The sequence below is a fragment of the Clavelina lepadiformis genome, chromosome 5 (genome assembly GCF_947623445.1).
Source record: "Clavelina lepadiformis chromosome 5, kaClaLepa1.1, whole genome shotgun sequence".
Lineage (NCBI taxonomy): Eukaryota > Metazoa > Chordata > Ascidiacea > Aplousobranchia > Clavelinidae > Clavelina > Clavelina lepadiformis.
In genome coordinates, this window is record NC_135244.1 from 16,199,396 (window position 1) to 16,707,283 (window position 507,888).

The 507,888-nt window shown below is 36.7% G+C and overlaps 53 protein-coding genes, 3 long non-coding RNA genes, 1 other non-coding gene and 2 pseudogenes across 82 annotated transcripts; 35 read left to right on the top strand and 24 right to left on the bottom strand.

The window, feature by feature from the left end:
* Nucleotides 1–485: 485 nt before the first annotated feature.
* On the bottom strand, nucleotides 486–2,631 carry LOC143461154 (caveolin-1-like). The gene is made up of 3 exons (XM_076958964.1): nucleotides 2,087–2,631; nucleotides 1,077–1,301; nucleotides 486–820 (listed from the first exon to the last, which is right to left on the bottom strand). Exons 1-3 carry the CDS (start codon nucleotides 2,462–2,464, stop codon nucleotides 701–703), a joined length of 723 nt encoding a protein of 240 aa, XP_076815079.1. The 5' UTR covers nucleotides 2,465–2,631; the 3' UTR covers nucleotides 486–700.
* A 3,045-nt stretch (nucleotides 2,632–5,676) lies between these two features.
* Nucleotides 5,677–7,262, bottom strand: LOC143459663 (uncharacterized). The gene is made up of 2 exons (XM_076956888.1): nucleotides 6,433–7,262; nucleotides 5,677–6,304 (listed from the first exon to the last, which is right to left on the bottom strand). The coding sequence occupies exons 1-2, from the start codon at nucleotides 7,174–7,176 to the stop codon at nucleotides 5,960–5,962; spliced, it is 1,089 nt and encodes a 362-aa protein (XP_076813003.1). The 5' UTR covers nucleotides 7,177–7,262; the 3' UTR covers nucleotides 5,677–5,959.
* A 523-nt stretch (nucleotides 7,263–7,785) lies between these two features.
* LOC143460493 (centrosomal protein of 83 kDa-like) lies at nucleotides 7,786–14,651 on the bottom strand. Of its 2 annotated transcripts, XM_076958008.1 has the most exons (16): nucleotides 14,576–14,651; nucleotides 13,688–13,849; nucleotides 13,371–13,500; nucleotides 12,725–12,838; nucleotides 12,367–12,485; nucleotides 11,936–12,065; nucleotides 11,637–11,768; nucleotides 11,325–11,449; nucleotides 11,104–11,225; nucleotides 10,736–10,880; nucleotides 10,412–10,561; nucleotides 9,884–10,117; nucleotides 9,679–9,807; nucleotides 9,499–9,600; nucleotides 9,241–9,398; nucleotides 7,786–9,060 (listed from the first exon to the last, which is right to left on the bottom strand). In XM_076958008.1, the coding sequence occupies exons 2-16, from the start codon at nucleotides 13,834–13,836 to the stop codon at nucleotides 8,735–8,737; spliced, it is 2,265 nt and encodes a 754-aa protein (XP_076814123.1). In that variant the 5' UTR covers nucleotides 13,837–13,849; nucleotides 14,576–14,651; the 3' UTR covers nucleotides 7,786–8,734. The 2 variants fall into 2 exon arrangements, with proteins under 2 accessions (XP_076814123.1, XP_076814124.1); XM_076958009.1 differs by lacking the exon at nucleotides 14,576–14,651 and having other exon boundaries at nucleotides 13,371–13,478; nucleotides 13,688–13,825.
* Nucleotides 14,652–14,956: 305 nt separating this feature from the next.
* Nucleotides 14,957–19,089, top strand: LOC143460909 (cyclin-dependent kinase 20-like). The gene is made up of 7 exons (XM_076958590.1): nucleotides 14,957–15,182; nucleotides 15,609–15,734; nucleotides 16,547–16,735; nucleotides 17,417–17,538; nucleotides 17,643–17,757; nucleotides 17,910–18,119; nucleotides 18,415–19,089. Exons 1-7 carry the CDS (start codon nucleotides 15,108–15,110, stop codon nucleotides 18,613–18,615), a joined length of 1,038 nt encoding a protein of 345 aa, XP_076814705.1. The 5' UTR covers nucleotides 14,957–15,107; the 3' UTR covers nucleotides 18,616–19,089.
* LOC143460910 (uncharacterized) lies at nucleotides 16,913–18,129 on the bottom strand. The gene is made up of 3 exons (XR_013117972.1): nucleotides 17,998–18,129; nucleotides 17,657–17,755; nucleotides 16,913–17,544 (listed from the first exon to the last, which is right to left on the bottom strand). It is a non-coding gene; the product is annotated as an uncharacterized LOC143460910 (long non-coding RNA).
* Nucleotides 19,090–19,136: 47 nt separating the features above from the next.
* Nucleotides 19,137–19,209, bottom strand: Trnaa-agc (transfer RNA alanine (anticodon AGC)). Its single transcript has one exon. It is a non-coding gene; the product is annotated as a tRNA-Ala (tRNA).
* A 3,158-nt stretch (nucleotides 19,210–22,367) lies between these two features.
* Nucleotides 22,368–29,751, bottom strand: LOC143459691 (uncharacterized). 3 transcript variants are annotated; one of them, XM_076956927.1, is made up of 9 exons: nucleotides 29,593–29,751; nucleotides 28,277–28,372; nucleotides 27,708–27,991; nucleotides 26,198–26,467; nucleotides 25,742–25,969; nucleotides 25,496–25,621; nucleotides 24,860–25,004; nucleotides 24,346–24,512; nucleotides 22,368–24,106 (listed from the first exon to the last, which is right to left on the bottom strand). In XM_076956927.1, exons 1-9 carry the CDS (start codon nucleotides 29,666–29,668, stop codon nucleotides 24,092–24,094), a joined length of 1,407 nt encoding a protein of 468 aa, XP_076813042.1. In that variant the 5' UTR covers nucleotides 29,669–29,751; the 3' UTR covers nucleotides 22,368–24,091. The 3 variants fall into 3 exon arrangements, with proteins under 3 accessions (XP_076813042.1, XP_076813041.1, XP_076813043.1); XM_076956926.1 differs by having other exon boundaries at nucleotides 24,860–25,025; XM_076956928.1 differs by lacking the exon at nucleotides 29,593–29,751 and adding an exon at nucleotides 29,170–29,561 and having other exon boundaries at nucleotides 24,860–25,025.
* A 5,296-nt stretch (nucleotides 29,752–35,047) lies between these two features.
* On the top strand, nucleotides 35,048–40,892 carry LOC143458577 (uncharacterized). Of its 4 annotated transcripts, XR_013117679.1 has the most exons (14): nucleotides 35,048–36,003; nucleotides 36,134–36,238; nucleotides 36,385–36,528; nucleotides 36,707–36,892; nucleotides 36,989–37,150; nucleotides 37,233–37,285; nucleotides 37,395–37,478; nucleotides 37,583–37,906; nucleotides 38,011–38,078; nucleotides 38,162–38,305; nucleotides 38,440–38,710; nucleotides 39,814–40,296; nucleotides 40,437–40,491; nucleotides 40,623–40,892. XR_013117679.1 is itself a non-coding variant. In XM_076955359.1 (12 exons), exons 1-11 carry the CDS (start codon nucleotides 35,905–35,907, stop codon nucleotides 38,688–38,690), a joined length of 1,620 nt encoding a protein of 539 aa, XP_076811474.1. In that variant the 5' UTR covers nucleotides 35,048–35,904; the 3' UTR covers nucleotides 38,691–38,710; nucleotides 39,814–40,892. The 4 variants fall into 4 exon arrangements, 1 of the variants encoding a protein (XP_076811474.1); XR_013117677.1 differs by having other exon boundaries at nucleotides 39,814–40,491; XR_013117678.1 differs by having other exon boundaries at nucleotides 40,437–40,892.
* A 6,227-nt stretch (nucleotides 40,893–47,119) lies between these two features.
* LOC143460431 (uncharacterized) lies at nucleotides 47,120–52,648 on the top strand. 2 transcript variants are annotated; one of them, XM_076957932.1, is made up of 5 exons: nucleotides 47,120–47,792; nucleotides 50,462–50,672; nucleotides 51,272–51,442; nucleotides 51,910–52,119; nucleotides 52,318–52,648. In XM_076957932.1, the coding sequence occupies exons 1-5, from the start codon at nucleotides 47,741–47,743 to the stop codon at nucleotides 52,646–52,648; spliced, it is 975 nt and encodes a 324-aa protein (XP_076814047.1). In that variant the 5' UTR covers nucleotides 47,120–47,740. The 2 variants fall into 2 exon arrangements, with proteins under 2 accessions (XP_076814047.1, XP_076814048.1); XM_076957933.1 differs by lacking the exon at nucleotides 47,120–47,792 and adding an exon at nucleotides 47,803–49,006.
* Nucleotides 52,649–52,709: 61 nt separating this feature from the next.
* LOC143460430 (nitric oxide synthase-interacting protein-like) lies at nucleotides 52,710–56,956 on the bottom strand. Its single transcript, XM_076957931.1, has 8 exons — nucleotides 56,411–56,956; nucleotides 55,653–55,774; nucleotides 55,154–55,282; nucleotides 54,772–54,884; nucleotides 54,374–54,561; nucleotides 53,783–53,901; nucleotides 53,492–53,599; nucleotides 52,710–53,355 (listed from the first exon to the last, which is right to left on the bottom strand). The coding sequence occupies exons 1-8, from the start codon at nucleotides 56,415–56,417 to the stop codon at nucleotides 53,098–53,100; spliced, it is 1,044 nt and encodes a 347-aa protein (XP_076814046.1). The 5' UTR covers nucleotides 56,418–56,956; the 3' UTR covers nucleotides 52,710–53,097.
* Nucleotides 56,957–59,231: 2,275 nt separating this feature from the next.
* Nucleotides 59,232–63,133, top strand: LOC143460722 (protein FAM50A-like). Its single transcript, XM_076958330.1, has 11 exons — nucleotides 59,232–59,464; nucleotides 59,626–59,710; nucleotides 60,890–60,980; nucleotides 61,118–61,218; nucleotides 61,496–61,569; nucleotides 61,663–61,729; nucleotides 61,810–61,871; nucleotides 61,954–62,038; nucleotides 62,165–62,331; nucleotides 62,477–62,587; nucleotides 62,704–63,133. The coding sequence occupies exons 1-11, from the start codon at nucleotides 59,354–59,356 to the stop codon at nucleotides 62,710–62,712; spliced, it is 963 nt and encodes a 320-aa protein (XP_076814445.1). The 5' UTR covers nucleotides 59,232–59,353; the 3' UTR covers nucleotides 62,713–63,133.
* A 2,133-nt stretch (nucleotides 63,134–65,266) lies between these two features.
* Nucleotides 65,267–115,585, top strand: LOC143459212 (uncharacterized). Of its 3 annotated transcripts, none has more exons than XM_076956254.1 (16): nucleotides 65,267–65,394; nucleotides 68,865–68,953; nucleotides 101,116–101,482; nucleotides 103,312–103,425; nucleotides 109,978–110,115; nucleotides 110,190–110,324; nucleotides 110,432–110,500; nucleotides 110,579–110,765; nucleotides 111,048–111,232; nucleotides 111,791–112,916; nucleotides 113,035–113,169; nucleotides 113,267–113,420; nucleotides 113,631–113,762; nucleotides 114,103–114,297; nucleotides 114,420–114,623; nucleotides 114,716–115,585. In XM_076956254.1, the coding sequence occupies exons 1-16, from the start codon at nucleotides 65,362–65,364 to the stop codon at nucleotides 114,750–114,752; spliced, it is 3,300 nt and encodes a 1,099-aa protein (XP_076812369.1). In that variant the 5' UTR covers nucleotides 65,267–65,361; the 3' UTR covers nucleotides 114,753–115,585. The 3 variants fall into 3 exon arrangements, with proteins under 3 accessions (XP_076812369.1, XP_076812370.1, XP_076812371.1); XM_076956255.1 differs by having other exon boundaries at nucleotides 111,794–112,916; XM_076956256.1 differs by lacking the exon at nucleotides 113,631–113,762.
* Nucleotides 115,586–120,736: 5,151 nt separating this feature from the next.
* LOC143459847 (protein SERAC1-like) lies at nucleotides 120,737–127,494 on the top strand. Of its 2 annotated transcripts, XM_076957145.1 has the most exons (18): nucleotides 120,737–120,872; nucleotides 120,985–121,944; nucleotides 122,061–122,208; nucleotides 122,402–122,502; nucleotides 122,625–122,774; nucleotides 123,630–123,716; nucleotides 123,902–124,036; nucleotides 124,181–124,293; nucleotides 124,385–124,492; nucleotides 124,627–124,733; nucleotides 124,850–124,964; nucleotides 125,057–125,148; nucleotides 125,265–125,385; nucleotides 125,504–125,670; nucleotides 125,742–125,849; nucleotides 126,153–126,262; nucleotides 126,352–126,501; nucleotides 126,787–127,494. In XM_076957145.1, the coding sequence occupies exons 2-18, from the start codon at nucleotides 121,926–121,928 to the stop codon at nucleotides 126,963–126,965; spliced, it is 2,010 nt and encodes a 669-aa protein (XP_076813260.1). In that variant the 5' UTR covers nucleotides 120,737–120,872; nucleotides 120,985–121,925; the 3' UTR covers nucleotides 126,966–127,494. The 2 variants fall into 2 exon arrangements, with proteins under 2 accessions (XP_076813260.1, XP_076813261.1); XM_076957146.1 differs by lacking the exon at nucleotides 123,630–123,716.
* Nucleotides 127,495–128,653: 1,159 nt separating this feature from the next.
* On the top strand, nucleotides 128,654–131,655 carry LOC143459496 (L-threonine dehydratase catabolic TdcB-like). Its single transcript, XM_076956684.1, has 6 exons — nucleotides 128,654–128,832; nucleotides 129,032–129,201; nucleotides 129,526–129,722; nucleotides 130,121–130,251; nucleotides 130,802–130,947; nucleotides 131,238–131,655. The coding sequence occupies exons 1-6, from the start codon at nucleotides 128,774–128,776 to the stop codon at nucleotides 131,579–131,581; spliced, it is 1,047 nt and encodes a 348-aa protein (XP_076812799.1). The 5' UTR covers nucleotides 128,654–128,773; the 3' UTR covers nucleotides 131,582–131,655.
* Nucleotides 130,373–137,782, bottom strand: LOC143459497 (histone-lysine N-methyltransferase SETMAR-like). Its single transcript, XM_076956685.1, has 2 exons — nucleotides 137,560–137,782; nucleotides 130,373–132,499 (listed from the first exon to the last, which is right to left on the bottom strand). Exons 1-2 carry the CDS (start codon nucleotides 137,653–137,655, stop codon nucleotides 131,687–131,689), a joined length of 909 nt encoding a protein of 302 aa, XP_076812800.1. The 5' UTR covers nucleotides 137,656–137,782; the 3' UTR covers nucleotides 130,373–131,686.
* LOC143459495 (putative RNA polymerase II nuclear localization protein SLC7A6OS) lies at nucleotides 132,506–137,553 on the bottom strand. The gene is made up of 3 exons (XM_076956683.1): nucleotides 135,388–137,553; nucleotides 135,173–135,289; nucleotides 132,506–134,969 (listed from the first exon to the last, which is right to left on the bottom strand). Exons 1-3 carry the CDS (start codon nucleotides 136,086–136,088, stop codon nucleotides 134,702–134,704), a joined length of 1,086 nt encoding a protein of 361 aa, XP_076812798.1. The 5' UTR covers nucleotides 136,089–137,553; the 3' UTR covers nucleotides 132,506–134,701.
* A 1,108-nt stretch (nucleotides 137,783–138,890) lies between the features above and the next one.
* On the top strand, nucleotides 138,891–143,335 carry LOC143459109 (tRNA-dihydrouridine(16/17) synthase [NAD(P)(+)]-like). The gene is made up of 5 exons (XM_076956085.1): nucleotides 138,891–139,127; nucleotides 141,221–141,362; nucleotides 141,524–141,690; nucleotides 141,808–141,966; nucleotides 142,092–143,335. The coding sequence occupies exons 1-5, from the start codon at nucleotides 138,922–138,924 to the stop codon at nucleotides 142,855–142,857; spliced, it is 1,440 nt and encodes a 479-aa protein (XP_076812200.1). The 5' UTR covers nucleotides 138,891–138,921; the 3' UTR covers nucleotides 142,858–143,335.
* Nucleotides 143,336–145,228: 1,893 nt separating this feature from the next.
* LOC143459107 (ribosome biogenesis protein bop1-A-like) lies at nucleotides 145,229–147,933 on the top strand. The gene has a single exon (XM_076956084.1). The coding sequence runs from the start codon at nucleotides 145,330–145,332 to the stop codon at nucleotides 147,586–147,588; it is 2,259 nt and encodes a 752-aa protein (XP_076812199.1). The 5' UTR covers nucleotides 145,229–145,329; the 3' UTR covers nucleotides 147,589–147,933.
* Nucleotides 147,595–151,119, top strand: LOC143459110 (aminomethyltransferase, mitochondrial-like). The gene is made up of 8 exons (XM_076956086.1): nucleotides 147,595–148,150; nucleotides 148,245–148,421; nucleotides 148,570–148,776; nucleotides 148,920–148,998; nucleotides 149,098–149,243; nucleotides 149,398–149,578; nucleotides 149,754–149,870; nucleotides 150,654–151,119. The coding sequence occupies exons 1-8, from the start codon at nucleotides 148,052–148,054 to the stop codon at nucleotides 150,869–150,871; spliced, it is 1,224 nt and encodes a 407-aa protein (XP_076812201.1). The 5' UTR covers nucleotides 147,595–148,051; the 3' UTR covers nucleotides 150,872–151,119.
* A 2,990-nt stretch (nucleotides 151,120–154,109) lies between these two features.
* LOC143458973 (RNA-splicing ligase RtcB homolog) lies at nucleotides 154,110–161,531 on the top strand. The gene is made up of 10 exons (XM_076955890.1): nucleotides 154,110–154,266; nucleotides 154,428–154,571; nucleotides 154,747–154,855; nucleotides 155,065–155,212; nucleotides 155,324–155,480; nucleotides 155,635–155,970; nucleotides 156,091–156,279; nucleotides 156,353–156,463; nucleotides 156,523–156,642; nucleotides 156,869–161,531. The coding sequence occupies exons 1-10, from the start codon at nucleotides 154,174–154,176 to the stop codon at nucleotides 156,974–156,976; spliced, it is 1,515 nt and encodes a 504-aa protein (XP_076812005.1). The 5' UTR covers nucleotides 154,110–154,173; the 3' UTR covers nucleotides 156,977–161,531.
* Nucleotides 160,573–171,915, top strand: LOC143458972 (NACHT, LRR and PYD domains-containing protein 12-like). Of its 2 annotated transcripts, XM_076955887.1 has the most exons (21): nucleotides 160,573–160,682; nucleotides 160,763–160,814; nucleotides 160,912–161,015; nucleotides 161,458–161,531; nucleotides 162,004–162,189; nucleotides 162,322–162,444; nucleotides 162,545–162,671; nucleotides 162,759–162,843; nucleotides 164,210–164,275; nucleotides 164,383–164,439; nucleotides 164,549–166,356; nucleotides 166,432–166,593; nucleotides 166,721–166,882; nucleotides 167,471–167,632; nucleotides 167,722–167,883; nucleotides 168,053–168,214; nucleotides 168,286–168,450; nucleotides 169,072–169,233; nucleotides 169,593–169,754; nucleotides 170,076–170,237; nucleotides 170,762–171,915. In XM_076955887.1, exons 3-21 carry the CDS (start codon nucleotides 161,001–161,003, stop codon nucleotides 170,792–170,794), a joined length of 4,035 nt encoding a protein of 1,344 aa, XP_076812002.1. In that variant the 5' UTR covers nucleotides 160,573–160,682; nucleotides 160,763–160,814; nucleotides 160,912–161,000; the 3' UTR covers nucleotides 170,795–171,915. The 2 variants fall into 2 exon arrangements, with proteins under 2 accessions (XP_076812002.1, XP_076812003.1); XM_076955888.1 differs by lacking the exons at nucleotides 160,573–160,682; nucleotides 160,763–160,814 and having other exon boundaries at nucleotides 160,897–161,015; nucleotides 169,075–169,233.
* A 2,615-nt stretch (nucleotides 171,916–174,530) lies between these two features.
* On the bottom strand, nucleotides 174,531–184,504 carry LOC143458592 (NACHT, LRR and PYD domains-containing protein 3-like). 5 transcript variants are annotated; one of them, XM_076955381.1, is made up of 17 exons: nucleotides 184,310–184,504; nucleotides 183,436–183,621; nucleotides 183,091–183,205; nucleotides 182,854–183,013; nucleotides 180,984–181,049; nucleotides 180,829–180,882; nucleotides 178,709–180,525; nucleotides 178,478–178,639; nucleotides 177,005–177,169; nucleotides 176,573–176,734; nucleotides 176,324–176,485; nucleotides 176,091–176,255; nucleotides 175,834–175,998; nucleotides 175,581–175,739; nucleotides 175,292–175,453; nucleotides 175,005–175,163; nucleotides 174,531–174,848 (listed from the first exon to the last, which is right to left on the bottom strand). In XM_076955381.1, the coding sequence occupies exons 1-17, from the start codon at nucleotides 184,468–184,470 to the stop codon at nucleotides 174,816–174,818; spliced, it is 4,053 nt and encodes a 1,350-aa protein (XP_076811496.1). In that variant the 5' UTR covers nucleotides 184,471–184,504; the 3' UTR covers nucleotides 174,531–174,815. The 5 variants fall into 5 exon arrangements, with proteins under 5 accessions (XP_076811496.1, XP_076811493.1, XP_076811492.1 ...); XM_076955378.1 differs by having other exon boundaries at nucleotides 176,091–176,252; nucleotides 178,709–180,531; XM_076955377.1 differs by having other exon boundaries at nucleotides 178,709–180,531.
* A 4,714-nt stretch (nucleotides 184,505–189,218) lies between these two features.
* LOC143458593 (uncharacterized) lies at nucleotides 189,219–195,697 on the bottom strand. Its single transcript, XM_076955384.1, has 5 exons — nucleotides 194,760–195,697; nucleotides 194,325–194,425; nucleotides 192,996–193,215; nucleotides 192,187–192,360; nucleotides 189,219–192,024 (listed from the first exon to the last, which is right to left on the bottom strand). The coding sequence occupies exons 1-5, from the start codon at nucleotides 194,878–194,880 to the stop codon at nucleotides 191,624–191,626; spliced, it is 1,017 nt and encodes a 338-aa protein (XP_076811499.1). The 5' UTR covers nucleotides 194,881–195,697; the 3' UTR covers nucleotides 189,219–191,623.
* An 877-nt stretch (nucleotides 195,698–196,574) lies between these two features.
* LOC143458595 (uncharacterized) lies at nucleotides 196,575–199,156 on the top strand. The gene is made up of 2 exons (XM_076955387.1): nucleotides 196,575–198,116; nucleotides 198,201–199,156. Exons 1-2 carry the CDS (start codon nucleotides 197,397–197,399, stop codon nucleotides 198,471–198,473), a joined length of 993 nt encoding a protein of 330 aa, XP_076811502.1. The 5' UTR covers nucleotides 196,575–197,396; the 3' UTR covers nucleotides 198,474–199,156.
* A 90-nt stretch (nucleotides 199,157–199,246) lies between these two features.
* Nucleotides 199,247–202,345, top strand: LOC143458594 (pachytene checkpoint protein 2 homolog). 2 transcript variants are annotated; one of them, XM_076955385.1, is made up of 3 exons: nucleotides 199,247–199,263; nucleotides 200,736–201,468; nucleotides 201,616–202,345. In XM_076955385.1, the coding sequence occupies exons 2-3, from the start codon at nucleotides 200,773–200,775 to the stop codon at nucleotides 202,225–202,227; spliced, it is 1,308 nt and encodes a 435-aa protein (XP_076811500.1). In that variant the 5' UTR covers nucleotides 199,247–199,263; nucleotides 200,736–200,772; the 3' UTR covers nucleotides 202,228–202,345. The 2 variants fall into 2 exon arrangements, with proteins under 2 accessions (XP_076811500.1, XP_076811501.1); XM_076955386.1 differs by lacking the exon at nucleotides 199,247–199,263 and adding an exon at nucleotides 199,636–199,655.
* Nucleotides 202,346–205,957: 3,612 nt separating this feature from the next.
* Nucleotides 205,958–240,504, bottom strand: LOC143458960 (uncharacterized). Of its 2 annotated transcripts, XM_076955873.1 has the most exons (7): nucleotides 240,266–240,504; nucleotides 237,065–237,154; nucleotides 218,046–218,489; nucleotides 212,748–213,578; nucleotides 210,951–211,096; nucleotides 207,587–207,712; nucleotides 205,958–207,427 (listed from the first exon to the last, which is right to left on the bottom strand). In XM_076955873.1, the coding sequence occupies exons 3-7, from the start codon at nucleotides 218,329–218,331 to the stop codon at nucleotides 207,011–207,013; spliced, it is 1,806 nt and encodes a 601-aa protein (XP_076811988.1). In that variant the 5' UTR covers nucleotides 218,332–218,489; nucleotides 237,065–237,154; nucleotides 240,266–240,504; the 3' UTR covers nucleotides 205,958–207,010. The 2 variants fall into 2 exon arrangements, with proteins under 2 accessions (XP_076811988.1, XP_076811989.1); XM_076955874.1 differs by lacking the exons at nucleotides 237,065–237,154; nucleotides 240,266–240,504 and adding an exon at nucleotides 219,501–220,764.
* On the top strand, nucleotides 234,593–237,882 carry LOC143458962 (uncharacterized). The gene is made up of 3 exons (XR_013117731.1): nucleotides 234,593–234,747; nucleotides 237,342–237,436; nucleotides 237,703–237,882. It is a non-coding gene; the product is annotated as an uncharacterized LOC143458962 (long non-coding RNA).
* Nucleotides 240,505–240,757: 253 nt separating the features above from the next.
* Nucleotides 240,758–249,593, bottom strand: LOC143458961 (synaptotagmin-7-like). Its single transcript, XM_076955875.1, has 10 exons — nucleotides 249,333–249,593; nucleotides 248,994–249,125; nucleotides 248,791–248,856; nucleotides 248,422–248,579; nucleotides 248,042–248,165; nucleotides 246,760–246,878; nucleotides 246,376–246,501; nucleotides 245,895–246,018; nucleotides 245,578–245,712; nucleotides 240,758–241,674 (listed from the first exon to the last, which is right to left on the bottom strand). Exons 1-10 carry the CDS (start codon nucleotides 249,450–249,452, stop codon nucleotides 241,600–241,602), a joined length of 1,179 nt encoding a protein of 392 aa, XP_076811990.1. The 5' UTR covers nucleotides 249,453–249,593; the 3' UTR covers nucleotides 240,758–241,599.
* Nucleotides 249,594–254,965: 5,372 nt separating this feature from the next.
* Nucleotides 254,966–261,695, top strand: LOC143460041 (general transcription factor 3C polypeptide 2-like). The gene is made up of 11 exons (XM_076957398.1): nucleotides 254,966–255,438; nucleotides 256,549–256,805; nucleotides 256,948–257,120; nucleotides 257,212–257,832; nucleotides 257,900–258,153; nucleotides 258,765–258,940; nucleotides 259,127–259,284; nucleotides 259,741–259,911; nucleotides 259,994–260,176; nucleotides 260,474–260,592; nucleotides 261,175–261,695. The coding sequence occupies exons 1-11, from the start codon at nucleotides 255,296–255,298 to the stop codon at nucleotides 261,377–261,379; spliced, it is 2,460 nt and encodes an 819-aa protein (XP_076813513.1). The 5' UTR covers nucleotides 254,966–255,295; the 3' UTR covers nucleotides 261,380–261,695.
* Nucleotides 261,602–264,459, bottom strand: LOC143460042 (uncharacterized). Its single transcript, XR_013117821.1, has 2 exons — nucleotides 262,490–264,459; nucleotides 261,602–262,391 (listed from the first exon to the last, which is right to left on the bottom strand). It is a non-coding gene; the product is annotated as an uncharacterized LOC143460042 (long non-coding RNA).
* Nucleotides 264,460–267,269: 2,810 nt separating this feature from the next.
* LOC143459575 (uncharacterized) lies at nucleotides 267,270–268,323 on the bottom strand. The gene is made up of 2 exons (XM_076956790.1): nucleotides 267,818–268,323; nucleotides 267,270–267,726 (listed from the first exon to the last, which is right to left on the bottom strand). Exons 1-2 carry the CDS (start codon nucleotides 268,321–268,323, stop codon nucleotides 267,270–267,272), a joined length of 963 nt encoding a protein of 320 aa, XP_076812905.1.
* A 4,987-nt stretch (nucleotides 268,324–273,310) lies between these two features.
* On the bottom strand, nucleotides 273,311–280,599 carry LOC143460170 (histone-lysine N-methyltransferase SUV39H2-like). Its single transcript, XM_076957586.1, has 8 exons — nucleotides 280,079–280,599; nucleotides 279,247–279,411; nucleotides 276,479–276,676; nucleotides 276,125–276,348; nucleotides 275,859–276,012; nucleotides 275,500–275,652; nucleotides 275,103–275,244; nucleotides 273,311–274,882 (listed from the first exon to the last, which is right to left on the bottom strand). Exons 1-8 carry the CDS (start codon nucleotides 280,448–280,450, stop codon nucleotides 274,716–274,718), a joined length of 1,575 nt encoding a protein of 524 aa, XP_076813701.1. The 5' UTR covers nucleotides 280,451–280,599; the 3' UTR covers nucleotides 273,311–274,715.
* A 6,218-nt stretch (nucleotides 280,600–286,817) lies between these two features.
* On the bottom strand, nucleotides 286,818–298,814 carry LOC143460122 (protein smoothened-like). The gene is made up of 17 exons (XM_076957521.1): nucleotides 298,427–298,814; nucleotides 298,139–298,238; nucleotides 297,892–298,000; nucleotides 297,421–297,627; nucleotides 295,810–295,982; nucleotides 294,636–294,786; nucleotides 294,410–294,534; nucleotides 293,959–294,122; nucleotides 293,724–293,832; nucleotides 293,313–293,501; nucleotides 290,989–291,093; nucleotides 290,390–290,507; nucleotides 290,059–290,250; nucleotides 289,450–289,518; nucleotides 289,244–289,349; nucleotides 288,917–289,036; nucleotides 286,818–288,749 (listed from the first exon to the last, which is right to left on the bottom strand). Exons 1-17 carry the CDS (start codon nucleotides 298,641–298,643, stop codon nucleotides 288,430–288,432), a joined length of 2,574 nt encoding a protein of 857 aa, XP_076813636.1. The 5' UTR covers nucleotides 298,644–298,814; the 3' UTR covers nucleotides 286,818–288,429.
* Nucleotides 298,815–304,666: 5,852 nt separating this feature from the next.
* On the top strand, nucleotides 304,667–308,000 carry LOC143459543 (uncharacterized). The gene is made up of 2 exons (XM_076956755.1): nucleotides 304,667–306,824; nucleotides 307,431–308,000. Exons 1-2 carry the CDS (start codon nucleotides 305,029–305,031, stop codon nucleotides 307,768–307,770), a joined length of 2,136 nt encoding a protein of 711 aa, XP_076812870.1. The 5' UTR covers nucleotides 304,667–305,028; the 3' UTR covers nucleotides 307,771–308,000.
* On the bottom strand, nucleotides 307,968–316,807 carry LOC143459542 (uncharacterized). 3 transcript variants are annotated; one of them, XM_076956752.1, is made up of 18 exons: nucleotides 316,561–316,807; nucleotides 316,239–316,363; nucleotides 315,836–315,959; nucleotides 315,662–315,703; nucleotides 312,952–313,152; nucleotides 312,793–312,881; nucleotides 312,555–312,628; nucleotides 312,348–312,446; nucleotides 311,961–312,109; nucleotides 311,730–311,806; nucleotides 311,502–311,652; nucleotides 311,299–311,383; nucleotides 310,557–310,618; nucleotides 310,235–310,410; nucleotides 309,711–309,821; nucleotides 309,350–309,422; nucleotides 309,088–309,152; nucleotides 307,968–308,813 (listed from the first exon to the last, which is right to left on the bottom strand). In XM_076956752.1, exons 1-18 carry the CDS (start codon nucleotides 316,675–316,677, stop codon nucleotides 308,285–308,287), a joined length of 2,349 nt encoding a protein of 782 aa, XP_076812867.1. In that variant the 5' UTR covers nucleotides 316,678–316,807; the 3' UTR covers nucleotides 307,968–308,284. The 3 variants fall into 3 exon arrangements, with proteins under 3 accessions (XP_076812867.1, XP_076812866.1, XP_076812868.1); XM_076956751.1 differs by having other exon boundaries at nucleotides 312,940–313,152; XM_076956753.1 differs by lacking the exon at nucleotides 307,968–308,813 and having other exon boundaries at nucleotides 309,133–309,270; nucleotides 312,940–313,152.
* On the top strand, nucleotides 313,856–315,522 carry LOC143459544 (uncharacterized). The gene is made up of 4 exons (XM_076956756.1): nucleotides 313,856–314,125; nucleotides 314,476–314,614; nucleotides 314,701–314,798; nucleotides 314,957–315,522. The coding sequence occupies exons 1-4, from the start codon at nucleotides 313,957–313,959 to the stop codon at nucleotides 315,184–315,186; spliced, it is 636 nt and encodes a 211-aa protein (XP_076812871.1). The 5' UTR covers nucleotides 313,856–313,956; the 3' UTR covers nucleotides 315,187–315,522.
* Nucleotides 316,808–321,601: 4,794 nt separating the features above from the next.
* Nucleotides 321,602–329,112, top strand: LOC143460548 (uncharacterized). Of its 3 annotated transcripts, none has more exons than XM_076958107.1 (17): nucleotides 321,603–321,972; nucleotides 322,192–322,336; nucleotides 322,410–322,549; nucleotides 322,698–322,807; nucleotides 322,972–323,125; nucleotides 323,247–323,381; nucleotides 323,502–323,606; nucleotides 323,671–323,772; nucleotides 325,796–325,853; nucleotides 325,985–326,120; nucleotides 326,201–326,363; nucleotides 326,565–326,687; nucleotides 327,058–327,212; nucleotides 327,409–327,494; nucleotides 327,628–327,731; nucleotides 327,826–327,959; nucleotides 328,063–329,112. In XM_076958107.1, exons 2-17 carry the CDS (start codon nucleotides 322,237–322,239, stop codon nucleotides 328,220–328,222), a joined length of 1,965 nt encoding a protein of 654 aa, XP_076814222.1. In that variant the 5' UTR covers nucleotides 321,603–321,972; nucleotides 322,192–322,236; the 3' UTR covers nucleotides 328,223–329,112. The 3 variants fall into 3 exon arrangements, with proteins under 3 accessions (XP_076814223.1, XP_076814222.1, XP_076814221.1); XM_076958106.1 differs by having other exon boundaries at nucleotides 322,256–322,336; XM_076958108.1 differs by lacking the exon at nucleotides 327,409–327,494 and having other exon boundaries at nucleotides 321,602–321,972; nucleotides 322,256–322,336; nucleotides 327,058–327,133.
* A 6,013-nt stretch (nucleotides 329,113–335,125) lies between these two features.
* Nucleotides 335,126–346,615, top strand: LOC143461153 (uncharacterized). Of its 2 annotated transcripts, XM_076958962.1 has the most exons (16): nucleotides 335,126–335,278; nucleotides 337,720–338,721; nucleotides 339,163–339,225; nucleotides 339,344–339,470; nucleotides 339,540–339,655; nucleotides 339,727–339,838; nucleotides 339,955–340,043; nucleotides 340,137–340,292; nucleotides 340,497–340,631; nucleotides 342,540–342,601; nucleotides 342,726–343,002; nucleotides 343,408–343,741; nucleotides 344,470–345,185; nucleotides 345,321–345,965; nucleotides 346,060–346,152; nucleotides 346,223–346,615. In XM_076958962.1, exons 2-16 carry the CDS (start codon nucleotides 337,738–337,740, stop codon nucleotides 346,304–346,306), a joined length of 3,993 nt encoding a protein of 1,330 aa, XP_076815077.1. In that variant the 5' UTR covers nucleotides 335,126–335,278; nucleotides 337,720–337,737; the 3' UTR covers nucleotides 346,307–346,615. The 2 variants fall into 2 exon arrangements, with proteins under 2 accessions (XP_076815077.1, XP_076815078.1); XM_076958963.1 differs by lacking the exon at nucleotides 335,126–335,278 and having other exon boundaries at nucleotides 335,289–338,721.
* A 4,719-nt stretch (nucleotides 346,616–351,334) lies between these two features.
* On the top strand, nucleotides 351,335–359,871 carry LOC143460531 (uncharacterized). Of its 2 annotated transcripts, XM_076958084.1 has the most exons (14): nucleotides 351,335–352,127; nucleotides 352,334–352,552; nucleotides 355,216–355,481; nucleotides 355,558–355,696; nucleotides 355,799–355,946; nucleotides 356,255–356,313; nucleotides 356,423–356,573; nucleotides 356,655–356,757; nucleotides 357,011–357,165; nucleotides 357,270–357,450; nucleotides 357,559–357,755; nucleotides 357,866–358,103; nucleotides 358,289–358,449; nucleotides 358,607–359,871. In XM_076958084.1, the coding sequence occupies exons 1-14, from the start codon at nucleotides 351,473–351,475 to the stop codon at nucleotides 358,686–358,688; spliced, it is 2,754 nt and encodes a 917-aa protein (XP_076814199.1). In that variant the 5' UTR covers nucleotides 351,335–351,472; the 3' UTR covers nucleotides 358,689–359,871. The 2 variants fall into 2 exon arrangements, with proteins under 2 accessions (XP_076814199.1, XP_076814198.1); XM_076958083.1 differs by having other exon boundaries at nucleotides 358,289–359,871.
* A 3,863-nt stretch (nucleotides 359,872–363,734) lies between these two features.
* Nucleotides 363,735–366,381, top strand: LOC143460751 (uncharacterized). The gene is made up of 4 exons (XM_076958366.1): nucleotides 363,735–363,924; nucleotides 364,203–364,596; nucleotides 364,824–365,032; nucleotides 365,378–366,381. The coding sequence occupies exons 1-4, from the start codon at nucleotides 363,846–363,848 to the stop codon at nucleotides 366,100–366,102; spliced, it is 1,407 nt and encodes a 468-aa protein (XP_076814481.1). The 5' UTR covers nucleotides 363,735–363,845; the 3' UTR covers nucleotides 366,103–366,381.
* Nucleotides 366,382–367,881: 1,500 nt separating this feature from the next.
* LOC143460380 (small nuclear ribonucleoprotein G-like) lies at nucleotides 367,882–371,934 on the bottom strand. Its single transcript, XM_076957869.1, has 4 exons — nucleotides 371,798–371,934; nucleotides 369,593–369,615; nucleotides 369,298–369,422; nucleotides 367,882–368,125 (listed from the first exon to the last, which is right to left on the bottom strand). Exons 1-4 carry the CDS (start codon nucleotides 371,827–371,829, stop codon nucleotides 368,075–368,077), a joined length of 231 nt encoding a protein of 76 aa, XP_076813984.1. The 5' UTR covers nucleotides 371,830–371,934; the 3' UTR covers nucleotides 367,882–368,074.
* Nucleotides 371,935–377,268: 5,334 nt separating this feature from the next.
* On the top strand, nucleotides 377,269–385,446 carry LOC143459371 (dystrophin-like). Its single transcript, XM_076956495.1, has 2 exons — nucleotides 377,269–383,632; nucleotides 383,806–385,446. The coding sequence occupies exons 1-2, from the start codon at nucleotides 381,218–381,220 to the stop codon at nucleotides 384,028–384,030; spliced, it is 2,640 nt and encodes an 879-aa protein (XP_076812610.1). The 5' UTR covers nucleotides 377,269–381,217; the 3' UTR covers nucleotides 384,031–385,446.
* Nucleotides 385,447–395,405: 9,959 nt separating this feature from the next.
* LOC143460891 (peroxisomal membrane protein 4-like) lies at nucleotides 395,406–397,841 on the top strand. The gene is made up of 4 exons (XM_076958562.1): nucleotides 395,406–395,575; nucleotides 395,832–395,894; nucleotides 396,008–396,230; nucleotides 396,607–397,841. Exons 1-4 carry the CDS (start codon nucleotides 395,475–395,477, stop codon nucleotides 396,880–396,882), a joined length of 663 nt encoding a protein of 220 aa, XP_076814677.1. The 5' UTR covers nucleotides 395,406–395,474; the 3' UTR covers nucleotides 396,883–397,841.
* Nucleotides 397,842–408,813: 10,972 nt separating this feature from the next.
* On the top strand, nucleotides 408,814–414,561 carry LOC143458794 (uncharacterized). The gene is made up of 3 exons (XM_076955664.1): nucleotides 408,814–409,038; nucleotides 411,887–411,965; nucleotides 412,058–414,561. The coding sequence occupies exons 1-3, from the start codon at nucleotides 408,896–408,898 to the stop codon at nucleotides 414,374–414,376; spliced, it is 2,541 nt and encodes an 846-aa protein (XP_076811779.1). The 5' UTR covers nucleotides 408,814–408,895; the 3' UTR covers nucleotides 414,377–414,561.
* LOC143458795 (ATP-binding cassette sub-family F member 3-like) lies at nucleotides 409,165–411,556 on the bottom strand. Its single transcript, XM_076955665.1, has one exon. The coding sequence runs from the start codon at nucleotides 411,441–411,443 to the stop codon at nucleotides 409,314–409,316; it is 2,130 nt and encodes a 709-aa protein (XP_076811780.1). The 5' UTR covers nucleotides 411,444–411,556; the 3' UTR covers nucleotides 409,165–409,313.
* A 3,812-nt stretch (nucleotides 414,562–418,373) lies between the features above and the next one.
* On the bottom strand, nucleotides 418,374–419,717 carry LOC143458796 (translation initiation factor eIF2B subunit alpha-like). Its single transcript, XM_076955666.1, has one exon. It carries the CDS (start codon nucleotides 419,663–419,665, stop codon nucleotides 418,754–418,756), a length of 912 nt encoding a protein of 303 aa, XP_076811781.1. The 5' UTR covers nucleotides 419,666–419,717; the 3' UTR covers nucleotides 418,374–418,753.
* Nucleotides 419,718–423,807: 4,090 nt separating this feature from the next.
* On the top strand, nucleotides 423,808–429,335 carry LOC143460164 (A-kinase anchor protein 14-like). 2 transcript variants are annotated; one of them, XM_076957580.1, is made up of 5 exons: nucleotides 423,808–424,122; nucleotides 425,112–425,236; nucleotides 425,838–426,017; nucleotides 427,290–427,342; nucleotides 429,071–429,335. In XM_076957580.1, exons 1-5 carry the CDS (start codon nucleotides 424,080–424,082, stop codon nucleotides 429,153–429,155), a joined length of 486 nt encoding a protein of 161 aa, XP_076813695.1. In that variant the 5' UTR covers nucleotides 423,808–424,079; the 3' UTR covers nucleotides 429,156–429,335. The 2 variants fall into 2 exon arrangements, with proteins under 2 accessions (XP_076813695.1, XP_076813694.1); XM_076957579.1 differs by having other exon boundaries at nucleotides 423,810–424,122; nucleotides 425,117–425,236; nucleotides 429,071–429,324.
* Nucleotides 429,336–430,223: 888 nt separating this feature from the next.
* LOC143460166 (failed axon connections homolog) lies at nucleotides 430,224–433,381 on the bottom strand. Its single transcript, XM_076957581.1, has one exon. It carries the CDS (start codon nucleotides 431,557–431,559, stop codon nucleotides 430,642–430,644), a length of 918 nt encoding a protein of 305 aa, XP_076813696.1. The 5' UTR covers nucleotides 431,560–433,381; the 3' UTR covers nucleotides 430,224–430,641.
* A 2,232-nt stretch (nucleotides 433,382–435,613) lies between these two features.
* LOC143460775 (uncharacterized) lies at nucleotides 435,614–439,453 on the top strand. Of its 2 annotated transcripts, none has more exons than XM_076958400.1 (7): nucleotides 435,614–436,415; nucleotides 436,658–436,894; nucleotides 437,119–437,477; nucleotides 437,667–437,855; nucleotides 437,937–438,160; nucleotides 438,650–438,837; nucleotides 439,072–439,453. In XM_076958400.1, exons 1-7 carry the CDS (start codon nucleotides 436,265–436,267, stop codon nucleotides 439,128–439,130), a joined length of 1,407 nt encoding a protein of 468 aa, XP_076814515.1. In that variant the 5' UTR covers nucleotides 435,614–436,264; the 3' UTR covers nucleotides 439,131–439,453. The 2 variants fall into 2 exon arrangements, with proteins under 2 accessions (XP_076814515.1, XP_076814514.1); XM_076958399.1 differs by having other exon boundaries at nucleotides 435,619–436,415; nucleotides 438,650–438,844.
* A 3,291-nt stretch (nucleotides 439,454–442,744) lies between these two features.
* LOC143461073 (fringe glycosyltransferase-like) lies at nucleotides 442,745–448,771 on the top strand. Its single transcript, XM_076958833.1, has 8 exons — nucleotides 442,745–443,094; nucleotides 444,221–444,269; nucleotides 444,746–444,788; nucleotides 444,874–444,936; nucleotides 445,020–445,146; nucleotides 445,286–445,383; nucleotides 446,032–446,203; nucleotides 446,369–448,771. Exons 1-8 carry the CDS (start codon nucleotides 442,798–442,800, stop codon nucleotides 446,519–446,521), a joined length of 1,002 nt encoding a protein of 333 aa, XP_076814948.1. The 5' UTR covers nucleotides 442,745–442,797; the 3' UTR covers nucleotides 446,522–448,771.
* A 9,919-nt stretch (nucleotides 448,772–458,690) lies between these two features.
* LOC143460051 (very long chain fatty acid elongase 7-like) lies at nucleotides 458,691–463,565 on the top strand. The gene is made up of 7 exons (XM_076957406.1): nucleotides 458,691–458,834; nucleotides 459,886–460,076; nucleotides 460,618–460,755; nucleotides 460,922–461,027; nucleotides 461,890–462,026; nucleotides 462,140–462,236; nucleotides 462,360–463,565. Exons 1-7 carry the CDS (start codon nucleotides 458,777–458,779, stop codon nucleotides 462,521–462,523), a joined length of 891 nt encoding a protein of 296 aa, XP_076813521.1. The 5' UTR covers nucleotides 458,691–458,776; the 3' UTR covers nucleotides 462,524–463,565.
* Nucleotides 463,566–466,631: 3,066 nt separating this feature from the next.
* On the top strand, nucleotides 466,632–471,614 carry LOC143459453 (alpha-amylase B-like). Its single transcript, XM_076956623.1, has 14 exons — nucleotides 466,632–466,821; nucleotides 466,947–467,056; nucleotides 467,157–467,242; nucleotides 467,350–467,486; nucleotides 467,923–467,983; nucleotides 468,174–468,362; nucleotides 468,424–468,518; nucleotides 468,626–468,755; nucleotides 468,998–469,073; nucleotides 469,154–469,284; nucleotides 469,374–469,553; nucleotides 469,663–469,806; nucleotides 470,962–471,164; nucleotides 471,271–471,614. The coding sequence occupies exons 1-14, from the start codon at nucleotides 466,654–466,656 to the stop codon at nucleotides 471,388–471,390; spliced, it is 1,830 nt and encodes a 609-aa protein (XP_076812738.1). The 5' UTR covers nucleotides 466,632–466,653; the 3' UTR covers nucleotides 471,391–471,614.
* Nucleotides 471,615–473,695: 2,081 nt separating this feature from the next.
* Nucleotides 473,696–478,064, top strand: LOC143459454 (alpha-amylase B-like). The gene is made up of 14 exons (XM_076956624.1): nucleotides 473,696–473,884; nucleotides 473,958–474,067; nucleotides 474,168–474,253; nucleotides 474,371–474,507; nucleotides 474,954–475,014; nucleotides 475,203–475,391; nucleotides 475,452–475,546; nucleotides 475,654–475,783; nucleotides 476,024–476,099; nucleotides 476,180–476,310; nucleotides 476,401–476,580; nucleotides 476,691–476,834; nucleotides 477,516–477,694; nucleotides 477,802–478,064. Exons 1-14 carry the CDS (start codon nucleotides 473,717–473,719, stop codon nucleotides 477,925–477,927), a joined length of 1,812 nt encoding a protein of 603 aa, XP_076812739.1. The 5' UTR covers nucleotides 473,696–473,716; the 3' UTR covers nucleotides 477,928–478,064.
* A 3,569-nt stretch (nucleotides 478,065–481,633) lies between these two features.
* On the top strand, nucleotides 481,634–485,803 carry LOC143458568 (alpha-amylase B-like). The gene is made up of 13 exons (XM_076955347.1): nucleotides 481,634–481,843; nucleotides 482,121–482,230; nucleotides 482,374–482,456; nucleotides 482,532–482,668; nucleotides 483,500–483,560; nucleotides 483,672–483,860; nucleotides 483,939–484,033; nucleotides 484,163–484,292; nucleotides 484,540–484,615; nucleotides 484,705–484,835; nucleotides 484,901–485,083; nucleotides 485,324–485,449; nucleotides 485,502–485,803. The coding sequence occupies exons 1-13, from the start codon at nucleotides 481,676–481,678 to the stop codon at nucleotides 485,786–485,788; spliced, it is 1,776 nt and encodes a 591-aa protein (XP_076811462.1). The 5' UTR covers nucleotides 481,634–481,675; the 3' UTR covers nucleotides 485,789–485,803.
* Nucleotides 485,804–486,519: 716 nt separating this feature from the next.
* On the bottom strand, nucleotides 486,520–487,760 carry LOC143458693 (uncharacterized; annotated as a pseudogene).
* Nucleotides 487,761–495,195: 7,435 nt separating this feature from the next.
* Nucleotides 495,196–496,144, top strand: LOC143458569 (forkhead box protein D3-A-like). Its single transcript, XM_076955348.1, has one exon. The coding sequence runs from the start codon at nucleotides 495,229–495,231 to the stop codon at nucleotides 496,006–496,008; it is 780 nt and encodes a 259-aa protein (XP_076811463.1). The 5' UTR covers nucleotides 495,196–495,228; the 3' UTR covers nucleotides 496,009–496,144.
* A 1,556-nt stretch (nucleotides 496,145–497,700) lies between these two features.
* On the top strand, nucleotides 497,701–498,445 carry LOC143458698 (pancreatic alpha-amylase-like). The gene is made up of 4 exons (XM_076955549.1): nucleotides 497,701–497,720; nucleotides 497,846–497,962; nucleotides 498,029–498,117; nucleotides 498,330–498,445. The coding sequence occupies exons 1-4, from the start codon at nucleotides 497,701–497,703 to the stop codon at nucleotides 498,395–498,397; spliced, it is 294 nt and encodes a 97-aa protein (XP_076811664.1). The 3' UTR covers nucleotides 498,398–498,445.
* A 92-nt stretch (nucleotides 498,446–498,537) lies between these two features.
* LOC143458703 (alpha-amylase 2B-like) lies at nucleotides 498,538–500,294 on the top strand (annotated as a pseudogene).
* A 1,289-nt stretch (nucleotides 500,295–501,583) lies between these two features.
* LOC143458570 (alpha-amylase A-like) lies at nucleotides 501,584–505,867 on the bottom strand. The gene is made up of 14 exons (XM_076955349.1): nucleotides 505,664–505,867; nucleotides 505,320–505,429; nucleotides 505,090–505,172; nucleotides 504,869–505,005; nucleotides 504,151–504,211; nucleotides 503,835–504,023; nucleotides 503,662–503,756; nucleotides 503,404–503,533; nucleotides 503,100–503,175; nucleotides 502,880–503,010; nucleotides 502,632–502,814; nucleotides 502,336–502,461; nucleotides 502,033–502,214; nucleotides 501,584–501,956 (listed from the first exon to the last, which is right to left on the bottom strand). The coding sequence occupies exons 1-14, from the start codon at nucleotides 505,829–505,831 to the stop codon at nucleotides 501,837–501,839; spliced, it is 1,791 nt and encodes a 596-aa protein (XP_076811464.1). The 5' UTR covers nucleotides 505,832–505,867; the 3' UTR covers nucleotides 501,584–501,836.
* Between the last annotated feature and the right edge of the window lie 2,021 nt (nucleotides 505,868–507,888).

The window sequence follows — 507,888 nt, forward strand, 5'->3', positions numbered from 1 at the left end:
TTTTCGTTTACCAACAGCTCTTGCTACCACAACTGCCTCGATGTGCAGAAATTTGCCCGAGAAACTAAAACTAAATTAACGTATTTCCACAAAGTCGTCTTTTAGACCGGAAGGCTTACAGACGCACTCAGGAACCTTAAACCTTATCAACACTTGCACTTTAATAAAAAGCTAAACAGCATCCATCTACTTTGTCGCAGTTTTGGACCGAGAAAACTTAATGACACGGCAACTTAATGCTTAAATATATTACTACTTTTATTATAAGCACCAATTCTCTAGGTCTAGGCTGTGGTTGAACCGCTTAACATCATTAAACCTTGAGCTATTGTTATCCCCATTGTTATTGTTATATGCCATTTATCAAACCATTGGCCCAGCTCGCTGAACTCATTGTCCCTTGCTAAGTCTTAATGCACTTCAAACTATTGTTATATAAGTGAGGGGCAATGGAGCAAAAGTAACGAATATTAACAGCCTACGTCTCTGGTATGGCTCGTTTATTCATGTACCGTATAAGCAATAAAAATACATATCCGTAAACGGAAGTACGAAAAAGACGGTTTGCTGAGAAATTCAGTTTATTCTTGACTGATGTAATAACTTGACACAACCGACAATGAAAGTTGGAAATTTCTAAAGTGTTGATGGACGGAAATATATTTGCCCGTTAGCGGACGCAAGACACATGCTTCTAACTTCAGTCTCTTCGTAATGTGAGCATGACACGAATGCGACTGAGAATTAAACCAAAAGATTCAAAGACTGGATCCAAGAAAGTTCGGATTGCAATCGACCAGAGCTTACTCACAAAGTTCATCTAAAAACACAACAAAATCCTGTGATTAAACTTGTGTGCATACATTTGGGAACTGAACATACCACAAGTTTAGCGATGTTTTTAACATAAAGAAGCTTGATGTTATTTTTAGTGCATGATGCGAGATAAACTATTTTGAGTTTTGTCGTAATCTAAAATCGAGATTAAGTTAAATAGTGCATTACAGACTGTTAACCTTCCAACTTAACAACCCCGAAATAGTAGCCTCAATAAATGCAAGTCAAAAACCAGTCACCTTAATAGCAATAGCACGAATACACGGCATGATCCACCAGATGCTTAGAAAGGCGAGACAGGAAAAGTAAATGCCCCAGAAAAGGGCGCATGGTACCCCGAAAAGCACGGTCATGATCCTGTATATCCAAAACTTAGTAACCGAGTAAACTTTGTAACTCGTTCCCCATATCGTATTGAAGCTGTGGGCTCCCGACGGTTCGGCAATGATATCAGCAAAATTGACCTGCGCAAAAGGATGAATAATTTGATGCATTGATCAAGTGAGAGGCTAAATAAAATCCAAATGGTGTCAGCAATGTTAGAAATATTTATATCGAAAGATAATGCATTTTGATGAATAATTTAAACTCTATGGAGAAACAGTACAGCATTCAGCAAAACCGTTATTTATTTGTTGCCAACACATTCTAAAATCAAATTAAAGCTGGACATTCACCCATCGGATATCGACACATTGTTTGCGGAATTTACGGTATGTCATTTAGTCTAATTAGTTGACATCTCCTTCCCTCTTCTGACAACTGGCGATCAACGCGTACCAGAGTTGAACGGGAAACTGACAGTTGCATTCCAACGCGATAATGTCATTTGCCCATGTATTACATAGTTGTGCTATAGCTATAGTAATATTGTGTTGCGTTTCCTGACATGTTTTGTCGGGCGCTGGGGTAAAGTAAGATATGGATTTGCTATATGCGCTATAGCCTGCAGCATAGACGGAATAGTTTATTTGAATATAACACTCTAGTTTATTTCATAATTCTGGATGCATTTGTACGTTCTATTTATTATCATTTTCCAAAGTGGCATTACCGCCGATAAACCAACCACAGCGGAATACAGCATTAGCGTCATTATACTGTACACATTCTGTAAACCTACGTAGATATGTAACGTTACAGGTGCAAGAAAAACTACATAAAGTCAAGTCTGAACACCAACAGTTTTACAAAAGCTTCCTTCTGAACCTTCCCACCAAACAAATAACCATACAAACTTGAAACATACCTTAACTGCCTGCTGTAGATTTTCAGGGTCTCGGTTGCCGTAGTCAAGACCGAAACGTTTTGTGTTTTTCTTTTTAAAATTAAACCTCTTTTTTTTCGGTTGCTCGGTTGTAGGTGGTTGTTCGACTGTTTCTGACGCAAGGTCAACGGATTCCATTCCGATCTCATCAATCGGAACTTTCACCGATTCTTCATCTTCTTGTGGCGGAGCAGCGCGCTCTATTTCATTTTCGGAGGAAAAGCGGTCCTCGGGTTCCTGATGGCGTTCCTGCGGGGTAACAGAACCTTGCCTAAAGGCATCTTTACTTTCGCCTTGCCCTTCCTGTTCTTGTTGTGTAGCAAAGTCTTCTGGTTTCTTGTCACTCGTGTTGTCTGCCATCTTTAAGTGCTAACTTTCGATACCTATATTCAGTTTAAAGAGGCAGTCAATGATTTGTAGTAAAACAGAATTCTTAGTGTTGTTAACCAACAAATCTCAATTTTGCAAGAAGCTACACCCGCAAGCAAAGTCAAGTTGTCAAACCCCGAGCATTGGCCACAAGACGTCTTGCAACAGATGCCGGTCTCTTAACGCTGCCTTTTTCTCGTAGCACTATTCCACACTTTTCCCCTTGTTGACGTCGTAAATGCAAAAAAAGAAACATCATTTGTACATTTGGCAACTGCATGGATTAAAAACGCGTTATTTGTTCATTTAAAAGAATGAGGTAAGCCGGCCGGGAAATGACATAAAACAGCTGTTACATAGACGAAATGATGAAAATGATAAATGGTAGTTACAAATACAAAGATTAAAGATAAAAAATGGAAATCGACAGTTTATTCAAACACTTACAATAACTAAATATCTGCAACATCCTTGAACGCTACTAATGAAAACCAAAAATATCTTCGACTAAACAACTACGTCCACACATTAAACGAGTTTGGATGATATATCTTTTGTAGTTTTATCTGAGATGACGTTTTGTGAGTGAGTGAACATTATAAACATTATAATATATAATGTGAGTGAACATTATAATAAATCGGGTCATGAGTTACAGCTTTGCTGCCGTTAAAAACTGTAATCGCTTATAATTAGGCTTATTAACATGTGTTAACTTAATATGGATTTAATTCTATGCAATTATTAATTTTTGTTACTTAGCTAATGAAACCATCATTATATACCCTACTTGACTACATATTGAAGTGAATTTGCCTTTGGTTATTTCAAGTGTGATTGTATATTATATGTAGTAATAGTATTAAAGTAAATTGCCAATACTTTCAAACTCAGCCTTAGTTTGCTGCAACTGATAATAGTTTTACAACGACTACATCAAGCGCTAACGTGTTGACAGTTCAGGCTTTTGTTTTCGTCATACTGTCGGCTCCGGAGCGGAGTGGTAAGATCTATGGGCTTGCAAAAATGCTCGATACCCCTGTTTGATACCCACTGACGCTTCCGTTGTAATCCTACGAGCATTATACGACGCATCCTTCTGTTCTGTGATCATGGTGAACTGTATCAAAATCGGGCCTCACGATATAAAAAAAATAAAAAATAAATAAAAACTGAGTGTGTCTAGAACAAAGGCTAGCTTGGTAACCGGGGTTAAAGCGATAAGGAATCATTGCCGGGTTTAAGTCATGTCCAAGACTTTCCTCACTTCGAGGATAAGCATAATGAAGCATAAGCATAAGCATACTATACAGTGTATCAAAATAAATGTTGTAAAAACCTTCTGTGAAAATGAGACAGTATTCACTGTCTCAACAAGGCTATTTTTGTATTACTGGTCGGCAACGCTTCGAGTCAACTTGCTTCTGTCATGGCTGTGTGACATGCAAAATTAGAAGTGTGTCATAAATAAGGTTTGACATCAAAAAACACAACCCAGCAGGGTCGTCATTGGGTTGGTGCGAGAACCTGCGAAAACAAAACACGCGAACCTTTGCTTTGCCGTAGTTGTTGAACAGAATCGCTTGAAAAAGGTTTTTAAGTCTCAGATTCATACCATCAACCTACAGCAATGTCTTTCAAAAATCTCGCTTGTGCGGCAGACAGTTTAAAGTTGCTGTATGCTGTTAGTTGTGAAGGAATGGCATAATGTTTTGTCAAGTGCCAAAAGTCTGTATGATTCAATGTATTGTAATGATAGGATAACAATTAGTAATAACAGGATAAGATAGGAGACGTCCAAGGACTATTTTAATAAATAAATCCACAAACGACTTTAATAAAAGTAGCTCCTTATTTTTAACCTTTCTATACCAAAATCGCCTTGCTTATAAACAAATGTTATGCGAAGTTTAATTAACGAATTCGCCAGTAGTTTGGTTAATGTCTGTTTCCCAACGTCGTAAGGTAGTTTAAAGTCTTATTAAAAACCTAATGTAAACTGTAATAATTTTCATTTTACATACATTTCTGGATTCTCACTATTAAACCAAACATACAGTATATACGGTACTTATGTGCATATGAAATCTATAGGTGGATAATCAGTTATCACATAACGATACTAATCTTTATCTGCTAATTTGATTAACATAAATGTGTCGATTAGGTAGATAAAGATAACTTCAGTTGAATAGCGATTGGTGACGCATTTGTAAAGTATTAATGTATAATTTAATACACAATAAACTTTACTTATCGGACATGGCCACTGACTAGTTTACTTGCAGGGGTAAATCTTTTTGGTAACCTATTAGGCGATGGTAAATGGGAATGCCATTAGAGCTCAATACCCTGGACAATTACTTACGCACATAAGATAGATGCAACTAGAACAAGATACAGACATCTGTTTTGGGATGCTGACGTATACTTAATTTAAATCTTCACTCGTCTTCTTTCAACTAAAGGTTCATTTCTATATCAAGCTCGGAGACAAGGCCACGTGACGCTTTTCTCCCTGAGGGATTTATATATGCCGACGGTCTAATGCATATTCAGTATCATGAAGGGGTTTCAGCGGTTCAAGCATGTGTTTGCACGTCTCAGTTCGCGGTTAAATTGGTAAACTTGAAACGGTACAGTTGTCATCACCATACTAACTGCTGTTTGTAAGTTTAATAATTTACGTTGAGATTAAGACATGGACGCAATAGCATTACTTCTCCTAGAACAAGTAATTCCAAAATATTTTCATTTTCGGTTGGCACCTTAACGTTTATGGTACTCAACGGATTGTGGAATAATTCATTGCATTAGAACGGTTATTATTATCAACAACGCTCTTCAGCTAAAGTCATGAGTCATGACTGATTCTCGAAATAAGCGTTATTTACCAGTACCGTGTTCCGTGCTATAGAGTATGTTAACCATTTCATGAGTGGTATTTCTGACTGTAAATTGGACATTCATTTATTCCCAAACTTGAGAATTAAAACGTAAACGGCTAGTACATTCAGTTGGCACCTGGGTGCGAGACTTTTCTCGTTTAACTGTATGTGGTATAAACATTACTCTAAGATCTACATTCTTGAATGAAAATTTTTAGTAAATGGTTAGCGTAAAACCCTGTAGTCGAGCTACTTCTCTTTTCTGTAGTGCTTAGGAAAAAAGTTATATTTCACATGAACATTTAACAACATTCACCCGTTTACAGATGTTGCTTATTTATTGTATTCATAAAATAAGTTAGAAAGTTATTTACGAGTTTAATATAATCAATATTTTTTAACAATTTAACTAAATGAACGAATTTTTATTATTACAAGAGTACAAGATGTATAACCATTTGTTGAAATTTCTTATATTAAGCATTTTACATTTCCGCTCAAACAAATTACCCTTGACTATGGAGTTTGCAAAATATATCTAACAGTGAACTGTCCAATTTGCAGCAATAACCCAAAATGTTAAGCATTGCTTTAGTTATCAAACGACGTGTTTTTCCGTTCGTACGTTCATGTTGTTGAAAACCATGCCCAAGCTTTGGTAGAAGGGATCACAGATTGAAGAGATGAGGATGCCCCAAACTGATTTGAACCAGGACATACTGATGCTGTGGCTGCGACGGATGGGCACCAAGAACCAAACGTTGAAACAGGCAAGAAAAGAAAACCAAATTCCCCAAAGAAATGCCGCAGGAATCCCCAACAAGCATGTAGCGATGGAGTAAAAGCAGCCCTTAACGAAGGCGTAAATCTCCTGGCTGAGATTCCAGGAAAATTTAGGCGTGTAATAACCTTCCGGTTCAGCAATGACATCGCCAAAGTTAACCTAATCAAAAATAGTTGTCATTTCATGAAAAAATAGTTCAACTAGTTAAGTGAAAATATTATGCATAAACTTGATGATGATAACTATTTAGTATACTTTTTACAGAAGCAATTTTCAGACAATCTCACCCTCAAATCCTGATTGATAAGCTCTGGATCTCTTTCAGTGCGGGACTTAAAAGCTTGAACTGAAAACGTAAGACCGCGCGTTTTCCTCTCGCTTTTTGAATTTTCTTGGTCTTCATGTTGTCCAGAATGGTTTGATATTGACCTCTCTAACGCCGCTAACTCATCATCAGATATTACAGGCTCGGTAACTTGTGTCTTCTCTGCCCGCAGAGAGTGCACGGAATCCCGATCTTCTGCAGTGCTCATATTGGCGAAGCGTTTCGACTTGGCAAGGTTGTTACGAAGTGTATACGACGGTGAACTGCTGCAATTTGAGGAAATCGACCACAGCGATGTCGACTTGGAATTGGTCACAAACGGACTGCACTCCTCCAAACCGTCTCCTAGAAAGGGGTTCGGATATTCTGCCGAATCTAAGCTGCCTAACTTTAGCGCAGTGGAATCAGGATGTGCTTTTGGGCTTAGTACTCTCTTTTCCCTTTCAGAAAGATCTCCATGTTTTCTGCAAGTTTTACTATTCACCAAGTTCTGCTTTTCAACGTCGAAAGTGTCGTGGTTATCTCCTGTCCAAAACGACTTTGCTTCTTTTTTCCTTTCTGTTTCTCTTCGTAGCAAATGAATCATTTCACCTTCTTCTCCCGTTTCTGACATCTCGTCGTCTTCGTCATCATAACTTTGATATGCGCATCTCAATTCTGTTACCAAGCATTTGTCTGAAAAGGATTGATTTTCAGGTGACGTCATGTCGCACCGACTATGTTACAATCTTTGCTAATTAATGTTTGATTTTTGGTTTAAGCAAAACAAACAATTTAGAGAAATTTTGCAAAATTGCTAGAACAAAATTAGATTGTCAATGCGTAACTGACTTAATGTGAACCTCCTGTAACTATGCTTAGATTTATCTTATGTTATTTGAATAGGATACTGTAGCGAAAAGTTTACTAAAGTATTTATAAATTGAATACAAACTGTAATTCGCATTTTTCGCAGCAACACATCGTTTCTTGAAATTATAACTTCTTTTTATTTTTTTGTAAACATTAAGATCTGAATTAATCTGCATAAATTTATTTTAACATCTTAATCTTGGGACAACGATTACTCAAAATACTCCAATCAAACCAGGCTTGAAAACATCTGTAATCTGTATACAAACTTTTCAACTACTAAAATACTAAGCTTTTAAACTATCCAAGACTAACTTAGAAAAAAAACTCACAATATACCAGCACAGCTGTTACCAACCACGCTTTGTTAGTTGACAAAAGAAGGTGAGAATTAATTGCTGCATTTGTACTCAGCGTTGGAAATGTTCTTCAGCTGCACGCTATATCAGTGACCAGACAAAGCTTATGGTGTTGCATTGACAAATTAGTTTGACTACAAAGGTGGGCAAATGAAATAAACAAATTGAATACAAACATACACCAATAACAATCGTATAACAAACAATTCATAGAATTGCCATGCAGCGGGAACTCATTGTTAAATTAAAATTAACACCAAACTTTGAGAAAAGGTTAGGAATGAATAATGAAGTTGCATACATAACTGTAATACTAGACACGTAAATTTGGCACCCACACACATTTGATCTCAGGATACCACTTTTATTGTGTAGAAAAAAGGTTTGTAAAGTTAAGTTTACTTGCAAACTGCATCTATGGTGTAAGTACATTGCCTTCGTCCACACTCGGTCATCCAGTTTTCAGCAAAACATGCAATCGAGTACCAATAGTGTAATATCACGTCAGTCTATTGCAGGCATGCACAACATACGGCCCGCGGGCCGCATGCGGCCCGCGAAACCTTTTCATGCGGCCCACGAGATATTCCGTGATTTCGCTCATTCGGGCATTTTTTCCACGGTTACAGTTACATAATCAACGAATCCGATGCTTTACCGCCGCTAAGCGTTAAAAACAACTAGATACTGTAGTGCGAGAGGCAACCGTCTTTTGACAGTAACCATCTTCTCAACGATATCTCTTATTCAACGGTTAATCGGTCACATTTTATAAAGTAGGCTACACGTTAGTTACAACAACGTTAGCACGCGGCCCGCGAAAAAAATTTTTTCGCTAAAACGGCCCGTGTACTGTTTTGAGTTGTGCATGCCTGGTCTATTGCATAAGTAGATTTAACACCACAGTGTTAACTTTGGGGAAGGACTAAAAGAATCAGTATAAAACGTATATAATAATTTTAGTAAAAGTCGATAAAATTGTAAAAGCAACATGTGTCATTCAACTGTGCCATAATACTTCTAAAAATTACAAAAACAGTAATTCCCGGGTTTTCAAGATTTACTGCTTGCGGTTGACCGCGATTCAAAATCGTCGTCGTACTCATGGCTCCCACTACCGGTCGACTTATTTTCATCGTCATGGCGGCGATTTTCGCGATCCTCATCCGATGCTTGGTTAGTGTCCATCTTTACATTACTTCGAAGGTTCTCATCCATTTTCTGTTCAGGTCTCGTCGATCCAATGGCGTCAAATACATCATTTTGCTCCTGTTGCTGCATCTCGACTTCATCGAGGCGCTTCCTAATAAGGGAGAGCTCCTTTTGATGTTGCTTCTCAAGCTCGCCACCAGCGGCGAGGTTGGTTAAGTCGCCCAAACCTGAAAATGTGTAAAGTAGGGATAATTTCCCGCTTGTACGTATTGGATATCAGATAAAATAATGTTTCTCATCAATGGCTTAAACGTATAACAACAGTGCTGATAAGTTTTAAGTCAAACGTCATTTATTCTGTGTTCCAATAACAAGGTTGCAATACATAATTTATTAAATAAATTTACCCATCATGTTAAATGACGTCATGTCGGCGTGGAGGGTGTTCATAGTTGACGACAGGTTTTCGCCCAAACCGACCACTCGTCTAAACTCGTTATGACGTCGCGTTACCTCGCGCATGCGACGTTTGAGGCGATGATGTTCTTCTAAAGACACACCGTGTCTGGGTACATACAATAATATTAATCAGAAAAGCCTGAAATGCAGATCTTTAGGTAACTTGCACTAGTGCAGAGAAAGTTTTCACACCACTTGGATTCTACCTGCCAGCTTTCATCTCTATTTCCAGTTTTTCTTTTTCAGCTTCAAGCAATTGCACTTTGCCTTTGAGGTGCTTGATTTTATCCAGCATTGCTTGTTTCATTCTAAAGGAGTAAAGAGACAACACTTAGCGAAGCGTGACTCATACGAAAAGGGTGAAGGGTTTCGGAAGCGAGACATACTTTCGCTGTTGTCTGTTTGCTCTTTCGTGATTTTCATTGAATCGCTTCAGCTTGTGTTCGACCTGATCCAATCGGGTCTGAATTCGATGTTTTTCCTCCATGGAAGCAATTTTATGAGCTTCGATGGACCTAAGTTTTCAAACAATGTTACGGTACGTGGGAAGGACTTAGCCCGCATTACTCAATTACTTTTTATCTCAATTACTTTTCGGCCTCGCTTTGTGCTCGCTGAGCTTGCATTCTTGCAGCTTCAGCGTCTGAACGTACGTCACGGATCGCTTCTCTCGCCCGTTCCGCTTCGGCGAGGGCCTGTTGTCGATGTGACGTCATAGCTTGCAGTTCGCTTTCCCGGTCGTGTATTTTTTGCCGCAAGGTGACACATTCGTCACGATCTCGTTCGTATTGTTGCCGGGTTTGTGTCTCATGTGCAAGTCTTACCCTTTCCACGGTTAAAAAATATAAAGTTGACGCGTTGTCGAAATACAAAAAACGTTAAGGATATTATAAAAAATGTTAAAAGTATTATACTGCATACGTAGCTGTGTACAGTAGGCTATTAAATGGTGATGAATTGCATGGGATTAATCTCAAGTAATGTGTGGTTAAAACTATACATAATCCTGTATCACTCCAATAAACGACAAACGCATTAAATGCAAACTGCAATTACGTTTCTATAACGCATGCCAAGTGTCATTTTCATGTTACAAAATATTTAAAAATCTAAACTTACTTGAGTTGTGAGATTTCATTTTTCAGCGACATGATGTCCATCTCTAACGCCCTCATTTTGTCTTCATTCTGTTCACGTTCATTCGTTCTCGACGATTTTTCACTCGCAAGGCGCTGTTCTAATTCACGGCATCTTTCTTCAAGTTGCAACCTGTAAACATTTACGTGTAACCTGACAAATTTTCAAATTTTTGCAACAAAGTGTTTTGCTATAGTATATAGGATAAATCATAACTTTAAAGTTTAATCATAAGTTTAACTTTAATCATAACTTCTTCATGACTTTAATATACATGACTAAAATCTAGGCTACTTTAAGATTTACTTTTCATTTTGCAAACTGTTGTTTTTTGTCCATTCCTCCTCTCTCGACTCTAGAATCCTACGAGACGACTCGCGCTCTGCTTCCTCAAGCTCCCTCTGGTGGTTGGTAGTTGAGGCACGAAGAATATCTAGTTCTGCTTCTAGTTCTAAAAAGACATATTAAACAGAAAATAAAATAAGCTAGAAATGACAATTTCATTACAATAGAAAACATCAGTACAAAAACATATTAACCTGACTAAACAAAGTGGGCTAAACCCTGGGCTTCAGCGTAAAAAATGTTTGCTAATTTCCAATAGATGTATGTGGCTTTTTTATGTATTGCAGTGTCTAATTGTATGCTGAGAGCACAAAATAATTCTTAATTACCATGGTTTTTGCTTGCAAGTGAATCTCGATCTCTTTCCAGCTCCCCTTTCATCTTAAGCGTTTCTAATTTGCCGTTAGTTAGCTCCACTTTGTGGCGATGAGTTTCCTCATCCAAAGAGTTTCTGTTGTTGGTCACGAGACATTATGGTTAAAAGAGAGGCTATTCCAAAGAAGAGCACAGCAATTGTCACAGCTTCAAATAAGCATTCTGTCACAATTACCTCAGGGAAGTACATTCTTTGTTCAGATCCTTAATTTGTTGTGTGAGTCTTGATTTCTGTTCATTCGAGTCCCACAACTCTTTCTGTAACCTCTCACACTGCATTTCGTTCGATCTTTTTTCACTCTGTTAAAGGGAATAACTTTTTAAAGGAATCAAATTTTCAAAATCACATAGTTTTGAAACAATAAATAAGGTATAAACTGTCATGTTGCTTATTTATCAATGAAACTCATCCAAAACCAAACACGTTGTACTTGACAACAGCTCATCTCATTCTTGTCCAATTCATTGATAAAAATTTTTGTTTTACCTCAATGGCTTTTATATTGGCTTGTAAGCGGGCAAGATCTTTTGCCTGGGACCTCTGCACAGAATCAGCTTCGACAGCTACGTGCTCTTTCTGTTTACGTAATTCAGCCATTTCATCCAACAGATTTTTTACCTGTGCAGAAAAAATTTGTTTGTATTATGTATATACTTCTTAAATGCCAATAGAATGACAAATTATTTATGGAGATAAAAGTAATACTAAATACTTTAAATACCTACTAAATTATTAAATATAAATAATAGTATAATGATTATTTGTAAGTGAAAGTCTAATGTTACCCTTTGTTCAAGCTGATTTTTGTTTCTTTGCAAATGGGTAATTTTTTGTGCGTCAACATCAGTTGTTGAATGTTGATTCTTTAATAAATCATCTCTTTCTTGCTTCAGTGCAGCAACAAGTGCTTGGTGTCTATGTAAACAGTGAACAATCATCATGTTACCTATGCTTTCAACTACAACCAAGCAAATAAAACATTGAATGGAAACCTTTAGATCATCGGAATTTAAACGCAGTAATTTCTTAGACACAAACTGTCTAAAATCAAACCATTTATTTAAAATAAAGCAATTTACAAAAGTGAACCATTGAAGAAAGTAACAAATAAAGTGTACGTTAGTTTATTGAAATGTTTGCACAATTTTAATGATTACTGCAGAACAAATGATAAATAATTTTTCTTTATATAGGTTTTCGAGAACAAAACCTGAACCTGAGATTTTGTTCTTCTAAGTTTCGCTGGTGTTCAGCTTTTGCATGTTCATATTCTGCTTTCAAAAAGGTGTTTTCGTAACGAAGTTTGTTATATTCTCCTCGATACTTTTCAACTTCCTTTAACATAATAGGAAACAAATTCATTACGCATAATTCCATATATAAAAAATAATAAAAATAATCAATGGGCTCGTCACGTTGCAGCTGCATCTTAAACAAAGCTTAAAAGTAATGAAGGTTAGAAGGTACCACTTCGACTAATTAAACTTATTACATAAACTAATAAAAATGGCTGATTAATTACATAGCATTAGTTCATAATTAATTGCTAATTTTAAATTAACTCAAGTGCTCACCCTATCCATGGCTAACATGTGAGCCTTCAGTGGTTCCTCCAGTTCTTTTGTAACTTCTGCTTTTATGATTTCAAGTTTTCCAGGATGCAGGGTCTGGGATCGAACTTCCTCCAGCTACATATCGACATAGATAGATAGTGAGTTATGATCAGTTATCAAGTTACGTCATGGCACCAACCAAACTATGAAAGCACATAATGTCTTTATTAACTTGTAAAATAGATGGCCATTTTTACAACAAATTGCTCCGCCAGTAGATCTAGTAGGGACACAATGTCAGCAATAATATTAACCCAAACTTGAAAACCTATACAAATAGAACATAGCTAATAAAATTATTAAAATCACAGATTTTCCGCATGATTTAGTCACAAAAGCAGTGCTATATTTTTTACCAAACAACATTGAAGATCAATTTAACTATAACTCGATTATGTTACGCATTCCAAATGGAGCACTGTACATTAACAATTATTGTTTTGGCAATGGGCATATATAGATTTCGATTTGTTTGTGTCAACATGGCAGATTTTTGTGTTCACATGGGCCCAAATTATTATTTTTGTTTGGGTACATCATTAACGTCATAGGAAACAACATTCTCCATAATATAATGCACTTTAAAGCAGTATAAAAGACAATGCACCTCACGGCATTTTGAAGCAAGTTGTGCTTGTAAGTTTTGTATGAGCTCCTGTGTTTGTTCTGAAGATTCGACATCATTCATTTGAAATTTTGCCAGCTCCTCTTTTACCTGAATATATTCATCCTGAACTCTAATAAATTAAACATGAATAAAACAGTGCAATTATTAACAATGCTTCAGTTAGCAACTGGCACATTTTACGCTTTACAACAGACAAAGACATTACAAGTCTAGTGAACAATATCAAAAGTAAATCATCAAACTAAACTATTACAAGCATTATTTATTGATCACTATACTAGTGAACTGATACTTACTTTTTATGCTCTTCTTTCAATGTTTGATAATTTGTTCTATGGGTTTCACATCGCAATCTCTCATCAATCAACAACTTTTGCAGTTCAACGCTTTCTCGAGGTTGTGTTCCACCAGGAGATAGAAATCCTCCTGATGTCGAGGGCTCCATGTTTGATTATCTCCTGGCAGAAGTAAGAAAATGAATCCGCCACTTCAATAATAACTATCAATCAGTAGGCTATCTACCAACATGGTGGAAAGTAACACAATGTTATACAGACCACAGTGGAAATTGTGGCAGACGTACACACAAGATTCATCAATGTGCACCCCAAATGTTTTTAGCTTCACACCGATTTATAATAAATAGACAAAAACTGGTTGTTCGAATGCCAATTTTTAATAAGTAAACAAAGAATTGAGGCTTCAGTGCACACCATCACGCCAAAATTTGCATGTATTATTTCTCGTTGAAAACTGTCGGACTTTCCAGTCAGGTATACAGAGTCCCATAACCTAACTTATATAAGCGCTGAATTTTCTATTAAGTTGCAGATTGCAAGACGTTTACTTTAAGCCGCTTGCATAGCTGGCCTAGGCCTAACATACTTTACAAACTGCCAAACACAATGAAATAAAAGTCATCCATTGTATACAATTGTACACTCATATCAGGATCGAGTATTGCGGAATTATTACGTCATTACTTCTATTCATGCTTTCATACTCTTATTTCTTCATATCATAAAGTGACATAAGGTATTCTAGGCTAGTGTAACGCTAAACATTTCAAAACATTATCCATACGGCCATAGGCTACACCGTACATACTTGACTCGAAATATGTTTACGGAAACATCTATAAAGATCAGTAGTTTAAAGTATGTACCATTTTCCACCACACTCACCTTACGGAGAATATTTGTACATAAGAAAATCAATGAGTTTTCAAACAACAGGGGCAACAGTTCCAGAACCAAAAATGTTTGCATTTAACGTTTACGCAAATGGTCACACGGGGCGCAGTTTTGTTAAAAATCAACTCATGCTAATACAGTAATTCATTTTTAATTCCATTCTTAAATTTTTAAATAAACGTTTTTAAGGATTTTTAATGAATTTAAAAGATCTTACTAACTTCGAAAGAAATGTTTAGCACTTATGTCATCAAAAAACATTCTGTTAATTCAAATATTCCTTCCACCCGATATGTCTACGTAAATCGTCACGGATGAGTTGACGGCTACTATGAGACACAAACGCTTTTCCAAATGTTTTGATATGGAATAGACAGGGTAGAGGTATTGTCTAGTTTTGCTAACTTTACTTCGCTTGTAAATCGGGTTGGTACGCGTATGGCTGTTGATCGTAAAATTTTCAGTTCATGTATCTACTTTAACAATAAATTTCTAATAAACTGTTTTAAAAACTGGTAGCCTAATGGAACAATACCATATCTTGGGAAGAATCGGAGAAGGCGCTCATGGCATTGTTTTTAAAGCAAAGCATATTGAGGTAGGCCTAACTAGGCTACAGCTTTTTTAATTTTTTTTGAAATATTTTGTTTCCATGCTACAGGAGCCAATTCGAGTAATTACTCATTATCTTAATCTAGCTTTAACAATGGGGTACGTGAAATACTTATGGTGAAATAGTCACTCTAAAAATATGCTCACGAACAATTAGGCTAATTAACAGAAGAAATGGCCAGGACTCAAGGGTTTAAAACATGCAAGATGGCAATAATAGGAATGTGTTATGCTGTAAGATAGCACGGCCAATAAACGTACAAGTTAACGTATTGCATGAAGTACTCTTCATCATTCATTACCAGTTTTGATAATTTTAACAACCTAGATATCACGGAGTTACAGTAAATTGTGTTATTACAGACATTTTTAATTCAATTTAAGCCAAGATTATGTTTTTAATTTGTTACAGAGTGGGGAGATTGTGGCTTTGAAAAAAGTCCCATTGCGCAAAATAGAAGATGGAATTCCAAACCAAGCATTGAGAGAAATTAAAGCACTCCAGGAAATTGGTGGTGATTGCGAAGAAGCACAAAATGTTAGCTTAAACGTTTCTTTCTCTAGACTATATATTTTTGCCCAAAAACTTACACTGAAACAATTACTGACAACTTTCAATTGGAAACAGAGTGTATGGTATTTTTTTATCATAAACTACCCTCATTTTTTAGCTGCACAACAATATTCTCCGTCTTCATGGCCTGTCTCATTTTAAATTTAGATGTAATTACTTTTTGTGTGTTAACTTTGTCAACAACTTCTTAAGAAAGTTTAGTCATAACATTTTATGTGCCTGGATGATAAGCAATGATAAACTTTTCTATGAGATCCCTGGGAGTACATCGTTAACATTGTGTTGCAATATAAAGCATAATCTATGCAAAATATCTTCAGGATGCAATTCCCATGCTGTGCACTAAGGTTGATATGATAGTTTACATCAGGTTATTATCCGGGGTGCATTCCACATGAGTTAAGCCAAACTGAACTTACGCCAAACTGGCGTACGCATTACGCTGAACAGACACTGGGCTATTATGGGGAAGATAATGGGTTATCATAAATAGAATATAATAAAGGAAAATAGGAAGTGATGTATGTTTAAAATGATTCACAAACTATGACCTACTATCAAATCAAATGGCATAGACATGATTCACTGCAATGTAGAAAATGTACTGTTCAAGTTTGTTACTTGCTAATAATGACAGTATGTCAAGTAATATTTGTTAAGAGACATTATTATTGTGAGTACCAAAATGAATGCAATCATTTCTAGAGTCAGTAGACCTGATACAGGATGACTTGTCTAACACACTTTCATAATAAAGATATATTTTGCTTTTACAGGTTGTAAAACTTCATGATGTTTTTCCACATGGTACAGGATTTGTCCTTGTGTTTGAATACATGCTGTCAGACTTATCTGAAGTAATAAGAAATTCAGAGCGACCACTGACAGAGGGTCAGATAAAAAGCTACATGATGATGCTATTGAAAGGCGTTGCATTTTGTCATCAAAACAACATCATTCACAGGGTAAGTTTCTTATACTGTATTACAAAACAATACGTTCTTATCTAAAACGTAGGTGCCAATTTCCAAGGGTGTCTGGGAGACCTTGTCACCTTTAGAAAATTTTTAAGAGTGTTGGCCATCTCTATGACTATGCTCGTTCATATTGATTTCATAGCAACCATTATAAGAAGCACCATAAAATTTTTGTATAAATGTAATAGCATTTGCATGGAAATAAAACATACAAAATTACATATATGCGAAATATATTGCTTGTGCAAATAGCATTGAACTTTTCTGTAATTAATTGTGATAAATATGTTGCCACAAATTTTCATCTCTCATTTCTTGTCTCCAAAAAGTGTCACTGTGGATGTGACTTAAATCGTGTCATTGAACAGCTAAGACAAGGACTTGTGAATCATTGTGATATAAAAGCGATTTTTTTTGGCCAAAATGGAATTGTATGAAATGCAAGACTATTGTTTCTCTTTTTACGGAAAGCAAATATGCATCAAAGAGCATGTTATGTTTTGCAATATTTATCTTATAAAATGTATTTTACAGATGCAAAGTTCGTTGTCAGTTCGTAAGCATACCAAGGTTGAAAACCACTTTATTAAAAACAATCTATTTGAATAACAGGTTTCTGACTCAGAAACATGAGAAGATACGTTATTTGATATAGCAGTAAATTTTTAGGATTTAAAACCAGCGAATTTGCTAATCAGCTCAACAGGACATTTAAAAATTGCTGACTTTGGTCTTGCTCGTGTGTTCGATAACGACACTGGAAGGCAGTACAGTCATCAGGTGGCCACAAGGTGAAACTAAATGTAAATTATAGGATTATCAACATTGTTTGTATTATAAGTATACAATTGATGTTAATTTTACAAACTTGACAAAATTAACTCAAATTTGACAGGTGGTATAGATCACCTGAGCTGCTGTATGGTGCAAGACAATATGATGAAGGTGTTGACTTGTGGGCTGTAGGCTGTATCTATGGTGAACTGTTGAACAACTCACCTTTGTTTCCTGTAATGTTTTCATTAGTCTTGTTTTGGTGTAAATTGGATCAATTATACCCACTACTTTTAATAATCCTTTACACCATGCGCAGTATTATTCCAGTTCTAAGTTGCGTGTAACTCGTGAGCACGTGTTAGTTCTGTAACTGTTTTTTTTAAAGGGTGAAAATGATATTGAACAACTATGCTGTGTGCTGCGTGTCCTTGGCACCCCCAGTGAACAACTTTGGCCTGGGATGTCATCTTTACCTGATTATAATAAAATCACTTTTCCTGAAAATCCTCCCATCCCATTGGAGGAAATAGTTCCTGATGCATCTGATGATGCGGTAGATTTGTTGAAGAGGTTTTTAGTTTATCCTTCCAAGAAGGTAAAGTATGGGCTTTAGCTAAATATAATTTTCTATTAATTAGAAAATAAATTTTAAAATGCCATGACTTAAGGTCTTGTCTGGGCAATACTCATCTATTAAAATGTAGGAATGCAAGAGTAAGTTACTGATCTCTCTATACTTAAATAGCCATAGGACCAGGCCATGCTAGTATTTCATTCCCGTGCATCTGTACTTCCAGAGATTGGTGTTTATCTCTTGTTTCAGTGTTATTGCTAGCTTAATGACAATAACGTATTTTTTAGTAATTCCTTATATTTTTTTCAAATCGTAGAGAATAGCTGCAGAAGAGGCCTTGCTTCATGCTTACTTTTTCACCGAACCTTTACCAGCTCATCATTCAGAGTTGCCTATACCACAAAGGGCGAGAAAGCAATCACGTCACCGATCAAATTTCAAAGAATACGACATTGATGTACCAATTGAGCAAAGCTGTATTGATCCAAAACTAATAGCTGAATTTGCAAACTTTTGAAGACGTCTTCCAACAATGCTAGCTGTATTTTTTGTGTGCAATCAAGCAGAAAATACCAACTTTACCTGTTCCCAAGCATCCAATCAGTATTTGTACTGCTATATGTTTATGAAATGCAGTATGGAAACACAAAATCCGATTCGTCACTCTTATTTTCTGTACTTAATATGTTTTATAATTCTTTGATAATTACAACCTTTTGCGAGTTTTACAGCATCATGCTGCTGCGACAGTCTATTTATTCTGAGCGCAATTTGTGCTGCATTTTTGTTTTTCTTTAGTTTTATTAAACTTTATTAATTGTTAACCGGAAATCACAGTTCATAAGCCACCAAAACCAGCATGGTATATTAGCATAACATAACGATAATAATGCGCAGCACTGCGTACTTCCAACTCTAATTTGCTTGTTTTTTTATGTTGAAATTGCATTACAAATTATACCTTAAAAATAGATTCAAAAAATTCCTAACATGGGGGTATGATACTGTTTGTATTAGAATCTTTGAGCAAAATTTTAGTGGAGGTGCCGGGTATCGATCCCGGTACCTCGCGCATGCTAAGCGCGCGCTCTACCATGTGAGCTACACCCCCGACTGTGAATTCCTGTGCTTAACAAGTATATTAACTTTACCACCGTGATTGGTTTCACAAATGTAAGCAATTACCATGATTTGATTTTGTGCAGCAGCTCTTTATAATTTCAAAATAACAACACTACACGATATATTCATTTAAGGGTTTTGTATTTTCAAAAGACAAAGCAGTCGCGCGCAACATAGTTTGAAATACATGTTAGATTTTGCTCGTTTCGCTTCAGGCTGTCAGATCAACCTAGCTTCAACGAATTTCCTTACTGCAAAAATATGGTCATTTTACATAATTTAATTCTATTTGCATAATTAAATTTTAATGTACAATTATACGGAGCTGGCCTCTTGGGGAAAAACTACAAAAGCCTTTCAAAGTTTGCTTATATCAAAAACCATGTAGCCTAGTCCTTACAGAAATCACGCAGTAAGCCGTTTGCAGAAAATCTTCGCTTGGCAAAAATTATTCTTTTTTTATGCGCTGTACTGTACTGTACTGTACTGTATTTATCAAGCAATAAACAAATATTCTAACAATAAGCTCTCCCCTACGATTTTCTATAACCTTGTTCTCAATTTTAGTTTGAAAACAAGCTGCTTAGCAATGTCATTATTTTTGTTTGTACAACGGTTTCGGTGGTTGGATTTATTTAAGCTACACTCGTTACCAAAAATGAACTTTATTTTGGAAAGTTTTGTCTTCAATCTTCTAAATTTTTTTCCGTTTAGCTATATACACGCAAGAAAACAGCCAAGTATAATTTTTTTTTAACTGTAACGTATATATCTATAGACTACAAAGTTACATGTTGATGATATTAATAGCAATACGGCATTGGGTTGCAGTCCACAACACGCTATAACCAGGCTAATTAGCCCAATACAATTAGAAATTACGTAAAATATGCGCTTTAGTTTCCATCTTTTTATTGCATTTTTTACTAAATGTTCTGCAAACTTAACTGATTGCTGATTTTTGACAGCTAAAACCTTGCAAAAATTTGCTTTTTGCTGCTTACAGATTCTGAATACATCCATCTTCAATGTGAAAGAAATTGATTAACAATGAACACACTAACTTATAAACTATAGTACAGCGTATTATTTATTTACTTGTAGGTTTAAAAAAATTCCCAAATCATAGAAAATATAATTAACCCTGAGATTGTTTTGAAAACTTTCCAAAATGCAATAGGCATACCTAGCCTAATGTTGATTAAAATATGGTAAATAGGGTAGCTTACCTATCGAAGGTAACACTTTAGAGTAGATCTACAAACCAGCACGCATAAAATATTTTCAACGTGGGAGTGTTATTTCTTAAAATATTTTGCTTGTTGACAATTTTAGGCGTTTTCAGGGATTTTTGTGCAAGACCACTTTGGGTTAATGCAAACTGGACAACAGAAACGCCAAATGTTTTTGTTGGATTAATCACGGATCGAGGAAAAGGTTGGTAAAAATTATTTCAACTTTGGTGGCTGTTTTGAAACCAAAAACAAGCCTGGTTGTCCTGCCTGAAAGTCTCTCGCAGCTGGCATCTATGTCCAATTTGTAGCCAGCTCATGAACAACACTCGGGAACGGAGACCTACCCTAAAAATTGTTAACTCCACTTTGCTGAATGCAAAATGCCCGAAGCAACTATATCGGTTCTGGCAAATCGCCCATCACAATGCATGTTAAAAACTACTAATAACCTGAAGCCCTACAACACGACATTTCGATTTTATTGGAAGTATTTTTGTAGTATCTAAGCCAGGGATGTCCAACCTTTTATTATAGTGGGCCGCATTGTCACTTGAAATAATTCATTGGGCCGCAGAACCTATTAAATTTCAAGAAAAATGGGTACATAAAGAGCTGACTGGTACATTTTAATTAGGCTAAGATTCAAAGCTCAAAATACTACTTGGAGTGAAAATGACTAGCGGGCCGCACAAAAATCTCAGGTGGGCCGCACTGTGGCCCGCGGGTTGGACATCCCTGATCTAAGCCATAAATAGCCACCGTTATCTCGAAATAAATCCAAAAACTATTCTTTGTATGATGCAAAACGCCGTAATGATTCGTTTTAATAATGTCTTATTAACTTGTTAGGAGCTACAAATGTCGAACATTTATTTTGCGTTCTATAAAATTTAAGGCTTCATTGATCGCCCGGCGTAAAACACATAAGAAACCCGGTCGAGGCTGTCACCAACCAGTATTTGAGTAGTAGGGTATAGAAAAGGGTACTATATAGGCTTATAATTAAACGGCAACGCCTATATCAGTTAGACTGTTAGACATTACCAATGCTACGTTTAACACCAGTATTATACTGTATTCTATTGTTTTAATATCAAATAAATTTTAATCTTTTTACCAAAAGAGACCTTCAACAAAAACGAGCGTTTATTGATAGCCTAAAGTGCATTTTTATCACTCAGATACCATTTCAAAGGTTATTTCGAAATCAACACTTCGGTTAACTGGAATTCGGACAGCTCGATGTAGTCCAATCGGTCACTTCAACTCGTGGTTAACGAGCTTCCAGTGCAATTGCTTTTTGTAGCTTTCCGTAACTACAACGTGCGTAACAATTTGTAACGAAGACAAAATTATTTAGGGACCAGACGTGTCCCGTTTTTTGGCAGTTGCTCTCAACACTCCTAAGTGGCATAGCACTCTTTACAACAGGGGTGGTAAACGAAGTTTATGACGTGATAATGATAATCCAAAATTTACCGCCGTTCTCGATATTTTACAAACAAGAGTGACCCGCAATGTGCAATCGTTAAATGACGTCGGTAAATAATAAAATACTGTTAGTTTTCAGTCTTTTTGAATGTGGATTAGCCTGCTGGTACATAAAGCTCACATTTAGTTTAGCAAGAACATTGCTTGGAAATACTTTTAAAAAATTAAGCCTCAAAGAAGTTTTTACAAACTTTCAGTGATCATATACACCTGAAAAATCTACCGTCAAACTAAAAATCAGTCTGCAGTTGAGCAGTATAGTCAGGTGAAGTACTATACTGCAGTTTTGCCTGCAGCAACAAATACCGCGGAGGAGAGGCTATAGCGTTAAAAGATTTAATTTCTATCTGGTTCTAACAATCTCGCTGATAATTAATTAATTAAGCCAACTTCCAGAAAAACGTTTCCTGACGAAAAGTGGTAAGACGGTAGTGCTTCTATTCATCTACAATTGAAGACACGTAAAAGGATTACATACAATACGCAAGAAAACGGCAGTAACGGTACAAAACAATATGAACTGTTACTATGCAATTCGCCTGACTTAGCTATATAAAAAGTGGCGAAAAAATTATAGTTCCAACCGACCGCGCACTTCAACAATACTACGAAAATACGCTGTTCGTTCGGTTATAACGATCAACACAAGGGTTAGAATAAAGCGATGTGATTTTAGTATCGAGAGAATGTGTGACGGCTAGTAAAACCTAAACACGAACATGTTCTATGTACAATGCTTTGCTTAAAAGGCTAAGTCGTGATTGAATGGAATGGAGAGAATATAACATAATGAAATATGACAATTACTGGTGAAAAACGCGAAATTCCGTTTTTTTAAGCAATTTGCTACACGATCATCAGAACACTGGGCTTTATGTGTGAGGAATTATGCGTTTGCGCACGGATAGAAAAACGAAAAGTGTTGAAACGCTCTACAAAAATAAAGAACTTTACGAAAGAATTGATTATAGTCAATGAGGTAGAGCATAACATACTGTTTGATAGTAATGTCCCCTCGCTTTCTGGTTCGAATGTTACAGTACCATACGAAAAATGGTCAAGGAATTACCGTGGAGACGAATTTAGCCTTTTCTCGTAAAGTAATCCAATGAGAATACGTTAAGTCGACCCTAACAATTTGCATTTGACTAAAGATATCAAAAATTTAAGTCAAGCACAAATCGTGATAAGGGTTAAGTTGTGAATATAAAAGATTACGGATAAAAGGAACATTTGTGGAGATAAAACGGAACCGACTAACGGTTTTCGTAAACAATATGTAACAGGGCGCTGTTTTGAATCGAAGGCACTGTCCACAAGAAAAGGTACTATCAGCACTGAAACGCAAGTAGCACATCCCATTCCCACTATTTCTTATCCGTTAATAAATATTGCAACAGGCTGGGTTTGTCCAAAAAACATATGTTCCTAAAACGTCCGTTCGCTGGTCGTATTAAAAAAAGAACTAAACAAAAAAGATCCATCAGACCACTTTTTAAGGAGAATAAAAAGAAAATCTACAGAAAATAACCATATTAAACAAAAATATTGGCAAAAAGTGCAAGGGCCAAGAGGTATTTCTTCTTGAACAAAATTCGCACCAATTAACACCTTACCGTAACTGAAGCGAAAGTGGTAATGCAACAAAGATATCAAGGAAATTCGTCATCTTCGGTTGAATGTGAAGCGTGGTAACATGTACCTCGCTCCCTCGTGGTCGGGAGAGAGAAACCGTGACGTTAACGAGGGTAGTGCTAAGATTTAGCACCAAATTTCTTAAGTGAGGTTTTCGCGGTGCGTGAAAAGAACAACGTGACGAGGTCAGAGGCTGCTCTGCCGTCGACGACGGAACTGGCTTTCGTTGACAATTAACGTAACATTTATATACGGGTGAGAACAGGACTAAGAGTAAAAAATACCCTACACGGGCAAGACTGTACAATCGTAGAGTAAAACGCTATTTTTGGGTAGTCGTAGCATTGCGTCGATAATTAGTGCATTGTCAATGGGATTAAAATACTTTCATGGTTCAGTTCATCCCTGAAATTGAATGGGCAAGGGAACGCTGTCAAAAAGTACTCCGCAGATCTTGTTTGTTATTCCACTGTCACGCAAATATACGTTTGATCTTGCACATTCGCTAATTCATCTGCCTTGAAACTGAAACAAGAAATAAATGTAAAAATAAGGACATAAAAATTAACACAAAAATCGAAAAATTGGGAAATTAAACACATTAAGCAAAATATTAATTTTCAGCTTTATTTTCATCATTGGCAAACAAACAACGTTTAACACTGGTTAACTGCCGAGACTGTTATTGGTTATACTACATTCGGCACATTAAAACCTATTAAAGTTTCAAAAAAAACTTGCGGTATTTTACAAACGTAACTTACTTGCAAGCCAGCAGACTGGGCAACTACCATATGTTGGGGGTAAGCATATGATATAGAGGAGGTTGGTATGGAGGAGGTACCCGCGTTTACAGAAGACGGTGACTGAGGGTTGGTTTCAACACTAAGACTTTGTCCACCAGTGACTCCCATCAATGACGAGCTGCCACCTGAAACAACATCATAAAATCTGAACTTTCAAGTTGATAAAATTGCGCATTTTCTGAGAAATTAATAACATGCCAGTATATGTGAATGCATAAAGGAAAGGAAACGTTGATGTTTGGAAATAACTCACCACCAAGTACAAGAAATTAATATGTATGGATGTTGGTTATATGGTGAAAGTTACGGCAGTTAGTTTTATAGACTGTAAATGAATAATGGACAACTACAACTAACTGTGGAAAGCATTATCGAATTATCTAGCAAATAAAATCTGCTTGGCATCCATATCTAGATACAAAGCAATGCAGTGTAAAGCTGGTACAATTTAATTATAACTTTTTGCTTTAACCTTGCAGCATTGTTTGGTTCAGCTGGGGAATGGCGTTTCCTGAGGCCGGTGATGCAACAATAGGCGAGGTATCGTCAGAACCCAAATCCAATGGACCTGGGTCAGATTGCAGTGACGAGGTTCTGCTCAATGGGCCATTCTTTACCTGATCGAGTGAAGCGTTTGTCTAGACATTTTATATTCAATAAAATCATTTCTAACATTTCAATCATGGTGCAGGAGTTAATATTACACATTGCATAATACAATACTGGCAGAGTTGCTACCATAAATAACCAAGAGTATGCCAACAATAATAAACAAAGTACTATGATAACAAATGAGGAAATGCGTTATGTTGCAGTAAATCACTACTAACAGGATGCCTGTCATTGCGTCACATAAAGCTAGATATGGTTACTATTGCACAAGAATTCTGTGTTGGTACATAAATGTAAACAGATGGAACTCAGTGCTTTAAGGAAAGTGTAATTTGAGTATCCAGTTTATCATAACTGCTATTCATGCAGTCGTAATATCACAGTATCACACTGTTCAGTTGAAGGTGCTATCAAATGCCGGTGCATGTTACTATAAACGTAATTGCTTTAAGGCAACAACAACCTAAACGATGTTAGAAGTAATCAACTAACTTACTGATTGCTTATACTGTTCGAGGTCTTTTTCCCACTTGGCTCTTACAACCTGCGCATCTCTGTAATATGGAGTTTTTTCCTGATCAGATAAATTGTTCCACGCTTCTCCAGCCTTTTTGGTTATTTCCTACATAGAGAAAATTAAAGACAGGCATTGAATTTAGGTAAAAGCTTTACGCAACCGTTTCTGATTTGCAGGGCTTTTCCAGTCTATCACTGGTACACTTAACAGTTTAATATGTATAACCTTAGCTGGATCTGCTTTTCCTGGATAGTTTTTGCGAAAGTGTGACAGAAACAAAAAATAAGCGGATGGAGGCCTCTTTGGTCGATTAGGATCCCTCGGCTTCTTTTCAAGTGCTTTATCTTTTTGCCATCTTTCTCTATCTCGTCTTGAAAGTTCCAGAAACGGCTCTTTTTCTTCATCATTCATATTTCGCCATTTTTCCGCACATGCTTGAGTTATTATTTTTGCCTGTAGGGAGAATATTTGGACTAATATAATAGATCTGAACTAAAGGAGTACAACATAATATAGTACAGTTATAATTAAGTAAAAGTCTAGTTGATATGGTTAAGCCCGTCATTAATGTCCTGTTGTGGCATGTACAGTAGTTATTACGATAGAAGTTACATTCTTATGGTGTGGACCACGTGGTAAGTATATTATATACTACAACTGTGAATAACAATGTATCCTTACTTTAGGAACAACCTCCCCAGCTTCCTTTAAAGTTTCCCTGTATTTTGACACAAAGTAGAGGTAGGCAGTTGTAGGTCTCTTGACCCATGTGTGACGTTTTCTCTTCTTCTTATCAGTGGGTTTTCTCCCTCTCCTTGAAGGACTGAAGGTCTGCTGTGACATAACAGCATTTATGTTGGCACTGCTGCTAGGTGTGTACTGCTGCTGGAATTGCTGCTGCATTTGAGCAAGCTGCTGCATCTGTTGAAATTGTTGTTGAGCCTGCTGCACCTGCAAATTTAATGGCCTTAGTTATATCAAGTTTTAAAAGATCTCATTCATGTGCAAATTGCAAAGTGTTTAGAAAGTAGCCTATAATCATTGAAAAGTTTTGGTCAGGAATGATCACAAAAATGGCATTTTCTGTTGTTTATATAAAAACATTATTAACATCATACAAAATAGAACTTGCCCACATTTACCTTCATCATACTCATTATACAATTTACCTGGTAACATGACATCGTTTACTTCCATTAATATACGTTATAATATCTAAAGATCTTTAATAATTAACCAGATTACTTATTAAACCAATGGTTAAACATACACTGTGTATAGCTGCAAGAGTGGCAAATCTAATCTTTCAGATGTATGCCACTACCAGGTACAAAAAATTAATATGGTTCATTTATTAGTTATAAGTGATTTTGCTAATTTTATCTAACACTAAAACAATTGTTCAATAACATTGCACAAAAGTAAATTTGCTCTTAATATTGTCCCATGCACAGAAACTTGTAACAAGTTAGTTAAAATCAAATTTTGTATATATGATACATACTTACTTGGCTATGTTGGATTTTAACAAATCGCCAATAAAACAGTCTTCACAATTATACATAGTGATTAATGAATATGTATATAGATACTGCTTTGGTACTTGTCAAAATTCGTAATTATAGTGACAAAACCAAAGTCATAAACAAGTCATCAAACTCCAGTCGCAAGTCAAGTCATTTGTTGCTAAGACTCAAGTCAAGTCGAGTCATTTGACAAATAAGACTCAAGTCAAGTCAAGTGAAATAGAAATGGAAAGCCATACAGAAACCAACAACACCGTTTCTGTCAATAACAAGCATTAAATAATTTGCAAATATGCTGCAAAATGCAGTCTCATATACGTGTTTGAAGACTAACAACCTTTACTTCAAGTTACAACTTATAAACTTAATGTGTTTGGACAAATGAAAGAAAAAATCGTTTTTCCTGAAAACTAAAATCTTATCAACAAGGGCTAACTCGACTGAAGTCGAGTCTTTTTAAATACTGGCTCAAGTTTTCTGAATAATTTTCTAGAAAGGGACTCAAGTCAAGTGAAGTCTTTGGAAAATTTGAATCGAGTCATTACGATTCTGGACAAAAGCACAAGTCCATATTTCACTAGCATACTGCAAAACAACCCATAAAAGCAACATTTTCAAATATTATAATAGCCTACTTAAGATGTAAATCTGTGGTGCAAACAAACCTGCTGAAGCTGGTGTTGCAACTGTTGATGTTGAACTTGGATATGGTGGGATGATCCACTTGACTGACCTTGCTGATGGCTCTGCTGTTGTTGCTGTACTTGTTGTTGCTGTTGCTGAACTTGTTGTTGTTGTTGTTGTTGTTGTTGCTGCTGCTGCTGCTGCTGTTGTTGTTGGTTAGCTTGTTGATTCATATAAACAGATGCAGCAACTTGCTGACCGCCAGATTGCGAATTTGTCATCGACACTTGTGTAGGAAAGCTATCATTATCCGCGACAAAATATGCTGCGAATTTACATATAACAAAAATTTTCAACATGCAGAATGTAAACACAACGGTCATATTACCATTGTTAAAATGACATCATCAGTCGATAGGTATCATATGTTAAGCAATTTCAGCATGAAAGTTATGCAAAATCAAATGCATATAATATCATAAGAAAACCAAAAAATATTATAGAAAGCGGTAACCTAAGCCACACCGTTCCTTTAATAGTATGATTTTATAATAATATAAAAACAATTAACAAATTTCAAAGAAATAACTTGCAGCACATTTTGACTCACATCCTTTCTGTATAGCGCTCAACATCCGAGCAGCTTGCTGCTTAAGATAATAGTCATTTGTGTTGTACTGCTGACCACCTTGGCCTTGCTGCCCATCTACACATGAAACAAGTGAATAATAAATAAAACACATGCACAATTACTACTACTTGTACACTTGTGTCATATTTCACAATTAACCATTAGCAATTAAGCACATAAGCTACGGACTTAGGTTACTAGATGTATATATTGACAGTCAATACCAGATAAGCATACAAGGTACTAAATAAAAGTGCATAAGCAAAATATATTGCCTACAAAATTAACAAGTAGTTACTGGATCTATTTTGTCAAACAGATCCCGATAACGAAATTACATTAACATGAGCTACACAACTGACACAAACAACATGTGTGCAAAATTACATTGGGCTGTTTAGAAAATAGAGTTAAAAAAATAAACAAACACCAATCTTGCAAGTTGTAATTTATCAATGCTTACAAGGGAGAATGGTGTCATTTAAAAAAAAAATACAACAGCAGCATCAAAAGGATGTTTAACTAACAAATAAAATGCAATTGTATTGCACATCAAAGCTACAAGTTTGCTAAGTCGCGCCACTATGATCTGTACTGGACATTGTTAAGTGCACATTATACAAACAGTCATCATACCGGTATGCAAACTAATATATGTAACTGAGATCAACTGGCTCAAGGTCAGGTAAACAATTGTTAACTCTATAGTGGAGTGACATGTGATATTTCATTCCTATGCAGACAACTTAAACCATGTCAAAGTTTTTTATTGTTTTTAAACTTAAACACAATGTGCAACGTTATTCCTTGCCCTCACTGAAATTCGATATTGCGTTTGAAGTGGAAAACTTCTAAGATAAACATCGACTGACCAAATGCTTGTCCACCGACAATTGGCCATTGTGTTGCCGCGGTGCACCGCGCGAGTTCCTGGTAGCCTAATTACAGTTTCCGTACGGTGTAATGAATGTCGTTTGTTCATTTCCTGGCATTGCTTTATATTTGGAATCTAACTAAATTCTTCTAAATTATCGATAGGCCTACACTACGTCAAAATATCAAGTTAAAGAAATACAAAAAGATTGCATTTCGATTAATGACACAAAGTGAATAAATGGTTGCCGCACGCGCTGCACCAAAAAGAAACCTAGCCTAACACCACCCTTTTCGCTGGCGGTAACAAATATTTTAAGTTTTAACATACAGCTGCATTTTCAGCCTACCAAACTGTTTCATTTACCCAACGCACACCTTGCAAAATGCTAAGATCTTTAATTGAAAACAAACTAACTTACCGGCCATTTTGGTTCTTTCTGAAATCACAAAACAATGATACAAAATATATGAAATAAACAAGGAAACCAGGCTCATCAACTAACAAAGAATAAAGAGAAAAGTCCTTGCCTCTTTACACTGCTGGCGTCATTGTGCTACGGGTGCCCGCGTTCCTGTCCCATAACGTAATACAAAAAAACGCGCGCGTTAAAGCGACACGATCTAAAATAAATAAACGAGAGAGAACGCGTTTGACGAGCAGCAATGCCTCGCAAAATACATTGCGAATGACTTGCCAAAATTCTAGTTTTATATAAGAAAATATAGGTTTTTACCTAGTTTACATAAGTGGAGATTAAAAGTTCAAAGCACAAGAATGCATTTTGTGGTTTCTTATTAATAATTTTTACATGTAATATTGAAAACTTAGTTTAATTTGTGAGTTAAAATCATCGTCGTTGAATTTGAAAGGCAAAAATTGCCGGTATGTAGAAAATTTGTCCTTCAAGCTACAGCCAGCTTTAGCAAATGATAACTTTGAAGCAATTGAGCAAAGTACAAAGACTCATGTGCTAAATAACTCAGTATGTCCAGAAATATTACACAAATTTTTGCTTTAAATGTTGAGATTAAACAAAAAGCAAAACCAGATAATAATGTTATAAAAAAAATACCGTCATGTTTTGTTGATCAAAATTTGAAATTTTTGCTTGAATGGGAATAACGTGTTAGATACACAAAGAAACTCACCACATAATAAAGAAATAAGGAAGAGAGAGAAGTGGAAAAGGCATGAGAGAAATAAAAAAGAGAAGTGAATTACCTCCGGCTGTGTAACCCTCGAATCTTTTGTTTGGGTTTTTTTTCCTCGCGGTGAAATCAAACGAAGCGAAACATCATATCGCGATCTTAGCGGGACGTGCTTTATAATGTCGAATGCTTGTTGGTTCCCATAATTATACTGTGGATTTAATATAATGTTTTAAACTACAACGACCCTGTCAAAATAACCTCATCGTGTCACCCATTTGTATACACAAAGGAAATTTGTTTTTTCAAATAAAATTGCAAAATGGTATCTGACTTAGATTGACTATGAAAGGAACGAATACTTATGTCCTATGCTGTATTGCAAAAATCCTTTTTCTAAATCAAATGAATATTAGCAGCGTTGTCTCTGGTAAATTATTATTTCTGAAAGTTGCTATAATAGTCAGTTTCTAGAGTTGTGCAAGCTACTAATCACATCAACCATTCAAAAAGCATGGTAATAGGCCTACGTTGAAATATTTAGTTCATACCAGATGACAGCATCATCTAACCACATGAAAGGGTTGATGGATATTGAATACAGGCTGATTTTAATCGTGCCGAGATTGTTTGGTTGAAAACAAAAAATTAAACCACTCAGGTTAGGCGTGATTTCAGCAATGAATGTTTTATAGTTGTTCTTCTGCTAAGTTGCCTCTGTAGCCTTCGGCTGGACGCCCACCTTACGTTCAACAAAACAATAAGTTCAACATGGGAAGAAAAGCATACATGTCGGAATAAAACCATCACCAGATGGAATAAGAGCTATGCTTAGTTAAATATGGAAGCGATATCTCATGAAATTGGTGAGGGAGGTATTGGGCCGTGTCCCCCTCAAGAACCCCACTCCTTTGGGTCATGAGCCTTTTTCTGTCTTCATTCCTTTTTGATTATCGCATTTCATTTTTTGCGGCTCCTTATCAGCTATTATTTTATCTAAGGTTCTGAAGGAAAACATGAAATAGACTGGTATACGGCGTTTCAAAATCGTCGTTTAGGGTCTTGGTCATTTAAAAATTGTTGTACACCGCGTTACAAGAATGTACACCATAAATTGGCAACTATTGTACGTATAAATATAAAAATATATTCTCTTTCAAAACATTTTAAAATGTTTTGAGGAGTAAAAACTCAAAATTATTGCGCTACGGAGATATTAGAACTGGTCAGCTTCCAAAAAATGTTTGCCCCCCCCCCTCAACGCAATCCTAAATACGACAATTATACGGGAACTTATTTGTTTCGATGAGAATATTCAAGCCATTTTGAACTTATTACGGTACAAGCATAAAGAATTAACGATATTGTTCCGTTCTTGGAATGAAAGCTAGGGTTGTAGGCCTATACCGAATTTTTTGGATTCGGTCCGAAACTGAATTTTCGGAAAAATAACCAAAATGTTTCGGCCGAATCAAGTATTGTAACTTATTCGTATTGTAAAATTGAACGAAATAGTGGCTTTGCACCTTGGCTTTTATAGTTGAAAAAATACAAGAGTTGAATGAAAGTATACTCTGTTGTAACTATAATTGCAACGGAAAGGTACGTAGGCCTAAACTTAGATTTCCTGTTACGTGCAACAAGAATCGTATCCGTTGTTGTTATACAGTAGTTTTCTTGTAATGAAAGAATTTTCAGGAAGGTTTTTAGAAGTATCTTAATGTTCGGTTTTTGAAAACCGAATTTTTGCGTTTTTATCCGATTTGGTAGAATTATTTCGGCCTGCCGAATATTCGGTTCACCTTCAATAAAAGCGCGTTTCCCGTCAGTTTGGTATTCTCATGTAGAGTGTGTTGACTTAACAACAAAACAACCAACAACTGTCAAGTTTAAGCACATTTTATAACCATAGAAAATGACATATTTCAAGTGATAAAACAAAGAGCGAAAAAAATCATTGGACAATTTTGTATTTTGCTTTCTTACCATTTGTATGCTATAAAAGCCAAATTTGCCTTTTCAAACTTGTAAAAAAATAGCGTATAATAGGCGATACTAAATTGTTCAAACTAAAAGCATTGTTAAAATCTACATTAGCTATGTCGAACCGAAATGCCTTGCTGGTCCAAAAATGACGTCACTTTTTTGATAAAGACCAAGCGTTAAACAATTTAATACGTATGACCATCAGGTTTAATAAAACATTTGTGGCAAAAAATCAATGAATCAAAGTAAATTTTAGACTGTGCAGCGATTTGTGGTCGCTGGTAAAAAGGGTTTTGACAAAGCATGCAGGTCATTCAACACGTCGTTCAGCGATGTAGGCCTAATTGTTCTGTTATGACTAATTTCCATCCGCCTGACTTTTCTTCACTATACTGTTTGCGTTGTATCAAAGTTCAGACTTCTAGTCATTTTACTACCCAATGCAATGCATATACAAACAAAAATAATTAGTTGGGTCGCAGGAAACTTTTAATTGATCCACATAAAATTGTTTAGGTACAAATAGGCCTATGCTGTTTTATTTAGATGCAGCTAGCTTTTTGGTCTAACTGAAACCGTCAGGACTACGACAATGTTTGTGGGGTTAAACCGCTTGTGCGCGTTGGCCAAGTAAAATAAAAACGGATACTGCACTAGTCAAAATCGTCATCTACGCGTAGAATGAAGTTTAAGGTTGGCCTTCGTTATTAAAAAATAAATTCATCACGAAAAAATGTCAAAAACGATACCTATAAGGTTAAAGACAACGGATATAGGCGATATGTGATTGACCAAGTGAAACGAAACGTATGTATTAGAACTACCAGAAGGCTACCTAGATAAATAGAATATTATCTGTGGTCTGTGAAGGTGGTCAAAGAAGGACACGATATTGAGGTCCTCGAGTGCTCTAAAATGAGTTGTCCTTATAACAATTCAAGAGCAAAAACTCCAAAAACTAAAAATACTATTCTACATTTTTAAGAAAAAGATTGCTAAGTACAGATGCTCTGCACCGACGGTGACGCAGCTATACACGTTAGTAATAAAAAAATTAAACTATATCAGCCTATAATAACATATTAGGATGCAAAAGTAAAGAGCAGTGAACGTTATTTGATTTTGCACAAAGAGCATATTGCAAGAGTTTTGATTTGGAATATTCAAAATCAGCGATGAATGAAACTTAATATGAAAGTTTTGTCGTATTTCATTAACGACGATAAAGTAGCTGTGCTAGCTCATAAAAAGAAGCAAATGGTTTCTTTCCAAATGGTGACTTTTGGAAAGTCGCAGTGGCTGAAACCGGACATAATAAAACAAAAACTCTGCAGTGTACGATCTAAGAAAATGTTCTAACAAGAATTAATTTCTTATAAAAGATATTAACGCAATAAACCAGGTACGTGCAAGCAGCAATAGAATCGGGTTTGCAATCCAATGCAATAGCTGTTAGTATCTTTTCAAAACACAACCAAATTAATGATGATATTTCATTTTTTAGTCGTTTTAGCTGAACATTTCAAAGTTTGGCTTCAAAATTTTTGTTGACTGCCACCTAGTGCTTCAGTAAGGTGAAACAATTTATTTCTGCCCTTTGTGCCAATTAAGTGATTTTTTTGCCAACAATTGCAATAAAAATTAATGTCAGGAATCAGGATTCAGGAATTAAAATTAATGTAAATTGTGAAAATTACTTGGTAGGCTTACGTTTTGATAGGGCCAGGTTTATTTGGGAATATTCCAGCTGGAGTTCATGAGTTTTAGATGATAACGTACATTTTATGTAGACTAAAACTAGCAATTATAATTTTAGTAGAATTTTTTTCACTTCATCGTTTCATTAGTAAGCGCATCTCTTTTGTCTCATTTGGTAAACTCATACGTAGCCATCGGCCCTTCATTTGGCAGAACAGTTTTCACTTTTGTCTGCTATGATTTTCGCCACGTAGGCGATTTTGATTGAGTTGACAAATTTGCTGCTTATTTGAAATCACAAACTTTACTTGTTTCGGTTAACCACAAATATTTTTGGTATGCTAGTGGCGTGCACATGAACATGAAAATGACCTTACTTTTTTTCGTTGTAAACTTTACTGAGTTGAAATACACTGGAAACATTTTTTACAACATTGGTGTTACTTAAATCAATATGAAGTAACAACTAAACTCCACGATTAAATATTCGCTACAGCGAATTTGGATCCATGTTTGCTAATCGGTCAACTTTGCTGACGTTCACGTTGTTAGCCTTTGAGTTTATGCTGACTCGAAAAGTTTGGCAACCTTGAAGACGTATTTGAACTTTTACAAAGTATCAAAGTAAGTAACTTTGATTATAGTCATGTCCCTTAGCACTCAAACGTCAGGATTCGTCGCTCTGATTCTGTCTTTGATGGTATTTTCTGGCATGCAATATTTCAAAGTTCAACTGGCTTCGACTGAATTATTCACAATTTTGGGCGGATTTTTGGGCTCCACTTTATTTGTTCTTTTCTTAACTGGTGTAAACAATTTGGAAAATGTCTTTTTTGATGACTACTTTCAAGCGAAATTGTTCCCAGAAGTGATTGGCTGCCTTGCCTTGTCTATGGCTGCATCAGCAATGGTTCATCGTGTGTGTGTTACTACTTGCTTAATGTTTTCTTTGATTAGCTTGTACTACATCAACAAGCTCTCTTCTGCAAAGTACCAAGCACCTACTGGTCCAGTGGTCGTCAAGTCAAAGAGGAAGAAGCATTAAAAATTAAATTTCAACCCGGAAAAATAAACTGCGGTTTGCACTATTGCAGTTAATCTTTTGGTAGTTAAAAAGGTCAAGAAATATATTTATTATGTTTCTAAAATAAATGCTTAAAATGTTTTGGGTGTTAGTTTGTATTTAGGATGAAGCAAATAAGCTTACATATTTGTTGCAAAAATGTCAGGTTTGCAAGTCGTAAACTAACTTTGAAGCATTGTACTCTATAACATTAATACAGATGTTAAACTGCATAATCCTATTTTAACTACAGTATTGTAATAAGTATGTATAATCTTGATCTGCTCACACTTGTATGCTTGCTATAGATCGCAGTGCGCATGGAATAACTTTGGTGGAATAACTGCGCACTTATTTTTTGCAAATATTTAAAAACACTTGAGTTTTTTTAGTTTACCACAGATTGGGGCAGCTACCCAGATTCAAACAATTAATACGTTGATTCCATGCACACTTCAAAAATAGCAGTCTGGCTTATATGTAAAAATTTTGGTGCCTCTTCATGTACTCTACTTTATATGATATTGGTGTGTTCATGTTGCTCGTTTTATTGTGTGGGTACTTATATTGATGCATTCAGTTTTACAAAAATGAAAGTTTATGTAGGATAGTTTAACTTCAAATTTAACCCAGATGTATAAAGTTATATAAAATAATTTTTACCAAAAAGTATTTTTAAAGTTACATATGTGACCATTTCAATATCGTTTTGTTATGTGTGCAATATTGTCATGCACAGCCAAAATGCTTTGTCATATCAGTTTTCAAAATTTTGTGAACTGTTCATGTAGGAAAGTTTGAAACTGTTAAAGGTAGCACTGCTGATATCAGCAAAATGACTGCCTTGTCAGCGATGTTAGATGAGCTGATGGGAAAGAACCGCAATGCAGCACCTAATGAAAAAACAAACGAAATGCATTGGAGCGATGAAGAGGTGTGCTGTCCTGTAGTTTTAACCTTTTGTCCATATGAATCTTGTTCTTAATAATGTTGGTTAGTTTTGCTATTCAGCTTGCCCTTTAAAACCAGATTTTGTAATTAGCAGTTTATGTCGGTTTTTGTAGGTCTGTAAACATTTCTTGTGCGGTTTTTGCCCTGCTGAACTTTTCACCAATACGCGTTCCGATTTGGGGGTGTGTGAGAAGACACATGATGAAAGAACACGAAAGGCTGGTTATTGTATTCTGCTTGTTATATGTTATACTATATTGCATTATTTCATTTAACCTGTGATGGAGTATTAAAACCTGACAGCCTCTTTCATAAATATCCAGTTAGTTCCAAATATTTACTTTTATCTTTTGTAAAATTGCAGGCATATCAGGAAAGCAATCGACACTTGAAAATGGGCTATGAAGAAGACTTTCTTCAGTTTTTGCAACAGTGCTGGAACGACGTGGAAAGAAGGATCAGAAGAAATCATCAGAGGCTTCAACTTTCAGAAGAAAAAAATCAAAACGTAAATTCTTTTTACTAGCATTTTTAAATGGTAGTGAACGTGGATGTTAGACAGAAACCTGGTACATCTTTGCAATATGTTTTGTCACATGCTAAGAAATTTTCTTTCTAAGCTGCTATGTTAGTTACGTAAATTAATAACATCACCTGATTTTGTATATCTCTTGTTTCATTAACAGAAACTACAAGTACCAAGCGCCGAAAATGAAGAAAAAATCACAGTTTTAAATAAGAGAATTGCAGAGATGCTGGAGAACATTGAGAAGCTGGGTAGCGAAGGAGAAGTGGAGCAAGCTCAATCAATGATGAAACTCTGTGATCAACTGAAGGAAGAGCGAGAACAACTCCAGACACAAAAAGGAGGAGTAAGCCATCTTTTTTGCCGCTGAAGACATTGATTTGGAATTTTGACGAATTATGACTTGTTATATCCTAATTTATTTTACAAATTTTTGTTTCAGATAATGGATACCTTTGCAGTTCAAGAAAAGCAAATGGAAGTATGTGAAGTATGCGGCGCATTTCTCATCGTCGGAGATGCGCAGTCACGTGTTGATGACCATTTGATGGGAAAGCAACATATGGGTTACGCCAAGATTAAAACTGCGATTGTAGAACTAAAGGTAACTCAAGCGAAATAATCAGTGTTCAACTGTGTTAGTCAGTTGGTGTCTGGCTAGTAGTTACTGGCTTATTAAAATTTAGGAGAAACTTACCAAGGCTTCTGAAAATGAGAGAAAAGAAAGGCAAGCTGAGAGGTTTGTGTAAGATAGTAGCTGTTATAATGCTGGCATGTTGCTGAACAAAGCACTTTCGTTTAAGGGTCAACTTCGAACGAATAAATTACATATATAATTTTTCTCTTAGGACTGCTGATAAAAATGGGAGAAGTTCCAAGGACCGGGATAGGGATCAAGAACGAAAATCATCTCGTGATAGAAAGCGTTCTCGGTGGGAATTTTACATTTAAGTTGTGAATTAATTACTCTACCAGGTGCCCATTGCCCACATTAGTATTGTCCTTGTTTTAGTAAAAGTATTTCTATGAAATGTAGGGACAGGGATCGTGACAGAGACCGTGATCGAAGATCAAAAGATTATCGTGATGATCATCACCGAAGTCGGGATTCTCGAAGGAGTTCACGAGATAGGGATCGTCGAAGATCAAGGGATCATCGTCGTTCTAGAGATCGCGAGAGAAGAAGCTCACGAGATAGGGACCGTAGGAGTTCCAGAGACCGTGATCGCAGAAGATCTCGTGACAGGGGTTCACGTGACAGAGACAGAAGGAGATCTCGTGATCGAAGGAGTTCAAGAGATAGAGTTAGAGACCGACGAAGTTCTCGGGATGGACGTGATGAAAAACGCAGACGTGACAGGTTGGTGTTGTTGCTTTTTTATATTTTTGTACTGGTGTCATGCCCATTGACAATGGTAGACCGTAATCCGGGCTTTTGTATATAACATTGCTATTGATTTTTAGATCAAGAAGTCGTGACCGGAAGAGATCTCGCAAGAGTAGTTCTTCTCACAAAAAGGAAGAAGAGAAAGGTAAATTCCCAGAGCGTTACACAAGTTTTTACTGTAAAAGTTTTTGTGGCTGTTTTGTTGTCAGACTTCCTATTATTTCACAGATAGAAGCAAAGAGAGGGTGAAGTCATCAGAGAGCCCCATTAAGGAGAAGGAAAACAAAGAAGTGGAAGAGGAATCAAACAAAAAGATTGAAGATGATAAAAATCAGAATGAATCTGCAGATGGATCTAATGTTGAACCAGAAGGTATTAATGCTCTTTAGTAGTAACAATAACCTTGATAATGGAGATTCGAAAAAGCTCCACCACCCAGGGTGATATAGCATAGGTAGGCGTAATGCTGAGTCTTTTATAACCATCACCTTCCATATTTTACGAAGAACCCACAAGTCAAATGCAACAACCTGAAGTTACAGACTCCAATGAGGAAGGTAAGGAAGCGGTAGCAGAACCTGCAAAACCCGAAGAGCAAGAGGAGGACAGTCAGGAAGTAGAGCAAGTTGTGGCTGGTGGAGAAGATGTAGAAATGACGGAGGTTACACAAGAGCAAGCTTGTGCTGAACCTCTCGTAGAAAGAGATGAATTTGAAACACAAGATGAAGACAATGAAGGTGAACCAGTCGCCACTTGACTTGCTTGAGTCAAACAAAAGTAAGTTGCACGAGGTTACTATATTGCCCTTGAGTAAACCAGCCTGTCACGTACCTGCTTGTGCTTATAATGCCATTGGAAATATTAATTCACTGGCTTCCAATTGTGCTTGTAATAGTGAAACTCGGGGTTATAAAATTCAAATATATATCATGCTAGATCCTGTTAACTGTTTCTTTCACACATTTGGCCTGTCTATTATGAAACTCGCAAATTTTCTCTTTCTCTTTGCTGGTTTAAAATAACCTAAGTTCTGCTAGTAAAGCAATCACTTTGCTCCACTTGAAGACAAGCAAATTTTGATATATCTATGGTAACTGGAAAGATGAACAGGTATGTGCAATTTGTGCTAAGTGGTCTTCTAGGGACATTACTTGATTTTTCACATAATTGCCCAAGTTGTCCGGATGGCGTCTTTCACTACGGAGCCCGCTTGAAACACTGATTTGGTCATGGTTGCAGTTTTACAGCTATGATTATGCCTAGTCTGAAATGAGGTATTTGCCAATATGGCGATTATACGAAGCACTTCACTGTAAATACTATGATCTGTAAATAATTACATAGAGAAGTACGGTAGTGCATTTCGCAGTTCTAACATGATTGTATGTGGTAATGCAAATTTAAAGAGATTTTAACTAGTATGGTCTACTCTATAGATGTTTTTTAATGTGATCGATACTGAATGATAAATTTCGTGTTGTCATAATGCAGCATTAAGCATCCTTTAGTTTATCCTTGAGATTTACTGATTGGAAATCTGAGTGACTTAACATGTCATTGTTTTCGAAGTAAGATTTTTCACACTTTTTAGAGTATGTTAAAGCATGAGTTACTTTATGCAGAAAAGGGTAGTATTGAATACAACTTCAGACTCTGGGAAGCTGTGTTACACTTTTACTCTTTCCACAAAGCACACTTTAGATCACAACATACCAGTAACAAATACTTCAAAGGCAATGCTTATTGTATTAACAAATGACAATTTTCAGTTCTAAACAGTGTTAAATGTACATTGCCTATCCAGTTCATATGGTTGTTGTCAGTACTGTCATTTTCTGAATTTGTGGTCATTCGATCCTTGACATTTACACTTTTTCCAGATGCTGCACTACAAACATGTACAAAGTTTTTCTATGTGAAATGAAGACTGTCAATATAAACTCTTGCTGAACTATTATTTGCTTAACTCAGCGCCGCAGCCACACAGATTTCAACAATTGCTTCAAGTATCTTCTGTGCGTGTGAAAGACCATTGTGATCTCGATACTTCAACACAAGGTATTCATGGAGGTATAACCACAAGAAAACTTACCAATGAGGAATCTTAGTTTTTGTTGTGTAGCCTTTTCTGCTCTCCGTGTTTGTGTTCCCATTTTTCAGTTTTTTGAAAATAAGCCTCCAACTTTGTTTTGGTTGCTAAATATTTTTTGTGTTAGCGAGCCGTTGTGCGTAATTTTTTCAGTTAGTTTTAAGATGTTTACGCCCACGTTAGAAGTTTGCCGGAGTAATTACGGATAAAGAATTCGTTTTAGGAGCAGCATCTGCCAGAGTTGCCTGCAATCAATCACTACAACCAAGTAAAGGTGAATTTTACAAAATTTGCACGTAACACATTGGCTATGACACAAAATTTTTATTTCACACCTAATTTCATTGGGCTTGTCAAAAGTAGGAAATGTCATGATCTTGACATTGCCCTGACTAGCACATTTTTAACTCAAAGGCTTTACCTTGTGGAAGGGCAGGACGGCTTTAACATTGCCTAGATTGCTATTGAGGTATGAATAATTACCATTTACAAATGCCATTTGAATTGATTTTTTGGTCACAGATTAAAATAAAGAGGGTGTGTTTTTAAACGTTATGAACGATTTTGAATGAAACTTTCGGTAATTAAATTTTTGACCAGTTTACTGAAGGCACAGAATGACAGAGTTGTGGAAAGCTTTGGAAGTCTTCATTGCAGGCCAAGCGTAAGGTATATTTGAAAAAATAAATTTTTGTTGCGCGTAGAAACTCGTTTTATTGGCGTCTTTCACATTATTCGTGTCGAATCTGTATACTTTGAGCTATTTTGACTGTTGTAGCACGAATGTAAAAAGCTAGCTGTTTTTTGTTCATTAACATTTTGACTTCTGTGTGGTAAATTTTAAACTGTAATAAAAGTTTGCCAAAACAATTTCGGTATTTTCTTTTAAAATACAGTAGAACTCGCATATAACTGATGCGTATATATCGGATGAAAATTCTAGTCCGGATGGTTTCCTATTCTTTTCAGTGCATTTCAACTCGCTTATAACGGATCCGTTATCGTATATAACGGATACATTCTCCAGTCGTTCTCAGAAAAAAATAATGTAAAAAACGTCGTATATAACACTGGTCTACAAATTTCAACTTTTTTTTTCAGGTTTGGGTTTTGACAACTGATTGTAGCTAATTTTGGGGCGCTGAATCCGAAAATGAACTCAGATTTTCTCTATCACATCAAGTTTTCTTTCTATCGGTGTCATTATTTTATGAAATTGACCAATTTTACCCTTTTTACAGTAAAATGTCAAATATAATTATTTTCTGACAGCTATAAACTTTCAAACATAGAGATATTTTTGCACTAAATTCATAAATTGGTTCAGATTTCCTCTAAAATAAAAAAAATCCTGTTATGATATCATAATAGGACATAGTTGAAATTGCTCGCGTAGAGTTTTTCCATGCTGGCTTGAACTCCCTGTCTTGGCTTCTCAGGCGTTATCTGTGGGTCAGCTGCTATCTCTGTGCAGCTGGAATATCGTAGGAAGACAGCTGGTGGGAGTAGATTTGACTTAGTAATAAATTCTTGCTTAGTAAGGAAGATTTATTTAGAAGTTTCATAAAGCACATGTACATTGTACAGACCAACATCAGAGTTCAAGCTGAAAAGTGGTTTGTAGAAGGAAAAGGTATTTTCATACTATATAAGTTTGAGTTCAAGTCGGTTAGAGTTTTTGGTATAGTGGTGTTTCTGTGGAAAAACTTGCTCTTAGAAAACTACTAACAAAGAAAGGTTATATTTGATCTCAAGCTATGTCTGCTTCCAGCAAAAGAAGAAAATGTTGTAATGATCCGGATATATTTTGTTACATTTGTGGATGCTTCATGTTGAAGTCTCAACAATGCAATATTACCACGTTTGTAAAAAGGGCATATCTTGCTTACTTTAAAGTCAAGTTAGGGGACCAGGACAAAAGCTGGGCTCCTCATAAAGCGTGCAAGACCTGCGTTGAATGTCTGAGAAGTTGGTCGCAAGGAAAAGGTTCACAAATGAAATTTGGAATACCCATGATTTGGCGAGAGCAACGAAATCATGTTGACGATTGTTATTTTTGTCTTGTTAGTGTGAAAGGGTATAACAAAAAGAGTAAACATCGTTTGAAATATCCAAATCTGGATTCGGCATTGCGGCCAGTTCCTCACAGTGATGAAAAGCCACTGCCAGTATTTATATCACTTCCAGAACTATAACTATACTTATATCCTTCCATTTTTTGGGAAACAGAAAAGCAGAAAATTATAAAGATCTCTTAAGGGAGCTACTGCTTAGTTTTGAAGATTTGGGATGCAGGATGAGCATCAAAGTTCACTACTTGAAGAGCCATGCGGATGAGTTTCCAGAAAACCTTGGGAAAGTTAGTGAAGAACAGGGTGAACGTTTCCACCAGGATATTAAAATTATGGAGGAACGTTATCAAGGTCGGTGGGATTGTCATATGATGGCCGACTATTGCTGGAGTTTGAAAAGAGAAATTCCAGATGCTGCTCATAAAAGAAAGTCCCTCAAAAGAGCATTTTTAAGCTTATAAGTGAAGAGTTCATATTTTATGAAAGCTCTTTTGTTGACTGTTTCTGAACTCGCCCTGCCCAAGTCCCTTTGAGTCAATCTTTATTTTGGCACTTTGCTATTTCTGTGTGTGTCTTCAGAATTTCTGCACTCCGTTGTCTATGTGCATATTGTGTGAACTGTAGGCTATAATTCAGATAATACCTTGTCACTGTCCTATCGACAGGTTCGTCAGCATAATGTAGCGTTTGATGTTATTATGGTTGCTCTTTTGTATGCTTATTTTTTATTCCAAAACATGAAATTTTAATAAAGACAACGCAAATTTGTGTGAATATAATATAGAATGCTTGTTTGCTAATTAAAGCTAGATTATTGCAGGTAAAACAGTGTTTATTGCATCAGAATTCCTTGTTTTGACAACAGAGGGGGGGCAAAAATTGATTTTTTTCAAAAATTAGGGATATTTCATATCTCAAAAACGTGATGTGATAGAAAAAATCTGAGTTCATTTTCGGATTCAGCGCCCCAAAATTAGCTAAAATGAGTTGTCAAAACCCAAACCTGAAATTTTGTGTAGACCAGTGTAATAGATCATCATTGCAAAGAAATCGATTGTTGACAGTACAATTACTGTTGTCACAGAAGAAAGCATGCGTTATTCTTCACGCTTGATTCGATCTTTCACTTGTATTGCGTGTACTGTTCTGTATTAACCAGTATGCAAAAAAAGAAAAAGCAGAACATACGAAGAAAATTTGAAAATTTTGAAGTTTGTTGAAGACAACCCTTCAATGAAAAGGTGTGACATTGGAGAGAAATTTAGTATTAAACCGCAAACTCTCAGCGATCTTATAAAAATCTTAAGTACAGTATGTTCTTTCTGACTTGAAAATTTCTTGTAATTAACTATGGAGTGTGAGACGTAATACGTAGGGACCTAGCGAGACTGCGAGGTGTGGCGAGGGTCTATTCGTGTATAACGGATGGATATCGCTGGTCTCGACTTGTCCGTTATATGCGAGTTCTAACGTTTAGTAGTATCGTTTTTTGTTATATATTCTATTAGCCTTTATAAGCCCTTATAATATAGGCTTGGAATAAAATGTAATTAAGTTAGTTATAGCTTATACTTGGGTATAATCAGGGTTGCCATCGGTCTGGACTCAAAAATGAGGACGAACAGGAAACAAAAGAAGAATAGTCTACGACCTTAAACAGTGCACAGCAGAAGGCAATCAATGTTCAAAAAAATGAAAAAAACAAGATACTATTTGCATGTTCTCAATTTTTCTATCTCTTTGGTACAAAATGGTAGGCCTATACTAAAGGTGTCAAAATGCCCAAAATACGACCCTCTGCCCTATAAGAATAAGACGAAAATATGGACATTTCTTAGAAAAAAAAACAAAAATATTTTCTAAGACACGGACCTTTAAAATAAGGACGGTATGGCAACCCTGGGTATAATAATTAATCGTTATACCGTTTAAAGTTAAACGTACTGCGTTTTTCTTTTATGTTTGGCCAAACGAATTGGTGAATGAAACTGATGCCCTAAGGCAGTGATTCTCAAACTGTGTGCCGCCACAGATTCTCAGATGTGCCGCAAATCTTTTTGGAAAGAACCGTATAAATATTTAAAATAAAGCATGCAGACAAGCATATGCGACTTAAAAGCGCCCTAACTGCTTCAATAGCTGATAAATAAGCACATTCATCGCATTGACACGTGAAAATAATTTTTTTAAAGCAACTTTTCTTCTAAGTGTGCCGCGAGGGTTTTATAATTTTTCTAGTGTGACACAAGCTAAAAAAGTTTGGGAACCACTGCCCTAAGGGCTTCTTCTGTTACACCGTATCGTAGTAAATTACCAACTGTTGTAAATAACTCGAGTCAGTCGAGTTGAACAACTTTTTGCAAAGATTCAACTTGACTGGTGTTCCTTTCTACGAAATAAATACATAAATTACATCACCTTACTCTGGTCGGTTTTTGATGATCAGGTTTCGTCAAAGGGAAGACAAAGTTTTCGTTCTTTTTTTCGTCCCAACATGATGAAGTGTCACTTAAGCTGAAGTTTTTAAATCAACGCCACTCGTGCGGTGCAGTTAAACGAAGCAAATTGTCAGAAAATCCAAACGTTTTCTGTTGAAAGAAACGTATAGCCTATTGTTACTTTTTGTATATCGCTTGGCTTCAGAGTCAGAGAGCGCTTGACTTGACTTGACTCGAGTCTCTTCTTCCAAAAGACTTGATTTGATTTGCGAGTGCGACTCGAGTTTAGACTGGGTTACGACTCTGCGCCATGTATGCAATCCTACGCCTATAGTGCTGTGAATTTACGGCCGATTTTCTTTAGATGTTAGCTGCCATCTAGGCTATTAACCTTAGTAGCTATAATTGTCGAGTCATAGCGTTAAGTGCTGGGAAACTATCATTTATTGTTAAAAGTCGTAATAAAAAGTGTTGTGTTGTAGTAGCAAAATATGTCATGCTATAGACCCCAAAGCTTATCGTGAAATACAATACCGTATATACTCCGTACACAAAATCCTAATAAATATCGGGACAACGCATTTTCGTCAATCGTTGGACTACCGCCCAAACATTTTGTCCTATAAATTCTTTTTTATATAAAATGTGCATGTTTGTTTACTGCTATAGTGATAAACTTCTTAGCCATTATGAGACATCGGTTCTCAACGAGTGGGCCATTCAGCATTTTGGGGTCGGCGGCAGAAATTTCATTAAATCTTTGTCTGTTTCTTTATTTCGGATGTTATATTTCAGAATTTTAGTCTTGATTTAGCAGTTACGTTGTAAAAAGAATTACGCTAGAAAGTAAGGGTTAGTAAAATTACGAGTGGGGCATTCCATTATAATGAACAATACCATAACCTATTTATGCAGACCTTTGAGAAGTGAGCCACGACTATACAAAGGCTGAACACCCCTGATATAAGAAGTTTAGATACGAAGTGGCTAATATCCGGATAAACTTTCACAAACCCCAAAATTAAAATTAGCATGAGTTTTGTGACGTCACCTTTCACCTGTTCAATTTTTTATTGGAACATTTGATTCAGTAGCTAAAACGATTTTTTGAAAAACACCGCATTTTAAGGGATGATTATTCCTCATAGTTTAATGGTATCAACTTGAAAAGTATAAACTACCTTAAAAACTTTTTTGCGTCTATTCGTACCGCAGTAAAAGAACATTGTTGAACAAAAAAGGCAATAAAATACATTGTTTATTTAATCATACAAGCTTGAGGTTTTGACAGGAAATCTGTTATTGTTTGATAACCTGAACAGTCTGTGGAGCTTCGGTTTAATCGGCCAATCAATAAAACATACTGCCGATATATTGCTTTCTATCAAACGTGTCAGTTGGGAAGCTCTTCACCGTGTTCTTCGATTTTCGCGGTAAATCGGTTAAATTGTGATTGAGAAGTGAAACATTGATTAGGACGAGCAAAAGCTTGACAAGAAAACGTGTTACGCTATCTCAAGAGACGGGATAAACCGCGATAATCTCGTTAGTTATCAGACTTTTTTCTTGACGTAGATGCGGAGCATTATAATGCGATTGCATACCATTATAATAATCACTAAAAATGAGCTGGCAAATCAGAATCATATACATGGTAAGTTTTACAGAAAGGTTTACGTAAAGTCAGAGTAGTATATAAAGAACTTACACACTGAAAGCTGAAACTTTTAAAGGCCATAAATGATTTAATGGCAAATTTTACAGGTACCGATATTTAACTTTAAAACTCAGCATTGTCAGAACCTATTTTTCTCGCTTACTCATTATGAGATGCAGTCTACAGGGCAACTGTACATCCCTTTTATCCTATAAACCAGTGTTTCTTAACCTTTTTGGGTCACGAACCCCTATAACATTCTTCAAAATGCTTTGGACCGCTTTGCAAGTAATGCATTGCAAAAGTCGAAATTAGGTTTTTACAGAGGTGGGCTGTCGGTACTTTGAAAGTACCGTCGGGAACGGTACCGGTACCTAGCAAAAAACATACCGACGGTTCCGGTATTTGGTATTGTTTTAAAAAGTAGTTTGGTACTTTGTCAGTACTCGGTGCCGGTACTTTTCGTGTAAAAGATTCTGCTGCAAATGCAATATTTGCCGCTATTATGCCCTCGGTAAAGGTTACTCCAGGTCAAAACATATGAGACGTTACTCGTTCGCAATTTTACTTGATATTTCTAGATTAAAAAAGATCAACCGGGATAAATTAACATGTGTTTTTGAACACATACTGGTTAAAATTTTGAAATAATCACACGAAAAGTACCGAGTTCCGGGACTGACTGAAATTTCTTGAAAAAAGTAATTCGGTACTTTTTTTCACGTACCGCGGTCCAGTAATTCGGTACTCCCCACCTATGGGTTTTAATCAACGTGGTGGCAATTGAAAAGACGGCCAACGAAACAAAGCGTATTTACAAACCTATGAACAGGGCCCCAAGATGCACCTAATGCACAACTAACTAAAGCTTTACACCTACAGAAAAACCGCAAGTCAGCCAGAAAAGAAATAGAAGCAATTAATTGAGCGGGCAGCTAGCCATACTGTACACTCCCTACCCGTTTACTAGTGTAGCCATCGTGCATTATGACATCACTAAGTCGGTTTTGCAATTGTCATAACTAGTCAAGGTTGTATATCTGACTGAAGTTGTGGTCTGATCAAGTGGAATAACGACCTTATTGACAGATAGAAATATATGGATTTTCGAAATAATTGGATTTCGTTTTATTGACCTAAAGCATCTGCTTGGACCACTTGGAGTTCATTTATAATACCTGAATCATCCTTATTGTTTCTGTTATGGTGACGTAATTATAACTACGATGAACGTCATAATTAAGCGATTATTTTGCGCTTTTTGCCGCTTATTTATGGCAATAACTCCTTACTCACTGTATAGTATTATAAATCCTTTCTCCAGTAAATTTACTGACAACTACTCTTTGAATTAAGGCCAATTTGTTTTTGGACATACCCCTCAGTTTAAAGTTTGAGCATGTAACTAAGCCATATTTACGTTTTGCTGCAAATGCAAATTGAAAACCATACCGAACTGAAGCCGTTGGTGATATAAGAAACAAACTGTTTATTCTGAAAGATATTTTTGCTTTTTAATTGGACATCAGATTCCGAAGACTTTAGAACAGTATGTCAACAATTCTACATCGAATTTTTCTGGCCATCGCCTGTACGGGAATAGGTAAGGAAACATTTTTCATTACCTGTCCGAGAACTACATTAGTTTGTAACAGTCCAACAGCGAACTACGTAAATACTGGAGTATTCCTGTACCCCTATTAAAGTGCAGTGGTTCTCAATTTTTATTTGAAACATCAACATTCGTTTTCTTCCAAAACTAGCAAGATGCGCTTCTAGGTGCAATTACTTAAACAAACTAACTTATATTTACTTTGTATCTTCGAATTTGCATTGCAATTTACAATTGCACATTTGAATAAACGAATTAATACTGTGTAGACTTTAATTAAAGCTTTCGGCTTGATATGCAGTCTGTCTATGACTAAATACTAACCAATTGTTTTATTCCTAGGTCAAGATGGTTAAAAAGATATCTAATTCTCTTTTAATTGTTTTAATTTAATTTCCTATTGTTTTTGTATTTCTTGTTTTAAAGCAATTGGCAAAAACAAAAAAAATTGTCATTTGCAATATCTTTGTATTTGATGTCATAAAAAGTCATCAAATACTTGAAGAAAAAGATAAATCGAAGTTAAATCGAATGCATTTGGAATTTACATAGATTTCAGGTATCGTCATCTTATTAAGCACTTATTCCAGATGTTACGTTGCAGACGGCCATTTTATGCGTTCTTGTTGATGCTGGTCGTTACGTAATACGTAGTTATGTTGGCCTTGTTAGATGTTCGTTGACCTTCTGCTTTCGGAATTGCGGTGGATGTATCTAATTGCAAACTAATGAAATGACCCTGGAACTTCTTGCTTTCTTAATTAAAGAGTTTGAAAGAACTTAGAAATCCAATATTGACACAACCTCGGTAATACTCATGGGAGAAAGTCAGGTTACAGTCAGTGGGCTTGGTGGAAAGAAATTGAAGACAGTTTCAATCGCAGACAATCTGTTGATTTTGTTAAATTCTATGCTATGTTACTTGTTGGGTTAATGGAAAAACCGTGTCTTAACTGGATAGTAACGTTGTGATGCTTCGTTTATCTCGGAAAGTAAATTTTTCAGTAGATGAATGATTTTGAGGGTTGTACGGTACGGTATTTTAAACACCTTTGATTTTGCTTGTGCGCTAAAATATACTGATACCACGATGTTGGTCTAACTTATATTCACTCACAGTTTACACAAAACACAGATATGCTGGAGACGCAATGTAGCGTACTTAATTAAACAGAAATTTGCTGTCATGACTGGGGCAATTCAAGGTCAATTTTTCTATTTTTAGGTCAATTTTTCTGTTTTTAGGTCAATTTTTGTTCTTGGGTCAATTTTGTCGTTTTGGACGTTTTCGCACAGGTTATGCACATTTTGTTGCCTAATATTTTCTTAACACTTTTACTTTTCAATATTCCTGAAAAGATGATAAAGCAGGCCGTATACTGAAGATTATTACACAGGGCATAGCATTTTGAGTATACAGTCGACTCCGCTTAATTCGGACACTTTGGTTCCGCTCACTTTTGGCCGAATTAAGCGGAGAAACGGCTTTGTCCGAATTAAGCGGTAAATGAATTGTTCGATTCATGGTCATGCGTAAAGGCAGACAACGCATTTAAAATACTGTACTGTTGCGTAATAAATGAATTGCAGCTGCGCTATACCGCAGTAATTGGCACTGATCGCATAAAACGCACAAGAGTTATACCTTCAGGTTAGTTGTATTGTGCAGTATTTGGAATTTAATTGTACCGAAGTTAATTGTATTAACTGTATTTAATTGTACCGAAGTAAAAGCGACTATGAAGCTGGCACGGCCTTATATGAGTTCATTGTCGATTGTTACTGCATCGATCGTCATTGTTTCACCATAATCACTCATAATGCAATTGATTGACGATAGGAATTGCGAACCTGTGTCCGAACTAAGCGGAGAATTGTCCGAATTAACGGGAGTTTTTTACGTTCAATTTTTACTTTTGTTCCGTTCCCGAGCATTTTGGCCGAATAAAGCGGTTGTCCGGGTTATCCGGTGTCCGAATTAAGCGGATTCGACTGTATATCTATATCATATATTTATGACGCATTAATGCATTTGTTACGTTGCGCATTTCATCAGTTTACGGCTTGCTACCATAGATATCCTATAAAACACGTGTGTTATAAAATACAACCGCTTGATTGGAACGGAGTTTTTCCATGCTCAATAAGCTATTAGCCAAAGATAGAAACTTCCTACGAGAAAATGTGAAATACTATATCCGTCAACGTCACAATTTAAGTACTAATTGAATCGTTCGTTTTTATATTTCGTTGAATAATGTCAATAAAGTCAACGTTTTAAGTTTTTGAGGTCAATAAAGAATCGCCCTGCTCATGACTTTTTTCTTTTTGTTTCTTCGCAGTCGGCTGCCTACTTTCGATTTCCAAATGTTTCAAAAAGAGCGTCTTATTGATATACAGTATACATATACTGTAACGCAAAATGCTTTGATGATATACTTAAAATCTGAGGTTTCTTTTTCTCGGTTTTAATTTTTTTGATCAGGCTTTTCACATGGCCTAAAGTTTTGTATACTGAGAAGGGCGTTAATGAAAAAGTTGGGTCTGTGTGGCTATACACTCGCAGAAGCTATAATTACTTAAATTACATTGTTGTTAATGAAAACATACCGCAATGTAATAAATGCAAAGTGTACAGCAAAAATGACAAAGTTTTTCAGGCTTTGGAATTTGGGAACCTGTGTCCGGACAACCAAATGCAAGAAATCTCTTTCAACCTCCTTCACAAGAGCTCCAACTCCCCTTCACCATTCGTGAAATTAACGACCTTAAAGTTGGAAGTTGCACATATTATTATATAACGGAGATAGCTCGTGAATGTGAGACGATCTTCTTCAGAACACTAATTCTGGAACCAAGCAAAAGCTGCTCGTGAGTAGCATCAGGCTATCATCAACTTTCATAAATTTTTATAAAGAGGTCAAATGAGTGAAGGAAAAACTGTATTACCTAATACGACCAATATAGAACTGCTACACAAAATACTTGCAGCATCATCGTCACGGCATTAAAATTAAATTTCAGCAGTCTGTTATGTAGGCTACCGGTATGGACCAAAAAGTATATAGGCCTACTCGCATTTGTAGGAGCGCGGTATATTTGACAGTTGGGTTTTTCCATAGGACCCAATCTTTCTGTCCTATTTTCCTCCAATTTCATTTCATGGCATTTTTACAAAACTGTAAAATTGTTTTAGTGATACGAAAAACAATGTATCGGCATCATGATTGATGTTAAGCTTTTCGGTCTAATGCGTGATGTGCTGTGATGCCGATGCAGTTAGGACTAGGAATATTCCTTCAAAATAATACTATAGAACTAGGCTACTGAAATCCTGCTATAGATGCGACAATAATAATTGACCAACCTGTTGATGTTGAGAAGCAAAAAACAATCGCTTTACATTTTAAAGTTAAGCTGCATTATTTATGAAAATTTTAAACTTTTTGTTAATTTTAAACGCTTTTCAGGCAAATCCATGCAACTCTGCAAAACTGCATTAGTTCACTGTGGAAATCCTGTGAGAGAAACGAAACCGGCATAGAATTATCTTTTGCTCAATCCACGGATACAAACATCATGGAAGTCTATTCGGAGGCTACATATTGCAACGATGGTACACTTTCGATGCCAACATCAAAGTAAGTTGTGGTTAACAGCTAACGAAGTCTACTAAATCACTGGTAATATTTTCCATAAACTTTCAGACTAGTGAAGACTAAGCTGACCATTGATCAATACTGTCAAACTATAATGTCTTTAGAGTTAAGTCTGAAAGCTTATTTAAGAGACTAAACCAGGGGTTCTTAAAGTATGGGTCGCGACCCAAACATGGGTCGCGGAGGGTCAGAAAATGGGTCGCGACATAGTGACATAGGTGGGTCGCGACATAGGTTAATATAATATAATATAGGTCTATAGGACATTAAAATGGGTCGCGACATAGGTTTGGGTCGTGAGGTGATCATGAAACTCAGATTTGGGTCGCGCTCAAAAAAGTTTAAGAACCGCTGGACTAAACTATAAGTTATGTTGGGGTTGCAATAACATGGATGATTTTCAACGGTCAATCGGTATGTTTATATTTAGAAAATTTTTTATTTTTCAGAATTCCTGACTATTGTTCTCGCGGTTATTACAAAGAGGTAAAGAAATGTGTTCAAAAATTTCACAAGTTTTTTCGACAAAATGCTAAAGATCCAAAAGTCTGCAATGAATTTGAAGAAGCAAGGAGATGCTATTATAAAGTCCAAGATGAGAAGTGTGAATACAATGGCATGCTTTCGACATTACATATGGCGAAGAGAAAGCTTTACAGGTAAATACACGTGGGCTAAATGTTCTCGTAAATTCTGGACTTTCTGTATGTTTTTTGTAGTTATGTCTTATACGTCGTTAAAATATTGCAAGGTTTTAAGATATATAGAAAATAACAGAGCGATAACATCTTAGCTGCCTATTAGACTATATCAATTTCTGGTTGAAATGATTTTAATATTTTTTTTCTGTATGAAAGATGTTGGAATCCGTTTTGTGTATACAACGAGCGGCCCTCCAGCCGATCATTTTCCGCTGTAAGATCCAGGAAACGTCAAGGAATCCCCAGCGACTGCAGAGTTAATACAGCTTGTTCAATCAACCAAGTTCCATGGAACAAATCCGAACCACACAATGCTCAGCTGTCGAAGGATCCTTCAAAGGCGAAAAGTTTTTCGAACGGGGAGAAAATCTTAGCTATTAGGTCCACTACGCCACCTGGCGGTAAATCAAGTTTCCTGAAGCCGATGAACTCGCTTGTTATGCTTGCTTTGTTCTTTTTCCTTTTCGCTTTTCTTCAGAGCTCGTAGCATTACTTTGTTACGTGCTTTGAACTCATTCTAAAACAAAATTTATTGTAACACAATCATCTTGTTTGCTGCACATAGAAATTATATTATTTTGTTGAGTTATTTATGACATGAGCATGAGCACTGCACTTTTTCGCAATCTTTTGTGATCAAAACGTACTGTCCTGAATAAAATACAGCAGCTGGAAAACGACGCAGACATTACACGGAATAGTGAAACAAAAGAGTAATTATTACAAATAATTGTCAATCAGTAGAAACAGATATATCTGGCCAGGAATTTTACAATTTCATTTTATGTGTAAAATGAAGCATGTGAGCTGTTACACTGTCTGTACATTGTGGCTTCATCGACACTAAGTGTTTATGCAACTTTTGCCATAAACCCATCTCTTTGACCGAAGCTTCCTGGATGTTAAAAAGCATCTCAACATCTTCCCTACCATTCATCACGCCACCATCATCACAGGAGTATACTTCTTGGCGTCCAAGTCTTTGTTTGTGCTCGCAAATCCAGTTCCGCCACGATCAAGTGGGATGATGTCCTTTTCTTTAAGAAGTTGTCCATTAATGGGATGTTGCATGTTGTTCTTGCGGATGATCTTTTCCACGCACTCCATGGTGACAACATCCCCGGTTGGTCTCAGCACTGCGCATGGGATAAAGTTCCCTAATGTGTCGTGTGTGACAGCACACATCCATCGGTCCTATAAGAAAAGCAGATCTTTGATACAAGTGTTAGCAGTACTGTATTGAAATAAGATATGAAAGTTATTTCTATGAACACAATGCTTATTTTCGTGCTTTGCAAGCCAGCAATGTCTTGGTTAAAACAAGTTTTACCTTTTTAGCAATGACAGAAGTCTTTTTATCCCTATCTGCAATTGGCGTGAATTTAACAGGAATGAGATCTTTCAGTTTTAAAGGTTTCTTACTCATCGGACAATATACCTGTCAGAAAGTATTTCATTATGTAATAAGTGAATCTCTGTTTAAATCCAATTAAACCTCAGTAAGTAGAACTTTGTTTTGAAGATTATTAATAATAGTCCATTAACAGTGGCAATATTCAATGCTACAGTAAGTGTAAGTCAATGTGTGACAAATGTACATTTAAATAAATTTGCCTCTTACTTTACTGTCTGGTTTTGCTACTTTGTCTTTGTTAGCCTGTGGTGTCAATGAAGGAATCCAGAAACTTGGCAAATTTTTCTCCTTGCTATCATCACTAGTGCTGCTGGAAGTTGCAGCATCTTTTTGAATAAACACAGACTGTTATACCCAAAACTGAACAACATGGGGTATGCATGAGGTTCAATACAATAAATGGCTTTTAGCCTGTTTCTCTAAGAAAAAACAATGCTAACCCTAAAATGATCTGTATTCAAATAAAAAAACCAACGAAGTGACTATTTCACCATATTACATGCAGCCCATTGTAAAAGATTGGCGGCTAGGTTAGGAAAATGGGTATGCAAAAAGTTGATTTTAGCTATTTAAGGAGTTAGATTTATATTAGAAGGTAGATTTAGGTTACTATGTTATAACATTAAAGTTAGGTTAACTGTAAAAAACAAACGGCAAACGCACGATTCTCTCCAGTGAAATAGTGGCAGCCAAAAATTAAACAGATTCCGCAATTTAATAAGCTGTTCAGTCACTAAAACCCTGGCATGGAGGAGAGCTAATTTTTACACTATATTAAGATACATATACTGTGCATGCCTTTAGCTCTATTTTTGGTATCAACAGTTTTCTTTTCAAATGAATCCAGTGATTTGCTGACAATTGATTTCTCGCTCTTCATGAAGGACTCAACTTTGCTTCTGTTCTCTGCTTCAGCCAGTTCTTTTAGTTCCTTCTCTTCCTTGTGCTTTTGCTTCTCATATTCCTTCATTTGTTTGGCAATCAGCCTTCAACAAAATAAAATTCAGAAAGAAATGGCAACCATATTTTCCAGGATCAACAATATTACCTTTACAAGAGAGTTATTCATCTGCAATGCACTTGGCATTACAAATAATACAACAACTATCAAACAGTAGCTTTAAAAGAAGGTTTCCTTTATTAGCTATTGTATGTATATATAAATATACGTTTCTTTTGTATAGTATTTACGATACCTTTTCTGATGTACAATGTATTCCAAAATAGCTTCCTTTTCATACAAATATCCTTGTGGTGTTACAACAGGATTTCGACATAACTGAAGGGTGAGACAGCAGGCATCAAAATCCTAAAATAACAAATTTCGTTTTTGTTGATAAATTTATGAAAACGTAAAATATTAAATTTAGAAATCATTGGTATAAACATACCAGCACCATAATGTTATATTAGAGTATTCACTGTTCAGCGAAGCTTAATAGAAAAGTAATTTTATATATCAAGATAGAAAATTTATTTGTCAACAACCACAGATGTTATTTATTGATAATGTCAAATTATATTAAAATGGATCCAACGGCTAAATACAATGCAGGCTTCACAAAAATTGCTTCCTACTTTTACTGAATCTTTTCCCATTCGAGAACTTCTTGTTCCATAGTTAGATTGTTGTGTATCTTTCTTCCTTTCATGATATGAATAAACAGAACTAGCAGTTGCATTCTTTCCATGTCGAGTCATTATGTGCTATCAAAACAACTATTTTCTATGTTTGCTTGAATATTTGAATGATTTTTTCTGTAATGTTATATATAAATTGACTATTTTTATCACAACAACAAATTGTGCTATTCAGAATTCAGGACCATTATTATTATGTTAAGAAACCAGCTGATTTAGGCTTCAAACAGAACAATTTCCGTGTAAGTACCATTCTAACTGTCATAAAGATAACATAAAACAGGACTTTGTTCACATACATTCCAGACTGCAAACCGAAAGTAATGCCAGGTGCACACTCGAGATTTTTGGTCGAAACAGCACTGCACACCGGGAGAAGAGTGATCTCTCTAACAAACATTCCATTTTCTATTATAAAAAGCTACACTTGGCCTACCTTTAACGCTGCGCATATTTGGGTCTTGCGTTGCGGTGCACACCGGAATTTTGCTTCTACATCCTCAAGAGCTCGGTGAAATCTGCTATACTCTGCAGTTCGGCATACATATATGATCCCAACTGGAAAGTATGGCAGTTTTATGTGATGGCGAGCACTGAAGCCTTAATTCTTTGTTTATTTATCATATATTGGCGCTTAAATAACCAATTTTCTTTATTTATTATAAACCGGCGTGAAGATAAAACATTCGGCGCGTGCGTTGATGAATCTCCTACGTACAGGTGCCACACTTTCAACTGTAGTGTATGATCAGTTTTACCTGTAAAGTGCACTTTCCTAACCTCTAAAATAAATATGGTAGTTCTTAGCCTTCTAAATACCATGTTTAAAGAAGGGCTTGAACGCTAAGGACCAACGTATTTTGACAGTAAACGACGACGTGAATGGGGTTACCACCTATTTCGACCTGCCTAGCCTATAGGCTACCATTCTTGTTTCCCAACGTTTATCTATTCCCAAATCCGAACCAACATAGGCTACGTAATTGATCTTAAAATACAGCACACGCTTAGGCTATTTATGTAATGATAATATTTATTTTTTGATGACTTGGAATTCCCGACGCAACTAAAAGAGTATAAAAAATTACGATAACCCATCATAATGTAACAAAAAGATTTCGATCAGGCTTTTGTGGGTTTGGTGGTCATGTTAACCTACCATCTTATAGCATAGCCTAATTCTATTATTGCTACCTTGCATGTTTTAAGGCAGGGGCGGGCAACTTCTTCGGTCGGCTCGCCTGATATGAGAAAATGAAATAATTGGAGGGCCGGATTCCTGAATCGATACATTAATCGTGTATTTATCCACCTATGCAAATCGTATTTAATGTAAACTTTAACCCTGTTTTCACTAGGTGTGGCTTCTCCTGCACACAGTCACAGCAAAACGTGGCGTACAGTTGCATTGTTTACTGTTGAAACTTGAAATTTGGTGACTTTTCCTAAAAAATGTTCAGCTATCTCTCCATGTTTGTTTTATCATGTAAGACCGGAAACTGTCTGCGGGCCGCTCAAAATCCCGTTGCGGGCCGGGTCCGGCCCGCGGGCCGTATGTTGCCCGCCCCTGTTTTAAGGTCTTGGGCTTTGCAACTTTTTCCTGGTCTTTAATTGTTCCTGAGCATGTGTTTTGTAGTCTTGTAACTACAACGGTTAGTATCCTAACTTTCGCTCCGCACGGTTAATAGCGAAAAATAAACTATTCAATACAACGGTTATAATGTTATAACATTTAAGTTAGGTTAACTAGAAACTGTGAAAAAGAGCTTTGAACGCACAATTTTTTCCTGTGAGATAGTGGCAGCCTTTACGAAAAGGGTACGTTAGGAAATAAGGTATTATAAAGTTGGGTGGTCGATGATGTTTTCAACGTTTGACGGGGATTTGTCGTCCTTCACCGGAAGTTAAAATTTAACTTTTTCACCTCAAACTTCAAATAACTATCAAATAACTTACTAAAAGTCTGCTGCCGTCAATAGTTAAATGCCAGTACTTTGCAGGCACGATTGTACTGTAATTTTATCGTATTATCACCATCAATGTTCCCTCTAATTTTTCACGAGTCTGAGCAAACACACTAACTCCTTGAGCGGTCCCTTGGACCACTGTGAGCAACATCAGACGTGCGCACTGTGGCAATTATCATGCATTTAATTTATTTTCAATTCAGGTTGGACTTTTTTCTTGTGAGCAGCACAGATTTTTTGTGCGCGGAGACCGTGCCAGCAGTGCGCATTTGCGCACGCGCGCAGCTTAGAGGGAACATTGATCACCATCTGCCTGAAGATGCTGCAATGCGATGCTAACCGTTCAGTTTTAGTACAATAAAGAACATGCTCACGATTCACGAACAATTCCATTGTTAATGAATTACGAATTTTTTGGTTTTGTTCATTTTTGCGATAATTTTTGCTGTTTTCAGATGATACATGATAGGTGTTTAAATTATCACTCCTTTAAAAAAATTGTCTGCTCGCTTGATTTTGTCTAGCCAACATACAGTGTCAGCCCACTTGATGGATGCCCAAGATGTGTTGTGCAACTTGTGCGATTGTTTTGCCATGATTGGAAAGTGCTGAAAATGTCCGAAAAAGACAAAGTAAATTTTTTAGCAGAGAATAATGATGAACACATTGAAACATCGTTTCTCGAAATTGCAGTGGCAGAGTGGGCGATAATTATAAACAAACGGTTTGCTTGGAAGCTAGAACTTTCACGTTTCTGTAAGTGTAGGCCTACCTAACGCCTAGGTGAGCTTTAATACCGTGCCGTATCTGCCTATTGACTGTTGTGAAGAGTGGTCACATTGTAATTAGGCCTAATAATGATATCTGATGATGGTGAACGGCGGATGGTAAACGTCATCAATGAGAAGCCTAGGTTATAAGGTCAATAAAACGGTTTACACTAGAGTTGAGGTTTATTTACCGGTATTTGTCACAATGAGTAATAACGTTGAAGTAACTGATTTATAGAATGGGGGCGTATGTCTAGATTCTATACCACACTGTAGGCCTATAGTTATTTTCTGCTGTTAGTAAGGATTTCGGACCCAATTTGTGCATCGATGAATTATGCCCTTGTTTTGTACGCTCTCATTCTGTACGTAACGCTACCAATATAAATGGAACTGTGCCGAAATGTTCTGTTGTGTAAACAAGCCTTCACGTACAAAATGTACTGCTAATAACCCATAGTGGAAAGTGTGGCACCTGAAAACAAGAGGTTTATCAACATGAACAACAAACTATTTTATCTTAATGTCAATTTATCACAAATAAACAAAGAAAAACTTGTTATATTTGAACGCCAGTTTATAATAAACAAACAAAGAATTTACGCTTCTGTACATGCCATCACGCTAAAATTTGCGTCTTTGCATGCACGATTTCTTGTTGAAAATTGCCGTACTTTCCAGTAGGGCTAATAACCAATGTACAAAATGGAGAGAATTAAGGATACTTCTAAATACTCTGGATTTTTAACTAGGTTTCCTGGATTTTACATGGGCTAGTCCAAATCTAACTTTAATTTAAACAATAAGCTAACACCTGAAATCAACTTAATTTCCAATTCCTTTCTTATTACATAACAGCCTACTACTTTCCAAGGATCCAACCGCCCTTTCCCAAGGGTCGCTTGATCTACTTAAAGTGAAGTAATTACTTTCTAACTGTATAAACACACAGACCAGTTAAATGGAATAAATTGATTTTTGTTAGCAAGGCTAATTTGGTGTTTTGCCAGACTGGAAAGTTTAGCATTTTTGATGAAATCTCAGTGTGCAGGATGGCCCAAATCTGGGGTCCAGGTGCATGATGGCTGGGTGCATTTTGCAGTATTTTTGGCAAAAAAACAGAACCTTTGGGCTCCAGTACCTATAGGTTTTAAGAGGTAAATGTGAAACATTTGGGTGAAGCAAACAAAGTCTTTAAAAATCTCGAGGATGCAGTTGCCATGCTTTCCACTTTTTTGTATGATGTTTACTGAATTGTTTTACAAAATATCTAGGAGATTAAGTGTAACTACTTAAAACACTGACATAAGCTACATATTTTTGCATTGCTGTATGCAAAATAAGTTGTAAATCTTGTTATTCATTCTTGCACATAAACTGGCACAAAAAGAACTGTTAAAATGGCCCAGTACAAAGGCGCTGCCAGTGAGGGCAATCGTGCAATGCACATGCAAAAAAGAAGAGAGAAAGCCAAGGAACACCTTGAAGAATTGAAAGCTAAGATTGTCAATGTAAAAATACCTGTATATTTTCTCTGTCATAATATGTAATTTAATATGTTTTGATTATGTTTAATGTGCATACATTCCAATTGGATCAGATTAAAATTACATTGCTTTTTTCACAATATGACATATGAACATGTTAAATATGTTGTTCATATGTTTTGTAGGAAAATGCAATTAAGTCAAATATTCACAACAAATTTTCCACACATTACGATGCTGTTGAAGCTGAACTAAAGTCAAGCACAATTGGTAATGGGCGCATCATATTATGTATAATTCTTAGTTAAGTACTGGTAGTTTATTAGCAGTGACCAAGCGTTTTCTGTTTGCAATGCATTGCACAAATACAGTGGGACCTCGTTAATCCGGACCACTTCGTTTCGTCAAAAAATGTCGGTTTAGCGGGGTATCCGGATTATCGGAAAGTAAAAAATCAATCAATCTTGCAAATGCAGCACCGTGTACAAAACGCAGTAGCCTATGCACCTTACTCCAATTCTAAGTACAGACTTTCTGGCTGGACAGCAACTAAAATAAAATTATATTTTTTGTATGATTCGACCCAGTGTCGAACCCCAGAACCACCGTATTAAAGACGAATGCTCTCCAAGTGACGAACATTCGGCCGCAAATCGGTTTGACAACCGCTCTTGCATGGCGAAGCATTCCGGCGGGACCAGCAGTCTTGCACTTTCTTTGACCTGTTTCCAATCTTTGCGCAATGCGACATCAAAAGCTGATAGCACGATTGAGTTGCAGTAGTATGTCTTCAATAGATTGCCGCACTCAACCGATGTAATGTATGTATTTTTTTGCGACCGCGGAAGAGTTCTTTGTTACGGTTGATGAACAATTTAATTTTTCGTTTCTAAAATACTCTACAGTATTTCATAGTATGCTATGACTAAAAAGATGTGCGGCTAAAATTTTTTACAAAGCGCAATGCTGTACAGTACTGTACTTTTGAATCAATAAAGACCGCAACGTTATTATGCGTAGGTAATCGGCTATTGTTTCGTCAACTAACTACCCAGTGTACATAGTGTATTAGGACAATCGTGAATCATTTTCGCTTAACTGTTAATAATCCGGTTTATCGAATTTTATTGCTATTGATTTAGCACATTTGTTCCAAAACTTTTGTGTCGGAGTCGGACAGCGGGGTTTCCGGATTAAAGGGGTAAAATGCATAGGAAGAAATCCGTTCCCGGCAGTTTTGTGTCGGATAGCGGGGATTCCGGTTGTTCGGGGTCCGGATTAACGAGGTCCCACTGTATTTGCATTGCATTGTACAACATCAAAAATTGGACACAAATGCATGAGTGATATCTAGGCCAACACATTGTTCTCTGTGTTAGAGAGGCTGTTTTTCATTTTTAATATACAATTATATGCTGTACCTCAACAAAGTACTATGGTAACCTTTAGGTCTTGTGACCTTGAACGAAATGAGGGAAAGACAAGAAAATTTAATCCGAGAAAGAGAAAAGCAAATTGCAACGACTGGGGAAGCTAAATTGTGAGTTTGTATCTTGATAAAGTTCAAAATATAGAGTTGCTTTATAGTGTTATTCCATTCTTTGAAATCAATTCTAGAAAATGTCTCTACTGTTATAAATTATGCCATTTATCGGAGATTGAATTCATTTTCTTTAGGCAAGCAAGAAAAGATAAAATCAGGAAAAAAGAGAAAGCACGCTCAGCTGCAGCTCTTTCCTTTAATCTTGAGGAGGATGGAGAAGACGATGAGGATGAAGGTATCAGCACAATATGCTCTTTGTCACTCAGTATTTTTTGTTTAACCAATAAAACGACAACTATATAATGAGGATATCAAGGATAAATTCAACTAGTATTCTAGTTATATATTACTAGATGCATATGAAGACAAATGTAACAAATTAGCAAGTATAGTACTTCAAGCCTAGAATGTAAAATTGGTAGTCGTGTAAAAGGATATAATTGTTTGTTGTTATGTTCTTGGTATGCAATTTGCCAACTGGTATGAACTCACCATTCTTTGATCATCTTTAGAATTTGTTGTTGCAAAGAAGGTCAAGAAAAATCCAGATGTTGACACAAGTTTTTTGCCAGATCGTGATAGAGAAGTAAGTGTGGTGTTTGTGTTTTAAATTTACAATAAGTGTTGGCACCTGAAAAAAGCTCAGACCAAAACCTGTTTATTTAATACTCATTTTTAGGCCCAAGAAAATGAGCTAAGGGAAAAAATTAGAAAAGAATGGGTAGAAAAGCAAGACAAACTTAAAAGTATGTATGAATTTGTTAATTTGGTGATACCTTAATTAAAATATGTACATATTTTACTAATTTTAAACATTCTGTTGCAGGTGAAGAAATTGAAATTACATACAGCTATTGGGATGGATCTGGTCACAGAAGAAAAGTCAAAGTATGAGAATCCATTTAATAAGTGAATGCGTGCTTTTATAAATTTTGCAGTAGATTCTTTCTTATATCTATTTCATGAGCAGATGAAGAAGGGAAACAGCATCCAACAATTTCTTATCAAATGTCTTGATCAACTTCGTCCTGATTTCAGTGAACTACGTTCAGCAGGTTATATTTATAAGTCAAGCCATTACACTGTGCCTCAAGTATTGAAAGAAAAACCAACAGTCAATATTGTGCTGAAATTTTGATTTACCTATTACCTGTGTATGATATACTTGCTTACTTTCACAGGTGTGGAGCACTCAATGTACATTAAAGAAGATTTAATCATTCCACAACACTATACTTTCTATGACTTCATAATGACTAAAGCCAGAGGAAAGAGTGGAGCCCTTTTCAGTTTTGATGTACATGACGATATCCGATTAGTTAGTGACGCAAGAATTGAAAAAGATGAGGTAATGGTAATTGTTTTGGACAGATTTGCATAGCTGCATTCAGCAAGTACATTATATCCACTGTACTGTGTACACAATAATTTGGAATAATAAGCTAACGTGTAGACAACCTGTTGGTGATTATACTGTATGATGACGTTTTTAGTCTCACGCTGGAAAGGTAGTTCTTCGCAGTTGGTATGAAAAGAACAAGCACATATTCCCAGCCAGTCGGTGGGAGCCTTTTGATCCTGAAAAGAAGTGGGATAAATACACGGTGCAAATTTTATTTCAAATCTTTATTTTTTATTGTTTACTGAATGGAAGGACAATAAACTTTGAAGTTATGATTATTTGCTTAACGTTTAGCAACAACTTGTTTTTCTTTTAAAGATCAAATGATATATCAGTTGCATCGTCTATTGCAAAGGTTGTATGATACAGCCACAGGATAGCCATGGGTCATATTTATGAATAGCCACACGTCGTCTGCTTCTTCTGGATGACGATACGCGCGTTGTGGAAACGCTCCTTTCTGTGTTATTTCATTCTTATAAAATTCTTGGTGTTGATTTTGATGAGAGAATATGTTGTTTATTGAGATGTAGATTGCTTCGTTGCTTCATCTCTGCATTTATGGATGTCAGACATCATGTCTGTATATCCGTGCCATCATGAGAACCCTATTAGGGTTCATAGAATGAATCTAAGGTTAATTAGTTGCTTTATTAAGTCATTGATTTCCAACGCTTTTGTTTTTTCCTCCACTAATCCCAAACGCTTTCAATTCTCTCTAACATAAATTTCTTTATGAAGGTCTTAATTTTAAGGTTCTGGTAAATGTTAACTAAGTTAGGCAGTTTTACCATATGACAGCAAAAGTTATTTGTACCCTTCATAAGGGCTTAACAAGGTCCTGTTTAAAAATTGTATCCCTACTTGTTTAGGACCATGAGCAAACGTCGTTAGGGAGGCGCCGAACATTTTAAACTAAGATCTCTATAAAACTAGGATTGGATTATCCGGATAACGGTTAACCGATTAACCGCAGTTTTTTTTTCGATCTGATATCCGGATATAATTCTGTCGGTTAACCGGCTAAAAGAGTATCGTTGCTAATGCGTTTTACACTTTTTAGTAAGTTTGAACATTCTTTGTTACGTAGAGGCTGACTCCCGCTGAGCGCAATTAAACCTTTGTTCACACTTCTATTGTCTTATAATTTCAACTACGGTACTCGTAAAATGCACGAGTGAAATTTACTATCACGTCACAAAGAAAGCATAATGAATGATTCTTTTAATAGAAGACTGCATTCTCATGGCAAGGTAAAGTCTGTGAAGTGTCAGTTGAAAAGCTTTGGCTACAACCTAGTTTGAAGTGACTAAATTTAAGAGATGGAATTTAAACGTTTCAAAAGTGATAATCCAGTTTGGGGCTACTTTCTACGATCAAGAAATGGTGAGAGGGCAAAATGTGAAACCTGTGTAAACACGATTTCTTGTTAAGGTGGATCTACAGGAGCAATGAGAAACCACCTTGGTTTAAAACATAAGGTCCCGTCTAGAGGATTCCACAATTGATGCATTGTGCTTTATAAGGAGGGCGTTGCAGAAGCAGTGAACATTAAATTTGCGTGATTTTTCTCGTACTGCGCGTGTACGTAGATCTACAATAAAACTGTATAATGATTTTACAATCCATTTTTCATGCAAACCTCGTGAAATCGATTGTCTCACTTAGCAGTTGTTAACCGGTTAGATAAATTCCAAATATACGGATATATCCGTTATCCGGATAGTAAAAATTATTGATATCCGAACTAACCCTATCTATAACCTTGTAGGGCTTTAAAAAACCTGTTTAGACCAATCAGACGGTAGCATGGTTGGTGTTGTTTTCTAGCCAGAGAATTACCCTCGGAGTTGGCGTGCTTCGATGTCCCAGGTCGATTATAGAATTAGGCTAAAAATTGGCATGAAAGTAGCTAAAATTAGGTTTTTAGGCCAAAAATTCTAGCGTCGATTTCGCGCCTCTGTTAAAAAAGTTTGAATCATGTTTTTTTTATGGAATGGTAGTCCAAAGCATACTAATTTGACATGCAAAATTTCAGAGAGCCCCATGGAGGATTTTTCGAGTAATCAGTCTTTTAGTAAATTTACTGTATAATAAAACAAACAAAGATTTTATGGTGTTTGATGCCTTACCCGAGGGCATTGCGACGTTAACGTCCCTGGGTATCGGACACGCGACGCATTATTGCGAGACCAGCGCTTTAACCACTCGGCTAGCGAGCCAAATATTACCATTATCAACATTATTTTGATATTGATGTTGTTGATGTTGATTCGATTTAGGACCAAATTTTCTGAAACTTTGTTGCCAAAGCCCGCTGCAATTTGATAACTTCACGTACGCGTGGCAAAGGAAAAACTGCATTTGTTACAAAACATCATAACTTGCTCAGTTTAACAACGATTTGGCTTAAACTGGTATTCACTCTGTTTTTGCTCGATTAATCGGCATTTGAGCAGGAAAAACTTTTCCCGATTGCCCTTTTTGCTCTTAAAGATAGTCGGCTTACGCTGGCAAATTTCTAGAACAAGTTCTTTGGTATGAAGTTTTGATTAGTCTGCTTGTGGTTACTACAACATTTTGGCACATACTTTCAAGCTATATCGTAAAATTTACGACCAAGCTATTTTTGGCCTGTGTTTCTCCTATGACTTCTTTGTTCTGTTCTCATCATTTTGTCACAGATCTCCTTTTCTAACGAAGCGTGAATAAAAAGTCAAACAATTAATTTTGTGCCGCATGAATACGCTAAAGATTTGTTATAGTGACATAATAATGGGTTTCAACAAAGCGCGAGTCTAGTATTGTAGTATTTATTTGCATAAGCTAGCGACCAGCACTTCGTAAGACTAGGCGTTAATACTGTAGTAATATGAGTTAAAGTAGTTTTAAGGTAAACTTCGAAGATAACAGCTTCGTTTTTTATTTAAGCCAGCAGCATATAGTTAAACTGCATACATGTCACAGTGATTTGGAATGTGTGACAACCGGAAAAGCTCAAACCATGCCGTAAGTTTGAATTTGCTACTATAGGCTTGTTTAACTTAATAAGTAAAAATAGGAAACCTGATGCTACCTAAGTAGGCCTAAGTTATCAAGATTATATGTAATTTTAAAACTGTGTTGATGGAAAAAGTATAGGCCTTCTAATTTACTCTTGCTAAAGAATGGCCAACTTAGCCAAAATAACACAACATAATTGTATTCCTAGGCTACCGTAAATCAACTTGACTAGCGAGCGATTTATAACAAGAAAACCAAGCACATTAAAATCAGTTTTTGAACGCAGTATATACTGGCATATGTGGCATCCTACAAAAGTGATTCGTACTTATAGACGTACTTAAGTTACGTTTATACTTGTACCATAACGTAGTATCATGAAATACCGGGATGGCGGGAAAGGATATTACGAAACTGTACTGTATTTTTGAAACGTACAAAACACCCCATTTGTGCTGTTTGCTCACTCCAAGGTTGTTAGGCGAGCTACTCACGAAAACTCAAGTTTGTAAACATGGTAACAGCCGATATCAATTCCTAAAATAGTAGATTGACTTTCACCAAAAACTCGTATATGGGCCCATAATATACTCTGATAAATTCTAGATGAACTCAGTACCCTTGGGCTAGGCTTAAAAGTTCGTAAAAAAGAATGAAAGATTTTAATTATTTTTTGTCCTTTGCCAAGTTTGGAGAGCGCAATGGATTCAACTCTGGGGATTGTCACTAAGAGATGCGTTCGTTTATTTTTCTGGCTAAAAGCCTTAACAATAGCTCTCAAGTGTGTGCCCTTAAAATATAGGGTACAAGACTTCTGGTAAATAATTAACTCATGCAACAATAAAACCTGTGGTTAATTTTGAACCGTAGCCGATGTATATTGTGTGCACAACAGAGCTGCGTCTCCACCTTTGCAGCTGCCGTAAAGAATGCATATCCTGACCTTATTTATTACGGCGGTTTGCGGGGTAATTTTGCGTTTAAGAAACACAGCGGTTTTGACGCGACTCCTGCGATTTTTTCGAAGAAATTCCAATGAAGTTTTATTTATTTATAGTGGGCACGCTACATTCGGTGCAGCCATCGAGCTCGGTTAACGCAGTTTCTCCAACCTTTTGTGGTACCGTTAGTTTAATTACGTTCTAATGCTGTTCTTACAGGCTTAACTAACGGCACATTTTAGCGGCATTTCTATATTAGTCTCTGCATTTTTTTCAATCCCATTGAGCTGCTGCAGTAAACCACACTTTTTGTGTCGCGTTACAACACGCGCTTGTACAATTACCTATTTGGGCGTGTTGAGAAATGCTCGGTGGCGCTATTTTGACTAAATGCAAACCGCTATGGAATTTTCAGTCCACGTTGCAAAGTATGCCGGACGACTATGCATGGCTGTTAAAAGCTTGTACACGTATACCAAAAGAAAGTGCTCTCAATTTTAAGATAGCTCAGTTCAGTTGTGACGAAGTTCTGTCACATCTAATTCTAATTCGCAAACTAAGTTTTTCGTTTCAGTAAACCAAACCAAAACAATCTTAGTATTTGATATTTCCTATCTCATAATAGGGGTCAATTCAAAATTTTGGGGCAGCTGTCTTTTGCAAGATGCCTGATGGCACCTCCCTCAAAACCGACTGATTCTCATGAGATTAACTCTCAAGCGCCAGCATGCTCTTTGTTGTTATTTTATGACGCAATAGTTAAGTTTATTGTGTTAGCACAATAGCCCCCAAAGACAGTTTTTATACGTCGTTTTAACAAGCGCGTGGTGTCATACCGTAACCTTTATCTAAAATGAAAATCCTCCGCCTGACAAGCACGAGATCTCAAGGTCTCGGAAACGGTCACACCACAGTCTATTCCCAAACCTCTATTATGATTCATATTTAACGTGGAAATCATTAAGAGTTAAATCCACTTGCGATTTCTATTTTATTAAATTAACAGAACATTAAGAACATTATGATTTGATCTGCAACGTTTTGTTTATTTTGTATTTAGATGCAAATTTGCTATTGTTTATAAAAAGAGATTTTTACATAAAATGGTGAATTGAAACTTTTTTCAAAAAACTCTACGCAAAAGCTGGTCTGTGTTTGATGGACGTTTGTTTTTAAAAATTTGAATACTGTGTGTCATCATTTTTGTAGCAGTGACGTTTTCATGTAATCCTTTTTTATTTAACATGTTTCTTTTGGTTATTAAATCGTTTATTTAGTTCAATCTGTTTAACTTTTGTCATGAGCATCAGAGAAACGCTCTTTGAGTTTTAGCAAACTATGTTGAACCGATAATTGTCGGCTTCGACTGGTTAATTTTTGGATAGGCTGCACTAGTACGATCATTACGTGGCAAAGCAGCACATGATAAAGTTATTCAACGCGGTAAACTTTGAAGTGGTTGTTTTGTAGCTGCTAACTAACACCATAAAAGGCGCTAAATCTGTCCTTAGCGCAAACTGTATGTGGTGCATCAAGATGTCCGTCACGTTTTCTCTATATCCGTTGGTTGAGCATTAAAATTCTCGTAACTTATAGCAAAAAGCTTAGCGTTTCGCCCGGTATCCGATTGTTTTAGTTTGGACGAAACGTGTTTACAAGCCAACAAACAATAGACGTATTAGTATTGATTTTACATAAGGGAACGGGAGAAAAGCGTCCGTTAATCTGTCAAGACACGCATCAGGAAAAATTTTAAGTGATCCTACATTCTTGGCCCATACCCACCTCATGTATAGAGCTTCCAGATGTTTGACTGGATAATATGTTGTAATGAGATTTAGTTGTGGTAACATTACGAAAGACCGTCATTATCTTTTAACAATGCCCCTTGACCTCTGTTTCACTGCCAAGTATATAGCGCCTCTGCCCTTTCCTCGAAGGTTTTATTGTGCAATTTAGGAAATCTGCTGAGGTTAAATATAGCAACAAATATTTCTTCAACAGGAAAGAGATTCGATAAGAGATAATCTTGTTTTTTGTCTGTTGTTGGCGGTTAAAAATTCACATCGAAATTTAAGATGGTTTATTTGCCGATCTTGTTGTAACACTTGAATAAAATGTCAGATAATTCTGTTTCACCTGTTTCAGTAACTTTAGGTAGATCACGTTTTTTCTTGTGAGGTGATTCCACTTAAAGACCTGCTGTTGACAAAGGTTCGGTTGCAAAGCGCGACTCTAGATAAACGGTCTAAAATAAAACACCACCAAAGTGATATTTCGTCTTATGGCACTAACATATGCTTTTTGACGTTTGTAGAGTACTACGTCATACGAGCTGTTATGATTATATGTTGATTTAAAGATCTTTACCTAATATTTAAAACTACTATTTCACGCTATCTTTAATGGTGTCGTTATATAATTCTGAAACACATGCATGAAATATATATATTAACAGTGGTGTCGATCTTTGTCAAAGCAAGGAAAATCGTTCCCCACTGACCTGCGTCTAAACTCGTCATCTTTTTGTTTCAGTTTCAAGCATTGAGTGAAGTTGTTGCGATCGGGAAACAGTGTCTCTGGTGCGGAGACCGATGTCCTGGATTTTCCCTTCATCCTTGGAGGTACGTCATTGTACTGCATATACTGTATCCAAATGGTAAAACTAATTAGAATTTTCCTGCCCTGTTAGTCTTTTATGTGTCCTGTTATAGCGCTTAAAATAACTAATTTTAGAATTTTTATGTTGTCCGATACTTATTTTGGTTAGGCCTTCTGTTGTTGATTATTTTTTTCAGTTTAAAAATCGTGACGCAATTTTATTGCTGACAGACAGACAAGTTTTGTTTTGTCAGGGAGAAACGCCTTGCAATTTAGTTTAGCACTTAAAAATTTATGTTCGAAGCAGAATATAGTTATTTGTTAGGTGACAAGAGATAAAGCCGACATCTGACAACCGTACACGACTTCATTGCAGTGTTCTACAGGTCGCATCCAGTTTGAACTCTCGTTAGTTGTAAATAAATGTTTAAGTAGAAATTAAGTTTGACGTATCAACAGTTTCGGACCATTCGAACAAAGCATTAATCAACGCGGACATTTTTACAACGCCCCACGACCCGATCTTATCCGGCCAAGTTTAATCAATCTTTCAACGCGGTCAACCCATAAAGGCGGCGATCTATATTTCGTTATTGCTTCCGCCACTTCATGCGAGTCAGTAAACACGTATAAAGTCATCACAGTGACAGTTTTTCGTAACTTCCCCACGACTGGCCAGACAAAGAGACTCGCTCCCCGACCAACACTAGGTTGCGTCACCCAGGCACCATATTTTATTTGTTGTCATCATAGGAAAGCGTGTCGTTTATGACGTCAGATATAGCGATTATGACCTCAGGACTCGACGCATGTCGGGGTGGAATATGTCGCCGTTTTCTCAGCACCAAGTAAGAGTTTTTGTTTGCGTACCTATGGTCATTGTTTGAACAATAAATCCGTTATGGCTCGGTTCATGTGATATTGTTCTCGTTACCAATTTCGATGCCAATTATGGAAATCGCGCCTTTTATAATTCCAAGCTAGGAAGTCATGAATGACACATTTACCGTAAAACGACGTCATCTGCAGGTTAACCGCTGCAGGAATGTTATCACTTCTGCATTACGTAATACATTCTTCGTAATGTTGGCATTCCTGCAAACTTTTATTGTAAAACTTCAATTTAAATAACTTTTTTACTATTTCATTTGTGAAGTTAATTTTCACAGTGTAATTTGCTTGGCACGCCACACTGTATAGTCATTGAAGGCATTGTTCGAATATTCATTGATTGAACAAGAACTTTGACAAATGTCACGCCGTTTGACACAGTTATGAACTACTTTGATCAAAGAAAGTTACTGTAATCTTCTTTTAAAACTAGAAATATTTTAATCCTTCAAGATTTTTAATCTGCCGCCTATTCACATAATAAGGCGTCGGTGAGCGTTTGTGAAAATGAATGTTAAGCAGGTGCAATATTCGAATAACTGTTTGTTTGCACGACCGCCTGCATAATTTTCTCTTTGTGATTTGTTTATGTTTAACACGTCTCCCTATCTTGGCCATTGCTACAAAAACTACGTTATAAATCATTTACACTTGTTATGAATCTGTGAAGAAGTTGACAGTTTTATTTTGTAATCTTAGTTACAAACAGTGCTTGACCTTTGCGCCTCCATAAAGTTAGTATATTAAGCCTGACATGACGTGTGTTCAGTACTGAATTATTAATGTCAGCTTGAGTCGTCCACGCACAACTTTACAGGCTCAAGTTAATGATTTTTATAAAAATTCAGCTCAATTTCGCCATGCAATATTGATTAGTACATCCATTATATACCGTTACTTCAATTAGATGGGTTAGAGTTTTAATCCGGTGCGGCTTATACTGTAAATAGATTTTTCCCATACTTTTCTGGCCACAAGCATGCATAACCACCTTCTTGAATATGGTCAGGTATCTAGGCTATTTAGCCACCATTACATAACAAATCACGATGTTTGTTTGTTCTGCTGTTCACAGACTGTCCGTTGCTCAATTTCGCCATGCAATATTAATTAGTACATCCATTATATAACGTTACTTCAATTGATCTACCCTAGAAAAAGTCGTTACTCGTTAGGATGCACAAAGAGATAACATTTGAACTGAATGTATAGACTGGAGTAATATCACCATTTTATGAGTTAGATCTTTGATATTTCAATGTATTAAAGCTACAGCTGAACCTAACGATCATTTGCTTTTTGTGTTGCTTTGCTACAAACTTCTTCATTTCCCCGTGGTACTCTTGTTGATCTGTCCAACATGTTTCGTATCACCGGACCCAGTAAATATATTTTGTGGTAAATATTACTTTTCTTTGTATCTAGATTTCTTTTTTCGTGCATTGGAAAGCATTGGAAAATGTGTTTTGAGGAAAACGGCCAAATTTCCCTTCGTTTTTCACATTTGCGCGCAAGGTTGGGTCAACAAAACTCAACTTTTAAACTTTACTCATTTGGCTAAATGTGCAGGTAGATAAGGCAGCATGTTATTCGACGACTCTATTCGGCTATTAGCCTATTATATTCCGCCTTACTACCCTTTACATGACCTCTGCAGATACTATCGTCCACATTTGTGTTAGCTGTGATGCAAGAAACAAAATATTATTGATTGTATTAATATATCTGTTTAAATAGAAGTGTACGGTTTACGACGTAATATCGTTTGTCACTTTTTTCTCTTCCATTTGACAGCTTTTTATGAAAACAGAATAAATCACTTATTATTATCAAACCGGCCACGAATCGATTGGGAGATCAGCGGCTTAAAAGGACGAGCCGTGTTTTAGCTGAGCAAAGCATATTTCTTTTGTCATTATTCCATGTTTTAAACGCACCGATTCGGGCGGGCCGTATTATTTGACCTCTTGTTGCAAAAAGGAATCCTTTTACAATTCGAACTTCTATTAAAAAGATCCGTCACGATATGTTTGACAGGAGAGGCTTGTTGCGATTGTGTTTTCGACAAGTTTGCCCACTCAACGTGGCTGTTGTTAAGACGCAGCCTAAAAGATACAAAACCGAATTAGAAATCTAAAAGAAATGTTGTGTTGGTGACCTAGCGTAGCCTATATTATGTTGTTGTCAATGTAAGCCCCAACAAAGTCAGCAGTTTATAGCGAACTTATGCTCTACGTTTCCACTAGAAGTGAGAACTTTACTCCTTCATTTTTAACAATTTGCGATGTTTGTGCATTTGCATTCGGTTACATAAAGTTGGGTTTTTTGCAGTTGCTTTTTTGCTTGTCTTAGTTCAGTTATTTTTTCGTAGCAAAACACATAGTTCTTTTCATAGCTTAAAAGTAGACGCCTCGTCACTTATTAGTGGGAATAAATACATTTTGGGTTAAATTTTTATTGAAGTTCATCTCGGAATTACACGTACTAGGTGGAAATTGCGTCTTCAAACTAAAAATTTGGTCTGAAATTGCGAGACTCGTCGCAGCACCGTAGCAAATGCGACGCGGTTTTAGTGGTGAGTTGATCAGTTTATGTCGGTTTTCACCCAGCCTTGTAAAAAAAGTCTTTAACTTTTAACCAAACGAGCTACAGCGTTATTCACCTCACACTGTTTAGTGTTTATGTTGGATAGATTGACCGGGTAAGTACATTTTTCGTCGTGTCATCTATCATAAGAACATGGGATTGTTTCCAAAGTTATCAGGATGCTGAAAATAAGAAGTCAGACTTTTAACCACGACCCAGGAAACCCAATTGCAAAAATAAAGTTCTATTGTCTCCAAACAAAGGGCACCAGCAAAGCTATAAAAAAGAAACCTCGTCAGGTGGCCTCTACGAACTTGGCTTGTGTTACACCAGGATAGATTTCAGTAAATCTTGCGCTGAAATTGCGCTTTCGCCGGTATCCGGCGCTGCCGTTTAAACCAGCAATTGGGTAATAAGTCAAGTGACACAGAGTGAAAAATTACATATTGAGAGTTCCATCGTCGTAAAGTTTACCCGATTATCGCCTGTTGATTGAACAATGAGAAAAAGTTCCGTATAAGGCGGATTTGCGTTCACCGCAGCAAACGACGCGGTTGGGTTATCGAAAATGTTAAGGGTTTATTGTTATCCGCAGAAATATCGCTTATACAGCAGGGTGGTGCTTAACACTGGTGGTTCACTGTAATCAAGCGCAGTAAACTTCCCCAATGTCTACCCGTAAATCGTTTGTAAACTTTTTCGACAATGCTATTTCCTGACTGAGCTTAAAACTGATCATAGTCTTGGGAGGTAGTCCCTGTTTCTATCGGGAAAGTCCAGAACCACGCTGCATGAATTGCCTGGATTCGTAATCTGCGATTAAGCCACGATCATTTTTCAACAGAATTTTGTTCACTAGCTCATATATAAACAGCTTAGAGGGGGTTAAGAAGATGCAATTAAGAAGAAATGGATGTTATGTGAAGGCGCAATGCTAACTTCATTAACCTTTTAGTAACATACGGTTTTAACTTCTACTACACAAGAATGCCACGATCGTATAGTTGTCGTTTTAGCTGTCCAAGCTGAACAGGTTTAAAAGTTTTTAGTTTAAATTAACGAATCTCGGCGAATGTGTTTGTTTTTATTTTCGTTTAAGGATTGGGTGTCAGCCCGAAGTAATCCGTGTTTAAAGTGGCAGGTAAAGGATTTACTCTACACGGCTTAACGCTATTTACTTTAGTAGCAAAGAGCTGCAAATTATTGAGAATGGCCAACAAACTGATCCAAATGTAGATTTCAACTGGTCGGTTTACTTCATGGAGTTTTAATCCGGTGCGGCTTATACTGTAAATAGATTTTTCCCATACTTTTCTGGCCACAAGCATGCATAACCACCTTCTTGAATTTGGTATCTAGGCTATTTAGCCACCATTGCATAACAAATCATGATGTTTGTTTGTCCTGCTGTTCACAGGCTGCCCGTTTAAGGTTGTCCAGCAGGCATTCAAAAATGTAAAAGTATAAGGCAATTATTAGTTTTGCGAGGTATACATTGAATTCGTACCAAATTGGTGAAGAATCCGACAACTTGGCAATCTTGTTGCAGTATCAGACAATTTGCAATTAGATAATCTCAGAATATGACAATTTACGATGATTCGAGTCACGCATAGAAAATTGCGGCACTGATCTTACAGCTTTTAAAGAACTTCGCAGAAATATTTGTGAAATAAATCGTTTTTCGCCTAAGTGCTCTTGTACAGATCGTTCGTTGGTTTAACTATAAAAAGAATGAAAAGCAAACGAACACTTGAAACTTTTGTTCGTAGCCAAGTGAAAGTAACGAACAAAATTTGAAAACCGCGGTCGATTCTAACTCTTGTAACGTTGTCGAAAACTGGATAAACTTTGTTTCAACTGAGCCAGATCTCCAGCTTAAATTACTCAAACTTGGTTTGGGACGAAAACGAATTCAATTCGTCGCTTCCGTAATTTACATCGGGTTTTTGCGCTGTTTACTGACAGATTTTCGTAATCGACACTTGACAATCTTCTAAATCGTCTTCACACGGTTCAAAACAATGAGACGGTGACGTTGTATGAGCGTTCTCATTCGATATCATTGTAACTGAAATGGACCACTAATGTTCATAAATGCTCAACGATTGACTGAGTGAACCAAGCTCTTATAAAACTACTCTTGTTGAACCACTACAACCGGATTACGATTCGGCGTAACTGACAGTTTCTCACGGAAAGGCTGAGCGGGATCAGCGCTGGGACAGCCCTGCCGAATTAATCTGAAGTTATAAGACCTTTTCTGTTATCTTTTTATCGAATGTGTTTCTTTAACTTTAGTATTATGAAATGCTTATTCGTCGACTCTGACAATCGCGAAACTTCGTTTTGCTTTGATTATTTGCATCTAATTGTGTTAATTATTGTCGCGAGCTGGCGCTAATGTACTGTCACAAAATTTCGTTAATTAGTTCTATTTGTTTGAAACGTGTTTTACATACAAAATTGTCACAAAAACTCACAAAAATTAGTTGCCGTTGGCCGTACTTCTTAGGTGGCCGTTCAATTAGATACAATGTCGCGATGTCCATCTGATAAAGTGTTAAGGTCAGACAGCGGACAAGGCTATCTACTATCAAGTCATACATTAAATTCTCTCTAGATCGTCATGCACAGAATCGTTTGTAATTGCAACTGACAGGAGGCCTGGCCACTGATAAGATATTCCAGTTATGTTTAATAATCCGCCCATCACACCATCTGAAAATGAACAGAAACAGCAGACGACGATGCCACATTGAACAGCGCCATCGATGTAATGGCAAACGTAAATAGGTAAACAGACTCAACATAGCTAAAATAGATTCCAACTCTTGTAGAATTGGGCGCATACCTAAATAGGAGGCAACGGGTTTGTTAATATATTGTGGTATTTTGAGGGATTCAATAATTTCGCTTCAATACTCTCGTCAACGATACGGTATTTTTTCTTACATGGCATTGTAACTGCGCGGTTTATGAATTGTCAGTTCGTGACATTTCCAACGTGATTCGGCTTGTATTAATTACAACACATTTATTTGTGTCATTAGAAGATCGTTACCTACTGACTGTTAACCGTCTCTTGGGTTGTTTTTAGATTTTAGGTCGAAAACATAACTTGCAGCCTGTCAATCTATCTGTTGGTGCACGTATATTACTACGGGAAATGTAGTGGGAACAAAAACTTTCTTATAGCGCATTTTTGGATTTTTTTCCAAACACGATCAACCGAATTGAAGTCAAGCCGTAAGCTATTAAATGACTGAAATATTAATGCGTCATAGTACTCCGCAAATTAACTGCGCCGTTTTAGTTGATTCCAAGTTACACAATTTTTCCATGACACCTAACAAAGGATCGTACACTGACTTTACTTGAAGTAACAAAATGCTGGCCTCTATTTTTTCCTTGAAACACGCCCGGAATTCTGGGTACGTTGTTTGTTACAGGCCTCATTTACCGTAACATAACATCGCCATGGCAAAACCTGTAAAACAGAATTTCACACACCCACAAAAATTTAATGGTCTTTGGAGTTTCAAGTTAGGGGATTTTTGATCGTTCTCTACCCGACTTGGTTTGGGGTTGGATGGTTGGCGATTTGACCTAAGATATTTTTAACAGCGCTTCATGAATGGTGCATTGGGGATTCTAAGAATACTTGACTTTAACTTTGAAAATATCAGTTTGGATTAATGCAAGTTACTCGGACATCTGAACCACTGAACATCCTTTCAATAAGCTTCCCTACTTGGGTAGTAAACAAGTTTGTTGACGTTTTCCGCTCAAAGTATCAATGAAACGTGGTCACAGTTATGTCCTACATTGACCGAAAGTCCTATTGGATACGCGTCATTCGATTCTGAAGATTTTACACGACTTTTTACTACGAAAAACAAGTATGTTAAAAAAACAAAATGCTTTCCTTACAGGTTTGGCGTCTTGTCCAAGCTTTCGTGAGAACGATATACAAAGAAGGCACGTAGCGTTTCTAAACAGTCTATTTGTGGAAAGATACATCTTTATTCGGGTACCTTAATGCCGCTGTTTTTTTAATGCTGTTTAAGTTGCGACAGTATTTTAGCCGCGCCTAGGCAACACTCCGTTTGTTTATCGTACACAAATATGTGTCATACCTTGCTGAGTGCAGGCTTGTGGCCCCGGCAGCCGCAAAGCCCATTGACGGTTGACGGCCCGCTACATAAACGCCTTCTCTTGAGGATGTGAGGCGAAATGACGCCAGATAAACGAGAAAATACCCTTCCGAAAACTTCGCCTTTTTTCTTACCTTTGAGTTAACCCAGTTTAGATTTTGAAGGGCGTTACTTAAACGGGTCGTACCGATCTTTCAGCAGCCAAGGCGTCTCCCGGTGTAATGTTACCAGCGAGCTTGGCGTTCTTGAAAGCTGTTTATTTTGTGCAAAGCCCACATATAGTTGTATTTATTTCAACAGGTGGCCAGTTGTACACTCGAACCCCACAGCTTAGCTTAAACCTGCTCTGATATAACTTCCTGGGGAAAAAAGTAGAGTTTGGGCTTAAACTATACCTTCACGTTTTGTAAAACTCTCTACGACATGACAAGCGGGCACAGAACAAAAGGATGTAACGCCATAATCTTTTATTCGTCATACATGACCATTGTTTTCCCTACTGATAATTAAATGACAGAAGTTTGTGTTTGACATTTCCTCATCTACTTAATACGACCTTGTATAGAACCGTACAGACATTCCTATAACCAGCTATCAATCGCCAAAATAGAATCCGTGATACTGGATTAGTCAGGATATTTTCTCAATTCCAAATGAAGATCAACTTTATTTTCCGCTGGTAACGGACGTGACTTAAAGGTTATAGTCGTTTCTTTTCTCATATTTTTCAAGTGGAAAGGTGAAATGAAAACACGAAAATTACTTGCTGAACTTCACAATCCTAGGCTTTTGGTTACATTAATCTACAGTGTCACGTCCGGTAAAAAAAAACAGGTAAAATTTTGTTTTTCTCTCATATTTAAAGGGAAAATCGCTTTATCGCGACATGTATCGTATAAAAATATTATCTTCTAACTTTCTTAGCGACGTAAGCAGCCCTATTTTGACGTCATAAAGCATACGGTGCGGGTCTTTGTCGTGATCCACTGATCTCAAAAATGCCTACGAAAATTGCGGTCGTTGTCCTTGCAGATAAAATCTTGATGCAACCACTGCTACTTTGTAACGATACATGAGGCAGGTAGTTTAAAGATTAAGACGCGCCGTGCTGTTTTCCACAAACTTTTTTGACGTGATGTGTTGACGCTCTGCTGACTGTCAGTTTTTATGACGAAACGCAGTGCATTATTATGCAGGCGGATTTGGTCTCATGAACGTAACATTGCGTTACTTGTTTTTTGTTATAAAACTCCGATCAAAACACTGTACGTGGTTAAAGTCATATTTTTCACCCAAATTACGTCATCGTCTATCTGTATCTGAGGGGATTCAAGGTAAACAAATTACGGAATACTTATTTTGCGCTGTATCATAAATATTTTTGCGGTCATATGTCCAAATCGGCTTAGTGTAGTATTGTGTAACAAAAAGACAGCGATAAAGTGATTGAATGGATTTAAATTGTATCCAATGATTCACGCCTACTTATATATTTCGCTTTCGCTAAGGCGACTTCAATTTTTCGACCCTTTTTACAACACAATATATGCCACCGGTCATTACGACTGACCGAAGGTATAGCATCATATAATGGGGCAGGTGTGCAATTACATACGCCTGTTAGAAATCATGTATCGTATATCTTTGTGGTTATTTCTAAGCCGTAACGGCATTTAGATATAAAGTCACTGTATTATAACTTTTAGTTTTTTTCAAGTGACCTGCTTTAAAGAGCTTCGTGCGCTTTATTGTGGCTTTATTATGGCTTTATTATAATCCTTATATAGATGTATAATGACCAAAAGAGCTATATAGTCATTTTTCATTTACTTTATATGGAAAGTAATATAAATTTAATTTCTTCGTTTTAAAAGTCTCGGTCAATAGTAGACCATGACTAAAGTTCACGAGAGAGAGAAAAATTTGAATTGAAAGAAAGTTATGGGCAAGCCACCTGCATAAAACAGCTAAGCCCATTGCTTTTGTAGATTTATCTGCGCACTCTTACGCTTTTAGGCCATATATTTGCGCAAACGGTCACAATCCCAAGATGCCCTCGTCTATTCAAAGTTTTTGTTTTTGATTTATTCGATATTCTTCTACCAAGTGTTTAAGCTTCGTTTAGCAATGATAAAAGACATTCCATTTTCAGAGACCGCTACCGCAAGCTTCTTAACTTAACTGTTGGACTTCAAACGACATCAACTTGGTTTCGAGTTCAACTTGTTGTTTTTTGAGCGGAGTCGAATTTTGTTTTCATCGTTTTAAGTTAGTTTAGCTGGCTTTCAAATTTAGACTTGATTTTCTTTCAGTCATACAAATTGTACGAAATGAATTGCGGTTATAAGCAGTAATGGGCCTGTCATTTACACGGTCTCGTTGTACATTTGGGCGTGCGTATTATTGTCATTAATCCTAACGTACTTCGAAATTGTTGCTGCGACAAGGTACACACTACAAGGTATTGTCGGAAAACGTGTAGTGTGTATCGTGTAGTGTGGTTGCGGTGTCTACAGTTCAAGTTATTGAAAATTGGCAGCCAGATTTCAATTCCCACCGCATGTTAACCATTATTAGCCAGGCCTACACAAGTTCGGTGACATGTACAGTTTGCGTTATCCTGACTACGCCGGATTAAAATGAACAGTACCATGCGCATGAACACCTAAATTGCAGCGTGGCTTGACAGCTTTATCATTAGCTGCCTTCCGCTTAGTACGTACCGAGTTTTTCGAAATTGCTATTTGCGCAAATCACAGGCAAACCAACGAAAATACTTAATTGCTTATTATTAATTGGTTATTCCTTGAAATACGGTTTTTCTTAAGTGTGAACTGCGTGAAAGTTTCGGTAAACTGCCTTTGTAGATTTGTGATATTTTAAACATAAAGGTGTGACTGTGTACTAAATATGGTCTTGCTGCTATTAACGCCGGAAGTAAAAATTGATATTACTACTAACGAAATACTATGGCGATAACATCAGTTAACTTTTAGCTTGATGCGCGAATTTTTTTAATAACGAGGCGTTTTTGCTCGCCCTAAACGTCTTATTTCGGGAGTAAAGACGCCCCATCTGCACCCGCAAAAACTACTTTAGCCGATTGTAAAAATTGTCGTAAAATTAAAAGAAGCCGGAAATTTCAGTCGATTTTGCAAAAATTTAATCCATTTAATGAAATAACCGTATCGCCGGTATTATAACCGCATTTTACTGCGACCACATCCCTATCCTAAAATATGATAGCAACTCGTTGTAAATGACGCAGGATCTCGGCATTATATGCTCCATAAAGCCTTCCTTATCACAATGCACTTTAACAGAACTTCTTCATCCCAATATATGCTATGCCGTGACGTCTTCACTTGTCACGTCATGGTTGCGGTTATGACGGCTGAAATATGCGAGTTCTATGGCACAAACTGGTGTAAAATGGCAGCAAATATACAGGGTTTGTTGAATCAGGTGCGAGGGCAAGTGCTGGATTTTTAATGCCTTCGTCTGAAATTACATACCCGCATAAACGACCGAGTTAAATTGCTTCGCTTTTTTGTTTGATCAGCGTTGCACTCTCTACACCAGCCACTTAACCGTGCACTTTCGATGGATTTAAATGATAACCGCCCGCAGTATCTCGCAAGTGTAACTACTTGTATTTGACTTTTTGCACGTTATAGGGCTAAACGGACTCACACCAGTTGTGATTTGCGTCATATGTTGATTTTGTAATGTGTTGTTCGTATTACGCGCTGCAGTGACGTTATCCTACTTGTATAAATCGTTGGGTAAACATATGGTATAGTTCGCTCAAAATATAGGTAAATATTTTGGTTCTCTGTTAATTTGCGCTATTTGCATTTCTATTTCCAAGCATTCTGCTTCCGTTATTTGTTTTTCGACCACAACGTGGCGGAAAACACGTTTATCATTCGCATAAATTGGTTTATTGAAGTTTTAGCGAACACGTTTTTTGCATAGCCTTACACCGTTGTAGGTATCAGAACAAAGATGGAAAGAACGTAACTCTTTGAAACAAAAAATACTCTGTCTTTGTCAGATATTTACGACAACAACGTATTAACATAGCTAAGCTCTAAAACGTTCTCGCACGTCAACATTGGCTAAGATAGCCATCATACTCCCATTAGTCCTGTACATGGAATCTGCACTCATCATCTGTTTCCAGTTTTTTTTTTGAGAAAAAACACGAAGTAAACTTTTAATTTCGCAAACCACAAATTTGCGTTGTGTTTAACACTGAATATCTTTCTGCACAGAATGCAAAATATTGTGCGCATACTTCCCCTTTAGAAATGCGTCCGCCTGATTTTGGTACGAAAAAGGAAAATACCTGTATAGACAAAATTATAGAGACGAAAACGGAACAACAGCAAATACAGATCGACCATTATACGAGTTTGGTTGAAATGTTACTGTGTTGTAAATAAGCGTGAGATGATAATCCTTATCATGAATTGGCTGGCTCATTAAGGTCTCGTTAAGACGCAGGATGAACAAATCGTTGACAAATGTCTTGCTAAGATTCTCTCTTCGCACATGACAGCGTCTTTATTATCAGATACGATGCTAATCCCATTATAGCATTACATGCCAAATGACTAACATCTTTATCTCAGTTCAAAAACTCAGGCCCAAGAGCTTAATTTTGCTTGTACAGTATACGAACAACACCTTGGTGACCCCCAATGAAATTTTTGAATAATAATTCAGGAAGAATTTTACCTCACGGGATTTTTTGCGTTTCAAGCGGATCTGCAGCCGGTACGTCTTGGCATTGTGATCGATGCTGCAGTGTGGAAAGGTCACCCGGCCTCCTGACACACTGTTTGACTTCGCTTAATTGCCGATCAGTCTTACTCGGGCAACGCATTGACAATCGCGTGGAAACGGCGCTTAATTTCATTTCAAAAAATCCCTTCTCGCCAAATAGCGTCCAATGCTTGACATTGACAGATACGATGCCTGCTGTCTTGTTTGGCGAATTGGTCATGGTGGCCACCCCACGCGAAAGTGCGGCTTAGTAACAAAATATTCTTCACTTTATGAACCCTGAAGACCTCCCTGGCGAACCAATATGGTGGTGGGTTAATTTAATTGGGAACTAGTAAATTGAATGGGGAATGGCTTGTGCCAGTTCTAAGGCCATTGTTGTGGCCTTAGTTTAATTCTTTGGCATTTAAACAAAGCGTTTTCCACATTGCACGTTGCTTTCTTGAATTTGTTTAATTCGTCTTCCCAGTCATTGTAATCTTACAAACTTCATACCAGGCCCCTAGCGATATGTTGCGTTTGACAAACCAGGCATTTGTAAGCAACGCCACCGCTCACATGGCAGACGGTGCTTGTGGCATGGCAGATTGCTAGTCGCCCCGCGTTGCCACCCGAGAGTCTGGTGCCCGATTTTCGAAACAACCAAGTGTCTGTTTACGTTTTGCCGCCCAATATACACCCACTCCTATGCTCGAAGTGGATTTAGCGAAGAGCCACTTGACGGCCAAGCAAGCTTGAGTGTGGCGAACGTTACGAAAGCGAGGCCACACTGTTCGCTTGTTTCTGTTTCTTTTATTTTGCTTCACAATCCACTCTGACACGTTGCCTTTGTTGTCATGTTTATATTCTGTATACGCTGTTATTCGCTATACATAAACACAACCTATACGAGACAATAGCTCTACAGGCGATGAATGAGATAAGTACTGTTTATTTACGTTGCACCGCATTAAAATCGAAGCACTTACACGAAAAGCTGCCATAAGATAGTACTTCAACATTTCGCGTACTGGACCCTTTACGGCAAGATCTATAATCCATGATAATAGATCCATGTAAGCCAGTTTTCCTAGTGAACAAAAGCTGTATTTTATGAAGAAAGTATTTCGGATAACTGCATGCCCAAATTTCGAGTGGGTGGCCAACTATTTTTAACTAATGTTGTCTCAATCAAATCTGCCAGAGCAATGCTTTGAAAGCAGAACTTAATGATTTGCGTGGTTTCTGGCAGACGGTATGCGCGGAAATGAATGAAGTAAAAAAGAAAATAACCATGAAAACTTTTCACACCTTGTGTCTTAAGGAGATTGCATCACCATAACAATTAACATTGTAGGTTCTTATGATTTTGTTTGCCCTCCCTGTTAAACTCCAATGCGATTGCTTTTGACAATTACGTTTAATAATGAAAAACCCACCGCCAGCCGATAAGTGCATTGTTACGTCACGTATACGAAACAAAGCTTTTTGATCGGTCGGATTTCGCGAGTCAATCAGAACTTTCACGATTAACCGAAAAATGCCACTGAGTATTTGTCCAAGGTCTTAGCCCGCAAGTGACTTCGTGCTCTAAAAACTTTCTGTGTTCCATTTATCAGTCACGTGATCGCGTGGGTCACACTTTGGGCGAACGGTCAGTGCGGTTGTCAATGGGCTCCTACTAAACTGCTCTCTATCCCGCAGAGAGCCACAAATTAACGAGTTTTAGCGTTCAGTTATGACTAACATAATTGGAAGTGCGATTCGTATTCCCAGGTTAGGATATGCCTGATTAACAGTGTTAACGGGTAGCTGATAAAGTGAAAGTGTTTGATTACGACTGAGATTCTATTCCCGTAAACAGTGTAACGAGGTTACCGAAGCTGACGAAAGTCACGCAAAGAAGCTTACGGCGTTCAAATTTTGCCAATTAGGAGCCGTTTTCAAAACATTTAGGCACAATAGAACACGATTACGCGGCGCCAATCTTCCCCGGAAACTGTATTCAAAAAAGCGGGAAAAACTCGCTTTGTTTAAAACTAGTAATCGGATATACTACAGCTGCTAATATGAGGGACAACTTTCTACCGATTTTGCTTACTACGATCGATTCTTTCGACCGGCACCTGGTGTTAGTTACTCGACGTTTAACAACAGACCGGGAAAATGCTATTAAAATCGGTTAATAACAAGCACCAGACTCTCCGATTACAACTAAACCTTATTCGCTTTACATGTGTATTTACTGAAAAGTCTGTTATGCGATACCCTGTTGTTATACCGCTTAGTACAATAAACTGTTCATAACGATCGACGCGTTTTTCCTGTAAACCTAAACATGGTGTACTTCGGTCCGAGTGAATTTGACGCAGATGCCACTCAATTAAGTTTATTGTAAGGCAGCCTGGCCTGTCCTGCCCCGATATCTGATGCTATAGTTGTTGGCGTCACGTAAATGTATGCTACAAGCACTATTTAAAATGAACTTAACGATTCACCCATATTCGTGCCGCTTTCAATTTACACGTTTACGATGGTATTGAATCGCTGTGAGACCACACAGAAGAAATAATTTATTTAACTGGATAATGGCGACTCGTGAATGCGATCCAGTTATCCTACACTTCCTCTTCTATTGTGCGGATCCGGAGCCGTATGTGTCCGGGCTATCTTTAGTTTGTTGATTGTATGTTTGGTACGCGCTCGTCTATTGTCATTGTGGGGCGCGTGAATTAACCGCCAAAATCGTTTAATTGTTGGCAGGTGTCTTTACTATAAACGTCGTGTCTTGGTGCAAAGTCCGACCTGAATGCTCCGGTGTCCCGTTATTCCTTTTCGATTCGTCCAGACGCTCTGGCGAATTTATGGAGGTGGTCGTCATAGAACATGCGGCGCCTTTAGGGCTGTTTTCACCCGTTGCTACGTCATATGGAAGATAGAGATCATACAAATAACTTTCATGTTGCAATCTATGTACGTGCGCCTATATACACCACGAAATGAACCAAATCATATTTTTGGACGCAGTTAGGGATCTAAGTAAACTAATTGATGATTAGTAGTTGTGATCTTCTATCCTCCTGATAACATCGGATCCTCATCATGAGCGCCGTCTCACTTTATCTTTGGATCTTTGTCCTTCACGAATACTACGAGGTGTTATAAACGGGCACCTCACCCGTTAAAATTACTTTGTAACTTTTCTGTAAACTCTTCGTGGAAAGATAGTTGATTAGGCTGAATTAGTGAGAAATTTTGCGTCGATTAATATCGGCGATCGGGTTTTTTCGATCATTAGAACGACGAAAATATTTTTCAAGTGGTAAAATAGCTACTAAATTTACATTTTTACACAGCCAACCTTGGTATCCATTACGACGAATTAAATGATTTTTTGTCTTCTTTGTTTTTTTGCCCTTTTACGATCAATGTTTGTCAAAACTACCAATATTTTCGGCCATTGTTTTGTGTTTTGCCCACGAATATAACAAAACTGGGCTACTGAACTGGTTGTTGCTGTTACTCATTCTTTTCATTGTTTGGGCTATTACTTACCAACTTGTTATAAAAATGCCTTATTGAAGGCACTAATTGACGGGATGCGCAATGCAGTGGCCTTGTTGCTAGAATTAACTTACTAGAAAGCTTTTCAAAATATTTCATCTCCCATCTAAAAGAAAATGCGTCTCTTGTCCCGGTTTGTTTTTCGTTGTCCGACCCAATTTGGCGGGATTAGAGACAGCTCCGACTATTAACTATAAGATTAAAACTGATCAACTGAACCGGATGAATGGATCAAGCCGCGCTGTGTAATGAAGGCGCACGTGTTGCTTGGTGCAGGTTTACAAACTGGCGCACACAATCAGAATCAAGCGATATAATTGCAGCATGCATGCAGTATGTTAAGACTGGGCTTTGTTTATGCAACGTGAACTATATGTTGCTGGAAAATCTTTAAAGCCTGCATGCATGAACAGAATGTAATTTTGTACCAAAGGACACAATAGGCTGCCAAGGTATAGCTATGTTAGCATTTCGGTCGTATTCTGGGCCCAATATGCATTCAGGGTGGATTCAGGAAGCTGCATTCAGTTCTAATCTTGGAAATCCTTTTTCGCCAAAGCGTGATGTTATGAATGGAAATTAAGATCAATGTAGAGTTGTTTGTTTTGGATAGATCGAAAATCCTCTGTGACGTACAGCTGTCAGGATAGGCTGATGCGTGTACACGCGACTGATAAAAACGTGAGTTGTATGCTCGTGATTAGAAAGATAACTTATCTTGGTGACAAAGCTACAACTTGGTTGTTGTGGTGGGCTGTAGCCAAACCCTATGATTTGCAATCGCGCCACTTGCAGGTAGTCATCGACATCCGCTACTGTTTGAAAAGGCCAAGGTTGTCAAAAAAGCGAGTTTTTCGGCTTATAACTTGGGACTGTTAACCAGCAGAGTTGGCGCCCCAATGACTAGAACTGGTCGACTTTCTAGGACAATTGTTTACAATCGAGTAAGCACATGATTCATTGGTTGCGGCGCCGCCCTCAGCCTATGACAATTACCAATTTTTTGCTCTTTTTAATGACTTTAAACCGAGATTTTGTTTTAGGCCTTGTTAACACCCTGTTGTTTGTTTACCGACATAATTTAGCGGTTTTAGCTAAGCCATTGCGACTTAATCACCGGTTCAAATTTTCCATTAGTGGACTTTTGCGGCTGTAGATTTAATTGTCTTTTCTGCATTCTTGGTTACTGAATCAGAGTCAAATTTGGTGCAACACAACACAGCGATATTAAATGGTACAAAACTATGTTAATCTTATTTCGATAGCATGATCACAGCTGTTTTGAGTTAATTATAAATAACAAGCACTTAAATCTAAGCGATATTGTTAAAAACTAAAGTGTTTCACCTCGAGGAAATCACCGTTAAGTCTCTGCGTTTTCGTATCTACTCATGTAACGTCGATTGCCACGAGGTTTTCTGCGTATCGTAACAGTTGGTTATATCTCGCGTTGTCTATTATGTGTGTGAAGTTATCGCCACTTTGCATCAGCCTTACTATAACATCTGCCTGTTTTGATATAGGTGATCAGGTGCGCTACAGCCTTTTGCACGTTTTAGTCATTGGATAATTGCTCGAAAAGCGTTTTATAAGCACCCGCTTGACAGTTTTGAAAGCCGACTATTCAGACCTGTCCGTCTTATCTGAAACCTTTTTGTTTGTTTTCCTTCTGTCAGGTACTATTTTAAAGCTAAACATACTTCTTCAGCGCACGGTAATTTGCCAATGGTGTCTTGTAAATTTCTGTTTTGGGCACAATGCGCGGTAAATTACGTTCCTAATACATTATTCAAAATAAACCCAGTTTGCAATTCCGGTATCATTTTTACGAAACATTTATCACATATGTACATGTAAACAAACTGTAGGTTAAACTGGCTACGAGACTAAATTGCAGGAGTGTTTGCGTGAATACCATTGTAAGGTACCGTCTTTTACAACACCGAATGTTTTGACGATTTGGCTTATGAGGAAAGTGTCAGCGCACAAAACGTGATGTTTGCAACTGTATGTGTCCTTTCTCTGGCTTAAGAACCTTCAGGTAATAGAAAATCTTCATCACGAAATGTGTTTTCGATACTTAACTCACGGTCGTACTTTCTAAGTCACTTCTCTATAGGAAGATGCCAATATATCTGGAAAGAAATGACAGGTGCAATAAAGTGATCATTACTTTTGTAACCCAACCAGCAACTGTTACCTGCTTGTGATAAATGTTATGCACGTTGCAATTAACTATCACGTTGAAGTGGCTCTTAATTATGGTTGATGTGTGGACGCTGTAAGTTGTGCGAGATCAAGTTATGGTTGACAACCGCGCGTGTGTATTTGTTGAAGATTGCGGCTTTACCCTTCATTACAATCCTCATCTATTAAGTATCAAGAGACATATTTTGCTGTTTATTACGTAAACACAGCTCGAGTAATTGGTAACGCATTGCTTACCAGTTGCTCATGTTTTGACATAACTCACTAGCCGGAAGACTCGGATCAGCACAGTGTACAGTGACAGTCTTTTGTTAATACCGTTTTTGAAGTTCCTAATTTCACTAACTGACGCATAGCATGCGGCAAGTTTAGACTTTAGCCCAGTGATTCCAAACTGTGTGCCGCCACAGATTCTCAGGTGTGCCGTGAATCTTTTTGGAATTTTGGAAAAGAACTGTATAAATATTTAAAGTAAGGCATGCAGACAAGCATATGCGACTTAAAAGCGCTCTAACTGCTTCAATAGCTGATAAATAAACACATGTCCATCCAATAAGCATATCCATCGCATTGACACGTGAAAATAAATTTTTTTAAAGCAACTTTTCTTCTCTTGTAAGTGTGCCGCGAGCGTTTTATAATTTTTCTAGTGTGCCACAAGCTGAAAAAGTTTGGGAACCACTGCTTTAGCCCATTAATTGCCGCTTGGAGTTAAATTTAAAGCGGTTGATAATAATTAAACCGATGCGATGTGCACCTGGAGAGGACGATTGTGACGTCTAGTATGGACAAGATCGGTCATGCGTCAAGCATTGATATCGTTTTCAAACAGTGTAGTTTGGAGGCAAATTGCAAATAATAAAGCATCCCAGAAGTTACCAAGCTGATGAAATCCGGATCGGCATTGTTCTTTTTACGACTGCGATTCTCAGCTGCTAATTAAACAAAGAAATTTGTTTTGGGTCTGCATTTTTCGTAAACAAAGCCCAAAGTCGGCGGCATGAACGCACTCAATGTGTTCACAACATACAAAAAGTTCAAGCCTTCAGGTCCCGCAATCCCTTGCTGGCCGTTAGTCGTATGCCTTCTTACGTGTCTTTTGCAATTTTGTAGCGGTACATGTCGATTCTGCGTTAAACGCTGCCATTAAAATCGCTGAAAAAGTATCAGGTTCATAGTTTTGAGGGCACGCCTCGACTTGACTTTGATTTCCCGCATGTGGATCTAGTTTCTCTCAAGTGTCCGTAACAAGATCTAAAAAACCGGCGTTTCAGTTCTCTATATTTACCCATAATACAGCCATTTGGAGCCAATCTTTTCCAACCTATTTGGAAAAGAGACGCCGGTGTCACAACCGTAGACTTGATGTTGGCTTAAAATTAAATAGCCGTGAAACGTGATTAGTGTGGTCACGCGTTTTAAGGGCGATAAACGCAGGTCAAAAATTGTTGCCTTTGACAAATTGTGTCATAATGTCACTACTTGTGCTACAGTAGGATTTTGAATCTCATTCTTATTGATGTTTAAAAACAGTTTATTGCGGTACGTGTAAGGGTCGTGACACGGTACGACCTGATCGCAGTTTGTGTTGCGTATAGAAAGAGATTAACCGGCGGCCCTTACGCGTTCGTGCAAACTTTCATGATGTCACTTTTAACATGGCGGATCTTCGTAGTGACACTTGATCGAAGTATTGTTACAAAGGCGAGAAGGGGTCCTTCTTTACTGAGCCCACTTAAAAACTCTTCTACCCTGGAGTAATACGTAATCTGTGGTGATTTTGAATTTATGTTTAAAAATATAAGCAAGCCCTCTATACTATACTTATGTTTTCGATTAGCTTCTACTCGGCAAGTCGTATAATGTATTTACTGATTACCCTTACTACCAAATTTAAACTGGCCGTAACAGGCCGACTTTTTAACAATTGTTGATTTTTGAATTTAAAGTTTACTTCAAGAATATTTTACTGCCCAAGTGGAAATTGTTATAGGAGTTTGTGGTTATGTAAGCTTGTATTTGCTTAATTTCGCTGCAAGCTTGCCGCATTTTTCGCAATCTTGTAAGGCTGACAGGATGATGCGTTTGGGCAGGTGGTTAAAAGATGGCGACAGTAGGCCAGCTAATCTTGTAGCCAGTGGAGGTTGCCAAAATCCTAATTAGAATTTACGCAGTTAAATTGAAATTTGGATTAAAAGCGCTGTTAACACGTTCCATTTTGCAGTTCAAACAAAACATAATAGTATGATACTGGATTTCAATTATTTTCGATTTTACTATGTGAGCGAATTGAATTGTTGACTGGTAGATGTTATTTGCAGGATTTTAACGACTGTGTCAAAGTCCTTTGGTTCGTTGCCCGAATTTTTCCATGTTTTGTTTTACGAGCGGCACATGGGTTCGATTCCGGGTCAAAAGTCAGACGTTTTGCATCTGCTGCGTTCTGCTAAATCTTCAGTTGGCTAGTTTCCGTTTATTCAAACAATATGCTGTGCCTGAAGTTCAAATTGCGTTTTTCAATGAGTCAGCTACGACTTAATGCCTTGGTTTGCTATTACAGGCTTGTAATAAAAACTTTCGGAGCACCTGTATGGAGTTTCGTGTCAACATCACGACAGTGATTTATCGCTAATACTCGTGTAGATGTCGCGAATTTCGATGGTTTAGCTTAAAAAGAAGCAAAACGACCTTTATGTTTGTGTCTATTTGATATTTAAAGCATCCGGTAAACAGGTGATTAAGCACTGCTTAAGTTTGTTTGGCAAAAGTTGACTTACAATCGATTCATTAGCATCACTGTGGAAACATGCGTAATTTGTTACTTCGTGTAGCTTAATACCTTTTTAAATCCAAGTCTAGTTTATTTTCTTAGTTTAAACAAGTTCAGTATACCATGCTTTACCACTTTGCGTTTATGACTATTACGCATTTATCGTTAATCAATATAAGTAGCAGCAATACTAATCCGAAAGTGAGTCAAAACAAACACAAAGAAGGAAAAAATGTTTTTCATTAAGTTAAAAGTCGCTTAGCTTTTATTAGATATTTGACTTCGAAAGTCTTCTTTTATTAATCAGTGAACTTTTTGTAACTTAATATTTTGCTCCACGCCAAGCGAGTTCGAACTGATAACTTAGCAACGTGGTAGCTTGGAAGCTGATCAAAAAATATCAGGTTTATCTCCGTTTTCCATGAAAGCAATTATTTTCCCTGGCGTTTTTCTCTGTGGAACGGCGACGGTTTTACCGAAATTGATAACTCTAACGCGCGAACGGAACTGAAAAATTTCTCATGTTTGGTTTTTGGAAAATGATATTCCACCCATTTTTCTGCCTGCTCGTTAATGGATTAAGCCGCCAGTTCGTGATCGATGTTACGTCTTAACTTCTAACGTAATCAGTCTTCTGTTGTTCTAAGCGCTTTTTAATTGATTTAGGCCTGCGAGTCCTGTAATTATTGCGCGCACCCTTTCCACAGAGTTTTCACAAATAACTAAGGTTTTTTTCGGCATACCACTCGCGCTCTTAATTCTCCCAACTACAATCTCGCCAATGAAACGTTTTTAGCGTCAATATTTAGGTTTAATTCGGTTTTGAACTATGGGACGCAATGGCAACCTTGTTATGAACATCATATCGGGAAAAATAGGTTTACGTGATATGATGTCTGTATTGGCTTTTGTATGGATGTCTCTTCTATGCTTTGTATCCGTACGAATCACAGAACTCTTGCGTTGCGACAATCCTTGTGTACTTTGCCACGCAACAAACAATCCATTGATGTAGGATATATTAGTAAGTCAATAGTCGTGTTCAAAATCTATTTTAAAGGGACAATTTTGTGTTTGAGGTGGCCAGCAGTTTCCCTTTTTCGCTCACGACGACTGACTAATGTCTGAATACGTCGATCAAAGGTGGTAAAAAAGTATATTTGGTGAAAATAAATGTTCACGAAGCGACTTTGCTGACTTCAAGTCAAGCAACGACCGTAGATCATCGGCGTAATTTGATCAAACTCGCTGCATTGTGACATAACAATCGGCGTTTATCTGTCAGCTTGGTTCGTTTGATGATCCACGTTATTTATTGCCCTTATTGGCCAGGCGGCTTTTCGTCTATTGCTGGTGTTTGCCGATAGCCGGGTCACCAATCGAACGACCGAAATCGTAGGCTGTGTTGTTGAACGTTTTACCAGCTCGTGTGCGGTGCAATTACATTGTTTTCGTTGGGCATCGAAGTAACGGTCATATTTACTCTGATATAGCATACCAATGCCTTTAAGACATTATTTTACCCTTGTTGCCAACAACCTGCGCATTTTTCCCAGGATTTTTGCAGCTGTTGGTAGCCTGGTAATATCTTGATGATTAAGACGAGAATTTTCGTTCGACGGAACGTGACTAACTTTTATGATAGCGTTGTGTATCGGGTGATCACGTGTTAGATTTGCATCCTAACAAGCAGTTTTACGATGTTGAAACTGTCCCTATAATTGTGTAGATTCCTACGCCTTGATGCCTTATTTGGGGCGGCATTTGATTTTGGCTCGTAAGCGATGGTGCAATACCCTCCGACTTGGCTCGTAAAACATATCAATTTTATGTGTTAACAAAAACGCGTAAATCAGTTGTATTCAATGCTAGACCTGTAACAGTTTGCTGCAAAGCAGCCGGCAGGACTTTGGACGATCACGTTCTAAGGGTATAAGGTCTTCACTAGTAACGCTTTTCTTTGTAAGCGGTACAAGCTGTGCGTGGGCCGGCCGGTTTATTTTTATGGCCTTGCACACAGCAAATAACTCTCAACGTTTGTAGATCTTAAATCTGCCTTAGTTTTTCCAAGTCGGCTCGCTTTGATGAGCGGTGCTCTGTTATTATTTTGCCGCCTTTGAGCCCGGGGCTGGCACAAAACGAGTCCCACCACGCGAGTTCGGTGGAATTTTTAATTAATTTCTAATAGGAGGTGCAACAAAACGACGCAAGGGACTTGCGAAATGTTTTGCATGTTACGTTGCATTCTTGCTTTCACTTTTGCCCTGGCCTTTTCATCTTAACCTTTCAAATTTTCCAAGCTGGCATGTGCAGGCGCCACAACAGTTCGCGAACAGCAACTACACTGTGCGTGTTGTCAGCAATGACATAACCCCTAAAAATGTCGAATAGAGTTTTACGAGCTTTCATGTTTTTCTGGTTGAACATCAATCGCTGCGACTGGAATGACCGACGCCTGTCATTCTAACGCTTGACAGATGACTCCCACGTCACTCTTCCTATGCGTGTAATTCGGCCGGAGACCTATTTCTTGTAGAGTTCCACCCTTTGTTTCCAGTACGCGCCGTTGCTTTTCATCCTACTTTGACCGTCAAAGGCTAAACCGGGTGATTTACTGTTGGTTTCCCATTGCGTTTATATCCCTTAGTTGCATTTGCTGAACGTCATAACCGTTTTAACCTTATTGACGTCAAAACTCACGCTGCAACTGCTACGCCGATGCTATGGTAGCAACAGCATTACAGTCTAAAGCGGTAATTTTTGTCGACCTCGGTTGAAAGGTTAAATATAATGTGGCTACGAGTCCGTTTGTTTACGGTAAGAGGTAAATACATTCATGAGTTTTTAAATGGTCTTGTCTAGATAACCCAGGTCAATATAGGTTTCTTTACGAAGATTGAAAAAAATGCCAGAGTTGATGCCAGTGTTATGCGGATTAAAAGATTACGTTTTGCGTAATCCCGGCAGTGAAAACAGGGATTTTGGACCAGAAACGGACGCTAGATCGGAAACCGTGAACGCATCCACAATCTAAGTCTCAGGTCCAGACGATTGGCGATTGACGGTTCAGCCGCTCTGCTGTCCTGTTTCAGGAAATATCAACAATCAAATCTTCAACAGTTCCTTGGGAAAGAGCGAATTTTCTTGTCCGAGGGTGTTTTTCAGCAGCAGATTTCTCATTTACGTTGCGTTACGACTTTTTCCATGAGTGTTAGGGAACAATGTGCGCTGTTTTGGGATTTTCGCTGTCCGATGAGCGATGACTGGTCATGTTTCACATAATAAGCGTTTATTTGAATCACACGCAAGTAAATGATATTAAAGTTTGTTGCTGGTGATCAGCTGAAGATTTTAAGTGGAAACAACATTCTCCAAGTGGGCAAGCTCCAAGCTTTGTGAAATCGAGCAGCGTCAATTTCCCAGAAACCGGCTATTTATAGTTGGTAAAATTCGGAGATCGTGCGGGAAAATCTTGCTTAATGTCCGGCCAAACTTGGCTAAATAGCGTGGTCCGTGTGGTTATAAGCACGCGTGCTTTAATTCCTTCTTAACGCATAACTTTGACCGCGACTTAAGCTGGCTAATGAGAAAGTGTCTAAAATGGCATGTTGGTATGTGTTGATGGGCCCGTTTTTGGCGATAACAGGACCATGTTACAATTGGCGAACGTAGGTGAAAAGCCAAACGTCATTATCATATCGATTCACTGTAAATAACCTAAAGCGAGCCACAGCGATTTATTTTTAAGCGGTTTGAGTGCATTACTTGAAATAAGTCGTGTTTTTTCGGAATAGCTGGTTGTTTTCGCGTATTGTTTTTAATGTAAAGTGGACGTGGTCATAATTAGCGTACGCGGCTCCGACATTAACCGCTGTTTATTATTTTCATCGCGTTGAATCACCTAATGCAAGTTCGGCTCATGCTGTTGTTTATTTACTTCAAAACAGTGTTGGCCTATTCCACGTAAAACCGTTTAATACTTCAAACATATCTGAAATGGATATACGAAGATAACCATCCGCCTCACATTGGTCGTTTCGGTTGAAGTTTTTCTTCTTGAAGAGATTTTGTCGATCTGCGCTGGGAACTGCAGCCAGCAGTTATAGTTTTCCCATGTTGCTCACAAAATTCACATGTCAACTCAATACGTACGTGCGGTTGAATTACGCCAAATCTACTCCGACTCTCACACTATTAGCAGCCTTTGATGGCTTCTGATTCGCACCTGAGCGAAAAGCTGTCGACAATGCGAAGCGATTTTAGTCAGAGTGCAACTTAAGGCAGATTGCGGTCGACAATGCATTGTACTTTGTTTCAATCAAGCAAGCGTTTCATCAACAGAATCGACGCACCGCCCGAAGCATCTTGGTCAGCACATAGAACTTGTTACGCTTCAACAGATTTGTGAAGCGCGCTGACGGGTAGGATGCGTTTGTGTCGTTAGAGATCTGCCCGATAGGGTTTACAACAGAGCGTTTATTACGGTCTAGTCAGGATGTGGTCAAACTATTGAGCAAGAAGATCAATTTGCTTATCAACATTCTTATAAACAAATGGCGGCTGAGTAATGGTCAATCCTCAGTCAATTGCTCGATTTTAAAGGATGGTGCTGTGGTCCTTAGGGTCGTTTTTGAGCAATTCCCTTCGATGTGAGCGTACTCCGACAGATTAAAAAGTTAGTTTGATGATTTAGTCAAAAACTTCCACTGTGGGAATTCCATGAGCATTTGTCAAGGACAGTTTGTGCTACTTCTGAAGTGGGTGATTGTTAAGAATTAGTAATATTTATTTTCATTTGCAGAATATGCAGGTCTTGCATTTGAAGTGTTTTCTAGCAAGGCTAGTCGCAATGTTACTAGATATGACCACTTTTTTGAACATATACATATACAAGTATAGTGAAGTGTTGGTGTTTGTGATGTCGTTTAAGATTGTCTAAACAGCAGTAGGTCAAGACCGTTTTGTATCCCAAGAGCGACAGTATTGAAGCTCAAATACGTATTTGGCTCATACGGATCGCAAGTGAAATTTGCCTTTTAATGCCGTTAACAAATTAAGATTGCAAGTACGCGTGAAGATCATCGTAATGGTTTTGAAGCCCTATCATCTGACACATGCTTGGCGCTTGTAAGACGTCCTTCGGTATGCGTGGCGGCCTTGTGACTATAACCCCTTGAAGTCGTTTAGCATAGTCCACTTCAGACGATCGTTTAATCTCATTTTTGTTTCACATTTAACTTAGTGGAGCGCCGGCAATGACTGCTCGTGTTTACGCTTGGGGCCACCACTCGCGTATACATGGTTATTACGTACACCTTCAAGGCCCCGGACGGGTAATTTCAACGCTAACCCATTAAGCAGTAATGAGGTTGGGCATATCGAGTTGCACTTAATTACGAGCCGCATAGCTATCGTTTTTTGCTTCAATTTCAAAAAGGCACCGTCGCTCTAGCTATTGGAAAACTTATCCTAACGCGATTTTTTGTCAAGTACCCCTGACAAGTTGAGACCTTAGCAGTATTTTACAATCCTTCATAGTCACCGAACACCGGCTTTATCTTTTTGAAGCCCGATAAATTATGCCTTGAAGTCGCATCGTCAAAATATTTGCTCCGGGCACAAAGACGGTTTACTCGACTGTTTATTCACACGTCTTTGTTTGCACATTTATTGCGAGACTAATTAACGCGCTTTCGCGTTTAAACACTCGAACTGGGTGAAATGTACAGCCATTGGTTTAATTCTGGATTCTTATTGCACCATGCAAGCAAGTTTTGGCGTATTATATAAATTAATTAGAAACTTGGATCCACTCACACAAACTGAATCATACAGTTCGGGTGCTCCCAACACTGTTTTTGTTTACCAGGAAAAGCTGAAAATAACATAGAGAATACTGCATGGTAATGCACGCGTTTGACTGCATTAGCATTTTGACAACATGCTGATTTTTACCCCAAAACTCGAAGGTTTTACCTCCGTTTTCATTCGCTGGTATCAAGGTTCGCGGGAGTTACGAAAGAAGTCTCGTATAAGCACACTTCAGTTGACCCATTGTCGAAAAATTTGCTTTCGCCCTATAACGCTACTAGGTCCAGCCTTGGTGTACTTGAAACCACGTTGACAAGGTTTAAGCAGACTTTTGTTTGAAATTGAGCAGAACTCTATCATCGATACTTTGTGTATTAAGAAGCCGTTAACCAGTTTAGTGAGCTCTTATAAAACTTAAACCCCTCCAGGGCCAGTTTTATGTTTAATCCAGATTAATATATTTCGTCGAATTATCTCGACACGCTCGTTAACTTAACTTCAAAATTGCGCCTTGTAGCGTTTGTGGAGTTGACCTGCCACAATCACGTTGTCTATGTTTGGTCTGGATTGCAAAAATCCATCTCGTATTTATCTTCGGCCGAGCAATTTCGATAAATCATTTTTCGTGACAGATCTGATAAAAACATGTTTTTCGACTTGAAAATTGTGAGACCGTCCAATTGTTTCAGGATGCTTCGCGATCTCTCACGTTGGCAATATGTCAATCAACGCCAAGACGCTTGATGCATATGAACGAACCCCAAACGCTCTATACACCCCTTTATTTCTTTGACTAAAGTTCACTTTTGCTGAATCAACATTGTTTTTTTGGCAATTTTCTCTGCCGCGTTGATCTCATTCACATATCAAGTCGTTGTTTTTGCGAAAACGGGAATAAAAGCCTACCCTAAATCGATGGTGACGTCACATCTGTGTGACGTATTCGTTTATCACCACGTCAAACGCGAACAAGCAGGTGGTTGTAAAGGCGAGCCGTGATGAGATTTGGATAATATTTACACGCTAGGATAAGTAGTTGCGTTTGGAATTAAAAGCATGCGTAGAATTCATGTTTATGTACATAACGTGTTGCTACACATGACAAAATATTTTATAAAGAGAAAGGGCACCCGCTTCCAGGTAATGGGAACGTTTAGCTACCATCAATCAAGGTTCGGCGATGCGATGCTATACGATGCGTGTCAATTGACATAATTGTGATTTCACCCCTACTCTCAGCTGGAATCCAGGATATCAGTGTTTTCAAAATCAGGTTTTCATCTTCCGCTAAGGACCACCGTGAGAAACCATGTTTCTGTCGCAGTGTGTTTCCTGCCTGGATGGGATAGTATTTCACGCTGGCAATTTTCGATATTGCGTTTCTGTAAGAGCAAGACCATTTTTCGATCGGGCCATTCTTCTAAACCGCTGAAATTCTTTTTCAAAACCCAGTGGAACTTTTGCCGTCACCAAAACATTTTTACTCCCCAAAACCGAGCTAATGGTGCTTGACTTGTTTCAATAGTGGTGTCGACAGTTACTACCGCTTAACATAGTTTTATCACCGCTGGGAAAACGGTAAACGTGATTTACTGTTTCCAAGGCGGTAACAACGTAACATCAACAAAAAATACCGCTGAGTTCCCCAAACTTTCTTTGAGGAAAATCAGGACAAAAAATGTGACCGAAATAGGTCTAAGCCGTATTTCACTACCGAGGACCTGTCTTACACTTGGGTGAATGTGAAACAACAGTTGATTCTTATGATCGTGAAGGTTGTAAATGGGAACAAAACAAACATGGGAGCGGGATAAACCGCTTGAAGTCAAAGAAACCGGAGCAGTTTGCTTGTTTAGCTGTTGCCTGAGTTACCTTTTCTATTATGTTGCTCGTACGTTATCTATCACAGTTGATTTTGACCGACTTTTAAAACTGGACGCTAAGAAAAATAAGTTGCCGAACGTCGAATTTTCCCGTCATTGTGTTAGTTCAGACCGCCACGACTGAAGTTAACGACAGCTCGGTGTGTTTAAAACATCTGTGTCGATAAATAATTGTTTGCACTGGCCAATCCATCAAGTCAATCTGTTATAGTTCGTTTTAATAACGGATATTACTAGGTTAGCAACGCGTACGTAACAGGTAGATTTTGGAAACCACTCCAAGCGCTGAAAGCAATCAAATACAGCAAGATCTTGAGCCAATTATAACAAAAATTTGATGATTAATCCACCAGTGTCTACATTGCTATCTGAGAAATATACACAAAGTCGATTCGCAAAGAATCAAGTTCGCACAATAAATCCATTGACCAACACCTGGTTTTATTGTGACGTTGCAGCCACTCGAGTTTTTGACGTAACGAGTGCTCAGTACACCGGCGACCACATGAAAAAACTTGCGAACTTTTGCTTGGCAACTTAATGGACGAAATATTTTCACTTTCTGTTTAAGTAAATGTTGTCTTCCGGATAGGTTTGATAGTCCAGCATAATGCGCCTTTAATGCTCTCCTAATTATAGCTCGGCATGCCTTTGGTTGAGGATGATAAGTGTTTGCTAATTCGACGTTATCACAATGGCTATTATGTAGAAATATGTCGAGCACCGTGTAAACCAACGACGAATAACGGAGTAGAAATTGACGTGTTTTGTAGTTGGGCAATGTTAACTTCTTTCAAATGAATTGGAAATTACGCCTCAATCTGCCCCTATAAACTGTTCGTCTGATAATTTTCTTACCTAATTGAAACTAGACGAAAAATATGTCACTTTTGTCCATGCAAATACAAATCGAATAGACAAAGCAGCTGGCTATGATAATGCTTTGTTTGATAACTCCCCTGGTCATAAATTCTTCTTTCACTTTTCGTTGAGCAGATCGGAAATAAACTGTGACTGTCTGCATAGCTTTGTTTTACTTTCCCCCGCGTATATTAGAAACTGTCGCAGCCTTCAGCCCTATTGTCTGCTTTTACTTCTTTAATGGAAAGTGTGCCAGGCTTAGTGTGTGTCCTTTCAAGACAGACTATTCACCCCGCGAGCGTCGTTATGTTGCGAATTAACGCCACTTTTCTGTCCATTGCTACCCAATTGCCGCATGCATTCAATGCGACGCCGTAACAATTATATTGTATCTGTGTCGTGAGAATGGGGTTTTTGGCGAAAATTTACGTCGGCAATTAATTGTGTAAACTTTCAGGGACAGGAAACGCGCAGAATACAGGCAACATATTGCAGTCGTTTTCGTTCAGGGCTGCGTCCAAGGCGTTACCGCTGGCAACGAAATTAGTTGAAAACGTTTGAGTTACGACTTACCAGGCAGTAAAGTTTAACCCTTGTATTAAGCACCTGTCCTTGAACTGTTAGAAAGCATGACGGATGAATTTTTACATTCCTGCGTACAAAGGCGATAGATTACTTTGTATATTACATGCTTAAAGTGGCCTCGTTGAAATTCCACAGGGAACCCAATGTCTGCCGCATATTCGCGGATATTGTTGACAGAGGCGTCAAAAAAGTCTTTCAGAAAACCGTTATAATAGGTTTAACTATGGTAAAGAAATGATCTATCGAAGGTAAAACTTTCACAAGACCCGAGTGACAAACGTTTTCCAACCAACGCGGAGCTCGATAGTTTGTAGGTACTACCTCCGACGGGTATATCTTGACTTTGTACAAAATTAAATACAAAGGAATGTATTTAATCATTGGCAACAATCATTGGCATCGGGCCGTAAATTTGACAGTTGATTATACAAGCGCTTCGCCTTCCAAATTTGCTTATCCGCAATCCATCATAACGCGCCCGGACGTGTGGAAAGCATCTAGAAAGCGTATCCTTGATGGGTTAAATGAAATACAACGTTGTCACAGGCAACCTGTAGCGGACTTTGGATCCCAATTAGGAACTGGAAACATTTAACTGCGCGTAAGACCGTTTGTGTAGGCCTAATTTTTTGACGAACTATCACAATAAACACGTCATGTCGTAATGTCAAACGTGAACGTAACCTTAGTAATGGTTGATCTTTGCCGTTTAGATGAAACAGATCATTCAGATTTTAGCTACCTTGGCCTTGGAACACGGCGAGCTTAATCAGAGAATTTTATGTTTCGTTTGCTTTGACTGTACCTGAGAGTATATGTGCAACTACGAGAGTTGGAACACTAGATATAATTGTTTTACTGTGAGTCGTAATCCCATGCTTGTAAACCCACTTAAAGGACTTTTTTTACAAAGCGACATTCTACCCCACACGTAGACTTGCCCTCACCGAATCCCGTGGATTAATGTCATTTGTCGATATAGCATCGGCATATTTGCGCGGATAGACGAACGTTTCGAGTGGGATCGAACGCGAATATTTAGGTTTTTTCTGTTTGTCAACTAATTTATCACTTAAGGCTACCCTATTCACATGTCCTTTATCGACGACTGTCCAATATAACGTGCGAAAATGATAAAACGATTTTACACGACGCATTAAAAACAGGAATCAAACATAATACTGGTTCTAGTGCTTTCAAACGCATAATCTAAACAAAAATCAGCCCGAGTTAGATTATGCGGCTGTTGACGATTGGTTATTTTTCCCAACTGTGCGTTGGTCTAAGTACTGAAGGTTTTTTGTCAAGTCGTGTGATTTATTATAAGCCAAGGTGTTTAGTTCATGCCCTACTTGATGCTACGAACGAAAGTGTCGCAAACAAGCGGCCTGAGAATCGTGTTTTCCACTATCCACGACTTGAGTTCGAGAAAAAGGCAATTGTCTGATTTAAATGCTTGCGAGAGCCGTTCGTTTTCGCTTAGTTGAAGACAGTCGCTCTTGCGGATAGCGCGTTGTAAGGTTTGAGATGCACGGTTTTCAAAGAAAAGTCTCCGTGGGAATTCGATGCTTTTAATCTCAGACAGTTTTACGGAAAACTATGGTGTTGTCAGATTATTGTCCCGCAAATGCGTTGTAATGTGCAACTTTTTTTTCTGTGCTAGTTAACATTTTAGATCAGATGATTTTCGACAAATTTTAGCATGATGGTAAAGAAAGAATACACAAACAGCATTGTGCCGTGTGTGGTTCGAATAAAAGTACAATGGAATAGTTTTGTACGTCTCAACGCAAAATGAGGATAATGCGATATTTTGGTAACTCAAATGCTGTTTGACCTCGGGGAGATTTTTTATCCCTGCCGGCCTTGGCGCGTGCAGCAATGGCAGATAAAAACGTGTTAACTTGATGTAAAAAATGAAAAGCTGAATCGGATTGACAGTGAATCCTTTCGTTCACAGGATTTAATATATCATTGCAATTTTATGTGATACATACTTTCCAAAGCAAGACTAACATCTTGTTTTATTGCGAAGTGGATTTTTAAATGGACTTAAAGTTTGGATAGACAGAAGAACAAACATACGTTTACTTACGCAGAAAATCTTGCGCTCATTGTAAGTGTGCCGTGTATTATCACGTCGCGCACCCACTGGAATATACTCTGCAACAGCAGCAGCAAGAAGCTCTTGACAGCAGCGAGGAGAACGATATTGATATGCCGGCAGCGACCGAACAGCAACGCATCTTGGCCCCGGCGTCAGAACCAGGTATTCAAGACATCGAGTTACCGACGCCACACCACTCAGGAATCGGCGGCGAGGGTCGTGTACGAAGACGCCAATCTCGGCGTCAGCAACCGCGTCACCGTAGGAATTCACGTTCGGACGAAGAACCTAATGACGATGACAGCGGGTGTTCTTTAGAGGAATATGCTTGGGTACCACCCAACCTAACACCCGATCAGGTAAGCCCTGTCCGTTGAATTTGTTAATTAGTCTGATGTCGTGTGCAAATCCATTTCGTGATGTTATGGTTTTGTATATTGCCATCCTTAAGTTGTGTTATCGTTGATCCCACATAGGTTTTTGTACATACACTGTGTTATCTTTAAAATCTTCTTTGACTTCCCTGCACAGGTTAGATTACCAAAATCCCATCATGACAAATATTGTGTAACACTGCCCTAACGCGAACGCTATTAGTGGTAAACTATTTTATGTATTGTATTCACGCCGTATTAACGTTACTTCAGCTTTACCTTGTCTTTCCACACGTAAAATATACAAGTTTCAAAGCTGACAGCTTGGGCCAATGGCGTCACAGCAGCGAATTTTCGAGCAGCCGTTTCTCTAAAGTTCTCCGATCACGCAGGTTAGAAACAGCCCGACTCGATCTCACCTTGCGGCTTTGCTGAGAGAATAGCTGTGCATGGTGATACGCTCTTCACCTTCGCTTGCTTACGTCGTGCTATCGTGTTTCCTTTTGATCGATTCGACCCGCGTAAATGGTGACATATAGGCCGGATCTGGTTTAACTTTTTATAACAAAAAAACGGGTAATTTTGCTTTGAAATTCGCAAAATACGTTTTTTCGTTAGCGCTATTTAACTGCCGACGTTACCACACACATGGGCGAAGGCTGGAATTGCTGAAAAGCACATAATTGACTGTAGTAGTGGCACTTCTTAAAAACTTACCAAGTCAGCGATCTATCTTAATTTCAGACGACCCGAGTTTCGGTGTGAACATCCACTTTGGGCGGTGTCACAACCCGTCATAAGACGGTAGCCAGGCCTGCGTTCGGGTCAGACCAGATGGCCAATCCGCGTTGTAATTGTTTTCATTGCCTATCTCGTCCCATCTGCCTTGTGAAACGTCTCTGTGGGCGTGATTGTTTACTCATGTTCAGAAGCGTCGAAAATACACAGACTATTTATACTTGATGGAAATTTGATTCGTAAAAACTTATCACGTCTGTAACAGCGTTCGATTAGAACGAAGTAAATTGCCTTAAATCGAACCTAGTTATTCATCAAATTTTACAGTCTAGCTGGTATCGGACCGAATTTTAGCCGAGGCCACCATGATCGTTCCGTCCTTATCTTGTCGTTAAAGAGGTCGCAATACGGATCTTAAGTGCATTTTCAGACACGGTGAATTTATCCGGCTGACGTTTCGATTGTTATTTTACGATGAAAGATATTGTTGCGCTGCAAGCTCAACGCTGTAATTTGACCCTCGACTAAACTACGCCATCAGGAGCGAAGCTGATCCGTCTTTCTTGATCTTTATCTTGGAGCCAGGAATCTAATCTTGTCGCTATTCGTTTTCACTACATCTCGGAAACGCCTCGTGTCCTCTTTTGTGACTTCCACCTTATCCACCACCTTATACTTCCCTCTTCTCTCACTTATTTTCTTTTCCGTTCTCACGGTCCCAATCCGCTTCTGAGACAGGAAAGTAAGCGTCCTTATGTGTCAGGATACTCATCCGAAGACTTTTCAGTGGATTTGGTTTGCGCTTCATCAGCTTCGCACTACCTATTGTCATATTTTTATTCGCTCATCCATACCGCAAATCATGTAATCGCTTGTTTACGTTAATTTGTTGTCTGTATAAATGATGTGGTGTGACATCAAAGCACCTGAGATGAAACGCCAGACCTGACCGCTTTTTCCCACGTTACGGACAGCACATCACTACAATATGATCTAATTTACCGAGTTAATAAATGGGTTGATTGGATTAATTTTCTTTCTAATTTATAACTCGTTTATTGCATTTGTTTGTGCAGGTTCGCTTCTATTTTAACTACCTTCCAGAGGACAAGGTACCGATCGTGGACAGCATTGGAGAAAAATACAGAACCCGTCAGCTTTTGCACCAACTACCGCCACACGACGATAAGGTATTGTTGCATTTAAATGTTTTAACCGTTGTTTACAGGTTACACTTTGTGACAGCATAATGGTCGAGCGTTAGAAGTTTTTCCGGAAAAATCTCGTCCGTTTTCGACGAGCATAAGTTTCTTTCTGATGACGCATTTTTACGCGGTCGCAAATTCCGAAAAGGTTTAACGTTAAAACTAAAGATCGACTGATTCCATGCGCTTGTTATTGTGCGGTCGGTGGATTAAAATTCTTGCAAAAAGGCTGCTGACCCGAGTATTTGTCCCTTTATTAATCACCGTTTAAGAATAAACATATTATCCGGTAACAAACGATTTCAATACAAGATTATTTTTGCTACACGGACACCATGCGGGTTCAATGGCCGCTGACTTAACCATAAATCATTGGTCGGGCCAAACATGTCATTGATCGCAAATTTGCACAAATCAAAACGATTTTATCAGACCGTGGGCTCGACACGCGATTTGGTGCTTGCTGGCGCCGTGAAAATCTTCGCTCTGCGAAAAAATGCGTTACACACTGGCTCCCTTTCTCCAGCCGTGGAACCGTACATTGCACATTAATAGCTTTACCTGACCACAAAGAAACGGTCACGCCCAGAGGCTGACCTAAGGCACGCAAAAAGGCGGTGGAATTATATTTGTTTGTCAGAATCGACAATTATGCTTTTGTGCAGTCGTGACAAGGAATACAGATCTGGACCGATCCATCATCCGGCTGATGTCAGAACCCGACCTCCTCTCTGGATCGACATCGCAAAATATTACGATCCCGAAGGCAACGTCGTGCTGTTAGCATCGCCTGTAAAAGCTTTTTACAACCTTAGCGATTTGAAACGTTGGAAATAATAAAACAAAATAAATACAGGTTAAATTGCATAGACTGGAGCCGAAAACTTAACTCATGTCGTTCTTAAACAAACACCGGGCTTTATCTCAGCGACAGCAACACTTGCCTTAGCCCGGAATAAAGTCTTTAAGGTTCCTTCAACGACTTGGTTAATAGTTTGATTTATGGCTTTGCCTTACGTGCCTTGGTTTTTATTTCTCGACCTTTGATTTTTCGGGCAACTGGTATAGTCTATGGTTTGTACCTTAGCATATGTCTTTCGTTTGCACTCATTAAACTTTATTAGGTGATGACGTGACGGCTTCCACATTGTTTTTTGTGATTGATTCGCTTTAAAATTAAAACGAAAACCGTAACGTATATAACAAATGGTATCAACAGCACAAGTATGGGCGGCCATAAAGCTTTCTTCGAAACCAGATCGGGTTTTTATGAGTCACGGTATCCACATCCCCCAGTAACTCAAATTAATTTGACTTCTCGCTTGATAGAAAATACCTACCGCACTCCATGACTAGCCGACATGTGAAAATCATCGCCTAAAGTCCGAGCAAATGAATGGGGGCCTTGATTGGCAATTTCCAAAATGCAAATTTCCAAGATTGAAAAATGGTCATTTGCGCAATCATATAGCGCATTTTTATAGCATGGGCCGGAGGCAATGATTAACTTTGTAAACCGAACTCACAGTGCAAGGCAAATACTTTATGGTGCAATATACATGTCGTAATAACAATAATGTTTCGCTCTATCGTTTAATTGCCTCATTTGTGCGATTGGTGTCAGTGCTTGATGATCTTCGGCATACCGTAGGCAGGTCGTAAACTACTGGTTTTAGTCGATATTGAAGACCTGTCAATGGCCTCGACCTTCCACAGGTGTAGGACACGTAACAGCTTAGCAACCGTACTGTACTGTTGCGACGACACCGTTTATGGTTACCATAGCACCAGGATTCCGTATCATTACGTTTCCATGTCCATCTTCAGCGATGACGTTAAAATTCGTAACGATGACGTCAGGACAATAAAACTTTAAAATAGCTCACCGTGTGTAACTTATCTTTACTATCGCTCTGTAAACGGTTTAACAGCCGAGTTTTTGTGACTGATCGCGTATATCTGAGGCATTATTTAACCTGCACGTTTTCCGCGCTCATAACTTTGAAAAATATTACGCATTCACTTTCAGAAATGCGTATTATCTTTAGACGCTTCCGACATAATCCGTTTTGTGGTGATGGTAAGACATGGAAGTACAATCACTGGAAGCTATCGTACGTTTTCAGATATACTTCACAGTTTGGGTCAACTGTAAGGTTAACGCAAAAAATTTTTTAATGTACTTTTATGTACATCTAGAAAATCTTGGTATTAATTAGACGGAAATCTTTTCGATGTACTTTTACTTCATCACATATATTTTTTGATGGTTGATACGAGCATGAACCAGTCCAATAAAAGGTGCACTAACACTAACTTATACCGAACATTAGTGTTTACATTTTGTTTTTTAGTAAAACAAACCGTCACGTGTTGAGTTTACAGTTGCGAGGAGGATAAAACGTGAAAAGTCTTCCCTTAACTATATTTTGCCTAATATTTAAGCATTCAGTGGTTATAACGATTGAATTTGACCGTTGTCTGACACCTGGCAATTACAAACCTCAAAAAGATTATGTGTAATTAACCCGCTTATTGATTTAGAAAATTTATCTTTTAGCGTGATTTCGTTACGAGTAATGACAAAAACCAAAGAGTTTATTTAACCAAATTTAAATTTAACCCAAATTTAACCCTATATGAGGGCTGTTACCTTTTCGTGTGACGTCATTCGATTGTGGGTAATTTTGGTATTAACATTGCTGAAGTATCGGTTGAGTTTTGTCTTTCCTGGTAATGCACTAATGCGTACACTTGTTAACCGCATCATAACCTCTTCGTGAAAGGCGGCTGATTCATATAATAGGCTTAGATAAGGGGTATTAACGTTCAATGCCAATACCTTGCTCCTCTCTGTAAACTTAAGCTATCCAAAGTATGCTGTTTTGTTAGCGGCACAGACTGTAAACACCGATGTCAAGGCGCATAGCTAAGGCTATTTACCGATTTTGCCAACATGTACCACTATGTTTGTTGTGTGAAAAGTGCGCCACAATTTACCGTTTAACGCCAAAAGACCAACCTGATATGTTTACTGATGAATTGCCTTGTTTTTGTCACGGTTCTGTTCTTGGCCATCGCTTCTCCCAAACATCTTTGTATCTTGTGTTGGCAGTACCGTAAATTTTTCCTCGATCTTTCTGGTAAGTGCAAGGCTATTTCCTAAGGCTACATAATAGCCAGCGGTTGTATGCGCTTATGCCAGCCAATTCGGCTTAAATAGTCGCAGCTGTGCGATTGATTGGAGCTTAATCGTCTGACCTAACGTCATCTTCTTTTGACTGCCATGTTTACGGATAACTAGACCAGCGTACGGTTGACACTGCTTTGCATAACATTGTCTTAGTTGGTTATCAGAAATTGAACATCAGCAACCAATGCTGTTCATATTCAATTTTTCAGTGGAATAGACGAAACCGTTATTTTAGTCATTGTTTATGGAGTTTAATCCGGTGCTAGACCCGCATTCAATCGTTTCTTGCAATGAAGGATTTTTATGAATTTATGTTATACTTATAAACCCCTTCGTCTTACGAGGCAAGACTTTTCAGCATCAACGTTTAAGGTAATGACCTGTAAAGGCAATTATCCTTGCATTTTACAAGATTTCCTACTTGGCTAACCGAAAGCCAGGTAGGTTAACGCTAACTAGTGGCTTATTGCACTGATTTTGTTCAGTGCAAAGTTTCAGGCCGTAAAACTAAAATGTACCCTTGAGGCGTATTTTACCTTTTTTCATTACGCCTTTTGTCTGCGCACCCTTGTGATTTTGTTTTAGCCTGGCTTAGCATGCTAAAAATGCGACTTTAATTTTTCTATGTTAAGATAAGTATCAGAATGCTGCGTCATTGATTGTAACACGTTTCAAATTTAAACAGAAGATAGGTGACAATAACTAGTGTATCACTGTTTTTATTTAAAGCTTGGCCTATATTTAATGATTACACGCTTGAGTGAACCCGACATCTGACATAATGATACGCGTCATTCCGAACAGCAGATTTCGATTTACGTTTGCGTTGTGTATTCTGGTAATTAGCAATTATTATTCATAGGATCTTCGTCCGACGCATCATAATAACACAATCGTGACATCACCCCTACTGTATGTCACGCGAACATAAGGAATGACCTGCCTGTGAAGATTACGTCTCTTTTTGGGAATTTTTATCTCATGGTGTACGGCAGGCGATTTTACCATTACTATAAGGATGTCGTCGGTTTGGCCCTATCTTCCATTGTTGTATTTCACCAAGTGGTGGTGTTACTTCTGGATGGCGTCACACAGACGTAATCTCCCACAGTCTATTAATGCCAACGCGACGTAGTAGACCAACGTGGTTTGGAAAATACTGTTACCGGTGCGGCCAAGTTCGTTTTAGGTTGTCAACATGCATGTCCAAATTAAAAAAAACCACAATAATGTTTTCACAGTTGTTATGACCGTTACAGCCTCTTAAGATGTCCATTGTCCAACGGTCGTTTTGGAAGGGGCAGGACGGTTCAGATTTTTTGCTATTCTTAAACACGCTTCCCCGCTGTTCGTTAAGCTTTATCTAATTTTGGCTCATTCTATAACAAGCCACGAAATAATGAAAATAGTTACAGGGATTTACATCTTTCTCCTCGACGCCGTTCTCCTTAATTTTTACTGCTAAGCCGCCTTGTCACGAAAATTCGAACCCATAACACAGTGGCCGGTTTTACCTTAGCGTACATTTTTCGCTTTGTAAGTGCCCATACGGGACATGGATTGGCGATATGTCAAAATATCCTGACCCATGACATTGTTTAGGTTAACCAGCGCCTAGTTTGTTATGGAATTCCTATTGACCTCGTAAGAATTCCGGATTACAGTTAGCAATTGTTATGAAATCTTTTAATGCCGTGCTCAACTTGCGGATGTGGCAAGATCGAATTAAAAGTTTTCTCTCGATCTATTGTTATCGATTTCAAGATTCTAGTCCAAGTGATTTATCCGCTCAAGCCCTTCGTAAGTTGCAAAATATGTGCACTTTGCCAACCTTGTGCGCCAACATCGGATAAAAACAACGGGATTATCCCATCCTTATCTCCAGTGCGGTTGAATTTCACTCGACTTAAGCGAGTACTCGATTAGAATAGTAACTGATATGATAGCCACACATGCGTGACCACCCTTCATTACGCTGATGCAAAGTGTGCCTTATCTTACCAGCCACGTTTTTTCAAAAGTTAATTGAACCAACCGATTTTGGATTTCGTGGTTTAGAGAAATGGATTATGCTTTCTTATCGCTCATTAGTGGAATTAGTTTCAAGGCGTTGGATTATGAAGTATACCGCATTATGTTAACCCTTGTTGATCTCTATCAGTTATCAAATAGTTTGCATCATTCCTTTTATAACTTGTACACAAAATGTCCTGGGTGTAGTCGGCTCTATGTGAATTACATGTAAAGTCTAACTACGATAAATATCCTTTTTCCGAGTCGTATCGTCATACCAACCAGTAATAGGCATTGACTTGCCTCCATTGTACAATGTACATAGACTTTCTGTTCAAAAGTTAATGTTTACAGCAAAAATAAAACCTTTGCCGGTAGTACTAGTTAATTTGTTTTCGACACGTCAATTAGCTGAGCCCGTGTTCGTGTTCCAGGCTTCTTCCGACGTTAAGCTCGTTTGTTTTCGCGGATGATGAATTTGAGTTACCTTGCCGTTGTTCACGTTACGCAATATACCAATTGGTCTCAATTTAATGGCGTCATCGGTTTTTATTTTGATAAACTTCTACACGTTGTCAGGCAGGCTCAGATTAAGTTAAGTTGATTCAATCAAACTGTTTTCACTATGGTCGTAATTCGCTTTCAGAAATTTTCGCGAATGCCACCAACATCGAATTTTTATTCCGTAAAAGAATTAAAAACCCACTGTTAAATCAAGGGGACAGCCCCGAACGGTCAGTTTGTGCCTGCTAAGTGCTTTTCTCTGTTTTGTTGATGTTTTTCCAGAAGATAGCAATACCAAGAAAATGCCTTAAATAGACGACTTTTCAGCTGCTTTTAACTTTTCTGATATCTTAATCTGTGGACACGTCTGTGTGTGTCTGCGGCACAGCGTGGTTCAAGCGTCATCCATCATTACAAATCCACACACTGTACAGCCTAGTCGGGTTCATAGTTAAAGTGCCGGTTTTTGATAAGATCTCATTATATCTGACGCAAGAGTGGCAACTAAAACGTTACAAGCCGGAACTATTTTCAGGAGACATCCGTTTCATTATGAGTTGCGGTTGATACCACGCAATGCAATCAGCTATCTGGGTTTTTAAGGACTAGCGCGGAACGATGAAAGCGTAAACGGCCGTTTGTGTTTATTTTCCCAAACTGCCCTACACTGATATGGCCATATGGGTATCACGTATTTTACATTAACTCTTATCGTAACTGGCGCCGTAACTTTATTCAAATTTTGAGTACGTTCTATTCTAAGTTCTATTTTTAACTCACACCATCTCCAACTCGCTTTTAATTCCATGTTGTTGATTACGTCATAGGTCTGCTATTGCAACGAGCTTTCCGAAGAAGAAAAACGGGAACTCCGGATGTTCAGTGAACAGCGCAAACGGGACTACCTTGGCTGCGGCAAAGTTAGAATTCTGCCGTTAAACAACCCAGGGACATCATGCACAGATGTAAGTCGAATACCGTCGCAACCCAAATGCAACCCCGACGTCAGACTTATTTTCACACTTAACTGTGCTTTCAGTGTTGTGCCCCAATCAAAGGCGGTGACATAGGCATCGTGGCTTCCAGGTCGGAGCCAGGAATGTGTTGGCATCCAGCTTGCTTTTGTTGTTCCGTTTGCCACGAGCTGCTGGTCGACCTCTTCTATTTTTATCAGGTGAGCAACGCTTTGGTAAAGTTTTTGCTTTAGCACATCCGCATAGATTTTCGCTGAGGTGACGAAATCTACTCGATATATCCGGTTTTAATAAGCTTATTTCTTAGGACGGTCGGCTATATTGCGGGAGACATCATGCGGAAACACTGAAGCCCCGATGTTCTGCTTGCGACGAGGTATTTATATAACCTTTCAGCAGCCTTCTACGCTTCCTCTGGCAGGAAAAAAGGTTGTAATTCGTCTTTGCTTTGCAGATTATCTTTTCGGACGAGTGCACAGAAGCAGAAGGCAGGCATTGGCACATGGACCACTTTTGCTGCTTCGAGTGTGACCAGGTTTTAGGCGGGCAGCGGTATATCATGCGGGATGGCAAACCGAACTGCACCCAGTGCTTCGAAGCTCTATACGCCGAATATTGCGACATGTGTGGCGATCTTATTGGTTAGTTGATTATACGGTTACCTGTTTCCTGAACTTCCATTGTTAAGCGGACGTTAAAAAGCTCTGTTAAACATCCAATAATCATCCCAACATACAGTTTATATTATACAAGCTGGGAACGGTTGCGACATTGGCCACAAAAAGCCTCCGGTTTTATTGCAGCCGTTAGTTTAATGACCAGTAGTGTTTTGGTACACAAGGGTCGTCGTTAGGCGCCCACGCATTTTATGACGTAATAATTGTGCTATGATGTAATAATCACCGTTTTACCACCGCTTGTAGGTCTAGACGCCGGGCAGATGCAATACGAAGGCCAGCACTGGCACGCAACGGACAGTTGTTTCTGCTGCAATCGATGCAGGAAATCGCTTCTTGGAAGACCCTTTCTCCCAAAACACGGCCGAATCTTTTGCTCAAAAGCCTGCAGCCTTGGAGAAGACCCTGGACACTCAGAATCTGATTCACAGGTGAGCAATAGGGTGCCTTTATCACCAATCACCTAATTCCATGCTTGGCGCCGATGGTGAAGAGTATTTCAAGAATGCCATTAAAAACTTTTTACGACTAAGCCGATCGACAATGTTAAGCTAAATAACTTGGTTATGACAAGAACATAGTTGAAATAGCGAGAAACGGCGTTCGTATAACACAGCGATAAATATACGCAAGCCTAGGCGAAATGTGTCTTAAAGATTGGGAATAACTATCTAAAGTGGTAACGAATCACACATCGTATCAATAAAAGACTGTTATTACCGAAACTATAATTTACCAACCTGGCATCTCACGACTCCCTTTATGCCGGCTCCTTTTTTTCGTTATTAAGTCATAAATAATACAAGTTATACGGGAAATGGACGGGTCCTGATATCACTATGGGTGACTACATGTCTGGGACCACACGCACTTTGAGGGTCGTGAATAAGCACTTAGACGAGGACAATGTATTACTTGCGAAACCCGCTGTTTGTTTATTTTTCTTTGTTTATTTTATAAATTACTTAAAAAAAGTTTTGTTTTTACAGCAGAGCTCATCACATTACGAGACTCCCCAAGCCCCCACTTCACATAACGTGAGACGCAGCTTAAACCTCGAAAACCTCACCCTTAACGACAAACCCTGGGATGAATCGAACATGGACACGAATGGGGAGAACGGGGACGTTTTTCTTGATTCCGAGGACATTTACCCGACCACTGCCATAATAGCGGCCAACAGCCATTACAATCGGGGACATCCCCGGACGAACCACCCTTACTTGACTGCGTCTGATGTGAACCAAAGTAAACCCGGTTCTTCCCCTGTCAGCCAGAGATTACCAGCGGTCGAGATCACGAAAGCGTCCAATGCGGAAGACACGGTCACCTCACCGGCCAGTACAGTGTCGTCGAGGTCAAAAGGCCCTTTTCCTCAGGGCCAGAACACTTACAATAGCACAGACAGTAGCGGCTATAACAGCAGTAGCACGTTAGATGCTATAGAACACCAACAGAATATTCTTAAAAACGCGGTCGTCACTTGTAACACAGCTGTGTATGGACTGAAACCGAAGCCCAGTCTCGGGTGCCCGAAACCGTCTCCTTTAGAAAAAGATCTTGAAGAAGAAGACGACGACGATGATGACGAAGGCGGGCACGTTTTGGCGACAGAATTCGCGTTCCAGCGCTCTTCCCTTGGCCGGTCCTCTCCTCCCACTATTGTCGATAGCCGAGCTAAACTGTCTCCTCAGATTCAGAAGACTATTGAGTCTTTGGCAAAAGATTGCCGGCAGCCTTCGATTAATGTTGCTTCCTTGTTGGAATCCCGATCTGGAGTTCCTATTCCGGCGCCCAGGGCAAGATACCCCGTTAATCATACGCCTTCCCCTCCATCCAGCGTCCCATTGGACCTTGGTAATCCTTGGCTCCCGAAGAGTCATGTACATCTTCACGCGGACCTCCAGCACCCACCGTTTATCCCGGAAAAAAGGGAAACCGCTTTTCTTCCTCCATCCTCACCTCCTCAACTGAGTTCTAAAGAAAGAAACGCAGTGCAACGGAGCAAGAGTGAGAGGATTATAAATAACAGAAGAAGATGCAGGGAGCCTATCACAGGATTTGACATCTTGCCTATAGAGAAAGGGCAGGAAAATTGGAATTTAATCCAAGAAGGTAATAGGTTGTGTAGTTTATGGCAAATAAGCTACTAATTTAATCAACTGCCCAACTAACAACTAGCCAGTTGAGGTTCAGGAATGACAATTGACTGACCTTGTTTGAATTCTTTCAGACAAAGAGTCAATTCCATCAGATGCTGAAAAGAAGGAATTGAAAAGCATTTTGAAGAAAACTCGTCCAAGGAGATATCGCGATTTTGGTTCAAATTCTGGCTCCCTCGATCACATTGATGATGATTTCTGTCTTGGTAAGTTTATTATCAATACTTTTTTGTATGATCAGTTTATTGTTTTACCAGAAATAGTACGATAATATCAATTATGTAATGAATCGTCTATTCGTAGGAAATGACCACGAGTCAAAATTGGTGTCAGACGACGAAGCTGGCGTATGTGACGCTCAAGGTGATTTCTCGAGTTTCAAACGCGGTCAGCGCCTCTACAACAGCGCTCGATTTCCCGCCAGCTTTGTTGAACCTTCCAATTTATCTAAGCCAAGGTGAGTCTCTTCAGATATTTGTTCGTGCGCATGACAATGTAGTGAGTTTAATTGCTCATTTTAACTTCCTTAGTTTGCTTTCATTATGTTTTATGGTAATTCTGATCAAATTCCTTAGTTTTTAACCAGCACTGCATGTCTTAGAAGTGATTTTGCATTGAATTTAATGGCACCTTTTGCATGTTTTTTACAATTTCCTTGCACCGCTAGATCGCAGCACAGACCACATTTCAAAGAGCCCTTGCATTTTGGTCGCACGCACAGTGCCTTGAACCTAGACGAGGTTACCAGTATGTTTAAAAGTCACGTGAAGGTTAAGAAGCAGTGCAGTAAACTGAGCGGGTTAGTAATCTCTCTGATTTGCATGCCCGCCTTTAAATCAAGATCTCGAATGTAGTCTGTAATTTCCTGGCATAGAAATTGCTCGATTTAGTTTTAAACTATGGAATTTTTCCTGGGTTGTGGTGATTCTTAACTGAACTATTTTTCTTAGAGTTTTTCAAATTAACAAAATATTCGATTCTAACGTGTTCGTTTTTACACTTTATATGCTGTCTACACGGTAGAATGCTATGTTTGTAAATCACTTTTTTCTGGCTATGCAGTGTACAGTTATACACGTTATTGTAAAGGCGTGATACTATATTTAACAGAAGCGTTACATTTTTGTTTTTTTTTTTAGCAACAAGCTGTGCAGTAAGAAGCTGAGAAGGACTCGTTCAACGGACTTCGCTTTCGAGCGTTCCGCCGCAACTTCCTCATGTAAGAAAGGAAGGCAACAAAAGAGATTTGTGGAAGACGAAGAGGAAGATGGTTGGTGCTCCACCTGTACATCATCTAGTGATGACAGTGATTATGAGAGATGGGACCGATTCGGGTACGTTGAGTGCTTTAAAGATTGGTTCTTGGAAGATGTTCTTGCTCCTTCTCCGTTTACTTTTTGCTCCGATTTTCTTTGTCAGCCTTTCAGATTTTAATAAAATATCTCGTTTATTACAGAGAACCTGCTCCCAAAAGTCCAGTTTCTCCTGGTAGAAGAGGTTCTGTTCCTGTCGGCATCCACGTCAAGATGACCAGACATCGTCCTTCGCATCCTTTCCTCGGAGAAGGAGCGGATCTCCGCCTGCTTGCCGCTAATGCAGCGGGAACGCAACGTCCCGGAATGCCAAGATATTACTCCTCCACGTCACATACCCGTTACAGGTGAGATGAGAGAAAAACCTGGTCTAAGAAAATAGACATGCCGCGCACCATTGCAATTGTCAGTTATTTATTTAAACTTTCCTTTTTCGCAGACGACGCAATCAGAAGAAGCATTGTATCATCCAATGAGAAAGGTTGAGAGCGGTTTGAGGCCTCATCCTTTTAAAAAAGTTCCTTAAAATATTTCGTCTCGCGAAATGTCAACAAATATCTGTGCACTTAAGGTTAGAAGGTGCCTCGCATTACGGGTTTCACCACAATGGACGTCAGATATTTTATGTGAAATCATTCAAGACACTCCGGTCTGTAACAACACTGTGCTACGCTTTCCGCATGTACATCGCTTTCTTCGTGTACTTGATGATGTCATTGATGACGTAGCGCCCTTCTACTTCCCTTCCCTTCTATTTCCTTATCGGTAACTTATTAATTTATGCTGCTCGAATTTTTTATCGTAATTGTTTTGTAACTGCATTAACTGCATGCCCGTGTCGTCCCAGAGAAATTTCAGTTGTTCTAGAAGCAAACTGGCGAGCTGATTGCTTCTCAAACAGCCATACAGTCGACCTTCACCTGACACGAAGTCACAAATCATGTTTCTTTTTCTTTAATTTGATGCCTTTTATTTTTTTTTTACAATTTCATTTAGAGTATCATTTGCTATACGTCTGTTTCTCGTCATTTCTTTTTTGTGATTTAAGATGCGCGCGCATTCCGTACAGATTTCTAGCGATCGTTTGAAATGAGTCTACTATTTAACGTTCACCCTTGTCGTTTTTATCGTTTTGCTGTTTTACTTATTGTAAAAATCGCTTTTTCGTCTTAAATCCTTTCTGTAAAACGCTACGCGTTAATGTGTCGGTACACATGCACGCACCTGTGACAAGCCAATCAAATATTCGACACTTGTGCTACGTGTTTTGCGTAAAGTTGATGAAGTCAATACAAGAGCACTAAACTGACTTTGTTCAAAATTTCATGTAAAGTTCCTAGTAATTATGACTCAAGTCAAGATTTGAGAAAACACAGTATTTAGTTCAAAGGCGGAAAAGAAATATTTATTTAACTGCCGTTGAAGGATTTTAGTTTATATGGTTAGTTCTTTAGTAGTTAGCTTTCTTTCTGGTTAGCATGGTTAGTTTTCTTTCTAGTAGGGTCAAGTTTCAATACTCAGCCGATCATTGTCATATCTTGAACACTCGGCAAAGATTGTTTGATACTCGGTATGGTGCACAGTGGTACTGAATTTAGAACGTTTGCCAGAGCCAGTTTAATGTTATCTTAAATATGTGAAGAAAAGTAAGTCACCAACCCGTAAAGACGTGTTATGTAGTCCATAATTTAATCGATGTTTTGGCCAACATTTGCTTATTCACAAGCTTTTAATAGCGTTTGTTAGTTATACCTTAATTGTTTCCACTAACAATCTAGTGTACAACAGAAACGGTTTTTGTATTAGTTTTTTTTTATATATCATTTCAGGCCGAAGCTGGAAAAGCATAGCCTATTATACGTTGTTCCGACTACATGAACACGATTGTCTATCTGCTATATTAACAGTGCAATAACAATACTTTCCAGCCGAAATTTGCCAAAACATATTCACTTCTTTTTATTAAAGGTCTTTGGCATGAAAGCTGTATAGCATATAATAATATAGCCAAGCTGTAGTTTCCTGAAACTGGAATAACTATTGCAGCAGGATTTACTTCCCTTTATTTTAGGTCCACTTTTATTTAATCCTGCCAACTATTTCGGCAATTTTTGCTATAATTAACTTCTTTATTAAAAAAACTTTTTTTTTCTTTCTAGTAGCCTATAGCATAGGCAGGCAAACTGCGGCTCGCCGACATGTTTTTAGTGGCTCTTCTAGCTGAATAGTAAAATCCATTATAGTTCATTATCTATGCATTGTTTACCGTATTTGTACTGACACCACTGATTTTGCGGCTTGCTGGTGTTTGTAGTTTTCTGCAATGGCTTAACTATAGGCCTACACTATGGCTACCTTAGGCAGTTGCCTAAGAGCCCACGGCACCAATGGGGCTATGACAAATGAAACATTAGCTTCAAAGGTTCTTCTGTTGCAAAAAGTAACACTGAATTTGATGGGTTGTCACATTGAATTTGATAAAATTACGTTATAAAAAGTATCGAAACGAATACACTTTTTAAGTTAAATAACGAGATAAAGATCTTATTAAGACATAAAGACATAAAGATCTCAAGAGGCGGTTATATGAATTTGTAATTGATTGATTGTCCAAAGAATGTCACAATTACAACATAACATATCATAATGACACTATTTGGTGAATAAAATATAAGTTGGAGCATAGATATTACATTAACACGGTTAATGCAGTGTCTATGCTTGGAGAGTGCGGTGATTCAAACAGAGTGAAAGCTGACGGGAAGAACGAACACAAAGTTTTGGTTTCTTGAAAATTAATTGGTTTCTTAAAAGTTATTATACCAAAATAAGACGCTTAAAATTTACTTTAGCCTACATTAATATAGCTTACAGTAAGCGTACTTTTTTGTATACCCACATTTTTACACTTTTTAGAATTTTATGTTTTCAAAGAATAATAATAACTTGGCGCTCTTTGATTGGTCATTGCAAAGTCCGGGAAATTTCAAGTCTTAAGCTTCTTATGTAGAAACGTTATCCTGTAGGTATGACTATAACGGTCTTTTCTTTCTGAATGAACCATTTAACACCGCCCAAAGATATTTTCGGTTCCGAAATCGCATTTTGCAGGTTTTACTTTGGACTTAACTATAGGCCTATGCGTTTGGTGTATGATATGTTATTGCAACCTTTACCCTCAGACTGCATGAGAAAAGGTCTTTGCAAGACTTAAACTCGGCAATGATGACTCATCGCTCGAGCACCGGTTACCGAGCTTGCCTATATACAAGTTCCGATTAATTCTGATTCCCAGCATAGCCTACCATGCCATATAAACACTGGTGAACGTGAACCGAAACCGTTTTGGTTTGGTTTTAGATTTTTGTGCCATTTTTTCAATAGAAAGTACTGTAGAAGAGTAATTTATAACATAATTTTTGTTCAACAACCGAATCTTGTGTATTTAGATTTCTATGAAGAAAGGTGGTGGCACAGGGTAAAAGTAAAACACACTTTATACATCCACACAATGGAAAAAGGATTGGTTTGGAACAAGTCCAAATGACTTGCCTAAGCAAACCAAGATAGCCATTACCGAGCCCATGGCTAAGTTGGCTGGTGGCTGGTAAATCTGTAAGGCTGAGCGAAACGTTATTTTTAGGCGATGATAACCGACTGGTTAATATTAGGTATTAAGAAACGGAGGATGATTAATCAGTTATTTGAAATCGTTATTGAACTTATTTCATTCTTGAGTGGATGCATTTCTGTCAATAATTTCGTTTTCTTTTCATTAGCACAACATTATTCGAAAACATATGCTGATAATAATTTAGTATGCTAGTGATTAAATGCCCCTGACGATCATTGACTATAATGAAGGGGATTTGACTATCTTGCACCTCAATAGATTCATTAAGCTTTGATCGTTTATATGCTATTGTATGTCGTAGACATTGTATTTGTGGTACCTTTTATAGCAGTAGCGATTAAATCAAAGTATTTATTTGGCAAATTGAAATTCAAAAAGTCCATAAAGCATTTATAAATCAAATAGGCCTATGGAGCAAACGACTGCATTTATACGTGCGCATGTGCATGTAATCTGTTGTGCGCATGTGCAAAAAACGTGTTATCTAAAACTTTCATGACAAATGAGCTTCAGGTCCTAGGAAATGTAGGCTATATGTTTTTTACAGACACTGTTTCCGTTATATTTTAGGTCTCAGCATCACTATTTTTGGAAAAAAATTATAGATTTCGAACTGATAGATGCATTGCAATTTATACACATATATGCAAGGTCGGACAAGTTCTGAATGATAATTTGATAAACTGTTCAGAAATTAGGCTGTACACGAGGAACATAGTCTAGTGTCTAGTCTTATCTGCAACAAAAACTTCCCAAATATAGCTTACAGCATTTTGCGTTGTGAAAAATGGGCAAAATAATCAAGTGCCATCAAAGAATGCGTGACTTTAATTTTACTTTAAGCGCTTTTAGCGTGCAAAAAGGATAAATTTTAAAAAAGTTTTATACAAATTTTAAAAATTTAAGTTTTCGTAGATAAGCCTGCATTAGCATGTACGATGTCTATTATTACAGTATGATCTGGGTATTCCCCTTATTTAAAAGAAAATATCAAGCACTCAGTCTCAGAAGTCAGATTGTCAGAAGCTGAAGCGATGCTCTATTAATTAATTATCATAATGGTATGGTACGTACAACGTACTGCCACTGGTTTAGGTACAGTATCGGGGTTTGCTGTACTTTTGCACTCCCCACATCAAGGCCTGAATAGAAAAGAGTGATGAGATAACAGAGCAGGAGTTATGACGTAATAATTCCTCGCTATTCGACCTTGATATGTGAGAGAAAAAGTAAAGGAGACCCGCGCCAGATTGGATAGTTTCCTAAGTCTGTAAGTGCACAGACGATAAAAATTAGTTACGGTTATAATGGCGATTGTTTCATCTTGATTGCGCGAGGATTTTTCACCAAAAAATAGCAAACTTTCTAATCTGGGACCCCCATTCGTATTGACTTTGTCCGTATGGACATCGACTGCGGAGTGCAGGTATGGCTGCCTGGTGAGAGCACACCCGAGAAACTACTTTTTTCTCCTTTTTTAATAATAAAATAATACGCCGCACCTTGCCTACCACAAACGCTAAACGTGCTTGGGCCACAAGTCGGTGCACATCGGCTGCTTTCTTGCTCAACGCAATTTTTCTTTTGCACGAAAACCGTCATACTCTGTAGTTTAGCATATGGTATGGTTATGGTAGAACAATCTTTATCCTGATCATTACTGGGTAACCGGGTTTAAGTCGTGTTAAAACTTTGCTCAATCTGAGGGTAAGGATTACCATACCATTAGCTATCTGTATGAAATTGTTTTGTTTTGATTGTTTGCAAACAATCGTGAATTCGAAACTATTTTTAACAGTTTTTTGTGAACTTAACTGAACGGTCTTCATCTAACTCCAGTTAAACCTGTAATGGCTAAACTTAACTTTTTGCATACACGTTCACCTAACCTAATCGCCTATCTTTAACAACAAGCTGCCTGACCTCCATACAGTGAAATAGCCACTTCAAATTATTTTTTGGGTACTTATTCTTTATAGGATAGAAACCTCACTCTTTTTTCTCATATGGATTTAGTTGTGAAGCTTATTTTGTAAGTTTTGTTACTATGTGCAGAATACCTTTTTTCTCTGTTGCTCGTGTCCGTCAAAGTTTACAATTTAAGCTGATAGATTGCTGATAAAATTCTAAGGTTTTTAGGAAAGTGACCATAAGTAAACAATGTCTGAGAGAGGCTGTAGGCCTACTCTAGGCTAGGCCTAGTTTTGCGAAAGCCAATTGAGCAATTAAGAGGAGGTGAATATGTATCTCGTTTTCTAGTGTCTGTCAGACATTTTTTGTCTTCACTCCAATTCATGATAAACAAATAAGGATTAGTAGTTTGCTTGAGCGCCAATTTATAATAAATAAACAAAGAATTAAAGCTTCGTTACTTAATGTCATGCCAAAAAATGTGTCTTTGCACACGTGATTTCTTGTCGAAAACTGCCACACTTTGTAGTTGAGCATATCAAAATCAAATATGGAGGGATTATTACAATATAATTTTTTTCCATTATGAGGATGAGGCTTACTCATGTATGACTACGAGTGCAAAAGCAAACGAGGCCCCTACTTTGTGCTGTGTAAGTAATATGTATCTGTTGTACCATTATTTTCAATAAGAATATGTCTCATCTACAAATGCCTATTTTTTAATTTTACTTTTGTGGTGAAATTCTTTAGTAATTGCAACACTACTCATATTCTTTGCAAGATTTTTGACTTTCAAAACTTAGTACAGTACTTTCTTAAAAGTTAAATAGATTTGCTTAAGAACTGTAGTGCAAAAATAATGGCTATGGATCATGGAAACCATGGCGGCAAGAAACGAAAACGTAAGGATAGTGGTGATCGTGATAACCACAACGACTATCCTGATGTTGCTTTAGAACAACTGCAGATGAACACATTGCGCCGATACAAAAGATACTACAAACTCCAGACACGTCAAGGCCTAACAAAAGCCCAACTTTCCGAGAATGTAAGTAGGCACTTTCGAACAATGCCTGTAAATGAAAAGGAAGCTCTTGCATATTTCATTTACATGGTAAAAATGAACAGAAATCGTCTAGATAATAAGGAATCTGCTTCAGGAAATTCAAATGGAAATAACAATCACAGCAATAGCACTCGCGGTGATGAAAAGTCTTCAAAAGAAAACCAATTGAGAAAGTGACCAGAGACCAAACACAGAAACGTGTAACGTTGTACTTGAGTTACTATTAAAACAACCCTTGCTTATTGCTTTGCTCTGAAGCCAAGAATAAAAGAAACCAATCCACTTCTTAGTTGTAACTTTGTGTAGTGCTTTAGCTCCGACTAAGCAGTATAGTGCAGTGTTTTCATTTTGAAGCGGTTCTTAAATAAAGTTTAAACTATATATATAACTATATTTTGAAGTTTGATAATTTAGTGGTACTTAATTTCAAGAAAAATTTGAAAGCTGGTTATTCATTGTTGCGTCATCAATTTTTTGAAATTTGTTCATATCTGCCAAAAAAATTGCAGTTGTCGTTAGCTGATTTTAATTTTGTGAGAATTTTTGGTTATGTCATGTTTTAAATATTTCATCACTTGGTCTATGAAAGTTTTTAAATTTTAAACAGATATTATATACGGTATATAGCTGCTAGATTTGACACATCTTGAAGGCAGTTTATCAACATGAATGCATGTTTAACGAATCACCACAGCAAAAAATGGCACCAGTAATGCTATATTCTGTTGTATGTTTTTACTGAGTGGAAGTTATTGAATAGTATTATTGCAGCAACGATTTCTATAGTTTTGTAAGACATGTCTATACAGTTAAATCATGAGGTGTGAAAATTGTGTTGTGATGCTGATGTTCACAGTATGGATTTCTTTGTTTTGTTTGCATAAAACATTACAATTAAATACAAAATTTCTTTAGATTCTTTTTACACTCAAAATGTGAAATGTAGGTGATTGTAAAAGTGACCCCTTGCATGAATATGATGACATAGCCATTTCAATAACTGACCTTATTATTAACTGTTCTGGCTTTGGAATTATGCTCAAAAGAAAACGCGGTATGACAAGTTGTAGATTGTATTTTTTTGTGTTTTTATGATATAATTTTCTATAAAAAATCCATTATACCTAACTGCTACAGTATATAAGTGTAATGAGAGCATTTGTTGTGCAGCTTTTATACGAGCACTGACTGTTGGAGCTTTTGGTTCTGTTGTTTTGTATTCAACACTGAAATGTGGTCTCGATAAATTTAAGAAGCAGTTGGGGATTCCTACAAATGTGTTAGAAAAAGAAAAACGTAAAACGTACATCTACCTTGAGTGAGTGATTTTTAAGGTTGAATCATTACAAAAAATTTGGGAAATGACTTTCAGCCTGATTGGCTTTTCTTGTCTCGCTTTCTTATATTATTTTTATATCACTTAAATATATTTTTGTTGCCATGTTAAATTGACTATCTTTTCTGTGTATGTATAATACATACTGGGCTAGTGGAATAACTTTATTTTACAGAAAACAACACTACAAGAATCAATCTTTTGACGATCCAAACAAAGGTTTCTTAAGCCAGAAGGCACGCCGAGCTATCAAGGAAATTCTTCCAGCACCAATATGTATAGGCCTATTAGTTGAAAGTTGTTCAGTTGTTAGTAGTCCCAAAAATTTAAAACCAAACTGTTTTGACTTTGTCATTGTCTTTTAAATCTCGTTTGTAAAACTAATATGTTCTTGACAGCAAAGTTCATTTTACTGGTTGACAAGAATAGTGTTGATTTGGCTGAGGATTATATATCTCCTTGGTCAGTGCTTCGTGAAGCTTATTCTAGAAATAAGAACATTCGCCTGAAAGCTGTAGAATCTATTGCAGCTTATAAAGATTGGAATGGTAAGTGTTAACAAACTAACATTAAAGCGATCGTGTTTAGCATATACAGTCGAATCCGCTTAATTCGGACACCGGACAACCGCTTTATTCGGCCAAAATGCTCGGGAACCGAACAAAAGTAAAAATTGAACGTAAAAAACTCCTGTTAATTCGGACGATTCTCCGCTTAATTCGGACACAGGTTCGCAATTCCATCGTTAGGTTATGACACAATAAACAATACTTCGTTCGTTTTAAGACAAGATTCAATTGCATTATGAGTGATTATGGTGAAACAATGACGATCCATGCAGTAACAATCGACAATGAACTCATATAACGCCGTGCCAGCTTCATAGTCGCTTTTACTTCGGTACAATTGCGTCCATCTTGTAGGACAAAATTGTACAGAAAAGTTTATCAGAAAAAGTGAAATTGCTCACTAAAGTAAACGAAGACGTTTTATGCGATCAGTGCCAGTTACTGCAGTATAGCGCAGCTGCAATTCATTTATTACGCAACACTACAGTATTTTAAATGCGTTTTTTGCCTTTATGCATGACCATGAAACGAACAATTGATTTTCCGCTTAATTCGGATAAAGCCGTTTCTCCGCTTAATTCGGCCAAAAGTGAGCGGAACCAAAGTGTCCGAATTAAGCGGAGTCGACTGTATCTTTAAAATATCCTGCTGCATTTGCATTGTAAATATATTGCATAATAATAATTATATAATAGGTAACAGTTTGAAATAAGTCAGAAAACGTATGCTTCTGTAAGAATTTTTGGTAACATATATGATGGATAATTATTATTAATTAGTAGGCTACTTTGTACAGTAAGGAGATATTTAAAACGGGTTTATCTTTTGAGTTAGAAGAGAGACACTGGAAAGAAAAGCAAGCTAAAGAAAGAAAACTGAAAGACTGCATGAGCACGTCTGAAATAGATAATTTTAATCTTGGTATGACAAATGATTAGCACTTCTAGAAGTGTAGGATATTGTGCAGGAAAGTCAATTTAATTTGTTCTTCCTTCAGCCATCTTAGCAGATTTGGAGGCAGTTACCAGTGCTTTGTTTGATGTGTCAAGTCACATGTCTGATTTCAGTCACCGACGTTTATCATACAGAGATTTTCTATTTGACAGATGCTGAATTCCATACACTGGCACAGGCACTAGATTCAACAACATGCATTGGTTTAGCAAGAACTAATGGAGTTGACCAACGCCTTTTTCTCTCACCACCAGCACTGCCTGAAATAGCTGGAGAGGAAGAGATAGGTAATTTTTTGAACCTTTCTGCAATGATTCGAAGGAAGTGAAGGAACTGTCGGTAATTAATTGCAGGTTCTGGCTATATTTCTTATTAATTTAGTTGGTTTGAAAATGACCAAAAAGTTACCTTTGTTGTTATTTATTCCTTAGAGGACATGCTACGTGAGTTGTTGGTGAAGCTTCCCCAAAGAGATGTTGAGAAATGCATCCAACACTTCACGTCTGGGGCTTTGAATCTGAGTGATGAGCAGAAGCAAAATCGAGTCAGTATTTGACTCAAACAACCTTTGTTTTTTTTCTGACTGTAGCTTGACTCAGAGCTGTATTGCAAACTTAATCTGTCTTATTTTAAAGGGTGGTTTGTGGTGTTTTGGTGGAAGCGGCATCAATTACACTCGTCATATTAGGCCTCAGGAAGAAGTGGAGCTGCTCTGTCTACAAGCACTCGTCAAACATTCACATGTGATTCTTCATGCTTAAGTGTCTCACATTTTAATAACTTGTGATGGGAAACTTTTTGGTGCTATGTTTGCAACGGTTTGTATATTTTTTTCTATTAATTCATCGCCTTGGGGTAAAATATATTTTTTAAATAGTTTGAAGAACATTGCCAAGTGATGGTTAGTAGCGGTGTTCTTCAGCTATTAGAAAGGATTCGAAAGATGAGACATTACCACCCCAAAATCCAGCAGAATATTGTGAGGTTCGACTAAATAAACATGAATATAGTTACTGAAATGATGCAAATAGATTTACTGGCAAGTTATGATAATTGCTGATTTTGTGCAATGGCTCTTACAGAATATGTCATATTTACAGAATCGTCAGCAACATTTGTTTATATGAGAAATTTCATACCCAAATATATCAATCTGGTTGGGTATCATTGCTTGCTGAGATTTCAAAATCTCCTTATGCTCCCATGAGAATACAGGTGGGTGGAAGCATACGTAAAACCACTGCAGAACGTAAAAGATCGATTTAAATGCTTTGTTTACACCCATCATGTTGCAATGATCAATTTAGGCTTCAAGAGGACTGGCCAACTTGGACAGAGAAGCAATGAAAGAGAATTTTGAAGATGGTGTTTATGTTTTATATCCAAGGCATCGTTCAAAGCAAGTTTCTTTAGTTTCTTAGGACGCATGGAGAAAGTTGATAAATAATGACATTTTTGAAATTAAGCTTTCTACCAATTAACATGATGCATAATACTCCACAATGTTCTGGTCAGGTTAAAGCCAGAAGCTGATATAATTTTTGTTCATGGTTTAATGGGTGGGGCATTTTATTCTTGGAGGCAGCAAGATGGCGTGAGTGGAACAGATAAAAATAGAACAGATTGCTGGCCAGAGGTATCACTTAGTAATTTTCAACACTGTATTATCAGCTTTTTATCAAAGCTTTTCAGTTGTATTGTTATGTCATACATTGCACAGTTTAATCCTACGCTACATGGCTCTGTATACATAGGACTGGCTACCTATAGATTTACCTGGTTGTCGGGTTATGTGTGTTGAGTATGATACCAACCTAAGTGAGTGGATGTCCTTGTGTCCGCATGAGCTGGAACGAAGGACTATTTCATATCGCAGCCGAATACTTCTTGAAAAGATGATGAAAGCGGGCATTGGAGAAAGGCAAGTGCCTGTTTTGTTTCTCCTTTGACAAGTGATTTGGCTTATAATGGAAACTTTGTAATGTTGTCTAGACCAATTGTTTGGGTTGCACACTCAATGGGTGGATTAATTATTAAAAGAATGCTTGCGGATGCAAAGATTAACCCCAAAGACTTTGGAAAAGTCTTGAAACAAACCAAGTAAGTTAAGCTATATAATTGTGAACGTATTAACAGAAAAGAAATGCATAGACAGCATATAAATTGCACATACCATTGATATTAACATCAACACCTGACAGGGAATTGTAGTGGTTTGACGTGAGCCATGACATAAAATAAGATAAAACGTTGTTCATTATATTTTAACCATGTATGTATTCCTAACCTGTTTACAAAACTAGATGTAAGTTGAAATTGACGATCAATTGACTCAAGCCAATTGTACTGTTGCCTTCCTCTACACGATTCATTTACTTACTGGTATTTTTTGGTAATTTACAGAGGCATAGTTTTCTACAGTACACCTCACTTTGGCTCACAACTTGCCAATTACTCTCGAAAAATTAGAAAACTGTTCTTTCCTTCGGTAGAAGTCATGGAACTCAGTCATGGTACTAACACTTTTGCATCTACAGTCCCTTTAACTTCTTGCATTTTTTTATTACTCTTATGTTGCAATTACGTGCAATATAAATTTCAGATTCACCTCAACTGAGTCTACTTAATGATTATTTAAAAGAACTGGTAAGTAATAACAGTTTAAACGTTCTCACATTTGGAGAGATGCAAACAACCAACATAGGACTGGGTGCATACATCAAACTCCACATTGTACCTCCAGAATCAGCGGGTTTGTAATACTACACTTATAATTGTTGACATTAGTCAAATAATTGTTTAAATCTTTTATGATACAATCAGGCAACTGCCCAAAACTTTTACAATAATGGAGGTTTTAGGTAAATGCCGTGCCCATTATGTACTGTATCTTTTTAACCTTATTCACACGTTAAATTTTAAATTTCGATAGCATGTATCAGAATTTTTGCACATTTAAACATCTCTACTCTGATTCATGTCAAGGTACAGTATTCTTATGAACCCCAAACACCTTGTTAAAAATGTGTATTTGTAGATCCAGGTGTTGGCGAATTTATCCTGGCAGATACCAATCACTTGAATATTTGCAAACCTTCTAGTCGCCACAGCCATATCTACCAACAAACAGTTAGTTTTATACGATCTTGCGTGAGACCACCACCACAGCAACCTGATGAATCAAAAGTTCCTGATAACACAATGTTATGGAGCTGATTTGGCATACAGCATCACTAGATTTTAAAAGCTCCATAATATTTCATTCTGCCTGTTGTGGCGTGCTTTTTTGAAATTTGTTGGTCCAAGTTTTGTTTAAGGTGTTTTTATTTATTATATTTTTTGCATTAACGTATTTTGATGAGTGTGTTTGCTCAGCTGATTTTCCACATTATTATTATTGCAGTGACTACTTTGTTTTTCATGCTATGATTTTCCAAGCTAAATTTTTGCATTTAAGTAGTTTGCTGTAAAATATGCAGCTTTTTAATAGCGCTTTCACTGTGCTGGTGCTTGCATTTGTTTTTTTTGTAATTTGTCTTAGGATATTTTGATATGGTAAAATTCTGTTCACGGTTTGGTCTTACTTTAATTGAACTGCAGGATTTTAACACAAATTAAATGCAATTACTGTATATTTACACTTGTTTGAATGTATTTTTTTGGTTTTCGCATTTTCATTGCGATTTTTGCGATTAGTTTGTTGGTTTTCATAAAGTACTACAAGGAAAACTTTTCATACAACGTGCTTCTGTCAATATTTTTTTTTATTTAATGCAATGCAGGTTCTGTAGGGTGTAACTGCACTTTAAATATTAATCTGATTGGTTCAAAATGATGTGAAGAAAAGGAAGATTTAGGACGTTATCGTGAAGTAATGTTGAAGACACCGATTAAGTCACCCAAATAAGTAAAAATCAGAGATGGGGACGAGCGCGTTCCTTTTTTAGGAGTGTAAGCGGTTGTGTGCTCCTATTTTAGGGCTATCCGTTCGTCGCTCTTTTTTTTTGCACAAACAACACCATGAAAGCACAAAATAGAAGTTTCGTAAAAAAATTAAGTTATATTGAAAATCTAAATTTTTTTGACTGCTTTGCGACTAATGTTATGCTGTGAATAAAGGAAGACTGTTTTGAGCAGTAGTTCCCAACCTTTTTTGGTGTCGGAGCCGAATTTCAAACTTCATAGTACGTATGGAGCCGCATGAAAAGACTCAAGTAATTATAACGAAAATTTTAAAGCATGAAATCATGTACCAACGAATAGCAACACTAACAAGAAAAATAACACAAATCAATTTAATGTCCAACTTGGCATTGGCTTTGAGCTTTAAAAACTTTGTCAAGTCGAGGCGCAATTGTGGTTTAGGATTCAGGAGGCGGTTTATGATTCACAATAAGTAGACAATGGACCATTCACAGCAGTATAAAGTAGGCTACAAGGTGTAACTGTAAGATGTAAAATGAAAAATTTGTAAACAATTTTGACCTAACGCTATAAATTTTGACCAATTTTTGACTTTTTTTGACAACTCAAAAAATAATCGCCCTAATTGTTGCCAATAGATTTTTTATTTTTTTGTGGGATTTTCAGGGGTCATTGAGAGCCGCAAGAAAGCTACCTTGGAGCCGCGGTTGGGAACCACTGGTTTTGAGACTAGCTTTAGGCAATTAACAAGTAACCGCCTGCCCTGTGACCACCGTGCTATAGGGCATATACCTGTACACCTTTGAATTGCTAAAAGAGCGGAAGGGAGAAAAAACGCTATCTTTTTCTCAGCGAGTAGCATGAGTGACGCTCTTTTAAGAAGAGCGGGTGCCCAGCTATGGTAAAAATTAAAGCAAATGTTGAATAGTATCTTTGTAATTTAGCGTCTTACCACAGATTTTGTTTTATTTTGCAGAATAGAACATGTGAAGGTTAAAAATAGATTTGAAAACAGACTTTAAAGGTTTCTGTTTCAGAATTTCGTAATCGGACAATTTTGATAAATTAAATCATTAAGGTCAACTGTGATCAGTGTAAAAATGGAGAATCCAATAAAAAGTTCCACCAAATCTACATTGTACGTAGCGAACGACGAATGGTGAGTTACATTATTTCAACAAGGTATCTCACCTTCCAAGAACAATATTGTACGTAGGAAATTTATGTGCATGATTGCCTAAACAGACAATGAACTAGTTCGCTATAGTTTACGTTTACAACAACCTAAAATAAAGTTAATTGACATAGAACTTAAGGCCACTCTGGTATGAACTTGGAAGGATATTTGTTTTCAACAGCGACAATAGTATTGTCACCAAACCGGCGATTTTTGAGGCTTATGACATCATAAAGCAGTCACCAGATTGCGTTAAGACACCGCTTTTAAGAAATGTGGAGCAACTAGGGATGATAAAATGCAAAGATGATGTTCAAGTTCACTTGAAACTTGAGAACATGCAAACGACAGGTGAGCTATAGCAACAGCGTAGTTAACTTATTTTAATGTGCCGGTGATAACAGAATTAGTTTTAGGCTTTAGCTATTTACCACATTTTGTTTCAACTGCCAACAGAATAAATGCTCTATGTGGACGATAGCTAGGTCAAATATAATGAGTAGAATTGACGACATTAATTGCAGGCCTATAAAATTGCAAATGAAAGCTATTTATAAGCTAAGAAGATTTTTAACTTCGTGTCATTGTTACAATCTGATAGCTTCTTTGTATCACTAAAACCATGTTGCTAGTATAAAAACAAAAGGCACTTTGGGACTTTTGGGTTTATTCCAGGGTCATTTAAGGCAAGAGGAGTGACTTGCCAAATGACGAAAGCGTCGTCGGACGTAAAATCTTGTGCGAAAAGATTAGTGACCATGTCAGCTGGAAATTATGGAAAGGCATTCGCTTACTTCTGTCGCCAGATGGGGCTAAAGGGAACCGTCATCATGCCAAACACGGCCCCACGGAGTAGAGAGATATTAATAAAAGTAAGAAAAGTTGTATAAAATCGATTGTTTTGTTGGAATATGGTCCATCGGCCTCAGAGACAGATTAAAAAAGAGATATTGCCTTCTGTGGATGATACATACATACAAGGCATTGATTTTTTACCGCTTAAGGTATTTTTAAAGAAAAAAGTAAGTTAATACCTTTGTGATGACCTCTTGATAACGACTGGATTAATTCTTGATAAATTTATACCAGACTGCTATCGAAGCCAAGTCTATTCTAAGATTGATTGTAGTAATTAATTGTTTATGTACAAAGGCCAATGACATTGTTGTTATAATTTTTGCGGGCGAAATATTTGCCTTGTGACGGCGTTTGGCTTCCAAATAATTGTTATGATAATTTTCGGGTTAATTAATATTTTATAATGTTTCAGAGTGAAGGGTGTGACGTTATTCGCGTTCCATCTCCAGACCTCATGGCTAAAGTTGGCGAATTGGTGAAGAAAGAAGGTATGACCTTTCTCCATCCGTTCAATGATTATGATCTCATTGCCGGATACGGCAGGTATGGTAACTCGCTGTTCCTCCAAATATTTTAAGATTGTAAAATTTTCAAATGCTTGGGCTGTCATTCGGTTCTATCGCCTAGCAGCTAACTGTACATTGAATCTTTCTTTCATCAAAACTCTCCTTGGTTAACACTTTATTGATGAATAATAATGGTAAAGTTATGGCACTGCAATCAGTTTAGTTCGAGTATTCAAAATCCAATAACAACGCTAAAATCAATTTTCAAAACGATAAAGCAACAGCGAAAAATGCTAACAATGAAATGAAGCAACAATAAAAGGTGCACATGAAAAAAGAGGTTAACAGAAATCCGCAAAAAATCAACGCTTGTACAATACAGTGCAAAATTGCCAACAACGGTAGTTCTTTGGCATGTAGAGCTCACCTGAATGTACGAACACATAAAAACATAAACAATTATACATATATAGAAAGCCTTCGCCTATATAGGCCTATAATAACTACATAAAACCTTTACATACGTACAAACATGCACCGGATAAGATGGGTTCATTTTCATAGAAAACAAAAACATTTATTTACAGTTTGGGATTGGAAATCATCGAAGATGTCACGCCTGATGTAGTGGTCGTTTGCTGTGGAGGCGGCGGGCTGCTGTCTGGGATATCAGCTGCTATTAAACTAAGCGGGTTTGAAAATACACGAATATATGGTGTGGAACCAGAAACAGGTGAAGTGTTGGCGTAAATGGTTTATGTAAAACGGTTCGTTAAAGGTTATAGCGCCCATTTTGCAATATACAGTGAATAAGAGAAAAACGTCTGAAGTGCTTCAAAATTTCAGAGAGTATTACATAATCTAACTTCACCATATATACATACACGGGAATATTACATATATTATACAACATTTCACACCTAAAGTACTATATTTCTGCAATACTTAGTGCATAAGTAGATAGTTCAAATGGCAAAATATTTGGCGACTAATCATACAGTGTAATATGCTTTTAATACGCAGCTAACTCCATGCAACTGAGCTTCCGAGAAGGCAAAGCATGCCAGCTGCCAACCTCTCGAAGTGTGGCGGCTGGACTGGCGCCTCCGTTTACCGGTAAAAGATGCTATGCCCACGCCAATGCCTTTGTTGATGGCATCGTCACCGTCACGGATCGCGAGCTGGTAATTGCAACCAAAGCGTTGTATGGCAAAGGTCTCGTTGTCGAGCCGTCTGGCGCGGCGGCATTTGCGGCACTTTTGTGCGGAAAATTGCCGGAAATTCGCGGGAATGTTGTGGTAGTTATAACTGGCGGAAACTCTACGCCAGATGAGTTATCGGACTTATTTCGCACGTTTGACGCCTGAGATTAATCTCGCCTTCCATAATGCTACGCAATTTGCTAACTGTAGTGTAATAATTAAAGCTTATATAAAATTTATCGACAATGGAATAATGGCGTCACCACTTGACTAATTACCATTTGCGTAGTGCGGGAAGAGGGAGGGATCAAACGGGAGAAATTCTTCACAATTTTGTGATCCGCACAGGCACTTCTTCCGCTGAATTTTGGAACATGAATTATCTTTAAACTCATCTGGACGACCTCCATAATGAAATGTAAGCTCCTCTTGAGCCTCAATATTTCTCCTGGCAAAAAGGGCCAACCTCACGATCTCCGAGTCGCATCTCACCGGGATCATGATCAGGTTGGGATCACAGGAGTGGTTGAGAAAACGCCCCACGTTTCCGCGTTTTTGGGGGTCGATAAAAGTTACTTCACTGCCCTCCTCGGTGTGTTCACGCACACCAATGACGTAATTCATGTCCCCGAATTTTTGTCTGGACGAACGATTGGCCGCCTCTGAAGTGTCAAGGATATCACCGGCGTATTCGCAAATGAATTGTCCCTTGTGGAGGGGCTCCAGGGTCCGTACGCCGAATCCGCGACCGTCGTCGTCGCATTGAAAGACGAACAGGGGTACCTTCACCCCCCGCTGGACCTCTCTGTTGATGCACTGGTCAGAACATTTACACATTGAGTTGCATTCAAAAATGGGCGGCGTGGGCTGACCGTTGACATGGTCGTCAATATCAAGCAGTATCTTCTTTGTTCCATCATCGGATGTTACAATGACGTAATTGCCGCCAAACTTATCCAAGCAGTGGCAAGTTTCCTCACAGCTTTCGTCATCACAAGAGAGCACGATGCAAGCGCACCCGTCGTAGCAAATCTCGCTAGGGTCCAAACCGCTTGCTGATGTCATAAGGTTAACTTGCGAATACTGCAACAGAAAATAATGAATTAATGGCCAATCAGTTTCAAAGATACTGTTTACAGTTTAAATTTTGTTCTAATCTGAAAACGTCTTTAACATAAAAAATGTGCGCCACGAAAGTTGATAAGCTTCTGATAAAAAGAAAACGAACGTCCTGTTAATAAATTTTGCAGGATAACTAACTGACGAAGCCAAATTTGGGACGTGGCATCGGTTGAATAAGCTTGACATGACAATACCGCGCAATGTCAAGTGAAACGACTTATCTGTAAAATATCAATCTGCAATCGTCAGTATAGGGACAGTTTTGATTTTCATTTTAATAGGATAATACAAAATTTCAAAATACCTTATTAAAATAAAAGGTAATATGTCACCTAACGAAAAATTTAATATTCACAAAGTGATTGATGACATACACTTCACCAACAAAAGCAATCAAATTTAGGAAATCGTAAATCGAATGTTACAGAGCAAAAATTAATATCCTCCCAAAGTACGTCAGAAACTATTCTTTTCATCTGTACCGCCGTTGTTCTTGAACGAGGGCCATAGATAACCTACTAAGCTTCTGTAAAACTCAGTGGTGTCGGTAAAATTACACAAAAAACTAAAATCAGAGAAGATATGCATTTGCCCTTGGACAAGTTGTCCTCACTGTTTTTGGCCTATAGCCTATAAACTTAAAAATCTCTGTGTACAATCGCAAAAAGGCTGTGATTTGCACGGGAACTTACAAAAATAGTCGTGGTAAACAATATAAATTATGCATGGCTGACGTTGTGATTAAACCAGGCAAAGATTTATTGAACAACTGTCGAGGTTTATTAAAGTTTCGAACCTCTTCAAATCCCCGTTGAAATTGCGAGCGCAACTTAGTTGTTTATGCGAAATTTGATAGTTAAAAACAAGCCGAGTCAAACAAATTCTAATGCAGTAAATAACTGAGGCAGCAGCCTCAAGGATTCTGATCAATGTACTTCTGTTAAAATTTACAAGTAAACGACACTAAATGGTAACCATGCTAGATGTCAACGAAGGTTTTCTTTCGTGAGATAACGAATCTCTTTGGTGATGGGTTGCTCCCAAAGGTATAGAGGTTTGCATAAACTGACCACCAATTAATAGCCAGCAGCACAAGGCTGGTCTGTGTTAATTCGCTCGGTGGACACGTGGTCACTGCGCTTTCCATCGATCGAAATGTTGGAAAGAAAATTATAACTGGGTAATATGATGCAAGCATGAAACAAAATTTCTGCATTCTCTTCACAATTAGTTTAGACTTTTTAATCAAAATAATCGATTTTGATCATGACAGCTTTGGCTGAAAACTGCGCTTAACAAAGTATGATCGTATGCAGCTTATTTCACATGAAACGATGGTAGATCGCTCATGTAACTACCAAAAATACTTTGGTTAATCAAAATAGTGAACCGTTCGTTTTGTGTTGCCATATAAGAACCAGTGGTCATCTCAAACCAATGTTACTTTTGAATGAAACAAATTTGGTACTTACTCGTTCTAATCAAGACGTTTGGATCCATACCAGTAATTATATCATGTCTGACTCGACGGAGGTGTTATGTCAATGTGCAAAAACATCATGTACTGTGCATCTTTCGCCACTCGGCACAAATTATTATGCAGGTTGTTTTTTAAAATATGTTTCACTTTATTGGCAAAAGTTCGTAACACTAACAACACTACGCAGACAAAGATAAATACATGAAAATACCACATTTCTCGGAACACGTTCATCATGATCGTCATTGGTCTAGTTCTAGTACGAATACTGACGCAAGGAAGTAACTATGGATTATTTCTGAATGCGAATTACGCTCTTTGGCTGCAAATTAACGGACGAAGTAAAACACCAAGCGCGTTTCTCACCAACTTCCAAGTGGAAATGTCGGGGTGGGAAACTTCGATTTCCTATCAATTATTGAACGACTGTGCAACAAATTAGCAGTATATCTATTCTCGCCGGCTTAAGGTGTTAATGCAACGGGATTGGAGAAATTTTCTAAACGGCAAGAATGTTTTGAAAAATTTACCTTACCGGTAAAATAATATTAGTGAATTTGAAACGAAAAGCTTTTGAAAGCATTGAAAGAGCGCGGGATCAAAACAAAAAGGGTGGGATAACCTTGACCGATATGCCTGTCGGGTAAAGGACCACAAATCAGTGAAATTTTCTATAAATACAATCAGAAATCGTCGTAATTTTCGTCATAATCGTTAAAGTCATTGTCACGAGTCGCATAATCGTCCAAATGACTGAACATCGCATCGTTGTGATAATCGTCACCGTAGTCGGCGTCATCGTAAGTATCGTCATCATAGCGGGAATGACTTCCGAATAAAGAGCTGTATATATCACCATCATCGTTTCTTGATGGCGGATCACAATCATCACTGTCGTATTTCAAATCTTCCTCTTCATCAAATAAAAATCGTTTTTCATCTTCATCGATGCTAAATAGAACAAAGACGGTCTTTGAAAATTGAAAGCAAGTTAACTGGTAAAAAATCAATTCGTTAACGCCTAAAGACAATTCTACAATACAATGCATTGTAAAATAATGCACTTAGCTTACCGTTACTTTTTTATGCTTGGTACGCTTGATCACAGCAAACATATGCAAAAAAAGCTAGTGTAAGGTGTTTTAGACACTCACCTATCATTTTCTTCATCTGGGTAATCATTTCTCCAGTTACTCTCATCATTGCTATCATCTTCTTCTTCTTGGTGAGTCTCCTCTGCAGGTTCACTTTCATAAACAAATTCCAAGTCTCTAAAATAATTTTGAATATTTTAGAATATAAATCGAGTAGTAAAATTGACACAGCTTTGTAAAAGTGCAAAAGCAGAGTCATATCAACCAAAACTTACTTGCAGGGTTGCACATATAGTATGTCTTGTATATTCCATTTCTCTGGAGTTTTTTTACAAACATAAAGGTCATACACAAAGTCATCCTGCTTTGGTTCTGAAACATGAAGCTTTTCTCGAAACATTTTCACAGAGTTACAAAGTATGTCTTCAGATTTTAGAGGAGATGAATTCACTGCCTCTTCCTCCACGTCCAACAAGGGAGCAAGATTATTCAGTTCATCCTTGCCATCAAGTACCACATCACTTTTCTCATGTGAATTTGATGGTGGATCTTGATCAGTAGGTACAGGTAACTGCATGTTATTATCATTACCAGAATTATGATTCTGTGAGCTACGACCTGCCCCATTACCAACTGAGTCAGGTAATCCGATGACATTGTACTTTCTGCCATACATGACATGTTTTTTTTTCAAGGTTTTTTGCACGTGTTCGGAAGATTGTGGTTTGTATATTGTCTTCAATTTGTTTCTAAGCAAGATGGCATTTTTTACTTTTTCTTTGATGGTTTCGTCCATCGATGCATTTGCACCCATTGTTGTTGCGTAGTGAAATACCTTCTCTTTGATCTGAATGATGTCTGCCATTCCACTATTTCCTTTAAAGTTTTCATCGTGCTTGGTCTTTTTGCAAGCAAGCAGAAGGGCTTCTGCTGGTTCAGCATGTCGCTTCCTTTTTACTCTTATAACAGTGGCCATTGTGGCTTAATTATGACACACATTGACACTAAGCTAAATAAAAGCAGCTTCCATTAAGCTTTGGTATTATGTGATAACCTAGAGAAAGCCCAACTCTCTGCCAAAAATCTAAAACACTACACGAAATAACGAGTCATACTGCCTGAGTTTGTCTTTTCATCTTGACATCAGCTTATACTCTATTAAGCTATAAAAATGCTTCCTGTTTTATTCATAAGTTGACTTCTCGAGGACTAGGTTAAGAAAGCAAACTTCCACAGTTGGTTTGCTGTTATCTGAGCAAAAGATGTTATTTATATACTGGCATATACCAGTATTGTAAATTGATGTTCCTTTGCAATAAGAAGCTGTGATTTCCCATGAGAAAAGAAAAATAATTTAGATGTTCTAAAACCGCCGAGCATAACCTGTATATATGATTTACAACTGACCTATGGTGTCCCGTTTTTCAACAAATTCTACCCAAAACAACAATATATTTTCAAAAAGGTGATTAATTTTACGCATGTAGAGTTATGAAATAGTTAAATCTCTGACCGCCTTTATGATGTCAAACATTTTGCAGTCAAAAATTAAAACGAAAATCTGAATAATGTTCATGGCAAAATCAATAATCATTTTAATGCTGCAAAACACACATATTAAAACTATCGAGACCATGCAGTTTATTTAAAAACATTCAACATATATCATAATAACTATATAGTAAAACATCTAACCAAACTCTCAAGATAAACAAATAATAGCCTGCTTAAAATCTTAAAATTTTCATGATAATATATGATCTATGATTGCCATAAACATAATCAGAACACCAGTATGGTACATGAAAAACTTTAAAATTTATTGTTTTGTAGACAATTCAGCCGTTGTATCACTGCCATTGAAAAAGTTAGTAAAATATATCTTTTAAATTCAAAAAAGTGACTTATCATCAGTAGTTTTAGTACCATATTAAATACTTGAATATACACTTTTAGAATATATATATTTCATAAAATAAACATATTTATTTTATAAAATGTTCGACCTCAGATATTGCGTAGTTATGCGTTAGCCTACAACATCAAAGCATATATCAGTTTATCATATCTTTACTGAACCTAACCTAGCACAACCATACTGTTCTAGAAAGACAAATGTATTTATAAGCCTACTGATGTGCTTCCTATGTAATTAAATTTTCTCTAGTTATGTACAACAGTCATATGTATGAAATTAATACACAGAACGCACACATAGGACTTTTTACAACCTGTAGGCCCATGTACGCCATAGAGACAATTCAATACATTTCATTTACTGTAAAAACAACTTAAGGTTTGCCTAGCTGGTGCCTACGTTAAATTATCTCAACAAATTAACGGCACCTATTACTGTAGCGATAGTTGGGGCGAAATCTAATCAATTACACTATAACCCACGTTATAACGTCAGATTAGGCCTAGTTACACATAATAACACTGTTCACCTTAAACCCTTCCTCTTTCAACGCCTCAACAACGCAGGCTTCAGCTCCAATCGGTACTGTTTCTTCTCCATACGATATGTCGACGTAATTTTCCATCCATACAACTAAGCACGTCGTTAATCAAGTTGAAAAAGGCAGCGAATTAAGCCAATTTTTGTACTTGCCTAGTTTAAACAACGCAGCAAGCACTTTCCCCAATCTTCCAAACCAGGAACTTCTGTTGCCATCTTTTTTTGCCCTGCAGCGCCTCTTTGCGATTAAAGTTACCATATATCATTAACACTGAGTTAAGTACACCAACTCGAAATCTTTGGACACAAAAGGAATGCTAGTTTCTCAGTTCTGATATATATTCTTCTAATAACCTGCAGTTCACAACAATTTCCTCCAAGTAAATTAAATTTGACTGTACGATATCTTACGGGTGGTGTTGAAAACCAGAAACATAATCTGCATTGCTGCTAGAACGTAATGCTTGTTTAGACTCCAGACCTTTTTCGAAATATTGCTCAATATAAACTTGCGAATATAAATCTGTGATTGTAAAAGTATGATTTGATTATTACATAGTTGTTGTCATGCAAAACGGCTGATGTGATCACAAGTGCAGTTAAGCACTGAAACTATTTTTGGTTTGTACCATTCAGCATGCCTAGCGGCACCATGCGTGGAGACTGGAGTAGAATTCCCACAACTTACAGTACATGCGCCACATTCATATCGAGTTTAACGTCTAATTTGCCTATGTTTTAAGACATTTAACAACGTTATAGTACAGTAAGGTACTGTGAAATTTAGGAGCAAAGTGTTAGGAGTTACTGTAACCACTCATACCTAGTGATTTTTGATGATCATTGTGAAAACACACCACTGACGCGTGAGTGACAGGTGATAAACCCGTGCAATATAAGCAAATGCATAATCCGCTAACGAATCCACGCATATAAAAAACAGCAGTTCATTATCTCCAATTAACGTTGAGACAGAGGTTTTACATAGAAAGTAGATTGGTACCCGCTTTAAAAATCCATTCTCAAGCATATTTTTATTATTAAATCGTGTTAGAGTGAGGAGCAAGTGAACCTTAATTCATCATCATCATCTCTTTCGTCAATAGGCTAGCGCGATGGAGACGAAAAAATAAAGATGTGTTGTCAGTAATTAACCAAAATATACAGAACAGAAAAATTTTCTGATATTTTCTAGTAACGCAATTACCCCATTGCCAAAAATGTGTAATAGAAAAATGTGAATGTGGCCCAACAGCTAATTATGACATTGACCATATGGGATAAGTAAGAGAAATACTTGAATTGCCATTGTGTTTATAGGTTACCGGTATCAAACACATATACTTTTGTTATGGAGGAAAACGATGAAAAGATGGACAAAAAGTTACAAGGGTATGAATTTTGGGAAAAAACTTTGGGGAAACCTAGCCTTGTTGTTGCACCAATGGTAGATCAAAGTGAACTTGCATGGAGAATGTTTAGTCGAAAATATGGAGCTCATCTGTGCTACACACCCATGTTTCATGCTTCTGTGTTTACAAGAAATGTACAATACAGGTAGATCTTCCTACTTAATTTGACAATCGATGTTGTTTTAGTTTATTATACAGCTATTCTGTATTGAACTTTTGATTTTTGAGATATGTAGATAACGGTGTAACTTTCATAATATGGATTAAATGTGTATTTTGCCGTAACACAATTTTTGTTATGTATATATATAGTTTGCTTGCATGCTGAGTTTAACACGTAGGATAGACTAGCCAACTGGTATATATACGAAAAAATCTTGGTGTTATTAAGTCAACCCTATAAATAGAACAAGGTTTATTGAACATGCAGCAAAAAAAATTGGATATATCATTAAAAGCAGAATTTCATCGTCTATAATGTATTCAAAAGCTGCAATTTTTCACTATATTGCTTATTGAAATTTCTTCAAAAATATTACCATATTAGACTTTCTGAAGGGTACTCATTTGCAGCCAGTCAGCAAAATCATTTGTCGGTGTGTGGAAGTAATAATACTAATTAAAGTATATATATATAACTTTAATTTCACATGCATCTGTGTTGGTTTTGCTTTGTTCTGAATGCTTGACTTTTTTATCATAGACATCATGTTTTTTATTCAAGATTTGCCCAATCTTTTATTGCTCAAATTAGCGACATTATGCAAAATTGCTGATCAAACATCAGAAAATTTCTGGACAGGCTTCTTAAATTATTTCAGTCGTCCAGTGGTCGAAGGCTCAACTTGTAATTTGCTGCCTATGATGCTGAAACAAGCAACCTGTATTTGAAATTGTGTTATTGTTAGTATGTAGCCAAGCGCTCAGAGGAAATGCATTATGATCGACAATGAAATCAACAGTTTTAGCTTAAATTTGTGCAATATGAAGGACAAGTCATGGCAAGCTACTGAACTAAATAACAACAAAAACTAGCTAACTAACTTAATAAAACTATAAACTTGTTAAAAACAAGCACAAAGAAAGATCTCTGGTTGGGTTACAGAGAAATCTACAACAATTTTGTTTGTGCAATGATATTGTTCAGTCTGAGTCTGAGCAAAGCTATAGATACCATATGGTTTCTTTTTTAAGGATGTTTTGTGTCCTTGTGATAATGGTTGCATCATGATTTAAGACGGTCTGATTTCTCAGTTTACAAAACAAAGGTAGACATATTGATAGGTTTTACAAATAACAACTTTTTATACTAACTAATATTCACCATTCACAAGATATCTTTAATTTGAAACATGCTGTCCCTTGAGCATTGTTTGAGATTAGTGAGGTCTCCAGAATAATGAAATAGGATACAATGCATTAAAATAGATATAGGTGGAAGTTCATTCCATAATAGCTGTTGGGTTGAATACTGTAGTGAGAGTTTAAATTAATGAACTCTAGAATAACAAGACTTCGTTGTACTTTTCTTTTGTTATATTGCCATCTTGGATTATAATTTGTGGAAATTAGTTTAATGTCACAAAATGAATAGTTTGTGTATGATTCATATGTAAATGTTATTATTAATTTTTTGCTTTATCTAAACTGTTTAGTTTTATTTTGCAACATATATACTAAAGATTTATCATAAAGTCTTTATTTAATGGACATCATTTCCTACAGAAAATTAAAGACGTTGTGATGGCTCTAACTAACTAATGGAAAACTTGTTTACAAGTTTTATTGTAAAAGTAATGAGTCTCTTGCAAAACTCAGACCACATAGAGAAAAATGATTAAAAAAACTTTGGAAGATATGTAGAGAAGGATTTAAAGCTTAGGTGTGCAAAAAACCGTCTACCATGTTTCATTGTGAGGTATTAAAGTTTTGCGTTGGACATAAAAATTTCATTTTTTGGCATCAAACTTACTGTAGCTTTCTCTGAGGTAGATGTGTTTGCTGCAATAGAACTAGGAAAATTCTGTATGTAGAAATTTGAAATTTAGTGTGGTTATGGAGGAGAAATTCTACTTATGGTCTGGAAAACCTCCATAGACAAATATACAAAACGTTAATGTTTATAATTTTTGAACACTTTCGTATAAACCCATATATATATATATATTGGCTAGTTTACCCTAGATATTTATTTGACTTATGACAGTAGGATGCTGAAAAGTTTTTCATTTTATGTAGGAAAGATGCTCTTACATCTTGTGACGGCGATAGACCATTAATTGTTCAATTTTGTGCAAACAACCCTGATGTTCTAATTCAGGCAGCATTAATGGCACAAGATCATTGTGATGCAATCGACATAAATCTAGGATGCCCACAGGTTGCTCTTAACATAAGAATACTTTATAATAGCTTTTGCCAATAGTTTACTGATAATTTGATTTGGTTGTAGTTTTGCTATACTGCATAAAATACTATTGGTTTTGGTATGTACCAGCTATTTTTATATATGGAAAACTGTCATATTGTAAAACTTGTTAGACAATTGCAAGACGTGGCTACTATGGGGCATTTCTGGCAGACAACTGGCCATTGGTAGAAAAGCTGGTTAAAGTTTGCCATGAACGTTTAAAAATTCCTGTAACTTGCAAAATAAGAATATTTTCTGATATTCAGAAAACTGTTGATTATGCAAAGATGCTGGAAAGGTTGGTTACTAGGCCATAGATATTTATTAAATCTTTTTTGTTAGCTGTCATTCCATTCTTCTGTATTGCCTATAATTAAGATGTTACAGTAGTGTAAAAGTTGTTTCTAAAATACAGGGCTGGCTGTCAACTACTAACTGTTCATGGTCGAACTAAGGAAATGAAAGGTCCAATGACTGGCCTAGCTAACTGGGAGCACATTAAAGCTATCAAAGAAGCACTTTCTATTCCAGTATTTGCCAATGGAAATATCCAGTATAAAAAAGATATTGAACGGTAAATTTTAAATATAACCTCTGATGAAAATAGTCAGATACAAAGGCATAATAAACATTTTCTCAAGGCTGCCAAGATTGTCATTTACCTAAAGACTTTTGATTTTTTTGTTTCATTGTTGATAGGTGTATGAAGGTTACAGGGGTCGATGGAGTAATGACAGCAGAGGGAAACCTGCATAACCCGATGCTTTTCATCGGTGGCAAGCCTGTAATATGGGAAATGGCATTTGAGTATTTAGATTATGTGGAAAAGTATCCACCCTGTCCAACTTCGTATGCGAGGGGCCATGTCTTTAAATTGTGTCATCATGGCTTGCGGTTTCATACTGAAGCAAGGGATTTGTTGTCTGCATCTAGGAACATCTTTGAAATGCGAAAAGCTGTGGAAAAATTACAAGAATTGTGTAAAGGTACTTGTTGGAAAGAAAGTGATGGTTCCGACTCTGCAGCTAAGGACAAGTTACCCTTTCAACATTGGTTTTGTCAACCTTATGTCCGTCCTCCTCCAAAGAAAAAAACTGATCAAAAAAATACAAAAACTGATGATTCGTCAGGAGCTACAGTCAATGATTTAAACATTTCCAAAAAGAAAATGAAGAAACTAAAAAAGCGAGGTCACAACGTCAATGACTTTACTTCCTTAAACCCTGATCAGAAAGCGGCTAAAATTGCGAAGTTTTTATCCTCAAATCAACCAACAAAGATTGTCTACGATGACTGTGTCAGATGTGGGAATCCCCGTGGAAATAAATGTGTTCTGTTGTGCTGTAAGCCATGCTGCAAAGTAAGAATGCGAGATACTGAAGTTATATGTCCAGCTCATAAAAACTTTAAAAAGCTGGAAAGGCGTAAGCTGAACAGTGGTATTAATCAAAACCAACAAACTTGAAGTTAATTATCTTAATCATGCAAACCAATCAAGTTTTTTGTCTTGGTTCTACTGCAAAATACATCAAATATCTATATAAAACACTGTATAATATAGAATATAGATACACCATTGTTTGGTGTATTTTGGCGTTTGAAAGTTTTGGTGTCTTCATTTTCTTGCGTAGTTTCATTCTGGTGGGGTAGTTGAGCATAGTGACCATATGTACAAGGGATATTTCTTGTCTGTATAAATAGAATTATTTCTGCATGGTTGGTCCAACCAACCAACCAAAATAATTGACAAAATACATAAGCCTATGGAGATAGCAAGTATTCGAAAGAAAAATTCAATATTGTACTTTTGCTGCTAATATTATGGCGTGCGCATCTCGTCACACTCTTATATCCAGAAGCTAAACCAATCAATTGGATTTAAATGAATTCGTTCTTACAGTAAATATTTATTAAATATAATGCCAATAATATTTCGTGCGATATTCCGCTGTAAACGTTGCAATGCTTGGGACCTCGTTAAGCATTTGGATCTATTGATAAGTTTGCAAATATTGCCAAGCAGGTGGAAATAGTTTGTTTTCATACATATATAGATATTTCATGACTTCAAGGGAACTACAAAGTGTTTGTTTTAAGACACCGCCACCTGATGTAGAAGCCTATAGATACAAAAATTGGGGGGGGGGGCATGGTCCCTTTCGCCCCCCACCTCCTGCATGGCTACGCCTATGATTGAGATAGTTACAATATTCATTAAACAGTTTGCTACCTGCTCGGCGGAATGATAAACTTGGAAATACCGGACAAATTTTTCATGTATAAGATACAATCAAAATATTTCAACACGATCGTCTTCAATAGCGAAGGATGTTCTTTTGGTGTTTGATTATTGTTCGAAGATCGATCACGTCCAAGTCAAACATCCTCATTTATTGAAATTGTGGCGGATGGCATCATGTCACCGTCACTTTTAGGATATTATTTTAATTTTTCTGTTTTACCGAATTCTTTACATTCCTTAGTTAACCATCATAGATTTCTTTGCTTTATATTCCGTTCACCGTTTGTCAGTTCATTCAGTCGTTCATTTATTTCTTAAGTAACCGGTTCAATACAGTTTTGTATTATTTTCTGTTTGCTGATCGATCCCTGCGAAAGTGCTTCCGAGAAAGACGGGCAACCTCGTAAGGAGTCAAGATGAGTTGCGCTTTAAGTTCTGATGTTATAGAATGCTCTGTCAGCCGTCGTCCAAGTCGGCTTTCAAGATATAACACCGTTCGTCCGGAGAATTACAAAGAGCGTGAATGGCAAGAAAACACAAAATTATGCCTGGTAGAAAACAGCATTTTTAACGATCGGTTTGGTTCATTATTTGTCCAGATGAGTGTTAGTACGGCTATAAAAAACTACTAATTAAAATTTGGTGAATTTGCCTCCTAGACTTGTTATATGGATCATGGATTGTAGTTTAAAATAATCTTTTGTGCGCTAATGTAAACCTTGTCTGCCCAGCGACCATATACGACTGTACGCCACAAACCATAAAATCGTACTTCACAAACACGTGTTGGGTATCTCCGTTTCAATCGATGTTTGAGCACTATTGTGTTGGGCAAAAATTAGTGTTGCAGTAAGATCAACTTTGGAAAGAAATATGTTTGGTGACCGTACTAACCATTATTCATGTTTATTGTGATACATTTACTATTACCTGTTTACTGGTCCGGTAAATCATCAATTCATTTCAGGTATATAGGTATAGTGCTAAATCGTATAACAGTTAAGGCTGTTAAGTTTCATTTATTTGAGATATTCCCCAGATTAAAAAGTTGCTATGTGTGCGTGGGATAAAAATTGGGTCTGGTATAGACCAACTATGTGCATAACCATACAGGATGCCTTTGCATACTAGACCCAAGGGTCTAGTTATCTAGTATGCTAAGGCATCAGACAACGTCACAACTTGAGTAGCTGGGCAGTTACTGTTATGTTATAAGTTACTACTATGATTCCCATAATTCCGAATTCTCCAGTGGAGAGTAAGTGTTAACATTATACAGTTGTATTCTTGCTCAATCTCAAATTGAAGTTAAGAAAAAGTGATTACATGTTTTTTAATTTGAGTTCACATGCTTGGCCAAAATTTAGCCAGGACCTCGATGTTGGAAAACACTAGTCTAAACTGTGATCGTTTGGAGGTACAGGCCAGGAACACGTTTGTTCTTGAGCCTGCCTTTCTGCGATAAGTATTATGTCATAACTGGTATTGATTGCTTTCATCTACATTATGCAAGGATTGGCCTGTCAAAGTATGTATCTACGTTTCAAGGAGTTCTTTGAATTCAAAGGCATTCAAATTCTACGGCGTTACTGTACCATTTATGAATTTAAGTTTAAATGTTTTATACCAGGCGAATGTAGGAGGTGTATACTTATTAATTGCTTAAAGTATATAATATTTTGTAACATTTCCACCATGAAAGTGCTGAAAAAACGTTCTATTTCTGACTTGAAGTCCGATAATGCAAGTTCAAAAGATGAAGTTGATTTGTTTCATACAAAACCAATTGACAGTGAAGATGATGATGAAGATGGTAATACGAGTGAAAGCGATATTTTGTTGAGTGATGATGAAGTAGGGGAGGTTGAAAGTGAGTACGAAACATCCGAAGATGAGGAGGGGTCTGTGAGGGAAGAAATTGACAAACTAATTACATTGGAAGGTGGGGACATAAGCAAAAAACAACAACTTACTATAAAGCAACCCGAATTATCCAAAATATATACAGATGATGCTGACACATCAGATGAAGAAGATTTAAGGAATACCGTTGGAAACATACCAATGGAATGGTATGATGATTTCCCACATATAGGTTATGATCTGGATGGGAAAACCATCATGAAACCTATTAGAAATCAAGATGAATTGGATAAATTTTTGAATAAAATGGAAAATCCAGATTTTTGGAAAACAATTTATGACAAAAGTACAGCCCAAGACCATGTTTTAACTCCAGAAGAATTGGAGCTAGTTAACAGACTCAAGAGTGGCAAGTTTTATGATGGAAAGATGGACCCCTATGAGCCTTACATTGACTTTTTTACAAATGAAAAGATGATCCACCCAGTAAACAATATCCCGGAGCACAAGAGAAGCTTTATTCCATCTGTTTTGGAAAAACGAAAAGTTGGCAAACTTGTTCATGCGATAAAGATGGGTATTCTGAAACCACGCAAGCCTAAGGTTCCGGATGAAGAAGTAAAGTTTTACGATTTGTGGTCAGATAATAAAGATGATCCCAAAACACACAGTGAATTAGCGAGACAGAAAATGCACATTCCTGCTCCAAAATTGACTCTTCCTGGACATGAGCATTCGTATAATCCCCCGCCTGAATATCTTCCTACAAAGGATGAGATAGAGGAATGGAAGCAAGAGGAGCCTGAAGATCGCAAGCTCAATTTTGTTCCAAAGAAGTTTAACTGCTTGAGGAAAGTTCCACAATATTCTAATTACGTTCAGGAAAGATTCTCACGTTGCTTAGATCTTTACCTTTGTCCAAGGCAGAGGAAGATGAAAGTAAATATTGACCCAGAAGACTTGATACCTAAACTACCAAAGCCAAGTGATCTGCGACCTTTTCCTACTTTCCAGGCGATTTGTTATCGGGGGCATCAGGCTATTGTCCGCAGTATCTCAGTTGACCACACTGGGCAGTGGTTGGCATCTGGCGATGATAATGGTATTGTGAGGATATGGGAGGTGGCAACCGCTCGATGTGTGAAAGAGATAACTGGTTTTATTGCAGAGAGCCCCATTAAATGTTTATCGTGGTGCCCAAATCCAAGTGTCTCTCTACTTGCAGTTGCTGTTTCAAAGACAGTGGTTATGGTAAATCCATCAGTTGGCGATAGGTTGATTTATCAAGCTACAGATAATTTTATTCAGTCACTTGAGCTTCCTGAAATGAACACAGATAAAGAGGGTGAGGAAGATATGAAACAAACAAAAAGGAGTCCAGTATCACCTTGGACGAAAGTACAATCTGGAGTACAGTATCAAGATGGACACCGTTTGTTGATCGAGCATACCAAGGAGGTTTCCAAAGTTGCTTGGCACGGAAAAGGAGACTATTTTGCATCAACATTACCTGGAAATGGAAATGCACAAGTGCTACTGCATCAGCTTACCAAATTACGATCTCAAAACCCTTTCAGCAAATGTAAGGGAGCCGTTCAGTGTGTCCTTTTCCATCCGTCAAGACCGTTTCTGTTTGTTGCAACTCAGCGCTATGTCCGTGTATATAATTTGGTCAAACAAGAGCTGATCAAAAAACTGATGACCAATGCGAAGTGGATATCCTCGCTAGCCATCCATCCTGAAGGAGACAATTTAATTGTTGGAAGTTATGACTGTCGTTTGTCTTGGTTTGACATGGATCTTTCAACCAAGCCATTCCACACTTTAACATATCACAAAAAGGCTGTACGAGCATGCTGTTTTCATCGTAAATATCCTTTATTTGCTTCTGGTGGTGATGATGGCAATGTAATTGTTAGCCACGGAATGGTATATAGTGATTTGATGCAGAACCCATTGATTGTTCCGGTGAAGGTTTTGAAAGGACATCGTGTGGAAAGGAACTTGGGTGTGTTGGACTGTTGTTTTCATCCCAATCAACCGTGGATATTTTCATCTGCAGCAGATAACACCATTAGATTGTTCACATAATTTTAGACTTCTGAGTGCCAGGCATAATTCTCAGTCTTGTGTAAGGAAAATAATGTGGAAAAACTTGATGTGCTGTTGCATCTATATTGAAAATTTTTAGCAAATATGTTTTTACAATTGTCCTGGCCATCTTTTACGTATCATTTTGTGACTTTAAATTAGCCAAAAAACATTGAATGTTTTTCTTTTTGTCATACAAGTATTTTGATGATTTACTGCTTTTTCTGCTAAATCTATGAATTTATGTTATTTGTAAAAGCTAACTGTTCAACAATCATTGACTATATTAATTGACATTTTTTAGGAACATGGGCAACAGTGATTAATTATATGCATGTTTTCCAGGTTGGGAAGTTTTATAATGATGCTGTTATTTCATATTAGTTTGCAAGTGTGAATTTTGACTACTTAGGGCTAGGCGATAGCCAGCAATTTTAGTTTTGATAAGTAATAAACTGCAGTCATGGCAAAAGCATCAAAGTTGTGGTTTGTTGTTAATTTCCATCATGATATGAGGGCTATTACACGCAGAAAGTTTTCAACAGGACGTTCTCTGTACAAGGTGACAAAAAAGCCAAAAAGTAATTCTTTTCATATGCTACTCCAATGTAAGTGATTGCAAATAGCACTAACAAAAATCGATAATATTGTTGTAGGATTCAGCAAATCGGACTGTTTTATATGACTTTCACAAGGAACATGGAGGAAAAATGGTTGATTTTGCTGGCTGGGAGATGCCAGTTCAATATAAAACCTTAGGCATTAAAGCTTCCCATTTACATACTCGGGAAAAATGTTCTTTATTTGATGTATCCCATATGCTGCAGACCAAGGTAGCTACCAGTGGTTATAATTATTACAGCAATGACAATAGCATGTGTGAAAATGTTTTAGTGTTAACTTCATTTTCAATTGGTTACAAACATATCGTTGGCATGTATGTACACTAAAAGTATAATTTTAAGAACTTCATTATATTAGGTATATGGAAAGGATAAAGAGGCATTTATTGAAACTATGCTAGTTGGGGACATAAAAGAACTGAAAAGCAATTCAGGAACATTAAGTACGTTTACCAATGATAATGGTGGGATTTTGGATGATGTAATAGTCAATAAAACTGAAGGAGATTTCCTCTATGTTGTTTCCAATGCTGGATGTTCTGACAAAATCAAAGCACATTTCAAGGTGATGCAGGGAAATGTATTCTTGTAGTGAAATTAATTCAAAAGAGCTTGTAAATCTAGAAACCTTCTAGAGTATGGTAAATAGATAACTTGTTTGTGAACAAGTATTAGTTAAAGTTGATAAATATCCCACTTTGACAATAGAGTTGTTTGGATGGCTTCAAAAGCAAGGGGGGTGATGTAAATGTTGAGCACATAGACAATGGATTGGTTGCTTTGCAAGGTTGTATAGAAAGCATTTTTTCTTCAGCTACGAAAGAATCAATAATAATTTTACAACTTTGTGCATAAAATATTTATTTGAGTGATTTCTGTATGCCAGGTCCATTGATGAATAAAGTTCTTCAGGATGGTATTAAGAATAATTTGGCTGAAATATCATTTATGGAAAACTTTGAATCTACTCTGTTTGGAATTCCTAAGTGTAGGATAACTAGATGTGGTTATACCGGTGAAGATGGTGTAGAGGTACTCATATACAGGGCCTACTATCAAAATTGAACTAATTTATATAAAATATATTCCACGGTAGTAAAATGTATTGGATAGTTAATAATGGATTAAAATACTCCTATTTTCAACATATTGTTTTAGTTCTTGTTTTATATTGCAAATATTTTAGATATCAGTGCCTGCATCAAAGACGGTGGAACTGTGTGAAAAGTTGCTTTCATATAACAGTGTTGAGCTTGCTGGTTTGGGTGCTCGTGATTCGTTGAGGCTCGAAGCTGGCCTTTGTTTGTATGGAAATGATATTGATGAGACAACTTCTCCTGTGGAGGCTGCTCTTACTTGGTGCATAGGTTAGTATCATGAAAAATGATTAAAATGGTTAGTCAAATAATATCTAAAATATTATTTGACAATTTTTTGTGTTTCACTATGATAGAGAACATTTTACATGATGCAAAAAAATTGTTTTAAAAATATTTTATAGGTTTCGTTGATTTAGTTTATAGTTGTGTACAACATTTACAGGAAAGAGAAGGCGAAAGGAAGCTAATTTTCCTGGTGCTTCAGTGATTTTAAACCAAATAAAAGCAAAACCCAGTAGAAGAAGAGTTGGCCTAACTGTAACTGGAGCCATTGCCAGGCGTACGTTTTAAAATAAGTTAACATAATTCTAGTTTGTTTTATTTCTGTAATATTTCATCAGTTTAAAGATTTATAAGTGTGCAGCGCTCTGAAAGTTTGACTCCGTAATAACGAGTAAGGAAGGGTGCGTTTCTTCCCAGTGAGCACGAGCTGTCCGGAGCATAGCCTACTTCAAACTATTTCGAGGGGGCAAATGTCAGTACTCGGATTCAGTCTTTTTTTGCAGTCAGTGGCATGTTTACAAAACTTCTTGTGGTAATAGCATGGTCGCTTTGCTGGTTTGGAGTTACCAGCGGTGGATACCGGCATATTAGGTGCAGTGGTCGTGTGCTTGCAGCCATGATGGTCTGGGTTGTTGATGCGTGACGACTTACGCGTGTTGTTGGTCGTCGCCTCCAGCATTTGACACCGTTGTTTTAGTTGCCTAACTTCATCGTGAAGCACCTTGATTTTTTCATCTTGTCGTCTTAATTCCTGCAGTTCTGCTGCTTGCTTGTTGATTACGCTATGCAAACGTTCAGCTATACGTTGAAATACTCCATTTTTGTAGTAAGAGATCTGCGCTGTGACAAGTGGGCGGCATTTTCGACAGAAATCGTTATTATATGTAGTGAGCAAATACCAGGCATACCAGTAATTAACGCAGACACGATTTAAAGTACTATGTCCAAAAGACAATCATCGCTTGGTGACACCGTGGCCGCCACAGGAGTTTTGTTTAAATTGTGAAAGTAGCTTGCAGTTTTCTTTTTGGTTTATGCCAATTTTGCTTCTGTTTTTAAGATGGAGCATCAGTAGAAGATAACAAAGGAAGTAACGTTGGTGAGGTGACAAGTGGATGCCCTTCTCCAACCCTATCGAACAATATAGCAATGGCATACTTACCTATACAACTAGCTAAAGCAGGAACAGAAGTGTTTATTAACATTAGAAACAGAAAGGCCAATGCAATTGTCACTAAAATGCCATTTGTGCCTGCTAAATATTATTTTAAAAAGTAATGTGCCAAAGTACATGCAATGTCCTTTTGAATTTGTTCCTTTCTAAATAGTAGATTTCTTAGTCCTACTGACTAAGTGACAGATCCTACTGCTGTGTTATTGCATCATCAGATATACTGTACGCGTTATGCTTACAGCATTTGAATTTTATTTTCAAAATGATTAGTTTTTGAAGTTTTGCGATGTTTTAAACGCAGTTTTGGTATATTTATTGTTCTACTTAGTGCTAATATATTGCAGGAATCGTTTCCATATTGTGCTGCTTTCCAAAAAGTAAGTTACAGAATTCAGAGTAATTTTACAATCTGCAACACTGCACAGTGTAAGGCAGTGGTTCTCAACCTTTTTTGGCTTACGGCACCCTGCAAACAACCAAAAGATTTGGCGGCACTCACAGTCAAACCAAAAAGTTACTGCATTAAATAAAAATAATTTTCGCAACCGTTTTCCTGAACTAGTGATTAGCGCGCAATAACTTGCGGCACCCTTGCGAAACGTAAATGGCACCCCGGTTGAGAACCACTGGTGTAAGGTGTAAAACTCGTCTTAACCAAAAAGAGTTAAACTCGGCATTGATTACTCATAGCTCGACCCCCACTACCACGATTTTCACACAAATTTTTGTTTGTTTCTTTTTACATCGTAATTTTAACTGTTTACCACAAACACAACCCGGGTTTCATTATTGTATGACGTAGAAGTTATAGAAATATGCATATAAATAATAAATGATCATTTTAGTTGAAATTATGTAACCTGAGAAATTGTGTTTATGTTATAATCACAAGACCCAAGCTTGGGCTCATTTATTATCGATATTTAGTTATCTTAATTTTCGCCATTGACTGTGGGGAGCGAAAAAATGTGCTCACAGACAATCAACGAACGAGAAAAAATGGCAAAGCCTGGAAGCTTAAAACGTGCAAGGTGTTAATTTTACAGTAGTGCTATAACAATGGGAAGTTAGCACGGCTACCAAACCCAAAAGCAACTTATGCATGTTTCTGTAGCTTCTATGCATAGGTTGGCTGTACTGCGGTACTATTTCAGTACCGATACCGTTAGTACTTTCAAAAAAAGTACCAAATCTCCTTAGTGAATTGATTTTTTCGAGAAATTTCAGTCGGTCCCGGTACTCGGTACTTTTAATTAACGTGATAATTTTAACAAGTATGTTTTCAACAATACATGTTAATTAATCCTTAATACGAATTTCAGCATCTGTTGATTTTTTTAAATCTAGAAATGTGAAGTAAAATTGCAAGCGTTTAACGTCACGTAGCCTATGTTTTGACCTGACGTTTACCGGAGAACTTAATAGCGGCAAACATTGCATTTGCAGCAGCATCTTTTACACAAAAATTCCCAGTGACCGAGTACGGACAAAGTACCGAACTATATTTTTAAAATAGTGCCGGAGCCGTCGGTACGTTTTTTTACCAAGTACCGTTACCGACGGTACTTACAAAGTACCGACTGCCCACCTCTGCTTCTACATCATAATTGTGAGTCCAACTTTTGGGCTGGAAACGGAATCACAGATTATTCGAAGAATAACCATTTAAGCCAAAAAACTAGTAATCGTTTTATGGCAGACATTTCAGATTATGTCAATGCGATATGATACAGATATTGCTATGCAGAAATTGGTAAAGAAACATTGCGGGGAATTCCCTACTCGAGATCTTGTTCACTGTTGAACACTTCAACATAAGCTTTAGAATTACCTAAACGCAAGCATGAAAATACCATCAAGCATCTTTCGGTAGCATATTAAATGAAACGTTATATCGCATAGCCATTTATGAATTTCCATCATAGCTTGAGTTTGGGAATACAATATCGTGATTGATATACCATTGCATCATTATTGCACCGCACCTATTGCACAACAAATAGCAAAGCAAAAACAAATACATACAAATTTAACTGCAAGGGCACAGACGCACGTTATTAATCTTTGGCAGATTTAGACAATTTTATTTCATTCGTTCTTTTATTAAAGTCATTGAAGGTCGAGACGTTATTTTGTCATTAAAAAGTTTTCAATTTTGTGATGGTAAAGTAGTGTAATAGATATTCAAAAAATGCATATTTTTGACTTTTGTAGGGAGGTTTCCTCAAAAGTTGTTGACGTAGAAAAGTAATTCTTTGCGAAGTCGCTTGTTTTTGACGTCAGAACATGATGACATTACAGTGGCGTTGTAATTCGGACTTTTTGAGAAAGTTGTGCACTTCTGCACTAGACCCTTGCTTAATGTTTTTCGCTACGCTTCTATTTATTACCAATGTTTTTCTCAAACCTCACGAAACGTTTACCCTTTAGGTTTCACCAAAAACCAAAGAAATCCCATAGGCTAGAATGCAAGATTCATAGAGGTTAATAAAAAGACTTTGGGTTTTACGGTTTCTAAAATTTGATAAACTGATTTGATCAAGTAGGTTAGTTGACTGATAGCCTACTGAATTTGAAATAAAAGAATAGAATAGCCTAAAATTATGTATGGGCAAATTTAGCCTAAATTTTACGTCTCAGGCCTAACACCAGTAAATTTGCTTGCACTTAGGCTAGTGCACACCACAATTTGGCCTTTGAACCTGGGCTAGATGCGAAAAATTACAAAAGTGGCAACATTTTCCAGTTCAGGTAAAATTTAGCACCTTTTCAACAAAAATTCGGCAATCTGCAACCATACATGGTTGCGGATTGCCATGGGTGATTTGCATATACCCTGAGCTATGTAAGCTAGTAATGAGTTTGTAAATGCACAAGCTATAGTGTGTACATGTAGCAGCGCATGCCTTGATGCTTGTCAAGCATTGCTGTGGCAATGCAAATTGTTTTAAGTAGGCCTATATCGGTACAGTATTTGCATTTATTTTTGGCTGTCAATATTTCACCAAAAAAATCCTACATTCAAAGGTACTTTTGTTAGTTCAGTTTTTTTTTCAAACCTGACTTCGACTTCACTTAAACAGTTTAAAAGGCTACAATTTAATTTTTGCTTGCCCATTTTCCTAACCTAATTCCCTATCTTTAACAGCAGGCTGCCTGGCCTATACTTATTGTGAAATATGCCTAGGCCTAGTCAATTTCTTATTTTGTCATACATAGGCTAAGCCTACAAAAAAAGCGCTTTTAACAATTTAGGCCTAATTTCAATATAATAATGAAATTAATTGCAAATAGTGAGATCTGAGGTTACCAAACAAATGTGACCTAAGTTCGTTTTTAAAGCACTATATTTAATAAGTCTATGAAAAAACAGATTTGAATAAGGTTGTGACAAATAGACACCATAATGCCTCGCACTTTTGATGAAGAATTGCAGTTTCTTGAGAAAAAGTCCCCATGTTGTTGGACCATCAAAAAGGATTTTGTTCCAAATATGAAGGTTGTTATTTATGGATGCTGTAGGTTTTTGTAAAATTATGTTTTTGGCGAATATAAAATAACATACTTATATAATTTAAATTTATTAAAGTGAAATTAGTTTGAGAGTAGGCCTACTGGTGATGTAAAAAATATTTCCATGTTTATTTGGACCATTTGCAGGTTGAAGGGCTTTTTTATGTGAATGACCACTTGGAGAAGCTAATGCTGGAAGAACTGAGAAATTCATGCAGAGGAAACATTGGTGGATTCCTTCCTGGAGTCAAACAAATTGCAAATGTTGCTGCACTGCCTGGTATTGTCAAGGTGTGATAGTTAAAGTAAAGTAACAAAACTAGAAAACATATCTATTGTTAGGCTTTTTTAAATTGTCAATTGTTTCATGCTTAACAAAGTTTTTTGGTAAATTATAATCTATGTGACTATTATTTAATTCATCTTATGCCAGGTATAGTTGTAATTTTAAATTTTTTTTGCACAGAATTCAATTGGATTACCAGATGTTCATTCGGGCTATGGTTTTGCAATAGGCAACATGGCTGCCTTTGATATGGATGACCCTGAGGCCATTGTTTCACCTGGCGGAGTTGGTAAGTTGTTTTTGTCATTGTTCTAAAAACACACTGATTAATTATTAGTTAATTTGAAACAGATATTTTATTATAGAAGTTTTTACAGTTTTTATTATTGGAATGTATTGCATTGAAACATACCTGAAATTGTCTCACCAAATATCTGATGTTATAAATGTAGCAAATATAAAATAAATACAACCGATTATACATACTTTTTTATGCAGGTTTCGATATCAACTGTGGTGTTCGTCTTTTAAGAACTAACTTGGATGAAACTGACGTGCAACCAGTTAAAGAACAGTTATGTCAGTCCCTCTTTGACCATATTCCAGTTGGAGTTGGCTCCAAAGGTGTCATTCCCATGGCTGCCAAGTATATATACTAGCATCAAGTGGTGCCTACGTACTTGATAATAATACCAGGGTGCTCTTTATATGATTGCTAAAATTTCACTGATCAAATTAAATAATTGTCATGTCAAAGAGATCTTGAAGAAGCTTTAGAGATGGGAGTTGACTGGTCATTGAGAGAAGGATATGCATGGGCAGAAGACAAGGAACATTGTGAGGAATACGGAAGATTGTTGCAAGCAGATCAGTCAAAAGTTTCATCCAAAGCCAAAAAGCGTGGCTTGCCACAGGTTTCTTTAAACAAAACTGTCGGTGGTTTTTCTAAATTTAAGTGATTGCTAACCAGATTTAGACATTTTGCCATAGCTTGTTATAATTATAACTTTTGCTGACTGTAAATACTGTATTTCACTCTTAAATTAACAACTTCAACTTCTCTCATAGCTGGGAACACTGGGTGCTGGAAATCATTATGCTGAAATTCAAGTTGTTGATGAAATTTTTGATAAGCACGCAGCAAATAAAATGGGAATCGACCATAAGGGGCAAGTTTGCGTGATGATCCATTGTGGCAGTAGAGGACTAGGACATCAGGTGGCTACGGACGCACTTGTTGCTATGGAGAAGGCGATGAAAAGAGACAAGATCGTTGTAAATGATCGGCAGCTTGCTTGTGCTCACATTACATCCCAGGAAGGCCAAGATTACCTGAAAGGAATGTTTGCCGCTGGAAACTATGCTTGGGTTAATAGAAGCTCCATGACTTTCTTAACAAGACAGGTGTGATTTGATTAACTGTTGATGCCGTCATTTGCAAAATTATGTTCTTCCTTCAAAATAAACCTACCAGGATTATGAGGTTCATGAGGAATTATTTGTGTTTTCATTGTTATTTTGTAGGCTTTTGGAAAAGTTTTTAACTCGTCACCTGATGATCTTGACATGCATCTTATATATGATGTATCACATAACATTGCCAAGGTGGAAGAGCACATGGTAGATGGAAAACAAAAGACTCTTCTGGTCCACAGGAAAGGAGCAACGAGAGCTTTTCCTCCTCATCACCCACTGATACCCGTGGATTATCAGGTACTTGACTGGAAGAAGGTGAACCTGGAGTTTACCTTAGTCTTGAATCATGAATTATTGTATTTGTATAAAGTTAACTGGGCAGCCTGTCCTTATCGGTGGCACAATGGGCACCTGCAGCTACGTACTAACTGGAACACAGACTGGGATGGAAAATACATTTGGAACTACATGTCATGGAGCGGTGAGTAATAAAATGAAAATCTAGTTGTTTGATTTATTTGCATTCGGTTTTTTCTATAGGGTCGAGCTTTGTCTCGGGCCAAGTCGAGAAGAAACCTCGACTACCAGGAAGTGTTGGATAGATTGGCCGATCTTGGAATTTCTATCCGTGTGGCATCCCCCAAACTTGTTATGGAAGAGGTAATTGGTTGGCATAGGAATCCTGTCCTTTAGCAGAACTTAACTTTCATCAAAATAGTCCACAAATAAATTCTTAAACGTTGTTAATTATTTGCCTTTACCAACTTCACAATATGGTATACGCCATAATTTAGTTATTTATCCTTGAACTGTGGCACAATTTGCTACTCTTTCAGCTTAAAAATAAGTTCCACAATCTATACTTTCTCATTTCATAAATTTTCAGGCTCCGGAATCGTACAAAGATGTTACTGAAGTTGTAAACACTTGTCACGCTGCCGGTATCAGCAAAAAAGCGATTAAATTAAGGCCAGTTGCTGTAATTAAAGGCTAATTTCTGACTTTTCGCCTCCTCCAACGGTTGGTCAAGCTTTCTGCGAAAACTGTTCACAGACTGGCGCTGTAGAGGCAGTTATCCTGGGAGTTGGTGTTGAGTTTCTCTTACTTCCCGCTATAGGTTTCAATTCCTAAAACTACGTTATAAGTTTCAAACCTTATCGTTATGGTTTTATCTTGGTTATTATGACTTTGTAAATGGCTGTGATGTAAAATTTTGTGCACGCGTACTTTTGTTGATTGTTCGCCTTACTTTCGTTGCAACCTTTCCTTTTTTATCCGAAACTGCCCATGTGTTTTTTGGTCAGTTTTCTGGAGTATGTTGATTCTACTAGGAGTTAATGTCACGCCCACAGAAATATTTCTAGCATGGTATATGCATCGCAAATTCTTTCCATCTCTATACCGTATTAGTTCTAGCACTTAAAATACATTGTAAAAAATCGGAACATCTTTAATTTCACTTATATTTTACATGGTTATTTTCAGATGTTAGAATGATTCACCGTAAAAATAGGTATTAATTGAAACGTTTGTCTTTTTGTAATGTGGTAAATTATAAGTCAACTGAAACACCCGTGGGAATTTGCGTATAACTAGTCACAAAGCTAAAGTATGGGAGCTACTTTCGTGCTTTCTCCAGCTCTGAAAATGTCTTGTTATGTGGTACATTCAATGGTATGGAACGAAGTGGCTTTCTCTGTTAACCACAAAAGTGAATAGTTTTATGTAGAGACTAGCTTACTTCGCTTTCAGGACAAGGTTTTGTTAGGTCTACGTTGTTGGATAGTTGGCGACTAAGGTTTTTTTTGTTGGCGACTAAGGCAATTGAGGAAATAATGTCTAGTTTTGAGGACTAAACTGGTGCTTAGAATATTTTTCTGCCGATTAGTGGGCTATCTGTTGTTTCTCCGTTTTAGTAATAACTCAACTGAAATGTCTTCTTGTTTCAGCCGGCAACAGCTAATCAGCTATATACGTGCACCGCACGCAAACCCGTGTTGTTTATTTGAAAAGTAGTCATGTGCTCTAGTTAATTACATTGCGTTAGCGTAGAATGCTGTATGTATGAATTTTTCAATGAAGAAACCATTAGTTTCGACAAAAATATGTTTTGGCTACCTGAGCAAGGCAGCAGTTGTAGCTTTTCTTTACAATACACTTCGAACCCCAACAGTTTTAGTTTAATCACCAGTTCCTTTGTTCGAAATTATGCTTGCTCAGTGTCTGCTGAATGGAAGGTAAAACAGCAACTGCGCCTACGAAGTTTGTAGATGTTTGTGCACTGTTGGCGAAGTACAGCGACTAAGCCTGTGTTGCTTGATGCTGTCTGCGCTTAAAAAATCTGATAACTCCAATTGGCAGTCTAAATTGCTGAAAACCAAGGTTTGACGTTTATGTTCAACGCACAATACGTTTGTTTTCTGGTATCGCTTGCGCTATGTTCATTCAGCAAAGATTTACTCTACTCCACTACCATTTCTCCTATGTACCCACATTAATTGAAAGACTTTTTATGTCATAGTCAGATATAACGCATGATTTGTCTTGCAACAATCTGCTTGATATAAACATTCCAAACTTTGCAATTAAATGCGTACGCGTTTCCATAGCGTCCTTAGCTGTGACATTCTTTTAGTACTATTGCAATTTGCTAAATATGTTTTATTTTTGAATATCATCTGTTTTTCACCGAGAAGTTGAGCATATGCAATACTGTACTTAAAGTGTTTTGATGATTGCAACTTCCCTCGATTGAGATGCAAAATACGTCCTTGGAAGCAGGTCTGTCGTAATATAATGAAGATCAGTTACCGTAACATGAGATTTCATTATTGTTTTAGCACATAGCTTTGCGCCAATTAATTATTGATTCGATATAAGATACACAATCGAACCGAGCAAGGACAGGTAGGTGAGGTAGCTGACTTGGTTATAGCGAGGGAGTATATTCATCATCGACAATGGACACTTGCTTGTAGTTAGGGTTGGATTATCCGGATAGCGGTTAACCGCAGGGTTTTTTTCTATCTGATATCCGGATATAAATCTGCCGGTTAACCGGTTAAAAGAGTATCGTTGCTAATGCGTTTTACACTTTTTAATAAGTTTGAACATTCTTTGTTACGTAGAGGCTGACTCCCGCTGAGCGCAATTAAACCTTTTTTCACACTTCTATTGTCTTATACCAGGGGTGGGCAACCTTTTTGAACCCGAGAGCCGCTTTGGTTGTTAAATTTTTACTGACGAGCCAAGTCATAAGAACTTATGACGTCATAAATAGTTATATCGTAATAAATAAGGAAAAGAAAAAGAGAGAAACGTTCATAAACGGTAGTCTTGGTAGCCTATACAATTTCTTTGAAATTTTACGATTCGACTAGAAGAGCCACAAAAAACATGCCGGAGAGCCGCAGTTTGTCCACCCCTGTCTTATACTTTCAACTACGGTACTCGTAAAATGCACGAGTGAAATTTAGTATCACGTCACAAAGAAAGCATAATGAATGATGCATTGTGCTTTATAAGGAGGGCGTTGCAGAAGCAGTGAACATTAAATTTGCGTGATTTTTCTCGTACTGCGCGTGTGCGTAGATCTGCAATAAAACTGTGTAATGATTTTACAATCCATTTTTCATGCAAACCTCGTGAAATCGATTGTTTCACTTAGCAGTTATCTAACCGGTTAACCGGTTAGATAAATTCCAAATATACGGATATATCCGTTATCCGGATAGTAAAAATTATTGATATCCGAACTAACCCTACTTGTAGTGCTATGCGTGTTCTCAAACGTTCGAGTTCACTCCCAGTTAGCAGGAGTGCCGTTAGGTAAAAAACGATAAATGATGTGTTTGCATTGCAGAAGTGCTAACTGCTAAGTAGTTGATAGAATGAGACGAAACATGACAATTCAATCTAGTTTTGAGTTTGTTTACAAAGAAAATATGCTTCATAAGGGATTAATTGGGCTTAGTATTTTGGCCACAGACGTTAAACTCAGAAAAAACAAGTTTATTAGAAATAGCATCGATTTAAATTGTAAGTGGAGAGTTTTTTTATGAGGTTCAGCTCCTTACTCCTACTTATGAGTTTTTTATGAGGTTCAGATCCTTACTCCTACTTAGGTATGAGTTTTTTTATGAGGTTTCAGTTCCTTACTCCTACTTATGAGTTTTTTATGAGGTTTCAGTTCCTTACTCCTACTTATGAGTTTTTTTATGAGGTTTCAGTTCCCTCGTTACTTCAATTACTCATTCTACCCGTAAGTTTAGTTACCCATTATGAGGTTTCATTCTCAGCAATTTATTTTTAGCTACAACCTTGTTAACAGTTCCTTGCTCTGGCTACTAATCTGCAGACAAAGTTGGTTAGTTGACAGATACAGTATACTGCACATACTATTAATACATTTACGTACCATAGCTGTTTATTCGTACAGTAGGGCCTACCTGCAAAGAATTAACTAAATAACTAAATATTGAATCGGTAACCAACTTTATGCTAGTTCACATTGGAGGAAGTAAGTGATAGCGAGTCAACGTTCTTCGATAGTCATGATTTATTTTATTACCTATTGTTCGCTTGAAAACCAGGATAATAGCTTATGAAACAGTTTTTCCAAACCACATTGATTCCATCCTGTTGCGGTACAATTGAAAGCAGGCGCTGTAGCCGAGGAGTTGCGATATGTTATACGTCAGGTGCTTGATATGCTTATTTGTGCATGACTGCAAAGGCAGTGTCATTGTGATGTGGAACAAAATAAAATGTTTTGAAATAGGTTACCAACTATAAACAACTTACGTGCAGTTGGAAGAATACGGACAGAAAAGGTAGCCCGGCACGTTCCACTATCATAGTATTTTGGTTTTCAAGTGATAGTGTTTTTTTTGCTTCCCCGTGTTTGTAAACAAGACATCTGTACTGCAGCCTAAAATATCCCCTAACGACTGCACAGCGAGTTTATCGAAACGCGTGATTGATACAAAAAGAAAGGAAGCCACTGTGTGTAAAGGAAAATGGATTTACGTAAGGTAAGCTAAGTTAAGGGTCCAGGTTTCTTAAATTCAAATTTATGCATTAATCCCCGCATTCGCTCAAAAATAGACTCTTACATGATATGTCAGTTCAATGGTTTCATTGTAGGCTGTCAATATTTCACTGCAAAAAATCGCAAGTTTGAAGCTATACTTTAGTTATAGTAGCTATATTCAAGCTGTATTTCTTGTTAACCTAACTTAAATGTTATACCATAGTGTCTTAGCCAAATCTAACTTCAGCTAAACACTAAATAGCTACATTAGATAAACAAATTTTCCCTTTTTCATGCAACTACCAGCTTTAACAACACTCTAACAGTCTAACTACTTACGGTGAAATAGTCACTTTCTTTGTTGTAAATCAGTCACGAATTTATAAATAAGAAAGTTATCTTCGAAACTTCACAATTGTTGCCTTGTTTCTTTCGTTACTAAGCTTGCCGACAATGCAAAGGAAGCTCAGAGAGATTTACTTCTGAGCTTGGATTTAACAATGGAGTCCGAACGACTGTGAGTTTATTACACAATAAACAAGATCGCAACGCTATGTAATGCCACTCTGTGGCGTGTAGTTAGCGCATGTATTTTTGCAATTTCAAGTAATGATTTTCTCTATAGCAGGGCTACTCAACTATTCTTAGCAAAGGTCCAGTTAGAAAAGTTCAAAATTTGCTGAGGTCCGTAATAACTCTCATGAAATAATTTACAGTCATACAAATGTATTAAAATACGGTATATAATATAATAATTTTCTGGATGGGTAGTAATTTACCACATACATACTCGCTGATTAATTGAAGAATCAGTAATAACAAAGCTAATGATAAACGATTTCATTTGCGTAACTGAGACAGATAAAGTCCAGATTCAACACTGAAAAGGTTCGCATTCGGACCGCGGTCCGCCAGTTGAGTAGCCCTGCTCTATAGGCTACATTTGTGTTGATGTCAGAATACTTTTGAAGATTATGCGATTTTTATAGAAAAAGCTTTCAGAATTGGCCGATTGAAACAAACTTAATTCAGCCTGAAGACTTGGCACGTTCTGGATTTTTTTTCCTCGGCCAGTTAGACCGCGTTCAGTGCTTTTCTTGCGATTTGGTTATGGGCACTTGGCAGTATGGTGCTGTTGTTGATAACGCTCACAGACACAATTCCCCAATGTGCAAGTAAGATCCTTATCGCACATCTAAACAGATTTATGCTACTAAAAAAATTGAATAAAATTTTATCACCAATCAAGCTATAGTAGATCGCTTCTTGTCAGCGACTTTTACGACTGTAAACTAAAATTTATTCAGAATGGTACGAGGAATAGAAGCCAAAAACCTACCGATACGTGTGGAGACGTTGGCCCACTTTGCTCCATTACCAGCCACCATTGTAAACGCCGAAGAGCCGGAAAACCAGGTCAAAAACGCCCGGTTAGTGAGTTCTCAAGTGCTAAGAAAATAATGTATTACTTTATATATACTCTACATTATAGCCTCCAGTATTTACACCTTATTTCATATCTTTTGACAGAACTGCTGCTGCAGTCTTAGATGCTCAGGTTACAACTAAATTGGTTAGTTCGAACAATATCAGTTATTTTTCTCCACCATCAAAGTTGTCAAAACTAAATCAAGCTGAGACCACATTTAACAAACAGGTGTGTCATCAATGACGTGCCATTAATACTATTCGGGTTATTTTACAGAATCACATTACTTGGTACCTTAACTTGCTTAATTATTAGATCGAGTCAGATCCAGTGGATCCATTTTCCGAAGATGAACTTGAATCCTCCGCAAATACAAGTAACCAGCCATCAACATCAGCAGGTAGGGTTTTAGCGGTCTATCACCAATTACTTTATAAACCGTTTTTAAACATCATCATTTTGTTGAACTTGGTATGGTTAATAGCATTCAGGGGCGGAGCCAAAAAAATGCGTTGGAGGGAAGCGAAAACAGTCAAGCAATAGGTATTATTTTTGTTTATGCCATGGAATCATATACGTGCAATACGTATAGACACTCGGATAATTAGAGAACCTGTGTTGATGAATCAACTTTGCTTCTCTTGTCCCATGTGTGTTCCCCAATCTTGTTTTCGATGCACAGAATAGAGCAATATGACATTATGTGTGTACATGAGGTATCCACAACGCGTTTAAATTGCAAACGGGGAACTAGCTAATAGTTATGTAACAACTTTATAAAACCATTTTCAAATTTATGTTGTATGCAGCATAATTATTGTATGCTTTCACTAAACTCAGAGGACGTTTCATTAATAGTGAAAGTTAGATTTTTTTTCTTTCACACATGTTATTTTGATTGCAATAAAATTATTCGTCCCAGTAGGGTTAAGAAAAAATAGATTTCTATTTGAACCAGTGTCATTTTAGGGAGGGAGCCATCGGGCCATTCACCTCCCGCTGGATTCGCTCCTGCACCAAACGAAGTTGGTTACATTAATGGCGAAAGCTAGTTAATGCTCATAATCAAACCCGACATTTTATAAATGATAGACTAGTAGTTAGATATTCCTGCTGGAACAAGTTCTAACATTTCGGCGCGGGCAGGTTGTAACCAATATTAAGCATTAGGGTGGTTGCTTTAACGCTATAACGTTGCTTATTTGACCAGGTGAAATCTGAATCCAGCGCAACCAGACTTGCAACAATTGAGTTCATAAACTGCTCAGTGAAAGAACTGAATTTACACCTGCCAAAATTATTATCTAAATTTTAATTGAAACGGTGTAGCTTGCATGGGCCAAAAAATTTTCTATATCATGAAAATGTTTCGACCTTATACGTCATATTTGTATTAAATTTAATGTACAACCTGCCTAACATCGAGAAACATGTAATAGTCGTATGTTTGCCTGTTTTATAAACGATGTTACGATGTCAACGATTTTATGTAGTGATCCCAATAGATCATAAACGTATAACACATTTAGAGGTTCTGTTTTAATAAATTACCAATAAACTACTCTTTTTAAAACACTGGTTTGTCTAAATTAACTAAGCAAGTTATTAGAAAATGCAACGTTTAGAAAAATTGTTATCACGTGGTCATCTGGCCTCCCCTAAATAATTATTAACTTCTATCGATTAAAAGTGATTTTCGTCAAAGCTTTTTGCACAAGCGCTACATCACTACAATGGATAAACTCTGTGTAATATTTCTCTTATAGGCACTGAACGACTTGTGGTGAAAGAAAGTAACATAAAGAAAATCTTTGTTGACAGCATCTATAATGGTGGGTACTGGGTACTGGGTACTGGGTAAAAGGTTTTTAGTTCTTGTCTTCTTTAAACATATTGTATACTTCACTTCTACTGTTATTTTACGTGTTTTTATCACCAGATAATCGTACTATTTACCAATCCGGCAGTGCAACAAGCCCTGACATGAATGAACTGAGTAAGTTGTAATTAAAGCAACAAAACTTGAAATGCCTAAAATTTTGAAATTTCTGAAGATTTCAAAACTAAATGTTCACAGAAAAAATTACTCTATATCTCGTAATCAGTTCCAGAACTCCAAAACAAACTTACGGAACAAGCGAGATCAGCTGCAAGTGACGTTGGACTTCTAAAAAATGTTTGTCCTTCAATTACACCTGTATCCTTGGAAATTACAACCAACTTAAAGCAGGCCTATGAGGACCCTGATGACATTGGACACGGACATCGACGAGCAGATTTTCTTACTATCTTGGACCAACCAGAAGGCGACGTTCTCATGCAAGATTTGTTCCAACGAGCAAAGAGCCAAGCTGAAACTGAAGCACCACAGGAGCCAGAAAGCAGAGAAATCTACTTACGTAACCATGGAAATTGTGTTGGTGTCATTGGACAAGCTGGAATCGGCAAAACTACCCTGACCAAAATGTTTACAAAAGTGGTTTTAGATGAGTCAATTCTTCAGCATGATTATATATTTTACATTCCCATTCGTAATGTTAATTTTGAAACTACGCAACCAAACTTACAGCCTAAGAACGTTCTTGAGTTTCTTGTGACCAGCAGTGGTTGTGAATTGGCACACACAGAGGAGTCAGACAAAGAAATTTTGAAACGACTTGAAAGTAATCCAAACGTTTTTCTTGTGCTTGACGGGTTGGACGAAGCCCCCATAGACTGGTCAAAACATTCACCTAAAGTTTCAATGTACAAAAGTGCCACTGCAGAAGCTTTTCTTAAAAATTTGTTAAATGGTAAGATTTTTCCCCAGGCAAGAAAAATAGTGACATCACGCCCACGTCAGTTTCATGACATGCATGAAGATTACAAGCCAGAGTTTATTGTAAATATCATGGGACTGAAAAAAGAATCACAAAAATCACTTTGCAGAAAATTATGTGGAAGTGACAGTGAAAAAGTTTTGGGATATCTTGGAAATCATCCAAGTTTATTCGCCTACTGCTACGTCCCGGTGAATTGTATAATCACTATGTATTGTATTCAGAGGAGTCTTCAAGAATATGTTTCTGCAAGCCTCGACTCGATCACCAGCATTCTTGCATTTGCCTTGGAAAGGTTCCGTCGCACTCCTCACATCAGGGAGGTTGCTCCCTCATGGTCAAGATTTGGTGCTTTCAGATCCCTTTGTCGACTTGCTTGGAATGGGTTCAGGAATCGACAGATTATATTCGATGAAGATGATTTGAGAGAAGTCCACATTGACAAGGAAATGTTAAACGCATTTTTACGAACCGATATTAATATTGAAAATGAAGGAGACTTCAGGCTTCGCATTTTTGATGGCGACAAACGGAGCTATTTCTCACACTTGATCTGGCACGAAATGTTTGTAGCTGTTGAAATCATGCTTTTCATGCCTCTTGACGAATTTCGTGCTCAAATGCCAAATTTCGCTTTGAATCGTTGGGAAAACGTTACTAAGTTCATGTATGGAATAAGCAATGCAAAGACAATGGTTTATCTGCGAACAATTTTCTTAAAGAAACGAGAAACACCTGTAGACCCTGCCGAAAAGAAGAATCTGTTGAACTACTTTGCTCTGCAGTGTTTGCCTGCTCTGATGGAAAATGACTCAACCCCTGCTTTGCTTCGAGTATTTGACTGGGCAAACGAATGCCAAAATATGGAGCTTAGAAATGCTATAACCGAAAAGCTACCGAGAGAAATAAGAATTCGTGGAACCCTTCATTCCAATGACGTATCCAACCTGACTTACATTTTCCAGGCAACAAACAAACCTCATATTATCAAAGCTGGTTTTGGCTTCAGCATGGTTCGCTTTCGTGTCGAAGAGAGTTCTCGGTGTTTTTTTCAAAAAATTGAAGAAACTTTGACTATGAAGCCCAATTTAAAGGTAAGCGTCTCTGTAATATAAACGCGTTAAAGTGAAAACGTGCAAATGGGAGTTTAACTTTGAAAATTGTCACAGTTGACGGTGCTTAAAGTTATTGGGTCGGAGATCTCTGAAGCAGGAATGGAATCCTTATGCAGATGTTTAAATAATGTAGAAGACTTAGTCATTTTTCCGTCCAACCTCACTTTTTATCACGTACAGATGTTGGCTGTTGCTTTGCGGAGATTAGCAATACCGGTAAGAGATTTTTAAGTCAAAAAAGCTCACTTGTATCCACCGAAATGACAATACTTTGGCGTGATTTTGAATTAATTTTCAAAAACATTGTTAGTTCAACAAATATTTAATTCTTGTCATTATCAAGAAAACCAGTGTGTCTCTCACCTTCAACGATGACGCAGAACAAGGAGCACGGGCTCTTGCATCTTGCATGGATTGCATGGAAAGGCTCAACATACGATTTTCCGAGATTTCGTCTGAAGGATATGCTGCCATGTCGCAGGCAATCCAGACAAGGGAACGACCTGTATGTTATTTATTGCATTTATACTGTTGTACCAATCTCACAAGACATCTTGCTTTACTTTGTTTAATAGTGTACATTCACATTGTTTGCAATAGTACAGAAGGCCATAAGTGATATATAAACCTCTCTTATATAGTAGTGGAATTATTAGTCAACTTATTTTAGAAGTTTATTGGATACATGTACATATTTCGCCAAGAAACGCATCATCAGTTTCTGCGTAAAACAAAACGTCACTGCTTAGCACAACAAGCATAATAACTATACATTAGCATGGTTAATAATTGGCAAAACATTTCATGACTATTACAGCATTAGTATTGCTGAGTACAACTAAAATGCTTCCATAAATCTAAACTGAACGTGTAAAATTGTCACTGCATACGTAACTTGTCAATAACCAACATGTCATGATAACTTCTTATAATTCGACAGCGCCGATATGTGTCGTGCGATGAGAAGTTATCATCTAATTTAAATCATGCGAAGACTTTCCTCAGTCTCAAGATGAAGACTTACGATACGATACCAATATGACAAAATCTTGCCAATGTCCAATGTCCGAATTTTTACAATTTGTATTTCCAGATGAAGCAACTTAACTTTCGCGGCAATGTCATTAGTGAAAGAGGAGCGCTCGCTCTCTCCTCTTGTTTGAGCAATGTCGATTCTATCAATTTTGAAGGAAACGAGATTTGTGGTCCAGGAGCAGAACACATTGCGGCAGCAATCCAATCACGTGATCATCCTGTACGCTGTATTGACTTAAGCTTCAATTAAGATTGCAAAATTGTATGATTCGTCGTATTTGTGTGTTTTACATCGGTATAATGATTCAGGTAGAGTTGCTCAAACTCAGCCGGAATAGAATAAGCGATCGTGGCGGCATCGCGATTTCAAATTGTGTTAGAAACGTTCATCGATTGCAACTCCTAGGATGTAGCTTGACATTTGTTGGTGTATCAAGCATTGCCAGATCAGTGCAACAACTAGAAAATCCGGTAATAGTTTAGTTTAAAATATACTGATTGGATAAGAATATGGGAGTTAAGTGTTATGTTACCATTAAAACAGATTCTAAAGCATTAAAAGCAAATCATTCTACAAATACAAGTGCTTGCTGATTGCTTCAACACGGAAGCCATAAAACTGAAAAAAATGTTTTTGCAGATAGAACTCCTTGAGCTGAGTGCAAACGTACTGGGAGACCAAGGCGTTCTTTCACTCACGTCTTGTTTGGCAAAAGTGAAGACATTGCTGCTTGTCAACTGTAGCATAACGCCCGCACACGCCAAGACTTTAGCTGATGCGCTTCGGTTATTGGATCAACCGGTACCATATTATGTCAACTATTAAAGGTATTGCTTCAGCTGCTTTGGCTTGTTATCGCATTTTATATCTAGATGAAGAATCTCGACCTTGGCTTTAATCAAATTGGAGACGAGGGTATGGAAGCTATGTCAACTTGCTTAAACAACATTGAGCTACTTAACGTAGCTCACTGTGGAATGACAACAATTGGTGTTCAATCTCTCTGCACTGCTGTTGATCAGCTGTCAAACCATTCTGTAAGAAAATAGAGATTGTTTTGTAAGAATTTACAGATTATTACAAGTTACTATTTACAAAAGTTTGTTGTGATACATCCAACTTTAACAGGAATACTTGATCTAAAATGTGGAAAAGGTAGCAATTCAAACTACATAAACAGTTAACTCAATAATGCCGTTTTGAGTATACATAACAAATCGGTTTCTTAATTTCTACCTGCTTTCAATTTATCTTTTTATGATATCAAAACTTGTGGTTTTCTGTCATTTGTTTAGTATATAAACTGTTTCAATACGTTTTTTAAATTACACATACCTTTGGATGAATGACCATATCATTACAGCACAAAGAAATTAAAATTGTAAGTAAAACAAAAACACAGAAAATAAAATATTTTTCATTGGAAAATTAGTTGATAAAAATATTGTTACAAAACTGTGATAGCATGTAATGGTAACAAGTGTGACTAATCATTAATTTTTCGATCACATGTACTGGCCCATAAAACGTTTGACATGCCCCTTTGCTGATTTGCCAGTTGTCGCAATATTGGTTCACAATAAGCCTAGCAAATTTAAATCTTAACCGTTCATACAGCACATTCTCAAAACTTTAGTTTACACTTTACGTTTTTACAGCAGATCAAACTTGTTCTTGACATGAACGACATATGCAACAACGGTGCGGAAATTCTTTCTTCCTCTTTGAACAACATTAAGCGCCTCAGTCTCTGGCGATGTGGCATTACTGAATCTGGAGCAGTTTGGCTGTCTGATGGCTTGGATAGTTTAGAATTTCCCGTAATTTTTTTAAATTCTCTCCATTTTGAAAACACCCATAGGCCTATATTGATATGATTTTTTTATGCAGTCGTATTGACGTTGCACCCATGAGCGTCCGCTGCAACTTTCACAGAGAAACAGAAATGAAACTTAAGTGATATATTAAGCAAAAGCACTTAATTGTTAGGCTTCAAAGAGTGTTACATAAAAGATTCCAGAGGAGAAAAGAGGCGCAATTTGTACCGCGCTAGTGGACGCTTATGGTTGCTCACCGTAGAGATAATATTGTGAAGTTTCTTTGTTAATCTTCTCAATTAAATTTATAAAGTTCCTTTGCCCGATTTAGAATAACTTATATTGTGCGACCCTTCTTTTAGATGGAAGAATTGAATTTGTCAGAAAATCAATTCAACAACAGCGGAGCCATTGCAATATCTAGAAGCCTGAAAAAGGTCAAGTCTCTCTACATCAGTTCATGTGGAGTGACTTCAACTGGAGCTCTGGAATTGGGAAAAGAACTTCTTCTTTTAAACGAACCGGTAAATATCATGTATTTGGTTTTCCAACGTTGTGCACAAACAAATATAATTACTCTTGGTAAGTAAGTCAATTCATCTTCTGTCAGCCCCGCACTTGCACTCATTTCAACCCTTTAAGTTTTTAACTCGGGTGAATAGAATGATAAATAGCCAAATCGATAAGGGCCTGAATTTAACGAGATGTAAAAAACATGGCTGCTAATTTGGTTCAGGACGATGATAAATAAATTTGACACGACTTCAGTTTAAAATGAGATTAGAACGACAGCAGAGGTTAAATTTTTGAAACTTATGCGGACATCCTTTAATATTTCTGTGCAGATGGAACGGCTAAAACTGAACGGAAACAAAATAGGCGATGAAGGAGGCCGCGCACTTTCAACTTGCCTTTCAAAAGTGAAATCTCTAGATATAACTCAATGCGGCATCAACGAGGAAGGATCTAAAGCTATGGCTGCCTCAATAAAGAGCTTTCCTTTTGACGTAAATATAACCTCTATGAATGTTACCTTGTCAATTACCAAATAGTTTCTTGCTGACATATTGCTCGAACAAATACTTTTCATGTCAAAAGTTAATCGTTCTAACGCAAATGAAGACATTTCCTAAAACAGTGATTCCCAAACCTATGAAAAGCAAATCTACTATCCTAATACTGCAAATCCTCGGCCAAATCAAAATGGACTTCTTAACCTTAAAAGTCTTACACAGTCATGCGCTACTTTCGCAAACGTACGTCGCGTCTCATACACATAGCACACAAAATTGCATGTGGCAACACATTAATACAAATTGTTGATACTGAATGAAGATATGAGAGACATGAAGACTGTATAATGACAAATGTATATAATAAATTGTCTTAAAATTTATCATGAGATTCAAAGACCCTTGAGTAGCTATTATATGTATCGCTTCTCGTACTATTTTCTTAAAACTTTGTCTTACATTGTTGCGCCATACTGCAGAAAATATTTAGCCTATATCTCTAGTTATCTTTTACGCAGGCATCTGGTGTGATTGGACTTTATGCGCAATGATTTGCAACTTGTTCGATGCTTTGTCATTTACAAATTTTTAGCAACACAAGAAACGCTGGAAACCACAAAGCAAACAATGGATTCACCGAGAGACTTATTATATCAAACCTTGTTTGGACGTTAAAATTTATTATTTTTATTAAACATATCAAATGCTTTCATGAAAATTTGTGTTGATATACGGAGAAAAATCATATCTTAAACGAACAGAGCTGTAGAAATTAAAATACTGTTTTCTTTTTGTCACTCATCTTACGTATCTGTGTGTGTTTTGAATCTTTTGATGTCAACGTAACTATTAACTACTGATTGTGGAAAACGTTAAACGATTAATTTAAAATCAATTTTAATTGTTTGAAATAAGCACCAAATCGTCAAAAAATTGTTTTAATCTTAAATCTATTTTGGAAAAAACGATATTTTTGTTGTTTTGTAAAAGTTACAAATCGATTGATCAACCAATTATAAAAGGAGAAAACTGCCTTACCTGTAAGGTTATCAGAGAAAAATTCGATTACCGAGAAACTGCAAACAATTGACAATCGATTGTAACAATTAACCCAGTCTGCATCTAAAAATGATTTACGCGATTGACAATTTCATAAACTAACACAAATTATCATCGTGTGCTTTGACAAATAGGTTCGGTTGATTGAAAGATAACTATTTTGTTTGCGATTCAGCGTTTGCACCGTCAGAATTTGCTCAGCGCACAATTTTAATGTGTTCTTCATATATGTATATTATTTTTATGTGAATCATGCAAGGGATTATAAGCGCGTCATGACTTCATGCAAGGTTGGAAACCACACTGCTGTAATATGTCTGAAGAAAGCTCTTGGTCACAATTTTATACTTTGTAACATGTGGTTAACTAAGTGAATTTTAACATCTATTAACAAAGAGCTTGAATGATTTCATGCAATTACAAAGACATGTGTGGATTGTTTAGCATTTGAAAGTGAATTAATGGTTTGTTTTTTGCAGTTATTACAAGTTGTATTGATTTATTGGTTAGTTATTTCACTGTATTGTTTGCTGTGACATGTTGTAATTGAAATTTTACATCTGTAGTTCGCAACGAGTGATTCCTTACAATTACAATGACATATGTAGGCCTGTAGATTGGGTGGTTTTTTGAAGTGCGGAAATGTAATATGAAAGTAAATCAATATTCAGATTTATTTAGTAAACCAAAAAATCTAACTTTTGTGGACTACACATATAGGGTGTTTTCCACCTTTTGCTGCCGTGAAAATAAACATGGAAAAATGACACGTTATGTTAAACACATTTTAACGTGGGGATAAACGCGGGGTTTCATCACGTTAGTAAATTGCACGTTTTGAAACGTGGAGTTTTTGGACCACGCTTAGACGTGGTGTTTTCCACGTTTTGAGTTTAATGTGTGCATCGTGTCTCTATTGCTATACTTTTCATAAAACATATACAGCAAATGTATAATTTTGTTTTTGTAATTTTTTTTTGATAGTATTGCTGTTCTCTGTAAACATTATACAGTAAATCTGGTGTTTTGTTAAATAACATCAGTTTTTTTGAAGTTCGGATATTCTTAAAGTTCTTCTTTAATTTGAAAATTTTGTTTAATTTAAAAATTTTGAACGGAATCGCACGACGCCCGTAAGCAGGCCATCCTCGACAGCTAAAGTCCGGTACGGGGGATAATTGGCGTTCGGAATAAATTTACAGAGTTTAGCAAGACTTTTCTTCCGCTCTATATTCTAGTATTAACTGCCCAAGGGGCTACACTGAATTGACGAAGCCTACATTGTCGTATAAATTTAGTAAGTGACTGGGAGTCTTATCTTCCTGACTATTACGAATAATATTTTATATTCAAACTTTTACAATTAGCTTTAAATTAGTAAGATTTTAACATAGGCTACTGTGAATGTAGTATTTTAGAGATACATTTCAGGTTATGAATATATATTTATATGTATTGCTTCTTACAAATAATATAGGAGAGAATTAAGTGCCTCTTTTCCATCCATCTTCTGTTCGAAGAATGTATGACCTATTACATTTGTGTTACAAACGGAGTATACACTATACACTAAGCAAGTGTATGGGCATCTATAGCACTTATTTAGTGTATATTAATGCATTAGGCACTATGATGCTAACCACAATTATTAGAATATTTTTGATGATATTTTCTTCTTGCTTAAATCCTTTTAAAAACACCCCTTTAAAGTTTATTTTTCTGTGATAGCTAAATTGAAGAAAAAATATTTGTTTTAGTAATTTCAGAACAGCCTACCCCTGTAATGTTGCAGTTGAAGAACAACTCTCTATTTTTGTCAATAAAGAATTCCTTTGCAAAACCACTTCCTCAAAGGAGCTGCTACCGTTATCGTTTGCTACTGGATCTTCGATATACGTTTTCCCAAACAGGTAACTAACACTTTGCAGCTACTCAACTATTTATTTGGTATAGAAAATTTGGAGTTATTGTTAATTTTTGTGTGCATTTTTGTGTACTTATGTAAATAAATTTCGTTTCTGTTTATATCTGCATTTGTGAAATGTACTGATGCTTGCTAATTAACATCAGCACTACCACCTTCTGAGCGTAGCTAAAAAGTGTGGTGTAGGCTAGTACCACGGTAGAAATTCTCCACGTTTTTAGCGTAGCTTTTTGGGACCACACCTAGATGTGGTATGTTCCACGTTTTTAATTTACAGTGTAGGTTGATGATGTGATCTATTAGTTGCTGTGCAGCCGAAACGTAGGGCTTGCTTACTTTCGTGGATTAAAGCATAACGTACAGTAGATGAAATGCTTCCATTGCCAGGCGAGCGAGAGAAAGAGAAACTTCTTTGCGGTGAAGCCCAGTAGATTGGATGCATGCAAGAATGGAAAGATTGTCCAATGATGTGGGTCGCAGTAGTGACAGTAGTACTAGTACGCACGGCACTACTTATGATAGTGCCAATATGGTAGGTGCGTGTACAATGCGTCACCAAACAAATGCGCAGTTATCAGCATTGGCGTGGAGATTTGGGCCAGGGCTGCTGTACGTAAAGTAGCAGTCAGCGCTCCAGTCTGAACCCATCACCTCGGCGCGAGATGAAAGATTTTTCTGTATATATATCTCTATATTGACTCCAACTGTCGTCCAGTTCATGTTAACTATAAAAAAGAAAGGTGACGGCACACAAATTTGTTTCGGCGTCCACAGTGATTGGTTTTAATTTACAGTAACACTGTTTAAACCGGAAAAAAAATCCAGGACAATTCTTCAGTGATTTAATGGTTCCTATATGTACAGTAGTATAAGCTGCCGTCAATACCGTAAATCCTATACAATATACTCACCATAACATACCTCGAGGGAATACGTTTTTACGAGGTTAAGGGAGCAGGTGTAGACATCTTTTGCGTATTCCCAAGGCTTTTGTAGAAAATTTTATTTGAGAGTGAAAATAATATGGTCTATCGTTATCCGACAGGAAGAAAGCCGTATGTTGTGTGTTTTCAAGCTGTGACTGGCACATCAACACATCGCTTTTTAAGAGGCATTTGGCGTACACCTAACCATGTAGACTAAGCAGAAAGATTTTTTCATAATTAGAACACTTCTTCTGGTCACCCTTCTTGTGTATTGGGATGATATTTGCCTGTTTCGCGGAGTTGTATTTTTTACTTGACGTCTGCTCCAGACAGAGGATACCTTTCTGGTTTTTATTACCCTAATATAAGCTATTGAAGTAATGTAGTTTATTTTCAGTTTAAAAGTTTTCTCATTTGTCAATGAATATTATTTCAAGTCTACCCTTAACACTATTAATGGGTTTTAATCAAATTCTTACTAAAACATTCTATGCTGGTTTTCCACATGTTATCGTTTTAATATGTAGCCTAACTGTTCAAACCATTCATATAATACAACAATATACGCATAATTACAGCCACATTAAAATATAACAACAAAAACAGTGCTATGCGATCTTGTGTATAACAACAGGAACACTGATGCTTGTTGAAAATGTTTTTCTATTGTGCATAAAGTCCAGTTACACCAGAGGCCTGCATGCGTAAAACACGTGTATTTTAAACAAAAACAATGGCAATCAAAAAGAACTGAAATGAGATTGTTAATAAGAATCATAAACGTGCCTAGTATGATAAATAAACAACGTTATCAAAACACTTTATCTCTGTGGACAAGGTCAATGAACTTACATCAAACGGAAAGTTCTTTATGGCGGCGGCCATTGCTCTGAATCCTTCGCTGATGCCGCACTGAGTTATATCAAGACAATTAACTTTTGTAAGGCAAGTTGAAAGAGCAAGAGCTCCTTCATCGCCTATCTTGTTTCCGTTAAGTTTTAACACTTCCATCTAAATAAAAGGTTAGAAATGTGTGAATCAGTTCTTTGGGCTGTTTTACCCTAGTTAAAAACTTGCCATTGCAATCTGCTTCCTATTTTTAATATGTTTAGGTATTTAATAACTAAAGGCAATTTTACTGGTCCTTCCAAAGCATTAAGCGCAGTTTTCAATGCTTTGGCTCCTGCTGCAGTTATTCCACATGATTTAATGATAAGAGAATTGACATTTTTCAAAGACCTCGTTAGTTCAATCACACCATTGTTAAGTATACGATTTTCCCACAAGTTTAGCTCTTCCAACTACAAAATAACAAAAAACAAATTTGATGACAACAACAACAGATAAAAAATAACCTTTCATTATCATGTAAATTTAACTTATAAACTGCAGTTTAGTTTTAATTTATATGCTTCTAAGTGGTTTTACCGGACATTGCAAGTTATTCAAGCCATCTGATAACTTTTTTGCTCCAGCTTCTGTAATGCCACATCTTCTCAGGCTTAGACTTTTTATCTTCTTTAAGGAGGAGGAAAACTTTTCCGCTCCATTGTTGCCAATTTCATTCATGTCAAGAACAAGGCTGACCTGCAAATTTGAAAAGAGTAAAAAAGAATTTAGGTACTTATTATGGTTTGTGAGCATAGAAAAACACCAATTATAAATTATAAATACAACTCACACGGTGATATAGAAGACGCTCGATTGCATCGCAAATAGCTTTAACTCCAATACTTGACACTCCACATTTGGAGAGGTCTAGTAACTCAACATTGTTTAGATAATTTGACAAAACTTTTACTCCTTCGTCTCCAATTTGATTGAATCCAAGCTTAAGAGTCTCGATCTGCGGTTAAAGTAGGTGCAACAACATCACAGGGGTTAGAAGGTTTGTGTGTTTGCTTTTAAAACACCCATTTACTGTTGAAAACGTCTTACAGGAAAACTCAACCATTGAAGGGAATCAGCTATTATTCGAGCTCCGGCAGATGAAATAGAACAGTTGATAAGAATCAGCCTTTTCACATTTTTCAAACAAGAAGATATTATACGGACGTCTTGCTCATTTAGTCTATTAGCACTGAGGTCCAGTAATTCCATCTTCTGACGTATTAAAATGACATGAAAATGAATAAAATGACAAAACATAAGCTTTAACAAACACTTTCTACCTGACTGTGCAATTGCTGAATGGATCTTGCAATTGTTGCAACTCCTACAGAAGACAAATCACATGCGCGAAGATGCAAGCGTTGGATATTACGAAGACAGTTTGACAACGCTATACCACCGACATCGCCGATTTTGTTTCGATCAAGTTTAAGCATTTCCACCTAAACACATGTATGACTTCGTTTTAACGCTCGAATAAAAAGGAATCAAATAGGTTATTGTAAGCTGATTTTGAACGGCATTCTTACCGGAAGCTCACGTGATTGGATTGCTCTTGCGATGTGTTCTGCTCCCGGCCCAGTAATCTCATTTCCTTCAAAATTAAGGGAATCTACATTGGTTAAACAAGTGGATAGAGCATATGCGCCTCGATCATCGATGACGTTGCCTCGTAAGTTAAGTTGCTTCATCTGAAAGTAATACCTTGCAAGTTTAATATGTAATAACCATAATCGACTTGCACTTTATCCCTACCAGCTACAGAAAAAAGCCTTTTATCCACAATAACATATAGAAAAGCTGCTATCATTAGCGTTCAAACGCGGCAGAACAAAAGTTTCTCAAAGAAAACATTTTGACCAGCCTTCTTTCAAAGCTTTAGCTAATTTGGCCTATACGCTCATGCAAATTTGAAAGTTCACTTCAAAAACCATAAACCAAGAGTAATAAGCATTCCTTACAGGGACATCTTTCTGCCGAATTCCTTCTGATATGTAACCATAACCTTCGGCAGATATTTCAGAGAAACGAATATGAAGACTCTCTATACAAGGAGCGCAAGATGCCAGTGCTCTTGCGCCATTATTTTCTTCATCATCAGTAAATTTAACAAAGAAGTGTTTCAGCTGCATAACATATCATAAGTGAGAAGTTATTCCAGGTGACGATCAGGCCATAAATGATAACAAATGCCCTTTCTTGTTATCTAAGCATAACGTTATAGTCAGTGGTGAAAATAAATCGGAACGTTACGGAACGTCGTTCCTGTAAATGAATTATTGCCGGTATACAGCGTACAAGTAAGAGTCTTAACGCCAAAATGTCGCAAGTATTGAAAAAATTGCTTAGTAAATTTAGTCTGCAATTATCAGTTGCATGACATGGCATCACTCACCAAAACATGTTAAAATAACTTTTGATATAAGTTACAGTAACACAAAAATTTAGACTGGTACAAGCCCATGACTTGTTTGACATGTTTTGGAGCATAATTTTCCAACTTGGGGGTCGCGAGACTTTTGTGAAGTTGTTGATTTTTCTTTGATAGGTTGTTTAATTTTCTTTGATTTTAACTAAGATGATTTTAATTCAAAACTGCCTTCAATTAACTATAGAAAAACGTCGTTTAGGTGATAGTTATTTGACAGCAAAGATAATTAATTAATTAATTGTAGTTGTTTTGTCCTAAACTGCTTTAACGGGAATTGACGAAACGGTTTTGAATTTTGCTGCACCTGGTATATTTAGCTAACTGGTGAGCATCAGCGTAGTAAAGTCTTTAACAGTGAAAACGTTTTAACTTCAGGAGTATTTTTACGTGTCTTTGGAGATTAGAATAAGTTAGATAGTTATATTAGCAAAAACGTAACCAATGCTTCACAATGTTATGGCAAAAAAGCGAACTTGTTATACCAAACCAAACATCAATAAATAATTCTTTGTCCAAGACTTTGTTTGTTACATTTGACGTAACATTAAATCGAAATTTATGGAAGGGATCATCGGTCGAATTTGGTAGTTCAAAAAGGGTTGCTGTACGAAAAAGGTTGAAAATCACTGTTTAAGGGGGCCTCCGAGCGAAAAACTGGGATCCGGAGCCATGCCATAAAAACATTGCTTGACAAAGGAAGAAAAGCAGCTCAATCAACAAGTTGAAAGAGGATAATTACTATGAACGTTTGTGCTGGAAATCTTTCGAATAATATTTTTTCATGTTTTCAAGATGTACAATACAGAGTGGGAAAAAGTATTCATTATATATTCTGAATTGCTTTGTCACAGTTACGGTTGGGATTTCCGGACGGGTTTAACAAATTCCGGGATCATTCCGGTAAGAAAATTATTCTATTTTCACCACTGTTTATAGCGTTATATATGCTACATGTTACTGATAACATGTCAAAGCATGTAAACAAATACAAAAAAATATATACCGGTCTCCTACGATCATGCAGAGTTTCAGCCAAAATGCTCAGATGACAGGGAAAGACATGCGTGGAAAAAAGGACCAGCTCTTCAACATCATCTAGACATCTGCATAATGATCCCATTCCTCCACCAACTTGGTCGGACTCAAAGATTTTTAAGACGGTCAGCTAAAACAAGTGTTCGAGTATAAACAACCTGAAATGAAATTAATTTTACGATTTTAAAAATGCAATTACCTTTAAGTTTGGTTTTCTCAAAATTTCTTTCATTTCTTCAAAGAAACGTTGAAAGCTATCTCCAGTTAGTCGAATCATGTTGATGCCAAAACCAACTTTGATGATGTGGTGCTTGTTTGTGGAGCGGAGAATATAGCTCAGTTTTGACACGTCACTGGAATGGAGTGATCCACGAATTCTTATTTCTTCGGGCAGATTCTCAGTAATAGTGTCTTTAAGCTCCACAATCTGGGATTCGTTTGCCCAATCAAAAACTCGAAGCAAAGCAGGCGTTGAATCGTTTTCCATCAGAGCAGGCAAACATTGAACAGCAAAATGATTCAACAGAGTCTGCTTTTGTGCAAGATCCACCGGAGATTCATTCCTACCAATAAAGATCTTCTGTAGTCTTCTCATGGTAATAGCATTGCTTATTCCATACATGAATTTAGTGACATTTTCCCAGCGAATCGAATCAAATTTGGGCATTTGAAGGCGAAATTCGTCAAGAGGCATAAAAAACATTAAGTTCACAGCAACAAACATTTCGTGCCAGATCAAGTGTGAGAAATAGCTCCGTTTGTCGTCATCAAAAATGCGAAGCCTGAAATCGTTTTCATCTTCAATGTTAATATCGGTTTGTAGAAACGCGTTCAACATTTTCTTGCCAATGTTGACTTCACTCAAATCATCTTCCTTGAAAATGATCTTTCGATTCTTGAACCCATTCCAAGCAAGCAGACAAAGTGCTTTGAAAGCAAAAAGTTGGGATGCAATGGAAGCGGAGGATTGTCGTGAAGTATTTTCATTAGTAGTTTCCCTGATGTGAGGAGTGCGACAGAACCTTTCCAAAGCAAATGCAAGAATGCTGGTAATCGAGTCGAGGCTTGCAGAAACATATTCTTGAAAACTCCTCTGAATACAATACATAGTGATTATACAATTCACCGGGACGTAGCAGTAGGCGAATAAACTTGGATGATTTTCAAGATATCCCAAAACTTTATCACTCTCATTCTGACCTGAACATAGTTTTCTGCAAAGTGATTTTTGTGATTCTTTTTTCAGTCCCATGATATTTACAATAAACTCTGGCCTGTAATCTTCATGCATATCATAAAATTGACGTGGGCGTGATGTGACAAGTTTCTTTGCTTGTTGAAGGATCTCGCCACTCAACAGGTTTTTGATAAAGTCTTCTGCACTGGCACTTCTGTATATTGAAACTTTGTGAGAAGGTTGGGCCCAAACTATGGGGGCTTCGTCCAATCCATCTATTGCGATGACAACATTTGGATTATTTTCAAGAAGTTTTATAAGTATTTTGTCTGATTCCAAGGAGTGTGCCCATTCACAACCACTGCTGGTCACTAGAAACTCAAGAACGTTTGTATGCGAAGTATTAAAATTCACATTACGAATTGGAATGTAAAATATGTAATCACATGAAGGAATCGAGTTATCTAAAATCAGTTTCGTAAACATTTTGGTCAGAGTAGTTTTGCCGATTCCAGCTTGTCCAATGACACCAACGCAGTTTCCATGGTTACGTAGGTAGATTTCTCTGCTTTCTGGCTCCTGTGGTGCTTCAATTTCAGCTTGGCTCTTTGCTCGTTGGAACAAATCTTGCATGAGAACGTCGCCTTCTGGTTGGTCCAAGATAGTGAGAAAATCTGCTCGACGATGTCCGTGTCCAATGTCATCAGGGTCCTCATAGGCCTGCTTTAAGTTGGTTGTAATTTCCAAGGATACAGGTGTAATTGAACGACGAAGATTTGTTAGAGGTCCAACGCCACTTACAGCTGCTCTCGCCCGTTCCTTTAGTTTGTTTTGTAAATCTGTATCTAATCGAAGGTAAATTGAAACTAGTGGGAAAATTATTACTCATATTATTGAACAAAAATTTAACGCGCTTACTGGAGAAATATTAACTTGATGTTAAAATACAATATGAGAATGACCAAAAATGGCCATTAAATTTTATTGTCAACAGCTAAAACCAAAAGTTTGATCTAAATTCGAAAACAGTGAATTTGTTTAGTAGATGAAATAACTTTAAAAGTCACGCAGAGTAATATTCTCTGTGTTATGCATATTCCCAAATGTAATACCCAACGATAATGCAACATAAATATACTTACCCTGCTGTGCCATGTCAGGAACTGCAGTGCGTGGGTCTATACCGGTACGGTCTACTGTAATTATAAGAATAAAAGCGTTATAAAAGGAATAAAAAACGACATACATTAATTTTCATTTTTACACAGAGTTAACTTTAACTTTGCTTACAAATTACCATGTACAGTGCTTCCAACAAACAAATGTCCAACGTGGCAGTCACGTAGTACAAATCTTCCACCAGCTGTAAAAAAGTATATGTAGTAATGGTGATCTTATGTTGATCACACTCAGCGGACGTATGTGCATTTACGTATACATAACAATACGACTGTTGTATTACATTAATAGAAGTTTTACATTTACCAATAGAAAAATAAAAAACAGGATATAGTTTGGCACTATGAAGGTTAACTTTATTTATATTTTTCTACACGAGGTTTTGAAAACATAAGCTTGCTTCTTCAGGTGTACTGCGAAAATTCAATAAAATAAAATCCAAATGAGATTTACCAATAGTTCATTGATCTATAATAGGGCCCAACATTGGCTACACGTCCAACGAAACAAATTTGTCATGCAATGTTTATATTAATAATACCCATAAAATAATTTTTGAAGATCGCGATCGTCTTGTTTTAATCCGATTTTCCTGGTGCAACTGTACGCAGTTTTTCGTACCGCGAAACAAAAAGCAATGGCACAAACATAAAAATGGAAAAGCTTTTCACGAAAATTGCAGTTTACACATTACAAAAACGGTTGGTGCTAATTAAGGGCTCACGCACCAAATTTTTGAAGTTGAAACCTGCGTTCTTTGTAACATTTGTTGCCCAAAGAGTCGGCTTGTACAGATTAAACCATTTTATTTGCTATACTTGGCCTTACTTTCAGACGTACATAGTGTAGAATTGGCTTTATTCCACAGTAAACCTCACTTAATAGAGCATCAGTTTATAGAGTAGACCGCTTATTATAGAGTAGGTTTAGCAGAAACGGAACAAACAATGGTTTTCTTCTTATAGATTCATCGCTTATAATTAGAGCAGGCCCTCCACTTAAAATAGAGCAGCAGGACGATACGCAGTTAACGGGTGACTCATTTAATTAGAATATTGAAACAATTAAGCATCGTGGAGTACTTTGCCGTAAAAACTGTTAAGCAGTGTGAGATATACCGTAACGCTGAAACTTTGAGGAAGGGACTGTTTTTCTGTAAAGTCGAAGAGCGGTCCCTGTAGTCAAAGCTTGATCGTGCTGTGGACCACGCAAGTACGCAACTAAAAGCGAAATCAAGCAGTGAAATTTGACCAAATTTGAGCCGCAGTTTGCCCACCTTTGCTCTACAATTCTACATACACACTATTACAGTAAAAACAGCTCTCATCGTTTATGTAGAATTGTAGAGCAAAGGTGGGCAAACTGCGGCTCGCCGACATGTTTTTTGTGGCTCTTCTAGCTGAATAGTAATATTCATTATAGTTCATTATCCATGCATTGTTTACCGTATTTGTATTGACTTTATTGATTTTGTGGCTCGCTGGTGTTTGTAGTTTTCCCGCAAGTGACTCTTTCATTGAACAAGTTTGCCCACCCCCGATATAGAGAAACAGCTTATTAGAGCAGGTTGTGCTATTCCAGTAATCGAAGTTACCATGTTTTTCGCAAAGACATAACGAATTTCTGTATAATTGGTATTGTTTTCTACCTAAGACCTTGCACAAGGAATTCAGGTAAATAAAACATCACTCTATTGATGCAATAAAGTTTTCTTTCAGTTTTAAGGAAGTTAGGCTATTTTGACTGCAGCTTTTCGTGCTAAAAACATCGTGGACAATATCGAGCCATATGTGAGTTTATAATAGAAAATAACACAATAAACTTTACAAAAAACACGATTCTCTTGCAGCTATTGTATGCTGCAATATACTTACATTAACGCAACAAACGTTTAGATTTACAATTTCTATCTTAAATTTAAATTACTAAAGTTGGATGAAGCTTAACTTTCAGGGCTGAACAATTTATTTTTAAATTGAAACAAATACCTTGCTCATTCCTATCCGCAGGAGTTTCGTCTTGAGGTATCAGAATATCTTGGCGTTCATCGTTGACACTCGTTGATGGAAGTTCAAAGTTTGCTGAATGCGGGTTTGAAGTTGAAGCAGATTGCAGCTGTAAGTTTTCCTCGACTGGGTCTGATTCAACCTGCCGCAATTGAAATACCGTAAGTAATAAACAGAATTAATTACAAGACCTATATCATGTAAAGTTAGATCATATACTTGGTTAGAAGATGATTCTTTTGCAACAAATTTGCACTTCTTTGCAGGACGTTCATTTTCGTCATCAGCAACCGAAGAAATCGGCTTGTTTTTAGCTTCAATGCCTCTAACCATCCTGGATGGTCGAACAGAAAGATCTCATGAGACAAGGTATTTAGCATATAATTATGTGATATTAAAACCAATGAAAAATATAGCATATATGTATTGCAGATATCAGCATCTTATAAATTAATTAATTGTCAACGAATAAATTATATTATCAACCATAAATAAATTATATCAAACAAACCAATGGAGAATACATCACCATTTCAAAATTAATTATCAATCATCAAAATGTACTTGCACATTGGTGAATTTTCTCTGTGTACGTTCTCAGCGATGTCTCCATAGGCCCACGTGCTTATAATTGTACCACAGGAAAAACACTGGACACGATCCAAGATACCGAGATGATAAAAGCCTGTGCGTGCCAAGTCTTTCGGAAGAACTAAACTTGTTTCGATTGGCCAGTTTGAAAAGGTTTGTCTATAAAGTATATAAATTTATTCAAAACGCAAATTACAAATAAGAAGTATAAACATAGATAATATTCTCTTTCTTATCGTATAGATAGGTTAGAACAGGGATGTCCAACCTGCGGCCCGCGGGACACACTGCGGCCCACCTGAGATTTTTGTGCGGCCCGCTAGTCATTTTCACTCCAAAAGTAGTATTCTGAACTTTGAATCTTAGCCTAATTAAAATGTATCAGTCAGCTTCTAGGGGCGCAGTAATAGTATAGTATGGGAGCAACAGGATTATATATAACTTAAAGACTGGAAGAATTAAAGCACGCGCTTTAATTGTTTCTTTATGTACTCTTTTTCCTGGAAATTTAATAGGTTCTGCGGCCCATTGAATTATTTCAAGTGACAATGCGGCCCACTATAACAAAAGGTTGGACATCCCTGGGTTAGAACCATGATGACGAAAATGTTAGAACGTTAGAAAACAAAATGTTGTTGAAGTTTCTTATCACATGAATTTTTAACAAAATCAGTTAGCTAATCTACTCCGTTCCTTATTATTTATAGATTGTCATTAAAATAATTAATAATTATTTATTACAAGCATTATAGGAGATCTGATAATAATGTAGATTATCTGCTAGATACGGTAATTACTAATGAGAAGCTGAAACAATACTATAAAATACAATTATGAAAACTCTTACAGACGAGCTGATTCCATAGTTAAATCCAAGGTTTTCAGAAACCTTTTATGTGAAGCCTTTGCACTTTCACGCGTTGCTTGCTGAGGATCATTTTCACAAACGACCTTGTCGAAGTCGTATGGTGTTAGCTTGTAATTTGCTGCATCTGGATTTCTTTCCATGTTTGTCAAATCACAATCACAGATTGGTCTATATCTATATGTTCAGATTTGAGAACATTAGTTTCATCAAACGTGATTGCTAGGAACAACGATGCTTTCAAAGCATTCTTTTACTAGTAGGCGTCTGGCTAATTATTATTATTCGACAGCTGTACAACCACGGAAAATACCACTTTGCATAAATACAGACAGAAAAACAATTGAAACGTAGCAAACTTTCAACGATACTTATACAAAGATAGCTTTTGCCGCTCAAAATTTTGCGATTTCGTTGTAAAACCACGGTTAGCAACATTGTTAATATTATTTGAGTGTTGAAACAAGCGTCGCTATTCAAACATTGCTTCTTTGTTATAGAAATTAGCAATTAAACATATTCCTATGCCATGAAGAATGTCTTACGCCAGGGGTGTGCAACCCGCGGCCCGCGGGCCAAATGCGGCCCGCAAAGGAAAAATATGCGGCCCGCGGAGAAGTGACAATTTTGAACGGTGTGCGGCCCGCGAAACGAGTTTTAATTTAGTTTAGTCTGCTATGTGCAATCAATTCCAATCCCCTTGCAGTGCTGAATCAAACCTTGGCTGAACGTGTGTGACGCAACAATACCCTAACCGTTAGGGCATTGTTGCGTCACAGACAGACGATTAGGGCCTAACGGCTAGCTTGTGCAAAGCAAGAACGCAATTCACAAAGATGTCAATTGCTGAGCAGTTAGTTAATAAAGTCACAAGACCAATAACGAAAGAAACTGTTATTGATTTTGTGCTTTTAACTACGTGTATGTTAATTAAAGGTGTGGCCCGCGGTTTCAACCAGTTGTTGGGATCTGGCCCTCTTGTACAAAAGGTTGCACACCCCTGTCTTACGCTATCATTGGCACACTTCCCTTTACTTTGTGTTTCATAATATATTTTCTGGAAACCTTCAGAATCCGGCAATTTACAAACGCAAAGTTTGCAGTTAACAAGACAATATTTCGTTTTAGTTTGAGTTGTATCCTATATTACTTACTCTTGAGCTGTAAGTAACGACTAATGACCCATGGAGAGCAAATTCAATAAGCGTAATAAAATACGTGAGTATCGCTCTCAGCTTCAACCTAATTGACGTGTTAACATTTGGTTCCTCTTTCGATGGTATTGTTGCCATCCTATTTTGCTGAGTTGCCACGAATCTAACACATACACTCGCTTCACCTTTGCTTATAAAATGTAACTACTTGCCTGTTAGTAGTTAAAAAACTTGGAGTTAAAATTAGTTTTTAATAAATTCTCGCAACTGCCCAAACAAGACCTAATCTTTAGGAAAGAAGTTTATTTAAAAAAATCAGTCTTACATCAGGAAGCCTGCCGTACAGATACCTAACACTTGCATGTCAATCAAGACCGTCATTCTCAAAGCTGAAAATGTGCATTCTGTTCATAAACGCGTGTTCAGTTTGTTCTAGACTAGAGCAGCAATTTATGCTTGCGGACGAAAGTCAACGTCTTCCTACATTGAGATAAGCTACCACCAACGGTAGTTGCCACGAACAGAAATGCAGGAAATGGGACAATGAAGCTAGGACAATAGGCTAGGGCGGCGAATGAACAAAATTCGTTTCTATACAAACGCGAAGTAAACAGTATTTGTCCTTTAATCAATTTCGCTACCACCAGGCATTTTCTGGGTTTGCAGTAGTAGCCGAATTTGGCCTTTTATACAGTCCGTAACACTTTTAGCGTGGTTTTATGATACAAACCTAAATCTAACCAATAACTAAAACCAATTACCAACGAAAACTTACAAGGGCTGCCCTTTCTTAAACATAAACAAGCCACACAAAACTACTACTCCCAGTTACGTCAATCGTTTTTTAACTAGATAACAAACAATACTTCTCATGCTGCTATAGACCTACTTCAGTTCGCCTGGCTTATAGCATTGCGTATGTGCGGTCGTCAACCTTTGCCTCAAGCAAATTCGTTTCAAACTTAGCAGCAAATAAATAAGACGGAGATACTTCTATTTCCAGGAAATTACAGAAGTAAGTTGTTCAACTTTTTAATATTACGAATTTCGCTATTTCAAAATCAAATCGCTTCTTTCCTAGTACCATGCTGTAAGCTTGACTACATTTGAAAATGGTCAACGCTCAAAATTCCACGTGCCGATATCGATTTAACATTCTAAAATTCCATTTTCCAATAAAACTGTCACTTTGTCACTTGGGAATTACTCGGATCTGGTAGCCGCTGCAGATTTGGCAATGGAAATACTTGATTAAGCAACAGCGTATAAAGTCTTGCAAAGCGCAATTTAAATTTATATAAGCCTATACTCTGCCTGCAAACAGAAAATACCCAACCACAACAACAAAAAGCATTTGAAAGCTATTGTTCATTTATGAATGGTAATTAATTAAATTATTTGTGAAGAAAATCAGTAGCCTAGTAGCCTAAACAATTATAACTCTAGAACATTCCACTTTTTCTTAGCTAAACGTTTTAAATTGTGCAGTTCTTTCAACCGCAAACGGATTAACGGATTGGAAAGTCACATAAGACATAATGTCAAAAGCCACGGAAGGAACATAACCAAATTTGAATTAAAGCATGTATTGCTTGAAGAGGTTCTAATCCAGGGGTGGGCAACATACGGCCCGCGACGGGATTTTGAGCGGCCCGCAGACAGTTTCCGGTCTTACATGATAATGTGGCCTGCGGCCACATTCTGCCGCAATCCCTGTATTGCGTCACTGAATAAGTCCAAGTTTGCCAACCTGAGAAAGATGGCCATAAATCTACTTGTTCTGTTCGGGTCTACATACATTTATGAGCAAACATTTTCGACCATGAACATTAATAAGACAAAGCTGCGTTCCAATCTATTCAGGAATCCGGCCCGCCAAGTACTTCATTTTCTCATATCAGGCCCGCCGACCGAAGAAGTTGCCCGCCCCTGTTCTAATCTGTACCAGTCTGATTCAAATATGAACGAATTTTGTGCTAGTACATTACGGCCAGTGCCGGATTTACCAATAGGCTACGCAGGCTGAAGCCTAGGGCCTCAAAGTCCAAGGGCCTCGAAATTCAATTTCGAAGTTTGGGATTGATGCCGCTTTAATTGCTTTAGACAACCTTACGTCTTATTTTTAGGGTAGGGATGCGTCTTTTGGGCATTTTGTCACCTTTGGTATACCATTTTGTACCAAAGACATCCCAAAATTAAGAACATGCAGATAGTGTCTTGCTTTTTTTCTTTTTTTTTTAGGAACATTGGTTGCTTTGCACGCACAGTCGAATCTGACTTCAAAAATAAAATAAGGGGCCTCGCAAATGGAATAGCCTAGGGCAGGGGTCGGCAACCTTTTGCACTTAAAGAGCCATTTTAACCGATATTCCACAAAATAAAAATCACTGGGAGCCGCAAAACTATTTTCACAATAAAACGAAAATATATTAACTAGTCTAACTGCTGCTAGTAGACTGCTAAAAACAACCTTTATGTTAATCGACTAATTATGACGTCACAACCAGAATGATTATGCTTTCATTTGCTATAATGTGCTCAGTGAGATAAAGACGCGGGTGTTCTTCTGTTTGTTTCTACTGTAGCAATAAAATTAATAAGAGCCGCATCAGAAGGATGAAAGAGCCGCATGCGGCTCCGGAGCCGCAGGTTGCCGACCCCTGGCCTAGGGCCTCTCATGGTCTAAATCCGGCCTTGATTACGGCATTCGGTCTAATTTGTACGTTGACTTGGTTACAATATTGGTTTCCGGCTTATGCCAGCCATTATACCTAAATTGTCTACTTGATTTTGGCAAATCTATATCTGAGAAAAAATAATGATCACTCTTCACTAGTCGTAGGTTGCAATAACGTGATTTTTGCATAGCAGTAAGCGCTGCTGCCATAATGGAGGACAGCCTCCGTAGAAATGCACTGTTAAAGCTTAGGTCCAGGTAACATAAATTTGTATTTTCCAGGAAGCCGTGAGTGCGTCGCATGCCATTCGCGCCAAAGCGATACTACTAATAGTAATTAAATCAATGTTTGTTAGTTTACTGCAACTTTAAATTTTTTGTTTGTTGGAAAAGTTTGGATTTTGGACTAGTTTATTTACACATATTGTTTACGAAGAAAGGGAAAGTTTGGCTCTTTGTTTATAAGGAGTAAAACCACTTTTGACAGCCTTTCTTGTCTGTCCTTCGTAACTGAAACAAAGTGCCGTCTGATCCCATATCATGCATTTATGCGAAGAACATTCACAAAGATCTGATTTGTTGTCTTTTTAATGTAGGCCTACACATTGAAAACCTTGTTGTTCGATTACGCTGGCGCTCAGCATCAACTTGAAATAAAAACATCTAGGTTGCTCTGCTGCTGATAAACACATGTTGAAGTTTCAGTTGTTTTGGGCTATGACAGTAAGCTGACAAAGGATACGAAAGCCCAAAATAAGCATGTCAGTACAGCGTTACGAGTTGAGAACTGAACAGACTTGAGTATAAAGCAATTACAAAACTTAAACTTGCATATTTTCGTAGTCTATACGCGCCGGCGGACGTCATGGTCGTAAAGGACAAGACAAACAAAGGTAGTATCGTGTAACTTTAAAATTAGGTTGCATACGAAGTTTGAGGTTAAAAAAGCAAGTGTTGCAAACCTGTGGCTGATCAGGTTTTCTATACACGATAAGAAGCCTTCATATGATTGACAGGAAGGTCACGTGTTCTTTTCGGGCAGCACTGATATAGATGCATATCGGCCAACAGGTAAAAATTTATTTGAAATAAACTAGAACGGATAATCGTAAAGTAGTATGAAATAGTGCGGACAAAAGTTGACAACGCAAGGGTATAAGTTATAGAATTAAGTAATCAACGAAGGAATGTAAATTAAGGACGAAAACAATAACTTAAAGAAAAATGTACAGAGCGTTGAGCTTGCTGCTATAATCACAAAATAATCGTGGTGAAATAATAAAAATAAAATCGCCAATGATGTAATTGTTTGAAAAAGGCGTCTGAGGCCACAGGATAAATCCAAGCAAAAAAATAAATAGGCTACTGTAAATCGGAATGTACCTAACGAAAATTTATTTCATACAAATATGCCAATTCTGAATAGAAAACCGCTAAATTAGACAATTTTAATTGTATTTGTTTAAATCTGTACTGAACTTTACGCGTTCGCCAAGTTTCCGTAATAAAATATAGATAGATAGTTTGACCGAAAATAGGCATATTTTGCAGTGACTAGTAGTTTTGTTAATGAACATACTGTAAAAACACATTGCCGACGTGTTTAATTACCGCACAAAACGTTGCGCACATTGACTGCATGTACGCTATCCTTTATTTACCATGCATTAATTACCTTGCTTTATTTACCTATAGTATTTTTACAAATTACCAGTTTCACACCATAAGTTTGGTGCATAAAAATACAATTGCGGCGACAACCTAGAATTTGAGGGAGAGCGTTTACGACAAAAAAATCTGTAGAAACTTTGTGATAATGCGATAAAAGTCGTAGGCTACCATAAACTCGTAGTAACAACTGTTGTTACATTACTATAGCTGTTCCAAGTTTGCTAAAGCTACCATCCTATAATCCCAGCTTTAATTTTTGTGGCTTGGCACAATTCTAGACTCGGCACATTGCACAATAGCGTTGTGATAAAGTGTATTTATCTGAGGTCGTGGATTCGTAGCTTACGCTTCATAAGAAACCGGTAGGAATTGCAAATTTTGACAGAAAGAACCGCGGATTAATTTATCTCTCGCGGATTTACGGAGAAAAGCTTTGCTTTTCAAAATATTTATATGGCAAGAGCGTAATTAAGTCTCACTTCTCATTAGTCACTACGGTTTTGAAACGTACCACAAACGCAAACTTTATCCAGCTCACTAATATGTAACACTTAAATGCTCTTGAAGTGAATTGAGGTGTAAGTTGGCCATACCTTTTGTGGTGTATTTAGCGAATGAGCAATTACAACACAACAAAATGCGTGTAAGTCGTAATGCAAGTTTATTAGCAACAAAATATTGTGGGGTGTGTTATTTCCATTTACAAAAGATTTACTACGGTTAATTATTTACCACCTGGACTTGCAAAACTTTCAACCGGTTAAGAACCGCTGTACTAGTCCAAGGTTATGTTACTACACAGGTGGAAGATATAACCTTATCACCTGTATTTATTTATTTATTATGAGTATGTGATAAAATAATGTCATCTGTCATATTGTTACGTTTAGTGATAGACACCAAAACTTCGTTCGAATAAATGCCAGAACACATTTTAAACAAAAACTATGTGTTAATTATTTATCCAAATATCAATCGACATCTCAAAACCAAACATAGAATTAACATTCATTTGTTGTAGCCAAGTAACACGGCTGATACTTTCCAGGGAAATTTATTGATTACGGAACAACCATATATCATTTTGCAAAAATATATTTATTGCAAATAAAATAAGTACCTTGGTAAATGTGAAGCTTGGTCAAATTGCATATGGTGGTTAGTATATACAGTATATTGACTACATTACATCAAAACACACACACTTCAATATGAAGTTAGTAGAATAAACTCAAGAACATTGCATTGATAAAATGTTATATATTTTTGTGAAACAGAGAGTATGCTGTAGTTTAGCAATAGTGGTGTTCACATATAGCCAATACTAGTAGAACATAATCAAAATATAAGACAAATTTAGACACAATATGTACCAACAACAATAATAAGACATAAATCAAAACTGACCCTAGCCCATGGTTAACTTTGCTTTTTTATTTTGAGATACCTTTGCCACGTTTTTTCTGCAGTATGGCAACACTGCTAACACAATGCTTTACACCAATTAGGTCACTAATTTTTAGAATTGGACGATATAATGCAAATGACATTTTGTAACCAAGTGCACTTGTACTTGGCATTATAAAATTTGAAACTTCTTAATTCCAAGATGGTCTAGGTTCAGATAAATAAAAACGGCAGTTTGTTTTTGAAGCTCCACGACTAAAGAGCACCTAATCATTTGACTACTCGTGAAAAACATTAGTTTAAAAATCTTCTTGTGACCCTATTTATTGCGGTAAGATTTCAATTGAAGAAGTTTTCAAGTATGTCTTACAATAATGAAACAGAACATTACCTGTATTCTGCACCACAATCTCCAATAACTTGCATAAGTTCTTTGCCTCTAGAACATACAGCTTTAATTGCAGACAAATTACCTGATGTCAACTGCCAAGAAGCGCTAACGCTTCGAAAATTGTCTTTGGAATGGTCACTTTCATCTGCACCAAATCTGCATCCAACAATTACGCCACCAACTACTTTCTCGTCAAGGATGTATCTGGTGGCAATATTTGCTATGCTAACACTGTGTTCTTGTGCTATGGAGTTCAAAACATCCAGCATCTCTTGAAATAAATCCCAGCCACCCCAGAGATCAATCATGTGCTTATACTTGCCCAGAGAAGCTGTGTTCAATTCATGAGGTTTAGGTTCAGGCTTCTTCAGATATTTTTCAGAAATTAGCCCACCACCTACAGGAATTTAGGATTAGTTAACTTTATACGTAAAATTACGCACACGTGAACTGGTTTTTGATAATTTTATGAATTGATTTAAATTAGTTAATTAGCACAAATGCAAAAGATGTTTATTTTAGGAAAACCTATTAAAGTATCAGATGAATAATTACGTACAGAGAGTTCCATATGCAAGAAGTTTGATGTCAAGAGCTTCACAATATTTCTTCATCAAAACTGAAGGCCTTTGGTCAATCACTGAGTACTGAATCTGGTTAGAAGAAATGGAAACACCACTTTCAACCACCTCACGCAGATGTTCCGTATCAAAGTTTGTGAGCGATAATTCACCTGCCAAAAATGTATATTTAATATAAGGCATATGTATAATCAGTGCAATACTACGTTACACATTCATTGTTGTTATCGAAATGCAGCGATTTTCAAACCATTTTTATCATGTCATAACCTACATGTACGCTAGGATGGTATGGATGAGACTGTTCAGGATTGGCTACTTGTTAGAGTAATTCAAAGTACAAAAAAGATGGCTGAGAAACGCTACAGTGGTACAGTAGAATATGCTTGATATGACCAGCCTTCGGATATTATGACCACTTTGTCCATCTTTTTCAAATTTTTCGTGTAATTTAAGCAGCATGTTAGTGACAATTGTGCCATGTTTATTAGCAATTCATCTACTGAAGTCGACTTTAATGTTAATGAAATAAGTAATGAATTTGATGTTTTTTGTCATTTTTGCCTAACTGCATCAATCTTAGTGTGGTTAAACGATAGTTTAACAGCTTCGGTTAATGCAACCATTTGGATATTATGACCAAAATGTCCTGGTCCGAAGGTGGTCATAATAAGCGGCTTCTACTGTATATAATACATAAAATAAATTAATATAAATGCTACATTGACGGATTTCTTGAAGCAAATGACACGTTTAAGCCAAAAATATCAAAAACTATGATATCAACCTATTTTTCCTTCTTTCTGAAGATCAGATAAATGACGAAGTGCATCTAGATAGCGTTTATCATTATAATCCCACCAATGAAACTGCAGGCAGTCTATTTTACTGACTTGCATTCGTCTCATTGACTTATCCAGAAAAGCTTCTATTCTGGTGCGTGACATATCACCAGGCCGTGGCACTAATTTAGTCAAACCTTGGATTTCATTTAATGTTTCATCTCTCTGCAAAAATACAAGTTTATACATCAGTTACACTCATACAGATACAACGGTAAATTTTCCCTTTATCAGGGCTTCTTAAATTGTGGGTTTCGACCCAACTTAGTATCATTTAATGTAATTTTAAGGTTGACAAAAGGTTAAAAGTGTGGAGCTAAAGCTAAGGGAAACAGAGTTGAAAAGAGACACGCTGTGAGAAAAATTAGTTCAGTTTGTAAATTGTAATAACATAAACATGAAATAGATTGACAGAAACGAATCGCAAATCTATTCATATCAGCACAAAACAATTGAATTTCGTGTGTTTTACATTAAAACATTGGGATTACTAGAATTCATGTTAGCACTTTAAGAAATTTAGTTACTAAATTTAATTGGCTAACTAATTATTATATTGTCTATTATTAATTGTCTACTATTAATACTAACTACAGTCGACTCCGCTTAATTCGGACACTTTGGTTCCGCTCACTTTTGGCCGAATTAAGCGGAGAAACGGCTTTGTCCGAATTAAGCGGAAAATCAATTGTTCGTTTCATGGTCATGCATAAAGGCAGAAAACGCATTTAAAATACTGTACTGTTGCGTAATAAATGAATTGCAGCTGCGCTATACTGCAGTAATTGGCATTGATCGCATAAAATGTCTTCGTTTACTTTAGTAAGCAATTTCACTTTTTGTGCTAAACTTTTCTGTACCATTCTGTCCTACAAGATGGACGCAATTGTACCGAAGTAAAAGCGACTATGAAGCTGGCATGGCCTTATATGAGTTCATTGTCGATTGTTACTGCATGAATCATCATTGTTTCACCACAATCACTCATAATGCAATTGCATCTTGTGTTAAAACGAAGGAAGTACTGTTTATTGTGTAATAACTAATAACCTAACGATGGAATTGCGAACCTGTGTCCGAATTAAGCGGAGAATTGTCCGAAATAACGGGAGTTTTTTACGTTCAATTTTTACTTTTGTTCCGTTCCCGAGCATTTTGGCCGAATAAAGCGGTTGTCCGGGTTATCCGGTGTCCGAATTAAGCGGATTCGACTGTATTATATTATTATTATATTGGCTAACTAACTATAATACAACTATTTATGTTATTCTAACCAATTTCATAAAGCTTCCAAATATGTCTTCAGCTGGACCATAAATATCTGCCATGTCAAATGTTGTAAAACCCATCTCTGCATAAGAGTTCATAGATGCAACTAAAGGCCATAAAACAATGTATGTTATATAAACAATGAAGTTAATATTTTACTGGCAGATTGCATTGTTTGAGATAATCAGTTCCATTTATACTTTCGAGAAAAGACAAGCAGCAGACAAATTTTGGTAATTACACTTGAAGTTTTAGTAACAATTTTTCACGGATGAAATAGATGCTACCTACATTAAGGTTAATAGTGGCTAATTCAATAAAGATTTTACACATAGTCAGGTTAACAGATTAACATCTCAGTGAGAACATAATCCTTTAGGAAAAATTATTTCAAACTGTTAAGTCGGGAAGTGCATTAATTAACATCAAAGCTAGCTTACCTGCCCTTTCCGCATTAATGCTGCCATGTGCTCCTGAAACTTGCCACATGCCATTAATCACTTTACAAATTTGTAAACCATTTTTTAATTGAGTAGTTGGCATTAACGGAATCAATGCCATTTTTCTTGATATGAATAAAATAGGAAATCACAACCTAAGGAGTGCAGATTACAGAAAGCTACATATTTATATGTTCCAAAATCAGAAAACAAAAAGTTTCTGGCAAAAAAATAGAGAACACTTTCTGATGCTATGACGATTTTGCTACGCCTCTCTTTCAATTCATCAGACCGGAAATTTGGCGATAATCAACCAAATCTTATGTCTGCAGGCGCCAAAAATTAGGTGTATAGAAAACTATAAATATTAAGTTTGGAAGAGAAAAATTTGTGTGCGTATCCAGCAAAATTGCAATACACAGCAGAGAGATCTGCAAGATTATTCTATCACAATCATTCTACTGTGCTTGAAGTTTAAAAGGCTTACTACAGAAAAATGACTATTTAAAAGAATGCCTGATTTCTGCAACAAACTGGAACGCCAGTCAATAGACACAAAGCAAACTTAGCATTCTAACCAGCAGAATACTAAGCATGGCAAAGGCTGAAAATTTATAAACAATGATGATAAAGGCCCGAACAGTGATTGATTGATTGATTAAATTCTGAAATAAATGGTTCCATCTATCCTGCTGTAACCATGTATAGGAAGTAAATATAAACTTTTTAACAACTTGGACAAGATGGAGCATTACACTGGCTTATGATGTCTGCCATTCTATATGTTGGAAACTGTAAAATAATCCAAAAGCTAAGAGAAAAACAAGACAATTTTGTTGCCTGAAAATTGATATTGGTCGGTATGGCATCACAATCTTTATCCTTGCACTAAGGAAAGTCTTTGCAGATTTTAACTTGGCGATAAATCTTCATCGCACGAGCAATGGTTACTGAGCTTGTCGTAGTGTAGTGCAATCATAGATACTATATAAATATATAATTATTAATTATATAATATCTTCCTATATTCGTGTTTATATAGTATCTATGGCTAGTTAGCATTGTAGACTTTTATAATATCTCTATGATTTTGACACATAAGGTTAACCTTACTAGGCTACCTGTACACTTCAATATATAATGGTGCGGAATTGCTTCATGCTTTAATTTCTTCATTAATTTAAAATTATAAAAAAGTTATTATTTGCAACTATGAAGGCCCCTGTGATGCGGTTGTGGCGACCAGTTCACACCATTGGACATTTTTACTTTAATTTCCGCTTAACTTTTTCGTTAATTAGCTTACCATCGTTTATAAAATCCTGTGTTTTAAATCTTTATTCATTATGATCATCACTACTATTACGTTTGTTACTGTGTAATAAAGTTTTATATAGATTGTTGGACTTTTGAAGTGCTATTCGAAAAGAGCCAGAAACCTTTTCTTTTTCTTAGTGGTTAGCTCAACGTTTGGTGAGTTTTGTCAAACTCACTGAATTGGAGCAGATGCTTACACCACGTGCTTCTATATAACAACCACCCTAGTGGCCTCCAAAATTCCAAAAAGCATGCCGTGGAAACTACAAATTGTTTTCTTTCTGCTCAAACCGCACTTGAGAAAATTATGATTGTGAAACAAGTAAAAAAGCACCTTTGGTATGATGTGATCAATGCATAGATTTCAACCTAACGTTGGATAAAGGTTATCATTCTACAGTAAATAAATCTTTTTTGTCTTCCTTTAATTTATTCGCAATTACTGTATCAGGTTTGACCAAGTTTGACAAATTCTCGTATGAATTTGTAGTGGCTTGGGAGCCACATCCAATAACGTTATATCAATTGTGGAAACATGCGCCATTTAGTTACTGAAACATTGTTCATGATAAAACTGCAACTAGCATTTCTGCAAGCTGCAATTTGGCTGCAGTTGCAACTTTATAACACTGCAATCGTGATGCAACATTTGGAAACTTGCTCTAAATAACTTTATGTGAAAACGCCGTTTAGTACGTTACCAGGCGATTTCATAGCAACCCTGGTTGTAACTGAATGTAATTCCCATAGCAAACGCTTTGTGTTCATCGTTCGCGCGTTTTGAAATGTTCGTGTATATTGTGTTGAATATTTCCGTTCACATCGCTCCGCTTTATAAACTCGTGCTGATACGCGAGTACCCGCGCAGACAGAGAGATATCGAATCGTACGAACGTATTACGTCAGTCGTGTTAAAATGTAATTCGTTAGACTTGTTTTAATTGGTGAATGCTAAGTTTGTGCTTGTGTCATATTAATCGGAACCTGTACAGTTCCTACAATAAAGGATTGTTTTCTGATAAACTGTATCTGTTAATCGTAATAGCTTTCGGCTAGTAACAGTAGTAACACGTTAAGGTTAGAGATTTCTAACCGCACGCAACCACGGAGTCAGATCATTAATTCGGCAGGTAAATTAAGACCGAATAGTGTAAGTTAAGACTGACAGCAGTAACCTCCGCATTTTGGTGACAACCGACGTGGACACGACGTGTTTCAACAATCCCTACAGCCCCGTTCTTCACTGGCAAAGCTAAGTCAGAGTATCACATTAGCACACGATTAACCACACGGCCCGTCGAGCCAATTCAGGATACGACCATGTCAAGCGAAAACGAAGAACGATCGGCAGAGCCCTCCAGCAATGAGGCGGCCGGATCCTCTGGTCTGGGGGCTGACAGGAAAGAACTGATAAGTGTGCGGACACAGGACACTACCTCGAGGAACGATTTGTTTTCACACGTCAAGCTTCCTACCTTTTGGAAATTCAATCCCGAAGCATGGATCTCCCACCTGGAACACAAATTTTCTCTGTATCGCATCGCTTCGCAAACAAACCGTTACTTGCTAGCAGTAGAAGCAATACCGGCTACAGACCTCGCATTACTTCGTTTGCCTTCCGCGTCGGCTCAGGACTGCTACGATATCTTGATCAACGAAATTTTGAGGAACTTTGATAAACGTGAGGATCATTTGGATTTTTTGTTGGCTGACCTCACGCTGCATGGTCAGTCACCCAAACATCTAATGCGGGAATTGATGAGTGCAGTAGGTCAAGAGAATCTTACTCCGCCAGTGGTTAAACTAATTCGTGCAAAATTTCTCAAAGCGTTACCGCCAGACGTCGCAATTGCGCTAGCCAGCGTGAAATACGAAAATCTACAGAGCCTCGCGATGCACGACCCACCGATTCCTGATTCACCAGACTCACCGGATGAACAGCCGGCCCCCGCTCCACAACCGTCGATCATCAGACCGGGAGAACAAGGCTCGGATTACCCTCTGCCCGGGCGGCGGGAGATGGCGTTTTTGAAACAAACAGTACTTCATCCGGTTTACAAATATTATGAGATATTGTCACCAGAAATTTCACATTTAACCAAACATTCAGACATTTCACCAAAGGTCCTAGCATTTTCATCACCACCAACCACTTCGGCAGAGGACCTGGAGCTATGGTTCCAGCGACTGGAAGCAATGTTCGACCTCGTTCCACAGATTAGTTTCGAGACAAAAATCTTCACAATGATAGGAGCCACAGCTGCTGTCCAGTCAACCGACTTGCTGCGGTTTTTCCTCCGCCTGAGAAACACAGTACCAATTGGAACCCAGGCTTACGAACAATTCAAAAGTTATCTGAAACATCGATTGATGTGTGAGACACCCACCAAGTGGTAACAGAAGGTGGTTGCAAAACGGCAAGCTGCAAAACTGTAATTACTCTGTTATCTGTAAATAATCATTGTGTTGTTTTTGTGATACCCGCGTAATCAGGATGTCATTTTTAATTGTCAATTTTTTTCCTTCCGTAGCGGGGGAGGAATGTAGTGGCTTGGGAGCCACATCCAATAACGTTATATCAATTGTGGAAACATGCGCCATTTAGTTACTGAAACATTGTTCATGATAAAACTGCAACTAGCATTTCTGCAAGCTGCAATTTGGCTGCAGTTGCAACTTTATAACACTGCAATCGTGATGCAACATTTGGAAACTTGCTCTAAATAACTTTATGTGAAAACGCCGTTTAGTACGTTACCAGGCGATTTCATAGCAACCCTGGTTGTAACTGAATGTAATTCCCATAGCAAACGCTTTGTGTTCATCGTTCGCGCGTTTTGAAATGTTCGTGTATATTGTGTTGAATATTTCCGTTCACATCGCTCCGCTTTATAAACTCGTGCTGATACGCGAGTACCCGCGCAGACAGAGAGATATCGAATCGTACGAACGTATTACGTCAGTCGTGTTAAAATGTAATTCGTTAGACTTGTTTTAATTGGTGAATGCTAAGTTTGTGCTTGTGTCATATTAATCGGAACCTGTACAGTTCCTACAATAAAGGATTGTTTTCTGATAAACTGTATCTGTTAATCGTAATAGCTTTCGGCTAGTAACAGTAGTAACACGTTAAGGTTAGAGATTTCTAACCGCACGCAACCACGGAGTCAGATCATTAATTCGGCAGGTAAATTAAGACCGAATAGTATAACCATAGTGCCTCCGCAAATTAATGCAATTTGTTTATTTCTTGTTGGAATATTTGTAGTTTATTAATTTTCTGTATACTTATTTCCAATTTTTTATTTTCCTTTTTTATAAATTGGAATTTTTAAAATCTTTTCTGGAATTTTAAGCGTCCTCATGTGAAAGTTGTCTTTTCGACTTTAAGTTTGTATTTCCTACCAAATCGTTAAAAACATAAACAACAAATCACGCGAAATATCAGCGCGCGAAAAATAGATCAAAAACAAATTTGAACAAGACAAGAACTCTGAAACGCACCTTAGAGGTCGGGGACCCAGGACTTTCTTTGAACTTTGGCTAGACCAAGCTGGGAAGGACCATTGTGTGTTAGTGGTAGGCTCTTTCACTGCAGAGTAGGCTATGGCAGTTTTCACCCAACAGATCTTGGCCCTACACTGGTACTGGAAAGTTTTCTTTCAGTGCGCCAATAAATGCAGTACCAAAATTTAGGGTCAAACAAAGACACTGAATTAAATATGTTAGAGGCTGATGAAAAAAATGGTATATAGGCTAGAAGGATTTCATAAAATGCAGTGACTGTGGGTCGTTGATATTTATTTAATAAAAAATAAAAGTGGCAATGACTTTATGAAATTTTATTAACTGATGAAGAGAGGACTTAATAACCCCTTAAAATAGCCAGATTGCATAGCAAGGGCAACTACATGAGCTAATTTTCCAAAAACATTTAACCATGAGTTTTTGAAAAACCTGTCATCTTTGTGCCTAGTATAGTGTTATACGTTTGGTTTTGCATACAACAAAGCTTAGCCAAATATAATAAAGTTACTACAGTAGTCACCACTTATAAGATCCACCTCCGTTCGAGGAGAAATGGATCCTATAAGCAGCGGATCTAATTTAGGTCTCCATATGACTTAAACAAGCTCAGTGTCCATGGTTGTTAATCACGTAATTTAAATGAACGTCGAAAATAACTTAAAGAACACATAAATCACTCAAAAAACATAAAGATGGACACTGGATAGTCAACGCATGTTTGAAAGCATACTCACGCAAACTACAGTGTCTATTACATCACAACTAGGGATGTGCTACTAGGATACAATTTATTAACTATTATATCACCACAGAAATTTAGTTATTTTTCACAGCGGCCCATTCTTCACGCCACCCTGGTCCATGCTGCAGCACATTTTTTAATGCGTATAATTTTTTCAAAGTTGAAAAGTTTGAATAATTGTATTGTTTTTGAATGAAATGGAAAATAAAGCATGGATATGATAAGTTATGAGGCTATAATAACCTTTAGAATTTTAAACCAGTTATCACTGAATTTATGCATTGTATAGCAGAGTTGGAGCTTGTTTATTTGCGTTTTTTGTTAGTGGTTCCGAAGTGTAACATAGTGTGTCTAATATAGTGAACTTACTATGTATATTTTTGTTTCAGAAATTTTTATTTGTCCACAAAAATTTTCATTTGCAAAATGGCAACTTCATTTGCAAAACAATGCAATGAAGACTTTGGTGGACTCAAAGTCACAGTTGAAGTTCATCAAAAGTCTTCCAGCGTTCTAAGCCAAGATGAAATATTGAAGGCCTTGGTGAAGTTTTGCAAGTCGCATGCATTTTCTCCCTCATTTACACAAGCCATTAGAGAGGATATACATCTATCAAAACATATTGAAAATATAACTTTGTGGGATGCATCGGAGAACATCATGTCTTCAAATACTAACACAATCTGCCAGGGTGAGAATATGTCATTTCACGCATTTCGCTTGCATACCGCCCAACATGAAGATGAGATGTTGGATGCAGAAAATAATGACCTTCCTGCTGCTAGCCACTGGCTTCTTCCATCTGAGGCATTTCATGGTGTTTGGGAGAGCTTAGTTTATGATACAGACATAAAAGAAAATTTGCTTAGCTATGCTTCTACAAGTTTACTCTTTGCTGATAAAGGTGTTGATCAAAACATAATAGCATGGAATAGGGTAGTTCTGCTTCATGGCCCGCCTGGGACTGGAAAGACATCTTTATGCCATGCATTAGCTCAAAAATTAGCCATCCGTTTATCGCATCATTTTTCATATGCTTCGTTGCTTGAAGTGAATAGCCACAGCTTGTTTTCTAAGTGGTTTTCAGAGAGTGGAAAGCTTGTTATGAAAATGTTTAAAAAGGTTTCTCAATTACTAAATTCTTTTTTATATTCTTAATTTTCTATTTAGTCTTACAATATTTGTGAAAAAATAACAAGTTTAGCGTAAAGTAGAGTAGACTTTATCTATAGTTATAACATGAGTTTAAATGCAAATTTGCTTCATTAGGTTGAGGAACTTGTTGAAGATGAAAATCATTTGATTTTTCTTTTGATTGATGAAGTGGAAAGTTTGACAGCTGCTCGTTCTGCTGTACAAAGTGGCACAGAACCATCCGATGCAATTAGGGTTGTTAATGCTCTCCTTACCCAGATTGATCGGTTGAAAAGACATAAAAATGTATTTATTCTTGCGACATCTAATGTTACTGGAAAAATTGATCTGGCATTCATCGATAGAGCTGATATAAAGTTTTTTGTTGGTTTTCCGTCAGCTGCTGCGATTTACAGTATTTTTCGCTCATGCATAGAAGAATTATCTCGCGTTAAAATCATCCAACCAAAAGGTTTGCTTCTTCAAAATGCTTCTCTTGCTTCAAACCCTGATTTACCTGTTGACAAAATGCATGCATTTGGGGACTGTGAACACAGTTTGAATTTATTTAAAATTTCCAAGGCTAGTGAAGGTCTCAGTGGAAGAACACTGCGAAAACTGCCATTTCTTGCGCATGCCCGTTTTGTGAGAAAGGTGGGCTCTGTAACTTTAGGTGAATTTCTTGAAGTTCTTTCCCAAATTGTGGAAATGCAGTTTAAAGAAAGAAATGAACTCCATGATACTTAATATGTTAAAAACTACACATCAGAAAGTTTTTGTTGTTTTTTATTTATTTGAAATTTTATATCAATTGATTCATGGTTGTTATCTTTTTGTAAAATATATTTGCTTTCGTACTACGGCATCAGACTGTTTGCAACTGCTGCAAGTTATTTTTAATATTGTAACTATCTAAATATCTACCATAATTTTTTGGCATAGGATCTTGAGTTTTCAGTGGCATGCCATTTACCTTTTTGGTTTTTCTGGAATTCCCTCTTTATTAATCCCAAACATGTTCAAGTTCTCTTTGACATAAATTTGTAGAAAGACGTGATATTAAATAAATTGTGATGTCATCATAAATGATGGAATAGTCGCTCTCGAAACTTCTCCAACTAAAAACTTTTATGTTAACGCCCAACAATTACATTTAATATGTTATTTGAGGATGAAATCGCAGTTTGAATACGTGATGTAAATTAATTTATGAAATCCTCTAAGATTTCTTATTGGCAGTCTCCAAAATTTAAGTTTCTTTCTTACAAAGCGAAATGGCTCCAGTTGAGAATCACTGCACTTGGGGTTTCAGAAAACAAAGACGAGTGGTTAAATCTGTTTTTTTATAAACATTAGTCGTAGAGTTTCTGGCCTGACTCAAGTCACCATTCGTATTTACTCAAGTAGTCATAGAATTGGTTTCTTGCCTATGTGAAGCGGAGAAAATCCTCGCCTGCCGCTGGCTTCAGGTTACTCAGTACTTATACACAGTGGTGGGGTTCGAGGCGAGGTATCGCGTGACGTTTAGGGCATCAACATAACGGGACTACGGAAGGCGTAGGCGTAGCAATCTGTCCTATGAGGGCCCAGGCTTCCCCGTAAAATTTTGAATTCACATGGTCTAAAATTCACAAGATTTTGCTTTTCTGTCAAAAAACAAACTGCCTGAGATATGCTTGTGCATTTCTTTACAGTTTTCGCTTCCCTAAATTTTGCTATAAGACCTTCAAGATCTCACACCCTTCATTTCTTTGTTGCTATCGAGAGCCTACTACCTCAGAGGTTTGCCAGCAGAGAACAAAACTTTTTCATGATCTTAGATGACGTGAGCGTTTAAGTATCAAGCGATACGAAAGTAATGTCAAAGCAGGAGGAGACCAATTCACACAGAGGTGCGATTCACACAACATTACCCTGTTCTAAATACATTTCATATAGTTAATTAGCATGAGCCAGTGAATGACTCTTGTCCTAAAAAAGTACGATTAGTTAACAATAATATTCATATGCAATACTTGTTCTTTTAAAGCGCTTACACAGAAAAAGGGAGTTCCCGTTGGAGGGGGGAGGCGAGCGCCTTGCTCGCCCCATGCACCTAAAAGAATCTATATTTCTTATACATCCACAGAGATATGTAAGAGTCGCTTGTTGACAAATTGACTTGTTTGTGATAAGGAAGACTGTCTTCTTCTGTCACTGCAGGCTAGGCCTATAGTTACGACCAAAGCAAGGAGGAAACAGGAAAATAATAAACTGGATATATCCCGACAACATAAGGATAAACAGTATAATTTAAAACCGGATTATTTCAAATCGGACAATTACAAACAACTTTTTTAATTTTGGAATTTTCTAAACAAGTTAGCCTATAGGCCTACACTATATCAACGAACCAGCTATTTCAAACAGAAAATAAAACGAACCGGCGGTTTTTGTCACAAATTATTCATAACAAAATATGAACTAGATGAAAATAATAAAAAGAAAATTTCTAAACTGGAAAAGAACAAAACGGAATTCAATAAGCGCTAATAAATATCAGCTAAATTTGCTACAAGGTTTTGGTTGATTTGCATTCCTAAAGCCATCTATTTCGGTTATGGTTGTTTCTGTGTTGGCTACTTTTCCAGTTTGCTCGATTTTGTTTCGGTATTTCCTGTATTGAAATTTTCTTGCACCTTGTGTCTTCCTTTTCCAAATAATCCAACTTTAGTTAGTTTTTTAAATCTGGAAAATTTTGGTATAATGTTTTCTTTTTCAAAACATTTCTGTCATGCTACAAATTTTTCGTTTTTGTGTTTTCATTTTTAGTAGTTTTTGGTTAATCCTGCACCGGAATTGTCTTGTCACCAAAAATATTAGCGTGCATTTTAAAGATGTAATACGATTACTTACCGCTAGGGCGTATCCTTGTTCCGTACCGTTACGACAAAGTCTCTTACATTACATCAAATGCTTTTAAGCGAGCATCTGTTTCATTTTGACAAAGTAGGGTTCTGTTGGTGACCTCTATGATATGATAAAATTAAGTAAAGTTAACACGCTGATATTAATAGGCCTATTAGTATTAGCCATAGCGTACTAAGGAACTAGGCGTTAAAATTTAGAGGCTCCTTATATCACATAGTTTCTATTTGTTCTCTGTCTTTTGGCACGTCACAGCAAGAATCGGTAATAGCTTATTTTTCAGTGGGAAAACAAGTTTGGCTGCTTCTACATCTCACGTTTCTCTCTCCTGTCTTCCTGCAGCATGAAGTGATGAAAGATTCTTATGGTATGCTCATGGCTTACAAAGCTTTGTCTCTCCTAAACTCACTCTAGGCCACTTAACAAAATTGCATATCGAATTGCTTGGTGGCATGGTGTTTTTGAACCGTTTACAAATGCCCAGTGAACACTTACTGTATGTCCTTTAAAATACCTTTCTATATTTTTCTGTTCTATTTCTGATATTAGGCTACAAATTAGGTATTTGTATGTTTCTATTTGCTCTTTTACAGCAACCTTGTTATCCTATTTTATTTTGTTACGTTTTCCTATTTAAATACTACTTAAATGTTTGAATGCTGATGATTTTCTACCTTTGAAATAATAAACAGATCAATACCATCACCAACAATACTAAACTATTAGTCGTGTCATATTAAATTTTGTTTTGGGGTAAATGACCTTACTACGTGTTGCAACACAGTGTAGTATCTTTTTGAATAATTCTTTGTTGAGTGCAATTATGCAATGCATGAGGTTTCAGCCAAAGCTGATGTAATAGGCTAGATAAAGTTCCTGCTGTAAAACAGAATGCAAACTGCACCTGTGATGAGTGAGTGGATGACAAATCCAGGTTTTGATGCTAAACCCGTGAAAGAAGGTTGTAATTACTTGGTGTAATTCCTTGAGCAAACATGTTTTACCGTTTACTGGTCGCATCTGTTCTGACAAGCGTAAACTCAGCTCATAGTAAGTACAAAGAACGGGCTAAATTTGACGGATAACCGATAGGTCTGTGACTGGTTTTAAAGCATTCAGCGTCAATGGTTCGGTGGCGCCAGGTTTTCAAACACTCTCGTCGACCTGAGAGACTGAACACTTTTTCCCCAAACAAAACACCGGGCAATTCTCCGATTACTCAATGTTTTATGTAAAGGCTCTATTAACATTTTTGGCCAATGCCTTGTGTGTGATGAGATTCTGGGGTTCACGATTTGTTTGTTTAGTAGCTGTGAACTTGCAGACTTCGCAAAACCAGGGTCTTTTAAGTTTTAAACTTTCCTGCTGTCATCATACCGGTTGAGGATAATTTCATGTAACTGATATGTAAATAAAGCACTTATATTTCAACCTCGCTGTTTAGAAAGAAGTTGACGGCCTATCTTGAATCTTAATTTTAATTTCTGATGCTGGCTACTAGTAACCTGATTTACCGATCAAATCTAATGCGACGGGTGACCTAATTAAAAAATGTGACAAAAACTCTTCATAAGCTCGATTAAACTTTTTATTTTAAAATTAAAGACCTGGTGAAAAGATGTAATAAAAGCACCAAATATTCAAAAGAAGGTAACAACCATCATCACGTTTATTTGAAATATAGATGGTCATACACATGCCTTTTGTGATCTCTCACAAATAAATATGTTCTAAACAATATTTTTAGTACGACGATAAAAGATGCATTTACGAGGTAAAACTAAACAAAGTCCATGAATGCAACGTAAACTAAAGCGCATGCAATCACATGGATTGTAGTTGAAAGACTATTTTGAAAGTAAAATAAAAAAGTTTTGTGTTCTCCTCAAATGCTGTACAGTACAAGGTCTTTCTTCTGGAAAGATATATCAACGTGGGTAAGCGGACATCTCAAGTTTAATTCTTAGTTGTATACTAGAACAAAGATAGAAAATAGTACTCCTTTGCTTACAATGCTGGTAAAATGCTTCACATATTCCAAATATATTGGTCGTTGTACAGCGTCACCTTGCATGTACAGTACATAGGCTTACTGTCACAAATACGCACAGTACGTAGCTGCAACATAACGAAATATGTAAGAAACTTAGGAACTGCGAGAAAAAACGGTAATAGATTGCTTTCGATCCATACAATGGATAAGAAAACGTAATAAGCCTGGTGCAAAATGATGCATTTCATGGAAAAACGCAGAAGGTTTTGTTTGGAATAACAATTAGTAATAAACACACATAACAAGCAAGATACAGCTTATTTATTGCTTTTTAACAACCTTTACTGCGAATTTACAGCATTACTTTCAGCAGCAAGTTGATGGACTCTTCATTCAACTAATAACCTTGCGAAAGCACGTGACAATATGCAACATTCAGTAACCTACTGTATAAGCGAACGTGAACAATACAAAACGTTAATTAGACACATTTTTGGTTAGTGCAGTTGCAAAACGTGAACGGCATATAAAGGATTTGGTCATGGTTTTTGCTTATAACGTCTTCCTAGTACTCTGCAATTATTCCTAGAAAAATACGGCAAACAGACTCCAACGAGGAAGTTTTTCTTCTCATCCCATTGCGTGAACCATATTTGGGTGATTGAGACCCAGAGTTAGGCTGCCGGAACCCGTGGCTGCTGCGGCCGCGGCCGCCGGGTGCGTTGGATGCATGGAATGATGATGGGCAGTTGGTAGGATGGGATGGCCTCCGCCGAATCCGGCTGATCCGGTGAGGTGATGCGGCATGTGAGCGTGCGGGTGATGATGAGGATGGACTCCACCGAAAGTGTGCATCTGCCCGAAGGAGCCGGAATATGCCGCCGCGGCCGCCGCTGCTGCCCCAAAGCCGCCGGTGTTGTCGAAAAACTTAAAATTTGTCGCATCAAAACGTGGATCGCGACACACGGAAGATTTCTTTAACTTGGTTGAGATCTTGCGGTTACGGGTTTGAATTCCTTCTTTTTTCATGGTCAAAGGCCGGTTTACCTGTGAAAATATATCAAAACTCATTGTAAGATGCTGTTATTTTCGAACGAGTTGTTTAATAAATAATTAAGGTATGTAACGGGGGCTATACAGAAATCTAATTTGTTTTGGCGAATATTCCCAAAACACATAGGAAAAGATATAAAATACTTTAATTACCCCATGCAGTTTGTAATAAAGCCCGCACGCATTACACACTGGATCGCCATTGGCGTTTCTTCTCCACAGAGTTGTGGTCGTCGTTGCGCAGTTACTACAGCTCGTTCCTGCTCTTCTAGCAGCCGACTAAAAAAATGGACGAAGAACGTAAATGCCTTTCACTCGAATTATGGTTAAGGTAGAGCAAATATATGCCTATTGCCGAAGGGGCTTCTACACGTTTTGGCTGCCGGCGCAGTTTAAGTGGTACAGGTACAGGCTCTGACACTAATGCATTGCCAGCAGCGACGCCAAAGTGGAAATTTTAAACCAACAGAAAGGTTATCGACCCTTAACTCGCTTAGGAAGTAGACGGTGTTGGAAGCCTATCGCACGTCACAGAAGAATGGAAAAATTTGATCGAACGATGTGTGTGAAAGCACGTAACGTATACACTCGCTTTACACGTGGTGTCTGTAAAGCGCCGAAGAAAATTTTTGTTTAGATTATGACATCACCATGTTTCAATATCTTGGGCAAATAATTCCAAACTAACTTCTTTCGAATACTCCACAGGGCTCTATCGGTTTTCTAATTTTATCGTACAGCAAGAATGAAAGAGGTTAATGCGATTGTTGTAATAACGGATGTAGCCAAGTGGCTCAATTTTTTCAATTTGAATACATTTAGTTTCTAATGTTCACTTGTAGGAGATTACTTGAGATACCTTTCCGCATATTGTTTGACAGGTGTTCGGTTTAAATTGCAAACCTTCAAAAACGTTTGTTTTCGAAACAAAAATCACAAATCACATTTTACCGATGCTATCAATACGCTTTATTATACACAGCAGGCTTGGATATTTTTACTGTTGATTTTCACAAACGTTTCACGTCACTTTCATTAAATCATATCAGGAAATAAGAGTATACGTTAACAGCATTACACTATTAGCATAACATTACGATTACACGATGTCAACAGCACAAGCCTAGCAAAAAAGAATACAAAACAACAGCACTGGGTGTGATCTCAATGCGCCTCTTTTTTTGCTGCATGCTGGCCTGTTCTCATTAGGACGTTCTCCACAAGCCGAGCGTTACTTTCGTGTTGCAATTGGTGCCAAAATTAAGTAGTATTTTTTTTAGCCATACAAGCTGTATTGTTGCAGATATAACTACACAAACACTCCGACTCCACTAATAGCATATATATATATTTTCTTGAATGGTTGGCCTACCCTAAGGCTCACTGAGTTTGTAAAGGTTTACGGCGACTAACGATGGTAGACTCGAATGAGATGTTAGGAATGAAACTTAATTTCGTTAATTGTGATGCATATATTGCGATCAATGCGTGAAGAATGCCTGAGGAATTTCGCCTTAACAACACGAAAGATGGTCTTCAAGAATTACTGTATTTAAGACAACAAACTTTCTCAACCTTGTCACGCAAGGCGACATTAAAATGTATAAATTTTTGATCACGCTTTAGGTAAACAACAGACAAATAGCGAGCAGTAAAGCAATGAAGTAAATTCTGTCTCCGTGAGCTGAAGTCAGTTCAACCTAACACGGATTTTGTCTCCACACGCCTTTTAATTAAGTTCCTCAATTTTCCCCTTTCTACAAGCGTGACGCCTGCAATGACGTTTCAATTTTTGGGTTTTATTTTTTCTTAAGGCTATAAATTATTTAAGGTGTTGATTAGCAATTACTACGCTCTAGTTGAGGTCAAAAGTTTAGGGCTGGGTAAAGTCAGGTGGAAAACTCCCGAAAACTTGAATATTGTTTCATACGTTCATTTTCTTAGAGTTAGTATTATATAGGTGGTCAAATTAAACTAAAATGACATTGCATGACATATGTGGTGATGGCAAAATCATAGCTGTAAAGGACAAAAAGGTTACAAAAATGAAGCGGTAAATTTCAAAACTGCGACTTATTCTTAATCCATTCGCAAAAGGAAATTTGTTTTCGTATTTGGAGTGATAGTAATTGATGTTTCGTAAAATAAATTTTTGTTAGCTTTGTTTGAGAAGATGACGTCACCTGCATTTAAATGATGCTTGCGATAAACTCGGTTTAGCTTATGTCAACTCATTGCATTTACGTCACTATAAAGAAACAAATCAGAAAACAGACTATATACTTGATTTTTTGAGGTGTATAAAAAGAAGGGTATTTTTGTTTATGGGCGTATAATATTTTGAAATGTATTATCTGTAATGAACATGTAATGTTTAAACAAGCGATCCCAGTAAACAGCATTTTTACTTTTCTTACCACTTTGACCACTTTGCTGTTTATCGTATGCGTCATGATCAAAGCTCACTGCAGCAAATAATTAATTGCGGTCAGTTTTACTGGCATTGTGTGACGTTTTTCACCGCAATCAGACGCACTTTGTTTGTTTTTGTCGCATTTTCTAAATTTTATACCATATGTCGACCTAGCATTGGCCCTTGGGGCGCGCTTGCAGGTCAAAAGTTAGTTATGTTCGTAATCGGAAATTGCTGTAGCCGTTGTGCCGTCGTTAACAAGTGTTTGTTTGATAAATAGTTATAATTGCCGATCTCGAATTTGTCACTAGATTTAGGTATTCGACCGCAAAGCCTATGCCTTTGCCCGAAAAGGTTTGCCTGCCATTAGGCGGGTATCATTTTCACACACTATTTTGGGTGCAAGCACAGGCAATAACAAATTGTAATTGCCTTTACCGGCTGCTAGTTACCATGTAAGTTGTAGAAGAGAAGCCAATAAGAGTCGCATTAATACCTATTGACAGCTCGCTTGATCTTTTAGCCATCCCTGTTTCCTACAAAGGTCATATTGCCCAATAGTCACTGCGCTCGGATTATTTTGGGGCACGCTGCTTGCCCCACGTCTAGCGTAGTCTCTCCGCTTTCGCGTAAACAACTCAAAATAAGGCAAGATTGACGCCGACTTTAAGAAAATTACGTCATGCCGTTTCGTGCTATCGCCACCTTGTGTTTGAACAACACCACAATTGAACGCAGTTGTGACGTCACGTCCATGGGAAAGTCCTAACGCAGCCAAGAATATTTTTCGACGTAATCCGTATTTGGCAAAAGATAAAGTTGATTGGGATTGTGTCTACCTAAGTGACCGTGGTTATAACGGGATGATTGTTTGAACTCTGACTCGCCTGATCAGTCAGAGTACTATTTCCGACGAGCCGTGATTACCTTTCCTAACCGGTGCTAACAACGCGTCAATAAAAGCCATCGGGCGTTTGATAAAAATGGAAGAAATATGGCCAAATCGAGTACGTTATTCTGTAAAACTAGGAAGCCTAAAACTCATAAATCTTTTAAATGGTACCTGCGCTTAAAAGCTGCGCCACGTCGAACCAATTTACTTACCAGTCTCTTTTTAGGCTTGATGAGTGGCCTATTTTGTCCGTTCATCTTGTGGTAAAGGCCACACGCATTACACAAATAATGGCCCGTGCCGTCCCTTCTCCATAGTGGCGTGGCGGTGGCTCCACAGTTGACACATTCGCGTCCCTCTGAGTAAAAATGATCGATTTTTAGTGACCGATTAAAGAAAGAAAACAAACCAGATCTAAATGGGGCGCGAGTGTCACTATATGTTATTAATGGTGAAATATTTGTCTGGATGTGAGGTAGAAACGACGTGTGACCTTAAGGCAAAAAGTATAATACTGCGGAAATGTAACTTACTTATGTACAGTAATTTGTCACATCCATACGTCTTTGAGTGGGTGTGCGTGTAGCATAAAGATTTAAATCTTGCTAATAAATTCATTTAGGTTAAGGTTGCAATCCAAAAAAAATTATTTCAAAGTATAAAGATTCTGAAGTTGTTTACAAATCCTGGTTGCTCACAATTCATTCCCACGCAATTGAACGTCACTTTAATAGAGCAATTACCTGGCGAAGTTTGCGAGGTCAGTGCGTCGTCTACAAAGAGTTTTTTTGCCGATGCTATATATAATAGAAAAAATCGCTATCATGTTTTGAAAGGTGGCCAACTAAACCTTATCACTAGATATCAAAAAATTGTATGTATGTACCCACTGAAAACTGGGTTCCACATTCTCAGTTCAACGTTCCACGAAATCAGAGAATTTTTGTTATGACAAATACTGACAAATATTAAAATCCATTAATTACCTATTTATAAACTTGCAAAAATTATGATTGGTGGCAATAAACTCATACCACTCTCTCAAATTTATTTATTTAATGGGCTTTAAACAAAAAACTATTTCATCGATTTCATCATAACACGTGTCAACGTAAGAATAAGAAACACTTTGCAATGACTGTTTGGATCAGTTCAATCCATGCATCCGCACTATCAAGGCAGGGTTTTCTATTTTCATGATTATTTTTCTGTGATAACTGCTGCTATAATCAGCATACATGTAAGTAAAAAACAAATATGCTCAAGGAAACGCCAATCAGACCCATTTTAAAGCTTCAGTGGGTAACCGTTTGTGCGACGTAAAGATAATCATGACCCGGTCAGAACAGAGTCATTTCGTTTTGATTTCATGAGTTGAAAGACAAGATGTTGTCATGCCGTTTTTTGTAGAAAAAAACGTTGTTAAACAACTAACAATATTTGCAGAGCACATCCTCTTTGAATCTATATTATACCACCGACAGTGTCGTTATTTCTGCTGCGCAACTGATTTAAGTCAAAGCCCAAACGCTGCTTTACCTTTTTAATTTGACAAAACTGACAGCAATCGCCATTTAAAATTCGCCGCGCTTTGGACAATCAAAGTAAGGAAGTGAGGTTTCACGTACTTTGATCATAACAACAATCAGCTCATGAAGCCACTTCGGCGAACGCAATAATGGTAAATAAAAAAAACCAATTCAAAATTTTTCTTTTCAAGAAAACGTCCTGAAAGTTTTTTGTTTGTTTGTTTGTTTAGTTCACAAAAGCAGTAACTCCTTGCTTCTAAGTAGATCTTATCGAATATTATTCGTTCTATCTGGGTAGTTAATAACTACATATGAACTTTTTACGTATATTTTGAAAGTCAGACCAACGTTTAGCCAACCACGTTATGTTATCACGTGTTGGCGAAAATCAAAAATGTTTTTATTAAATGTTAAAATGTAGAAAACATTTCAACTACAATATGTTGCAAATCTTAACTAGGAAACAGCAAGTGCGCTAACCTGTGCTTGAACGATTTTTTGACTTGGATTTGGTCGGATATGATGACGATAACGATGATGCCTTCCCGCTTTCCTGGCTGATTGAATAGGACGAGATCCCGCTGTTATACTCGGTCACACTCGAGCTCATGTAGGGATTGGAGTAAGGCATCAAGCTAGAAGAGGAGGCACTCCGATGCTGGCTTTCGCTTTTGCCATTGCTGTTTGATTGGTGATAGAGTTGGTGCGGTATTGGTTGCTGTGGATGTTGGCAAGAATCGAGCGTTGCACCAGCTTGTTGTTCCGATGAGGATTGCCTGGTTAGATGTTGGCGTTGTTGATTTGAACTTGAGTTTGACACGCCGCTTGATGGCGTTAGTGGCATCCCTCCGGCATTTTCCGCGTCGTCTTTGGGCGGAGTCGGGAATGCGTGAAAAGAATTTTGACTCGTGCTGGCAACCGACGTTGAAACTGTCTCACATCCCGTTACCATGACACCACTGCAAGGTCTCCCTATTACGCTATCAACACTGTCGTTTCGCTCTCCGGATGGTGGGGCGTTAGTGTTGGAAGCACATCGAGCGACCCCGCTTTCCATTTTGATAGGCGATCCGCTACCCTGGAATCTGCTTCCATCATTCGGACTCTTTCCATTTTGAGAACTCCATCCGTGCGAGGTAATGGTAGATGCGCTTGGAAGAGGAGCGAACACTGACGATTTTGAGGCAGACGTTCCGAGCCAGGACAAACCGGTGGAGCATCCTGGAGACGGATGATGGTGTCCTTGATGATGGAAATGGGAAGTCCTTACGGCGCACGATCTCTCGGCCTCTGCCCTCGCCGCGGCAGCAGCTGTTTTAAAATAAGAACAATATCGGTTTGAATAAAAAGTCGAAGATCGTGGCAACAGAGAGGAGTGCATGTGGCATCTCCGTGGAAGCCGCGCCACTCCTGCACTTCTATTGTCAAATTCATCGTCGTTCATGATCGAATCACGAAAAATATAATCGCGGTAACCAGATTCCCGCATTGCCACAATATTTCTTAACGACATTTTTATAAATCTTAAAACAAAATAAAAAATAATCATCATAAACATAATGAGATGGATATCCTAGCAACCCATACATGCCAGGAAATTATCTGCACAAAGCATTTGGTAATAAAAGTTAAACTTAAACAGAAGTTACACGGTAATCCGACTTTACAGTATCTTTCGAAGTCGCTCTTTTTATCTAAATGAGTTCTCAAAGTTATTCGCGTAACACACTTCGCCTAATTCGTTTCCTGAGACAATAGGTTCAATATCGACTTATTCAGTAGACTACAGCGCTATTAAGTGAGCTCTCACTTATGAAGCAAACCCGATTTCCTGTTTTCCTTTCTCTAATTGCCTTGATGCCTTTACAAGGTTGCAAGCGTAGTGACCTCATTAGGTTTGGTGGTTAAGTGAAACTGAAATGCAAAATCTTTTGAATCTATCGTTTTACTGATTACTGTGATTAGTCATTGCCGAAAAGTCGAAAAATCTTGAAGACACTTTTAATTTTTGTTAGTAGACCGTTTCCTTCAGGATTTGTTATTTTTGCTTTGCTAAATCTACAATTTATAAATGTTAGATGATAACTTTCCTTGTCGAGTATCGAGCAAAATATGGCTTCGGGATCTTAAACAGATTAAATACTGTATATACTTGTAGTAATGTTGATTAAAAACCTTTATGGGTATAGTAGTATTTACTTTTTTGCTATGTTATTTGGAATTAGCTCAAACGTGGTTACATATGATGAATCTATATGTAATTTCTGTCCAGGTATCCTTTCCAGGAATCATTAATGTTATTTAAATTAATTTTATGTTTAATGATTTTTGTTTTAAACACTAACAAGTGCATGATGCGTTCATAGAGTGGTATAGGCTCTAATTGTTGTGAGCGATGTCAATCAGGATTTGATGGGCGAAATATTTATCAAATGCGGCGCAGTTTGGCAAGATTAATTCGGAAATAAAAACAAAGGCTTACTTCATAGGAATTTATTAAACTTTCTTACGTTGACTAGTTGTGTCAATAGTGTTTTATACAACATCAAATTAAGACCTTCGTCAGCTAGGTTTGTATGTTTTAAGTGTTTATTTTTGCTTTGCTTAGCCCGGTGATAAGCGAGCAGTTTTTGAGGTTTTAGGGCTGTCGCGTCTGCTCTTCAATGTTCTCTGGTTTTGAATGTTTTCCAAAACAGATCTTTATGTGGACGCAGCAGGATTATCACCAAGTTCCCAATACTTTCTCAATACAAAAACGAAAGGTGTGCTTCGCCATTTTGATAAACTGCAAATCTTTGTATATTTGAGCGACGTTTTTCTATTCAGTCTTCTTCTCTTTTTTTGTCGTTTGTCGAAGAATATATGGCCACAAAATGATTTAGAAACAAGTGTAAATTTTGTTGCCCTGGAGCCATTAAATGTTTCTCTGCATAACCTTCCCTGACTTATCTTAAATTAACTTACAAGGAAGCTTGCAATAATGACAATTTAAATCATTTTTAACGTTAAAACTACAAGCTTGTATATGTAATACAGTATATTGTAATTGATCGTTTAGACATTAAAAGGAGGTATAATTACCATGCAACTTGGCTTGGTCCTTGCGTGCGAAATGAAATGCTACAGGTTATGAATTACTCATAAGGCTATTACCAATAATCGCGAAATTGTGAAATGTCATTTCGTTGGCTATCCCTTCTGCAGGGTAATACATGTGACTAATAATTATGTGTGTATTTCTATTGTGGGCGTAAAACAAGCTTTTACCAATTTTTTTTTTTAAGTAAAATTGGACTCTAAGTGCAAAATTGCTCATGCCCTACCAATTTACTTATATGGCTTTGTAGGCCAATTTAGCCGACGCCATCCAAAGTCACATTAAGCCTTACCCCCTCAAGGCTTAACAAACAGAACAACATATGCATTAACACAACAACAGAAATGTAGAAGTTTCAAAATGAGCTGAATATATGAAATTACTCGCGCGCTCTCAATTAAGTCTTGTATAGTCTGAACTATATTTGCTTTTTCTGAATAAACCCTCTTAAAAGTGCTTATTTTCTTTTAGTTCGCATCTTTTGATGGCAAGTTTACGGGAGTTACTAAATACTAGAATACAGTATGCTTTCAAAGTGAGCTTTGAAAATGTTTACAAAGTTCACTGTGCAAAATTCGAGTTCCATTAAGTTACTTGTCCATATACCACGATTTTTTATAAGTAATTTAAATGAAATATTGTTAAAAGTGATCTTAAGGATGCTCGGAAATAAAAAAATTAATTCATATTTAAGTTATGAAATTTTACAACGTGTATCAGGTTTACTATTTTTATAAAAACATGACTTGTTTTTAATATTACGACAAGAATACTTAAACAAAAAATAAAAGCAAACAAGCCTGAAGGTAAAATAATGCATTTTCCTCGCAAAGGTCATCGTTATAAGTATAATCATGCTTACATTAAAGGCATCATTTCCTTTACAACAATGATTTTCGTACAACATGATTTTTGGATTTAGAAAGTATTTTTCTGTTTTTTCTATTTGTTACCAGCATAAGAAGCTTTATAGATATGAAGTATAAATAAAAGATTGAAACGCTAATGGAACCAGTAGCTCAGCGGGTACCTTTCATAGGATCTTATTTTGTAAACGAAAAAAATCATTTACCTTTTTAGCCGCCTATACAAGTTGGATGACCGAAAATAAAAACTAATTTTGAAGTAAATTGAAATAGGGAACAGAAATCAGAATAATAATAAACAAAAAGAAAGTTGGATAAATAATTTGTGTTAATATTGCACTCTCGTTTTATTCCCCCTTTTGCAGGTTTCAATGTTCGATAACTAAACTTCATTTTTATAAATTTTATCAGAGTCCACCACAGAACTTCAATTTTTATTTTTCTTATTTGTAAATTCACTTAAAACATATATACTTATTTTCTATTACATCTAACTTAGCGACGTAGGTAGCATAGAAATAGTTCAACAATTTTTCCTTAACGTTTTTGTGTGCATAACAGTAAGTTTGCCTATTTTAAGTTAAGCGAATGATTACAGTCAAGAATGAATCAATATTTCTATCAATTTTGATATTATATTTTCCGGAGTCATTTCAATTACACTATAAGGTTATCTCAGGGCAAGAATAGGTAATTCTTGTTTGTTTTATTATGACATACTTTAGTGAAAATTACTTTTGGAAATGTTCCGCTGTATGACATAATTGCTTACTTCCAATATAAAGCATAAAACGGAAAACTCTTCCAAGTGTGTCGCTTTTGGTAAACATCAAAAATTGACATAACAGAGAGCCAAATAAATTAGAAGGGCATTAATAAAAAGCCTCTTGCGCGTGTGTTACCGGTAATGTGTATGTTTGCCAGGGCTTCAGGGGGTAAAATGTGTCAAAGCCGTCAAACATATTCATCACGGACTGGCTTCTTACTCATTTTCACCAAAGTATTTAGATTTGATTTCACACTTTAAACTTATCCTCAGCATAAAATTTTCCCTCTTTTCATATTTAACAACAAACTTGCGCTTTAGTGACCTCTGAAACTCAGTTTAGCGAAATTTGACGTCTTATGCGATGCCAGTTTTTTATATTTATATTTCAATTATATAGGTTTTACACCTGGCATTTACCACTTCTGCCCACTTAGCAGAATGCTGTCAATGTAAATAATTTAAGAGTAATAGTCTTATACTTTGTACCTATTACTAAAACTTTTGGAAATTTAGGTACCCGATGTTTGATTCAATCAATTGTCGTTTACCTTTGCCTGTCAGTTCCAAAAACAGATATGCGATTAACAAAGTGAAGATTTCAGCAGACGTCATGGGCAAAAGTGTACTGTCACGGGTCATTAAATCTCAGAAACCTTGTAAAGTTATCTTATAGGTGACGATTGACTTGTAAACGATATATTTTACATCCTATCTCCTGCTTCAATAACAAGGCATATTGAATGCCACTTTTATTTACCTAAACGTGCGCAATAGACTGAACAGTTTACACGTTCAAGGTCTTAGGTTTCTCGAAATTACAATTATTCTTTTGCGACTCGGAGTTTTGATTACTATCGTAATTTGAACAACAAAGTTTTTATTTGTTTTAAAGCGTGAAATTCTATCTTGACCGAGCCATGCTATCTTCGCTTTATAGTCTTTACTTCTCAATCAGTAAATATTTGTGCAGCAGATTATTTTACAAAGCTACTGTTACACAGAAGGTTTGCTTTATAAATTGGCAAAAATCTCTTGACAAAACTTACCGTTAAGGCTTCTTTGATGGGCGCGATACTGCATATTGATTCCATAGTAACTAGCTGCACTCTGTCCATCTATGTGATGAAGGTAGGCGTCCATTTCGTCAGCAATATACGGCGCTTCCATGTATGGGTTGATGGCCGGGTGATGGGCCCCGGGTCCGGCGCTCGACGCAAAAGTGGTTGCCCCTGTCGCTACCCCTCCCGCGTCAGGGTGGTGCGGAGCGGTCGCAAGACCCGGATGATGGGGATGGTGTGTAAACCATCTATGTTGGTCGGTAGATGGCATCATAGTGCAAAGGTATTGTTGTACTATTATTTCAAACACTGTTTGCTTAAACGATTTTGTTTAAGACACACTATATATGTGTGATTGTTTAGGTTTGGCCTTATGGAGCCGTAGAGGTGTAACCTAATGTTGCAATATGTAATCAGATCTCCATGTCATACCTGCAATGTAAGAAGGCGTGATATAAATTTTTAGCAAATGTTACTTCATCATTAAAGAAAAATAAAACAAATAAAATAAACTTAAAAATTATGATTATAAAAACGTTTTTATTAGTTTGTATTTTAGCCATCTTAATCATGCCAAGTTTTGCACTTGATAAATTTATGCAAAAACTTGCATTTTTTATTTTAGATCAAAATTTTTGTTAAAAATGGCGGTTGTTTAAAACATAAAAAGAAAACAGCAAGTTTGATTTGTAATATTTGAAAGTTTACCTTATGCTTATTGATAATTCAATATTTACTATTTTCATCCTTTTATATATTTAAGAAAACTATCTTGTATTACAAACAATGTTTCTTCTTCAACTTTGACAAACCGAAAGTTTTGTTTTAGTGCATATAAGAAAATTTGAAAATCTTCCATTTATCTGAAAACAATTTAAATCCTGCCCTGTAAACGTTAATCCTATTTTCTGGCTTTTGGTTTCTTATACCAGAACAACGTAATCACACCCTCAGTTCAAACTCATGATCAATGTGTATTCCGCATTACAGGTTCACTGTCTTAAACAATATGGCCGCAAACGAAGAGCCGCCTGCCCATACAAACACAAGATCCGGGCCGTTAGCTAAGGGTAATCGGCCGTGACCCATCACGACGATCACTGCACACCGGGCGTGACAATAACAACAATTGTACTAGGGTTAGCAGCCACCGAAGATAACCAGCTCGTTGATGTAGAAGCGAATGGTTTACAATTTATTTTAGGGATGAAAAACTTTGCTTGTAAGAAGCTTTTTGTCACTTGAAATTGTGGCGCCAAAATTTGACGGATATTTTGGGCAAAATCGATAGAAAGTCTAATCTGGTCTATATTTACAACTAATTAACATTTCAGCAAATTACGCATTTCATTTGAAGTACCGCGGCCATTGCGAAAACTTTGTTGAAACAATAAACAAATTATTGGATGTACTGCTCCCAATTTCTGTAACATCTAACATTACCGTGAAAAACTACTTCGTTAGATGAGCTATAAATCCTGATTACGTTTGGAAATTGACACAAATTTGATGCAAATGGATCCCAAAATTTCTTAAAGGAAACCTAAGAAATATCGAAAAAAGCTAAATTAATATTGTGTCCTTTCACATCTTTCAAGTAAGCAGCATCTACAAGAACCAGTCTCTCAGATTTCTATAAGCCTATACCTCGTTACTCTTTGGCGAGTTGCATTGGAATGAAACTTTAACTGGCTATCATTACAATCGAACAAAGAAATGCATCCCAGGTTTTTTTCATTGAGAAGCGCTTCCGTGGACTTTTCGCCACTCGATCGGTGAAAGAAAATCGTTATCAGGCCTACTTAGCATCGTTTATCTCGGCCAAGATCGGATGTTTGCGATCAGTTTTGGAGACGCCCGTAATTTGATCCTTTTCTGCTCGTGTTTTACAAGCCTCTGGGCGTGCACAGATACTTTTTATAAGACATTTTATATCGAGGAGAATAAGTTATTTAGGATCTGGTTACAAACATTAAGGTAAACCTTAACCTCAACTTAGAAACTTTTAAACAGATTATTGTAGTCGTAACAATTTTAGAGTAAGCGAGCAAAAATCCAAAATGCCGATTATTTATTTGATCATAGTCGAGGTCATATAAAGGGTACATACAAACATTTCATAAATAATGAAATGACAAACGACGGATTTGTAAAACCAAATATCGTCTGCTCGGTTTATATTGTGTAGGCTACCAGTACCACGGACTGCGATTTCTATAGAAGCTTTTTAGTTTCTTAACACAATAAGCATTTATCTCAGCTATGGTGTGGCCAGTAATGCGTTTTTTTGTTTTTCATGAACAGCATTCTACTTTCACCACGTATAGAAAATCATCTCCTTAAGTTTGCAGCAATAATCTATAACTTCTGGATTCCACCTGATATTAACTCCTATCTCAGTCAACGCTTAAATCGCCTTCAACTTAATAGACACTGCTTATGCACAAAACTTTACTTTATCTTGGTATACATGTACTCGTCTATAGAAAGCTGTACGTCTGTTGATCAAGGAATTACACAACCGGTGGCTATGCTCTCTGTTCGCGCACAGAAATTTGTTTTCTTGTGTCGGCAAATCCTTACCCTCAGGTCTTCGTCCTTTTTTTCACTCGTTACTCGGCGTACTTCTTTCGCCATATTACAGGAAAAAAGCGAAAAAGTAGATCCTGTACTGATAGACACCAACGATATATGCGATAAAGGATGCGCCCAGTTACCGCACCGTAATAAGACGCGACAGTACGAATCCCTAAAACGGGAAAAGTAGCTAAAAATTTTAATAGATTTTACTGCTTTTTCTCTCTACAAATCAGTTGTCAGATTCTTAACATTTTGCAAATAAATTTTAAAGTAAATATTCGTCTGACACTACAGTATTAACTGATGAATTCCTATAGTTTACTTAAAAGTTGTGTCATAACCTGTAAATACGCGCTGTTCTGCGATGATTCGTATTATCGTCAAGAATGTTTTTCCTTGAGCACCTGGATATGGCGCGTGGTGCGCCCGGACTAATTAGTCGGTTGATAAAACATCGGATCATGCCCGAAACATGTTTCCTATGATATCAGCTTAAGCAAAACTTCCGACTTTTCGACGCTTAGTCGACGTCAGATTAGAGCTCGGCTCAATACAACTTCCAATGAATACGTTTGCGAATATACCCGCAACAGTTTACGCTCCAAGACATCGGGTTATGGTAAAATTGTTTGTTTGGGTGTTCTAGGGATTTGCAACGGATTTCTCGTTCCTTTGCGGACAGTTAATTTGCTCTGAAACGGCCTGTTCGTCAAGCATTACCTCATTGCTATTTTCTATCTATACGTTTTTCGAAACTCTCGGCGAAAAGATTAAGTTGGCAAATATTTTGCAGCCAATTGGACAGTTACAGCCTGCTTTTACCGTGTTCAACTCAACTGATTACTTTTGTTTTATTTCTTAAATGCAATTAGTGTTTATAAGAGCGGTAATTAGACAACAATAACAATTTGAGATTGCCACATTATATGAAACGTTTTGTGTTTTTGTTACCGTAAATACTTTTCTAATGTAATTAATTCAAAAGGAATGCGATAATAAAAGATGTGTATGTAGCACAGCTGGTTATATCATCTCCCGAAGCAGTATTTGTTTATATTATTCATATAATTTTTAACAATCATTGTAACAAATTAATGTACAGTAAATGCTAAATTTCAACAAGTTTTGAACTAAATTCTGCTGTGAAAGCTTTTGAAACAAATGCAAACACGATTACACAATATTTTTGTTGGCTTATGTACTGTACCCGCAAAGACAAATGTAATCTAAAAGTACTGTTATCTGTATACACTTCAGACGTTTACATCTTATCAGTCACCATCGTTATACAAGTGATCTGATCAGCTGCATTTGAAACCGTTTCTCATATTTGTATTTTCTATGCGCGATATCAGTTTTGCCAATCATCAGACTAAAAGTTTAAAATCCCTTTTTACGTTCCTGCTGCTTGCGCGCTATGAACTAGGTTACCATGTTGCAATTGTTTCTTCAAGCAACGACGTAATATAATTAACGTTCGTCATTGTTCATGGGGAGATCTGCTGTTTTTTCTTCAGTTTACTTTGATTTTGCTGGAAATACAAAGTTGTCACGTAAAGGTTACCGATTTTTGTTAAATTCAAAGGTTCTGTAATTGTGTTTGTTGTCAAAATTGTTGTAAGTTATGCTTGGGATGCCGAAAACCTTCACTATATACGTATTCTTTAATCGAAAAGAGGCTTTACAAGACGCTAACAAAGGTGCTTTTGAATTTATGTTGCAGCAAGGCATGGTTATATAATGCTCAAGAAATCCTTTCTACAAAACCACAACCACTATCTTATTTTATTGAATTGTTGTAAATACCGAAAGCGCCTGGTTGCACATTTATAAACCGGCTTACAAATTAATCATACCTACAGTTACACTTAAGCAAACTACCTGCTGAGTGTAAACTATTAATGTAGCAAATATAACATCTCAAAGGAGAACCTTGTTCTTTTATCTGCACGTCAGCAGTAGTTCCGACTGATGACATTTCAAGGACATTTTTGTATAAAGAATCGGACGCTTTGGACTAGAATCATGTTTTACTAATGTTGGATTGTATTACAATAAAAAGTCAATGATGCTTATTGTGCTATGCAAGTTGAGCAGAGTCGGCACTAGATAGCGTGAAAAAAATGGCTGTCATCGACGTTGTGGACACGACTGGTTACAGTGTAATCCAACGCAAAAGCAACTACACAAATTGCCATGCCAGATACGATCTACAGAACGTAAGCTTGACGAATTTCACACTCTTATGTTTAATAACGTCAACAAAGTCGCAAGGCAGCCACCAGCTATCTATCTTGTTGTGTAAGCTTAGATAGGGTTGCATTTATGTGTTTGTTGGAAAACGAAGAGGAGATTAGACACGTCTACGTCAAAGTTTCTCATAAGCAAAGATAATCTTGGCTTAGGGCCTTAGGTACTTTCACGATCAGCAAGTATAGTGCGAAGTTCGCTTGGGGTGAAAGACAGATGTCACGGCGACGAACCCGCGGTAGTGACTAACTATAACCTCGTACCACGCATCCAACGAATATTGATAAAACAATCCTTGTAAACAATACAAGCACATCAACCAGCGATTAAGAAATAAAAACTAAAAATTTTTAACCAGTTTTTTGTGTCTATTACAGCTGATGTTTGTTGACTTGTTTCTAAAAGTTACTTCACACCTGCATTTCACAGAGAAATCGGGTTATACGGTTATACGGTTCACTGAATTTTAAGTTGCAAAGGTATTGTAGGGGAACAAATACACAATGGAAGACCACAGGTCGTGTCGCGTTGTCACTATTTCCAGAAAAAAGGAATAGAGAGGATAGAGAGCGAATGGTCAACAAGCATAACAACGATAATGGTTTTCCGGTGACCCTCGTGTCAACTAAAAAGTAACTTAATATGAAAACAACTGGCACAAAATAGACGGTTGTTAAAAAATGTCTGCGCCTGTCCGGTTCGCTACATTATCATAGAATATTAAATAAAATCATGTTTTTTGAAAAAAAATCTGTTTGTTCACATGACTCAAGTAAAATAATATTTACTGCAATCTTAGATTAATTTTTAATTTTTTAATAAAATCCACATTACCGCCTGCTATCATGCATATTATTACATACGCATTTAAAGGAGCGTTTAAAGTTATATGGAATCTTTTCGTGTATATCTTGGACACCGTTAGAATGCAGCATCTGCCGATTAGGTACATAGCCAGAACCGCTCAATTTTGTTGACTGCAGTCGTACTTAGACGAATAGTTGGGGTTAAATAGCATAGGTTTTAAGACGTTTGTGAGCAATTAGCTGAAACTGGAGAAGATCTTATTGAAAACCCGCCATCATGACGACAAGCTCTTTTACGGAACGAAACCATTTTATCTTACCTTTTCTTTTCATTTGATAGTTTTTACAGGGATCCGTAGTAAAATGTTGATGCTTTTGCAAAAATATTAGTTGATATAGTCATTGGATTTTTTTTACATATACCGGACAAGCTTTTGTCGTTTTAGTTTTGATTTATAGTTCTGCATGCGGACACTTGAAAACACAAGTAACAACGCTTTGTGGTTTCTTGAATTGAGAAAACACAGCAATATGGACATTGTAATAATGATGAAAGTTGACATAACAATTAAATCGGCAAAATGAACATTGAATATAACAGTCTTTATTCTTGATTTATTAGTTATTAAACTTATTAAATATACAAAAGATGCATAAAATGCATGATTTTTTCTACAAAAAAAATAATTTACTTTAAATTGTATTGTTTTAAATTTTTTCGTTTTTTCATTCCTGACATAGACCTAAAATGAAAGATTGATTCGTGTTAAAGTCAAAAGCATTACGTGTTTCTTGGTGCAAATAAATCTCCACTTACATGTAATGTGAGTCAGACCGTGGTCTTGTGCAGTAACTTTACGCGATAATGGTCATAAAAATTTTAGTTGAGGCAACAACTTAATACATAATCACAATAAAATCGCTTGGAAAATTGGGGTATTAGACCAAAATTGCCAAACTTATTTTTGGAACGAGAAATGATTTCAGCAATCATTATGGTCTTGTCAGAGAAAATACAAAAGTATCGAATTTTGGTATTTCTGTATTTCAGATATTGTCAACCCTATTATTGTAAACAGGATTTAAAAAAGCATAACTAACTGTAACTTACTAAAATATCCTGAGTATATATAGGTTTTGTTTGGATTTTGCTTACTTTATAAAAAAATAAGTTACAGATTTGGTATATTAAACTTCATAATAAGCTTGTTGGCACATGAGATATCGTATGCCGCAGTATTCACTATACAGTACATATGAGTGTAAAAAGCATACAACAACATTTTGGTGATTGTAACAGAATATGTTTACATAAATATGAATTAATTCATTTCGTTGAATGAGTCACTTTTCATCGCAACAAATTTTGACTTTATTACAAAGTGCAACGTTTTGCTGGGAACCAACTGCGTTCATCAACCACAGCTTTGATTCTTAAATACTCTGCACCAGTTCGCTTGGATTCGCATGGATACAAATATGGTTTTTTAATGACGTATTTTGTTTTGTTGGTGGCGCCGTACAGCATACCGGAACGAAGTGGTCTCATTTTTATAAACACAACGTCAGGAATTACAAATGCGAGTAATCGTCAACTACGTAGAGCTATATAGCCTCATACGTGAAACTGACACTATTTCTGAAAGCAGATGACTCTCAAATAAGGTATAACCGAGAAGACCAGCTACAATTCTGATGTTGGCTGTCCAGTCATAACACAACGGCATTCTGTGCTGGTAACATGTTGCAATTCTAAAACTGTTAAACATACTTTCTTTACCTCTCAAAGCTCAAAACTCCCAGTCTACCCACAAAATGACCACTGGATCTTCAAGATAAACCGTCTCAGGTTACAACATTCAGGACTTAGCCCCCCACCAGCGATGTCTCTAGCTTTAACATGTGAATGATTTTGTTCTGCTTTTGTTGACTTTGTCCAGTAGGAGGTCGTGAACCGTGAGATCGTCTTTCACTTGCCGTTGCTTTCAAGATTTTCCAAACAAGCCATTTTTTCTGGAAATATCAAACTTAGACAAGAAATGCTAAGGTCCATATTCCAAGTAAGAAGCAAATGGACCTTAGACAAAAAAGTATGATAAGTTGGTTTGTTTCATGGAATATCAAGGCAAAGTGCTGGAAGTACAACTATAACGGGAATTTCGCAAGCCCGTAAGCTTTTTATTTTTACTAGACCATAAAACAGACACAAAGATATAATCGAAACGTGGATTTTTCTTTAAATATTTTTCAACCTTTTTGCTAGAATTCTGTCGTTGGTGTCTGGAATTTGAAGCGTGCCGTCAGCAGACAACTAATGCCGATCAAAGAAAGATATCGGAACAGATTGTCTGAGCAAACTTGGTTGTGGTTGATGGTCGAAATGCAAACCTTTTCGATTCTTTTATCATCGGCGCTAAAACTGGCTTTGCAAGAACTTTTTCTCTGTTTATTCAGTCAATAAAAAGACGAAAAACGGTTTAATTACTTTGGAAATGTCTTTTGCTAGTCAATGGTTCGCTGAAGAGATATTGACATTACCCACTCCGGTATACACTTTGCTTTTGTCTTGAGCAGTTATATTTGCTTGGTCAAATATTGTCAATATGTATGTAATAACGTGGAGTAATCGGCGACTGGTCGCTAGAGTAAAATAATAGCGTTTTAACCTGTGTCAGAAATTAATCTTCTTTAAGTGATTCATTGTCGCTTGCTTGAATGGTCGGTAAGATTTTGGAGAGTTGCAGAGTTAGATCTTGTGTATTGACACTTCTCTTCCGTTCCTGGCGATCGTTCATCGACAAAATGGCGAACGCGTCGCCACAAAAAGGAAACTCGGCGCTTACGAGTTTAGGGAAACGTAACAATGGCTTGCGCGGGTCGGGACAGGACGAATAAAAGACCCATAGGATGACGGATAATATTTTTAGCGTTCCTGGTACTAAAATGCCTGCCCGAATTTATTAAAATCGTCTTCCGCAAACAAGGGTACTTACTCAGCGGAGAGGTCGTTATGAAGGTCATGCGACAGTGCGACGCCTGGCAATGACAGGTACGTATGTGCGTTATGGGGTAGGCGTTTGACGAAAGGACGTCCTGGTTTGAAGAAAAATAAACTTCTTTGAAAGCAATATGGTAAGGTCTCATTTACAATGAAGAATGTTTTTGTTCAATTGATTACGTTTTTTTTTTACCGACGTTTGTGTTATTTATTTGCATCCCCACGAAAAAGCACTAAATGTTTTAAAACGGCTACTACTTATAGATGACAAATCATCATCGTTATAGCTGTGATATCATGTAAACAGATGAATCATATCAGCGCCAAAGAGCTAATAAGCTAATCACATATTTCACATAATCTTTTCAATTTAATCCCCTGCTGTTCAAGGTTAAACGCTGTCAAGGGTAATAACGATTGTGATTAGCCGGATCAAATTACTTGTTCTCATTTTTAACCAACGCAATTTGTTTTTTATTTAAAATTTTTCTGAAAATGCAAACGTTATATTTTCCAATGTATATTTACTATAATTGGACTGCGGGGAAGTCTATATGTATCGCGTGTTTCAATTACATCTCAGGTTTCTGGAAAGAAACGCTTTGAGAAGGAATTGTATCGTGATGTTATCAACTGAAGTTTCTCACACGCACTAATCCCATCATACATCTCATGTCTCACGCTATACATAACCCCTCATCCATTAGTGCTTTTTACAACGACAGTTCCAGCGAAGCTACAGTATAATAAAGACATTTTGTAGTCTTAATTGAATGTTTCACTCCACTTTGAATATAGCTATGTGGGTGTGGTTATTGGATACGCAATATATATATACAGTAGGGTGTCGATAAACGGAAGAGGCCTTATTGTTACAGTACTATAAGGCATAAGCCATATACTACCATAAAATTGGGAATGAACTTTTGAATATATGCCACGTTCTGAAGTGTGCTAGGAAATTGAAATTGGTTGTTAATTGTCTCGGGCTTGCTATTGGATTAATGCACACGTTCGAAGCGGTTTTATAAAGCCACCTTATCTGGAAGCCACATTCAAATATCCGAAACCCAAATAAGTGTTTCGTAAAACAAAAAGATTTCTTTGAGAAAGAAATAGGCCAAATCTGAAAGCCTAAAAGAACAGATACATGTTGAGCAGTGAGCGCCTTTTGTCTGATGCTTTATACTGCCATGGAAACTTTGCATTTCATTAATCATCTTTCATCGGTCATTTGCAAAAGAAACGTTAACTGTCATCGCAACTTGCTTTTATCTATATCAAAAAACAAACCGTTAAGAGCGTGATCCAGTCCTTACGTTTTCATTAATCTTTATTTTGTCACTTTCGATTCATTCTCTTTACAAATGCAGTTATCAATATTTGCATACGGTACCACGTGTTGACGTAAACATATATTAGTTTTAACAAGCGAGCGGCAGCACACGATACGTAAAAGGAGTAATAAGTCATTCGTGTACAATAGTAAATACTGAGGAATGGAAGTGTTCATCGTGTCGCAGGAAGGTAATAATGTGACGTAATCAGTTCGCAAAGAAAATCAGATAACAAGTTTTAGTTATCATTGGTGCTATACTTCCACAAAATAATAAAAGGTAAAATGTAATGCTTTATGTAAGAATATAGAAAACGAAAGTGTTTAAGTTTTAAAAGTGAAACTTTCCATGACAACTTTTCTTGCTCTTACACGCAACCATTTTGTTAAACAAAATTAGTGGTTTTTAACAAGATACTTTGTACCTGTCAATATAACTTTGTTCGATCGAAAACAAGACTTAAGATTGACAGTTCTTAAGTTTAAAATTATAGCAAAATTCTACGAATTTCAAGGTTACTAGCATAAACAGCTTATAATTATAACCTACCAACAAAATTAAATGGTTGTATAAAACTTAATTGGTTCCAGGAATACAGAAATTGTCAAAAATGTCTTTTCAAAATCTGATTGAATCACTGTCTCTTATCGCTGCGTGTCCATTTCCACTTATCAATTGAAAATAGCTTTTACTCATTTTAAATGTTTACCATATACTTTGCTTGCTCATTCTAATCCGGTATCGCTATGTTCAGGTAAAACAGAACAATAAGAAAGTTTATTAAAAAAAAAACTTAGTGACTAATAAATCAGGGCAAATATAGAAAATGTGATAGAAGCAAGAGAGTGAATTTATTTCAGACTGGCGGTTAAGTTTATTTACCACACGTCTTGCACGATATCTCTGTATTAATTAAATGAATATTGATAAATATTTTCCAACGATCCTACACATAGTTATATTAGCGTCTTTGATTAACTATACGTTGCCGAAATCACGTAGAACAATGTAGGGCGAAAGTATTGTGCAAAACAAAAAGGTTCATGACGAGTTTCTAGCCCGGTAGTAACAAGCGGGTTCAAACCCCACCTAGGTCGCTGGCTTTTTTCATCTACTGTTCATGACACCAATTAAAACCGGACATGTCGCATAAAAAAGCTATTGCTCAGATCAACGAACTCAACTGACATAGAAATACCCGATATTCTACGAATTAAAACGGGTCCAACGAAAGTGTTAATCACTTCACGTTAGACATTTTCATGGCCATAAATCACTCCAAATATTATAAATACATCAACAAATGGAGAAAGAAAATAAAGGACGAGTTCTTTTGAAGTCTACCAAATTTCATAACAAGACAAACACCAGTCACTTGAACGTGAGGATTATCACGAGCAGAGTGGAGAGATTTGTACAAATTCTGGCCAAATATCCTGACATTACTTTAATAAATAAAAAGATTATTTTTCTCTTCAACTTTTAAGAATAGTGTCATATTGTAGTTGACACTTTGATACCACACATACAGCAAACACATTTAGCCGCTTCAAGCAAGTTTTGCATAAATTCCAGCTTTGGTCATGTTGAAATGGCACTTCGGCATTCTGGCTACGTTGGTGCTTATTACTTCGTACAGCATACGATTTTGGAAGCGTTTGTTCATGGCTGTCTATGAGGTGCATATCATGATTCGCAGACGTTGGGAAAAGTTGATAAAGCATGCACCTTGACTGAGAAGGCTTAGAACATGAGAGCAAATATGACATGACAAAAATGTCAATAACGTGCAATCAACATGCCAGAATTCATTTTGAAGGTGTTGAATCATTGATTTGTGCAATATTTTTGGTCTCTTGATGCAATTAAATCTATTTGTTACGGGCAGATACCACAAAGTCACGTTTAATTAAGTTGTTTTCCGTGTGGCGGTGTGCGAAATCTTTACATATCACACGGCTTATAGCAGTGTCACTGTTATTTTGAAGATGGTATTATTTGTCACAGACCTCTTACACAGAACAGGTTTAAGCAGATTCGTGACCAAACTTTAATCTTGTACATTTTAAATCTCTTTAAACAAGAGGGTTCAAGCCTAAATCAAAACGTACAGTGCCGCCTAATAGTCAAACTGGAATCATTTCAAGTATTGTAGTATAAAACGAAAAGTGACTCACGACTGATGTAAGAGGACACCGTGAATAACAGGGCGACAAAACGATATAATTCGTATTACGCTTCCCTTCCTCATAAGCCAACGTAATTTAGGGCCAATGTCAAAGTTACGTCAACAAGTTTCATGTGTAGGGCTTTCCCAGAAAACCCTAAATAATACGCGAACAGTTTTAGTCACATTTTTCAGTGAAATTTTGCGAGTAAGCCACTCAAGGAATTTGTCACTAAATAGGCCATAAAACTATCATTAAAAAATAATAATTTTAAGCTTAGACGTTCCCTGGGAGTTCAAATCACAAATCATCATGAAGATGGTGTAATTACTTTTTGTGTTGCTTAATTCAACTCCTTAACATTTTCGATACAAACCACGAGAGGTTCATGGTGAAACAACATTTTTGTTTAGATTCTAGTGTCGTCATAATGCAAAATTATGCCATCAAATTCTAAACTGACGTTCCCTTTTTTCCTAAGTTCTATATTCAGCATAAGTTCTTTACTTTTCTTGCGTGTCACTTATACAATTAACTGTATGGTAGCAGCGCTCAGCACAATGGGTTGACTGAGGCTTAATTGCTTCAACGTGACTACAAAAAGTAAACGTACAATAAATGGTCGCTTCATTGATTTATCTTTTGTACCATAATTGATAGATGCTATGTAAACTTTACGGTGTCCGCTTCCTTCTCCGGCAACGGTTTTCGGCATTCCAGAAATGAATGGCTTAATGCGTGGGATCGATGTTTTCCAAATAATACGGCGCGGAATAAGGATTTTAATTGAATCGTCGCAATTCTGAATGCCCGATATCAGATCAGTTAATACAACGTTTGCTTGTCGATTAGTGCCTACCTTTGAAGACTTTTTGAGATAGGTAGTGGAACAACGGCGCTAATGTTTGTCCACGCGGCAAAGGCGGCGCTTGAAGCCTTTATCTTTTTGTACAAATATGGTTCGCAGAACTAAATGTATATTTTAAAATGATTTTGTCAATATTGAACATGAATCTGCTTATGTAACCTATAGTAGTGTAGTGCATAATAGTACAGTACCTATAGTATTTTTTCGAATGAGAACAAACGATACGACGAAGGCTACGATGTATCGTGTTAGAGATATGCGTTTTTCAACAAAAAAACTACAAAATTTCTGTAACTAAAAATTGATTCGAACGCGTATGCTTAACAAACTAACCTTTCAATATGTTTCATATGCTCATTATGCATGTTTTCTCACCTATTTGTTTATCAAGTAGTACATTTAGGATAATCAGCAACATAAGTTAAAATTCTTGCAAGTAATTTTAATTATTTTTGATGTATTCAAAACAAACCCTTTAAAAATGTCTATAAACCCCTATATCTGCATTTTCATTCTCACGTAAGCAGACAAGTATTACGAGAATGAAGAAAAATTTTCCTCGTAGAAGCTTCTGCCCGCTCTTTGTTTAGCGAAAAATAAATAGACCCGGGGTGCAGAGCATTTGGCGCCGCCGTTCCTGGCGCTTGTTGATTCTGAATTTCGCGGTGCTAACCGCTGGACCCTATATGTTCGCGAAAATCAAAAATATATGAAATTAGCCAACATGCATTATACGCTCTACCCTCACTGTCTCCGAGAGTTGTTGTCGGTTGAACCAAAGTAGAATATCAGTCGTGCTTCTTATGGGAGGTCTTATTTAGGCCTAGCATTGCGGGAACACTGTATTTGTTTACCAATTCCTACACGATCATGCACTTAAAAGGGCAATTTTTAATTTACACCTTAATTGGATTACCTCACTCGAATTCTTTGATAATTGATTTTGACAGAGTATGACGTGGTATAATTTCTCATAAATTTAGAAACTTTAAGCTTATCAAAATGACGTCATCGTGACGGGCAGATATAAACGTTTCAAATAAACGAAAGTTATCTACTAGCCCTCAAATTAAAAACAAATAGTGTTGGTAAGTAACCCGTAATAAAAATGCAGCTTCAATATATACTGCAACTTAAATTTAAAACTAAATTTGTAACAAAACAATTTTTCAAATAACTTCTAATATAAAATGAATGACTTGTATAGTTTGAAAATTCCTGCCCTTTTCTTTGCTTTTCTTTGGTGTATAAGTTTTTGCACTATAAGCTACAAATTAGGTATAAAGTTATTTGTATTGAGTTACTGGTTAAAGTGTAATAATGTGATACAAAGACAAACAAATCAAAAATGTATCTATAAAGACAAAAATAGACTTCTTCCGATAGTCATAATTCTGGATGAGATAAATTACGGAATTGATGTTGACCGTTAGACGATGTCCGAACGATATAAAAAGGAAGTGCGCCAAAAATGTTTATAATGAAACGTGCCAAAATAGAGTTATTTCTATAATTAGCACTCAAGCAAGAGTTTGTGTCATTTGATATTATCAACATTTATCTATCGAGATTTTGTATCACGCTTTTTCATCGTTATCGAAATCTTGATTGTTTTGAACTAAATTTGAAATAACTTCTATATTCAATTATTTTTTCGTATCCTCATAATTCTTATAGAAACATGTTAAGACTAATCTTCATGATTTAAAATTCCTCAAAATGTTTGATGTTCTCCTAGAATATGTTACCTGACATTTACGATAACTTGTTTTTCTCACCTATAATGTGGGTAATTTCCTCAACATGAATAGCACCATTCTGTAATTCTAGTCATCATTTGTATAAAGGCTTCTATAATTACCGTAGAAGTGAAAGTCAAGGTTATACAAATAAATTTTCCGTGACAAATACGAGATAAACTTTCAACCCTTTGTCATAAACGAGTGTGTCATGGACGTCTGGGTGCAATTTAAATTCCAAATGTTGGGGCTCATTATGTAATGATTTATTTTACTAAACTCATATCGCGTTAGATAATCTAAAAAGCATGTAGATTTAATGCATAATAAAGTAGCGTGAAGTGATTGTATTCTTTCTAATTTATCTTCATCAGCGGGCCTTTTATGCTCAAATGCCACCTGTCGTGTACCCTATACCCCGAATAATTGTTAGAATGCCACGCAGTTTTACCTTAAAAATCGGATTTATACAAAAAATACTAATGCAATTTTACTTACTTTTGTATGTAGAGTACCTATGGACACCTGATGGAAACATATAATAGTTTGATGATATAAATCTGGTCTTATAATAACAAGCCGTTGCAATAAAAAATGCAAAATTCCAGCATATAGTGTTCTATCTGTTTTCTTTATTTTCTGTTTTCTTTATTCTTAATTCATTTACTTAGCTAAAAACGCATCTTTTCCATGTGAAAGATCTGACAGCTAAATAACCAAAATTTGCACAAAAAATAGTGCTTTTCTTATGATTTTTAACACGTTTTGCGTGGGTTATGATCGTATCTGAATGTCCCGTATGCCATGCACCCTCGATTCTACACGTAAATGCTTTTGCGGTTCACATTTTTCGCCCTTGGATTGTACCGGTGTTAAGAAAATAAAAAAGGTGAGATAAGGTTGAAAAGATGCCGATAAGTCGGATTTGGATACAATAAAAATAAACTCAAATACGGCTGTGTTGGTGTTGCTTAGCGCACAAACAGCAAATATAACATCAAGGCACGCTAACGGTTATGAGAAACGGGTTTATCCATTTTTGTTTAAACCAGATTAAAGTCGTTATAGAGCCCACGTAGGCTACTTATTTTTTAACTTAGACATTATTTTTTTAAATAATTTATAGTCTAAAATCTAAATGCTTACAAAAAACGTTTCTTGAATGTACTTATATCGTCCTTAATTGACATTTTACTTTTTCAAGTAAAAATGAAATAAGTATTACCATCTAAATTTTGCAAGTTATCTTAATTCTTATGTCAATATTATAAAACTAAATTTTGTAAAAAGTTCTTACAAACACTTTTGTGAGCTCACGCACACCCCCTACCGCTTGATATCGTTTAGCATCTTAGGGTAGTTTTCACAGGAAACGTTTCTGTCAAACATTTACATTAAACATCTGCTAAAAATCATGGTATTGAAACAAGTACGAGTATTCACATAGGCTGATATCGCTTATGTAAATTTATCGATTCAACTTGATTGGGTAGACTGGATTGTAACTAGTAACAGAGTAAAAACACAAATTAATCAACCTTTGAGCCTTGTAATCTTTGTTGTGATTTATTAAACCTGCAACTATTATACCGACTTTTGAGCAGAAGTTTGAAGTTTTTGACGACCCTTGCTCACATTGTTCAACCCTACAAAAGTATTTTGATTCTTTTGTTTCGTTGCGATCCTACATGCAAATAGAAACTTCGGCAATAGTTTTATAATTGTGTCGTAACAATTGCAACTATGGTTACGCTTATGCTAATGATTCAAAGTTCTGATTTAAGCTACACAATAATGTAGAAAAGTAGGTCAGATTTGCAAAATTTAGGTAAAATAGCAGGTGTGTTCATCTGCTTACCCAAAAGGCAACTGACATGGATGAAGATTTACAGCTTCCGGTCAAGCACCAGCAGATACTGGATGAGAAAAAACTCATACCTGGTGGTAAGTTACCATAGCCTAAAAAAGGCCAATAGAAAGCGACACTTGGGTGCGTTCTTTAAGGTAGGCAATCGGTACCGCACTTTAAGGTTGTCAGGAGCTGGTGAAGCAAACACTTTTTTCTCCGAATCACCATATTACAATGAAAGCAACGAATAATTTTAATGATAGGATTGTTTTAAATAGTATTATAGATAAGCGATTAATTACAGAAAGCACATTAGTGCGGCTGGTCAGGGTAACTTCGTTACCTGTCCTTACCCTAGTTTGCGGCTTTGTAAGTCACTGTTTCCACTTTCCTAACTAGGTAAAGAGGATCAGGGTTTGCAAACAAAACAAAAATCGTCTTTGTAGTAGGCCTACAGCGGTTACTGATAATAACGTACCGTGATGCATACATAGCAGAGTTATGAATTTAAGGGTTACCGGTTAATTTTTTCAATGTAGCCTATCAAGAGACGCATGCAGTCATACTTCTCGTTTTTATAATCATGACAAAGAATTGTTACGTCACTAAAACTGACACTCTGAAAGTTTAAAGTTTTTGAAAATTTGGAGTGGTATATAATTTAGTTTTTGAACATTTTGTATGGAACCAGTATTCAGCAATAGTGAACCGATCTCAATGCTTCGGACAATCAACTTATGGTACTTTTAAAATTAGCTCAACGAATCGTCATGAAATTTCTAAAAACGATACAAATTAAGGATTTCCTACAATTTCAAACTTTTCAGCGCAGTGAATGTGGGCTTCAAGAATAAGAAGAGCTCATTATATTTTGTTTTTTAACTTAAAAAAGCTTTTTGCGGCTAATTGTATAAATGAAAGAAATATATGTGCTCGTATGCTACCGCCTCCCAATATTTGCTACTAACTTATTGATTTGCGAATGGCTGTTTTGTTCAGCAGATAATTAAGATTAAAACCAAAAATGTTTAGTACACAAAATGGTTTTGAAGATGCTAGAACATAGATTATTATGATGTCAAACTTTCCTTTATCCCCATAACCGCAAGTTTCGAGCTTTAACTTGACCACATTCGGTCACGGTTTAATACGTTTTAGAGTGCTACTAAAACTTTCTGCTGCCTTTCGTCCACCAGCGGGTTCTACTTTCTCTCCGAAACACTGTACAGTGCACAAGGTTTTGCACAAAGCTCTGTTTGTTTTCGCCTGTCAATCTCCACTGGGCGAGGTCTTATTATTATGCATCAATACTATCAATGCAATTCCAATATCTCAGAAAATATATTTTAAAGATTTTAGACAGCCTTCAATTTCTGTGAAAGTTGGAAATATCGTTTAGCTATGTTATACCATACATTCTAATTTTCAACCCATAAATATTTGAAAAATGGACATGCCACATATAAGAAATATCGCTAGTGGTGCCAGCTCAAAGCAAACCCAAACGTCTATTTATAAACACAGTTCAACCCCAAACAAGGGAGCTACATTCCGTGTATAAGTTGTTTGCACCAAAAACCGTTTTTTTCGTTTTCATCTTTTAATCTTATAGTTAGCGCCTGCCGACGCGTAAGACACAAAGATGTTATCTTAATGAGTCATTAGTGAAGAGCCAAGGATAATTCTGAAAATCCACCCTTGCCTTTTCTGCCATTTAAAACTCATCAACTATTTTTTTCTTTTCTAAAGTAATTGTTAAGAAACTTGTTGGTAATATGGCTTTTCATTTCAATATTTGCAAAACTCACTACTTTAGAGACCAGCAAACTTTATCAGTTATCAACATAATTTTGAAAATATGTATGAAGCGACCTGCACATAATTATATTTTATATATTATTCACTTAATTATATATATACGTTTCCAAAGGTCAATGCTTAATTTTGAGATCACACCGACCCAAGCTTGGAAGGCTGACTCACTCAGTCAGCAAAAGTGATGACATTGATGCGATAATTTTTGGTGTTGACAGATTTCGACTATTTACGTCTGAATTCTTCCATTGGTCGCCGTGCAAACACTTCTTTTGCGTCTACTTTTGGACCACCTACTTTCAACGTTGATGTCACTAAAATCACTAAATCAACGTCTAAATCTATTGAACATTTTGCTAATCGAACCGATTAAAATAATCTTAGGACGGTGTTTTTATTAACAAGTTTTTCAGCCTTTGCCGGAACATTTTGATAAAACTATTTTAAAAACGACATTTTGTTTAAATATATAAAATATATATTTCATGCATTTACAAAATATATTTTACATCATTCGTTATCCTTAAAATTATAATAGAAATAATATTTTTAAAATAAAATTAACAATATTATTACAATATTGAGGCAAAAACTCACCAAACTTTTGACTCAGATAAACTTTAGGCAACTTATTATACAGTACAGTTGCACACCAAACAGCTATTCCCGATCAAAAATCATGAGATTCTGAAAAATGTAATTATGTTGATAAGCGTTGTAAAACCTAAACTGTGACTTTTGATATTATCTGGCTATAATAAAACAACTTTTAACTTTACTGATACATAAGTGAGGTGAGATCATATATGTACGGCTTTTCATATAGTCCTTATCAGCATGACATAATCAAATGATAAAATTATTGAACTTTCAGGCCTTTCTGACCTTCTGGCGATCGTAGGCAAAGAGGTTATAAAGCAACAACCACAAGATATCGTTCCGTTTGTTGCCGATTTTCTAAAGCGAATGGTAATTGTATTTTGCGGACATGCTTTTTTCAGTTTTTTGTATTTTTCTTATTAGGACCAAATAGCATTGGCATTCTGTATGCATTTCTTTGTCATGAGACCAAATTCTTAAGTTTTCAGACTTTCTGCTTTAAAAATTGTTCTAAGTGTATTCTTGTAGAGAATATATATTACATCTCGATTTAGTCACAGACAATCCTATACATAGACTTAACGTGATTGCAATTGAAATTATTTAAAGGCAGATTTTATGATCTACAATACTAGGTGGCAATAAGAGAGGAAAAGTCTCAAAGCGAAAATAATTTCTACGCTTTGCGTTTGCTTCTTCCTGAATCCTTGGTGGTAAAACAACAATGAGCCTGAACATCATCACATGTTTTCTATTTAAATTGCACTTTTGTGTTTTCACCCTTTAAGTCAAGAACATTAAAAGTCTTGCCAATTTATTGTATTTTCGTGAACTTAATGCGGATGCGTTACCTTGTTGAGATTGACATTTGCGAGGTGTGTTATTTATCTTTTACAATATCTGAATTTAGAGAAACCCGATATTTTAAAGTTGTTCATGCTAAACAAAATGGCGACCACTATAATGTTTCTGCATATGACACCTGCTCATATCGTACACATTCTGCACAAAACTTTAAATTTTATTTTTTAAATTGTTTGAGAAATCTTTGGAAGCTTTATTAGTTTTTTTCTTTTATGATCTTAAAAGTGTTTTGAAGTTTGCCGATAACTGAAAACAAGAAAACCTATTTCATACAAATGTCTTGTATATTGATACCTGCAGGTTTTGTGATGTCTGGCTTTGACGACCGCTAAGAAGTTTTAAGGATCCATAACTTTTAAGGACTAACTGCTAATTTTTTGCTGCGTAAAGGCCTAGTTACAGAAGTCTAAATTTTGAAAACCCTTTCGAGAAGTTAGACAGTTTCGGTCCCCCAAAACACCTTAAAAACACTTGAACCATGCGTTTCAACTGTATGCGTATATATTATTTCTAATTCACTTTAATATGTTTTGTTAATTTTCAAATTTTTTGTGTTTTCTCCAAAATAATACTGAAAAAAAACTAGCAACTAAATTCCATTTTACTGCCCTGATCTCGTATTTTAAATAAAACTCTCAAGTTTAGTTAATCTTTCAATCTTAACTCATTTGATTTCCACTCCTGTGGATGACATTCTTTAAGTCGATGATGAAGAAGAAGAAGTTAAGTGGTCGTACGCAAATAACTGTACCAGTTCAAAAATGCTAACAACCGGCGAGATAACCATTTATCTATATCAGTAAGTTAGATAAATTCGCTACATTTGTTCACAATGAAGATGGCAAGCGAGTTAAGGTAGCGCCGTGTGAAAGATAAACAAATGGAAGGGGGCAACACCCTTTGATCTCCAGATGAATAGAGAAATAAGATGCTGGGTAAAGGGGGTCTCTAACGGGGTGCGACAGGCTTGTTTGTTTTGTGGATTACCCTTACGACTACTCCTGAGTACGTGCGAAATTACGAGGTAGTTAAGGAGATGGATAGGATAAACGAATTAACATTCCTGCCTAGGAGTGTGTACACAGGCAGATGGCCTTTAAATTGTTCAAGTAAATATTCCCTTTTATCGCGTTAATTTTAAGATAACTACTCGGTGTTGAAAGGCAGTAATGAGACTGCATTGCCATGAGATGTAATCGAGCCAATACCGTTTAATAAAAATTTAAGAAACTCGCAGTTTGCTATAGTATAGGCTATACAGTACATCAAATTTAAATTTTGTAGGAGTGTCTTTTATTCTGCAAGGGTTATGATCTTTTCACACACGGTTTATTGTGCTCTTCACGTTCAAAGGCAAGTGCAATTCATTCCTCTGGATCACTTACCGGCAAAACATATCACTTTACACTATTGGCATCGTTCTGTATTTCGAAGCACTTTTCGCCGATTGCATTTAACTCCTGTATAAATAAAGCAGTTCGCTGACGGTAGAAATTAGTGATGTTCTTTATTTACGCGGTAAACTTGAGCACCAGATCAATGGGTGCACATCTACACGCTTGAATGCCTAATTTGCTGAGGATTGTACGGGTTTACTTGCCCCGGCCATTCTGTTGGGGTAAGGGGATTTAGCGTTACTGAGTGACGAAAGATAAACGATTTGAACCTTGTAAAGTTCTGCATTTTGCCGTTAACGTGTCGGCCGCTGATAAAGTGTTAACAGTTAGAAATGATGCTTAAAGCTTTTTCGCGGCCCTGTCTTCGTAATTTAAGACAATTTTCTATTTCTCTTTAAAGTCGACGTAACTTCGGAGCAAAGCTTTCGAATTTTTTTTACAATCACGTTCCTGCGCGTGAAAGTAATTGTTCGTTGTTCTTGATCACAACACTTTACTGTATTACATAAAACTGCGTCAATGATATATTTATTTGCTGTCGAACCCATGTACTCGTATTGTTATAATAGGTACCAACTGGGTCAACATGCTAAACTTTATTGTAACAAAAATTATTATTTTGCAGAATTTGTTTTTATTTTGTTTTAATATTTTGTTTTTGTAAATAAGGCACCATAATGCTATAGCTTTATGCGTAAACACACACATCCTACAGTTTTATCTCACACATACGTCACCTTCAACCATGACAGGAAAGTTGCTAAGTTAAAAAGTAATATAGGCTGCAGTTATACAGATATTTAATCTCTTTTGTCATTCCCAAATTTCTTTAATTTTTGTAAACGTAATTCAACAAAAAGTTATTAATACTATAATAAGCATAGTAACTATAGTATTAATGTCATCAGTAATAAATTTCGATCTTTGCTTAACATACCTGATCTTATAACACATCCACCAATTCCAAAAACTTCGATCGTCAGATTTCTTTTGTATTTTCGTTTAAAAAGAAATAAATTTGAAGACTTTGATCACTTCTTGGTATCTTCGCTTTGAAACGACGGTCTGTTTCCTCTTTCGGTTTGTTTTAAGTCTTGAGATAATTTGTACGCACCTTTAAGTTGATTTCTACCCTAACGCCGTTTTGCAACCCTTGGGCTATGTTTACCTAAACGAGACTGCCTTTCTGAAGGTATCGTGACTAAATTTCAGAATTATTTTCGCCACGCTAAAGCCTATTTTCGCCATTTTAGAATTTTAAGAACAAAATCTTCGCCAATCTTACCATTAAAAATGCATTACATCTATTCTAGACTACAGCTTCCATAGCTAGCTCTTGTGAAACGAAACAATTTCAACCAAAACTTGTTATACGGCTATATTCCCCCGCTTTAACCAGTTTTATTTTCCATTTATCAGTCCTAGAGGTCAACAAATAATATAAACACAACCAATTTGTGTAAGTGCAAAATCGTTTAATCACACAACTAAGGCTACACTACAAATACTGCAAACAAAACAATGACGTAAGCGTGACGTGCAAACATGTGACGTGTCATGACAGTAGTGAAGAGGAAGATTGAAGTGAGACGACATAAATGGATAAAAAATAAAGTTATTAACTCAGGACCTAAAAACGTGCAAGAAACAGTGATGTGGAAGAAGTTATACAGAAGCAAGCGAACAGTTTCGCGTAGAGATATAAAATCAGACGCCACTTGTGAACGTTTTAAAATGCTAAAGAAGATTTTATTTTTGAAGAAACTCTATCATTACATTAAAAACCACGAAGTTGGCTACATCAGCTAATTTCAGCCATGCATTGCTTATGATACATGATGTATAAAATGGCGGAAGAGAAAAGCAAACGATCTATCCGATGGATTACTTAAACAAACAGACCAGGGTAGAACAACATGTACTTCAAAACGATAACAAGGCATATTAGGCCGACCGGAAAAACAAAAGCTGATTCCTATTTTCTATCATAAAAAGATACAAAAACGTAACAATGGTGATGGAAATAGGATATAAAACGACAGGCGTTGTCAAAACAAAAATTTCAAAGTGTTATCTTAGCACAATGACAAAGCATACAAGAAGCGAGGGAATGTTATACAAACTGGTCAAAAAAGTGCAAACCGGATATAAACACAGTGATAACTATAAAATTAGCCAATTGTAAATAACCGGTTGTGAAGCGAAAGCACAAAAACGAAAAGTACGAAATCGTGTTTGAAGATTTTTTTCACATCGTGATATCTTGCGACTCTAGTGCACTAAGATTCCATTCACTACACGGAGCCGGGATTGGGCCCCAGCCTTGGGCACACGGACTGTGACTCCCTGCAAGAAAGATGTAGGGTGATCAGTATTACGTTGCATGGCGTTTTTGCGTCACGAGTTTTACTGAAGGAGAATAATAAAATATTTTTCAATAAATATTCTATGGCTATCTGTGATTTACGCAATAATATAATGTATATTGCAAAACCTTTCAGAAAAAGTCCAAAAAATTTTACACCACGTAAACACCCGGTGAGATTTTGATATAAGCCTCAAACCAAAGAGTCAAAGGACGTAATTACAACGTCATCGAAAAGTACCACATAACCCGATAACGAGATCAAGAAATTCATTGAGAACGAAAAACTGTTCCCGAAAAGTACAAACATGTTCATCAAACGACAGCTTAAACTGGGGAGAAAGTAAGTTAGATGAATGCAGCGAGGGTAGGACAAACAGACGCTGATGAGTAATGTCCAAGAAATTACACAACCGTAGTCGAAATAACGCTCTGGGCGATAGCACGAGAAATTTTCGGACTTTCTTTTGACCTTTTGGTTAATAGACTACAACAATTAAAGTCGGAAATTTATTTCGTTAGGCCTTGTAAGTTATTTGTACGTTTAACCACCAATCTGTCGTTACACATTGTTGTATATTGATCCTAAGGTGCTCTGGTATCTGGTTAAGCAAACCGCGACTGAACAGTCACTCTGTAACAAACAAGTGCTAAAGAGCCTTTTCGGCTTCTCACATATTCAAGTATCTTTGTTTGTATCCATGCAAGATTAGCGTCATTGCTGTTTATTTTTCTGGCGCGTCCGACCCTGAGTAGACGCTCTAATTCGGACCCGGTTTTAGTGAACAGCGTTCCCGGAATTGTAATATGGATATAGTCTTAAAAATTGGTAAAACATTGGCCGGATTTGGCAACGAATAACTATACATAGAAACAAACCAAGAAATAAACCGAGAAATGAGTCGACTGTTTCAGCGCTATTTTAAATGAAATCCTGGCTGCAGGTTATACTGTAACTCAGTAGGGTGCGGATCGACTCAAAGGAAAATTGTTAAATAATTCACGAGAAGAGTGCACGAAGAATACTGCTGGGCAGAGCAAGCAAGCCAAGGATACGCGACGCGGGTTGTAGAAAGTGCCGGATTATGCGGCCACTCTTCAATGAACGTACAATCACAGAGGCATTGACAAACTGAACACTGCCAGTTCATCTCCACGTCCTCAGACGCTATAAACTAAATCTTGAACTTCGGTATATGAACCGAACAACGTAAATAAACTTATAGTCATAACAATTTCTTTCAAACGACTCAAGAGTAAACAGGGCGACATTGTCGTTGCGTTAGGGTCTTTGCAGGCTCAAAAGCGTAACAAAACACCACACGCGTAGTGAACACACCTGCGCTTAAACAGACATAACTATGTGGGCGAGTTTGGATTCGAAGGTGTCGGCCTTGGCATGCGATATACCGTTTTGTGCCGGTTCAGCAACTTTGGCATTGACATCAATTGATAAAGTTGTTACGCTGAGAACAATTATTTTTTCGGTTTCAGTACAAACGTGTTAATGAACTTGAGATAGTTAGTTGAAACATGCGACCTATGCGTAGGACTTTTTTGAGGGCAATTTTCATCAATAGGCAATCCACATGACCAGTTTAGCAGTTACGATAAAGAATCTGGAATAAGTTAGGGTTAGACTCTAACCCATAAAATAGAGATTAGAGTTAGAGCATAAAATCGTAGATTAGGGCAACGGAGAAAAAAGATTTTGAGATGAGATTTCGAAAACAGGAAAACGTATAACGAAGACCAGCCAACTTTGCTCTTTTCCTCAACAGTCAAGAGAAATTAAGTTTAAAATCACAGTAATGAAAAAAATGATTTTTGCGGATGTTGAATCATATTAGATAAATATCAGCAAAAATCCCACAAAAACACGTAAAAAATTAACACATTTCTGCCTTCAACGTGAAATCATGTAAATCGAATTTCACTTTTGTGCACGTTAATCCGCAGCTAATCCCTTCAACAAAACGTAAACCACCCTTGACCTCACCTTTACCACAAAAGGCTACTTGGCATGCGACAAGATTGCCCTTGCGACAGGTTTTCGTACACAAGCTTATAATCGCGTTATGTGTGACAAGTGACGTCAGTCGTTACCGTGGCAACGATCTTGAAAACAGCGCAAATGGAAGTATTGACGTGAAAGTGATGATAGAGCGGCTAGATAGTGTCAGTTGCTTGGGTAAGGGGTTACTTAAATTTTAATAAATCATCGAAACAACTGGAGTATTATTTTCAATGCGAAATTAGAATTTTGCTTTCCGCTCTAAGTTTGATAATAAAGTTCGATCGACAGCAAAACAGATGTGATTTTCAGCGAAATGATAAAACAATGACCAGATACTTCGATCGGCAGTGTTAAAAGTACGCAGCGCTACTGCCATCTCGCGGTGATAAGTGTCAGCCTGTCTGATAAGATGCTGCATAAAAGTGTCTATCTCTTACGAGCTCTTAAAAGATAGTGATCAATGATAACGAAGCTATACAAATGTTCGACATTTTCATTAAAAATGTGAAGCTCAAAAGACGCTTCTTCAGTAAAGTTTTGTATACACGGCGTTGGTTAGTCGTACTGTTAGGACCGAAAACACAGCTAAGCCGCAACATGGTTATTTGGTCATTACAACGTCGTCTGTGCAAGGGGATAAGCGACCGTCTAATAAATAACATCACGAACGAGGTTCAATAAACCGAGAAAAAAAACAGAATTAACCTTAAATATGGAGGTGAGCAAGCTATAGCTTGGGTAAGTAAAAACGCCAATTATCCTATGACAAGCACTGCTTATTGCGTCACTGAAGCTTTCATTAACACGTCGATCAACAAACAGATAAAGCATGGTTTACGAACGACAATTACGACATTGAAAACGATTTTAACGATATCCAATTATCCAAACTCGATGTACACCGTTGGCATATGCTTACAAGACGAACTGAAGGCCGTGACTTGAAAAAATAAACTAAACATGACTCTTAAAAAATCCGAAAACCCTAAAAGCTTTGATTTCCTAAACACGAAATTCGCATTTTTGGCCTTTTGCTGTTAATGATGAGACGTATTAAGCGAACGAACAACAAACTTGTGGCCAGGGTCATGCCTATAATCGTCTCTCGTTAGACGAGCATCTCTGTCAAATATGTCAATATTAATACCCCATTAACTTCTGGTCATGATAAATGAAAAGACTTTGAAGTTTGACTTTGACAGATCCGCCGAAAATGTTTGGCTAAATAATCAAAATATTACACTGCCAGGGGGCAGAAAACAGTCACCCTAATCGCGAGGCTGATTTTAATGCGGCGAAGGGCTGGAGCTTAAGTCAAGAAAAAGTGAACAAAAGTCAAGAAAGAATCTTCTGTTTTTCCCTTCCATTGTTTTACAGCCAGCCGGGTGTTTATTGAACCAGCGCCTGCGTGCCAAGGGCTTACTGCACTTGTTTATTGTCGACGTCTATGACGTAAACGAAAGCCATTTGATAAAAGTACGCCAATTTTTAAGAAACCTGTTGCATGTGTTTTGAAACATGAACTTGAAGAGCTTAGGCAGAAACTGTTCGAATTTGTAATATGTTTACCGGTATGCCAAACTACGACCAAACAAAAGAGATGACTAATTAGGAAAATGTTTTGTCTGTTTATCCATAACGCAAGACAGTTTGACGCCAACAACGTAATATGCCGTTTTACCAAAAATACTGGTAGGGGCGCCACACAGACTTGGCATTTTCATTAAACAACCACAGAACGCACGCAAAATATTTCTCAAACGGGTAATGTCTATAAAAATCTATGTCCATGTAGGTTTATAACGCTTACAGAATAGAATTAGTTTAAGTTTTACACTTATGAGTTTTCAGAACAAAAAGTACCCACCGCATTATTTGTGCCTCTCACTCTGGAAAACATGAACTCGGGCTTCCTGTACATTGCATGCGCTTCTAAAGCTTCCTTGAATTCTTGTGTTATTGCATTGCGTGTCCATCTGCTTCGTACCGTGACGTTTCCACGCTGAATTAGGAAAATTTATTCAGTATCACAATGACATTCTGTCAATCACACTTTCAATCTCACACGAAATTTTGCATTACGTAATCTGAGCTATATGAATAATCAAGCAGTAATAGGCTAATAGTAAAAGGTTAATAATAAAGATACACATAGCTCAATAAGTTATGGGATCAAGTTGATACCATGTCCGATAATGCAAATGAGCCCTCGAATCCGTGTTCGAATTGGAAGTTGTCAAGATCGATGTGACATTCACCGAAGTAGGATTCAGTGCTGTTTCCATCTGCCAGTACCAACACTATGTAACTGTAAAAATATCAAAAATATTTACATCGCTGAGCGTAAAGAAGAAAGCTTTTCCAAATGTACATTTTTTAAACAATATAAATAAAATATAATTAACAGCCTATACACACAAATACGATAGGCCGCTAAGTACGGTAGCATTTCCATGGTACATAATGAATATCATGTATAAGAATGTTTTCAGTAAAACGAAATCTCTAGGCAGCTGTTATGGAACAGAACTTTCACTTTGGAGAGAAAGAACAATGTAAACATGCTTCACGATATCAGTGCAACATATATACTACTCAACCATATTGTTAACAAAAAACAATTTTCGGTAAAACAATGAATACACAGTCACAAGTCACAACCCACCGACTCGTCAATTCTTCTTTTGGGAGTGGAAAGTCGAAATCTTCATTCCACACCAGACTGTCTTCATTTTTGCACGGCTTTGTCTTGTACACGTAAGGCACACCAGGTATGTAAACACGGACGTAGCTGGGAAGGAAAATTGAAAACTTATTAATTAGTTTAATAAGCTGTTTTATGATGTCTTTATTCCATAACCTATTTGCTGATAGATGAAAACACTTGTTTTTTGCTTTTTAAAACATGTGGATTTGCAAAAGCAAAACAAAAATTACGGGAAAACAGACTACATCGCACGCGAACTATATAACAAGACAAAAAGGATAGACGCAAATCGGGACATGAAGAGCATTAAAACACTTAAACTAGCTCTCAAAAAACGCTCACGGTTCAACGTTTCCAACAGCAGCGTTGATGTTGTTTGCTCCTTGAATCATAACGTTGAGGGTTTGCGGAAGTTTGTAAGTCAACTTGATCGATACATATCCGCCTATCGACAGGTCAATCTACACAATGAGAAACTGGGTATTGGTTATAAGTGATCAAGACACAAAAGACGTATTAACAAAATTAAATAAAATAATGATAAATGTCCCAATATAGGGCTATTGTAGATGAGAAAGGTTGAAGGAATTTAAGTTAACGGCGGACAAATTTCGGTCACTCGCTAATTCATCAAAACTTGTTTATTTCAGTAAAGATAGAAGTACACCGACCACCTTACAAAGGTATTCACGTTGGATCATAAAAGCGGTAGAAGAACCTTTTAAAGAAATCTTTAACACAAAAAAATGTACAATAAAAATGGTGGCGAGTGTTGATGAAAAGCACTTTGTTCGCACTCTTCTGAGTGATTTTTAGCAATATCGTATCAGTATTGTGCTGGAAGTTTGAAAGAGATTCAAAATAATGACGATATTATCAACACTTTGTAAATATTCTACAAACACCCTTAAAATAACTTGCGATTTCAGAACATTTGTATTAATAACACGGGTTTCGTAATTTCCGTTGCTGCTTTCAGAAGTTTTAAGAGCTGTTTGCGCTTTCACCAGCATGAGAGCGTCATAACAGCATGTCAATATTTGAACATGCCAGGTCACCAAAACGGTATGATGACAGTTGGGCGAATGAGAACACTACAACATGATGGATATCAGCACTTTACCAAGGAAATTATTGCGCAAAACGGATACACAAAACATAAGAAACGCGTTAAACCTTTGATGATCCACAACAAACCGACTAATGTCACCACCACACTTCACTGGTTATTTTTTGTATGGCATTGCGTATAACCAAAAGATAAACACACGAGTACCTTAATTGAGCAAACGAAAATTCAGCTAAATGTGTTTTAATGACCATAAAAAATTGAAATTTTCTGCCTGGTAAAAAACATCTAAACTAGATTATAAAACAGCAGGTGATGAAATTTTGATGTGATAATGTCAGCAAGATAAACAAGTGACAATAGTCAATGATGAAAAAAAGGCAAAAGTGCAAGAATCTTGACCATACACAGCAAGCAATATGTTGTCCAACCATTAAAAAACACAAAAAATTTTTGGTCGTTCACTTGTGAGGTTAAATAACTGACTACCACCATCTAGCGGTTAATAACAAATAATGTAAAGTCATGATTTTAAAAAAAAAAACGTCATCATACCTCAGGCAGAAGTTCATACCAGGCAGTCTGCACGTTGTCATGGCAGTCAAGGTCACTTACAGATATGATGCGTTCACCCATGAAATCATCACGGCCCAGCGCATCATAGCACCAAACAGAGCACCTATATAAAACCATGCATATAAAGAAAATAGATAACATTCACAAGTATGTTACAAGTAATGTATCATGAACAATAGTGCACAGGTCAAAGTAGTTGATCTATACCTATATGAACAATCCTTTGTTTAGGTTCCGATTGCATTGAGTAGAGTCACAGATAACAACAACAGTAATTTATCTTGCATGCAACGTGATACTTTTCACAGGGAAATTGCTTCCCAAAGTTAAATAAATTCTTGCCTGATCAATGATCTTACCGTAACTGAGCAATGTTAATCTGTTCCGTGGTAAGAGAGAACGTAAAGATTTCATTGAAAACAGGATTCAGATTGTTTTTGACCACAGCAGTTGATCTAACATTGGAGTATTCTTCACTGGAAGTTGGAGCAGTCTGGTGGTTCAAAAGCAGCTCAACCTATTGCATTTTAATATGATATATACTTGTTAAAAATATAAAGTTGTTCATAATATTTTTAAACACTATATTTCATTAAAAACTGATAGAAGTGGTTTTCGTTTATCCACATCACATAGTCACAACAATCAAAAGTTATGCAGTTTTTGTCTACCAAGCATAAGCAGTAACAACCTTCTCTCATTACTACTGCCTTTTGAAACAAAGCTACCTTAACATATGGATCTGATGTATGTCCTCTCACATCTTTTGCCAGAAGATCCTGTGCGGCAATAACCTAAATGTATTGTATTTTTAAAAATGAAATCATCATGAACAAACAATGGTGAATTCTTTAAAATAATGAACAGAAGTAAGAATAAGTGAATGATTACTGTATGTGATGGAAAATTCCACCTAATGAAAGTTCATTACCTTGACAAGGAGTAAAGACTTGTCAGAGACGTGTTTTACCGAAACTTTCACTTCACCCTGAACATCACTGGTAGTTTTCATGACTGCTGGGTCAAGTTGTTTAAACATTCTTTTCAACATATACATGTTTTCCTGAAAAAATCAATTTCTGCAGAGCAAACTCTATTTCAGCAATATATTAATAAACAGCTCAAGAAACATTTTTTATGATATATATGATGGCAAGTTCACCGGTAAACTCACAGCAGTACTGTACAATTAAAGTTAATCTTAAACTTGGACACTTTAAACTGTGAGATTCAGGTTAAATTCCACCGACCGGTTGCTTGTATTACTCACCAGATACATTTTATGATCCTCCAAAGCCTTTTCATCTTCATCTACATATTCTTCACTTTTACTTTTACTGTACAACTGCTTACTGCTTGGTTGAACTTGCTTCGAAGCTCCAGATCCCATGTTGAAGTGTTTGGGTGTTACAAGAATATATAACTGTATGTAGATTTTATTAATTTTTTACCCAGTCAAAAGCTGAAAGTTTTCTGTACTTCCAGAATAAAATACAACAATCATAAAAGGTAAGCCAGAATGACCTAGCTAACAAATCAAAGATAAGACATTATTAGCTTATCAATTAAAATACTTCAAATTATAAAAGATTCAGAAATTTAAATAAAAAGACATAAAAGAAGCAACGGCCTGAAAGGCAAAATATACTTTGAAGTAGATAGGGTAGACCAGCCAATACGCAATGGTACCCAGTGCGTAAAATTTTGCCAAAAATTGCTAATTAAGTTTTTATTTTTAACTTTGTTTTAATGATTTTTATAGGTAAAATTAGCAACTTATCTTCTTCAAACACGCCAAATTTTAAGTGGCTATCTGCAAAAATTTCATCATTTCTATCAAAACAAATACACTGACCTTAAAGAAATCTAACCTCCCCATTTGAAAAAATTTGATCTCTGCATAAATCTTTAAATATTTCACAAACGGTAGGAGGTACAGAGCTCTTTTTTCGCACATTTATGCCTCAATTCCCCCTTTAACTATCTACCTAACTTACCTTTCGTGGAGCTGCCTTATCTTTAAATTTCTTTTTTAATCACTTCCTTTGCATCAGTCTAACTTTCATGAGGTACCCAATAAGTGAAAATATTTTTATAGTAAAACCTGTTGTTTTTCACATCAAGAGACTACAATGCTCTGTAAAAACTCCTATAACGTCCCTACCTTTATGATCTGCAGGCAATATTTCGGAAAATCAAGATGTTACTAACGATGTGACGTGAAGAAAATGTGAGGTTTGTATGATGCTTACGTCTTGACATTACGTGAAAATGAAGACATTGCTAGCTGGGTTATTTGTAGCGACTTGTGAGGTATTAGGCTAGCTCAACTGAGAGTATCAAATAATATCACTTATTTTTTATCATTGACTGTTCGACTGGAAAGCATGGCATTGTTTGACAAGATCTCGTGGGTGCAGGACGGCCAAAGTCAGGGTGATCGGGAGCAGGGCGTTGAAAATTGTGGTGCAGCGGGTCTAAAATGGATTTGTTAGACTGCTAGGTGCATTTTGCAATGAAGAATGCAATGCAATGAACACAAAGCCTGGGACCCACTCTTTGATGGTAAAAAAAAACATTTGAGTGCACATTAAGTTTTTATCAACCTCAAATAAAATTTTCACATATTGGTTAGTCCAACCTAAACGAACGTAAATTTTTGAAATTGAAACGTAAACGAACGTAAATTTTTGAAATTGAAACGTAAAAAAAACGTAAAAATTGAAACTTTTCACAAATTTTGACATTAAAAACTTTTTTTTGACAAATGAAGAACTCATGTAGTTAATTACGCATTATTGTACAAAAATTTAAAATTTATTGTAGTCTAACAGAAGGGCAAAAATCTGAACACAGACCTAGCCTATTCTGAAAATGGAAATGAGCTAATTACAAATCACTGCTAAAAAACTGCAGCTAAGACACAACAAAAACTGTTTAATACATTTACCGTATTTTACGGACCATAAGGCGCAATTTAAATCCTTTTTTTCCTCATAAATTGGTCGTGCGACTTATAAGCCGGTGCGCCTAATGTATGTGCGTGCGCCTAACGCCTATAATAATGTATTATTATATAAATAAACCACCGTCTTACACAATAAACTACGGTAAAAGCAACTGTGATATTCAATAGGCTCATTGTTTCTTTTGCTCATTGTACTATTGTGACTTGCTTACATTTATCACGTAACAAGTAAACTTGCCGGTGCGCCTTATAATCGGGTGCGCCTTATAATCGGGTGCGCCTTATAGCCCGGTGCGCCTTATGTATGAACAAAAAACTAATCAAAGCAATTTATTGACAGTGCGCCTTATAATCGGGTGCGCTTTATGGTACGTAAAATACGGTAATACACTAAACTAATGATACATGAAGTATCTAAAGCAAAACCGAAGCAAAAGCTGCACCTAACCTACAGCTGCCGCAAAATGACTTACAACCTACCAAAAATTTTACACGTTTTGAGGTGTGTTGAGCATCACACCATATCAACCTATTTATTTAACTTAATGGTTTATGATTCACAATAAGTAGACAATGGGCCATTTACAACAGTATAAAGTAGGCTACAATGTGTAAAATGAAAAGTTCACTCACAGTGAAACCTCTACGACACCACGACAATGCAGTTTGTAAACAATTTTGACTTTTTAAAAATTTCGACAATTTTTGACCTAACGCTATAAATTTGACAAATTTTTGACAAGTCGAAAAAAATAATCGCCCTAATTATCATGCATTGATTTCTCATCATTTTCTTTTGATTCAACTAAGACCTAGCTCTCTGTCCTTCGTGAGACAGTGAGACTCACTGCGGGAGTTGATAAACTCTTTTCCACATATCATAAGCTTTTGTTCTTAATTTCTCATTAACTGTTCATGAGCGCGTATTTAGGGGAGGGGAGGCATTGGGGTAACAATAGTTTTAGAAAATTGGAAACTGACACTAAAAGTAGGAAATCAGGAAAAGCAGGAAACGTAGGAAATATTTCCAGCTCTAATTTCAGGAAATCAAGGGAATCCAATAATGGTGCACACAAAACTTAGGAAATCAGGAAACGTGTTGGCTAGGAACCTTTAATGTGTAGAACCTTTAATGCCCGCTTCTTAACCTTAACACTGATTATTTATCTATGTCTCAATGTGTTAGCTTTAACTATATATATCTTACATTGGCAAAACATTGTTTTGATCGCTGCACCTGCTACGACTTGCTGCGTTTTTCATTCGAACATTTTAATTCCCATCGCTTTCACATTTTACAAGCTCGCACTTCTACCAGCAAGCAGAGAGAGAGTTAGCTGAGTAAATCACCAAAACCAAAACATGAGTTGTCTAAGCTAGTCATGGTGATTGCAACTAAATAGACATCTTATTAGCAGTAATATTACTAATGTTCTTGGTTATTCGTAATATTGGGAAAGTGTACAGCACTAATAATAAAAACTTTTTCTTGTGAGATATTTCTGCTGTAACATTAAAACTTTTCGGCCAACAAAAGGTTAAAGTATTCTAACTACACGCAACAATGTAGGCCTAGTCAGATAATTTAACAGGTAAATTAATTTAAGATATCAGTCAAAAATAGTTCTTCAAATGTAGGAAATCACTGATCACTTGCAAGGAAGCGTGTCAGCTAAAAACCTAAATGCAGGAAATCGTTTTTAACTTGCAAGCAAACATAGGAAATCGAGAAAACGTGTCAGGTAGGAAGCTATAATGTAGGAAAGCATTTTTAACTTGGAAGGAAAGGTAAGAATTTGAGGAAAGGTAAAAATTTGAGAAATTATAGCTAGAAAACTATAAGGTAGGAAATAGTTTGTAACTTGGAAAGAAACGTGTCTGCTAATACCCTATAATGTAGGAAACTTGCAAGGAAAGGTAGAAAATCGAGGAAACATGTCAGCTATAGGAACCTATAATGTAGGAAATCGTTTTTAACTGGCAAGCGTAATGTTTTGTTTGCGCTATAACCGAACGCAATTGAATTTGAACTGTAACGTTTTGGCGGATAGCATCATTTCTCCACAAACAACTTTTAAATTTTTGAATCAAAGCTAATACTTGATGTATTGCGTAAAATCATTGTCAATACTGTATAATGAAATTTATGCGTTTCATTAATCAAGGTTTCATTCAATCACTTTTCAAAGTTAACTATGCTTCGTACGTTGCCTTAACTAAAAAAATTCATGTAGCCTAACAATGAAAAAGCTCATCATGACTCACCTTTTTTGTTAAGAAATCTGACCTAAAACTGTACAATATTGCAAACGTTGTCTCATTCGTGACGTAAAATTCATATCGATAACATCACCTCGCTGTTGTTATTTACTTCAATCCGTTTACTATTACCCTATAAGTTAATACTGTATTTCCTATTATTGTCGAGATATCACCTAACAGTTTACGTATCTGCGTTGCTGCTGTCAGCGGATTTAATTTTTACAGCAGCGTAAACGGAAAACATGCTGGCGGACGAAATTTGCGGATTCTATACCGGGTCTAGTATACAAAAGCATCCTGCGGTTGTGCACTTGTATACTAGACCCGACCAGACTAGCTTACCTACCGGCTATGCGGCTATCATACCAGGGTTGCCAGATTTTGCAGAGCAATATATACCAAATATCAAAAAATTATATACCAAATGTATACCAAACCAAACTGCAAAAATATATACCAAATTTATACCAAACAGATCTGAAAAAGCAAATGAAACGTTAATGTAAAAACACTTTTTACACACACACCAACTTTAGGAGTAAATTTTGAAAGCTATCTAACTTACAGAAAAACGTTACTTTGACTGTTTAATTCATAATATGACTAGTTTTATTGATTAGTGACTATTGTCAACGCAAAACACTGCAGATCAGTTTTAGCCCACATAAATTGGTTCTGGATTAGCATTAGTTTCATCATCTGCAAAGTTTGCAATAAGGTGCATCTCCTCCATCACTAGATTTAGAGATCCAAGGAAATTCATGAGACCATTCTGAACGAAATTTTCGTTGACCATCATAACGTGGTTTCCATTTCCTTGATGCCATTATTATTCAATTTTGAATTTATCGTATAACGCCTTATAAACCAACTAAATTTAGCGCCCAGCTACCGTTTTCTCAAGACGGCTGAGAACAGTGAGTGACAGTCAGCACTCAGCAGTTCAGTTTCAGTAAATTCAGTCCTATACTCTACTGTTAGTCTGTTACTGCAGGGTTGCCAGATTGTAAAGTAAATCTGTGGTAGAAATTTAGAAACAGTTTTTTTAATTTCAAAAATATACCAAGGATATACCAGTTTTCCAAAATATACCAAACGAAAAAATCGCATACCAAACAGGTTTGAAATATACCAGATGTCTTGAATTTGGTATATAAATATACCAGTTGGCAACCCTGTATCATACCATAATTTAACAAAATAGTTGGGCAAGGTAGCAATACGGATGTGCGGACTGGATTTACGGATCATTTTTTTCCTTTGTTTTCCGAGTTTTTAAAAAGACATTTACATTTAGGAGAATGCAAAAGTATTAGATTAGGAATAATTTGCTAAGTTTTTGTCAGTATTTCAACAAGAATTGAAGAAAAGTAGCTATCACAAGTCTTCTGCAATTAATTATCTAACCAAGAAAACTACAAAATTTAAGTCAAAACATTCTCTTTGCTTAGTTTTAGCTCCTGAACTTGTTATTTTTAAATCTTTTTAACGTTTTGAATTAGTTTTTTATGTAAACGCATCATTACATCATGTGTAACCACCCCTTTCAACATTTGTTGACAACAAAGTCATCATGCAAAATTGTTGATAAGATGTTAAGATGTTCATGAAGTTCAGCTCACTTTTACTGGGGAACTACCCTAAACAAATTCACATCGTTTGCATTGCATGTTGTCAACCCGTAGACCTGAAATACTCTGAACGATAGGTATTATTTATGCGTGCAGAAAACGTTTTAAAGTTGTTTCGCCGAATGATATGATGCAGTTCAAGTGTATACTACACATTAGAACATTTGTTTTCTATAATTAGAAACTTCCATTAGTGTTTTCAATTAAGCAACTTGCACGATTCTTTAGACAAAGAAAGATATCGTGTAGCTTTCAGGCTTTTGAAGAAGAAGCGCTTTTAGAATCCGAGCAACATAACCTTCAGGCTATAGCCTACGACACCACGCATTTGGCAGCTTTTGTCAATTTGGGGCTCTACATTTGATTTCTACAATGGCCCCAACTAAATCAAATCATCGTCGAAAGAGCAAAACTCCAAAACGAGTGATTAATGATGGGAAATTAGATAATCAGGATGAAAGTGCAACATTCCTTCCGCAAGACCCAAAAGCTTTAGCAAACCTACTTCAAACAAGGTAATATAGCTTACGTAATATTAGGTCGGTTTTAGGCACCAAATTATTGCTAATCTGACAACTAATTTACAGAAAGGCTCATGACACGTTTATTTGTATAATACTAAATAGATAAATAAAATAGGCTCATGGCACATAAAACAAGGTAAATATTTTTTCTTCTTGTCTTGTGTTCAATCATTGGTGCAGATACAAATTTTTAAGTCAGAAATAAACCACTTTTCAAGCACTTTTAAAATAGTAGGCCTACTATAGGTTGAATTTGTCATAATTGTAAATTGTAATCCAAGTTGCGGATCATGTTTTTTTAGATCCAGCTATAGTTTCCAACTTAAAATAACAAACTCTCCACGGCAATATCATAATTTTCATTCAACTCACTCTTACATTTCACTCATGTACCATCGGATTCAATTATCTTGGGTGCATTTTCATGGAAAAGCTCCAAAATTGCATGGGTAGCATGCAAAAGACAAAATTCTCCTTCCTTCATTCAAAGTTAACTTTCTATTCAGGGTTTAATAAGCCAGACTGCATTTCTTTTCAGTGGACGAAAGAAGTTATAATAAAATTCCACAAATTAAAATAAAACCAACAGCTTGATACGTTACTGGAAAGTTGTTATGATTCGCCAAATTTTTCTGAAACAGAAGGTTTACTTATGCACCGATTTACTGGTGCAAAGGGGTGCTATACCACACGTTCCATGTTATAGATTACATTGGAGTTTTGGAGTTTTTAGTGTTAGGCTTATTGGAAAATTTATTCAGTGCACTGAAACCAAATTTTTCAACGGTGATTTGTCTTGAATAAAATACTCTACAAATACAATATAAAGTGCAATATTGCCTATAAAGCCCTGCTAACCTTGCAAACAAGACCTAAGTTAATCTATATCAATTTTTTATGACACTCTTTCAAGACAACAGCATGAAATATGTTAAAAGTGTTTTTAAACCTATCCAAGAACTCAATAAATCAAATTTCAAAGGCAAGCACCCTAAGCCCCCATTCAGGCATCCATTAACATGCAGCAATTTTATTGATCAATAATAAACAATAAACTAATCAATCAATAATGATCAATAAACTAGTAAATTGATTTTTCAGACCAAAAAGGGAATTTTATGAATCCCCGACGATGCCAGATATGTTTTATGAATCCATAAAACAGCAGCGAAAAGATTCACAGTCGGAAGAAACTGCGTATACTTGTTGGGCTTGCAAGAAGAAAACTTATTCTTCAGTATCAGGCTTACATTATCACGTTATGAACAGTTGTCCTCAAATATCGATTTTAAAGTTTAAATGCTTAATTTGCCAAGAAGAGTTCAAGGCACAAGATGCAATGTTGGAACACTTACAAGGTCATTATTTGTCATGCTCATAAAAAGTTTCAAAATGTAATCCTATTTCTCATGTTTTTTCATACTTATAAATGTATTTTAGTTTTTATATTATGGAAGTTATTGCCCCTTTTTAAATTTAATTTTTTATTCATTTTTTCAGATGTCCATGTCAAACCATATATTAGTGAATCAAGCCTTCCGAAGTCTGGGCGAACAGCTGCCCACGCTGGCAGATTGAAAATTCAAATGTTTGCTGAGAGCAGTGAAGCTGCGGAGAGTTTGTCAGCATCCCCTGATAAGGATACTGAAGACTTCAGTGAAGATTTTGTTTATGTAAATACATTCAGTCATTCACATAAATCAATTTTCAATATAAAATTAAAATTTGTAGCACACTTAAAATACTTTTTTGTGATTGTTTCAGTATCAACAAGAAGATGATAAGTGTGATGAAGATGTGCTCCCAACAAAGAATTTCAGAGGTAAACAAAAACGTGTCAGACCTTCTGGTGGAGGTCCCAGTGACACATACGCGGCCATGGATAAACCATTGGCCGATGCATTTGAGTGGACATATCAGTTCAAGAAGAAGCTTGAAGAAAGCTACTTGAAGAACCATCTTCATTTTCATTCTGATTTCGCCCATTGGGAGGAAATAGATACTGCAGATTTGGCAGAGACGTTTAATCTCACTAAAACATCACCATTGTTTGCAATAAACTCAGACATTTTAAACACAATAAGAAAGGGAAAGAAACCAGTCACTTTGAAAGATAAAAACAACATGAATTATAAGAGGCTGGAATTATTTGAGGCCTTGACAACAGAACAAGGTGGACCAATGACATTTTTTGTTGGTGGCCCAGTGTGGGCCATGTCCTGGTGTCCTTATCCTAATAAGTCAGAACAGGCCCAGTATCTGGCAATTGCAACTCATGTTGGCGAGCACCCTTTGCAACCCGATGTCACATACAAGGAGCAAAGTGTAATTCAACTGTGGAATTGTGGAAAACTACCTGTAAAATCTATCACAACAAAATTACAGGTTGAATGATGTTGAATGGTGTTACTTTTAATAAAATTCGACCTGAATAACATAAGTATATTTACAGAGTCCTTCACTTGCATATGGCATAGCATTATCAAGTGGGCCCGTATGGTGTTTGGAATGGTGTCCACTTGTGCACAAAGAACCTGATCCAACTGTGGAGTGCGAAAAACTTGGACTGCTTGCAGCGGCATGTGGGAGTGGAGATGTTCGCATCTTTGTTATGCCAAAGCCGTCTAAGAAAGGAATTATCAAAGCTGGGTGTAAAGTTAAGAGAGCCCAACTGACCTCTATTCCGGGATTGGGAAATATTTACAGGTGTTTTGTTTACCCAGGCCCAACTTTTCACTTCATTCTGAGAGAAATCAACTAGTTTCAAAATGTTACGTTTTACTCTACTAATAACAGGAAAAAATGTTATACTGTATTCAGAATGATCTAATCATTTGTTTACGTCTTTTTTCTCAAAAACTGTATTGAGTAACATCAGACGTGCAAATACTAGACAGTAATTAGCCTATTGTAATGACTAAAAACTGCTCAAAGAAAACAAAAAATAAGTAAACCCTGCCAAATCGTCATTGAACATGCGGGAATGACGTATTTTATCCAAAGTAGATCGCCTAAGTGATTAAAATGAGTATTGATGTGCGGTTAAGTTGGTAAAACGAATTACGGTTAAATTTTGATACAAAACGAATTTTATTTTGTCAGTTATTGTTTTTGTAGTTTCTAATAATTTTGTTAATTTTAGAAAGTAAGCCAGATGTTAAAAATAATTATAAGCCGCTGTCAAATACAAACCGCAAAATAAAAGACGAAGAAATTAAACGGGAACCACGGATTATAATTAATCGGGACAATACGATTTTCTTACAGCAATGGTGAAATCTTTGGTAATAATGACACATTGTTTATTTTATTTTTAGAGTCAATCCAACGATTTTGTTAAAACCTGCTCGAAAACGTTCTTTTGGTCAATGTCTGTGTTTTGCGTGGTCACCTCATGGCGATTGTAGCGTGATAGTAGCAGGGTTTGCGTCTGGTTTCATTGCCTTTTGGGATATCAACGCCAGTTCCAAGCTTCTCACAGACAAAATTGGTGGTTAGTTAACTTTTACTCTATATATACAATATTGATAACTATTTTCAAAATCGTTTGTTTACTGATTCTCATACATTTTTTTACTATAGTTGATGTTATTATCATATTATGCAAGTGAACATTGTAAGCAATGAATGTAAACAATTTATTTTTATACCATCGGTCGCTTCATATTTACTGTTATAGACGTCCTTATCCTTTATCCATTTTCAACTTACCGTGCGCACTCAAAGGCAGTGAGGGATGTTGTTTGGTGTCCGTTCAACTCGAATATTCTTGTATCCACCGGTGCTGACAGGTTTCTTAAAATATGGGACAGAAGAAAATTGGATGCAGATATACCGGTAAGTATTTAATCTATTTGTTTTGTGTAGGAATTTGTCGCATAATAACAACGTCACAATATCGTATACGCACGAATGACGCATGAAAGATGGATCTGCTGGACAAATCAAAGGCGGATTTTTATTTCAAAACTTGATGCTGCACAGGTGAGGCTCAACCGAGTCGCCGATGACAGAACTATAGGCTGCCAAGAGATTTGAAATTTGGTGCCCGGTTTCTTGTGAAATGACACCGCATGCATTGTTATATGATGCTAATTGCACGGTATGAAAGTGCAAGAAAGCATGTAGACGTCAGGCTAAAAACAGCACAAGTTGCTTGTTGTTGGCACTAGCCTATCATCCCGCATTTCGGCCTGTTGACCCAATAATTGTCACATTTTATGTTAATATTAGCCGTTCAGCAGATTGTTGATTTTTTGTTGTTGCTCATTTGAAACTTATGCCTCGTTTTAGCATAGCCTTCCGCCGAAAATGAGCATAATGAACGAGTTATACTGGTCGCCGCTTTGGTGTGGTGTTTACGCAGCTTCGGATAGCGTCTTTTCGATCCCCTATCATCACGGCTGCTGCTTTCTTAATCTTACTTCTTCTGTATCACAGCTGCAAAACGTAATGCCATTTAAGGTACGTTTCGGTATCTTTTATTTCTGTAGACTTTTTGAGAATTTTTGAAGATTTTCGATGACAGTTGTTAAAATTTTTTTAGGCGGCCAGCTGGACGGTGTCATGTAACGATTGGTTGAACGCTGCCGCAAGTGGTGACGTGTCCGGGAACGCGATTGTTTCAATTAGCAACAACTGGAATAGAAGTTACATCGCAAACAAAAGATATAGCAGAATGCTAATTTTTGCAACTGAAATTGATTGGAAAGGAAAGGCAAACCCAGCTGTAAGATACAATTAAATATCGCCAATATAAAGCGAATTTGCTTATTTTACAGTGTTACTTAATCAACCTTGTCGTAAATGGTGTTTGAAACAAGTTCATGTTTTTAAAGAATACTAACCGTCGTAGCGAAACCTTTGAAACTCTGTCTTAATATATTGGTTGTTTTTCCATCATAAAGACTGAAATTTTTATTGGGAATATTTTTACAGTATATCAGTTTGGGATAGTTTTGTTGTGCGCTATACGCCATGCCTCACCTGTTGGCTCATATCGCCGCATATTTTATCTACTGTATAGTTTCTATCCACTGAGGACCGTCCCGATGAGAAAGATTCTTACAAATTGATCTTTTATGACACCAACTTTGATGTTCACTTGTCGAAATGGAAACAGATGGAAGCTCATGCGAGAATAAGGTTGGTATTCGGATATTGAGGCTGGGTTATCCTTAGTAGTCTACAATTTTGGGGCATATGCTTTTATTATCACGAAAATGCAAGCTGGGTATAGCTACAAACGTTATGTTTACAGAAAGAAAAACATGTAGTATATCCTACCGTAAGTAGTATACCAGGTCCTATCGTAAAAGTGATAAACCTGTTTGCTACATCTACGATTCGTTGGGACCTCGCGCATAGCCATGCAATGCATGCATATGTAACGTACTTACACTGAAATACGCACACAGTTCCACTATATAACAGGTAGCGTAGGAAAAATTTAAATCTGTCGATAATTCAGTACAAACGGGTAAATTTAAACGTTCTGCGTATAGTACTGGCAAAAATTGAATAAATTGCTGTAACTGTGTATAGTTGAAGTTCTTTATGGTTGTGGTAATACCCTTATTACCTCAAATTTAGACTGAGACCCGCTTTCATCTTGCCTTCGCCGTTTCATGCACGCTGAGTCTCCGCAAGGATCAACGTTACAGATGACTTATCAAATTGCCGAACATATCTATGTCTATATTTCCTATGCTATGTTTTACATTGCAGAACTTTTGAAGACTTGGCTGATGAACCTTACACCGATCTTGTATGCGCGGTTCACAAAATGCGCTGGAATCCGAACATGAGCTCGTTTCCATGGGTCGCTACAGGAACATATTCCGGCCTGGTTCGTTTGCATTGTATCTCGGCCATGGTATCTACTGATGTCGAAGCAGCATGGAGAAAATGTAAACGTGACGAAGGAACATGAAGCCCGCAGTTTTGGACAACTTGTCAAGTTTCAGTGAACGTCGTGATAATTTATCACGCAAGAATATCTGGCACTTGTGCATCAGCTTAGCAGGGCGTGTCGTCGACACCAGTTAATTATAAAGAACCAATTCCTACAAGAAATGGGCACTCTCTGTTGATTACATAGTCTTGCATTCGGAGATTATAATTACCGTGATCTACTTGATAAAAGAAACAGATGTTTTCTCGGATTTGTGGCTTTAATTTTCCTTGCGAGTTGCGAAAGCGTAAAATTAATTTTCGTGTACCATATAACTTATAACAAAAAGGAAATGGAAAAGCAATGAAGTTGCAACAAACAACGATGTCAGTTACGCAGTAGAATGGATTCGAAAAAGCTACAACTTTATAGGACCATAAGCAGAAATGACAATGTTAGAGTCACAATAATCAAAAACAGGCAAGAGATAAAAAATACAAGAAAAAATGAAAAAATCAAACAATTTTTTTTAGCAAATAACTTAAGCATTTAATTGGAGCGTAAGTGCACTATTAAGCAGCAATCATTGGAATAATAAAAAATGCAATAGTTTTGTAAATATAGTAGCCATACATTCCAACCTCTACTGCAACTACAATGAACCTACAACGTGCAATGTATGTCTTCAAAATGTTTTCTACGAATGACTGTGAAACTTAATTTTGACAAAAAAAATTTCAAATATTAGGCCCTACCAAAATATGTTTTTAACAGTTTGCATAGATTAATGTGACAGTAACTAATGATTTTTGTGCATTCACCTAACGCATAAAACAAATGACAATCATTTGCATCAAATAGGTTACGACCTATAAATAAGCACAATACAGTGGCCTATACAGACAATTATATGCAAATCTTGGATCTGCGCAGACCATTGCGGTCCCTGTAGCTTCAGGTGACATATCGTATCTAAAATTGCTCTGCTTGTATCAAGCCCACGTCTAGTTGCGGTTGAGATCTAACTCGATGGCAACACTTCAGCTTTAACCTAAAATTTGGTAAAATTCGTCGACCCGGGTCTCGCCTGTTTATAAAAAGCGATAGACCCACACAGAAAAGAATAACACACGCTACAGCAATTATTACCGACAAAGGTCCAATGTTCCAGCCAGGAACTTCAGGGCTGGATTCAGTTGGATTTAAGACCTCTTCTTTTAGGTTGACGTTGATGAACTCTTCTTCTTCAAACAATTCGTCTGCTGGCGTGGTACCAATATACATCGCTTCTTCACCAGTTTCCAGAACAGTTACAGAGCTAGTAGCGTTGCTAATGAGCTTCATAGCATGCAGGTTATATGAAAGGCCTGTATCTCTTGCCAGCGATGTGTTTCCGCTATGATGGCAGGTGGTTCATTAGTTTAAATCATTTGCAATATGACTGATGAATTGCGAGATCTGCGTACAAAAAGTTAGTCAGCTGCAGGTTGACAAGTACAGAGACAGTTGAATGTTGATTTTTAAGGTGTATTTGTTGAGTTTCGTTCTATATTCGTACGTTTCGTTCTCATACTGCAGATGCATAGGCTGCAGCATTGCCTACTGTGGGTATACTGACAATAAGAGTCAAAATTCACTATAACTTTCACACGATAATATAACAAACGTCTCATTAAAAACGAAAATTCCTTCAAAATTTATCCAGGGCTAGGCTGTGGACAAGTTGAAGAAAACTAAAATTGTTAGTTTCAAGCGCGTTTTAGTCGCACTTTAATCGTCCCTTCGTGAATGATTACTTTTGCGCGTTCATGCGCGCTTTATTGCGTGAGCAATAAAACTTCATATATACCCTTTGGTAGGAAAATAATTATACATCAATGTTTCGTTTAATGACGTAGTCGTATGCTTTGCAATCGGCTTAATCAAGCTTCGAAAAATTACGTAAGCAGACAAGGAATGGCTACGGCGCATCAACATTCAACAGATCTATATTTAGATATCACGATTTTTCCATCGTACCAAAGAACTTTCCTACCTACGTAATAGCGTATCTCTTGCATACGTCACTTTTGTATCTAGTAGTTCGTCAGCAGCTATATGCTGTGACTAGCTTATAGTGATAAACTGAGCTATAGTGCTTCAGTTACGTATTGTGTGAAATGATGTCTTTTACTTCATAATTCTAAACAAATTATGCGTTCGAATAGGCAGAACATATCCCAACCAGCTCTCCCACTGTGCTTCTCATGTTGCCTAACTACGCGTTCTTGTTGCCCAAGGCTACTTTTCTTGATAAATGAAATGTGGATGCCAGGCAAAATTGTTAGCTTTAAGCTATAAATACCTTGTGCAAAGACGTTAAACTGCGTTATAGCTAACTTTGAACTCCAATAAAGATGTATGGTGTAACGTTTTGTAACTGCTATAGGCTACTGACTTTTTCTCGATTGTGAAGTAAAAATACCCGAGGCTGAAAAAAATGCAAAAATAGAGAAAAATTCCGTCGTTAACCATCGAACTGACCACACAAAGCATTCAACAAATTTCAGTAATTAAAGTTTAGGTTCGAAGATCTGTAGCTAACATCTCTAAACACTACGTTCAGAAAAAATGAAGTAGCTGAACAGCAACCCACGTTACATATGATATTAATCGTATACCCATGTTATCGTTGATGGTATGTACAACAACATATGTTGCACATGCCATCAAGGACAGTAAAACACCACCACATAAAACAATATAACAAAACTAAATTTACTCACACTCTAGTCTACACTCTATCCTGTAACATGATTACCTCCATTCCACTTTCTGTATACAGCTACGGTATAGCAAGATATAATTATTTTGCTAAGTAACAGCTATTTTCTCATGCCAGTATAAAGTATGCCTGTCTGAACAATAAACCGCTTGACGTAACAAACGCAACGACTGACTGACTACACGCGGTTAAAAACAACTGGTCTGTCTGCGAGCTGGTGTTCGAATGAATCGGATAAATTTAAGTCGACGTCAGTTGAAAACTATTCGTTCACGGTAGCTGAAAGCAGACAAGGTAAATACGTCATCCCAAACACAACAGCAAGAAATTGAACGTTTGTGGGCTCCGAGGTGAGGTCAACCGAATTTGTTTATAATGTTCTCCACAGTGAGTTCAAACCTTTAGCAAACAACCAGGGGCTCGCAATGCATTTTACGTTTGTAATTTAAATTATATAAAGAGTAAAACCGGGTGAATACCTGTAACAAGACTTTGGGCCTACTGTAGTAGGGTAGCGGATGATGCTCCATAGAAAACTATCACATGAAGACTTGCTTGGTATATAATCAAAATGACGTATGTTCTGGCTAAAGACAATAGCCTACTAATGAGACAGCGTGAACAGTTCGTATCACAATGTGCTCCCGTATAATCTAATACCGAAATTCAATTTCTTTGTAAGGATATCGATATTTGGAAATAAAATCATTTTGCCTATGGAGCATTGAATACAATAAGATGGCATAAAAGAGGTCCTCTATCGAAAAAATTGAAAAACGCTGTCGTAATACTATCTCTTATCGCGTTTTTGCTAGTAACTACTGAACTGATCACTTTGTTAGTAGCTCTCTTATCTTTCTAGATATGGGCGGTTATACGAAATGGCCTCCAGTTGTCTTTCCGACGACAATTATGGGGTTTGACGTCATGTAAATTATAGGAAGCGATAGATCACGTTTTTGGAATTTAAGCGCGATTAAAGGTTTTAGTTCCAAAGCAAGTAAAACTACTTTTAAAAAATAATTTTCAACGTTTCTATCTTCATTGATGTGGCATAGATCGCATTTTATGTTTTCATATTTCGCCTTGCTACTTTACTTACTCTCTACCTGGAACTATAGCTAACCGATCAAGTGTCCCGCAGCGTATAGGCGTGTATATTGTTGCGTGCGGTTAGAATACTCTAACCCAGTGCTTCTCAAACCGGGCCACTTGGCTCACTAAAGGGGGAATTTTTAATTCCAGGGAGGAAATTTTCTCTAGGGAGGAATTGGGGAGGAAAAACTGTATATGAAAAAAACTTTGATTTTATTTGTAACAGAAAAATCCTCTCGAAGAGGTTGTTTAGATGTCTACAATAGTGCGCGAGGACAAGCTCCTTAACTGCAGTGACTGACGTTATAAACGTGTCTGTTTGGTTCATAATGGCTATTGTTTTCTCTTTATTGTTAGTAAGGTACTTATAGAACTAGCTAGTAAGCTAGTGATGAAAAAAAGAGGAACACACGATATTTGCGGAGACCTTCGAGCAAAACTCACACGCTTTTCTCCTCGATTTTCTTTATTAACTTCTCAACATGAGGCTCACGGTTCTCACTAAAGATGAGCAACGATTTGTTCGTAAATTTGTTTGGTTATTTTGTAAGAGCGTTCTTTTGCAATTTTGAATTTTATTCCTGAGATAAATCTTCAAAAGACATCATCCAGGGACAATATTCAGGTAGTGTAAAATTTTGGAAATTATTTTTTGTGATTTTTTGGGGGGGAGGAATTGACGGTGTTTTGGTTGGTAAGGGAAGAATCGGAAAAAAACTTTGAGAACCACTGCTCTAACCTCTTCTGTGAAGTGTTATCAAAAAATAAGTTCTTAAACTTCAATCAATAACCCGAAAACACTTTTCCAAGAAATGATGTAATGGTATTTAGAATGCCACCCAGGCCGCTACATACCTCCCCCGCTACGGAAGGAAAAAGTTAACAAGGTAAATGTAACATACTGATGATAACAAACGTGAGCATGCACAAACAACAGTCATTTAATGGAGTTATGGACAAATAAAGGAAAAATTTAAAGATGATAATACAACTACATGTTGGAGGGTAACTCCGAGAGCAATATGTTTTGCAAATACTGCTGGAACTGTTCGTATTGCAGATTTTCGTCGGCAATACGGCACGTCAGTAAGTCATACAACTGTTGCTAGTGAGCCAACTGGAAAGCAGATGTGGCTACTATCATGGTATACATCCAAGAGAAGACGTCATTGTGTCCATGACGTAATTATAATAAATGGTAGTGTGAAACAGAAAGTTGTTGGTTACTGTCCCAGAAGCTGAAGTCGGCCAGACGAACTTATAATGGACAGCATTGCGAGTAGAGTACGCAGCAGGGTTAGACATAATGAGTGGGACATGTGATGAAACTTTGGTTTCATTCCAAGATGAACATTCTTGTTTGTAAGGTGGATGTGAGTCGAATGTATTGGCCGATTTTTGATAAGTCCCAAAAAAGAAGTAAATAGTTGTCCAGGATGTAATCTGTGAAGTGCAAACTGTTGCAGGAATCTTCTGGAGATGAAGATCTGGAGCAAACACGGTAGCAGAGCAGTTGTGTATGTAGAAGGGTGTTTGCTTTTGGCAATGGATGTCGTCATCAAAGATATATAACCCAAGAGAATGCGAACGTTGACATAATAGAAATTGTTGTGATCGCAGGTGAAGATTCACCTGAGCGGCTGATGTAAATACAAAGAAACAAGTAAGCAACAAACAAAAGAACATGTTGTGTTTCTAATCAGAGAAACGTTTCGGTGGAATGATTTTGCGACCAGTCCGAGAAGTTTTATAGCCGCAGGAGAGTTTATAGAATCTGAAGCAGTTAGAGCAGGTGGTATTGTTAGTGGTGTCGTTGAAGTAGAGGGCAATGACTGTGGAGAAGGATGTTGAGCCTGCAAAGAAATATTTCGTTGATGTGAAAAGGATGACGGTAAAGGAGCATCAATATCGATATTATAGCTAGGTTTGAGACGGTCAAGGGAGACGCGGTCCGGTTTGCCATGACGGGAAATAACGAAATAATTTTCGTATCTTTCCAATACCAGAAAAGGACCAACATAAGGGCGTTCCAGCGCTTGTTTGACATGATCACATCGAACATAAACACGGTCACAATGTTTCAAATCCGGATGAACGTAGGACTGTATGAATTTCGTATATGAGTGATTGAGTTTTCGTTGGAGTAAACTGAAGATCGTTGATGAAGTCTCGGTAAGCACCGAGGTAGTTGGATGTAGGAACAGCAGAAGCAAGCTTGGAGTCAGAAAAGAAACCACCTGGGAGACGTAAGGTGTTGCCAAAAGCGAACTCAGCAGGTGTACATTTCAAATCCTGAAGATAGCGATTACGCAGAGCCAAGACAATAAAATCCAATTTGTGAAACCAACGCTCAGGTTCATCTGAACACTTGATGGCGCGCTCTGCATTTGCACGTTCCGTAAATCCATTGGAAATTGGATGATAAGCTGTAGTCAGGTTGTGTTGAATACCAAGAAAGCGCATAATTTCTGCCCAAGCAAAATTTGTGAAACACGGTCCACCATCACTTTTGAGAATGATCGGAACACTGACCAAAGAACACCAGTGATTGACAAAGTAAGTCTACGGTTTCCGTGGTGGCATCAGGGAGTGGTATGGCTTGAAAGAAACTAGTATACCGGTCAATACATGTAAGGATGTACTTGTAACCGTTTGAGGTTGGAAGTGGTCCAATCAAATAAATTGCAACATCAGAAAACCGACCATAAGGAATTTTAAACACCCCAGGTGCGGTTTTGGTGTGGCGAAAATGTTTCCTTCTTGATAGTTTGTTGGCATTGTTGGACCCAGGTAGCGATTTGTTTACACATCCCTGTCCAAAGAAATCGTTCCTTGATGAGCTTAATTGCGGCTTTTTTACCAGGATGTGATAAATTATGTAAGTGAAGAAAGACTTGACGCTGGAAAGAGGAGGAATAAGAACACGCTCAGTGTCAGTGGACACGTCACAAAGAATGGTTAAGTCATTATTGGGCAGCTTGCAGTCTTGAAGTTTGAGTGATGTTGGTACGGTGCGTAGTTTTTGAATAGCAGGATCATTATCCTGAGCTTGTGCCATTTTCTCATACTCTAAAGGAGGCGAAAGATTGGAGAGAGTATGTTGGGTGCTGAAGGTTGAAACCATGACAAGAGGTCCGCCACAACATTGGCAGAGCCTTCGATGTGCTCAACGGTTGTAGTGTATTCTGAAATGAACAACAACTGTCGAAACTGTCTTGGTGAGTAATGTTTGGAGAGCTTATTGAGACTAGAAACCAAAGGGAAATGGTCAGTACGCAAAGTAAATTGGCGGCCTGACAAGAAGTAGCGGAAATTTCGGATTGACTTGCATGCGGCCAAGAGCTCTCGGTCAAAGCAACTGTACTTCTGTTGACTAGCATTCAGTTGTCTTGAAAAGAAGGCCAAAGGAACACGTTGATTCCCTTGTTGTTGTTGTTCTAATGTTGCCCCAATACCGGTCAAAGAAGCGTCGACTGTTAAATAAGTTGGAGTATGGAGTTTAGGAAACGCCAAGGTGCTAGCATTAGCAATAGCTTGTTTGCTGTTGGCAAAGGCTCGTTCAGATTTTACATTCCATTTTAAGGGGTCACTTTTCCTTCGATTGCTGGGAACGAGCTTGTAAAGTAGTTGCAAGATGGTAGAGCAATTTTTTCAGAAAACAAAAATAATAGCAATAAATGCCCAAGTAACGTTTCAACTGTTTGCAGGTTTGGGGCTGAGAGTAATCAAGAATGGCATGCACTTTTTCCTGAGTAGGTCGTATACCTTGGGAATTTTTGTGATGGCCAACGTAGTCAAGAGACTTGCGGTTGAATTGACATTTGTCAAAATTCAGCGTTAAGCCACATTCATCAAGACGTTGAAAAAGCAGCTTAAGGTGTTCAAGGTGTTCTGACAAGCACCTATTTCCAATGATGATATCATCGAGGTAGGCAAATATTCCAAGATGTTGAAGAAGACGTACCACTTTTCCTATGAGTCTGGAAAACGTCCGTGTAGCGCCGGACAAACCAAACGGAAGTCTTGTATATTCAAATTGTCCAAGAGGACAAACAAATGCCGTTTGGTAAACATCTTCTGAAGCCACACTTATTTCATGATAAGCGGCTGACAAATCGCATTTAGAAAAGACAGTCTTACCATACAAAACATCGGAAAAACTATGTAAGAACGGAAGAGGATAACAGCTGTTGATTGTTTGTTTATTGACCAGTTTATAATCAATGACAAGACGATATTTGTTGCCAGTATAACCTTTAGGAACAAGTAAAGCTGGATTTCCGTAGGGAGAATCACTGTAGCGGATGATTTTCCGTTAAAGCAAGTTTTCAATCTCTGTCATCAAGATCTTCATAGTTTCTGGGTTATATCGACGTGCACGCACAGGAGGACCGGTAGTATGAATGTGGTGAACGATGGAATGTTTCACCGGTTTAACAACTGAAATGGGTTGTAGCAAGTCCGGAAATTGATGTAAAAGATCTCCAACAGGATCTATTGGGCTGAGAATGAATATGCGAACAAGATCACATGCAACAGGATCTAAAGTATATTGATGTTGGTTCGGTACATCTATTAGATGTTTGGCTTTGGGATCCAAGACAAAGTTGTAGGTGGTGAGAAAATCTAAACCCAAGATGCAATAAGGTGTGTCCGCAAGAACAAATTCAAACGGATAAGAAAAGCGAGGATGAAGAGAAACATTAAATTGTTTAGTGCCATACGTAGTAATAGGAGTGCTGTTAGCAGCAAACAGAGGAGTTTGTGGCTTGCGGTTCGATTTATACGCCAAAGTAGCTGATAAACGAGAAGTTGCGGCAGCGCTATCTACATAAAAGTGAATACAATTGGAGTGGTCTTAAACAGTCAACCAAGGGCAGCCTCTTTTGCCAGTAGACGCGATCGACGGGACTGACCGGGTTAATGTAGTGCCGACCGTCAAGAATTTTTTGTAGGCTGCGAATGATTTCCCACAGGGAACATGATGGGTGACAACGGCGCGCATCCCCACCAAAGCGGGCGTGATAATAGCATAAGCCATTAGAAGCATTGGAAGCACAAGGGTAATTGAAATGTTGATAGACAGGTTTCTGAAAAGTGGGAGAAGAAAATAAGTTCATAAACTTCAATCAATAACCGGAAAACACTTTTCCAAGAAATGATGTAATGGTATTAAAAATGCCACCCAGGCCGCTACAGGCACATTGTACGCACGTGCGTGAAGCTAAATTTTTACTTTTGTTTTGCCCTAACGGCATACATTTAATTTTACCCGAACACAGTGAAACTGATATAAAATTTACTGTTGAATGATTCTACCGAGCTCATAATTCGATTTCTTTTGTGTTGTAACGTATACAAATACAATCACTTTCTTAGAGCAATACCTTCGACAAAACAATACGCGCGCCCCGTGAAAAAGCTAGAAACTGTATTTTGCTAGTCATAGGTTAGACTTGGTAAACGCTCATAATAGTCATATACTGTACATCCACTGTAACAACCATTTCATTTTCAACAGTATATAGGCAATACTGTAGGTAAATGTTGTTTTTTGAAAGTTTTTTCCATCATTTACATTTCCCACCAACCTCAATGTAACCCTAAATCATCACTCAATATTTATTCAACCGTGATCGGGAAAGAATTTGCAAGTTCTTTCTCTCAACTTAACTGCACGTGCATAAATGAATGACAGCAGTTTCTCAACCCTTTTCATCTTGTTTTCAATATTCGAGAAACTTTATCATCGTCTTCGGCTAAAATTTCATCAATCTTGGTCACTTGTCCGTCTACCTATACCATATATGCATATGTATAAGCACACTACAAACTTTCTCTCCTAAAAAGGAATCTTTGTTTAAAGTATATCTGGCGTCTTGTACTGTACGTATAACGTATCGGGAAACCTTATCGCGTATACCTTTGACTAAGTCTATTTACGTTTGTCTCATCGCGTTGATGTATATAGCAACGCAAAAGCAAACGTCGTCTTTGTTTATTGAATCGTTTTCAAAGCAATTGATTTTATGACACATTTTTAACGGTAATCAGTAGTTTGCCATAAAAAAGTGGACTTGAAAGTCATGAAAATTGTTTATGGCTAAAGTGAGCACAAAATATTGCATAATAAAATTCTCTACAATTGATTTCACATTCACCGCTTATGAACATGATTTTTTTACTTTATGCTGACAAAAGCAACCCATAGGTCTATAAATAAAGAATAAAGTTATTAATTTAAAATGCTGGGACTTAACAAAGACGTTTTTGATCACAACGGGTAAAGACAACACACCGTATGTGGAGTAGTTGTAAACGGCTGAAACAATTGAAGTAAACGAAATTGGGCGGATTTAATAGGGCAATTTGAAATGAACTTTTTTAATCAGCGAAGATTTGCCATCCAACACTTTAGTTGGCATAAATGGTTTGGCATTCTGGGTTTGGCGGTCATGCCTCGTGCTAACCTTCCGTCGTCGTAACACCACAGCGCAGTTTATACCTTGCCCGTTTTAAGACCTCAGGGTTTTTCCACTTTTCCCCTATCATTGATTGTTTGTGAGCGAATATTTCTTACTTCCATTCAATATAACGAGGTTAGCACCATATTTTTCGCTTCCTACAGTCAATGGCTAAAAATAAACGATACGACCAGTGGTGGCTTTAGGTTTGGGGGGGAGGGCAAGGTGAGCTATGTTGCGACGTATGTTTGGGGCTTCCAAAAATACGCAAAAAGTAGCGATCTAGTAGGGTAGTCAGTGGGCATGCTCCTCCGAAAAAGATTGAATTTACATAGTCTAAAACGCATATAATTTTGCTTTTCTTTCAAAAAACAAACTGACTGATATTTGTTTGTGCATTTCTTTTCAGTTTATGGATACATAAATTTTTCTCCATGGCTCCCAAGATCTCACATTCCTTATTCCTTTGTTGCTATCGAGCGCCTAATACCTCAGAGGTTTGCCAGCAGAGAATACAGCTTTTTCTTCGTCTCGGCAAGATATATTAATTCAGGTGGACGTTTGAGTATCAAGCTATAAGAAAGTAATCTCAAAGCAGGAAGGAACCAAAACACACGAAGGTTCGATTTACACGATTTTCTCCTATTCTAAATACGGTTCATACGTCTAAGTGACACGGAGCAGTGAGTGATTCCTGTCCTGAAAAAGTGAAACTATAGTTGAAAATAATATTTCTATGCGATGTTTGTTTTTTGGGAGCGAGTTTATAGAAATAGTGGTACCTCGACTCACCTTAATACCTCTATTGGAAACGTCGTTGCTACTGCCGGTTTCATGCGTAAATTTGTTGTGCTTAAGGATGTAAATACTTAACATCTGCCCTTTTAAGCTTATAGGTTAAATAGGTTTAACTATTAAACCCTTAAGAATAATGGTCGCCTTTCCATAAAGAATAAAAAACGCTAACAAGGTATTAGAAGTATAACCTTCCGTAGAACAATACTTGATAGCTGGAAAAAGCATCAAGTTTGACTTGTGCAGAACAAAGTACTGTAGCTTCCTGAACGACAACGGAAGAATGAGTAACCAAGGCTACTACTTAAATGGATACAGTGTAATTGTAAGAAGTTATATAAACTGTGGCGATGATGCATGTCTAACTTTAACCGACTTCTATACTAACGCAATCTACCCGCAGTAACGTGTCGCACGTTAGGTCACAGGTCCTTTACCGTCTTATTACCTTTGAGCAGAATAATTATCCATAGCGAATGCAACGCTACAAGAAAGGACGGCTCCATATTGTTTTAAGAATCAAGAATAGATACTTTCAACGGATAGATAAATTAGATAATACGATGCAACTAAATAACAATCAATTTTATTGTTATAACGTTTAATGGTTTGAATAAGAACAAAATATAACACTTTCAATTTATTTTTAATCGACTGAGATGCTATTTATAAATTTATACCAAAACAGCAAATTTCCGCCCAGGGTTAAATCTATCCCAGGTTAAGTACCAAGTTTTGATGCTTATCCTTACCGTTCACGTGCTTACGGCCAAGTTATTTAGATACGGGTTATTTTCGTAAATTATTATATTCTCTGAACTTGGATCCTCTCTAAAAGTAAATGACAAAAAGTCTGGTAAATTTCTATTGCAACAGGACCACGCCATTTTAGCATGGTGAGAAATCAAAACGGTGTTGCAAAATTAAGTACACGAATGATAACAAAACACAAGAAGAACAATAAATCTTTCTTTGCAAACGGCTTTGACCACGGAATATATGCACTTTAATGCCTAGCTCTTTAGAAAATTATGTTTAAGTCCTTCAAAAACTTGTAAAGAGTAATGACAGCATATTTTACCATTTACCCACAAATTCTCTTTAAAAAACGACAGTATGCTTCAAGTGCGTTTTAATAGATACGATCGCACATGGCAATGTACAAAAAAGCAAAAGTCTTTCACAATGCATAACTTCATAAGCATGCTTAAGGTCAGTGAAAAGTTTTAAATAGCAGAAGCTAATTCTAAATCTCTTTAAAAATAAAATGCTACAACATCTACCAGATACCAAGCTGACAGACGACAAAGTGTGCTCATTCGATAAAACACTCGTCTACCGGTACAACAACTTTCAAACAACGGAAAAAACTTTAAACGATAAATACAAACGTTTGATTTTTCATTAGTCATTATTTTGATGTAGCATACACAACATGAAAATGCTGGTACAAAATTACACACTAAAGTGAAGTTTGGGATGGAGATGTATGTAAATAAATAGATTATTATTTTGAAGTTTTTAAGAAAAAATAAATGTGATTGAATTTTCATCTAAAGAAAATATTGACTAAAAACAGTATAGCAATCAAATCTAGTTCAACACTTTCAGTGAATAAAAACTAGTCATAACCAACTGCACATGTTTGGGCAGGTAAATTCGTCTTCATCGTGTTGGTAGTACTCCCACAAGGTGGAAACAGAGCAGGATTTGTTTCATAAAACAAATGTCGGTTACTGGCAGCAGCAAAAAATCAATCATTTCTGATGAAACCTTCCCCACGCAACGAACATAACTTTAATAAACGGCCACGTTCACACGAAATGAGAAACTCACGTTCACACTAATGTTCATCGTTTTGAAGTACTTTAGTTCGTTTTTCACAACAAACTAGAGGTGAGAACTTAGCGCATAATTTCAAAATCTATCTCGTCGTGTTATATTTGGTTGGAAGGGGAATTGTTGGGCAAAACGTATCACTGTCAGCGGTTACTGTGGACAACAGTGCTAGTGACTGCCTTTTTCATTTAATCAAACTTCATGCCTTTCAAAAAGAATAAAATAAAAACACCACTCGTCCATAAAAAGGCACAGAAATGTTCGCAATATCCTACGAGAGAAAACGCACCGCTAAAGCTGTCATTACAATGCAGTCAGACATTTCAGTCCAATTACCATACTGTACTTTGAGTTAAGTGGTCCTTTTCATATCGGTACATGAGAATCGACAACCTTTTGGGGAAAATTTTGTCTTCTTTCATATAAGCCACATTCTGCAGTTACTTGATCCACATAGGCATCGAGTTCGCTTCTTGATCGACGAGCATGCAGAAAAAGAGTTTTCTGAAGAATTGTCGTCTGTGCTACCACCAACTGCTGTTGATGACAGGTCGTTGATGTTGGTCACAATGTCTTCGCGGCCATCTGCAATAAATAAGACTTTTTATATTTTTTTTTTGGTGGGTGGGGTGGACACGTTGCTTTAACAAACACAATATAATTGCAGACCTCTGTGCAAAAACCTGGCATTTAAAAATAGAAGATTAGATTCCGCCAAATACATTTATCATTCTCTTGATACATGCTTCTTTCAACATACATTAAGTTTAAAACTACTCGCTGATGCATACAACAGCAAACTTACCTGTCATATCTCCTGTCATTTGATAGTCAAAAGTAAGCTCCTCGTTAATCCCAATATTCTTTCGAGCAAACAAAGCAATGCGAGGAAGTGATGGATCAAGATTGTCGATGAAAACATTGTAGACTTGTAAATTGGGTGAACACTGAAAAACAAATGGAAGATGACAAAAGATATCAGATATTGCAATGTTATTTAATATTTTTCATCACTTATTAAGGTATTTACTGGGGCAAAAAGAATAAAATTTATATAACAACGAAACATGCAATGTTATGTTCATTAACTATCACTATTACTTGACATAGCATATTTACATATAAAACACAGCGTTTGCAGCTGTGCATATTCTTGAGTTACGATGGCCATACTAATTGAGTTTCCTTATTTCAGCACTTACAGAATGATTAACAAAGTGAGACATATTTCCAAAATTAGTTGCGTCGACAGTAAGTGGATTTTGCGAGTCATAGAAGTCAAGATCAAACAAATAAGTTATTCCGCAGCTGTCATATTCTTTACCTCTTCTCTCAGCCTCCTCGTTGGTTATAATCTTAACAAAAGATTTTAATCTCGGCAAAGGGATTTGGCAAAAAGTTCTAACACAAGTTACAGTACACACTATATGCGTGAAACCGAAAAGAGTGTTTACAAACTATGCCAATTTTCTTCATTTTAGCCTTTTGGTGAAATCTCAATTTACACAAGTAATGTTAATTAATGAGCACCATCGACATTGATTTTTTCCCATCAACTTACTTCTCCTACATATTCCATGACAAAAGCACCTTTAGGAATAGGTTGAAGTGCTTTTACGCCCCACCCCTTTCCATTTGGTGTCTTAAACAGTGATATTGCATACTGTGGTCCTCTTTGGACAACTCGATTTGAACAGTTAGGACCACATTTGCATCTGAAAACAAGAAAATCAGCATCAACGTGCATTTACCACAAGGTTAGAAGTTTATATCATAAAGTACTCTAAAATTAGCATTTTACATAGACAATTCTTTTTTTTAAATTACCTAGAATTGCATTCAAATATTGGTTTCCCAGGCTTTATTCTTATGAATCTGTCTTCAAGTCCATATGCAAACCTCCCCTTGTGAACGCCAGGACAACATCCCCCTTTATCAAGGTTGTTTCCGCAGCCATCCACACAGTTGCAACCCAACAATGGATCGACTGGTAATGTTACCCCCTTTCCAGGAATATTATTCACAATCCAAGTAAAGTTAGATGGAAATGGCTAGAATGTCACGTACAAAAACTTTAGGAATTCTCAAATGCTTAATTAGGAATGTAATTTGTAGAAGACATATTGTTTTTCCAACAACATGTATTGGATACAAACAAAAACCACAATGTAAAAACAATACCTCTAAATCAACTTCATTTTCTATAGCTAATAATGGTTTTTGCCCATTAATGGAATTAATCTTCTTCTGCCAGGCCATAAGTTCAACATGAAGTTTTTGTTTTTTTGTCGCATATTCCGCATGAAAATGAAAATTGTTTGGTATCATGTCAAACATTCTTTGAGTGATGTTTCTGCATAGTTTGCCAGGACGAATAAGCTTAAAAAATAAACATTATTATAGAAAACAATCAGATAAAGATAACCATTGCTTCAGTTTATATAGAAGCTACTTTAACCATATTTTGCTATCATAGGGCAGTAATGGAATGTCTGTGATTCATAAAACCAGATTTTGCTTATAGAGCTGGTGCTATTAATAAACTTACACAATTATATAACTGCAAATTATAAATATGCCCAAAGAATTCATTTTTGAAGTTAAAATAATGCCAAAAAAGATTTAGATGAGAAATAAGGGTTTGAAAATTTTTCTCACATGTTTTTAATGCCCCGAATTTGGGGCAATATTTCGGGGCGTTGGCAAAAACTTCCAAAAAAATTTTTTTTTTTAATAATGCAATTATCATTCTAAAATTTTACTAAGTTTGGTTGATGTAAGTTTGTCTTAAACTAAATAACCTATCTTTTAGACACATCATAATATGGTTAAGTATCCCAGTTAGCAAAAAATACTTGCTTCAATAAACATGAGAGAGCCAAAGTTGTACCATACTATATGTGGATATCAAAATTACAATCTAATTTAATGACACTATACAATTATAAATATACAAGCTTGTTTTTTCTGATATCGAAAGAAGTGAGCTTTAATGGATTCGACAAGATTTAACTGGAAGGTATACTCAAGGCTCTACAGTTCACGGCACAAGATCATTTCACCATTTTCAACCACAGTCTTCAAGTGGCATTGTTTTCAAAAGAATCAGTGATGATACAGAATTCAGTGGTGGAGTACATACAGTAAATTCTTTCATGTTACATCTCCTTGTTCTTTCAAAGTTGGTGATTATGTTGCATGCATGTATGATTCAAATTGGTGGGTTGGTATAGTCAGTGAAATTTTCAGGGAAGAAGGGAATGTTAGCATTAAGTTTATGGTACCTCTTGGCCCTTCCCAATACTTTTATTGGCCAAGACATGACTTTTGCTGTGTTCCTTCTGATCATATTTTGTGTTTACTTTCACCTCCTACTCCTGCAACAGTATCTGGACGAAACTACCGAATTGAAAGTCGTGACTTGCAGAAAATTCTGAATTCCTTCAGTGAACTGGTGCAGGAAGGACCCTGTATTTGAAAGACATGATGCTGTGGTACAGCACATGTTACTTTCTTTCAAAGGTATCTTTGTTTCTTGTGCATATTACGCTGAATTTATATTTAAAGCATGGTACCAATATGTTTTGAGTAGCATACTCTCGTACTGGTTTCGCTTGGTCAAGTTCACCAGTAAAAAAATTGTAGCAATTCAAAATATGATAAATTGAGGTTTTTATTTCGATTTCCAGATATACATTTAAGATAAGTTCCTCCTCAATCCCCATTGTATGCCAGTAGCTACAACAATTTTCATCTGTTTTGTGGCTAATGAGTAATAAACGGACTAAAAGATGACCCAAACAAGAAAGTTAGAGAACCGAGGAGGCAAATTTTCCATATATATATGCAGAAAATATATATACCAGTACATACTGCTAAAAGTAAATGCTGATTTAACAAAGTGCTCAGCTAATTAATTTTACCAATTATATGTCATTTCTTCATTCTAGTTTAAGAATATTTATAGTGATCTTTGAAGCTTCATATCTTATTTTTAACAAAACTTACATCAACCAAACTTAGCAAAATTTTAGAATGATAATTGTTTTATTCAAAGAAAAAAAATAATTTAGGAACATTTTACCAACGCTCCGAAATATTGCTCCAAAGTCGGAGCATTAAAAAAATGTGAGAACAATTTTCAAACCCTTGTTTCTCATCTAAATCTTTGTTTTGGCATTATTTTAACTTTAAAAATGAATTCTTTGGGTCCAAAAATGGTAAAATACATATTTTCATCGTAAAAATCCTTCAAGGCAAAGAGTTACAAACAAAAAAGGAACATGTAAAGTGAAAAAATGGTTGCGTTCACCACCTAAAATCCTTCTAGTGGCCAAAATTTCAAAATACTGTATCTTGGTTACTGGTGGAGGTATTTCAAAAATTTTTCAGAAAAATCATTAAAAATGAATAATAATTATTTTCAAAGAAATGCTTGGAAAAAAATAAAGCAATGGTATATTTAGTTGATATCTGAGCGCATGGTGCAGCAGCAAGAAGGATCAAGTTTGACATGCCAACGTTAATGTAACTGCACTACTTACTGGCATCATTCTATGAAACATGAAACTATGACTATGAACTTTTATGAAACCGAAACATGAAAATGAGCAGTTCACACAAAATATCTTCCATACTTCCTGATAGCACACGACAAAATTACATAAAGACGTTTTTGTATCAATTGTATGATACTTACTTAACTGAAATTCTCAATTATGTCCATTTTTATACGGTACTGAAAAAAGAAAACCTAAAAATGAAGTCAAAGCTTAGTATAATCGGGTAAAATAAGAAGGTAATCTGTTGGACAAAACAACAGTGTTTTTCACAAAACCATTGAAATTATGAGCTGCCTTAGTTAAGGTATTCACTTCATTAGTACTTTCCTGGTTACCGTACTACTTAACTTAATAAACAATAACCTAGCAAAAGATGACAAGATTTACTTTTTCCCAATGAAGGTTTTTCTTTGTCATAAACTTATCAAGCTGCATCATGTACTCCTCATGAAATTCTTGAATTAAGCTGGAGCAACTGAGATTGCAAATTGGTTCCCATGTGTTTGCTTCCATTGGCCAGCCAACCCATTTCACCAAGTAGTATCTTTTTGACTGTAAAGCAAATTTTCAATGAAATTATCATATATAAAATTTAAGAAGTGTCTAGGCCTATTTTACTATAACCTGTGTCACTTATGAAAGATAAGGAGGTAAGGTTACGAGAAATAATAGGGATATATTAAGAGAAGGCGATATATAAAACAATTTTAATTTTTGGGGTGAAAATAAAGTTAGAATTAGATTAAAAGATATTATATTTATAACTTCCATAATTTTCAAGTTAGAAACTCACAAGCAGCAAAGACAAATAGCTTCAAACATATAGTGTACTATATTTTATGAAACACTTGGTGAAAAAACGGCAGCCAAAAATTTATTGGAGTGATGGTTGGTTTCTATAGTAAACACTGTTCCTATTTAAATTAGAAACAGAAAAAAGACCTATTGGTTTTAACTTTTAATACCGGTAACATAATTTAAGTAAATGACTAATTGTTTACTTACAGCCAACATAAACATATTTAAGCACATTTGAATGACAACATCATGAAGGCATCTCACAATGCCAACACATGATTGTTTATGCAGCTGCAATGATTACTTTGCAACAGTAGAAAAGTACCAACTGCGATATAAACAAATTGAAACTGAAAAGCTTAGTTTTAAACATTGTTGTTAAAATGCTTGAATACCAACAAACTGGACTTTAGTAATATACCTCAATAACTTTAAAGTTTGCAATGTACTCTACTTCAAAAAGACTATTGGATGACTTTTTAGAGGTCTGCATCTTTCGTGCTTTGAGCTGATGGGCTTTAATCAACATTGTTTTGCACCCATTGGAAGCAGTAGTCTTCTTGTGGTTTATAATACCATTTGAATTAACTAGGTTTCCACTGTCGTAAAACCAGTAGGTCTCAGCATATGGCATCGAATGCTTTCGCTTACGTGGATGAACAACATCAAAATGGACTCCTTGCTTTGATGCAATTTGTTGAAGAGTTTCAATAACCGTGTAACAAGAAACAACAGGTCCTTTTCCTCGAACTGCTGCCTTTTCTATTTTTATCTTCTTCGTAGGTGGTTCCATTTGGACTGAAGGATGAAGTTTTTAACAAAAGTGAAAACTTTCTAAGCAGTTATATGCAAACTTTAATTAGCCTTAATTTTTGACATGTTTACACTGCAAAGACTGACACCAATGAAAGCCACACTTTACATAGCCTAAATAATTCAATGAAATCTACAACACAATACAGAAATATATTAATAAGCTATATAGCTTATAAAACAATTAGGCTAGTACATAGCAGGAAATACTGGAATCTTCAAATAGCAATTAGTTGCAACAAACACAATAATTGTTATATACTGATCTGACTACTGGCATCACAGGCGCTTCGAAATTTGGCCCGCTTTATGTAGGCTATAAGAACCAGGAATCATGCAAATTTAGAAAAGACAACAAATGTTCGCCTCTGTTCTATTCTGTGTATCAGTATCTATAATGCAATGTAAGTTTTTGTACACCAAACAGGGGAATTTTCAATGACTGGTGTGCACCAGTAGGCAACAAAAAGTGTGCACCAGTATGCACCAAACAGTTGTCAGTGTTTGGGAATTACTTAGCTTACAAAGTAGCTTTTTTCTGCATTAGACATCTACGTTGCACATTTCTGGTGCATAGCGCTTTATTTCCATACGGGGTCAGTATAGGCTAGGCTCCAGACTGCAGAGTATGGCCGTTTTAGTAAAACCTTGTAGCCTTGGATGTGACAAACAACCAAAAATAGTAAATGAATGCTTGGACGCACTGAAATTGTACACTTCGGCGCACAAACACACAGTAATGTACATAGTTTAGCTTATCCAATCTTTACATGAATTGAAAATAGAGTGCACAGTTCCGTCCAAATCATTAAGTGCAAAAGAACGCACCTTAACTGCGCCACAAATGCTCATGAAAAGCAGTATTGATCTATCTCAAACTCTGCAGTCTCGGCTAGGCCTATGTATTCATACTGGTGGTTTGCATATGGTAACATGTTTAGGTCACGCCAATTAAAAGTAAAGTATCGTAGTAAAATTAGGCTCCCGTCCAGATTGCGGAGGAGCACTCAATACTGTTAAGGTAGCGTCTATTTCACCAGCTGGCGGTTACTGAATTTTATTGGCCAACGCCAAGTGATCATAGGAACAACTTTACCAACTTTTGTTCTTTACTAATCTTTCGCAATTCCTGGTGAAGGAACAAACCCACTCCAAAAACACTAGGGTCTAAGCTAAACAATCAGTCACGCGCGGCGCGCCTTTCACTTGTGGAAGTCACTACCAGTTTCCAAACTTCACACATACTCGTGTTTTCCCGCGTTGCTGATGTTCAAGATACAATTACTTTTGCATAATTTATTTTCTACCCACCGGTACCTATTTATTTTCACACAATCATTTCTTGATGACGTGTGTGCTTGATCGAAATTTTTCATTTTTGAGGTAATAAGCGCCGTAATAAGCTTAAAAAAATAACGATAATTTGAACATGTCGCTCAGAAAAAATACGGGTTTGCGTAATTTCCTTTAATAGTGAAATGTTGGGAAAAGTTTGTACAACAATGCTACGACTACGCACACGAAGTATGCCTTTCTTACCCTAGAGTAAGATATATGCATTTGGAATGGGGAGATGTTTACTTCGGCAGAAATATGGTTTATGGGAAACCCCATTGCTGAAAGCAGGTCTATTTTAATGGGCGGAAAAATAGACGAATAGGGTTTACAAAACATACTTGAGCCGAAGTAAAACTCTCCCCATTCCAAAGGCATATATCTTACTCTAGAGTAAGAAAGGCATACTTTCAACCATTGGAATGGGAAAAAATTCCCGTACTCTGGACCATTTTAATGGGCGGAAAGCATACGAATGGGGTGTTTATTTTAAGAATTCTAGTCAATTTATGCAAAATGGTATCCTGTCGTATATATTTTGCAATTGCTTGTGGAGGAACGAAAAATAAAATGCTTACCGTTTAATCGTTGATGGTGGAATGGTGGATGAGCCATGTTAACCCAGTAAATAGTAAAATAAAAATAAGATATAGGTTGGCACTCTGAAGGTTAACTTTAGTTTTGATTCTTCTACACTAATCGTTAAATCAGAATGCAATAAAAATTCCGTAAAGTAACGATGAATGGTTGCTGCAGTAACATCAATGAAATAATCAAAGCTGCAGCTTGCAAACACAGTATCATAATGCTTTACTACGGTACCTAATATAATTGTTAAGTGCCATTCTGACCTAAAAATTGATAGTGCAACTAAGTAATGGCCACTAAAAGTTGGTTTCTCCTGTTTCGTGTCACATACAGCAGCGTTTTGTAAGTTAGCGAAACAGTAATCATGAGTATGATACTACATATGGCGCTTTTCTAACAACTATTTATTGAAGTACGTTTTTATCCATGCGGTGCTTGAGAGCTAAGAAAGCACAAAAATTGTATTGAAAATATACTACGAAGTTGCTTCATACCTAAATCTTCGTGCTTTAAGTCTTTACAAGTGAAGGGTGCCGTAAAAAACGAAGGTCTTATCAATGTGCCATATGCAAATAAAGGATCAGAATTACAGAAATACAGGCTTTTTGTCTTGACCCAAATATGAAACACCAGCTATAAAGCATATTGATTTGTCATTGTGACGTCACATTGGCACAATGATACTACAACATATCGTTATAAAACAACAAAAGCTGCTCAGCTTGTGAATTAATTCTTTTATGAACCAACGTTTCGCAAACCCATGCGGGTGAGCTTCATCAGGGCAGATTGTAATTAGTATTGATACAGAAAATGAGAATTTCTTTATTATTGTAATCCACCCTGACGAAGCTCATTGTTTCATTGTGACGTCACGTTGACACAATTATATTACACTACAAGATATTGTTAAAAACAACAAGACGTGCTCAGCTGGTGAATTAATTCTTTAATGAACCAAGGTTTCGCAAATCCATGCGGGTGAGCTTCGTCAGGGCACATTGCAATAATAGAGAAAAAGAGAATAATAGGGAATGTCTTTATTATTGTAAACTGCCCTGACAAAGCTCACCCGCATAGGTTTGCGAAACGTTGGTTCTTCAAAGAATTCATTCACCAGCTGAGCACCTTTTGTTGTTGAAATTATGCCTAGTGGCAAAAGTAATATATAGTGAAAAAGTTTGTGATGATATTTTTAATATACAGATTGTATAAGATCATCCGATTCGTCTGCTTTCCCACCCGATTCGTCTGCTTTCCGCCTACTCAAATGGGTGAAAATGCGGTAATATTTTCCCATTCGAATGGCAGGAAGTATGCCTTTTTTAACCTAGAGTAAGATATATGCATTTGGAATGGGGAGATGTTTACTTCGGCAGAAATATGGTGTGTGGGAAACCCCATTGCTGAAAGCAGGTCCATTTTAATGGGCGGAAAAAATAGACGAATGGGGTTCACAAACCATACTTGTGCCGAAGTAAACATCTCCTCATTCCAAAGGCATATATCTTACTCTAGGGTAAGAAAGGCATACTTCCTGCCATTCGAATGGGAAAAAAATCCCGTACTCTGGACCATTTGAATGTGCGGAAAGTAGACGAATGGGGTGATAAGATATAGAATTCTCGTCTTCGAGTATCGAATCAGCGAAGCATAACATGACGTTTCAATGACATCCTGTTTCCTGCTTATCGTTTAAAGTCGTGGCATTAAATATCATGCCTATATATTACGTGAGTTATACACAGCTGCTCATTCACTCGTTTACTAAGAAATTAGCAGTAACATGGACGTTTTGATGGTGTTGCTGTACTAATGATTTGTGAAAATGGTATCGTTCCAACAAGCTTCAATATAATCAGTTTATACAGTTGTTATCCCTGTGTAATCATTGTTGAATTCAATTTGAAGAAGTTCAGTATCAAGTTCGACAACTTTGTTATCATCTTCACAAGACAATAATTCGTTAAGGTGAACAATTAATCCGAGCTTGAGAAAAGCAGATAACGACCTTAGGAGACTCATATATCATCATCCGCAATAAACAATTCAACAAGCAAACATTGTAGTGAAGTGGGTCAAGCTATCAAGCTCAACAACCATATACACCCCATTCCATTAGAAGTTCTTTCTCCGGCGTGCTTACTAGGCCTAACAATTTTTCTTCCATTTAACCCCTGTAAGGACAGTTAAAATTGCTTACGTATATAGCCAGAGGTATAATATGTATAAGTACAGGGTGGGGCAGGAAAACCTACCACATTTCAAACTAGGAAAAAGAGACAAAATTTATAAGCAATCACAACATTTATTGTCTCATCTGAAAGTGAAAAGGTTACCATTTGATGTATTTATGTTTTAAAGATTATATCCTGTAGGTGGCGCCCCACGAGGCCTTCCAGGTGGCTTTCGCTTTAGTGCTGAACCCGTAGCTCTGAAATTTTTGACTCAGAGTATTACAGATTTTCGATTGGGACCAGGATCGTTACGGTTTAGTTTGAAATGAGTCTTAAAATTTCTTAGCGTTCGAGTCACAGATTCCCCATTTCTAATGAGATCTTCCACAATAAATGCACGGTGTTCGCCAGTCCAGGCCATTTTACATACAGATACAAAATTTTAAAAATTTGCACAAAAATTATTTACTTATAAAAACTAAAAACTAAAACCTGAAACACAAATGGTAAGTCCTTTGCTGCAAAATTTCAATTCAACCTCCTGTCAGACTGCTATAGCCTACTACAGCTTTGGTACAGTAACAATTTGAAATGTGGTAGGTTTTTCTGCCCCACCCTGTATAATGCCTAAGGCATAATGTAAGTATAGTGGAGCACAGTTTTTAGTTACTATGCTAAACCTTGTTTTGGATAGAATGGATAATTTGGCTTAATCACGACTATGAAATAGATGCATAGTTGTAACAGAAAATGTTACCAAAAAGGAAGCAAGATTATTACAACTAACCTCTATACGTCATAGCTAAAAGAAATTTCCGGCATTAGCCTACTCACGTGCAGGCTTGGGCTTTTTAGTTTTTAGTATCAACAACCATACGAACCTTACCGGTACTTATAATTTGTAAAGTGTTAACATCTTAACAGTGAATGCGTTGACATCATTCTTGCACGTTTTAAGCCCTTGGGCTTCGCTGCTTTTTTCACGTCATTGTCTACTGGCTGAATTATGATTTTTCTACGTTATAATGGTTAACATTTTATTTTTCGTTCCCCCACTGACGATGACGAAAAATAAACGATATCGTACGAAAGCATTTTGCCCAGCATTCTAACTGCAACCTGCTACATTCTGACACTAATCTGAAGTTTTGAATAACCTTCCTGCTGCTAGAGCAGCTTGAGCTGGCTGTGTCAAATGAGACTTTCTTTCCATTTTAGGGGTACTTACATGGCTCCAAGCAAAAATTGAATTACAATGCTGTGCTGCGCGTGCAAAGTGCATTTCTAAATTCCACTGCAATGATGGATTGTTACAGAAATAAGCATTTAAGATTTCAAATGGTGTATTACAAAATCATGAGGCGATTTTAAGTATTTTTTAATGACAATAAACAATGTTTATCACATTTATTTTACGTGCTTCACAATTTTTTTAGCATAGTTTGAAGACAGCTGTATCAGTAACACGCGGTGGAAACTGCATGAATGCCATGAAATCAAAGTACTCGCGACTGCAAAATGCAGCCCATTGTTCCTTTGAGCATGGGCAGAATTCCTGGGGGCTACGGTAAGGATATGAACTCCTCCCCTCAATTTTTGTTGTGGGGACGCATCGTAATTCTCCTCGCCCTCCAATATTTCTCCCAATGGATAAAATTATTGGGAATTAGGATTTATGTCAGTACAGTACAATGTGTTACCTAAATGTCCTAACGGAATTCAATTTTTACTTAAGGACGAAAATGAGGCGTAGTAGGCCAATTGCAATTATTTCGTCGTACGCATGTCATATAGGCCTACCCTAAGAAATGAGATTTTTGTAGGCAATCAATTGAAATTATGACGAATAGAGTAATGAAGAATTGCAAATCAACAGTGAAACAAAATATTGAATAAAATTATGTGACTTCAGTAACCATATGTTTGCAGTTTCTCGCATGATACCAATGTCATGGCATATCACTTCACCGGGCTGCCTGCAAACAATTTCCTGTCGAACGCTTTCTAACGGCTGCACTATACGTTTATTTCTTTGTTACGTGTTTCGCGTACTACTAGTAACCAGAAAAACTGTGTGTATTATTATGACTTGACACCCAAAACAATTCATTATTATTATGACTTTTCTATTGTAACCCAGTCTCATTTCAAAAGTCTAGTACTCAAGCCAGAGTTTCGTGATGTTGTTCTAGTCTTTAGTGAAATTGGAATATATTGCAATATCAATAAAATGACCATTCATACGGATCAATTTTGTCAAGTTGAACGCATGTTTTATAATATCAGAATTGTGGCTGCGGGAGATTTCACGACCGATAGATACGACACTCGTTGAATATAGCCAGAACAACTCGAACAATAACCACGTAATCAAGAACTAAAGTTTAGCTCAATATCACCAATCGAAGAACTCCAAAAGATTACAATATTTGGTCACAATAACCAAAACCATTTGATAATAAAATTAATAGTTAAACTTTGCACCCAATAACATTACCAGTCAGTAGGCCTATTGATAAGTTTCTTCGTGCTGCTATGATACCGGTTTCAAATTAAACCGAAAATAGAAATCTTCAGATGCATTTTTTCCTTTGAACGAGATAGTGATGTAATTGCACAACGCTATTAAGGCAAAACATTTTAACATGACTTGGTAAGCTGTTGGCAATTGGTTGTAAGTTGACCAGAAACAAACACCTTCGCAAACCTGGCGCAGCATGGCCAGCCAAGTTTACTGTGCGATTGCAATTTCTGGCACTTAATGGGAACACATAAACAGACTATACAGTATCTAATGAAGAATAATCCCACCATAGAGATAACAGCGCGAAAAATTAAAATTTGCCAATAATTTTCATGTTTAATTTAATTTGATAGCAGAGGCAAACTTTTGCAATTCTTATTACGCGGTTTAAATTCTTTCGGTGCTGGGATTAAATAAGGGGATTCAGTTAACAGTAGAGCAAAGTTGTTTATTTCAGCACTTTCGTATCTGTCCCCTCATTAATTTACACAGATTTCCGCCAGTGACATACGATTCTTTACGTAACTAAAAAATGTACGAAATACGCTGTTGTTCCATGAAAACAACTCCAAAATATCGCAAGCAAGCGACCAGGCAAAGTTAGCCAAAACTACCTAACAAAATTAAAATATTTCCTAAGTTAATATTAACAGAAAAATACGAAAAACTTGAATGAATAAATGCTAACAGAACATACAACTATATAAGCAAAAATAAAACCAGGTAATTGCTTCTTCTATGGGCATATGAAGGTAAAGCAGCTTGGGCATAAAAAGGTAAGAATTTCATCAAAAGTAAGGCAACACTAAGCACTTGATTGATTCTGAAAGAGGTAAAGTAAAAAGTGCCTCGGCATGGTTTGTAAAATTTAAAAACACAGATGGACTGCAAAACTACCGGCATAGTTATGATTACAGAAGGCTCGAATTGAAACGTCAGAGAAAGATACAAAAGAATAAACAAAAAGGCACGAAAAAACAATTTATACTGTATAGCTCATAAATGGGTTCTGGACGGAATGAGGAATAAACCAAGTATTTATATGAAGCATTTACTACGTACCTACCACGTCAGCAGCGATAAATACCAGAGTTTTCTATGATATATTGCAGATGGCACTCACACGTTACGACACAAAATATTATTAAAGCATTTGAAAAGATTTACACAATTAATATTCCGAACATTTGTCAGCAGGGATAGAGCTTCGTAACAAAAAGAATAAAATCGAACAATGATACTGCAGCAGACCGTAAAAACTGCCATGTCGTTGAAAAGTAACAAGGCAATGAGCAGTTATAGGGCGTGATAAAGTTTTTCATCCTATTACAAAACTTACTCCTTTGTAAAACTAGTAGTGTATTTACTGTCTAAGGATGCTCTAGTGTTTGCATCGAAATTTGAAGTATCAAGATCTGTTGGTCTTGATCCGTAATAGCTACAACGTCCCAATAAATCCTGTAACTCGTAACAAGCATTCTTGGCTTCGTAGTTCCTGTGGCGATCGCCTTTGATGGCTTGCATGGACCAAACTTCTAAAGAATCGACCAAGTTTGGATATGTGCTAAAAAATTCGTCGATGCTTTCAGTTGAGGTTTTAAATGAAATTGAATTTCTTTTATCAATAAAGCCTGGTGGGAGGTAACGTACTGAATCTGCAAAAAAACGTGCGTCCCGTTTACGATATTCTTTCAAAAAACTGATTTTCTTGAAAAAAGCAATCAAACCAGTGATAAAGAGGTTCAGCAGTTAAAAAGTCAACCTATGCTAATAATAAGCAGGGTCGAATATTTACAAAATGTCTTCTTCTGGATATTCAAACCTTGCAATTCTGTATCCAGCTTTTCTACACCAGGGAGGCTACTTTGTCGGCTAGCTGGCGGTGAATATTTCGCGTAGGGTAGATCATATTGACAGCTTTCACATACAACAGCGCCACGGTCTAAACAATACACAGTTATTGTGGAAACTGAAATAACTGTAAGTTGAACGAATGAGCCATAAACCCACGTGCATAAAAATGAAATTTTACAATAATTAGTGCAGTAGGTGCTTATGCTGCAAAGTGTAGTACCATTCAGTGTGAAACCGCACTGCTGTGGTTAAGCTGAACGACTGGAAAAGAATTAAGATATGTAAAATTGCTTACTTGACCCAGAATTGTCATGTTGTTGCCCTGGGGCTAATCGAGGGGGGACTGCTCGCAACGGATAATTATACGGAGATGTTCCGATGAACATATCACCATACTTGTCCTAGAAAAAATCTCTATCAATGACACACGGCAGATGTGAAAGTATTACTGGAGAATGGGGGTAAATTTCCAAAGTGCAAAAAATTTCCGACTTTACTTACATTAATGGGAGTGGTTTTCTTTGAAGGCTTCATTTTAGTAGGCTTTGCTTTCATGTTCGAACCATCGATCTGTGGAAAAGATAGATATCATACAAACCAGTATTTTTTACCTGGAGTAAATGTCACCTGTCCCAAAGGCAAATTTGCAAAACCAACAGTTACCGGTAAGCATCATTCTATCGAATTTATTCTCTCATGGGTACGTAATCTTGAAACAATAGGAAGACATGCTATTCTGTAGAGTTAAATATGCTGTCGAATATTTGTATGTGTGGGTGGGGGAGGTAAATAGAAGAAAAAAAGTACAAACAAACCCCAAAACCAATGCATGGAATACTGCTTTGCTGAATATGGTGGTTATTTCAATACTATACTAACATATCCTGGGTTCCGCTTTGGTGTCAATTCAAAGTATACTTGTAAGTAAGTATAATTAGTTGTATACTTGCAGACGACATAGGCAATGGATCTCCCAAAAAAACATTGCAGTCGCAGGTTTTCTAAGCTCTTATAATGGGATAGTTTGTTGGGGCCTTTGAATATTCTGGGTCATTTGAGAGCCCCAGCGCTCAAGAAAATGCCAAACATTCTCCAACACTTTCAACTTACATATTGGGAGACGGCCCAAAGACCAGGTTCTGTGTCCTTCTCTCTGTCTCTGTTCTTGTAGTAACGATGAAGTTCATAAGGACATACTGGATGTTGATTTGCATTTCCTCCATTTGACTTATCTTCAGGGAGAATTCCACCTCTTCTCTGCACCATCTTTGGTACATTTCTCACCCATGTTGATGACATTTCCTGCAAATCAGAGATAAAGTAGCGGAAGTTCATAATTAAGTTACGATACAGTACCAGTAAAGTGGAAGACTCACACGTTAGCAGTATTATTTGAAGTAGAGGAAAATCAGAACAACATTAATCAGTTATTACAAAAAACCTGTGTAACACTGTGCAAGTCAAAATCCATTCCTACAGGATCCTGATGACTGATGGTGTGTTCACTATATTCCAGTCCATTAACATCCTCATCACTTTCCTGCTCACTATCGCTCTCCCTTAACATAATAAAAGCAAATGTGTTATTCTGTACTTTAAATGGACATGAAAACAGAAGTGTTTTAAAACACTGAACAATATGGTGTATGTCAGCTTTGTCAAACTTGCAGGCAAAAAGTCTCGATGAGGTAAAGTGTGGTCTGCGAAATTTTTCCAATTTTTGCGGTGTTATCAAAGAATGCATTGAACTCCCACTTTAAAATCACAGGCCACGCCTCACATTAATATGGCAAAAAAACTTATGCGTTTTTCCACAAAATGCTTGCAACACACAGCTTTAAAAAAAGCGTAGGTGATGGAGTTGCTAATAAAAACTGATTTTCTGCACCATGACATAATTGTCTTCTTAAACAACCGTAGTATGTAGTTTATATATATATTCTAATATCTCATGTTTTAAGGATGCAACAAATCATTATCCAAGTGTATTAAAACGATCAAACCAAAAAAAACAAATACAGGTCTTTAAAAAAGAATTACTTCTTTTGTTTTTGCTTCAACATATTCCTGATAGCAAAAGCTTTGGCAATGATCTTGCTTCTGCGCCTTATTCTCTTCATTTCATTGTCACTTCTGCCAATCAATCTATGAGATAGAAACATTCATAGTTATAAGTGCATAACTACAAGGAAAACTAAAACTAGTTAACTGCAGTATTGTCAAGAAGCAACACAGGGGTACATACAAAGCATTCAATGCAGTGTTGCCAAACTGTGGGTGGTGAGCCAAAATGTGAATATTGTTCGAGCTTTTTGCTTCCAGTATAAAAAGGTTGCTAGCTATATCCCAGCAGTGGTTATGTGCTGTATGTGGCTACTTGGATGTGCAGCCTACTTGCTGATCTATGCTTGGACTGTTTATATTATGCTTGCTTAATGTTTATATTATTTATCAACTTTATATTATAATCAATTCCGCTTTAGTCACCTCTCTTTACAGTGTGACTGCAACGCTAAAATAAATTTGTCTTAAAATGAAGAAATAAATAATTATGTAGTGAAAATAATCAAAGATCATTAATTTTTGAATTTCTGTTTTTTGCATCCTGAAAATTTTCTAAATTATTTTGCACGATGATCCACCAGGTACTTCCCTGTACAACGAGCGCAAATGTAGACGACAGTAAAATGATTCTTAGCGTATTAGGGTAAATGCAGGCCTGTCACTATCACGCTAGTCGTAGTTAATTTCAAGCCTACAGTAAAGTGTAAAACTAATACCAGTTGCGTGGATACAGAATGAACTAGGTTTTAATAGGACACAAGGCTTGATGGTTAAACTCCTGACAGTCTTTATAGACTAGGCTAGGCTATCGGTTAGACCTAGGCTGTAAGCTTATACCAACTAACCACATATATCTAGTCTACTAGATTGCATTTTATTGTTTATTTTAAACCATTGTTGGTAAGGGACAAGCAGGTTATCCAAAAAAATTTCTGGTCTCTTTTAGCTTTACTGCTTTTAAAAGTCTAAAAGGCCCCATAGTATACCCTACCCACCAGCCTTAATCTGAGCATTTTACACACAAGGCAGGAGTAACGTAGCATAATCCACAAATTTTAGATCAAATATCTTGATTGGCGATTTTAACTAATTGGTGTGCCGTTACTAAACTTTGGAAACACTTGCCATAATCTGGACAGTCTTGGTTGTAACTTGTAAATAGACCTACCGCCACTGGTAGGAAGTCTAAAGGATATTATAGTTCGTTCACATAAGTGGCTATAAACAGAAAGAAGAATACAGTTAGCATAACGTCTTCGGCATATCCATAATATACGCTAAACTGACCTTCGGCATACACGTCGCATGGAATGCACCCTGAGTCTACACAGGCTATAAAACTGGGAGTGTATAACCCCAAGAAAAAAAGCCTAGATCTTAAATTAGATATTAACAGTACCTTTTTAGATGCTTGATTTTTTATCTGCATATAGCCTAGCCTAGTTCAGTGAGTTTTTTTCTAAAGCGAAGCCTTGGTAGCCTACGGTATAAGTCTAAACGACAGCCTAGCCTAGTCTGTAAAGACTAACAGCAGTTCAATCATCAAGCTTAGCATCCTATTAAAACTTAGTCCATACTGTATCGGCACAATTGGTATTAGGTTTACACTTTGCTTCAGGCTTAAAATTAACTATAACCAGCCTGATAGTGATAGGCCTGCATTTCCATCTGCATTTATACTGCAAGAATCAATCGTTGTACGAGGAAGTTCCATGTGGATCATTGTGCAGAATAATTTTGAAAATGGTTAGAATGCAAAAAAAGAATTTCAAAAATTAATTTGACCTTACTGGTGCAGTTCTAGGTTGAAATGATCCATGATTATGTCTAAATATACATTTCTTCATTTTAAGAAAATTGTTATGACGTGGCAGCAATTACACTTTAAGATTATTATTGTTGTAACAACAGAATCGATTTCTTGAACGCTTGAATTTTTTGCCCATAAAAGTCCTTTAAATTATTGCCGAATTATGCGTTTCTTTTAGTTCAGTTTGTCAATCAAATTTTGAAAATCTCTGTACTGACATGTCACATTCTGCTTGCGCCGAACTTAATATACAGGTATCGCGATTTTGCCTGAATCCACTCTGGTTAAGGTCTTGCGATTTTTTACGTGCATAATTTGGGTTTGCAGGTACCTAACTTTATGAGGAAATTTGGGCGGGTTTCACAAAAATTTCGAAACGTTGCGTTATAGTTAATGAACATTTTTGATGCAAAATGTATTCATAAATCACGAAATAAAAATAGTATATAAAAACAATAACTGGATGAAATATTTATTTAGGAAGACTTACTTATACCATGCCCTGCGCCAATTAAGGAAGGACGCTTTTGTCCAAACCCAGCTACTCATCACAATGCCCGTTCCAAATAAAGCCACCAGGTTGAGTTTAAGGACGGACAGATTTGGGTGATTCTTGAGAATGCATGTCACAGGCGGATAACCACTAAGTGTCTCCAGAATTGTAACATTAGCTTCACACCTGCATGAATAATTTATAAATATTAAACAAGACTTCAGTTGTTTCTCTTTAAGGAATCCAACAGATAAGATAAAAGCACATAACACATTTCTGAAGGATTTTTCAAGTTTTAATGTTAAAAACTGAGAATAATGTTAGTGTAATGTGCAATTTCAATTGTTTCATCAAAGAAAATGAGGTCTGGCCAAAATTAGCACAGCTTTTACATACATTTTGGCTTACTTTATGTATTCTTTGAAGCTCTTTTCCCATAGAGCTTGATGGGAATAGTCATATACATGGGCAGCAAATGTAATGAAAACAAAAACAAAGGCAAGTACAGTAAAGACACCTACAAAAAGTAAAAACAATCGTTAACAATGCCAAACAGTTGTGCGAAGTATCAAGGTAGGCACTTTTATAAGAACTTGACATGTCAGACATTAACTTAATCAAACTCCGTGCGATTGTTACTTACCAATTCTTATCATAGTCCAATTAATTTTTGAAATAGCACTGTCACTAAGCAAGCCTGGATGGCCTTTTCTGATACTAAACAAGGCAAATAAGCCACGAGCCAAAAAGAAACCCCCCACCAGCAGAACTATACCCACAGGAATAAGAAGGAAACCAAGCCGGTACCTGTCATTAGAAAGTTTTGTTGTTCAGATGATGGTTGTTAACAGAAAAACTGAATGGAATAATGTTTATGAACGATGTCATGGAAACATATATATTCTTAATGGAGGTTGGCAGAAAACTTGAAAAAATTTGTTAGCATTTACTATCACCAAAAAACCTACTGCTATTATGTAAAATGCATTAAGCCAAAACATAATTTCTTCATGTATATTTTAGCTTTCATATAAATTACCAAATCCAGTAATTTCAGGAGCATTGGTGATAGCACAAACAGCAAACAAACTTACACATAGTTTTTGTAACCAATGAAACATATCCCACTCATAGAATCACCATCTATTTGAGAAACGGCCAAGCAGGACACCATTAAAATAAAAGGAATGGACCAAGCTGTGAGATGAAACCTGTGAGCCTAGATGAGAGTTACAGCATTATCATTACCTATTTAATGATAAAGTCCACCACCAGTCTGTGGTATTGTGTCAGACCCAAAAGTTCAATCGAGTGACTTACCTTGCTTGTTAAAGGATCTTTATGAGTGCCCAGCGCTTTAAACATAAGGAACCAGGAATAAGATAATATATCAAACCATGTTATCCCAGCCATCAAGAAGTAATAGACCAGGACAAATATTATAACACATGATGGTGATTCTCCAGTGCCACTGTAAGAACAAAAATGTATAATTAGTAATTAAGACAAAAGGTAATTTGCAAAGATTCCCGAAGAAATACCTTTTGGTAAGGAATATAAGATGCAGAGTTAACTTAGTGCAAAGAGACAAGCTTATACAGTGTGGGTTATTGATAATTTTTTTCTAAACAAAGTCTTACTCTAATTTCTTAATTCTATACAAAAGTAAGGAATTAGAGAAATAGAAAATGCAGAATACTAGAAATTTATGTAGGTGGCAAATATGTTTGGCCTTCAAGTCAATATACAACGCCATTGAACGTATCATACCGCCTATGAAATGCAGTTGTTTCAAAATATGTTCAAAAATTAGCACTTTACAAACAGCAAAAGGCACAAAATCAGTTGTCAAAACAAAACATATTTTTAAGGCAAAAACAAATATATATACCAAAATAAAAGAGACCAAAAGAGACAACAAGCAGCGTCACTTGTTCAGCTCACTTATATCTCAACAAACATGGGATGACCTATGTGCAGTGAACCTAACAGAAGTCATTTGCAAATGGCAAAATTATGACAGGCCCACACAAGAAGCTATGCCTACCAGGAAACAGTACAATCTTTACCATTACAACTATCTGAACACCTGTGCTCAAATCTGATTTCGTGTGATCAGTATTGATGACACTGACATGTATGTGTGGGCACTATCTATCAACAAATGTTCAAGGCTATTTACTACTACTTGGTAAATGTACAATGTTTGTTGTTTTAAGCACACCAAAAATGATTTTCAGCTGAAGTCAAGATTCAATCATTTGTTCAAAAAATTGTTCAAGTCTAAATTATGTAGAGCATTTTACATATGTAACTAAGCAGGTGAATGGTAGGTAAAATGTTATGATTCATAACATAAATAAACTGTAGGAAATTACAGACTTTAGCATATCTGACATGTTTCTTAGCTGTACTTTTTCATCCTCTTCAAAATAATTCCATGGCTGTCACAAAAAAGTATGACGACAACCACAATAATGTAATAAAAACTTACACTGGTTCAGCAAGCCTCATTGTGCCATCTCTTCTGCACACAATCTCCTCTCTTGCTCCTGAAAAGAATTGTGCTAACCAGCCAATTCCACCCAGAAAGAAACATAAGTTTATGTAGAATATTATTCTTGCTGGATATTTGCTTGAATTTTTCCAGTCGATGAAAAACGACAGCTGAAAATTTAGAAGAATAAAATATATGAACCTAAATAATAACAGAACTATTGAAAAGAAATAATTATGTCGAATTAAAATGTGATTTCTAAAAATCTGATTTCAGTTATCAGAAATGGCACCAACGATCAGGAACAGCCCATAATCGGTTAATGCAATTTCTCCTACGTCAAAAAACCAGGTGTAACATGTTGACAATAGAGAATAAATAGGATAGGAGGCCTCCAAACTGAAATACAATCCAGTGTATCCAGTGTTGAGAAATAAATGAAGAAAAATAATTCTCCACCAGTTTTAGCTTTCCAAGCACAATTTTAACTTGAGCGCACTTATCCAATTACATAAACATCTTAAAACAGAGCAGAGGCAACCACGCAGAAACCAAAACGAGGTGAAAGCAATGTTTTTAAGAAAAACGTGTGTTATAACTAAGTTACTAAGTAGACGTAATAAAATCTGTTTTTGTTGGAAAAACAATGCAAGATCATACAATATATTATTGGCGAAAATATTTTCCTTAGGTATATGTGTAATATATTTTTTGCAGAAGCTTTTAATTCCTTTTTAATTATGGCACCTTACTTACGATACAGTCTTTGTACAATTGGTCCCACTTAATTCGACATATATTTTAAAGAGGAGATATATATATATATACATTACGTTGAAAGATTGATTATATTGCTAACTAGTTTTACATTTTTTTCCATAAACTTGGAAGAAAATTTCGTAAAACCTCAAAACATTTGGCATATCAAGTTAAGTAGAGCATGGGAAGACTGGCCAATCTTTTTTGTTACTCCATCTCAAAATATCACTGTTTCAGGCACAGCCACAGGCGATGACACACTCAGATTATCACAAACTTGTTTCTTTTTGCTCTCACTATCTCACTTTTGTTTAAATGGTGAGGTCTCTTCTCTCTCCCTGGGACGTGGTGATTAATCTTAATGTAACGCTTGGCTGAATTGAGGTGACAAAAAATGGGGACAACAATACCCCTACTATTGGCAGCGTGGATGAAGGAAATATTTCATGTTTACAAACCAGTGACGCTATCCCTAAAGGGCATGCCATACACTATACTAGTGAGGACAAATTCATTTGGAGTTACTCATTAACAGAAACACAATTGATATTAAAAAATATTCATCAGTACAACATCATAATGCATTCAGGGTTAGGCCTTTAAACTTTTGGTCAAGTATGCTAATGTAGTTTGATACAAAAATATCTTATAAATACTCTGTTCCACGGTTAATTTACTAATTGTAAGTCAACTACAGAGAGTGATTAAAAACTTAAGCATTTCAGTGCTCCATGTACTGTGTGGTTTTAATCACCTTCACAAAAAAAAACCTAAAATGAATTTTCTATTCATTGGTAAAGATATAAACACATAAAACCGGTACCAAAATTAAGTTTATCAAAGACTTACCATTGCGAAAAAGGTACATATGCAAGCTGCACCAGCCCATCCTGCCACAAAGGCATGAATTTCATCGTGTTCAGCTTGATCAAATAAAGGATTCATGCACTGCAGTCCACATCCTTCTACCTTATCATAGTACGAAGCTGGGTTGTTTGTGGCTATCAACGGCAACTCACAATCAGATTTGTTGAATTCTATTTGTGATGATGGTGACTGAAATATCAAAGTATGATAACAACAAGAACAGTAAATAATGCAAACTGTAAATATATATATGTCTTTTCATAACTTTGATCTGTAAATGCTGAATAATTACAAAATTTTCAGCAAATGTGCAGCAGTGCAGAGAACTGCCCATATTTTCACTATTAAACTGGATAAGATCCGTTTAAAAGATCGAGACATGATAAATATACATATAGCTTGAAATGTCCCAAAACGTTTCATAATAACCAAATTCAAAAATGATTAACTTACTTTACAATTATCTCCGAAGACATCATTGTTGTCACACTGTAAAAAATCAGGCCACCCATATTCCTCCTGAACTATTTGGCATGGACCACGAGTACTTTCACACAAAGACCTGGACGATCAGAAAAAGATCAATTAGAGATGGAAGAAAGTCGGCCAGGTGTATTTTTGAAAATACTGTCACACATGGAATTGCGTTTTTGTATATACTTTATAATAATTTCTCATTTAATGATGTTGTTTGGCTGACCTATCTGGCAAAGAGATTTTTCCATCTTCACATCTTGGAAAATACACTGAACAGAGCAGTGGCTGAATAACATCCCAGCAACGTGGAACTGCTCTTAAACCTAAGGATCAAGTTTGTTATTATATTTGTGGTAAAAGATATATTTTATCATGATTTAAAATCACTACAAAAATGAACAAGTATACACTAATTTAAAATCAAGTATATGCATACTTTGTATACTACTTAACTGATAACATCATACCAAATAACAACAAAGTGTTTGAAAAAAACTTTGGCATCACACACCTGACCAGAGTAGCAGTTTTTCATTTGCCTCTTTTAGGTTGCTGGCATCAGTGACAAGTTCAAATGAGGTGTCACTGTAGGGCAATGAAAAACCAAAACAAAGTGCACTGGACTGGTTTAAACTTTGGCAAGTTTCGAGTGAATTCTTGCTACAATCAACACCTAAATAGGTAGACTCAAGTCCAACGGAGTTGTTACTAAACACACTCATTTTCATTTAGGCAAATGGCTTTGCTTCCATAGTCCTTAGTCATCCACTTATTAGACTCCAATTGCTGAGTCCGTGTGATTACATCATGCTAGTAGCAGTCAGTTCAATTTTAAATCAATATAAATGTTACATGCTAAACCAAATTTAAAATAGCAGCAATAGGACAATCATAAAATGATATCTGCAAATGTAATACATGTGAGTCAATTAAGTGTTACCTCCTATCAGTAATACATACTCACAGTAATGTTATATGTTGACAGAAAATAGAAAACAAACAATTAATTACAAAAAAGATTAATCTGTTAACAAAAAAGTGAAAAACTGATAAAATGCTAATGAATTTTGTGTTATACACTATTGGAATCCAGAAGTGTTATCCAGCTTCAATACTGTATTGTTAATAACTTATTAAGTCCTTGGGCTTTAGCTGCTTTTTTATGCTTATTGTTTGCTGGCGGAGTTGTTATTTGCCCATACTATAATGGTCAGCATTTTGTTTTTTGTTCCCACAGCAGACAATGACAAAAACTAAATGACACGAACTCAAATTTTAGTCTCCTCTATTAAAATGGGGTTTTGTTAATGTAATTTGTAACTTTGATGCATGATGTCACAAGTTCACCGTAATAAAGTTCTTTAATGTTTCGTCTCCATATTTCAAGGTCAGTATATAATATTTTTCTTAAAAGGTCCCTATACCAATACAGTTGCGGCAATTTTTAAACAGTTGAACTGCCAGTGTTCATCTGGCATGAATTGATATATTATAACTCAAGATGTTTGGTTGGAGCCTTTATGGCAAGCCCCAACAACATGGTTGGCCAAAAAACCAATTGTTTTTTCATTCTTTTTATTTTTTGCGTTTAACGTGGGGGACAAAAATTGTGCCGATGCAGGTGGTCGCAAACATATTAACAGTTATGATAAAAATCTCCACAAATTAGACAGGCAAATGTAGCAAGGCCTCGAGGGCAAAAACGTGCATTACGGAATAATATGAGAATGTAAAAGAAGTTACTAGCGTCAGCATGGTCACTAAACCGAAATTACAAAAACATAATTTAAACACAATATTATAAAGTAAAAGTTAAGCCGTTAGTTTGGCGTTTGGCAGTATATAAGCGTTGTGTTGTCGTCAAGATGAAACCGACCAATGTGTCAGGATGGAAAAAAAACTCACTAAAATTAAATCCATCCAAGATACCAGAGTCCTGTTTAGGTGGCCTGTGAAGAATACATGGAAATAATCTTTTACAAAGGTTGGTTGTGAGAGCAAGTAGAAGATGGTCAACTATGTCACTTGTTGATCAGACTGTTAAGTTTGTAGTGACCGCAGACCTGCTTGGAAAATACGGCAGTTTTCGATGAAAAATCATGGTGCAAAGACACAAGTTTTAGTGTGATGGTGTGCACTGAAGCCTCAATTCTTTGTTTATTTATTATAATTTGCGGCATGAAGATAAAACAGTTCGGTGTGCAGGTGCTACAATCTCCACTACGGTCCATGGAAAATCTCCCATACATACCCGACTGAAAAGTAAGGCAGATTTTGACAAGAAACTGAGCGAGCAATTGGCGCAAAAACACAAAAAATTTGGCGTGAATTAAAGACTCAAATCCTTCTTTATACCCAGATAATAAAAAGCAGATAAAAATGAACAAACCGTATTTTATAAATTGCCGAACAATTTTCAACTGATCTATCAGCTTGTTTGCAGCTCTTATTAACACAGTCAGACTTTCTATGTTCCAATGCAATACAAGGGTGCCACTTTTTCATCGGAAAAAATCGAGCGTTCGAAGCTATTTTTCACAGTTTCTAGCCTAACTAACCTAACTTAAATGTTATAACATAGTAACGTTAAAGCGCAACGAAAAACATTAGCTAAATAGGCTATATGTTGTTGAGCTGTTCCTCATCCACGACTGCGGCTATCTTGATACTATTTTATAGACAAATAACATGTACAGTACCAAAGCACAGGCATAACTAGACGTGGAGATGCGTGCCAATAGAACGTCTGCATGCCTCCTTTTCTAAAATACGACTCATTCGAAATGTGAACGGGGATTGAAATGAAAATACACTATAAATCTTTGGGCAAGTAAACGTGGTGTCCTGCCGCTATCTAGCGGACAGGGTCGTGAACGGTGCAACTTAATTCTACTTTCTAATTTAAATCTAACTCCAAAAAAACTTAAATAGCTAAGATCAACTTTCAGCATGTACACATTCTCCGGATCTAGTATACAAGTAACCTACACAATCAGATAACTTCACAATTTGAGTAGCAGTGGGGTCTAGTATACAAAGACATTCTGTGCATGGTTCTGCACTTGCATACTAGACCCCATTCCCCTAACTTAACCGCCTATCTTCAACAACAGGTTGCGTGACCTACATACGTTGAAAACTTGAAATGTCACTTTAACAACAAAAAATGCATGTTGAGCAGGTTAAAAAAAAATAATTTCGGCGATTCAATAGACTTACTGCAAACTCATTCTAGATTAAACATACTCTTCTATGTGTGAATTCAACTTAAAATTAAATAAATTATTCTCATAGGTTGTAATTATGTTGAACCTTCTTTTCTCGCGTTTCACTGCCTCAACTTGCTATAGGCAATAGCAAGAGCACCAAGCAAATTTTAATTTTTGTTAACTTGTGTAATTTATTTATTATTTGTAAGGCGAACAGAAAATAAATCCTTACTCTCTACCATGCAACAGTCCTAGTGCGTCTCCAGTACTTATGCACTCCCATTGGCCGTCAACCAGTCCGCATCGGGTATTTAGGAATTATTACGTCGCCATGAACTGCTCTTTTTATATGACCTCGTAACTCCCACATTCAAGTCTTTATATGGGAGTACAAAAGTTAAAAAGATCTCCGTTGTACATAACTATTCCAAAAAAAGCCGAAAAAACGCAATAAACATTGAATTATTTATGCATCATGCTACTATATACTGTAATATGGGAATATCCAGTAGTAGGATTCAAATATTTTAACATCCGCTTCTCTTCACTAGCAGCATGCCATATTTACCTGAGGCCGATATACAGTCGACTCCGCTTAATTCGGACACTTTGGTTCCGCTCACTTTTGGCCGAATTAAGCGGAGAAACGGCTTTGTCCGAATTAAGCGGAAAATCAATTGTTCGTTTCATGGTCATGCATAAAGGCAAAAAACGCATTTAAAATACTGTAGTGTTGCGTAATAAATGAATTGCAGCTGCGCTATACTGCAGTAACTGGCACTGATCGCATAAAACGTCTTCGTTTACTTTAGTGAGCAATTTCACTTTTTGTGCTAAACTTTTCTGTACAATTTTGTCCTACAAGATGGACGCAATTGTACCGAAGTAAAAGCGACTATGAAGCTGGCACGGCGTTATATGAGTTCATTGTCGATTGTTACTGCATCGATCGTCATTGTTTCACCATAATCACTCATAATGCAATTGAATCTTGTCTTAAAACGAACGAAGTACTGTTTATTGTGTCATAACCTAACGATGGAATTGCGAACCTGTGTCCGAATTAAGCGGAGAATTGTCCGAATTTACAGGAGTGTTTTACGTTCAATTTTTACTTTTGTTCCGTTCCCGAGCATTTTGGCCGAATAAAGCGGTTGTCCGGGTTATCCGGTGTCCGAATTAAGCGGATTCGACTGTATATAGACCAGGGATTGCTGTTTGGGTTGCCACAAGCGAGAGTCTAGCAGTGAAATTATTCATCCTAATTATTTTCTTAAGTTTAAAACATGTCTAAAATTGGTTAATACATCATTATATTGTTAACAGTGAGCAGAATACTATGATTATGGTTAGTGAATGTGCAGCATGAAGATAATAATCTATTGCTATTCTGACAAAGAAAAAAATAACAAAAACACTTTACCCAAAACTTTTATTGACATTCATGATCTTTCACTTTAAAATTTCCAGATAGATAATACAGTAGAACTCGCATATAACGGACAAGTCGGAACCAGCGATATTCATCCGTTATACACGATTATCTGTTATATACGAAATTGACCCTCGGCACACCGCGCAGGCTCGCTAGTCGTTGGGTCCCTTTGTGTTATTCGTACAGTACAGTACAAGCAATACCTGTATATCACAAGTGAAAGATCGAATCTAGTGTGAAGAATAACGTACGCTTTCTTCTGTGACAACAGCAATTGTACTGTCAACAATTGATTTCTTTGCAATGATAAATGGATCCGTTTATCCGAGGTTTTATGCGAGTTCTACTGTATTGACACTGCACAATGCATTGTAAACAGTAACTTTATTATAGTTATTAGGGCTATTAATAGCATATTATTAGCCGCGGCAATACAGTGCTCGAAGTGAAACATAAGCCTATACATAAACTTGTTAACAACCGGTTCGCGGAGATCAGTAAAATTCCTGAAACCGGTGTGAACCGGCTGAATCCCACCACTTGGAATATCGTTCTCGGCCTGCAACACAATCGGTTGACTCAAAAATCTGTGTAAATTCCACCGAAACCGGAAACAAGTCACTCGCGACTGATCGGTTTACCATAAAAAGTTATCTTTTCATTAACTTTTTCTAGTGTTACGCTGTGTATTGCAAAAAAGATTGGCATGTATTATTTGTCATTATTACAATATATTTTTATGCACTTCTAAATCCACAACACATTTATACTATAACTGCGTTGCAGGCTATCTACAGCAGCTTATATTTATTATGTTCATGCTGCTCGCTCTTTATTCTCGTGGATAACCAACGTTTCTAGATCAAATTTGCATTCGCGCGTGGCAGCCATGGCTTGGTATGGTGTCATAATCTTTATCTTCGGCCAGACTTCGAAAAATCAAAAAGTTGCACAATTTAAAATTGGCGATAATTCTTCATCGCTCGAGACCCGGTAACCAAACCAGCCCCTGTGCAAGCTCTGACAGAATGGACAGACACAAAAAGTATTATAATGTTTTGATTGTTTTTTGATCTTTTTTCATAACGTGTTTCCAGAATTGCCAACTTTCTATGGGCTACATACATACACTATATAGCTAAAGATATGCAATAATGATAGCTCAAATAATATAATTATAATCGTTGCAACAAAAATTTGTTTAATTGGTGATTGGGCAAAAAATGTCGACAATTATGTGAAGTAAGTTTAATTCAATTCACACATGTGCGCAAACGCTCCCTGCGCAAGATGGTTGCAACGAAACAGTGGTACAGTCAAGCTTTTTCTATATTAACGAGAAAATCAACAATATTTTTAGTCATTTGTGTTTTTAGCTGTCAACTTTGTATTCCGAGAGTGCTGCTTAAAACAGTAATGTGCTCGTAAGGTTCGGCGTTTTTGTATAAAGGTGCCTTTCCTCTACGGCAGTGGAAGAGGGTTATATTGATCTTGTTTGGTGAGGATTTCACAGTATTCCAGTATTTCTGACTTTGTTCCGATGATGATATTATTCACCTGTTGATGCAGTTAATGTAGGCGTTCACAATTAGACGCTTACCTCTTGTTGAACAACTCCCCTGTTTTATGTTTATATATCTCTTATGAGTGATACAGCGTTTGTTTACATGCTTTAGCTTACCTTTACTAGTAGAGAGTCAAGTAAATTATTAAAACTACGATTCAATAATACTGTATTATTTTTGCACGGTAATATTGGTTTAGGACTTGTCGGTAATGTGGGAGTTAGGTAAACAAAGCACAATCGTAGCTAAGAAAAGCGTATATTTGTAAGAGCTTTTAATAATTCCAATGGCCTTATAGCATTACAATGGTTGGACAGCGTGTCGGATTTCCCCACTGCTTTTGTTTCTTGTATAAACCATATCTAAAGAACTCTGATGACGCTTTGCTTTTAAAATTCACCCAAGTTTTTGTAACAATACATCAATAGGCCTACATGTATGCGTTAGTTGATTCAGTAGAGAATATTTCTATTAAGGCAGGCGGAAAATTTTATTTGTGACCTGAAATATAACAGATTTCGTAAAGAAAAAGCGAACAACAGCATATTATAATCTCTTAGATCGTGTTTACTAATACTCGGTATACTGTGTACATATTTTAATACTAAAATGAAGCTGGGGTCAAATTAAACAATTAACTGAGTCTTGTAAAGGGCGTGTCTTGGCAAGCTGGTTTAATTTAGTGAACTACTTTGAAGTACCGTCTGATTTCAGCCCTGAGAGGCAATTCACATATGATTTACGAAAATGTTGAAAGGAATTTGCATTATCGTACAGAATACCAGTTAAAGAAGACTGAGTTAAAAGTATTCCCGGAAAATAGGGATTAAGTAATTGTTAAAATTGTTAAAGCTGGCTAGGGATTAGCTTATCTTATTAGCTTCTGTGCAAACGTCTGCAGAAAATGGCTTCTGAACCGGTGAAAGTATTTTGCCGGGTAAAACCGGTCGATGATAACAGTCTGGTTGTTAATTACAATGTTAAGGACGGGTTCAACCAAAATGGAACAATGGAGTTTCAGGTGCCTCAAGATTTTGTTGCTCGTCACACTCAAAATATGAGTTCAACTTATAAATTTAAATTTGACCAAGTGTTCGATCAACTAGTTGGTCAACTGGACATTTACCAAGCTGTAGCCAAGCCAATAGTGGAGAATGCTCTTAACGGTTTTAACGGCACTGTGTTTGTGTATGGTCAAACAGCGACTGGCAAGACGTACACTATCATGGGTGAAGAAAAAGATGACAACAATGACCTATTAGCAACACGAAAAAAGAACGCAGGAAAAGAATATCTTTCTAATCGACAACGGCTAGGAAACAAAAAGCAACGTTCTCGAACGACGCAATCTACAAAAGCTCAGTCTGGATCACCGGCAAACAAAGCGAAAACGACAAAATCAAAATCACCAAGAACTGGCGATCCAGAGCAAAAGGATTTGGTTAAAAACAAAGTCGAAATGCAACCAGTTGCAAAGGAAGATGAAGGAAATAATGCATTTCAGATTGGCAATTCCGAAACGCAAGATGTCGTTGTTGAAACTCGTGATGTCACTCCAGAAATTCAGACTACCAAAGAGAACTCGGCAGAAAATGCAGATAGTACAGTTATAACCGAAGTAAACTCTCCACCACTTCCTCAAAATGCAGCTTCCACTGAAAAGAAAACGCGTGGTAAGAAGAAAAAAAAGAAACTTAAAGGAACGGGGAACAATTTTGAGTCGCCAGCGCATGAAGTTGCAGATTTCACAAAAGGTATTATTAAGATCAAAGTAGAAGAAGACCTTGCGCCAAACCAAAATAGTCTAGAAGGTGACCTTAACCAACAAGGAGACAGAGGAACTGAAATTAGCCAATTGTCTGCCACACCCTCCGGAAAAGATAACGATAAATTGCCTTCATCGTCAGGCATTGTGTACCGCACACTTTCCCATTTGTTTACTGAACTCGAGCAGGTTGAATATGAAACAGAATTGAAAATATCTTATCACGAAATTTACAAAGAAACCGGTTATGACCTGTTGACCGGTAAAAAGGGCAAAAGAACGGTGAGTGACTTGAAAGAGCTGCCCAAGGTTGTAGCGATGATGGATGCAAAACGTCGTCTTCACTTGAGGAACCTTTCCTTTCATAAAATCAAAGACGAAGCAGAAGCTTTGGATTTGCTCCGCCTTGGTAACGCTAATCGCCAGGTAGCCGAAACTCATTTGAATGACGCTTCGTCTCGTTCTCACTGCATATTTACCATTTACCTTACGATGAAAATCCCGGAGGAGGAAAAGATTCTGCGATCTAAGATCCACCTGGTCGACTTAGCTGGGTCAGAAAGAATCGGGAAATCCCACGAAAACGACCGTCGGTTGCTGTCAGAAGGGAGAAATATTAATCTATCTTTACATCATCTTCAACAAGTGATTGTTGCTTTGACGAAGAAAAAGTCAACCTTAGCTTCTAACAAACATTATCATGTGCCGTACAGAAACTCCGCCATGACTTTGGTTTTAAGCGACAGTTTGGGTGGAAATTCTTACACAAGCATGATTGCTACGATAAGTGCTGAGTTAGAAAACCTGGAAGAATCGATTTCAACCTGTCGCTTTGCTCAACAAGTGGCCTCAATTGACAACGCGGTCTCAGTAAATGAAACGGAAGATGTTGATCTCATCATAGCGCGTTTAAAAGCAGAACTTGCAGGGACAAAGTTAGTGAAACTTGTATTGTGTAATTTTATGGCCTTAATAAAGTTATAAAAACGTTGCATTGCATAAAAATGAAGATATAGTAAGTTACTAATAGTCTATCTACAACAGGGGTTCTTAACCTTTTTCTTTTCATTACCCACTTCCGCTACTTAATAAACCTATATTCCCCACATACTTTTAAAACTGACTGAAAAATCAAAATGAATCCTAGTAACCTGTGTGACATATCCCAAAGCACAATGGTATTTAACAAAAAGAACAATTTCAATGAGAAGAATAACATTAAAGAACGTTTACGTAGTTTCAAACAACGTCAATGCGATTTTTGTTCTTGCTTTTCAACGACGATCGAGTCAATGTCAGGCTCTATTTTTGAGATTGCACAACGCAAATCTGATTCCAGATTTAACATTGTGTTTCGTTACCCACTTGAAATCCTCAAATTCCTCACAGGTTAAAAACCCCTGATCTACAATGACAGCTCAGCTTTGCGTAGAGAAATTTTTTTACCTCTAATTTTTGTAACCCATTTATGCTATAACTATGCGTACATATACATTCGGAGCAATTGTTCACCAATATATTTATGTACCCAACGTTTTCAGAGTACAACTACATCAGGCTACAGGTTCCAGCTTGGATCAAAACTTGTTGACTATTGATGACTTTCGTTTACTGGAGGAAATGGTGCAAGAATATCTTGAAACTGAAGAGCAAAGCGCGGTCCTGGAGGTCGGAGCGGATCGCAGAAAAATCAATTATTGCTTCGAGCACCTTAAAGCGAAATACCTGGAGCAACTCGAGGAGAACATGCGCTTAAAAACGGGGGCGATCATGCCACACAATGGGCCGCCAAAGCTACCACAACAACCTGTTGCAGAAGACGTAGCACAACCAACGCAACAGGTTGAGAACAATAAGTCAAAGGCCTGTATTATATCGTAATATTTTATACCTGCCAGTATGACACTACAAAACCGTTTGAAGTCGGTATCTTCTGCATTTTTGTTTAGTGGTTACATTCCTTTCCCTTGATTTGCTATGCAATTATTTCGTTTTTAAAGTGTTATAATTTTAGACATTATTGAGCTAAGAACTTGATATTTTTGACGATGGTTTCCTGACAACAATTAAGCGAAACATTGTATAACAGATTATATTTTACCAACAAGAACACTTAAAATACCACGATTCAGTTAATGTATGCTATCGACTCCAGAAAGAATAACCTTGATAAAAGTGATTCGTAGGTTACAAGTATACTTCTAAAGATTGAAACCGATACTTTACGCTTAACGAAGTGATATATCTCCAACAGACTACAGCATAGGCAGTGTATAGGCTTCTGCACCAAGCAGCATGCCAAAGCCACAAATATACTTTCGAACAAATGCCTTTGCCAGCATCTAAACACGTAACTTTTCTCCAGTAGCAGCTCAAGGACATAGAAAATAATTCCTCATCTCATAGGCGGTCTCCTCATGTCCATGTGGGGACCTCCCTGAGGCAAATCCGGCCGCATCATTGCCCCTGATGCACCTCTAGGGGGTCCTGAACGGGGCATGAATCTATCGTTCATGGGTCCAGGAAAGGGAGGCGGAGGTCCACCAGGGCCGGGAAACCTACCTATCGGGCGGGGTGGGGAAAATCTTCGGCTGTGTGGTGGAGGCGACCGTGGGGGTTCAAACCCGGGTCTGTAGAAATCGAAATTGGGGCTATAGCGTCTGGGAGGAGGGCTAATGGGTCGCATGGGGAAAGGTGGCCCCCGATGGTAAGGAGGCGAATATCGGGAATGACTGGGAAAATGAGGAGGGGAGAAACGATGGCGGGGCGGAAAATGTGGTGGCGAACGCGGTGGGTAACTGGGACGTGGGGGAAATCCCATTCTCGGATCTTCATGGTGCATCCTTGGGGGAAAAGGACGATCTATATTGGGCATAGGGGGCGGCGGTCCATCGATATCACGTAATTCTGCGGCGTACGGATCCCTAATAGATAAACAAACAACACAAAAATTACACTTGTGAGATTTATTGGGAAGATGGAACTTTTTAACTTAGAAAAAATGAAATAAATAAAATACAAGAATATATAAAAAAGCCATAAGATAAAAAAAAACTGCAAAAATTAAAAGTTGCAACAGAAGTTTCAAAAACAACTTAAAGATTCGGAACGGAATAGCAACACAACAGGCGCGTCCAACTTAGCAATATGTTTATAGATAACAATATTCTTGCAACATCAACACGAATTTTCTACAACCTGAAATGCGTAATTTGAGGCATAAAAGCAGGTTCCACTTTCACTGCGCGATTATCGTCTTCAAACTGAAAAAATAATAAACGTAAACAGAAACTTAAGAACATCAAAAAACTGAAATCACAATGAGGTATAGTGACGTCGCCACTGTCGTCTGGGTGTACGATACTTTAGATGACGCACAACCTAGAATGGATCAGGTTAAGCAAAGGCGTCACTTTGCATATGCAGTGCACACGTAAATTTAACTTCGCTCGACTCTTACCCTCATAGGCGGCCGCTGAGGAGACGGTATAAATGATCTTCTCTGGCCTTGATGGGAGGGGGATATACTTGACCTACAAAGAGGATTGACTGTAAGTTTTGCAGATTTAAATATGATGAAGAAACAATACACGTTGCTACTACAGGCATCATGAGAAAGTTAGAAATTATTTTGGAAAGAGAAACAGATCATCATAACAACCTATAGTTTAGTCACACGATATATCAAATAGTTTATAATGCTGGAATTTTCGAAAAGGTAAATCAATACATTCAACAAGAGTTGATATAACAAACCGATCCCCTAACCAAGCAAAAAGCGCATTGCGATTTACTATTTCTAGTACTCTTTGAAACGTTACCTTCTGTAATCGGGAGGAGAGTCCCACGGTGCTCCCCTATCCAAAGACGAATCCCGAACCTTGGACTTTTTGTGCTTCTTGCTCCTCTTCTTTTTCTTCTTTTTACGAGATCTAAAAGACAAAGCAAGAACCTCATAAATCTGCTGTCACAGCTCTCCAACAAATTCATAACAGCTAAATGTACGCTCTAAAACGCGTAAAAGCTTCGCAAGAAACGTTGTTGAACGAGTTTTTAAAATGGTCGCTAGTCTCTGTACGCGCATGCGACTTCTTTTTTGGTAAAACTCCGTTTGTTTTTTGGTGAAACTGGAGCATTTCATGTTTCACGGGTTCAGCCAGTTAGATTTGTAACTGTATACAAACCACTACAGATAGAGTCTACAAATTATAAATTACTGTATGAATGCATAGCGGACGTTAAAATAATCGGTTGTATGCAGCAGTTAACAAAGTTTTTGATAATACAAAACAATAAGCGGCTAACAAAAAGGCAAAGTAGTTTAAAAATCTACTTTATGACTTACCTAGACCTAACCGGTTCGAGGTCTTCACTGTGACCACCATCCGACGAGTGACGTTCACCGCTCGATGCAGAAAAATGTCCGCTTGCGTCACTGCTCTCAGCGCTTGAACTGTGACGACGGCGACGATGGCGTTTGCGGCGTCGCTTGCGTTCGGACCGCGAATGACTGCGTCGCGACTGTGAAGACCAAGTAACCAGATTGGCTTGTTATTTTCCAATAAACCAAATAACCATATTCTATTAAATAAATACTGATATTAAAACTACTCAAACAGTTCACATTGCGGGAATAATTTCGATCTATTTAAAATATGCAAGTCCACCTCTGAAGGAGCAGGCTCCTCATCAGGCGCAACCTCTTCACCACCAATCTCCGCTTCCACGTCTTAAAATATATGCAGTTTTAGCTATTTCAGCAAAAGAATATTTAGGTAAGGTCTTGATAATAATTGAGCGGTTCAATATTTTAGCAGTAAGTAAGCAGTAAGAATGCGAGCTGGTTGGTATTGCAAGAATGGTTAGCATATATATTATATATGCTAATACAGTGGTTCTCAACCGGTGGTCCGCGAAACGTTTTCAGTTGGTCCGTGAAAACTTCGAAATTTGCAACATAAAGTACGAGTTTTTAAAAATTTTTTGCTGTTTATCATTGCTTTTTGAAATAGGCTTGAACATTTGCTTAATTGCCTATTGTGATGGGACAATACAAAAGCTTATTGAGATTTATCACCCCCAGGGAAGGCCTATTGTGATGCACTAGATTGCGGATTATACGAGAAGACAGCTGGATACAGTGATTGTAAGTAAAAATATCCGCATAGTTTGATGTTATTTTGAATGAATAGCGCAGTTGTGCACCAAGACTATTAAGTAAAACTAAGCAAAGAAACATTTAAGTGCAGTCTCAGAACCCTTAGTTTGCTTAAACTTCAGGGGTCCGCCACTGCTTTGACAGCAGCAAAAGGGGTCCGCCAAGATCAGAAGGTTGAGAACCACTGTGCTAATATAATAATATAATACAGTATATGTAAGTTAGTATGTCGGGCGAAGGGAAAGACTTACTTTGAGTTTGTCCGTCAAGCACGACATAGCCCTCTTCGTAGAGGGCCGTGTTCGATTCGTATTCAACCACTTCCATTTCATCCAACTTAAAACAGAAGGCAACAGATCAATAGTTTGAGAAGCTGGGATTAAACAACTTGAAGACATTTGACTAAAAAATTGCTTAAAAATGATCAAAAATTAAAGTAGACAAAACAAATTACTGTTGCAACGAGGCTCTCTTGAATTGTTTCAATTTGTTCTTTTCCTGTATCGTTTTCCTCCTCAATGGTTTCATCATCTTCTTCCGCATGAATGGGATCCTCATCCTCAAAATCCACCACATGCTCGGAGGAGTTCCCTTCATCAACAGTGCTATAATACAACACAGGGTCAGTATGGGTCAACTGATTAGCTAAAACTGTGTAATGAAAAGTAAAGCAGACTCTTACTTGTCGGCGACAACAACATCCGTCTGATGAAGGTCCGTGTCGGCCTCTGAGTGAACACTGATGTCGGAGTCATTCAGCTGCCGGTAAAGGAAGAATGAGCAAGTTCTGATACATTTTAGATTATAAGAATTTTGATATATATAACATTTACTTTCTTTACCGACTTATTTGCACAATATGTCATCATATCATATCAAACATTTGCTATTTACAACGAATTCTAATCGCTACCTGCTCAATGCGGTCATTGTCGCCGTCACTGTCCGAGGAGGACGCGGACTCAACTACTCCACCTGACCCACTAGCCTCACTGTGAGACGGAGGAGTGTGATAGACAGCGTCTTCTTCAGGTCCTTCAGGAGTACGTGGCCCGACCTTACCTGTCACACATCAAGCCACCTTAGAACGATTGTTATTTTCTGCTGCAGTTCCGGTATTTGGTGTAAGTGCATTGCATCGACACTTACGGTTATTTTAAATCCATTGACTCATAAACAACGGAAATGCTTCTATCGCGAGAAACAAGTTTGGAAAAAATAATAATTGGAAATTATTGTTTTTAAAACGGACTAATGTTTATTATCTATGGATATTTTAGTATCTAATTGATAATGCTACCAATAGCATGTCCTTCATCTTCGTGATCTGGGTTTTCTTCATCGTCGTCATCGTCAGTGAATGCTTCAATCTGTGAAGGATCTATTGATGGGGAATTACCTAAAGCACAAGCACAATTGAATCAAAACTTATTTGGGCTAAACTGACAATATTTTTGGATCGCGCAGTGGCGTTTGATCGTAGAAGCAGGATCGTAATTTTGCGCACCGCTAGGACTTGCTTTCCGCAAATGTTTTTTGCTCTCAGCCGCTGTCGCCGTTTCCTCGTCGTTCTTATCGGCCCTGCAGAACACAGATGTTTCTCTTTTAGAATGTAAGTCCGACTTACCGCAAACAGAGTCAAAGCGTTACATGCTAAATCAGCAAATTCATGCCATAGCATACTTTTGAGCAATTGCATAAAAAAGAAAATGTTACGACGAAAGCATGACCTCAATCATACATACGTGATCAATGACTTAATGTCTGAACTGCTTGCGAGTGATTGGATGAGTGCTCTTAATGTGTTGGCCGCACCTTCCGGGATTACTGGGACCTAAAATTGACGGAAAAGGAGGTCATACAGCTGCAAAAGGATCACAGATGTTGGGTACCTGATGAATTACCGCCGAGTCATTTTGCTTCTCTTCAATGGAAGGCTGCTCATTGAAAGATTTTATCTTCTCATTATCTTCTTCATTGCTAGCTTTTTCCTGTTTTGTATCAGGTGGATCTGCATCTCCCTGGGATTCGACTTCGGGGTGATCAACTGGCGTCGGAGAATTAAATTCTTCTTCTACTTCTTCCTTTTCCTGTTCCTGTTTCGCCTAAGACAAAAGTAAAAAATGAATCCTGGTAACGAGTGATATACGCTTTACCGAAAACGGTCAAAAACTAGGTCGACGTCTTATAGTTGACAAAACAAGGAATTTGGTATATTCGAGTCGTACTATGAGACAGATTTAAAGCCAACGTCAATGGAAATTCCCATCATAAGATGCTGCTTCAAATCATTACGTTTACTGTAGCGGTTGACTTCTTGTCTTTTATGTCGCGCATGATCGCACTTTGCTGACGCGCAACCACGAAACGAGAGAAAGAGAAAAACGCGCTGTTGCATGCGGTAGCGATCCAAACTCGCGTTGAGTCAAGTAAAGGAAATCAAGTTCAGCTCACGCTCTGAAGGTTGCGCCAATGGCCTCCACGAAAACAAAAGGTGTGCAAAACACCGTTCATATGAGTTAGTGAATTGCATATTGTCGCATTAGTAATTTACAAACTCACAATTTAGTATATGACGTAATAATACCAAAGTAAATGTTCGGCACAGGTTCCACTTTTTTATGAAGCACGCACCAAAATATAACTGTAATAACTTATAATCATTATATAGAGTGCATTGAACGACTTTGCTGGTTTACAGATCGCCAGAAGTGGTATGGACAAATAAATCTTTGAAGTTTTTTTCTCTCCTTTGTTGTTACGCTTGAACGAGCACGCTCGCGATTGGTGTGTCTCAAACAAGAGTTCTTCTCTAGCCACGCTTCGCCCGACTGTTTGTAACGTTTGGCGAAGCAGGGCGTATTTCAGCTGCTGTAACGCTTTGCAGAGTGTAGATTTCTTGACGTGTGATGTCGGAAAGTGAGATAACTGTACAAATTGTTATGGGCAGCGAAGAACGACTTGCCCGCGAAATTAAGAAACACGAATGCTTATACAATAGCAGCTTGCAGTGCTACCGTAACCGCAAAATGAAAGACGAAGCGTGGAAGGAAGTATCAACTGTAGTTGGCTTATCGCGTAAGTTGGTCTGAAGGGACGGCGATAAACGCGCACGCGCATAGCACTGTATGACGTCAGACGCGCATGTCGTTATGTTTGCGCTGGCGTTAGTGTACAGTAAATGGGTTCGGCATTTAGGAAATTAAGTAATTTAAACACAAAAGCATATTGTATAATTACTCTTATCCATGACCTGCTTTCAATAGTACCAGTATATTCTATTTACATTTGCGCAAGGCATTACATTTGTTTGTTCCTGTTCATTGGTTTTGGTGAACATTGAACAGTTCCAAAATTGTGCTAGACCACAAGATGAATGTAGGTGTACTGTACTGATCCACTAATTACATCTTGCTTTGATTTTTCAGCAAATGTCTGCTTGAAACGATGGAAATTACTTCGTGATAAATATCTCAGGCAACTGAAAAGGTCAGGCAATGGTGAAGAAAGCAAATGGGATTACATGATGTTAATGGACTTTTTAAGGCCTTATGTTAGATCCAGAGAGTAAGAAACTTCTTTTCACTCAGTTTAGTTAAATACAAATGCTGATCAAGTGTTGCATAAAGTCTGTTTTTTGTAATATCTACCAGGCTACCGTTCCAATATTCTCACGTTAATCAATCCGATTATGAATTTCCAAGGAATGGAGATGATATGGATGAGACATTAAACACAGCAGCAGAAACAAGTAGCCCAATTCTTTTCTTTTTCATTTTTAGTATCAGTAATTCATTCTTTAGTTTCATTTAATGTTAATTATGCGTCAATTTTTGGATCTCTAACAAGTAATTAACCTGCTGTAACTATTCTTAGCTGCAAGAACTCATTCTGTTATTTGATGTGTAGGTATTTCAACTCCACTAAACATGAGTACACCTGTGTTACTACCAACTTCATATACCAGGCCCATGAAAAAAAATGCAGATGTTGCTGCCATGGAGTCAAAGGTAGATGAAGACTCCCTCTTTTTTGCAAGCATCACAGCATCAGTTAGAGCAATGCCAGCAAGCAAAAAATGGAAAGTGAAAACGGCCATAATGAAAGTAGTATCAGATGCAATGCAGGATGATACATGACGTATTAAATAGCTTAAATGATCATTCTTTGTATGAAGTGCGAAAAACGAGTTGCAAAAATAATTACACTGATTTTCAATTCAATCTTTGTATTAGTACTTGTGATGGCTTTCGGTAAATGGCATATCCTTATCTTGTTTTAAACGATTTTCGTCAAGTTGGCAATAAGCCTAACTGATAAGTTTGAGACTGTGTTTAGTATTAACAGTTCCAAAACCAATAAATTTTACCCCAAATATGTCCATGAATTCTGTGCAGGTCGTATAAAAACATGCACACTACATGTACTGACTGGCCTATGTACATTTTGAATTAAATTAACACAGGTATTGGGTACTGGTAGGTGGTAGTGTATTCACACAATGCACTAAGTATATTCTAAACATATATATTGTAGGAAACAGTTCAAGGTTGTCTGGTCCCATTATTTTTTAAGTTGATAATCTCACTCTGAATAAATAAAAAAAAAACATACCACATTTTCTTCTGGTTGCATTTCAGGCTCTGGTAAAAATTCCTATCATATTTAAATACAAAGTTTAATTATTTTGCAGACTGTCATTGAATAGATGAAAGTACATTCAGACGGTAGTTAGCCAAAGTAAAACCACTTCACTTGGTTGTGGTTTACTAACAGACACCAACACACCTTGCGAAGTGTTTCATTGTTGTCATTTATAAAGTCGGATATTTTTGGTAAAAACTCTGTGTACATTTTAGCATCTACAACTTGGTGTAAAATGTGCTCCACTCCTGTGGTTAGCATCCCTGACCTAAAGTGGAACAAAAACAGCAATCATTGTAAGTACCATATTGACTCAATTGTAAGCTGCCCTTGATCGTAATTTGGATTAATAGGTGCTAAAAATTTAATACAAGATGTCCTCTATTGTAAACAGTCCCTAAGGTACTGTAAACCTCTGCAACACAGAGAATGTACGCGAACCAAAATAGAAGCCATTTTACAATGGGTAAGAGAAATCAATAAAATAGTTATGTACGACATGAAGGCATACATCACTCCCAGTTTGGAGACATGGCTGGCAACTTACTGCATCACTGAAGTGCGCACTTTTGAACGAAGTTGATTTTTATTCAGTAAGGGTGTCCAAGTTTGACCACTCAGAAGAGTATTTACAAAATTTTCTACACGTTGCTTGAGATTTTGAAAAGCTGGCTATAAAAAGAAACACTCGTAATGCAATAAATAACATTATAAAATCTAAGCGTAGCAGTTGGTGCTTGCCAAGCTACCTCAGAGAACAAATACATATAGATATATCAGTTCTTACACACAATCTTTGCTGATAAAATAGACTCTTTCAGAATCTTGCTATACCTATAAAGTTATAAATAGTTATTTCTTATGCTCACCTTGGTGTCAATATCAGCCAAGCAATCTCGTCTCATTTCATCAAACATTCCATTTGTTTTTAGCTTTTGGACAATGCCCTCAATTAACTCTGGACTGGGTTCCAGCATATGAGCCATAATGACTTTCAGTAAAATACCCCCCTGATATGTTGAAACATGAGGGTGTAAAGTTTAGCCTACACAACTCATCTAAGCATCACATAATTATGTCGTTGTCAAAATATGGCTGCAGAGACAAATAAGTATTAAATATTGCATGAAACCACTTTTTGAATGTACTATGGTTACATTGCAGAGCAACCAATAACACGATATATAACATTGACTTATGATATACAGTACGACATTTATCAATAAGAATCAATATGTTAAGAAAAAAAGTTTTCCTTTAAAATGAGTTTCAAACAAAACACAACTGATGCCTACACTTACAATAAATTTTCAAGTTTGTAATAAAATCAAGTTACAACAAATTACTTGAGCATCATAACGTCCTTTATTGTGCATGTTGTTAATACTGTATTTGTGTTGCTAGTAGTGTAAGTTATTCATGGTGGCCCGAATTGAACCAGAGACATAATTTTGGCCCACTAAGGTATTTTGGTTGGGCATAAGCTGAATTAAACTTTAGTTAAGCTCTCCACATAGATAATGCATGCGGTCCGGATTTTTTTAATGCACGTCACAAGTTATGGTGAGCCTACATGTCCGGGCCAATTTATATTGTATATGTAATGTTAAGACACAAAAAGAATGGTGGTAATATCAAATAGGCCTATAAAATTGCCTTCAGTTGTTTATATTAGTGTTTATATTTTTGCAGTATGATTGCAAACAATACCACAGGGCTTTAGAAGGCGTTAACTAACAACTGCAGTTGTAGTTAACGGCATCACCGATTTCAGAGCGATCGAAAAATTAAAAACTAAAGAAAGCATCCCTCAGGACATTCACTCAAATAAGGTCTGAAATCCAGGTTTGAATGCCGAAAATTTACCAACAAGTTTAAGTTGAGCAGTAAACTTTCCACAGTTCAAGGATACACAATGCAATATATCACAAGACTTTCACATTTAATTTTGGGTTGTTATTTGTAAAATATACCTGGTAAACAATCGTTCGCCAGCTTTACAAAAGTCAAGCAAGCAGAAAGAAATTACCGTATTTTACGGACCATAAGGCGCAATTTAAATCCTTTTTTTTCCTGATAAATTGATCGTGCGTCTTATAAGCCGGTGCGCCTAATGTATGGATCAAGTAGTGCTTTATTGCCTACACTCAAAACCAGTACCGATACTATTATTATATAAATAAACCACCATCTTACACAATAAACTACGGTAAAAGCAGCTAGCAACTGTGATATTCACTAGGCTCATTTTTTCTTTTGCTCATTGTACTATTGTGACTTGCTTACATTTATTACGTAACAAGGTGCGCGGTGCGTAAGGCGCAATTTAAATCCTTTTTTTTCCTCATATATTGATCGTGCGTCTTATGTATGAACAAAAAACTAATCAAAGCAATTTATTGACAGTGCGCCTTATAATCGGGTGCGCTTTATGGTCCGTAAAATACGGTACAATAAAAATACAAATCAAGGCTAACTATAAGTAGCTAGGAGTGACTGTTCCTTCGACCAAATTTTTGGTTTGTGAGCCGCACATGTAATATCGTGAATCTGTACCTGTAATATATTAATTACCTCTTTTCTATTTATGTAAACCAGCTTTTAGCTGGGACAGAATCTTTAATTTCTAGAAGTAAAAGACAAGTACTTGGCACATATAGCATTTGTTATATCCACGGCACTAAATAAAGCTAGTCAACTAATTCAGTTTGGATTGCATTTTTGTGCAAAGTATTAGTTTGATAAACACTGTTTGTAAATGTGTGCAAATAAGAAACAATACCATTAATTGTAAATAAACAACAAACAATTTGAAATGCTTCCTACGTCATAATTTCTCGATTGTGAACAAACAATACCTATTCTGTGCCAGCAATTGATGATCACAAGAGTCAATGTTCTGTTTTACGTGACTATTGCTGGCCTTATTTTATGTAATTTGTATTTCAATATGTCAAACAGCATTCCAAAATCAACTCGTGTTTATTTTTTAGTGTTAAACACGTATTCATGTTGTAAGATCAAATTTTGCTGGAAGTTATTGGCAAATGTCCATGAACCAAAATTTACATGCGTTATGCAGCAGGTAAGCTGTACAAGCATGCACTTGACACATCAACGTGATCGCCAAACTTTTACTCGTTTACGCTGATTTTCAATGACCAAACCAGGCAAAGCTGGTTACCTGAACGACAATTTATACCTATAAACAAACAATAAGTCTTTAGTTCACATCTAAATGCGAGCCTCTGCACCTACAATTTTTTGTCAAAAACTGCCTTACTTTCCAGTCGGGACTATAACCGAGTAGCATAAAGTAATGACCGTCCTGACGTTAATAGCTTGTGAAGCTACGGCACACATCTCTCTCGCAAAGTATATCGTTTATACAGTATCTACGGACAACTTTGGCCGCATTCACGAGTACTAACGTCGCTGGCAGGACTGGGGCATTTGACTTGATGGTCCAGTTGGTCCTGAAGAAGGCGTATAGAGTCAGCACTAGTTATGTTGGCAGTTTCAGTTTCCGCAGAATTAATTATCAAAAACCACTAGGCTAGCCTATATAATTAAACAATTGATCAACGGTATAAAGAACTATCAAATATAAGAAGTCCTTTATGTCGTTGGTGTGACAATTCAACAGTAACAGCATGATGATTGTACAACACAAAAGCTCCAATAAAAGCAATACCTATAACACGTAGTCATAGATATTACATTACAACTTGTAATATATTATTATATGACGGGACAGAATCATGTATTTTATTTACAGATGGCTACGCCAAGATAAACTTATTTTGAATTTTACAGTGAAACCTATCCGTTTCTAATTTATTTCGAGATAATAAAGTAAATTGATTTAATACTTAATGAATAATTTTTCTTAAAAAATTATATATAAATCACTCTGAGAAACTGTTACAGAACAGCTATTTGGTGGTCGTTTCATAACTGGGAATGTACCTAAGTAGAACTTTAAGAGAATTCTTTGCAGCCAAAGTTGTCATAGCCAAAGGTTCGCTTTTCGAAAGTGGAACTTCAATACAATCAATAGAGAATACCTCAATATTTTCTGATAGTGCAATATCCTAGTATTTGAGCTAGTTTTCCACGAATAAAATCTTTTAATATTACCGGCAACACAGGAAGCATCGCATGTGAACTTTTTTATTCATATCGCTTTACATTGTTTGTATTTTTTTATATTGTGTTGTTTATTTTTTGCCATTAACTGTGCGGAGCGAAAGTTATGATGCTAACCGTTGTAATTATAGCACAGTGAAACGCATGCACACGAACATTTAACGAGCAGGAAAAAGTGGCAAAGCCCAAGTGCTTAAAACATGCAAGATAACAATAATAGAATTGTGCTATATGATGGTAGGTTAACGAATTTAAGGCCAAAAAACACAAACAACTAATCTGTTGGAATATGTAGAGGACATGTTACCTAACATTAAAAACATGTTTATTAATAGCCGATTATTATTACTGAGTTATTCTGAATTGAAGTCATTGAACCGATAGCTTCATTCGAATGTGAAAAGGTTGTGTCACCACATTATAACAGTTAAGTTAGGTTAACAAAAAACTGTGAAAAGTAGCTTCGAACGCACAATTTTTCTGGTGAAATAATGGCAGCAGCCTATAACAGTTTATGCTTGTGGCCACCATAAACAAGATTTTTGCCTGAGATCGGGTTTCTTTTACGGTGGGTCATTTTTTCCATTTACTGATGTGCAGCATTGAAGCGACAATTAACAAGCTGCTGTTTGAACATACACTATACAACTGCTTGCCTGCTTAAGTCTGGATAACGTTGTTTTACCATAAATATGAAACTTTTAAATATTGTTTGTTTCTTTTATTTCTATTTTTGGGAGGTTAGTGCCCGTGCTATTTATTATCAGCAGATTAATACCACGAGTATGCTCATGTAGGCTATCTTTTAAACCAGGGATGTCCAACCTTTTATTATAGTGGGCCGCATTGTCACTTGAAATAATTGAATGGGCCGCAAAACCTATTAAATTTCAAGAAAAATGGGTACATAAAGTACATGCTTTTGGAGTGAAAATGACTAGCGGGCCGCACAAAAATCTCAGGCGGGCCGCAGGTTGGACATCCCTGTTTTAAACCTTTTAGACCATGTCAATTTTCTCCCTGCATTAGCGTATGTTATAACAACTACTAGTGAATTTTGTTTCCACTGAGCTAATTGCAAAAAATAAATGTTTGATTGATTAATTATTTACACTATGTGTGGCCTCTCCTGCACACAGTCCCAGCAAAGCGTGGCGTACAGTTGCATTGTTTGCTGCAGAAATTTGAAATATTGTCATATTGACATAATTTTGCTCTCTCTCCGCATTGAAGCGTATCGTTTTCATTTGCTCATTCACGCACTACTAACTCGACTGGTCAGCTGGTCAGCTGGTTTTCCGACAGCGGGAGCGCTGCGTAACAAGAAAAACTTATAGAAATGTATCACTTGTAGAAATACTTAATTTACACCAAATGAACTTTCTTTAGTTTTGCAATTATGATGTAGCCTATACAGGAAGCCAGATGTTTTTGCTACTAACCTGTAAAAATTTGATCAGTTTACAACGTATAGTTTTTGGGTAATTAACGATTGAAAATGTGTGTGCAGTGTCGGCCACACCTAGTTAACTTAAAATAGTGATGTCGCACTCGCGCACCCGGTTTGGATAGGGTTAAGCCTATATTGGCAATTTGGTTTATTGTGCGGTCGTTGCGGACCTCGTGTATCAACTCCTCGCATATCAAAGCTTTTGTCACTTTTCGATAAAGTTATACTTTAATCCGCATTTTGCTGTTCTAAGACTTAGTCAACTATACCCTTATTTTGTCGTTTCGTATTATAAATTTTTTCTTTGTGAGTTGTATACCCAATACAAATAAGTTGTATAGGCTCTGTACATATAGGCCTACTACTCGCTACTTAAAGCGATTTCACGACTTGGTTTTACCGTAACAGTCACTAGTAAAAGATCGGATCAATTGTATGATTTTGTATTACGACATTTTTTATGAAGACAAAAAGGATTGAACATAATGGAACAATAGCCGCGCCTTAAATGAATTCAATTATAGATAACCAAAGACCTTACATTGTGATCGTAAGCCAATGGTAGGCCTATATAGCAACAGTATTTCCATTTCTACAAGCAAAATGGGTAACGCAGCTACAGCATCAAAAGTGCCAATGCCAAGTGATGACGTAAAAAGTACATCACTTGAAAAGAAAGCAGGTATGTTTGCTTGTAAGGAAAATGTTATTCTGTCAGCATCATTCGGTTATTAGAAAAAATAGATAGTTTGTTACGGTAATGTTGTAAAATTTCTTCAGTTGATCGCTTTTGTCGACACTGCACTTTACTTGATAAATAGTGCAAACAGAAACCCTTTATAATGTATAATTTATAGTTGATAGTCGACACGCAAGTTTGTTCAAATATGTGTTAATAAAGGTATATGGTCGCAAAGAGCCACACGTAATGCTTTGAGACTACGAAATGTTTACCACCATTTCAGGACTACCACAACTCACTTTGCCTAAAACTCAACAAAACACAAATAACAAAGATGTTCTAGAAGAGTATCCCGAACTGAAAGGTAACAGTTGTGGCTAATATGAAACTGTATAGCTGCAATTGACAAGGAAAATGAATAAGGGTTTTAATTGCAGACACCCTCGAGCATGTTAAGTCAACTATTCAAACGATGCTTTGTAACAAAGAAGCCGATGTTTTAAAAAAGAACATGAACCTTTCCAGCAAAAAGTCTTTGGATGACTTGTACAACAATTATTTTGAATATGATAACCCGGTACGTTTCTGTTTGTAGCCTTTGGTGTGGCTTCATCTTGCATCTAATCTTTAACACGACAATAGTGTTTACTAGAAAACTAGCCCACAAATGTCAACGTAAAAAGCAAATAAGAGTATCCTAACGCTTTATGGCGAAAGTGTTTTAGATTCACAGGACCATGATCGGTGACACATTAGCAAAAAGTGGTGCTTCTCTTGCATTTCTGGATTACTTAAACATTTTAACCAGTGATGGCAACGACTATCCCATGGAAGGGTTAGCAACATGTTTGATGTGCTAGTATTAGCAGTATTCTGACAACTTAATTTTTATCCGAGTTTGATTCCGGATTTCGTCAAATTGGTAAACGTTTTGCCGTTATTTTTGGCCACACATAAAAGCTTTTGTTACATTCATTAAACGTAAGTAACACTTTGCAGATACAAATACCAGTGTTTAGAAATTCTTCGGGGTGTTTGTTGGAATTACACGGACACCAGCTGGCTTTTGTGCGAAGAATTCGGCAGAGTGGGGATTTTACCTATAATGATGAAAGATCTAAAAAAATTTCAAAGCACATTCAAGACCAATTCGGTACGACTGTGCAAGTCTTAACTTTGTTATATACGTATGTCTTGGGAAACGAAAAATATGTTATAGAATACATATATAGCCTATAGACACGCACCATTATAAATTCAAACATTATTGACAGAAACAAAATTTTATTGCCATCTCGGCTATGAGCGTTTTGCATAACTGTGCGCGACATAGCAACAACATGAAGTATTACAGAGAGATGAATGCCTATCAAACCGTAGCTTGGTATGCCAAGAACACGGATGAAAAAGTGAGTTATATAACATATTAAGCTTTCACTAAGTCTCGTGGTTCGAATTTTTATTTTGTTTTATCTCATCATTTTTTTGTCATTTTGTAGCTTGTTAAAGTCTATCCTTACCTTTTGCAGGACGCACTTGGCCCATTGAGTATCATGACACTCGCTTATATCGTTGATGAAAAAAACAACGATATCATTGCTGCGGATGACACCATAATCAAGACCATATTGAAGGTACAACTTCAGCTTGCTAAATGCTTGGCAGTGTCGTAAAGACTCTTGCACCTCTTTTGTATAGTTGTTATTTGTTGCCGCACAATCCAAAGAACGCAGATGTGATGGCTTTTCTGCGGAAGAACTCACTGAAGGGCTAACCAAGTTGGCAAGCAACGCTGATAATTACTGGCCTGCATTTTTCAACTTCAAAATTTTTTCTTCACTAAAAACATGCAAATATAGCTAATTTTGGGGCGCTGATTCCAAATCTGTGGTCCGTTTTATTCTAGCACATCAGATTTTTGAGATAACTGTTACACGTCATATAGCGTTTTTGGTGAATAATCGCAAATAATGTACAAGCTTGACTCGAAAAAATTCACAGTTTGCACAGAATTTTTAAACATCTTTGTCTTCTTATGATAGTTAACAATAAAGATTTTTGAAATATGACAGCAATAACGATATAATCCGGTAAAATGATTATTATTGAAAGCACAGCGGTTCACTACCTCGGTATCTATTTTATTGAAAATGCGTGTCTACCTGATTTTCTCACATATTTAGTAGAGTCTTCACTTTTAAGACACCAGCAGTAGTCAGCAATCATGATGACATTCCACTTACCCTGATAGCATTCCTCCATCACCATTATCTCCCGGTGAAAACGTTCACCTTGTTCCTCACTAAACGTCTCACAGTTATCTGGAAAGTAGTCTAGGTGGGAGGGTAAAAAGTGCATTTTGACGCTCATCCTACCCCAAGTTTTTGTATAGCATCAAGCATATCTGTAATAAGCTGTTTGTAATTGGAGGCTCCGTTATTTCCATGGAACTGCTGGATAACAGCTTTTAACCCCTTCCAGGCTTGCAATTCTGTTATAGACTTTTTTTCGAAATCTTCATCCTTCAACAGTTCTCTGATTTGAGGTCCAGTGAAAATACCTGCTTGCAGCTTAGCTTCGGATAAAGACAAAAACTTTTCTTGCAAGTACCTAAATCCTTCTCCGTATTTGTCCATACCTTTCACAAAGTTTTTCATGCACTCAAACTTGATGTGCAAGGGCGGTAAAAAAAACTTTTGCTGGAGCAACAAGAGGATGAGCCTTCACATTCTTAGATCTAGGCAGAAACTCATCTCTTGCTGGCCACAATTTCCGACTAAAGTGGGAAGTATCCGCTTTACTGTCCCAGAGATAAAGAAAACAGGGAAATTTAGTGTAGTATAGTATGAGAGCTACGACTTTTAAATCAGCACATATCAACCAGTTATGCTCTTGGTACTTTATCATTTGCAACAGAATTTCTATGTCTTCATACGTTTCTGACATCACAGTAAAACGTGCAACAGGTACTGATGGCACAGTTTGCCCATTGTACCACAACACAGCTTTCATGCTCGTCTTCCAAGAATCTTTGAACAGTCTCCAATGTTCTGCTGAATATGATATCCTAAATGTTTCAACTAAACCCTGAACATTCTTCCAAACACCAGAGTATTTTCTTTACTAAAAAATTCTGTATTTTTTTTCTTTCTGTGGCGGAACCACGCAAAACTTGTTCCCTTTTCTAGAAGATTCTTTTCCTATAATCTTGATGCTAGAAGTTGTGCATATTCTTTTGAAAGATATAACTCTCTTGTGAGATCATTCAGCTGAGTTTGTGAAAACAGCTTTGGAGAGTCATCGTTTATTCCTTCCTGATAGTGCTCTCCATCACTTGCACTTCTTTCAGATTCTGAGGAGCTTTGCATCTCTGTTAGAGGATTCGGCACAGGAATTTCATCACAATGTGGTACAGGCCTCAATGCTGACTTTAAATTAGGGTACTTGATATTGGATTTGTTTCTTCTGTTAAACCCCTTAATACACCATACAAAAATAACAGTCATTGCGATGTTTTTTTTGCTCCCTACATACCGTAGGGACGCCAAAGGGGAGGCTCTTGAGTTTTTTATGGTACCACATACGTAGCTTTGATGCACATACGTAGCTCGTTGTGATAAAAAAATTTATCTTGATAAATTATATCCTTTTCATAAAAAAGTGGGTAGTTAAACGTAAAAGCGAAAAATTATGCGGTTTTTCGACCGTAACTTTAAAACCTGATGTGACAGCCAAAAAAGGATGGCATTTTTGAAATCAGCGCACCAAAATTAGCTAGAAAACGTTGGCATCATACAAAATAAAATTTTCATGCAGACCAGTGAGCGTTGTTATCGTGCGAAACGGCATTCTGAAAAGCATTTCGATTCTGTTAAGATCAGGTGTGTACAGGCGTAGTAATAGTAATGATTACAAAATTTCTATATATTTATGATGTATGAGAAAAATTATCCGTAATACCTTTCTGCGGTTTAAACGTTTTTATCGATTTACAAAAAAGATCTTTATATAGGCAATCAAACGGAAAAAACTGCTGCGGCAAATGCAATTTGGGTTCTGGCCTTCACTGATCAAAACAAAGATGTCATTAAGGCGGAGAAAGAAATTATTGACACTTTAAAAAGTATGGCAACCTCGAAGGAATCTAGGTAAGTAATTTTGGTGTTTTAGCGCCAAAAAATCATGAAATTTTTAGTAATTTATTTTTATATTTTCATATTATTTTCAGAAAACTGGCAAAATCTGCAGTTGGAGCACTATGGGTCTTAAAATTGTCCAAAAAACAAAGCTTTTCTCTATCTTCCCTGGCAAAACCAAAAAAGAAGAGCAAAACTAAAGTGGAAACTGAAAAGGAAATCGCACTTAATGAGCAAAGTTTAGATAACCTTCACGTAATGGTTGGATTTATGAAATTAGAAATTGCTACCTATAATGTTCACTGTGCTCAATCTGGTAAGACTTAAAAGAGACGATTGTGCACAATGCATAGATAGATGACGTCGGTCCATTACAGTGTTATCTATGACATTTTGTTCATCACAAAAACGCTTAAAATAATTCCTCTGCACTTATACTACAAAACTTCTTCATAGACCGATTTTGCGTACAACGACAGTGACAATGAAGGTGACGAAGGGAAAAATAGGCCTACTGATGACATGGCAAGTCACGTGATGATAAGTTACCAGTGGGATTGTCAGAAGCTTATAGTAAAGGTAGGATCCAATGAATGTATTTCGATCTCAGAAGTTTATCAACTATCATTAAAATATCCACTACGTGACAAGCTTCTGTTTGTTTTTCAATGAAATACAAAAGGTTACGTGAACCTGTTACCAGTAAAATCGATAATTTACATTGCCCCAGTGGTCCAATTTACCCTGATTTCTCTTATGACTGTCTTTAATATATACCAGTCTATAGCCTATATACACGATAATAAGTTTATGTAACTTGTTTTTGTTGTTACTGTAAATGTATTATTGCTAAATTACTACCAAGGACATTGAGGAAATACAAATTTGTCTTGTGTTGTAACACTGTTGTTGCTTAATTTTGTTCTAATTTTCATTCTTGTTCGTTTAGGTGAAAGATAAACTTGAATCGACTGGTTACAAAGTATGGATAGACTTGGATGAAATGGGAGGCAGCACGCTGCAAAGTATGGCAGAAGCGGTAGAAAAAGCGTCTGTAATTTTAATGTGTATATCACAAAAATATAAAGACAGTGTCAACTGCAGGTACAAGCCAAACGTGTCCTTGCATATGATATTTAAATCGATTCATTATGCAGAACTATACATTATAACCATTCAATTAAATCATGCAATTGCCCGTCGCCCTCGTAATAGTAGGTTCTCTATAGATTATGTCTTTTATTTTTGCTGTTCTGCTTTTATCTCATCTGCTCGTTTTGACGTGCTAAATTTTTTGAAGAACCGAAGCCGAATACGCTTATAAACTCACCAAGCCGGTGATTCCCCTCCTTGTTGAACAAAACTTCAAACCGGACGGCTGGCTGGGTATAGTTTGCTGCTTCAAATGGTTACAGCAAGATTGCTGAAAGGCTAAACTATTGACAATATTCTCAAAACTTTCTATAGGAACGTAGAAACATTTATGCTGTAATAAGTGGCTCGATTATGTTTCCTATAGGCGCAATTGTCGGGGCGAAATACTATTTAGATTTTTCCAACTTGATGCTCTTTGAAAAAACCATTAGTAACTTGTTAAGAGAAATGACACAAACAGGGATACGGGTAAGAAAATGTAACCATATTTTGCTAGGACCACACTCAGATGGTAATTAGGTTCGAATCACCTAGACGTAACTAAATAAAACATAATTTTCAGAAACGAACGAGTAAAACAGCACTTCTTGACACAGTTCGTCAGCCAGCAAAGACCGCACAAGACCCTCAGAAGTTAATAAAGAATTGGACAAAAGTAGACGCAAGTAACTGGGCCAAAGAAAATGGCCTGAAAAAGTAAGTAGTCCTGCAAGCTGGACAATTTATGAATTACTAAAATAGTCGAGACCAACTGAAATACTTTACCTATTTTGAAATAAGCTCAATTGTCTTACAAAAGGTTAAATTGCCAACACCTGGACGGGAATGCTCTGATGTTTCTACGGAGAATCAAACATGAAGCTCCAGAATTTTTTTATCGTTACGTCACCGAACAACTTGGATTAAAAAATATTCAAGACCTAATGAACTTTACGAATGCACTTAACGATATGGTTTGATGCAATCATACCGACGATAGGGCAGTGCATAATTATTCGTTTTTCATATACGTGTGTCTAGTTTTATTTTGTTCAGTTTTTCTATTTGTAAATCATGTTTGAACTTCGACGTTGCACTTAATAATTTTTTATGGCACAATGATCGAATGATATATAATAGAATTTGCCTAAGTCGTCAACTCAAGCGGAACAGAAAAATGGCGACTTAGGCAAACAACACAAAATCGAATTTTTTTATTGCTTTGTTTGAGGTACTACATTTAGATTAAAAACTCCATAAATTGTTTTTGGGTAAAACTTAGTGCTTGTCGAGATATTAAGACTTTAATTTTGTACAAAGAATAGCATCCTTACCTAGATTACCAGTTACCAGTAATTATTATCTTAATTATTTTTGAACACATTTTAAGCCTTTTCGGCGTTGTCACCTTTTCCCGTTCATTGGCGCGTGGTAGTAATATGACAAAATGATAGTTCGTTTGTGCACTACTCGTGTGAGGTATTACACAAGGAACTCATCTCTGTCATAAAGACCGCGAATGCTGGCGGTTATTGTTAGAATATGAGCGAGGACGATTGATGGTTGATAACTTGTTTTACTTCTGCTTCGATGGTATGAGTTTTCATTTCTCAAATTGCGTGACTATGCTGTTAGTTGCTTGATTCTGTCTATACAAATTGCTGAATTATAAAGTTCCCATTTTATTTATTATAACACAAAGGCTTTTGCCTTCGGGCAAATCTTGCTGAATGTTACATAGCGCTGTAGTAACCAGTGAAATCGATCACGTAAAAAGGAAAAATGGTAAACATTACAACGGTATTTATATGTGGCAAATCAGTTCAAGCGAGGAAATTATCTGACGTCATTAAGGAAAACTCAAGTCTGGTAAACAACTGAATTACAGGATTCCAAATTAAATTCCAAACATCTCAAAACAACTCGTGACTCGTGACGTAATCGTCACAGTAACAACTGGCTTGATTGTTTCGACCCCACCGCGCTTTTGACGAAAATTAAAAGAATTGCTTAATGGAAATCTACTAAAAAAGGCACTACCACGTATCTAAGAGCCCTAGGCTGCTACAATCATAACTTGATTGATGGTTTTCTGAAGACAGAAAACGACTATCCACTCGATAAAAAAAGCAAAACTGCGCTATAAAAACGACATTCTCTATTCATTATACCTAGTCTCTTCTCGTCGTCATTCTGTAATCTCTAGCGAGGCCGCTTCGCCTGACTGTAGTATGGCTAACTGTAGAAAAACTAAAACTGATAAAAACAGTCCAAAAGACAAGGTTTCCGGGTCCTTCATATAGCACCTCTTCACATAGCCTATTGTGACAGGGTCCTTCATAAATATACATTGTGACAAATATTTCATTCATTTTATTTTTCGTCTTCAATGTGGGGGACGAAAAATTGTGCTGACGCAGGTGGTCGCAAACATATTAGCAGTTAATGACAATAATTTCCATAAATTTGACGTGCAAATATGACAACGCCTGTAGGGCAAAAACTTGCATTAAGGATCAACAAGAGAATGTAAAAAAGTTATTAAAGTTAGCACGGTCACCAAACCCAATAAGATTGTGTTACGTTAACAAGGATTGCAGATAGCTGGTCGAAACAGCTGCAGTGTAGTTGTAGCAGATTAAAGTTTACCATGTAATCACACTGACAAGTGTTTTAAAAGTCTGACTACCTATGCGAATTATTTTGGTCAAAATAGCAAGAACGGTGGCGAGTCAATTGAATTATTACTCTCATAGTAAGCAAGAACGGTGGCGAGTTAAGCAAATAGATGAGTTGGTCGAACTTGATACTACAGAAAACAATAGGTTTTTTCGCCGGGACCAAACGATAGGTGGCGATTTAAGCAAACTAGCGACTTAGGCGAGTTCTACTGTGTATAATCTAGTAACATGACTTGTTATTATCTTAATTAATAAACTAGCTGAAAAATCAATATTATCATTGCAAACAAAACCAATGCACAATGTTGGAACATATTATAGCGACTCGCGTGCCGGTTGCTGCTACAACTGTGATAGGTACCACAAACATGTTATAGGTCTAATTTTTGACAACTGGCTCCATCCCGACATGTTCAACTTAACAGTTCTAAGTTCTAAGCAAGAAGTTTTTTAGCCGCTTCTACTTCTTCAATTTTAGAAAACCTGATACACTGCTGTGAGTACGCAAATGTGCACAGTTTGGAGAAAACTTGTTCTGGGCAAAAATATACAGTACTTTATCATACTTTATACAGTCTGCTGCATTTTTAGTTAATTCTCTATTTTAATTTGATATCTATAGTTTGGACACGCGGGATGACTGAAAAAAGATTTGAGTCTTTTTGTGACGTCAAATTAAGAAAACTAGGAAATAGCGTCACCAAGGCGTGACAACATGTCTAGATGGAATAACCACCATGTTGAATTTCGTGAGGCTGAAAGTGCAACTGTAATATATCCAATAGCCTACCTCTTTAAAATAGATAGCATGAATAGGCTATAAACTATGTCACAAAGAAGTATAGGCCTATGTAAAAATGTAATTATATTTCTCCCAAAAACAGTTTGTTTTAGCCTAAGTAAATTGTTGCTTGACACCAGCATGGATGGTGCTTCTCAGTGCCCATGCACCTAGGCCTGTAGGCTAGGCCCCGACTGAAAAGACTATACCGCCGTTTTCGACGGAAACCGTGCAGACAAAGATGCAAATTTTAGTGTGATGGCATGCACTGAAGGCTTAATTCTTTGTTTATTTATTATAAATTGGTGTTCAAACAACCAGATTTTTTGTGTATTTAGGCCTAGCCTATTATAAATCGGTGTGTATGTAGGCCTAGGCCTATATAGGGTCAATCGGCCCTATTGCGGCCACGGCGCTTTTGCGGCTGGTAAATTTTTTTCTGAAATTACCGAAAAATTTTACAACAAAAAATATTTTTTTTAAAATTAGCCTCATCTAATATTCCTAACAAACAACTCCAGCAAATTTCAGGACGTACTCCAAGTAAAACGTTTGTTACTACCCTTAGAACGTGACTACCTCAAACAGAGACCAGAATGATATGAAAAACAGCCAAAAATTTTTATTCACTCTGCAAACTAAACTGCTGTTTCTCCACCAAATGTTGCTCTTTTTTCATTCTTTTTTCGCACACGAGTAGCTGTATCCTTCTGTGTATGTACAAAATTTGAGATGTCTATGTCTCTTTTTTCAATGTTTTTTTTTTATTTTTCTGTGTTTCATCACAATTACAAAACAACCCCCTAAATACGGACAGCATAACATGGTCATTCTAGTTTATCAAATGCTTTGTTTGTTTGTTTGTTTGCACGTGATTATTTGCTTACTTTGGTCTACTTGCGCAATATGGAGTTACCAAGTAAGAAATCAAGGAACTCTTACGATCAAGTAATGCTAAATGCAGCTCTTTCAGCTATTTGCTAAAGTGGAAAAGAAGTCCGGTTGAACCGTCATGGGTAGCTTGTGATTTCTGGGACCATACCAAATGCACCAACCTCAATATCGAGGTTAATGAAATTGAAAACGTGCAGTGGTATTGTGATATGTTTGTATGAAAATGGTGCTGATAAAATTTTTCGGTTCTTTTTTCATTAGCATCGACTCTCAAGTGGTATTTTCTTGAATTGTTTCTTGTCGCATGAAATAAACAAATACATTATCAGAAAACATGTTGTACCATAAAGTTTTAACATGTAGGCTACACGAGTATAAGCTTGCCGCCTTATTCCTTTGGAATTTTTCTTGTACTCGATGCAGGCTAAGCGTAATGACTCACTTTTTATTTTGCATTACACTGTAAACATACGATAGTCGTTATGGTTAAGTTACGCTTATAGGATATGTGAGGTATACTAAAAACGTTTAAAACTTGGCCCGTCCATTATACAAACGCAAAAGTAAAAACGAATCGTAGTGGTTGCGCATCGTTTTACACCAACCAAGTTACCTGAATATTCTTCTCCCTTATTCTTACAATATTTATACATACATATATTTATTATACAGTTATAGTCAAGTGGGGCAAAAAAATGCAAAAGTGACAAACTTTTGATTTTCTCGCTAAAAAATGGGCCAAAAAGTAAAGTTTTACCCTCTATTGATCAATATTAATATTCCATTGATGTATCCAAAAAATTGGAGCATTATCTTTATTCTTTTTATTTTTATCGAATATTTTGTGTTGCTTTTTTTTCCCCAGTGTTTGGGGCAATAAAAACCATGCTTGGGGTAAAAAAAAACAATCAATTTCAACAGCAAATTTTGTTTATTAAAAGCAATACAAAGCAGAAGAAATAGCAATATATACAGATGAGGATGAAACTGTAACATCTTGTTCAAACAAACAAAAAAGTTTATGCATTATGAAGTCCATATTTGCTTAGGAACACAAATTTTTCTTTCACTTCCTCTTCTTCGGCAAAACCAAAATATTATTTTGCACTTCCTTTGTTTGCCAGTCCTAATACACTGCATCTTCTGAAGTTGATTTCTTGTCCCAAAACTTAAATTCAGCTTGCTCAATCTTTCCATCAACCTCGTCTCTGAAGACCTTCAGAAGTTTTCCCCAATAATATGTTTTTGGCTTCTCCCAAAACACTGCAAAGTACTTTCCAACTTGCTTTTTGTTTATTTCCAATTTAAATGTTCTCTTTTCTTTCTTCTGTTCGTTTACACTTTCTTCAGTTACATCTCTTCTCTCTTCCTCTACATCTTCCATTCTAACAACTGTGTCTTCTCTTGTTTTGTCATTCATTGTCAGACTCTTCTACCATCTCATCCTCTGTATCTACTCTCCTCATGTCTTCATCCATTTCTCTTTGAATTTCCTGCTCCATCCTTCTTTCTATTTCTTCCTCCTCCTCCAAGTCCAGTGATTTTATTTCTTCATCTTCGTCTGCGTTCCTTTTCCTTCTCCCAGCTTTTCTCTTTTTTGCAATTGTTCCATTTGCTTCAAAGTTTTCAACTTGCTTGTTAAATTCTTCATTTGTTAAAATGCTTCCATTCATCTTCACTCTTTTTTCTTTTTTTCTTCTTGTCATTTGATTGTCGTCCCCTTGATTTTAACACACTTTCTATCGAAACCGATTCATCTTTTGACACAAGCCGTATTTCATACTTCATCCTTTCGGGAGCGTGAAGTTGCAACTCTTTGATGATGTCCTTTGTTGTTCTGATCCGTGATTGTACTGTGGTGCTCGTCGACGGTGTGGAAACAGCTTAAATGTTGCGGATTTATGAGGTGGATGGCATTTCTTCCACATTACTTGACCATTCAGTTTCCTGTGGACTGGTCTTTTCCAAAATTGGATTGCCTTCTTCATCTTTTGGAGAAACACAATGCTACCAGGACTGGTTAAACTACTACTGAACAGAGACTTCTGAAACTGGTAAATGCTTACAAGAAGGTTAAGCTTTTGAATAGCTATTTGGCAGGAGTTCAACAAAGTGGAATGGTACATAAATCAATTAACTACAAAGAACAACACAAAATGATTGAAGAGTGAAACTTCACGCTTAATTTCACTCGCTTAACTTAATTCCAAATGAATCATCAGTACATTAGGTTTAATGTATTTACTAGAGATCAGGAAACTGAGACAATGCAAGTAAAACATTAAAATGTTAGTTTAATGCCTTATAGCAACCAAAATTGTTTTAAAATAAAAGTTATTAAAGATGGGGTAAAAAAAAACAAGCACAGGGAAAATAAAAACAGCTGTCTTTTTTTGCCCCAACACATTGTGTAATTATGGGGCAAAAAAAGACAACATAGAATAGAATGAAAGGTTAACAGAAATCAAAATTGAAGTACTGGAGTACAATCATACTGAAATATCATGTAGATACACATAAAAAGATTGTGATTTTCAACCATCGTTTTCAATCCACAAAAAGTTTAGTAAAGAGCAAAAAAAGTTTTTTTGGACCGTTTTTGGGTCAATTTAGTGATTTGCATAGTTCCTGAAGAGTACTTACCTCTGGGCCTGTATTGTATGTTAAAAAAATATGCAAATAAATGATGTTTCTAACCATGCAAAGCTTTTTAAAAAAAATCATTCTTAGGGGGAGTTGGGGGGGTTGTCCTTTTTTACCCCAAGTACCCCTATGTTTTTTTTTGCCCCAGCTGACTATATTCGATGAATCAATGAATAAAAACAATTTATTTTGCATTGCTTGTAACTCCAATGTTCTTCTTCAGTCTTGCACACAACAAACGGCAATACTGTAAAAGGCTAAATTCTTCATAAAAATACGTCCGCAAAAGCAGGGAAATGCGGACGCATTTATGGAGATGTGTGGCCGCATTTGCAAGGAGTGTCCGCAATTACCCGGAAAAAGTAGTCTTGGAAGAAATCGTTTTGCTCCGTTTTTGCATGAACAGAAAATAATATAAAATTATAGTAAAAAAGTAGATTAAATTCTGCACAATATGGTGAAAAAATTTTTTCGCTAGCCCCAGGCAAACGTATTTAACATGAGATTTAAATCGCAAAGAAAAAATGTGGCCGCAATACCGCCGATAGACCCTACCCACTGAAAACTTTGGCAGGTTTCGAACAGATCTCCTGCGTGCAAGGCCGCAAATTTTGGCGTGCACTGAAGCCTCAATTATTTCTTTATTTATTATTAACTGGCATTTAAGCCAACAGTTTTTTTTGTATATTTAGTCTAAATCGTTGTGAAGATAAAAAGCTCGGTGTGCACATTGATGAACCTCTAGCTTGTTCGTGCTAGTGCCACACTTTCCGCTTTAGGGCTAGGCCATAACAAAGTTTTCACAATCATGTTTGAAGTGTATTACCGTAATTGAACCAGAATTTTGCTTATTATTTATGATAGGCTAATTCTGTAATTGTATTGTCATTACTGCATTTTCATAGAAAGTTTCCGTTGCATATAGAATTTATGCCATTGATGTGAATTCTGTTAGCTTTAATTTGCATTTTGAAGTTGTTTGCCATCAAAATTTCAACATAGGCTACTGTACTGTGTTTCAATTAACAAGTTGAAAGGTAAGTGTGTTTTAACATGAATGGTAAGCTTAAATGGTTTAAAGCTACTGGTATTGGATCAATAAATGTATCATAAACATTGTTTTTTGGACATAATCAGATTCAAAAACCTCCAACATTGTTGTAACAATTTTTTCAAACCTTATTACATCAATCCTGGAAAGATCCTACAGCACGTCGCAGAAGTTTTGGTTTTCTACAACACTCGCACTCCAAATAGACGTTTACATTAGTCATGCTCTTGAATATAGATATGTCTTGGTTGTTAAAAATGACACCTGGCAGTTGATGGACTGTAGTGTTAAACTTTATTTAAAATGCTGTATCATCTGATTCCGTGACGTAACCTTCTATCACCTAAGTTCAGCACATCTTGAGTTTGCCTTTAGTCGGTGTATTGGCGCCTGACTGGAAAATACGGCAGTTTTGGATGAGAAATTATGCGTGTAAAAAGTTTGGCGTGACGCCATTCACTGAAGCCTCAATTCTATGTTTGTTTATTTATAAATTGGCACGATGCGTAAAATAATCCCAATTGCGCAGGTGCCACACTTTTCACTATGATATCTGGGCATCTAAATACACGAGACCTCAACTGACCATGCCATGAAATTTTGTATGTAGATACTTGCAGTCCAAGTTCAATTTCCAGAAGTTTTATAAAACTTTTGGCGGTTTTGTACTTAAAAACTTATCTTATCTGAAGTCTTTGCTCGATGTAGTAGTTAAAAACTTGTACACATATTACAAAAGAATTTGTTAGCAAACACTTTTGTTTTTATAATTGGTTTAAACATTGTTGAGGTCAATTCAGTTTCTATGTTAAATGTGTGATTATGTCACTTTTGCACTTATCGAGATTGGAAAGTTTGCTAAGTGCACGAGGGGTAAAAATTAGTCTTGCGTATAATGGCTGTTGTTTCATGTTGTTGTTGGGGGTTGCTGCCCTAAACTTATAAATTTCCAATTTGGGCTATTAGTACATTGGCAGTTTTGTCTCTGCAAAAAGTATATGTCTATGCTTTAGAAGGATTAATAGATTTCAACATATATACATATTTATAGTGAATTGAGACAATATAGCAGGTATATATATATATCTATTGATTTGGGTTTGCGAAAATGTATATAATCAGATATTCTATTCTGGCCAGTTGTTTTTGGTTTGTTGGTACTTACTTGTAGCTTTTTGTTAGTGATTGGATGGTGAATCGGAAGAATTGAGCATTTTTTGAAATTTGTAAAGAAAGTTAATAAATCTTTGAAAAGATCCTTTTTTTTATAAATGTGCAAAAAGTTTGCAATTCAAATCATTTTGTTGATTTCTCTATCACAGACTAGAACGCTTTGTAGGACAAAATCTCATGTTTTGTTAAAACTTTTTTGCGGGTAAGTTTATGCAAAAAATTCAGCAAAGAAAGGACATTGCACACACTTTGCCATGAACATAGTGTTATGTTTTTGGTTGTAGATTGTATTGGCACCGGATTTGTATCCGAATCGCTCTTGTTTTATTGAAGGTAATGATTTAGGAATCGTTCTATAACTCCCATCACTACTGCTTGTGCTTTTCCAGGTTACATGCAGGCTATAAACTGTCTTTCTACAGTTACGGGTATATCTCGTAGTATTTGTGTCACTACTAACACTGGTATAAAACTCCTTTATCTTGTTATGTTTTCTTATTAAATGACCTGGTTGTTATTTAATAATAGACAGATTTTTGCCATTCAGGATAACCAACAGAGTTGTTTTCATATAACATGTAAACACTTCATGTTTTCAGTATTAGTCTGCGGAAATTAATTAATCATGATCGTCACATTAAACTATATATTATTTGGAATGGTTACATGGAACAATCTAAACAAGTGCTCTTAACAGCATAACAGGGCGGAACAATTTCACCATTTACAGTCATCACTTTGATTGTTGATATAGACAAAATTTTGTCTTGATTTACCAAAACTTTCCACATGTAACTTATGTTAATTGTGAAAGTAATGTGTTATAAAGTAACATGGTTGTCTGAAAGTTCATTGAATGTTGCTAGAATTTGGTTGCACATGAAATTTTACATGCAAAAGTGATTTTTTGCCAGGTTCTTGTTACGAATTTACACTTTCCAAATGTTGAGTTTTATGTCTTTCGAAACTTGTAAATATATCCAAGGTGGTTTCCTTAACATATGCAACTGCTATCTAGTTGAATTAAAGCACGTCAGCCTCTTCCAAATCCCAAGGTTTTGGTGATAATTCTCAAGATCCACAATTCTCAAGACTTCATTGAACTCATAGACTTAGTGCATCGAAACTTTAAGACTATTTTGTTGTACTCTAGGAAATGTTCTTCACTGGCCAACTATCTTCAAAAGCAATTTGTCTCATGAAATCTTGTTGTAGTTTATTTGTAATCTTTGAATTCTCATCTTTATTCAACAGATAGTTAAATAAAGTGAAATGGATCGTTTTGGGCGCTCAAATTATAGAGGTGGTGGACCGATGAAACCGTATGGTACTCGTCCTGTCCCAAATGCAAGATCTAGTCTTCTTGGTGCTGGTCCCGGTGGACCCTCTTTCAGGTCTCCTTCACAATATGGATCCGGTGGAAATCAGCAATCTTCTCGAGAATGGCCAGCTCCACGCTCAAGTTCAGCTCAAGGTTCTCTGTTAGGTCAGCCTCTGAAACGCACTTCGCAATATGACAGTGGCCATTATGGTCATTCAAACACGGCTGCTTCATCTGGTCGCACTTGGGTCAATGAGCCAACAGTCAATGAGCCAGTCCCAACTGAAGTTCGTCAACTGATGCATACATTAGGTCTCTCGCAATCTGACATGGAAAAACTAAGTCAGCTTCCTGAAACTGAACTTAGCAGTGTCAATAACTTGGCAAGAGCTATTGGAGATTTACGCCAGGAAAAGCAGGTCACAGGCAGAGCACATGAAAGCCAGTATGGTGGTTCAGAATCAAGTGGGATGTCTAATCAATCAGGATCTTATGGAAGAAGAGGCTCTTTCCAAGAACGAGATGGTCGTGGTTCATTTGGACGTGCTGGAGAAAGCAGTCTTATGGGAGATCCTCCTTCCGGTGGCCGTAACTCTTTCGGACCCAATTCTAAATCAAACAACTACGGCTCGAACATAAATGATTCCAATCAGCAGTATAATAGCCCTGCTGCGAACCGTCACAAGCCTACTGGTATCAAAGTGACTGTGAAGCCCTCTGATCGCCGTGGGTTGCCTTCTGATGGATCAGGATACTATGATCCGAAGCTTTCTACATCCTATCCTGCTCAGAGGCCAGACAGAAGCTACAATGAATATTACGATGATAAGCAATATTATGGCCGTGATGATACAGCTAATCGCTATGACCAGCGAAATGATTCTTTTTCAGAAAGTAGTAGAAGAATTAATAACAATAGCATAAGCCAGCGAGAGGTAAGAGGAATCTCCAGGTATATTTCAATAAAACTTGTAAATTTTATCCAGGGTTTTGTTATTAAATGATTTCAAAGCTTTTCAAGCCACTAAAGGACCGTTCATTTGTCACATTTACAAACATTACGACAATCTTTGTCATGTTAAAATCTTCCTCGCCGCGCTCTTGGATTTTCTGTGATGGATTCTTATTGGCTACGTCTTTAGCTTGTCAGGAGCAGGCACACACATTGCAATCTTTCTCTTTGATGTTAATTGGATTTTAAAGCCAAGTTTTCTTTAAAGCTTTGAAAACAGCTTTACCACAATATTAAATGAATCTTAACACTTATTACGCTCTTCACAAAACTATTACGCTATTACTTCATTATCTGTAGTTACTTGGTCTATGTGAAGGACCCCACAAATATTTAAAGTTAACAAATGCTTAAACTATTAAAGGGCAAACCTCATGGATATGGAAATGAAAGACGTGTTGCACCTCGAGATAGAGGATCAGACGCGGTGAGATTGTCATTGTTTTTGCTTGAATGCTTTAATTGATGTTAGATTTCTTATAGTGTCCCACTTTTTTGCAAGACTTTTTTATTGCCTGTGACTAATCGATCAAATTATGCAACAGCCTGCAACGAGCACACCAAGATCGCTTTCGAGACCAGTTGGCACAAGAAACCTTCCCAAATCCTCTACAACTCCTAGCTCCTCTCATATACATAATCAGCCACCTCCACGTGGAGGAGGATTATTGGGTATGTATAAAATGAAAAATTTGCTATGTTAATTGAATGGTACCATAACCTGTAATTACTTCGTTTCAGGAAATCCACTCCAGCCTAACGCCCATGGCCTTGAAAGCCTTGCAGCTTCAGTTGGCCGAACTCCGTCAACTGTATCAATGGGTGCCAGTCAGTCTTTGTTGAATCCAATGGTTATTGTGAGTCCATGCGCTTGATGTCATTGTATAAGTTGTGTTTTTGTTATTAAGAAAAACGATTTTCCATGCAGTCGCAAGCTGAACCTACAATCCTTGAAGCACAGCTTCATGCCATGCAGGCCATCCAGGCCCAGGCAATTAAGATTCAAGATAAACCTTCCTACTATGATTCGTCAAGCTCTAGTATGTTAAATTTGTAAATAAAAATTTATATTTAAAAAAAAAGATTTTACATGGTTGCAATAAGTTACATCGTAATATTCAGATGTACATGAGGTGTTTAATGATTTCCTTTTAAGGTAATCGTGAAAAAGAACGACCAAGAAGACGTTCGCCAGGGAGAAGCGGTGGAATTGACAGACGACTTGAGGAAGAAGCACGAAAAGAGGTTTGACTTGCTTTTTTCCAATCTCAGCTAATACTTTGTCCACTTGAGCACAAATGTAAATTCTAAGGGGTAAAACACAGGTGTAATTTCTAGGCACAAGAAATGAGATCAATGCGTGGGCGTGTTCTGTATATTCGGTATAAATCACCACGAGTTGAAGAATCGGATTTGCGCCAGTTGGCGACTGCTTTTGGGAAGGTTACTAATTTGCTGGTGATAAATCCAAAAGTAAAAAATGGTCACTATCAGGTAAGTGACAAATTGACAATAAAATGTTTCATTGCAAACATACGCTTTGCTCTCAGTTATAACAAGTGACATTTTAATCACAGCTTTATTTATAAACAAGGATAAAGAAAAATTTTGGGGTGCAACTGCTATTGTAATTTTCCCAATAACAGACATAGATCATTAAGAGCCTTACATTTTGAAATGTATTTCAATCCACTCTAGGCCTTTATGGAGATGGAGCAATGGGATTGTGCTGCTGCCATGCTAGAGCATTACATGGCTAGATCGCCATGTATCAGGGGCTCTCCTATCGAAGTACAGCGCTCCAACTATCGGGATTTGCAGATCAGATCAGATGTAAGTGAGACTGCGCAAGCTCGCACCAAGCTTAAATATTCCAGGATTGTTCATGTGGACACTGACTGTGTCCAGGGATAATAAATTACAGTTGATTCTTGTTATCTCAACTTAACACTACAACGACCAAGCGCGTCAATCCACGCATTTTAAGCATTCAATTTCTTGTACGTCTGCCGGGCATCACGTTTTCTGCTAAAACTTCTTGACAATTATTTATTTTTTACAACACTCAGTTGGTCTGACTTTGGGGGTTTTACGATTAAAACGGCGAATCATATATCTACCTAGAACGACCAAGCGTGTCAATTGACGCACACACACAGCTTAAAATTTCACATTGAGTCTGCAGAAGGTGTGATTGCAGTCTACAGAATCATTACAACGTAAAGAAATGGAACAACATGATAATCAGCATTGTTTGAGGTGTAATTGGGCTTTGTGAGGTAACACTAGGATTGCGATAATTTCTCTCCAGTGTCCTACTTCACTGTAGAAATTTGTGCTTAGTCAGTGATTATATTCGAGAGTAGCCTGTGCTTGCGTGGACATTTAGAAGAAGGAAAGGCAGGGAAGACTGTTGTGCAGTGACGTTACTGTTGTCTGCAATAAAAGCGTTGAACTCCGTGCACACATTTGAGTTTTTATGGTACGTTTCAGGTAGTGTATCCAATATGCCAAGACGTGTTACTATGCAACAGGCTTTGTTGTGATTACAAAACATTTCAGCAGCCTGCTCAAATGGTGAATAATCTGACAGCGAGCTAGATGGCCCATTTATAAACGATGTAGAAGAAGTGGAGCTTGATTCAAGTGGGAAAGAATCAAACGTCGATAGCGCTAGCAAAGATGACGACGACAGCAATTCACAGAATCAAGCGCAGGTGAAACAGGACTTGATCGGAAAAACTTGGCAAACTTTGGTCATTTCTGTGTGCAACGAGGACGCTTGCAACAGCAAAACATACTGAGCTTCAAGCCAACTGTATTTGCAACGAGCAGAATCATTGAAAGCAGCCCACTGTCATCTTTTCTTGTTTTGTGTGACGAGGCAATGCTCAGAAATATAAGAAAATGCACTGTATCTGAAGCCCAACGCATTTCTGGCAGAATGAACTGGGATGTGACACTTGATGAGCTGGACAAATTTATTGAACTGGTTATTGCAAGAGGGATTTTAGGACAGAGAGTTATGCCTGTGGAAAGTTTGTGGGATGCAGCCAGGGTGTGTAAGATGTTCAACAAAATTCTATCGAGACACAGATTCAAGGAAATAATGTGTTTCTTACGTTTCGACATGAAGATTGAAAGGCGGAAAAGGGTAATACATGATAAGTTTGCTTGGCTTCCTCGTTGTGGAACCCTTTTATTGACGACTCAGAGGGCGTATATGCCTACCCCTTAGATTACAATTGGCGTACAACTACTTTAACTAATGTTCAAAATTTGTGGTTTGTGTCTGCCAGGTTGCGTTTTTAATTGTGTGCTTTCTTCCAAATAAAGTATAACATGGTATGTGGTTTTTTTTTAAGTGCAACGAATGACATTTAATGCCATTTCTACTCCAAGGATGTTTTTCTTACTAAATAAATGAACGAATTGTATTTTATGTGTGTTATGCGTCAACTGACACACTTGGTCGTTCTAGGTAGTTTGAAAGCGCGGTTGTTCTAGTGTTAAGACTCGAAAATTTAAATATTTCAAATTAACTAATCAGGTCACCCGAAAATGCCTATTATATTATAGTATATCAATTATATCAACTTTGTAAGACTCATATTTGGGTGAACTTGAGGTAGTTTAGTGGGTCCTTTACCGGTTTCCTAATATTAGTGATTCTAACCAGAAAAATAAGCTGGCAGATATAAGGTTTACAAATCATTTAATAATTTTATGTCAAATATGCAGTTATTGAACAAAGAACGTGGAAACAAAAGGGTGAGATCTCGATCCATATCTCCCATAAGAAAGTAAGAATGTTTAGCAAATACTTTTGACTTTGTGTGGTTATATCAAGTAATGGGCCTACTTCTAGGTAATAATAAAACAAGAATTATTATCTGTGATATAACGATAACTATTGCTTTATTACAGAGGTACAACTCAATTACCTCACAAGCGTGAGAGAAGGTCACGTGAACGTGAAAAGAAACCGGATGACAAACCAAAACCACAAACAAGGAAATCAGCTGAGAAACTGAATGTATCAATTTCCACAACTTCTGGCAAGTCTGAACGCCGCATAGTGACGAGAACTCAGGATGATTCACGATCGAATGACAGCAGAGATGCTAGAAATGATACAAAAAAGAATGAACAAAGAAAAGCGGAATCGAAGAAGATTGAACCCAAGAAAGCAGATAACAAAAAGGTAAGTAATAGTAATACAGTAGTTATTTTGCAGACTGCGTAGTTGAAAGCGTAGCTAGAATTAGCGTTGGTCTTTCTAAAAAATGGGATCTACTTGCACATTGTTTATGTAAGTGAATTCTCTTTTATTGAAAGCATTTGATCGCGCGCATTGTGTCAGGTAGTGTTTTCGTGAATTTTTTTTTTCGTTACAGTTCAACAGCAGGCTTTCCTGTTATATATAAGGTTGTTAACTTAGAGAAATAGATTGCAAGAAATTTGTGTTGGATTGATTGTATTTCGGAGTAATGAACTATGCAAAAACAGGATCCCACTGTTGTTTTAATAGTTTGATATTTTAAATAACTTTACAAAGTATAGAGTTTTGCTTAAATATACACAATCACATATATTAATTATTTCACAGGTTGATGCTCGAGAAATAATAAATCGAACAAGAAGCAGAGATCATCGTTCTGACTCCCGCTCCTCCGACACACACAGGCGTTCTACTGACTCTTACCGACGATCTCCTCAGGATCGCCTTCGGAAGCGCTCTCCGGCTGATCGAAGATCCACGAGAAGGACAAGTGATGAGCCGAAAGACAAAGTGAGGCGACTCAGTCAAGACAAAGGGAAGAAAACAGAAGAAAAAGTTGACGAATCAGAAAAGAAGGCCATTGTTACGAAAGCAAACGGTGATGAACCAGATGAAGAGAAGAAAACTGAAGATGAGTTTGATAAGAATAAAGAAGAAATAGGTGAGGTGTATATTCAATTTATTTTCACTTGTCAACCGGTAACATGATACGCAGTTGACACAAGTATATCTCCAGATAGAGGGTTTGTTTTGGACGCTTAACACCACAGTCGTAATTCATGGAGCGTATGCAGTATGTACCCTTAGATTTACCCTGATTTTAATTTGATAATAAATTGTTTTATAAACTTTGGCATCAGGCAATATGATATAAAGATGCTATAGGTTTTGTAATGTTAAACCACATTGGCTATCCTTTAAGGAATCCCAAGTGGGATTTCTTAATTAACGATCCAACCAAATCGTTGAACACCACATAATGACGTCAAAATGCAATAGTAAAACATTACAATGCAATTCTAGGTTGCTTCTATCGCATTGCAAATTACTTCCGCATAAACTCGTTAGCATTAACTAATCACGCGCTCAAAGCGATTCCTAGTATCTTGGCTGTTGGAGTTAATCTTCAAATTGGTCTGACCCACACTTCTCAATGCTTAGCTCTTAGGTGCGGAAAAATAATTGCTAAGTTTTACATTGAAGCAATGTGGTTCGGTTATTATTTATTTTGCACGACTCTTCTAGCCTAACCCTTCTTAGCTGCAGATTTTTAGTTGGCCGATTGGCACCACACTAAAAGTCGAAAGATAACTTCATACGTTATAGTGAGGTAGTTGTACTTCAGCCAGTTTCATCACACGGTTACATCACTTTTGATTTTTTTAACAGATCCACTGGATGTGATTGCTGACGAACTTGCTCTTCATGATGAGTTTGCTCTGATGGATGAAGTACAATTTGATGGTGAACAAAATGAAGATGACAAAGACGGCTCTGATAAAAAACAATCCAGTGATGTGAAGCTTGAATCAAAGGATGAAGAAGAAAAGAAAATTGATCCCGGCACTGACCTAGAATGTCCTGATCTTGATCTAGAAAATCTTAACGTGGAAATTGGCCAGGATGAAGATAATCTGGAGAAAAGATACGACAAAAATGTAACCAAAGATGTGGTTGAGAAATTGGACAAGGATGCGAAGTATGAATGCTCCGATTTAAACCAGAAGACAAGTGATGATGGAGATGCTGATGTATCCAAGGATGAGGTTGAAGCGTCAGAGGAAGATGATGACATTAAAATAGATAAAAAGGAGGTGACAGAACAAGAAGAGAAGCAGGTCGATGAAGAGCAGGAAGCTCATGGTGACGAAGATGGTAGATCAGAAAAGCTGGAATCTGCTAAAATTACTTCTGATGATGCAGAAGCACAAGAAGTTCATGAAGACAAAGCAGACACAAAAGATGTTGCTGAAGAAACCAAAGTTGCAGCAGTAGAAAAGATGGAAGTTGATGAAATTATTCCTGAAGAACAAAAAACGTCAGAATCTGAGAAAAACAAGGAGGACACAAAAGAAGAGAATACACCTGAAACAGAGTCAGAAAAGGTAATAGGTGTACTGGTGTAGTCCTGAACATTGATTCCATTTTGCTCAAGTATTTGAGTGCTTTTGCAATTCATTTTACACTTTTTTACGCTAGTTAAACTCATTGAAAATCAAATAGTATCATTATTGCTTTAGACTGCGGACAGCTTGGATCAATCTGCTGTTGAAATTGACATCACTGCTGATGAATTTGATTTGAGCAAACTCACAGATGATGAGCAGAAGCTAACAACAGATGCGGAAGAATCCCAAAATGAGAGCATCCTGTCGCAAGGTGAAACAGAGCAATCGGCAGAAGGTGTGGACAGTACTAAAGAGGAGAAGAAGACTCAGTCAGAAAAACAAGAGCCGGTTAAACAAGTTAGGAGGAGAGGCCGACCAAGGAAAAAAGTACAACCTCCCCCAGAAGTCGAAGTTGAAAAAAAAGTACAACCTCCCCCAGAGGTCAAAATTGAAAAAAAAGTACAACCTCCCCCAGAAGTCAAAGCTGAAAAAAATGTGCAACCTCCTGCAGAAGTGGAAGTTGAAAAAAAAGTACAACCTCTTGCAGAAGTGGAAGTTGAAAAAAAAGTACAACCTCCCCCAGAAGTGGAAGTTGAAAAAAAAGTACAACCTTCCCCAGAAGTGGAAGTTGAAACTCCTCCAGTTGAAAAGGAAGAACTTCAGGTTGTAGATGATTTGAAGGAAACACAGGACATGGTGGAAGATGAAGAGGAGCTAGCAGACAATGGAGTTATGGATGCTGAGTCAGATGAAGATGTGGATGTCGACGAAAGCAAGGTACTCTTTGGTTTAATCGGTAGGATTCAAAAACCTAGTTTTTAAATAATCTTTTTTGTCTTTCTATAATTGCGAACTGTTTTTTTGATTTCAGGCCGCAGAGTTACAGTCCGTGATAGGAGATTCCCTGAAAGAAGTTCTAGCGGCCAAAGAACATCTGCAATCGTTAACTAAAGTCACCAAAAACGTAAGCTTCATTCTCGTTCGAGTGTTAACTGCAATATTAATTACAAATATAACTTGTAATTTACTTACAGAAAGCAGCCCAGACAATCGCGAAGAAACTCAAAGTATGCCTGGACGTTGCTATCACGCGTCTGCAGAGCGCCGATTCGACTTGACTGACATTACTCAAAAGTTTTTAGTTGTTTTACAAACTATTTTGAGAAAGAAAAGCTGCCGTAAAGCATTGCGACCAGTTAGACGCAGACGCTGTATAAGTGTATAGGGTTTTGCATTTCATTCCTGAATCAAGATTGTGGTGCGTTCGGCTTAAATTTTTATGCCTGCAAAAAATTTCGCTGAATAAATAGTCATTTGTCAATGATAAGTCGCCGTGAGCTCATCAGTGTGGTTCAGTTTGTCGTATCAAGCAATTAATGTTTTATGCTTCTTTATGTTTGGAAAATACATTTCCACCAGCAAATACGTTTCTCGTTTTGTATGTACCTTGTATTAGCGCTGGTTAGCCTCCAGTAGGTCGTTGCTGTTTGTAGAGGTTTTAAGTTGGGATCCCCTTCCACCAAGTTTTCTTTTGGTCCCAATTTTATTTCGTTCTAGCAATGTATAGGTCGCCTTCCTTAGGGAAAGATCTTGCTTTGTTTCGGGAAATTTTACTGCAGCTCGTTACCCAAGTCATGAATCCAACTCAACAGTTTGTGGCGGTTTCCGTTCACAATGGTGGTCATTTCAGGTAGCTATATGCTTGTAAAACGCATAATTTCTTTGTTTATTTTATTATGAAGCGAAAATGCAATTACTCAAAAACCCTGCATTTTGCTCGCTGAAATTTTGTACGTCACTTTAGTATGCCTTAGCTTAGGCTATCATTTCATATCATCTAAATAAAATCACATGTTCCTAGTTCTTACAATGGAACGTTATAGTCAAGACTGCAATTTTGGTCCAAAAAAGTCAAATTTCTTCCAACTTTCACCAATTTAGGGCTAGGCTAACCTGATCAAGCGACCTGCAAGTTTTTAACGCGCCTTTTGCTAGGGTAATCCCCGCACTGAGAAAACCATTACGTCTAACAAAATCAATAGCTAGATATCGCAAAGTTTTAACATATACGGCTCCTTATATAACATATTGCATGGGAACCGCCATTGTTGGTACAAAACAACAACTTCCGTCGGTCAACAATAATGCTGCTGAAAGCGAACTTACTGGTATGGAGCATCAGACCTTGTCGTTATTTTCCAAGAGACCCACTGCATCTCAATTTCAGGAGACAGGGTGTCTCTTCCCAACTTCTTAGTATGAGACATGGGCTTGACACATTTGTTGCTTAAAATGTCGACCGCAGAGATTGAGTCGGTGTGCAAAAACTTTTGTAACATCATCAACGTATAAACCCCCACCCTCGCGAACGCCTAGTTAGTCGCTAACCCTGTTCTCTTACGCTGGTTTATACCGAGGTAACTTCAACTGTCACCACCTTTGGACCAATGTTCCCTCTAAGCTGCGCGCGTGCACAAATGCGCACTGCTGACACGGTCTCCGCCGACAGAAAATCTGTGCTGCGCACAAGAAAAAAATCCAACCTGAATTGAAAATAAAATAAACGCATAATAATGACCACATTTCGCACGTCTGATGTTGCTCACAGTGGTCCAAGGGACCGCTCAGGGAGTGTGTTGGTGTGTTTGCTCAGACTCGTGAAAAATTAGAGGGAACATTGCCTAGGACCAGGACTAGGCTTACCAGAACTTCTTCAGCTTTCTACTATACTGTACTTGCACATGAAAGATGATCCCACGCCGTCAACGTGTTGGGATTCCGAGTGTGAGACCTGCTTGCGCTCTTTTTTTGTGCCATCCTCGAGGCATTGCTTCTAATAAAGTTGCCTCCTTGATTTTGGAGAGACTCAGCGCTAAAAAGCTAGCGCGGTGGACAGTGTCAGTCAATACCAAAGACTTCTCACAAACAAACCGCAACAATGCATTGAGTATCTTAAACAAGTCTTAAACAGGTAAGTCAAAAAAAATTTGTGAGGCAAGTTGAAATGTGAAGCGCGTTTAAAATAAATGATTGGTTTTGAAAAGAAGAGAATTGGATGGTTTGTCATGAGATTTGTGACTGTTGGCTGAGTGTGTTCCAAATTCACGAGCCAGTCAAAAACATAACTCAACTAAGTGTGCATTGAGTTTGGTTTTTGATCCGCTCTTAAACTTGGCGGTTTGTGTCGACTCAGTGGGGTAAGTTACATACCAGAATGTTACGTCTGTACTCCCAAGTTACACTTCCAGTTACTTTTAACGAACAAGTCCTAGGTGGCATATGAAATATGAAAAGAGCGCATGAAAAAAGGCAAATGCCGTCCTTTGTAACACCGTCCTATCAAAACACGATATAGTTTGTCAGCTCTTTTGTTCTTTGAAAAGATGATACCCAACAGTCCATTGTTTCTGTGCAGTTTTTTACCAAATGGCCGTGGGAAAGTGGTTGTGAAGTTTGTCACGCCGCTTGTCTACACCCCACGCGACCGTCGAGTGACTGGCCAACAACGATTGGGACTTGTAAATCATAAAGTGAAATTTGTGGACGTAACGTAGCGGTGTGAGCTGTGTTTTTCGTGGAATTCTGCGGTTTTTCAGTCACTCCGCGTCACGATTACGTAGACAAGATCTTGTAACATTTAATAATAATTCTTACAAAGCGTTTGTAGTAAACAATTTATTTTTATTGAAATCCATTGCGTCAACTACTAAAATATCAATCTCAGGAAATAGCTTTTTGATAAAAATAGCCGACTTACTCAATAATCTAGAGAGAAAGCCGTAAGTGCTAAAATGCATATCTATAATCTCAATGTTTTGTTCAGTACACGCCGTTCTGGCGACCTTTTTTGGATCATCGTGTTCTTTTTCAAAAATAGTGACGTAAGTTGATTCATCATCAATTATAAAATGATTTTCATTGGAGCGCAAAACTTGATCTATGGATGACGTCAACAAAATCGATTGCCAAAGTTTTCTTTCAATCCTACATACTGTACGAGATTCCACTATAGGGTATACGTTATTCAAGTAGGCCATATCCTTTATAATACTGAGGTAGTCTACAGGAAAAATATGTCGTTAATTTAATTATCAATAAATGTAAAACAAAATTTTAACTTTATGATCTTCTGACTGTAAGGGGAAATATGTAGACCATATGTAGTATATTCTATATGAATTTTATTCGTGTAAGATATTTTCCTAACGCTATTATATTAGTTCTCCACATATCAAAATATCCGGATTGGGTCAATTCTGTAATGTTCACATGCATTTAGCACAGAGCGTTGCCTACTTGGAAAGTTTTTGACCTTTTAAGTCAAACCTATGACGTAAGAGCCTCAATCGGAAGTTAGGTCTTGCAAAGAATGTCGAGATTATTGGCCAGTGGTGTCGGAATACCAATGATTTATCTGATCCCCCACTTGGGCGAGTCTAAAGTCGTTTAATAAGGTAACGGTCGCGATAGTAGGCTTTGTTTTAACGGAAAAGATGTTGCCATCAGACGCGCGTTACAGTGTTGCCAGGTTTTTTCAAGAAGATCACTTACAACGTTTATTTAAGAGACAAAGGCCGGTGTAATGTTTGGGCGACCCCTAACAAACACATAACTATTTTCAAAGACCCAGGTCATGTTAGTTTACTTAAAGCACGAGCGGGTGACACACTGGTTGGCTTTGTGCTCAGATATCGCGTGACCAGCTGTTTATCTCAGTTTCGAAACGTTTTACCTGTCTGAGTGATGATTAGTTTACTTGTTTTACCGCGCCCTGACTGCTCCTTACTCGTGCCAGGTGCATTCCACTTTTCAAATCTTTTTAAGTAAAGTTTTCCGATGTTAAGAGTTCCAAGACAGGAAGCATGTATAGACCCACAGGTCAGTAAATTCCGAATGTTATTGAAGCTCAAAACCGAGCCGTTGTATGCATTTGTCTTTAACCATTAAGCCAATTTTGTTTCTTTTTGACAAAATGCATGTCACCAAAAATATCAAAGTTTAAATACGACATACATCAAATGGCGAACCAAAATGACAGCATGAAAGATTTTTTTATTTATTTTTTTTAAATTTTTTGAAAGATTTTTTGCAATGATATGCGAAATCAAAGGTGTATAGGACAGTAGAGCAGAAATGTTCCACTTTTAATTTTTAAGAAAACGCTTTTTCAGTATTTTTAATCTTGGTTTTCATTAGTACATATACGCGGGACATTGCCGGTTTATCAAACAGTTGAAAGCAATTATTAATTAAAATTATCAAAGCATCATTGGGAAACACTGATGGTGATCCTTTTTAACCAACCTTGGCACGAAGAAAATGTTTTAACAACGATTCGTCCTTCCTGCCTACAAGAACCCTTTGACTTGGGAAGGCACTCGTTTTCTGTGCGTGTGAGAGTTGTTTGGAAAGATTGAGAAAGTTTCTTTCGAGACACCATTGTTACGTAGAATGTTTTATTGACTTCCTCTGACAAACAGACACTCAAGAATTTCGAGCTGGCAACATCATGCGTAAAAGGATGCTGTTTCATGCCATGTTCATGTCAGTTGCAAGAGATATTCAAAGAAAGAAATTAGCGTTGTTTGTTCGGTGTCAAGAAGATAACGTGTCAGCATTGGTTACCCTTTTAGTTGAATGCTGTTTTCATGTCGTTCAAGGCTCGTCTTCGTGGCTAAGAGTAGTTGCGGAAAGAAATATAAGTTGAGCTAACTGATCAAGCAACAGCTATAATTTAACAATACAGTTTACGCTTGACGTATAACTCAATTGTTGAGTAGCTTACATTGAAAGGAAGAAGTATATATTGGTAGATTTTTTACGTTTTACTTACAACCAGTGAATTGTTCTACATGCGATAAATTGCAGGCTGCCACGCCTCATTATATTTAAAGGATCTATAGCCTACATCTCAGTCAGACAATCTGCAGAGTACTTTTCGACACATGTTTTCAGCGCATTTGTTCTTATAATCTCTGACTTGCTTTTACAGTCTTCTGTTTTACTGCTGATGTCAGAGTCTGATATCGTTTCATGGCAATGGAATCAGCTGGCTATTTTTGATAAGTTACTTTCTTAAAGCTTGCTTTTACACGCTTTTAATTATTGTATTAACTTCCAAAAAATTTAATTTTTATTTAGATTTTTGTTGTGTTGCCCAAATATTGCTTCTTAAAGGTAAGATCTAAGCTGCCAAGTCGGGAACGTACATGCGATCCAGTAATGATTAGGTGGAATAGTTATCTACAGTAATTACAAGCAGCATACTTTAGCAAGATTACTAAATGGATGATAATCAAGAAAATTGGGAAATAACTTCCATTCCTTCGGAGAAGGAACAAACTGAGCAAGCATCGGCCGAAAAGAGGACCCACAAAGTGCGGCAAGAAATCATTCCAACCCCGGATTCGGAATCGTTTCCCCCAAAGGCAGAATTTCCCAGCAGGCCCATAACAGCTTTTAGCGTGGATTCGCAACGAAATTTAACCAGCAATAAAGCAAATAGTTCACCAAGAGGCCAAAACGGTGTTTTTGCAACTTTTGGAAGGTTATTACGGGATATGTTTCATCGCGGGCGTGGCGGATTGGACACAACCAGGGTTTCGCCAGAGACTGGGTCAAAATTTTTTAACCCTGCGACGTCTAGTAAAACCCCCGTGGCTTTAAAACCTTCCCAACCGGGAAGAACTGACGAAATAATTATGCAAAACCTTGGTGGTGATTCCGAAAGTAGCAGTCACAAACAATGCATTAATCAGCAGGAGACCGACATCTATAAAGTAGAACATTCTAATGTTTCGGACTATTCGTTAAGTGACGAGCTTGGATGCAAACGCAACGTTTATGAAGCTGGGATTTATTCCGTTAATTCCGCCGGAGATCCTGTTCCGATCACAATCGAGGAAAGCAGAAACGACATCGATTTAATCTCAGTGTCAGGTTAGCTAATTGCAGTGTGTGTGTGTGTACCGAAATCATTATATGAAAACCTTTTATTTAGCTGGTTATGACTTTAAATGAACTGAACTTATCAACTTATAACTGAAGCGAGAACACTATACTTTTTGGAAAATAGATCGTAGTTTACCAGATTCTAAGTCAACTGTAGCCTATACGTTTCCTTATCACGATCATTTAAAACAAAGGTGAAGAGTCTGACGATGATATTGCGGATTCAAAAGTGCAACTTCAGCCAAAATTTATTTTTTCCAAATTTGCATGCAACCTCAAGCAAACGGCCGCGGCCATTTGGCGGAAGACGTATCAGCCCGATTCGGATTTTATTTATTATTGGTTATTTCTGGTTACCCTTGCAGTGCTTTATAATTTATGGGTAATTCCTCTTCGAGCTGGATTCATAGCAGGTGAGACTCTAGTCATATATGTCAGTGGTATCCTAACGTGTTGGGTTGAATATCTTCATTTATATTGGCCAGCTCAAAATTATCGACCAATAAAATTGTTCTTATACCAATTGCTGAAATGTAGTAAATTTTTCAGTTACTTTATTCAAAGTGTTCGATGGTTTTGACTTGGAAAATGTTTAGGGAACAGTGTAAGAGCTTACTTGTGTGTAACAAGAAAGAAAAAAACTGGTAGTAGGTGAATATCCTCACAATTTAGCCAACGATAAACTCGATGGAGATTCGCGATCGACGTATTGGGTACCCCTGATATATATAGTCTAATAGAGATATAACTCGTAGCCTATAATGTACACTGTACAGTGTAGAGTTGTAGACTAATGGCCTAGCTTATTAAATGATATCGCTACAAAACCCATTAAGAAATGTGCGGCGGGTCTTGTAATAATTTGTTTTCCTTGGCATCGTTTATTGTCTGGTGAAAGGGGATCATGGTCGCTTAATTTTAGAATTTGTTTGAAGCTGCAGTTAATTTACCTCAAAGCAGGAGGTATGAGTTTTAAATTGTTCACTAAATCGCCTTCCGAAAGGACCAGTTGAAGCCTCTGCGATTGGTCAGGTCTGAACATTTTTCATGCCAACAGGTTTGGAAGATTGGCATAATTTTTTCCTGAAAACTTTGTGATATTCAAACGTAAATAATAGTCTTATATAAACTCATTTTTACTAGAAACTTTAACTTATGCTAGAGCTTCTTAATGAACGATTGGCTGGCCTATAGTATGTATTTAGAGCTTATTAGTTTTCCTAGGAAAAGCCTTTATAGTTTCTTATAAACGTTTATCATTGTTAATGCTAGTATGGTTAGTAATTTCGGATATCATTGTAGAAGTAGGAAATTATACTTCTTGCATAACATGGGTAAAATGACAAAAAATGGTATTTGCAACCATACTGTATAAAAGTATGGGGAATTAGCTTACCCTGACGAAGCCACTGGGCGAAACGTTAGTTAGGACATGCATAACACAGGAAGTTGCTTAACGATTGAACGGAATGCTGTAACAAATCAGAAGGCGTGCGATGCAAACCGCAAGTTTTGTTTGACATCTTGGTAAACATTTAATTGATTTCTGGCTGCTTAACGCGTATCAAATCGTTCCCCATGTGAACTGAACAGGTTTAGGTTGTGGACGCGTGCCGTTTATCGAAATCTCAATGTCGATGTCGGCTTTATGGGCGATTGAACTTATTAATACGATGGATTTGTACAGCACGCTTGCTGCCATGCGCTTCGATAGTTGTGATTCAGCTTAATAATCTTGTTTGTTTCCCAATTGTATCCTTGTTAATCAGAGTTTGACCTGAACAATGAAAATATGGAGAAAAGGTATGTTGGTTGATGACCCGGGGATAAAACTCGACAACAGTTTGGTTGTTCTCGTGTTACTAGCGTGAAAGTAACGTTGTTTAGGAATCAAAATACTGCTTTAAGTTGATAATTAATTTTGCCATTTCTAAATGTTTCCGAAAGCGACGATTTGCGCTCACGATCCGATGTGTTTTAACATATATTTTTTCTTCTGTTTGCACTTCAGCTACGTAGTCGTCTACTATAGTGCTATACGGAAACACCAATATTACAAGAAAATTGGACTTGCGTTCTCAATTAATTATGTTCATTTTTTAGTGAAAATTTGAATTAGAACTTACAGTAATTTATATACCATTTAGTTATTTTGACTGGGCAGAGTAGCAAAAATTTCTTGCAGAGTTTCTTAACTTAACCAAAACAAAATTTCCTGAGAGAAGGACGAACTGACCATTTTTAGCGTAAAAAATACATGAATGAAAAAACCGTAGAGTTTTTAACAAAATCAGACAAAATTTTTGCACGTCGCGATCAAAGCCATAACAAAACAGAAAACAAAAAGAAAGAAACTTTTCCTAACGAACAAGAAACGTTTCCTAAATTTTAGTTGTATGTCACGAAGCCAGAGTTTTTCGCAAAGAGCCTTCCATATAGTTCATTAGATCTTCTCTATTGAGGTTTCTTATATTAAAAATGAGTGCATTTAACTAAGTAGAAACGCATGATTTGACGTATTTCTGCGTAAAGGTCTTGCGTGAAACCGACATTTGCCATTTTGACCACATTAATAATAATTGAATGTCGACCGTGATGGTCTTTCCGGTATGAAGGCACCAGAACAATCAGTGGGTGTAATTTTAGCTCTGTTCATCTGAGGCTATTTTCATTCGTCGCCCTTTAGCTTGTACCGGTTGCTTTGAAAACTAGAAACATTTAACCAATGCGAATAACAAATATTGAAGTAAATGACGTGTGATAGGTCGATTTGAAGTAGAACTAAAATTCATTATAAGCAATTGACCACTTGAAGAGGCCTATATGCTTTGAATTAACACTGATGTTAGCCTCGGTGTCTTGAGATCTCAGGAAACCTGTATCATACATTAGACGCATCGTACTGGTAACTGGTTGTATTTCGTTTTTTGTGACCTGTCTTTTTCGAATTTGCAATAGGTTGTTCATGTCATGATTTTGCATTTTTTATTTTCTAAATTTATTGTCCATCAGCAAATATAAATAAATATCGTATGATATATATATTTTGACGGTATTTTTCAAAATACATTTCCAGATATTCAGATCCCCTGGCAAGGCGTTTGGTTTACGTTTGATGCTTTATGTGACCTCATATACATCATTGACATCGTCATCAAGTTTAGAACCCGATATATGCAAGGCGGGATTTATGTCAAGCAAATTCGAATGCTTAATCAACAACACAGGCGACACTGGACCGTAGTACTGGATTTTCTATCAATCTTCCCGACTGATCTTTTCTTCATACAAAGCATAAACCCCTACTACAGGCTCAACAGGGTGCTCCGTTTGTACAGAGCGGTACGTATACCTTCGTATGTTGTTGTAAGTGACATTTTGGGCTCCAGGTTTTAGTTGCTTTATCCTGTATTTTCAGTACGCATTCTACCGCATGGCGGAACTGAAAACAAGATGGCAAAATTGCCTCCGAATTGGCAACTTGTTCCATTTTGTGGTGGTCGTCATCCACTACAACAGTTGTATTTATTATGCTGCCAGTGTGGCAAATGGATACGGTAAGTGACTCGAGCAAGTGATCACAACGGTCAAAACCGAACAATCGAATTCCAGAAAGATTTATGTACAAGATTTCTAACATGCATCTTTTCTTTTGAAAGGTGACCTCTTGACAAGCTGGGCGTATCCAAATCCAAGTCTCTTTCCAGAATATCAGTCCTTGACTCGCAGATACACTTTTTCATTTTATTGGTCGATAAGGGAACTTACGTTCATAGGCGGGCGGCCTTTGCCGGAAACGGATTGGCAGTAAGTAACATCACCTGTATTGGTATCGGTCCGAAAGAATGGTTAGGTTTGAGTCTTGCTCTTTGTTTCTTATATGACTAGACATCGTTGACTGACATTTTTGTTGCATGACATAAGTTTTTTGTTAATTATTTCATTAAGTATAAAACATGGCAACGAACAATACCTAAGCGGACCCATCTGATACCTTTTAACACGCTTAATGCTTGTCGTGGTTTCTACATATTTTGAACTTATTGCATTGCGCGTTGTGTAAAAGTTAACGTTTTAGGCTACGCTCGATGACTATGAAACTTAAATCTTTGCAGATTTGCATATTCCATCTACCTAAACCTCGTCGGGATCTCATTGTCAGCATTTATTATAGGTAAGCCAACTCCTGCTCCCCGAAATATAGCTTCGATAGTATTTTTCAAGCCAGAATATCTTTTGTGCTTTCGCGCTAACGAGTAGTTTGAAATTGCTTTTTTTCTTAGGTTACGTCACCACATTGCTCATGGGTAAAAATACAGAAAAGTTTGACTTCGAACACGCGATGGCAACGACGATGCGCTTTTTAAGAAGAAAACAACTTCCCAAAGATTTACGAAACCGAGTCGAACAGTTTTACACCCACGTATGGAACAGGTAGGTACAGGCGCTTCTAAGCATTTTTAGCACGTTGTATTTTTATCAGATATTTGCATCTTGAATTGTGTTCTTTTCAAGGTCAGAGTTTGGTCATCTTGATGAAACTGCTCTTTTACGTCACCTGCCAATATCTGTCAAAGAAGAAATCGCTTACCACTGTAACTATGTCGCTTTGAAACAGGTGCGGATCATGATCTAAGTTTTGAAGTATATTCTATATGTAAACTTTTAACTTCAGCTAGAATACTGTATAATATTCCCATAAGAATTATGAAAATAACTGATCAAACCGTTTTTTGCATGAAATGTAATTTACTTAAGTTATATAGCAAACTTTTTAAAACATCTCAAGTGAACCTTTAAATCCATTTCCACGAAGTGATTTTGGTAAATATTTTGAAAAATTATGTTGTCATGTATATGTTCTTGAACAGCTTCCAGCTTTCTCATCTTGCGAATCAAACGTGGTGAGAGATTTGGTGATGAGAATGCAGAGGAGGACCTATCTTCCGGGACAGTTTGTGTACAGAAGCGGTGATGCAGGCTCAGAAATGTATATTGTTGGAGAGGGGACCCTCCAGATCGTAAGGTTAGCTAGTAGTCTGCTCGCTCACGCCACGCTGTACTCTCGCGCACGAAATAAAGGCGCTGCTTCGAACTTCAACCTACAACCTTGTTATTTTCATTGTACAGAGAACGTGACGGCGAAGTTACTACGGCAAAGAAGGGAGACGTCTTTGGTGAGATGAATATTTTCAACTTGCGCAAATGCCACCGCAGGTCGTGTGACGTCGTGTCGTGCGGATATTCTGAACTTTACATGTTGACCTCGAAAAATGTTGATGAAACCCTGCTGAAGTACCCGCGCGTGATGGTGAGCAAAATGAATCGTATTTCAGTTGGAAAAATATTGTGATTAGTTTAATCATACGTCGAACAAGGCGCAAGAGACCATTTTTACATATTCCATATGTTTTGCCAGAACATGGTATTTCAACAAGCCAAGCGACATGACCGAGGAATGAGCCGAAATTCATCGACAACTTATTTCAGCCGACAACAAAACACTTCGTCATTCTACACAAAGTTAAGCAGCACAGACGGTGTGCAATCCGCTTCCAACGTGCACTTGATGATGAAAGGTGGAACAGCTTCGAAGCAGTTCAGAAAAGACAGCGAGTAAGTCGAAGCGGTTTGGAATACATCCCCTCAAAGTTGGGAACTTCTTTTAATCTGAAATGACATTTTAATTTTTTTTAATTATACGTTTTTATAAATTTTTATAAAAGAGTACCAAACCAAGGAGGCTCGCGCTGGACCGGCTTCAATCAACGGGATGACAGCCCAGATAGCGGGATGCCTCCTTCTCCTGCTCGGAGACAAGCTTCGGAGCATGGTGCTAGAGCATTCTCCTGCGCTCCTCCAAACGATATCGGAATGATTATTCGGCCGGACCTGGCTGAAAAACTCAATACTGTTTATCAGAGAAATTTGGTTTCTCTTCAAAACTCTATTCACACTCTTTGGGTGAGTATAACAGAAGTTCGTTGTCGTTGCAGTAAAAGTTAAACGCTATGATAATTCTATGGCAAGAGAGAAAATTGCTTTGTCTCCTTCGGAATTTGATTTAAAATTGACCAATTGACCAAAACCAATTGATACACGTATAAGCTATAAAAAATTCACTTAATTCACTCAATGTATTTATTAAGCAACATGAGATCTCCATATTGCAGCAGCAAATTGCTGCCGCTGAATCGGAACGCGATAACAGAGCTCGTGAAGTAATACAAATGCGACACCAGGCGAGGAAAACAAAAGACAAAGAAACTGTCGGTGGGGCGCGCTACACTAGCGTCGCGGAAGTCCAAATGTCTGCACCAGGAAACAATTCGGAAAGTTCCAACCAACAGAAAGAAGTAACGAAAGAAGCAAAAGATATTTCTTTGAAGAATACATCTACAACTAAACGGGATTCTATAAAAAGCGACCAGGAAATATCGACGGCTGGAGTTAAGCAAGGCGCGAAGAAAAGTAACGCCAAGATATTGCCAGGAAACAAAGGACAACGCAGACGAACCGTGCTACCTTCTAATGCAGAATCGACGGTGAGTTTGAACAGCAATACCAGCGACGCAACGACCTCATCGGCTGTAACCGAGCAGGCGAGAAAAGTAACTCAAGCAACCCCACTCGATGTCTACGGATCGTTGACGTCTGTAAAATAACAATGTATGCGCCTGTCCAGAATTTTGAGGCATTTTGGTGAACGTGCAGCGGTTAAAGCAGAGTTGCATGATCACTGCAGTGACGCTTACGCGTTACATAAGGTCCACAGCACAGTCGTGCCGTGAATTGACTTTAACAAACAGTTTAAAAGACTGCCCTTTCGCGACATTAGTTTTCACCACGTAACGTAGGCCTACTCCGCTACTATCTTTCCTGCAAATTACAGTGACAAAGATTGTTTCAAGGCTCTTGTGTTTCTCATCAATCTTGTTGTACCATTTTATTTTCTATGTAATTGAATAGAATTGGCACAAAACTGCTTTTTAATTATCATTTAGATCCTGGCAGACTTAGGCTGTTGCTGTAAAGAAAGTTACTTGAAACGTCCGCCAGACATACCATTAACAGGTTTCAAACGGAATGTGTCTTTCTATCATTTTTGGTCGGATTAGCTCATCGTAAGCCGGCAACATCGTGTTCGTTTATCTGACACTCACTGCCTATAAGTCCTTTTTCTCAGAATCAGCATGTAGCTGGCCTGAAGGCATTTGTCACGTAACGTTAGGTATATGCATTGCATGCCGTATTTTTTCTTTTTTTCAAGCGTCGTCCGATAGCTTGGGGCGCAGCGGTAAAGTTATTTCAACTTTTGCTTTAACTATAATGTTTAGTGTTAGTATATTGCGTTAGCAATCCCAGGTGAATTTTTTAAAAGACTGGATTTTGCGGTTGTCAACTGTTTCATTTTTATTTTATCTAAGAAGTTATGTATAAACGAGACTGATACGCTAAGGCACGTTTTACGTAAATAGGTATATCTGGCAAAAAATCAGTCCATGACTTTATCACGATATAACGAGTCATTCGCCACTTTATTCAGCAGTGTTGTCATGTGGTAGTGCTTAATGTTTAATGTTTAATGTTTAAAGGGTCCACTCAGTTCCCATTCTGAACTACTGTAGCGTATTCCGCTTGTATTGTATTTTATAAGTATTACCCTTTTGTGTTGTGCTTCGTTTTTACCAGCCGTTGTTAATTTCTTGACGAAACAAGGTCATCAAGAGTCGCTTATTTACCTGTTTTAAAAGTATGCTTTAGTTAAGTAGTTTTTGTAGGCAAGTGTGTCAATTACGCAGAAAGTGATAGTATTTTCAGGTTTTAAGGCGAAGTATATACCTTATCGGAATTACTCTCAGATATACTTCAGACTTAAAGTAAAGAGCGCAGGCAAGCCTACTTAATATAGCCTTAAGATTACATAGAGAATGTGGGTGTAGTAGGTCATTTATAGCCTATTAACTATTGCGCAAATATCCCAATCGACGTTACATGTCAATGAAATACTTGCATGATGTATAGCGCTGTCGTTATAAGTCAGACAATGAGCTTTACTGAATTGGTGATGGTGTCTCTCATTTCTAGTTACAATTACCAAGTACGTTTACTTTTACGACAGAGGAGCTCACGGTTTCCAATGGGTTATAGCACAAAAGTTTAACTGCGCTATTGCCACAGCAAGCGATGGATTGTCTTGACCGTGACAAAGTTTCCCGTATAGGGTCAGGTATCAGTTTTGCGGAGATTATAGCTGCATGCTTCGTTGCACCTTCCGTTAGTTGTTTGTAGCTAAAAATAAATTGCCCTAAATAACTACAGATCTTACCGTCTTCGTGCTTCTATTTGCCGCGCAGGACGGAACGTGGAAAATTTTCATTGCAAGCTTTGTCGTACAGAAACTCTTGACGAGTCAAATGCAAGCAAACATTACAGCTTGTATGGACTTTTGGAACCGTTGTTTATTCACTAGATACTTCAGAAAAAGCGTTTGTGATGAAAAGAATGTATCATACTGACTTAGAGCGGTCTCACGCAAAGAAGTAGTAAGAGTGGGTATAGTTATTCGTGATCAATGGTGAAAGAAGAGTACTAATTATACCCCTTGCAGTGACAGGTAAAGAAAGTGCATCAACTGCTGGTTGTAGCGTTAAGGGTTTGGTTTAGTGATTTTCACGCTTCCATGTTTAATATTCCAATATTAGATGTTGTGCTCTCTTATGTGCATTAGGTCTAGGTTTTCATTTCGATTTTGGCGATCGACGTCTGAATCGATTTCGGTTTAGTGTTTGTCATTATTTTCATACAGATATAGTGAATGTTTTTCAACTGCGTTTTCCAGTAAGCATTTCAAATAACGTCTGAACCTTGGAAATAAACCTAATTGAACTCATTTTTAGCAGGTACTAAACTATACATCAGAGCGTTGCAAGTTCATTTGTGATTGGTTCAAAGTTCGCGAACAGATTTTACGCAAAAATTAAGGTTACTACAACCAAAAGTCACGTAGGCTTATTACGAAATTTCCAAGTGCAAACACATCTATTTGTTTAATACAAGGTAATTGGGGTGACGTCACGGTGACGTGTACCGTAGATGATGTAACAGATCGGATTAATATTTAATTTTTCAGGGGGAGGGGGAATTGTATCGGTTTTGCTAACGCAAATAGCGCCAACTGGTCGTCGGCCTTTTTTCGATCGGTTTACCGTTTCAATGGTCGTATAGATTTAGCATGGCTCCTTAACACCTGCATGGATGACTTTCAACTAGCTAATATTGTCACGTTCACCATCAGGTGATCCTTGATTGATTGCTTGCTGGTGGCTGGTGCTGAAAAATTAAACAATTGAATTAAAGAACAAAGTACAGTAATTGTGTGTACATATGCATATCCATTTATGAAGCTTACTGGCTTTACTGTCTTGTCTGATATCGCAAAAAAAAAAAGTCATTTTGAAAAAATGTTTGCTAATAGTCTTAGTCTCAGTCTTAGTCCAAGGACTTCGGGCTTTTTGAAAAAACTCATGATATGATTTCAAGGAATTCCAAAACGGCAAGAATCTATAACCAATAGCACTTTGATAAAAGTTAATAAAATTAACGTATAAGTTGCGTTTAGAATATAAAGTATACATTATTACGCAAATTGTAGCCTACTTAACTTTCTTTCACTTGCCGAATGACAATAAAGTGCGGAAAGCAACGCAATAAAACTGTATATCTAATAATACATTGGTCAGAAATATGAGTGACGGATTTATCACATTTCTTTGCATTTCAATCGTTCGTGACGTCACTATTACGTGATTGGACTATAGGGAACTGTTTACACAAGAAACAAAATTACCTTCAATAAAAAAAACCTTTTTACCTTGTTTCGTTCTTGTTTTTTCTGACGCAATCAGCAACCGTTAGAAGGCACGTTTGCATATGTATTTTGTGACTAAGTTTATACAGATCATTTCGTTTGCTTACAATATTTATGAGTGTCATTGCTATTTTGAAAAGTATCTTTGTAAATTCTTGCTCCTTGCTTTCTTTACCGTTACATGGACCTCTTGTTCAGCTGAAAGCTGCTGATAAAAATTGCCACGGCATGCCGTCAGATGTAAACTCATACCGCGTGCAAAGTTACAATTTTGTAACTCTGTTTTACAGTACTTACAACGTCACACTTCGTTTCATTACAAATTTTACTTTGTTGACATTTCCTGCCCAAAGGCCTGGCTTGGTGGGAGCTAAGTGGGAGGTTTCTGATTGTCCTGAAACTAATTCCTAGTTGCCAGTGATTTGTTGTAAAAAGCAAATAGTGAGCTTGTGGCGATATCAAGTGTCTGTCGATGTCATAATGTCGTAATCGATGACGTCCTGTAACTATAACGATCGGCTTTCGTTGTTAAAAGGAAGAAGGCGCGATGCTTGTGCAAACACTAGCTTTTTTCCATGTGCGGTGGACGAAAGGGGCATTTAGCTACAGTTTTCGTACGGAAAGGCGAGGACTGCAGTTTTACCGCTTTGGAATCTTTCGTGCTCAAAAACTTGGAAGTGTTAGTACTTAGTAGGGTTTCAAAATTATATGAAGGACGCCGATTGAAATGCACTTAAGAAGGACAATGTTATTGACCAAACAGCCTATAGCATACAGTTAACGTTACAGCGCTAAGATAGTCGGTAGCCTATAATAGCTGTTAACGTCGAATTGTCAGTATGGTCTAACTTGATTTAGTTAATCTTCATTGCTCTGTCTTGCGTACTAGTAGTTTATTGTATGTGGTGACACGTTGCCACTTTGTTTCGTTTGAGCGGGAAAAGACATTAACCAGTTGATAGAGAGTTTGTATCCTAGCACAATAGTTGTGCTGCAGGCTTGGTTTTTGGCTTTAGTTTAAGGTTCAACGATCCAGTATTCTAGTAGTACGTATGAGGAACCAATTACAGTGCATCGATCGCAAATGATTTACCAATGTCCTGTGTGTAATATTTTAAACATTGACCGTTGTCAGTGTCATAAAACAATCGTGTTGACCATGAAGGCGATGGTAAACAAGGTACCAGTAAAATTGTCATAGTCGACAGCAAGGCTTGTAGTAGTGTAACCATTATACCATCAGCTGGCATTGTAACTGATGCTAAGTTAAGCCTATCTGAGGTTGGGGCTCGGAGTGATTAATCTTTGCTTCTAATTACAGCAACCGAATGGCCTTTGTTGTTGTGTTTTATATACTTACACTTGTGTATGGTTTTTTTGGCAATGCTAGTTGTTACCAGCAATTATTACCTTAATTAATTTTTGAGAATAATTAAGCTGTTTTGGCTAATAATAACTGACTTGATTTTTTCGTCCCCCCCGCGCTTTTGACGAAAAACAAAATGATTGATTGATTGACATAAGCACTGCTGATATTAACTGCCGCGTATAATGAAATCTTTTTGAAAATACGATCAGGAAGGTTGCAGCATTAGTTAGCGATACATCAGGGTTAACCATGTCGTTAGCAAGTGTACGTAATTTCCTGTTTGGACAGGCTCGGCTTTTATAACCATTGTGTGACTTACTGATGTTATGCAGAAGCAGTACTGTACATGACTTACGTCACTTACCCTGTCTATTTTTAGGCGCGCTAAAAAGGTTGCAAAAGTTTTATATCTGTAGCTTTTGACAACCTTTCTTGACTTAATACTTAATTTAGGGTACAAGTTGTGATGACTGACTGTTTGCAAGAACGTTTGCAGGACCTTCGGGGTTATGAAGAATGTGACGATCTAAGACACGCACTTAAAGGTAAATGCTTTGCACTTATTGCGCATGACAGCTAAAAAGTAATAACCTGCACTTGAACTTACACACAGCAGTATAGACCTTCGTTTTTAAGTACTAAACGTTAGAATATATACTTCTTAATTACGGTAGTCCTACTGTGTTATCGCTGTTGTTGTTGTTTCCTAACCTTGCTTTTTGTGTGTTATTAACACAGCCTAGATGTACAAATATTACATCAATATGTCAATATAATGGTTAGCTTTAACGTTCTATTTTAATTCTCAATTACTTGTTTTCAGTACTTGAAACCAGTAAGGGTTTCTTGGATCATGCGTTTTCCAAATGGCAAGAAAGATACAAAGACGTAATTGACCCTGAGGAGCTCGACGATTCAGTCATGAAATCAACTTCGTCAAGTGACACTGAAGAAGATAAAACTGTTAGTGACGACAGCCTGTCGTTCACAAGCTTTGATAATGACAGTGCCTTTGAACCTTGCGAAAACGTCCTTCGCCGCCGAAAGTCGAGCCGCATTTCGCCGAAAAACGGCCAAAGTTATCCAGACAAGGAATACAACAAGGGATGGCGTAAGGAAATGCATTTCACCGATCAGTTTATTTCAGAACATGAAGACGAGTACTTTGAAGTAACTCCTTCAAAGAACGACGACAAAGAAATTGATGATTTCACATCGTAAGTTTAACATCACATAAAGTGTCTAACAGATGTGTCACGATAAGCGTTGACACGGTTACGTAATTATAAGATTTTCGACATCATATTATGTGTGCTACATCGAAGATCAATCAATTAATTCACATAATATACGGTATTCAATAAAAAACTAACTTCTAAATATCATTGTCTCAGACATTTGACAATTTCCTGCCACGTTTTTCGCCATTTTATGTTTTCCAAAGATCTTGGTGTTCTTTGCTGAAAAACCTGGAGGAATCAAAACGACAAACAGAAGCCAAATGCGATCTGATGCAAGACACGATCAGTGACGTAAGCAAGGCAGTCGACGAAAGTCGCATATTACGCGAGAGAATTGGAATGACTCACAGATCTCTTACTTTGCTCGAAATGCGGCAAGAAAAGATGATGCGGGAAGCATTGTACGAAAACGGTAAGATGTGACCATATACTAAATCACTTAGCGTTGCTGAATGCCAAGAATGATTGAAGCCGGGACTAAATGCATTTATCCAATGCACCTTGCCGTTGTTGAAGGAAACGTGCGCTGCAACAACTAAAACATATTGAATCGTGATTTTTGTTGTTGGTAACGTTAATTTCGAGACCTGAGGTGCGCAGTTAGATGTCCACTTTAATTTCACCGTCACTATTTTCCTCAACTCAAGTGGCATGTAGGCGAATCTTTGTCATAGACATTTTGTTATCTTTTTGGATTTATCATTGGTATCACCACATGTTAAACTTAAAACAAACGTTTGTTTCCTACTTTTTACAGTCTCGGCAAACTGCTTTATTCGACGCCTTCAGGAAGAGGTAATACAGCTTCGAATCCGCGAAACGCAGCACCAGAGCGACATCCAGCGTCTGGTAGCTGAAAATTCTCGCTTGAAATTAAAACTGATGGAAGCAAAGAGCCGGTTTTCAGGTGTAACGAGACTGACCAATGACGATCTTGGCCTCTCTACAGCAGCCGAGAAAGTGCCTTCCAAGTATAAATCCCAAAAATCGTCACCGGGTCTAAGCGATATCGACGTTCTGCAGAAACCGGTTTGCACCGGTGCAGTCCACCGCGGCTCGTTGACGATGTTCAAAGACGAAATTCGAGTGTACCGCTCTCCTCCTAGCGAGGCGAGTAGCAGCATTCAGCCAGAAAGCCCTGTCCCACAGAGCACGGTCTGTCCGCTGTGCAATCGGCAAATCAACGACGATATTCTTTACGATTTCGATGACGAACCAGCGACGCGTACGGTTGGGACCTCAACTGCAGACCTTGAGAACCAGATTTCCTTGCGGAGAACTATTAGCATTTTTGGCTTAACCCTGCCCATACCGCTTTTCGTTGCTTGCTTCTTGAGAGCCATAGAGGATAGCATGCTGTTGATCGGTCGTTTCTGCTTTGCTGAGCTTCCAATTGACCCGACTTTCCCGGAGCTCCAAGGAGAATTTATGAAGGCTTTGCGACAGGTTCACGAAAGAGTTAAAGAAAAGTTGCAACGTTGAACATCTGGAAATGGATAAGTTAAATAGAGTGACTTTGTATTTATTTGCTGAAATATTATGGAGTTTTAGCAGTTTGTCGGTTACGTTTTTTGGTAATTCTTTTTAGAAAAAGGCACGATTATTTATATGCATTTTTGTTTTTTCTTGGTTGAACGCCAATAATTTTCTGTTTGTGCGAGGTTCACTGTGCGATTTTTCTGATAGTTCAACATTTTGTGCAATTTGTCGTCAAACGACATGACTTTGCAATGGTGACTGAATAAAATATGACCAAAATAACTGTACTTATGCTGTTACATCCAATGACAATCAATATAGTACCATCGTTCACCAGTATTTAAGTTACTCTTAACTGAAACAGCGACGTCACAAACTGAAAGAGCAATTAATATTTCTAATAAATAGGACCTTGACCACTAAAAAATGCCGACTATTTTTTTACTACTTCTCAATCGTGATAATGAAAAGACAGGTATATCGACTGAGCTATCCCTGTAAATGTAATGCTACCAACGTGCCACCCGTTTAAGCACGACGGAGTTCATACGGAAAATTTCTTAGTAGTGCCATTGATTTCTCGAATAATTGTGCTGAATCTATTTTTTGCAACCACTTTCACTCTGCGCGCAAGATTGATAATGATAGCTTACTTGAAAGAAAACAAAAAATGGTCGAAATTTATCATGGGTAGGCTAGACCAGGGATGTCCAACCTGCGGCCCGCCTGAGATTTTTGAGCGGCCCGCTAGTCATTTTCACTCCGAATACTTTGATGACTGGTATTGTTAAAGTAGTTAATTTCATCAATTTTTCTTGAAAATTAATAGGTTCTGCGGCCCATTGAATTATTTCAAGTGACAATGCGGCCCACTGTAATAAAAGGTTGGACATCCCTGGGCTAGACAATTGTACTTTTTAGAAAACCTGCGCTATGAGATGTATGAGCAGAAAATATTTTTATTAGTTGAACGCACATATTGATCCAGCCTAAATTACTGAAAAAAGTTTCTGCAAGGAATCGATGCTGTTTCTTGGATCGTGGACCGACAACCGCAGCTTATTCCATCCCAAATTGCTGCACAAGTGAGAATGTTTTGCCAAAAAATCGGAGCATTAGTTGCGATAAGTACGCCAATCACGGGTTGTGGACTTGATGCACAATGCCCATCAATATTATCGTAGTACTGGCTTCTAGTAATACCAGTTGTTGCAAAACCGAATAACTTGTGCAACATATACATATTATTGTCGGATCCCAAGTGACGCGTCGTATCTAAAAGGTGCAGGTGATTATTGTAAGAGTAGGAGGTAATTCCATTAAACACACCTTTAATTAAAGATTCTGTAACTACCATAGCCGCCACGCATGCTAAATTGTCGTGGGTAAACTGCAACTTGTTCAAGAAGAGTTTCGCAGCCACAATCCACTGCTACACACTTCAACACAATAGCCTGCTATCCATAAAATGAAAATATACATTGCATGGTTCCCTTGGAATTGTCCGGTTACAAACATGAAAGATTACGTTTATAGTATATCATAGTAACTCATTTTGATAACAAAGCAAAAGTCAGCCTTATATAACAATTAGAACTGCACTAAAAATGGGTTACTGCAAAGTAAATAACGCCCATAGGTGCAATACTGTAGTCACTGTACTGTGTGATAGTATATTATTGTTTACCTGTTACAACAACTGAGCCTGCTTATCATGACTTGAAAAACTTTTTTATAAGTCATAAAAACTCCCTACCAATTTTACAAGCTACAATTTTAAAACAAGGTTCTCCTATTTGTATTGTACAAATCTTGCTGTGAGGTCTACACAAAACTGAATCATATACAAAACATAAAAAAACAGTAAAAATTCATTTCAAACGTGATGTTTGAAAAAATCAATGATCAATAGTGTTCTGAAATTGTATGATTGGCTGTACAACAAAACCTTCCGGCTTCTGTAGTGAGAAATGGTCTATATACGATCCACTGCTTCCAACATAAGAATGGAATTCCCTCTAACAACCTAGAAAAGAAAATGGCATTAAATGACAATTGACATCTGTATGAACTTTTATGAATATATAGTTTTATGAGGTCAGATCTGTGTCATGCAAATACAGCACTCTGCAATGCACTGTATTTAACAAGAAGTGTTAACAAACGTACATGCTGAACGAAATAGCTTATAAGCTGGAATAAATACTAGTATTTTAACTCCTTGAGTAGGGGAAGTAATAATTTAGTTCATTATCGTGGAAGCTCATACAAAACTTGATTTTGCTTAAAACAGAAAGTTAGTATAAAGTAAGTCCAATAGTCCCAGCAAAACAACCAATGCTAGATCGAAGTTCATTAGTCTAAACTTTTGCTTGAATAAGAAGCAAGTGCGAAAAAAAGGTTAACCTTAAATCAGGAAGAATTGCCCATGAAAATATTAGACAAAAATTTTTTTAAATTCATTTAGTGCTTTTTCAATTTTTGTTAAAAGCGTGTCGCAACTTTATCACAGATTATGACAAACATGGTGGCAATTATAACGTCACATTTAATGGAAAAATCGTGTGCGTGACTGTGATTTTTGACTCAAGTGTGAATAGGACAACTCATGCAGGTGATAAAACAGGCATAGTTTAGACATTTATGTGCAATTGTGCATTACAATATTATCTTGCACTTGGTAAGGCTAACCTATCTTACATCTGAGATTTTAATATTTTAACCAATAATTGCTTAGTTACTAAATACTATTCAAAAATTTTTGTTTGGTCCACTTGCTCAACTGACAACTCTTCTTTGGTTTAAACTAAACCTGTCTTAACACTTGCTCCTCACATTAAGTTAAAATGTTTTTGTGGTCCACAATGTGTATCCAATATCATGTAATAACCATGGTATTATACTATATTAATGGTTTGACATGTAATTTTTCAGCCTAGACAACAGTTTTTTTTTGTCTAGGCCAATGGTATCTTTGTTTACAAATCGCCCTCAAATTAATTAATCAAGGTATAAAGCAAAAACGCTCAATGGGAGCAATGGAAGCTGAAAAAGCTTTTATTAATTAATTATTCTTCTGTCTCATCTTCATGGCCACTGGCAACAATTTTGCAAGCTTCGAATAGTTTAAAGCAATCTAATCATTCCTTTGAACTTTGAGTTGACGAACTTCCAGTGTAAATTTGACAAAAACCTTACCACCATCCCGACATCTTCTTCTGTGCCATCTTTTCTCTTCCCTATCCCCTCATCAATGACAAGATTCATAAAAGGATCAAAACCACGAAGAATTCCCTGGATGGTTCGACCACCATTTAATTTCACTGTGAAAGAAAATTCTCCACACTTAAAAGGCCATATATTTTACTTACTTTGCAAAGCTTCAAATACGACTGATCAATGAGTTAAATCATAAGTAATTTTTATTTAATTAGTTAATTAATTAATTAATTAATTAATTATTAATTAATTGTGCTTCAATATGCAAACTTACAATCGAGTTTCTTGTCCATAAATCTAAAAAACAAAACAAAATATTATATACTATCATAACAATTAAATCTGTATAACACCAAAGGTGAAATGAAACAGTGTATAAATATGCAGTATCCAGACAAAAATATGACGGTTTGACAAGAAGTCATGTGTGCAAAAACACAAAGTTCAGTATGACAGGTTAAAGCTCGGTTTACATTTTTACAAATCCACATTAAAACGAGCAACTTTGTCTTGTGTGTTTGTTATAAATCAGTGTCAACATGAAAGAGTTCAGTGTGATAAGTCACCTTGATGAGTCTCGTGATTGTGTGCCACAGTTTTTACTACAGTGTATCATTGGACACAATTATTCTGCAAAACTAGACAAATCATAAACCATAATGCAAAACTATAGCACACAGATGCATGATGTTTGCCAAAATATACATTAACTTAATTACAATATAACCTATACTTAATAAATAAAAAATGACTTAACAAGAAATAAGCTAGACAGTCCATGCTGGCACACAAAACGTCTTGCGCCAACATGCATATATTTCTTTTTAAAACTGGCAATACTAGGTGCCCTACTGGAGGTTTTTTGTGACCCAGCTGTAAAGTTTGCTTTCAGTGCGCCGGATAAATGTGCAATTAAACGTTGTGCCAAAATTTTTGTCACGTCAATGTAATACTGATAATATAGAATATAAAGCCAGAATATTCGCGCAGAAGCCAACTTCCTGCGCCGGAAAAATCCAGTGCATCATTCAAATTTTCCAGTAGGGGTTTATGTGCCACTTTGCAGTATACCCTATGTCAGAGTCGAAATGACTCGAGTCTCTTTCTAAAAAAGCATAAAAATGACTTGATTCGAGTCGGTTCTTTTTATTATGATTCATTACATTCATTCAGCATTTAAGTTAAACAAATCTCAATTCGCTAATTGAAATACATCAAAGCGTAACTTTTAATGATCTTATTTGTCTAAAATTGTGTACATTGCCGCCAAACGAACAATTTTTGTAATAATCCTAAATGTTTGTGGTCGATAGAAATGGTATTTTTGCTGTCTGTTTTGGCTTGGTTTCAAATATTAATCGACTCGACTCACAAATGATTCAACTTGAGTCTTAAAAGGTAAATAACTTGAATTGCGACTCGAGTTTGATGACTTGGTTATGACTCTGCTAAATATTATAAGTATTATATTGGTGGGGTGCAAACTTTGGCATTAAATTTAGGCAGTGTCTATTTCACCGTCTGCCGGTTGTCGAATTATGAAAAATCTACTTCAGTAAAAGGCTAGCCGGTTACGCAATTGCTATTCTAGCGGCTTGGTAGCTAATTGGTTTGAGCGCTGGCCTCCCAACAAATATGGCCTTTGTTCCGTGCTCGATACCCAGTGGCGGCATACCGCTGTAAAGCCTTTCGGCAAGGCAGTAATAACACTTACTTCCTCTTGAGAGGACCTGGTGGACAGTTCCAAATTTGGGCAATACTATACAAAAAATTCAAATAAAAAATGCTTGACAATCGGAACTTGCACAAAGACTAGCTTGGTAACTGGGTCTCGAGTGATGAGGAATCATCGCTGGGTTTAAGTTGTGCAAAGACTTTCCTCAGTCCAAGGATAAAGATTACAATACCACACCATTTTCTTACTTCGGTAAACGGTGATTGGTGAAATATAGACACTTATTTTATCGGCCGCCGTTTACCGAAGTAGGAAAATAAGGGGCCTAGTGCAGATATGAACAACCATAAAATGCCTTTGCACACTAGACCCCAACTACACAAATTGTGGCGTCGTCTGGTTGTGCACTTCTGCACTGGTATAAAGTTAGAAGAATGTTGCTTACTACCTGCCAAAATTCCATTAAATATAGCCAAAAATGATTATTAAAATAACTACTTTTTTGGTAATATTCGGACACTGGGTACCTTTGTAGACTGGCTACCCGATCCTAGCAAACTTTCCAATCTGTTGGGACATTTACCGTGGAAAATTTGTTTGAGGTCTTGCTGACAGAAAACTTAACCGAAACATTTAAGTTTTAATATTACTTTATCAATAAGGTATGTTTTAAAAGCAATCAATTACGCATATACTGCAGTACTGGGACGGCGGTAACACAATACCGGTATTTAGCCGAAACCGGGCCATATTTCTGGTATGAACATCAATCGAAATACAGATAATTGCAAAATTAAATCTTACTTTTTCAACTCTGGTGGATGAGCTTTACTCATGATGATATTTCAAGATTGTGAGAACAACGAAGCACAAAACTCTACAAACACCACACACCTAGACCAATCAGTATAAAATATTCACGCAGCACAAACAAATAAAAAATCATGTAACTGAAAAGTTAGTTTAATGTTATGTCTATGGCTCATGCTCTTGGCAGCTGGTAAAAACAATACAAAAAGGTTGTAGTTTTTGAAAAATATTTATTAAAATTATGCAAAGTTTTTAAATTTCAAATAAGCTTACCTTGGTGTAAACTGAGAAAACGAGCATGACTAATCAATCATTTTATTTTTTGTTAAAAGGGGAGAGGGAACGAAAATATCAAGCCAGTTTTTATTAGCATGTGCCAACGAACGGGAAAAGTAACAAAGTCGAGAAGGCTTAAAAGGTGCTCAAAAAAAGTTAAGGTAATAATTGCTGGTAGCAACTAGCACGTCTATTAAACCCACAACAGATAGACTTACAAAACGTAAGCTAAAAAAGGTGAAGTTAAGCAGACGAGTAGGTGGTGTGTCCAAGCAACAGTAGATTTAAAATTGCTTCAATGTTGATGTAGGCTACATCAGTGATGAAATTTAGCAAGCATATTTTCGCTTTCACCGGAAAAAATAGTTTCTTATCGTTTATTTTTAGTCATTAAATCGTACTTTCAAAGCTATTTTTAAACGTTTTCGTGTTAACCTAACTAAAAGTGTAAAATAATAACCTAATTTGTTTTCCAAAATAAATTTAACTTAAAATATTAAACCCTAAATTGCCAAAGTCAACATTTTGCATAAATGCATACTCATTCTTCTAATCTAACCTAACCGCCTATTTATCACAAGTCTTTATAGATATTAGTGATCGCAATGGGCTGCGTGACTAGTCTATATTACCTGAGACACACAGGAAAAAAGTGGCTGACAAAATATAAGAAATTTTGATTATGGATACCTTCGTATTTAGCGACTGTGAACCGCATAGTTGCGTTCCGTTCTGGATAAACGTTACACTGATACGTCTTAATCCTTTCCAGGCATTTTTGGTATGGATATATTGTGACGGTTACGTCACGAGTCATGAGTTGTTTTGTAATAAAATCTTGTAATTCAGTTGTTGACCGGACTTGAATTCTCCTTTATGACGTCAGATAAATTACCTAGCTTGAACTGGTGTGCCATATAAATACTGTTGTAATGTTTGCAATCATTCCCTTTTTACTTTTCTCACTCACTTGTTAACCCTATCCTAACCAGGCTCGCGAGTTTACTAAAAAACTAGGTGTGGCCGACCCCGCACACACATTTTCAATCGTTAATTACTAGAAAACTATACGTCGTAGACTGATCGGATTTTGACAGGTTAGTAGAAAAATCATCTGGCTTCCTGTATACATCATAATTGTAAAACTAAAGAAAGTGAATTTAGTGTAAATTAAGTATTTCTAAAAGTGACACATTTCTAGAAATTCTTCTTGTTACGCCGCGCCCCCGCTGTGCGGAAAACCAGCTGACTGCGAGAAGAGAACGCAAGAGAATAGTTAGTCGAGTTATTGGTGCGTAAATGAGTAATACGCTTCAATGCGGAGAGCAGAGCAAAGCAGAGGAAAATTATGAAAATATCGCAATATCTTAAAAATTACAAAATCCAACTTTATCAAACAAACATGGACAGATAGCTGAACATTTTTTAGGAAAAGTCACCAAATTTCAAGTTTCTACAGCAAACAATGCAACTGTACGCCACGTTTTGCTATGACAGTGTGCGGGAGAAGCCAAGCCTAGTTAGAATAGGGTTAACACTGCGCAATGAGGTCAGATAAATTACCTCGCTTGAACTGGTGTGCCCTATATATACTCTTGTGTTGTTTGCAATCAGCCCCTTTTTACGTCATCGAATTCACTGGTTACTACTGTGCAATGTAACGTTCAGTAAGCTTTGCCCAAAGGCGAAAGCCTTTGTGTCTGATAATTAAATTAATAAAATGGGAACTTTATAATTTAGTAATTTGGGTAGACAGAATTAAGCAACTAACAGCATAGTCACGCCGTTTGAGGAATGAGAACTCATATCATCGAAGCAGAAGTAAAACGAATTAATTACACTACGTAACAAAATTCAAAAAAATTTTTGTTTGGCTACATTTATTAAGTGTATCTGTATGATTTTCAAGCGCTGATTTCAAAAATGCTATCAGTTTTTTTCTATCATCGATCGTTTTCAAAATACAAAAATTTCCGTTTTTTGTGATTTTCCATTAACTGTAGGTATTTTATGCGGTTATGATCTGTGTCTGTCAGCACTATCATGTTGTAAATGGGCGTTCTATTTACTTGAGAAAGTGAATGGGAGTGGGAGTTTGAAATGCAGACGAATGTGCTTTTATTTCTTATCTCAGTTTTCATTTTATCTCAGCCTGTTAAATTCAGTATAGTCTCATTAGAAAGTCATGTTTAGTGTTTACAGAGAGAAGTATGCCATATAATTACATTTTGTAGAGTTAAGTATTGTGTAAATCTTAGATTCAGTTCATCTTTTAAATAGTAGAAATCAAAATGTCTAGTAGAGAGTGAAACAATTTAAGTAAGAGTACTGCCTACCCCACAGGAATAGGCACTTGGAGTTTTCTGTCTACTTTGACGTTTTTGAAGACCTTTGCTATTGCAAAGATGTGGAAGGCCTGTTTTGTGCTGTTAGAATAGATCATGATCCTACTCAGTGGCGGCGTTTCATTGACAGTTCTACCAAAAGTCTTAAAGCAGTGTTACTTCACAATGGCAACATATACCCATCAATTCCACTTGCTTATTCCTTACAGATGAAAGAAGATTATGAAAACGTCAAGCAACTGCTCATTAAAATCAATTACACTCAGTTTAAGTGGTATGTTTGTGGTGACTTTAAAATGTTGGGAATTTTGCTTGGTCTGCAGGGTGGTTACACAAAATACTCTTGCTTTCTGTGCTTGTGGAATAGTAGAGCTGACGGTGAGCACTATGAGAAAATTAATGGCCGACACGGGAAAAACTAAACCCAGGAATGTACAACGTTATTAGGGAACCTCTTGTAAGCCGGGAAATAGTTTTACTGCCTCCACTTCATATCAAATTAGGTCTGGTAAAACAGTTTGTCAAAGCTTTGGATTTTCAAGGACAAATTTTTCAAGAAATCCGTTCAATGTTTCCCAGACCATCACTTACCAAAATAAAAGGAGGAATATTTGTTGGTCCTCAGATAAACACAATGTTAAAGTGTAAAAGCTTGGAAGAAAAAATGAATGAAACAGAAAAAGAAGCGTGGCAAGCATTTCGAGGTGTGGTTGATGGATTTTTGGGAAATAAAAGGGACAGAAATTACAAAGAGTTGGTGGAGAAACTGATCAAAAGTTACCAAAACATGGGTTGTCGCATGTCTGTCAAACTTCATTTTTTATGTCCGCATCTGGATTTTTTTCAAGAAAATCTAGGTGATTTCAGTGAGGAGCACGGTGAGAGACTTCATCAGGATATTGAGCCAATGGAAAAACGATATAAAGGCCGCTGGGATAGTGTAATGATGGGAAACTACATTTGGTCTTTAGTAAGGCAAGACAGGAGTAGTCATAAAAGAAAAACTCGCTCAAAAGTACATTTTTGAACGACTCTTACTGTTTGACAAAACTATGTTACATTTATCTTCAAGCCTTCCTTATTAACGTTTTTAAACTGGTTTTTGCGTTTAATAAACCAAACAGAACCTTGATGTGGAGCTAAAATCTACTGCAAGAGTAGAACACGATTTGCTGTACTTACAGCTATATCAAAATTTGAATATCTCAAAAAGTAACGATGGTACGAAAAAACTAACTGGATTTTTGAACTCAGCACCCAAAAATACATAAAGGGGCATTAAAAAAAGTAGCCAAACAAAAATTGTGTTACGTAGTGTTATGACAAAGAAATAATTCGCTTGTGCACTACTCGTGTGAGGTATTACACAAGGAACATATCCGTCATAAAGTCCGCATATGTTGGCGGTTATTGTTAGAATATGAGCGAGGACGATTGATGGTTGGTGACTTGTTTTACTTCTGCTTCGATGGATGAGTTCTCATTTCTCAAATTTGCGTGACTATGCTGTTAGTTGCTTGATTCTGTCTATATAAATTACTAACTTATAAAGTTCCCATTTTGTTTATTATAGGACACAAAGGTTTTCACCTTCGGGCAAAGCTTACTGAATGTTACATAGCGCTGTAGTAACCAGTGAAATCGATCACGTAAAAAGGAAAGATTGAAAACATTACATCAGTATTTATATGTGACACACCAGTTCAAGCGAGGAAATTATCTGACGTCATTAAGGAGAACGCAAATTTGGTCAACAACTGAATTACGGGATTCTAAATTAAATTTCAAACATCTTGGAAAACAACTCGTGATTCGTGACGTAATCGTCACAGTGTTATCAACCATCAATCGTCCTCGATCATATTGTAACAATAGCCGCCAGTGTACGCGGTCTTTATGACAGATATGTTTGTTGTGTAATACTTCACACAAGTAATTCAGCAACAAAACTAATTTGTCATAATATAACCAAATGTTTTCGTGGTAACTAAATGTTGGAATCTTTGGAGTTTTTCTATTGGTATTGAATTATATTTATATTTTATGATTACATGTATAGCTTGAGTTGTTTTGGCTATATTCAATGGGTTTCATTGCTATCGGACGTGAAATTTTCCGCACCCAGAATTCTGATATTATAAACTTTGTATAAACTTTGTTTTATTATAACTCAACTCGATAAAGTTTGTCCATATAAATTTTTATTTTATTGACATTGCAATATATTCCAATTTTCCTACTGGAATAACATCACGAATAACTGGCTTGAGTACTAAACTGGTAAATGTTCAAATTAAACTGGGTTACAGTAGAAGAGTCATAATAATAATAATAATAATAATAATAATAATAATAATAATAATAATAATAATAATAATAATAATAATGAATTATATTGGGTGTCAACGTCAACCATAATAATAAACACAGTTTTTCTGGTTAGTACGGTAAAACTCGTCACAAAGAAATAAATGTACAAGCGACACAAAGCGCAACCGTTAGAAAACGTTCGACAAGAAATTATTTGCTGGTAGCTTAGAGAAGCGATATGTCACGACATTTGATAGAAAATTTACATCTTGCAAAAAAACGCAAACATATGGTTACTGAAGTCACATAATTTTATTTATTATTTTGTTTCACTGTTGATTTGAAATCCTTCATGCCTTTATTCGTCATATATATCCCCGTAAAACGCAAATTGCCGTGGTTATTTACAAATCTTGTGTTGTGGCTTCTAAGGAGCCAACTTCCTACCATTTTGTTGACTTTACTTGTGTTGCCGAAAAGTAGTTCAAATGACACATATGCCGTAAGTTTGTATTATACGCCGCAAACTTCCAGCGTGGCGAAAAAGAAAATACAGCATTGTTACGGCACTCGCAAATATCAGCTTCAGCTTTTGTGACGTAGTGTCACAAAAAGCAAACATACAAAATGGCAAGTGGAAGTCAACGGCTGTTTAATTGGCTTCACTCGTTAATGAATTAGACTGTAGTTGCGGTGGAAAATGCTTGGCGTAAAACAAAGACTCGTTTTTTTGGTGTAGATCTCCCTGTACTAAAATGCAAGCTTTCGATAGAAGTACACACCAAATATTGCACTCGTCGAGCATATTTATATTAAATAAACAGAGAATTGAAGCTTCAGTGCAGGCAATCAGGCCAAAATCTGCGCGTTTGCACTTACGATTTCTCGTCAAAACTGTAGTATTTTCCAGTCGGGTTGGTATGGTATCTATTTGTACTATGTATCGTGATCTTTCCTCAGACTGACTTATAAGGCTATGAAGCTAACGTTGGGATGCAGCAAGCACATCAGCCTTAGAATGGCTTATCTCTTCAGTGCAGTTGCTGTGCTTTCCACCCAGGCTGGAAAGTTTGCTAGGCTTTCCACCCAGACTGGAAAGTTGGCTAGGCCAACAATTGCGTGGGGATTAAAATTAAGGCAGTTACTTGGCTATTGCACCATAAGCAGGTCACGCAGTCCGTTGTTAAAGATAGCTTAGGCCATTAAAAAATAGGAGAATGGGTATGCAAAAAGTTGATTTTAGCTATTTAAGGTTTTATTGGGGTTTGATTTAGATTAGAAGATAGATTTAGGTTAAGCTTAGGTTACTATGTTATAAAATTTAAGTTAGGAAAACAAAAAACTGTAAAAACTAACTTTGAGCACACGTTTTTTTCCAGTGAAATAGTGGTAACCTAAAATTAATTGCTCGTATAGGCTAATGGCATTGTTTCATTTTGATGCACGAGGGATTTCTCATCCAAAAACGGCAAATTTTTTAATTTGGTTTTCAACTGGGGGCACATTCAATCAATCATTTTATTTTTTGCCAAAAGCGCAGTGAAAACGAAAAATCAAGCCAGTTGTTACTAACATGCGCCAATGAACAGGAAAAAGTAACAAAGCCGAAAAGGTTTAAAACGTACTCCAGAGTAGTAACGTTAATATTTGCTGGTAACAACTAGCACGGCCACTTTACCTATACTTAGTTAAATCCATAAAACATGAGTTGAAAAAGTGAAAATTAAGCAGACGAGCAGGTGGTGTGTTCAAGCAACTGATGAATAAAAATTGCTTCAGTGCTGTACATCAGTGGATGGGAAAAGAAACCCACCGTAAAAGAAACCCCATCCTGGGCAAGAGCCTGGTTTCTGGTGGCCATAGCACTAAAAAGGGCGTTGTTGATTAGCCTAAGTTTGTACAGAAGAATGCACACCAATGATAATCTTTGGAAGATGTGATGACCACACTGTTCGTTGCAAGTTGGAAACTTCTCTGTTACAGCGACAGTGATGTACAGAAAAAGATACAAATGCTGTCCAATAGATGGTAGTGCTGAAAGGTAACCCCTCTTGGTCCGAAGCTGAAGACTTGAGTGGTGCTTTGTGGTGACATTTCAATCCAGTAACTGGTTCCAATCTTTTATCTTGAAAATATGTAAAAATGAACTGCAGTATTTGCAGTAAATATCCGAAATAGTTGTGTAATGATTGTTGAAAATTTACAAGTTACTTAATTAATAAACAGACTGACGTATAATTTTCATAGCCCTTTTGAAATTTTCCAATAAATTTTTCAAAGTTTATATCATAAATAAACAGACTGATGTATAATTTTCTTAATCCGATTTGATATTTCCAATACTATCATCTTATCAAAGTGCTTTATCAAAAGGTACTTGTCTTCCGCATGTTGGATGCTTACTGCCTATATCTAGAGTTTGGCAACAACAAGTTTAGTGACATGTGATTGAGGAAAGCTTTAACTATTTTGAAGTTAAAAGAAAGATACAGCAAGTGAACGTGTTTTAAACATTCAGCGAAACCTCGTCAATATAATTACAGTTCCAGTATTACTAAATGTTGTCTACACTCAATAACAGAATGTGACTTAAAGCCAGTAGACATCCATTAGTGAAATACAATTGAAAATATATACATAATAAAGAGAAAAACAAGTGTATAGTGCAATAAAATATATGAAAGCGCTTGGTGCTTGAGTGCAGATTTACGCAGTGCATAATTACAATTGTCACATAGTGTCATGCAAGTGTGATGATGAAGCAAAATAACTTTTTAATTTTTTTATAAAAAAATTGTCTTATTTTCCAAAAGTTTCAAATCATTAGACAGAGAATTCCAAATTTTTGGTCCCATATATCGGATAATTTTTTTGGGTTAAGTAATTACTGTAGAAGGGAAGGCAAAAATACAGTATTATACATCCAGATTAGAAAGTTTGACTGTTTTTGGGTGACAAATCTCCCTTATAATCAAGATGAAACAATCGCCATTATAGGCTATGCATAATAGACCCTTTCCAAGTTACCGCCGCCATTTTTTTGGGTGGCTAGATTTTTTCTATCGCCTATACTTAACAATGGAATTTGTTGACATACGTTGATTCCCTTTGAAATTACAAACGTTCTGGCCATTGGATTGTAAAGATTTTGCTCAGGTGAGTTGCATGTGAATTCCTTTACGAAATAAAAAAAAATGTTGCCTAGTTCTTATTTTACATTGATTTGAATCCTACGCACTGGGTTTGTCCAATATAACGTCTAGATACATGGTCAGCGAGGAATGCGACGTAAAATGCGTAAGAGTTTGCATGTAATCTGCGGCGCGTTACACAACCTAATTTTGCTTTGCATGTCAAGCAAGGTTTAAAATAATCAACTAGAAGTAAATACAAACCGAATCATTACATTCAAACGTGCCAAAGATACCCGGCTATTGTACCGCTATTGAACTAGTCCAATGCGTAGGATTCAAACCACTGTAAAATAAGAACTAGGCAACATATTTTCAAAATTTTTTTATTGGGTAAAGGAATTCATATGCAACTCAACTGAACGAAATCTTTACAATCCAATGGCCAGAACTCTTGTTACTTAAAAATGAATCAAAGTAGATTGACATTTTCCATCGTTAAGTATATACAATCGAAAAAATCTTGCTACCCAGACAGTAACTCTGAAAGGGTCTATTAATTTTTATTCCCCACCACTTAGCAAACTTCCGAATCTGGCAGTACATCAGTATTGTTCCCAGTTGAAATGACGTCACTACCAGGAAGGGATTAATTAAGCCTGGTGATGTTATCTAACTACAAATAATCATGCAGATTATTAACTTCATTTTGCTAAATTCATGACCTCAAATTCTTCCATCATGTTAAAGCATGAATGTTAAATTTAGAGGTACAATGTCAACAGAGTTGTAGTTTTTCCAGGTTTGAAAGGCATGACTCTTAGTATAGGTAGGTTAATATCTACTAATCAGCACCTTGGTAAATTTATCACAGGTTGTTGACAGGTTTGATATAAAGGTAAGGTAGGTTTTCATAGAAATGGCCTTTCTAGCCACTGTATTAGGGATTGACCGATTCGAATCCGAGTCCAATTACTCGATCGAGTTTTGGCCCGTTTTCAATATTTGAACTCGATTTAATATTGAATCTCGATGCTTTGAAAGTTTCAAAGTACATAAGCTGCCTTTTGTTTTTAATTCTTTATACATGTAGTAGTTGTTAGTGCTTTACTATAGTTTTACAATAAGGGTTTTTGTTGTAGTACTGAAACATACTCATAATTGACTGTTAATGTCTAATATTATTGATAATGAATGTCATATTAGCGTATTATCGATGATGCTTGTGTTTTTTGAAGTAGTGTATATGAATTGGCTTGCTTTTGTCTAACAATATTGATAGTGTTATGATAAACACTGTCTATGAAAAATTTGTGTTTTGTAAACAAGTGTAGTCTGTTAGAGGCTTAAATATGGATGAACTCAAGAACATTTGCAGGATAATGCAAGACTTGTTGAGCTGGCTTAAGCAGAAGAATGACGAGTTGAGCACCATGCTCCTGCAGGGATCTGCTGATATAACGTTACTTCAGCAGCAGAATACACAACATCAAATGCTCGAACTGGAACTTGAAGCCAAGGCTAATGTAATTCAAGGTAGCATTGAAACTGCTAAGTCTGCCCTTGCTCAGCGCCTTGCTGATCAGCATTCTTCAAAAAGTGTAAATCTTCGGGATCAATCTGAAGACACAAGCTCAATCATGGAGATGATAATTTCGGAATTACAAGTAGAATGGCATTCTGTCCAGAAGAAAAATATCCAGTTCAAGAATCACATTGATACTCTTCTTCCAGCTGTACAGGAGTTGTGGAATAGAATCTTGAGCTGCAGCGAGAATCTTCATAAACAGGAGGCAGTGCGGGATATGTGGAGAAATGTTGGAGAAATTCCCATTGAATCTCTTCAGGACCATATCAGAAGAATGCAAGATTTTCAGTCTTCTTCTGTACAACCGTTGTCAGAACACATTTCAAAGCTTGATGACCATCTCGCTAACCTCCGAAAAATGAACATGGGCATTTCATCTGATGCCTTAAAGAAGATCGATGAACTCCATATGCGATGGAAATTAATGCAGGTTTATTGCAGTGAGCGCGTGAAACAATTGATGGAAGCTATGCGTGATTTTGGACCCAGTTCTCAACTGTTTTTAACTACATCTGTAGATGGATGTTGGGAAAGAGCTGTTTCGGATAATAAAGTACCGTATTATATAAACCATGAAAAACATTTGACAAGTTGGGATCATCCGAAAATGGCTGAACTCATGGAATCTATGGTTGATTTAAATGATGTTAGGTTTTCTGCTTACAGGACTGCGCTAAAGGTACGGCGCTTGCAAAAAGCCTTATGTTTAGATCTTTTATCTTTATCAGAAGCAAAGAATGCATTCAGTCATCACAAGTTAAATGTGGTACCCACTGTCCATTCTGATCATGTAGTAGGTGTGTTAGAAATTATTGCCTGTCTGACTACACTCTATGATGCTTTAGAACAAGATTACAATACTTTGGTAAATGTGCCACTTTGCGTAGACATGTGTTTGAATTGGATATTAAATGTATATGATACTAAACGGCAAGGCAATATTAAGTCAAACTCTTTCAAGATTGCCATTATTTCCCTTTGCAAGGCTAGTTTGGAAGACAAATACAGGTATCTTTTTTGCCAGTTGGCTGCTCACACTGGATTTACAGATAAGGTTGCTTTAACATCTATGATTCATGACTTCATGTTGATACCATGGCAACTTGGTGAATCGCAGGCTTTTGGTGGGACCAATGCCTGTCCAAGTGTCCAAAGTTGCATGCATCTAACCGGAAACACACCTGAAGTGGATGCTGGTCAATTTATTGATTGGATGAAGTTAGAACCACAGTCTCTGGTTTGGTTACCTGTCTTGCATCGTTTATCTGCAGCAGAAAACATATCCCATCCGGCCCGTTGTGCAGTATGCAGAGAATTCCCCATAATGGGTTTAAGGTATAAGAGCCTTCGGCACTTCAATTATGATATTTGCCAAAGTTGTTTTTTCTCAGGTAGAATTGCCAAAGGTAGTAAGTTCTGTTACCCCATGGTGGAGTACTGTACACCGACTAATTCCACTACAAATATCCGTGACTTTGCTAAAGTGATTAAGAATAAAATCAAAGGAAAAGGTTCTAAGAAAAATATAGGCTATCTACCTCTGCCAGTTAGTGATAGCAAAATAAATATGTTAGGCCCATCTGACTCTGAAAAGGCCAGTTTAAGTTCAGATGACAATGGCATTATCTCAACGACATGCAGTGTAGAAAATAATAGAACTCCCCAAGATTTTTACACTCATGAAAAAATAAAAGGCTGTGCTTTGGACAAAGCAACTCCTCAACAGCAGGTTGATGAAGAGCGAAAAGTTATTCTGGAATACTGCCAGTCAATGGGCTTAGAACCTCCATCAAATACGGATAAATACCTACAGAGACACTCAGCTATCTTTAGCCATGACCAAGACGAAGCCCCATTTAGTGGTAAATATATTGCTCCTGAAACAATGGGTGTTCCTCCTCATTTTGATTTTTCTCATCCATGTAGTAGCACTTACGTACAGAACAATGGCCACAAAACTGGTTTCTTTAATCGTCGTAAAGAACTTATCCAGAGCTCATCTAGGGCCTCTCATCGTGCAAAAAGTGAAAGTTCCAGCAACTCATTGAGTAATCAAAGCCATGCAGAACTAATGTTGGAAGCTCAGTTATTGCATCAGCGTACCAACAGAATCGACAGTCAGGTACAAATGCTTGAAGATCACAACAAAAACATCAAAGATCAACTGAATGAATTAAAGGTGTGTTACTAATTGAATTGCATCATTGTATCCTTTGACCAAGTCACATAATACCTACCTACTTATGCAATAGAAATTTGTTGTATTAACAGTTATATTGGTTGTTGACTGGTTATCATTATACATGTATCATTTTTGTTTTCTGAATGTTTAAACCTTGTTGGTTGTTTCAGGTTCTTATAAGTGACAAAGAGGATAAATCTGCATACCGGGAGCGAAAACTTGCAAGCCACACACTACCCAGAAATTGGAATTCTACTGGAAACTACAAGGCTGTAGCCTCAGATAAAAAAACAGATATCCAACCTATATTTCAAGCTGCATCAGAATACTTAAATCAACTAATTGCTAGAGCTGGCAATCTTACTTTAGCTGTGGATGAAGAATTTACACCCTAGCTTAAAGAAACATAGATTTATGTCTGTATTGAAATATGTATAGTTTTGCTTGTGTTATTCCAGAAGAGTTTTACAACATCAAATATATTTTGCCAAAGAAGAAGCAGTTATGGTGTATTGATTTTCGTTTTGTATTTATACCTTACTGTATATTAAATAAAATGCATTCGCTAATTTGGTCAGATATGTTTAAGTTTAATCAATATATAATGCTCTGCCCCGGACTAAGTGTTATCAATTTTAAAATATCTTCAAAATTGCTCTTTTGAACTACATAATGCTCATTGTTTTTCTCCTTCAGTATTACTTTCCTACGCCAAAAGATCTAGTTTTTATAGAATTTTTGTTTTTAGCCGTTTATTTATTATGTTGTACACAAGGTACCATGATTTTTTTATCGTAAAGGAAACAGTTTGTTAATAAGAAATCAGCATCTTTGGTGATTTTTTTTGATATTATCTGAACTCAATCATTTATTTTTGTATCGTTATTGGTACAGGTTTTTTTATGAATCTGGGATTAAATGTATAACAGAATCATCATTAGTTGTGTGGTCAACTATAGAATTGACATTCAAGAAGTTAATGACCTGGAAATGAAGCCAAACTTTTTGAATCTCACAGTCTGTCTTGCAACAATATTATTTACTTTCGTGTAGATAGTGATATCCTGTATAACTGCCAATTACCACAGCTACTTACATTGCACTTTTGCGATTTGATTCCCAGGATTCATTAGACGTATTTCTTTTTTAAATACAGTTTAATATTTGTTGATGACAAGTTTGGTGCCATATACTTTTCTACAAAGTTGAATTGCTTTGGCTGCTACAATATGTTTTATGTACAAATATTCATATTTTGTTGCACATGCACCACACATCATAATTATATAAACCACCACCACCATTTTAAACCATCTTTAATAACATTTTATTTTCTGTGCAAGTAGTACAACTACTAACTTCGATACATGGCCATTAATGATACTACGTTTTTCTTATGCATTTGTTCATGTTGCACTTTTGTAAATCAGTTCCACAGTAGTATCTCTATTAAATCGTTTTCAATGCGCGTTCAGTTGCTTATAAATTTTGGTGGTAGTAGATGTGTATATAACATATTGGTAACGATGCGTCACATATGTTTGCAACTTTGATGAAATACTCTTGAAGGGTGTGTTATAAATAACAATGCTATTCTGATGAGATCAATGCTGGAAGTTTAAAATCTTGTGCTATCAGTTCAAAGTTGTATACCACTTTTCCAAGTTAACACGACGATGCCAAGGTGATAATGCTTTTATTACATGAAATAGAACAAATACCAGGTACATATATTGTTACTTTTATATTTTGTTCGTGTGTATGGTTTGCTCTTACAGTTATGTCATAAAATAAACTTCAGTTTAATCGTACGTTTTGGTGGTTAATGGTTAAAATGTTCTCTTAGTTCGTCTTCTCATCTGTTCCAAACTACAGTGATGCTTTATCATTATCAAATTTTGAAAACTGGAGAGTTTGTATTACTTGAAATGTTGACAGGCCACAAAGTTTTCCTCCTGTCTCTTGGGAGATCTCTCAGTTACAGAAGTATTTTTATCCCCGCCTTTCAGACAATTCTTTAAAAGGGTTCTAGGTCGATTCAACCCACGGACGATTCAACCCCGGACGATTCAACCCAGGACCATTCAACCCAGGACCATTCAACCTACGGACGATTCAACCCACTGAACTTTCACGTACTTATGGCTTAGGTTATTACCAAGTTACTTTGTAGCCAATTGTAAGCTTCATATTGAACAGTCTAGACCAGGGGTGGCCAAACTGCGGCTCTTTAATGAATTAGCATTGTTGAATTAGACATGCATTTTCCCGGTCTAGACGAGTTGTTCGATCAGATTATGAAACAATGCGTTCTATCACACGTAGTAACAATGGACTCATTGTTAGTAATAATCAAATTACAATCCAAAAAGGACATTATTGTACAGAAGTGTGCTAACTTGTACACTGTAGTTAAGTAAACTGTCAGTTTGAAGCTGTACCTCAGGGCTGACCTAGTTTTAAGTCTCTACACTAATAATTGCAAAAAGAGTTGGTGAAGCCCAGGTGGAGACTCATAGTATCACCACGCAGCACTAATGTTTATCAATAGCTACACTTCGTTGTGAGTGAATAAATTCGTATTTTTTATTGTGTTTGTGTTGCGGCTCTTTTAAAGCTCGAATTGGTAATATGCGGCTCGAGCATGAAGCAGGTCTGGCCACCCCTGGTCTAGACTCTAGAGTTAGGCCATCCTGAATAGGCCTGTACATCGTGGTTAACGGTTATGGTACCATTGCAATCGTACCGTATTTTGTTCAGGTACAAACTTCAAACTAACCACAACGAAATAAGCAGAATTATAGCACACAGAATCCCTCTCTCTGCTATAGGAAAGGTTATTCGTTTATTTTCAAAATAATAAATTGACTAGAGACAAGCGACTTATAGGCCTACTATTCTCAAAATGTTCGATCTCCCGATTCAAACTTTTTTGCGGGAAATCTTCATTCCGATCAACAAACAGTTGTTTCTAAGGTTTGACTTTTAATCGACGTGTAGGCTTTATTTATTTTTCGCTAAGCAGGCCTACTAGTTACAACACGGTACATAAACTTGTTTTTATTTCAACACAAGATGTGTATTGGTATAGTGGTAAAGGCGGCATCCGTGCCTGATAACGAACTGCGGAGACGTTTTTGTAAATGGGTTAAATCGTCCGTGGGTTGAATCGACCTAAAACCGAACAAAATACGGTACGATTGCAATGGTACCATAACCATTAACCACGACGTACAGGCCTATTCAGGATGGCCTAACTCTAGAGTCTAGACTCTAGACTGTCCAATATGAAGCTTACAATTGGCTACAAAGTTACTTGGTAATAACCTAAGCCATAAGTACGTGAAAGGTCCGTGGGTTGAATCGTCCGGGGGTTGAATCGTCCGCGGCTTGAATCGTTCTGAGTTGAATCGTCCGCGGGTTGAATCGTCCGACCACCCTTTAAAAGTCATAAATATAATTTCTTTCCGCTAATATATGCCCTTAGGCCTATAACATTTAGATAGAATTACTACCCTCGAGGCGAGCGTTTATATGGGTTTGTTAAAAAATAGTTCAAAAAATGCCTGCGACTTACGGAAAATTTGCCGAGCGATTTCATTTAACTAAGTCTGCAATTTAGCTAAATTGAGTTTGACGTTATGACGTCAGCGCCCAAATTAGCTGAAATTGCCCAATCGTCTGTGATAATATTATAGTTAATGTAACATACGGGGTTAAATAACATTTGGAAATTTAGTTTTTTAAATATCGAATCAGCGAAGCGTAACACTACGTCATGAAACTTCCTGTAGTATTGTTTTAAAGTTGTGACGTAGCGGCGCGATTGCCTTTCTTGCATGTGTTTCGTTCTCTGTAGCACTAACCAGTACCAGTAATGTTATGCAGTTGCCAATAATAAGCAAAAAGTCTTTATGCTGTTGATGTGCAAATGTTCTGCTTAAATCAGGGGTGTCCAACCAGTGGCCCGCGGGCCACATTTGGCCCGCTGGAAGGTTCTGAGTGGCCCGCGCGGTATTTTTCGAAATGACTTATATTATCAACTGAATCGCCTACGTAATTTATGGCGAACTTACATTCCGATAAATTGGCATTTTTTGTTTGCTTTCTTTGTCTATTGCTCTATAGTCTTTACTATAGAGCAGGGTTCCAGGTCGATTCAACCCACGGACGATTCAACCCCGGACGATTCAGCCCACGGACGATTCAACCCAGGACGATTCAACCCCGGACGATTCAACCCACGTACGATTCAACCCGCGGACGATTCAACCCGCGGACGATTCAACCCGCGGACGATTCAACCCACGGACGATTCAACCCGCGGACGATTCAACCCGCGGACGATTCAACCCACGGACCTTTCAACCCACGGACGATTCAACCCAGGACGATTCAACCCCGGACTATTCAACCCGCGGACGATTCAACCCACGGACGATTCAACCCCGGACGATTCAACCCAGGACGATTCAACCCACGGACCTTTCAACCCACGGACGATTCAACCCAGGACTTTTCAACCCCGGACGATTCAACCCACGGACCTTTCAACCCACGGACGATTCAACCCAGGACGATTCAACCCCGGACGATTCAACCCCGGACGATTCAACCCAGGACGATTCAACCCACGGACCTTTCAACCCACGGACGATTCAACCCAGGACGATTCAACCCCGGACGATTCAACCCACGGACCTTTCAACCCACGGACGATTCAACCCAGGACGATTCAACCCCGGACTATTCAACCCGCGGACGATTCAACCCACGGACGATTCAACCTCGGACGATTCAACCCCGGACGATTCAACCCACGGACCTTTCAACCCACGGACGATTCAACCCAGGACTTTTCAACCCAGGACGATTCAACCCACGGACCTTTCAACCCACGGACGATTCAACCCAGGACGATTGGCTTAGGTTATCACCAAGTTACTTTGTAGCCAATATTATGTAAGCTAAATAAAGCTAATATATAGGCCTAAGCTAATATAAAGCTTTTTGTGTTTCCTTTTTTTTCTTTTACCACTTCTTGTTAGCATTGGTTGTACATCAAAACACTTATTGTTTTCTGCTTTCCAGTAAAACCTTGAATATTGTTATTTTGCCCTATACAGTACTTTGCGTACATTTCTGTCTACGCCTGCTATTATTTTTTGTATTGACCATTGTAGATCGGTTAGTATATAAAATGTTCTCCTTTTAGCATTAAGTTAACATTTTTGAAGTTTTTGAAAAGACAAAATGCATGATTTAGTTAGCTTTCGACTCACGTACGTAAATGTGTGTAAGTTATTTATTTTTTTGCATGTACACAAATTACAGATATTTTTATAGATACCTGTTTATACATCGATTAATTAGAAAGAAAGTTGTTTTATTTACAGGCAAGCTTAAGAACATGAACCTGAACACAAACACAGCACGTATAAAACACAAAGCTGAAAAAGGTACTACAAACGGTAATTAATTAGCTCATATGAGCGATTGCACGCAGATACATCAATTTATCTGGCTCATTTGCATAATTGGAAACCTTTGCCGAAAGTCTGTGAGCCAGGTGCGTGTATTTGCTTCGTGGTTGGTCCAAATTAACAACTGCTGCGTTTTGAGCACCGAGCCGTTGTATCGCGATATCGCGATACCTTATTTTGACCTAAAAAGTTTAACGTTTTGACCTAGGGAAGTAATAACTTTGCGTATTGTAAAGCTCAAACTGCTATGATTGTTATTGCATTTTAAAATCAAAAATCTTGCATGTTGCTAACTGAAAAACGCTATACTGATAGTCTCTACACTGTCTACAGCTACTTTCTAATCTAAAGCTGCATTTAAAATTGACAAAACGCTTTTCTAGTGTTGACTATTTTCGTTTCTGCGTATTAAGATTGACAACTTGCAGTTTCAAATGCAATGCCTTCACATCGTGACGTCACCAGACGCGCTGAAAGGCCTTCCCTCTCTTGGTGGCTTTGGTTCTAAGTAGGCCTCTAATTTGGGGCACTGGAATTGTTTGCGGTACAAGAAAAGAGAAAAACGGAAGAATAATATTACAAAATTACAAGTTTAATAGATTTTGACCTAAAAGACACAATTGACCGTATCTTGACCTAACGAAACAATTGACTTTATATTAGCCTAATAACTTCTGTACTACACGTCGCACAAGACTGAAATTTGTTTTGTGATAGCATTCTGAGCAGGTTAAAAAAAATTGACCATATTGATTGACCAAATTGACACATTGACTGCGTAGACGTTTTTATAAACGGGTTGAATCGTCCGTGGGTTGAATCGTCCGTGGGTTGAATAGTCCGGTGTTGAATCGTCCTGGGTTGAATCGTCCGTGGGTTGAAAGGTCCGTGGGTTGAATCGTCCGGAGTTGAATCGTCCGAGGTTGAATCGTCCGTGGGTTGAATCGTCCGCAGGTTGAATAGTCCGGGGTTGAATCGTCCTGGGTTGAATCGTCCGTGGGTTGAAAGGTCCGTGGGTTGAATCGTCCGGGGTTGAATCGTCCTGGGTTGAATCGTCCGTGGGTTGAATCGTCCGTGGGTTGAAAGGTCCGTGGGTTGAATCGTCCGCGGGTTGAATCGTCCGTGGGTTGAATCGTCCGCGGGTTGAATGGTCCGCGGGTTGAATCGTCCGCGGGTTGAATCGTCCGTGGGTTGAATCGTCCGGGGTTGAATCGTCCGGGGTTGAATCGTCCGTGGGTTGAATCGTCCGTGGGTTGAAAGGTCCGTGGGTTGAATCGTCCGGGGTTGAATCGTCCTGGGTTGAATCGTCCGTGGGTTGAATCGTCCGTGGGTTGAAAGGTCCGTGGGTTGAATCGTCCGGGGTTGAATCGTCCGTGGGTTGAATCGTCCGCGGGTTGAATGGTCCGCGGGTTGAATGGTCCGCGGGTTGAATCGTTCGTGGGTTGAATCGTCCGGGGTTGAATCGTCCGTGGGTTGAATCGTCCGTGGGTTGAATTGTCCGGGGTTGAATCGTCCGTGGGTTGAATCGTCCGACCACCATAGAGCAGTGGTGGGAAAACTGCGGTCCGCCAGATGTTTTTTGTGGCTCTTCTAGTCGAATCGTAAAATTCCAAAAAAGATTGTAAAGGCTACCAAGAGTACCGTTTATGAACGTTTCTCTCTTTTTCTTTTCTTTATTTAGGCCAGCATTTCGTTTATGACGTAACACTAGACATAGCCTATAATCCGAAGAGTTAGTTAAGAGCAAGTCAACGCAATTTCATTGCTAATTGAATTAAATTTTCAGAGATAAGCAAATCAAACAAAAGACTGATATTGATAAATATTGTGCTTGTTATTTTATTATTACCGCTATTATTATTGTGTTAATTATTACCGTTTTGTTATATTACAATTCTGTTATTGTTGCTGAACTTGCAATATTTACCGTTTTTGTATTGAAACAATTTTGAGGCTCTCTAGTACTTGTATTTTCTGCAAATGACTCTTCCATTGAATACATTTGCCCACCCCTGCTATAGAGCAACAGATAGTAGAGATAATAGAGCAATAGATAGATAATAACATACAATAGTCTCTAGTGCAGGGGTGCACAACTAATCAAGTTAATTTTATTGCATCACAATTTATTTCTAAGATTAGAATTTTGGTGTGAGGGTTTTAATTAGAAATTAGCAGTAAACAATCTAGTGGCCCGCGCAATCATTCGTAAATCGTATGTGGCCCTTTGGCCAAAAAGGTTGGACACCCCTGGCTTAAATGTTATCGTACAAAGAAGAATCAATATAATCAGTTTATACAATTGTCATTCTTGTGAAAAGTACTGTTGAATCTCAATTGGAAGAAGCTCAGTGTCAAGTTAGACAACTTTGTTGTCACCTTCACAAGACAATAATTCGTTAAGGTGAACAATTAACTCCAAGGTTGAAATAGCAGACAACGACCTTATGAGATTCATATATCATCGAGCGCAATAAACAATTCAACTGACAAACATTGTATTGAAGTGGTTCAACCTTACAGGTTAAGGTACAATATACAACCATTTCATTACACGTCCAATACTTTTGCTTAGGATAACGTATTTTGTTAGGTTTTTACAAACAGCGGCCAAAAGTTCTACTTTTAATTCAGTCAACCAGATTTGAAATAGGGACTGCCCCCTGGGAAAGTAATAGTTTTGCGCACACAGGTCACAGATGTTGATGTTGCCACTTGATGGAAGCACGTTATTGTATGAATCTTGTTTTAGGTCAAAATTGAGCATTAATGTTAGTGGTTGCTTACCGTACCTTTAATGAACGTATATTAAGTAGAAGGAAATCTTTGTATGTTAATTTTAACATACCACTCAGGCTAGTAGGCCAAGCCCATAACCCATTATTTTCTAGGCTGCCAGCCTGCCACCCTGCCACCATGTCACTGGAAAATATTGTACGTTTGGAGCCATTTTAACAGTTTATGGTTAACCTAAGTTAAATGTTATAACATACGCCTAGTACCGCTAACCTAAACCTAACCTAAATTTACCTTCTAATCCAAATCTAATTCTAATAAAATCTTAAATAGCTAAAATCAATTTTTTACATGTACCCATTTTTCTAATCTAACCGCCTATCTTTAACAACAGGCTGCGTGAGTGCGTGACCTGTCCATTTTCGTTCATCGGTTATCTCAACTACTGGCTTCTATCATGACCTGTTTTTCCCAAGGTTTTTGGTATTAGTTGTTAGTGGTTCTAGATAGAACGACTGCTAGCAGCCTAGAAATGTCTTAAATACAAAATACCCGTTCAAGCCATGGAAAGTGAAGCAAACGCACACTCAAGACGAGAGTCAGACTAACGTGCATGCCAAACTTTTTACGGCAATTTAAAAGAAACAATGCAAGTTTATTTGTTTGGACAATAAAGTTTAATAAATAAACCAGGAATCGTGTATCCAGTGCACACCGTCACACCTAAAGTTGCGTATTTGCAGCAACGTCTTTTTATTCATAATTGCCATTTTTATCTAGTTACCACTCTGGTACAATCACAATTTCTAAGCAAAACTTGCCATACTTTCCAGTCTGGCCAATAAGTACTAGATAATGCAAAGTTAATATTTAGTCACCGTCTATTTTATGGGCTGGTGTATGTTGATTCTAATGTTTTATTTGTCCACTTATCTCTTTGAACAAGATGACCTCCACATTGATTGTTGTTAAAACAAATTATATAAATAGACTAGACGTGGACAGCAATATGATTATAGTTTGTCCAGCACTAAAATACATATCAAACTACTTGCGATTACTGTATTAGTGAACAATTCTTCCCATTAGGATGCTATAAAATGTAAATATCAAACAAAACGTGAAGAATTTATGAAATAAAATAAGTGGTTTCACAACATTATATGTCTTATTTTGTTAAATACAATCATGATGGGTCGAGATTTCATCTCTAAAAGTGAAGTTGGATCATGAGGTATAGAGGTTTGAGAACCACTTTTCAAGCTAGACATAAGGCCGTAAGTGTAGTAGAACCATAATAACTTAACTAATAATGAAAACATATATATTTAGCCGTTTCTGTTCCACTAATTAAACTTTTGTCTTACCATGAAGAATTCACTTGGTCAGTTGTTTGTCATTGTGAAACAAAAGTACAAAATAAAGCTAATCTCAAGCACTGAGCAAGTTTATACAGTGCAAAAAGTAAAAAATTGATTGTGTTTTATATATATTGCTTGGATTTATTTAAAAGAAATCCAATAAACAATATAAATGTAGGAATTAATCTCCTTAGTTAAGAGGAAAAAGTAAAGAGTTATCGTGTGACGAGGCATGGTGAGGCCCATTTCAAAAAAGCATGTCATGATCTGTGGACGGTGGTTACCAATGTAACTGTTCTGCAGATGGCAAGCTGGTTAAATGCAGCTAGTATAATATTTTCCCATATTGTAGTTGGTAAAATAATTGTCCATTTTACTGGCCACTGCTTATGGAAATTGCAAAATGCTATGTGTAATTTTGTAGGCGGCTAGATGGCTAAATGACAATTCCTCTCGAATTTGAAAGCGCCAATTTTTAACATCAAATGATTATCTATTTTTTTGCAATCCTAAGTTGATCAAAAGCTTATCCTCTCAGACCCAAACTAATACTTTCATGACCATTAAATCATCACAAAAATTGACTCTATTATCAGTCAAATAAATATAATCCAAATTTTTAATCATCTCAGTCTTAGTTAATTAATTATTGTTTAAAACTAAGCTTGTCTCATTCATGTAAAACTACAGAAGTTCATTGTGATACTCGCTGAAGTTGACCAATAAACCATAGAGCCATCTGCTAGCAACAGGCAAAAGTGAGCATTGTATACCAAAAGACAAATTAACTATCAGATTGGGATTGGTACACAGGTTGATGATATAGTTACTTTATGCAATTTTAGAAAAAACGGAATGCCCTAAACACATACTATTTTTATCGGTAAACACATTTCGCCTTGCAAAAAATATTAGGACATAAATTTGGCTAGTTGTCATAGCTTAACACAAGAGGCAAGAACTTCAGTATTTCCAATTATTAAGTTATGACTAGAGCGATTATTTTTTGACTTGTCAAAAAAAGTCAAATATTTGTCAAATTTACAGCGTTAGGTCAAAAATTGTCAAAATTGTTTACAAAGTCAAAATTTTTTACGAAGTCAAAATTGTTTACAAACTGCATTGTCGTGGTGTCGTAGAGGTTGCACCGTAGGTGAACTTGTCATTTTACATTGTACACCTTGTAGCCTACTTTATACTGTTGTAAATGGCCCATTGTCTACTTATTGTGAATCAGCTCTTGCTTCGGTTTTGCTTTAGATAGTTCAATAACTTCATGTATCTTTAGTTTAGACCAGCGGTTCCCAAACTGGGGTCCGTAAAGCAGTTTCAGAGGATCCGCAATGAGAATTAGTCTTTAAAGCTTTAAAGCAGTTTCAGAGGGTGGATGTAGTACACGACATGAGAGTTGCGCAATCCAAAACCAAACCAAACATCGATGAGTTAACTGCAGCAAAACAAGTGCACCCATCCCAATAAAGGCTTACCGTATTTGTTAGTTTTTGCTTTTTCTTTCATTGATGTGGTTTTTGCATTTTTTCCTATAGCATTCTTTGATTTTTATAGGGCCGCGAAATATCAAAATAATTGCAAAGGGTCCGCCAGGCAAAATTTTTAGAAAAGTTTGGGAACCGCTGGTTTAGACAAATGTATTGAGCAGTTTTTGTTGTGTCTTAGTTGCAGTATTTTTGGCAGTGATTTGTATTTAGCTCATTTCTCTTTTCAGAATAGGCTAGGTCTGAGGTCACAATTTTTCCCTTCTTTACTACAATAAATTTTAACTTTTAGTACAATAATGCGTAATTTAACTACTTGAGTTCTTCATATGTCAAAATTTGTCAAAAAAAAGTTTTTTAATGTCAAAATTTGTCAAAATTTTCAATTTTTAGGTCAAAAACTTTCATTTTTTAGGTCAAAAAATAATCGCCCTAGTTATGACCAATTTGCAACTAGTTAGATGTTTACTTTTTTTCGCAAAATAATAGTAAATATGTTTATAATTTTATTATTTTGTTCAACCTAGGTATGTGGGACTGTATAAATGCTTACATGAACTAGTTACCATATAAGCTGGACTGAAGATAAATTTATGTGTTAAAATGTATTATTGACGTTAAAATATAGTATTGCATTAAGATTAGGCTTTAATTTTTTACAATATATATTGTGTGTAAACTGATAGTCGTTTGTTTCGTTAATTTTATACTTAAGGTTTAAATTTTCAAACTAGATAATTTTTTAAGAAATTGATCTCTTACAATGGTTGCATCTGCATTAATTCGAGCTTTCAACCAACTCCTTGCATCAGGAAAATATCAAGAACTACTTGCGTTACTTAAAGGCATTCGAAATGGAATTACGTGAGTTGTGACATGCATTAGATGGGGTACAACTTCAATTATACTTACATCTAAATTTGAATATGTGACAAAATAAATGTGCACACTTATTTCCTAATGGCCAGAATTTGTTATTCTTAATTTGTATCAAAAACTTTGGTTAGTACCGCTGGCTACCGACATTCAAATGCAGTATTATACTAAACTGCAGATATCTATGTTTGAAATTGTCTCATGTGCATTAAATATTTCACCTTATAATTTGGTTTGTTAACAGTTATGGAGTGAAGATACGATTTCCTCATGCCCTCGTGATGACATTTCTTTTTAGGGAAGGAACGTGAGTGTATTTCTCTTTTCCTTCGACATTTGCGTAGTTTTACATTTTTGTTAAATATGCTGTTACAACATGAAGCTTCTAATAATATATTTATAAAAAATATTGTTATGTAGGTTAAAAGAAAAAATAAAGATTATTCTCAAGGCTACCTTTCAACATGCTAGAAATTTGGCATGCTTTACTTTTTCATACAAATTTATCACCACTGTTTTGGCCAAACTGAACAACCAAAAAGCTAGTGTTCATGGCGGTCAGAAAAAACCTTGGCAAGTTATTGTTGCAGCCTCGATTGCAGGATACATGGTTTTTGGTGAAAATAACCCTATTAACACACAGGTATGACATGGTGATTGTATGACAGTAAACATGATAAACACAAAAACTTGTTTAATTCTTTGTTTATTTATTATTCTATAAGGCTTGTGTTAAGTTGTGTTTATGTTACTGTGAAGTAAATCTGCGTTAGCAGAAATAAATGGCCGCAAGGTACTTTGCATATCCGCGTTGTGCAAATTCTTATTTTTCTTTATGTCAGTTGGTAAATTTTTGGTGGCTGATGGAATCCTTCTTTATAACTATAGGCTAACTTTTGTAATGTTTATTTTGTAACAAATACAGGTGCTGTTTATGTAATACACAGTATACAAAATAACTCGGTTAAAGGGAACCTAGAGTATCATATAATTTTCTTCCCTTAAATTATAAATAACAGATCAACATGTATTTGCTCTCACGTATCATTTTTGGATTGTGTCGGCTTGGTTCTGAAAGAGGATATCTTCCTTCATCTGACCCGGATGAAGGGGGCAGGAACTGGTTTTCTTTGTTTGCTGCTTCCGTTTGGGGAATTGTTTTGTACTTATTTGAATATCATAGACATACCCTGCAGGGTTCATTACAATCATCTATGACTTATTTATATGACGATAGTGATATTTGGCACAACATTGTCGACTTCCTAATTTATAACAGATTACCAGACGCATAAATAATATCTGCCTACATGCTACCAACTATATTCACCATTTAATAATGCAATTTTGACTATTTTATTATCTTATCTTTAAATTATCTGAGATCACTCATTATATTTTGTTGCAATATGCATGTTTGGTTTTTAACAAACTAATCTATTGTTTTTATTTTTATTAACCACTACATTCAATTACTGTACTTCAAGCTTGACCTGTTATTAGTTTTTAACTTATCTGTTAATATTAGATTTAATATTATTTCCCCAAGAAGAAAGTTATTTCATGTTCATTCTGTCTACTTCTAGAAATTTTTATTAATTGTTTTATAAGTAGAATATACAGTAAGTATGGTGAACATTTGCCAAATATGGTTTGTCAACCCACACCATTTCGTGCTTTAATGTGACAATATTGATTTTTTGCAGTAGAAATTTTAAAAGTAAAATTATGATAGAAGTATTTTGTGTTACAGTATTTGATTATATGCGTAACTCTTTTCAACAATTACTTTTTTTGAACAATTAATGTGTCATTCTACTGATTATGATGTAGAAGTATATCATCATCATTTTTTCTGATATGAAAAGTTTTTATGTCTCCAATAGTTGGACTGATGTTTATCTACGATCATGAATTCAGGCAGTTCTGCCTGACTGCACATTTAAATGACTGACTCCATATCGGAAGATGATCGTTCGATAACCTTGAGATATAACAAGCTAAATATGAGGGGGCGATCAGTAATTGTTTCTAACCGCAAAGCTTTCTTATTCAGCCTTTAGCTCTTTCGATTACTAAGATATGGGATCGTGTATTATGCCGATACAGAAACAAAAGAAATGGGCTAATACGCAGTTGAATTTCTTTCTGGAGGGACGTCGAACATTGGATTTGTCAAATTGAACTCTTATGTTGACCTGGCATTTTATTTTAGCACGCTGAGAAAAAATATACTTTGTGTTATTAAACTCTGTTCAGGAGGCGTCAAACACCTAAAACTAAGATCTCTATGAATTTGTTGGACGTCCTACATAGGGCTTTAACTCTGTTCAGTGTTCAAGTGCTTAGCAATCACAAACTGACTCACAGAACGTTTAGAAATGAAGAGCCACGTAGCCGTGCCGCATTTCTATGTTTTGTTTCGTTTTGTTACGAAACCGACACAAAACATAGAAATGTACTATGAGTGAATCAAAGTAACATCTCCGTAAAAAGTAAATCAGTCACATGTTAGAGCTTAATCTTAGTATCGAGGAGAACCTGCTACGGTGTATTTTGTTCATGACTACTACAGGGTGGCACATTATTGCAAGTCGACACTACACCTCCATAACATTGGTCCAAGTCCAGAGGATACGACCACTGGTACAAGTAGGCTAATCGGTATTACATTTTTACCGTTCATGAGTAGCATAAGTTTCAGGAACGTTTGGTAACGTAACGTATACGATGAAAGTTTTCAAATAATCGAGACCGGAACGCACACAAAATAGGCTAGTTGACATTAATAAATAATTACACGCTGCGTTGTAAGCTGGACTAACAGTTTATTTCGTACACTTTTTTTTGCAAAGTGTGTGGAAGACACTGTTTCCATTGTCTTCTAAGTTGTGTCGTTATAACTAGGCCTATATTTCTGCTATTTACCGCGCTATTACATAACGTCATACTTGTCATAAGTTCATTCTCAGTTCACAACATAAATGTAAACGAATCGAAGAATACAGTGAGACCTCGTTAATCCGGACCACTTCGTTTCGTCAAAAAATGTCGGTTTAGCGGGGTTTCCGGATTATCGGAAAGTAAAAAATCAATCAATCTTGCAAATGCAGTACCGTGTTAAAAATGCAGTATGCACCTTACTCCAATTCTAGGTACCGAGTTTCTGGCTGGACAGCAACTAAAATAAAATTATATTTTTTGTATGATCCGACCCAGTGTCGAACCCCAGAACCACCGTATTAAAGACGAATGGTCTAAGCCAGAAGTGACGAACATGCGGCCGCAAATCGGTTTGACAACCGCTCTTGCATGGCGAAGCATTCCGGCGGGACCAGCAGTCTTGAACTTTCTTTGACCTGTTTCAAATCTTTGCGCAATGCGATATCAAAAGCTGATAGCACGATTGAGTTGCAGCAGTATGTCTTCAATAGACTGCCGCTCTCAACCGATGTACTGTACGTATTTTTTTGCGACCGCGGAAGCATTGTTTGTTACTGTTGATGAACAACGCAACGTTATTAGGAACAACGAACAGCGTTGATGAACAACGCAGACCGCAACGTTATTATGCGTAGATAATCGGCTATTGTTTCGTCAACTAACTACATACTGTATTAGGACAATCGTGAATCATTTTCGCTTAACTGTTAATAATCCGGTTAATCAGATTTTATTGCTATTGATTTAGCACATTTGTTCCAAAACTTTTGTGTCGGAGTCGGACAGCGGGGTTTCCGGATTAAAGGGGTAAAATGCATAGGAAAAAATCCGTTCCCGGCAGTTTTGTGTCGGATAGCGGGGATTCCGGTTCATCGGGGTACGGATTAACGAGGTCTCACTGTAGTTGATTTACAATCAGTTCCGTAAACATGCTATCTACGTTGCATTATGAACTCGCCGAATTCGAAATAAACCCTACGTGATTGACAACTTAATTGGTAAAAATGTTTATTTGCATGATTGACCTCGTATTAACAGCAGTGTCTTTCTAAAAATAGACAATGTAGATTACTAGATTGACATTTATTTCCCTTCATTGAAAATTCTCTAGTAAGAATTATCCCCTGACCTCTGTACTCTATTCCCAAAACTCATAAATCTTTTAATGATTTTCTTGATCCCACCATACTCTTTTATTGCTTTTCTTTTCAAAAGTACGAAACAGGCGGTGCACTAGGGTTGGATTATCCGGATAACGGTTAACCGATTAACCGCAGTTTTTTTTTCTATCTGATATCCGGATATAATTCTGCCGGTTAACCGGCTAAAAGAGTATCGTTGCTAATGCGTTTTACACTTTTTAGTAAGTTTGAACATTCTTTGTTACGTAGAGGCTGACTCCCGCTGAGCGCAATTAAACCTTTGTTCACACTTCTATTGTCTTATACTTTCAACTACGGTACTCGTAAAATGCACGAGTGAAATTTACTATCACGTCACAAAGAAAGCATAATGAATGATTCTTTTAATAGAAGACTGCATTACAAACTAAACTTGTGCCGAAGTAAAATTCTCCCCATTCCAAAGGCATATATCTTACTCTAGGGCAGGCATGCACAACTCAAAACAGTACACGGGCCGTTTTAGCGAAAAAATATTTTTCGCGGGCCGCGTGCTAACGTTGTTGTAACTAACGTGTAGCCTACTTTATATAATGTGACCGATTAACCGTTGAATAAGAGATATCGTTGAGAAGATGGTTACTGTCATTAAGAGACGGTTGCCTCTCGCACTACAGTATCTAGTTGTTTTTAACGCTTAGCGGCGGTAAAGCATCGGATTCGTTGATTATGTAACTGTAACCGTGGAGAAAATGCCTGAATGAGCGAAATCACGGAATATCTCGCGGGCCGCATGCGGCCCGCGGGCCGTATGTTGGGCATGCCTGCTCTAGGGTAAGAAAGGCATACTTTCAACCTGTGATAATATTATGAATTAATGTAATATAAGATTGTGTACGACATAGAATTCTCATCTATCGAATCAGGGAAGCATAACACTGCGTGACGTAATCGATTGCTTCCGGGTTATTGTGCGTGCAGTACGAGTTATCACTTATCAGTCTCTTGTTATTACGATCAACGCCGCAACATGTAGGTCTTTATGCTGTAGTTCAGGGGTCGGGAACCTATGGCTCGCGAGCCAGATATGGCTCTTTTGATGACGGCATCTGGCTCGCAGATAAATCTAAGCTGGCATTTCTTAGCACAATTGTTACGAATAAAACTTTTCTGTTATTTGTAGTTTTGTAATTTCTGTACCATGCAGCACCAGAAATCGTTGTCTAAAATTGTTGGTTTTGCTTAAAAATGCACACGCTAGTTGCATTAAGTGTTGAAAAATATTATATGGCTCTAACGGAAATAAAATTAACAATATGTGGCTTTCATGGCTCTTTCGCCAAAAAGGTTCCCGACCCCTGCAGTGTAGTTGCTGTACCAATGTTTTATCTTGATGTATTCGTTCAAAGAAGCTTCAATATAATCAGAATATAAAGTTGTCGAGGTGTACAATTAATTCCAAGATTAAGAAAAGCGAAACAACGACCTTGAGACTCATTTACATCGAGGACAATAAACTATTCAACAGACAAACTTTGTATTGAAGTGGTCGCCCTTACAGGTTAAGGAACGATAAACAACCTTTTCATTACAAACCATTGGAATGAAAAAAATTTCCCGTACTCTGGACCATTTTAATGGGCGGAAAGTAGACGAATGGGGTGTTTATAAGGAGGGCGTTGCAGAAGCAGTGAACATTAAATTTGCGTGATTGATTTGATTGAAGACTGCATTCTTCAATTGATGCATTGTGCTTTATAAGGAGGGCGTTGCAGAAGCAGTGAACATTAAATTTGCATGATTTTTCTCGTATTCGCTCGTACTGCACGTGTACGTAGATCTACAATAAAACTGTGTAATGATTTTACAATCCATTTTTCATGCAAACCTCGTGAAATCGATTGTCTCACTTAGCAGTTATTATCCTGTTAACCGGTTAGATAAATTCCAAATATACGGATATATCCGTTATCCGGATAGTAAAAATTATTGATATCCGAACTAACCCTACGGTGCACTGTATTTAAAACGTTCTTTATTTTTATGCAAAAACGGAATGTCTGTTGCGGCTTGTCCAGCCAAACCATAGTGACATAACACCAATGGGAAAACCACTTGCGGAAAACTGCAAACACCAGCGAGCCGCAAAATCAATAGGGTCAATACAAATACGGTAAACAATGCATGGATAATGAACAATTATATGGATATTACTATTCAGCTAGAAGAGCCACAAAATAAACATGTCGGCGAGCCACAATTTGCCCACCTTTGTACTAGACTGACAAAAGTCTTTGCATTATAGCGAATAATGCAAATAAGTTTGATTCGGTGCTCTCGTTTTGGTGCAATGACGGTGTAGTCACTACACTGTAGTGTCAACAATGCTTGTAGTGCTAACTCACCGTCCGACACAGCGTCGCTCTGTCCAATTTTCAACCACGAACCCGTTTCTTCTAGACGTTCAGTCAACCCCACTCAGTCATTCTTCGGAAACTAAAACCGTGAAACTTCCGCCCTTCTGGCCGAGACGCGCTAACCTATGGTTTGAGTTGGCAGAGACTCAGTTTAGAACCTTCTAGCTAGTCCCGATAAATTGGACTACGTAGTTTTGGAGCTTGATCGATCACACGCTGAACGCATCGCCAGCGCTCTTTGCAATCCTTCATCATCTTACTGTCGGTTAAAAGCTGCATTGCTTGATAACTTTTGACCGAGTTTGGATGATTGTTTGAGCGCTCTTTTGGACAGCAAGACTCTTCAAAGTAAAAACCGAGGGACAATTTAGAATACATGAAGTCACTCTTAGGCTCGTACAGTTTAGACGACGAGATGACGTATAATCTATTGCGCAAATTGTTCTTGGACAGTTTGGATTACCAAGCGTAATAAATACTGAAAATTGATCAAGAAAGAAATTTGGATAAACTTGCGCTTAAGACGGACGAGGTCAGTTGCACGCCAAAGTGTCATTAATGAGTTGTTTGAAACAGAAATGGATGTATTTTCCGAGCAATTAGAGAAACTGTAAAAGCATACGTAATCGATAGCTTTAACCATGTCCCATTCAATTGTGGTCCAATGCACCACAAGCTGCGCCCGTGGAAAATCATCAACGTGACCGTTTTCATGGTTTTCGTCAATCTGGGCTAGTTCATTTTGGCCACCGATTCAATAGGGAATACTCTCGTCACGAGCAGGACACTGGTTTTCATGGGTTGTGTTTTACCATTCTAAGTTCGGTCATGTAGCTTTTCACTGCAAGCTACCTTGCAACTGGAATAACCATCAAAATGCTCCAAAAAAATGCTTAGGCCGGAATTTTTGCGTGGTCAACAATTGAGGCAAATCTATCTGTAGGGGAGGGTGGGGTAAAGCGGACCACCTAAGGCTTAATCGTTACAATTCGCTGATTTCACCAAAACATTTGACTTGTTTGTTTTGAGAGTTAACTCTAAGGTATTTCGCTAATGTTTGAAGTGCTCTTTTATTGATTGCTTGCTTTCTCACATATAACATTTTTTTGATTTAAAAGAACCTCCAATAGGGTGGGGTAAAGTGGACCACCGTAAGTTTTGAGTAAACAAGGCAATTTGTTCCACATCACAATCAATTTATTTACAAATTATCATCATAAGCGAAGTAGTTATGAAAGTAATCGCAGTTCACCATCAATTTTTAAAAACATAATTCAAAAATAAAGTTGTCATCCTCTTCATTACACCCAGAGCAGGCTTCATGCGCCCATCGCATGCATTTGGAGCACTGGATCCACCCATCATTCTCGGATGATTTGGAATACAATTCGTTGCAGTAAAAGCATTCTGCATCTACGTTGTTATCACTTTCATCGACTGTGTCCTTCTGCTGCATTGATGACCTGGAAACCTTAGCTTTCTTCATAGAACGCTTTTTCGATAAACTTGTTTTACTGCTGTTGCCAGATACCGCGGATTGGCTACGATTCGTTGCAGCCAACTGCTTCTTGTATTGTGAACTGGTTAAAATAGCAGTTGCACCTCTCATAGACTTCCTCTTTTGGCGAGTGTGAGGCTGTGAGCTGCTTTCGGCATAGGAAGCAGTTCAACAGGACTGATAATTGTGAAACTGGAATTTGCATCTTCAGGAGAGGACGGCTGGGCTACATCTATTGGCTGTGCAGGTAACGATTCAGGCATCTCGGGAAGACCAGCCGCATCTAAGCCAATATTTCTGCCATCACACAAGTCAATGCTAGTTGAACTAACATTAACGGAGTAAGATTCGGTGTTGGTTGGAACAGAATCAATAGGAATATCAGTGACATCCGATGGAGCAACCACTGGTCCACTTTACCCCCACCCCTTGGTTACTATTATTTTGACTGTTGGCCAAATTTTTGCTAGTCAGTAAGCGGAATGAACCTATGTAATGCGTACGTGATACAGTAAAACTCCTTTCTGCCATTCAACCAAACTTCTACCTTATGCATGTAAAATAAAATCTAAGTTACAAGACATACCTTTCAATAGATCAGAGAGTACAAAAAACGAATTCCGTGCCTTTTCTTGCCTTCTTTTCCACGTAACCTCGAATAATGGCGTCTGTAACCACGTTAAGTCATGCTTCACTAAACTTAGTGGTATCCGCGCGGTTAAAAAACTTTATTAAGAAAATAAGAGGGGTGTGCCACTTTACCCCGTTGGTTCGCTTTACACCACCTTCCCCTATAATAAAACTTGTCCACAATTCAACCAATAGTAATTTATTTTTTGTCATCGACCCTACTTCCAAGGTCAAGTATTTAGTCGACACAGGTTGTTAGTTTATTTTGTTCCCTTTGTTTCTTACGTGTTTCATTAATGTGCAAAATTGGATTTTTTCCACCTTAAATAATTAAAAGTCGCATCCAGATTTATGGTTACAAATCCATTGAGGTCTGTCTTCATGAGTTTACTTGCAAGTTTCGATTTACTTTCGCTTTGGCGGGCATAACGTTCTGCATAAAATCGAAACAACCGGACCACCAGTGCATTCTCCTTCGAAGCGTTTATCTCCTGAGAAACTTCGCGCAGCTAAATAAGAACTTGTTAAAATGATTAAACAAGGTATTATTGAACCCAGTAATTCCACATGGTCTAGTCTAGTCCCATGCATCTGGTAAAAAAACGAAGGTGGTGTGCAAGTGATTTCCATAATCCCAACCTCAACAGTAGAAAGTAATAAAAATATAGCCTGCTAACTGCAGCTGGAGAAACCTGTTTTCCAAAGCGGCGTTCATGCGTGACAAGAGGCATGTCTCAAAATAGAGTTTCTATTCTAAGGTTTCAGTATCCTAGGACTTAAGACAGCTGTTTCAAGTGCGATATAGTGTACGGATGACTGGATGTGTACTGTGCAATTGCATACTGTATAGTCTACTAAGTTTTCGAAATCTCGAAACGGTCAAAATTTCAAGCAATTAAGGTGAAAAGTTTAACGAAATAAAAATTTTTATGGGCTTAAATTAACAGGTCTTCTTTACGATCGTACACTTGTCATTCATGCTATTTGACATGAAAAATCTCTAATTGTGAGTCTTCAGAGAATCGTTTGAAATTTTGGTCGAATCACAACATTTATATTAGTACAACGGATGAAGCAAGCTTATAATGGCGAAAGCTTGTGTTAAGAAATTAAAAATAAATTGAACCCCAGAGTGTCATTTTATATCTTGCTTTTTTATTACCATTTATATTAGGTGTCTCTTGGAACGATTTGATCAAGTATGCTTGTTATAATTAATTAAAATTAGATTTTATTTTAATGAAATTTGTTTTTTAACTTTTTGCGTCACAAACGTAATTACTTTGTCTTTATCGCATTTCCTTTTATTTTCAGGTTTTACTTAATATGACCTACGCTGTTGTTTGCTTTGTGCTTTTGTTATTTTCAGTTCTATGATTTTGGCAGAATGATGTGAGAGAGAATTGCGATGAATAGTGACTGATAACTTACTTATCACTGGCCAATGGCCATGCAGGACTAGTTTTCTTTTGAGGGTTGAATACGTGTATTTGTCTGCTTTTTCTAGAAACTAGATCAAAGAAAGCTTTATTTAATAACTATTGTAGAAAATTAGAGAACCTCATAGAAAAAGACACTGCCTTAATACAAGTAATTTGTGCTAGGTTGCTGTATTTATTATTTAACTGAGTGTTGCCAAGTATGGAATATAAGTTTTTGTGCACCGGACAACGCTTTCTTTCCAGTGTCCACTATAGTCTATAGCTACCTATACTGATTGACAGACCTCACTTCCGGACTGTAGAGTATGGCAGTTTTTCCAAGGGTGTAGAAACAAAATTCCAGTGCGCAGGTGTGCTCTACAGCTCGTGGCCTAAGCGCTGAATGAATTGTAAATAAAGTATTGACGCTTTTTAAATAATAATATTATTTATTCATGTTTTTACTGGTGGTAGAGAAGCTTGTTAAAGCATAAAAATACTAGCTTTACAGCCTATGGGTGCCCACTTGAAGTAGACATTTTAACTAAACAACTTATCAAAAAATGCAGGCTATCCTCACTGATATAGCGGTTATTTTGAACACTTTCGTTTTCAAACGTCATTAAAAACTAGGGATGTGTTGCGAGAAAGATTATTCGGGTTCACGCGAACCCGAATATCATGAAGGTCGACACGAACAAATCCCGAATCTATTCGCATTAGAACCAAGCAATAAAATTTCCTCCAAAAGTTGTCAAGTCTTGCTTCAAAAATGACGTAATCGTTAAACAAATCGCTTTCTTTCGAAAAATAGTGTTTAATAAACGATCGAAAAAGCAAAATCGTTAGGAAAACGACCTTCATTGTAAGTACTGCTGAGTCTAGTTTAGCATTGTCGGGAAACTAGATCATCCTTTTTTACAAAAGTCAGTAAATTTATAAGTAATATTGTATTCGGGTTAGCCCGAATCTATTCGGGTTTGGGTTCGTATCGGCCCATTCCAATTAAAAACCATGTTAATAGGTCAAAACGCAAATTTATTTTACAAAAAATCCAGTTAAGTAGATTTGGGGAACCTTCTGTTTCTGCCTAAACCTTCTTTGCTGCCAGCGTCTCCAGTAGTTTGTGGTCATTTTTTGTTTCAGCAACCACGCAAATCCATAAATATGTTACAAAGATCCATAGATATGTTGTAAGGAAAGAGATGTACAGTAATAGAATAATAAAAGTAAAATAAATCATTAGAATATAAGAAAACAATATAAAATTATAGATATAATATATGTTTGTATTATATTGATGTAGGCCTATAATTTTGATAAAAGGCAAAGTTTTAAACATTGAATTTAGACCATCTTCGCATCAAATAAGACCAGCAATAAAGTACACTGTTGATTTTTGGAAAAGATCCTTGATAATTCTGTGGCTGCTGGCCCCACCCACTGAGCCATTTTGCTTTAAAATTTCATTTTCTCATTTAATTTAAATTCTTTCGTTTTATCTGTTAGCCGCTCTTCCAAGCAAGTGCAATGCCGAGATGTTCACACAGCCTTCAAGATCATGTGGAGTTAGATATGGCCTCCGTTGTCGATATTGTCGCGGTCCGACATGGATTCACCTGAATGAATGTGAAACCGTAAGGGTGTTTACGGAATTAGAAGAAAAAAAATCAGCGTTAATTAACAAAAAAGAATGTAAAGAATGCGGAAGAGTAAAGAAATTATAGGAAATGGATTATCATATGGCGATACACCGCAATCCTTTTCTCTAAATCACTTGACGCCTTTACATGTTGACGCTTAGTATAAAACACTTTTTGCATACGGAAAATCTTATAAAAAATCCTAGTTAGTTTTACAGAATAATTTTAATAAAATAGTTCATTATTTTATTAAGGAATTGTGCCCATAAAATACTTTAGCAAATAAAAATTAGGTCTGATAGTAAACGTCATGCTTTGCATATTCCCTAAATTATTTTTAAAACTTACAATAAAAGCAAACATAGGCCTAGGCTAGATCTTACACAACTTGTAGTTTGTGCCTCCGTTTAAGATGGAGATACTGTATGTCTGCATACCGAGGCTTTGCTAAAACCCTGAGTAGGTTGAAAAATAGTGAAAATAAGTCGTTGAAACTTTCATGAGTTAAAGGAGAAAGAATTAGAAGCAGGATAAATTTGAGTGAAAAAAGAGCAAGTTTTTGTTGAGTTTTGACAGTGTTTCCATTATGGGTGTATATATAATATGTGGATTTAGAACTTGCTGCACATTTTGCAAACATTATAGCAGGGCTTTGGAGCCGGAGCCGTGCATTTTCACCGGAGCTCTTCGTGAAATTCAAATGGAGCCGGAGCAGGAGCTGGAGCCAGTTGTTTGAAACATAGCTCCGGCTCCGATGTATTTCATAAGATGCTACTAGTCTACTACTATTGGCTGAATTCACATAATTTAAGAGCAACCCTTCACAAAATTAAGAATTACTGGGGATTGGACAGCAGAGCAGTCACATGTTCATTGCTGCAACCGATGGTACTGACTACTGACTGACCCATTGAGATAGATATTCCAAATTGAGCGTTCATCCTTAAACCTCAGTTTGTGACGTAATGGAGCCGGAGCTGGAGCAGTGGTATCAATAAGCTCCGGAGCTGGAGCTAATTTATGATAAAAGAGAGCTCCGGAGCTGGAGCAATTTAAAATTTACGCCTGCTCCGAAGCCCTGCATTATAGCTTATATATATATTTGTGTTATCTTCCACAAAGTTTAGTACAAATCAAGCTTCTTGGACTAACCTTTTATTTTGAATCAGTTATTGGTTAACTGAGACTGTGTCAACCCAAGCTAAGTCAACCTTTGTTCAATGCAAATAAAATTATAATTTACAAGATTAACGTAAAAATGTAACCTTTGAAATGTGTAGTGATAAAAATCAACACGACCCTATTTCTTCATCACGTAAATGATCATGCATACAGGTGTTGACTAAATTATCACAATTGAAATGAACAGAAATAATCACCAAATTCAATTGTTGCATAGATTCTTCTTGCAGTGCATTAGATTTCTGCGTCCTCGACTCTATTTTGGTGTAGGCCTGTGGCTACTGGTAACTTTTTATTAGTATAGGTCTATTACTCTGCAGTTACTTATATCGTTTTGTTAATTTAATGCTAAAAATTACAACTACAGGTTATAAGAACATTAATATCTATCTATAATTAAAAAGAAAACTATCAATAAATATTTCCTGACTGCTTAAACATCAAATTTGTACAATGTCTTACAATGGCATTGGCCTCAGTACTGTGCGAGGTAGTGGAACAAACGGTTATGTGCAAAGAAACCTCTCCACAGTTCGAAGAATGAAAGAAAAAGTTGGGTTCAAGTCTGAAGAAGAGCTAGCCAAACTTGACTCAAGGTATGTATTCTATTTCGAAATTTAAGTAGACAAATTGCAATTATGGAATATATTTCACATTTGAAGGTTGTGTTTCTTTTGTAGACCGTCTATATACCTAATAAAACAGCCAGTTAACAAAAAATGTCTAGTTTTTGCTTTTGCGATTTTATTTGAGCTAATAAATCAATTGCCAAACCACAATTCAGACAGCATAGTAACAACTGATTTGCCTACCTAAATTGCACAAAAGAGATCAAACTTTAAAGAGCAATGATAGTTGTTTGGCGCTTGCATTAATTGCTATTTAATCGCTTTAATTCATCCTCAAGCAAGGATCGGTATGAGTCGTAGCCACCTTCAATAGATGAAACTTTCTTGTCCCTGCACAACCACAGCTCTCGACATACTTTGCAAATTAACCGCTCATCGTGAGATACCAGGAGTACACCACCAGCAAATTCATTAATAGCTACTCCTAATGCTTCTATTGTTTCCATGTCAAGATGGTTTGTTGGTTCATCCAGAATGAGGAAGTTAGGTCTAGGAACGCATAGGATTGAAAAAGCAAGCCTGCTTTTTTGTCCGCCAGACAAACTACCTACTGATTGTAAAGCTAAATCTCCTGAAATCCCAAAGCTTCCAAGTTGATGTCTGTATTCTTCTTGGCTTCGCCCTGGAAAACGATTTTCTAGTAATTCCAATGATGACACATTCAAATCCAGCTGATCAACATGATGTTGAGTGAAATAACCAATTCGTAAGTTACGGTGTGCATGACGAACTCCTTTTACTGGCTCCAGAGTTCCACATAGTAATTTCAATAGTGTTGTCTTACCAGAACCATTTTCACCAACTATACATATTCTTGAATCAAATCCTGCTGAAATTTCAGCTCCATTAAACACAAGTTTGTCTGCAGCATAGCTAAAGTAAACTTCATCTAACTGCAATGCCGTGCCAGAAAGATTCGCTGCAGAGTCTGGAAATTTGACAACACAAGGTTGTTCTTTTTCAATAGGAATCAGCTTTGGCAGTTTTTCAAGAAGTTTCAACTTGCTTTGCACTTGGGAAGCACGGTTTGCATTGTACCGGAATCTGTCAATGAACACTTGTACATGGTCGCGATACTGTTTTTGAGCTTCATACTCTTTTTGGCGATTTTTTAAGGTTTCATCTTTTGTTGCAAGAAACTGCTCAAAACTGCCTCTGTATGAGTCCAACTTACGAGACTGCAGATGCAAAATGTCTGTACATATGGATTCAAGAAAGTTCCGGTCGTGGGACGTAACAAAAAGTGTTGTCGGCCATTCTTGGAGATAGTTTTCAAGCCAAAGAATTGCTTTTATATCAAGCATGTTTGTCGGTTCATCCAACAGCAAGAGATCAGGCTTCGCAAACAAAGCCCTGGCTAAAGCAAGTCTCATTCTCCACCCACCTGAAAAATTCTTTGTTGGCATTTTTTGCATGGCTGTAGTGAATCCAAGACCATTTAGAACAGTAGCAGCCCGAGATGGAGCTTTATCTGCTTCTATGTCTGCCAGTTTAGTATAAATTTCTGATAAAAGGCTACTCTGAGATTGGTCCTTCTCCATTTTTGATTGTAGCAGTTTTTCTTCCTTTAGTAAATTCGCTCTTACTGTATCACACTCCAAGACACTTTCAAGGGCAATTGTATCATTTCCTTCAACCTCCTGTTCAACATGCAATACATCGATGTGCCCAGGAATGGCAAGACCTCTTGTGGATATCATTTTAAGAAGAGTGGTTTTACCGAGTCCATTTCGGCCTACCAAACCATAACGTCGACCATGAGCAATGTGAAGATTGGCCTCCTCAAATAGGACCTTGTTCCCAAAACTGATGTCAAAGTTTTCAATGTGAATGTCCTTGGTTTTGTTTTTTCCTTGCATTTCATTTCTGATGTCTTTTCGATTTACTGCCTGACTTGCAGAAGCTTCCATTTGGACAGGGCTGCTGGATGATTCTGTTCGTGCTTGACTAGTGTTACTCTTCTTCTCTTGCTTTTGTTTGATCTTGGCTTCAGCTTTCTCAAGTTTTTTTGAGTCGACAAGAGATTTTTTGTCCTGCTTTGCCATCCAAATACTTTCAGCATTCTTCTTTCCAGTTTTATCGTCTTGCTTTTTGATTTGAGCTATATAAATTGGTGCATCAAGCTTTCTAACAAAGTGCTTGTCATTGATGGACAAGCCAGACAAAATGTTGAACACTTCTTCACATATTTCTTCCACCAAACCAGAGTCACAGGTTGTTGATGACTCTAAAATAGGGCCAATCGCATCATACACATCAGACGACTCTGCAAAGTCATGTTGACCATGCTGTAAAACACTTTCAACATAGGCCTCAATATCCTTGTCATCGTTTTTTGTTTTTTCAATAATAAGGCTCATGCATTTTTCCATGACTTACAGCAAATTGCCTATAGCAGTATTTCTTATGTCTACACACGTAAAGAAAGAATATAGTGTAACATTATTGCATAACAATACTTCTAGTAAGGTTTATGAGAATTTCCAAAATTGATCTTTTTCTTTATATGACACCTGAACAAGTTTGAAGCCACAAACCAAAAAGCACATTTATTCTGTTATAAACCTCTCCAATTAGTTGACGAGTAAAAATACAAAGCCAATGCATACACTTCATGAATTGAAGTGTTACATTTTATTCCTATGAAAATTGATAAAAATTTTACACCATTAATCTGATTAATCTGATTAAATCTGATATACGTATACATCTGTGTTACTGTATGTATTTATATAATAGTTCATTATTTCAATAAACTTACCATCAGTCTTGAAGTAAGGACAGTGATAAATATGCTGCTATTATATCTGTCTAGGTTGGAAAAGCCGCCAAATGCTGAACTTTTACAGCATGATATGAAACGCAGAGTTGAAGTAAAGTGCATGGAGTTGCAAGTAAGCCTTTACTTTTTTAAAGCATACCCATCAACTACTGTATAGACATCATGATAAGAAATTATTTGTTAAAAATATGATCATAATTATAGGACTTGATGGAGGAACAGGGATATGATGAAGATGAAATTAACAAAAAGGTCGCTTCATATCGCCAGATGCTCTCTCAAAATCAGGAGTGTCTTCCAGGAAAAGAAGATGCTTCGGGCCGTCCAATTATCACCGAAACTCATCAGATAGCTGAAATGAAAGAGCGTGAAAACGAGAACCTCAGGGCTGCCTTCGGCATTAGTAGGGATTATGTAAAAGGAAGTGCTTTCGACAACAGCCTCAACCCAAAAAAGCAGCCGGAAGAAAAACCACAGTATCAATTGGTTAAATCTCCCAGCAATTCACCTGCAAGAAAAGAAAAAAGTGAGAACAAGCACAAACACAAAAAGAGAAAGAAACAAAAACAAGCAAGCTCCTCCGATGTGAACAGTGAAAACAGCTCAAAACAAGTAAAGAAGAAAAAGAAGACGTCTAAGAAGAACAAGAAGGTAGAATCCAGTGAACCATCAACAGAGTCTGAAGATGAACCGGAACCAGAGCCCAAAAGATCAAAAAACAGCAGACATTCACAAAAAGGCCTCAGGCAACAATCCAGTCAGGATAAAAGGCATGCACATCCGCCTGACAGATCAGGACGTTTAGTTAGAAGGACAAGTGATCTGTCTCCTGACGCTTCTCCGAGCAACCACCGCAGAAGATATCCGGAAAGACATAGCAGAGGAGGCCGGCAATCTTACAATCAAGATAAAGAACTTGACACCTCTCGGAAGCGTAGGCATACAAGTCCAGAAGAACGCTACCATAGTCATGGAGACGAAAAAGTACCTCGTGAAAAAATGATTGAAAAATCAACTTGCCAAAAAGACAACGCTAGATCCAGAAAAAAGGCCAGGCAGATCTCAGAACCTGAAACATCTGATTCTTCAGATGGTGACAGCAGCCCTCCGAAGAAAATGTCACTGAAATCTGGTGACTCAAGGTACTCAAAAAAGAACCATGTTTCTACAAAATCTAAAAGCTACCATAAATCCTCTTCTTCTGATGATAGTGCACCCAAGAGCAGGCAAAGCAAAAATCGATCTAAAATTCTGCGAAAAAAGGTGAATTCTCCAGTCAGAAAAGCAGCAAGGCAGGAATCGGATGAAAGTTCTACATCTCCTTATCGGACTAAATTAAAGTCTAAAATTACGACAAGAAGTACATCTAATGATAAAGTTAAACCAAAACGACCTGTTTCTTCCTCATCATCATCATCTTCTGATGACCAAGATGAATCTTCATCTGATGAAGAACCTTTTATTCAGTCAAACCAAAGAATGAACGACCACAAATACTCAAGAGACCATGGCAAGAATAGGTCTCCAAGAAGTTTAGTTTCCGATGAAGCAAAAAAGGTTCGTCTTTCAAAGAAGCAAAAAAGAAAGGAAGATTCCGAATCTTCTTCATCAGAGTTATATGCAGGAAAGCTTTCATCGAAAAGACTTGGAAGAAGCAATCCAGTTGAAAGAAGGGAAAACCAGTGTGGAAGAAATAAAAAAATAGTGCGACATGATTCCGCATCAAGCAGCAGTGATTCTGAGACGACTCGATCTAGAGATACAGCAAGAAGACAGAAACTTGATGATTCACCTCCTGTTCCTCCAAGAGTTCGAGTTCAAGGAAGATCTCATTCACCAAACTATGAGAATTCGATCCAAATTTCTTCTAAGCATAAGTACAAAGAACAACACAGGGCAGCTGTTAAATCAAATAGAATTGCAGAAAAGAAAGATAAAAGGCAATCATCAAGTTCATCCAACAGTGAAAGTTCTCTGGAAAGAAAACAGTCTCCACCAGCAACCCCTTTGCCAAAGCAAGATAGGCAAGCAAGTTTCAGACACCAACCTAAATCTCCTTTACCTGACCACTATCGATCTGAAGAACGGCGGCACAGAACCCCTGAGCAATATCGAAGTGAAAGAAGACATTCCAGAACGGTAAATCGAAGATCACGTACAAGAAGCCCTTACAAACAATATCGTCAAACACATCAGAGAAGCCCTCCTCCATATAGAAGCAGATCTAGCCCTCAGCGTTATCAATACAGAAGGTCAAGAAGCCCAAGTGATAGAAGATACTGGCGGAGATCACCCAGGAGACACTCGCCTCAAACCAGAAAAAAAGAGCATTCACCACCAAAAGGTTATAGAGAAAGCAGATCAAATGCAAGAAAGGATGAACAAAGAAAAGCACCCCGGCACAGTCGATCACTGAGCTATTCTCCGATGTTGAAACAACGTAGAAGTCAATCAGAGTCATCAATTGATTCCTCTTCTGATTCATCCAGTGATTCATCCTCATCCACTACATCAAGTGATTAATCATGAAACAATTTTGTAGGTGAAAAGATATCTGTGTGTAGTAACACCTGCTGTTTCTAGGAACTATACTCACAGAATACAACAAAACTCATTCGATTGCTGTTTTGTAATTAAATTGTTTTCGCGGAGCTGCAAACCTGTACAAATATACAATGCTTAAATGCAACTAAACATTCTTATCGAAATCCTTACTAGCGTCACAGTTTATGGCAGAGGTAGTGAAAGACAGAAGAGATCTGTATATGCCATAAGCACAAATTATTTCTGCAGATAGCTAGTTACAACTTCACTGAAACTGGAGTGTTTATCTGCACTTCAAGGTAATTTGATGTGTAGCAAATTAACAATATTTTAAAATGTGGGCCTACAACTAGCGATAATGTTATTGCCTGGGATGTAGCATAGGTTTATATATATATTGTAGTAATTAGAGCAATCCCATTTCTAAACCTGCAAACGATTCCAAACTTTTCACAAGCGTAGTCAGATGATTAGCATATTTGTTATCTAGACAAGTTTTTGTTGGTTAACCGGATAACAAATGTATAACGTTTTTATGCAGTTTTAGCTAATTTTGAACTCGGCTATTTTCAGAAATGGGCTGTCTACCTGAACAGTAGTGGTATTTGACTTCATGTTGAACTTAATCGTTGAAAGATTTTGTTCTATTATGTCACACACAATACACATATCGATTGAATTGAGCAAGTAGAATTATAAGTTTACTTCAAGGTGAGGGTTGGGCAATTTTTTGAAGAAAGCTGTTTATCGATTATACATATGCTTCTGAATTTACTACATTTAAAAACAAAAATACTCAACAAACATTAAGAATTTGTGAAGTTTTGGACATATATATGACTTTTTTTTCACAGCATGTGCACTTGAATGTTATTACCAGTTTTTACAATCAACACAATATGTTTTACTAAAAATTAGGATAAAAGGTTTGCTTTGAGCTTACCGTTTATTATCTGGAAAGTAAATATTATTGATTTCCAAACTAACCCTAGTACCAATTACAAAGTCAGTAATCAACCAGTTTTAAAACACCAATGCATGGTCTTTAACTGCTTTGATTCTTATTTTATCATAGATTGGGCACTGGAAATTCGAATCAAATACTGCACGACAAAATATTGCTGATGTGGGTGGATTAATGATATAGACTAGTGGTACCTTTAATGGAATGACCCTTGGGCTAGGTCCACACAGAAACCACAGAAGCATTAAACACCTGCAAAAGATCATTTCAAGTTACTCAATGTACCTGTCACAGTAGTATACTCTACCGAGTGTCCTGGCACAGTATACCTGGTTGGATAGCATTGATATTGGCAACCTTTGATATTGACCGTGAAATAGGAATTTTGTTAGCACCAAAGATATTGCGTAGATATATGAATTGCCAATTGTGTTTACTTGATTATAGTACGGTGTCACATTGGAGTGATCGGACAATGTCTAATATACATACCGGTACACAAATACAACTGAAATTAAAAAAGCAAAACATACGAGTTTCTTTTGAATTGCACCCATGTGAAAAATTTGAATCAATACACATTGTTGAAAAAGTTATACTTTCATAACAAATTGCAATCAGTCTTATGAGATAACAGTGAAAACGAAACTAGTTAAAAAGATTTACGACAAAACAAATTATGACCATGGGTGCAATATCACAGCCAGCAATAATAAGCAAAATATTTGTAACGTATATATATATACAATATGTTATGTATCGCATAAACTTACTATAAAAATAGTCAGACCTCATTAATCTTGACCACTTTGTTTCGTCACAAAATGTCGGTTTAGTGATGTATCCAGATAATCGGAATCAAAACAATAATAGGAAGAAAAATAGTTGAGGGGGAACATGTCACAATGGTCATTGTCAGAATTTTGTATGGGGCTAGGCTTAGTGCACACTAATACATTTCAAATGGGAAAAGTTAGTCAGTGTCACAAAAATCATTTAACAATCGCCCAGAAACGAAAACATATTTTACGTGCATGCTTTTGGTAACCAGCTCGTCAGCGTTTTGTATAACGATCTCATCTAACTATATCATTGCTGCTTTCATGTGCACAGATAATTATTGTTTTCGTCATCTACGAAACTTCTGCGTTGGAGTTGGATAGATTAAAGCCGATAAAAAACAGGGGAAGACATCGGTTCCCTGCAGTTTTGTGTCGGATAGCGGGGATACTGGTTGTTCGGATTAACAATGTTTGACTGTACTGTTGTTTTTAGTTTCAGTGTAATATGATAAAGATTGGGGCAGGTGAAATGTCATGGCTACCATGTCATGTTATCAATATGTAAGAGATAAATGGCACTGGCTGCAGATGATGAAAGCATATTAGCCCTAACCTACACCTAAGCCAAACAAATGAGTTCATCGATATATGTCAAATATTTCCAATCCAAGGACTGCATGCTAGTTGATGTTTGGCCGGACCATTTAGAGGTTTTTGTTGTTATGTAATGACAACTACTCTATGATGAAGTAAACAGCAAGCACTCTGACCAGTAGAAAGTAACAAAAACAAACCGTTTTCTCCTAGAACAATGTACTAATGTAACGATTGAGCACGTTTGCTATAGTCATTAACAACACCCAAAAACATATGGCCAACTCACACCTATGCAGGCACTAAAAGCTTTCAAATATTATATATTGCTGAGCGGCATGGATTTTGCGTTTGTGGCACTTCTCAGAAAAGTAGTCGCAATTGGCTACAACAATGTGCTCAAATATTGCAAAAGTGATTTAAAATTGCTTTAATGAAGAGCGATAATTTTTCACATCTATTTGTGTTAAACTTATTTAAGTATAATTAGTTATCCAATGTTCAGCCCGGATTTTAAAAATTTACTTCTTTTTTGAGTCAATTGCTGAAGTGTTTCAGTTGGAAATAGCTGATCTACATAAGCGTTTCTTACTATATGCGCAAGAAGTACTTAACAGGTACTGCTGGGCACGAGCGCACTCCATTTTTTAGGAGCGACCCTCTGTACTTTGAGAAACTGTAATTTTATGTAGTGATTAAAAAAATGATTACTTTGACACTAATTTCATGTACAATTTTCTCTCCATAAACTTAATGCCAACGGCGAAAAATACACAACACTAAGCACGTCAGACGCATGGGATGTTGGTTCAGTATAAACGCTTTGTTTTTTTAAGCTGAACGTCAAAAATATTAAATGTCGGCATATACAATTCAGAAGGTTCTTTATACTCTACTCGTCTATTATTTGTCAGAGGTGTGACCAAAACAAAACTCTTCAACATCTGACTCCATGAAATTTGCTAATATTTACATGCATATATGATAAGTATGCATAATTATCACATTAGGCCAAAGCTATACAAACCTTTTGCAATTTCCAACATTTGAATGCAATTGGCTTTCGAAAATAGGCCGGAGTGAAAATAGTATTTAGTTGATAAAAAATAGCAGTAGTGTGAGCAGACAAACGGGTGCGCTTTTTTTAATAGAAAAGCGAAAGCATTTACGACGTTCCTTTTTTCATTGACGGGCGAGAGCAGTTGCCCAGATTTGCTAACAGGCTGTAGCATCACATGTCACAACATTTTTTCTTAATGTTTGTAGAGGAAAAAATTACTTAATATTTTTTAAACTACTTAATATGTTGCTTAATATTTTTGTATTATATTATGTGAGTGGTTACTTATAGCAAACATATTTGAATAATTTAACTACATATAACATATGTATAATATTATATATATATATCTAATTTTGGCTACATACTTTTTAAATAGGCTTGTATAAATATACAACAAAATTAGTTTAACGATGCACTTGCACTTAAATTATTGCCTGAGTACTGAGTGAGCACATACTTTACATTTGCTGTTGCAACCATCCACAGCAATAAATCCTCCTGCAGAGAAGAATTCCGCAATTTTTAAAACAAGCCACTACCTATGTCATTCACAACATACCTATGTTGTTCATATCTGGCAACAATATGACATTTCTCATGAATTGACAAACACACTGAGGGTAAAACATAACCACACCAAAAATGTTTCTATGCAAAAAATGAAATAAAACCAAATCCTAATTCCATAACGTTCATAATTTTTTGGTAGCCAAACAAAAAGGAGAGATAACTGAATCACTTTACGCTACAATTAGTTCGCAATGTTAATGGGAGTTTCTTATGTTTTTAACAACCTTATATATTCTATACTAAACGATATGTATGTCTAACCCCATTACAATTTGGAACTCAAGCATAAACATTTATGTTCACCAATGTTCACAAACAAAAGCCAAGCAAGCAACATTTCTACGCAAATTTAAACAAAATACCAAAAAAATGCAAAAAAGTCCCTATAAGTACAGTTTAATTAATTCATCACTGACTGCAGAAGGAGTAAGTACACCAAGGTCAGTAATTAGTAAGCTAATCAGTGAAGGTGGAGTATAATCAACTGATGGGTGTTCGATACTAAGGTTTGCACCTTTTTTTAAAGTGGAGGCTTTGTATTTAAATTGATTGGGCAAATCCTGCTGATTTAAGGGAAAGAAGCGAACAAACTTGAAACTTTCAGCAAGTACATAAACTGGCTTATTTAAAGCATTGGCACATAATGCAAGCTGATAACTCCCTATTTTGTTAATAATTCCGCCATTTTCCACTACTCCTTCTGCGCCGATAAGTACGACGTCTACCTTGTCCAATATGTAACCTGAGGCAGCGTCCAATATAACTGTGACTGGAATGTCATATTCTTGAAGTAATTGGGCCATGAAATTTCCAGATTTATCTGGGCAGGATTCAGTTACATAGACAGAAAACCTTTTCTTTGATTCAGCCGCACACTTTAAGACACAGGCTACTACTCTGGAGTACGAATGTGTCAAAATAACACAACCATCTTTTATAAATGGCATTCCGAGATGTGTGATTTTTGTTCTACATGTTGAAACTTTCTGAAGAAAGAGTTTTCCTCGACTTATTAAAATTTCTTTAACTTCTTTGAAATCATCTAACTCTAGAGAAGCCAATGTTATAAACCGTAAAAACAAGTCGGAGCCAGATGATACTGAAGTGGTAGCAAGACAGTCTGTTGTTACTAAGACCTCCTTTGCTTGTTTGAGGTTATGGATTAAACCACTTAAAGTTTCTGCTGCGTCTCTCTGCAAGCATTCCAGCAATGTTTCAATTGCAGCTATAGCCGACGAGAGATCATCATCCTTTAATTTGTCCTCAAAATATCCAGCAATTTCTTCATCATTCATATTTTATAACAACTTTATCAACTACAGGCTTGATAATGATAGAAAAGTAAACAATATGACAACGTACAATAATGCAATTGTCGCAATAGACCCTTTCAGAGTTACAGCCGTTATTTGTTGGGTGGAAAGGGTTTTTTGATCGCCTATACTTAACAATGAAAAGTTGTTCAACAAAAACCCACTTTGATTTTTTTTGGAAATTACAAGTGTTCTGAGCGTTAGATTGTGAAGATTTTGCTCAGATGAGTAGCATATGAATTCCTTTACGTGACAAAAAAAAGATTTAAAAATATGCTGCCTAGTTCTTATTTAGCAGTGGTTTGAATCCTACGCACTGGACTTGTTCGATATGATGTCTAGACACATGGTCAGCGAAGCATGCGAAATAAAATGCGTAAGAATTTGCGTTAGGCTTTCTGCGAGGCATTTCAAAGGTTGATTTTGTTTTGCATGTCAAGGAAAGTTTAAAATAATGAACTTAAAGTAAATTTATGCAAACTGAATTATCACATTCAAACGTGCCGCAGATAATATGCAAACTCCACCGCATTTTACGTCGCATGCTACATTGGCACAGGTGATCGAAAAAATCTTGCAACCCAGACAGTAACTCGAACAGGGTCTATGCATATGTTGATAAAACTTATTTGTGCAAATGCCACACTTTCCACTATGGGGCAGGTTAGGTGATAGGGTTAGTATGCAGAGGTTTGGGGTTCAAATCCTGCTATTGTTTAACTATTTTTTGTCAAAATTTATTTTTGAGGTGATTTAGTCATGAGAGGTCTGGGGGATTAGTTTTAGGTTATATTTCAATTTGAAAAAATAGCAACGGTAATCTAGGCTATGTGAATTTAAGTTGAATGTCAGTATTTGTTTCAATTCAAAATGTAGTCACTGAGAAGTGAGAGTTTGGGTCAGAGTTGATTTGTTATAAATCTAGCAGCCTATACAAGTGCACAACCACAAGATACATTTGTATAGTAAGCTCTAGCTACTAAAATTGTGACGTCATCTGGTTGTGAAGTTGTATACTAAATTTTTCATGTTAAATTATAAGGTTTGGAAAAATAAGTTTGTCATTTTAAGTTCAAAATTAAGCCTTGCACGTACTTTAATTCACATACTATACTGGCAGTACAGTAAGCTACCAACTGAAGTAGGCCTATGGTTGGAAAACTAAATTTTCCAAACAGTTGAACGTGTTCTGTGCTGCCAACTAAAAATTTTAAAAGTGATTATTTTATAGTGACTAAACAATAGGCCTAGCACTAGCAGGCAACATTACCTTTATCCAATGCCAAAAAGGAGTTTTGCTTTGGTGTCTGGCGCTACTAGTGGTTAAGTTGAGTACTGTCCTGTACCTTTGCAACGCCATGTAGTCCCGTGCACTGCCAACTACCAAAGCCTAGTTAGTGTTTTATCTTGTCCTGTGTATTTTCTTAGTATGTTACTACGTGGCAATAATGCCAGACTTAAGAAAAATGGCATTTGATTTATTTAATCTCAAATTTTAGTATTTTATGTACATGAGTTGAAGTTATGTTTATAAGAGTATTACGTATTTACAGAGAATAGTTTAATTTCAATCTAATAAAGTTTACACGAAGTTCATGTGACATTTTCGCCATATTTTTACTGGACTTAATTCCCTACCGAGAAATTCTTTCAGCCAGAAAGACCTCGTTCTTGATCTTAGTGATCCTCTGGTAGAAGGAAAATTCAAGCAGGCTACTGGCTGAAAAAGTATCAAAAATTCGTGGAGTCTAGAATATTCTGAAATAATTTCGCCAACCGTTTGGTGTAGCCAATGGGGTTTCGGCTTTTCGACACATAATCGAAAATCGATGGTATCATTGAAGAAAAAACATAAAAAAGACTTACGAATGTTTTGACTGAATCACTCTTATCGGACACTCATAATTCTATCATGACCGAACTTTGTAAAGAGAAACATTTCAATTTTCATTGGTAACAAAGCTACGTTTACCGCTGATAGGATCAACTACTCGGTTACTAAAAGAATTGCTGTAAAGTTGAATATGATTAATGTTTATTGTTGTTTTACCAATTTTTGTTTGAATGATAATAAATTGGTATAATTGAAGCTATGATTAATTTGATGAAATACAATCTTTTTTGTGAATTTGTGACTAGTGAGTGAACCATTTCTGGTATTTTGTTTTTGTTTGCGGGATTGTATTTTTATGATATCTTACTTATCATAGAATCTGTAGCGGCAAATTTAGATGACTGTGAAGTCTTTTAAAGTCCAATGCCAAGCGTTTACGGATTTCGTTAAATTTTGACGTAGGCTACTTATTTAAATTGAAAGGACCAATAGAATTTCTTTTTTCTGTCTTATCATGCTGCATTTTTCTGCAAATGTAGTCACGGGAATTCATCAAACGAGAAAAGAAACCCCAAAGAAAATTAAAACGAAAGAAGCCATATACTATCCAACTCCAAGCATATATTTATAAAGGGCCGATAGAAAATGATGGCAAAGAAAATGGCGGTACTGGAAAATGACGGTACTGAAAAGTGACCGGAAACAGCGTTTTCTTTCAAAATTGTAAAATACATTAATTTTGAGATTAGAATAGCGATCACCGTTTTAGCGCTCTCTGTTGCTAATTTATAAATATAGAATTGGCAGAAAACAGCAAACACTATGAATGAAATAGGAGGATCGTATTAGGTGTATGCGTTTTTGGTACTTTTAAATCACGCTAAAGACTTACGTACTTACTTGTATCATCAGATTTTCGTTCATAGTTGCATATTATCATTTGTGTAAGTCTATTAGCTAAGTGCCAATAATAACAACAGTTTCCGAACAATAAACTAATTGATTTCTAGAATCGATAATAACACAAACCCAAAAAAATAATAAATTATATTATGACATCGCAAGTGTTATATTATACCACATACATATATTGAAAATAATTAATTATTTTATTTTAATTTAGATTATAATTTTACATGTACTGCATAGGCCTACATATATTTTGAAATTTATAAAAGAAACACTGTCTACCGTAATTCACCAGTACCGTCATTTACCGCGTCCCAATTATATGAAGGTACCATAGACAACGGAAATATAAACACTAGATGCCTAACTAGATTTCCTTGCAAAGGGAAAAATGAAGCAAGCATGTGATTTACAAAAAAAAACAAAAAGGCGGGTAAATGCATGGACGTATAAGGGCATAAGGGAACATTTCAAAAGATTGCTTGCTGCAGCGCACTTTTCGTGGGGTGTAAACAATTTTATTTTATAAAGAAAAGTGGAAGTCACTTATCGAAAGCTTTATCCCGTTATTCGTGACTTATTTAGTGTCTGAATATGGGTGGATAACCTACAGCCCTAGACCGTAGTCTGCGGTATAAGCTGCTAGGAAGTTAAATAAAACAGCAAGTTTAAACGTTTGATTAAATTTCTGGTTAGCTTTTCGTATTTTACTTACCTTGGCTTTTCCAAGTTTAAGCCGGCATGATGATGATGATATCGTATAATTACGCTTAGGCCTACCGGTGTATATCGGTACCGCGGTACAGGCCAAGGCTACGTTAGGCAAATATTTTGCATTAATTTACGTTTAATGCGAAAAAGATTAAGTGAAACACGAAAAGCTAACCAGAAATTTAATCAAACGTTTTAACTTGTTGTTTAATTTAACTTCCTAGCAGCTTATACCGCAGACTACGGTCTAGGGCTGTAGGTTATCCACCCATATTCAGACAGTAAATAAGTCACGAATAACGCGATAAAGCTTTCGATAAGTGACTTCCACTTTGCTTTACAACATAAAATTGTTTTTAACACACGAAAATTGCTCTATAGCAAGCAATCTTTTGAAACGTTCCCTTACGCCCATTTTTGCCTATGCATTTTCACGCCTTTTTGGGCTTTTTGTGAATCGCATGCTTGCTCCACTTTAGGTTGCCAAGTTAGGTATCTAGTGTTTTTTTTACGATGTCTATGAAAGGCAAGGAAGTGAATTAAAAACATTGACATCTCATCTACAACAAGTTATAAATTTGATGTTTATGCATCAATGTTTTTTTTTATATTACTATGGGAACGATAAAGCTCAGGTCCGGGTTGGGTTTGGGAAGGGGTTTTATAATTTGATCATAATTACAAATACGAAACACTGTAAAAATAACGCCTTGTGCACTTTGCACAGAAAAATTATTGCCCAACTAAAACTTACAGCAAACAGTAACTAGCTTGATGGTTAGGTGTTATTTTACAGTGCGAATATTGATATAATTTTTCGTTAAGTTTAGCCTGTTTAAGAAGTTTGGGTTTATAAATTTGGTTTGGTAGAACCGTATGACCGTACTGAATGGATGATTATTTTGAAAAAGAAGCTTTTAATATTGTGAACCAGGCTATTTTATGTGCTGCCAAATCGGTTTCATTGGAAAACAGACACAATTTGGTATGTTATGGTTATTATAGGCCGGCTATAGAAGAGCCTACTTTTATTTGTTCATTCAATTTGCCTTATAGGCAGCTTACCGGCCTCGACTAAAAGTTTGCATAATACGCCGGAGATCGCCGGCGTGGTGAAGGAGTAAATTTCGTTACGCCAATGGCGTACCATAAGCTAATTATGAACTTCGGCCTTTCTGGTTTGGTGTCATAAAATGTCTCAAGAAACAAGCACACCAAATTGCAAGTGCAGTAAAATTTTATTTAGTTTCATCTCTTGAAAGTTGTAACTTTCAGTGGTAGTGGCACAGTCACAAGCATGGCAAATTAGAACTTTAATACCGGTGTGGCGTAAATCTTCCTGTGCTAAAATACAAGTTTTGCATGCAAGCTTACCGGTACCGTAGGCTATTTGATCATAATTTGAACAATAAATATTTACTAACTTTATAGGTTTATTTAGTCTATGTGAATTTTGTTTTAGGTAAATGTAACGACATGGAAGTTGCCTCATACTTTGCTATCCCCTATTTAATCCTCTAGCCTGCCTAATGTTAGCACTAGCAGTCCTTATTACAGTAGTTTTGTAAACCATATAAACACAAATGATATCTATATGAGGATTATGCACAAGCATAATAATGAAATTGATAACTTCTTACTATTAACTGATTAAGTTTTAGAAGTAATACAACTTAAGCTGTTGGTTGCCGGTATGTGATTGTAAAGCTAAAAATAATTAAGATCATGATAATTTGTGTCTCGAAAAAATTTTAATTTTATGTAATTTAAATAAATATACTGCCCATGTGATAAAATTTTATTTAAATTTATGAAATATTGCAACATTTTTGCGATTAATGGTACCAGCTAGTTTTCATTTCAAAAATTTGCAAAGTTTGTAACTTTGCTATAGTTGTGCAAGATTTTTATGTTGCTTTTTCAAATATCAGTTAAAAACTTAAGAGCCTTAGTTGTCAATATTATTTGTTTCAGTACAGTCCAACATTGTCATAAATTATAATGATGATGTAGAAGCAGGAGCATCCAACATTAGATGGACAGAATGTGCCAAATTTACTGCAGAACTGGGAATCAAACAAATTGAACAGTTTATTCTGGTAAACAATTATTTCATGCAACTACCGATAGCCTACCTGTAATTTTTAGTGATATGTACTGAACTAGTTACTTATTACTGGTGTTACCACAACTGAAAAAAGTAGACACCATAGAACTTTCCTAATTCGGCATAATTTAACTCATCAAAACCTGAATCTTTTCATTTTTGTCGGTCATGCAGAATTGTATACATTTAATTGTTTTGTGGTTTGTTTAATTTGACTTTGCATAATTCAAAACATCGGCATCTTTCCTTCATCCCTAACAAGCGTCGCGTTTAATTAGCATTTTTTCAAAAACTATGCATAAATGTGGCATCGGTATATAATGTATGAATAAGACAATTCAAGTGTTGAATGCATTTCTTTGTGTGAATGAACATGTTTTTATACTATATATTCAGAAAGCTTGAACTCATTTTAAATACTTATGTGTGCTGTGGATGTCCGTGTGGTATTATCTGTTTGCATATTTAAAATATTATACACATGAAAAATGAAATATGTAAGCAAGTAACTCGTAAGAGAAAAATCAAGAATTATGATTTTTTCCTTGGAAAAATCGTAAAGTAAAACTCATACAAACATACCTCCTACGCAGACATGGAAAAGGGACAATGCATGGCTGCATTGCATTGATCACCTGGGAGAAGAAGAACATGATTATGACAAAAGATACAAATATAGAGTTCGCTGGAGTATTCCGACAAGACGAAAGCCAATTCCACGAGCTACGGCTTGTGTATATTTTACAATCTATGTTTCGAAAATAAAACCAGAGGTGACATATTCATTTTTATGATGTACCAATTAGTCAACTGCACTTGGATAGGTTTCATAATTTTTATTCATTTATTTTATTTTCTGATCATAGGCACCAACATTCCAATTAAACATTCATGTGCAATATTTTTTGCAAATACTGTATCTACTTCATTGCAAGCTGTACGTGATGGTAATATTGGTGATATGTGATGGTAATAAAAAATTAATTGGGTAGAACATCTTACTCACCATTTAGAAGGCGAAAGAGAAAATGGTTATGTTCGAGTAATTTTAAATTTAAAGCTACTCACAAGCATGGTGTAACCTTTATTCCACACTCTCTTTCGCGTTCTGAACGGATGGGTAAAAAGGTTTTACCAGAATAAGCTGCCCTTGATTGTAACTTGTAAGCCATACTGGAGAGTTTTGAGTTATTTTGAGTTCAGAGCTTTCTCGATAATGTGTGGCCAACAATAAAGTGCCAGAAAAAGAAACTGGAAACCAACGTAAATTATGCCAATTTTACTTGGAAATCTTTTTGAAGTTTCTTATACTAAATACCAAGATGTAAATATGTAGACGTAACACACAGTGGCGCAGCCAAGGAATTTTCAAAAAATGTCTGGTACGAGCTAGTCTTTGACTTTTGCACCAATGTTCTGTGCACATTGGTCCTTCCATTCATTCCAGAACTTTTCTTTGTTTTCTTGGTACAGGTGATCAGTTTAAGAAGCTTTTCTTTTAGCAGTTTTTCATTTTATGAACATAACATGCAATTGACATTTTTTCAAAAATCTCAAATTTTTGGGCTTAGAGGCTATGGGCACTGTTATTCATTTTTATCTTAAGAGTTATTCTGTAAATGCCTTAAATGTTGTAAGTCCTTAGACTGGAGCTATGCCACTATATCCTACTTGTAATGTTTATCTGTAGAGTTATTATTTTATATTATCATAACTAATGGCTAGCATTTTTTTTTTCGTATTTCAACAAGTATTCACAGAAAATCAAATGGTATGATGCAAAAAGTAATGCAATACTCAGGTCTTTTGTTGTATTTGAAAAACTTTTTCATTACTCTGCTCACCCATGCCATAACCACATAAATTTGCCTACTCTACTCTCTTCAAGTAGACTGTAGCATATTTGCAATTGTTCATTTTAATTTATTCAAAATTTCTAACAGTATGCTCAAGCATTTTATTGCGAGATACTTCAAATAGCACATGAAAAAAATTTTACTTAAGCAATAATAAAATTAATTATATATTATATATATTTTCAACAGGAACTACCCGTGGAAGTATTCTATGTGTTTGAAGGAAATCGACTGGTGCACAGGTATTTCTATACTGCACTGTGATTACTACTATTTTAATTATATTCTTCAGCAATAATCATACTTCTAGTTTGTAAAAGTTTGTTCTTGGAATAGGTTTAATTCAATATGGCAGGAGTGGCCAAACTGCGGCTCTTTAATGAATTAGCATTGTTGAATTAGACATGCATTTTCCCGGTCTAGACGAGTTGTTTGATCAGATTATGAAACAATGCGTTGTGTTATCGTTCACGTAGTAACAATGGACTCATTGTTAGTAATAATCAAATTACACTCCAAAAAGTACATTATTGTACAGAAGTGTGCTAACTTGTACACTGCAGTTAAGTAAACTGTCAGATTGGAGCTGTACTTCAGGACTGACCTAGTTTTAAGTCTTGGTTACGGTTATACTAATAATTGCAAAAAGAGTTGGTGAAGCCCAGGTGGAGACTCATAGTATCACCACGCAGCACTAATGTTAATCAATAGCTACACTTCGTTGTGAGTGAATAAATTCGTGTTTTTTATTGTGTTTGTGTTGTGGCTCTTTTAAAACTGGAATTTGTTATATGCGGCTCGAGCATGAAGCAGGTCTGGCCACCCCTGCAATATGGGCTAGACGGAGCTGAGCAGTAGCACGCTACTTTCTCAAATAGTAACGGGATTATGTGCACATTACTTATTCATCTGCTACTTTTTCCTGGAACAAAAATGGCAAATAGTGAAAAGCATAACTATTTATACATTTATTGCTAAGATTAAGGCCGGCTTGTTCATCAAGCACAAAACACTGAAACGTTTTGGGTTTTTCTAAATAACCAGGGAAATTTTCCACAACTTTATTTAGTGCTTTTGCAATGAAATAAGGTGATCAACACACTGCAATTTTTCATAAAGTTTCTAGACAAACCAAATAGACCTCCAAGTTTGCAATCAAAGGACCAAAAATACCTGATTTTGTTTAACATAAAAATTTATAGTATTTATAGTTTTTCAAAATGTCAGACCTCTCTTTAAAACATTGCCATTCTGACAAATCTTGCCAGTTATTATACAGTAGTCGCCACGCCGCTTATAGCATCTAAATCCTGTGGAACGGAATTTCTACGTACTAACATACTGTAGTGCAAAATACTTCGCGTAGTAGATCCACTCCCAATGTCTGGCCACATAATAAAATGCTTTTCCCAGCTGTTGTAACGTCTCTTTTCACCTTGTATGGGAGGACCTGCGAAACACTTTCCCTCCACGACAAGCAACTCTAGATAGATTTTTTCAAATGCTTTCTTTGTGTTTTTTGAGTTATTCCGACGTTCATATACATTACGATTACATGATTAAAAATCATGCACACTGAGGTTGTTTGAGTCATATGGAAACCTAACGTAGATTCGCCGTTTATTGGATCCATTTCTCCTGGAACGGAGGTAGATCTTATAAGCGTGTGTACTGTATCATAGTTAGATTAGCGATTTCTCAAGGATGGACTAATACCTTTGGAGTATGACTAAACTATAACCTCTAAAAGTCTCATGATAAAGTACCAACTTCATCTGCACCTCACCAGCTGAACAAAAGATATGTGTTCAAACAACTTTATATGAAGTTTTGTACTACAAATGTCATTGTTTAAAACAAAAATTTCCTTAACCGATATGGCTATACGATGATAAGGCTTTGCTAATAGCCAACAAGAGTTTTTTTCAGTAGCGACTGCCCACCTCTGTTGATGTATTTGTTTCTTTCAGGCCAGGTAAATCCAAATTCAGGGAGATCTGGTTGAAAAATATTATAGAAAGCAAAGTCTTGGCAATGGAGCAAGTTACATTCTAGTGTTAGATTATTGTTACTGTATATGCATATAAAATTTAGCTTGTATTGATATTTTGTGGTCATGTTGCAAAAAATAAAAATTGTTGGAAGTTTAACAAATTGTATTAGTAATCTATTTTGAAGAATGAAAACTAAACCGAGTATACATCATATATTTTAAAAACCAGCCATAAACAAGGAACTGTGAAAAATTATTGGCAATAAAGCTACATGACACAAGCAGCTTATTTTGAGTAGCAACTATTAATTCAGTTAGCAAAAAGAGTTTATCTAATCAGATCGAGTACCATATATGCAGCTTTATCAATAAAGTGGTCTTCTGGGATATAACATTCATGAGTGACAATGCAGTATACTTTACTTAATTTTGATTGTTTTGCTGAAAATTTCTAGGACAAATCGCTATTATTTTATTTTGAAAAATTGACAATCACTTCATAATTACACTAAAAAAGGTAGAGTAATAGGTGTTCCCTATTACTCAAAATTTTACAGCAATTATTACAGTTTATGTACCTATGGTATTGGTACCAGACATTTATTTCACACAAATCATTACATTTATTTCACGTGTAAGTTTTGATTTATATCTAGCTATGTCATACAGAAATAGAGATTGCCTTAGGCTGGCTGCTCATCAACTTCAGTTAACCTAACCAGCAGAGTAAAAGTAGACACTTTAATCAAGGTGACATGTGCACTATCAAATCTCACTGCGCATTGCTGTCTCTTTCTTTGCCAAACCATAAATGAACAAACTACCGTCCAGAATGTTATAACAAAGCCATAAACAACATTGTTGGGGTAATTCAGCATAATGAAAAGCAGAACCATGAGCTTTTTGCCTACTACAGCTTATGTCTATTTGCAATTTACGATTCAATAATGAAACCAGAGGTGACGCTTTTTCTTATTTATGTATTATCAATATTAAGAATAGTATCAACCAGTCAATTGCTAATGTATATTAAGCTAAAGAAGTGTGCAATTAATCTCTTGCAAGTAATTGAAATTGTACATTATGTATTGCATAAAACACTACTGATCATTAAAAATTGCAACAATTACTGCTCAGGTATATAATTTTAATACTTAAAAAATACTTAGAAATATATGGTAGCATTATTTCACATGCAAGAAATATGTAAAAAATAAACAATTTTGACACAACAACGCAAAGGTAGCACTCAAAAATAGAAATTGGTAATTTAGTAAGCCACAGAAAACTCATAATACTTTGCATGTATATTTCAGAAAAGGAACAATATGGCGCTATATAGTCTAACTAGACCTTTAATGTTTTCTTATGCATTTCCTTAATTTTTCTAAAATGTTTTAGTGTCAGTGGATGATGTTCAATTCAGTTAGACCTAAAACATTTCATCCCAATATATATATAAAGTCTAATTATTATGATATGTTCATTTTGCAAAATAGGTGAAGGCTAATCGGATATCTATAATGTTCAAGTTTGTTCTTAATCATTTCAGCTATCAGTGACTGGAAGAATTCCTGTAGTTTTTTTTTCTTGAACTGTTGCATCTTCCTCTTCTGAGGATTTGGCATATGCATCACCACTTCCATTTTGACCTTCTACCTTTACTTTTTCCAACGTTTCACCTTCCTTGTCTGATTTTGGCTGATTTACATGTTTTGCCTTCTTCTGTGCACACTGTTCTTTCCAGTCAGACCAGAATTTTTCTTTCATTCGCTCGGTATAAGCAACCAAGTTAGGAAGCTTTTCCTTAATGAACTGCTCATATTCTGAGCCCGGCAAACATTCAATGATTTGTTCAAGAAGTCCAAATGATGTGCAGTCAAGTAGTGTTGGTTCAGAGCCCATGAAAAAATCCTTGTCTGCCAAAAAGTTAGATAAAGCTGTCAGATCCCTTTTTCCTATTTGAAGGATTTCTTCGTCACTATGCCGGCCGATGCCATGGCCATGCAAATTTGCCTGCTGTACTCTCCTGAAACGAACACTGACATAAAATGACATGAATTTCTTCATCATGTTGCTCATTTCAAGTTGCCCAAGAAATGCATCTGTATTCACTATCCATCTATCATGTACCACACACCACACCAAATTTTCCTCACATAGCCTTTGGAAGGCAAGTGACGTAGCCCTTTCAACTGCATTCAGACTTGTATTAAGATCCTTGTTGAACTCGTTATTTAAGAACTGGATTATTAATGTAGAATCGGCTATTTCCTTTCCTTTATAAACAATAAATGGGTGTTTTCCTTTTGAAGACATCTTCAATGTATGAACAGATTTGTACTTCAAACCTGTCATTCTTAAGTAAGTTAATAGCTTTAGGACAAATGGTGATGCTGTTGGTGCAAGCAGTGTAGGAGCAGCATAATAAATGGCAATCAGAGGTTCAGTTTCTGCTTCAGACATGGTGTGTGGTTCACAGTTTAGAAATATATATTGACAATCTACTTCATAGCTGCATCAATATCAAAATATATTAGACTGTTTAAATTACCTAGTGTAAGTTAATTATTAATTTAACTTTATCTAACCCAAAACTTTAGATATACAGCCTAAAGTTACTTTACTCAACAAAATGCCTATATTAATGTGCATGTAAACAAGTTTTGCTCACTCAGTTTATTAGCTTGAAATTTCCCATGTAAGCAGTGTTGGCTATCTTGAAATCCTTTTTTATAAATCACTTATCATTTTGTAACCAAGTGTCCACTAGACAGTAGACAGTAGACACTATTGTTATGGTAATAGACACTTCAAGTTACAATTGCAATCTTGTTTTAGTAGAAGATTTTTTTGATTGCCTGTACTTAAAATTGGGAATCATTCAATTTAACATACTTTTATATTGACTGGCCCAAACCAAGTAGTTTACTTGAAAAGTATACAAAATATTTATCTTGTTTTCCATGAAAGATAAAATATCATACTATTAATTTTTTGCCATTGAATGTGGGAAACGAAAAAGAGCGCGCTATGTTGTACATACACATATCATTCAATTTTATTAGGTTTGGTTAGTTTTTAAAATAACTAAGTACAGTAATACCAAAGTAGGACATTGTCGCTGGAAATTTATCATTAAAGATTACAGGTAGAAGTTAGATTTAAGCCAAGGTGTATTCCCCGTGAGTTACGCTGATGACCTTTGATGTGACCAACAGTTAAGCGGGAAAAATTCAGTTTTTAGTCCTGTTTAGACAAAAAGGAACACAGTGTTTCTTTTTTGGAGATTGCAGTTGGCAAACCATGTCTTAGGCATGCTCATTATGTACGCCAAATATTGATCTATGGCTTATGCATTGCTGGGAATACAACCTGGGATTTGGGATAAGTTAGGTTCAGGTTGTCATCAGCAGTCAATGGCGAAATGTAAACAAAACAATAAAAAATACAGGTCTAGCCTACTGCAGAAGAGTATAAACACCGGTTTGTATTTCGTTGCAGCTGCAAACCCGAGACTGATTTCAAGCAAACTCTTTGCACACTTGATTTTATACAAATAAATGGCCTATTAGCAGTCTAAATTTACCCACTAATCGTTGATTTGTTCAAGTGTTATATAATTATAAGAGTGTAGCGTACAAGTGCACAACCACAGGATGCCTTTGTATACTACACCTCAGCTACTACAATTGTAACGTCATCTGGTTGTGCACTTGTATAGCCTACCAGACCCATTTTGGCATGGGCGCTGGAAGCACAGGGGGCAGCTGCCCCTCTGCCGTTTTTCTACGGGGGCAGTTACTTGCCCTAAGATTAAAATGAAATTTTGTGTTGCGTCTTACTTTGTCTTATACCAATTTGATGGTGGTTCTGATTTCACACAAAATCTAGCATGCTATCGTTTTCGAGACTTTGAAGAACTATTTCAAGACTATGAAGACCTATTTATACGTAATTACGTAACGATAAAAATTGGTGCGTAATTTGCAGATTCAAAACTTTTTGGACTACGCCCAGCACCAAAAAATGCCCTTTAAAAAATCTGCCCCCGCCTTTATCGATAGTTTACGACGCCCCTGCATCTTTGGTATACTGTAAAACTTAAGCTAGTGGTGTTGCTGCTTGCTACACACCATGATTAACCAAGGACAGTACAGCCACATTTTATCTAGCTGGAGAACACACACGCTTATTGAAATGCCAATTATATAAATTATTACAATCACCATAGCACCGTCGTCAGCTTTGGCATTTGGCTCCGCACTTGTTATTACCTGCCCTGAATAGCCTACAACGAAATTTAAAACAAAATTATCCACGAGCTTATGACGTAGAAATGACGTCACGGCCACAATCTTTAACCTGCCAAAAATCAACACCCAGCCACATGGCAAATTAAGCTGCCACCGGGTAATTTTTTCAGAAAAATGGTAAAGTCCAATTACGTGGTTTCAAGCAAACGCTTCAATTAAAAGCAAAGACCAAACAACAACCTTTGCACATAGGGGTTTACATCTCAATATTTAATTCTTTAATATTTAAATACTGCCGAAAACCTATGAAGCGCTTCAGTGGGAATTATTGTCGTATCCATGGTATAACAATTATAGCCATACATTAACATTGCCGCAGCTATTTCACATGTAAATATAGGCTTAAGTATAAATTTCATTTCGTTTTTTTTAATGCATTTTTCAGGTGTAAAAACGAATAACTTTTGTTCTCCACGCATTTTAAGCGGAGTGGAAGTTCCGCCCTTGGAACAATGCAAACATTTTTGACCCAGCTTTTTAACACTTCTAGTTGATAATCCTTTTCGGCTTTGTTACCTTTTTCCGTTCATTGGCGCGTGTTAGTAACAACTGGCTTGATTTTGCATCCCCGTCGCGCTTTAGACGAAAAATAAATGATTAATTGATCAACACAATTCAAAATGCGGCACTGGAACTGAGGCGGTATTTTTTGCTTCTGCAGTAGACCAAGCTACGCCTCTATTTTGGTGCGCGAGAATAAATATCACGTGGTAGAAATGGCGTCCCACAAGTTAAAGTTACCCCTTGGCCTCATTGGATTTTAATTCACTAGTGTTACTAGTGCTTGTTACAAAGCACAGGTTGCACAAACGAACGATATCTTATCGAAACCGTTCAACCCTGTGCTTTGTACCTAAACAAGCTTTTGACGAGACATTGCCCAAAAATACAATAGAGAACACGATAATTTATTTTAGGAACAAGCTTCATAAAGTTGACTATTGTTTTCTATTGCCACCTGCATCTTTGTGACATTATCACGAAAACTAGATTAATTTGTGTTTTAAACTATCTTAATTAAAAGGAATAGGAGTCCTTCATGGTCGAGCACAATATCAAGGACTCCTGGTCCATGAAAGCATCATAGACAATTTACAAACTCCTCTGTTCTCAAGAGCGACTGCTGATATACATGATAGAGTGCCTTGTGGTCCAACTTTGGTGGGAGCCCTGTCATTCAAACGCTAATTTGCCAAGTTTAACTCTATAAATTGCATCAATACATTTTATACTTAGACTAGAGACAGCTGTTGTTACATGAGTTGTTGTATGTTGCTGAGAATAGACAATAGACATCTTTAGCTTTGTGACGTCTCTCGACAAGGAAATTACTTTTGGTTGCGGCAACGTTTTCCAATAATAGGCAACTGTTTATATCGTTAGAACTGGTGTACAGCGATATTTTCTGAAAGAAAGTTAAGGTAATCAATCTTTGATGCAAGTCGGACGCAATTAGGGTTTTACCCATCTGCACTCACTTTACAATCAACTTCCAGTATTCCTGTTACAGACATACTGTACAGTAATCACACTTCAAGGGTACGTCAAGCGCAATCAAGCTATGCATAGCCGAAAAGATAACGAGAAATCAAAAATAAACAGTTAATTCACCTTGATGGAAATCGTCAAACCATAGCACCGAAACCTTATGTTAAATAAACTGCTTCGCTTGAAGTCAAATGCTAACAAGGCATGTCGCTTAAGGAAGCTCGGCTAGCAATTCAGTTGCTTAGATTTGAAGCCTGTCCAAGTGCCGCAGGCGCAAAGATTAACTTGGGTTAGGCACAAATAGATTACTATATAGAAACCAATTAATTCATTGCTAGCAGCAGGTCGCTCAGCCCGTTGTTGTAGGCAGAAACATAAGAATAAGAGACCAGTATATGAAGTTGATTTTTGTTTTTTGAAGTTAAATTGAAGTTAGATTTTTTTTGACTGTGATTAAAATTAGACGATAGATTGTAATTAGATCTATTACTATGTTATAACTTACAAGTTTTGTTAGCAAGGAATCCACAAAAATCATCTCGGACGCGCACAATGCTTAAGGTGAAATAGTAGCAGCCATCACTACACGTGTAGCCTATAGAACGTGTAGAGTGTAGACGAAATGCCTTCCCCACGCGTATATTTGTTTACAACATTCTTAAAAGATGAACACTTGGACATTTGAATGGAGTGTTTAAAGAGTACAAGGTTAAAGCATCGCGTGTTAGAATTTTTTCCTCGGGAAATAAGCGCGTTTCTTTTGTCATCTGAATTGCAAATATTTACTTGTGTTTTACTTATCGCTGTTGTGTTGATATAGCGAACGTTGTCGGAACGGGTCAAGTATTTCAAAGTACCAGTGGACCATGAAAGCGGTTCTTGAAACTAGGTAAGAAGAGAGGGCTCTGACGTAAGCAGGAAGCGTGGCAGTTAAGGAAGGAGAGCAATGATTGTCGTTTCTCAATTACATGAGAGCAAGAATTGTGGTAAATCCCAGCCGAATTCACGTATTCACTTTTTCATAATGGCTCACCACTGCAAGAGCGGCTAGCCCACAACAGATAAGGCACGAACATCAGAGTCAGAGAACGCCATATGTAAAGCAGACGTATTCGACAAGTCAGATAACCGGTTACGCTTAAAGTTATAATCATCTGACAAACAGTCTACAAGCTGAATCCACACAGAGCTTTCCCGCTATCGGATTTTTCGTTTGCTAAGCACAACCAAGCAGGCTAAGTTAAAAAATATCCGCTCGTAACTCGCAAGAAATATTTTTTGAAGATCCAGTCTATAAAGAAACCTACTGTATATACGAAAGTTTGATAATGAACAATATTTCTATAGAATATTAAAAATATATTAACATGCAGCAATCTGTTGCAAAATTGTTTGGTTACGTCTGTCAGTGGCTTTGCGTCATTTTGCTTGGATTACCGGTTTCTGTAATATACTTTATATTGCACTTGCAAAATTATGTTCGAAAGCTACGTCTACAGACAGCAAAACATGTTGACGGTAAGGAATGTATACATTGGAATGCCTACTGACTATAGCCTATATACAGTATCACTGTGTACGGCGATAACAAAGGCTGGCTTCTGTCTATACTTGCTACAGTATAAACTGAAGGTTGTGCTTTTTTTTAGTTTTAGAGAAGAACGTTTAACAAAATTATTTCTGCGCAAAAATAATTTATATATAGGCCCACGCCCTACTGCCACATAATGACGCTAATCATACACAATTCGCGCTTTCAGGAGAGGTTGGACATTTTCACGGTGGCCAAATGGTTGAAATTAGAAATGTTTCCACAAAAGAACAAATCGACTTTATGACATATAGATCTCCGACCTATATAAAGCAGCTATTGTTTGGAAGTCTGTGGGAATTTTCAAAACTTACCGGTTCTCAGCAATCTGTTCCTCTTATTGATGATCACGTGTTGCATCACGTCATTCTCAATAGCGTATTTTGCCACGGTTTAATCAAAGGAGGTATAGTGGTTTTGTCATTGAAGTAATAGTGAAAAACGGAAAGGATCTTACCAACAAGAGTTGGGCTTTATACGTATACAAAGTTTATGTTTGTTTGTTCTCGTTAGTATTTTTATTATATGCATTTTTTACTTGATGTTCAGTACTTGTTGCTTAAATATTGTATAACCTGTAGTATAACAAAATATAAAACGACGTCTGCCTATGAACACACTATTTTTTAGACGAGAATAGCGATATTGAGTGGAGACTTCCATTCACTTTGGAAAATTATCACGTATTCAAGGGTTTTTATTGGGATGTCAGTGAAATTCGCTTGCATCACAACCACCAGCTGACCATCGTCGACAAGACGGGAAAAATCCACACCCAAGAATCAAAAACCTGGAATTTGGCTAAAGCTCATGCCCAAGCCCAGCTGACTTTCTTTGCCCCAGGACTGGCGCACAACCACGTCCATTTTGTCTTTCCCTCCTTAGTTTCGTCACAAGTCAGAAAAATGCTCCCCCCGACGTCAGTATTACGTCAACTCTTGGACCCTCACACGAGGTTTACCCAATACATCAATTACCAAGCACTCAATGTAAGTATGGTATGAAGAAGACTGTGAACTTGTTATCCAGTGGCAGATTAGTCTTTTATTTTACGGAGTTTTGTGGGTCCTTGGTTTTTATTTTTTTTTAGTCTTTTTCTCACATGGGTTGTATATTCTATTGAATCGTGGCATAAACTTGAGCTAGGATCGGTAGCAAAACGCTTGCATTATTTCTAGGAATGCCAATCCTCAAAAAATACGGGCAGTTTGATAGATCGTATTTTCCGTCCCTGGCTTAGCTTTCCAATCAGTAATGACGATTTTATCGGAGGAATTCAGAAAAAATGTGAAACGTTTTATTATGACAACTTTACTTTGACGCAAGAATTGCACGACGAGCTTCCTTATCACGCCTTCTTGAAATCGGTAAGGATATATTCCTAAAAATCCCTACACTTTTTCCTGGTACAAGACCTTTCTCTTTTACTCAGCTCAATCACTTTGTAGTATTGCGTCATCGTTCGAAAATTCGTGGAAGAATTGGAACCGCTGCTGAAAGATGATTACGCAGAACTTTTCGCATCAATGAACACATATTTACCTTCTTTGACGAAACACGATTTAGTCGACGTGATCACCACTTTGATATGGAATTGCGGGGTCGTGCATTATTCGGATCATCACAGTTATCTTCAGCAATTTGCCTTTAAATACGGATGCATGTCAATGAGGTAAATTAGTTGCGCAACTAACAAAGCACTATAGTGCAAAGCTGATTCCAAATGAACTCATCCAAAAGTTGCATGAACCATCCAGAGTGCATAAAATAAAGAGGCCAACAGTGTTATTAACTTGAACGTTCAGTGATAATTAAGCATAAAACTTTAAACCATTCCACTTGAAACCTTTACAGCAAGTGCGAAGTAAATTCACTTGTTGGAGAACACTAAAACGTGTTAATAAAGGAAAGTATAGTGTTCCAATGAAATAATTCAAACTGTTTAAATATATTTGGGTTTAAGATGCGTGCGACGCCTTTGATTGGCCGCAACACAAATTCTACTGATAACATTAACTGAGCCTGGGTTGAAAATTCAGTTTCAGACTTACAGTTATGAATTAACTTGCCTAAATTGTTCTACTCAAAGCGAACCCGTTGAAAATACAATGCACTCAATAAAATCTGAGTTCAACCATTAATAAACCGTAACAACCTGCAGAATTCCGCTTGTACAAGATGACCATTCGAGTTCAATCAACGCGACAGCTGAAATACCCGACTCCATGAATAGTGATCTCGGGGCTAGAGCTTCGTTGTTTGCGGCTGAAGATATTTACCGGACTCGATGTTTTCTACGCACATTTGTTCAGTATAATGGCAACCCAAATTTGGACATGTCTTTGAAATGTACGAAGTAAGTAGAGTTTTAATTATATATTAACACAATTGGCGTTAAAAAGTAGTAAAAAGTTATAATATACAGTAGGTTAACTGAATACAGTAAAATCTAAAGGAACTTGAACTACCCAGTATAATGTTCTTAACCACCAGTAATCACATTTATGATAGCATTGCGTCAGCAGTAAGAAATAATCAGTTAGAATCCAAAGTAATTCCTCGTTTGCTTGTACGCATGCCCAGGTATGATTTCACCAATAAAGCGGCAATTTCGTCAGCAAAAAGTTTTCTTGAAGGATTGACCGACTTGGACTCGAAACTTCGTCAACGAGGAAACGCGATCCTGCCGCTGTCCAATATAATACGGAGCGTTTGCTTTTGAAGACTTCCCCTACAAGGCCTACATGCACTTTGTGCAGGGAGATATTTAATCACCAATATCTTTGTTTATATGACCAAAAATATACAACATTTGTAGCAAGTAGGCCTACATATATACCATCATGACCTGTTTACCATTTTTGGTCGTTTAACATTATTATTCTTTTGTGAATGTCAGATAACTATAATGTATTAGTTCATCTGTATAAAGCGCGTTGTGTTGCGAAACAAACTGTTGCCTATCCGTTAACTTTCTTTTTTTACCGCCTCTTTATTATAACCCTTACCTTTATTGTAGCCCTTAAAGCTAAATTGTCCGATTTAGTTGTAAGCTATCATGATATTAATACTGTATTGGGTAAAACGCGAAATTTTAAGCCAGGTGTTATAAATGGTTTTAGGTTGACTTGTGTTCGTTAAACGACACTTTATTTAATTCCATCCGAGTTTTCAGTAAAATGTAGCAGTGATTACTTTCCTGTAAACTTGCATTATCTTTAAAGATGATAAGTGGAAATTGGTTAGAACCCACTGGAAGTATACTTTATGTTTCAATTTCAGCGGTTTGCGTTTATATCGACTATCTGTCAAACGAGCTTGGTCAATGATTTAGCCTTGGTACCGTCATCATGTATTGTTTTAGCTCGTAAAGCGGGCAAGCGGGGTCGTAGCTCGAGTCAAAGATTTGACTCGAATTTAATTTTACTATAACATAGCCTATACTTAGTATGTTGATACATGCATCTTGTTAAACTGAGGTATACTTATATTTGTACGTCTCATATTCATTCTGCAGCTGGCGAACACCGTCAGAAAAGTTTTCAGTTTGAAATCCCGTCACGATGATAATGAGATATTTTCAGTTATCGAATATCGCATACAATAAACATTTGTTTCCAATGCATTATGCAGCCTTATCATTTGCCACGTAGACTATCCAAATGCCATTGTAGACGACATCAGAAGGAAATGGTATGATACGCTTGTATGGATGGCGCTTCAGCGGTAACAATGCTTCTTTACCGAGCGGAAAAGAGATTTTATCTTGTGCAGATAAAACTATACCTTATAATCATTTGCCTGTGCATTGAAATTGTTTAGAATAATCTTGAGATTTGTGATACTGTACTTTTATAGCCTCACGTAAGTTAGTGAGCGTAATATTGCTTACAGAAAGAATAACATGATATTTGAGAAGTTAGTCTGATTTACAGTTTTACTGCAGGTTTACACGAAGTCTCAAAAAATTTCTTATCGTTGGTCTGAGCCTATATTTTTTATAGAGCGGTTTGGTGGCCATTCTATATACCAAAATGTAGCTAATGTAGTTACTAAATACCAAAATCTAGCTAACGTAACAGCAAAGTCAAGGAAGACGTAAGTAAGAACAAGTCCTCTTTAGTTATACAAGTCTATAACTATAGCATATTTAATAAGAATAAAAGTAGGTTGGCAAAGATTAAGAAAAGTATCGATGTTATAGTTATACGCATATGTATAGAGCAATATTATGCAGTTATGCACACAAAAGATCACCGATTCAAAACCAAAAAAGTACGCGCTTTTAATGCTATCTATATAAATGGTAAATTGGTAACATGTACTTTTGAAATCAAATATTTTAAACTACTTTTAGTTTTAAACGTTTAGTTAAACTTTAGTTTTAAACGTTTAAAACTACTTTTTTTCACAGTTTCTCGTTAATCTTCAACAAATTAGATGAACATAGTAGCCTAAACCTAATTTGAATTTACCCTCTAATCCATATCAAGCTTCAATTAAACCCGCAAATAAATGGTAATCTCCTTAAAAAATTAAAACATTGCAGTTTAATAATGATGTTAAAATGAGGAGCTATAACCTTAAAACAAGAACAAAGACAGTCTCGGTTTGAGAAGCAGTTCCAGTTTTTTGAATATTTTTATAAAAATGAACAGTTCATTTCATGACATTCCATTTTCAAGCTTAAATTTAAAAAGCGCTGTTTCTTTTATAGATATTAGGAGCAGTATACATCAATAGGTTATCATAAAACAGATAAAACTGTGCCGCTTGCCAACTATAATTTTCAATTTAAAGCAAGTCGTCGCACATTGTTATTTTCTTGTACTTCGTCACATTTGCAGCCGAACGCAAGTCAATCAACATAAAATTTGCCGCATAATTTTGGGGATAATTACTAATTTTATGACTATAGTTTATTTGGTTGGTATTATCATTATTTCGTTAGTAATGTTCTTTTATATTAAATACATTAATTATATTTGATAATGGTGAGTTTTTCTCCTGCTGTAAAAAAGGAAAAAAAAAACATTAAGCAAAAAGTCACTAAACTAGAAAACTGTGAAGATGCCAGTTAAGCATGATGTATCAGAAAACCTGCTTAGAAAAAAATCGATTTGTATGAAATATATGCTCGACTGCAAGTGCATTGTGATAAAAGAGTGAGATAGGCCTACTTGTCAAACAGAATCAAATGCAACCAGTTATTATACGTGGTGCCCAGGGTGCCACACGTATCACACGCAATCTTTCAATTCATTTATTTTAAGATACTGAGACTTATATAAGCGAGAGAGCGAGTGTATAGGCTACGATATACTAATTTATGTTTCTCAAATATCAATCTTATTCCGTCAAATGCTTTCGTTTATTTCATCCGTTGAATTGTAGTCTACTGTATGTGTATATCGAGGACGTAGCTTACAGTAACCGCAAAAGCATTTTGCTAAGATTTAAATTTCTTTGTTTTTTTCATTATGAAGCCAGACTTCGGCTCGGATGCCCACAAATGTTAAAGTCCAAAGCTCGGATTCTCAACATCCTGAGCTTTCTTCATATCTCCACATCTCTACAGTTACTTTTTAAGTAAACTATGGGAAAGATTGATGTGTGTGTTCGTTGTGCAACTGCATTCAATGAACTGAATGTAATGCAACAAACCACATGTAATTCAAAGACTTACTCGAGTCAAAAGTTCTAAATGACTCGACTTGACTCGAGTCAATGTCCAGAATGACTCGAGTCACGTTATGACGATTGCGAGGGCTAAAAAGAACACTTTATGTAACAAAAACGGAGCTTTTTCAAAAAAGTTACAACTCTTCGTAAAAAGAATCAACCAGACTAATTTGTAAAGAGTTATGACCTAACAGCAACCAATTTAACGCAACGTATAATGTGACGTCAAAATAGTTTTTACGTTGAAAGGTATTGACTCGACTTGACTTGAGTCACAACTCAAAATGACTCGACTCGAGTCAGAAAAAAATAACTTGGTTACAGCCCAGTATCAGTTATTTCCGCCTAGTTTATCCATATTTTGATCAATATTTAAAATGTGAGAATGAATGTTGAAATGAAGTTTAAACTTTGGACATTTCAACTTTATTAGGTTCAAATTTTAAATTTTAAACTTCCTGCTAAAGTTTAGAAATTTGATCTAAATATGGATAAACTAGACAGAAATAACTGACATTATTATTTCGCTGGCATTTTGAAAAGTTATTATAAAAGCTTTATGTTTGCAGCATTGTATACGTTATTAAACAGTAACTTAGATTCCTTTGCAAGACTATAATTAGGACCATGGTGAAGTGTCAAAAGGTTTTAAATCTGAAAAACCTTTTACTTGTGTGTACTGTCTTAATATGGTACAACACTATTTGCAATGTTAACAAAAGCTACACTAACGTTGGTCCAGCTCCAACAGCATCATTGCAATTGCATAAAAAACTTTTAAATTCTGATTTGCCATCAAGCCAAACGGACTTTAAATTGCAATTAAAAGACCTTTTCATGACCGTGAAAACAACTCACATGAATTATGAAACACGCATCCCTCTCTTGTTAAAAACGTGGTGCAAGGCAAAAGTACAAGAACAGGTAAGAACAAGATAAAGCTCATAGTAAAATTGAATTATGTCACCATAAGCAAATATAGCCTATGTATATCGGAAGGAAACAGTTGTAAAAGTTTGGTCGTTGTGTACATTGCATTATACATTTCAAAGTAGGCCTACGTCATGATTTGCTATCATAAGTGTTTTCTGTTTTCATGTTTTGATTTCTGAATGCTGTAAATAAACTGTGACAACCGCGTCATGACGACTTCACTTGACTTGCGACTCGAGTTTGATGACTTGGTTACGACTCTGATAAAAAGTTAGTTAATGAGTTAGGGCTCACTGAGCGGGGCTTGTGAGTAGGTTTAAGCATTTCAAGGTGCATAGTTCTTAGATCGTACGTTATCTTGCCTATATGTGTGAGTTTTATGGCAGCTTTAGATTTCATTGCTGATATGTTACAGAATTGCTTAGTATGGACATACTCGTTTACATTTATGAACATATATTTACAATATTAGCTAAGATTTTTAGTTAAGGAAAAATAAAGAGGTACCTAAAGGATTAGTAACTTGTCCATAAAGCTTAATCCAATGAAGATAGTATTAGTGAGAAATATTAGTGATTGGTGGATTCGATGATTAGTTGGAAAGTGATCATAAGCTTCAGCGAATAACCAATTATTTAGTTTAGTGAGGAAGTCAAGATGAAGAATTACTTGATTGGTTCGATACGTTCAAATCGAAACATTTTGGACCCTAGTAAACCATACAGGAGTTTACTAAAAGCTGTACCATGTAGGCTACTGTAGCAGGTACAGTAAAATAATTAATTTATAAACTTAATTAAGATCTAAAGCTAATCAAAACTAATCAGACATCACATAGCGAATGCAAAACAAAAGTATGTGCGAAAGTATAACTGGCTTTCTATACCTGCAATTGTACAACTTTAGCAATCTTTTGCTACTTAAAAACCGTTTCAAATCTTCCTACACTTTTAATATTTGCATTTAAATTCTTTCTCTCTAACATTTACACGAAAAGGTCTCATAATTCAGCAACTTTATTCATTAAATAGAGTATCGTCACTTTATACATTATTTTAAATCTGCATCTATAACCTAATACATATTATACTCAGCCAAATCTATTTTGTAATTTTAGGTATACTTCGTCACTGACAAAGACGACGAGAATCTGCAGAAAGCCACAGGTATTAATATAAGCAAAAGCGATCTCAGTATAGAAGTATACCAAAGTGATACCACAACACCCGAATGAGTCAAAAGCGAGAAATCTGAACATTTTTGTTGAGAAAATTTTCTGATGTTTCGGACCGTAGAAATAATTTTTTGGATTCGAACATTGTCGAAGACTGTATCGTGGATACCCAATATTCTGTATCGATTAGTGGGTATATATTTTCAATGGAAATCAATTTGTGAGGAAGGTCTAAAATAAGACTGTCTGCATTTTCTTGCTTTTACAATTCTTGTTATGCGAAACATTGTATTGGAATTCAAACTTTGCAGAACTCAAACAGCCTCAAACGAGACGATGTTCGAGTTCTGTTGTATGACCATTGACTATTATAGTCCTGTACAGTTAAGAGTCATAGCTTAATTCCTTTTCGAAAAAGCAAAGTTTTTGGAAACTAATCTTCATAATGGTTGCCAATTTTTCTTACAGGAAATCATCTCGTGCCCACAAAGTGTGGAGAAACTCACGGAAAGTAATTTAATTTTATTGTGATTTCTCGTATGCCACAATTCCAATTGGAGTGGAAAAAATTTTTGTGTTATTTTTGCTTCTGTCAGACCCGACTTATGTTGCAAGACAGGAGTGGAATTTGACATCTTCTACTTCAAAAGCACAGCAAAGTAGGTGAAGAAGCAAAGGTTTAGGGACAATTTTAGAAATTGTATTTTGCAGCCTTAATCAATGGGATGGTTGTTGCTTTCAGATGGTGGTGTCACTTTGACGATGACACTTACGTCAATATTGACCGATTGCTAGAGTACTTAGAAACTTTAAACTGGAAAAAACCTCACTATACTGGAGGGGACCATGGATCGGATCATCGCTTTAAGGCAATTTAAACAGTTTCCTGGGACATATAGGCCTACTGTTGTCTGATGTATAATGTTTTCTAAAGGGTGTGATGTGCAAAAATATAGAAGTTTTCTGGTTATAAATTATTTGAATCTTATGCAAAATCATTTATAAAAGACGAAATTTCTTGGACGTCTATACTACGCTGGTTATCTTACTGGAAGTGTGCGATGTCTATCACGGTCTTTAGCTCATTTAATGCAACCATTTTTAGGGTAAGTAAACTTTGGTTCAGTAGACATGTGAAGTGCTTACAATTTATACATTAATGATTGTAAGTTTTAGTAAAAGGCTTCATGCTATACGCAATGTATGTAGCTAAAGATGATGTAAAATTCAGACTAGGCCTATTCCAATTTTCTGCTGTTATATTTACGTAATTTCTGTTATGGGACAAAAATATACCAAGTGTGTCATGATGGTACAGCTTTTTTAAAAATCGATGATTGGAAGGGGTATTTCTTGATAAAAAAGCTGGCGTTTTTTAACTATTTGTAAAACTTTTCGGGCCATCAGACTTTACAACTTTGATAAAATTCAGTTATGTATTTTGTGCGTCGTTGCAACACACTTGTCTCCTCGACCGACGTCATGAACATCGTCGAAATTGGGTTTCCTACAAATGGACAAAATTGTAGAAATAATTCACCTCATATTTTTTTAGCTTGGATGTTTTGTTATATCTCAGCACAGTATTTAAAAAGAGCTGTCTGCTGGACATGGAATTGAACTCATGTCCACCGTTCAATTCCAAAAAATATCCCAATGCTGTTCATCCCTAGTTATCAAATATTTATTCAAAACCACATTTTTTCAATCTTTGTTTTTGTTGCGGCAAATGAACCTCAATTTATTCTTTGCAGACAAGGAGCTCTTGTAGAATTTTGCGAGCAGACTAATAAACCTGACGACATATTAATGGGTGTTTTGATAAATGGGATTTTGAACGTTACCATGACTCGTAGCAACCTCTTTCACGACCATACCTTCGGTCAGAGTTTTAGCGATATCAAGCCTGAAGAATGGAAATCTCAGGTATAACAGAAGGAGCGATTAACTTATGGCAGAAAAGTCGAAGACAATTAAAATCGGCTCTCGAGCAGAAGAGTTTTATATTAAATATTTAATCAATATGTTTATCATCTCTTTGTCTATATTCTGTTCTGCTTTCATGATATGATTTTCTTCTTTTCTCTTCAGATCTCGTTTTCCTACAGTAAATATTCCAACAGTAATAAAGGTGTTAATTTTGGCGATGGAATTGAGCCGGCCTTCGATCACAGGGAAGACAAGACAAGGCTTTTATCAATTCATTGCCATCTTCATCCGACCGATAAAATTTGTCCTAAATAGCTTCGAGTTACATTTAGAAATATTTATAACGAGAGCACAATGTTCTTTGAGTATGTCTTTATAAAATGTCTTACTATTAATCGGCCATCCTGTTATACTGATCCGTGCCTCTGAAGTAGAAAAGTCTCTAAAACCAGAGTAGATATAAACATTTTAACACCAGACTTTCGAATAGACTATAGTGACTGTATTCCTTGTCAGAGCAAAAAGAACTAACTCGACGATAAAATTATTTACTACTGATAGGAAGAAAGCTTGATAAAACACATTCTTTGAATCCTTTCATCTCACACATTCTACTGTCTTTTCTAATTCAGTCATTTTATCCGTTGCTTTTTTATCACACCTCGCCTTGTCCAATAAGTAGGTCCACTAAATAACCACATTGCTATGGAATGCCGTTCCATACATTGCCTCATATTTTAAAAGTAACATCGATTATAATGGGATTGGGTGTCGATTGTTAACACAGAAAGACTAAAATATGTTTAACTGCTCAACATTTACGGGCCGCATTTTTTATACTTGATCTCGCAAAGACCGCATTAAGCCACTTAACATTATTATCGCATTATTATTATTAACGCAACTACAAAAGATAATGAGTAGTTAGTCTGTGGTTCAAAACCACGCAGTAATTTTAAAAACACTTATGGAATGTTTAAAAAATACATCCGTTGTTTTCTTGGTTTAACGTAATTGAATAAAATTCTTGGATAGTTGCGTAATGTTGGTTTTAAATCAAGGAGTTCTCCCACCGGAGATCAAATCTACTTCGTATGCAACAGCATATAAGCTACTTTGCCTTTTTAAGCAAAGTGTTGGGAGCGTCCAATGTGGTTGAATGTTGTAACGGTACTGGTATTTCGCAAAAAAATGTACCGACGAAAGTAGTTCGGTATTTCTCCGGTACTCGGTACCAGTACTTTTTGTACTGCGAAAAAAGTGGAACACTAGAAGTGTACTTTTTGTACACTTCCAGATATTACGCCTTAAACTTAGGACAAGTTTCGCAATCGGTAGATAGCGCTGTGTTGGGTATTTGCCGAAATAAAAGTCATCAACGGCGAGGTAAATTTAGTCTTCCCGATCCTGACAATACTAAGTTTGTTTCAAACGATCAAGTATGAGAGAAGTTTTGCAACGAAACCCGGGGGTCGGGTCGGTTGTGCACTTCCATACTAGGTCCGGATTCCATGCATTTTAAACGGCGATGAAAGTGATCGAATACGTTCCAAGTAGCCTTCGGGTTTGGTGTTATAGTTTACTTTATAATAATGAAAGACTCTTAATACTTGGCACGATTGTGGAGGAGGGATTACTTCGGCCTCCGTTTCTATCTTATGGAAATTTGCTACACCACGTGGTGAGATATTACGTGAACTTTGAACAAATCTCTGGAAATGGAAGCAGCCCAGTGATCAAAACGAGCCGACAATGATATGGGTGATACAGTGCAATGGCCGCACCATGTAATGCAGCAGAAGCAAACACGAATTATGAAAATTTCGGTAAACTCAGTGCCTTTTTTTGTAAATTGTTTGTCAAAGCGTACACCATGTCTTTTAAGTCTTGTTTGATGTTACAATGTTTTGAAAACTTATGTTACAATGTGTTGAAAACTTATGTTCTATTTACTGTAGTTATTCATATAAAGTAAATTTAAAAGCTACATGCTTTTGGACAGCACAAAAATCAACCAGTTTTACGTGCAAAAAAATTTAGCTTAGCAAGTATAGCGTTCCATCTCTTGCTACAACTATCCCACTGGAACCATAAACTGAAAGCTTAATAGTTTCTACACCAACGTGCAAAATTGTATAATTTAACAAATTTATTTCTGCTGGCAATATCCAAGAAACGTTGTATCGAAACAATTATCAGAGAACAGTCAGAGCTTTTTCCCCTTTAAACGAATATCACGCAGTCAATTTAACTCACCCAAATCTTAAACATCATACAGTTCAACACTTTCTTAACCCCTAAGTAACCTTGACCTATACTACGTACAGCATGTATTAAACTCACATATCTTTTTTCTTCGTTTTGAAGTGAAATGTATAATAAAGGGTGACGTTTATACGGCGCTAAATGACGTTAAATGCTGTTTTTCATTGATTTCCGTTGCCCTCATACCTGTATGTAATGCTCTATATGCTGTTCATGATGTAGGCCTACTCTCTCTCAACATAGTTACAAATCTTAAACGTTTTATGAAAGACCTTTTACCATATAAAAGTGAAATGCCATTCTTTGCCGTGCAAATATTTTATATGTATGTCCGTACTTTGCAATAATTGCGCTTGTAAGTATGTATTGTCAATCAAAAAATAACAATCGTCAGAGAGCAAATTTAATTTACACGAACACAAAACCCCCAAAAAATGCTACACGCAGCAACACGCACTACACGTTTTGGTATCAGATATATAGGATAAAAAACTGTAAGAGGACAAGCATGAAAATACATGCAAACAGATGAAAATAGGCCTACGTTCCTTTTTGGTGTACATTTCATTTCGAAGTTAGTCAACTGGTCACCGTCTCTCAAGATAAGGTCCTATTCTATCACACACATACTTAAACAGGTAACACGTAACCTGACAATATATTGATACTTCACTACCTACAGAATAGAATAAACCGATTAAATGACAAAATAATAAAATGTCTACGGTATCAGACAAAATGAATTTGAAAATTCAAAAAGGTAGAAGAAAGTAGCTCAGAAGCAGAAATGTATTGAAATTTATGGACAAACCAAATGGAAATTAATAAATATTATGCGGCAAAAAGAGTTTTAACACAGTTGACAGATCTTTTCTCCCTTGACCTGCTCAAAGGCTAGTAATAAATTCTCACCACATCTTATACTTAAGGATAAATAAATGACATGATAAGTGGTAAAAGTTAAACGTTCAATAAATGGGTATATAACTATATATATTAGTATTGGAAAAATGTTTGTTAAGATAGGAAGCTAGCTACACCAATGCCCATAGCATTTAGATACTACCGTTACTTTCAATTGATTTTTTCGTCCAAGTTTACCCATCGTTTCACACCATTGCGTCATGAGTTTAACCTAGCTTTCGTTTCTGGTTTCATATGCATATCGGCAAACTAGTAATAATTACATCAAAAGCTATACACGATAATTGAAAAAAACTTAATATTGCTTCTAATGTAGTCTAACCTATAGGCTAATCTGGCGTCCTTGGCAACAAGCACGCTTGAACACGTTGTCGATGAGATTAAAGTTGTGTTCCTACGTTATCCATATTTGAAAAATGTGGTCTATCTATCTGTCTCTATCACGGGCATAAAAAATAATTCAAACAGATTCGTAAAGTTTTTTTTAAAAAGAATCAAGTTTTTTTAAAGAAGATGTTGATTATCATAGTAATGCATAGTAACGTGACTTCGTATCGTTACGTCGTCAGCATAACGTCAACATCGTATAAAGGGTTACCATATTTTCGTGGCCGAAAATCCGGACACTCTTTAGTGCCCACTAGCGGTTTTTAAGATGAAGTATGAACACATTGTCTGTCAATATGACGTCACACTAGCAATGCTTTGCCTATCCATTGTATACCGGAGAGGATTTTTGAACATAGTGTCGTGAATTCACTAGGTTATTGGGCCATTTCTGATTTGACCTCTGGTGATCTCTAGGCTAGGGTTACTGTATTTGATAATGCGCAATCCATAACAAATTTACCTCAGTTGCATTGACCAACTTTAGAATATTACCAAAGTACATTACCGCCATTGCTTTTTTGTGAAAGAAGGATAAACACGAAACTATACACAAACAGCAAAGAAATGTTGTATTGCAATACACGAATGCAAGTTCTCTTCTAAACAGTAACATTTATGATATTCGAAACTTCGAAACCACTTCGAAATCATTATGCATTAAACAAACGACAATTTCCTTGGTATTCTCATTTGGTCTGCAACAGACTTCTTGTTGCGCTATTTTTCTACTGCTTTCACTGCTTTATAATTTTCTTCAGCGAATATACGCTCTTATCGTTTCAGACATGTTCTAAATTTTGCAATATCGACCAAGATATAAGGCCTTCAGCTACTAGCCCAGCTCCACTCATCCATGTATCCCAAATAGAGCGCTGTATTGTCGTTTATGACGTAACCATGAAATTATTACCCGTAACGCAACAAACAATTTAAAAAAATTCCGGACATTTAAGCATATTTTAGCATTTCCCCCCGGACGCAGTTTGAACACTAAAATTCCGGACATGTCCGGGGAAATCCGGACGTATGGCAACCCTAAACTAGTCCAGTGCGTAAGATTCAAACAACTGTAAAATAAGTACTAGGCGACATATTTTCAATTTTTTTTTACTGTGTAAAGAAATTCATATGCAACTCACCTGAGCGAAATCTTTACAATCCAATGGCCAGAACACTTGTCATTTCAAAAAGAATCAAAGTAGGTAGACATTTTCCATTGTTAAGTATAGGCGATTGAAAAAATCTGGCCACCCAGACAATAACTCGGAAAGGGTCTATGGACACCATGAGCAGTGACCAAGTATTTTTTTAGGGACCAAGTAAATAGTCTGTGCATAGACACACTATTTTTTACTACATTTTTGATTTTCCCTAATTTGGAACTGTTTATCACTACCATGACCACTGAACATAGGTGTAAGCGTCAAAGGCAACGGAGGCAAGCATCGTTCATGCCTTACTCGAGGTTATCGCTATGGTAACACAACCAGAAATCAAGCTGGGATTAATTGCATGTTTATGAACCAGCCATAGCCTAATAGAAAATGTGGCACCTGACCGTACGAGATTCATCAACATGCACGCCAAACTTTTTTGTAGTCAGGCCATTCTGGTAATAAGAGAAGCGGTTTGTCTGAACGCCAATTTATAATTATAAATAAACAAAGAATTGAGGCTTCAGTGCACACCAAAACTTAAGTCTTTGCTCGTACGATATCTCATTGAAAATTTCCGGGCTTTCCAGTCGGTAATTGGGTGCCCCGACTGGAAAGTCAGATCTGTATTTCACGCCAGGATTCCCCGAGATCTAGCCTAGGGTGTGTACACCCGCTAAATCAAGTGTGCAGGTGTTCAACAGTTAGCGAAGTGTGCACCTGTTCGATCTTTTCAGTTCATATCCAAGCCAATAGGCCTACTTGTAATTGTAACTAGCCTATAAATTTATCTATTCCAGCATTACACCTTACTGCCCTATCAAAAAATCCTGTCGGCCCGATAAGTTTTCATTGCTTCTCATCGAACTTTGGAAGCAGGATCTTAACCAAAAGTGTGGGTGCTTTTGTTAAATAGCAGCCTGCTGTTTTCTAATGCACAGCACTGAAGCAATTTTCATTCATCAGTTGCTTGAACACACTACCTGCTCGTCTGCTTAATTTTCACTTTTTCAACTTATGTTTTATGGATTTAACTAATTATAGGTTTAGTGGTCGTGCTAGTTGTTACCAGCAAATATCAACGTTATTTCTCTTGAGCATTTTTAAGCCTTTTCGGCTTTGTCACTTTTTCCTGTTCATTGGCATGTGTTAGTAACAACTGGCTTGATTTTTTGTCCCCACCGCGCTTTTGGCGAAAAATAAAATGATTGATAATAGCGCCCTACGACTGCTTGCTGACTCAGTAAAAGACAGGCTGCTGTTTATGGCGTGATCAGTCACAGGCCAGTTTTTCAACAAAGTGAGCAGCTGATGTGTGTTTTTTCAGAGAAAAGTGTAGATTAATTTTTAGCAAAGAGTATTTCATTGTTTTGTTTATGTTTCATACATTTAAATACATATATTTCAGGAATGGTTGTACGGGTAAGGATAGTGTAACTTATATTCACGTCTTGATGCTCTTAAACACCCTTGATATAAACAGACAGTGAGCTGTCCAGTTTTCAACAGCAACCAATAACAGCAGGGTGCTACTCAAGCAATGACAGTTGTCTGTTCACTGTTCACTATGCTGTTCTGTTCACTATATTGTTTGCTGAGCAGTAAACAGTCAATAACAGGGTGTTATTTAAAAACAGCAGGCTGATGTAAAACAATAACAGTCGTTCTTATGATAATGCTTCCACCTTTTCAAACTACTAATCAACAACAGTACATGACGCCACCAATTGCAGGGTGTTACTCAAAAACAGCACGCTGCAATTGGTGACGTCATGAGAAATTTTTAGAATGTGCTCGGTCAAAATTGCCATTGGAAGTTTGGCCACTCATTATGGCTGAATGTATGAAGCCAGACATGTTCATTCGTCACGCTTCATTTTATTTATTTCATTTATTTTTTTTCGTCTGCAATGCGGGAGACGAAAAATTGTCTGTCGCAGGTGGTCGCAAACATATTAGCAGTTAATGACAATAATTTCCACAAATTTGACGAGCAAATGTGACAAGGCCTTGAGGGCAAAGACTTGCTTTGATGATTTGAAACATTTTGCAAAGTTTGCTTGGAACTTTTTCCGTGCTATGTTTATGTCCTTACTTTGTGTTATATGTAAAACATTGTGGCGTCTTGCTTTACAAGGTGTTCATATTTTATATTTAGGTGGCCATTTATTCAAGTGTACAAAAAGTTTGCTTGAAATTTATCTCAGGTGGGCGGCTATACTGTGTACTGGTACTGGTGTATACCGTACAAAGTGACATGGCAGCATGTTTCTTCTGCCATATGCACAAAGCCATTTTTTCATACCAGTTACCAGCATTTATGGTATAGGATAGTAGGGCTGGACCCATAAGACTTATAGACTATATTGGTATAAACTCTTGCCGAGTTACCACTGCCATTTTTTTGGGTGGCAAGATTTTTTTCAATTGCCAGTAGTTAACAGTGGAAATTGTCGACCACTTTGATTTTTAAAATTACAAGCGTTCTGGGCATTGGCTTGTAAAAATTTCGCTCAGGTGACTGAGGTGAGTAGCATACAAGAATTGGGCAACATATTCTGAAAGTTGTTTTTTGTATTGCATAAAGCAATTCCTACGCTACTCATCTGAGTAAAATCTTTATAATTTAAAGCATTTAGAAAGCTTGTAATTCAAAATAGAAGATCTGGTCAGAAAATTTACATGTTCATTTGTTAATTTTTTACTTCAAATTGTATAGGCTAAATTTTTTTGTGAAGTTTGCCCAAAACGTTACCTTGTTTCGGTAGCGTATTCAGTACATATTATTTTTTGTGCACACTGTGCAGTGTTAAGAAATATGTGTAATGTATATATTTAATTTGTTTATTAATAGGCGGTATTTGTGTTACACTGTTAAAGGTCATTAGCCTATTGAAACATCAAAGTATTAGCTTTATTTATTTGTTCTGTTAGTTGTTAATTCAAATGTGTTTTTATAACAAGAACAGAATAATATCATCAGCAGAATAAGTTCAAAATGGCTTGAATAATTCCATGAAAGCAATAAGCTCAATATGTTTCATATGTATATACAACTAACTATAACTAGGTGTGGTCTTGGTCTTATTGGTGATGTTGATGTTCTTACTCGGGTAGTTTTAAAATTGTTCCTTTGTTGATCTTATTATTTTAATAAAACTTAACGGGTGGCCGATCAAATTATCTTCTTTTTCTCCACTGTGATGGAACTAACTGAGAGTTTGATGAGAAATATCAAATTCAATTATTATATTAACGTTTTATTTGGATGCTATCCTGTCGAACTCGATACTGGCCTGCATCAATGTTGATGTGTTTATATACTCTGTCCAACACGATGATTAGACTGGCTTCCTTTATAGTTTTTGCAAATTATAAATTTAAAAATTTTTATCTCAAGATTTAAGGATTTATCTTACATATATGCCAGTATTAACTAGCCCAATGTTGTTTTGTTGATGTAATTTTTAGGTGTTGATGAACTGAAAATACACATTTGGCAATTGTACCAGCCCAATGCATTATTATTATTATCTATTTAATTTTTTCGGTAACCTACCGTGCTTAAAAAGTGATTTATTCTTGGGTTTTTAACATTAGGTTAATGGGTTCAACTCCGCTATATATTTTCATGTGTGTTTTTGCAACGTAGGCATTATGATAGGTTTCATGTGTTACGACTTGAACATATGAAATATTAAGAGATTTTATACCATTGACGAATAGTATGACATCATTGGCTTGATTTTATTAGCTATTTTTGTGGTTATACTCACACTCACTGTGTCAATACAGAAGAAAGAAATGGGCTTGTATCGGTGTATACCGTGATGTGTATCTTTTTAAAGCGAAACTATGACAGAAAAATGTGACAGGCTAATGTAGCCAGTCCAAACGAACCTTAAACTTTACAGAATTCCACCCATACTTTGATTTTTCTTTTAAGGTGTGTTTAAAATTTTCTTTCCATTTGTGACCAGGTGTTTTTTTACATATTCTATGTTGCAATGCATAAGATCAGCAAGGTTTGTTACAACAGTAAACCTGACCATGTTACCTCATTGGTTAATCAGTCTTTTTATGCAGAAATTAAATAAGGCAACCATTCGCGGAATCGTTGCAAGTGGTCCTTCTAGCGGGTTGGTCACTTTAGTTCAGGGGTTCTTAAACTTTTTGGCACACGCCCCCCTTGACAGTACCTAAAAATTTCACGCCCCACCTCATTGCAAAATAAAAAAGCATTAAACAAAACAACAATTTAATTTCAATTAACTTTCATTAATGTGAAGGATGTAGTTGTTTTTGGGAAACCAAACGTTTAATTCGAGGCCTTGAAGAAGATAATGAACATCTTAGGTCGGCTTCACAGTTAAGTTTGTTCCTAGGTTTTGTCTTTATTTTCATGAACATGACGCTGCAAACGACTTGGTCTCAAAACGTCGTTGCTTAGCTTTTCTAAGCATATCACGCATTGCGGTACGACTTTTCCGTTCACTGTGGTATCTATTAAGCCATACTTCAGATAATTTTGGTCATACTGTCTCTTTTTTCCACTCATTTTGTGTCAATACAATTAGTTTAATTACTAAAATACCTGGTTATTAAATCAATACTAAATTTAAGTTTTACTTCATTTTAAGGTTTTAATACTGGCTGATTTTGGTTTTACCCTATTTAAACCGGGTGCGCGCCATTACTATTTTTGTTGTGTGTGGCCGACACTGCACACAAATTTTCAAGCGTTAATGACTCGAAAATTATACGTCGTAAACTGATCGGATATTTACAGGTTAGTAGCAAAAACATCTGGCTTCCTGTATACATCATAATTGTAAAACTAAAGAAAATGCATTTAGTGTAAATTAAGTATTTCTACAAGTGATACATTTGTAAAATCTTTTCTTGTTACGCCGCCCCCCCGTTGTGAGAAAAAAACAGGTCACCGCAGAAAGAGAACAGTTAGTCGAGCTAGGAGTGCGTGAATGAGTAAACGAAAACAATACGCTTCAATACGGAGAGACACCAGATATTATGACGTAACCATTGACGTATTTCAGAATCCAAATTTCAAAAATACAATTGCCATCGTGACACACTTTAAAATTTTAGTAAAAATGAACCTATAGCGAAAGTCAAGTAAGCATGTTTAGACATAGCTCATATAATAGACAGTTTGTCATCTCTCGCGCCCCCCTTATGAATGTTACACGCCCCCCAGTTTAAGAACCACTGCTTTAGTTGATTTCACATTGCAGCATGACATCACAGTTGTGCCAAAAAACTAAAATATAATGCAAAACTAAAATATAGCAAATATTTTTGCCATCCTGTTTTTTAAATATACATGAAATGTGGAATACACATTGAATAGGTAATTCGCGTAGTTACTCAACGCGCCTACACTTCTAAGGTTAATCACTTTTGTTACACGCGATTAATCACTTGATTAACCACTGCATCATAGGCTGAAAAAAGTCTTTGATAGTTGGTTGCTTTATTGCAGGTTTTGATGTTAGAAGTAACTATTTCACCATGATTAGGTCACTCAGCCCGTTGTTAGAGATATGAGATTAGGTTAGGAGAATGGTTACGCAAAAAGTTTATTTTGGCTATTTAAAATTATATTGAAGTTAGGTTTAGACTAGAATGTAGATTTAGGTTAGGCTTAGGTTACTATGTTATAATAACATTTAACTTAGGTTAATAAGAAACTGTGAAAAGTGGCACGAACGCACGATTTTTTCCGGTGAAATAGTGGCAGCGTTTGACATTTTAGTTCGCGTAAAAGGCGTCATTCTTTTCTTGATCGGAAGTTCTCTTATATTCGTCTTGTCTGAAGCCATATCGTCCTTCTGGGATCGTATTGAGAAGCGTTGAAAAATTAGGACTTGTCGCGGAAGAATCTTTTTACACTATGCGTATGCCATGAGCAAAACTTTCACAAACACACAAAAAGAACGACTAGAAAACAGTCTTACTTGCTCACGATTGTGGCTGCAATTAACTTTTATGATTTAAGAATTTCTACTTAACAGTTGCGGGATTGTTAGCTGGGCTTCGATAAATAGTTTCGTGCCAAGTATATTGCGGTTTTGGTCTGCACACTGGAAAGGTTGTGTTAGTCAGTGAGACAGTGCTATACATTGCAATAGAAGATATTCCGGACGGATTTTAAGTGGTTGTGATACCGGGTTGGTCGTTAACAGGGGTTCTGCTGTATCATATTTTAAGCATGTATATGAAGTTTTAAAACGCGTTGTTCATAGAAAATACCCCGTTTAAGCGTTTGGTGGTACACCACGTACCAGTGGTCGAGTTAATTGGAAATTTGGTGTCCGTGCTAACCTTTCGTTTTCATAGCACCACAGGGTACTTAACATTTTGCACTTGTTAAGCCCTCGAGACTTTGCCACTTTTTTGCGTCCGTTGATTGTGTGTGAGCATATTTTCGTTTTAAGAGGAAAGTTTTGGAAACTGCGAGTTAATCGAAGAATAAATGTCAGAGCCAAACAGCTAGCAATCATTTTTATTATCTAACGTTTCGAGTTAATTCTTAACTCATTTTTGATACAATAAGCAACCTTTAGAGTTTAGAGGATCAGAAATATATAAAGGGTTGATTATGGCGAAATTGCATTGAAATTGAGTTAAGATTTAAAAAGAATAAAGAAGAATGAAGTCCATACGTTTGCAAATAAAAATGATAGCAATTTTTTTGACTCTGATATTTATTCTTGGAATATTTTCGTTTTATGATGCTGTGAAAATTATAACCATTTTTTTCGCATCACGCAGTCAATGGCGAAGAATGAACGATACAATACGATATTATCAGACAGCGTGAATATTCCAGCTACTGCGCAAGAAAAAAATGCAACTCGCGTGTGTAGGGGTCGCTTGAAAAAATGCGTTAGGTCTGCGGGCGGAACTGTGGACAGTGCATTTCGTTTTAGGTCATACTCGTACGTACGTGTTGTTGTTGTTTAGTGAACGTAGATTAGCATTGTGCGTTATATTTGTTTGCTAAAGCAAAATAAATCAGAAGATCATGTCAAGGCAAAGAAAGTCTTCATGAACGGACCGAATTATAATTATAACAAATAAATGTTTTCGCCCGAGCTATATTTCTTGATTTTGTTGCTAGTTTAATGGTTTGAGGTGCCCTACTTTTTTCCAGGAAAGCTGCTTATATATACGGTTTGTTTCATTTACAGTAAACTTCATGCAATTGATGTCTCCGCAAAAAGTTCGTTTTTCGCCTGTAGGTGACGGTTTGCGTTGTTGGTATGCTTGTCTGTTTACCATCCACGGAACAACGCTTCAGATACTACACACGCGAATACCTCACTAATTACAAGAGCGTTTTGTGCCCAATGAACTAAACGATGGCCAGTAATACGGAAATGCCTGCCCAGGCGTGGCTCCAAGTTCTTTTACTTTGAACACTTGCTTTTATCTAACAGACAGACGCGTATTCTGTCATGAGATATTGGCAAATACTTCACGTTTAATTTGAAAGTGCCAGCGAAAGGAATTTATTAGTTTATTCTGCGGTATTTCACGTGATTGATCGCGAGGGCAAAACCGATTTCCTGGTGTAGAATTTGGTTCAGGGAACGCGAGTCAGTGAATGAGGCGGAGTTATGTATATATGAGTACAGTATATGCATGAAAACAGCTTTCAAAGACGTATTTCTGACTCTTAATATATTCCAAGTATTTACAAAGATAAGGTTCAATGGTGTTCCAAATTTTAATCTAAATTACGCTTTAAAGTTCCAGGTAACGTAGGTTTATATTATAATTATTTATAGCATTAGGAAATTACTTAGACGTCATGGAGTCGTATTTTACAAATCTCGCCAATGCGTACAATCAAACTATGGAGCAAGCAGGTATTATATTGAGTATTTTGAATTTAGCTTGTCACTAAATTTTTCCTTGCACTTAGTACTGTTTGTACCAATTTTTCTGTTTAATTTACCGAATTTTTATTGTAATTTATATGCATGATTTGGTTTTAATAGCCTGGTTTCGTATGAAAATATCGGGATTACGGACATACATGTCGTTGGCTCTTAGTCAACCCCTGAAATGCCTTTAGTAGTGGTTGTCACTGCTTGAAAAGTTAAAAGTACCTTGGAATATAAGCAACTGAATTTAACTGATGCAGTGTTTAATGTTCGCATTGTAACTTTCCAGCTCAAACCGGTTGTCCTTCCGTACTCCTTGTGTAAGAGACGCGAGGGCGTTAGCAGTAACTCGCTTCCCATTCGCACTGTAGACGTACAATATTGTGGTGTCCGATTGTTATTTTTGGTAAGACGCAGTGCACTGGACTTAGTACCATCGTGATACTCGCTACTGTTGTGTCACTTTCTTGGCAAAGCTGCAAAATTGTACATCCCGCGCATATATTGCTGTAATCATTGTTTCAGTTGCAATATGAATGAAGCTTTGATTAATTGTGATAAGAAAAATCAAGCAGCCACATAAGAATTTAGATATTGACGTAGTTATTATGCCATAGCTGGTCATGGTATCTTGAACAAGGAGGCTGTTGCACAAGTTTGCGAGGCAATTTTTAACTGTCAATCAAAATTGCCTTTGCATTTTAATCCACTGTAAGTCAACTCAATAGACATATTTTTTGGAATGAATGTAAGTTGTGGTTTAACCGTACAGTGGTTATTTTAAAAAACAATATTTCTTGTACGGAATCATTATTCACTTATTAATTAAATGCTGGTACTGCACTTAACTTTTAACACCAAGTAAGAATTAAAAAACAACGACATTTCAAACAATTATGAGTCAGTGTTTTAGAATAACCTTCTTATGTCACTAGTATGACTACTACAACCACCTTTAAACGTTTTCAAAAATTTGCTATTTTTTCTTACTCAGAACGTTTGTGGCACCAATTAACACACACTTCTTGTGCAGATCCACGGGTGTTGGAATACCCTTTCATGGATCGTCCCGGATTAAATCTTTTCGGCACTCTTCTGTACCTCTATGTTGTTACATACGCTGGTCCAAAGTACATGAAAAATAGAGAACCATTTAATCTACGCAAACTAGTTGTTGTCTATAACATTGTCATGGTGGTTATGTCAACTTACATATTCTACGAGGTAAGAACCGATGGCGATTCATTTCTCCGGAAAGGCGGGAAGAAATTGTCTGGTATGTTAATGACAACCATTTTGATCGTTACTTAATGTAGATATTTTACAGGTGCACTAGAAATTTATGCTCCTTGGTTAAAAGTGAAGTTATGAAATATGTATTAAGCTCTTAGTGCAGTTTAAAAGTTTGAGAGAATATAAGATTATATTCTTTACTGGTTGGGCAGGACGATGTCTGTGTAGCCGAATAGGTTGTTTAATGATCACTTACCACGTTGTTTACCGTTGACACGGACTGCTTGTATGCAAACCATTTTTGTGTGCAGTGCAATTGCAAAATAAACGGCAAGGTTCAATTGACCGTAGATCATAGCATGCTGTGCAATAACAGGAATGAGTGGTAGAAATATATGCAGTCATCACAATCAGTTGTTATTATTATATCAATCAACCACCTTTACTAAATTGTTAATTTGGTTTCAGTTTATTGGTATATTTGTTAGTTATTTTCGGCAGTTTTTGACGAACGCTTTTCATCTCTTTGCAGTTTCTTGCTTCAGGATGGGCGACCGGGTATTCTCTTCTATGTCAAGAATGTGATTACTCGAATTCATCTCATGCATTAAGAATGGTTAAAGTTTGTTACCTTTTTTGGATCTCTAAGTACATAGAGTTTCTTGATACGGTAAGTAAACGAAAAGTATCACGTATAATACATTAGACTGATTAGAGGCTTTGAGTCAGCCATTTATGCTAAATAAACCACAACAATTTCAAATGTCTGATATTTGGCCTGTGACTGTAATGGTATTGTATTAAATTTAATTATGAAATTAAACTTGTTTCCACAGATTTTCTTCATTGCTCATAAAAAGTTTCAACATGTCTCATTTCTCCATGTCTTTCATCATAGTTTGATGGCATTTACTTGGTGGTGGGGAGTTAAATTTTCACCTGGTAAGCCACTTTGAAGTCTAGTTTAGGAAGTATGGGTACACTGATCAATGTGACATTGAACACATTTTTATGTTGCTGATATATTTACATTGTTGCTAGGTTAGGGAGACTGGGCTATGTAATGATTGTGAAAAACTTCGCATTTTTGAGCAAATTGTTTTGCAAAATTACATGAATACTTTGTTTAAAGAATAGTAATGAATGGAATAGAATTGCACAGGTTTTAGGTCTTGTCATTACAGACTGGTTACACTGGGTCCAGAGTTAACTAATTAGAATTTACTGGGCACTTTATGGTAAAACAAGCAACTTCAACTATTAGCCTAAATGGTTACAGCTTATCCACACTGGTTACAGCTTATCCCATCCAGAATGTTACCACTTGCCTCAGCAAGTACTAACTCAAACCAATCATTGCTTACGTTTTATAGCTTATCATCAGAAGTCATTAACTTCGTCATTATGATAACAAATAGGTTAGTTTTTCAATCCAACAGCCTTAAGAGGTACATATTATTTAAGCCAAGCTAATGAATAAATAAATATTATCTTTAAAAAGTCACTTATTACTAAAACTAAAAAAAATTCCAAAACTGTTCCTACTCCGGGTTATGGTAAAACTAGACGTGTTTTCAGATTTCTAATGATACCAACTCTTCTTGCAAATTGTTTGTTGAATAAAATGTTTGTCTTAATAATAAATTTAGGAAAAGTTACAGCTCGTTTAAGTTGTTTTGTTATTTCAAGCTCAGCTACTATTTTCCAGCAGTTAATCTTTCAAAGAATGAGTCTTTGACCAGGACAAATTGCAATTCCGTTTTCTTTGATAGTTGTTCTTATAAAGTTTTGTGTTATCTTCTAGGTGGACTAGGCACATTTCATGCTTTGATTAATTCCTTTGTACACATGGTAATGTACACTTACTATGGCATCGCAGCAATGGGTCCAGCATATCAAAAATACATTTGGTGGAAAAAGTATCTTACTGTCTTTCAAATGGTAACAATGCTACGACAGAGTTTATGGGCAATGCCTTGTAACTTCTATTTGTTGATTATATTTCTAAATGTAAGAAATATTTTAGCTTTTTATAACCATTCTTTTAATTGCAGACCCAGTTTGTTGTTGTGTTTTCTCATATGGCTAACATCACCATTTTTCATGACTGCAAATACCCACAAGTATTCAAATACCTCATCGCCTCTTACGGTAAGTATTTTTGTTCCATGTTATCGAAGCTTTGGCAAAATTTAACTCACAGCATTACTGAATTCCCATCTCTAAATTACCACTTGGCGGCGTCATTGAACAACTACAGATTTCCATTCTCAGGTACGATGTTCTTCATCCTTTTTGCTAACTTCTGGATCCAAGCTTACACCAAACGCTCGAACCGCAAGAAGATGGAAGTGGCGAGGGAAAACAATGGGGATGTTCACGTTTCCAACGGAGTACACAGTTGTGCGGTTGCCAATGGTCACAGCAAACATGATTAAGGATTATACTTTTTCCACTATTGTATTAATAGTCAAACTAACATTTTTTTTCAGTAAAGTCTTTCGCAATTAAAATTACCCGTTTGACACACTAAGTGAGCCAAGTTACCTTATTGAAAAACAATGAATTAACTTGTTGAAACTTGTTCTTCTGTTTGACTGCCTTCGTCACGATTGGTGTTTAAGTAGCTTTTTTTCCATGCAAGAGTTTCTGCAATTTTCTGTGAATTTTACAACCTGCCTGGCCTGAAATAGCCAATTATTTAGAACTAGCCAACTCCAATTTGTCAAGTTAGAAGTGTGCGCACTCTAAATAACAACGTTTGCCTTGCGTATTATCCTTTCTGTTTCTTACCAAGTTATCTTGTAACCATTACCGACAACTACTGTATTATTAGCAAAACCAGTTTCATGACTTTCGTCTTCTTACTGTGTAAATGCTTGTCTTACTATAGGTGTTTGTTGTTTTCACATTACACAAAGTTTTTTTCTAGATTTGGTAACCGTTGCTCCGGCGTAATTGCACCGATGAGCATGGTTTGTTTTGTGGTAATTCATTTAGCTAGTTATGTCGTAATTGTCAATGGTGTATGAATGTAAATTTTGCATGAGTTCAATTAAGCGTGTGTTTTTAATTTCAAAGCAACCTATAGATTCATTTATAACTGTCCAGTACCCAAATTACACGCGATGTTTGACCAATTGTATGGTGGAGAATGCCACGTCCTCGTCGCCACCTGACTAATGCACTGTTGTTCGGCCTTAAGATAGCATTCAATGGCACCAACGTGTCGTAATGTTTGACCAGGGTGGCGTCCTGCGGTTTTAACATTTGTGTTGGTATGATGTACGATTAATTAATTATTAATTGAGCATTTAGAGATTATCAGAGTTGTTCTGCAAGTAGTTTAAACTATACCCGTTCATTCTCTTCTTTTCACTGAAATTTTCTTGAAGTGTGTTGTGTTTGAATTTATAGTAAGCCATTCGTCAGGTAGATGACTGTGTAGAATAAAATGAATCGCTTCGTATACCAAGAAAAGTTTTTGTCGAAAATTTTCAGTTGCTGTCTGTACGCGTCCTTGCATGCTGTGAGTTTATGCTTTCTGATTTTAATCTGTAAAAGAAGATTACATTCGTTTCATAAACCGATCAGTATTTTACCATCAGCTCAAGATCAATGCAATTTTTGAGCATTGTTCACGTTAAAAGTGTGGTATTGGAAGAACTACGCGAACAAATCTATAACAACTTTATAAAGAAATACTTTAGCCACCAGTGCGTCTCAGTATATCAGACTGTAAGCTACTCCAATCTACTTTTTCGTATGATCTCTGTAAATGGAAACTTCTAGCTTCCCAGAATTTACTTGATTGCACATAAGGTGACCTTCAGCTGGAGCCGCATCATTTCTTAAAATATATTTTGGTACAACACATGATTCCAAATGCCCACAGTTTTCATCTGTAAGTGCACAGCCGAAAACGAATCCGAATATATTTCCCACGAATACCGACGCTTTTTTTTATTCTCACAAATTCAATTCTTTTGGGTAAAATCTTATATTTTTAAATATTAAACAATAAAGTCCTAACTTGTTTGCTTGACATAAATGACAGTGAATTGTTTGTGAATGTTTTGCACTTTCAAAAACGAAAAAATTAGTTGATTGCTATCATCCATTGATTAAGTCACAACTTCAAGCCTTATTTTGTTAACTGTGGGAAATTTTGATCACTTGCAATGAGCAAATGTGGTGGGTTCGGATTCGCACGAATCTCAAAATCTATTAGGCTATTCGTATTCTCACAAATTCAAATCTTTTTCGGTTTGGCACATCCTTATAAGCGCTGCCTACATTCGAGTTTGCTATTTTTCAAAGGAGGCTATTTTAGGGAAAGTTGGAGATTATGCAAGAGTGGTTTTGGGAAGTCGTTATAGACCTAAAAAGGTTAAAACATGTCGATCAAACCGTAGTTGAAGAACCTGTTCCACTGGCGATATAAATAGCATGAAGATTATCATAAATGTGAACAAGTTTTTGAGCTGTGCTATTTTGGTATGCCCAGGAGTCTCTATTGGAAAGAGCATCTTGTTTGGTAACCAACGTTAGCCCTTACATAAGCATCACCTGGCAGGATTCCACGGCATTTAAGTCATGGTCACGTGATCACATTGGCGACGTTGTGACGTTTAAAGAAAAATTTCTATGTTTACAGTTTTTAAGTCTATCAGTTCACAAACTTCAGTCCAAAAATTTTTTGCATTATTATTGACTGCAGTAATGCTTTGCAGCTTTTTAATGCAATGACGTGCCTTAACCTTGTATACGGTATCTTTTATCTTTCCTGTTTCAGCAATGAAGTCGTTGCATTTGCAAAAGTCACGTGAGCACCCAAGTAAAACAACATTTTTACCAATAGGGCACCTGCCACTTTCTCATGACAACTGATAGCTTGTAAGACAACGTATCCAAGAACAGGTTATATCTAGCTTTAAAGTTTCATTGCTGGTTCATTTGCGAACGACTCGTTCACAGGATTCGCTTTTTTTGCCTGAAATTAAGATAGGGTTTTAACAAAAGAATACGGTATTTTGTGAAGTTGCAAACGTTTTTTTAGAATTTACACTGCTCATTTGGCGATATTTACTAAAAACGAAATGTATTTAGTGGAAAGTCGTCCATGAACGGACATTGCCTAAAATGGAAAAGCGTAATAATATCGTTTGAACCTCAAGGTGGCACAAAATTTATTTCTGTTTTTCGTTTGCTGTAGCTTGCCGCCTTCTTTTTGTCTTAAAATCAAAAGACTAGAATACTTCGTGTTCAAACTTATGTTAATTGAACAATTCAATTGTCTAAATTTTGCTGTAATTTTTCAATTCCATTACTAGTTTTTTTGTGACGTTACATTATTCTTTTTTGTAATAAGTTATTAACAATAAAAACACGTGGATTAAAGCGTGAACATAAAAATGCAATGTGATAAAAATTAGAGGATGCTATGTTTTTTCAAAAACAGTTTATCAACAGTTTAATGTTTATTTTAAGATTGGACTAGTGTAATTATTTTGACTTGGGGAACTTGCTTGGTACCTTTATAATGTTTAAGGTCATTCTGTATAACTATTTGAAAATGTTTTGCATTTGGGATGAATTTAAATTACAATACAAATTCATTAAATGTCACCAAGTAGTACGAACAGACAAAACTAAATCATTAAGCGTTGCATGGAAGAAACATGTCATCCTGTCTTATATCTGAAAAGCTTCTTGAATTTATAGTACACTTACAAATCATCTTATAACGGAGAAAAAAACAATTAAAATCAGATTGCAGCAAACAAGAGCAACTAAAAAATTGTTGGTTACATGTTAGAAACATCACTTTCTTATAATCGAACCCAAAAACTTGATTGGTAAAATATGTATAACTTAGGCCTAGGCTTTATAGGACTTGAAGTGAAATCAAGACTCTTGAGATATAGCATATGCTAAGAAATTCAAGAAAGTTTTTTATACCATAATTTTCCGCCAAAAATGAAATTAATTTGAAGGTTTGACAAAAAAAGCAGGAAAGAAATGTCCTTACTCCCTATACAAGTACACGTTTCAAAAAAAATTCATCTTAAAATGTCGTAAATTCGTTGTTTCTTTGATCGGTCAATCAATTCATTCTCTCGGTTGTATAAAGTTAAGGGATTCAAAACTTATTTTATAATGCTTCTATGTTGAGCACATATTTTTCCAAACTTACTGTTTAATTAAGCTTTAAGGCTTTTAAGGCATAAATTTACGGTTAACGTGTCAAACACCCTGTCCCGACTTGTTTTACCATGTTTGGCAAAAATCGGGAATAAAAGCAAATTTTATTTGGCAAGTCATTCAATACTAACCAAAAAATGCATCACAATCCATTCCTTGAATAAAAACGATACTGTATTTAACATAATTTAAGGTAAAAATTGACTTAAAATTAAAAAAAGTAAATCAAGTTTTTGAATGGGAGCGGTTTTCCCATCGCATTACATTAGGGAGACGTACTTCTGAAGAGATTGTGGCTTAGTTTTCACTTAGTTTCAACTTATCTTATTCATTTACAGTTACAGTAGTTCAAAGTAACCATAAAATGCGTTTCTTAATTCTGCTGACACTTGTGGGCACAACACTGGCTCAATGGGACCCTTACTTTGAATCAGGTCGGGCAGGCATCGTTCATCTCTTCGAATGGCATTGGGACACGATTGCTGACGAATGTGAGACATTTCTTGGTCCAAACAAGTTTGCCGGAGTCCAGGTATAGTTGATACGCCTATAAAATAACACTGCAATACTGGTCGCGTTTTTGCATAGCAATTTGTAGTGGAGTACACTGATGTATGATAACGTCAGTTCCATGTATATCATGATTTCATTTTTAAGATCTCGCCTCCAAGCGAAAACCGTATTGTTGATTCAAGACCTTGGTGGGAAAGATATCAACCAATTTCATACGTCCTGGGCACAAGATCTGGTGATCGGGCTGCTTTGCAGTAAATAACAACTTTGTAGTAACTGTTGGCAAATGTTCGTTATAGAATAATCTAATCCCTGTTCTTCGTCGTCTAAAATAATAAAGCAATGCTTTGACAGAAACATGGTTGATCGCTGCAACGCTGTTGGTGTGAGGATTTACGCTGATATCGTAATCAACCACATGTGTGGCGGTGGTGGAACAGGTTGGGAAACACACCAGCTACTGTATATTGTAAAACCGTTTTCAGCGTTTACGCATGTATCTTGGCATGCTTTAAGTTAGTTACATTGATATACATTAACATTAAAGGTACGGGGACCGCCGGGACTTACTTTGATGCTAATACCGAAGATTTTCCTGCAGTACCTTACTCTGCAGCAGATTTCAACGATGGCAACTGCTATACCTCTTCTGGTAACATCGAAAATTATGGAGATGCAAATCAGGTATTGATTCGATTTACAGGCGCATTGGTAACAAAACTATAGAAACATCAGTATGTATTAGATAATTGAAACACTGTAGCTGAAACACCATTCTAAGGTAAAGTTAGACGATATAATCAGAGGCAAAAGTATACGATAACTCTATTACGAACAATAACATCGTTTATCAAAAATAAATGTGAATAATGCAAACGTCACAAAAATAGGAATAAACGAAGAATTGTATAGAAATTTTGTATTAAGCAGTAAATTTAATTCTAAAAAGACAGCCGTAACCTCTTTTGACCTGTACAGTATCTTATTCGCTTATAACATATGTGTGAAGTTGTGAACATAAAAAACATAGAGTTTAAACGCTAATATATTACCATTATAAGTTTGTCAAAAATATGACGAGACTAGATCTACAAATTTAGAATGTTTTGCGATATTACAGGTGAGAAATTGTAGGTTAGTAAACTTGCTGGATCTTAATCAAGGAAAAGATTATGTCAGAGGTTAGTCGATTGCTATTTACACAAAAAAATGTTAATTAGACATTTATGTATAAAACTGAATGCTGTAAAACAGTTTTTTCTGCATAATGTTAGTTGTGCTTATAAGCATTTCCTGTAATATTAAAATACACGAACGCAATTGTAGCTTTGCTAAAAATTTGAAAAGTAATAAATACCTTTCGCATGATAGGAAAGATCATTGACTTTATGAACGACCTGACATCACTTGGCATAGCCGGGGTCCGAGTGGATGCATGTAAGCACATGTGGCCAGGTGATCTAGAAGTTATCTTTGGTTCACTTAACGATCTCCCAACATCCAAAGGATTCTCCGGCGGATCAAGGCCTTTCATTTATCAAGAAGTTATTGATCAAGGAGGTAAAAGTTTTCCTTAAAAATTATTTAGAACTGGTTTTTGATTTAACTCTTCTACTGTTAGGAGAACCAATTACGGCAAGCCAGTACTTTGGCGTTGGAAGAGTAACAGAGTTCAAATATGGTATCAATCTGTATAACAACAAAGATAACCCGCAAGTAAGTTAAAGCTTTATTTTGTGTATAGTAATGAAAGTAAATAAAATAATAAAAGGTTAAAGACGGCTTTAATAGAACAAGTATTAAAAGCTTTATGTTATTGGTAGTATTTGAGCAATTTTGGAGAGTCTTGGGGAATGATGCCAGATGGAAGCGCTCTCGTCTTTCTCAACAACCACGATAACCAGAGAAGTCACGGTGGTGGTGGAAACGTGATTACGTTTGAGGATCCCTACAGTAAGATAACCTCATGACGTAAACTTAGTTAGCCTTATGAGTACAGCTATAACGTCTTGGATTTATTGGTAAAGTTGGCTCAATGATTCCAGTCGAAGTGTAAAATCCACCACAGGATAAAGTATTTTTAAAGAAATATACATGAATAAATAATACATAAAAATACATGGTTATGACAAAACATCGTTTGTTCACAAAACTATTGGTCTTTCCGATTTGCTGTTAAAATTGCTTTTAAACAGATTTAAAGATCTTTACCGCTTTTATGATGGCTTGGCCGTATGGTGTTCCCAGAGTCATGTCTAGCTATTATTTCAGGTACAAGAACTAAAGTAAACCGCATGATATTTTTTAAATATTCAATTTTTCAAACGTTATAGAGACCTATTTATGTTTAGCAATACCGACGAGGGACCTCCTGGAAGTCAAAGAAGTGTAAATGCTGATGGAAGCTGTGGTAACGGTTGGGTTTGCGAACACAGATGGAGACAAATCAAGAACATGGCTGCGTTTGCTGCAGCTGCTGCTGGTACCATACACCAAGAATTTTACTTGATAGAGTATATTTACTTTCACTCTTAACTTAACAGTAACTGAAACTAAAAACCGTTGTTGCAGGGCAGTCGGTCCAAAATTGGTGGGCAAACGGTAACCAAATCGCCTTTTCCCGTGGAAGCAAAGCGTTTCTTGCCATAAATAAGGAAGGATATTCTTTCTCCCAATCTTTGCAAACAGGAATGCCTTCCGGAGATTATTGTGACGTCATTTCAGGAGATTTTGAAAACAACGCCTGTACCGGTTTGCATCGTTCGCTGCACAAAACTGCATTTTATCATAGTAGATAAATGGACACTATAATGTGTCAGGCCCAGATATAGACTTTTTTACAAAAAATAGAACTTTCTAGGTCAATGCGTCACCGTCGATGGGTCGGGTTACGCATACATTAATGTCCCAAACAATGAAAACCCGTTCCTTGCTATTCACGTGAACGCACCGTGTAACTGCGAGGGAGGCGACTGCTCATCCAACACTGTACCACCCTCCACAGGTGAGTTATAGCTGAGATTGAGCTCTACATCTTAAAAAATGATGATACAAACAATTTTTATTACTAAAGTTGCTTTATTGTGTTTGAGTCAACTTTGGCTACATAATTCTGCATTTTAAATAACACCAATTCTGTTATGCAAATTTGGTATACCAAGCATTTATGAGTGTTTAGGCAAAAATAACACTATGTATAATACCAGGAATTTTACAAGTTTTTACGTAAAAATGCTTTCGGCTTTTGCTTCTGGTAGCATAAAATTTAATTGTAGCAAAACGTACACTCTGTCTGAAATACCTGTTTAAACATTTCGCATGCAATACCTACATTTGATTTGCTGCAAACGTTTCGTCCTTTTTTATCGGTTAACCCCATCTATAAATAAATATCGATTAATTACACAAAACCGTTCATGAATAATTAATAATAGTAAACCAGCAAAGATTATTATAATTGTTCCAAATTATGTTTATCTCAACAGACAATAGCAGGTTTTTTTCCAAATACACAAAGATCTTATAGCCCAGGGGTGGGCAAACGTTTTGTACTGAGGGCCACATTTGAAAAAATGTTGCAGCCGGCGGGCCGCACATTCTCATTACAAAGTAGGAAAATTTACCCGGTGTGTAAATAAACGCATATTCATATTAAACACAATTTTTGTATTCCACACTCAGTTACGTTTAAATCTATGCAATCATCATCACAAAATTTAATGAGATTTGTGCAACTGTTCACAGTTTTACGGTTACGGTAGACCTACGGTAGTCGCTACCGTAATTGTATTTTATGATCAAACAATTGAATCAAGCAATGCGTGAGAAGTGTATGTTGCAATACATGCGCGACTGACGTGTGTGTGTTTACGCACTGAAAGTGAAGAGAAAAACACACTCGTAAAGGGAATAATATTTTGTCAGGTAACCTGTTTAATTAAAACAATAAGTGATGAGTAGGAGTTTCTGCAAGTGACGGCGGGCCGTAGTTTGCCCACCCCTGTTATAGCCCATAGTCTTTCTTATAGAATTTTACGAAATTTAACAAACCTGCACGTCTGTAACTTTAGTCTGAGTCAAACTTTACTGGCAGATTGTTTGATCGAAATTTAGACTTCAACGAAAAAGGTTTAAGTATGGCGTTATTTGATTGTTTTAGGCGGTGGAGACTGCACCAGCTGCAACAGTTGTAGTAGCAAAGTCGATTGTGGTTACATGGGAGTAACACAGAGTGAATGTGAAGACAGCGGATGCAGCTGGTGTCCAGTCAGCGGAGGAAATGATCCTTGGTGCATCTACACATCTGACGGCTCGACAGGCGGCGAAACAGGCGGGGGTACTGGCTCAAGCTGTTCTCTGAGTGTAAGTTGGTTTATGTCCAAAGCCCATGCACTTGACTCCTAGGTTATCTGTCCTTTCGTTAGTCACTAAATTTAACACAAACTGCATCTATCCGTTTTTTTTGCAGGATTCGGCCAAACAAGATTGTGGGTACTTGGGAATAGATGAATCAGAATGCGAAAATGGAGGTTGTTGTTGGGCGGAGTCAAGCAACTCCGGCGTACCGTGGTGCTTCTACCCTAATTAAAACCAAAAAGATAAACTTAGCGTCGACAATAATTACAAAATTTAATTGTACACTTCTAACATGAAAGAAGTTTTTTCAAGTCATTTTATATAAAGCGTAGCTAAAATCTATGATTTTGAAATAAACAATGAGTTTACTTGAATAGACTAAATAGACCCTTTTCATTTTCAAAACTTCCGAAATGATCAAATACCACGAGACTGAAATAAAATTGCTGGCACGAATTTGAAATGTATTTGAAATAGTTTTACATTAATTAAAGCATGTAGTGTTGTACATATTAGGTAAAACTCTTACAACAATAGAGAGAATTTGAAAACAGTACATGTGAGATTTAGCTTATGATATGAAACAACAATGTTTGCACGGTCGAATGGAAAGCATGATCAAGCTAAGGCAAACAAAACTTAAAATCAGTTTCATTTAACAATAGCGCAGAAGTGTATGGTTGTCTACAGTAGTTCAAAGGTTTATACAGCATTTCACGGTGCTACATGCAAATGTTTACAACCGTATTTTGTATTTTTGACAAGAAGCATGTCTTAACAATCATGGATACGAAAGTGCTCTTTGTTGTCCGGTTAAGAAGTTACGGGTTTAAAACTACGCTTCAGTGCAGTGCAATCTCCGGCAAGATTGTCGGGAAATTCCAAAGAAAAACATCAAGCAAGTTTTGTTGTACTAAGCCTGGGAACACGAGCAAGCTTTGTTACAGCCTTGTCCTTGGGAACGCCAATAGACTTCGAACACGTGGCGGCGTTCCAATCCAATCCTTGAACTACACAGCCTCCTAGCTGACTTTCTTTTAGCCAATACATTAGCAAAACAAACCATAGCAAATTGAGAGCAAAACACAAACTTACGGCCTTCCGGCCAAAAGCGGAAAGCATTATACTCGTATAATAGTCGTCACATTTCATAAAAGCCGATTGCAATTGTTTTCGGTGAGTAGGCTTTAGAAGGAAGACTAAGTCTTTGCAAAATTTTCACTGAACAACTGATCACTCATTCTTAGAAGTAAACAAACTAATTTATCTGTGAGATAAATGGCAATGGGTAATCAAGGGTTTTTGATAAATCGGAATTGTTTGATTTATTTGAAGCTTTATACTTGGTTCAACCGTATACCATGACATTGAAATAATTAGGTTTTTCCTGGAGTCGGTTTCTGATGAAACTCTCAGTACGAACCTATTTGACTGAATGTCAAAGCTATATATGCTGCATTTTCAGCGGTATAGAACTCTTAAGTAGGCCTACTCGTTCAAACAGTCCTACCGTAGTTATACAGAATCTCAACGATCTTTGTTGAATGTAGAAACTCATAGAAAGTTATTGTTTGTTAAAATAAAGATATTACTTTACTTTATGTACGGTAGCCTATGAGTTGATGTCTTAATTTAAGGTACATTACAATACATAGGCTTACGGCTACATATACAGTAACTTATAATAGTAGTAAAAAATTGTAAAAATGCAAAATTGTTTGCGCAACCTTGATTAGCTTTTTCTTGGTACAAGTATAGTAATGTATGTTCCTACTAATTTTGTAAATACAATCGTTTCAGTAGTTGACATTATTTTTCGTTCTGTTTGAGCTTACTTTGGTTTTTACTAAATGCCCTGATAATTTGTAACATCACGGTCTTTCGTACATTTCAAATCTTGCTGGTTCATACGAATTTCTTTTTCTGTTCATATGAAGTTAAGTAAACAGATTTTGTTGCAAGCATAGTTTATGCCAGCTGATTACAATAATGTTCAATTTTGATAAGCCTGGAAAATTTTCGTTATAGAAACGACGTTTATAGACAGTACTTGCACTCACTGTGACTTCAGACTAAAATATATTGCATTAAAATGTATACAACCCATTGAATGTCGGTTTTCAAAAGCTTTTTCTACATTTATTGAACTTTCATCCCACGCGTTGATTTTTGAGAAAGGTTGTAGAATTTTAACGTTGGGGTGTAGGAGCTCTTCTACTGCGTGCTGAAAGTAACTTTCTTGGCGGAACTTTATAGACCGCGAACAAAGTCGAACATTTATAATTTCATGTATAACTGCTATCGTTGGCGGCATCGGCTTGATCTGAAAAAGTTTTACGTTTTTTAGATTTTAAGTTGCCAAACAGTTTATTTAACGTAACTTAACGTAAAATTTAACTTAAATTTAAACGAAGTACATTACGTTTTTGAATGGGAGCGGTTTTCCTAACGCATTACATGATGGGCGACGTACTTCTGAAGAGATAGTGGCTTAGTTTTCACTTAGTTTCGACTTATCTTTTTCATTTATAGTTACAGTTGGTCAAAGTAGTCATAAAATGCGTTTCTTAATTCTGCTGACACTTGTGGGCACAGCACTGGCTCAATGGGACCCCTACTTTGAATCAGGCCGGGCAGGCATCGTTCATCTCTTCGAATGGCATTGGGACACGATTGCTGACGAATGTGAGACATTTCTTGGTCCAAACAAGTTTGCCGGAGTCCAGGTATGGTAAAGTAGTGGGGTATACTGATGTATGATAACGTCAGTTCCATGTATATCATGAATTAATTTCTAAGATCTCGCCTCCAAACGAAAACCGTATTATTGATTCAAGACCTTGGTGGGAAAGATATCAACCAATTTCATACGTTCTGGGCACAAGATCCGGTGATCGGGCTGCTTTGCAGTAAATAACAACTTTGTAGTAACTGTTGGCAAATGTTCATTATAGAATTATCTAATCCATGATCTTCGTCATCTAAAATAATAAAGCAATTGTTTGACAGAAACATGGTCGATCGTTGCAACGCTGTTGGTGTAAGAATTTACGCTGATATCGTAATCAACCACATGTGTGGCGGTGGTGGAACAGGTTGGGAAACAAATTAAATCACACCAGCTACTGCATATTGTAAAACCGTTTTCAGCGTTTAAGCATCTAATTTGGCATGCTTTGAGTTAGTTATATTGATACACATAAACATTAAAGGTACGGGGACCGCCGGGACTTATTTTGATGCTAATACCAAAGATTTTCCTGCAGTACCTTACTCTGCAGCAGATTTCAACGATGGCAACTGCTATACCTCTTCTGGTGGCATCGAAAATTATGGAGATGCAAATCAGGTATTGAATCGATTTACAGGCGCATTGGTAACCAAACTATAGAAACATCAGTATGTTTTATATAATTGAAACACTGTAACTGAAACACCATTCTAAGGTAGAGTTAGACGATAATTTTAATCAGAGGCAAAAGTATACGATAACTCTATTATGAACAATAACATCGTTTATGAAAAATAAATTTGAAGAATGCAAACGTCACAAAAATAGGAATAAAGGAAGAATCGTATAGAATTTTTGTATTAATTAAGCAGTAAAACGAATTCTAAAATAACAGCCGTAGCCTGTTTGGACCTAGACTGTATCTTATATAATATATACAGTACTTATAAAAATGTGTGACCATATAAAATGTAGGACCTAAACGCTAATATATTAACATTAACGGTTTTTCAAGAAAATGCCGAGACTAGATCTACAAAATTAATTTTTTTGCGATATTATAGGTGAGAAATTGTAGGTTAGTAAGTTTGCTCGATCTTAATCAAGGAAAAGATTATGTCAGAGGTTAGTCGATTGCTATTTACACCAAGAAATGTTAATTAGACATTTATGTATAAAACTGAATGCTGTAAAACAGTTTTTGCTGCATAATATTAATTGTGCTTATAAACATTTTTTGATCGTAAAATACACGAACGCAGTTGCAACTTTGATAAACATTTGAAAAGTAATAAATACCTTTTGTATGATAGGAAAGATCATTGACTTTATGAACGACCTGACATCACTTGGCATAGCCGGGTTCCGAGTGGATGCATGTAAGCACATGTGGCCAAATGATCTAGAAGTTATCTTTGGTGCACTTAACGATCTCCCAACATCCAAAGGATTCTCCGGTGGATCAAGGCCTTTCATTTATCAAGAAGTTATTGATCAAGGAGGTAAAATTTTTGCTTAAAAATATTTAGAACTGGTTTTTGATTTAACTCTTCTACTATTAGGAGAACCAATTACGGCAAGCCAGTACCTTAGCATTGGAAGAGTAACAGAGTTCAAATATGGTATCAATTTGTATAACAACAAAGATAAACTGCAAGTAAGTTAAAGCGTTATTTTGTGTATAGTAATGAAAGTAAATAAAATAATAAAAGGTTAAAGACGGCTTTAATAGAACAAGTATTAAAAGCTTTATGTTATTGGTAGTATTTGAGCAATTTTGGGGAGTCTTGGGGAATGATGCCAGATGGAAGCGCTCTCGTCTTTCTCAACAACCACGATAACCAGAGAAGTCACGGTGGTGGCGGAAACGTGATTACGTTTGAGGATCCCTACAGTAAGAAACCTCATTACGTAAACTTAGTTAGCCTTACGAGTATAACTATAAAGTCTTGGATTTATTGGTAAAGTTGGCTCAATGATTCCAGTTGAAGTAAAATTCTACAACTGAAAAAAATCTTTTTAAAGAAAAATGCATGAATAAATAATGTATAAAAGTACATGGTTATGACAAAACATCGTTTGTTCACAAAACTATTGGTCTTCCCGATTTGTGGTTAAAATTGCTTTTAAACAGATTTAAAGATCTTTACCGCTTTTATGATGGCTTGGCCGTATGGTGTTCCCAGAGTCATGTCTAGCTATTATTTCAGGTACAAGAACTAAAGTAAACCGCATGATATTTTTTAAATATTCAATTTTTCAAAAGTTTTAGACACTTATTTATGTTTAGCAATTTCGATGAGGGACCTCCTGGAACTCAAAGAAGTGTAAATGCCGATGGAAGTTGTGGTAACGGTTGGGTTTGCGAGCACAGATGGAGACAAATCAAAAACTTGGCTGCGTTTTCTGCTGTTGCTGCTGGTACCAAATACCAAGAATTTTACTTCATGGAGCATATTTACTTTCACTCTTACCTTAACAGTAACTGAAAACTAAAAACTGCTGTTGCAGGGCAGTCGGTCCAAAATTGGTGGGCAAATGGTAACCAAATCGCTTTTTCTCGTGGAAGCAAAGCGTTTCTTGCCATAAATAAGGAAAGATATTCTCTTTTCCAATATTTGCAAACAGGAATGCCTTCTGGAGATTACTGTGACGTCATTTCAGGAGATTTTGAAAACAACACTTGCACCGGTTTGCATCGTTCGCTGCACAAAACTGTATTTTATCATAACAGATAAATGAACACTATAATGTGTCAGGCCCAGATATAGACTTTTTTACAAAAAAATGGAACTTTCTAGGTCAATGCGTCACCGTCGATGGGTCGGGTTACGCACACATTAATGTCCCAAACAATGAAAATCCGTTCCTTGCTATTCACGTGAATGCACTGTGTAACTGCGAGGGAGGCGACTGCTCATCCAACACTGTACCACCCTCCACAGGTGAGGAAAAGTTACTTAACCGCTTATAAAGTACTGAGCTCTACATCTTAACAAATGATGATACAAACAATTTTTATTTCTAAAGTTGCTTTATTGCGTTTGAGTCGACTTTGGGTACATAATTTTACGTTTTAAATAACACCAATTCTGTTAAGCGAAATTGATATATCAAGCATTTATAAGTATTTTGGCAAAAATTACACTATGTGTAATACCAGGAATTTTACAAGTTTTGACATAAAAATGCTTTAAGCTTTTGCTTCTGGTAGCATAAAATTTAAAGGTATAACAAAACGTACACTCCGTCCAAAACAGCTGTTTTAAAATATCGTATCCAATACTTAAAGTTGACTTGTCGCAAATTTTTCGTCCTTTTTTATCCGTTACCCCATCTATAAATGAATATTGATTAATTACACAAAACCGTTCATGAATAATAATAGTAATCCAGCAAAGATTATAATTGTTCCAAATTGTGTTTATCTGAAAAGACAAAAAGCATGTTATTTTTCTAATAATCAGATCTTATAGACCATAGTCTTTCTTATAGAATTTTACCAATTTTAAAAAACCTGCACGACTAAAACATTCATCTGAACCAAACTTTACTGGCAGTGTGTTTAATCGAAATCTACTCTTAATCAAAAAAATGATAAGTATGGCTTTATTTGATTGTTTTAGGCGGTGGAGACTGCACCAGCTGCAACAATTGTAGTAGCAAAGTCGATTGTGGCTACATGGGAATAACAAAGAGTGAATGTGAAGCCAATGAATGCAGCTGGTGTCCAATCAGTGGAGGAAATGATCCTTGGTGCATCTACACATCTGACTGGTCGATAGGCTCAAACTGTTTTCTGGTTGTAAGTTGGTTTATGTCCAAAGCCCATGCACTTGACTCCTAGGTTATCTGTCTTTTAGTTAGTCACTATATTCAACTCAAACGGCATCTATCCGTTTTTTTTTGCAGGATTCGGCCAAACAAGATTGTGGGTACTTGGGAATAGATGAATCAGAATGCGAAAATGGAGGTTGTTGTTGGGCGGAGTCAAACAACTCCGGCGTTCCGTGGTGCTTCTACCCTAATTCAAACTAGAAAGATAAACATAACGACGAAATTTAATTACAAAACTTAATTGCATATTTTTAACATGAAAGACTTTTTCTTAAGTCATGTTATATAAAGCGTAACTAAAATCTATGATTTTGAAATAAACAATGAGGCTACTGGAATAGACCCTTTTTATTTTTAAAGCTTCCAAAATGATCAAATACCACGAAACTGAAATAAAATTGCTGGTACGGTTTTGAAATGTATTTGAAATAGTTTTGCATTAATTAAAGCATGTAGTGCTGTACATATTACGTAAAACTCTTACAACAATAGAGAGAATTTGAAAACAGTACATGTGAGATTACGCTTCAGTGCAGTGCACTCTCCGGCAAGATTCTCCGGAAATTCTAACGAACAACATCAAGCAAGTTTTGTTGTATTAAACCTCTGAACACGAGCAAGTTTTATTACCGCCTTGTCCTTAGAAACGCCAATAGATATCGAACACGTGGCGGCGTTCCATCCCAATGCTTGAACCACGCAGCCTTCTAACTGACTTTCTAGAGGGCAATACATTAGCAAAACAAACGATAGCAAATTGAGAGCAAAACACAAACTAACAACCTTCTGGTCAAAAGCGGAAAGCATTATACTCGTATAATAGTCGTCACATTTCATAAAAGCTGATTGCAATTGTTTTCGGTGAGTAGGCTTTAGAAGGAAGACTAAACCTTTGCAAAATTTTCACTGAAAAACCAATCACTCATTCTTAAAAGTTAACAAACTAATTTTTCTGTGACATGTATGGCAATGGGTAATCAATGGTTTTTGATAAATCGGAATTGTTTGATTCACTTGAAGCTTTATACTTGGTTCAACCGTTTACGATAACACTGAAATAATTACGTTTTTCCTGGAGTCGAATTCTGATGAAACTCTCTGTAAGAATTTCTTTCACTTAATGTCAAAGCTATATATGCTGCATTTTCAGCGGAATAGGACTGTTAGGTACCCGTTCAAACAGTACCATTGCAACACAGAATCTCAACGATTTTTGTTAAACTTAGAAACTCATAGTTTGTTAAAATAAAGGTGTTACTTTACTTTATGTATGGTGGCCTATGAGTTGATATCTTAATTTACGTTATTTTACAATGCATAAGCCTATGGCTACATATAACGTACATAAAAATTGTAGAAATGTAAAATTGTTTGCGCAATCTTTGTTAGCTTCATCTTTGTACAAGTATGCTGGTATATATTCTTACTAATTCTGTTAATACAATCGTTTCAAAAGTGGACATTAATTTTGCTATTGTTTGAACTTCATTTGTTTTTTTTTACTAAATGCCCTGATAATTTGTAATGTCAAAGGTCTTTCGTACATTTCAAATCATGCTGGTTCATACGAATTTGATTTTCTGTTCATGTGATGATGGACATGTGACTTGATGGAGCATATTTACGTTCACTCTTAACCTAACTGTAACTGAAATCTAAAACATCTTCTGTTCATGTGAAGTAAGGTAAACATATTTTTTTGCAGGTATGGTTTGTGCAAGCTGAAAGTATATCCAGCTGCACTAATCTTGAACAAGTTATTGTTTGTTGTTGTTACGATGTTTCTGATGCGTATTTCCACTATCAGCTTTTGATTACCGCATCGCATCAGTGTCCAAAGTTAACCGTAAAAATTACTTCTTTTTGATTTTTATTGTTATTTGCACGTTGGGTTTAGTGGCCATGCTAACCATTGATCGTTTTTGTGGTGTATTAATATCATTCTTGCATGTTTTAAGCCATAGGCTTAGCTGCTTTTTCCCCTGCTGGCTGAACGGTGATGTTTATACAGTACGTTATAATAATTATGATTTTATTTTTTGTTCCCCCACTGACGATGACGAAAAATATACGATACGATTACAATAATGTTCAAATTCGATAGGCGTATACAAATTTTGTTATAGAAACACCATTTATAGACAGTAGTTGCACTCACTGTTACTTCAGACTTAAACATGTTGCATTATAATGCATTAAAATCAGTGAATGTCGGTTTTCAAAAACTTTTTCTACATTTATTGAACTTTCGTTCCACGCATTGTTTCTTGTGAAACTTTTAACGTTGGAGAGTACAAGCTCTTCTACTGGGTGCTGAAAGTAACTTTCTTGGCGGAACTGTATAGACCGTGTGATGATATGATAAGATAGCAAATAGAATGCCGCATAGAATACTTGTTTACGGAAATCGGCATTACAAAATGTGATATAAATGTCATACTGATAACTTCCTGTTTTCTGTTTTGAGTTGTGACATAAATGTCGTGGCTGTCTATCTTGCGCGCATTAGTATTATTAATATACACAGTTGTAAAATGCATACAGTCTACTAAGATAAACGCTGTAACATGGACGTCTTTATGCTGTTGCTGCTATGTCAATGCTTTGTCTAAAAGTATTCGTTCAAAGAAGCTTCAATATAATCAGTATATACAGTTCTGATGCTTGTGTAACAATTGTGAACTCTATTTGAAGAAGATCAGTGTCAAGTTAGACAAATTTGTCATCATCTTCAAGACAATTAGCTTTTAGCTGAACAATTAAGTCTGTGGGTGAGAAAAGCAAGCAACGACCCTTGAAACTCATATACCATCGAGCGCAATAAAAAATTAGACAATCAAACATTGTATTGGAGTGGCTGGATCAGTTACATTCAACAACCATAAACCAATTATTCCATTACAACCGCAAACAAAGTCGAACATTTATGATTTCACGTATAACTGCTATCGTTAGCCGCATTAGCTTGATCTTGAAAGGTTTTATGGGTTTCTTGATTTTTAAGTTGCCAAAAAATGTTTATATTTCACTGCAACGACTGCTTTACGGCTTTCAAAGGTACCACAAATGCAAATTGTACGCCATTCAATCGTTTATAAACAATAAATGTTTTGACAAAATTTTTGCATAATCGGATTGAACTTAGCCCTTAGCTTTGCAAGTTATTGTGGCTTGCTTAAGCAAGTCGACTTGTTCCAGCAAGTTAAAACTTTTTCTATGGTGTAGATGTTTAAAGTGAGTTTTACTTTTACCCTGTGCCGCCACTTTTCTTGATAGAAATCTGAATACACAGGATTTGGTTTTTGAACAAATATCGTGTTAAAATTTACTGTTCTACAATACTTTTTACCGGACCGCCGTTCCCGCAAAAAACTTTGTAGCGGAATCGCTTTTGGGTGCGTTCCGGACCACTTTTAAAAGCGTTTCTATTACGTGCTGTTGGTACGTGACATGATTGGCGACATGTAGCCTACTGTTAATAAAGCGATAGATGAAGTAGATTCGGAGATCGATTTCGATCCGTAGTGAAGTTTGACTGCCCACTCTCCCACACACTCCCTCCGTTCCGGATCACTTTCAGCACTTTTTAATTCATGTTGTGAGAACATGACGCGATTGGCGATTTGTACTGTTAATAAAGCGATAGAAAATTTGGATTCGGAGATCGATTTCGATCCGTAGTGAAGTTTGGTTCCCCACTTCAAGATTTTGATTGTTTTCAGTCAGAATAACTTTGATGCAGTAGCTTATATTGAATCAAGCCATTTAACTTGTAAGCTTATGTAAGGGTTTCGGTTAAACCTCATTTCTTCAAAGATTAATTAATCAGCTACAGTACAATACAGTCGAAATGTTGAGTCAAGTCATATTTATTTTCGAAGTCCACAAAGTACCGAATCTATATCTTAATATCAAGAAATATAGATACTATAAATCAAATACAAACAAAATGATTTTCCTGAGTTTATTGACTTTGTTGGGTACAACTATGGCCCAGTGGGACCCAAATTTCGCCCCAGGCCGAGCAGGCATCGTTCATCTCTTTGAATGGCATTGGGACACGATTGCTGACGAATGTGAGACATTTCTTGGTCCAAACAAGTTTGCCGGAGTCCAGGTATGGTAAAGTAGTGGAGTATACTAATATATGATGACGTCAGCTTCATGTATATCATGAATTCATTTACTAAGATTTAAAAAAAACTAAGATCAAAAAACTAAGATTTTACATAATATGTAGTATATAAATTTTAAAATTTAAAATTTCATTTCACTTTATTTCATTTCAAATTAATTCACATTAGGAGCTTTAAGCAAATGATTGTGCAAGTTAAACCCTAATCCATCTTTCCAAGGTCGTATGTATAATCTATTATTTGAACGTTGCTTTTAAGATATCACCTCCAAATGAAAATCGAATCGTGGAAGGGCGACCGTGGTGGGAAAGGTATCAGCCTGTGTCCTATATGCTGAAGACCAGATCAGGAGACAGAGCAGCCTTCAAGTAAGTTGAAAGTCAACAAAACAAGCGGTAGGCCTATAGTTTAAGTAGAGCAAACATTAAAATATGTGAAAAGGAAACAATTTTGCAAGTCAATAATTAAAACATAACTCATCGGCAACAAGATCTAATAAATAAATTAACAGAGATATGGTCAATCGCTGCAACGCTGTTGGAGTGAGAATTTTCGCCGATGTTGTAATTAATCACATGTGCAGAGGAGGAACAGGTCAACATGTGCATAACATGTGTTAGCAAGAATTTGAACGCATTTCATTTTACGCTGCATATATTTGACATACAGGGGTCGGTACTGGCGGTAATAGTTTTGACACAAACATTCAAGATTTTCCTGGAGTGCCCTACTCGGCCTTGGATTTCAATGATAACAAATGTCCTACTGCATCTGGCAACATTGAAAATTACGGAAACGTCAACCAGGTATTAAAAATTTTTTTCAAACGTTTTTTAAATAAAGAACAGATGTATTTATTGCTTGCAGGAAAATAATTACTAAATAGGTTCAGCCTACTTGGACCTACCTACGATGGCAACTCTGCGCCTTCTACATGTATGTTCTCATTGGCTATAGCCATTAAGTAGGCAAAGAAGGAAATGCGATAAACGAAAAGCAATATTGACGAAAAAACGATTTTGGCCCGCGAAATTGGTTTGTGATATGAGCTAATCGGCAAAAAAAAATATAAGTTACGCCAGTTAAAGTTTTTGGAAACATGAGGTCCACGCGACGTTTTATCATGCCTATATACTATAGCACTTGATTTACAGTATAGCACTGCCTATATAGCACCATATGTAGACAGATTTACAAATTCATCATCAGAGTTGTCATCTACTTACTTCCTGTAAGTGCAAGATTTACAGGAAAAGTTCATCCCTGAACTGTCATAAGGTTTTACAAAAAGCCGGATTTGATTAAAAACGGACCATTTACGAAAACACGTTTAAGCTCTATGTGCTTGTTTTTCACGACTGTACCACCACATTGCATAGCACCAGATGGAGACAGATTCATCAATTCCTCAATAGAGCTGTCATCAACTTTCTTTCTGTAAATGCAAAATTTACAGGAAACGTTAATCCCTAAAATGTCGTAGGGTTTTAATGAAAGCCGGTTTTGATTAAGTGCAGACCATGAAACCCTTTTCATTCAAACATTATACAAACTACATGCTATGCACAATTAGCTGCTCCATCCAATGCGAATGGAAAAACTAATTTATTTTATTCTTATAATTTTTACTTTTGAAGGTAAGAAACTGCAAGCTAGAACGTTTGCCGGACCTTGATCAAGGAAATGATTACGTCAGAGGTAAAAATATATTCACCAATAAACATTGTGTACAACGTTACACAAAAAATGATATTTTTTGGATTAAAATATGACCTTTGAATTTGGTCTATGTTAATCTTTGCGTTACAGGAAAGATCGTCATTTTCACGAACGACTTGACATCACTGGGTGTAGCTGGGTTCCGCGTGGACGCCGCAAAGCACATGTGGCCGGGTGACTTGAAAGTAATCTTCAACGCCCTTGACGATCTTCCTACAGAAAAAGGCTTCCCAAGCGGTACCAGACCTTTCATCGTTCAAGAAGTCATTGACCAAGGAGGTATCAAATTTTACGCAAGTGGATAATCTGCAATAGTCCTCGAGATACTCCTTGTTTCATTGACTACACTTGACTTAGGTGAACCAATCAAAGCAAACGAGTACTTTTCTCTTGGTCGAGTCACTGAATTTAAATATGGTTTCAACTTGGCATCTAACCTCGACAATATACAGGTAATTTTCGACTAAAATTATCATAAGGCAGATTGCATGAATTCGTTTATGTATATACAACAACATGGCATAGAGGGCTAGTTCTAGTGATGCGACTGGCTGACATACAGCAACCTTTTGTGCTTGCAGTACCTGGAAAACTTTGGTGAAGATTGGGGAATGATGCCAGAAGGCAACTCCATGGTATTTCTCAACAATCACGACAACCAGAGAAACCACGGTGGCGGTGGAAATGTGATCACCTTCGAAGATGCGAAAAGTGAGCAGGAAAATATCTGTTGTGTGGGCTATCATCGAAGAAGAATGCTTTCTTCCATCTAGTAGTAATTTAAGCCAAATTTATGTAAACGAACGTGTATATCATTCTCCAAGCGTAAAAATTCTCAAAGGGAAGCATTTTATATATTATTATATAATAGATTATAACTGCAATAAAAGTTTCGTGTTCTTGTTCCTCTTAAATGGTATTTTTTATTTTCCGTTATAAAAATGTTTTTCATGAACAGACCTGAAGATCTTTACCGCTTTTATGATGGCTTGGCCCTATGGAGTTCCCAGGATAATGTCTAGTTATCACTTCAGGTAATTTTGTCGTAATTTAAACTGATAGGCTTATGCTTATGTTTGCCAGTAGCTTAAGAAAGTGCTTAAAACTCTTTATACTTCTTTAGCAATACCGACGAGGGACCTCCTGAAAGTCAAAGAAGTGTAAATGCCGATGGAAGTTGTGGTAGCGGTTGGGTTTGCGAGCACAGATGGAAACAAATCAAGAACATGGCTGCTTTTTCTGCCGTCGCATCTGGTTCGTGTAGTTGTAGCAAATGAACTTTACAAAATACATCATTTTTGGGTCAATCTCACTTACAGGACAACCGGTGAAGAACTGGTGGGACAACAACGACAACCAGATAGCATTCTCTCGTGGCGACAAAGCGTTCATTGCTATAAACAAGAAAAGTCAAACCCTCCACAGGACTCTCCAGACAGGAATGCCCTCTGGTCAATATTGTGACATCATTTCTGGTAACTCCCAGAATGGCATTTGCAACGGTCAGTTTCGATTTGAAAACAATTGCTTGCAAAAAAGTCAACAAAAAACTGAAGTAAATATAGTTTCAGTTGAACTGAAACTATATTTACCCTTATAAACTAGCTTTTGGTGCCTTCTGTATATTTTGTACAATACAGTATATAGTATATTATAGTATATATAGTATATTGTACAGTATATACATAGGCTGTAGGCTTTTACAAGAAATTCTTCAATATGCACTTAACTTTTGGTTTCAGGACAATGCATCACAGTCGACGATTCGGGTTACGCAAACGTAAGAATCCCTAGCAACGAAAATCCGTTTGTTGCCATTCACATTGACGCTCCTTGCAATTGCGACGGAGACTGTGGGTCAAAAACAGGTCAAACAAATATGCGGGAGCATATAATACAAATTTTGCATTTGCTTTCCAGACTGTATTAGCTGCAGTAGTTGCAACAAGAAAATCAATTGCGGTCACTTTGGAATAACAAGGACCGAATGCGAACTTGCTGGGTGCAGCTGGTGTCCAGTAAGCGTTGGAAATGATCCTTGGTGCATCTATACATCTTCTTCCGATCATAGTAACAATGAAGGTTCAAGCTGTTCTATGAGTGTAACCCAGTCGGAAATTAAACCAGATTATGTATGGCCATTTAATCACTTATGTCTGATTATAACAGATTATGTGTGTAATATGTTTGTTCGTAAGAAAGAGTAACGTAATCTTACATATACAGTACTGTATCGTAGTTTATCATAAACAGCCCATCGATGGTTCATGGTACCTTTGTAAGCCTTTCCTCAAGTAAGAATTTCTTGCATAATGTTGGTATAAAAATCGAAATTTTTTATGTACGTTTTATCAAAAATATTGGATTGTTATTTACGTATCTTTTTACCAAACTTGAAAGACCTTATTTCTGCATGTCACTGTACCAGGTAATTGGAAACAATTAATTGTATATAGACTATAGATGATTACCAACACTGTAGGTGTGAGAATTGTATGATATGATAATGATCACACATTAGGTACTGTATTGTAATGATAATTGTGGTAGTTCGATATTACAATAAAAAGCGATAAAATGCAAGGCTCAAGTAGAACAATTAACCGGTTAACTTAATTATAAATTATTATTATAAGATGGAATGTATATTTTCAAAATTTTATGTAAAAACGCAAAAATTGTTCCTTTTGGAATCATTTGTAGTTATAAAACCTAACTCACTGCCACGCTTTCAACAGCTCGTACACAATATTCCTTTTCAACATGGCGACCAAATCGCAAACTTTTATAGTTGTTCTATTGACGCCAAAGAGTTTTTACGTCATCACTCTAACCATATACACCTTAAATAGAAGGACTAGTAACTCGCACTCTCGGGTTACGAAACTTGGGTCCCAATCATAGACACTTTACATATACTTTTTAGTTCTCGATTTACCTAAGTGATCATTATCAAAGTCGAGCTCAATACGACATGACTAAATAATGACCATAATCCAATAGAACTAAATATCAGTTTGTTTAGGATGGCAGACACATCCGTAGTAGAAGGTACCGCCGAACAGGTTTGAATCCATTCCACTCCAACAGAAGGGCATATATGGGAAATAGCCTTAAAAATGACGTCGGCCGCTTCCATGAAGTTACGTTCGTACCTGAGACTTACCGGAATGCTGCTAGCCAATTGCTTGTCTCTCAAGCCTTTGATCAGGCATAAATAAAGTAGTTCGTTCTTCAGTTGGCTGTCTTCATCCTCGGGGTAGCATCGGTCGCCGAGGGCTTTCAGCGCGTAGACGAAATTCCGTGCGTCTTCCTGAGGCAGTTGTACGCGTTGAATCAGTTCTAGCGCAATGTGTGCGAGAATTCTGCGCCGTTGATTACTTCAAAAGCTCGCTCAACCAACGTCTTGTAAGGTATGTCGTAGATATTTTTGTCCTTCCCCTGGATCTTCCATTTAAGGTTTCGGTCGATTGCGTCCAAAAAAAGGTGTCTTTTTACGTCGTCGGATGCGTCAACGCTGCCACAATATGAATTAAAAACTTTCAAAAACTCGGATAGATCGTCACCTGAATTAAAACGAGGTGGTGTCATCATCAGGTTGAAAGCCATATCCGGGTAGTGAGGCTCGAAATCTCTCGAGTGATGGTAGATCCTGGCGCGCTCGCCAATTTGTTACAGATTTTCTATTGCCAGTTCGTCTTCTACCGCTTTCACGACCCACTCAAAGCCAACGAACGTTTTCCAACGTAGTTCGATTGTATTTCACATGAGATTAAAAACACTCCTCTCCGTTTGGGGCTTAACTTTCGGGACACACATTAAAAACAATTCGGTAAAATCTACTAAAAGCAGCAAGACAGATCTCAGGGACCAAGAAAAACCATAGGTCCTCGTCTTGAACGCTCGTACCACGACTGACTTCGAAGGCCACGTTTTCTTAGGAAGCACACACTCCCGCCTGAAGCACATGCGTGACGCCAACCAAAGAAGGACACTTAATGATTCCGCGTTCGACCACATCCGAACACTTGAGGCGGCAAAGAAGAAAACAACAGGAAACAAAGCAGAGGACAAGAGAAATCATAACAAACACTATAAAAGCTAACTGATAACTAACAAAAATAAAGCGTGGAAAAACACACGAAAAACAATCAAACAATGGTGCGAAATATTATTTCGCCACACAAACATAACTTATTTCTGTAATATGCGGTAGTCCCTATGCTTGCAAAAAACTTCAACCAAAATAATATGTTGTCAAAGAGCTTTATATAAAATTCCCTATTTTTGTAGCAAAAATATTCTTTATTTTCGACGTACATGTTATGCTTGTGGTATTTTCAACCATCTAACTGCGTTATTAAATCAATAATATCTGCTACACATCCTCATATACTTTAGACCACAACAAGCACCCTTCGCTCTCACACTAGCTATATAACAGAAATACCTGTATGGAAAGATAGGACTTTAAACTGATGGACTCCGATACTCAATCAGGTAGTTTTGAACTTTTAATTTCGCGAAAGTAAAACCTGATGCAAACTAAGTCTTTCACAACAAAGCCGTGATACATTGTTATTTTTAGTAGCAGTTATAAGATATACATCTTAATACTTGCAAATTAATATATGTATTTACGTCCAACAAGACACTTTTAAACGCAGTAAACAACAAGACACTTTTAAACGCAGAAAACAACATGCCGTTGTTAGCAACATACCTATTGTTTGGCGAATTTCTGGCTTCAAGAACATACAGTAAAATAATGTTTCTTTTCACTAAGTGCAGGTCGGTCATACGATATCAAGCCAGGATTCATTTTCAAGAACAGAATTAAAGATAGAATCATTCGGCACTGCCGTTGACGGTTGACAGAAAAAGTAATTTATAACCAACAACTCGAAATGCTTGGTGTGAGTTAAAAACCTACTTCTTAATTGGTTTGGATGGAAGAGAGGAGCACCACAACGTTACACGTAGCCTACTGTTGTAAGCTGTTAAAATGTTTATTAAAAATTGTCACCTTGGCAAATAAATCCATTACCGGTAAATTCTGGGTTTCAAGTGCAAATATAGCCTGTTATGACGTTAGTGCACTGAGCATTTTGATGACAAGGATTTGGAGAATAGCAATCAACGACTATAAACGACAAAAATGTAACAATGTACGTTCTATACTTTAGTTGTATTAATATGTTTAACTTTTCTACCATAATTTTTCCTTTTTTAGCAAGTCCTACCAAGTTTCACGAAACGTAGTAAAAGGCAGCATGAGCGCAAGCCAACAATTTTCCAGAACGACTGCATGCTCACGTTTTAGTTATTCAAAATATTTTAGCATATTGCAAGAGAGCACGAATGAATTTATAAACAATGTTCAAAAATATAAATATCGTTAGATATTACAAAGGAAATTTTTTGTGGAGGGGTTACCATAAAACAGCTATAGGCTATGTAGTTGTTGAAGATATCGCCTTAGTTTAAGTATGACTTATTCAGTGCCCACACACTTTGAACTAAGCCGGCTAATTTCGATAGAAGTGCAACTGTTGATAAGAAGTGCCATTAACGACATTGCATATCTTTGATAGAACCTTGTCTGGGTGATGTCTTGTTATCTGTATTTGCTTTTATACTACCTTAATGATAATTTTACAACGTTTTTGATTTGATTGATTTTGATCTGACGAGTATATTTACTTCAGTTTTCAAACGTTAAACCGCCATCAAAAGGTTATTCAGTTTCTGGTCAATTATATTATCTGCATCCTCAAAACAAGTCTCGTCTATAAATTCTGTAGTGTAATTTTGCGTCGTTATCACAAGGCTTGGTAATGGTAGTAACTCATAGCTCCATCTATCTTATTGCGTTATAAAGCCTACGTGAAAGGTACGTTACTGTTTTATGAAGAAATATTGTTGAACATTGACAGAAACGACTAGCATCAAAAACCATATAGTACAAAAATTAAGTTTAAACAACGTCCTCCGTTTTTATGATATGAAGTGAAGGCAAAAAATATCCGTTTGTTTAATTTAGTTCAGCGACAAAGTTGTCAGGGAAAGCTATACATAACATATCGCAATAGAATGCATTTTTATATTTTACTTGTTTTGCGTATCAGCAAATATACAGTGTAATGACAGCTGAGTTGCATTCTCAATGTAAAGAAATTAATTTGCATGTAAATGTAAACATTAGTTCAGTTTAGTTGACATAAACCTGTTTTCATGCGTTTATATAATTAAGTTATTTGTATTTTAATTTCAATATTAGCACATTACATTATTTTTCGTGTCTAGTTTGCGACAGGTTTATAGACCGAATGAAGAGACATTAAGTCTGATTCCAATTTCTAAAAGAAAATTTGATAAAACCGCAACAACTTTAGCAAACAATGGCCGAGCCACCATCGTCTCTGGATTTCAATGTTGAATCAGGTAAGCACAAGCAATAATTTAATGTTAATATCGAACTAGGGAATAGGCTACTTCTTGTTAAAGATATAGATTTTAATGCACATAGGTCACTTAAACAACAAAATTTTTTTTTATAAATTGCATCTTTGTTTAGTCGCCTACTGAGATTTCATAAAAACGGGTTAAACGCGACGCGCTTTTTATATAAAACAAAGATTAGGTTAAAAATTACTACCAAACTAATTTGTATGATAGGTGCTCGTAAAGATGTTGAAATGAATGTAACATCGGTTTCTGCACCTTTTTCGAGTGAAAGTTCTGCTGCAGAATCATCCTTTCGAGGTCCGAAGGAAAATGAAATGAACTATGACAAGGATGGTGCTAAGTACAAAGAAGATTTTGCAGCTATTACTAGTTCAGAAAACGGTCACGATACCTGGGAAAAAGAGGGCAAGAAGCGTGACTAGCCACCGTACTCTTATATTGCGCTTATCACTATGTCCATTCTTCAAGCTCCGGAGAAAAAACTTACTTTAAATGGAATCTGCGAGTTTATCATGAATCGATTTCCATACTACAAGGAAAAGTTTCCAGCCTGACAAAATTCCATTCGACACAATCTTTCTCTGAACGACTGCTTTGTGAAGACTCCCCGCAAGTCTGGAAATCCCGGCAAGGGCAATTACTGGACCATGGATCCAAATGCAGAAAACATGTTTGATAATGGGTCTTTTCTTCGGCGAAGAAAGCGGTTCAAAAGATCACAACGCGACGTGTTTCAAGACTGCACGATGCCTGCTTCCATAAAAGGCATTGGCGCTAATCCTTACGGTCGACCGTTTGGAGTATATCCCACATCACAGGCAAATTTCATGCCTGCACTGGCTAATCCTTACGCATACATGAATCCCTTGCCGCCGAATGTTCCTTTAATATCTACACAAGAATTTGCAAGTCAGCAAGTAACGAGTTTGGACTTTAGTTTTCCGCAGTTTTCCCAATATCGACCATCAAACTGTTTTCTGAGTCCCTCGATCAGAAAGCTTTCCATGTACTCCAGATTATAAATCTTTTCCTATATTCTCAAAGCAAGCTGGCCGAGGATTACATGAAAACGCACCACTTAAAAGTTCGGACACTGCAAGACTGTCTGACAAGAAAAGTCTTTCTCTATTTTCTATTGATGCTTTGATTGATAAAACTAAGTTTTCCTCTCGTGAAGAAGATCGACCCTCCTTCAGTGATAGCAATCCTATCCACCATTTACGTCAAACCGATTAGTCATCACCTGTTTATGGTCATTGTGCCGCAAGAAAAATCAACGCGTCGCCTCTCGACTGTTTCAATGGGCATATAATAAAGAACTATTTCTTAGACGAATTCAACCATTTAAAATGTTTACCTCTACTTCAAAGTTTAACAACGGAAAATCAAAAAGTATCTCTTCACCGGCTGCAGTACTTTCGGGCTTCACTCGCAACATCGATAGATATACGTTGTAAGTGAACGTATTTGCAGAAAAGGTTTCTCCCATTAAACCGGGCTGGTCCTGTTTTAGTCGAACTATATATCACCTTGTAACAAACTGTTGACTGTTGAATTCTCAACTCCGCATATTCGGCCAACATCATTAGTGCTCAAGGCCGCAGCCAATATTTGCCTGGTTTCATACCTGTATACTTCCACTACGTGATGCGTGACATTAACATTATACTTAATCACGTAGTATTTAGCCTATGCTTTTTGGATATGCAGTAAACGTTTCAAGTGTAAGCGTATAGTAAGCCTGTATATTTCCTTTTGCTGTTTCCCATTTGAAACATGTCAATCAAAAAGAATATTCTACGCATTTGCAATATGCGTACATATAACGTATAAGTTTTTTATAAGTATTAATTAGCACAAAATACGATGTTTCTTGTCGTGCTCCAAGTATATCTCTTTGATACATGCAAGTTCGTTGTTTAGTTCTTTTGAAGGTATCAAATTGGCAGCATGTTACGTTGTCGTTCCTTTCCGTCATTTTATGATAATAAAAGCGAAAAAGAAAATTTGTGCAATGAAAAGATTGTTTGTTGAAATCAGGATGTAAAAAAAAATATAAGGAAAAAAGTGAAATTAACAGTAAAATTTTGAAAGAACAAATAGTTCCGTGAATGTCAATTTAATGCTACGTTTATTTTAGTATTTATCACCTGTGTAAACGTGTACAAAAGTATTCTTATAGATTGCAAAGTCATACTTGCATGTTATGAGTTTGCTATATTAGAAGTAGTGTTTTTGCTTGAGTAATAGTTATATAACATATAACAATATACTTTATAATAATGTAATATTAATAAAGGAGGTATGTGCCTGAATAATATTTATCCTAGAGTATATGTCCTTATTTTTGTGACTGGTTTCTCCCCACTAGCAATACAAATCATTGATAACATGAGATTGTTTTCCTATAGTGAAAACATTTTTTAGTGCAAAGGACGGACAACTGATTTTGTCAGTGCATGTATAAAACTCCGATGCCAGGTACCACTTTGTTATAACAAAATAATTATAAAATTTGGAAAAATTATTTACTCATTCACCCTGACAAAATTTTCCAATGTAACCGCTTTGGCATATACGTTGAAACAATTGTTAGCCTGTATAAGTTATAAGTTAGACACGATCCTAACTTTTGGCACGGAGTTACTCTGCGATTCTTTCCTTCTCCAAAAATGGAGAACAAATTGAGATTATAGTATTAAAAATTTCACTTTTTCAGAAAATAATAAACAAAGTGAATCGTAACATCGTAAAAATGTATACAACATATTCTTTGGGAATGAATCAGAAATAATAGACAATAAACCTTTTTTCCATCGCATCTAGATGAGTTGACCAAGCCTGGAGGACAAGAATCCGTAACGTCTGACACTGAGAAAAAAAAAACAAAAATACAACACGCCCTTTACAAACGATACATAGACATATATGAGCGTTCAAGGCAAGAACTTCAGTGCGTACCAAAGAGATGTTGAAGGCTATGTTTTCATTCAGTTTGGTAATTTGCATCGAATTTTTAAACACAATTAACAATTACTGTATCTTCAAACGATGCTCGGCAACATTTGCGTAAAGTGCTGTCCCAACAGCAGAAAAATCTGACAGAAATCAGACAAGCATGGCTAAAAGGTCTAAAAAATAGAAGGATGATTGTTAAAAGGCCTATACATGTAGGACATGAAGGTACGCAACAAACGTTTTCAAGAGATTTATTTCTAAATTCCTTTGCAGTTTAAAACAGTTGTCATAAGCTTATTGTTAAACAAAATATCTTTGTATCGTTATTATGCGTTATACTTACTCAATTACCCCATTCCCACAGGGTTTATACTAATATTACCGCTGTCGCAAAAAGGAAGATTTGTTCCTGGGCCTCCTGGTTCCCCTCCAAACACTGGATTTCGAGTGGGTTGAAAGGAGGGTGTAGGCCCAAGTTCTTTGCTATCTTGCCAAACAAAAAAGAATAAATCAATCAATAACGTCATTAACGTGTATTTTCCGCAAATATTTATAACCTTAAAATTGTTGGTAACTGTTGTCATATAATGTACTTTATTTTTATGCTATATCATTAGCATTGCTCACTCATTTCATCCATTTTTTAAAAAATGCCTCTTTCATAACAACACCCTCTGAAATCAAGCATGAAACGGAAGTTTCCATGCAGTGCTTATAATAATAACTATGCTGTAACTGCTGTCAATAGATCTTGTTTTAAGTTGATATACTTTTTGGCTCAACATTCTTGCTATAAACTGTTTATAAGAAGTGCCATTAACGAGATTGCATATCTTTGATAGAACCTTGTCTAAGTATGTGATGTCTTGTTATCTGTATTTGCTTTTATACTACCTTAGTGATAATTTTGCAGCGTTTTTGACTTGGTTGATTTTGATCTGACGAGTATTTACTTTAGTTTTCAAACGTTAAACCGCCATCAAAAGGTTATTCAGTTGCTGGTCGATTATATTATCTGCAACCTCAAAACAAGTCTCGCCTATAAATTCTGTAGTGAACTTTTGCATCGTTATCACAAGGATTGGTAATGGTAGTAAGTCATAGCTTCACGCAAGTGAATCTAGTTAGTGTATACGTTCACGCTTTGCCTAAGATCTAAAACACTTTGCCCTAGATGTAAAAGGTAAGTTATTGATTTATGAACAGATATTGTTGAACATTGACAGAAACGACTAGCATTAAAAACCATATAGTACAAAAATTAAGTTTAAACAACGTGCGGAAAATTCTCCGCCCTTATGATATGAAGTGAAATCAAAAAATACCTGTTTGTTTCATTCAGTTCAGCGACAAAGCCGTCAGGGAAAGCTATAAATAACATATCGCAAAAGAATGCCTTTTTATGTTTTACTTGTTTTGTGTGTCAGCCAATATACAGTGTATTGACAGCTGAGTTGCATTCTCAATGTAATGAGATTAATTTGCATGTAAATGTAAACATTATTGCAGTTTAGTTGACATAAGCATGTATTCATCCGTTTATATAATTAAGTTATTAGTATTTTTATTTTAATATTAGCACATTACCTTATTTTTCGTGTCTAGTTTGCCACAGGTTTATAGACCGAATGAATAGATATTAAGTCTGATTCCAATTTCTGAAAGAAAATTTGATAAAACCTCAACAACTTTAGCAAACAATGGCAGAGCCACCATCGTCTCTGGAATCCAGTGTTGAATCAGGTAAGCACAAGCAATAATTTAATGTTAATATCGAACTAGGGAATAGGCTACTTCTTGTTTAAGGTATAGATTTTAATGCACATAGGTCACTTAAACAACATTAACTTTTTTTTTATAAATTGCATCTTTATTTAGTGACCTACTGAGATTTCATAAAAACGGGTTAAACGCGACGCGCTTTTTATATAAAACAAAGATTAGGTTAAAAATTACTACCAAACTAATTTGTATGATAGGTGCTCGTAAAGATGTTGAAATGAATGTAACATCGGTTTCTGCACCTTTTTCGAGTGACAGTTCTGCTGCAGAATCATCCTTTCGAGGTCCGAAGGAAAATGAAATGAACTATGACAAGGATGGTGCTAAGTACAAAGAAGATTTTGCAGCTATTACTAGTTCAGAAAACAGTCATGATACCTTGGACAAAGAGGGCAAGAAGCGTGACAAGCCACCGTACTCTTATATTGCGCTTATCACTATGTCCATTCTTCAAGCTCCGGAGAAAAAACTTACTTTAAATGGAATCTGCGAGTTTATCATGAATCGATTTCCATACTACAAGGAAAAGTTTCCAGCCTGGCAAAATTCAATTCGACACAATCTTTCTCTGAACGACTGCTTTGTGAAGACTCCCCGAAAGGCTGGAAATCCTGGCAAGGGCAATTACTGGACCATGGATCCAAATGCGGAAAACATGTTTGATGATGGTTCTTTTCTTCGGCGAAGAAAGCGGTTCAAAAGATCACAACGCGACGTGTTTCAAGACCGCACGATGGCTGCTTCCGTAAAAGGCATTGGCGCTAATCCTTACGGTCGACCGTTTGGAGTATACCCCACATCACAAGCAACTTTCATGCCTGCACTGGCTAATCCTTACGCATACATGAATCCCTTGCCGCCGAATGTTCCTTTAATATCTACACAAGAATTTGCAAGTCAGCAAGTAACGAGTTTGGGCTTTAGTTTTCCGCAGTTTTCCCAATATCGACCATCACACTGTTTTCTGAGTCCCTCAGAAAGCTTTCCTTGTACTCCAGATTATCAATCTTTTCCTATGTTCTCAAAGCATGCTGGCCGCGGATTACATGAAATCGCACCACTTCAAAGTCCCAACACTGCGAGACTGCCTGACAAAAAAAGTCTTTCTCTATTTTCTATTGATGCTTTGATTGGTAAAACTAAGTTTTCCTCTCGTGAAGAAGATCGACCTTCTTTCAGTGATAGCAATCCTATCCACCATTTACTTCACACCGATTAGTCATCATCACCTGTTTATGGTCATTGTGCCGCAAGAAAAATCAACGCGTCGCCTCTCGACTGTTTCAATGGGCATATAATAAAGAACTATTTCTTAGACGAATTCAACCATTTAAAATGGTTACCTCTACTTCAAAGTTTAACAACGGAAAATCAAAAAGTATCTCTTCACCGGCTGCAGCACTTTTGACATTTGACATTAGCATTATACCTTAATCACGTAGTATTTAGCCTATGCTTTTTGGGTATGCTGTAAACGTTTCAAGTGTAAGCGTATAGTAAGCCTGTATATTTCTTTTTGCTGTTTCCCATTTGAAACATGTCAATCAAAAAGAATATTCTACGCATTTGCAATATGCGTACATATAACCTATAAGTTTTTTATAAGTATTAATTAACACAAAATACGATAAATCTTTTCGTAATCCAAGTATATCTCTGTGATACATGCAAGTTCGTTGTTTACTTCTTTTGAGAGTATCAAATTGGCAGCATGTTACGTTGTTTTTCCTTTTCGTTATTTTATGATAATAAAAGCGAAAAAGGAAATGTTTTGTGCAATGAAAAGATTGTCTGTTGAAATCAGGATGCAAACCACAAAGCACTGGATTGAGCACAAGAAAAAAGAGGTATAAGGAAAAAAGTGAAATTAACAGTAAAGTTCTGACAGAGCAAATAGTTCCATGAATGTCATTTTAATGCTACGTTTATTTTAGTATTTATCACCTGTGTAAACGTGTACAAAAGTAGGCTATTCTTATAGACCGCAAAGCCATACTTGCATGTTATGAGTTTGTTATATTAGAAGTAGTGTTTTTGCTTGAGTAATAGTTATATAACATATAACAATATAATGTATAATAATGTAATATTAATAAAGGAGGTTTGTGCCTGAATAATATTTATCCGAGAGTATATGCCCTTATTTTTGTGACTGGTTTCTCCACACTCGCGATACAAATTATTGATATCGTGAGATTGTTTTCCTGTATTCATAAATATATGCGACTATATGTGAATTAAGAATTTACACTCACCAGCGGTCATTATTACGTTGGTATGGCAAAATTGTTTTGTACAGAATCTTCTCAACTATGGAAGTAAACTTGTTTATCAACATACAAGCTGTGAAAACACCATTTACGAAAGTTTTCGTGTTAAACATTTGCGCTAACGACAGCTAACTCTGCCCCGTAGCGTATGTCACGTAGCCATCCATGGAAACTTTTATAGGATGGGAAACAGAAGGTTGGACAATCGTTTGAGTTTTAAAGTATTTTTTCAAGCAAGTTGGATTCTGTAAACTTTTGTTAATCTAAGTCTGCATTTCAGTTACTAGGAATACAGTTAGGACTCAAGTTAGAGTATAAGTTTCAAAGTGGGTTGAAACAAAGTCAGTGCAAAAAGCTGGCCTCTTTTTTATATAAGCATGTTAACGTGCGATTTTTTGTGCTAAGTAAAAGAGCGATGATGAGCGATTTTTAAAAGAGCAATGCACAAAAAAGGAGCGTGCTCCCAGTTTCATTCTTTATTTATTAAAAAATAATGTCGCTCTCGCAACTGCTTCAAAAAATGATCTCGCTTGTACCTAACTCTGAAATGAAGAACAGTAAACATAGTCTGTAATGATTGTCTCCATAAACCATTGCCACAATGTTGTTTGTCTATTAGTTATTCATTAGCATCGCACCATATGTTTGCAAGTAGTAACAGGTGAGTATCAGCAGTTAGCATGGTGTTCAGCACTTTATCTAAGTCAGTATCAATATGATATAGCTGCAGTTAAAATAAACCTTTCAAATGTCAGTAAACAAATAAAAGTAAAGCTCACTTTTTAGGTGTGTTCCTCCAAATGAAAACCGCATTGTCAATGGACCATCACGACCTAGGTGGGAAAGATATCAACCGGTTTCATACAAGCTAAGCACAAGATCTGGAGATAGAACCGACTTTGAGTAAGACGACACTTATTGTCTTATTTTTGTTGGTCTGCGTGGAAGATAATATGACATTTTTCAAAGGAATATGGTAGCCCGATGCAACAAAGCGGGGGTAAGAGTCTATGTGGATGCAGTTATCAATCATATGTGTGCAGCCGACGCCGGACAAGGTAAATTTATTAAAAATATGTATTCTCTTTACAGAAATTTCTCACACTCTTTACAGTAACTCTATAACAAAAAATTAGCATTTAAGATAATTTTCATTTGCTTTTCCTTTTCAACTTCTACACGAAAAACTATGGTGATTTTATTTAAAAATATTATATACAGTATATATATATAAGATATAGGAGATCTTACTTTTCTTTGGTGGTGTAAGCACTGGAACTGGGAGTAGTTACTAAGACGCTGATAAAGGTGCTTTTGATGGTGTACCACATTCATTGAAGAACTTCAACGACGATTTATGCAAGACTGAATCCGGAAATATTAAAGATTAAAACGACGCTTTTCAGGTCATAAGCCTAAATAGTTATGTCATGCTACTTGTCAACTTGTTTGCAGGAAAATTGGTAAAAATAAATATAATGTCTGTGTTCGAAAGGTTCGAAATTGCAGATTGTTGGGCCTGCTCGATTTGAATCAAAAATCTCCGAACACGCAAGGTTCGAAAAATGATAAAATACAAACATTTTTACTATTTAGTGGCTGATAAACAGAATTTGAAATGATGACGAAAACCAGCACAAAAAAATTTACTCTTTATGTTATAGGTAAATTCATTGCATACATAAATGTTTTGATTTCCATGGGGGTTGCTGGGTTCCTAGTGGACGCAAGTAAACATATGTGGCCAAATGACCTTTAACAAATATTTGACTCCTTGAATGACCTTTCGTCCAATTTCCCACTAAAATCACGACCTTTCATTTTCCAGGAGGTCAATGATCTGGGAGGTATGTGGTATATATCACAAAAGCTCATTCTTGTGACTTAACACTGCACATGTTTCAGTACTGGTAATTCTTTTCGTCAGGCTATAACAGTTATTACTTTTTTGCTTAAAATGGAAAAGATAACTGCGAACATGTATCTGCAAGTGATTACTTTAACCTGGGGCGAATGACTGAATTTAACTACGGTGTAGACACGATGGCCAATCGCAACAACATTCAGGTGTCAAAGCCTATAATAGCTTACAGTATATGCGTTGTAGTTGTACATACAGTCATACAGTGTTATGTGTCCAGTATATAGGTAAGCTAATTTACAAGGTATGGGAATTGTACAAAAATACCACAAACGGGAAAATATGTTTAGACCATGATCACTTGATCAGGCATATTTTGAGCTTTTTTGCTAGTTACAATATTTTCTAGAATCTCAACAATTTTGTGAGTGACTGGGCGTTGATGCAAGATGACAGAGCTCTGTTGTTCCTCAACAACCACGACAACTAGAGAGGCCACGGCGGTGCTGGAGGTGTCATCACTTTCAAAGATCCTTATGGTACCCGATGCCACATATTGACATCTGTGCGGGCCGGTAGTTTCCTTAACTACTGTTCTCCATAAATTGCATTATTTACTCTTGTTCATAATTCGCTTTTGTGCATTTTATTTGAACGATGGGATTAAGCAACACAGAACAAGTTAATAACATAGGTTTTACAACTTTTGCTTGAGTGGGTGCGTGGGAAGCAATTTCAAACAATATAACATATAACCGACCCTGTATCTGTGGAATTGCCTCATTGCATTGAGCACTTCTTTTATTTGTTAAGATTTGGGAATAATGTACGTAATTTGCAATCTGAAATTCATATTTGATTTGTAGATCTTCACCGCTTTCATGATGGCTTGGCCATACGGAGTATAACCAGGATTTTGTCCATTTATAACTTCAGGTAAACAATGTTATGATGCCTTCAAACATTATTTTGTAAAAGGACACGAATGCCCTTTAAGATCCCACGGCCCGATAAGATTCTCTTCGAAGCATCGGATTTACTTTAAGATCTGCTTCATGCAAATGCATTCCCTTCGGATGCTGTAGCTCTTCAGTAGACAAAAAGTGGTTCATATAAAGTTCAAAAACCGCCAAAAGGCGCTGATCAAACTCATTATGTTTTAGTAACTCAAACGAGCGTCCTCCACCAAACTAACGCACCGTAAACTTGAACGGCACTTTGTGGAAATGGGTGGGTGTGTGAACACAGGTGGCCACAGGTGGTGACCACTAATCGTATAGACAAGTTCTAGCCTTGAGTACTCTTACAGGAGAGTCAGTAGAGAATTGGTACAGCACTAACAATCAGATTGCATTTTCCCAAGGAAGGAAAGCGTTTCTGGTCATCAACAAAGAAGAATATGACATAATCGGACATTTTATAAACGGCCTGCATTTTGGAGATTATTGCGATGTAATTTCTGGTATTTATGTGAACAAAGCTTACTCTGACGGGGGAATTAGTAAACTAACACATGTTTTTCGTTTTTAACCCGTAAGTTTGCAAGCTGTTTACATCACATGATTTACGGTGATTAGAATATGATTAGAACCAGATAAGAACGTTAAGGTTGAATTGGTTCTTTTTTTATATCTGTGTGACAGCTACCTATATATATGTGTATATATATGCATATTTGTGATAGACTACACTCCTTCCTATTTGTAGGAAATTGTGTCAACGTGGATGCGAACGGTTATGCTGTTCTCAATATTCGTCAAGGCAGCAATCCAAATGGTTGCACTTCATGTCGATGTTCCGTGCTGCGCTTCAGGAGCTTGCAGTTCCAACGTCCTACTGTCACGAGAATATCTTTTCACACCTGTTTTATAAGCACTGCATTTTAATGTTGTAACACCCGGTTTGTAAAGCACTTGTTTACGGTGTAAGCTGTTTATGACTACTTAGTGTTTGTTTTATATTTACTACCCCGTAAACTGTTAGGGAGTTTTTACCTTAGTGTGTGCGTGCACTGTTTTTCTGCTGCATTATATTATACAGTAATTTAGTCCAATATGTGTGTGTCATCCGTTTCTATAGGTGCTGTTCATTACTTCATTTATGTGTACTTGCGTATACTTTTCGGTTTTCATAACTTCTCTCGCACTGTCGCACTTCTTTACCATTTACACCTTCAGGGTTTTTTTTAGCTTGTTTCTTGTTCCGCGTCACCGCACTACCCCTGTAGACCTATTTGGTAATTAACGCCCCACGCTTAAGTTTCTTGCTATGTGGCCAAGATTAATTCTGTGTTTTGGTTGGTTGCTTGGCTGGCAAGTTCTTGGTTGAGTTGAGTTGGTCTACGTTTGGTTTTAATAAAGAGAAGACGTTTGTTTTTATCTAAGAAAGACTCGTAAAAATAAGAGAGTCTGGCTAATTGACTAGCCGTTAAAGCGGGGAGCTTACCTGGTCAGAAAAAGTTAGGTTACACTACCACCTCCTTCTAAGTAACGGAACTCGTCCTATTCCTAATTGAGTTAACGTCTCATAATCGATGTGACCATTAGGTATAGTTAATAAAACGGCCTAATAACGTGAGTTCTATTAAGATTAAGAAGCGTCTTGAATAGACGCGAAATTTTATAATGGACAGCACTGAAATCACAAACGTTTTAAGCTCACTACTTTCTGATGGTTTTTTATTTCTATGGTATCTTTTCAAACAAAACGAGACGATTTCTAAGTCAAAAAAATAGTTTTAAAAATCTTTAAAATGCTTCATTATGTTGTTTTTTCAAAACTGACAAGCCTCATTATTCTCGATGTTCGTTTCCGAATCTTTATAAACCGTTGCCAACACAATGAGAAATCCGTGGCATTTTCCATTAATCAATCCTTATAACAAAATCTTATCATATTTTCTTTGAATTGTAAGACTTAATTTGGATGAAAACACCATGGTACCCCAGAGATGACCGATTCCGCCCAACAACAACCCCCATTTTCGCACCCTTTTTGATCTATTCCGAAGTGCCCACAATCTTGTTTTATCGAATCCTGCAAGAATTAAATGTAAACGAAAAAGCAATATATCACTTGTATGAAGGTAATGCAAATGAAAGCTACCACTTACACTCATAGAACAGCTTGAACCTTCATTGTTACTATGTACGGAAGAAGATGTATAGATGCACCAAGGATCATTTCCAACGCTTACTGGACACCAGCTGCACCCAGCAAGTTCGCATTCGGTCCTTGTTATTCCAAAGTGACCGCAATTGATTTTCTTGTTGCAACTACTGCAGCTAATACAGTCTGGAAAGCAAATGCAAAATTTATATTATATGCTCTCGCATATTCGCCCTTAATAATATTTTTGAAGAGGTAACCTATACAACGTTACATCATAAGAACAACACAAAATATTTCGCTTGACCTGTTTTTGACCCACAGTCTCCGTCACAATTGCAAGGAGCGTCAATGTGAATGGCAACAAACGGATTTTCATTGCTAGGTATTCTTACGTTTGCGTAACCCGATCCGTCGACTGTGATGCATTGACCTGAAATCAAAAGTAAAGTGCATATTGTAGAAGTTCTTGTAGTAGCTTATACACTGTACAAAATATACAGTAAGTCACCAAAAGCTTTTTTATAAGGGTAAATATAACTTCAGTTGAACTTGTTTTTTATTGACTTTTTTGCAAGCAATTGTTTTCAAATCGGAACTGACCGTTGCAAATGCCATTCTGGAAGTTACCAGAAATGATGTCACAATATTGACCAGAGGGCATTCCTGTCTGGAGAGTCCTGTGGAGGGTTTGACTTTTTTTGTTTATGGCAATGAACGCCTTGTCGCCACGAGAGAATGCTATCTGGTTGTCGTTGTTGTCCCACCAGTTCTTCACCGGTTGTCCTGTAAGTGAGATTGACCCAAAAATGATGTATTTTGTAAAGTTCATTTGCTACAACTACACGAACCAGATGCGACGGCAGAAAAAGCAGCCATGTTCTTGATTTGTTTCCATCTGTGCTCGCAAACCCAATCGTTACCACAGTTTCCATCGGCATTTACACTTCTTTGACTTTTAGGAGGTCCCTCGTCGGTATTGCTAAAGAAGTATAAAGAGTTTTAAGCACTTTCTTAAGCTACTGACAAACATAAGCATAAGCCTATCAGCTTAAATTACGACAAAATTACCTGAAGTGATAACTTGACATTATCCTGGTAACTCCATAGGGCCAAGCCATCATAAAAGCGGTAAAGATCTTCAGGTCTATTCACGAAAACATTTTATAATGGAAAGAAAAAATACTATACAAAGGAAGAAGAACACCAATTTTTTATTGCGGTTATAATACATAAAATGCTTCCCTTTGAGAATTTTTAGGCTTGGAGAAGAATATACACGTTTGTTTACATAAATTTGGCTTAAAATAATATTAGATGGAAGAAAGCATTATTATTCGATGATAGCCTACACAACAGATATTTGCCTGCTCACTTTTCGCATCTTCGAAGGTAATCACGTTTCCACCGCCACCGTGGTTTCTCTGGTTGTCGTGATTGTTGAGAAATACCAGGGAGTTGCCTTCTGGCATCATTCCCCAATCTTCACCAAAGTTTTCCAGGTACTGCAAACACAAAAGGTTGCTGTATGTCAGTCAGTCACATCACTAGAACTAGCCTCTATGTCATGTTGCTGTCTATACATAAACGAATTCATGCAATCTGCCTTATGATAGCTTTAGCCGAAAATTACCTGTATTTTGTCGAGGTTAGATGCCAAGTTAAGACCATATTTAAATTCAGTGACTCGACCAAGAGAAAAGTACTCGTTTGCTTTGATTGGTTCACCTAAGTCAAGTGTAGTCAATAAAACAAGGAGTATCTTGAGGGCTATTGCAGGTTATTCACTTGCGTAAAATTTTATACCTCCTTGGTCAATGACTTCTTGAACGATGAAAGGTCTGGTTCCGCTTGGGAAGCCTTTTTCTGTAGGAAGATCATCAAGGGCGTTAAAGATTACTTTCAAGTCACCCGGCCACATGTGCTTTGCGGCGTCCACCCGGAACCCAGCTACACCCAGTGATGTCAAGTCGTTCATGAAATTGGCGATCTTTCCTGTTAAGCAAAGGTTAACATAGACCAAATACCAACATTCAAATGTCACATTTTAATCCATAAAATATCATTTTTTTGTGTAACGTACAACGTTGTACACAATGTTTATTGGTGAATATATTTTTACCTCTGACGTAATCATTTCCTTGATCAAGGTCCGGCAAACGTTCTAGCTTGCAGTTTCTTACCTTCAAAAGTAAAAATTACAAGAAAAAACCAAATTAATTTTTCCATTCGCTTTGGATGCAGCTGCACATTGTGCATAGCTTATAGTTTGAATAATGTTTGGATGAAAAGGGTTTCATGGCCTGCACTTAATCAAAACCGGCTTTCATTAAAAGTTAAAACCCTGTGACATTTCAGGGATTAACGTTTCCTGTAAATCTTGCACTTACAGGAAGAAAGTTGATGACAGCTCTGATGATGAATTGATAAATCTGTCTCCATCTGGTGCTATGCAATGTGGTGGTACAGGCGTTAAAACAAGCACATGGAGCTTAAACGTGTATTCGTAAATGGTCCGCTTTTAATCAAAACCGGCTTTCGTTAAAACGCTATGACAGTTCAGAGATGAACTTTTCCTGTAAATCTTGAAGTTACAGGAAGTAAGTTGATGACAGCTCTGACGATGAGTTTGTAAATTTGTCTACATCTGGTGCTATATGCAGCATTTCCATCTTTGGCTACTTATTGGCTATAGCCAATGGGAACATACATGTAGAAGGCGCAGAGTTGCCATCGGAGGTAGACCCAAGTAGGCTGAACCTATTTAGTATTTATTTTCCTGCAAGCAAGGCAAATATATGTTCTTTTTTTAAAAATCGATTGAAAAAATTATTTAATACCTGGTTGATGTTTCCGTAATTTTCAATGTTGCCAGATGCAGTAGGACATTTGTTATCATTGAAATCCAAGGCCGAGTAAGGCACTCCAGGAAAATCTTGAATGTTTGTGTCAAAGTTATTACCGCCAGTACCGACCCCTGAATCATCAAATATATACAGCGTTAAACGTAGCATTGAAATGCGTTTAAGTTCTTGCTAACACATGTTATACATATGTTGACCTGTTCCTCCTCTGCACATGTGATTAATTACAACATCGGCGAATATCCTCACTCCAACAGCGTTGCAGCGTTTGACCATATCTCTGTTAATTTTTTATTAGATCTTGTTACCGATGAGTTATAGGCTACCCTGTTTTAATTATTGGTTTGCATAAATCGATTCCTTTTCATATGTTTTAATGTTTGCTCTACATAAACTATACCGCTTGTTTTGTTGACTTTCAACTTACTTGAAGGCTGCTCTGTCTCCTGATCTGGTCTGCAGCATATAGGACACAGGCTGATACCTTTCCCACCACGGTCGCCCTTCCACGATTCGATTTTCATTTGGAGGTGATATCTTAAAAGCAACGTTCAAATAATGCATTACACATGCGACCTTTGAAAGATGGATTAGGGTTTAACTTGAACAATCATTTGCTTAAAGCTTCTAATGTGAATGAATTTGAAATGAAATAAAGTGAAATGAAATTTTAAAATTTATATACAACATGTTATTTAAAATCTTAGTTTCTTACAAAGTTTAATTTTACTAGTGAGTTTAAAACATGCTGTCAATTTTTGATAGTTATACCTGGACTCCAGCAAATCTGTTTGGTCCCAAAAATGTCTCACATTCGTCAGCAATCGTGTCCCAATGCCATTCAAAGAGATGAACGATGCCTGCTCGGCCTGGGGCGAAATTTGGGTCCCACTGGGCCATAGTTGTACCCAACAAAGTCAATAAAATCAGGAAACTCATTTTCTTTCTATTTGGTCTATAGTTTCTATATTTCTTGATATTAAGATATATATTCGGTACTTTGTGGACTTTGAAAATAAATATGACTTGATGCAATATTTCGACTGTATTGTACTGTAGCTGATTAAGTAATCTTCGAAGAAATAAGGTTTAACCGAAACCCTTACATAAGCTTACAATTTAAATGGCTTGATTCAATATACGCTACTGCATCAAAGTTATTCTGACTAAAAACAATCAAAATCTTGAAGTGGGCAGCCAAACTTCACTACGGATCGAAATCGATCTCCGAATCCTCTTTTTCTATCGCTTTATTAACAGTACATGTCGCCAATCGTGTCACGTTCTCACAACACGAATTAAAACAGCGCTGAAAGTGATCCGGAACGCACGGAAAAACGATTCCGGTATAAACGTTTGTGCGGGAACGGCTGTCCGGTAAAAAGTACTGTAGAAGATTAAGTTATAACACGATATTTGTTCAACAACTAAATCCGGTATGATCAGATTTCCATGAAGAAAAGTGGTGGCACAGGGTAAAAATAATACTCACTTCAAACATCCACACCATAGAAAAGATTTTGAATTGGAACACGTCGAAACGACTTGCTTAAGCAAGCCACGATAACTTGCTTAAGCTAAGGGTTAAGTTCAATTCGATAGTGATAAAGGTTTTTTTAAAGCATATAATGTTTATATACGATTGAATGGTATAAAAGTAACATTTGTGGTGCCTTTCAAAGCCGTAAAGCAGCTATTTCAGTAAAATAGAAACTTTTCTTTGGCAACTTAAAAATCAAGAAACCCATAAACCTTTAAAGATCAAACTAATCCGGCTAACGATAGTCGTTATACACGAAATCCTTATTGTTTGATTTTGTTTGCGGTCTATAAAGTTCCCTCAAGAAAGTTACTTTCAACACTCAGTAGAAGAGTTCGTACTCTCCAACGTTAAAAATCTACAAGTTTTATCAAGAATCAACGCGTGGAATGAAAGTTCAATAAATGTAGAAAAAGTGCTTGAAAACCGACATTCAATGGGTTCGTATACATTGTAATGCAATATATTTCAGCCTGAAGTCACAGTGAGTGCAAGTACTGTCTATAAATGGCGTTTTTATAACAAAATAGGCCGACAAACAAAATATTTTATGATAAATAACGTCAACTACTTAAACGATTGTATTTACAAATTAGTAAGAACATACATCACTCTACTTGTACCAAGATGAAGCTAATCAAGGTTGCGAAAACAATTTTGCATTTCTACAATATTTTTCTGCGAATTAAGTTATATGTAGCCGTAGGCCTATGTATTGCAAGAAAACCTAAAATAAGATATCAACTCATAGGCTACCGTACATAAAGTAAAGAAATACCTTTATTTTAACAAACTATAACTTTCTATGAGTTTCTACATTCAACAAAGATCGTTGAGATTCTGTATAACTACGGTACTGTTCGAACGGGTGCCTAAGTGATCTATACCGCTGAAAATGCAGCATATAAGTTATAGCTTTAATTGACATTCAGCAAAATAAGTTGGTACTGAGAGTTTCATAAAAAAATCAGAAACAGACTACAGGAAAAACTTAATTATTTCAATGTCAGCGTGAGCGGTTGAACCAAGTATAAAGCTATAAGTAATTCAAACAATTCCGATTTATCAGAAACCATTGATTACCCATTGCGATTTATCTCACAGATAAATTAGTTTGTTAACTTCTAAGAATGAGTGATTGGTTTTTCAGTGAAAATTTTGCAAAGATTTAGTCCTCATCATATTGCATATTCACCAAAAATCATTGCAATCGGCTTTTATAAAAGGTGACCTATTATACGAGTATATAATGCTTTCGGTTTTTGACCGGAAGGCCGTTAGTTTAAGCCTTGCTCTCAATTTGCTATCGTTTGTTTTCCTAATGTATTGCCCTATAGAAAGTCAGTTTGGAGGCTGCGTGGTTCAAGTATTGGATTGGAACGCGGCCACGTGTTTGATATCTATTGGCGTTCCCAAGGTCATGGCTGTAATAAAGCTTGCTTGTGTTCAGAGGCTT

What these genes read in the sequence shown, in the direction of transcription:
- LOC143460531 (XM_076958083.1), top strand. Translation starts at nt 351,473, where the DNA reads ATGGATGATAATCAAGAAAATTGGGAAATAACTTCCATTCCTTCGGAG. An exon ending in CGATTTAATCTCAGTGTCAG is followed by an intron (nt 352,128 to 352,333) that starts GTTAGCTAATTG and finishes TTTAAAACAAAG; the next exon opens with GTGAAGAGTCTGACGATGAT. An exon ending in TTGCCGGAAACGGATTGGCA is followed by an intron (nt 355,947 to 356,254) that starts GTAAGTAACATC and finishes AAATCTTTGCAG; the next exon opens with ATTTGCATATTCCATCTACC.
- LOC143458973 (XM_076955890.1), top strand. Translation starts at nt 154,174, where the DNA reads ATGCCTCGCACTTTTGATGAAGAATTGCAGTTTCTTGAGAAAAAGTCC. An exon ending in GTCATTCCCATGGCTGCCAA is followed by an intron (nt 155,213 to 155,323) that starts GTATATATACTA and finishes GTCATGTCAAAG; the next exon opens with AGATCTTGAAGAAGCTTTAG. An exon ending in AAAAGCGTGGCTTGCCACAG is followed by an intron (nt 155,481 to 155,634) that starts GTTTCTTTAAAC and finishes CTTCTCTCATAG; the next exon opens with CTGGGAACACTGGGTGCTGG.
- LOC143458568 (XM_076955347.1), top strand. Translation starts at nt 481,676, where the DNA reads ATGATTTTCCTGAGTTTATTGACTTTGTTGGGTACAACTATGGCCCAG. An exon ending in ACAAGTTTGCCGGAGTCCAG is followed by an intron (nt 481,844 to 482,120) that starts GTATGGTAAAGT and finishes GTTGCTTTTAAG; the next exon opens with ATATCACCTCCAAATGAAAA. An exon ending in CATGTGCAGAGGAGGAACAG is followed by an intron (nt 482,457 to 482,531) that starts GTCAACATGTGC and finishes TTTGACATACAG; the next exon opens with GGGTCGGTACTGGCGGTAAT.
- LOC143458594 (XM_076955385.1), top strand. Translation starts at nt 200,773, where the DNA reads ATGGCAACTTCATTTGCAAAACAATGCAATGAAGACTTTGGTGGACTC. An exon ending in TTATGAAAATGTTTAAAAAG is followed by an intron (nt 201,469 to 201,615) that starts GTTTCTCAATTA and finishes TTGCTTCATTAG; the next exon opens with GTTGAGGAACTTGTTGAAGA.
- LOC143460722 (XM_076958330.1), top strand. Translation starts at nt 59,354, where the DNA reads ATGGCCCAGTACAAAGGCGCTGCCAGTGAGGGCAATCGTGCAATGCAC. An exon ending in TGAAAGCTAAGATTGTCAAT is followed by an intron (nt 59,465 to 59,625) that starts GTAAAAATACCT and finishes TATGTTTTGTAG; the next exon opens with GAAAATGCAATTAAGTCAAA. An exon ending in AAAGCAAGACAAACTTAAAA is followed by an intron (nt 61,730 to 61,809) that starts GTATGTATGAAT and finishes ATTCTGTTGCAG; the next exon opens with GTGAAGAAATTGAAATTACA.
- LOC143458796 (XM_076955666.1), bottom strand. Translation starts at nt 419,665, where the DNA reads ATGAATGATGAAGAAATTGCTGGATATTTTGAGGACAAATTAAAGGAT.
- LOC143459109 (XM_076956085.1), top strand. Translation starts at nt 138,922, where the DNA reads ATGGAGGAAAACGATGAAAAGATGGACAAAAAGTTACAAGGGTATGAA. An exon ending in TAAATCTAGGATGCCCACAG is followed by an intron (nt 141,363 to 141,523) that starts GTTGCTCTTAAC and finishes AAAACTTGTTAG; the next exon opens with ACAATTGCAAGACGTGGCTA. An exon ending in TATAAAAAAGATATTGAACG is followed by an intron (nt 141,967 to 142,091) that starts GTAAATTTTAAA and finishes CATTGTTGATAG; the next exon opens with GTGTATGAAGGTTACAGGGG.
- LOC143458569 (XM_076955348.1), top strand. Translation starts at nt 495,229, where the DNA reads ATGTCCATTCTTCAAGCTCCGGAGAAAAAACTTACTTTAAATGGAATC.
- LOC143459663 (XM_076956888.1), bottom strand. Translation starts at nt 7,176, where the DNA reads ATGACGTCACCTGAAAATCAATCCTTTTCAGACAAATGCTTGGTAACA. An exon ending in TTATCAATCAGGATTTGAGG is followed by an intron (nt 6,305 to 6,432) that starts GTGAGATTGTCT and finishes ATTTTTGATTAG; the next exon opens with GTTAACTTTGGCGATGTCAT.
- LOC143458593 (XM_076955384.1), bottom strand. Translation starts at nt 194,880, where the DNA reads ATGGCATTGATTCCGTTAATGCCAACTACTCAATTAAAAAATGGTTTA. An exon ending in TTGGAAGCTTTATGAAATTG is followed by an intron (nt 193,216 to 194,324) that starts GTTAGAATAACA and finishes GTATTTTTGCAG; the next exon opens with AGAGATGAAACATTAAATGA. An exon ending in TCAGAAAGAAGGAAAAATAG is followed by an intron (nt 192,361 to 192,995) that starts GTTGATATCATA and finishes CATTTTTGGCAG; the next exon opens with GTGAATTATCGCTCACAAAC.
- LOC143460548 (XM_076958106.1), top strand. Translation starts at nt 321,849, where the DNA reads ATGGTAGGCCTATATAGCAACAGTATTTCCATTTCTACAAGCAAAATG. An exon ending in GTCAGAAGCTTATAGTAAAG is followed by an intron (nt 326,688 to 327,057) that starts GTAGGATCCAAT and finishes TTGTTCGTTTAG; the next exon opens with GTGAAAGATAAACTTGAATC. An exon ending in CAAACCGGACGGCTGGCTGG is followed by an intron (nt 327,495 to 327,627) that starts GTATAGTTTGCT and finishes TGTTTCCTATAG; the next exon opens with GCGCAATTGTCGGGGCGAAA.
- LOC143460493 (XM_076958008.1), bottom strand. Translation starts at nt 13,836, where the DNA reads ATGGAGCCCTCGACATCAGGAGGATTTCTATCTCCTGGTGGAACACAA. An exon ending in CCAATATAAAAGCCATTGAG is followed by an intron (nt 11,450 to 11,636) that starts GTAAAACAAAAA and finishes TCCCTTTAACAG; the next exon opens with AGTGAAAAAAGATCGAACGA. An exon ending in GCACAAAGCGAGGCCGAAAA is followed by an intron (nt 9,808 to 9,883) that starts GTAATTGAGATA and finishes TTGAAAACTTAG; the next exon opens with GTCCATCGAAGCTCATAAAA.
- LOC143459847 (XM_076957145.1), top strand. An exon ending in AATAGATAATTTTAATCTTG is followed by an intron (nt 123,717 to 123,901) that starts GTATGACAAATG and finishes TCTATTTGACAG; the next exon opens with ATGCTGAATTCCATACACTG. An exon ending in AAAGCGGGCATTGGAGAAAG is followed by an intron (nt 125,671 to 125,741) that starts GCAAGTGCCTGT and finishes AATGTTGTCTAG; the next exon opens with ACCAATTGTTTGGGTTGCAC.
- LOC143460170 (XM_076957586.1), bottom strand. Translation starts at nt 280,450, where the DNA reads ATGGAACCACCTACGAAGAAGATAAAAATAGAAAAGGCAGCAGTTCGA. An exon ending in ATATTTGAATGCAATTCTAG is followed by an intron (nt 276,013 to 276,124) that starts GTAATTTAAAAA and finishes TCTTGTTTTCAG; the next exon opens with ATGCAAATGTGGTCCTAACT. An exon ending in CTCACTTTGTTAATCATTCT is followed by an intron (nt 275,245 to 275,499) that starts GTAAGTGCTGAA and finishes TTTGTTTTTCAG; the next exon opens with TGTTCACCCAATTTACAAGT.
- LOC143458960 (XM_076955873.1), bottom strand. Translation starts at nt 218,331, where the DNA reads ATGATGCCATCTACCGACCAACATAGATGGTTTACACACCATCCCCAT. An exon ending in CCATCAAAGAAGCCTTAACG is followed by an intron (nt 213,579 to 218,045) that starts GTAAGTTTTGTC and finishes ATTTTAAAACAG; the next exon opens with CTGCTGCCGCGGCGAGGGCA. An exon ending in AAAAAATCGTTCAAGCACAG is followed by an intron (nt 211,097 to 212,747) that starts GTTAGCGCACTT and finishes ATTTTTACTCAG; the next exon opens with AGGGACGCGAATGTGTCAAC.
- LOC143460380 (XM_076957869.1), bottom strand. Translation starts at nt 371,829, where the DNA reads ATGAGTAAAGCTCATCCACCAGAGTTGAAAAA. An exon ending in TATGGACAAGAAACTCGATT is followed by an intron (nt 369,423 to 369,592) that starts GTAAGTTTGCAT and finishes TTTCTTTCACAG; the next exon opens with TGAAATTAAATGGTGGTCGA. An exon ending in AAGAAGATGTCGGGATGGTG is followed by an intron (nt 368,126 to 369,297) that starts GTAAGGTTTTTG and finishes TTTCTTTTCTAG; the next exon opens with GTTGTTAGAGGGAATTCCAT.
- LOC143460122 (XM_076957521.1), bottom strand. Translation starts at nt 298,643, where the DNA reads ATGAAAATGAGTGTGTTTAGTAACAACTCCGTTGGACTTGAGTCTACC. An exon ending in TTGAAGCAAAAACAAAAGAA is followed by an intron (nt 290,508 to 290,988) that starts GTAATTCTTTTT and finishes TATTATGTTAAG; the next exon opens with GGAGAGCGATAGTGAGCAGG. An exon ending in GCTGGATACAGAATTGCAAG is followed by an intron (nt 288,750 to 288,916) that starts GTTTGAATATCC and finishes GTTTTTTTGCAG; the next exon opens with ATTCAGTACGTTACCTCCCA.
- LOC143460166 (XM_076957581.1), bottom strand. Translation starts at nt 431,559, where the DNA reads ATGTCTGAAGCAGAAACTGAACCTCTGATTGCCATTTATTATGCTGCT.
- LOC143460164 (XM_076957579.1), top strand. Translation starts at nt 424,027, where the DNA reads ATGGATGATTATTTTGAAAAAGAAGCTTTTAATATTGTGAACCAGGCT. An exon ending in TGGAAAACAGACACAATTTG is followed by an intron (nt 424,123 to 425,116) that starts GTATGTTATGGT and finishes GTTTCAGTACAG; the next exon opens with TCCAACATTGTCATAAATTA. An exon ending in TTTCGAAAATAAAACCAGAG is followed by an intron (nt 426,018 to 427,289) that starts GTGACATATTCA and finishes TATTTTCAACAG; the next exon opens with GAACTACCCGTGGAAGTATT.
- LOC143459212 (XM_076956254.1), top strand. Translation starts at nt 65,362, where the DNA reads ATGTGTGACAACCGGAAAAGCTCAAACCATGCC. An exon ending in TGATGATGATTTCTGTCTTG is followed by an intron (nt 113,170 to 113,266) that starts GTAAGTTTATTA and finishes GTCTATTCGTAG; the next exon opens with GAAATGACCACGAGTCAAAA. An exon ending in CAGTGCAGTAAACTGAGCGG is followed by an intron (nt 113,763 to 114,102) that starts GTTAGTAATCTC and finishes TTTTTTTTTTAG; the next exon opens with CAACAAGCTGTGCAGTAAGA.
- LOC143459110 (XM_076956086.1), top strand. Translation starts at nt 148,052, where the DNA reads ATGGCAAAAGCATCAAAGTTGTGGTTTGTTGTTAATTTCCATCATGAT. An exon ending in TGCTCTTACTTGGTGCATAG is followed by an intron (nt 149,579 to 149,753) that starts GTTAGTATCATG and finishes CAACATTTACAG; the next exon opens with GAAAGAGAAGGCGAAAGGAA. An exon ending in AACTGGAGCCATTGCCAGGC is followed by an intron (nt 149,871 to 150,653) that starts GTACGTTTTAAA and finishes TCTGTTTTTAAG; the next exon opens with ATGGAGCATCAGTAGAAGAT.
- LOC143460051 (XM_076957406.1), top strand. Translation starts at nt 458,777, where the DNA reads ATGGAGTCGTATTTTACAAATCTCGCCAATGCGTACAATCAAACTATG. An exon ending in ACATAGAGTTTCTTGATACG is followed by an intron (nt 460,756 to 460,921) that starts GTAAGTAAACGA and finishes TTGTTTCCACAG; the next exon opens with ATTTTCTTCATTGCTCATAA. An exon ending in ATCTTACTGTCTTTCAAATG is followed by an intron (nt 462,027 to 462,139) that starts GTAACAATGCTA and finishes TTTTAATTGCAG; the next exon opens with ACCCAGTTTGTTGTTGTGTT.
- LOC143459497 (XM_076956685.1), bottom strand. Translation starts at nt 137,655, where the DNA reads ATGGAAAATTACGTCGACATATCGTATGGAGAAGAAACAGTACCGATT. An exon ending in TGAAAGAGGAAGGGTTTAAG is followed by an intron (nt 132,500 to 137,559) that starts GTGAACAGTGTT and finishes TTTCTGTTGCAG; the next exon opens with TATTCGCAAGTTAACCTTAT.
- LOC143459371 (XM_076956495.1), top strand. Translation starts at nt 381,218, where the DNA reads ATGGATGAACTCAAGAACATTTGCAGGATAATGCAAGACTTGTTGAGC. An exon ending in ATCAACTGAATGAATTAAAG is followed by an intron (nt 383,633 to 383,805) that starts GTGTGTTACTAA and finishes TGGTTGTTTCAG; the next exon opens with GTTCTTATAAGTGACAAAGA.
- LOC143460041 (XM_076957398.1), top strand. Translation starts at nt 255,296, where the DNA reads ATGGCCCCAACTAAATCAAATCATCGTCGAAAGAGCAAAACTCCAAAA. An exon ending in AATGTTGGAACACTTACAAG is followed by an intron (nt 256,806 to 256,947) that starts GTCATTATTTGT and finishes TCATTTTTTCAG; the next exon opens with ATGTCCATGTCAAACCATAT. An exon ending in TCAGTGAAGATTTTGTTTAT is followed by an intron (nt 257,121 to 257,211) that starts GTAAATACATTC and finishes TGATTGTTTCAG; the next exon opens with TATCAACAAGAAGATGATAA.
- LOC143460751 (XM_076958366.1), top strand. Translation starts at nt 363,846, where the DNA reads ATGACTGACTGTTTGCAAGAACGTTTGCAGGACCTTCGGGGTTATGAA. An exon ending in GAAATTGATGATTTCACATC is followed by an intron (nt 364,597 to 364,823) that starts GTAAGTTTAACA and finishes TGTTTTCCAAAG; the next exon opens with ATCTTGGTGTTCTTTGCTGA. An exon ending in GGAAGCATTGTACGAAAACG is followed by an intron (nt 365,033 to 365,377) that starts GTAAGATGTGAC and finishes TACTTTTTACAG; the next exon opens with TCTCGGCAAACTGCTTTATT.
- LOC143459453 (XM_076956623.1), top strand. Translation starts at nt 466,654, where the DNA reads ATGCGTTTCTTAATTCTGCTGACACTTGTGGGCACAACACTGGCTCAA. An exon ending in CACTGTACCACCCTCCACAG is followed by an intron (nt 469,807 to 470,961) that starts GTGAGTTATAGC and finishes TGATTGTTTTAG; the next exon opens with GCGGTGGAGACTGCACCAGC. An exon ending in GCTCAAGCTGTTCTCTGAGT is followed by an intron (nt 471,165 to 471,270) that starts GTAAGTTGGTTT and finishes TTTTTTTTGCAG; the next exon opens with GATTCGGCCAAACAAGATTG.
- LOC143459543 (XM_076956755.1), top strand. Translation starts at nt 305,029, where the DNA reads ATGGCTTCTGAACCGGTGAAAGTATTTTGCCGGGTAAAACCGGTCGAT. An exon ending in GCAGAACTTGCAGGGACAAA is followed by an intron (nt 306,825 to 307,430) that starts GTTAGTGAAACT and finishes CAACGTTTTCAG; the next exon opens with AGTACAACTACATCAGGCTA.
- LOC143461153 (XM_076958962.1), top strand. Translation starts at nt 337,738, where the DNA reads ATGGATCGTTTTGGGCGCTCAAATTATAGAGGTGGTGGACCGATGAAA. An exon ending in TGTTGAATCCAATGGTTATT is followed by an intron (nt 339,656 to 339,726) that starts GTGAGTCCATGC and finishes TTTTCCATGCAG; the next exon opens with TCGCAAGCTGAACCTACAAT. An exon ending in TAAAAAATGGTCACTATCAG is followed by an intron (nt 340,293 to 340,496) that starts GTAAGTGACAAA and finishes AATCCACTCTAG; the next exon opens with GCCTTTATGGAGATGGAGCA.
- LOC143461073 (XM_076958833.1), top strand. Translation starts at nt 442,798, where the DNA reads ATGGTGAAGTGTCAAAAGGTTTTAAATCTGAAAAACCTTTTACTTGTG. An exon ending in GAATCTGCAGAAAGCCACAG is followed by an intron (nt 444,270 to 444,745) that starts GTATTAATATAA and finishes TTTTTCTTACAG; the next exon opens with GAAATCATCTCGTGCCCACA. An exon ending in GATCGGATCATCGCTTTAAG is followed by an intron (nt 445,147 to 445,285) that starts GCAATTTAAACA and finishes CATTTATAAAAG; the next exon opens with ACGAAATTTCTTGGACGTCT.
- LOC143458570 (XM_076955349.1), bottom strand. Translation starts at nt 505,831, where the DNA reads ATGAGTTTCCTGATTTTATTGACTTTGTTGGGTACAACTATGGCCCAG. An exon ending in CATGTGCAGAGGAGGAACAG is followed by an intron (nt 505,006 to 505,089) that starts GTCAACATATGT and finishes TTGATGATTCAG; the next exon opens with GGGTCGGTACTGGCGGTAAT. An exon ending in ATGTCAAGTTATCACTTCAG is followed by an intron (nt 503,011 to 503,099) that starts GTAATTTTGTCG and finishes ATACTTCTTTAG; the next exon opens with CAATACCGACGAGGGACCTC.
- LOC143458961 (XM_076955875.1), bottom strand. Translation starts at nt 249,452, where the DNA reads ATGGGATCTGGAGCTTCGAAGCAAGTTCAACCAAGCAGTAAGCAGTTG. An exon ending in AGGATCATAAAATGTATCTG is followed by an intron (nt 249,126 to 249,332) that starts GTGAGTAATACA and finishes TGATTTTTTCAG; the next exon opens with GAAAACATGTATATGTTGAA. An exon ending in CATCAGATCCATATGTTAAG is followed by an intron (nt 248,580 to 248,790) that starts GTAGCTTTGTTT and finishes AAAATGCAATAG; the next exon opens with GTTGAGCTGCTTTTGAACCA.
- LOC143459542 (XM_076956751.1), bottom strand. Translation starts at nt 316,677, where the DNA reads ATGGCTCATATGCTGGAACCCAGTCCAGAGTTAATTGAGGGCATTGTC. An exon ending in TGGCTGATATTGACACCAAG is followed by an intron (nt 316,364 to 316,560) that starts GTGAGCATAAGA and finishes TTCTTTTTATAG; the next exon opens with CCAGCTTTTCAAAATCTCAA. An exon ending in GCGGAAAGCAAGTCCTAGCG is followed by an intron (nt 312,447 to 312,554) that starts GTGCGCAAAATT and finishes CTTGTGCTTTAG; the next exon opens with GTAATTCCCCATCAATAGAT.
- LOC143458972 (XM_076955887.1), top strand. An exon ending in TGCAACAACTAGAAAATCCG is followed by an intron (nt 167,884 to 168,052) that starts GTAATAGTTTAG and finishes ATGTTTTTGCAG; the next exon opens with ATAGAACTCCTTGAGCTGAG. An exon ending in TGGATAGTTTAGAATTTCCC is followed by an intron (nt 169,234 to 169,592) that starts GTAATTTTTTTA and finishes CCCTTCTTTTAG; the next exon opens with ATGGAAGAATTGAATTTGTC.
- LOC143460775 (XM_076958399.1), top strand. Translation starts at nt 436,265, where the DNA reads ATGCAGCAATCTGTTGCAAAATTGTTTGGTTACGTCTGTCAGTGGCTT. An exon ending in TCAATTACCAAGCACTCAAT is followed by an intron (nt 437,478 to 437,666) that starts GTAAGTATGGTA and finishes CATTATTTCTAG; the next exon opens with GAATGCCAATCCTCAAAAAA. An exon ending in ATCACGCCTTCTTGAAATCG is followed by an intron (nt 437,856 to 437,936) that starts GTAAGGATATAT and finishes ATCACTTTGTAG; the next exon opens with TATTGCGTCATCGTTCGAAA.
- LOC143458595 (XM_076955387.1), top strand. Translation starts at nt 197,397, where the DNA reads ATGTCAAGCGAAAACGAAGAACGATCGGCAGAGCCCTCCAGCAATGAG. An exon ending in TGGCGTTTTTGAAACAAACA is followed by an intron (nt 198,117 to 198,200) that starts GTACTTCATCCG and finishes ATTTCACCAAAG; the next exon opens with GTCCTAGCATTTTCATCACC.
- LOC143459575 (XM_076956790.1), bottom strand. Translation starts at nt 268,323, where the DNA reads ATGGTTTCAACCTTCAGCACCCAACATACTCTCTCCAATCTTTCGCCT. An exon ending in ATCCTTACATGTATTGACCG is followed by an intron (nt 267,727 to 267,817) that starts GTATACTAGTTT and finishes TTCTTTGGTCAG; the next exon opens with TGTTCCGATCATTCTCAAAA.
- LOC143458794 (XM_076955664.1), top strand. Translation starts at nt 408,896, where the DNA reads ATGTCTTACAATGGCATTGGCCTCAGTACTGTGCGAGGTAGTGGAACA. An exon ending in CTAGCCAAACTTGACTCAAG is followed by an intron (nt 409,039 to 411,886) that starts GTATGTATTCTA and finishes ATATCTGTCTAG; the next exon opens with GTTGGAAAAGCCGCCAAATG. An exon ending in TAAAGTGCATGGAGTTGCAA is followed by an intron (nt 411,966 to 412,057) that starts GTAAGCCTTTAC and finishes TCATAATTATAG; the next exon opens with GACTTGATGGAGGAACAGGG.
- LOC143460891 (XM_076958562.1), top strand. Translation starts at nt 395,475, where the DNA reads ATGGTTGCATCTGCATTAATTCGAGCTTTCAACCAACTCCTTGCATCA. An exon ending in GGCATTCGAAATGGAATTAC is followed by an intron (nt 395,576 to 395,831) that starts GTGAGTTGTGAC and finishes GTTTGTTAACAG; the next exon opens with TTATGGAGTGAAGATACGAT. An exon ending in ATAACCCTATTAACACACAG is followed by an intron (nt 396,231 to 396,606) that starts GTATGACATGGT and finishes TATAAATAACAG; the next exon opens with ATCAACATGTATTTGCTCTC.
- LOC143459544 (XM_076956756.1), top strand. Translation starts at nt 313,957, where the DNA reads ATGTCGGAAAGTGAGATAACTGTACAAATTGTTATGGGCAGCGAAGAA. An exon ending in AACTGTAGTTGGCTTATCGC is followed by an intron (nt 314,126 to 314,475) that starts GTAAGTTGGTCT and finishes TTGATTTTTCAG; the next exon opens with CAAATGTCTGCTTGAAACGA. An exon ending in AAACACAGCAGCAGAAACAA is followed by an intron (nt 314,799 to 314,956) that starts GTAGCCCAATTC and finishes TTTGATGTGTAG; the next exon opens with GTATTTCAACTCCACTAAAC.
- LOC143459454 (XM_076956624.1), top strand. Translation starts at nt 473,717, where the DNA reads ATGCGTTTCTTAATTCTGCTGACACTTGTGGGCACAGCACTGGCTCAA. An exon ending in ATTATGGAGATGCAAATCAG is followed by an intron (nt 474,508 to 474,953) that starts GTATTGAATCGA and finishes GCGATATTATAG; the next exon opens with GTGAGAAATTGTAGGTTAGT. An exon ending in ATGTCTAGCTATTATTTCAG is followed by an intron (nt 476,100 to 476,179) that starts GTACAAGAACTA and finishes ATTTATGTTTAG; the next exon opens with CAATTTCGATGAGGGACCTC.
- LOC143458698 (XM_076955549.1), top strand. Translation starts at nt 497,701, where the DNA reads ATGTTTGCAAGTAGTAACAG. An exon ending in ATGTTTGCAAGTAGTAACAG is followed by an intron (nt 497,721 to 497,845) that starts GTGAGTATCAGC and finishes CTCACTTTTTAG; the next exon opens with GTGTGTTCCTCCAAATGAAA. An exon ending in GGAGATAGAACCGACTTTGA is followed by an intron (nt 497,963 to 498,028) that starts GTAAGACGACAC and finishes CATTTTTCAAAG; the next exon opens with GAATATGGTAGCCCGATGCA.
- LOC143459691 (XM_076956926.1), bottom strand. Translation starts at nt 29,668, where the DNA reads ATGAGCCTGGTTTCCTTGTTTATTTCATATATTTTGTATCATTGTTTT. An exon ending in TGCAACACCAGCTTCAGCAG is followed by an intron (nt 26,468 to 27,707) that starts GTTTGTTTGCAC and finishes TTAAATTTGCAG; the next exon opens with GTGCAGCAGGCTCAACAACA. An exon ending in CTGGGGAGGTTGTTCCTAAA is followed by an intron (nt 25,970 to 26,197) that starts GTAAGGATACAT and finishes TTCTCCCTACAG; the next exon opens with GCAAAAATAATAACTCAAGC.
- LOC143460909 (XM_076958590.1), top strand. Translation starts at nt 15,108, where the DNA reads ATGGAACAATACCATATCTTGGGAAGAATCGGAGAAGGCGCTCATGGC. An exon ending in TTAAAGCAAAGCATATTGAG is followed by an intron (nt 15,183 to 15,608) that starts GTAGGCCTAACT and finishes AATTTGTTACAG; the next exon opens with AGTGGGGAGATTGTGGCTTT. An exon ending in TAGTTTATCCTTCCAAGAAG is followed by an intron (nt 18,120 to 18,414) that starts GTAAAGTATGGG and finishes TTCAAATCGTAG; the next exon opens with AGAATAGCTGCAGAAGAGGC.
- LOC143458592 (XM_076955377.1), bottom strand. Translation starts at nt 184,470, where the DNA reads ATGGAAAGAAATCCAGATGCAGCAAATTACAAGCTAACACCATACGAC. An exon ending in TGAGAAAACCAAACTTAAAG is followed by an intron (nt 178,640 to 178,708) that starts GTAATTGCATTT and finishes CACTTGTTTTAG; the next exon opens with CTGACCGTCTTAAAAATCTT. An exon ending in TGAATAACTTGCAATGTCCG is followed by an intron (nt 175,454 to 175,580) that starts GTAAAACCACTT and finishes GTTATTTTGTAG; the next exon opens with TTGGAAGAGCTAAACTTGTG.
- LOC143461154 (XM_076958964.1), bottom strand. Translation starts at nt 2,464, where the DNA reads ATGGCAGACAACACGAGTGACAAGAAACCAGAAGACTTTGCTACACAA. An exon ending in ATCTACAGCAGGCAGTTAAG is followed by an intron (nt 1,302 to 2,086) that starts GTATGTTTCAAG and finishes CCTTTTGCGCAG; the next exon opens with GTCAATTTTGCTGATATCAT. An exon ending in TTCGTGCTATTGCTATTAAG is followed by an intron (nt 821 to 1,076) that starts GTGACTGGTTTT and finishes TTGTGTTTTTAG; the next exon opens with ATGAACTTTGTGAGTAAGCT.
- LOC143459107 (XM_076956084.1), top strand. Translation starts at nt 145,330, where the DNA reads ATGAAAGTGCTGAAAAAACGTTCTATTTCTGACTTGAAGTCCGATAAT.
- LOC143460430 (XM_076957931.1), bottom strand. An exon ending in TGGGAAAAGATTCAGTAAAA is followed by an intron (nt 54,885 to 55,153) that starts GTAGGAAGCAAT and finishes TTGTTATTTTAG; the next exon opens with GATTTTGATGCCTGCTGTCT. An exon ending in TAGCAAAACCAGACAGTAAA is followed by an intron (nt 53,600 to 53,782) that starts GTAAGAGGCAAA and finishes ACTTTCTGACAG; the next exon opens with GTATATTGTCCGATGAGTAA.
- LOC143458577 (XM_076955359.1), top strand. Translation starts at nt 35,905, where the DNA reads ATGACTGCCTTGTCAGCGATGTTAGATGAGCTGATGGGAAAGAACCGC. An exon ending in CAGAAGAAAAAAATCAAAAC is followed by an intron (nt 36,529 to 36,706) that starts GTAAATTCTTTT and finishes TTTCATTAACAG; the next exon opens with AAACTACAAGTACCAAGCGC. An exon ending in CTGCGATTGTAGAACTAAAG is followed by an intron (nt 37,151 to 37,232) that starts GTAACTCAAGCG and finishes ATTAAAATTTAG; the next exon opens with GAGAAACTTACCAAGGCTTC.
- LOC143460431 (XM_076957932.1), top strand. Translation starts at nt 47,741, where the DNA reads ATGTCAACAATTCTACATCGAATTTTTCTGGCCATCGCCTGTACGGGA. An exon ending in GAACCAAGCAAAAGCTGCTC is followed by an intron (nt 50,673 to 51,271) that starts GTGAGTAGCATC and finishes AACGCTTTTCAG; the next exon opens with GCAAATCCATGCAACTCTGC. An exon ending in GCGAAGAGAAAGCTTTACAG is followed by an intron (nt 52,120 to 52,317) that starts GTAAATACACGT and finishes TCTGTATGAAAG; the next exon opens with ATGTTGGAATCCGTTTTGTG.
- LOC143459495 (XM_076956683.1), bottom strand. Translation starts at nt 136,088, where the DNA reads ATGGCCACTGTTATAAGAGTAAAAAGGAAGCGACATGCTGAACCAGCA. An exon ending in CTATATGTGCAACCCTGCAA is followed by an intron (nt 135,290 to 135,387) that starts GTAAGTTTTGGT and finishes AAATTATTTTAG; the next exon opens with AGACTTGGAATTTGTTTATG. An exon ending in CCAGATGAAGAAAATGATAG is followed by an intron (nt 134,970 to 135,172) that starts GTGAGTGTCTAA and finishes TGTTCTATTTAG; the next exon opens with CATCGATGAAGATGAAAAAC.
- LOC143458795 (XM_076955665.1), bottom strand. Translation starts at nt 411,443, where the DNA reads ATGGAAAAATGCATGAGCCTTATTATTGAAAAAACAAAAAACGATGAC.
- LOC143459496 (XM_076956684.1), top strand. Translation starts at nt 128,774, where the DNA reads ATGGAGAATCCAATAAAAAGTTCCACCAAATCTACATTGTACGTAGCG. An exon ending in TGAGAACATGCAAACGACAG is followed by an intron (nt 129,202 to 129,525) that starts GTGAGCTATAGC and finishes GGTTTATTCCAG; the next exon opens with GGTCATTTAAGGCAAGAGGA. An exon ending in TGGTGTGGAACCAGAAACAG is followed by an intron (nt 130,948 to 131,237) that starts GTGAAGTGTTGG and finishes TTTAATACGCAG; the next exon opens with CTAACTCCATGCAACTGAGC.